The 576,716-nt window shown below is 41.2% G+C and overlaps 1 protein-coding gene and 1 long non-coding RNA gene across 8 annotated transcripts; one reads left to right on the top strand and one right to left on the bottom strand.

Moving 5' to 3' along the window:
* Positions 1-4,264: 4,264 nt before the first annotated feature.
* Nr3c2 (nuclear receptor subfamily 3 group C member 2) lies at positions 4,265-326,291 on the bottom strand. 6 transcript variants are annotated; one of them, XM_075976496.1, is made up of 11 exons: positions 323,605-323,937; positions 321,664-321,716; positions 318,600-318,693; positions 316,420-318,178; positions 163,911-164,050; positions 101,499-101,615; positions 77,096-77,434; positions 75,556-75,700; positions 46,115-46,245; positions 38,938-39,095; positions 4,265-6,907 (listed from the first exon to the last, which is right to left on the bottom strand). In XM_075976496.1, exons 4-11 carry the CDS (start codon positions 318,174-318,176, stop codon positions 6,752-6,754), a joined length of 2,943 nt encoding a protein of 980 aa, XP_075832611.1. In that variant the 5' UTR covers positions 318,177-318,178; positions 318,600-318,693; positions 321,664-321,716; positions 323,605-323,937; the 3' UTR covers positions 4,265-6,751. The 6 variants fall into 6 exon arrangements, with proteins under 6 accessions (XP_075832611.1, XP_075832612.1, XP_075832609.1 ...); XM_075976497.1 differs by lacking the exons at positions 321,664-321,716; positions 323,605-323,937 and adding an exon at positions 325,881-326,291; XM_075976494.1 differs by lacking the exon at positions 321,664-321,716 and having other exon boundaries at positions 323,605-323,957.
* On the top strand, positions 324,119-345,637 carry LOC142852090 (uncharacterized). 2 transcript variants are annotated; one of them, XR_012910919.1, is made up of 6 exons: positions 324,119-324,457; positions 325,209-326,034; positions 342,352-342,374; positions 344,471-344,543; positions 344,958-345,122; positions 345,412-345,637. It is a non-coding gene; the product is annotated as an uncharacterized LOC142852090 (long non-coding RNA). The 2 variants fall into 2 exon arrangements; XR_012910918.1 differs by lacking the exon at positions 344,958-345,122.
* The last annotated feature ends 231,079 nt before the right edge of the window (positions 345,638-576,716 follow it).

Below are 576,716 nucleotides of genomic sequence, written 5' to 3' on the forward strand. Positions count from 1 at the left end.
CCATTCCACTCGGTCCCAAGTCCAGGTTCAGGCATGGCCAGGGCCTGTGGGGAAGAATGGGCAGAAGCCCAGCAGGAAGCTCAGGGTTCATGGCCTTGAGACCGTGAGGCTAGTTCCATATCAGATGGGGGCTGCCGGAGGTGGGGTGCTGATATCTAACCCACACAAGGTTCCTGAACCTTCCTGAATTTTCTCCCAAGGATTTATCTAAAGAAGGATATTGGATTTTCTCCTAGACTGGCGCTGGAGCCCCCTTCTCTGCCAGCTAGCAGCTGTGGCCTCACCTCAGGTGGGTCATGTGTAAGGGCATCAAGTTTATCTGGAATGTCCTCCAAAGGGCCATGTGTTACAGGTCTTGTTCCCAGCTCGTGTCATTCTTTGAAAGTTTGCAAAGGGAGTCTTGGAGGAGATTTTAGGTCATTGGGATGTGCCTGTCAGGGTTTATGGGACATAATTTCCTTTCCTGCGTGTGTGTTTGGTTGTTCAGTAAGACTGTGAGCCAAAATAAAAAGAAAGTGAGGACTGGTTCCTTACCATCTAAGTTAAAATACCAAGCCTGTGGGAAGAACCAAGGCTACTGAGGAACCCAGGGCTGCACTGTAGTAACTCTCTTGAGCTTGAGTGGCCAGCCTGGCCCTGGAGGAAGGGTCAGAGCCGTCAGTGCCCTGTGCTTTGAACTGTCATTTCCTGGTGTGACAATGAAGGTGCTTGTAGGAAAAGGTGTGCCTGTGGACAGGTATGGTAGCTCAGCATGGAAAGACTCCTGGCCTTGCTCATCAATGAGGTGACCAAAGTGGGCACTAGACCCAACTTACTGTAGCAAGACTTGATTTGCTTGCTGACTTGAGGATTTACCTGCTAAGAATGGGGTGTACCCCCTTCCCTGTACCTTAGCGTTTGATTATGTCTGACTGTCTCCACGATTCTGTCCTTGCTTCCTAATAGGAGGACGAAAGCATGAAGTTCCAATGTGTGTGTGGAAACAGAGCGTGTATGCAGTAGTGGGGGCTTCTGGTCCCTTTGTTAACAATTGTCTGCACCTTGGTTGTCAGTGCCCTCTCTGTGCCATGGGCCCCACAGTGGTGTGGCTGAGCAGGCTACCTGTGGCCCCCCAGAGCTGTAGGCCTGGGTTTCTCTCGGGGAAACAGGAAATGCTTTCCTCCGAGAGCCAGAGGAAAGTCAGGGGTGTTTCTGTCAGCATATGGCCCAGGAGCAACCTGGCCCAACCTGCCACCACCACAGGGCAGAGCAGAGAGCTTAGCCCTAGGCAGAACCCAAGCTTTTCATAGCCGTGGGCACAGGGGTGTATGGTTACACCCGGTGATCATTTCCATCTCCTGAGAAGAGTTGGGTTTGTTTAGGTGGGTGTGGCTGTCCTGGGACCGTCTCCAGGAGGCTGGCTGCTGGCACATGCACTTCACTCTGGACTTGGCTGCATCTCTCACATCCTGCAGCATCAGCCACAGCACTAGGACTAGATATTCAGCCTTTGTTTGTCCCGAGGCCCTGCAGGACGCTTCATGCATGGGTGTCCACCTGGGAAATGGAGAAATCCAGTGCCATTGGGACTTTTAGTGACTAAATCCCGTGGTGCACGTGCTCATCATGAAGCATTAGTAAGTGGAGAGGAGGAGGCATGGAGAGGTTCTCTGGCGGCTTCGCATCTCTTAGCCACTGTCCTGATTCGGATCTTGTGAGTCTGTCAAAGTTCCATGTGTTGAATGTGTGGTCCCCAGTTGAGGGCCTTAGTGGGAGGTGGTGGCACCTATCAGACAGTCCACGTATGCCCCTAAAGCTCCTTATGTGCTGGTTTTCATGGGGTGAAGAGCTTTACATTGCTTCATGCTCTCTGCTGTGTTCTGCTGTGATGTCAGACCCTTCCACAGGCCCCCGACCAGAGCTGACTAACCAGACTGAAGCCGTGGGAACTGAGCATTAGGCCAACCTTCTCTTTTAAATGTTGATACTATCAAATTCTCTGCCAATAGGGACAGTGCTGACACAGCCAGCCACACTCCTCTCTGCCGTCTTATACAAAGGCCATTCTTTGCCCTTGTTCTCTGCCAGTCCCCGTGATGCCCATTCCCTTCCCAAGGTCCCTCTGCCTCTCTAATCCTAGCTTGTGCTCATTTCCCACCCTCCTCGTGCTGAGTGCATTCTCACCTCGGCTTCTCTCAAGTCTGTCAGAGCCAGCCTCTGCCAGATGTTTCCGTGACACCTTGAATCTCCTTCAGCCACACAGCTTCTGCGGTCCTCTCTGAGGATGTTATCTCTGTGCCTGCAAGTGTCATATCGGATGGCTGTCAGCTCACTTTTCCTTCGCTCTGCTAAGCGGTGATTTACTGCTCCACATTTGGGGAATTCTCCCAATGCTAAACATCTGGGTAAAAGTCTTTCAGTCCCCTGCTTGGATCTGTCTAACCAAAGATTGTCCAACAAGAGACCTGGACACCGAGCATGGGCAGTGCATATGTGTGGGATGAAGATGGACAGCTCGGTGCCACATGCTGGTGTGTGGACTTCTTCCTTGGAAAGTTAGTGTCCGTGAAAATGGCTGCAGAGTGGAGTGAGGGCAGCGTGCTGAGTCTAGCTTGTCGGGGCATGAATAAACACTCCCTGAAGCCACAGAAATGGGTTTTGTTGAGCCAGGAGGAACTCGGAAGCCAGTCTTGGTAACATACATTCTGCAGTGTCTGAATAGCCAAGGGTGTAGTGATGTAGTCTTTCCCCTTATGAGAGCCAGACTCTTCTGGCTCTTCCAGTTTGACTGTGGCCTTGACCCTAGATCTCAGTCCATGTCCATGGGGCAGAAGCAAGTGTGAAGGACGGAGGCCTGGAAAGCATTAGCCTTCTGCACCATGTCTCTGAGCTTTGCTGAGCACCCAGCAGTTTTCTGTATCATAGTCTAAGCACAGATGCATGAACAAACCCCACACAGTCAAGTCCGGTCCTAATCAGCAGACTCCCTGGGCAGTTCACAGACTCTGGAGAGAGACTGGCGAACCACTGGACTGCTCTGCCATGCAGTAATTCTGTCCTGTGCTTCACTTGGCTTTGCACAGCCTTGGGTCATGCCAAACGTCAGGGTCCTATCTTAGTGCTCCTCTGTTTACTGCTGCTTGGGAAACCACTGCTCTATTTCCAGGAAAACTGCTGCACTAAGACTGGGTGGCTGGAGCAGAAAGTGTTAGATAGACCTGGATCGTCTTCATCTGCAGACACCTTTGTCATTCATCGAAAGGCATGCTAGTGCTTCTGTGAGAAACATCCACACTTTGCTTCAGGTGCATTCGACAGACACACGTAGTAATCCCCTTCTTCTGTATGCGACACACTGCACGGAGCTAGTGCCCTGGCACTTCTCAGCTCGTGATTGCTAAAGGGGAAACTGGATTCTCTTGGCCCAAGAGTTGCTTTGTGAAGTCCTTAAAAGCAAAATGAAGACGCAGTTGGCCCAAGACGAAGCTTTCTGAGCTCTGAAGACCACCTGCTTCCTCAGCGGTGCTCATGGGAGGACCTCTTGGCAGGCAAGATGGCTTTCGTTTCACATCCAAGGCCATGGAAGGCTCTGCTCCTTCAACAGGTCAGATTTCTTAGTGTTTGCATGTAGATTTGCTTTTACTTCCAGACGTTTTTACCACCCACCCCATGGCATACAACTTTTCTCCTGGGCTGTGGTTAGTGGCCATACTGTGTTCTAGAATTCTATCTGTTTGCTTAAGCAATGTTAAACTGGTCTCTCACCCAGGCTGCTCTTTCTGAAAGCCAATCAACACTCACCCATTAAATGACACATTGCTTTAATTTACCTATGAAGAAATGTTTCCTATTTTAAAATGAACTGGTAATTGGATTTTTGTTTTCTGTGTTCATGAGTGTCCAGCGGGGAGTTCCACAAAGGGTAGATAACCATCAGGGTTTGCAGGTACCCGAGGGAGAAAGCAAGACCACATGGAGGAAGAACTCTGGCTACAGCTGGCCTTGTGGATGAAGAGGGGCAGGCCATGCTTATGTGTCCACGCGGCTATGTGAGGTGCGGGTACGGAAGAGGGTAGTAAACTACAAATTAGCCACAGAACCACAATGACTCTGCCCGAAGAGACAGCTGATCATGTGACAGCGAACCGGGCTCTTTCTAGACTCAAAAAAAACCTCCAGTGGCTCCATTGTTGGCTGCGGGCCGAAGTGCAGGACCAGAAGGTAGATAGGCATGAAGTCAGACGGATCTCTAGGCATGCAAATGAACAGTTTGTAGGACAACAGGTGACTAAAGGAAAGGATTTATTGTAATCTGCTTACAGTCCTTTGCAAAGACAGACATGTTTTTGCATAAAGATATAAATTCATTTTAAACTAATTTAGTGTTTTAATTATATGAAGAAGTTTTGGTGAATTATGAATTGTACCAAACCAAGATTTTTAAGAGCAATATGGTACAAAAATAAGAGCAGACAGACAGTTTGGCCTGGGACAGGCATTCAACAGTGAATTTAGAGAATATGGCTTCGCTGTTTAGTTAAGCAGAGTTACCTGGAGACACACAAGGAGCCAGTAACTTCATTAATACAAAAAGCTACAACAGACGTCCTCCACTCAGTCCTGGCTAGGATGGAATCCAGTCATAGAGTTAACTCAGCTCCTCCTCAGACACCTCATCTGCATACCTACCATGTCCCCTTCACCTTGGAGGTGTGGCTGTGATCCTGCTGTGCTGTAAGTTGGCTGCCTCTAAAGATCTGCCTATAAACTAAATTCTTGAAATTGCAAATTATGTATGAAAGCCTCCTCCCTCCGAGTTCAGTGGTCTAGGTTTCCCCTCGCAGAAGGCAGGCATTCTTTGAAAGACAAGGTAATGTTGTCTGCATGGTGAACCCTGTGGGAAAAGGCTGCCCCACTGGAGCCTTGTCCCAGCCTTCTGCTTGAGCTACGACTTTTAGGTTTTGGGAATTTGTGTGATTTCACTGAGTACAGATGAAAGTTATCACCACATTTGAAAGATTAATTTGGCCTCTATTCAAAGATTATTTAGTGCAATCATATTGTAGTTCCCCAGAGATACACATGTTTGTGATTTGGGCCAGGAGAGAAGACATAAATTGCAGCAGTATTGGACAGATTAATGAATTAAAGGTTTAGTGCCACTGTCTCGCTTATATGATCTGTAGTGTTTTTGTGGTTTTTTTTCCTCCAAAACTTTATGTATAAAATTTTCATTTTTAAAACCTACCTTTAAAAAAATCTAAAAACCTTCTAGTGATCTGCGGGTCTCCACGCCATTCTGATTGACTCCTGCCCAGAAGGACTGCCCCAGTACCGCCTGCCATGATTGCTGTTCCCTTGACCAGCTCCAGGAGTGAAGAACCCTGTCCAAGGCCAGAGGTGCTTTCTGATCTTTGACAGTTGTGGAGAGTGTATGGAGTTTCTTCCCCCAGAGGAGAAAGCTGGGTTTTCTGAAATGGGAGAGCTGTACTCGCTGCGCTGAGTTTCCAGTCTCCCCTTCTGAGAGTGGGTTCTGCTTCTTATGGAAAAGGGAAAGACAGCGCTCCCAGGACTTCAATCCAGGGGGCCCTGTCAAGTGACACCTGCCGAGCTGCAGACACAGCTCCAGCAGCATCCCCGATGGAAGCAGGAAGAAGCAGAAGCCAGAACAGGGCGCTGGCAGCTCACGCAACCCCACGCGGGAGACCAAGAACAAAACAAGATAGTACAGAAAAAGTAGAAAGGCTTAGAGACAACCAAAGAGGTTTAAGTGTGGTTATTTACAACAGAGACTGTAAAATGGTAAATTAGATATGAAGCTAAAAAAGGCACAGCTTTCCTTAAATACACTGTAAACGGTTCGGTACGCATGCAGAGCATCTCACGGTACAAAAAAAAGTTTAACCTTGTTTAGACAAAGATAGTACTTAAATAGTCTCCAGCAAAATAGAATTCTCTCAAAAATACTTTCCCATTCATCCTATTAACCATTAAAGATTTTTTTTGTATGTGTCTCATTTACAAAAGTTCCTTGCACCTTACTTCAGGTCCTCCACGATTTATACAGACAGTAATGTACAGCCCAGCAGAAGACTGCGGAACATTATTTGTAAAGCCAACACAATAGATACTAGAAATCGAAACCAAGGCATTTAACATCTTACCCATTCTAATTAAATAATAAATGGACACTAAAGAGTGTGTATGCCAGCGATGCAGAAAAACGTGCCCCGGAAGGCCGCAGTTCCACGCCACGTGTTCTGTTATTACACATCAGGAATCTGTATGCATTTTTTTGTTTTTTTTTTTGTATTTTTAAATAACAAAAGAATATTAATGCCCCATATTGACTAGACATTTTATGTGCAAACCAAGGGTAAGCTTACAAAGTTCTCTAGTCCTCAAACCCTTTGAAAACAAGCAGGAGATCCCAGAAACTACATGGCAAAGTTAAAACTTCCATCTGTTAAAATATCAAAATCAAGAGTTATTGACTAGATATGGCTTTTCATCCAGAGGAACGGGAACGTGTTTTCTAAGCGCTGGGAGTGGAGAGGGAGAGTCCTTTAGCCAGCTCAGGCCTTGCCAAATCCACATCTCATGGCTTTCCCGGCTGTAGACCCTTGATGTGACTTTAGCCTTGAGAGACTGCTGAGCAAGCGTGACTCAACCACCACACGTTACAACCGCGAGTCCTCGTCCTTCGTAGGTGTGGAACGATGCGGGGAGACTTAAGGCAAAGCTCTTCCTGGCTGACGGCTTCCGGCTTCCGTCACTTCCTGTGAAAGTAAAGGGGTGTGGCGTTTCCAGACTCCACCTTTGGCAGCTGGTCGCTGATGATCTCCACCAGCATGGCGGGAAACTCCACCTTCAGGGCTTGGGACTCTCGGAAGGTGTAAAAGCAGAATTCCAGCAGGTCACTCACCAGCTGTAAGACAGACATAGAGGTATGACATGCGGCCTCATTTTCAGATCCCCGCCTCCTCCTCCGCTCGGCCTAACCCTGGTGCAAACATAGGCAGCAGTGCTCAGGAATTCTGCCAGGAAATCGCGGCATAGTAGTTTAGTCGAGTTATCTGGGGGACAAAGATGTGTGTTCCTGTCACTTGTCAACCAGTGTCGTCATGCTAAACAAATTTAGTCAGCTGTCCAGCATGAAAAGAATATCCAAGGTGCACGGGACATGAGATAGTGGTGCCTGAGCCACAGAATGGCCCCTCAACCAATTCTCATTTGCCAGCTTGTGAATTGGTTAAATCTGGCATGTATATCTGTATGCTGGCCTAGGGCCCACACATGTCCATACCTCAGAGGAAAAGAAGCAAGAGAGGCTGCCCTGTTGGCAAGTAAAATGATATCTCCATGGCTGAGCTGGCCAGTGGAGCCTAGGCGGCCATCACTTCCACAGGGCTCTGCCCTGAGCTGGAGAGAGGCTGGGGCTCCTCAGCTACACTCCAGTTATGCCTGATTTTGAGAAAATTAAAAGCCTCAAGTTAAGGGTTCTCTGTCTGTGTGCTGCCCCTCCCCTGAGACTCAGGAACCTTCCCACTCTTTCTCCAGATGAACCATCCCCAGTTAGGTAAGAAACCTATAAACGGATTATGTCATTAGTGTCACTGAAGAACGCAGAATGACAAGTATTGAGAGTTTCAACCTCCTAACTGATCGGAAGAAGTCAGGACTTGAAGGCAGATCCTTTTACACATCTCAGTTGAAAGGAAAATGAAGAATGTCATGAACACTTAGGAGAGAGTCTGTTAACTTAGCAGATTTCACATTACTGGAGTTCCAGAATAACTACCAGATGGGAGAATACATATAAAACCTACACAAGCAGTTGCTCAAAGTTTCCTAAACTTGGGTAAACCCATGTATCTTCAAGAAATAAGTACAGTCAAACTAAGTTAAAAAAAAAAAAGTCCAGCATCAGGATGTGTGGAGCAGTGCTGTACTCAAAACAGCTGGGCAGTGACACCAGGCACTGGTCTTCCTCCCCACCAAGCAGCAACTGCACTGTGAGGTAAGTGGCCATGGGCAAGTAGGGTCAGGAATCTGGAACAACAACACAAGTAGAGAAGCAGATATCCTCGCAGGGTGCACCCTTAAGGAGCAGGGATCGTCCCTTCTTTGCAGTGGTGGGGGAAATGTCCCAGCAAACTCCATTAGTGTGATACTTGTCATCCCAGAATGTCACCATTCCAATGCGTCTGGTGACAACTTGGGTAACTAACCAGAAATCTCATTGACGTTGCTTTGAAAAATGAATTTAGTCACAGTAAGACAGGGTACTACAGCCAGCAGCCATCTTAAGACAGGCCTACTGTGCCAATAGACTGCTCTCAGGGTCACAAGGCGCTGTATATTCCATCCAAGGCCCTGAAACCTGACTAAGGAAAGCGGCACAGGTCTTTCTGGGGGTCGTGACACAGGAATGGATTGCACTGTCCTCAAGAACCTTTGAGACTAGGGGTGTGGCCACCCACTTGAGGACTTTATCTAGTGCTAGGAATGGAGACAGATGCCAGCCCCCGCTCCCCACCATGCTTCCCCCTGTCCTTGGTGAGACCTTGTGTTTCTAGGCCCTTGGTTCTAGCCATTGTCCCTCAAGTGGAAGGAGCAGCTGTGTCAAGTACAAATCGCACTGAAATGGCAGAGGCACAAAGCAGACTGAAAAGGACCAAGCATTATCAATACAGCAACCCATTTGTTAGGAAAAAACAGGCTAATAGAAAGATGCAGCCTGGGTGGAGTGGGTTGGCAGTTAGCAGGTACTGACTACAGAAAGCAAGACACAGACTGAAGGCAAAGAGCTGGAGAAGGAGACTGCACGATACACTAAGGATCCAGAGCAGCCAGAACACCAGAAAGCTGTAATATGATATTCCATATAAACCAAAGGAACGGAATAGAAACCCAACTGTTTCCTTTTACACAAGTTTGTTGGTTTGTTTTTTAGTAAAGAACACATTGGGGAAAGTGCATCCTCTTCGGTAAGTGCTGCTGGGAAGACTGGACACCCACACGCAGAAAGTAGAAACTTGACACCATCACTTGCCATGTACAAAAGTCCAGTCAAGATGGATCACACACCTGAATGTAAGCTGGACGGTGTTGGTACATGCCTTTATTTAATCCCAGCACTCAAGAGCAAAACACAGGTGGAGCTCTGTAAATTCAAGGCCGGCCTGGTCTACAGAGTGAGTTCCTGCATGGCCAGGACTATGCAGAAGAACCCTGACTTGGAAAAACAACACAAAACAAAAACAAAGCCTAAATGCAATCCCTAACACCTTTAGGCAACTTAAAACATGGGGGAGAGAGCACAGGGCACGAGCTGCAGACAGTGACTTCCTCACTAGGAGCCCAAATTGAGAAATAAATGCAAACACTGATGAGTAGAGATCAAATCAAACTAAAACACTCTGTACAGAGAGACAGTAAGCAGCATAAAGAGACAGCCTACAAAATGGAGAAAATATTTACTTATTGACCTGAAGGTCCAGAATATGTTAAAAAAAAAAAGTAGCCAACTTCAGAATCGATGGAACCACAACAACAAGAAAGACAAAGACAAAACAAAACCAACTTCAGCCACTAGAGATTTACAAGTCACTACAACAATAAGAAATCAGTTCCTGAAACCTAGAATGGCTATTAAGAAAAGTGCTGGCAAAGAAGTAGAAAACGGACTCATGTACTGCTAAGCGGAGTTTAAACTGGTACACACATTATGGAGAAAGGCATCGCCACCCTTTAAGAAAGGAGTCTACTTCTAAAGTCAGCTAACTTATGGGAAGTAAAATCGTCAGATTAGAGAAAGCCCGTGTTTATCGTGACTTTACCTGTATCACAACAGATACAGAATCAGCCTGCGTGCCCATCAGCAGACGATGGAGAAAGAAGATGTGTGTCTATACAGAGTGCACTGTTGCTCAGCCATAGGCAATGAAATCCTGTCTGTAGCAAGTGGGACAGGATGATACTATGTCCGGTGAAATAAACCAGACACAAAAGGACAAACATTTTGTCACGGGGAAGTTTGAAAAGCTTGAACTGACAACAGAAAGCTGATTATTAGATACTGGAAAGGGGATTGGTTAAAAGGGTGCTTGATCAGTGTTTGTATAGAAATAACATGAAAAGCACTGGACAAAGAATGAGAAAAGGGCTCATAAGGGAATCTCAGAAATGAACTGGTTGAAAGAGACCTTGCACATCACAAGAAAATGGAATGATGTATTTAGAGTCCTAAAAGAAAAAAAATGGCAACTAAACTATTATACTCAGAAAAATTACTATTAGGAAATAAGGGCGAAAGACTTTTCAACACATAAAAGCTAAGTAATTCATCACCATGGAGTAGCAGAGTGACCCTACAAGGAAGGCCTGTGGGGCCAAAGATTGGGGAGTGCCATCTTGAAATAGTAAAACGATGGAAGACTACACCATACAGCATACACAGCAGAAATACAAGGCAATAATAAGGTAGATTGATATAGGAACCCATAAAGAGGAGCAGCGAAGGGGGAGTTAACAATTACAGTCAGGCGGTAATCCCAGCACTCAGGAGACAGGCAGGCGGCTCTCCATGAGTTCAAGGCCAGCCTGGTCTACAAGAGCAAATTCTAGGACAGCTAGGACTGTTACACAGAGAAACCCTGTCTCAGAAAAACCAATAAGCACACATCTGCAGTTATCAATGGTAATCTTGAATGTGACTCAAGTTCCCTAAGTAAAATCTATACATTGAGTGAGTTTGTGTGTAGGGCACTAGAGACTCGAAGAAGAAGCTCACTTCACAGGAAAGTGAGTGCTCAGACTGGAAGTAAAGGAACTGGATGAGCCAGGACGCACAGAAAACAGAGGTCAGACAGATAGATACAGCCAAACAGAAAGACTTCAAGTTAAAATTAAAAAATGTTAAAGGAAGGATCTGAGGAGATGGCTCAGTGGGTAAGAACACTTACTGAGTAAGCATGAAGACACGAGTTCAAATCCCCACCTAAAAACCTGTGTGTGGCCACATGTACCCCTGTAACCCCAGAGTTGTGAGGGGAACCCCAGAGTTTTGAGGATGGTTATAAGGTAGACCTCCAGCCTACCTCCAGAGTTAGTCAGTCTGAAGGGGAAAGAGCTGAGGGTTATAGAGCAGAACACTTGATGTGCTCCTCTGGCTTCTACGTGAGTGCACACACACGCACACACACACACAATATATATATATATACACACACCACACTCACACACCACACACACTACATATACACACCACATACACATACACACACAATATATATATACACCACACACCAATACCACACACACACACTACATTCACACATACTACATCCACATACCACACACACATACACACACTACACATATACACACACCACACACATTAAAATACCATACATACACCACATATACACACACCACACATATACACACACCACACACAGACACTCAGATACCACACACCCCACACATACAAACACACAGCCAAAGAGAGGTAAATAAGTCACTATATAATGATAAAGCGGTCAGCTCAGTATTAGGAAATAACATGTATACAAATACACATACCCAAACTAGAACACATAATTAAATAAAGCCAACATTATTCAATCAAAAACATGGGATAAAACCTAACGATAATATCTGGGGAACCTTAAAGCCCACTATCATCATAGGCTGTCCAGATTAAAAACCATCAAAAGACCTTGCCATCAAACTAGAGGCTGACTGGGCAGGACGTCTGCAGAGCTCTCCTGCAGCAGCTGCCGAGCACATGTTCTCGCAGCACATGCATGGCACGGTTTCTAGGTCAGATCAATTTGGATATAATTGGCCCCCATAAGCTCTATGGGGCACTATTAGGAGGATGGCCTTGTTGGAATAGGTTTGACCTTGGTAGAGGAAGTGTGTCACTGTGGAGGTGGGCTCTGAGGTCTCTAAAGCTTCACTCAGTGGTTGCCTTCTGATCAAGATGTAGCCAGTGCCATGTCTTCCTGCACACTGCCATACTCTCCATCGTGATGATAATGGACGGAACCTCTGAACAGTAAGCAAGCCACCATAATGAAATGTTTTACTTTGTAAGAGTTGCCGTGGTCCAATCTTACCAAAAAGCAATCTACAGATTCAATACAATCCCCATCAAAATTCCAACACAATTATTCATAAACTTCAAAGGAACTCAATTTTATATCGAAAAACAAAACGAAAAACCCAAAACAGCTAAAATAATCCTGTAAAATAAAGGAATTTTGAGAGGTATCACCATCCCTGGCTTTAAGCTCTACTATAGAGCTATAGTGGTAAAAAATCAAAACAAACAAACAAACAAAACAAAAACAAAAACAGCTTGGCATAAAACCAGACAGGTGGATCAATGGAATCAAATCAAAGACCCTGTGTAAATCCACACACCTATGAACAGCTGATTTTTGACAAAGAAACCAAAATTATACAATGGCAAAAAGAAAGCCTCTTCAACAAATGGTACTGGCATAACTGGATGGGAGCATGGAGAAGAATGAAAATACATCCTTATCTATCATCCTGCACAAAACTCAAGTCCAAGTGCATCAAACACTTCAACAAAAATCAAGCCACACTGAACCTCATAGAAGAGAAAGTAGGAAATACCCTTGAATGCATTCACACAGGAGACAACTTCCTGAATAGAACCCCAGCAGCACAGACATTGAGATCAACAATTAATAAATGGAATCTCATAAAACTGAAAAGCTTCTGTGAGGCAATGGACACTGTCAGTAAAACAATACAGCAGCCTACAGAACTGGAAAAGATCTTCACCAACCCCACGTCTGACAGAGGGCTGATCTCCAAAGTATATAAAGAATTTAAGAAACTAGATATCAAAATACAAAATAATCTCATTAAAAAATACAGTACAAATCTAAACAGAGAATTCTCAACAGAAGCCTCTTAAGTAGCCAAGAGACACTTAAAGAATTGTTCATTATCCTTAGCCATCAAGAAAATGCATATCAGAACAACTCTGAGATAACCATTTTATACCTGTCAAAATCTCTATGCTCAAAATCACAGCCTATGCTGAAGAGAATGTGGAGTAAGGGGAACATTCCTCCACTGCTGGTGGGAGTACAAAGTTGTACAACCACTTTGGAAATCAGTATGGTGGTTTCTCAGAAAATTGGAAATCAATCTATCTCAAGACCCAGCTATACCAATCCTGGGCATATACCCAAGGATGCTCAATTATACCACAAGGACACTTGCTCAACTATGCTCATAACAGCTTTATTATTAATTGCCAGAACCTGGAAACAACCTAGATGCCCCTCAACCAAATAATGCATAAAGAAAATGTGGTACATTTACACAATGGAGTATTTATTACTCAGGGGTAAAAAGCAGTGATATCATGAAAATTTGCAGGCAAATTGATGGAACTAGAAATAACCATAACAATCCCGAGTGAGATAATCCATTCCCTCATAAGTGAATGCCAGGTATAAAGTAAAGGACAATCAGGTTACAATCCACAACTCCAGAGAGATTAGGTAATGGGGAGGGCCCAAAAACGGGCATATAAATTTCCCTGGGAAAGGAAAATAGAAGATTCTCCTGAGTAAACTGCAGGTGGGGGAGGGAGGATAAGGGACAGGAATAGGAGGGATCAGATTGAACGTGTTGGAGACAGGATGGAGAGGGGGAGAGTAATGAAAGAGATGTCTTGATGGGGGACCATTTCAGGGTTAGGGAGTAAACTGGTGCCAGGGAAACTCCCAGTAATCCACAAGGATGACTCCAGCTAAAGCAATAGTGGCCATCTACTGTAATCAGATTGGTGACTACCCTAACTGTCATTAGTAATACTCTATCCAGTAGCTAATGGAGAGAGATGCAGAGATCCACAGATGAGCACTGAGCTGAGCTCCAGGAGTCTTGATGAAGAAAGGGAGGGAGGAGGTATTATTGTATGAGCCAGGTAGGTCATGACAGGGGAACCCACAGAGAGAGTTGACCTGAGCTCATAGGAGTTCATGGGCTCTGGGCTGATAGCTAAGGAACCTACCTAGGCCCTCTGCATGTACGCGACAGTTCTGTAGCTTGGTCTGTTTGTGGGGCTCCTGGGACCAGGACTTGTCCCTTGGGCTTGCTTGAGCTGGCTTTTGGGAACCTATTCCCCATGCTAGGATGCAGCCTTGATGCAGAGGGAGGAGCTTGGTCCTGCCTCAACTTGATGTGCCAGGCTTTGTTGATTCCTATGGTAGGCCTTCCCCTTTCTTAACAGAGAGAGAGGAAGAATGGATGGGGGTCTATAGGAGAAGCAGGGGAGGAAATAGAAGGAGAGGAGGGAGGGGAAACTGTGTTTGGGATGTAAAAATCAAAGTAAAAATTAAAAAAAAGACATGCTGTGACAGGAATTGGTACCAGGGACTGGGGGATTGCTATGATAAGCCTGATCACATTTTCGTTTGAAGGAATATGGACTTTGGGACTGTGGGTTAGAAAAACATTTGAACACTTTAAGCTTAATGGGTCATACTAGTAGGAGCATGGATAACAGTGCTTCTGAGGGTGATTTGAACTGATTTGAACTGTTGTGGGCCGGCTCAGGAGGTAGCAGATGAGATAAATCTTAGTATGTTGCATACAGATTGTTCTTGTGATATGTTTGTGAAGAAGGTGGCTGCCTTTTGTCCTTGTGCGAAGCATCTTCCTGAGACTAAAGAGTTTTGGATTAATTTCATTGGCAGAGGAAATCTAAAAGCAGGCTAGTATAGGTTCTGTTGTGTGGTTATTAGTGGGAACTCCAGTGAATACTTATAATAAAAAGGAGCAAGCTGAACAAATAAATATACAAAATGTACAGATTGATACAAGGGGCACCAGGAAGTGGAATACAACTAAATCCTGTGTTTAGGGAGATAAACAGATTAACAGATAAAGAAATGGAATAAAGGGAGAGGTGACCTCAGGGCAAGATCCCAGCCAGCTAAGTTTCTAAGTTGTGAAAATGATCTAACGAAAAGTTTAGAGCCCAGGTGTGGTGGTGCACGCCTCTAATCCCAGCACTGGGAAGGCAGAGGCTGGCAGATCTCAGAGTTTGAGACCAACCTGTTGGTCTACAGATCCAGTTTCAGGAGAGTCAAGATTAGGCAGCGAAGGACAGTAAGTTGGGGAAGACGTAATTGAACATGGGGGGCCATGTTCTAACCCCAGCAAGCAGCAGAACTTGGCAAATTTTGGTCACATGGTTCTGGCTTTAGAATTACGGATAGAAGAAATGGGTTATGGAATTTGCCTCCACACTTAAGGAAAGTCGCTGAAATCAGGTATGTATCAGGAGTGTCCCTGAGTGGAGGCCTAGGGAGGCCACTGCATGAAGTTGTGAAGTTTGAAGCACGGATTGCCTTGGAGACCTCAAGATGTTAGAGATATCAGTCATGGGATAGCTGCTGAGGAGAGCGGCTAACAGGAAGTGGAACCAGACCGAGAGAAAGAAGTGTGCTGCACTCAACAAAGCTGAATGGAGTTGGAGATCTGAAGAGTGTTTTAGGTGCAGTTTGGAGTTTGCCCAGCTGGTTTTCGGCCTTGCTTTGGTCCAGTATTTCCTCACCATGCTCACTTCCCTACATTTTGGAATGGCAACATATAACTTGTGCCAGTTTATGTTGAAAGTATGTGATATGCTTTCTGATTTTGATTTTATAGAGGATTACAGTTAGGAGATTACATGAATCTCAGAATAAACTTTGAACTTTAAATTTGAAGTTGAGATTGTGATAGACGATAGAGACTTCTGAAGTTTGATTAAATGTATTTTGCATTGTGATGTTGCTACAAGCTTTTGGGGGCCAGGCAGTGGAATATGTTCATTTGAATGTAACTGTTCCCCATAAATTCATAGGGAGTGACATTATTAGGAGGCTGGCCTGTTGGAGCAGGTGTGACCTTGGTGGAGGAAGTGTGTCACTGTGGAGGTGGCTCTGAGGTCTCTAAAGCTTCACTCAGTGTGAAACTCAGACCATTTCTGATCAAGATGTAGCCAGTGCCATGTTTGCCTGCACACTGCCATGCTCTCCACCGTGATGATAACGAACTGAACCTCTGAACAATAAGCAAGCCACCCCAAATAATGTTTTAGAAGAGTTTCTGTGATCATGGTGTCTCTTCTCAGCAGTAGCATACTGACTAAGACAGCATCTAAGCTCTAGACAGTACAAGCCACTACTGGGATGACCATGCCTTATATCCATGCCTTTCCTATCCCCTAAGCTGCTGGGATGACCATGCCTTATATCCATGCCTTTCCTATCCCCTAAGCAGGGAGTGTGCTCTGCCCAGTGCAGGAGGACTCATGCTGAGAAAACACTGTCCTCTTCCCAATGTGTGTGCCTGTGTCTGCTCCACAGAGCAGAAACTCTTACACATGAGATCGGGTACTGAGCCTTCTGAGGACAGAGTGGCAACTGGTGCTGTTTTAAGGAAGACTGGGCAGAGACCCCTCTCAGAGAGCTGGCAGGGGACCTGGACAAGGAGAGCTAATGCGTGTGGCCATCAGGGAAAACATTTATGGGGGTTCAATACTAGCAGAAAAGTTTAGCTGATTCCCAGCTTCAGACAAAGGCTGCCCAGTGGGGCCAACATAGCAAAGGTTCCCATTTGCACATAGGTGGCATCGATGCTGATACATGCGTGAAGAGATAAGAAGCTGGGTCTGTCAGTTTCTGAGCATAAGGTTGCAGACAGTGGTGATGGGAGCTTGTTGATGGGAATGGACCTCTGTCCCTACCACACCACCTACATAAATGTGTCTTCAAGCACCAGGCACGGCCTGGAGATGCCTAAGGATCACAGCAGCATGGAGATGCTACAGGCTTATCCGTTTGCCTCACAGGAACCCTGACGACGGGTGTCCCAGGTACTACTCACTAACTGTGCACACTGACCCCGGTGGCCTTTCCAACCACCTCTGTTACTGTCCCACGGAGAGGAACTAGGACCCGTGTTTATACGTTAGCTACAGAGAAGGACAGGGTTTGGTGAGCACTGTGGCTCTGGCATCTCAGCCAGCATGTGGGGCAGGTGAAGCAGTCATAGGCTAAGCAACGGATTCTTGCTGTGTGGAGAGGCAGGGGGATCCACATCAACCACTCTCACCCTTCCTGTCCCTGCTGTGTTGCTGAGGGGTCCAGAGGTGGGGTGTCACTGAGGCTCAGAATCCACCTAAAGGTGCTGGCTAACACAGGCGCCTGCACGGCACACCCCAAACTGGACAAGGCTGCTCTTGGTGAGGCGGGTATCATCTTGGGGAATGGAACCAGCTGTCCTTGTCTCGGGCAGGGAAAACCCGAGCCATTTGTTTCCAGTTTCAGCTTGTGTCCTAAGTGATGAGTGACCTTCTCCAAACCTGGTCTGCAACTCAAGGGTCAGTGGCCTTGAAAGCAGCACCCACAGATGCTGCTTAGTAGGTGGTCAGGGTAACTGAAGTAGGTGGAGCTGCAATACAGGGCGCTATCCCTATTCGAAAAACCAGTCACCACAGTGAGGAGCTAAGGAGGTTGAGCCCCTCCTCTGATAGATGGGGTGGGAGACACAGGAGATTCACACGTCGAACAATCAGATTACAACAGTGCTGACAGGCCACCATGCAACAAGCTCCTCATATCTTAGTGACTCAAATGACCATCATCATTTGGTAGCACTGGTTTACACAATACCTGATACTAGCTTCCTCCCTCCCTCCCTTTCTTCCTTCCTCCCTCCCTTCTTTTCTTCCTTCCTCCCTCCCTTCTTTTCTTCCTTCCTCCCTCCCTCCCTTTCTTCCTCCCTCCCTCCCTTCTTTTCTTCCTTCCTCCCTCCCTCCCTTCTCTGCAGTTCCTATTCAGTATGTGTGTACTGGACAGTACATGATATCATGTACACGCTCTGACAAGGGAGTCTGAGACCCCTAGTTTCTCGGTGTGGATGAGGGATAGTACAGGAGCCACAGTGAGGGGTAACAACACTGCTGTCTGTCACCAGCACACAGGCCTTCCCCGAGAATAAATGGCCCCATGCCCCCATCTGCTGCCTCTCTGTATTGGCTCCTATCTGCTTCTCCAGGGGAGACAGAGAGATGAGGACACAGTTACCATCAGCAGCAAGAGTCAAAGACCTGCACAGCGATCTCTCATACTACACAGACATCTTCTGAGACCTCAGAAAAGCCACAGAAGCCCAGCATGCTTCTAGAGGGCTTGACAGGCTATACGAATGGCACAGAAGTCTGTCAAGGTCACAGTGTGTCTCATGGCTCATGCCGGCTTTGATGAAGAGGCTGCTGGACTCTGTGCCTTTTTCCTACTCTACTGAGTCATTGCTGTGGCAGGCTGGGGCATTCCCTGCCATAAGGCGCAGCTTCCCAGGAGCCTGTGGTGGGAGCACTATGCAGTGCCTCAGTGGTGAGGAGCTGGAGAGAGTTGTCCTGGCTGAAGATGCCCTGTGAGTGACCACTCCCATTAGTCTCCTTTCCAAATGTCTGCTAACTAGAGGAAGCACAGCTGGCTGGGACTCAGCCTTTGCCTGAGCACTGCGAGGAAGCCAGAAGCATCACGCTAAAGAGAAAAGTGCAGCCATGTGAGTTGAGGGGTGAGTTCAGTATTGGGGGGCATTCTCAAAGTTACAGAGCCCTGGTTCCATTTCCAGCAGCCAAACCAGACTGAGTTAGCTTTAATGATGGGGGTTGGGACAAAAGACACAGAATCAACTTCAAAAATACCAACAGGTTCACTGGCCCAAATGACTAGTTACTATTTAGTCTAAGTGTTCCAGAAATAGACTTGTGAACAGTGGAAAGTGCTCCACTGAGATTATGTAAGGCACTTGGCCTTCATTCAAAATCAAACAGGTTTATTCTTGGATCTGAAACCAAAGCCACAGGCAACAACTATGAAAAGCAAAATGCATTACATCAAAACTAAAAGCCAGGCATCAAAGACATCTCCAAGAAAGTCACAAGGTACCCCCCACAGACTGAGATAAAATATTTTAAACTTGTGTATCTAATAAGTGGCTAATGCCTAATATTAACAAAATTGCCCATAACTGATCAATAACCAAAGTGATTTTTAAAATGGGCCAAGAACCCAGAGTCACTCTTGGAAGTCAAAATGTCTTTAATACAGGAATGCAGCACTTCTGGTGAGTGTAGGGATGAAACCAAACACACTGAGAGTCACAGCAAGTAGGATATCTGCCATCCCAAAGCAGGAGGAAAGTAACTTCTTACAATGACGATAGAGACACCAGAAACTTTGCACCTAAGGAAGACGGTGTGACAACATCTCAAAAAGTTACAGAAAACTCCATACAATCCAGCATCTACTATGGGTCTCCACCAAAATTAATACAGAAGTGGTGTGTGTGTGTGTGTGTGTGTGTGTGTGTGTTTGTCTACAGTACTGTTATTCATACTAGCTAAGAGTCTCAGATAATCCAAATGCCTATAGGAAATAAATAGGTAAAGAAATGATGTGTATACATTCATACACACACACACACACAGACACACAATTATTCAGCTTCAAAGAAGAATGAGACTCTGGTACCTGTCACAGCATGGATGAACCTCAAAAACATGATGCTAGTGAAGAAAGCTAGACACAAGGAAAGATACTGCACAACCTCACTGATGGGACAAAGAGAAGAGTGGAATTTCCAAGGCAGAAAGCCTTGTGTTTGCCTGGGAGGAAAGAAGGGAGGCTGGGGTGTTTCTGTCTGGGGATATGGATGGGGCGGATGACTGTACAATAGTATGAAGGAGCTCATTGGCACTGCATTAATGCCACTTAATATAATATGCACATACATTCTGTTACAAGAAAAATCAATAGAAAAACAACTAATAAATGGATAAGGAAAATGTGGTACTAAATGTACTTGTGCAATAGAATACTATTCAGCTAAGAAAAACAAAATTCTGAAATTTTCAGGTAAATGGTTGGAGTCAGAAATAATCTCAGTGCGGTATTGTACAAGAAATATAAACACTGCCAACACTGAAGACCTTTAGAAAAGCCACCTGGTTGGTTTCTAGCCATAAATAAGGGTCACGGAGTCTACAATTGGTGATCCTAAAGAAGCTAAGTAAGAAGGTGAACCAAAGGAAAAACATATAGTTATCCTCTTGGCTATGGGAAGTAGACAAAATTTGCCGGGGAGAAAATTGGGATCTTGGGGGTGGGGTGGGATGGGGGTAAGGGGAGGTGGGGAGAGAAAAGGGAGAAGGGGAGGATGGGGGGAACTAGGGGAAAAAGGAGGATTGGGATAAAGGAAGGTTGGATAGGGGAGCACGGAAGCACAATTCTTAGTTAAGGGAGCCACCTTAGGGTTGGCAAGAGACTTGAACCTAGAGTGGCTCCCAGGAGCCCAAGCCGAGGTCCCCAGTTAGTTCCTTGGGCAGCTGAGGATAGGGAACCTGAAATGACCCTAGCCTATAGCAATACTGATGAATATGTTGCATATCATCATAGAACCTTCATCTAGTGATGGATGGAGATAGAGACAGAGACCCACACTGGAGCACTGGACTGAGCTCCCAAGGTCCCAATGAGGAGCAGAAGGAGGGAGAACATGAGCAAAGAAGTCGGGACCACGAGGGGTGCACCCACCCACTGAGACAGTGGAGCTGATCTACTGGGAGCTCACCAAGGCCAGCTGGACTGTGACTGAAAAAGCATGGGTTAAAACTGGACTCTCTGAACATGGCGAACAATGAGGGCTGATGAGAAGCCAAGGACAATGGCACAGGGTTTGGATCCTACGCAATGTGCTGGCTTTGTGGGAGCCTAGCCAGTTTGGATGTTCACCTTCCTAGATATGGACGGAGGGGGGAGGACCTAGGACTTACCACAGGGCAGGGAAACCTGACTGCTCTTTGGACTGGAGAGGGAGGGGGAGAGGAGTGGGAGGAGGGGGAGAAGGGTGGGAGGAGGCGGAGGGAAATGGGGGGCTGGGAGGAGGTGGAAAAAAGAAAAAAAAATACAAATTCAAAAAAAAAAAAAAAAAAGAAAAGCCACCTGGAAAACTACCACTTTATGAGCTTCCCGAAACAATACACATATGAAAGAATCTAAATGGAGCTACCACATAGTTGGGGAGACAATGTTCCAGCTGACACTTTATTCCACCAAGTCAAAACACCAGCAACAGAAATAGGTCACATCTTGCTGAGTGATTGGCCAAGGAGTCCCACGGACCAATGCCAAACACCACAGGCTATTGCGAAGGCTATTGGTTGCCCTCTACAGCCTTATGGTAAGGCCCTGTCACTGAAGACACCATGTATGCCACCTACCGTGTTGATATTGAGCTAATGTCCAACTGAAAGCTCCACCCTTACCAAATAGTGGTCATGGTATTGAAAGGAGAAAAGTAACCAGCAATATCACTCAACTATGAACCTACAACAGAGAATTGCCTGCAAGGAACACTGGTGCAATGTTTGCAGATATAGGAGTAACCAGCCGCTGTTGAAACTGGATTTCTGGCCTGCTCCATGAGGTGGAACCCACATCTTACACTGATAAGGTGGGCAAGAACCTGAAACTACATAGGCCGTGGGCTCTAGAGGAAAACCTACTATCATTCTGCTAAAGAAACAAAGCAATAAAACGACTCATAATGACGACACTGCCACACTCACAGAGCAGCGCACTGCTCCTCCTCATCATGGGAGATTCTTCGTATAGTAGGTGGCTGTTACAGAGACACCCACAATTGCACTGTGGAGAGAGCCAGAAACTTTTGGAGCACTCAGCCATAAATGTAATGTCTTCATCAAATCTCGTATCTTAATGCTCATGGATATCTCTGGAAGAGAAGGCAGACAGGGCCAGCAGTGTGGATGACTCCAAGGCACAACAGAGTTGCTGTAGGAATTCATACCGCCAGTAGCCTTTAAGTTACCTGTCCCATTGGGCATGGCCTCTTATATTATATATGCTGATGGATAGGGCTCATCTGGCCTCTTTTCTGGCTACGGGATTCAGTTGCTGTTCTCCGTTCCAGCTGAGGATTGTGATTTGTGAGTCTACCCCTAAATAAATAGCCCTCTATTATTCTCAATTTTGAGCTAGTGTGGGATTTCTTTTAAGCATCCTTCTTCACAGGGTTGATGCAGAAATGAACTGACAGAGACTGTGATAACATGCATAAGACCTGCACAAGTTTAAGCCAGTCCAAACCCCAGGATACAGAAGGTGAAGCAGGCACAAGCCCCACCCCTAACCAAGAAACTCTTTACAATTGATAATCAATGGGAGAGGGAAAAACCATTTTCTCCAATGGAGTGACCCTGGGTATATCACCCAGACTCTAGGACAGGCCCCATGTCTAGAAGCAGTTGACCAACACAAATGGACTTTGTGTGTGTGTGCTTTGCTTTCCTGTTTATTGGGGGAGGGGTTTCTTAGAGAGAGAAAGAACAAGTAGGATGGTAGGAGGGTAGGAGAGATCTGTGACAGCTGAAAAGATAGAATCAAAATATATTCCATAAGAAAAAGCCAAAGAACAAAACGAAGAAGCAAGAAAGCAAACTCCTCAAACTAAGAACCAGGTTCCAAAGTCACTATGCCTTTCCTAGTGAAGGTGAGCAGGGTATGTCATATATACAGGTGACATAATATGGCCTTGTGGCTCTGCTCTTTGTGGTTGGTTCCACCTTAACAAAGTGTGACAAGGCTAAAATGACTGTCTCCCATGACAACTTGATGTCATTTGATTTGTTTCTATTCCTGAAGCAAAGCTGGCCTTAAACAGGACTGTGCTACAACTCTACCATGGGTTCCTGTCAGATCCCAGGTTCCAGAGTGCCATGGCCCTGGAATCCAGGCTGAGTTCTGGGGAGTCCTGAAGGCTCAAAGACATTTCTGGGGCAAAAGTTTGCATACTCAATGTATCTGACAGATACAAGAGGCAGTTAGGGATAATACTGGCTAGTTGTGTGTCCACTTGACACCAGTTAGAGTCATCAGAGAAGAAGGAGCCTCAGTTGAGGAAATGCTTCCATGAGATCCATCTGTAAGGCATTTTATCAATTAGTCATCAATAGGGGAGGGCCCAGCCCACTGTGGGTGGGTCCATCTCTGGGCTGGTGGTCCTGGATTCTATAAGAAAGAAGGCTGAGTAAGCCATGGAGAGCAAGCCAATAAGCAGCACCCTCCATGGCCTCTGCACCAGCTCCTGCTTTTAGGCTCCTGCCCTGTTTCAGTTCCTGACCTGACTTGCTTTGATGATTACCAGTGTAGTGGAAAGAAGCCAAATAAAGCCTTTCCTCCTGTTTGCTCACCATTTGGTCACAGCGTTTCACTGCAGCCTAGAAACCCTAACTGAGACAGGGACACATGCTTGCTCCCCATCTTATGTGAGCTCTGCCTATAATTTCAGGTAGGGGACCCTCCCCTGTGACAACAATCTAGAGTTGGAGCTTTAGATTAGGATAGGGCTCCTGAACCACTGAGACTAAGAGGCACCCTGGGCAGGTCTCTGCAAAGCCCTTGCGAAGAGACCAGGAGCCCCCCAGGTGAGAACAGGAGCCCCCCAGCCTCTCCCCAAAGCCAAGGGCATTTCTGTAAGCTCGCTGCACTGCTCCCCATTTATTAGCACTTATATTCTGATTAGTTTTTCATTACCGATTTTTATAAGAAATCCCCTCTCTGGTCAGTGGTGAATACTAATGCCTCCAAATCCGCTATTTCAATGCTGTGACGAGCAAGAGGGACTCATTTCCCCCTACTTTTCTGGTACTTCAATTTATTTAATTTCCATCCTGTTTAAGTTTCCTTATATTTCAAGCCTTGTTCTAGCCCATGGCTCCGCCCTCCTGTGAATAAGGTCTATTGTACACGTGACAAACACAAAGGAAAATGACACATTGGGAAGAGGAGCACGGAGCTTAAAGATAAAGGGCTAATTAGAACATTGCCGAACAAAGGGCACTAACGAGCGGGTTGTGCTCGGAATGCATTGGCATGTTACTGTATATAGAAGTATGAACTTTCCCTAATTTTGTTTTCAATATTTCCTAGGTCTTCCTTGCAGGTGTACATGGAGCAGACTAAGAATCTAAACCAACTCATGCATGCTTATCTGTTACCATCTTTAACGTTAGTTTGAGTTCGTATTACGTAATTAGAACTTTATTTCAGGCTCCGATTAAAAGCAAAACTAAAGCAATAAGGGGTAGGTTCCATTGGTCTGGCAGATATCATCATAACTCTGGAGAGCATGGTGGCTTCAGAGAGACTGGGGACCCAGGGCCTGCAGGCATAGTGTGACTTAGTAGCCCTGTATTTTACCCTTCCTCTGTGTGTGTGTTTGTTTTATACTTACAAAAATTTGTAAAAGAGCAAAATAATCATGCCATGTAAGCATGAGACCTGCACTTGGATCCTCAGCACCCATGTAAAAGACTGGCTGAAGGGCATACATATGTCTGTCATCCCAGTTCTGGGGAGGCTGAGAAAACAGGTCCCCAAACTCATTGGCTAGTGCGTCTAACCAATCAGTGAGCTCCAGGTTCAGTAAGATACCATGCCTTAAAAACCAAGGTGGAGAATAACTGAGAAAGGCACCAATATCAATTTTCAGTTTCCATATAGTCACACACACATGTTTATACCCACACAAACATGTACACATATGTAAATATCCACAATGTACCCATTATCAATCTCCGATCTCCATATATCACACACATGTATATACCCACACAAATATGCATGCACACAATACAGACTCTTACACTACACACACACATGCACACAAACCTCCTCCACCTGTGCTTGTCTCCGAGAGCTTTCCTTGGGCACACCTGCACTCTGCCACACGTGGTACAGATCGCTCTCCACACTCCTCTCCTTCCCTGGTCAACATGACTGGCCACAGGTGGCAAGACCCATGGGACCCAGTGTACAATGAGACCATGCAGCCTCTCACTCCAGGTGTGTAAGGTGACAGCTGCCAGGCATCCCACAGGGGTGGGGCCTTCTAGTGTGGCCTGTTTGCACTGACTCTGCTGATATCTACTTTACAGAGGTCAAGACAAAACTTGACCTGCCAGAGACAATGGACCTCATGAGATGGGTGACATCTTTCTAGGCACGACTCTCCCACATCTGCCTCGTGCACAGACTTATATGGGGAAATGTATCCTGATCACCCCATCACAATTCCTTTCTCTCTAAAAAGGATTAAAAAATATTTTGAGTAAACATTACCATTATTTTCTCTTTATAGAAAAAAGAAGACAGGGCGATTAAATAGCAGCGTTTACTCTTCCTCCCATCAGGTGGCTTTGGATAGACTTAATGGTAAGACAGGCAGAAGGGCGCTATAGAAAGCCCAGGTGTGGTGTAGCAATTGTTATAGATTCCAAACCCTGTGGAGGTGGAGGCAGGAGAGTGACGAGTTCAAGGTTAGTCCAGGAGTCGAAAGGCTCTGTCTTCACATAAACAAACAAGTCTAGCTGTGGACAGTGGCAAATGTCCAGAGATGTCAACTGACAGCAAGGCAGAGGAGGGGCCGATTAAGAACCACGCCATCCACCTTTATTAAACTGGATTCAGACCCAGCTTTCTTTTCTAGCTAAGAATTAAATGTAGCAAACTATTGCTTTGTTACAAGTTTAGACAAGAAGGAAGACTTTGATATGCAAACAAAGCAACAAAATATGGAATGTGAGAAAACATTTGTTAATCACATATCTGATAGGGGACTATGCAGGTTTCCTACAGTCAATAACATCCTGAACCAACCACAACAAAGCTGCTTAGAGTGGGCTTAGAGTAGAATCGAGACCAGGCACACAAGATTGGGAGACACAGATACGCACACATGTACACACACGCACGCACACACGCAAGCACAGATATACACATGCACGTGTGTGCACACACAGACACACACAAAGATAAACACACATGCACACACATGTATGCACACATGGACACACACACGCGAACAGTACAATAGGGAGCTCTTAATAGTTCACGTTCACATGGTAGCCACACACACGCACATGCACACACAGATACACACACATGCACGCATGTAAACAGTACAATATGGAGTTCTTACTAGTTCACATTCACATGGTAGCAACACACATGTGCACACACATATGCACACACACACATGCAAACAGTACAGCATGGAGCTCTTACTAGCTCACATTCACATGGTAGCCAAGGTGTAGAAAGGTTTGTTTGGGAGTAGTTCACAAGGAAGCTTTTATCTATGCTACTGGGACTCCTTAGCCACACAAACATAATCTTTGTGTGTTCTAGAACACATTCAAAACGCCCATTACTATACATCATATGGCAGAAACACACATTCTATTTGTATTTACTATGTATGGTAACTGTCTCACTTTTCTCAACAACACTTTGGACTTGATTTAGAGTTAACTTTTTATGTTTGTTTGTTGCTTGTTTTTTCAAGACAAGGTTTCTCTGTGTCTCTTTGGCCATCTTGGACTAGCTAAGTAGACCAGGCTGGCCTTGAATAGAGTTAACTTTTACCCCATTTGCTCTGGAGTTCTTGATACTATTGCTAGAAACCTCAGGGGAGAAAATAAGCCAACCCAAACTGCTCTCCACATCCCCTCCTGGCTGCCATAGCTGCTGGACAGTTCTTAAAGCTGTGCTAGGCGTCCTTTCTTCAGCCTCTGCGCCATGTACGTACGCTCTGTGCTAGGTGTCCTTTCTCAGCCTCTGCGCCATGTACGTACGCTCTGTGCTAGGTGTCCTTTCTCAGCCTCTGCGCCATGTAGGTACGCTCTGTGCTAGGTGTCCTTTCTCCAGCCTCTGCGCCATGTACGTACGCTCTGTGCTAGGTGTCCTTTCTCAGCCTCTGCGCCATGTACGTACGCTCTGTGCTAGGTGTCCTTTCTCCAGCCTCTGCGCCATGTACGTACGCTCTGTGCTAGGTGTCCTTTCTCCAGCCTCTGCGCCATGTACGTACGCTCTGTGCTAGGTGTCCTTTCTCAGCCTCTGCGCCATGTACGTACGCTCTGTGCTAGGTGTCCTTTCTTCAGCCTCTGCGCCATGTACGTACGCTCTGTGCTAGGTGTCCTTTCTTCAGCCTCTGCGCCATGTACGTACGCTCTGTGCTAGGTGTCCTTTCTTCAGCCTCTGCGCCATGTACGTACGCTCTGTGCTAGGTGTCCTTTCTTCAGCCTCTGCGCCATGTACGTACGCTCTGTGCTAGGTGTCCTTTCTCCAGCCTCTGCGCCATGTACGTACGCTCTGTGCTAGGTGTCCTTTCTTCAGCCTCTGCGCCATGTACGTACGCTCTGGCTCATCTCGCTTCTGTCTGCTATTTCATCAGTTGTGCTCCCCATCCCCCAGTCCCCTTTCGCTGCCTCTTCATTTTAGTCTTGTGGCCACGATTTTCCCTGTGGGTTCAGCTCCATATCCTTCCTGTTGTCTGTCTCTGAGCTTCAGGGACCACTTCGTGGCACCACCTCCAGAGTCTGTACCAACAGCTTGCCTTCATCCACAGAGCTCAAGGGACATTTCTTCTGGAAGATCCCGGGATGGCTGAATTATAAACTTCACTTAATTTTACTGAGTTTAAATGCCAACGGCCACACAGGGCAAGGGTGACTATGTTGACTGTGCAGCTTTCCAGTCTGCAAATGTGGCTCATGTTCCTCAGTGGGAGGCCTGACGTCTCACCATGCCACCGTTCCCTCTTCCTTCTCTCCCTCCTTCCAGTGACTCTTGGGCACACAAAGAAGGGAGATGCAATCAAAGCCACCAACTAATGTTACCTTTAGACCATTGATGAAGGGACACCAGGGCAGACTACAAGACTCTTCAAGGATTTGCCCATTCAGCTACTAACAGCTGATACCACCAATCCTTAGACCACGGACACTGTCTAAGAGGACACTCGTGCTCTGCCTTCTTGGGACGGCCACGCTAGGGCCGTCAGTCCACCACCACACCTGACACTGAATCTGTGTGATGATTATTCTTCCACTATACCCACATGCTTCCAAAAGTAGCAATCATCCATCAGCACAACTCACCCAGGGAAGTGCTGGACCACACCAGGGAAATTCAAAGGGGGATGGTGTAGCCTTATTTAAGGGCCACATCATCGAGTCAGACAGGGTGGGATCTTCGCTGGGAGAGTAGCTCTGGGTGGAGCGCTCTGCCTAGTTTACGGCCTGATTCCTGGGGAGATGAGGCCTTGCTCGCTCAGCTGACTGCAACAAACAACTTTATTTAGCATCTTTCTTAGTCACAGTCTCCCCAGAGGAGGCGGCAGGGCGACGCCGCTAGCAATTACATGAAACACTTGCACGGTTTTGGGTTTTGCTCCCTCGCAGACGCCTGTGCTACTGGCAGCCTGGGTGTTTCATTGCCATCATGGAATCAAATAATCTCAATTTCTTGTTAGTGGAGCAACAGGAAAAAGAGAATGAATGTTTTATTCAGTTGCCTCGCTTGTCACCCATGCCGCAAAACCCTTTGACAATATGGACTGTGCCCACTTTACAGATGAAGATACTGATGACCAAAGCATGAAAGAGAAGTGTACATGTATGTATACTGCGCATACCGAGAGGGAGGCTGATGGAGGGGCACAGCCCAGGCTTGCTCTGTCCCTGGTACTCACAGTTCTGTGGCAGGCTCCCATTTTGGCGTCAGAACTTTTTCTGAGGAGAAACTGACCAGGAAGATTAAGACACTCGAAGTGAGAGTGAGCACTTGTGGGCAGAGACACACTCCTGTTGTGCACACTTTGGCCTATAGTAAACAATGCTCAAGGTAAGTTTTTGTCCTTCTCACACCCACATATGGATGAGCCAGGAAGGAAATGCCAGTACTGAGCCTGCATGCAGAGACTTCTTACAGAAAGGAGCAGTAGACTGCTGAAGGATGTGTGAGCAACCCTTGACACAGACTCACTGGGACATAGCACTCTCTCTGCCTCAGGCGGGGGCTTGCTCAGCACCCTCCCCCCAGGCTTGGAGAAGGCTCCCAGGATCCCAGGATTGGCTAGATAAGAGCTCCGTCAGCTGCCCAGCATTCCCAGTCAGTCACGCAGTAAGAGCACGCTCAAGGCCTCCTTCCAGTCACGGGAGCAGATCTGAGTGATAGGCTGATGTCTGCCCAGCCATGAAGCAAGTCCTGCCTAGGTGTGATGGTCATATGCATTCGCCCCAGAAACTGGGCAGCAGTCAAAAACTACACGGGGCAATTTAATGAAGAATCAGGTGCACAGCTTCAGGGTGTGTGACTGTGCCTCACAGAACTGATGAGTTCCAGAAGATGCTGGGGAAGGCCCAAGTGAGCCTGGGAAGCAGGGAGCAGCGCAGCGGTGTACAGTGCCACCAGATGAGGGTCTCCAGGTTCCCCGGGTGCAGCCTGGCCTGAGATGATCAGCTGCTGCGGGCCTACAGTCCTCCCCCTCACGAGGTGTCACAGGTACCCACAGTGAGCCAGGGCAGTCCCAGCTGCTGTCTGCTCCTCAGAAGCCAGAGAAATCATGCTCTGAGCCTCTGTGGCTTCTACAAAGAGTTCTCTGACACCCCTTAATGGTTTCCACCTTTATGCTAAGCACAGCTGGTCCAACATCTTCTCTATGAGACATGTCCACTTACAAGGGTTGCTAACGATCCCATCATTCATGGTGTGCCCCCCTTGACCTCCAGGTGCCATCTGATTCTCCTTGCACACAGCCATGCATTTATAGACAGAAACATTTCCTCTTGCAGGAAGGTGAGCTCCCTGAGGGTGAGCATGCTCACTCTTGCCCTTTTGGTCCTGGTGCACAGCAGCAAGGGCTTACCCACAGGGGAATGACCATGAGCATGCATGTGCCTCCCAGGTCCTCACTCAGGTGGCATACCTCAGTGCCTGGAGACCTGCCTCTGAAGACTCTAAGCACAAGGTAAGGCTGGTCTCATCTCTTTCTGCTCTCCCTAGCACCATCTATAGAACTAGGTGTGACATATTTTTATAAAGTGCGTGTTCCAAAATAAAACTATAACTATGACAATATTTAATACAAAAGGGCATTTTCACCTCAAGAGATACAGCTTGTCATCTTTTGTATTTACTAAACACCACAGACCATACCACAAAGTCCCTTAACTTCTGAGAATGTCCAGAAAAGAGCAGTAAGCTTACTGGACATGTACTTCATACTCTCACAAGAAATGTCTTACATCTCTTAGCAACAGCTTTAAAACGACTGCCAATTCTCTCCAACACAACAAAGAAACTATCCAGTTTTGAGAAACAACACCCGAATCTCAGCGATGCTGAACACACCCTACATCCCGGAATCTTCCCCAGGTGTGCCCCCTGAAACACTGTGTGGGGAGAGATGGATGTTTGGAGGGGTTCTGATTTGGAAAAGCTGTTGGCCACATGTCAGGGTATGTTTGTGGAGAATGTTCCTTTCTCTCCCTTGACACAGTTCTGCCCGCACAGATGAGCGCCACGTGGAAGATGTCCACGTGTCCTGGAGCACACATGCGAGCTCTGGAAACACACGCGAATCTATATTTCAGTGACTATCGGTTACTCTCAGTGACTCTCACTTGTTTGAGAGTCAAGAACAAATGGTCTCTTTTCCAAAAAGTGACCAGATCTAGGCTGAGAGGACTAGCAATTTGTAGCAATTGGTGTAGCAATTTTTTCCTTTGAGGAAAACACCACACTGTTGACTCAAGGATTTACTCAAATGAAAACCCAATGGGCATTCCCAAGCCCAGTCAGAGTGGATGGCAGAAAGGAAGGCCCCTCTAGAATTACCATGCACTTCCCAGCGTTCTGTCCTGGACAAATAGAAAGAAAGCGTTCTAGATGATTCTTTCAGACCTCCTTTAAGAGCAAACATTTTTGATACCATGACGATTTGACTTTGTCGTTCTGTTTGCAGGAAGCAGAAACTGTCAGGGCGAACCAGAACAAAACAGAGAAAGTTTCTCCGAGTACAGATGCAGGGAAGGACAGGGCTGTGGGAGGAAAAGGAGGAGGGTCTGTGGTCTCGGCCAACCCCAGACTTCTAGACACAGCACTGGAAACATGACTGGCAAAGCCAGCGATAATACCCGAATTCCACGGCTATAAATGTCACCCGTGACATACGTGTGGTAGCCAGCGATAATACCCGAATTCCACGGCTATAAATGTCACCCATGACATACGTGTGGTAGGATCTTGCTGCCAGTGAGAGGTGCAGAAGCTTTCGGAGTGAGGGCCTAGTGTGAGGTCAGCTGCCTGGAGGTGTGAGTGTGTGTCTGTGTGTGAGTGTGTGTCTGTGTGTCTGCGTGTGTGTGAGTGTGCACATGAGCACTCCAAGTGGATCGCCTGACCGAAGTCTCTTCTCTGTTTCCTGGCTCCCTGACATTGAGTGGTTTTGCTTTGCTACATACTACCTGCCACCATGTGCTGCTTGGCCCCAAAGCACCAAGTCAACCAGTCAAGGACGGAAGGTCATGAAATAGTGACGCAAGATAACGGATTTCTTTTTAAAAGTCTATTGCAAGTGTCTGTTACAGTAACAGAAGCTGGTATACTTGCTAAGGTTAAAAACATACAGGCGGGGAAGATAGTTAGAGTGTAAAAGAGCTTGTTGTGCAAATGTGACCCTAATCCTAACACTAACCACCTAAGCCTGGACGTCCAACGCTACAGAAAAACTGGGCACACAGTGCAAAACTCTGATATTCCAGTGTTCCTACAGGGAGAAGAGAAGTGGAGCCAGGGCAATCTCTGACCGCTCCAGGGCCCGCTCACCTGGCACACCATGCTGGAAAATAAGATCCTTCGTCTCCAGCAAGGCAGCAGGTGAGGACCAGCACTGGGGTTGTCCTTTGACCTCCACACACTTCGCAGCAAGTACATATTCACATAATATGGCTCTTCAAAAGGCATTTTTCAGAGAATGTAATGAAGAGCCACAGAACAGATAAGAATGTGTGTAGCTACTCTATTTAAAAGTTTTATAAAACATAACGACTAATAATAAAATAATAAAGAAAAACAGGGCAAAATTGGAATAGATACTTCACCAAATGAGTGTACAAATAAGTGTCGAAGCCTACCAGCCATTAAGAAAATACAAATTAAGGCCAGGAGGAGCCTCAGCAGTGTGGCTGGCTGCAGCAGGTCACGGCAACAGCCATGGCTTCCAGAAATTATCTGATCACCAGAGCCCCAGCTTCAGCTCCACGTGCACCTGGAGGAGTGACAATCAGATCTGTAGCCATGCCTACGCCTAGAGGAGCAACCATCTGAGCCTAGGGCCCATAGGCACCCGAAGGAACAGTCACCAAAGGCTCTGCCCTGCTTATACCTGAAAGAGCTTTCAACAGAGCCGCAGTCCCCAACAACACTGATTGGAGGAAAAGAGACTCCGCAAAAACACAGGCCCCACCTGTTCCAACTGGAGGGAGAGATGGGAAGACAAGAGGGTAAGAATACACTCAACAACATAAAGAGGGACACAGCACCACCAGAAACTAGTGGTTCTACAATAGCAAGACCTGAATATCCCAATTCAGATGAAGCAGATGAAAATGACCTTAAAAGTTACTTTATAAAGATGATTGAGGCACTTAAAAAGAGGAAATGAAAAAACTGGAAAGACAAACAAAAAAACTGGAAGAAATCAACAAATCTGTTAAAGAAAACCAAGAAAAAGCAACAAACAGGTGAAAGAAACTGTTTAAGACTTGAAAAATAAAAAAAAAACACAAATTGAGGGAAATCTGGAAATGGAAAACCTGGGTAAATAATCAGGAACTACAAATGCTAGTATAAACAACAGAATATAAGAGATGGAAGACAGAATATCAGGAGTTGAAGATACGATAGAGGAAACAGATCTATTGATCCAAGAAAATGTTAAATCCTACAAATTCTTAACAGAAAATATTCAGGAAATCTGGGACACCATGAAAAGATGGAACCTAAGAATATCAGGAATTGAAGAAGGAGAACTCTGGGGCAAAGACACAGAAAATATATTCAATAAAATTACAGAAGAAAACTTTCCCAACTTAAAAAATGATATGCCTATGAAGATACAAGAAGCTTACAGAATACCAAATAGACTGGATCAAAATTTAAAAAGTTCCCTCCCCACATAATAATCAAAACACTGAACATACAGAATTATTATTAATTAACTATTAAGAGCTGCAAAGAAAAAAGACCAAGTTACATATAAAGACAGACCTATCAGAATTACACCCTACTTCTCAATGGAAACAACGAAAGCCAGAAGGTCCTGCTAGGCATCATGCAGTCACTGAGAGACCATGACTGCCAGTTCAGACTACTATATCCAGCAAAGCGTTCAATCAACATAGATGGAGAAAACAAGATATACTGTGACAAACCAGATTTAATTAATACCTATCCACAAATCCAGCCCTAAGAAAGTACTAGAAGGAAAATTACAACCTAAGGAAGTTAGCTACAGCCACAAAAATGGACAATAGATAATTCTGCACCAGCAAATCCCAAAGAAGGGAAACACACACACAATACCACCACCACCAACAAAAACAAAACTAACAGGAACTATTCATCATGATCATTAATACCCCTTAATATCAATGAACTCTACTGCTTATAAAAAGACCCAGGCTAATAAGGTTGATAAATTGGATATGAAAACAGAATCCATCCTGCTGCATACAAGAAACACACCTCAACTACTAAGACAGATTCCCTCAGAGTAAAGGGTTGGAAAAAGATTTTCCAATCAAGTGGACCTAAGAAACAAGCTGGTGTAGCTATTCTAACACCTAACAAAATAGATTTCAAACTAAAATTAGCTAAAAGAGATGGAGAAGGTCATTTTATATCCAGTAAAAATCCATCAAGATAAAGTCTCAATTTTCAACATCTATGCCCCAAATACAAGGGCACCCTTGTTTGTAAAAGAAACATTACTAAAGCTTAAATCACACTTTAAGCACCACACACTACTAGTGGGAGACTTCAACAACCCACTGACCATTGGATAGGTCTGCCTAACAGAAAAATAAAGCAACTAACAGATGCTATGATTCAAATGGGCTTAACAGACATCTATAGAACATTTCACCCAAACACAAATGAATATACCTTCCTCTCGGCACCCTCTCTAAAATCAAACACATACTCAATAGCAAAGCAAACCTCAACAGAAACAAAGAAAATTGAAATAATGCCCTTTGTCTTAATGGATCATCATGGCTTAAAGTTAGAATTCAACAACAACACTAATTGCAGAAAGTCCACAAATTCATAGAAACTGAACAATGCTCACATGATTACCACCGGGTCAGGAAGAAATAAAGAAAGAAATTAAAGATTTCCTAAAATGCAAGGAAAATGACCACACAACATACCCAAACTTATGGGGCACAATGAAAGCAGTGCTAAGAGAAAAGTTCATAGCAGTAAATTCATACTTAAAGAAGCTGGAAATATTCCACACTAGCGAGTTAACAGAACACCTGAAAGCTCTAGAACAAAACGAAGCAAACTCACCCAGGAGGACTAGATGACAGGAAATAATCAAATTGAGAGCTGAAATCAACCAAATAGAAACAGCACAAAAAAAAAAAATCAATGAGACAAAGAGTTGGTTCTTTGAGGAAATCAACAAAATAGACAAACCTTTATCTGAACTAACCAAAGGCACAGAGAGAATATCCCAATTGATGAAATCAGAAATGAAAAGGGGGATGTAACAAAGGACAGAGGAAATCCAGAGAATCAGCAGGTCATACTTCAAAAACCTGTACTCCACAAAATTGGAAAACTTAAAGGAAATGGACAATTTTCTAGATAAGTAACACATACCAAAATTAAATCAAGACCAAAGAAGCAAATTAAATAGACCTATAATTGCTAAGAAGATAGAAGCAGTCACCAAAAATCTCCCAACAAAAAAGCTCAGGGCCAGATAGTTTCAGTGTAAACTTATACCAGAATTTCAAAGAAGAACTAATACCAATATTCCTCAAGTTGTTCTACACAATAAAAGCAGAGGGAACACTGCCAAACTCTTTTTATGAGGCTACAGTTGCCTTAATATCCAAACCACACAAAGACACAACTAAGAAAGAGAATTACAGACCAAACGTCCTCATGAACATTGGTGCAAAAAATACTGGCAAACCGAATCCAAGAACACATCAGAAAAATCATCCACCATGACCAAGTAGGCTTCATCCCAGAAATGTAGGGATGGTTCAACATATGAAAATATGTCAATGTAATACACTGTATAAACAAACTGAAATAAAAACACGACATGATGATCTCATTAGATCTGAAAAAGCCTTAGACAAATACCGCACCCCCTCATGATAAAGGTCTTGGAGAGAGCAGGGATACAAGGAACATGCCTAAACATAAAAAAGACAGTATACAGCAAGTCAACAGCCAACATCAAACTAAATAAAAACTCAAAGTGATCCTACTAAAATCAGGAACAAGACAAGGTTGACCACTCTCTCCATATCTATTCAACATAGTTTTTGAGGTCTTAGCTAGAGCAATGATCCAACAAAAGGAGGTCAAGGGGATACAAATCGGGAAAGAGGATGTCAAACTCTCAGTACTTGCAACAATTAATAAAAGGGACCTCCTAAAACTTAGAAGCCTCTGTAAACCAAAGGATACTGTCAATAAGACAAAATAGCAGCCTCCTGAATGGGAAAAGATCTTCACCAACCCTCCATCTGACAGAGGACTGATCTCTAAAATATACGAAGAAATCAGGAAACTAGACATCAGAAGAACAAATAATCCAATAAGGAAAATGGGGTACAGATCTAAACAGAGGAATCTAAAATGACTGACTTAAGGAAATGTTCAGCTTCCTTAGTCATCAGAGAAATGCAAATCAAAACAACTCCAAGATATCATCTTACACCTGTCAGAATGGCCAAGATCAAGAACACTGATGACAGCTTATTCTGGAGAGGGTGTGGAATAAGGAGAACACTCCTCCATTGCTGGTGGGAGTGCAAACTTATACAGCCACTTAGGAAATAAATGGCAATTTCTCAGAAAATTAGGAAATAATGTATCTTAAGACCCAACAATACCACTTTTGGTCATATACCAAAAGGATACTTAATCAAACCACAGAGGCATATGCTCAGCTATGTTCAGAGCAGCACTATTCACAACAGCCAGAACCTGGAAACAACCTAGATATTCCTCAAGTGAAGAATGGATAAGGAAAATGTGGTACATTTACACAATGGAGTACTACTCAGCAGTATAACATCTTGAAATTTGCAGGTAAATGGATGGAACTAGAAAAAAAACATACTAGTGAAGTAACTCAGATCCAGAAAGACAAACATGGTATGTATTCACTCATAAGTGGATATTAGACATAAAGCTAAGGACAACTAGCCTATAGTTTACAACCCCTGAGAACCTAGATAACAAAGAGGACCCTAAGAGAGACATACATGAATCCAACTAAGAAGGAGAAGACAAGATTTCCTGAGTAAATTGGGAGCGTGGGGGTGGGTTAGAAGGGGAGAGGGGAGGAAGAAGGGGAGTAGTCAATAAAAACAAAGAAACAAACTATATATATATATATATCCATATATCATATTATACATATTATGTATATGTAAATATGTATGATATATCATTGAGAAAAAAAGAAAATGCAAATTAAAAACCACAATGATGGTCAACATGCAACAAACAGAACACCCAAACTAAAAACAGATAGCTCTGCCAAGTGTCATCAGCTAGGGTGAGGGACACTCAACACTCTCAGGTACATCTCATGAGAATGTAAAATCGTAACCATTTGGAAGACATTCTGGCACTTTTTGTAAGAAACAAAAATTTATGTGTAATGTTCACCAGGAATTCCACCACCTGGTATTCCCCCAAGAAAAGAGACATGTCTGTCTTTTCACAAAGACTGGTGCAGAATTATTCAGGACTTAGAAAAATTACTAGAAACATGCCGAATGTCCATCACAGGGACTACACAAATGAATTGTGGAATAGTCCCTCAGTGGTGGAGCTCACTGAGTCCCAGAAAACAGCATCCGCAGCTTCTGAGCAAGTGAAATGGCGTGGGTGAGCCTCAGCACGGTCACGTCTACTGAAGGAGACTCACACAAATGTTTCTACATGACACACTCCTACACAGCACTGTACAATTCAGACAGATGTCCACCAGCAGGAAGCTATAGGGGAAAGCAATGATAGCAGGAGGACCACCTCAGAGGGAAGGGAAAACTTCTAGAGTTGGATACGGACACTAGCTTGGCTGCTGTGGTAATGTCATGGGAGCATGACTATTGAAAACTTAAACTACATATTTTTAATTTGTTCAACTTATTGTACTCCAACTATATCTAAATAATAAAACCCAAGACACTAATTTATAATGAGGAATTTCACAGAAAATCAGCCCAATGACACAGCTACTCCCCAAGCACAGTGGAGGCTAGAGGAGGAATGTTGGATTCCCTGTTCTGTAACTCTCTGGCTTACTCCCTTAAAGCAGGGTCTCTCACAGACCTGGAGCGGGGCTGGCAGTCAGCAAGCTCTGACAAACTTGCTGTCTATTGGTGCAGTCATGCTAGGCTTTTAGTTGGGCACTAGAGATATGAACTCAGGTCTTTGTGCTTGCTCAGAAAGCACTCTCTCTCCAGGCCCTCATACTAAATTTGATAGTACTTGTTGCGTTTGTACAAAGAACAGAATTCACTGAGGAAGAACCTTAAGTTCCCACTTTTACCGCTGCCGAGAAGGGGCGTCAGTGAGGTTGGTGGGGAAGGAACATCTGATGACCTCACGCAGGTGACAGGCTGTGATAACATTGCCCACAGGGAAGACGAGCTACACCCTCTCCTGTTTCCTTCAGGGTGAGTCATGAGCCTTGCCAGCCATCATCTCACTTCCAAGATGTTTCCAACAAATGCACTCTAATGCCAAACCCAGTCCTCTCTGAGCTCACCTGAAGAGAAACTTGCTCTGTCTCATCCGAGACATCCACGCAAAGCACGAGAAAGCAACCTCCTGCTTGGCCATCAGCAGAGGAAAGAACGCTGCAATGGTATAAACTGACTTCGGCTGCAACAGGAATAGTACTATGATCTCGGCCACTGAATCTGTTAACGTTTTCCTTCTCAGAGAAGAACTCATTTATCATTCAAACCCTACAAGCCAAACCTTAAGAATGAACTCTCCAAAAGAAGGTGTGGAAACTCCTCGAATATGAGGAACCCACGGAGCACAACTACATACAACGTTCTTGGCACAAGAGGTGGAAAAACCGCTTGCAAAGTCAAAGAAGAAAGAGGGAGAGTTATCTGATTGGTGTGTTGTGAAAGCTGCCAGCCAACGAGGCAGCTATACCCCTGATGGATGAAAGCAGAAACAAACTCAGAACCTGCTTTCTGTATTTACCCAGAGCAAGAGCGATGCCTCCTATAAAGAATAATGAATATAGGATTCAGAGTTTGGCAACGATTGAGATGATCCAAGCTGGCCCTGGACCACTAATAATGTTTTTGAAAGATTGGATTGTTAGATTAACAGTTGTGGAAGATGGACACTGTTTATGCAATGTTAAAGCAAACATTTTTACGAACCAAACATTTCCTAAACGGCAAACAAAAATGTGAAACTCTATCTGGCACCTGCAGCAAATCTGAGGACCTTCCCCGGTCCAGGGCACAGAGCCAGCCGTACCCTCTGTACACAGGCCCTTCCCAAGGGTTAGAAAAAGAATCATCACCTTAGCTGGATTTTAACTGTTGCAATCTCCTTCCAGACACTTCAGTCTGGTTCTTCCAGCAGCCATGGGAATCCAGCTATCTGGCTTTTGGGGGTCAAGTTGTGTGTGGGGGGAAGGGGGTTACTGAACATTGACTTTGGGGAGATCAAGGGCTCTACTTACATCGTGCATGGAGTCTAGAAGCTTGGTTAGTTGGTAGAATCTCTGCCAACTCTGCCCAGAACTGTTGGGACACTTGGTGACCATCTTCCTCAGCTCCTTGATGTAGTTTGTCCTCATCTCTTCAAATGCAGCTTGGGCTCTGAGGCCATCTTTTGGAACTGTGTTAAGGAACACAAACATACGTTTCACAACACGCGAAAAACACAGCTTTGGCATCTCTGCAGTTCCATAACCTCTAATATTTTAAGCTCACATATCGATTATGAGGCTGGACTAAGTCATAATTAATTGTAATTATGAATACATATGGCAGTGACATCCTCGGCAAACATTTGTTCTCATACACACAAAAGAATGATAACTTGCTTATTAGATATGGGTTATTACTTTGAGTACATTAACTCATTTTGTCCTGACACCAATATTATTGCATAGCTCTCTGTTATTCTTACTTTGTAGACAAGGAAATTGGGATGTAAGTCAATTCATTACTATGGAGTGTAAAATAAATAAGTGGCTGTTCAAACCCATTTTCAACGTCTACCTTCTAAATACCATGCCCCATATGGTGGTTGTGTGGCCTGTCTTTTGAGTGTCTTCTAAATCCCAGTTCATCAATGCCCCAGAGGCAGGGAAATGTATTTCAGTTTCGTGGGACACTCTAAGCTGGGGCAGCATTATCATATTCAAGTTCAATTGCAGACACCATGGAGCTGGCCACGTACCACATGGACAATGCTGGACTAACAGTTTCTATGACTGCCCAGGACCCCCTGACCGTGGAGATATCATCACAGAAGTGTGCTTTGGTTTGGTGTGTGCAGGGTTAACAGCAACACTGTTCCGTGCTCTACATCATCACGGAAGTGCGCGTTGGTTTGGTGTGTGCAGGGCTATCAGCAACACTGTTCCGTGCTCTAATGAGAACTAGTGCTCACTTTTCACTTTGATGAAATGAAAAATGAAGAATCATATTTCCTCCATTTGTTTTCTTTAGCAACTAGGTTTTTACACGGAGACAGAAAGTTCATTTCCAAAGAGGGTTCTGTTGTGGATGTAGCTCACGGCAGAGTACAGAGCACTTGTCTAATATGCATAGAGCCCAGGGCTTCCCTAGCCAGACCCTACCTGACAGCGAATGCTTTGGGAGTCACGACACTGCGTGCCCATGTGCTCCCAAGCCCACCTCCATGCCACCTGAATCCTTGCAGCTAGAGATGCCTCTGACAATGAGCTTCCAACTTGTTTTCAGTATGTGGCTTTAAACCTACAAAGGGTGCAGTCACCTAGTACCACAGTGTTAGGCAATGGAGACCTCATGAAAATCCACCTTGTGACATTAGCACCGTCATTTTCAAACGGCTCTTACCTTTTTACTTCTTGATTAAACCTATTTACTAATTTTTTTGTAACTGGAATTAACGGTGATTTCTTGGGTGATTAGCACTTTAGGGAGGCTGCAGAGAGTTTTTGAGAGCCCTGGATCCCAGGTGTACCACTGCCTCCACATTAACCTTGTTCTCACAAACAAAGATGTGAATTAGTTACAAATCAACCTCCATCATGACGCTATAGAGGTTTTTGACTTTACTTCGTTACATCTGCTTTTGTAGGATAACAAATCTCTGAAAGCCGCCACGTATATCCTCCAGGCTTGTCAAACAGCAGCGGTGACTTAAATATCTGACTTTAACAGTGAGAGCTATTTAAGAGATCATTTTCCGTTTTTCAAAAAACGTTTATTTATTTTACATGTGTGAGTGCCATTGCCTGCATGTACGTGTGTGTACCATAGACATGGTTGGTGCCCATAGGGGTCAAAAGAAGGCATCAGATCCCCAGAACTGGAGTTTCCAACGGTTGTGAACCAGTATATGGGTGCTGGGAGCCTAGCCTGGGTCCTCTGCAAAAACAAGTGTTCTTACCTCCTGAGCCATTTTTCTAGCCCCTAAGAAATGGTTTCTTTCTCAAAGTTTCAAAATCAAACTGGCAATAACCAGCACACTGACGGAGGCTGGATCCACTAACCACCAAACCACCAGCACTGTCACAGGGACTCGAAAGTTTCGAAAGGAAGCTGAAAGCTTGCCAAGGCCAGCCTGCGATGCCCGGGAACACACTGCCAGCTTTTTGAGGCATCAAAACCATTTAAAGAAAGTCTTTCTTCGATGAATAATTCTGTGAGCTGGAGACTGTACTTGAAAAAAATCATCTACCAATAAAGACAGCATCCCATTCGCCACTGTGGCACTGCTTGGTACATCAACTAGAGTAACCAGAGCCCTCTGCATTTCTCATAGCTGTATTATCAAAGAATCAGCATTATATCGCCTCATATCAAATATTAACAGTTACACATTTTATTGCTGTAAATACAATACACTGGGGTATATCACCTCAAATTCCCAGCCACATTTTTTTTAGAAGTTGAAACAAGTCAACAAATAAAGGGAAGTTAAGCAAAACCTTGAATTTTGGATGTCTGCCCAGAATTTCTGAATTTACTTATTAAGTGCAGCAGGCCTGTTGGAATAATTCCAGAACCTCCATGCTGGAGAAGAGCAAGAGCCAGAAGGTTGAAGTCGGACTGCTTTCCTCTCTAAGCAAAGAATGTGAGATTCTTCTGATATCACCGCCAGACCCTGAGAGCTGGCCATCCTTTATGAAAGTTAGCGTGGCTCAAGAGAGGCTTCAGAGTCCCTCACAGAGGAGCTGGGAGAGCCAGCCAAAGCCTGCAGCTTCTGGGATTTCAAAACCCCTTAGGCATTCCTGCCTTATAATTTTACTTTTTCAGAATTGAAAGTATTAAGTAAGTTGGAAGCTAATAAATGAATTCAGGTAGTTTAAAAGTGATGTCAGAAGCTGCTAGAGGCTGAAAGGGTAACCGATGTAAACAGGATAAGCATGAGCTAAGTCCGAGGAGTCAAATCTGCAGTTAGAAGCACGGGCATTAGCAAACACATTTCACTGCAAGTCTATCTTCCATCTAATGCTTTAGGGAAACATTGTTTCTAAACACGACTAGTGAGCAGTGCCGTTTCAAAATGAGATAAAAATCACGTCTACTATATTGAAGGGTATTTTTTTTGCAAAGTTGTGCTCTGGGGAGGAATATTTGGACAGTGGGGAAGCCCCTGACTGGATGTGGAGCAGGAGAAGGCCTGTTTTTCCCACTCACCCTGCACACCTTGCACAGGGAACAGGCTGGGTGCAGTTAGTGAGGAATGGCTGGGCCTGGGATAACCTGCGCAGACTGAACCCTGCCCTGGGCATGAGATTTACTGAAAATGAAGTAAGAGGCTAGGAGCAGCCTTCACAAGAATCCCAGCTGTGGAGTGGCCACCCCGGCCAGGCTAGCCCTGGGAGCCAAGCAGCCTGCCCCATCCTCACTGGCTCCTGTTGCTGTCACCCACCTCAGCAAGCTGGTCCCCAGGAAAACAGGAAGGCATCGCCTTCAGAGAACCTGAAGCCCTGAGTCCCAGTCCTCATTCATGCTGGACACCAACAAACACCTTTGTTACACTAGACAGCGGACGGGAGGCTCCGCATTCACGAGGCCAGGCTGTCATCCACAGTCCTTCTGCCCTGATCTCCTGCTTCAGGCTTGCTCCTCAGAACCAGCTTTACTCTGCCTGTCTGCTCTACTCTGAGCCACTCAATTCTAGACACTTTCCTCAGGAGGACTCTCCCTCTCTTATGGAGCACGAGAGTGGATCACACATACCTTCGCCTTTGCCCTGTTTTCTTTAGTCTATGCTACTCGCCATGACACCCCTTGCTGGCTCTCAATTTCCTCTCTGGTTGCTGTCCTCGGCTCAGAGTTTTCCCCCCTACATTGTCTCCTGCCATTGCCCTGGCTCTCACCTCTATCCCTGGTAAGCTTCCACAAGTGCCGTCTTCTCTATTTGGAAATTCTTGCATGGTTGTTTGAGAAACAAGCACTCAATGCTTTGCCAAGGCTATGGCTGCCCCCCTCATCTCCTCAGCTTTTGTCCCCCCTTAAAAGATTATAGAAGCCCAAGAGAACTTTCCATCTGCCCGGTGGTCAATTTCAGCTATCTTCATTCCCTTTCTCAGCTTTCTCTGCTCAAGCCACGGCACCAGTTGTATCTGTCTTGGGACCTTATGATCACACCGAGCTCCTCACTCCCTGACACTGTCCCTTCTGCTTCTGCTATGCCTTTAACAAGGCTCTTTAACAGGGTCTTTGTTCTTTACTCAGGAAATGGCCTTGACTAGCCTGTGTCCTCCACAGGCTCGTGTTTGAACACATCCACTAGCTGGTGGCACTCTTTTGGGGCTTCCTGAAGACTTAGGTGGGCCTAACTAGAGGAAGTAAGTCGGTGAGGGTTGTCCCTTTCCTGTCCCTCTCTGTTTTCTGTCTGCTGTGAAGAAGCTCCTCTGTCACATGAGGGGTCAACAACCCTGTCTGACACAGTGAGTCAAAGCCAATCTTTCCTCGAGTTGTGTCTATCAGACATTCGGTCACAGAGGGCCAGGGAGTCTGCTGTGAACCTGTGTCATCTAGGAACGGCTTCCTAAATAAGACCCGAGCAAAGACTATCAATAGACAACACCCTAATGCAGAAGGGGAGAAATCTCGGAGTCCCGCACCCCGAGAGCAACTAATCATTAGAGGTGACTAGTAATTGTGGAGAGAGGCAAAATCAGCCTCTTTCTAGGAGGAGCCCCCTACTTGGTTATCCAACATAAAGTGAGCAGTCCCCAAACATATACAAAGAACAAAAATTGACTCACCAGGTTGTATTTATATATTGGATCTATATGTATATGTAACAATAACAGTTAAAGAAAAATAGGCCGTAAATGTGAGAGGGAGACTGCAGTGAAGGGAATGGGAGAGGTTGGAGGGAGAAGAAGGAAGGGAGGTCATAATATAATTATATTCTAAGTAAAGTATACTAAATAAAATAAAAGTTAATGTAAAATGTCGATGAGGAATATTTCTGTCTCACATGTCTCTGATCTAAAACAATTGATTTCTAGTCAATTTTAGTTTTTAATGACCTATATTTTTATCCCAATTAAAGTCAGTTATTATAAAAAATTCTAACATACATAGAAATTCTACTTACCATTGAGCCTCAACTATGAATAATGATAAGTATTATTTATGTTTCAAACCTGACTTTTGGGTTCTAGTGTCAACATTTCCCCATCGTCTGGCCTTTTCCAACAGGATACAGTGTGGCATAAAAAACTAACCAATCAAAAAATAGAATTCATTTATACTGTACCAGGAAAATTAGAAAACCAGAGACAGATATTGAGGTTTAACCTGAAGATCAGAAAAGCAAAGCAGCCAGCCACTGGCTCTAACCTCTACCTCAGTTTGAAATGGCGACCTGCCTCCAGGGATCTCAGAATGAGACTGAGAGCTGTCTCCTCCTGTTTTATATTCCACTCTAGTGCTGGGATTAAAGGTGTGTACCACTACCACCAGGTTTCTATGGCAACTAGTGTGGTTACTGGGATTAAAGGCGTATGCCACCACTGCCTGGTCTGTAAGGCTGACCAGTGGGGCTCTTTTACTCTCTGATCTTCAGGCAAGTTTTATTTATTAAAATCAAATAAAATGTCACTGCATTATACTCTACAAAATCCTCTCAAAGCCACACTCATAATATGGCATTCTGGGGAGTGGCCTCTCCTGTACTGACTACATTACGTCTGTTTTATTGGGATCTGCTTTCCTCTTCCATCTGGGTGGTCACTGAGATCAGCTCTCACAGTCCTAAATAGATAGACTAGTTCCCGCTCATTGTGTGACCAGTGCTTCTGGGAACGGCCATGTGCCTTCTGCCCCTCAACCTTTCTCTTTAAGCTCAGTTGCCTGCTGGTACATCTTCACAGAGCCACGGAAGGCAGCACTGACCCTGTGACCCCACTCGAAAGGCCTTGTAGTGTTTTTAGTCTGCCTGCTGATAAGGTTTGGATTTTCTCATTGGGCATTGAACAAACCTGGCCAAGCTGACATCCCTATTTTATTCCCTTAGTGCAGCAGCATCTGATGCATCTTGAACATTTACTGAATACATGCATAAAATAATTGAAATTAATACTAGCATCTTCCTTCAGTCCCCATCCCCACCCTACACGTCCCCCATCTTGCCAAGAAGAATGGCATGAAGAGACAGTGCACTTCTCGTAGCCAGTCTAGAGCCATCACAAAGCCCGTAAGATCCAGCCTGGCTATGTGCCCCCCTCTATAGAACAGAAGTGTCCTTTCTTCTCTGAGCCACTGTCACACCTTTTACCTCCAATCATAGCAGATCACCATTTCTCTCAGTGCATTCAAGTTATCTCTTAACTTGTCTTATGGGATAAGCTACCCAAGGGCAAAAAATCAAGTAATCGTACTACATAGTCACAACCGGATACGGTGGGACAATATTATACAGGCCCTACATTGTATGGAGGCCAAACTTAACAGGCCAGCTCATACCTGGCCGCACAGAAGGTGGTCACATGACTTCCAGACAGGATGTCTCCATCCTAAACAAAGATCAGGATATGCTAATGTTGTTCTGATCCTTCTTTTTGTAATTTGGAGGACGCCTGGGATAGAGATGTTAATTTGGCCTTTGTGGCAGAGCTGGCATACAGAGCAGGAAGATAGGAAGCCGTGACAAAATGGGCATAGAGAGGTATGGACAAAGGTGTGGACGTGACCAGAGACATCCACCTGGTTACCTAGGAAACAGAATGCTAGTGAATTTCCCCCTCAGTTTACTTTTTGGTATAAAAGCTACTTGAAGAATAAATTTGGGGTGATTTTCAGGATGTTAACTCAGGATTTAACAAGGGATCACTGAGAATCTCCCTTCCCTTCCGATAAAGCCATGTGAGTTGTGTCTTTATTCCCAAGTCTCCCCTCTGGTCCGGAGAAATAATTTATGGTCCGAGCTGGCAGGGGAGCCCGAAAGGATATTTAACAGAAGTGAAGGCCTGAAGTGCTACACTGCTTAATATATACACAGTTTTATCACCAGCAACTACTTTAGCTCATCCAAGACTCAAACTACCCTCCCTCCATCTTTTTGCATCTCTGTTCAGGGGCTGGGTACCAACGACCTGAGCATCATAAACGGGCCACTCTCTTGCAGGAAGATGATCTGACAATGTAGAAAGAGTGCCAGGGTGGGCATCCAAGTACCTGTGCTCAGGAGCAGCAAAACCTTCATTACGGAGTACTCCTCAAAGGTCAGCTGCAGCCGCACGAACTGGAGGCTGATCTGGCGCATCCCCTGGCACAGTTCATACATGGCCGACTGATGCATCTTCTCTCTGCAAAGGAAAAGCAGCCGTTCACGTCTGAGACAGGTCACCGCTAAGTCTAGGCTGGCAGCCCAGGCCACTTAGCCCGAACTCTGAGCCAGTTCCCCCTGTGGCCTCAACATGAAGCAGATGTGCATTTTAAAGACAAATCAAATGCCTTTCTGAGGGACCTTCTGAGTTACGTGCTTCCTAAATCCCTACTGAGCCACTGACTAGCTCCCTGTGACCACATGGCAGAGCTACAGGATACTGTAGCTTCCTTCCAGATTAAACGTACTGTTAGTGGTTGGCGGTTCTGGGAGGAGATGTCCCCGAAGCAGGGCTGCTCTGGGGATGTGGGTTGAAGCCCCAGAATGCGCTCCTTTTGGCTGCAGGTGTGGCACACCGACTGACGTTTGGAAAGGACCGCGTTAGATGCAGCGAGCAGAAGGCGGCCGTGATCATGCCTGTTTCTGCGCGACCTTCCTTACAGAGGTCACGGGTACGTCTGCTACTGACTTTATCAAACGACCTTCCTTACAGAGGTCATGGGTACGTCTGCTACTGACTTTATCAACAGACATGATACAGGGAATTAAAGACAATTTAATAAGGTGAAGACCTCAGGTAGAATTGGCTCTAACCAAGAGAGAGAGAGAGAGAGAGAGAGAGAGAGAGAGAGAGAGAGAAACATGGCAGCTTGTCACTATATATAGAAATGTTTCCATCCACACAGCCAACCCATTTCTCACTCCACTACCCAAATATTTCCAGAAAAATTCATGCCATACAACAAGGAGGTCTTTCTTCTCTCTTTCCTTGAGGGTCAAACAAGGCATCTCATTGTTTTTAGTAGCTCTTCAGAAAAGAAGTGCCCGCTGGGAGGCTTGGTGTATGTAGTGAGAGGTGAAGAGTGAAACAAGAAAGAACTTTCCAGACCAAAGGATCAGGACTGGCCACAAGGCTGGTGTACTTCTCCAGGGGCACCACGCAGGTGAACACCTGCCCTGCAGACTCCCGGGATGCACCTGTGCTGCCCTGAGGTGCCAAAGAAAATATGGCATTCTCTCTCTCTCTCTCTCTCTCTCTCTCTCTCTCTCTCTCTCTCTCTCTCTCTCTCTCTCTCACACACACACACACACTAATAAAAACTTGTAGATCTACCACCCAGAATTAAGCATGTAACAAATGCTAACACCGTTGCAATACTTGCTTTAGATTTTTAAACATTTCAACACAGCACAGTTGAGGCCTTAACCTCTCTTCCTGCAGGATCTGGACCACTTCTTCCTTATTCAAGATGGAAACAACCAACTTGAGGGATTATCATCTGTTCTCATATGAATGTACTAAGTGTATGTGTGTGTGTATAAAACAACTCACTCCTGTAAAGTCATGCAGAGATTTGAACCTAGAGATGACGTCCCTCAGTAACTAATCTCCACTCCACACTTAAGTATGAGATGTAACTATTTTAATATCAGAGGCTTTAATTGAGGGCACTCTGGCTGTTTTAAGCTTTGTGTGTGTGTGTGTGAAAGCAGCGCCCATGAGAGCCAGGGGTGTCAGATCTCTTAGAGCATGAGCTATAGGCATGAACTGCCTGGCATGGGTGCTGGGGAACTAAAGTCAGGTGTTCTGGAAGAGCCGTCCATGTTCTTAACTACTGAGCCATCACAATTCACAAAACCCATCTTCAGTGGTGGGGACACAAGGAGTTTTAGCTCTTTATTGCCATTAAAAAGGACAACCAAGGAACACCTGTGCATCTGCAAGACAGAACTTGGTCCAGAACTGCTCACCCAGGCTTTCTGCAGCCAGTAGTATTCCTTACCAGCAGGGCATAGGAGAGCCCTTTCCTTCCACACCCTACCGATTATTTCGCCGTCTGGTGAGCACATGGTACAGGGAAACTCGCAGTTGCTTGTATTTCCATTCTAGTGTCACCAGCCCAACATGTTTTTCCAAATGGTTACTGACCCTTTCTTCTTGGGGATTTGCCTCCTCACTTTTCTACCTGCACTATTTTATCTATGATCCTTCTATCAAGTAACACCGTCTCAGTAATAATAACAAGTATTGTTATTAGTCAGGTTTCACACAGCTCAGAATTGCCTCAAGCTTCCTTCTGCTTCCACCCCTAAATCAGTAGCATGACAGACACTAGCCACCATACCCCGTTTATGTGGTGCTGGAGACCAAAACTAGGTATCCATCCTGCCAACTAAGCTACCCCCACCAAGAGACAAGGCCTGTGTCGACCACACATTGGGCTTAAGCGATTCTCCTGTCTCAACCTCCCAGTATCTGGAGTGCCAGGCATATGCCCATATGCCAATGGTGCGGGAGACTTGTCTGTAATCTGTCAATCATGTTATAAATAAACGTTGATTGGCTAGGCAGGAAATATAGGCGGGAAAACCAGACAAGAAGTAGAAATTATGTAATGAGAACAGGAGAATTCTGGGAAGGAGGAAACTGATTCCTCCCACTCCTGCCCAGACCACTGAAGCAGCAGGATGTGATCTGCCCCACTTAAAAAGGTACTGAGCCACATGGCTAACATAGATGAAAAAAAATGGGTTAATCAAGATGTGAGAGTTAGCCAGTGAGAGGCTAACACAAATGGGCCAATCAGCTTATAATTTATAGAAATCTCTGTGTGATTTTTCTATGGGGCTAAACAGCTGGGGGTACTGCGTAGGATAGAAACCCAAACAAACAAGCCGACCCGCCCATGTTACATGCCAAGTTTCCCACCCTTTTATCCTCAACAGCTTTTTTCTTTAGTTTGTTTGCCTTATTTTCATGCCATCTTCTCCCTCTTTCTCTCCTGTTTTCCTCTTTCTTGCTAGGACTTGCCTGGTGTCTTCTCTCCAATTTTAATCCTTTGGTTTAAAAATTGCCACATGTATCTAATCAGCAAAAAGCCAAATTTAAAAAATCTGAGTGCCTCCAAGTTTTGCCATTATCCATTCCCAAGCATTTGCCTCTTTAATAGCTCGGTTTAATCTGTTTTCATTTATTATAATGACTACACATGCTTGGATTTTCCTGCCATTTAAACTCCCCTCCCCCCATTCCTTCTTGCTCGTTCCTTCCTTGAACTAGATGCATTGGCTTTCTGAACTCCTCCTCTCTGTCTCTCTCTACCGCATTTACAAGGTGCACATTCTATTTTTACACATCTAATGATTATTTTTGAATGAAGAACTTGCATAGCTAAATTAAAGTCTAAAGTCAGCCGGAAGATCTCCCCTGAGGAGCAGGAGACTCTCAGCCCACTCATCCTCTCTCCCCTTCCCACGCTAGCGCTCTGTGGGGCTTGCAGTCCACCAGTCTCCGGTCACCACCGAAACGACTTTGCCTCTCTCGCATGCACTATGTTTCCGTTTTCAGTTTCACCAGTGTGTTTATCAACATCCCCCAGCCCCTTCTGCAGTGCTGAGGAGGGAACCGGGGCCCTTACACAGGCAAGCACTCTGCCATGTGGCTCCAGGCAGCCCACCCGTGTGTTTGGATGTAGCGGTGTCTTGGCTTCTTCTCCATCATACCTCATTCCTGCGTTTAATTTCTTCCTTATTCAAGAGCATGTTTCAATGATTTTGAAGTTCTGAGTCTCAATTGTTTCGAAGTGTCTTTAACCGTCTGCTTGGTGAGTACCTTCTAAAGCTACAGACTTCTAGGTTGACAGGTAATTTCTCTCCGTACGTGGAGGCTAATATTACATGAAGCACAGACTTTCTTCATGGCTTTGGGAAGAACTCCCTATAGCTAGTAATTCTCTCATCACTAACTGGAATTTTCTTTGGTAGCATTACGTTTATTTCTTTTTCTTAAGCCTGCTCATTCATTTCGGTATGTGGGATGGACTGGTTTCCGTCTGTTCTGTTGGAGGCATGGTGCTGTTTCTGACATGCAGTTTTAAATTCTGGAATGTTCTTTGTTACTGCCTCTTCAGCTAGCAGCTTGCTCTGATCTCATCACGGAGCTCTGTTAGGGGACACCACACCTTTCTCATTGCTTCCTCTACATTAAATTCGCTCTCATTCTCAACATTTTCTTAATATTTTCATTCCAGGTGGTTTTTTTACATTTATTTTCCAACTAAATACTTTTTATTGTCTATGTTTAACCCAGTTTAATACCTATAGTTTCTTTGTTCTTTATTATTTTTGAGAATTTCATGCATGAGTACTGTATTTCCATTATTTCTAGCCTCCCCTCTTCCACTCCAACTCCTTCTGCGTACCCCATTCCCATGAAGTTCATGAATGACATCTTCTTCTCTAATTACTCTAGTTACTTACACTAAGGCCATTTCGTGTTGTTTGTGCTTAGGGCTTGAATTTTGGTGGCAGTGTTTGTCACACCAAGGAATAAAGGTGGCAATGGTAAGCAGAGGGAACACTCGTAATTTATAGATGGTAGGGTGAATTAAATAGGGCATTTGTGAAGATCTCCAAAAGTGGGGAGAGAGGAAATATTAAGGAGACTTAGGGTGCTCATGGTGGTTGATACAAATATGCACTTAACATTCATGCTGAGTCCACTTCATATTGCTCGTGTCTGGGGCTTGAGTTTTGGAGGTGGTAGTTACCGTATTAAGGAGGAAAGATGTTCTAGTTCTTTCAAAGTCATCTGTGGCTTCCCATAAGGCATTTCTTCTCAAGGTCGTTATGTCTCCTTTTACATCACCAGACATGTCAGCATGCCTCTTTGACAGCCTCTTTCGTAGTTCTCGGTTCGTTTTTAGGGTGCCAGCATGCACATCTACATATGTCACGTTGGCACACAGTCTTCTATGTCAACCTGTTTGGGTACCAGCCTGGGAAGGAACTCTCTGGGAAGTCTTGGCATTTAGAACCGCCGTGAGCGTAAGTGTTTTACTTCTTCTGGAGGAGGTTTTATTGCTAATTTCTCGGCTTCAGCACTTTGGGTAGGACTCACGTAGTTGAAATTTGGACTTCACTCAGTGGTGTAGGCTGTGCTCTTTAGTTCTTTCTGCTTACTGCCACGTCCCTGGGCAGTCACAGAGGAGCTGAGTCTAATTGTTCTGGTGGAGGAGCCCTGGATTTCCGCATGGGTCTCTACCACAGGTCCTAACCCAGCTGGAACAAAAGTCCCTTTCCTGTCCGTGTTCTAACGTGCACCCCTAAAGCATCTGCACCCACTCATCTGTTGGCTAACGGGAGCTTTAGAGCACAGTTAAGCAGACTTGCCCCTCCCCCACCCCTCCATGCTGGGCATGGAGACTAGAGGACCTCAGCTGTGTTCTTCAGGCGACATCCCCCTTGCTGCTTGACACTTGGCCTCTCATTGGTCTTGGCCCACTGGGCCCTGCCCTCTTCTTCCCAGTCCTAGCTTCTACGCGGGCACCACCGTGCTCAGCTTCTCACATGGGCTCTGAACACAGGTCCACGTGTTTACAAGGATGGCTCTGCTCTGCCAGGCGAGTGCTGCTCTCCAGCTCTGCTTGCCCCTCCTTTGGAGATTGCCCACGTCTTTAAGAGGGTTTTGTGTTTTCATTTGTGCAAAATTTCTATGTGTAGGCGTGGAGGAGGCTCAGTTCGGTTTTGTCATTCTGTTAAGTACAAGATTCTTAAACAGGGGACCTATGTTCAAACAAGCCTTTTAAAAGTCAGAAATAATGATAGGCAAGTGCTACTCAATATGTATTTCATAATAAAAAATAAAGAGAAGGAAAAGGAATGAGAAATAATTAAAGCACAGAAATGAAAGCACACAAATATGCAGATGATGGCAGTGGTAGTAGAGGGACACTCGTAATTTATAGATGGTAAGATTATTAAGAGGCTTCCAAGTTAAATATGACATTTGTGAAGATCTCGAAAAGTGGGGAGAGAGGAGGTATTAAGGAGACTACAAGTTAGGGCGTACAGGTGGTTAATACAAACATGCACTTATTGGCTTCTGAAAGAGTTCTCCTATGAATTGTATGTGTTTGTGTGTGTGTGTGTGCGCGCGCATGCACACCCACATGTTCACGCAGTCATGTTGAGACTAGAGGACAACTCTGCATGTCAGATTATAGTATGGCATCCTGAGGAGGAAGGTACCGCCCCCCTTGTGGTTTTGAATTGCGGTCTCTCACAGTCAACTTTCCGAATAGGTGAAACCCGGTTGTTTGAGCCCAGGCATCTACCTACCTCTGCCTCTCCATCATGGGGAGGATAAACAAGCAGCCATTGCACATGACTATCAAAGCGGGTTCTGGGAATCAAACTCAGGCTCTGCTGCTTGTTGGGCAAGCGCATTATGAACGGAGCAGCTCCCAGCTACTCAGATACATTTGCAGTCCTAACTGATCTGTTAGGGCAGCACACTTTTGGCTCCACAGGGGAGCAGGCACTTCTGGCTTTGCCATGGAGGGGCTAGTGCCACAAAGCTCAGAGGCCTGTGTCCTGGAACTTTTCAAGCTCAAGCTTCTCACTGGCAAAACCCAAATACCATGAATAATTCCAAGCTTGCATGGGCATAGGAATGAACCACGCCAGAGTTTCCAAAGCATGAAGTACCGTGTGGAGGTTAATTTTTAAAAAAATATATTTATAATAGAGAAAGTGTTTCTAGAGAAATCATGGTTCATTGTAGTTGAAAGAAGTAAGAATGCATCAGATGCTTAAAATGAAATTTCAAGACAAAAGCCATTTTATTATCATCATTTCTATATATAGGCTAGTACACCAGGGCAGAGGAGAGACAAAGCAGATGTTCACAAGGTAGAAGCGACTCGCCTAGCGCTGAACATGAGAAGTAAACACCTTCGTGCCAAAGTGTTTGTTACTAAGATGTGCTAACACAATCTCTACACACGAGAGACTCCAACTCCGTCTGAAAGCACACAGGAGGATCGTGTGGGAACACACTTACAGAAACAATTCCTGCCCTGTAGGTCTGAACAGAGTCCTTTAGCCCTGTGCTGAAGGTCCTGGCAGTCCTTGCAGTTCTGTTCAGCAAGAGTTTGTGCATACAAAGGTTGAGCTACTTCTCGCTAATTCTTGTGATGTCTGTAAGGAACTATCCTCATGTTTATGAAGAATTTAGTATGGGAGGAGGCTTAAACTCTGGGTCACTACTGGCCCGAGCAAACAGCTTTCAAGTCTCTTCTCCACTCATCCGCTACAGAGAGCTTCAGGTGGCACTGAGTTTGTGACCAACGAGTACATTGTTAGTCCTTTGTTCTGCATTACATAGTAGAACTTTTGTGTTTCCAAATTCCTCTCCAAAAGAGGAAGACTGCGTGCTCAATATAGCTTGAAATTCATGAAAATAAGCTGGCCACCTTACGAACACACTAACTACCCTGCATTATTTTGCACATTAGATTTAATAAACAGAAAGGTACTTTCCAAGGAGTAGAAGCAGGGGCAATATTTTGGCATGATACTGGTATTATCACCACAATATACCTTGGCAGAAAAATTCTGTTATATGATTTTATTCATTTAATGATTGTATCTTATTTTGAATAATCAAGTATCATCAAGTAAGATTATACTTGACTATACTTTAGGAAAGAAATGCAACTTTGTATTCTGCCTCTAAAAACAAAAATAAGTGCGCGACTCAAAGCCAATCTTGAGCAGAAGGCTGAATGGAGGTGACAAGGAGCTACCTGGGCATGACACATACGGGACTATCAACCACTATCAATTCTTGCCCATGTATCTTTTCTACGCATCTTCACCAGCTGTGGAACAAAATAAACTAGAATTCGTGTAAGTACAACTCCCAAAGTGGGCAGATCTGATTCTAAGAATCTCGGGTTAGAATTTTTAAAAAGAGATTTATTTTTATTTTCTATATGTATGAATGTTTTTCATGTATGTACGTATGTATGTATGTGCACCAAGGCATCAATTCCCTAAAACTGCAGTCACACATGGTTGTGAGCCTCTATGTGTATAAGGAACAAAATCTGGGTCTTCTCCAAGAGAAAAAGTGCGTGTTGTGGAACAGTCTTTGTGTACACTGTGCAGATGTGTAGAAAAAGTGCGTGTTGTGGAACAGTCTTTGTGCAGATGTGTAGAAAAAGTGCGTGTTGTGGAACAGTCTTTGTACAGATGTGTAGAAAAAGGGCGTGTTATAGAACAGTTTTTCTGTACACTGTTCAGATGTGTCATTCAGATTGGTTTAATAAAAAGCTGAATGGCCAATAGCTTTGCAGGATTTTGAGGGCAGAGAGAATGCTGGGAAGAAGAAGGCAGAGTTGCCAGCCAGAAAGCAAGCAGGATGTGCATGAGGGGCGTAACAGCTACAGGCCACATGGTAGAACATAGATTAATATAAATGTGTTAATTTAAGTTATAAGACCTCGTTAGAAACAAGCCAAAGCTTTAGGCTGAGCTTTCCTAATTAATAAGTTGTGATTTGCGATCAGACGGGAGGGACAGAAAAAGACTCTGGAGCTCTGTCCCTAGGAAGAGCCTTTAGGGAGGAGCTCTGCTACTTGGCGACATAGCTGCTGGGGATGGCTTCCATTGTGGAGGGGTGTGGTGATGATGGTGCCAGTGATAATGATTACAAAAGGTTGTGAGACACTGATCTTGAACTGGGCCTGGAAAAACTCTGTCTATGTGTGTCTCTCGGAGACAGGAACTTCTAACTATATATCTTTACTGACCTGGAACTGATTACATGGAGTATGCAGGCCTGCATCTCACAGAGCTCTGCCTGACTCTGCCCCCCAAGGGATCGAAGGCCTGTGATACTAGAAGAAGCTTCTTAGAGCTAAATTCTACTTAAAAAATCCTGCAAGGACTGATAGTCTATCAACTGAAGATCTGTACGCACAGCTCATGGCAGCAATATGCATGCCAGCCAAAAGGTGGAGGGAGTCCAGTGTTCATCAACAGATGAACAGATGTACAAAATATGTATGTATTCAGCTTTGAAACGGAAATTCTTTCATGTGATGTCACACAAACGAATCTTTAAAAAAATAATTACTTTTATTATTTTTAAGTGTGTGTGTACTCATGTGTTGCATGCATGTGGATTCACATGCTATGTGTGTGCAGACTGACTCACGTGTTGTGTGCATGTGGGTATATGCACGGGAGTTCCGGTACCCATGGAGGCCAGAGGAAGTGGGGTTACAGATGACTGGGAACTGACTGGCTTGAGTGCTGGCAATTAAATCTGGGTTCTTAAGCACTGAGCCATGTGTTCTGCGTGAATGAATCTTTATGCTGTACACCGAGTAAAATGAGTCAGTCACCAATAACAAATACTGTATGGTTTCACCTCTGTGGGATTCTCTGAGGAGTCAAATTCATGGGAAGCAGAATGGGGAAGTGGTGACTGGAAGCAACAGTTCAGGTTTACGCGATGAGAAAAGTCTGGTGATTAGCTGCACAGCCATGCGACTGCAGTTTACTCCCGAGCTGCACACACGGGGCAAGACTCACGTGTAGCTTTATTCCTAGCGAGTTTTGAAAAAGAAAAATGACTGTTTACAAATCATCATCTTACTACACCCTGACGGAGATTACAAAACTAAAATTGTTTCTTCACGCAGCTTCTGTCAGGGCTTGTGTGAGAGGGGCTATCTTCTCTGCTTTTCTAAGACACAAACATCCCTCTGTTCCGTTTGCACAGCCTGCTTTTGCCTTCCTGTCTTTGTGTCAGCCCTCTGCGCATGTGTTTTATTGCAAGCTGCACCCAAGTCTTTTAGAAAGCAGAAGAGGTAAAATTCCTCAATAAACCACGGTTACAAAAGGTCACCCAGAAACAGTCCCCAAAGACCTGTTTGTTGTAGTGCTTGTGCCCTATGGGGACGATGAAAATGGACCTTCCTGTCTCACTCTCTGTCTTCCAGAAACTGCCTTTTAATTGATGCAACCCTGTCTCCCTGGCTGACGCTCTGAGTGCCTGAGTACAACAGTTCCCCAGTTCCGCTGCTTGTGGGGCCCCAGGAGGAGAAGAACAGGCTGTGTGATCTGGGTTCTTCAGCAGCACTGTGCTAGCCTGGCTTCTCATTCACACCTCTAAGGTGTGTAAAACAGCCCTGTGGGAAGCACTGCAGAAAGACAATGGAAATACTCCACCATCACCCTGCATTAGACCCTAGGAGCTGCCTGCCCTTTGGCCTCTACCCTGCTCAAGAGCCAAGCACATATCATTCTATGATTGGTTCTCGTAGGTCACATGTTCACATGATGTGAGGTGAGGTACATTTCTCAAAGCGATGGGTGTAGGCGAATCTAAGTTTCCACCAGCTGAGCTGTGGAGCCAGGGAAAACGCCCTTGAATTCCTGGACTCTCAAGAACAGGTCCATCAATAAGGACATCTGGCTTGCTAGTAGCCAGCTGTAACTGCAGCAAAATGCCTCTAGGACCGTGAGGGGTATGCATGTCGTCATGAGTCAAATAATTAGAGAACACAGCACATCATCAGGTCGGCATAATCGAACATCCTGTTCCATGGACGGTGTAACAGATGGCTCCTGACTGCTTGTCATTAAAAAAAAAAAAGTCCACAAAAGATCAGGATTCAAAACAGTCCCTCCCTCCAAACCTTAATGAGAATAAAAATCTCCTCAATTTGAATCTTCAGAATGTGCAAGTTTACCATTTCTCCCCCAAGCACAGGCATCAAGAGTTTGTCCCTGAACAACAGGACACAGAGGAGGTATATCTGCTGATTGCATCCTTAGGACGCACAGAATTTCTCTGCAGTGGTAGAGCTCAGCCTTCAGACTTGCTTTCCTGGATTGACGCCACAGAGAGCTTGGCAGCCAGTGGTCTTGAGGACATGCATTTAGTCTCCACTAGCCTCCCAGAGAGTGTCCGAGCACTACTCAGAAGCCAACCCAGCATTCTCTGTCACCTAAACTGTTCCCAGAGAGATATGTTTGCATAAAACCGTCCTTGGACCTCAGCATCTCAGTTTCCATCGACTTCAGTGAATGTTGGAAATGCGTGAGTCAAAGCCTAGAAGGGGCCTCGTGACCTGGCAGCTGTCACTGACCACTGATAGTTCTACAAGTGTAGGGAGCAAAAGATTTCCCCCATAATATTACATGGCCCATCAAGGACCACATGTAGATGTCCTGGGTCACCCAGGGTCATGTTAGTGCCTGAGGGCTGTGCTGCTGCTGGCGCCGTACAGATCAGAGGGGTCTGTGTTGCCATGGTGTTGTCCAGGCCTGGGCTGCTGCCAAGGTCCATGTCTGGGTCCGTGGCCCTCAGCAGCTGTGGTCTGTGTTGATGTTGATGGCTCCTGTTACCACCAAATGCAGAGAGGATAGGGTTGCTCAGAGGTGGCCTTGCCCCTCACTGGCTGCAACACTAGGGAGAGCCAGGTCTGCACTTCACCTGGGCAGCACAGTAGAGCTGACCCCACTGGTGGGAGTGGGGGGTGATCTGGCCCACAGACATGTGTGGGAGATCTGGTCCCACCCCTCATCTACCATGTGACTGAGTGGGTGAGGGAGAGATGCCTTCCCCATCCCTCACCACCTGTCCCTTATGGGCTGCAGCACTCTGGAGAAAGGGCCCTGTGCCTCACCTGGGCAGCACAGCAGAGCGGGCATTGTGAGAGCAGGAGACCCCGCCTTGCCCCTTTCTGCCTGCCACACTGGATGGGTTAGTAATGGAGACTCTCCCAGAGGGACACTGAGGGAAAGCTGGCAGTCTGACTAACCCAGCTACCACCCAGACCCAGAACCAGGGCTGTGAGTTAGCCCAGGGCAGCATCCACCTCATCTATGAACTTCTGGAGGGGACAAACAGCAGGATCTCCACGACACAGGACAACAACAGGATATCAAAGAGGGGTCCCAGTGAGAGCCCCGTATCCATAGGGTAGCAGAAGCCAGAGGCCTCAAACCAGACCAATAACTCACTGCGACCAACACTTGCAAGTGGAAGTGTTTGGACTAAAAGGTATACTGTGTGACAGCTTCCATACTAAGATTATTCTGTTTCTTTTATTTTTGTGTTTGTTATTCTTTTAAATTTTATTTATTTAATTTTATTTATTTGGGGTAGGTTGCAAGGGTAGAGGGCAGATAAAAAGGGATAAGGAGATGACCTGGATCAGGATGCACAATGTGCAATCCACAAAGGATCAGTAAAAGTTAAAAAAAAAACACAAAACAAACAAACATATTATACATGGCATTTTAAAAACATACATTCATAACATAGCTTTATAAATACTTAATATAGAGAAATTGGGCAATAGCTCAGTTGGTACAGCATTGCCATATAAACATGAGGGCCTGGGTTTGACTCCCAGACCACATGTGAAAAAATTAAAATGACAACTAAATAAAACACCAGGTCTGGTGGCATATGCTCATAATCTCAGGGCTGGTTCTTGAAGTTTGCTGGCCAGCCAACCTAGACAAATCGGAGGGTCCTAGAACAGCAAGAGACGCTGTCTCAAAAGACAAGGTGCACAATTCCAAAGGACTGATGGCAGTCGAAATTGTCCTCTGGCCTTCACAGGTATGCATATAGCAGGCACCTGCACAGACATACACACACGCACTGGTAAGTACTTAATAGAATCGGTGGTTCCTTTCAGGGACCAGGAGAGTTTGGTAGAGAAAGCATGCAGTCACGGTCATATGCAAAACTCAGGGTCTGCAGAGCATAAACTGGGGGAAACCGCTGAATGACATCACGCAAGTGCTAAGCACAGGTTCAACGCTCATATTCCCTCAGCTAGGCCTCTCACTAGGCCATGACAATATAACTCAACCTTCCTCAAGACCCAGCAATACTGCTTTTGGGTATATATCCAAGGGATGCTCAATCGTGCCACAAGGACAAGCGCTCAACTACGTTCATAGCAGCTTTGTTTGTCATAGCCAGAACCTGGAAACAACCTAAATGCCCTTCGACTGAAGAATGGATAAGGAAAATGTGGTATATTTATACAATGGAGTACTACACAGCAGAAAACAATAACAACATCTTGAATTTTGCAGGAAAATGGACGGAGCTAGAAAACATCATTTTGAGTGAGGTAACCCAGACCCAGAAAGACAATTATCACATGTACTCACTCATAAGTGCTTTTTAAACATAAAGCAAAGAAAACCAGCCCACAAATCACAATCCCAGAGAACCTAGACAACAATGCAGACTCTAATCTACATGGATAGTAGAAAAATACAAGATCTCCTGAGTATATTGGGAGCATGGGGTCTTTGGGAGAGGGTTGAAGGGGAGGGGAGAGACAGGGAGGGGAGCAGAGAAAAATGTAGAGCTCAATAAAAATCAATTTTAAAGAAGTGGTTTCTAAGCAGCTTTTCATGACTTCTTGTGTCATGGCGGCACACTTCCTTGCCCTTGAGATGGGAGGCTGGAGCAGTCGCAGTACAGAGAGACCAGGAGCAGCAATGGCGGAGGGCTAAAGAGAGCCCCAGGTCATCATGTGGACCCGCAGTGGGCTCGGCGTGGGAACACACCTGCACTGGGGCTACGGGTAGCGGGGGTCAGCAGGGGTTCCTCCGCAAATGGATCTTACGATTTCCATCTCGGAGGGGGCATTTACTCACTTGACTACAGTGATCTACTTACTGCAAGGCACTTCTCGGAAGGTTAAGTGGACGCTCAGAGGCAACAGTTACTTTGAGGTTTGAACGGAGGCAGGTCAGCCCCAGAGCTGCAGTTCTAAAGCAGCACAGAGTGCTCCACACCCCAGGAAAGCTCAATAAACGCTCACTGGGTTAAGACCTGTCACCCCAAACTTCTGTCTAGTTGGGCGGCATGGTTCCATACTTGTATCCCAACCAAAGGTACATCAAACTACCAGAGAAAGCCTGCGTCTGAAATGAGTATGTATAGACTTTTCTGGTCGTTAGTTAGTTGGCAATATGGTGGAACAATTATTTCGGTGCCATTTCCAACATTTTAGGCAGAAAGTATCCAAAGAGGCCTAAGGGGCGAGAAGGGTGTTCGCCATTTTACGTCTGTAGGTCTGTTATTTATGGCGATTCTTTCCCGCTCTTCATTTGGACATGAAAAGACAACAGGACACATAGAAAGGAGATTATAAAAGAACTTCCTAACTAGGGGAAGTCCACTTTTTAATTACCATGTCTCAGTTGTAGACGGTAGATGCCAATAGGAGACAAGAAAATCCAGTGGCCAGTCTTCCTTCATACAGACATCCAGTGCTTATGAAGAAGTCATTTAATTTCAATAAGTGCCTCTAGTTACTGACTTGTCAAAGGGAGCATAAAGGCAGGGACTTTATCCAACCCCCAGTGAAACTGCAGACTGGGAACAAGCGAATTGCTAGTTCTGGACGCTACTAAACCACTCCGATAAAATGAGGATAAAACAACTTTAGGTCAGTCCAGTCCAGGTCCGTACCCATCAGCCCGTGGTGGGGTCAGCAAAGGCGTCACCCTAGCCCCCGGGAGGCGGCTGTGAAGACCAGTGCAGCTGCAGTGCAGCTGTCTTCCTGGGTGGCAGTGCCCTGCCCAGCAGAGGTGGCTGCTGTGTGCTGCTGTGGGGTGGGGAAGTAGGGCAGTGACCGCGCTCACGTTTCAGGGTCTCAGATTTCCTCTCCTGAGAAAGTCCTACTAGACAAGAAGAAAATACGGCAAGAGCTCTGTTACCAGCGACACGGTTACATCTGGTAATCAAACTGGGTGCTAGGCTCCATTTCCGGGGTGCCATCATTCTGGATGAAGGGGCCGTCTTTTGTTTCAATTATTCTATGAAAGCTGATGCATTGTCTGCTTAGAAAAAGAAATGTTCAACTCAATTAATTTATTAGACATTGGTCACATGCCCTCCCTTATTACTGATTCTGAACATCTGTCACAGAGCAGACTTTGTTCAGGACAGGATGAACAACTGCATCATTCATTACCGGGTGAAAGGCGTGTGACACCACCCAGCCTCGACACACACATGACACCCATTTCCCAAGACGTGCATATTGCATGATGCCACACAGAGCACATCAGGGCACAGCCTAGAGGTTTATTTGGTCTATCTGTTTATATACAATCGCTAGGGAAGACGCTAGTATGTTCTAATCTCCTTTACTGCTAATCAGAACCAAGGGGCGGGCCATTGCTCTTTAACGACAAATGATCTGTTGACGCTTTGTGCGCGTAGCCTAAGTCTTCTAATGTGTCTGTTCCCTGTGTGTCTCAGGCCAGCAGTGCACACGTTAGTCAGGCTAGAGAGAGGGGTGACTGAAACCAAAGTCCCTTCCTCATTGTGTGAGAGGGGTGATTGCAACCAAAGTTTCTTCCTCATTGTGTGGGACTTCCAGACAAGGAGGCTGCCATCACATGTCAAGGACACTTCCGGCCACAAAGAAAAAGGAATGGAATCTCTCTGCCTGTGAATGTGCCACCGCCCTCAGGTGTTTCAAGTTCTTTGCCAGTGGATGGAGTTAAGAGGCAGATCTTTTCATGGGTTAAATCATGAGATTAGGACTGTGTTAGCTACGTTTCCCTTTGCATTTTCTCTGATCCCAACAAGAAATAACTGAAGGTAGATAGGGTTGATTTTGGCCTACAGTGTAAGAGACCGTGACATCAGGGAGAGCACGGTGACGGGTCTGAGAGCCCCGGCTGGACACACTGCATCCATGGTCGGGAAGCAGAGAGGCTGCAGCTCAAGGTCCCCTAGCTGGGACCAAGTGTTCACATACATTCAAGCCAAAATGAGGCCTTTGTCAAACTGACAGGGGCACGTTCGACTTTTCCATCTTTGTGGGACACAGATTCCAGTCTCTTGTGGAGGAGTGCCATTTAGAAGCAACCACAAATGCAGTTTGGAAGTAACCACAGAGTGAAGTCCCTCCGCCAGATGCCAAACCTTCTGGATTTCCCAACCTCCAGAATTGTGAGAAACACAGTTGTGTTGCTTCTAAGTTCCACAGATGTTGGTATTTTGCTCTAGTAGCACAAATAGACTGAGATAAACAATGCTCGTGTCCCCTCTCCATCCCTGGAGCACCCAACGTCATTTGGCTTCATTGTGTTAGTTCTCTGTTCACGCACCTATGTCTCATGTGCCCCGTGATTCGTCAACCGCACAGCAACACACTGGGGACAGGCTGCATTATCAGCTCTGCTGTATTCTTTTTGCCACAATCATCATGGGTCTTTACATGCCATGGACATTTCTGCATACTTATTATGGACTGGGAAGCTCCTAGGCACTACTCATTCACTCCTGAATTCTTTTTCGTGACATCTGAGAGTATGTGTATATTTGTTGTAATAGGAGTGGTGGGGCACCTGGCCGCCCGCATGGCTAGCTTATGCCCTGAAATAATTACACGGAAACTGTATTCTTTTAAACACTGCCTAGCCCATTTCTATTAATGTGTGTAGTACCGAGGTGCGCTTACCGGGAAGATTCTAGCCTACGTCCATCCTGGGTCGGCGCTTCATTATGTCTGCCCGGGAGAGGGGAGCATGGCGTTTGAGCTCACTTCCTCTTCCTCCCAGCATTCTGTTCTATTAACTCCACCCACCTATGTTCTAACCTATGAGGCCAAGCAGTTTCTTTATTAATTAACCAATGACCTTCCTCCATCATATATTCATGTGTGTGGGTATGTGTGTGCCACAGTTTACATGTGTGTGTTCAGAGGAAAACTTCAGGTGTTGGTTCTTGCCTTCTGCCTACTTTTGAGAGAGCAACTCCTTGCTCACAGACTGCATACACCAGACTAGGGGACTCTCCGGTATCCATCTCCCATGCAGATGTATGAGTACTAGGTTACAGATGTGCACTGCTGCACACAGCTTTGTGTGTGTTCTGGGGATCCCAACTCAAGTCTTCATGTTTGCATGGCAAGCACTGTACCCGCAGAGGGTTCTCCTCAGCGGTGTCCTCAATCTTAGTGAGGTGACAAAGAGATTTGATTTTACATGCAAGGAAGTGAACAGGATACTCATTTATGTTGCCATTTTAAAAGCTATACCCCAACAACCAATCATAGCAGACTGAATGGAAGATGCAGATCACACTCTATTTTTCTATCTAATTTATTAATTTATTTTGGTTTTTTGAGACAGGGTTTCACTGTAGCTTTGGAGCCTGTCCTGGAACTAGCTCTTGTAGACAAGACTGGCCTGAAACTCACAGAGATCCACCTGCCTCGGCCTCCCAAGTGCTGGGATTAAAGGCTTATGTCACCACTGCCCAAATGCAGATAACTGGTGCGGGAGAATTGTCTGTATTCTGTCAATCATGTTTTAAATAAACACTTACTGGCCAGGCAGAAAGTATAGGTGGGACAACCAGACAGGAAGCAAAGGTGGGGCAATGAGAACAGGAGAATGCTGGAAAGGAGGAAGCCCATTCCTCCCTAGTCCTTCCCAGACCACGGAAGAAGCATGATGTGACCTGCCCCACTGAGAAAGGTACCGAGCCATGTGGTTAACATAGATAAGAATAATGGGTTAATGTAAGTGATAAGAGTTAATAAGAAGCCTGAGCTAATGGGCCAGTCAGTTTATAACTTATGGAGACCTCTGTGTGATTTTCTTTAGGGCTTAATGACTGTGGGAACTGGGCAGGACAGAAACCCCAACAACAAGCAGGCCCTCATGTTACAGATAACTCTCTTAAATCAACTATTTTTCTTATAATCCAGATTAAAGGAAGGATTTTAAAAAAATGTAATGTCACTCTTCTAATGCTCTTGACAACATGATTATTTTATAAAATGTTCATGTGATATTATTTATAAGAATTCAATGGGTTTGTTATCTTTATTCTGTTTGTATAGCATTAGGGATTACATCCAGGGCCAGCACTGTTGTTATTTTAAAATAAATTGATAGAGCAATAGTTCTAAAGCTCTGTTTGGGTAGTTATCAATACATGTAACTGATATGAAGAGAAAGTCCGTGCTTCTCGGTGGTTTTGAGAGGATAAAGGGCCCGCCGTTTGTTACCTGCTGGTGGCTAATTCCCTGACACAGGAGATGAGAAGCGGAGGCTCAGCAAAATAAAGTCACTCACTTGGCCACAGCCAGTTGGTTTGCAGGAAGCCTTCAAGGCTGAGCTCCGGAATACTGCCACAGTATTAGACAGGAAGTGTCATTGTAAGACGGTCCAACCAAGCTCGCCACACTGAGAATTTCTGCTTGTTATGAGAGATGACCTATGATTGTTACTAGAAACCATTATGATGTCTCAAAGGCTCACACCACAGCCTGAAGGGAGCGGTCTTGATTTAGCCAAAGATTTTGAGCTTTAGACAGAGGGACTCTTGGTCCCAAGCCTGGACCCTCATCTCCTCACCATTGAAAGAGAGGGAGAACAAACATCACCACTTCAGAGCTGGGAGAACTAAATACAGTGGTGCCTGGAACCCCTCCGGGGCCCCCACATTGCTTCATGATTACTTTGCCCCTAGGGTCCACAGTGGTGGAGAGACATCACACCTTAGCCAGAAGGAAAAGGGGAGTTTGTCAACTGCTAACCCCTAGACTCCACTGGAAGCCAATGTCCTGTGTGCAGGGATGAGAGGCCACAGAGATGTTGTTGTCAGCGGGGTGGCCACATCTGGACATAGTCACCTCAGCAATGTTCAGCTTCGGCACTTTCTATGTACAGCATCTTTTTCACTTGTTTCCCTCAGTATACACTTCAGTGTTTTTATGAATTTAGTGTGTGCGCATGTGAATATATGTGTGTGTGTGTGTGTGTGTGCGTGCGTGCATGTGCACTTGTGAGTGTGGCCAGTTTGCATACTTCCTGATGTGGAGGACAACTTTCCTAAGTGGGTTCCCTCCCCCCACCTAGTGGGTCCTGAGAATCCAACTCAAACATCAGGGCCATGTGCAAGTTCCCCTACAGCTGACCCATCTTTCTGGCCCTTCATTTGTTCCTTTCCAGAAAGAATCAAAGCTAGAACCCAAGGAAACAAGGAGCTCTTCTGAGCTCTCCATAACTGCATAACCCCTTAATAAAATGCCTTTGGGCTTAAGGGTGAGTGTGTAGGGATGACAGACAACCAAATTCACCTCTCCTGCATGATGCAATGAAAAGGGATGCTCATGCGACCCCTTTCCCAGTCTAGACTAAAGAGTCAGAGTAGCGTTTGCTCCCCTCTGTCGAGGTTTGGCAGCACAATCAAAACCATCATCTTCGCTCTTTGCCTCCTGACACCTCTGTAGAAGAAGCCTGGAGTCCTCTTTAGTTAATGAACTATTTTTTTTAATGAATTAATGTTGTAGCAGAAGGAATTGGACCAGAAATTTGGATGCTAGGCATGCGTTCTACCCTGAGACGTTGGTAATTTTTAGTTTGAGACAGTCTTACAAGTTGTCCAGGCTGATTTTGACCTTGCTATGTAGCCCAGGCTGGCCTTAAACTTGTGATCCCCCTGCTTCAGTCGAGATGTAATGCATAAGTCACCATTCCCAGCTTTTTAGTGTCTTTCCCCATTAAGACATTGAAGTACCACATGATGCCTCAACTCTAACAGCCTCTTCGTACAGCAGGCAGACTGTCTTTCCTGGCAGAACAGGAATGTGAGGCCTGAACCTAACTGTACAGGTGCTAGCTGCCCCCAGGGGGCGCTCGCTTCCTGAGCATTCTGTAATACAAGGTCAGCACAAGTGAATCTACTGTCCATAGACAGAGGAGTATTGATATCTAACTGAAGAGAACAAATACTGCCCCGCACCCCAGCAAATGGCCCTGAAGCCACCAGCTTTAACTGTCTCTTGCCGTCTGACCCAACTCTGCAACAGAATCGCTGCAGAGAAAATTTTGTCTGTGAAATTTTCAGTGAAGAAACTTAGTGATTTCATTGATATGAAAGTGCTTCATCATGTTAACTGAAGAAGCCAATATGCTAATATCCACAGCCCAGTGCTTTATGGATAATGTATGATCTTAAATTGCTGTTGACTTTCATTCAAAGTGGAAACCAGCTCCCTACACTCAGGCAGCAGGCTGTGCGGCCACGGTCCTTACATCATTGCCACTCTCTAGGATCCAGGACAGTTAACACACAACTATTTTTGATCTCATATTCATCTTCCTTAATTTCCTACTCTCCTCAAAATCACCCAGCTTCATTAATTTTTTAGCAGATTTCTCAAGTGCACTACAAGAGACATCGTGTAAAAAATGCTGAACAGACAGAAGTACTCTTGAAGGAAAATTTTAACGAAGTCTACAGGAATGACTCCATTTCAGAGGTCAGAGACTTTGAAAGGACCTAAAGCACTGGAATCTCACTTCTTGAGGTTCATGCTGGAAAGACCATCAACAAACCAAAATTAGTTACCGAGTGCCAATGATGTACTGAGTCTTTTCTTAGGTGCCGGGGCTGATATTGAAAAGCATGCTTTCTCTCTGGGTAGTCAGGGTGCAGAGAGTACAAAAGTGACCAAAAGAGTGACAGAAAAGGACAGCTGACGGGATGGAGCTCAGTGTAGAGCACCTGACTCAACCGCCAGAAAGAGGGGGTGCTGTGGGACTTTTGTTTGTTTTTAGACAGGTTTCCTTATGTCACCTAGGCTGGCATTTGAACTTTAGATCCTTCTGCCTCTGCCTCCTGAGGGCCGAGATTACAGGTGTGTGCACCATGTCCAGGTCTAACTCTAATTCTTATCACTAGAATAAGTTGGTAAGGGGTAAGATACATGGTCTTTATAACAAGGGTGGTGGAGGAAATGCCTGACTCAGAGAGTTGTCCCTGCCTCTCATCTGTCCTCATTTACACTGCTGTGACTTGAAAGGGAAGTATCTCCCATAGGCTCACATATCCTATCACTTGGTCCCCAGGTGGCAGCAGTATTTAGAAAGGACTGAAAACTTTTAAGACATGGGACTTTGCTGGAGGAAGTGGGAACAGGCCTTGAGGATTTATAGTCTGGCCCAACTTCCTGTTCACACTCGGCTGGCTGAGTATGGGTGCAGTGTATCAGCCTCCTGGTCCTGAGTATGGGTGCAGTGTAACCAACCAGCCTCCTGGTCATGAGTATGGATGCAGTGTACCAGCTTTCTGGTCCTGAGTATGGGTGCAATGTGTCAGCCTCCTGGTCCTGAGTTTGGATGCAGTGTAACCAGCCAGCCTCCTGGCTCTGAGTATGGGTGCAGTGTTTCAGTCTCCTGGTTCTGAGTATGGATGCAGTGTATCAGCCTCCTGATCCTGAGTATGGATGCAGTGTAACCATCCAGCCTCCTGATCCTGAGTATGGATGCAGTGTATCAGCCTCCTGGTTATGAGTATGGATACAGTGTATCAGCCTCCTGATTCTGAGTATGGATGCAGTGTATCAGCCTCCTGATCCTGAGTATGGATGCAGTGTATCAGCCTCCTGGTCCTGAGTATGGATGCAGTTTATCAGCCTCCTGATCCTGAGTATGGATGCAGTGTATCAGCCTCCTGATCCTGAGTATGGATGCAGTGTATCAGCCTCCTGATCCTGAGTATGGGTGCAGTGTATCAGCCTCCTGATCCTGAGTATGGATGCAGTGTATCAGCCTCCTGATCCTGAGTATGGATGCAGTGTATCAGCCTCCTGATCCTGAGTATGGGTGCAGTGTATCAGCCTCCTGATCCTGAGTATGGATGCAGTGTATCAGCCTCCTGATCCTGAGTATGGATGCAGTGTATCAGCCTCCTGATCCTGAGTATGGGTGCAGTGTATCAGCCTCCTGGTCCTGAGTATGGATGCAGTGTATCAGCCTCCTGATCCTGAGTATGGATGCAGTGTATCAGCCTCCTGATCCTGAGTATGGATGCAGTGTATCAGCCTCCTGATCCTGAGTATGGGTGCAGTGTATCAGCCTCCTGATCCTGAGTATGGGTGCAGTGTATCAGCCTCCTGATCCTGAGTATGGATGCAGTGTATCAGCCTCCTGGTGCTGAGTATGGATGCAGTGTATCAGCCTCCTGATCCTGAGTATGGATGCAGTGTATCAGCCTCCTGATCCTGAGTATGGGTGCAGTGTATCAGCCTCCTGATCCTGAGTATGGATGCAGTGTATCAGCCTCCTGATCCTGAGTATGGGTGCAGTGTATCAGCCTCCTGATCCTGAGTATGGATGCAGTGTATCAGCCTCCTGATCCTGAGTATGGGTGCAGTGTATCAGCCTCCTGATCCTGAGTATGGATGCAGTGTATCAGCCTCCTGATCCTGAGTATGGGTGCAGTGTATCAGCCTCCTGATCCTGAGTATGGATGCAGTGTATCAGCCTCCTGATCCTGAGTATGGATGCAGTGTATCAGCCTCCTGATCCTGAGTATGGATGCAGTGTATCAGCCTCCTGATCCTGAGTATGGATGCAGTGTAACCATCCAGCCTCCTGGTTCTGAGTATGGATGCAGTGTATCAGCCTCCTGATCCTGAGTATGGATGCAGTGTATCAGCCTCCTGTTTCTGAGTATGGATGCAGTGTATCAGCTTCCTGATCCTGAGTATGGATGCAGTGTATCAGCCTCCTGATCCTGAGTATGGATGCAGTGTGACCATCCAGCCTTCTGATCTGTCACATACATAGCTGTCATAATGGCTGGAACTACAAGGTCAAATGAGCCCTTTCAACCTGAAGTTACTTAAGGGAGAAAGTAACTAAGACACACACCTAGAGAACTGCTTCTAGTTTGCTGAAGTTCCCCTAGGTGTCCTCTGCCAGCCTCTGTTTTTGGGTACAGTCTCACTGTAGTTTAATTCTGTGGCAAAGATTAATCCCATTTCGAAGTGGCAATGCCTGTTCTCTGCAGACAGTGAGCGACCACATTGTTTTTCTTAGGAGTCTCAAACCCAGCTATCCATGAGAGGCAGGCAAGAGTGCAAAGGACTGGTGGATAGAAGACCCTGGGGGAGCCACCGTGTGCCACCCGAGGGAGGACATCACTGTAGAAGGCCCTGGGGGAGCCACTGTGTGCCACCAGAGGAGGACATCACTGTAGAAGGCCCTGGGGGAGCCACCGTGTGCCACCCGAGGGAGGACATCACTGTAGCAGACATGGGGAGACACCGTGTACCACCCGAGGGAGGTCATCATCACTGTAGCAGACACTGGGGGAGACACCGTGTGCCACCCGAGGGAGGACATCACTGTAGCAGACACTGGGGAGACACCGTGTACCACCCGAGGGAGGACATCACTGTAGCAGACACTGGGGAGACACCGTGTACCACCCGAGGGAGGTCATCACTGTAGCAGACACTGGGGAGACACCGTGTACCACCCGAGGGAGGACATCACTGTAGCAGACAAGGGGGAGACACCGTGTACCACCCGAGGGAGGTCATCATCACTGTAGCAGACACTGGGGGAGACACCGTGTGCCACCCGAGGGAGGACATCACTGTAGCAGACACTGGGGGAGCCACCGTGTGCCACCCGAGGGAGGACATCACTGTAGCAGACACTGGGGAGACACCGTGTGCCACCCGAGGGAGGTCATCACTGTAGCAGACACTGGGGAGACACCGTGTACCACCCGAGGGAGGACATCACTGTAGCAGACACTGGGGAGACACCGTGTACCACCCGAGGGAGGTCATCATCACTGTAGCAGACACTGGGGGAGACACCGTGTACCACCCGAGGGAGGACATCACTGTAGCAGACACTGGGGAGACACCGTGTACCACCCGAGGGAGGACATCACTGTAGCAGACACTGGGGAGACACCGTGTACCACCCGAGGGAGGACATCACTGTAGCAGACACGGGGGAGCCACCGTGTACCACTCGAGGGAGGACATCATCACTGTTCTCCATCACAACAACCAGAGTGCTCAAGCGGACTGTGACTCTCCAACTGCTGTCTTGCTGAACTTTTCACAGCTAGAAAAAGAGAAGAGACAGGCTCTTCCAGAAGTTAGAAAGAAAGACTAAGAGGAGAGAGAGCTTCAGCAGTGGAAGTTTTCCCCTGAGAGGAGGCACTCGTGTTTGTGCACGCGTGTGTGCATATGTGCACACACGTGCATGTGAGACAGTCGTGAACAAAAAGAAGAAAAATGAAGGAAGGGAGGAAGAAAGATTACATACTGGGGACCAAAGGCATCCCGATTAGAAAGGAGAAAAGGCTGGGGACAAAAGAGGGCACTAACGGGGAGCTAGTGCCGAGGAATCCGGCCAGATTCACCCACCCCCAGGCTCCTCTCATCGGTACAGCCATTCCTTGGCACTGCACGGGGCACATACTCCCTCCAGTGACTCTGGATCGCAGGGATTTGAGATGCAGGTTTGCCATGTTATAACTCCAGCTACCCTAGCCATCCCTGAGGGCATCCCACTGATGCCAGCTCCCCAAGGTGTCCCCAAGGATGCCCCAACTACAGTCTGTGCACAGAAACACTTTTCAGATGCAAAGACAGTCTCTCAACCAGTCCTTTTAAAGTTCCAGAGTGTTGGGTGCAAGGGGTCCCATGGGCACTGTTTGTTGGGAGGACGGCTGGGGAGCGGCATCTCTGGGGACAAGTGCCCTCAGTGTGGACAAGCGTGATGACACAGCAGTCGGAACATGAAAGGGATCAAGGTGCATGAAAACATTACATGAAATGGCGCACAACGGTACAGCCAGCATAGTACTAGGGAGATGTGGGCTGGCTTTACTCCTGCCACATTGGCTGGAATGACCTTTCTTCCTGGAGATCCACTCGGCCAACAGAATTGGCTGGAGAGGGTGACACTGAGACCTATCGCTCCTTTGCTCTTCCCAACAGTCTTAGGACAATAACACAAGGCTCAGATGACAGTATCTTTTGAGAGAGGTTACATATGCCTCCAACAGACTTCTAATTTTTAATATTGGCCAACGTTTTAGAGAAATCGACTGAAACACTGAATCTTAATTTCAGGAAAAGAAGAAGAAGAAAAGAAAAACTTTCATTGCAAGTGTAAGTGGGAGTTTTAATATGTGTGGAACTGATGTGGAAGCTGAGTAGCTGCAGTGATCTGAGGCGATATGTACTGTATTGTTTCAAGGAAGAATTCAATAATTAATCATTTAATACATATCAGAACATTTTGAGTTTATAATAAGAACAGTTCTGTGCTAAAGTATTAACTCATATTTTCACTTCAGTGTTTAATAAAAAAATTGGAAAGAATGTTTCCCTTATTATTTCCCCTTTCCTGCCTCTGCTCCAGCTCAGTAGCTGAAGGATAAGATTAGACTGAGGCTCACTGCGAAGCTACCACAGGCAGACACCTACCACATTTTGTCATCTTGTAAAGACAGCAGTGCCCCTGTCTGCAGACACACCCCAGCCTCACACCACACTCCCCTCCTCAGCCTTCCTCCCTGTGAGCAGGCATATGCATTCTGAAAAACTCCTCCAGGCCAATCGTTAGGCTGGTGGGTTAATTTGTTCAATAATTAATCTACCCACAAAATGTTTACAGAGCAGCTACCATGCCTCAATGGCTTGGGCTCAAGGCTAGGTACCAGATTTTAAAAAAAGACAGAGTCTGAAACCAAAATGGACAAGCTAAACCCTCAATATAAGGTGTGTTCCTTTGACTTTCATGTGTTCAAAGAGATCTTCTTGGGTTCTTTGTTTGACATTTTATTTTCTGATGCTGTATACATTTTAAAATTAATATCTAGCATCAGAAGCAAACGACACAAAAGGAAACAAAAGTGAATTCAGCGTCATAAAATGCAGAACACCTGTGGTTCCCAAAGCACTGAGGGCTGAGCATGTGCTCAGGTGTAGGGTCTTCACCAGTGTGCATGCAGTCCTGAGGACTGGGCCTATGCTCAGGTGTACAGCGCTCACCAGTGTGCATGCAGTCCTGAGGGCTGGGCCTGTGCTCAGGTGTAGGGCCCTCACCAGTGTGCATGCAGTCCTGAGGGCTGGGCCTGCGCTCAGGTGTAGAGCACTCACCAGTAGGCATGCAGTCCTGAGGGCTGGGCCTGTGCTCAGGTGTGCAGCGCTCACCAGTGTGCATGCAGTCCTGAGGGCTGGGCCTATGCTCAGGTGTACAGCGCTCACCAGTGTGCATGCAGTCCTGAGGGCTGGGCCTGCGCTCAGGTGTAGAGCATTCACCAGTGTGCATGCAGTCCTGAGGGCTGGGCCTATGCTCAGGTATAGAGCACTCACCAGTGTGCATGCAGTCCTGAGGGCTGGGCCTATGCTCAGGTATAGAGCACTCACCAGTGTGCATGCAGTCCTGAGTGCTGGACATCTGCTCAGGTGTACAGCACTCACCAGCGGGCATGCAGTCCTGAATCCAGAGCCAGTGCTGCATAAACTGGTGATGTGTCTACAACCCTAGCACCCAGGAGTTTAGGTTCATCCTAGGCTCATAGTAAGTTGAAGGCCAACCTGGGCTACATGAGCTCTACCTCAAAAACAATAAACAAATGAAAAAAAAAACCACTTTCTACTTTCAAAAAGTGGGAAAAATACGAACAGACGGGAGTAAATAATTACAAATCATCATATAAAGGTTTTACATCCAGAATAGATAAAGGACAATGAGCAAAGAATGACATGACAACCAACGTAAAGTAAAAATGAAAAAAGGCCTTGGCCTGATACCTCTCCAAAGAAAATACGTCAATGGCCAGTCAAGATGGCTCAATACCCCCAGCTGCCAGAAAAACGCAAAGCGTAACTAATGAACGATCATAGTCAGCAGGATGAATAGTCAAAAGAAAAAGTATTGGCATGAACATGGAGAAACTGGAAGCCTGCTTTCAGCTGGTAGGCTGTAAAAATGTTACAACTTCTGTGTATACCATTTGAGAATTCTTCAACGCAGAATTAGCAAGTGCCCAGAGGGTCTACTCCGAGATATATATTCTTAGGAATCAAAAACAAGAACAGGGGATTGTGGATTTGAATGAGAAATGTCCCCCAGAAGCTCACGTGTTTTCCTATTTGATCCCCAGTTGGTGACATTGTTTAGGGAGGTTATGAAACCATTAGAAGGTGGAGCTTTGCTGGAGAAAGTATGTCTCCAGGGGATAGACTTGAAGTCTTACCCCTCTTCCTATCCCTTTTCTCCTTGCCTGTATGTCAATCCACTTCCTTCTCCCACCATGCCCCTCCTGATAGCATGGACTCTGTCCCTCTGGAACCATACGCCGAAATAAACTCTGCCTTTCCTAAGTGATCTTAATCAGGGAGTGTGGTCATAGCCACAGTACAGGCATCCTGAGGGGCATTTGTGTACCCATGCCCACAGCTGCATCATCTACTATACTCAAAGGCAGCAAAAGGCCCCACGCAGAACTCAGTCTAGTTCTGTGTGTATTGCACTCAGAGACTTTATTTAATGCATACTGTTGGATCACTAACACAGAACTCGCCACAAGAGCAAAGTAGCTCACAACTGTATGGTGTTTTTCTTTTCTCTTGGCACCATTACAGCCTTGCTGAGCTCAGTGGCGTCAGGACTGCATACCAGCATGGCACTCTCGCCATTTGATACAGGGACATCACCAAGAAAAGCATAAAACTGCACAGAAAGTAGCAAAAAAACCAGAAAGCTTAAAGGAAGCTGGCACACAGTCTCAGAGCTGAACCAAAGAGGCAGAGCACAGCCCTTTTGGTCTCTACTGCAGGGTGCACTCTTTAGTTATTTAGTTTGCCTTCCGCATGTGCTGTGAACGCTGCTAAGCACTGTGTGCTCGTAGTGAGATTAAAACTGGATGTAACCACCAGCAGGCAGACCCACAGGCAGAGACTGCATAAATAATGAGGACCGAGAACATACGAAGAAGGGAATACTGCTAAGCCATAAAAAGGAGTGGAAGTGGAAGACATGGTTCCATGTGGGTAAAATACACAATATTATGTTCAGTGAAAATAAGCCAGGCATGAAAGTACAAATATTGTATGACTCCATCCCTACACAATGTCTAGAATACAGGCAGGCTCATAAAGTATAGACCCATAGACATTACAGCGGGTCAGTGAGGAATCATCACTCAAAACCATCCCTACACAATGTCTAGAGTACAGGCAGGCTCATAAAATATAGATCCATAGACATTAGAGAGGGTCAGTGAGGAATCATCACCCAAAATATTTGGGGTATCAGCATGGGATGACGAAAAGGAGCTGGTGCTGGTTATATAATAGCACACATGTCAAAGTATTAACTTAAATGGCAAATTTATGAAATGTTTACAGCTATGAAAACTGGATACACATATGTAGGAGGATTAGACAGATCAGCTCACTCTTCTGTTCCATACAAAATCAGATAAAGATCTTCTGGGGGCATCCGGGGTTCTGTCTTTCCCACACTTCCAGTTAGAAGGACCACCCTTAGTGTGTTTCAAAAACAGGTTTACTATCTAACAATATATTTAACAGTGGGTTATTAAGGAAAACAAGAAAATTTAAAATGCGCATGTCTGTTCTTTGGCTTTGCTTTTGATGAAAATTTATGCTAGGATGATTCTGACCACTTGCCAGAGGGGGGTTGTCTCAAGAACATGCAATGTCCTTACACTTTCTTTGGAATAGAATCGGTGTGGTGCCAAAGCACAGAGGCGAGCTGGGACCCCTCAGCAGATGACTCCAGAGTTGGTTGTGTATCTTGGCACAATGCTTTCTCCTTTACCATCATTTGCCATCTGAGACCCTCATTCTAGAAGCCTCTGCATTCACGTCTCTAGAGGGAGACTTCTGTCAGGAGACGGCTGTGGCTACTGTCATAATTTCAGTGCTCCTTTTTAAATATTTTCGAGGAACAATTACACAGAGGCATTGCTGGGTAGGAACGTGTAAGAAATGTGCCAGTGTGAAGTGCAAACAGCAATAAAATTAACTTAAAATGGGAAGGCATTCATCGCCAAAGAAAGAAATCCACTAGAAGTTGTTCAGTCTTTTAAAACGCATCATAAAATGAAAAAATGTTTCGTTTCAGAACAAGGCTTTGGCTTCTTGATGATTGGAAGGAAGGGTAATTATGATTGTCATGAAAACACATCGCGCAGCTGTGTACAGTTAACAAAAGACCCATTCTATGATGCGATCCAAACCTGGCACTTTAAATATTCACATTTCCTAGAAATGAGCTTCTTTTCAACTGGAGCAGATAGCAGAGAGACTGCTTTCTATTAACCATGGCACTGTACCAGGTGAGGCCTCACAGCCAACTGGATCTGCTTTTTTTTGGGGACAATTCCCACATATATGATGTAAGAGTTACATATACTGAGTAACTGATACTTAGACGTGTGTGTATGACACCATTGTAAAGAGTGATTTTTCAGTTTTTAAATTCAATGTTTTTTAAAAAAAAAACTCTTAAATGCTCATTTCAGTAGATTCTTTCACACTTGTACATGTGGCTTAGAGATTATTTTAAATAACAGCATAACAAACAATTCTGCAGCTTGTTTGATGAGGGCGAATTAATAGGTACTTACTCATTAAAGACTAGGTCTGGTGCGAAATAGAGAAACTGGCTGTTCGTATGTTTGTACGATCTCCAGCTCAAGGCAAATGACGAGAGACACATCCAAGAATACTGGATGAGGGTAATTTGGTCCTCAAGAGGCAAGTTTTTAAATCCTAGAGAACAGAACAATTAATCACAGAAAGACACTTAGCATGTGAGTACATTCCAGGAAGAATCCCACCTAACTACCTTTCCCTAACACACTCAAATCAATTCCGCAGACATCTATGGGGACACGCGCCTGGCTCCGCACAAGACTTCATTTGAAATTCACAGGAAATGCTTGGTGTGGGGGTGGGGATAGAGGTGGAGCTCAGCTGGGGCGGATTACAGGGGCGTGTCCAGTGGGGCTCCGCCCTGATAGCAACACACTGGGAGAATGCGTCTTCACCTGTGAGCCTTGCTTCATTCCCATGCAACCAAAGGGGACTTTAACTGTCACCATTTACATATGTGCAAGAGCAGAAAAATTTTAGGCATTTTCTTTGTGGTGCCTAAGAATCCTTACTCCTGGCTCCCTGTTGCTTGGGCTATGAGATGTTGGCAGGGCTCCACGGCAGGGCCGGCATCCTTGCCCTAGCCTCCCGAGCCCTGACCCATGCTTTTCTCACTCCTGTTCCCAGCTGTGTGGACTGACACCCCCCCCACCCCCCGCGTTTTGCTTCATGCTACAGGTTAACCACAGGTTTGGTCTAGGCAAGGTGAGAGCATCTCTCCATGCTGCCTCTATCCTGCCTGGCCAAAAATGAACACAAGGCAGAGAGTTCAAGGATGCTTTCTGGGTGCTGAAAGAAGGGAGAAGTTTTGTGTGTCTGCTGTACATCATGCACATGCATGTGATGCATAGACGTGCAGGTGTGGCCATGTGTGTGCAATACGGGGAGTCCAGAGGTTCACGTGGGGTTGGCTTGCCCATCATTGTCTACCTTATCTTTAGAGGGAGGGTCTTGCCCTGAATCTGGAGCTAGGCTGACTAGCCTGAAAGCACAGAGATCCTCTGTGTCTCTCTAGTGCTGGGATTACAGGCCTGCAAGACAGGGATGGGGATATGTGTGTGTACACACACACACATGCGCACACACAAATAAAAATGACAGTTCTAAGGATCTTCAAGGACCATCTCTTGAATCCCGAGCAGGATTGATTTTTTTTTCAACCAGGAAGAGTTGGTCAGGATGTTTTACAAGGCTTTAAGTTTCTTGGGCTTGCACTTAGATGAACTGGGGTACTGTGTTGCCCAAGGCTAGCTCAGTGCGACCTCAGTATCAGAATATATTTTTATCTCGTTAATACTTGGGGACAAAATAATCCCTTTCTTTTGCAAACGCCAGCCGTCCGCCTGTTTTAGAAACAATAGAACCACAAACCTGTATTCTTGGAAAGAAAGAAATGAAGCAGTATCCAGAATTCTCCCACCACTCTGGGGTCTATGATAGACATGTCAGGATGCTGCATAAAGCAAACACCAAGGCACCACTAGTATCAAGCCGAGCCCTGCGCCGTCCTACCTGGAAGTACCTTGGCCCATTTCACGACCTGGATCATCTGCTTGCCTGCCAGGCGGTTGAGCGTGGAGAGCAGGCTCTCCGCCGTATCTGGCTTGGAGCTGTCATAGCCAGCATACACGATCTCGGGCTCGATGTTCTCCAGGACCATCGCCGAGGACGGCGTGAGTGCCCGCGTGATGGAGGTGAGCTGCGGGACCAGTGAGGAGTTCACGGATGGCTCCTTCGTAGGAGCGATGTATGTGGTCCCCTCTTCTGGGCTCTGTGGAGGAGGTGGTGGGGGCTGCTGTTGCTGCTCCTCGTGAAGGCCTTTTAACTTGCCCAGTTTCTTTGACTTTCGAGCTGTGAAATACAAAATCAGAAGGGATAAGGGCAAAGATTCCTAATGAACACGGAAGTGTGGTGCAAACGTCCCCCAGCCATCGAGCTGCTCCATGCATACTCTCTCCTAAGGGAGTCTTGTGCCACAAGCAATACTTTCCCAAGACAAACGGCAAAGCTCCCAGGCTACTGTGAGCACGGGTCTAGCAGCCGCTCCTTGCCCGTGACTCATGGCATGTCCTTCCTTCCAGCACATACCTGCAGACTGCACGAACCTAATCCTGTTCTCTCAACAGGGAGGAGGAACCACAGAACAGGACCCAAAACTGTACTGCAGGAAACAAGCAGGGTCCATGAAAATAAATAACAAATATAAACGAAACGCTCAATGCCAGGCACACTCTAAATGGCAGGCACAAAATTCCCAATTTAACAATTATTTTGGGTAGTGACTACCATGATTCTCACTTCAGAATAGCATTCAAGAGTTTGTCCAATCACAGGAAATGGCATTTGGAGGAAAAGCATTTGCTTCAAATGCCAACAGCCTGGGATCGGCACAGGAGAAAGCAAAGGTAATTGGGATGGCGCATGAGAGAATGGGTAGAAAGAACTTTCCCGACTCAGAAGAGCCAGCTTCTGAGGCTGAGCTTAGGGCTGTGATAGTTACAGATTTGCAATTATAATAATGCTTTCAATTGATTTAAAAATTCTCCACGAACCAGACACAGCTTTGATTTCATCCTAACGCGAGTCCCAGACTCACTGAACACAGAACTAGCTATACCACACTAATGGTCTTGATGTAAAACATAATCATTTCTATTTACAAGCATAGCTATTAATATTTATCATGTTCACCATGGAAAAAACCTACAGCTCAGCTTTCAGTCCTCACCCAAGAACAGGCCCCTCACATCTGCTACACAGCCATCAACCATCGGCATTAGGATGAACGGAAAACTACGACATAATTTCTGCCCATAAAACGTTTAACAAGCTAGTTTAAATTTTTCAATCATTTGTTAACGGACTCGACTGGAGACGGAGGGAGGATTCTGGCAGCGCCATCTGAAGGAGGACTGGTGTCTCTTAGCCACGTGGAAGTTGCTGACTGTGGTACGTGGAATCAGGCTGTGTCAAGGGGGTTTGTAAATGAAGACACACCAGAATGTATCGACAAAGCAACTGGCCAACTAGATTCGAGGAAAACCAAACAGCTAAATAATCACAAATGCCCTGGAGGAGCCCAGGAGTCCTCTGGAGCAGGCACTGGCCATACTGGCAGTCAGATCCATGAGGCTTCCGTGCCATAGAAACTTCTCTGTGCCTCAAGGTGTTTGCCTGGATAACAGGTCTTCATGAAAGACCCCATTTGAGAGATAAAGTGGAAAGCAATTGTGGCAGGCATCATGCAGATCTCTGGCTTCTCCCGATGTGCACACATACCTGTGCACATACACACAAAGATTCTAGACACTGTGGTGGCACGCGTCTATAATCCTGGAATTTGAGAGACTAAGACAAGGGAAACTGTGAATTCAAGGCCATCCTGGCTATCAGAATGATTTCAAGGCTATTATGAACTGCAATGAGATACTATCTCCAAAAGCTGAAAGCAAAACTGAGAACGAGTTTATTAAGGTTTTCTCATATTTCCCGAGACTCTGATGCTAGACATACTCGGACTAAGTAGGAACAGCAATGCCTGATATTTTCGTGTCTTATTAAAAGGGATATCTGCTTGCAAATTAATTATAAAATTTGTATTTGCTTTATGTCCTAGGTCTATATTGCTGTGCTGATTTCTCATGTTTGATTTAAGATCAATGCTATGAATATCAAAAAGAATACTGAATGTTGTCTCTGGGCTGTCATGGGTAGCATAGCTGTGAAGCAGGTTATCAGCACTGTCTTCAGCATGCCAGTTCATACATGTCTGTCTTCAGCACGCCACTTCACACATGTCTGTCTTCAGCCACTTCACACATGTCTGTCTTCAGCCACTTCACACATGTCTGTCTTCAGCCACTTCACACATGTCTGTCTTCAGCCACTTCACACATGTCTGTCTTCAGCACGCCACTTCACACATGTCTGTCTTCAGCCACTTCACACATGTCTGTCTTCAGCCACTTCACACATGTCTGTCTTCAGCACGCCACTTCACACATGTCTGTCTTCAGCACGCCACTCCACACATGTCTGTCTTCAGCCACTTCACACATGTCTGTCTTCAGCACGCCACTTCACACATGTCTGTCTTCAGCCACTTCACACATGTCTGTCTTCAGCACGCCACTTCACACATGTCTGTCTTCAGCCACTTCACACATGTCTGTCTTCAGCACGCCACTTCACACATGTCCGTCTTCAGCACGCCACTTCACACATGTCTGTCTTCAGCCACTTCACATATGTCCGTCTTCAGCCACTTCACACATGTCTGTCTTCAGCACGCCACTTCACACATGTCTGTCTTCAGCACGCCACTTCACACATGTCTGTCTTCAGCCACTTCACACATGTCTGTCTTCAGCCACTTCACACATGTCTGTCTTCAGCCACTTCACACATGTCTGTCTTCAGCACGCCTCTCCACACATGTCTGTCTTCAGCCACTTCACACATGTCTGTCTTCAGCACGCCACTCCACACATGTCTGTCTTCAGCCACTTCACACATGTCTGTCTTCAGCACGCCACTCCACACATGTCTGTCTTCAGCCACTTCACACATGTCTGTCTTCAGCACGCCACTTCATACATGTCCGTCTTCAGCACGCCACTTCACACATGTCTGTCTTCAGCACGCCACTTCACACATGTCTGTCTTCAGCACGCCACTTCATACATGTCCGTCTTCAGCACGCCACTTCACACATGTCTGTCTTCAGCACGCCACTTCACACATGTCTGTCTTCAGCCACTTCATACATGTCTGTCTTCAGCCACTTCACACATGTCTGTCTTCAGCACGCCACTTCATACATGTCTGTCTTCAGCCACTTCACACATGTCTGTCTTCAGCACGCCACTCCACACATGTCTGTCTTCAGCACGCCACTTCACACATGTCTGTCTTCAGCACGCCACTTCACACATGTCTGTCTTCAGCCACTTCACACATGTCTGTCTTCAGCACGCCACTTCACACATGTCCGTCTTCAGCACGCCACTTCATACATGTCTGTCTTCAGCCACTTCACACATGTCTGTCTTCAGCCACTTCACACATGTCTGTCTTCAGCCACTTCACACATGTCTGTCTTCAGCACGCCACTTCATACATGTCTGTCTTCAGCCACTTCACACATGTCTGTCTTCAGCACGCCACTTCACACATGTCTGTCTTCAGCACGCCACTCCACACATGTCTGTCTTCAGCACGCCACTTCACACATGTCTGTCTTCAGCCACTTCACACATGTCTGTCTTCAGCACGCCACTTTATACATGTTTGTCTTCAGCACGCCACTTCATACATGCTGTGGCTTTGTGAGCACCAGGGCTCATTCATCTTTACCAAAACAGAGTATGAATTCTTCAGTCACAGGCATGTATCTGGTGTCTTTCTGAAGACCCAGGGGTATGGTGAAAATGTCGTATGCATTCTTATGTAACCATACTGTGAACTTGATGGAGGAAGGTCATTGGCTAATAAAGGAACTGCCTTGGCCCATGTTATTGGTTAGGACATAGGTAGGTGGAGTAAACAGAACAGAATGCCGGGAGGAAGAGGAAGTGAGGTCAGACTCGACAGCTCTCCTCTTCGGAGCAGACTCCTCAGAGAGACACCATGCCCAGCGCCCAGGCAGACACACACTATGAAGCTCCGACCCAGGATGGACTTAGACTAGAATCTTCCCGGTAAGACCGGTGCTCACAGATTGTTAGAGATGGGTTGATTGGGATATCAGAATTAGCCAGTAAGGGCTAGAGCTAAGGGCCAAGCAGTGATTAAAAGAATACAGTGTCTGTGTAATTATTTCGGGCTATAAGCTAGCCGAGCCAGGCGGCTGGGGTGTTGGGGATGCAGCCCCGCCGCGCCCCATATTACTACATGAACTGTCTTGCTAACTCACAAATTCTCAGCAAATGTTTGTTGAATAAATTTGTTTCATTTTTAAACATTAATAAATTGTACAGTGCATCCAATACATGAAGCCCCAGTTTATTTCCCTGTGAGAAACATAGACAAGCTTCTGAGATTTTTCAGATAACATTTTTGAATCACTAATTACTCCTTTGCAAAATTTCTACTGTGTAATGACCCGTCTATGAACTTACCACTCTTAAAATGTTGTATTTGAAATACTAAGCTACACTTACTGAGTACTCAGTTTCTGGACACAGTCCAACAGACTTCACTGAGATCAGGCATTACTGCTATGAAGAAGCAGAGGTACCAAAGGAGAAACACCTTTTCAAGCTTCCAGAGCTAGTGAATGTCAGGGTGAGCCAGGAAACCCGGCCCTGACATCCACTGCCACTCTGTGTGGCTTCTCTTCTAATCCATTCTCTCTGCCTCCTCAGGGTTAGCTTTATGCTTTAGGATGAGCACCAGCTTCAAATCCAACTGCGTAATTAGGATGTTTGCTAATTACACAGCGATGATTTTGGCTAAAGATCCTCAATCAATATGTGTCTATTATTCAAAGTGAACCTGGTTTTGGGATAGGGCTCCTTTCTAAATTTTGTGAATGAATGGCCACTGAGCTTGGGGGAAATCTCACTATTCCATGTGGTCAAGTAGCCAAGAACACACTTCATCTTAACTGTCAGCCAATAGTAGTATACCCATTCTCTCTCTCTCTCTCTCTCTCTCTCTCTCTCTCTCTGGATGTTTCATGCTTGTAAATGTCTCCCACTTCCACTTAGACTCACTTAAAAGAGAAATTTCATTTTTCCATATTGGATTTTATAGAAACTATTGTGTGCTCAGGGGTTTCCCCGCAAGTGCCAAGGCCTTACTGGCAACATCTTGGCAGCTACTATCTCCTGCCCAGCTATGAACAGAACTCCATAGATTCTCCATGGATTAATTTCCAGGATCCAGCAGTGGAAGGCCCTGCTTCCTGTACCGGCAAATAATCAGAGCACCAAGCGGGAGTACTTCTGTGGTACCCCACAAATCAGGGGATACTTCCCAGCGTGATCTGGTAGCACAAACCACTTTGGATTCCGGTGGTCTGTGCTACTTTGAGGAATATGATATCCTGAGTACCTAGGCTGACTCAATGACGGCTACCTAGAGATGAAGCCGTTCTCGCCTCTGCCAGGGCTTCTCCAGCTGCACGCATCACTTCTACTTCCTTCTGTGTTAGAAATCGCGAACTGTTGAAAATGAGGACTCGGCAGCAGATATTAAAGATGCTGTACAGGGATATTATTATTATAATTATCATTGTCATTGTTGTTGTCCTTTCTGAAGGTTCACAGGCCAAATGCAATTGCATCTCAGGGCAATAACAGCACCACCTGACTCTTAGGGTCTTGATTTCAGCCAAATAAACATGATTATGCTTTTGGTACAAGACTTCATTTTCTTTTAGTTCCCAGAGGAGGAATGCAAAGTCAGGGACAACTTAGCATTTCTCTGTCATGTCACCAAAAGAAGAAATGTCACCTTTTTACACATTGATTAGCTATACAGCACAATCATTTTAATTTGTACTAGTAGGGGAAAAAAGGCATCTAAATGGCTCTTAAGGCAACACATGCTTATTGGATGGGGTGAGGGGCTAACGGCAAGTGGCCTTTATGAATAAATTATTAGCTTCTCAATGGAAAATAAAGTGGCATCTCTTGATTGTTTCCAAATACTCCTGCAATAGATAAGAAGGTTGAAATGGATTTTCAAAAGGATCTATTCATATTTTCAGATTCCTCTACGTAATTAACGAAGTACTACGCATTACTGATTCTACAGGACATACACTATGGTGAAGGTAAACTCAACTGCTCACCACTTTGTAAGAAATTCTGAACTCGTGCATCTCCAACTGAATTCTCCAATGTGTAAAGTTACCCCCAGGTAACATTACAGCCATGATCAATATAATTTTGTTGCTATTATCACAGGTCACATTTTCCAAGAACCCAGCGAATGACTAGCATCCACCGACTGTGGAGAGAGTACTGTTCTACAGACAATGAAGTTGGTGGGAAAATCTTAGCCATGACAAGAGAGAACCGGTTTGAGGAAGCTGAGTCTAAAAACTGATTATGGTTATACAAGCTGCCAGGGTTGAGTTCCGGGTGAGGGTACCATGACATACTTGTCGAAAAGACAATGGCAGACAGCTGTCTCATCTCTGCTCTCCCTTCTGTCTGTCGCTCTGCCTAGATCTGCTTTGGCTGTGACCTGAAAGTGAACTAAGCCACATTCCTGTAGGAGACACATCCACAATCAAATACTCTGACCCACCCAAGAGTAGAGTTCCTTCAGACCAAAAAGCAGAGCAGAGTGGCAAGGCTGGAGGGAATTCCAGGAAGGAAGAACGGGCTTTGGAGTCCACAAAACAAGGCTGTGCACTATGGCTTCCCTGTGGGAGATGCCTACATGTTGCTCCTGGGTCTGGGCATAGATATGTCTACGGCATTTTATTTTCGATGATTACATTGGTCTTTTTTTATTCCTTTTATATTTTTAATGTTAGTAAGAGTCAGGAATATGTACACACACACACACACCAACAAGGCTCCATCTTGGGTTGGTGTTTTAAAGGAGAGAAAACAGATCTTTAGTGCAGCCAGGTAGGAGATGCTAGTCAGAGAACCTTGAAAGTCGGGGAAATCCCTCTGGGCTCACCTGCAGGCATGGGGAGGTGTCCAGAACTGTCTTCAGCTCAACCTTTTGCTCTTCATGAATGAAAAAAAAGTAGGTGGTGGTGGAGGAGGAGATTAGAAGGAGGAGGAGGGGAGAAGTGGTGGAGGAGGGGAGAGGAGGAGGGAGGGAGGAGGAGGAAAGGAGGAGGGAAGGAGGAGAGTTTTGACAGCAGGGACTGAAGCTATCCCCTAATTCTAAAGTTCCCTCTGGCACTTTGGACAAGGGTCTGTGGAGAAGGGGCAGGCAGTGTGGTGGTCATTCCTAGACAGCTGTGTTGAGCAGCCCTGGGGAAGTCATCAGTGTGCAGCACTGAACCCACCCACAAATCCACAGAACTAAGATGAGAGAGACGAGGACTTCACCCCGTTGTTCTGTGCAGGGGCTGACGAGAGGCCCTGGAGCTCTATTTTCATGTGTCATCCCCTCCAACCCAGTCATACTTTGAAAACTTAGAGACATTTTCTGAATCATGCTGTCCGCGTCGTTTTTTTGTTTCCACCGAGGATGAGATAGGACACAAAGGCTTTACAGACCCAAGAGGGGATTCAGACTAGAGAGCATCTTCTCCAAGCACCCTGGACCGTGCTTTGGAGAGAGCCTGGAATGCATGGCCTGCGAGAACGTGCAGTAATACTGTTTTCTGAATAGCTTGTGGTCTGGCGTCAGGCCTCCTGTGGCTCGAGCGCAGCTTAAAAACAAGTGATTGAACGAGTTTTGGAGATCTGGAGCCCTGTTGTGGATATCAGGAGACCCTATCGTGTACTTTCCAGTTTAGATTTGTCTAAAACACGGGACTAAATTCCTTATCACCGCAAATGTGGCTAGAACTAATCTGAGCAGTGTTTTCCAAAGTATGCATACGGGCAAATACTGTGACTTTAGACTACACGCTTGAAAGAATGTTCAGTGTTATGAAATTAAACCCTATCCATTGAAAGAGTAGACTCCCCATCATAAGGTATAGCGCTGTTTGCTCAGCTTCAAATTTAAAATACAGTCTTTCTTTCCTCCTAATCCCGAGTCCATCGATGAGCTGGGAAGGGGCAGCAGAGCAAAACCGAAGCTCTACATGCAAGGCGAGTTCAAAGCTAGCCTTTCTTTAAAACACTGCATTTGGTCTTCATTCGCACCCTAGGAGGTGGGTGCTGTGTTCCCACCACTGTTCAGAGGACAAAGTGACCGGCAGAGTGACAGGACCCTACCCCAAACTGTAGAGGTGGGAACGATGTGGAAACTCCAGGTTATACTATGGCAGACATCTAAGCAGGAGGCTCAAAGGTCAGAGTAGGATCTAGAATTCAGTTGTCTGCAAGGTCACCATTAGTGACAGGTAAGTCTGTTAAAGAGAAGGCCTGTGGCCACCTCAACCAGGTCACAGCCTGTTTTCTTTTCTAGTCCTCAGGGCAGTGCAGCCAACCACATACTGTGGCCACCATGACAAGCAAGACAAGCCTTTTTTAAAATTTTTTTTTTGCTCCGGGCTATGTCACCTTCACTTGGAGACGGTTCTTAAAAGGCAGGAAGAAACCAGTCAGTTTGCCTAGGATCTAGAGTTTACCACAGAAGGAACCTGTGTTTTGCTAAGAATTGAAGCCCTAAAGCCACACTGCAATTGATAGTTGAGTTCTCTGGGCACTCATTTTAAATGAAATTTACAATCATCTGAGAGTTAGATAACGATCTCCAAAAATTCTGTTTTCTGAGGATCACTATGTAGGAGACTGATTTATTTGCGAAACATCTCAGTAGTTCTATATTACTGACTTTAAAGGAGAAAAACTAGCTGTGGTGGCCTGTCCCTGTAATCCCAACACTTGGGAGACTGGTGCAGGAGGATTTTCACCTGCTCAAAGCCAGCTTGGGTTACAGTGAGTTGGAGGCAAACCTGAGCTACACAGAGAGTTCAAGGCAAATCTGGGCTACAGAGTAAGAATCTCTCTCAAAAAGCAGAAATAGTAAAAAAAAAATTGCATTATTAATTAAGAAAAACTAGCACAATAATTGCCATGGCCATCCAGGAAAAGACCCCTCCTTCAAAGGGTAAATTCTTTAACAGCTGCCACAGCTGCTGTCTTGGCACATCACGAGCAGAGTTTATTACACGGAGCAGTCTCATTGGCCTGCCAGGTAGACAGACTCATTAGGAACGGTTTCTGAAGAAGCATTGCTATTGTAACAAGGCTGCAGAGGTGGGCGTGCCATGAGGAGGAGGCAGGAGGCAGTGACCTGGAAATGCCTCCTGGGCCCGGCCCCATGGACTGTGCCAAGGGCTATGTCCTCCCAAGTTCTCAGGACCCTGGTGAGCTCAGACTGAACCTGACTCTTGGCTAAGGAGAAAACCCGCAGGATTGTCCTGTGTAGACCTCCTCATCCCGGTAGTTAACTCAATGACACCTACCTTATGCAAACCAAATATGGGAACAATGAATAGTTGGGGGTTGGAGTAGAGGACAGTGGCAGAAAGCATGTTGAGTATGCAGGAGACCCAGGTTTCAAGAGTTGACAGAAAGGGAAGCACCACCCTAGCCAATAGTGTCTTCTTTATGACATTTCAGTACAGAATTTCTTCAATAAGCGCACAAAGGTCACCTTCAGCCCAATGCGTGGCCATCTCCTAGCACTTATCCCTTGCCCGTGCTCCCCTCAAGCTCACGCATGCTCTTCTGCCGAGCCTCTGTCGCTCCCTGATTGCAGTAGTCTCCGTGTTTCCTCAATAGCATCCCGGGTCCCTAAAACACGGCACATACCAGAGAATTCTGAGGCACGCGAGGAAGCTGCCTAACTCCAATGTATTTCAGAGTTTTGGGCAAGCAAGACTGTATGGTTTTGTGCATAAGAAATAAAAACTGGGCTGGAAAGATGGTTCAGTGCTGAAGAACACTTGCTGCGCTTGCGGAGGATCCATTTCGGTTCCCAGGACCTGTGGTTTGCAATCATCCGTAACTCCAGCGCCAGGGGATCTGATGCCTTCTGACCTCCACAGGCACCATGGATACATGCATTGTGTGTGTATACACACATATAGAATTTATTCATATATATTTTATACACACATAAATGTGGGCAAAACATACACGCACAAAATAAAAAGAAATCTAAGATGGTAGAGAACATAAAAACTCTCAATGGGGAATGAAAAAAATACACAGACTTCAAGACCAGCCAAGTTTTCTCTCCCATGCTAATTTTCATAAAAAAAGAGTTCTTCCTTCTTAGTCCCTCCTTCTCAGTTCAACATTGTTTCTGTAAAATAATTACTCATAGTTTTATCATTGCAATACTAATTATTTTTTCAAGAATAATTACTTGGAAGCATGTTTTATTGAAAAAAAAATCACCTTAATTTGAACCAGATTGTAAGTAATCTTTTATACTCTTTACATGAAAAGTAAACTGAGCAAGTTTTCCTGAATGATGTTGTGATTAAATAATAAATTGATATCATTAACTAACACTAGTTGCTATAAATAATTCATATTAACAATATTAAACAATATTAACATTATGATTTAAAAATCACTTCAGTTGTCCACGAGCAGCAGGAATGGGAAGGCCAGCTAGTCGGACAGAAATCAGCAGGGAACAAAACCTGACGACTGCAAACAGAACCGTTTCTGAAGACTGTCGCTCTGCTGTTAAGAACAGTTTAGGAATATGAGATAAAGACGCCACATAGCATGTAAAAAATCTCCTCATGACAAGCTAGCACTAACGTGCGGGAGGACCAGGGGCTGCACACCATGATGAGTTCCCAGGATGCACCCTGGCTAGGGAGGGGACTAAGCAGGTCTGAGGAAAGGAAAAACAAAGGCCAATGTTTACAGCTTTTAAAATAAATATTATTCCACATTTTATTCCTCTGACATTATCAGAATGAGTCTAAATTAAGAATTAATAGTAGCCAATGATGCATACAGTTGAAAAAAAAAGTTATTTTTCTAGGCTGGGTTCTCTTCAGGATACTGGTAGACTTGGTCCGAAAACTCCCAGATCAAGTGGAGCCAAACCAAACTGGCCTGTTTTGGAGCAGTGAAGTGGCAGCCTGCAGAGGCTTCCTTGGTCTCCCTTCCCGCGCTCCTGGGCACAGGGGTCAGCCTGCAGACCAGAGGCTGGGCTGGGAGCAGAACCACGCCCGCAAGGGCCTGCCCTGCCCAGCTGTTTACAAGGCTTACTTCTATTTCGTCCTTTGGTCTTCTGCCACAGTGTAAATTCCGGAGCATTGGAGACTTTCTCCAAACCAGTCCAGCATTGCAGGCTAAACAAAACCTCCTTTAAGACTGAGCTTTCTGTCTTAGTTTCTAAAGTATTCTTCACATTAACATCAATTAACCAAAACAGACACACAAACAACAACTCCCTCACAACAGAAAACTAAAAAGCAAGAGCAATAGCAGAACAAGGTATAGGGGGAGTTCCTGCCGAGCCAGAGGCCAAGGCGCTGATGGCATTTCTGTTAGCTGGCATGAGATGGGATCACAGGCTTCTGTGGAAATAAGGGATTATAGCTCTGATTGCATGGAAGCCACGAAGGTGCAGGGCCCACAGGAGGACTTGCTGCAGTTGTAAGGACTTCCTGAAGGAAAAGTAGGTCTTTCCGAAAGCATTTCTTGGGGAATCTCAGCTTCCATTAAAAACTGTGAGCAATTCACTTACACTCTTTAAAGTACATTCCCGGTAAGGAAAGGCCTAGATCTCGTTTCTCCCTTCCTGCCGCCTGCCTCACCACGGCCTCCCTACTGTTTGCTTTTGTTTTCAAAGTAGATTTCCCTTGATCCCAAAGTCAGCTGGAAAATAGTGATAGCCACACCCTTACATCATCAGAAAATTCATGGGTGGAGTGTTCAAAAAAGCTCTTTTAGGTGAGGCATGGTGACTGGTCACCCCACCTCTGAAGGGGATCCTGAAGGAAACTGAGAGTCAGGTCAGCATGGATGACTTGGATGAAGGCCAGCTTCATGTTACAGTTTCAAAAAGATTCAAGTTACACACCATATAGAAGACAAGTTTTAACCCTTGATATAATCTGTAGTCACCAATTCATTAAATTAAATCATCACCTCCCAATTTGAATGTGGCTGACAGGAACCTGCAACTCTCTTTTAGAGAATTTCCAGTCGTTAATGCCTGTTTTTTGGACCCACAGTTAGTGTTAGGAAATCCCCTGTTAGGTATAATCTCCCCTCGCTGTATGACTATGGAGATAGGCCGTGCAGCTCTGCCCGGTATCATGGTGAATTCTGAACTCTTTCCTTGGTTTCTGTGTGAGCATTCTGCTTTACAGACTACAGTAGATTGCAACCAGATCTTATTGAGAAAGGGGAGGAAAGAGAAGATGAACAAATGAACAGACATTTTTCTGGTTGTCTTGAACCAGTTGCAGTGACCATTGCAGCCCTGTTTTCTCTAAGAAAGTTTCTCAGAAGAACCAAGCAAGGCTTCTTGGTTTCATCTTCAGCCCCAGCATTGGCTCGTCTCCCTGAAAAACAACTCCAGCCAAGGTTCAACCCAGCTTGTCTGAACAAAATCAGTTGTGTCCTCCATGAAGGCGTGGGTAGAACAGTGGAGGGTCAGGCAGTGTGAAAGCAAGGGGCCTGCTATCCAAACAGAATTCAGATTGGTAAAATATAGTTTTTCTAGAATTATAACAGGAAGCTGCTGAAGTCGGAGGCTAAACATCTCCAGGGCTCTTGGTCAGCTGGCCTTCAAGTGGTCTTTTGTGAGGTATTTGAGTGGACGCTACGTTAAGGTGTATTGCTGTTGTTGGTGTAATAAACAGTTGAACAGCCAATAGCTAGGCATGAGGTATAGGCAGAACTCATGGTGAAGGATGTAAAGACGAGAAGCATGGGCTCAGAGGCCATGGAAACAGAGCTGAGCATCCCGCTCTTTCAAATGTGGTCCCCACATCATCCTTGCGAAGACTCAGGGGTGAATTCTCCATGCAGAAGCTTGGGCTGCCTAAGTTTCCCATATCAGAAAATATGTAAGTGGAGGTTTGAGGGTTCTTATTCTTAAATTCTCATGTGTCTATTTTCTTGTATGTGAAACTGACAGTTAGCATCCCCAAGAGTGTGAAGGAAGCAAAACCAGAGGGAATAGGAGCAAGACTGAAGAGAGAGAGGGAGAGACATTCAGGGAAGAGGACAGGAAAGAAAGGGTAGGAGAGAGGAGAGGAGAGAGGGAGGAAGAGAGGGAACGAGGAAGGAGAAAAAGGAGGAACATTAAGGACATGGTCTCCTCCATGTCACTGTCATTTGGACTGGATAATTCATGGGTGTGGGGACAGTTCTGTGTGTCACAGAATGCTCAGCTACAGACATATCCTCTACCCATGAGATACCAGCAGCCACCCCCAGCCACCAGCTGTGACAGCCAGAAAGGTTTCCAGAGCACTGAGTGTCCATCCATTCCAGATGAAGACCACCCCTGGTTGAGAACCAGTCATCTACATTAAACAAGGTCATTAAAAGAAGAGAGGGCAGGTGTAAGAGGAAATCCTTAGACCACACAGACAACAAGCAACTAAGAGCTGACGGGGAGGATGCTAATCCAGCGCACATCTACCGCTTTCCTGACAGCGGGTGAAAATGGTATTTCTAACAATCTTAAAATCTGGCAATCCTCGCTGGTTTTCCTCATGACAACAGCTATCTGGAGTTGAGAAGCGGTCACTTACTCAACTAGAGACTGGATCGTCGTCTGTGCTTAAGGGCAGGTGAGCTTTGACCAACTTCCTGTAAGAAGCCAGGGATGTTGCAAGAACAATAGAACATATTTATTTCTAAAACTTAATCATTTCTTGGGGGTTCCAGCTTGCTATCAGGGACACAAACACACAAAAGTACGCAACCTGGGCACACACAGCCCCTGGAAAGAGTCCCCAGGTTACGATAATTATATCATCAAGTTTACTACTAGCGAGGCAGCCAAGTGCTCGCCACACCCGAAGGGCGTGCACATGGGCCGACAAGCACACATCCTGTATGCTGCCTCCCTCATAAAAAATGAGTAATGGCTGATTTCAACATTCGCTCTCACATTAAACCTAAGTTGGGCTTTATACAATAGGCTCTTCAGCAGCCATCTAGTAAAAGGAGTATTTGTTCCTGTGATGAGACAGGGCCTTCCCACAGCTCTTCCTTCCAGATGTGCAGCCAGGGTGCTTCTCAGGCTCAGCTTCCTGATGCCACCACCTGGGGGTAACAGGTGCACAGCCCTGTATTTATCAGCTGTTAGGGGCACTTCTGATCCTGTCGCAGGAGTGGGGGCCCCGGGCCTGGCCTGCTCGGTGTATGCTCACAACTGACTCCAACACAGAGACACCCGCGGTGATCTCCAAGGCCACCTTACCTTACTGGGTGCAGTCCCACCCGCGGTAAGCTCCACCTATAGGCTTTGGTGTCCATTTCTGTCTAAACCGTCCTCAAGCCTGGCCAGATATGTGTGCCTATTACTACCCCACTCTTGCCTGGCCACCGAGACAGGGGCTGAGGATCTCTGTCAGTCTTGGAATTTCTGCAAACATAGGTGATTTTCCCACCTGAACTCACCACCCTTCCCCACTGGACCTGCTGATGATCTGTCAGGAAACCGCGGACTCTGACTGAGTGAAGCCTTTATTCTACTTGGTTCCTCAGCCACATCTCCATCTGTGTCTGCTCAGCTTGGCTTCGCTTTACCCCATAGCTTCCTTTTCTTGTACCTTTGCTCTTTCTATTTTTGAGGCAGGTTCTTATGATGCATCTTTGGCTGGGGTACAAATGCTATGTAGATCAGGCTGGCCTGCAAATGCTATGTAGATCAGGCTGGTCGACACATGCTATGTAGATCAGGCTGGCCTTGCACTGAAAATCCCTGCTTGTTTCTGTGAGTGCTGTGATACAGCCACCCTACTTGGTCCTCTCTTTTTCACATTTTTTTGGGGGGGGGAATTTAATTTATCTGGGCTTTTATTTTAACTCACCACCACTTCTCACCTTGAACTTAATGCTTAAGCAGAACCTATCAGATCTGGCTGGAATTCCCTCTTTGGCAACACCAGCAGTTTGTCTGAAACATCCTCCATGCTGGAGACAGAAGCTACAGCAAAGACGCAACAAGGTGAAGGAGCTCACATCACCTGAAACCCATCCTTATGGAAAGAGGAGGGACTAGCCTGTTTACTCAATATATTATCTTTAAGCTATCTCTAGTCTACACTAATGTGAATAGCAGGCCAAGACACAGACGTTTTGGAAACTGGACTTCAGAGTTCTCAATCTTCTTACCACTGTGATCCTTTAATAAAGCTCCTCATGCCGTGGTGACCCCCAACCATAAAACTACTCTGCTACTACTTCATAACTGTAATTTTGCTACTCTTATGAATTGTAATGTAAATACCCACATAGGGGTTGTGACCCACAGGTTGAGAACCACTCCTATAAGGGGATGAAAATCAATGTCATAGAACTTTGATAAAGTACTTCTTTTGGAATATGTTACAGGACTAGTTTAAACATCAAATACCTTTTGTTTTTAATAACTATTTAACTAAACTTTGGGAGGGGGCTGGGTTTATCTTCGTAGCCTGTGGGCAAGGAACCGTGTTTCTGTCTACTCACGCAGTAGCATTTATTAAGCCGGTGCTCATGCTGCACCAGAGAGCACTGGATCTAGGAGAAGAGGGCAACCCCATCCTGACATCGTGCACGAGCCACTGGTATGAACACCTGCAAACAAATAACTACAGCCAGCCTGCTCCGTGCTGAGACAGAGCCTGGGAAGACCAGAGGGGACCAGCCGCTCTGTCGGAGGAACCACAGCCTTACTAAGTTATATAGAAACAAGGACATTTCTCCCCGTGTGGAAACCATCTGAGGAGTGAGGGATCTTTTGAGCAGGGTTTGGGGTGGTGGCAGAGACATATCCACACTGGAGAAGATCGTGTGGGCCATTTCAGACTGTGTGCACAGAGGTCTAGCCAGGAAGCTGAGTGCTAGAGTTCATAGGGACTCCAGGGAAAGCAGAGTGGTGTTAGGGTGCAGTGGTGGGGGTGAGGCAAGGACATGGAGGACTAGAATCAGGAAAGCACCCCAAAGTCAGCATGGTGACAAGTTTTAGTGGGAAGAAAGTTATTACAAACTATGTGGAGTAGAAAAACTGTCTCTGTCATGGTTTGAATCTGAAATGCTTCCCTCAGGTTTCCTTTTTGAACACTTGTTCCCCAGTTGGTGGCACTGTTTTGGGGGGCTGTAGAGCTTTTAGGGGGTGGGACCTAGCTAGCAGAAGATCGATACTTCTCTGAAGAGTGCGCCAGACTACTGGTTCCTGCTGCAGCCTCTGCCTCCCGCTCTGCTGCTGTGAACAAGAGCTCTGTGCCACACCGTCCCCACCATGGTGGCTGAGACTCCTGTCACCATGAGCAACTACATTTTCCCTCCTTATCACACCAAGCCTTTCAGCCAAAGCCACACAGAAGGAACTAATATGGTGCTTTAAAGGCATTTCTTTCTGATCCCCAGAGCCCAGGAGGATGTCACCTCACATGATAACAGAAAGGACCTCATGCCAGAGAGCATAGGTAGCACCAAGACCTGGGGGCAGCAAGCGAGTTCTCTCCTTCAGCCTCCCTGAAGGAAGCCAGCCTGCTGCTGCACTGACTTGAGCTCAGTAAGACCCATTTTAGATTCCTAAGCTGTACATTCATATGAAAATAAATTTTCATATAATTTTGTTTAAATCAATAACCTGGTGGTTACTCGTTATTGCAGCAATAGGAAGAGAATACACATAGGAATCTGAGTACCTTGCTCTTGGCCTTCTTATGCATCTGGAACAAATGAGAAATTTTTGTTGGAATTGACTGAGACGGCTCCATCCCTCAACTCATCCATGTTACCTTAGCAGAAACAGCACCTAACAGTGGAGACAAAGCCATGAGGGCTGGAGAAGGCCCTGCCTATGTGAAGGTCCAGGCTACCGGTGACAGAATTAGGGCCGTCCTCAGGCATGACTCAGAGCCCTACAGAGGGCAAGGCAGGGACAGGATGTGTGTTTGGGGAATGAAAACAAACCGGCAATGTGCTTGGTCTGGGGAACCTGTTCATAATGACCTCAAGCCAAAGGGAGGTTTCGGGTTTCATTAAAGAAAAAAGAAAATTTAAAAATTGGAGGAAAACCAAAACAAAACAAAAATGCAAAGTGGAACTTTGAGTCAGTCAATCAAGCGAACACTTCCTTTAATTTCTCCTTTTGCTTTGGATCTGGTTTCCAACTCCAGAGGATTTTGAGTAAACAGACGGAGAAGGATTTCTCTCCCCTTATAAAGCAGTTCGAAGCCAACCATCCTGTGACCAGTAGCATCTGAAAAAGCTTAGTGAGGTGACTCAGCCATCTCTGCTGAGAGGGGATGGAGAAGTGGGTCAAGGGGTTACTTCCTGGGGAACAAACAGCCTAGGGAACCTACTCAGGGACTCAGAAGACTCCGCAAGCCATTCATCCCCTTGGCCCCTACTGTGACCAAGGCTAGGTAGGGACAGGCGGTCACCCCCCACCTTCTGCTCCTTCTTGCCTCTCTAAGTATGTAAACGTTTCCTTGTGTCCAGCATTCAGAGTGAGGACACAGAGTGGCAGGTCCACACTGCGTCCTTATCTTTTGTAAACGAAGGACTGAATCCAGCCTCTTTCTCTTGTGTAACTTACGTTGTTTTTAAGTTTACGTTTTAGAGTTGCAAGTTGTCTGTCTGTTTATCTGGAGGGCGTGCATGCCTGCTTTGTGGAGCAGTTCTTTCTATGTGTGTCCTGGGATGACATTAAACTTAGGTCACCAGGCTTGACTTCAGGAGTCGTCGCCCACTGAGCCATCTTGCAGCTCTTGAGGACCAACCATCTACAGCCTCCCCTCACTTTCTCAATTCTTTTCCCAGCCTGACTTGCCAACACGGAATGCTAAAGTCTTGCCAAGTGCCTTTTCTGACTACTCGAAGCCCACCTTTGTCTCTGAAGACAAACATGCAATCCACATGTTTGTAGCATGTGGTTACAAAGTTTCCAGATCCTCAAAGTCATGGTTTACCGAGACACAACACCATGAAGCCATGTTTGTAGGAGTACATCAGTGTGTCAAGGAAAAGAGAAATAAATTGACTCAATACATTATTTTCAGGGTCTTTTCCAAATGCTGACAATGTTCGTCAACAGACCTTTTAGAAGAGCAAAGCCATGTTTCTGCTGGAGCCACTTTTATTAGCTCTGCTAATTCAGCTTTTAAGAAGCTCCATGTCAAAAGATAGATCGTTCCTTTTCAACCTGCAAATCAAGTGCTCAGCAAAGATCTGTGACTCCACCTTTATTCCCCCAGGGGTGACAGAAAACGACTGTCACTATAGTGAGGATGAGTTCTATAATTCCATATTACTCATGTGCACTGCCTTCACACCTTGGTGAGGGTGCAGTGTGAAATTTCATGTGCATATAGTATGCAGTGATCAAATCCAGTCCCCTCTTTGCACCCTGCTCCCCTCTCAATGTCTAGAAATCATTACTCTATTCCTCATGGTAGTAGATTCCATATATGAGAATGTGTGGCATCTGCCTGTGTCTGGCTTATTCCACTTAACTATAATATCTTTCAGCTTCATCACTCTGCTGAGATGAGAGGATCTTATTCTTCTTTATGGTTGAAAAATACCCACACTTTCTTTGTTCACTGTCTGTTGATGAGCAGCTAAGCAGACTCTATATCTTAGATATTCGGAGCAGTTCCTCAGTAAATATTACCATGCAGGACTCTATCTATCTGTCTGTCTGTCTGTCTGTCTGTCTGTCTGTCTGTCTGTCTGTCTGTCCTATCTATCTATCTATCTATCTATCTATCTATCTATCTATCTATCTATCTATCTATCTATCTATCATCGATCGATCTATCATCTGTCTATCTATCATCTATCTCTATTTGCTATCTATCATTTATCATCTATCATCTCTCAAACAATCTCTCTACTTGCTATATCTCATCTATCACCTCTATCTATCATCTATAATCTATCTCTCTATCATCTGTCTATCTATCATCTATCATGTCTATCTATCATATATCTATCTCTATTTGCTATCTCTCTCTCATCTATCTATCTACCTATCATCTGTCTATCATCTCTATCTATCTATAATCTATCATCTGTCTATATCTATTTATCATCTATCTATCTCATCTATCTATCTATCTATCTATCTATCTATCTATCTATCTATCTATCTATCCTCTATCTATCTTTCTATCATCTATCTATTTATCTACCTATCTATCTTTCTATCATCTATCTTCTATGTATCTATGTATGTATCTCTCTATGTATGTATCTATGTATCTATCTATGTATCCATTCATCTATCATCTCTTTCTCTCTCTCTATCCATCTATCAATCTGTCTCTATCTTTGTGGTTCTAGGAATTGGGCATTCTTTATGGCGCTTCACCATGGAGCTACACCCCGACTTAGGAGATCTGATTTTAGCATTTTGAGGAACCTTCATATTGTTCATTGCAGTTGTCATACCAATTTACATTCCCATCAACACTATATAAAAGTTCAATTTTTTTCTACAGCTTTGCCAAATTTTTAAATACCCAATCTACTAGGATGCTAGTTACTGTAATTTACTTCTGATTTGTAATTCCATCATGACTAATAATATTTTTATGATATCTAATAATAATCATGACTGCGTATTTTTCCATGTATTTTTTTGGTCCCTTGAATTACTTCCTTTGAGGTATCTATTCAAAGGGTTTACCCTTCCAAAATCCAGATTACATATTTATTGTTAAAATGTTCAGGTTCTGGATAACAACTCTCTGTGAAATGAACAGTTAGCAAGTATTTTTTTCCTTTCTGTAGGCTCTCCCTTCCCCCTGCTGATTGTTCTCTTTGTGATTGTCCTTCATGCAGGCCACCCCTGCACTCCATTGATTGGTTGATTCATGATGGAGAAGCTTTCTTCTTTGTCTTTTAACAACATTTAATTACTGTATAACCACTGCATTGCATGCACATAATTTAATTTGGGCATGTTGCCTCTTTTTGTACCCCCACCCCCATCCATTAGTTTTCTTTGTTCTACACAGTTTACTGATTTTCATGACATATACATATAGGGTTTCATCTATCTTCATGAAATCTAGGGTTCACAAAGAAAGAAAGAAAGCATGTGGTAATTATCTCTAAGAAATTAACAAGTTTTGCTTAATACGATTGTGTCCAGTTGCATACACTTTCTTGAAAATGACATAGCTGTAGGAAAGTTTCATTGTGTGCATACTAACATACATTCTCCTTATCCATTGCTTCACTGATGGGCAACTCAGCTATTATGAAAAGTGCAGCTATACACATGGCTGTGCATGTATCTCTACTATGCTGACTCAGCATCTTTCAGATAAATATCCAGGTTCAGATAAATATCCAGGAATGACTGCGGCTGGATCCTATATCAGATTGCTTTTAACTTTTCTGGAGACTTCCATGCTGCTGTCCATAGTGGTTGAGTTCCTTTGCATTTCTATCAACAGGATTCCCTTTTGTCTACGGACTGGACAGCATTGGGACTGAGAGGAGATGGCACACCATTTCCTTCATGCTCACTGGACATTTATACTACACACTTTAAGAATCATCTGTCAATTACTGGCTCATTTACTGATTGAATTTTGGCTTGCTATTGCATTTTTAGTTCTTTAAATATTCGATATATTAATCTTCTGTCATATACACAGCAAGTTTTTCTGTCCATTATGTAGGCAATTTCTTCACTTGATTGTCTTCTTGCTGTATAGTTCTTTAGCACCATTGACTCCTATCTGCCAATGGTTGGTATCAGTTACTAAGTGCCATCCTTTCATATGGCATGGATAGAAGCTTATATTACAGTTTGGTTATGAAGTCCATTTGGACATATACAGTTGACAGATGTCTTTTACCTGCTCAAACATAGAACAGAGTATTATCTTCAGCTTATTTGTGCTTTCATACTGTGTTAATAAAGATATGTGTGTTACCTTTAAAAGTCTGTGTGTTTTCAGGAAAGAAAAGTACCAGATATCAATGAAGACAAACAGACAAGGTGATCCAGCCTCACAGAATGCCTCTGTTACTGTTTCCTCAAAAATCTACATCTAGAACAATTTCAAAGCACCTAGCTAAGATGGTCCAGCCTAATAGACTATTCTAGACAGGGACTTCAGATAAACTCTGCACTTTCCCATCACACAGAGGCTGGACAACAGCTAGCTTTCCAAGGACTTGACCATTATCTCAGTTTTCTCAGGATCCTCTAAAGATGCCATCTCTCACAGACAACAGGAAGCAGTCTAGAGAATCTGACACCCACATTTCTAAGAGGTGGGTGGGTGGTTTGGGGTCAGTTAGTGGATTATGGATGTTTATCATCATTTAAGGGGGTGGTTGAAAGTTGTTATTGGTTATGGTCAGGCAGGAAACTAAACAAAGCAGATTAGATTAAGGGATCTTTTTCTGAAAAGATAAACAAGAGGAGATATAGTGATGGCAGGATAAAAGGGTAGATTATAGAATCTACTTTCAAACTAAAAAGAAACTCTTAATCTCAAACATTTTTACATTGGTATGGATATTTTGCATACTGATACGAATTTAAAGTTATTTTTGTTTAACATACTGTATATGTTTCCACTCTTGTTTAAGGTAGTATACTGATACCGTTCATTTAAAATATAATACATAGTTCTAGTCCTTAAAAGCTATTATTATAAACTACTTAGGGTAATTAAAAATAAAGGCTAGTAGTTAGTCACCTATAACAATCAATTTATAGTCATGTTAGGTATCTTTTCAAGGTCAAACAGATATATTTTACAAAGATGGGTGACCTTCAAATACTTTAGAGATCTACAGAATATGACCTTTAAGATGTTTTAATAAGACTTTTCATGACAGTGAGACACGTCTGTTCCTGGAGGCACTAATCTACTTCAAAGAAGGATGCTGGGAATTAATTAACCTCTACATGGAATTTGTTTTCATTTTGGAAAAGTTAGTCACTGGGCAAAAAACTGCTCTGGCCCTGACTGCTGACAGTATCCTGTTCAAATTGGATGAGCAGGACACAAATGTTGACTGCCAAACTTTTCCAAGACAAGGTAGAACAGTCCTTCAAGAATTCCTGCTTTACAGAAAAAATTGTCAAATATTCTAGGCTTATAGGCCAAAGATGAATGCTCCAATGTTGCAGAGGAACTTTGTGTAACAGTCCAGGCAGCCAGGTGTTTCGGTCATTTCTAAAGTTTTACAAATTGTTTGTTTTGCACTTCCTGTTTACTTAGGTGCTATTTTATTTTTCTCAGGTCTCTGATGGGGTTGAAGACTAGATAGCTGTAGTTACAGTTTTCCTTGTTACCAAATTTAGAGAAGAAACTCACAAAAGAGATGTAAAATGTAAGATAATAAGGTTGAGAGACATAAAAGCTTAAGTTTTTATCTAAGAAAAGGTTTTAAGGTCTAAAATGATATTTTTAGTATGGTAATCCAAGTTATGATAGAAAATGATTTAGGTAAAAAACTTTGAACTCACCAAGGTAGAATAGATAATAGAGTATTTTCCCCAAAGTTGCCAAATACAAATGAATAGGACATTGTGAATGTATTATTACCTGATAACTGTTCTTATTGTATATAGTTTTACTATGGTAGAGTTAAAATCTTTCCCTTTTATTTAGACAAAAAAGGAGGAAATGTTGCAGAATATCTGATAAACTGTTTTATTTTGACTGGTTTAATAAAGAGTGAATGACCAACAGTTAGGCAAGAGAGGTTAGGCAGCACTTCGTGGAGAAGAGAAGAACACCAGGTCAATCTAGGCACATGAGAGATGTCAGCGAGGTGGATGACAGTTGAAAGTTACGTGCAGATGAATAGAAACAGGTCAATTTAAGTTCTAAGAGCTAAATGGGAACAAGCCTGAGTTAGAGGACAAAACTTTCATAATTAATAATACATCTCCATGCTGTTATTTGGGGGCTGACAGTTCATGAAAGTCTGACAAGAAAGTCTCATTACACTTTTCAACAAAGCAGAAGAAAAGGACACAGGCATAGGCTGGGGTAGCATGCCTGAGGCTACAAGACTAGGAGGGACAAGTGGGACAGAAGTTTCTGCCATCCCTCTCACAGTGGCTGTTCTATCCCAGCTCTTGGTGAGGATCTGTGACATGGTCTCAACTTCTCCATCTTCCCTGGCCATCATCACCCTCTTCCTGACTCCTAAGAGTTCCTCTGTCATATGGGCAGCCATGTCACACTAGCCAGGAGCAAACTCATTCACCAAGATAAAAGGAGAATGAAGCTGTACTTTATTACATTTTTTCTCAAGAAATTTTATTTCTTTTAGATATGGAATGTGCACACAATACAGGATTCTGATGTAGCATAAAATTCTAAGGCACAGGGGGCTGGAGAGATGGCTCAGTGGTTAAGAGCACTGGCTGCTCTTCCAGAGGTCCTAAGTTCAAGTCCCAGTACCCATATGGTGGCTCACAGCAATCTATAATGAGATTTGGTGCCTTCTTCTGGCACGTAGGTGTACATGCAAGCAAAACACTGTATACATAATAAATAAATCTTTAAAAATATTCTGAGGCACACAATATATGTGGTAGTGACCAGGTCTTCCTACTGTAGAGTCTATTGCTTTTCTAAAATAGATATACAACCCATAATCCAGACATATCCTATTTTACAACCTTAGTTTGTTTCTGCTGAATAACACGGTGGAGATAGGTCTGTATTAGTGCATGCAAACCTCACTCGGTTTTATTAACAGAAAACTACTGGTTCCAAGTCCTTTACTCTTTCCACTTCTTGTGGTGAAACACTACCATTTTACAGGATTTCCTCTTATATACTTTACTTTTGACATTAAGAATCCATTCCTATATATCACATATTATCATCTAAGGAGACAGAGATGATGATTATCATCTATAATTTTGTGCAAAAAAGGAATCTTTTTGTTTGGGTTTTGGCCCAAGATCCAATTCTTGAACCTTAGCAAGCTATAGTCATGTCCTTTTAATTCCAGCCAGGAAATATTTCCCCGTGAAAACACGTCACCATGAGAACAGAACTTAGTTTTTGTGACTCTTTCGACACTTTGATTCACATTAGGCCACCTTTGCTTCCGGCAGGATGCAGAGTTTACTGATGTTACAATTCATATCAAGCTGAGCCCATGACACTTACCTCCTAAGTTCATACCAGCTTGAAGACATTTCTGGAGTCTGCATGCAGGACAGTTCTTTCGCCGAATCTTATCAATGATGCAGTCATTCCTTCCAGCACATAAATAGTTGTGTTGCCCTGATTTAATAATAAAAAATGTTAAAATAACAACTACCAGACTAAAATAAAATGCTAGCAAGTATAATCAGAATAGGGTTCTTGTCTCTTTCCTGCTTTGACATTTATTCCTCAACACAGCAGGGCAAACAGGGTTTGTGGAGAATGCAGGCAATCTAACACCACTAAGACTTGGCTTCCCTGTATTGACACTCTATGTCAAACAGATTCTTCCACAGGAAGAGGAGCTGCCTACTTCCACTATTTGATTTTGATAATGGCTGCATGTGTTATGCATTTCCATCCAACATTATAAGCATAAGCCAGATTGCAGTTTCGAGTTGCAAAGCCCACTGTGCTGGTTGGTCTTATGTCAACTTGATACACAAAAAGTTATCTGAAAGCAGGGAATTTCAATTGAGAAAATGCCTCTATAAGATCTGGATGTAAGGTATTTTCTTAACTAGTGATTGAGGGGGGAGTGCTTAGCCCATTGTTGGGACCATCCTTGGGCTGGTGGTCCTGGTTCTATAAGAAAGCAGGCTGAGCAAGACATGAGGAGCAAGCCAGTAAACAGCACCCTCCACAGTCTCTGTCTTAGCTCCTGCCTTCGGGTTCCTACCCTGTTTGAGTTCCTGTTCTGATTTCTTTCAGTGATGAACAATGATGTGGGAATGTAAGTTGAATAAACCCTTTCCTCCCCAACTCACTTTTTTCTCTGCAGCAATAGAAACACGAACTAAGACACCTGGTTGCCATTGGCACATACACTACAAAAACTTTCAAAATCACACTAGGTAATCTTCAACCACTTCAAGGATCTGTAGAACATGGCATTTAAATAAATTAGGGTTCTGCTGACATGAGACACTATTGCTCCTAATAGCACCAATCTATTCCTGAGAGAATGTTGAGCACCAAAGACACTCTACTTGGAGTTTTTTTCTTCTTGGCATAATTGGCCTTTGGGCAAGGAACTGCCCACACCTCAACCACTGACAAGTACATGATATCCAGAAATGGATAAGCAGGACACAAGAAAAGACTATCAAATCTTGCCAAGACAGGGTAAGATGGTTCTGAAAAATTTCTTGCCTCTGAAAATGGTCAGTCATTTACACTAGGCCTTAGCCAAAGTTGGTTGTTTCAACGTTGCAAATGAGACTTTAGGTGATTGCTCAGGTAGCTAATTGTCTCTGTCATATTGCTCGCTTTAGAAGCTGTTTGATTGTACTTCCTGCCTGCTCAAGTAATATTATCTCCCTTTCAATGGGGTTGAAGATTATATTGTCATAGTTATGATTGCCCTCTTATGATGTAGCCAAGCCATTTCCTATATAAGACTTAGACTCCTTAGGATAGAATGTTTATTAAAACATTTAGCATACGTTCCTTGCTTAATATTATTTATACTGGTTGTAATTCTAATTATACTTGATTGTGTTCCTAGTGTAAAAAAAATCATACTAAGAAATGTTGGTCTTTCTCTGTGGGAGCCCACCTGAACTAAACAAATCCCATGTGGACACAGCACGGCCTCACAGAGGGACACCTACTGGCAGAACATGGAATGGGTAGCCTAGCTGTAGTACTCATTTGCTCATTTAAACATTGACTGAATATCCAGGAGATGCCAGATACTTCTCAAAGCAGTGAGGATACTACAAGGAATCAGGCAGACAGAAGTCTCTGCTGTGCTAACTTTCATCCAACGAGGGGAAAAAGAGACAACAGACGTGGTTGTCAGATAAATGAACAGCAACGAGACAGTGTGGGCTGGGAGGCAGAGGAAGGACATTTTCTCCTGGTGGGGAGGGTGCACAGGAAGTCCTCACAGCAAGGTTATTTTTAAACAAAAACGTAAAGGTCCTTCAAGGTACGTGCAGGGACACCCTGCCAGAGAGGAAAACAAACAAGGCAGAAAACGAGTACTGGGCAGGGCAAGTTTCAGGAAGAGAATGATGGTCCAGGGCTATCATGAGCCTGTTTGGAGGGCCTTGGAGGCCTCAGTATAATAACAGCTTTTGCTGTTACTCTGGGCGATAGAAGAAATCTTGAGAACTTCAAGCAGGACCACTCGTTGCTGTATGGAAAACCGACTGCAGTGGATTGAGGACAAAGGCTGGCGATCTATGTGGATGGGATGCAGTTGTTACATTTAGGGAAGAATGAAAGTGGCTTGGGTCAGTGTGATGGGGTAAAGGCAGCCAGATTCCAGATTCTTAGATCAGCTGAGTTGTTGAGCTGAAGACTTAGATTCTAGGTGAACCAACTAGAAAAATGAACTGCCTTTAATTGCGACGGGAAGATGGTAGGGGCTTGTGTCTTGTAAGAAGTTACCCCATCTTGGCCTTGGGCATGGGAAGTCAGATGCCTCCAAGTAAAGGTGTTTGCTGTTAGCCATCCGGGTGTGGAGTGAGGAAGTCTGGGCTTGCCATTAGCAGCTCGGGCTGCTGTGTAAGTCAGAGACAGGGTGAGAGCCTTCGGTGGTGGGCGAGCACAGAGGGTGCTGAGGGTGTACTGGTGCACTACTCCATGGCGAACAGGTTAGGGTAAACCCTCTCTTCAGCCCATTACTATCATGTCCCCTTGACTACTAATTTCTAATTATAATAAGTATCCAACAAAAATAATATACATTGTTTAATACAATAAATCACTTAAAATAATATTGGAGTCGTAGGCTACGCCTACTGCAGATGCCAAGCAGTTGTCACTCAGACTCTTCTCCAGAGGGAGAAATTAAAGCAGGAATGGGTAAAGTGACGGAAGACAGAATCAGAAGCACAATTCAGAAGGCCTGGGGGTGCTGGTCTTTCTTGAGGCCAGAGGGCTTTCTAAAGAGCAGCTGGTGATATAATTTGCTGGTGGTCTAGCAGCACGGAATGTGCCCTTTGGAAGTAAGAAAGAGTGGAGCGTTCTTTGAGCAAAGCGCCTTGTTCTACCAGGCAGATTTCCTCTAGCGCCTGGCACTCTGTGCTTTTTACATCTCACGAGAGTGAGTGCACAGCCACAGGCTTCATCTGCACCTCACAAGGAACTGAGTCAGCTTCAAAGTCTGAAGAAATAATGAAATGTAATTTTAATTTATTTCAGTTCACCAAGGATTTATGGCTGTAAGACATTTGCATAAGGTATTGGTCTCATGGGGTGCAAATTTCTTCTCATTTCTATAGATTGGTGATAAATGTAAAGAAGTCTCATTGGTATATAAGACTGAGCCAGAAATGGTCTCCATCTTCCATGTGCACAGAAGATTTTCTCTGGCTGTTCTTTTTAGGAGTGGATTTCAAAGGCCAGGATGAATTTATGATCAGTATCCTTTAAAGATACAGGATCCTATAACACCGGCAGAATGGTTTCCCTCCTGGGCTATGTTCCATTTGTTGCATAGGACAGGAGAATTGCAGGAAACTACTGCAAACATCTTATAATAGATATCAGATAATTCTGTTATATACTTTTTAGTTGTGCAAACATTAGTAATCTGTAAAATTTAATTACAATTTTATAAAAAGTGCATGGGTTTTGTGAGCATATCTGTCTGTGCTCCACGTGTGGCCATGGTACTGGATCTTTTGGAACTGGAATGACAATTGTGGCTTCACATGGGTGTTAAGAATTGAACCCTGGTCCTCTGGAGGATGAGTCAGTGCTCCTAACCACTGAGCAATCTCTTTAGCTCCAACATTGAAAACCTGAATTGCAAGGATACAAATGCGTGATTTGTGCTTCACCCTTAGTCTCTATTACATCAACAAGAACAGACCAAAAACCATGAGGATGGAGTTGGATGACTTCCGTCCTGTTCATTTCTCTTTGAAAGCCTGTTCTCTCAGCTAAGGCAGCTAATCCAGAAGAAGTCACAGTGTAGGATATGTGGGATAAAGAATTTCGACAGACATACTAACACAGGCAGACAATCAGAACCCTGACTAGACAGTGGTGGCCAGGAATGACAGCCAAGGAGCTCAGCAGTCACTCAGCAGGTTCTGGGATGCTGCTGCCATTCCAGCTTACAGAACAATCAGGCCCAGATCCATGCTTCAGACACATAAGTCTTAAGGTTATGTGACAGGTTAGTAGAGTGGAAGTCGGGGTGACTGTTACAGGTCCCCACAACATGGGAGATGCCTATATGAAAGTAAGCTTTTGTATAGCATATAGAGAACTAGAGGGGTAGTTCTGGGCTAAAAAGAAAGCTAAGTGGCTAAGAAAACACACGCGACTTCTTATTGAGCTGCATAGCAATTGTGAGGGCAGTTCTGCATTTGAGCAGTGACGTAACAGCCTGAAGTAGCCAAGTCTCCTTACTTACGAACTTTGCTGCAAAAGGTTGTGGCGAAAACCTAGCAGTGATCAAATGCAGGGAAACTGCCTACTCTAGTCAAGGTCTTGTGGTTGACTAGCTTCCCCCAACCCCCTCCACCAAAGCCTTGTGATCCATGTAGTATAAGATGGCTAGAAACAAACCAAGAAAAAAATGCCTTAATATTACCAGAGAAAAAAGACAGGCTTTGGAATTATCACAGACTATGGAGATCGATTGAGAAAGTAGGGTATAGGAGGGGTATGAGACTCCAGAAATGACCACAGGACACCAATTCAGTGTATGAAACAATTTAAGGCTGAAAGAGATGAGCAGGTGTATCTCAGTAGCTGCCCACCAGAGGGGAGCAGAACTTGAATTCTACAACACTAAGGAGACACAAAGACTTCTGACTTTCCTTCGAGACCCCAAAAGGTTCATGCCCTACAAACGGGATACTGTATCCCACTGTTAGGGCAAAATAGATTCCCCAAAAGTTAAAAGCAAATAAAACAAAGGTTCTACAAGTTCAAGGTGATTTCCAGTGATTTAATTGACTTCTAGATGTAACCAGAGACTGCCTGTTTGTTTCCAACTGCTCAAACCTAAATAATAACACAAAGCTATATTAATTACAACACTGTTTGGCCAATGGCTTAGGGGTATTCCTAGTTAGCTCTTACATCTTAAATTAACCCATTTCTATTAATCTATGTATCACCACGAGGCTGTGGCCTACCAGGGTAAGGTTCCATCATCTTTCTCCTTTGGTAGCTACTTGGTATCTCCTTGACTATTCCCCCTTTCTTTCTCTCTCTCTCTCTCTCTCTCTCTCTCTCTCTCTCTCTCTCTCTCTCTCTATTAACCAATGGTAACAAAACATATTCACAGCATGCAGAGGGAAATCCCACATCCACTAGATTAAAATTCATCATCTTTTAGGGAACTATAACAAAATGCAGAATCTTTGGAATAAGCCAGACTATGATAGGAACATACAGACAGAAAAATATTAGCCAAAGTCAGTAGAAAAGAAGAATTAAGTGAAAGAACTTCATAAATAACCTAAAGGCTGGAATTAGAAGCACCTGCGGGTTGGAGTGTGCACAAGAGATGGCTCGAGGAGTAAAGAGGTGAAGCCCATGAGACGGAGGAGTAACAGTACAGACAGACAGACAGATTAAAGGATGAAAAATAGATATACAATGTTTCTCAAGCAATGGTGCCTGTTATATGAGCATCACCTAAGAACTTATCAGGAATTTATATTCACTGCCCTTTTACAAAGCTCTGAGATGGGGTGTTGAAGTCCATGTTGTATACTGAGCAACACTACCATATAATATACCACATCACACTATAAAAATAATAAGGAATATAGTTTTTGAGCTACAAGAGAATACTGAAAAACAATCAACCTAATGAAAGACCTCAAAGGAAAAATAGGTGAACAATTAACATGGAAAGCAAAAAAATCAAAAATATAATCCAAGCATAAGTTCCATTAAGAGTAAATGGTCTACATGACAGACTCCAAAGCTACAGAGAAATCCTGTCTCAAAAAAACCAAAAAAAAAAAAAAAAAAAAGAGTAAATGGTCTAAATATTTGAAAGTCAAAAAAAATGGTGGACTAGTTTAAAAAGGAAGATACAGTATTTGCTAAGGTGTATTTTACACATGAAAATCAAGAGATTACAGATTAAAGGATGAAAAATAGATATACAATGCAAACAGTAAGCATAAGAACGCTGATGTGACTACATTAAAAACAGACAAAGAAGACATAAAATGAAGAGTGATATGGAATATAATTTTACACTGATCAAACTGGAATTATAACTACCCAAATATATATGTATATATATGCGTATATATACACACACATATACAGTCAAATAAAAACTGAAGCAAAACCGTTTACTTATAACTGGAAATATAAAAATCTATCAGCAGCCAGGAAAGCAGCTACTATCTGGGTAGTCAGGGAGGGCGCATAGGATTTGAACACTGTTATTTAATCACTTTCACCTGTTCCTATTTGGGTGACCCAACTGCACAATATACATATTTTATTTTAAGCACACGTAGAAAATTCTGAGATAACACTGGGAAAGGATTGAAGTTATGTAGATAATTTAAAAGCATTTATAAACAAAACTCATACTCAAAACATAAGAGGCTGATGTCATTGAAAATAAGGCACCAAATTTATAAGTATGAGCCAAAGAAGAAATCACGTGGTATAAACAACTGAATATTTTAAATTTAGTAACAATGGAAACTCAACAAAAACTTGGATCCGATTAAAGCTGCATTTAGTGAGAATATTTTTAGCTTTATCTGCTTATACTAGGAAAGTATAAAATGAAAGATCTAAGATCTACTTGTAGAAACTAGAAGAAAAGAGAAACTGAATCCAAATGAATAATGCATGAGATAGTAAATGATAAGAAAGAGATAAGCAACCTAGGAAGATCCAAACCAGTTGTTCCTCTGTTGATTCACGTCGGGCCACTGTAGGAGCTAGAACTAGGCTATTCTCAATCCAGTACCACAGAGCACCTTGTGAGTCTCAAGGTGAGAGTGTAGGGTCTGGCTCAGGAAATCTATCAGTGCAGTGATCTGATCCCATCCGGAGGGGGCAGAAACTGGAAGCAGAGTGGGAAACACACAGGGTGGGGGGTGGGGTCCTCAGGAATGTGGAAGGGAGCACATGGATTTCAGTCTCGGGAACGAAAGTTCTAGCAGAAGCTGTGACCATTTCAGCGTACTGATTTTTATCTTGCCAAATTAAGTTTTATAAAGTTGAAGGCTATTTACGCAGTGAGTTGTTAATTTTAATTTTTTTTTTTACTTTTTAACTATTACTAAGAGTAACTAGTGGGTAAAATTCACTTCTTTGTTGAGGGAGATGTAAAGATCAGTGGTTATTTTGATAACCCATGATTCCCAACTAAGTTCCATCACTGTCAATACACTATACACAGCTACCCATTCAAGAATATCTACAATTACAAGACAAATAATTTAAAAAAATTATAGGAGAATGCAAATGTCCTGTAGTTTTCTAATAAATTTTATTTAGCTCTCATAAAATTGAGGAAATTCTGTTTAGACAGATAGCTCATAATAGATAGTGTAGAAGACATTTTAGAAAACCCATATATTTCTATGTCATGGAGGAAATAATATATATTACCCACTAGTTACTTACACATAGTACATGGAACTTGCAAGGTAATGCTGGGTAGACACAGACCCATAGTAAAGTATGTTCACCCAAGACTCCTAAGTAGTCGGCTTACAAATGATGCACAGATACAAATACATTTTTGCTCCTTTTCCAGCATTCCATCCCTGAGTTCCCCCCATATGTGTCCAATAATGCAACGAGCTCTAAGGAAGTATGGAAGCTCATCCTGACATTGGGAGGTAGAGATAAAGGGTCCAGTCTCCAGGGCAAGTGTGAGGTCGGCCTAGGCAATAGGAAACTCTGCCTAAAGTCCTTTCTTTGTTTAAAGGAAGGAGGGAGGAAGAAGGGAGGGGAAAGGAAGGAAGGAGAAAGGAAGGAAGAAGACAAGTTTTAAGGATTTTCAATGAAGTCAGCAAGGCAGGAGTAGCTTTCTGTTGTTGAGTGTTGATAGAGACTGCTGATCTCCCAGGAGAAGTTGCTCAGTCTGTGCTGCCCGAGGCTGTGGCAGTGTTTGGGAGGAAAGGCAGCTGGTATGGGTTTCAGAGGTTTCCAAGGTGAGGGGCAATCTGGACAGAACACCAATGTGCTGATGTCAGGAGGCAAGGACAACACAAATTCAAAGGCTGCCTGGAAAACCAGAACTCAACGGAGCTCAAAAAGGAAACCAAAGCAAATCACAAAGCTGAGTTCAAAAACAACAGAATACAAGCTTTTGTTATTTCTGTATTGTTTCAAACTATAAAATCGCTTTTAACTGTAGGATAATTTGGGAAATGTTTAAAAGGTAAATATTGTTTCAAAAATTCCTGATAGCAACAAAAGTTATCTTTGGCATTTTTTTAAAATACAAAATCAAGAACCAACTTTGTGCTATTCTTGACTTGGTGCCAAATGAGACAGGCGGATTGAGGGATATGAGGGTCTCAGAGACTCAATAACACAAGAAGAGAGAAGCAGAAGACGGAAGGCAGCAAGGAGGACCAAGCAAGGAAAGTGGCATAGCCAGAGCCAGGGTTCAGAGGCTGCCTCGGACTCAGAGGAGCTGCACTAGAGTGCTTCAGGCTTCGGAGTCTTGGCTTCCTAACCTATAAAATGGAGACACCAGTGACAACCTGGTGAATGGTGATGTGGGGTCAAACAAAAAATGCATCAATAAGAAGTGAAGAATCCGGCCTGCAGCAGAGACTCAATTAAAGATTAAATTAAAGAAATTTAAACAATGGTAGTGGAGTTGTCACTTATCACTGCTCTGGGTAGCTCCCCCCCCCCCGCTTTTTTTTTAGTAAAGTGAGAAAATTCAAACAGCAGCTATCTCTTAATTAGATATAAGTGAGCAGCATGCTCGCTGCAGGGCAGAGCATCTCCCCGAGACTGGCCTTGAGGTGGAAAGGTCCCACTTGACAAACACTACTCACTTCTGACCCCATCTTCAAGTTTTACCTTCCTCCAAAAGCCAACAAAGAAGTGAGAGTGTTAAACTATATCTTAAAAGTAAACAGAAGACAAAAGCCCAATTCTCCCATCTGTCTGAAGCTAGGATAAGAAGGAAATTCGGGCCCAGGACCCAAGGGTTCTAGAAAGTACTAACTTCCTCGGGTTGCTATTTTGATATCAACGGTGTTTTCTAGTATTGCTCAATACTTTTCAGTGTAAGAGGGTATGTAGGTCAGATACTGAATCCCTTGAGGCCGAATAAAACATGAGTCCAAAATCAACCTTTCTCTCTTACACTAATTTACCTTGGATATTTTGTTGCAGTCACAGAAAGCAGACTTATATCCTCTTGGATCTCACACTCACACATGTACCTGTTCTGGTGGAAGCTTTACCCCAGCTACTGGCATCCATATACCCAGAGTCTGGAAGCACCACCTCAAGCCCCCTCCCCCATCTTTCTCTGAACCTGCTGCATCTCAGAAAGCCTGCTAAATGATGACCCCTCCCCGAGAGATGGTATTTAAAGTGCCCCCAGAAAACAAACACGTGGTTTTCTGGTCTTCTTTTCCTGTCTCCTCTCTGGGGGAAGGGGAAGGAGGGCTGGAAAATCATCTGCGAGCGTTTTTATTCATTAAACTTGGGTTTTTTTTCCTAATTTGATTTGATTTGGTCTGGTTTGGATTGTTGGATTGGCAGAGGCTTATCCGGGTGCAGAAACTTCAGTAACCCCACTGAATGTCTCCAAAACCAACTCTACTACACTCACAAACCAAGTGACTGTCCTTACCTGGCAGGAAGTCTTCCTCAGACTTTAGAGTTCCCCTTGATTGTTCTTTACACTTTTAACACTACAATTAGTTACATGGGAACTCCTAGAACCACCTTTGCCTTATACTCTCCTTCCTCGGTACCATTTTCTACCTTTGCTTGGTATAAGTGTCCCCATGATTCTTCCCTTGGAGATTTTCTTGAGTCCCGTCATCTCTACTCACATTTTCTCCAGTTAGGTCGACTCGGCTCGACTTCTAAGGTACAGAGCTCTGCTGCATGAACTGCCTTCACACAGTTATTTTGCATCTCTGTTTCCTGATCTGCTACATGGACTATGGAAGGACTACCTGATGATCTATCCTGAGACCAGGATGCCACAGAGGCTACTTGGCCCAGGGGGTGGCACACAGGAAGTTAAATGAATGCCGGACCCAGTTATTGTTGCCATCATCATTCCAGCTATTATTTTTTTTAAAAATTACTATTAGTTTGAATTTATTTTTAAAAATGTTCAAACAATGTAATTAATTTCATACAATATATTTTTTATATTCTTTCCCTTCCCCCAGCTCCTCTCAGATATTTTCTTCTATATGTATTAAACTTCATGTTTTGTTTCTCTTTATTATTAAAAAGAAGTTTGAGGGAATAAATAACCCCACCAAATCAAAACAAGAAAATCACATTAAAAAAAAAAACAACTTTGTGTTGGCCAACTATTCCTGGGGACAGGGCCTTCCCTGGAATATGGTTGCTAGTCACTCCATTGATGATCACTGACACTCCCTGCCCCAGTAGGTACCAATCACAAACAGCTTCTTGGTTGGGGTGGGACTTCAGACTTGAACTTGTGCAAGTTATGTGTCTGACATCACAGAGCCTGTCAGTTCATCATCAGTCCTGTGTGGCCTCTCCAACTCTTTTCATTCCAGACATTACCATCTAGTATTGCTTATTACCACGACTATGCCTGGCATTAGACCACCTGTCTGCAATGTCCCTCTTCTACACCAAATGTTTTCTAAGCTTCAAAACAAGAAAAACAACACCTTAGCTAGGCATAATGGCATAGGCCTTTAATCTCAGCACTTGAAATGCAAGGGTAGGTGGACCTCTTTGAGTTTGAGGCTAGCCTTGTATACATAGTAAGTTCCAGGACATCCAGTTCACAAAAAGACCCTATCTCAAAAGCAAACAAACAAAGAAACAACTTAAAAATGTATTCTTCTATAGACCGTGATACACACACTCACAAAAGCAAAAGGAGAGCTTCTTTGGTTGAAATGAGTATGAAAAAGGCTGTCTTCTGTTGGTCTCTGGCATTGTCTCAGGAGAGATTCTGCTGGACATCCAGAGACCCTTTGGGCCATGAGCCTTCACAGAGGTGAATCCATGTTATAAGATTTATTTAGTACAGTGACGCTCTGGACCACAGATCGGATCCTGGCATTGTTTGTATACATGCCTTTCAAGGTCCTATACGAGCTACTCTCCAAACCAAGACTGTAAGCACTATGGTTACTGGGGGAGGGAGCCCTGTGGGAACATGGAAGGGAGGTGGACAGGAAGAAGCTCAAAGGCATGCTCAACAACCCCGCCTCATGTCAGCAGCAGTAGCTACATCTTGGATCAGAGACATAGGCCCCAATGACTCTAACTTATTTTTATTGCTGCTTCAACTTTTGGTGTCTCAATTCTACTATTATTAGTACAGATGACAATATATTATGCGTGACTTATTTTAATAACATGAAAACATCAGAAGTTAGTGTCACATTCAGATACTGGATCATACACCCCAAACTCTGAGACGTCTATGAACGACAGATTGGTGGAACAGTGTGCAGCCTGAACCACCCTGCCCTCTGACCCCAGCTAAAGATGGCCGGAGACCAGCCATACATGTGACAGATCTTCCCCATGTCTTCCTTTTAACTTTGGGAAGCAGTTGTGTTGGATGAGTTTATTCTTTATTCAGCAGTTATCTGTGGATTGACACATGCCTCGGTCCTACCCATGTCCTGCTTGCCTCATTGCTCCTCAGTAAGCCTGGCTTCTAAGGAGGTTGGTACACGTTAATAAAGAATGACATTTTCAGGGGACATTAGACATAAACACCCCAGATTCCAGCAGCTTCAATGCCAGTATCAACAACTACAAACACCTTTTGGATTCGTGGAGTCGGGGGAGCTTGGTCTCCACACTTGCAAACAGACACTTAGCCAAGCAGGGGACCAAAGCAATTCCAGACTGGATAAAAAGGTCCCAAATTGCATGCATTAGAAAAGCCACCATCTGTACATTACTACCCTTTACACATAGGGCTTAGCTGCAGGAAGGGAGAGAATACTGAACAATTGCAAGGCTGATCTTGTAACTGACTGGGACCTCACGCAGAATCCCAGAGATGGGAACCCTTGTGCTACACCTTTCACGTTTCCTTCCAGCGGGTGGAAGCTGCATGGTGTCACACCTAAGGTCTCTGAATAAGGAGATTCAAGAAGAATATCTGACTTGCTTGCCTCCGTCCATACTGTCCATATCTTTCCCTCTGAGGAGAAAACTCTTTCGAGAGTAGGTACACACCTCCTGGGTTCTGGGAAGGTCTGCCCTGACACAGTGAAGGCCTGTGTCTCAATTCCCAGGCTCAGGTTTCAGATTCTCTTTGCTCTCACCACAAAGTCCTATCCTTCAACTTACTTAGCCTCGCAAAAGGCTGATATTTTATCTTCCGCAAGCCACTCCTTTGTTTTCCAGTCTGCCCAGAGTCTGGGTGGGGAAATACAGCACTATTTATGAGTCTCTTAGAGATTAAGAGAGCTCCTGGAGTCACATCGGAACAAGGGACATGGTTTGGCCAAACCCGAATCCTGCCACAGAATCCTGCAGTGTATCCTCTGCTCCTGTCCCCTTCACTTTGGGTTCCAGTCCCCATACTTGGAGCCCATTGAAGACCTGCTACAGGGGGAACCCGAACCTTAGGGTTCAAGCCTCGTTATAGCTGAGGCATGGCTTAAGCCCTTTCTGGTGTCGTTTGGGTTGTCCTTTTAAAAAACAACAACCTTGCCAGATTTCACCACCAATCTGTCTTCTTTTGTATTAGTTTACATGTTTATTGTGTTATGTGAAATAAGTAGAATTTTCTTTTCCTACCTTAAGGCTACAAAGGAGATTAAGTAAAAAGATAACCATTCACAAGGTAGTTTAATACTTAAGATATTCAGTTGAACGATTATATGTAATTTGTTATAGTCCAATGTCAGTAAATCTGAGGGCTGGGCTGCTGGTGCCATTCATTAAAACACGGGAACCAAGAGCGAAAGCATGCTCCCAGACTCACTAGGAAGAATCTCACTCAAGCACGTGGGTACTCTGACATGACCAGCCCTCCCACTTACCACACCATGGCTACTCTGAGATGAGTCTCCTGCTTACCCACCGTGGCTACTCGGCAATGCCCAGACCTCAAGAGCAACATTGTTCCTTTTCAAAACCAGCATTCACTCTCAACTCCAGAAAGGCAATTTAACTAAACCCTTTTAAAAATTAATTTGTTGCTTAAATCACATTTTCGTTTTGGGCAGCTCATTGTTGTCCTGCTTGAAGGACTTTCTTCCAGCTGACAACTGCCAGGCAACAGCAGCCCAAGCCTGCGGTCACTATTTTGGGCTCCATCACATGTCACTTACATAACCTTGTTTAACCGCTTTTGAACTGGTTCAAACAACCTGGAGAAGAGATTAGCCAGCAACTCCCTCTCTGTAGATTCTGAGGGGTGATTTCCCATCCCCCATGCCATCTCCAGTGTGGTGAGGTGGGGAGCAGCAAGAACTGGTTATTCATTCCCAGAGCCAAGTAAAACACCGGGTAATTAACTTCCTCGGCTCAGTTCAAACCAGTCTGGCCCGCCCACAATAAACCAATGGACAATGATCCCCTGCTGCTGAGCTTTTATGAGCGAGCCTGGATTAACCTGCTTTAAAACACCAGGGGAAAGCATCAGTGGCTGTCTCTGCCACCTTGAAACAAGCCCTTTCAAAGTTACCTTTCAGGACCCTGACTTTAAGGTGGGGATCAGGTTTGGGCTTCTGACTCAGGAGTTTTTAACCAAGGGGGGCAAGCATAAGGTTCCTGGATAAAACTCCTTCTTAAAGTGAAAGGTGTTAGTTTTTCAGTGTGTGTGTGTGTGTGTGTGTGTGTGTGTGAGAGAGAGAGAGAGAGAGAGAGAGAGCTCATTATCCTGACTTAGATTTTAAATATCTTCTTATAAAAGATAATAAAGGTAAATATATGAAGAAATACAAATGATGGAAGATTTTTAACCTAAAGAAAGAGTTGTCATGACGGATGGTAAGAGAAGTTCCAACAAGAAAAATAGTAGTGTGTGTATGAATATGTATGTGTGTATGTGCCTATGTGTGTGCGTATGTATGTGTGCACGTGTGTGTGAGTGTGCACGTGTGTACATGTGTGTGTACATGTGTGTGAGTGTGCATGTATGTACATGTGTGTGTACGTGTGTGCACATGTGTGTAGGTGTGTGTGTGCGTGTGTGAGTGTGCATGTGTGTGTGTTTTCCCCAGGCATGAATTACATCCTATTCGCATCTCTTACTAAGACTTTGATATCTTTGGACTTCACTGTACAACAACATCTGTTGTGGAGATAAGTTTGAAACTATTCAGGGTAGTGGGAGAGAACTAACATTTGTTGAATTCTCATGTGGATAAGTGCTTTAAAAATCATATACTTTAGTCTTTATTTTCAATTGTTGTGAGGGAGTTTTGAGACCAGTGAGATTGTCTCTATTTTGCCAATTAAGACTCAACCATGCAGCTACTTTAGCTGTTATTCACGCTTGAAGCTCTATTACAATACAGATTCTTCTCTGAACCCACACATACTAGATATATCCTCAAGACACTCAGACCTAGAGGGCAAAATGGCAGTCAAACAGAATCCACAGTGAAAGTCTAGGCTGCTCTGTATAGGATTCAGGTAGACAAAGCATCACTGAACACGCTGACGCCGAGAATCCAGGTGTGCTGCAATTCTAATGGCACCACACAAAGCTCACTAACTCACACACTGGCACGTGTACCAAGATTTCCTGGTCTGAAGGAACCTCAGTACCCCAAGCTTCAGAGGGTGCAGGAGCACAGCCCTGCAGGAGTGGAAAGCCCTGTGTTGATTTCTCCACAGTCAGCTTTCAGATACTTTCTTTGTAGCCCAGTCAGCTCACTGCCTGTGGTCTTGAACATTGAAAGGGACACTTATTCAACCTCCTTGATTTCGGATAACCTTTGAAAGCGTGAAGGTTTAGTTTGTTTGTTTGTGTTAGTATTTTTTTTAACAATTTAGTGGGTGCTCTTCTGTCCCCTTGGCCATCACCAGTGAGCCTCAGATGAAGGCTGATACTAGTAATAGAAGATAACTATTTCTTAGACATCTATTTTAATCTAAATATTAAAAGGAGAGAAAACCCCCAAAACCTATGAAAGCATTTGTCATGATGTCCTTGGCATGTACACATTAAACTGGACCAGTGTGGAGTACACGGGGTAACACATACGGAGGGAACAAAATTCAAGAAGTCACATGGTGGAAAATGTCTCCCTCCGCTCTGTTCCACCCCTAGTTCAAAGCAAACACTATTATCATCTTCATGGTATCCTTCTGAGACTCTTTTTTAAATGATATATGCTTTTTAAACCACAGTAAATCTGTTTGTGATGTGATGCATTGCTAGTTTAGTGTGTCTTCTTGTTCTTCTATTAATCCAACAAAGGGTTTCTGATTGGCTATTACATGCCAGTTCCTGTGATCAACTCTTGGTGGAAAGGTGACTAGACAGGAACTCTGGGGGGCACTGGAGGTTCAGGACAAGATGGTGGCTGCTAAGCAGATTAAACCCTGGCCAAGAACAGTACACACTATAAGGACATAGGGAGGAAGGAACTATCTTTGCCTCAGATACAAGGAAGGGCCACAGGAAGAAAAGAACATTAGATTTGTATCTTGAAAAACGTTTTCTGGATATAAAGGGAACCAGGAGCTTTGAACAAGAGACACAATTTATTTTATAAGAAGGCGTTATGAAGTCGGGGTGGGGACACTGAGTATGACGGCAACTGAGAGATAAATGTGAGTCTCTGAGGACACGCTGTGTTGTGGGGTCTGGGCCTGAGCAATGAGCAATAGGGAAGCTGGCACAGGTGACTCCTACCACTGATTGTCACATTTCCAGGGGCAATATTAGAGGCACCAGTTCAACTCACCCAAAGTAATTCACAATGAACTGATCTGGGCTGCCTTCTTACTCTAGACCAGTGGTTCTCAACCTTCTCAACACTGTGAGCCTTTAATATAGTTCCTCATGTTGTGATAACCCCCAACCATAACATTTTCACTGCTACTTCATAACTGCAATATTGCTGCTGGTACGAATCATAATGTAAATATTGTGTTTTCTGATGGTCCCAGGCCCCTATGAAAGGCCTTCCAAAAGGGTCGTGACCCACACGTTGAGACCTGCTGCATCTTCCGTGCCTTGACAGCCACTTGTCATTCAAATAAGGAAGGCTGACACCATCCTGCATCATTTCCTTCTGGTTCTCTACGTCAGTGCTCCTCCCTTTTCTAAACTGACCACTCCAAGTTGTTCAGTTCATCCCCCTGGTCCTCAGGCAGTGGCCTCTGAGCTTGTCCTACATGGCTTGCTGAAGTACAGAGCAGCAATCTTCTGATTTCACATCTTAGCATATCAACTAGTCCCAACAGAAGCAGGCCTGTCCTACCTCCATCTGTTGGAATCTAAAGCCCGGTACTTATCAAGGAAAAGCAGTAGAGAAGTATACCCCACACACACTGGAGCCACATGAAGCTGACAGACTAGGATGTGGACGTGTAACCTTTCACTATGTGAACGAATGTCTGAGGCCATCAGCTCTCAAGGAAAAAAGGGTTGTCTTTGGCTTCTCACAGTTTAAAAAGCCTCAGTTTGAACAAGGCATCCCACCATAGGGAATAGGTTTCAAAGAGCCAGCTCATGCATCAGGGGCAGGTTTTAGCCCCACTGCTTAACTTTGATGCAGGGGGGAGGAGCTTGGTCCTGTCTCAACTTGATATGCCATGCTTTGTTGATTCCCAAGGGAGACCTTACCCCATCTGAATGAAGATGGAAGAGGAGTGGGCGGGAGGAGGGGGTAGAAGTGAGGTGGGTGGAGGAAACGGGAGGAGAGGAGGGAGGGGAAACTGTGGTTGGTATGTTAAAAAATAAAGCTTCAGTCTGCTGGGTGTGGTGGTGCATGGCTTTAATCCCAGCACTTGGGAGGCAGAGGCAGGTGGATCTCTGTGAGTTCAAGGCCAGTCTGGTCTACAAAGTGAGTTCCAAGTCAAGCTCCAAAGCTACACAGAGAAATCCTGTCCCCGCCCCCCCCCCCCCCCCGAAAAAGAAGGCTGCAGTTCATGACTGTTGAAACAGCAGCTTTGGTTTATGGCTGCACAGTGCAACACGGTGGAGACCTGTTCACAACATAGTAGCCAGAGACCAAAGAGAAAAACAGAAAAAACTGAGATGTGGAAATTCTTCAGCTCCCGCACCCTCAGCAGAGACTTTTATTACTGTGCAGGCCGCAAGGACATCCCAGACTGGAGTGACAGTAGAGAGGATGGGAGGAGAAGACTCGGAAAACTGCTGACTATGCTGTCTGTAAAGCAAGTCAGGCTGAAATTAGCAGGTGGGCAGGGTGAGAGACCAGATTACACATAAGTGCTGTAGTCATGGAAACAGGAGAGACAAAGCAATAGAAATTAAGAGGACTCATATTTATTGAGAACAAACTGTGTTGCTCAGGCTTTTAGGCTGGGAAAGGTACATTATTATACTTAGTGTTAGGTAGCTTTGTTGAGAGGTCACAGTGTCCTCTCCTAAGCAATGTCCTTGGTGACCGCGGTGATGGCAGGATCCAGACCCGGGTATGACAAAGCCCATTCTCACTTGAGAAGTTACTCACAAGCAGTACTGTCTGCACACCAGTGGAAGCGCCTGGCTCTCACATTCCAAGAGGGATTGGTACCCACATGCTGTAAAATTGCAAATGTGATCACTTGACTAAAGGGCTTTGAATAAAGACATTTTCATAAAAAGAAATTAATTCTTACTCAGGTTAAGAGAGAGCCTTCATCTAATTTATACGGCAGTGATGGGCTTGGGATCAGACACGCAGGTGACAGCGAGACAGTTGCTATCAGCTAATACAATGCCAGGTATATAGTGTTGACTAAACCATTCAACCTTATATTTTCTCATCTGTAAAGCCAGTGTCACTAAACTTATCTCAAGGGGCATATAAAGATTAAGTGTTACCCTGTATCTAAAATGTCTAGCTCCACATCTGGAGTGCTTTCCTGAAGCCACAGCCCAGACATTGGAAGCACCTCAGTCTAGGGCAGAGCTCTGCCCAAGGAAAAGTCTTGCCTCCACTTGGTTTTAGCCTTGCTGGGCTTAGTCACCTGTAGAGATTTTGTGCCGCTCTCTGTATCAAGACATGTTTCCCCTCGTAGCACGTAGTCCTGTCCAGTCTGGCCCACCTTCGGGCCTCTAGTCAAGATTTGTGGTGGCCCTCTTCATTGCCACTTTCCTGGGACTTATGCTTGTAGCTCAGTTTGATTCTGGGAGTGAAGGTTGAGTTTTATTCTCATGTTGTAGGCCCAGTTCTGCTGTCTCATCTTACAGGAGAATTCCTAGCAGCAGCTCATGTCCCCCTAGACTGGAACGAATATTATCTGCCTTTCTTAAGTCACATCTGCTGAAGACTAAATGCTGGCCACCTCTTTTCCCTCAAGACTCTCATGACATCCCACCCAAGCCAGCAGGAGTTTCTCCTGGGCTATATTTTCTTGTGACCCCTCTGCCCACATCCCACGTGTTTGTTGGTCCACTTATGAGTCCATCCAGCCTATATCTTAGGCTTTTCCATTGTGGCCCATTCTTACCTTTATCTCCAAATATTTATTTCCTGTTTTCTAAATTATTGTTTCTACATCTCTCACAGAAAAAAAAAAGTAAAAAAAAATTCACAGTTTAGTTTATCTGCAATTATATGCTTTTTTACCTCAAAAAGTTACAACCCATCATAAAGAGCCTACAAATACCAGTGTGTTTTACTATAAAAAGTACACGGATTTGCTTTGATTGCCTGTTAGCATGGCACTCATGTTATCACATGAGAAACACTTGTTTAGGACGTTAGTATATATGGGATTCTAGAAGCTGGGCTGCTTATTCTCAGCTCTGCCAGGCAGTTCATTTCTTTGCCCTTCCATCCGTCATCTAACTTCAGGTCTTAGGCTGAAGTTTCTAGGCTAGAAGAGGCCTGCCTTGGGCTCAGTGTCCCATATTCTCTCTAGGACAGAACTAGATGCAAGTCAAGTGTACTGAGATCATGAAGTTGATGCTTCCCCTTGCCTGCCAGTCTTCCATGGACAAATTCCTAAAGAGAGAAGACAAGCTTTTCTTCAACAGTGAGTGCACATTACTCTCCTAGCCTCTTTTGCATCTGCACTTTGCAATACTTATTTAACCTCCTTAAACCATAGCAGGTACAGAACTCCAACAAGTTGACTGTATGCCTGAATTGACACCCTGCTCCTGCCTCCCTGCTCTATCATCTCCATGGCAACGTCCCCAAAACCACAGTTTGAGAATGCTCTATGTCCCTTCACCTCAAGATCTTAGTCCTGTTTGTCCTAAAATTGGCTGAAAGCACAGTAACATAATATGAAAATTAAAAAATCTGAATATAACAGGTATGAATTAACAATAATTTCTATCTATAAGCACCAATATATTATCATTCTATTTCCATATACACATGCCTGTACACTACTTGTAGGCAGTTCTAGTCCAGTGGCAGCCTGTTTTCTCTCTCATCTGGAAAATGGAGAGATGCCAGGACCTTTATTGCCCCTACCCCTCTGGTTGCTTTGCTTCTGCCCTGAGAACAGACAAGCTATTTCAGACACAAAGTCACCAGTATAATCATTAGGTGATGCATTGATACTGGAGTTGTTTTCTGTGACCTCTATAAATACACCCTGTACTCAAAGAGACTCAGCAAACTGCTCAAGACCCCACAAGTGTTACTCCTTCTCCCAGGAGATTCTCAGAACTGCACGTCAGTGAAGAGAATCAATAAATGGTCACTGTGGACTTTGGTGATAAAGCCAGCGAAAGATACAACCAATTACTTATTTGAAAATTCTCCCAAGGAATATACTCCAGAAGAAAAAGGCTACAACAGAGAAGAGTAGATTGTGAGCATACATCTATTCAGACACATGTTTTAATAGCTCCAATGGTGTTCAAAGCTAAATGGTGACAACAGTACTGTAGTGGGAGACTGGTCTTTAGTTACCCTACTGCTCAGACCTGAATAATCACACAGAAACTACATTAATTACAACACTGTTCAGCCAATGACTCAGGCGTATTCCTAGTTAGCTCTTACATCTTGAATGAACCCATTTCTATTAATCTGTGTATCACCACGAGGTTGTGGCCTACCAGTAAGGAAAGGTAGTAAGGAAAGGTTCTGGCTGGAATCTTTCTCCTTTGGCATCCACACGGCATCTCCCTGGCTCTGTCTACTTTCTCTCTATATCTCTGTTTCGATTTCCTACCTGGCTTTGCTCTACTAAGCCATTGGCCAAAACAGCTTTATTCATTAACCAATGGTAATAAAACATTCACAGCATACAGAGGGGAATCCCACATCACCTCCCCTTTTCTGTCTAATTACAAAGAAAGGTTTTAACTTTAACATAGTAAAATTACATATAACAAAATAGGTATCAAGCAAGAATTATAGTTACAATATTTACTCATCTATTCTATTTTTGTGAATCTAAAGCTTTATATCTAATTTATCCTTTATCATAACTAAGGAAAACTGTAACTATCTGTCTTACATTCTTCAAAGACCCCAGGAGTATATAATATTACCTAAGTAAACAGGAAGTACATTGTTAGTAATTTCCAAAACTCTACAGTTGACAGAGACATCTCACTGCCTCGATAGTAACCCAAAGTTATTCAGTAACATTTGGGCATCTATCTTCAGCCTATGGGTCCATAGTATCTGGCAGAGTTTTCCATGAAGCAGGAAATTTGAAAGGATGTTTTGCCTATCTTGGCAGTTTGTCAGTCACTTTCTTCTGTATCTTGCAGAATGTCTGGCAGTTTCTTTTCTGAAGCAGGAACCCTGAAGGACCATCCTGTCTTTTGGAATGTTCAACAGTCATTTTTCTGTGGGTCCTGTATGTCCAGTTCATACAGCATATTATTAAGCAGTCTAGGCAAGAGCAGTTTCCTGCTCAAATGGCTAGCAAACTTCATAAGAAGCCTTCCAATGGCTGCTATCTTCTTGAATTTGTGCTGCCAGAAGCAGACATATCTCATTGTTGAGAAAAGTCTAAATTTTTAAAACCTTTTAAATGTCATGTTCTGTAGGTCTTTGAAAGATTTGAAGAATACCTATCCATATGAAATATATCTCTGTATATCTACAAAACCTAACTATCATGACTACAAGGTTGACTATTATCAATGACTACGTATTAATCTGTGATTTTCAGTTATATATTACATTTTAAAGGAACTATCTAAACATAATACCTTAAAAAAAGAACAGAAATACAAATAACAAAATTGACCTTGAATTTGCATCAATAGACCAAGATCCATCCCAATGCAAAGTTCATCTCTACATCATAGCTCCCTGACTTTTTTTTTTTAGAAACTGACTGTGACCATTAATCACTTATAATCAATCCTTTTAAAGTGAAAATAAGTGTTTATAAACAACCATTTTGGGAATTTCGGCATAGTTTTCTTCAAACTGCTCCCTGCTGTTTATTGGGTGAAGTATTTTTAGGGGTTCATAGCAACCTTCTGGGGGTTCTTGTTTTATCAAACCATATTAGCCTGGATGGAATCCATAGGTTCTCATCTTCTTTGGAAACAAAAGCAGAACCTCTTTTCTAAAGTAACATATCTTTAGATCCAAATTTTGAAGTCAAGATACCTTTATGTTGGTTTAACTTAGCAGCTCCCAGAATCAAATGTCTCTCTGCAGTCAAAAAATTCAAAGAAAACACAATAATACGCATAATCCAGACTCTGTGTATTTTCCATCTTTATGTGGCTTATTTTTCTTTACTCCTTTAATCTATGACTGTCTGTACTTTTATATTACTTTTACTGTCTCTTTAAAGACTTCTTTTTATAACTGTCTATACTCTTTCTTCCCTCTCTCCCAAGCCTATGTACATTTTTAAATACACTCTGTGTCTTTTGGAAGTCTTTTATGTCTGAATCTATCCTATTGGGTTATCTGCAATCCTTTCTGACAAAGAGCATTTTAAACTGGTAAACAGCGTGGTTGCAGCAGTCCTGGATGCTGGCTTTACCTCTCTTGGCCTTTCAATATGGCAGAGGTATGTTTACTGCCAGCTCTAGGACTGCTGGGTGGGAGCCGTGCTCACCACTTCAACTCTTGGAGGCACTGTGCAGCACATAAACCCTTTCCGTCTGAGTAAAATCTAAGTATGCCATGGGGCATGCTGCATGGCCGGGAAATGTCTCCATGTATGGTAGTGGGAATCTGTCATGCTTTCCTTCCTATGTACATCTAGCAGACCTGATCCAGCTACTTCCCCAGGCAGGGGTGCTGAGCCGCAGGCATGCTCTGAGCTACCTTCCTCCTAACTCTGAGCAGGCATACTAGCACCCAGACCCGAAGTGTGTGGCTGGCCTCATGGGTTAGCCCCAAATGTATGGGTGCCATTAGTAGTCTTTCGTTTCCCTACTGCTCAGATCCAAATACAGTACAGTCTCAAAACAGATCTAGAAATTACGGTTATGAATTATAGTTAAGACGATACTATAATGCAGAGGTGGGAAGTTTGCTTCCAGCACTGTTTAAGATTCTAAGGAAGTTGTATGTTTATTTATTCTTACACTTCAATTATAAAACACAAAAATGCCAGAAAAAGTAAGGCATTGATTTTTATTTTAGACAGAAAAATCAGAGGTCATCGTACTTGGTAAGTTGTGACTTCTCTGGAAGAATATTAAAGAAACAAGGTCTCTGCTGAACACCTTGGATAAAATTATGTGAAACACTGTGACTTATGAAGCAGGACGGAGATAAACAAACTACAGCTCGTCGGCCCAAAATAACCTCGTTTTACCAAGCGCTGTATCCCACCTGTCAAAACAAGGTGGACAGCACTCATCAGATACCCGCTGTGCATATCTAGCTGGGCGGGTCCAGCTGCTCTCTGATGGACTTCGCTTTATCATACACCAGAATAATCGAACGTGGGTTCAGAGTTTGGTGTTTAAGTCCCAGATGCTCCAGCCACTAAGAGCCATAAATTCTTCCCTCCCATCCAGAGACGAAGGGTAGAGACTTTCCTATCCTTCCTCACAAGCCCAAGACACTCAGTCTAAAATCCACAGAAGTCAAATTTCCCTAAACCTTCCTTGACAGAAAGAACTGTCTCTGAAACACCTCCAAAAATTAAAATTTGGGGGTCCACCTATCGTCACCGAGCACTCTACCAAACTGGTACTCTTGGTAATACCAAGATGGTATTATTTTAGGTAACCTTTACCAGAATACCATGTGCTGTTCAAGCGATTCCATTTCATGTTGTTTTTGCTGCACTCAGGAGTTCTTTCTGGGAAACTATGATGTCTTTCTCCAAGTGCAGTTTGGGTGTTTGCAAGTCATTTCTTCTGGCTGTTAACAGAGTATCTTCCACATAGGGACATTGCTTGCTGCACCTACAAAGCTCCTGGCGCCTGGCACCTGTCTCCCATAGTTACACCTTTGCTCTTAAGTCTGGGGAGGGCTGTCCCCAGCACTCTGGCCCTCTTGCTTAGCAACGGGCTCCTCCACAGGCAGAGTACCTTGTCCCTTCCTTCTCAACTGAAACTCCATCTCTGGAGGTCACGGCCCAGCCTTGTAGCGCCTGGTCGCCACAGTGGAAAACTTTACTGTTATTAAACCTTGCCTCAGCAAAGTTGTCAGACGTATAAAAGTTGATAGCATCATATAGCAAGGGTGGAGGAGGAAGCATAGGAGGACATGCCTATCTAAAAGCGAACGGATCATTTGCAAGGAAAAGAAAATCAGAAGTACATTTTGGTGATTTTTTTAGTAGTCTTCAATAAGAGGGAAAAAAAAGGTTCTCATTGCACCAACATTTAATCTTTGGATCCATTTGTGATGAGAAAGAAATTTTCTAGTGGTACAGCTTCCACTCCATGTTGCAGGCACCCGCTGGATGGAACACTTCATGTTGCCTCTACACAAAGGTACTCAGAACAGCCTTGCTTGCCAGCTCACAGAACGATGCCTAACTGCCCACGCAAGGTTGTGCTGTGCCATTGAATGCACAGAAAGGGCTAGGAAGTCAGAGTGAAAAGAAATGGAGGTGAGATGTGGGGTGGATGGGACAGCTGCCCAGACCTTGGGCTGTTAGGGAGAAACCGAGTTTCTCCGCGTGGAAGGGAGAAGGTGCATACTTGCGGTTTGAAATGTGAACCGTCCCCCTTAAACCCGCTGTGTTTGAACACTCACTCTCCAACTTGGCACCCTGTATGGGAAGGCGGAGCCTTTAGGAGGCAGAACCTTGCTGGGGGAATTGCCGCACTGCACCAGCGTGGGTCTGGAGTTTGTGTGGCTGGGCCCTACTTCTTGTTCTTTCTGGGCTTCCTGACTTCAGAGGTATGTGACCAGCTGCCTCACGTGCTGCAGCCTTTCTGAAGTCTAAGACGGTCTACAGACGTCACAGTAACCCTCCCTTCTTGTTTCCTCTCAGGTATTGATCATGACAATAAGAAAAGTAACAATCAGCCAAATGCCTAAGCCTTTGCTTTGGCAGATTCCTTTGTAGGCAAGGTCATGGCTGCCTTGGCAAATAGCATGGTTACCTTCTGTACAAACTACACACACAGGTGCACATGGAGATTTAAAATGCAATGGAATCCATCTTAAAGTCAGTGGAACAAAAATAATTTTAAAATACAAGAGAAGGCAATTCAAATCACAAAATTAGAAAAACGTGATGTTAAAGCCTGCAGAACACAAAAGAGCAAGACACTGGCCTCCTGGTGAGGAAGGATTTCTTCCACACACTTGAGACTCAACTGTAACTCAGTTGGGGGTCCGTTCTCCCCTTTAATGTTTGTAATATTCTGACTGGAATGTGCTGATGTCAGGGAAATGAAAGCAGAGCTTCACAGCAGAGGAGGTTCCAAGGGTAAGGTCCCTCCCAGGTATTTAGCCTTTAAGTCAGCACTGGCTAGAATTTTAAGAAGACATTACATTCGAGACAGTCATTCTTTCTAAATCACTCTAAATTGCCTGGTGGTGGTGGTGCATGCATTTAATCCGAGCACTCGGGAGGGGAGACAGAGGCGGGCAGATCTCTGAGTCTGAGATCACCCTGGTCTACAGAGTGAGTTCCAGGACAGCCAGGGGTAAGCATAGAAACCCTGTCTCCAAAACAAGACAACACAACAAAAACAAAACAAAACACCACTCTACATTGTTTAAGTAGAATTCTGACTACAGTTGAAGTAAAATTTTCTCAAATAGAGTGTGCGAGGTTCTTAGAACTTGTGCAAATGAGATCTTTGGTACTTGACTCAATTCTTTTCCATAAAGTCATGTAGTGAGTATCGCACCAAGTTGCAGTCACAATGCTGCCTGCGGAACACTTTTCAGTTTGCAAGCCTCTTTATTCTTGACTTTGAAAAAGGTAAATACAAAGGGTGCCATGTTTCTTGGAATCTGAATACTTCATAATACTTTGAATTATTGAATGGAAACTTTTGTTTCTTATTAATGAAAATGAGTTCTTTTATCCCTGCTTGTTTTGAAGTTAGGAAAATTTCAGTTTTAGAGCTAGGGAGAAAATGAATTCCCAGCTCGGGTTTTATGCTGGCTACAGAGCTAATGGAAAGAGCTGGACTTAAAGGAAGAGACCAAGCTGCAGAGAAACTGCTACTCACTGGCCAGAAGCTGCTTTACTCCTGGGCCAGCTCCTTCTCTCAGTACTACAAATATAACCTCTAGCTGAGTGTGACGACTTACTGGCAGTGTCAGTCCGGGCAGGACCGAAGTAGGAGGATTGCAAGTTTGAGGCCAACCTGGAGCACACAGTGAGACCCTGTCTCAAAACAAATGAACAAGCTCGCTACACTATCGTGAAGGAAAAACCCAACATACCTAAGGCACAAGGGATAGTTAGTACTTAGCAGAATGGGAGATCTGAAGACTTCAGCTACTGCTGTTGGTTATGGAATTGAACCCTGAGGCTATTGCTGGATGGCAGAGGCTTGCCCAGCATTCAGGCAGCACTGGTGCCGACCGCTAGTCACTGCCCCTTGACACACATGAAAGATCTGATGCTTGGGAGGCCATTATATCAGCTATGTGCTTATTACTTTCCTTTGTGTTTAAGAACAATTTAGAAAAAATAGAGAGAAAATTAGAATAATACAACAGTCATACTCCCAGACTCCACAATTTGAGTTGTTTCTGGTATTTTTATTCCATGGTACTGGGGGAAGGAACTGGATCCTTAAAAATGGTAGGAAAATGTTCCACTACTGAGACATCCCATTACCCTTAAAAATAAAACAGGACCAAATTTAGGTTTTCAAACTGTGGGCAAGGTCACAGTGGCTGCACATGCCTCTGAGACCACTTCTCTTCAAGATGGAGAACCCTAAATCACCTGTAGCTGAGGTGGCTAACCGACCTCAAGAGCCACCTAAGTGAGAAGGGCAGAGTCAGGCAGCTGCAGGGAGAGTGAATCCAGGGGCTAATGGGGGTCGCAGAATATGGCTCCAGGAGCAGCAGCTCCAGATGCAGGCTGCGGTGCAGCCTCATCAGTTGCAAGACCTTGCAAAGCTTCGGGAGGGGCCAGTGTCTGAAATCTCCTTGCTTTAAAACACTGGCAACTCATTTAAGCATATTAAAAAAAAATCCAAGCCAAACAAAACAGCTCTGCAGGCTGGGTTTCAAGCTGGAGAAATCAGATTAAGGACGTTGGAAGGACAAGCGCAGGCAGGACGGGGCTTCTGCCTTTGGGAGCTGCATGGTGCGGCCAGGGAGTAAGGGGGTATTTGCCCCAGAAGAGGAAGTGGAAGCATGACCCCACAGGAACCTACCCTTCTGTTTCTTCCACCATTGGCATTCTTATTTTTATGCTTGAGAACTCAGAACAAATCCAGGATACTGGTATTCAGATAGATAACAGAAAGTTTATGTAGGGCGTGCAAAGGGGAGGGGAGGACCTAGAAGGCTGTCCCTGCTCTGCCCTACCCTGTGCCCTTGGAATCTGCTGCTCTGTGCAGCTGCTGCTTCATGGAGATCAGGGCAAACATTCAGAGCAATTCACAGCTCTCTGGAAAGCCATTCCAGCTCACTAAACTGTAAATGTTACTAAACGCCCTTGAGGCATTTACCCATGAACCCCTGTGTGCCAGTGGTGACTGTGCGGGGCAGCTGACAGGAGTCACCCAGGCTCTTCCTGCAGTGAGCGAACAGTGTGGAGAGGGCTGAGGTGATGTATTACCGTGCAGCAGGCACAGCAGCATGTGAGTGGAGATCTCTGCCTAAAGCAACTGTGGATTCCGTCTTCCCTGGCACGTGACAGCACCCACACGAGAACTTCAGGACAAATCAGCCTCCTCATTCTTCCTCCACTTAAAAGGGGCACAACTCACCCTCTAGGACCTAGAGTCTGAGTTAAGTTCAAACTGTAAATATTTAAACTTTGTGGGACATGGTTTTTATTATAATTCCTCAGCTATGCCGCTGCAATATCACAGGCACTGACGCTGCTTCAACTGAGCGCAAGGAGGCTGGAGAGATGGATGACTCGCCTAGTAGTTAAGACCGCTGACCTCTTGTCCAGGCTAGAGTCCCAGCAACCACATGGTAGCTCACAGCCATCTGTAACTGCAGGGTATCTATCTGATCCCCTTCTGTCCTCTGTGGGCCCCAGGCACGCACATAGTGCACAGACATAGGTGCAAACAAAACACCCTGGCATTGAAATTAAAAATTTTAAATAAGTAAGCATGGCTCTGCTGCAGTGAAACTGAAATGTGAAACACACACACACACACACACACACACACACACACACACACCACACACACACACTTATCTCTACTTAATCATTTGGTTTCCAGGTCCCATAAAAAGGATCTAGATTTGGACCTAAATCTACATCAATGTCCAACCAGAAAGCACCAATTAGATTATTTCACTTAACAACAACAACAGTTCTATTTATCAACTATCATCTCCATTTTGCCTCTGAGAGCACCAAGGCTTGGAACAGTCAATTCATGTGCCTAAGTAAACACAGACAGTGAGCAAGAGTTCAGAAAGGCTGGAGGAGAAGATGAGACCAACAATGAGTCCAGACCTTCGCTTTGTGGAACCAGCTTTTATCAGATACGACTGTCCTCTTGACAACGAACTCATCTTGAATGCAGATCAACTGGTATTTGGAAGCATTTCTTAGCAGAGCCTGCAGCAACAGGGAAGTTCTTCAAGGGCATCAGGCTCACCACAAACTAAGTTCCTGGTGGTGGCCACAAGTCTTATTACCAGTGCCAGATTTGCTGGAAACTACCGCCCCAGAGCCAAAGCTGAACTCAAACTGGGTGCCTGGAGGACAAGGTTAACAGGTGGCCCTGCTGCCAGGAAAGGTGTGGGAATCACACAAGATATGCAAAGAGGAATTCCAGTCCCATTCAGTGCAATCGCACCTGCAGGGTTTGCGGCAGAGCATTTATTCATCTGCAGTGGGCTCCCAGATGTCAGAACCCTGCCTCACAGCTCTGGATATACCAAAGTCTTAGGGGAAACTTGGAATATGACGCTCTAGTGGCTCACGCATGCGCATGAGAGTTAACCAGTAGAATGTCATGGATGGCCGTCAGTCTGTGCAGACAAGTGCTTCTGCCTCTCCACGCCGAAGTGGAAAGTCCCCAGGATAAGGGCAGGACCCACCTCTCCAGGGTCACTTTCCCCACCTGGCACCTAACGATTTGGTTTACAAGCTGGAGCTGGATGAGCCACGCCCCCCTCATGTCCGTCATTCCTATTTGGAGATCCTTTGAACGGTGTGATTCCCCTATGGTAACTACGGGCAACCAATGGAGCTTCGCCTCCTTCCAGCTTGTCTTTTGGGTGCCCATGCTGGTGTGCTTGCTGCTGTCTCTGCCGGCGCAAGTCCATCTTTCTCTCTCTCTGTCCCTTGTCAAGTTTCTGGCACCGAAGGTGATCCAGAGCCCTGTAACCTAGAATAGTCTAAAGTTCCCCCTCTCTCATTGTACTTGAATGCTTGCTGCAAATGAAGCAGGGAGAAGCCTAGAGCTATGAAGAGAGAGATAAGACATGGAAGAGAACCAACTCTTGTCCAGAGGTGGACCCGTGTGATACGCTGCAGTCTGTGTATTGAACATTGCTAGCTGCCAGCAAGAGCAGAGCACGTTCACACTGATATTTTTGAACAGAACAAGGATGCAGAGCTCTTCCAGCTAGGAGTTTTACGCAGGTAAATTGGGTTGGCTTGTTTTAGTTTTCTAATGGGTTCCATAGAACTTCAGCAGACATGTACAAAAGAAAAACGGACCAACACTGGCTTCTCCCTTCTTAGGACCCTAGGAGCCCAGTGTCTTCCTGGAAGGTTTAAGACTGTAATTTGCCATTAGGAAAAACCCAACAGATATTGTCATAGTTATCACTATGTCTTTGATACATAAGAACAGAAATACATTTTAGAGATGAAAATACATTGTTACAATATGAGAAAAAATATAAAACTACAGAGGCAAAACCGAAACCACATTTCAGGAGCCAAGATCCAAAGAGGAGATGCATGTGAAAATGAATTCTATATTGACAGGTTAATCACATATATGTTGACAGGTTAATCACATATATGTTGACAGGATCATCACATAAGTGATGTAAGATTCAGAACCACTGGAAATACTAGAGTCTATGAGATCTTAAAGGGTATAGGACAGATCGATACATCTTGTAACTAGCAACAGCACTTTAAATGTTTGCCTAGTGGTTTTCTTAATTGTTTTTGTTTGGTTAACATATTGGGGTTACTTATCTTACTTTTTCTTTACTAAATTTTAAAAAAAGATTTTTTTATTTTATGTGTATGAGTGCATTGCATGCATGCATTTATGTGCAGCACATGCATGCCTGGTGCCTACAGAGTTTGTAAGTGAGAGTCCAACCACTGAAAATTGAGTTATGGGGGTTCAGAGCCACCATGAGGATGCTAGGAACCGAACCCAGATTCTCTGGAGAAGTGGTAAGTGCCCTTTCCCTGTCATATTTCAGCCACGTATTCTTCTAGAACATAGCAGTTATATTGTTCTCCACTCCAGCAAAATAAGTGATTACTAGTCAATTTCTGTGTGGTGTGAACATCACCACAATTCAGTTTTAAAGTATTTTCATTCTCTCCAAAAGATCTCTGCTGACCATAGGCAGTCAATGTCTGTCCCCACAGGCAGTCAGTGTCTGTCCCCACTGTCAATCAATGTCTGTCCCCACTGGCAGAAACGGATTCCTAATATGTGTTCTGTCTCTTTGGCCTTTCTGGACATCTCATATACATGGAAATATAATATTATTTTGCTATTGGTTTTCCACTTAGCCCAATGCTTTTAATATCAGTCTATGTTGTATCATGTAACGGTAGTTGGCTTCTTTCAATTGTTGAATAATATTTCATTATATAGAAAACACACACACATACACACAAATGCGCGCACACACACATTTAGCAGTTGATCAACATTAGGTTTATGCTTTTCTTAGATTTTTAAATGCTTACATGAACATCTGTAAATAATTTTTATGTAGGCAAATATTTTAATTTTTTTTGCATAACAATAGGCAAGTTTATATTTGTTTTTTTAAAAGAAGGTTAAAAAATCCTGTTTAGTGATTTAACTTGCATTTCTTCATTGATTACTGATGTTGAACATCTTGTCATGTGACTATCAGCTATTTGTTCTGTAGTGTATGCCTATGCCAATCTTTGTCAACCAGTTTTTTTTTTTTTTTTTGGTTTTTTCGAGACAGGGTTTCTCTGTGGTTTTGGAGCCTGTCCTGGAACTAGCTCTTGTAGACCAGGCTGGTCTCGAACTCACAGAGATCCGCCTGCCTCTGCCTCCCGACTGCTGGGATTAAAGGCGTGCGCCACCACCGCCCGGCAGTCAACCAGTTTTTAAAAGGTTGTTTCATGCCCTATTTTGTGATTGAGAGAGTCTTTACATGTTCTGGAATCAAGTCCACGATCAGCTTCTTCACTATCTTTTCAGATTGTGAGGAAATACTGCAACCACAAGGCTGGCAAGTCACTAAGGTGGAAGGCCACTGGCGACGGAGGATTGTACCAGTTTGTAATTCTAGAGGTCACGATGCAGTCTTTTCACACAATGGGGGCAGTCACACACAACAGCTATAGTCAAAAGAGCACTTTTTCATGGAACCCAAACTGAGGAGCAGTAAGTAAGAAAATGGCTCAGACTATGGGGCTAGACTATGTTTCTCTGAGGCCTTTGCCATTTCATCCTGAAAGTCAAAGGAATCAGCAAGGGGGATGGATGGACAGAGAGGAGGGGTGAAGCCAAATTTCTGATGTGATTATTGTTGAAAATTTGTTCGAGTCTGTACATGAGATGAACCTAAAACAAAGAGGCTCTGGAATGATGCCTCACGTGCACTGTGAAGCTGCTCTCCATCTCCCCGCACAATGCTGTCAGGAGATAAAGGCCGAAGGCTTAGGGAAGCTCCGGGTTTTAGTGTTACCTGAGCTGCCTACTATTATTAACCTACATTCGCCAACTCTCAAACAAGAGCCTCAAAGTCACACACTGTAGAGAGACACGAAATAGGCATATAGCTCAACCATGACACCTGATCTGAACTCTCAGGGCAGTTTAACTGCCAGTCATAATATGTCATAAAATATTATAAATAAAAGGGAAATTGAATATGAAAAGTTAAAGAAGAAATGACAGCAGATGTGACAAGCATTCTCAAAACAAGCAGATGAAAGTTTATTTCATTTGGTGGGACTAGAAATCAGTGCAACCTAAAATAGGTGCAAGATTTAAATCAAAGGTAAAATAATTATATTACAAAGACGTTCTATGCTTCTCTAGAACTGGAATTCTTTGGCTTGAAGACTTGTGCACGTCTCGGTGTTAAATGAGTCAATATGGGAAGAGCTATGACTCACATAGCATAACGAGTCAGCAAGTGGGAGATATGTTATTATGACTATTGTTGAAACAGAAAAAAAGAAGACTTCTGTTTGCCTTTTAATCTATGGAATCTCATCCTATATTGCCTTGAAATTAAATGAAACCTCATTGGGATTTGAATATTATCTTAGGAGGAGACATAACCACAACCTAAAAGAGTAATAAGACATCATGGAAAATGATAAATTCTTGTTCTTTGCAATTATGGGAAGTGTGGAAATTATGAACAATTAACATTCTCCACAGACTCCTTCCTTCAGAGGAGGTCATGCACTATGCACTCAAAAGCTTGCTGGTTTGATGAACAAGTGAACTCTACGCGCCTAAAATGTGTGCCCGGAAGAAATAGACCTCGGTTACTGAATGCTGCTAAGAAGAAGGCAGAGAACTTCCTATTCTTCAGAAGCAACTCTGTTCTTACAATTCCGGAAACTGTCAAAAGATGATGAAAAGAGAAGCAGTGTGCCCCATGATGGCTTCACCGGATTATGGGAAATGGTGGAATGACTGGGAAATCCCAGTACACTGTGTGGGCATGTTACAAATGGTGCCCTTCAGAAAACTAACAAAACACGATTTCACAATCACAAAATGCAAGCTACACATTGATTAAGATTCCACTACTGCAGAGCATGCTACAGCTTGCTGCCTGGAATGCTCCCCGGAAGGGTCTGGGGGCTTGACGCTCTTTACCGACGATGGTGCACTTTGCAAATGTCAGCTTCTCACGGGCTAGTAGGGTAACCAAGCACTCCAGATCACATGTTGTGGCCCTGGAAATCTCACGGAATAGACTGGATGTGATAAAGTCTATATACATAAAGGTGTGTGGGTGTGCACAAGAGAAAAGGTCCACACTGGAAAGAGCATTCAAAGGATTACAGAAAAATGAATAGGTGAGTAGTGACGTTACATCTATTTCCTCTGCTGTATACACTAGCACACACTCAGCCACAGAGAGAAACACTGATAGCAAGCCACACACATTCCTGTGTCCCGCCCCAACCTCTGGCCATCCCTTCTCCCCTGCCTCCAAGGTAACTCAGTTTTTCTGCTCATAAGACCCAGCTTAGGATACGTGAGGAGTTACTCTCCCAACCCTTGTTAAGCACATGCTTGGGCTGTTAGTGCAGTTTTCACGTGTTTCAATTTTCCAACTAGATCAGAGCTGGCTGAGCCACAGACTGCATATTATATGAGTCCGTGTGTTCCCCGTAGTGCCTGACAGACTGTCAGTCAGCATCTGGTCCTGGATAAGGTGGAAAGTCAGACTTTGCTGAGCAGAAGACAAGTATAAGGAAGCAAGCACTGGTGAAGATCCCTTGGCCACAGCGCGGTTAGCTTCAGGGAAGAAAGAGTCTAGAGTGATGGAGGGTAGGCCCCTAAATAGAAGACAGCATCAGGGAGCTGAGTGAGGACCACATACGGCCTGGAGATTGCTATTACTTGAGGAGCAAAGGTGGGGGGGGGGCGGGCGACTCACAAACCACAGCAAGGCCAGGAACCCCAGCACCTGAAATGCAGTGTTATCACTACCAACATTGCAGGAGCTGCAAAGAACTTACAAGAGTGCAGGAGGCTCCGAAATTCAGCTTTCATCTCTATGGGGATGCTTTGAAAAACAGGCCCAGTAAGATGCTATTGGCAATGAACCCATGGAATCAAGGAACAGGAGCCAGGGAGATGAGCATGGGGATCAGGAAGATGGTCATGTTGACTGAATGCACCCATGGGACTCACTGAGAAGGGGGACTGAGCAGAGGGTCAAGAGAGGTGGCAGGAACGTGAGTATGATCTTAGGACAGGTAGGCTACATCTTACAGCAAATCAAACAGGGCTGATACCCAGATTTTCTGATTAAGGCAAAACACATATTTAAAGCGCTTTTTTTTAAAAAAAATAAAACATCTATGTTATTAGTCAACACAAAGTGTTTCCCATGTCATTACAGAGCATACTTTGCCTGTGTCCTCTTCTGAGCCCTTCTATGTAATCCAGCTCCAAACAGACACTGAACAAGAGTCTGTCACACTAAAGTAAGAAAGGTTTCTGTCTCGTCATTAACAGTGAGTTAGCATGACCCCAGGGGGACAGTGGAAAACGAGGCTGCCCCTAATTCTACAACAGAACTACTTATATTCCATAGCTAGAGATCATTTATTTATTTTACTTTTTTGGAATTTTAGATGAAAAAGTGTTTGGACTTGGGACTAGAACAGTTGGAGTCAGAGTCTCAGCCCTGTCATTTATATTGAAACTGAAACTTCTGGAAGCAATGACTTGAATGTCCTCATTAAACCAAACCAAACCAAACCAAACAAAACAAAACTGGGGGCTGAAGAGCTGGCTCGTCCTTTAGGGGTGATTACTATTCTTCCAGAAGACACGAGTTTGGTTCCTAGAACCCGCTTCATGTAGCTAACAAACTGCTTGTTGCTCCAGCCCCGATGGATGCTACACCCTCTTCTGGCTTGCACACAGCCACACAAGCATACATGAATGACAAATAAACATAGTGCCTAAAATGCTGCGTGTTTATAACAGAGTTCACCTACCCGTGTGTTAGGAAATGTGAGCTCATGCTTGACAATAAGAATTCATTATAGAACAACATAAAATCATATCTCATAAGATAGATAAAAAATATAAAATCCCCCATCTGCATAGTTTTGTTTACGAAAGTACATGCATAACAGTGTTATGAATTCTGTAGGAGTTTAATTTTTCTCTGCTGAAATGGATGCAAATGTTTATTTAGCAACGTCACTCCCCATTCTAATGAATTACAAGTAATTTGTGAATATTACAAGTTGACTAATTTTGAAATAATTAGAGCTATTTGAAAAGAAAATCCAATATCTATACCAGTTAACAAATTTATTCAGCTCCAAATATTGTCACTAAAAACAACTCCAAATACTCCCCTCCCCAGTTCCACCTGACAAGAGCAGGGGCGGGCACAGTCGATGATAATCCTGACCTGTCCACTCTGCCTTACACTGTGCCAAGACATCTGACATTCCGTGCTGTAACTCAGACAAGGACTTGGTCACTTATTCATAAACAGCATAGTCTGACCCAGAAGCCTACTTAAGAACAGACATTCTTAGATGACTACACTCTATAATAGAAAACATGTTAGTACAATTTAGATAAAATAAGATTTTATTGTTTTCTAAAGATACATCTAAGTAGAGAAGAACACACAGTGAAATTCCTTGCTGAAAGTCTCACATGGGTTAATAGCAACCCTTTAAAGTTTACGGGACAGCTTCCCTAGCAGCAGCATTCTGTTTAGTCCCAAGCCTTTTACTGAACTGAGACAAATTTCAGTGTATCAGTTACTATGTGTGGACAAATATAAATTTCCTGAGTTAAAATCAGAACATTTCTGCATTAATATTTCAACAGGCCACTGCTATTATACATTACAATCACCTTAAATTTGAGCCTTGCCCTTCCTTGGACCTCATGCAATAGCTCTCTCGTGTCTTCTACTCAGCGTGAAGTTCAAAAATGAAAACAAAACCAATACCTGCTATCACATTAGTGGCTCACCTGGTCAGTTACAGAAAATCCACAATTTAGATTGGGATTAAATTTCAGTAAACCCACTGTAAACTAAAAGAAGAGTAAACTCGGGGCACATTTGACACACCTAACCTCTGCACATTCTAAGCTAGCCTAGTCTGCCTTCCCTGCTCTCCGAGTCCTTATATTGGCCTACACTCGGGCAAAACCACTAACCAAGTCTGCTTCTAGCATAAGCTATCATCAGTGTTTTTGATCTTAGTGATTCTGACAAGTGTAAGATGGTATCTGAGAGCTGTTTTGATTTGCATTTCCCTGATGGTTAAGGCTGTTGATCAATTCCTTAAGTGTCTTTCCACCATTTGAGGAGATTCTTCTGTTGAGTATTCTCTGTTTAGTTCTGAACCTCATTTTTAAATTGTATTATTTGTTATTTGATATCTAGTTTCTTGAGTTATTTATATATTTTGGAGATCAGTTCTCTGTCTGATGTGTAGTTGGTGAAGATCTTTTTCCATTCAGTTAGCTGCCATTTTGTCTTATTGACTGTTTTCTTTGCCTTACAGATACTTCTCAGTGTCAGGAGGTCCCATTTATTTATTGTTGCTTTCAGTGTCTGTGCTATATTTAGGAAGTGGTCTCCTATGTCCATGCATTCAAGAATACTTCCTACTTTCTTTTGTATGAGGTTCAGTGTAGCTGGATTTATATTGAGGTCTTTGACCCATTTGGCCTTGGGTTTTGTGCATGGGATAGATATGGATCTACTTGCATTCTTCTACATGTTGACATCAGTTATACCAGCACTATTTGTTGAAGATACTTTCTTCTTTCTATTGTAATTTCCATTGTAATAATTTTAGCTCCTTTGTCAAAAATCAGGTGTTCATAGGTGTGTGGATTAATATCAGGATCTCTGATTCAATTCCATTGGTCCATCTGTGTGCTTTGATGCCAGTACCAAGCTGTTTTCTTTACTGTAGCTCTATAAAAAGAACTCGATGTCAGGTATTATGATGTCTCCAGAAGTTCCTTTATTGTACAAGATTGTTTTGGCTATCCTGGATTTTTTGTTTTTCCATATGAAGTTGAGTACTTTTGAGGTCTGTGAAGAATTGTGTTAGGATTTTCATGGGGATGGCACTGAATCTGTAGATTGCCCTTGGTAAGATTGCCATTTTTGTTATGCCGATCATACCTACCCAAGAGCAAGGGAGATCTTTCCATTTTATGGCATCTTCTTCAATTTCTTTTTTTCACAGACTTAAAGTTCTTGTTGTACAGGTCTTTCATTTCTTTGGTTTGTGTTGCCCCAAGATATTTTATATTATTTGTGGCTATTGTGAAGGGTGATGTTTTTCCAATTTATTTCTCAGCCCTTTTATCATTTGTATATGGGAGGACTACTTATTTGTTTTTTGAGTTGTTCTTTATCCTGGCACATTTGAAGTCAGGAATCTTAAATAAGTATGAACATATGCAGATTCCCTATGTTAACAGAGAGATGCAACAGACATTCCTTGCAGAGATGTGGATAAATGTGTTGGCATATGCTTTGGGAAGCACCTGTGAGTAAAATACTTGTGTATTTTATTTAGGGTAGGTATATTCTACATCTACCGTGTGTGTGTGTGTTCATGCGTATGTGTATGTGTGTTTACACAATATATTGACGTTCCAGGTTGCTGGCAGCATAGGCCAGAGGCTGCCTTCCACTCCAGCCTGAACTCACAAGAGATCCGGCTGACCTACACAGATCCTGAAGGTATCTGATTTATTTATCTCTCTCAGTGAATTTTTGGAGGTGAAGAATATCACCTAACTGTAGTTTGAGCTACAGTTTTCTGGTGATGCCGAAGATCTTTTTGTAGCTCATCAACAGTCATCTTCAGGTGTCTGCTTGCTCATCTTTTTCTGTTTTTTTTTGGTTAATATTTTAAATTTTGATAATTTGCAGCCAATAAAAATGGAGCAGAGTTCTGATACTCTCCTCACTCTACTTTTTTTTAATGTTAATAAAGCACAAACCCTGGCTTACCTGCCGCTGACTGACGAGACAATGTTATTACACAGAGACTTTATTAACTAGGTTCTTGCAGGCATACTGTAACCAGTCTCCCACATCCTTTTTCATTTTCTTCACGGCATTTTGATGAACAGCGTTTAAAATTTTGATGAGCTCTAATCATCCTTACATCCACAGTTTGCCATATAGGGAAGCACAGGGCCGCTTTAAAATGTCTGAAGAGGGACTGACTATGAGAACCTATCCTCTGGAGGCAGGGAACATCAACAAGTCAGGCTGGCGGCATCCAGGCAACCTTGCATTCGGCCCTATATGGTGACAGTGGTGTCTGGAGCACCAGAAGGCCGCTGGACTTTGGGAGGTGAGAAAAAGAAGGGAATAGTCTCAACTTTTTCATGGCTAACAAAAATGTTGGGAGACATATGAAATTAACAGATACAGCAAAAAGACTAAACATGAGCATTTTTTTAGGGATCCATGAAGATTGCTCTGCAAGAAGGCCTGATGCAGGCTAAGAACCTGTCATGTAGTCCTGCAAAAGTAGACCACAGCAGACGAGCTGGTAGCCGCAGCATGTGGTCAGTTGTTGGAGGCCCAAAGTCTAAAGAAACAAGCGCTCCCCAGACTCTGGCTTTCCTGACAAGTGAGATGGGATATAGGTCTGGAATTGAGTCTCTCACCCCACAGCAGCCTACAGATACCGTGGAGGAATCCAGGTCACCCAGTTCTATGATCTGCCACAGCAAAGCAAAGAGACTCTAACATGAAGCTGTCAATGCAGTCAATTTAAATAGGCAGAAGAAAACATAAGTTAGGAATCTGGGGTGATGACCCTGGGTCAGAGCACTTGCTGTGCGGATACTAATTTCCAGACCCATGTAAAAAGCCAGGCAGGGATACACATGTCCATGGCTCCAGCTTTGGAAGACAGAGATAGACGGTTCCAGAGAGATCGCTAGCTTCTAGCAATCTCTGGCTTCTAGCCCAGTGAGATCCCCTGTCTCAAGTAACACAAAGAAGAACAGAAAATCAAAATCCTCCTCTGGCTTCTGTATGATCATGGACCAGCGTTTGCGTCCCCGTACTCCTACACTTGAACCAATACGAAAATACGACTTTTTATCAGCTGCTTAGATTTAGAGGCATCGCAGTCATTACTGCAGCCTACCTTCCACAGCTCACCTTCCTTTCCTCTCCACAGAAGTCTGTCTTCATTCCCTCCCACCCCAATCCACACAGCCAATGTACTTCAAGAGTGCTACGTCCAATGTCAGTCCAGGCAAGGATTCAGTTCTGCAGGGAAAATTCAGTTCCCGTATCAGTGAGTGCTCCCAGGTAGCCATTTAGCTGCTTTAGAGGGGCTTCCGAGAAAACAGGGAGAGTTCACCTCTTTCTGAAAACAACGGACAGAAGCACAGAGCTCTGGTGTTGAAGCCAGCCCAAGGGCGAAACAGCCTCTGATGGGCAAAACAGACACAGAGAGAAGGGATCATTTCTGAGATGCTCTGATCCCTTCTCCTCTGCGTACTGGGAGTTATGTGTGGCCGTCAGATTCTCTATAACTGAAGTCAGCTTGTATTATATTTCTAAACGTTTTAACCAAGTGCCACTAAGAATCTTAAAAGAAAAATACCCTCGTCAGTCCAATTTCTTCGCTTTGCTCCAACTAAATACATCGTGGGCTTCACTAAGCTTGGGTGCTCAGTTATAGCCATGCAGTGTGGGATGAAGACTTCAAGTCCCTTGTAAAGAGCAGAGAATGCGATTATGCTGTAGCCTTAGTGCTAAATTCAACTGCACATGCATGTTCCCAGTGTCACGTTAGCTAAACGACAGCTAGGGGATTAGGAAGAAGTGGCCAGCACAGCCTTGCCATTTTCACAGGAATTACTAAAACGTGTCCTTGAACAGAAGAAGCTCAAGTTTGCAGAGTGTGTGGTGGCCACACTGGCCCAAAGGGACCTGGTTTTCCTTTCAGCCTGACGTCTCAAGGAGATTTCACCATGCATGAGTATTTCAGTTTTCACACAAATTAACCATCTCAAGTAACATTCTCTTTTGAGGGCAATGCTCCAAGTTGACACCTGGAAACATAGCTTTTGAAGAGAGACATAACTATCAAATGAACATAAGGACCTAAATGTTAGGTCTAGATTAAATAAATTAATATGAGTACATTTTCATAAAATTATATTTAATTTTTACCGATTTGTGTATATGTGAGTATGAAGGCAATATATATGGAGGGCAGAGGACAGCTGACAGGAGTTGGTTCTTTCCCTCCACCATATGGGTTCTGGGGATGGAACTCAGTTGTCAGGCTGGGTAGCAAGTGCATTTTTCTGCTGAGCAGTCTCACAGGCCCCATTTTAAAAAAGAAAGGAAGAAAGAAAACGAATATAGTTTTACACAAGTTTGTAAAACGTTTTAAGTTGAGCACTTTCACCTTAAGAAGCAAATTTATCACAACTACTAACACATTCTTTCATAATTATCTCGAAGACAAAAGTAATCCTACATGAAATTTTTGGAATAAATGGCCCATGTTGCTAAATAGTGCCATCAGCCACGAGCTAAGAGCAATTTCCCGGGTAAGTTTGGTTTCTGCCTCGTTCAGCTGAGCACTGAAGAACAAAGCCCTCTGCTTACAGATACCTCATGCCAGGTCGTTCAGCTTGTCTGTGCCAGACTTGAGGAAGGTGACTTAACACATGCAAGAAAGATCTCTAAGTACAGATATGCTTCAAGGATAGGAGCACTAAGCTCCAGAGCTACTGTTTATGGTGTCGTATCATGAAACGGTCCTATAACCTCAGTGTGTCATTAAAACACATTCAAAATCACAACTCTTCCGTGACATGAAGATATATAGAGCTTGTGTAGATTTTTATTTGAACACACAATTACATAAAAACATTAATAAAGTGATAACAGAGGCCTTTTCAATGAGTTATCTTGTAACAATAATGGGATTTTATAATTAGAAGTTATAATTATGTTTACGAGTTCTGCCTCTTAAATATATATACCAAAGATTTGTGGATATTGGGATGTCCTTTCAAATATCAGGATGGGGGAGGGGAGGGAAGAAGTGTGGAGAAGCAGGGAAGGTGGCCACACCAAACAAGCACTCACTGACCGACTTCGTAGGCTTTCAAAAGTCTGCATAAGAAAGGCTAACAACCCTCTTTCAAAACAGAATGATTAAGAGCAAAAGGATCTGCAGGACTGTCTCCAGGCATTTGTAATACAGCTCCACCGCCCTGAAATCTGATTCCAGCGTTCCTCCCACCTCTTATACTCCAGCATGTTCACAGCCACAGATTATACCCACTGCAGGCGGACTGTGCACGCAGTTTTGAGGCAGGTTTATACAGCTGTACAACCGTAAGAATAATGGTTTGATTTTGAACTGGGAGAATACTGTGCTCTTGCTGACATGGGACTGTTTTGCTGTTGTGAAACAAGCTAGATTTAGTGGCTGGAGTAAGGATACAGAGCACTTCAAAACCAGGCCTGCTTTCCTTCGGGGATCACTGCTAATCCTTAAGATTTTGTCACTGAAGCTGTCCTCTTCTTCTGTGCTGAGTCATGATGAAAAAATCCCCACTTCCCTCTTTTGGTGTAATGTATCTCTTGGCAGACAGCCAGGTATGCAGGAGTGCCGAATCGGTTCCCCTGCAAGCCCAAAAGCCAGCAGAGCAGTCCTGTGGTTCCCCCACCCCAGAGACCCAGGACCTCGGAGTTATCCTTGTAAAAATTGTTTATTTATTTTCATTTCATGTGCATTGGCATTATGCCTGTATACATATATATGTGTATATATATATGTCTGTATATATATGTATGTCTGTATATATATATGTATGTCTGTATATATATATATATGTATATATGTATATATATATGAGGGTGTCAGACCCCCTAGAACTTGAGTTACAGATGGCTGTGAGCTGTCATGTGGGTGTTGGGAATTGAACTCTGGTCCTCTGGAAGAGCAGTCAGTGCTCTTAACCACTGAGCCATCTCTCCAGCCTCAGGAGTTATTCTTTTCTTGTGGGTAGAAATACATAAACTGAATAAATTAAAGCAGGCTTGAAAAAGATGCACTCTCAGGAAAACCAGTGTCACAGTGGCTCTGCACATCTTTTGAAAACGATTTACATATTTTAAATAACTCTACTCCTCCTCTCTCTCTCTCTGTGTGTGTGTGTGTATTTGCGTGCGTGTGGCAGGAGTTGATATTCTTTTATTTGAAACAAAATCACCTTGGAGGCTGGAGAGATGATTCCGTAGTTAGAGCAGCAACTGCTTTTCCAGATGACCAGCTTTCAGTTCCCCAGCACCTAGTGCAGCTCACAACGGTCTGTAATGCCAGTCCTTGGTGACACTACACTGTCTTCTGTTCTCCTCGGGCTCTGCACATATGTAGTGCACAGATATATATACAAGAAAAACATCCATACATATAAAAATAATAAAATTTTTTTTAAAAAATAAAAACTTTGGAAACTGTGGTTTAAAGACTTAGGTATACCATAAATAAAACACATATGAACTTAAATTCAATAATTGTATTTATCTCCCAGCTTTTAGCACTTATAAAGGAAATGCTATTTAGGAAAGTGTATGTAACTGGTCGGTCACTGTCATAAATAAAATAATCGGTCACAGCAACTCAGCTCGGAATGCATTATCCAAACCCTTTCTAAAGCGGGCTATTAACAATCGCAACCTAGGCTACACACAGAGGTGCATGACTCGGGAAGCTGAAGCAGCAGAACTGACAACCTGAGGACAGCCTAAGCCACATGTGGACTCTCAGACCAGGACTGATGACAGAGTGAAAGTCTGTCTTAAAGAAAAACAGCATTGCATCTGCTGGCTGGGGATGCAGCTCAGTGGGACAGAGCTTAGCATGGGTGAGGCCCTGGGTTCCATCCTCAACACCACACGTATATGAGAACAACTGGAAACCAACAGTATCCGAGGCAGACTGGGGCTCAAGACCTCTCTAAAAACAAGTCAGTGCAGACAGACAAACTCAAACCCCAAACCAAACCAAAACAAACCCAAACAAACCCAAACAAAAACCATTAAGCATAAAGGTTTCAGCCAGGTTTCTAGTTTCTCAGGGACTGCTCTGTCTAAGGGAAGGCTTTTGACAGCATTAAGGGAGAGGCTGAAGTGAATGTCCTTCAGAATCGTACCACCTGAGCTGTGATGTCTTTGTCTTCGTGCTATGAGCAGTCTTAGAACAAATGTTCCTCGACTTGAAACTTAGTGAACAATAGCAATATTGCAATAATGTAACTGGTACATACAGAACATGAGTATTATGACAGTCCCCAAAGCCAAATTTTTGGGAAAAATCCCAAATCTTGGGAAGACACTCTCCCATTTATAATTACATGATCTGTTGAAAAAACACACTCTAACTGATCATCAGTATAAAATACCAGCAGTGTGAAACTCAGCATACAGTCACACAGCACACTGTTGAACACAAAAGCAATGAACTTATCAAGGTTTTATATCTTACACACAGAAATCAATTTCTAAGAAGGTGTTTTCACATAGAAATATATTTAAATTCTCAGAACTGTCACTTACTTCCATGAACATTAAAACAAAACCAAACTAAAATATTTAAAACTGCTGGAATTTATAGACCAGAAGGATTTCTACTTCGAGAAAGAGCCCACCATGATGTCCATGAAATTTTTACGAACGTATTAGTCCAGAGAGTTTATCTAGTGATTTTATAAACTGGAAAAAGCCCAAAGATATGGGATTTTTCTGCCTTCTTTTTATAGAGAAGTCAAAATTATTTACATTTTAAAATTAAATTACAGATTAAAACACCATGGTATGAAGAAAAACTTTGTGGATGTCTTTATCAAGAAGCAAGTAAGCCGTTTCTGAATCAATTTCCAAAACTGTTACTGTCATTCATTTAAATATCATTTTTTGAAGCTATTACTAGCTTAAATACCAGCCTGGACAATTTATCTTATATTTATACAAAATGCCACAAAATTAGAAACTTTCTGAGGTTCCCAAATAAGAAGTCACAACGTCACTTCTCTGCCACTACTGAGCAATGCCATCAAATACAATCTCTTCTTCTGACTCATCACTTTTTCTACTCCTGTAGTTCTAGTTCAAATTAGCAACTCTATTTGCAAATATATGTATTTTCTAGCATTCTTGCTTAAGCAGGAAATCAAGGGTGGAAATGACTTATCTTTGCTATTTATTTCCCCAAACCTAAAAGAAATGGTTTCCCTTAGCTAAGTTTTACTACTGAATAAGTCTGTTGAGTAAAAATGACTTTTATTTCTTAAATAAGTCATCTGTAAGAATGTAGGAAGTTTTGAGTAAATCAGCCATCATCCAAAAATGCCCCAGAAATCATAACAACAAAATGTCATTTTACCAGACAAAGGGAAGGTCGGACAAATGAATACAGAAGTGAAACTGAAGTAAGTATCAAAATCACAAGAATGGCCTAAAAATAGTAATAGATATAAACCGCAGGAAAAGACTGTCATTATGTGCTGAATTACGGTCCACTGCTGGTACCCAAGTCAACAGATCAGAACTGCCCATTTGCTGTCATTGTTAGAATTTAAAACACTATATTCTCTGAGATCTAATACAAGACAAGCATTTAAGCAAGTTTCTAGCACCTGCACACGGCGTCGAGGCAATCTAGTTTCTGGGCTGATGGCGCCCTGGTTTTGTTCACTTACTCGTGATACTGTTTTTTGTAGGAGTAGAAACTGAACAAGTCAGAGTTACTGCGTTCCTCAGTGCAGTGGGAAAGAGCACAAAATCAGTGTTAGTAGAGCATGTTAAGCCAGTGGTGAGGCTAGTTCAGGCGTCATGGACACAGGGGGCAGGAGGACATCCCAGAGGTGGGTGGGCATCTCTATATTGACTCTTAAGTCAAGTGGGATGAGGGATTGGTCACACAAAGCGGACTGTGCTCACTAAGGGCGGGACATTCGGTCAGGCAGGCAGGCAGGCAGACAGACAGACAGAGTGGCTTGTTCTTATACAAGTTTAGTATAGCTGAGGACAGATCCTAAGATATGAGAGAAGCTGGAAAGGGAGGCAGGTTCAGAAAGAATAAATCATCAAACCTGCAAAAGCATAGCCAGGCTTGCAGGTATGATTGCCGAGTCAAACCTCCTGCCTTCTTGACACTTTCTCTGTATGTCTACATTCAGTGTTCAGTTCTCCAGGGTGATGAGTGCTGGGGATGGAATCTATGGTGGAGCACATAAGACCATGGCTGACCCCTAGCATCACACACAATACACAGATGACACATATGAATTTTTTTAAATATAATGGGCCTTTCAATCCAGTCTGAGGGCTCAGATCTACAGGATAAGATCTGCCAGCCTCACCTAAGGCAGCACTGGGTTCATCTCCCACATCTCTTGGCTGCTTCCCTCGTTCAGGAATCTTCCTGCTCCCCGGGGCATCTGAGCCTGCCTCTGGCTTAGGTTAGCTGAGACTAATCCCAATTAAACAGGTCATGGTGGGAGTCCCTCTGTAGTCTCTGAGATCCTAATAGATGGAAGAAAGACCACCCTGCTCAGACTCAGAGATTAGGCAAGGGCGTGCCCAAGTGTCCCTGTCTACTGTGGGCCTTCAAGTTTGCTGGGAAGGTCTTTAGCTTTGGTAAGAGGTCAACCTGGAAGTTGCAGAGACTTATAGTTTTGAAAATACACTCATAAACATTTTACTTTATTGTGAATAATGTGTGTGTGTGTGGGGGGGGACTTCTGTGTGTGGGTGTGCACATAGGAGCACAGGTGTCCATGAAGGTCAGAGGGCATCTGATGCCCTGGAACTGGAGTTACAATGGCTGTGAGCCACCATGTGACTGCCGAGAAGCCAGTGATCTTAACCCCTGAGCCATCATTCCAGCCCTCTAGAAAGTTTTGGTGTTTTTTGTTTGTTTTGTTTTGTGGTATATTGTTAAGATGAAGAAAATACAGTGTGAAAATGCGTGACAGATCTCACTGTTTGGAATAATGGAGGGGCAAATTATCAGTTTTCCCCTCCCTAGTGAACCTCTCGAAGCTGCAGAGAAGCTGTGCACAGGCCTATTGCTCTCCACTATGAACTTGGTCAGTTGTGCAGCCATGACGGAAAAATGCAGCAAGACTGGGTACAGTGAGGCAAATATTTTAAATTTCCCAATAGCCACATTCAAAAGTAAAAATAAGCAGGTCAGATTAATTTCAGTAGCAGCTTATACTTAATTTAGCCCAAAACATCAATTTATCATGTGACTGTGTTATTCACCAAATCTCTAACAATAGTGTGTATTTTATGTGAGTGTCTCAGCATTGGCTGCATTTCCAGGGCCCTGAAGCCACTGGAACACTGTCTGCCATTCTGGACTGTGGTCCACATGGGGTAGGGGTTGAATATGTAACCAGACACCTCTTCTACCTTACACCCTAAAGCAATCAGAACACAGATTTCTTAGGAAGAAACAGCTATCCCAGATTAGGAGTGGCTCCCACTGCTGGGAGATGTGGAAATTCTCACTTTCTCCAGAAATCTTAGTATGAAAACCTGTAAAATGAACTAAATATAAAAAACAGATTTGTTTTCACACACACGCACTCATATGCACACACACGCATGCACGCACACACACGCACACACATGCACACAACATGTACATGCACACACATGTACACGCACACACACACGCACACACACAGTGGTTCTGTGACTCTCTGTCTATTAGGCTGTCAGCTCTCTGTGGGAAAGGTTCACTGTGTATGGCATATGTGATTTTAGTTCCCATGGGCCTTAAAGTTCACCAAGTAAAACAAACAGTAAGGCAGAATCTAGATCTCACGGAAGTCTGTGTTATATCTAAAGGATAATTACTTCTCTGTTTTCTTGTCCAGTTTTGGCTACGTTTTATCAAAAATATTTTCTTGTATGAGCAGTGGGGAAGGCTTGTTATATAATGGCTGCTCAGCCAATGCAGCTTACACGTGTAGGTAGGGAACTCTGTTCCTCTGTTATGAAGTAAAGTCAAGAGTCATCAGGTGGAGTCAGGACTGAAAAGCTACAGGATAGGGGAGAGCAAGCTGTTCATCCTGAATCGTCACACAATTCCCCAAACTTCTAAAGTCATAAACTTTGTGTGTTCTCAACGAGACTAACTGGAGACGTAAAGTGACTGTGGCTAACGCGATCCTAACGAAGGCTGCCCTGTTTCCTGGTTACAAGGGCACTGGTTTGGGCGGCAGGTTTCCTAACTACTTGGGGTTATTTTTTATTTTAATAAAATAGTTGTCGATGATGGTATTCATTTAAGTTTGGAGAAGATGGTTCTATGATAACAAATATTATCTCCTTGACTGCTGCTACAAAAGCAGTAAGAAGAGGTTTAAAATTTTTAACTTTGTTTACTATTGAGTGTATTAGGTGTGTGTGCCATGGTGTGTGTGTTGTGTGTATGTGTGTGTGTGTCTGTAGTCAGCAATCAGCTTGCAAGAGTTGGCTTTTCTCTTTCCACCATGTAGGCACTAGGTTGCTCTGTTTTTGTGTTTCCAAACTGTACTTGACTCCTAGATGGCTATTTCTGAATGGGTTTTCAGTAACAGAGTGAGATCAGGCTTTTGTGATTTCAGTGCTCCTGGGACCTCTGAAACATGGCATGTGTGATGCTAACTCTTATTTATACCAATATCATTTTGTTTAATATGGATTTTCATGGGATGGGCTCTAAGTGGGATGCACAACTTAGCTCCCCGCTAACGGCTGGAAAGAGAGCATGAAATTACACACTCACAGGTCAAAACTTTGAAGCTACCTCAGTTTCCTCTGACAGCAGAGAGTGCTTTAAACTCACAGAAAGCAACTCGTCTGTTGACTCCACGTTGGGCCATGTGTGACTTCAGAAGCACTCTCCCACAAACAAATCCTGAGGAGTTATGTTGGAGTTTCTGCCTGGCAGTTTCCCATGTTTAGACCATTCACAGGTGGCGCTGAGCACAAAGTCACCAGCAGGTTGGTCTGAGGGACTGTCATGACATAAGAGAACGGGTTTACCATGGTAAATTCTGGTTAACATGTACCAGTAGAGTCAGTCTCTGGGCACACATGTTAACATGGAGTTAATATGTTAACATGGATGTTAACTTGTGACAAGACAAGTCATACTAAAGGATGGTGCCTGAGTCCTCACACAGGGCTCTGACAGGCTGCATTGGGTTAAAGACCGGGCCCACAGTCATCCCCAATCAACATTCCCAGCCCATGACCATTCCTGGTCAACAGTTGGTCTCTTTGTATTTACTTGTGTCCTGCCTCATCAGGATGAGAGGGGATGCATTATAGTTATTTTTTCTAAGAAAAACCACCAGGAGCTCCCCCACCCTCCTTTAAAACGTGATTGTGGCTCAGTGATTAAGAGCACATATGTCTCTTACAGAAAAATCAAACTCAGCTTCAAGCACCTAAGATCCACAGCTCATAACCATCGTAACTCCAGCCCCATGGGGTACAGCATCCTCTTTCCTGCTTCTCCCTCCCTTCCTGGCCCCCCCCCCATCACACACACACATACACATACTTACAAAGTAAAAATGGATCTTTAAATGCACAGTGTAGATTGACTGTAATTTGAAGTCTATGCTTCTTGCTATTGTTCTCAAACACACACAAACTGCGCCCCTTGTTATATCAGCTTTCAGCAGTGACTTTCACGTCAGCTCCAGGTCAAGCCTCAGTTCTGTCCTTGTTATCTGTGATGCCTCATTTGCCTGTGTGTTTTGGGTGGTACAAAGAGATACACAGATATCCTGTGTCATGACTGAACGTGGAGAACTGGATGTAGATCCACTACACTGTTCTTCCCACGCATGAACTCATGACGTCACACCTGTGTAGACAGGCTGCAGGGTGAGTCCAGCTCCTGGAGGCAGTCTGTGAGAGGGAATGTTACTGTAACGTGTAATCAGAATATTTGAGCAACCTGAACACCTTTCAGTTTCGTTTCTGTGGCTGTTATCAAAGGGATGATTCAGTTTACAATTCCTGGTGTCTTAGTGTTTCTATTGCTCTGAGGAAACACCATGGCCAAAAAGCAAGTTGGGGAGAAAAGGGTTTATCTGGATTACACTTCCGTGTCACTGTTCATCAGTGAATGAAGTCAGGACAGGAACTCAAAGAGGGCAGGATCCTGGAGGCAGGAGCTGATGCAGAGGCCATGGAGGGGAGCTGCTTACTGGCTTGTTCTCCCTGGATTGTTCAGGCTGCTTTCTTATAGAGCCCAGGACCATCAGCCAGCAGAGGAAGCACCCAGAAAGGGCTGGGAACTCTGCCACCAATCACTAAGGAAGGAAATGCTTTACAGCCAGATTGTATAGAGGCATTTCCTCAATTGAGGCTCCTTCCTTCAAATGACTCTAGCTCGTGTGTTAAGGGGACATAAGACCAGCCAGCTCACCATGCTACAGTTCATCTCAGGGAAGCACAAGTAGGAACATTAGCAGCTGGTCACATGCTTTCACAGTCGATAGCAAAGAAAGAATCAACACCCTGTTGCATGCTTCTTGCTCAGCCAGCTTTCTCTATTCTTCTGGAGTCTAGGACTCGGGCCATGTAATGGTACTGCCTACATTGTGGGAATGTCTTCCCACATGAATTAACAATGAAGACAATCTTTCACAGACATGACCATAAGTCAACGTCATCTAGCCAATTCTTCATGATGACTCTTTCCCCGGGTGACTCTTGGTTCCATCAGGCTGGCAATCAAACTAAGCAGCACTAAACACATGTGTGTATGTATGTGTGTATTTGTTTATGTATTTATTTATTTATGTATGTATATATATATTTCTCCCCTTGCTGTGTATGTCTGTTAGCCAGAGGTCATTAGCTTGTGTCTTCTTCAATCTCTATCTTATTCTTTGAGCTCCTGCACCAGGAGCTCACTGACTGACCTGGCTAGACTGGCTGACCAGCCAAGTCCAGGGGTCCTCTTGTTCCTACCCCGCTCCCAGTCCTGGACTTACAGGTGAGTGTCACCAACGCATACCAGTTCTTTAATGTGGGCATTGGGGACTAACTCAAGTCCTTATGCCTGAATGACAAGCCCTCTGCGACTAGCCAATCTCTTTAGCCTTGCCTCATTTTTAAAACCAATGACTACATTTCTTTCTCTCTCTAAAAAAAAAAATTAAAGTTATTCCATTTTAGGCCCTCATCAGCAGCATTTTGGCAAACTTTTGTTTCAAGTTAGAATTGGAAGTACTCCTTTCAGAAAGCGAACAGTTTTGGAGTTCTGAACTGTGCCCACACCTAACAGCATGTGGCGGAACCTCATCTATAACTCAGGACTGCAGCTTTTAATGTCATCCATCGCTGTATTTGATAACAAAGGGGAGCTATTTGAACAATTGGAAATGCTGTTGGCTCTTGGTCTACAATTCTAGTTCATTCTTTTTCTCACCAGGCTTCAGATCTACCCCTTATTGGCTACCAATACGCCTTTTATATTTAGTGTATGTGGGGCCGCCTGGACTTAGAATCTGACATACAAAACTATTGTTCCATTGCATATTTATAGATAATTCTACACATTTATAGGCCTTTCTACACATAGTTGTGTAGAAAGGTTTGCGTATCATGCCCTAGGTCCAGCCTGACAGAAAATCCCAGCCCTGAAGAGTAATCATTTGCTCAGTGTCCCATGGGCCAGGCACTTACCATGCACCATCTCCAAACCCCAAAGCACCAATGTTACCCAATCCTACTCTACAGTTAGTGATCAGGATGTCTGGTATCGTGCCCCAGACCTGGAGTCAGTCATGTGTCGTGTAGAGAAATGAAGAAGGAGCGTGTATGCAGAAAGACCTGCTCATGGGCACGGCTCTGTACTTCACCATGTACACGGGGAGAAATGATTTTTATAGTTAATTTCCTCCTTAAAAATGAAGACACTGGAGGAGAGGGGATACTAGATGCACATATGAGATTTCCAATTAATAGAACACTGTGATACAGTGGTGGTGGGGGGAATCATGACATCCACTTCAAGCTTGGCTCGTGGTATTATTAACTATTATAAAGACTATTCAGTGATACCAGAGTTTCAACATGGCCTCTTTGGGGTTATAATTCTGATTAACAACAGGGTAAGTATAAATGGAATCAGAAAAATGAGATACTATCATTAGTCTCAATTAAAATCAAGGAAAAGCGGTTGTCAAACATTCAGCTTTAACAGACTGAGTTTAGAAATGGTGTTTCAAAGGGAATTTTATAAGCGAATATCGAATTGTCTATTTTACATATGACAGGATCATTTTGTTATGTGGTCTTAAAGAAATCTTAGCATCTTAGAGAGTATTTATTCTATGGTTTATCTGTGTGACACAGGACAGATTGCAGGGCTCCCTTACCCTTTGGTTTCTTGTGTAGCTACTCCCTCAGTGACGAGTGGGTATGTGCAACATATTCTAGAAAGAACAGAGTTGATGTCTCCTCAGCACAGGGCATGGAAGCCTCCACTAGGTGATGTGTGCTTTAGGAGGAAGTATGGCAGATGCTCCTCTCCAGAGCGCACCTCTCTCTGCACGATGACATTTTCACTCTTCTCAAGGCCACATACATGCACTGAGAACAATGTCCTAAACATGGCTACAGATGGAAAGAATGCTTGTGACCTTACTATCACTAAAAACGATCACCAATGTTTTAATTTAAAATCTTAAATAGTTTAATAACCATAGAATTACTTAAGAGGTATTGGAGAGATGGCTCAGACAGTCAAAACTCTGAAAGCCTGATGTCTCAGGCTGGGTCCTATATCCTATGACCGCACATTAAAAGCCAGATGCTGTGTTGTACATCTATGATCCAAGCACTCCTACGATGAGATGCTAGGCAGAGGCAAGAGAATCACTCTCACAGGCCAGCTAGCCTGGCAAGAGAGGCCCTCGCCAAATGATGTGGAAGGCAAGAACTGACTTCTACATGCATGTCACGGCATGCATATGCCAGTTCAGCTCTCTCTCTCTCTCTCTCTCTCTCTCTCTCTCTCTCTTTCTCTCTCTCTCTCTCTCTCTCTCTCTCTCTCTCTCTCTCTCTCTCTCTCACACACACACACACACACACACACTTACTCACTCACTGAAATAAGTACTTTTTAAACATTATTTAAGAGTCAAGGATTAAAAGCAGATGTTTCATGAGTATGGGCACCCAGGGTACCTGAGGTCTTATTCTCTTTATGGTTCAGTTAACAACTGAAGATATTCAAAGAAACTGTAGTCATACAAGTTAAAAGTCTATTTAATTTACAGAAATTTAAAGGGGAAAATTGTTTGGAGGATTATATAAATCTATTTTTAAATGGTGTTTCTTTATCAAACCTTTTTAAAAACAGGCATTTTATTAATGTTGATTAACATGCTTTTTATTTCTTTCTCTTTGGAGTGGAGCTTTTCAAGGCATACGAGATAATAAGAAAGACAGCCAGTCGGGGCTTAGATAATGCCTTATGGTGCAGACCGAACGGGAAGCCCACCCTGTGTTTCCACACAGAGACAGAAACATCTGTCCGTGCGCCTCTGATGTATGCTCTTTCACCATCCACGACCAGCTGACTGGCTTTTTCTGTTTTAGAATACAGCGATTCTCCAGTGTGCTCATAGCTCAAAAGAGGTTAATGATTCCCACCAAGATAATTTTCTAAATTTGCTTTTCTTCCCTGTGGGTCACTACCATAAATTACAACTCAATCCGAGAAGGAAATAATATCAGTGTCTGCTATACCAGTGTTCTAAGCCTGGTGAACTGAACTCTGCAGTGAGAAATTTAATTGTAAAAAAAAAGTGAGAAATTGTATTTAAAAACAAATGAAATCTTTCAGGATTCCATTTGATTTTTGCAGTAGTTGTACTACTTCATGAATAATTCTCAAAATAAGGCTGATTATTGCTGGGCGTGTTGTGTACACTTTTCAGTCCAGCACTCGGGAGGCAGAGGCACACAGACTTCTGTGAGTTGGAAGCCAACCTGGTCTTTAGAGCAAGGTCCAGGACAGACAGAGCTGTTACACAGAGAAACCTGTCTCAAAAAACAATACACACACACACACTGTACACACACTGCACACACGCACACAGATGTGTGCTTGCATGTGTATGTATGTGTGTGTGTAGAGAGTGTGTGTGTGTGTGTGTGTAGACAGTGTGTGTGCATGAGCAGTGTGTATGAGTGTGTGGTGTGTGTGCGCGTGCGGTGTATGTGCATGCGTGTGTGTGCGTGCATGTGTGTGTGGTGTGTGTGCATGCATGTGTGAGTGTGTGTGTGTATGATTAAAAGCATGTGGATGGCTGAAAATGGAGTCAAGCGCTGTACAGGAGGTCTTTATGCCTTTTAATCAGTGGGAACAGACTAGAGAGCTCTTGTGGCCCCACGTCTCAGAGGCTAAAGGACTACGCCAAAGTCTGTCCTGTGCGCAGGATGGAGCTCCTATAGCTCATGCGGTCCCAGCTTATGGGTCCTCTGCCCTTCTGTCTTCTCGTCACCACACATGCACACGCTGCTTTAGTTCCCAGCATCCTGAGCCTTTCTTTCTGTATCTGCGTGAGTTCTCATTTCCCTTAATTTTGACTACAGCTCAGTTCTCAGAGATGATGGCAAAAAAAAAAAAAAACAAAGGTCAGTTATTTTGATATTTCCAAGGTGCATCATAAATATATCAAATTTTAAGTATCATTAATTGTTAATTACAGTAACTGAAACTCTTTAAATAAATCCTAATCAGATGTGTCACAGGCACATTTAATTTAAAAAAAAAAAACAGAAAGGGAAGGTTGTTAAAAGGATTTTAATTCAGTAGTGGCATTTCTATAAATATTTAATGTTTTCGTCCTTAAAATTATTTATATAGAAATTTTTAGTTATACTTTCCATTAAAAGGCTGTTAATACCTTATATTCCTACTCACTCCCCATTCATATTGCACAGTGATGGCAATATCCATTTGTATAGTCTGTTTACTGGAGAAATGCCATGTTATGGCCACATTAAAAAAAAAAGCATACCGTGGGCTTGGGGGACGGTGCAGTAGGCAAAATTTTTACTGTCCGTATGTGAGACCTTAGTTCAAATCCCTAGACTCATGTAAGAGCCATGTGCAGTAAACACAGGTCGACCATCTCAGTGCTCATCGGTGTGAGAGGAGGTGAGACGTGAGGTGAGATGGGAGACTAAGGTCACAAGGTCAGCTAGCCTGTGTCGTGTGAGAACTTAAAAGATACAACCTACATACACACAAAGAAACACAGGAGCCATCACACACACATATACACACACATCCTACAAACACAGAAAAATTACACAGACACACATAATACATCCTACATATCCACAATGAAGCATACATACATTATACATTCACAGAGAAACATAGGAAACACCATACGCACTTCCTACATACCCAGAAAAAAACACACATACATCCTACATACACACACAGAATCAGAGGAAACAACGCACTCAACCTAGGCTGCTTCTGTGCTGATTCCACAACTAAGTTGTCCAATCAGAGTGGAAAGGTAGATTTCAGTGTATTTTACAAGTCTTTATACAGTTAAAAACAATAAAGAGAAAATCAGAAATATGATCTAGAAAGAACAGGAAGTTGTCTTTGCTTTTCTATATTTTTTACTCTTTCATGACAAGTATTTAACATGTCCAAAAATAAAACTGTTGCATAAATAGTTTCCATTTTATTGATAACCAGAGTATACTGGTTGAGTTCTAAATAATGGGAAGGCATTTTTAATAGCAAGGTTTATGAAGCAATCTTTTATTGTTTCTCAAGTCACTTAAACATATGTGTACCCATTTTTATTTTCTTCTGTCTAAGACGGGCAAGGCAGATGCTTTAAGATTTATTTTCCTTTGTTTATAGAAGAGGAAGCAGACGGTCAATTATTTGCTCAGTCTCAGAGTGGGAAGCAGCGTTCCATAAAAACGGCACTGGGATCTATGCTGGTGACGCCTTTATCACACAGCTGCTTAGTGGGGAGTTCATGCTAAGGACTCAAGCGACTGAGTAAAACCCAAATACCGTGTATTACATACACATAATAGACTTTTGAATTCTCCATGTAACTTCCTATGCTTCTTCAAGCAGTCATGGTGGCTGCTGATTTTCTGTTATTCAAGCTCATTGGCTGTGAACTAGCTAGTGGCTAACTGTTGTTTATTTTTAAACTCTCAAAAATTAGTAGGAAAAGAATTTATTTATTTATTTGGCTTTGCCCCTTTGCCTTTTTTTTTTCTGGACAACTTCATCCCTTTTGGAGAATGAATCCCTGTATTCAGTAGTTCTAAACTTCACTCTTGTAACTACTGCTTAACCGGTGGCTTTCTCAAGTCTCTGTCAAAAATGGCTGTTGTTCTTCAGAACTCCCCACCCGGAGGTCCTGCCAGTTTTCCCTTCTCACTTCCGAGTCAGGCCTCCCTCTCACTTTGCTGGGCCAAGTCCACATGTAGGAAGGACCGAACTTCACATTGTACACAGTCCCTTCCCACTTGTCCCCTCCTCTTCAAGGCAGCGCCCTCCACTAGACCTCACTTCATAACATCAAGGGACAACAAACAAACAAATAACAACAAAGACACTATGCTGCTCCCACTACACACACTCTAAGGAACACCATACAAAGTTGCTGTGGTCAGGAGAAAGGTTGAGATTTCTCATTCCATTATTCATGCTTGGATCCCAGGGTCTTTGTTTAATCTGCTCTTCTACCTCTTGGCCATGGGCCCACCTTAGTCAAGTGGGCTTCTGTGTGACTGCAGGAAATCTAGAGGGTGTCCTCAGGATCAAGTTCTCAGGTTCTTGCTTCCCTCCATGTTCACTCATTCAACAAACCCCTTTTCCTCTCCTTCAACAAACCCCTCTTCGTATCCTCCCAAGTTTCTGTCTGGGCACTGGTTCTCAGAAAATTCAGTAATTCTCATTTTTAGGACTTAATCATTTTCAAGATTATCAAATCATGCAAATTGCATGATGCTAATTGCACCAGGAGTGTATGTGGAGAGGAGACTAGTCTCTTGATTCGGGTGTGGGTGTGTGTAAAGTAGACAGCTAACAGCTAAAGAGTGAGTTTCATTGGAGGAAGACCTCCTCCCAATGTTTCCTCCTGCCTTCTCAGAGACCACATATAATTTTTATCATACATAGGAAATGAAATATGGAAACATAAAGTTCTCAGATTAATATCAAGATGTCACAGAGTTACTTCAATGGTAATGGTGACTATTTAAAAATATGAGGTTCATTCCTTAAGAAAGAGTAGAGACTGCCCAATTTCTTTTACCATTAAGGCAACAGTATTTCAAATTAGAATTTCAACTTGGAATGGGTAGGAATTAATTATTTAGAATATAGCAGGCTAACTATTAAATTATACTGTGCCCATACTTGAGCCTGAGCTATTGCTCTACTTTTTTAAAAAGTAAAAATAGTTAAGATCCAAGGATCTTAATAAGAGAAAGATAGCTTATGTGCTCAGTGTAGGGTGCCAGATTACCTGAGATTGAGGTTCAAATCTCAGTCCCTGCCTCTTCCTTTTGGGCAACCTTTGACAAGTTATATATGCCTCTGTGGACAGATCTCGAACACGGGGATTGCCAGTTCTACTCACTGCAAGAGATTATCCGAGGGATTAAGATGATAAAATAGAATATTCTTTTTGTCATAATGAACATGAAGTAATTGGTCAGTAAATATTTAGTATTTGCAAGAGTTGAAGAACAAGACCATTAGGCCTTATTCAGAACTAGTTGATATCTTCCCTGTCATGACAATTGCTTAGAAAGTTCAGATCTCAAAACATTTCCTTTTCAAGCTCATGAAATCTTGACTCAAGAAGGCTGGGAGCTGAGGATGTAGCTAAGTGATTGGGTTGCTCCCTTGTGTGAGGACCTGGATTTGATCCCTAGTAGTGTACCCCCCCTTAAGAAAACAACCAAACAAGAACAACAACGAAACCCCTTATTATATCAAACATTTTATTAGTGGCAATGTTATTTTTACAATTCCTGGCTACCATTAAGATGGGAAAGGTAGGCAATATGCTAAAGCTGCTCGTGAAAATATCCTCAATTCCTTCAGCTAGGTTTATTTACAACATGGCTGGTTAGATGATACTGTCACTCCATTGCTCACATGAACACCAGGGCAGGCAGGTGACATTGTGTCTCCACTGGTCATGAGAATGCCATAAGTGAGCTTTGAGGGCAGCTTCTGCCAAGGGATTGGGGCAAACCTCTGCAACACATACACACCCAGCTCCATCTTCTCTTTCTTGCTCTTCTTTCTCCTTTCCCCTGTCTTCTGCTTTACGTGTTCTAAATCTTATTTAACTCATGGAAATCTGAGAGCTACTTACAGGTTTTGAGGGAGAAGATGTATTATAGGCAAAGACATCAACTTGGGAGTGTGCTCTGAAATTTCTTAACCAACCCCATTTCCTGCCCCTCTCTGATTACTGAATGCTATATGATCAGCAATCTCAGCTTTCTGGCTACGTCTTTCTAGATATCACGTGCTATATCCCTTCAAAGGGTGAGCCAAAAGTGCCCCACCCCCGTAAGTTCCTTCTTGTCAGGTATTTGATCATAGCAAAAAAGAAAAAAAAACTAATATATGAGTGTTCGTGAAGATGCTGCAGTAAACGGAATAAGCTTCCATGGTTCCCGATTTCAGGTAAAACAAAGACTATGGTCAATTTAGTCTTTAAACTATTTGATGGGAAAGCGTAAGCGCGTCTTTGACTTTCCTGCCTGAGGGGGCAGTGACAATGGAATGGATACCAATTAACCTTATACAATTCTGGGAACACCGAGGCTGATCTTAAATTACTAAATGCAGACATCTGATGGACATTAAATTATTTCCTGGCTTTATCATTGCCTTAATTTTATATTGCCAGCAGCCAGGGGCTGTACGTGAACTGCTCAATACTTCCCAGACTGGCTTGCATCTCCTCCACTGGAGGTCTCTACTTTGAGGCACAATGGTCAGTTTTAGCACTCAGCAGGACACACGCTTGCACAATTACACTCTGACTTACAAGTGCACACAAAGCACACAGAGATAACCTGAGCATATGAGACACTCTTCCCTCTAGACCTGCTCAGTTCCCTTATTATTCTTAAAGGAGCAAAGAAAATTCTTCATTTGTCATCTATAATGTTTCCTTTTGAACATTTCTCTATATGGAATCAAGAACCAGTAAGTCTAAAGAAGCATAGTGAAGCAAATGCAAAAGGAATGGGGTACCGTTTCATAGGTTTGGGTCTATTAGTATTTGAAAAAATAAACATTAACCTGAAATGAAACCTTTAGGCAATTTCACTTTAAGATATAGACTTATAAGTCTCCTTCTTCAAGAGAAACAGAGGTTGGCCCCTGACTTTGTTGATCTAAGTTGGTGACCTTTCAGCTAGAGGCCTGCTTACAAAAACATGAATCTAGTTGACCTTATTAGTAATGAACTCTCCCCCCTTTTATAGCCTCAGAACTATTTGATGATTTGTGGGAGCTGTACCTCCTACACACTGCTCATCTACTGGGTATCTGTGGAGGAAGTTAGGCTATAAAATAGAGCGTGGAACCTACTCCACTCTGCTCATTGGGGGATCACCATGTAGAACACAGTCAACAGGAAGTTACAGTATTTGACTACTGGAAGAGGACTGAGGAACTGAAAGCCCAAAGGAGAGTTAGAAGTCCCACATCAGCAGCTAAAATGCCAACAGGAATTTGGGGACTAGTTCTGGCTGGTATTTACTGCTCTGAGCTAGCCATTTTCCCCTGTTCTATGCCATACAGGACATTGCTGTGCTTATCCAAACATCCATTTGGAGGTTCTTTGTAGCTGGAGACTTGCTGGGCTCTCTAGGAAGACGATCTTGTCCCAAAGAATTCTCACAGACAAACTGAAAGACTTGTGACTATCAGTTCTGTCTCAACTGTGTAACACCCAAAGATGCCACCCAACCAGCATTGCCACAGAGGCTTCATGGCAGGAACCCTACACAGTCCAGTTGACAACACAGAAGCCCATGCAAGCAATTCCCACAGAACTCTCCCATATGCCCTTTGAGAACTGTGGAGTCTAGAACACAACCTGCCAAACACTCCAGCCCTTGAATACAGTCCCATAACCATAGATTAACTTCGTTGCTAATTTATAAGTGTAATTTTGCTACTGTTATGAATTATTTGCAGGATATCTGGTTTGCCACCCCTAAAGAGATCTTGACCAACAGGTGGAGAGAACCTCTGCCCTAGGAGGAGCTTACCATCTCAAGGAGCATCCCTGAGCTAGGATGGAGCTCAGGATGTGGTTGGACAACTTGTCTACTCTAGCATAGTGTCCCCTCATCGTTCTTTGGTACTGTGCTCACTTTTAGCTTAATTGGCTCTCCTTTCCTCGGCTTCCTCTACATACTGCTGCCTTGAATTCTCTGTTGTAGTCTAAGAGGAGCTTAGGATATCAAAGAATCAGAAAAGAACAAACATTTAAGAAAGAAGTATGTGTATACACACATGTGATATTTCACATAGTCACACACACACACTACCTAAGTTGTTCTTGATGTTTTGATCGTCCCTTTACTATCCAAGCTGGCATGGATAGGAGACAAGAGAGGCTAGAGTTTTCAGGGAAATTTAAAGAACCAATGACAAGAGTTGGTTAAGGTCTGGGTTTGCGGGAGACGGGGGTAGGGGCAAAACAGTAAACAAATACAAAATTCACAAATATAAAACCCACACTTGCTTCACGTAGCTGAATGTGAAAAGTCAAATTCCCAGTTTAGAATGGAATAAACTCTATTAATGAGAGTCTTAGGGCCGGGGTGTGATTCAGTGGCACATTTACCCAGCGATACATGGCCACCCTCACATTTTAGCACACACACACACACACACACACACACACCCCAAAGCTCCCCATATTAATAGTCTAAAAAGGCACTTAACAAACCTCATCATCTCTCCAATTGATCTACTTTCTAATAAACAAACATGAAGTACCAATATTTGGGTTTTTCCCATTTATTTTTATCCCAGTTACAAAAATAATTCTTGGTGGGTTTTCACTGAGACTATTTAATAGAAACTAAGCCAGAATCCGTAAAACACTTTCTTCTTCCACAGAAAAAAAGGCAGATTCTGGAAAGAAACAGGTCTGAGTTCAGACATAATGATGACCCAGGAATGGGTGATGGCGGGTGGGAGCACAGAGGCCTCTGCTGCCACTGTACCCTGCTCTCCTCCACCCTCTCTCCTCCCCCTCTCTCCCCCCCTCTCCTCCACCCTCTCTCCCCCACCCTCTCTCCTCCACCCTCTCTCCTCCACCCTCTCTCCCCCACCCTCTCTCCTCCACCCTCTCTCCTCCACCCTCTCTCCTCCCCCCTCTCTCCTCCCCCCCTCTCCTCCATCCTCTCTCTTCCACCCTCTCTTCTCCACCCTCTCTCCCCCCCTCTCTCCCCCCCCTCTCCTCCACCCTCTCTCCTCCACCCTCTCTCCTCCACCCTCTCTCCTCCACCCTCTCTCCTCCACCCTCTCTCCTCCACCCTCTCTCCTCCACCCTCTCTTCTCCATTCTCTCTCCTCCACCCTCTCTCCTCCACCCTCTCTCCTCCACCCTCTCTTCTCCATTCTCTCTCCTCCACCCTCTCTCCTCCATTCTCTCTCCTCCACCCTCTCTCCTCCATTCTCTCTCCTCCACCCTCTCTCCTCCATTCTCTCTCCTCCACCCTCTCTCCTCCATTCTCTCTCCTCCACCCTCTTTCCCCCACTCTCTCTCCCACCCTCTCTCCCCCACCCTCTCTCCTCTACCCTCCCTCCTCTACCCTGCTCATCTCCACCCTCTCTCCTCTACCCTGCTCTTCTCCACAAAGTTCTTTTTTATCATTTACTTAGTTTACTGACTAGTGAGAAGAGGAAGGAGAGATCTTAGGATAAAAGGTGCAAAGAGTAATGAGAACGATTTCAGAAGTCATTAACCTATTCATCTTATACTGAGCCAATTGTGTGACTAGGGAAAGAAAACCATATTGATATCATTAGTACTGTGAAAAATCTAGTTTTTTCTATTTTCTGAAAATTAACTTCCTTCTGGTAATAGGCTCTGCCTTTCCTCAGGGCAATGCCCTTGTCTAACTCTGGGTCTTGGAGCTCAGGTTGTCTGGCTCTGCATCTCTCATGGTGATGAGAGTGGCAAGTTGAGCCATGTTTGATCTGAGGCAGCTTCATGGCAACCTTGATAGGAACCACCAGGAACAACCCACTCACTTTAAATGGAGGCCTGGTCCCCCTGTCTCTAGCCCAAAAGAAAATGAGCAGGCTAGAGCCAGAACAAAGCCAATGGCCCAAGGAGTTCTGACAGCCTGGCTTAAGACTGTAGCATACACAAAACGAAGTATGTGCTATGACTTTTCCAGCTTGGGGGCCAGTGAGTTTCCTCTATGCTCAAGCCAGCTTGAGATGAATTACTGTCATTTGTAGCAAGAATCTATCCGCTGAGAAAGAATGACTCAACTTCCATAACTAACTCTACACTGCACTCTGGGACTATAAGAACACTTGGCTAAATGTATGAATGAGGCTGTGGGTTCAATCCCAAAACTGTGTAAAAAGGAGTATCAATCATATAATGTCAAACCAACCTAGGAGTAAAGGAACTTCACACCACAGAACTAGGAATATGAATGTGGCCTCTGGCAGAAGAAAGATGAGCCATGGATGCTGCTTCTTCAAGTTCCAGAGCACCGGCTCAGCTCGCTACAAAGGTCGCTAGAATTTAACCTCACAGGGTCTTTCTGTGGAGCTTCTTAGAGACATAAATGTCAACGACAAAATAATTCTTCCAATAAGAGTGAGAATTCTCTCCATTTAGACAGTTTTCAACATGAATAAAACCATCTGGCCTAAGTTGGATGTTAATTAACTGCTTGCCAGTGAGGGTAAAGGGAAGCAGAAACAACCATTTCGACTTAAGAAGTACTTGTTTACCTGGAGAGAAGCCAAAGCTAGCCTACACATACACGTCCAACTCCAGCCAAACTTTTAATTTATAGTATTTGCACGGAAACCTTCAGCAAGAACAAAGGAGGGACTTGGAAGAGGGCACCTGGAGTTTGAACAGTTGCTGAGGAAATATTCTGAGCCACTAATTTAAATCTGCATCCCTATATTAAAGTTTTAATTTGCACAGATGCATATATATGCGGAGAAATACCAAGAAAAGGGAGAAGACAAATTCTGCAGGACTACTGAAAAATGTTATTCTAGAACATTCAGACTGAATGCCCACTGACACAGAATTCTCATTTCAGACTGACTGGCTCTGCTGGTGACTTCAAGGGCTCCCAGTAAACGCTGCTCAGTGGGAAAAAAAATCTCTGGTAGTTTTTAAGATAAGGTATTATTACTATTCATTACTGGCAGATTACATCAAAAACATTTTGCAATAATTTCCCAGTAACCCTGCAAAGTGGACCGTGCAAGCAAGGGACACTCAGAGAGGACGCATAGGGGACACATGAACATTTACCTTCCACGGCTCTTTTGAAGAAGACTTTGCAGCTGCCACAGGTCACCACCCCATAGTGACATCCAGAGGCCTCATCTCCACACACCAGGCAAATTTTGGAAGGTCTTGAGGATCCGGTGGAAACACTTCGTAAATTAGAGCTAGGGAAAGAAATCAAGATTTAAAAGATTTAAATCACTTCACCTCAATGGCACATCTCCTGTTCTGTTCAGATGCATTCCAAATTTTCAACAGTCCTGGCCCCTTGAGGGAATCCAGTTTTTTTGGGTCATATGGTGAGTGACTCAGAAAAATGAAGGTAAAGCATTTAAATCAGAGGGGTGATGCCATCCAGAACGGCAGGCACATAGTCTGGGGAGACAATCCAGTGGAAAAAGTACTTGCTGAACACGGAGGAGGCCTGGAGTTCAGATCCTCAGAACTCACATAAATGCAGGGCCCTGTAATCCCAGGCAGGACTCAAAGGCAGAGAAAGGGGATTCTCAGAGCAAGCTGGCTAATCAAAGTAGAAAGCTTTGGGTTTAGTGAGAGACCCTGTAAAGGTATAGAAGTACACACACACACACACACACACACACACACACATATATGTTCAGTGAGAGTGAGAGACCCTGCCAAGGTAAAGAAGTATATACATCAAGCTATGTAAGATGGAGAGTGATGGAGGAAGACATTTGCTATTGACCTGTGACCTCCATATGCATGCGCCCGTGCACACGCACTCACCTAATGCATACATAAGCATGCATACACATATGTATACCTAATGCATACATAAGTATGCATACACATATGTACACCTAATGCATACATAAGTATGCATACACATATGTACACCTAATGCATACATAAGCATGCATACACATATGTACACCTAAGAAAAAACAGTGTACAGCCAAGTCTCTCAATACTGAGAGATGAGGCAAGAAAAATCACATCTGAACACATTCCCTTCTTTTCCTGTTCTTGAGAATATTTCAGAAGCTATGCCCATAAAGTCTCACCAACATAACTGTACAAGCATGAGCTGAACGAGGAAGACACTAGTAGACATGCCAAAGTGGATAAACCACCAGACCTCAAAGCTACTCAAAGAACTACAGGTACCTAAGGAAGACTGGAGCAGAAAAAATACTTTATTCAAGGGAAGAACACACCAATAGTTATTCAATATCAAGTCTTCCCTGAAAACATACATACTACAAGTAACATGATTCAGACAGAATATGATATTGAAATATATCTATATATGTGTGTATGTATGTGCATTTAACAACAATTAATGAAGAAAGGTCATGAATTTGAGCAAGAAGAGGTATATAAAAAGATTTGGAGGGAGGAAAGGGAAGGGGGAAATGATATAATTATAATCTTAAAACTGAAAGAAAAATTATTTAGTAAATTTGCAAAACCAAAACCAAACTTTAGCCTTTTTATTTTTTATATTGATAGATACCTGAAATATATACTATATTTATCTGGCTTTAGTATTGATAGTATTCTTTCAAATTAATAAGAAAAATGAATTATGTTGAACATACATGTACTAGCAGGGTTTGGAGGAGGGCACAAAGGTAGTTCTTTAAGCAATCGTCTGTGTGGAAGCTGTTTAGGAGGAACCATCTCTAGATACTTTTATACATTACTGGGTTAGTTAGTGGCATGCTCCAGACAGAACGGCTTCCATTCTGATGAGAAACAACATTTGAGTGACAGCTTAGGTGGGTGTGTCTTGAGCAGGTAGAGAATTGCATTTTTTCCTTCATGGACCATAAGCATTTACTGAAGATTTAACAATAAGTCTTGTACAAGGTACTGAGGAAATAAATACAAAAACCTTGGTTTCTGCCCCAAAGCTAGTGGGGGCACACATTGTCAGTGTCTGTGTTGCTGCAGGGTAAGATGGTGCTATGTTGTGGGTTCAATGCTCCAGTCTGAGGAGGGCAGTGCAGTGGAGTCAGGAAAATGTCTACTCAAGTGTGACAGTTGAGTTGAGTTGTGAAACATGAGAATGAAGGGAAAATGGAAGCAGACTGTCAGGCAGATAAGAAGACTGCACTGGACATGTGCAGAGGACTTGGCATTCTATGTGCCTCAGCTGTACCCCTACTCTACAAGTTCTGAGTGTGAACGGTAGATGCAAAATAAAAAAAATACTCAAAGTAAACACACTAAGTGCCCACAAAGTTCATGTCGTCATCATGGTTGGTCCTCTGCTTTGCAAGTTTGCCAAAACCTGGTCAAATCATGTAAATACACATTTGTCTAAGAACACTTTTCAATGGATGAGCAACCCTCTTGCCAAAAACAGGCGAAAGAACAAACATTCAGCTGCTCAACCCACCATAGCATGACTGCCTTCCTAGAAAATGCCTTCTTAAATCAACGATTGAAACAGCGTTCTCCAGAGCGATTTCTCCTCCTGAGAAAAGTCATCTTTATTACTTTTATTAGTGCCCTCTGACTCCTTTATGACATTCAAAACATTCCATTTCAGCACCAGCGACTCTGCAACATACTGCCTGGGAAAACTTGGTCCATGCTCAGGCTGACTCACAGCACACTTCAGAGAAAAGCCGCAACTGTAAATATTTAGAATATCATGTAAAATCATCATTAAAAACGTAATTGCCTTCTCACAATGACAAGCACATGTGGGTTTTGTCTCGTTTGGTTTTTGTGGTGCTGCAATTGAATTTGGCTTTGCACGTCCAAGGCGAGGCCTGGACCACTGAGGCCATATGTGAGATTTTACTCAATATGTTTTGTGGGTCTTGATCTTTTACTGGTCTCTCAGCTTCAATCTTCTTGGAACTCTTGTCTATTTGGGCCAGACTTCCTTTTGCTGTGATCTCATCTAGGTTCTTGACTTGAAACATTCCCAGTATCTTTGGATTTCTATTGTCCATCTTCAGAACTTCAGAACGCCTATCTGGCTCTCTACCTGGCCCCTCTACCTGGGTGTCTAAACTATACCTCAGACTCAATGTGCCCCCAAGTCTGCAGGTTCTTTTCTGCTTCTTAGTTTGCTCATCTCTACACCTTTACATCTATTAATGCAAACAGCTATGGGTTAAATTGTTTAACCGCTCCCTAAAGTCAGGCTGAAATCCCGATCCCTAACTCTTCAGAATGTGACTTTCATGGAGAAGAGGGATGAGGTGTGCTTATTACTTTTGATGAAGGCATACTGGAGTTAGATGAGCCCTTAATTCAGCAACTGGCATCTTTATCAGAAGAGGGAACTGTGCCACAGATACCAACACAGAGTGAATGACATGACTGTATACGTGTAAGGCAGACACCGCAGATGTGTTTAGAGGCCAACGTGCCTCCCAGATTGCAGGCAAATCAGCATAAGGAAGGAAGGAGGTATGGGGCACATTCTCCATCAGGGGCCTCTAAATCAATATTGCTGATCTTTGCCTTGGATTTACAGCTTCCCAAACGGAGCCATTCAGTGTGTAATGGTTTGTTTGACCAGTCCTGCAAACTAAGGCAGTATCCTTTAGATAGTTGAGGATGGGGGAGTGGATCTGGACTCATCCTGAATCTTTCTTTCTTGTTCACATACACACCTGACACATGCAAGCTGCTCGGTCCTCCCCAGCACACACCCACACTATGTCACTCCTCCAGGCACAGGCTAGCCCAAGCTGCAAGAGGTGGGACTTCTGTGGAGTTCTGAGACACTCCATAGCTATCTTCTTCTTCTCACTTCTCCTCTTCCTCCCCTCTAAAGACAGGACACTGTGTCCATCATCCTTTGCCTTGAGAACATTCCAAACCTTCTCCACACACTTGGAGTCAAATACGAGGCCACAGATATACTTTATTCCCTTCTGTCCCCCCATGCTTCCTCCACAGGAGCAACACTGAGCTCCTTACTGCCCTCAAACACACCAGCATGCTCCTCCCTTGGAGACTCTGACTTGCTGGTCCCTCTCCATCTAGACATCAAAGGATGCTGGTTCTGGTTGTCATTTGTTTCCTGTGCTTTCTTTGCTGTCTGTGTCATCTACACAGAAACCACAGCACAGCAGAAGTCCAGATTCATCTGTGGTTTTCACTTGTCTGTCCCCTTTTGTGGATGGAACCTGGTACACAGCAGGCCTCTGATATACTTATGGTCTTGAACAATCCCCAAAAGTTGTGTGGCACTCTTCACAGACAGTAAAACCTTTAAGAAGTGGAACCTCGTGGGAGTAAGTTAGGTTGTTGCAGAATGCCCTTGAAGGTGGGATCTCAAACCTCCCCTTTTCCATTTCTCTGCTTTCAGAATACCAGGAGTTAAACAAGTCCCTCCACTATGTCACTTTACATGATGTACTGTGCCACCACAGGCTCAAAATGATGCAGCCAAGTGACCATGTTTGGGAACCTCTCCAACTACAAGCTAAAGCTCATAGAGACTCATATGAACTAGATATTTTGTTACAGACATAGAAAGTGACTTACACAGCCCCCAGCCAACACATACTACTGAGCCTGAGCCATCAGGAGGCATCCTCAGCAGAGCCCTCATGGAACCTACTCTGCCATCAATTCTGACAGCCCACTGCTGCTTTTGAGCAAGACAATATGCTCACACCTACCCATCAGTAGCGAAACAACATGATAGGGCAGCCAACCTGAGATGGCGGTGAGTCCAGCACAACCAGGTCCACTGGGGACTGCAGATCGCAGCAAGCAGTTTGTGACACTCAAAAGTCAAAGCCAACATCCTCCCCTTTTCATCCTCACTTCCGCCTTCCCACGAGAGAACACCAGCGTTGCCTCGTTTATCTGCCAGCATCCCGAGCCTTCTCATCCCACACTTAACATGTGTCTTCTTTCATCTGCTCTTTCCCACCTGCCCAACAACTGCGCATTTCTACCTCTGGCCGTCTGTCTTTTGATGTTTTGAACTGTGGTGTCTCCTCTCGTGGCCTACTGTGCTTTGGGGCCATTATTAAGTAGAATATGGTCTATCATAAGTACTGTGATACACCATGATAGGGGATCTGCTAGCTGAGCTGGCTATTGAGTGACGAAAGAGGGCACTGTACACAGGAAGGAAGTGCTGGACAGATAATCCACCCATGTCCCATGTTGAAAGGAGCAGAATAGCCTGAAATTTCCTCATGGTACTCTGAATAGTGTGTAATTTTAAAAAAACTATAAATTTTTAATTTTTTGGAATTTCCCATTTAACATTTTCAGACTATAGGTAAGACGAGCACAGCAAGGCAAACCAAGCCTGCCCAGGGCTGGTGGCTCTCTTCTGCCAGTGATTACACTAGTCGGCTGTCAGGTGCTCTTGCTTCAGCCTTGCACTGCCTCCTCTGCTCTGCATGCCCCTGCCGTCCTAGCTCAGGCCTTTGGCAGTTCCGAGGGCTTTCTCTGTCTCTGGTCTCAGTCCCATGCTCAGAGATGCAGCAGTGTCTCTGTCGCATGTCACCATCAATGAAAACCTTGTAGGTTTCCCTGGGACATCTAGGCTTCTGTTCATACATAATAACCCTGCTGAGGGGTCTGGATGAACATTTATATTAACTGGGCCTTTTCTTCTCCGTTCCCATCCTCCAACGCCCCCACATCTTCACAGAGCCTGTCCTGCTAGCAGGTCACCCCTTTTCTCTTGGCAGTATGGGGACACCTCTGCTTCAGCAGACATCAGATTGCCCTTGCATCAGTAACCTGAGAACTTAGCCTAGTCCCTCTAGGGCAGAAGCCTTATCTACTGCTCTCTGTGTTTCTGTAGTCACTGACCTGGGTTGCCATTGTTTACTGAATGAATAAAATCACACTCATAATCTCATTATAGAAGGACATAAATTCACAGAGGACAATGTTACAGAAGGTAAATTAATGAGGCCAAGGTTATAGGTTCAATTCTCATGCGGTTGATTTAGTTCTAGAGAGAGAATAAAAGAGAATATGCTTATCCAAATGCAAACAAACTAAAACAAATGAAAACTTAGGGACAGGGCATTGAACTGATCTCCTAAGAAGCTCATTCTCATTGTCCCATTATTTCGGGAGAATACTTAAAAGTGCTTTGTAGTGTATTATATTTTATGGAGTTATCTTTGGTGATAAATGAGTCATTAAAGCTTGTGTGAGGAGGAGGGCCAATTCTTCTTCCTCAGCCACGGTTCATAATACTCAGCAGTCAGGAATGGAAGAACAAAGCTTCAACTTAGAGTCTGAACCAAGTTCCAGCTGAAGTTACCCAATAAGGAAAAATTCAAGAACATAAATGCTTCGGAAAATAAAATTTGAAGCACAGTGATGACTAATTAAACACCAGCAATTAAGTAGTTATTGGTAGGGCAAGAAAAGTGAAGTCCAGACAACGACAAAAAACACAAACAAAAACCAAAATCCTACTGGAATCCCAAACTCAGTGAACTCCGCTATACAAAGACGCCTGAAGAATGGTCAAAGTCGCAGAGTGCATCCAATCTGAGACAAAAAAGTTAGAAATCGGGCAGGCGTTTGGTGTTGACTGGAAATGCCATAAAAAATGAAGAGATACAACCTTCAAGAATGTTCCACATTACAGCCCAAGTGCAGTGACGGAGAACAAGCTTCAGTCCGCGCAGCGTGAGCAATGCAAGCAGAAAAGACTGCTGAACTGAGGAGGACTGAGTCGGCCGGATAAGGCAAGCATGAAAAGTAGTCCCCAGGGCAAAGCCGAGCAGCAAGCACAGTTCCGCTTAAGGAACTCTCCTAGTGCAGCACTGAGTGAGCCTAGGTGGGGAGCAGAGACTGCTCTGTTAGCGTCATTTCCTGGTGCTCCGGTAAAAGACCACAACAAAAGCAATTTCGGGAAGAAAAGGTTTATCTGCCTCACAGTTCCAGTCCCAATCCATCACCGCTGGGAAGGAACCAGAAGCAAGTCACACTACATTCTCACAGGAGCAGAGAGCAAGGACTCCTGCACGCTAGCTTGTGCTTAGTGTGCACTCTCCTCGCAAGCCAGGCCAAGGCTCAGCCTGGGAAATGGTGCCACCTATTCAGAGTGGGTCTCCCTCTCACTTAACATAATCCAGATACCCCCGCCCCAAACTGTTTTCAGAGGTCCTTTTTCCAGGGTGACTCCAGGTTGTATTATTAGACTGATAAAATTACCCATCACAAAATAGAAAAGTCCCAAGGTTGGAGAGAAAAATGTTAAGAAACAAAAATCTCTGATTAGGCAGGGAAAGAAACTCAAAGAACAAACCTAAAGAAGAAAAATCAGAGGTGGCGATGAGGAGATTCATGAGTTCAAAGACAGACTCATCTACATACTGAGTCTGTAGGCAGCCTGAGTGGGTTCATGATCCCCAGTGCCCAAACTCAGAAAGACAGGTAGAGAAAGGAAGAAAAAAAGAAGGGAGGGAGGATGAAGACAGTAAGAAGCCACGGTAGCATCTTCATGGAATGGAAGGGAGGGGTAGGTCGTATGCTTGCCAAATGCCAGCAAGAGGACAGACAACACAACAGGCCAATCACTGGGAAGTGCTGTCGACATGGTGACAATAAGGACAATTTTTTTGTGTGTATGTGTATGCGTAATGAGAATGCCAGCTGTATGAACAGGATATTATACAAATTTCCTATTAAGGAGTTTCCATACACAAGAAAATTTGATTTACAGAATTAAATGTATAGTCTAAGAATATGTAGCATTGAATTATCTCCAGAATGAATGGAGTATGCATATGACAATAAATGGTTTCTAATGCAAGAACTAAACATCAGCACTAGAAACTGCAACACGCTATGGTCTTGCAGTCCCTGGCACGTGCTAATCATGCGAGGTATTTTTTAGAGCACCTGTAGGAACCACAAACTCATGGCCAACTCCGTGGTCAGAGTTTTACTACAAAGAATGTTTTACAGAAACTACAACTGGGTCTTTGCTTGAATATTTGTTTTTTTGAGACAGGTCTCACTGTGTAGCCCTGGCTGGCCTAGAACTTGCGATGTAGAGCAGGCTCGCCTCAAACTCACAGAGACCCGCCTGCCTCTGCCTCCTCCATACTTATTTTTAAATGACTTTTGAAAAAAAAATAGTGTATATAAAATGTGTGTGTGCACAGCTGTGGGGTGTGTTTAATATTTCCCCCAAACACCAACTCTCCTTCTGTTAGAAAGTAGTCTGAAACAAGGGTGCAAAGGTCACGAGACTCTGAGGAGTGATGGATTTAAAGTTCATGTTTCTCCAACCTAGGTTGTTTAGAAACCAATTGGTGTAGAAGGTCCTTCTGTCTATGTCTTGTTTTCATTGGTTGAATAAAGAAACTGCCTTGGCCTTTTGATAGGGCAGCACCAATTCCTACAGTTCCTATGTGTTTGGCCTTTGCTACACTAGCAACATTAAAAAAAAAAAGTTGATGCAAAATGTGCTTCCTCATGGACCCTGGAGGCAAAACAGTATCTCTCCTTTTTATTATACATTTAACCGAGTTAAAACTTCGTGTTTGCCTTGACTTCTGGGGGTATGGTTTCTCTTGCAGCTGGCATCGCTCTCGGGCTTACCAGCTCAGTTCCTCTGATGCACTGTGATGTGGCCTGCCTGTCAATTGCACCCCCATTCCCTCCCTTACACTCAGCTTTCCCACACAAGATAAAGGGATATTCTTTATTATTTTTTTAAAAGAATCTACAGATGGTTGGGAAAACTCATTCAGTAATCTATGACATTCTTAATGATGATAAGCACTGCGAATGTACTTTAATGCATAACACTGAACATCATTGCCACCCCTCAAAATATTAAAAACAGCATCTTAATAGGAAATGCAAAATTCCCAGAAATCCTTATATTCATGGGTTACTTTTTCAACATTGAAATTTCTGAATAAAACATTGGGGTATTATCAAATAAGGAAAAGTTTGGAAAATGCTTTCTGAGGTGATCCCTTATTTTCTTAGACATAATTATGCAATTGTGAAATAGCATAAAGGTTTGCACATCGGTTTCATACTCTGAAGTAATGTTTCAATAAAATTATAAGGAATGTATTAGAAAAAGTCCATCTCCTTTAACATATTAGCTTGCAATAGGTAAAGCATATGTTCCTTTCCAAAACAAAACCGTGAGGTTTTTTTTAGTCACTAAAGGATTGTTTAATGGCAGTCTATAATGTAGCCATGTGTATAAGGAGCATTGCTACCCCTACTTTGGAAGGCACGGGAAGTTGTCACTGGTTTGTACTGATGGGCATCACCAAAAGAATGGCTTTGTTAGTGATGTGCAATCTTTTTTAGGGGACAGACTAGCTCAGCGGGAAACTCTGAAGAAATCGCATGAGTGCTTGCCGCTTGCGCGTGCACCCCCCCACCACACACACACACACACACACACACACACACACACACACACACACACACGATTTGTATTTTTAATTAGCCACTCCCTCACAGAAAACTGCAGAGGTTGTGGGCAGGAGCACCAAGCCAACAGGACTCGGCATTTTAGTGGACTGAACCTGCCAAGAGATTCGGAGGCATGTTTCGAACCCACCCCCAGGAGTCAAGAAGACGGACCAGTCCGATCCTCCAGCCATCACTTGTACTTGTTCTTAACTCCCATGGACCTTGCTTTGGAAGTTCTCTCAGGTTGGGTCTGCAGCATTCCATGGTGTGAAGAAGTGGGTCCTTCCCCACTCTCCTCAACCCACAAAGTCCAGAATTCCTGTGGCTCAGTAGGATATATTTGTCTGACTTCTGGTATCAGCAACATGACCAAGACCTGCCCGAAGAAAAATCTCCAATTCTGTAAGATGATGCTTTCTTATACGTAGGTGATGGACGGGCCCAGCAGCCCTGCAAACATCTTTCAATCAGTGAGCAGGCGCTGCAGCGGCAGCCGTTCTCCTTCCTTCATGTAATGCTGTTCCTAAGCATGTGGCGCACACCCGTCACTGTGTGGGCCTGGGACTAGTTTGTGGCTAACAGGCCACGGCAGGCACCACCCCAAAGCATTACTCCTCTCCGCAGACAGGAGGCTGAGTTCCTCTTTTATAAGGGTCTCCTTTTGAACTTTCTTATGACTTTACTATACTTTTTTTTGTGAGTTGTTCTTTTTATGATGGGTTTTGGTGTTGGTGTTTTAAGTGAAAATAGGAGCTTAAAATGATTTTAATAAATCAAACAGTGTGTTCATTTCCTAACTTGGCAGCGACAACAGTAAACACATCCTGGATATTTTCTGTGTCTTTGTTTTTCTCAGGGTTTGAAGTTAGGGGCTTTTTTTTTTTTGATTTCTTCTTTCCAAAAATATTTGAAGTCTAAGGTTTTATAAAGGCCATTCTTCGGCTTCTAGAACTTTCCTCTTACGTGGAACGTAAAATACAGCCACTGGGCAGTGCTGTTTTGTGGAGCCAGCACACCGCTATATAAGTACATATCCATTTCCTTAGCAACATCTTCTCTAGACATCTTTCACTCAGCCACTATTTTTCAGGAAAACAGAGAAAAAGAAAACCCCTTTCACATAGTCTGCCTCTTTTCATCTCTGGTCCCATATGTATTTTGCTTTGAGAAAAAAAAAGAACAAAAACAACAACAACGAAAAACTACCACCATTACCATAGGTGCGGGAAGATTGGTCTTTGCTGGAGGAGATTTACAGACATGTGTTTAACTAAACTAGAGGGACCATATGGACAGACTTTGGAAGCTGGTATAGAAGAAGGAGGAAAGACTGGGTGCCTTTTCTCATGAGCTCGCTCACCCTCCACGCTCTCCTCGCTCCTCTTGCTAGCCAAGCAGCCCGGCAAGCATGTTATAAACAGTGACCAGGCGCTGCAGCAGCAGCCGCTCTCCTCTTTCCTTCATTTATTGCCGTCACTAAGCATGGGTCACACACCCGTCACCGTGTGGGCCTGGGACACAAACTAGCTAACAGGCCCATGATGCTGGTCTATGATGCTCTTCTCTCATGCTGGAGAATCAGGTGAGGAAGGAGGAGCACAGTCAAATCCCACAGAAGTCAGGGTCAATGGAGGCTGAATAGCTCTTATCTGAAGTGGCCCAAATATTCTAATTTTTTATTTTATTTTTTTTTTGGATTTTGGAAACATTCGCATATGCAAATTGAGGCGTCTTGGAGTTGAGATCCAAGTCTAAACATGAAATTCATCTATGTTTCATGTGTTCCTTATACATATAGTCCAACTGTAATTTTATACAGTATTTTAAATAATTCTGTGCATAAAGCAAAGTTGAACGCTGTGAAGCTTTCCTCTTGAGGCATGCATTGGCACCCACAAAGTTTCAGGCTTGGAGCATTTCAGATTTGGGATGTTTGAATTAAGGATGCTCGACCAGCATACACAGTAAGTGCTCTAGCGCTTTGATGTGATTTGCCTCATGCTTACAGGCGTAGATCAAGCCTGTTTAAAATAGCCTCTCCTCCAAGCAAGGAAAACCAAAATAAAAGTTCTAAATTCAGCTCACTCAATGAAATTTTCATTTCTTATAAATGAGGTGAGAATCATGGGAGATAAGGGGAAAATACTCCTATAGGGTGGAGTCAATGTCAAATACTTAAATAGTTCACTACATAGCTGTGGTGTACAAGGCCGTGTGTGTGTGTGTGTAGTGTACGAGTGTGTGTGCACAAGCGTGTGTGCACGCGTGTGTGTATGTGTGTACAAGTATAACAATACCTTTGTAACCTAGTAAAGAAAATATTGTAGGTTTTTTCCTGTTTTCAGTAAGGTATGGTGGCCTTTCAAATAAAAAGAAGAAAAAATGGCCATGTGCTAATGGCATTTTAAATAATCAGTTTGTTTTACAGGGCTACTAAAATTCACACTTAAAAAAGAAAAGTGGTCAACCTCACTGAAGTAGCTTGTCTTTTGCCTGACATTTTAAAAAGGAATTAAAGACCCCTCCCAATGTAGGCTTTTGCCCTTGGAACTGATCTGAGGGAAGATGAAAGGGTTCCTATGACAAGGCAAAGGCATAGAAATCAGAGCCCGCGTGACCCTGTGCTCAGAAGTTAGAACCCCACTGGGGTTTGCGAAACAAGCAAAAGATTTCCGTGAGCCGCAAACAGTGCTGAAAGACGCCACAAGGCCAGCGCGATGGAGACCTTTAGATCTTGCTGGCTTCCCACACCACCAGAGAGACAAGCAGACGGGCCCTGCCCCTCCCATCTTCTTAGATGGAAATCCCCCTGCAGTAGGACTCAGAGAAGGGCTGTGAGGGCGAAGCTCCACAGTCGGCAACTTGTCTGGCAGGCTCAAGGACCTGGGCTCTACCCACAGCACAATAAACCAATAAACAGACACATAAAAATAAATAAGAAATTAGAGGTCGTAATCCCATTGGCCACGATGTTGACCAAACATTGGTGATAAAGGAGGAGTGGCAGAAACTTCTGGATGCTCCAGGGCTCAAATTTAATTCCACAGATCAGGAGTTCTAGCTATTCTAAACTTGATTTCAAGAACAGTATACATGTACTATATTAAATATACCATGAACATATGCAATGAAAACTGGAAAATATACAGTAATATCCTATTTAATATTTCCTCATTGAGGGGGAGATTAAGATAGAATACCTTCAAATACAAAGACTGCATGTAGGACTATAGCTATGAAGAATTTATTTATTATTATGCTTTACAAAATAAAGTCACACATTTATTTTCCATATGCATTATTTTTTTCTCTTTTTGTATGGACAGTAGCATAATATACAGGTATCGGGATAGCATCTTGGATAAAAAAAAAGAACCCAAAATGGTAACATAATTTTGCAAAAGACACAAAGAAAAGAGAGGGAATATCTGGCTGTCTGTCCAGAACAGCAGTACACCACAGGACCACAGCGTGAGAAGAGCCAGCAGAGCCCCGGAGAAAGCGCACAGGGCTGAGGCAGCCAAGCACATACTGTGTATGCCAGGAGTGTGCACGGCACAGAGTGGGAGTCAGGAGAGTCACTGAGAACAGCAGGTGGCCGGCTGACCTAGGGAGCACAGGCACCCTCAGGGTCATGAGCGGAACAGCACAGGGCCGGACAGTTGGTACAGGGCTGGGTGGGGCCGAGAGCAGATACCAGTGGCAGCTTCGAGGGCAGGTCATCTGTGGCTGGTAGGAGTTGGTGACACACTGGGAACCCTCGAGTCTAGGTCTCATCACACACAACAAGATGGTCAAGCAACAAGACGGTCAATGCAGGTGAGGAGCAGAGGGAGAAAAAGAAATGTTAGCAAAACAGGTAGCCACAACTAGCAGAAACTTTTTGAATATTTTATGGGGATTGCTGTTAAGAACAGATGCACGGAAAATAATTTATCAGAGATGTAGAGAGGTGCATTATGAGCAGCCTTAGTTGGAAAATTTATCTTAAGATCGAAGGCATTTAGAGAATGAACCAGCAAACTAAGGCAGAGATAATTCGAGATTCGCGGTCCGGCGTTGGTAAGCCCGAGTCACACGTGTAAGTGCACTTCATCTGCCCGGCAGAGAAACTGTTTGCTAATTGAGCTAACTGCAGGGGTCCTACATGGAAAGCCAGAGGCATTTCACTTATGACAGGGTGGCAGAGGGCTGGTGACCTCAAAGCACCTTCAGGTTTGATCAGGTTGATGAAGTTTTCTAATGAATACATGAAATTGCAGGTAGGAAAAAAACTTGCTACTGTGTTCAAAGCTCCCCACTGCATACACAAAGTGAAAGATAATAATCTGATGAAGTCTAAAACTAAAGAGTTTTACTGGCATGCTTTCAAAATATGAGTCCCTAGAGTAGAGATGAGTTTATGGGGGCTCCAGCTTCATCTAAAGAAGAAGGAGCTAACTTAAGGTAAAGCATGTGGAGATCTGAAATAGAATAGATATATAATCTAGAGTTACCAAGAACCCACAAACATCAAGCCATTTCAAATCAAATTCTGAACTAAGTGAAGGATCTTGCTCACAAAAGTCTCAATGCTTGAGTTACCAACAAGTTCCGCTTTTCCCTTACACTGGTGGTGCTGACATTACCGCATACACAGGGCTTCATAAACCCAACCGTTTTACTATATACTTCATGAGCTTTTTAATGTGTTTCACCTCAAGACAGCTCGGGCATGGGGGAGGAAAGCCTGCTAAGTGTAGGGATACCTCAGGAGCCAGATGCTGTCTTGTCATCTAAGCCCAACTGAACACTGGGACTCTGTATGCAGGACGGCAATTACACAGGCCAATTAACTAGCTCATATTTACTGGTGTTATGAGAGGCCACAGCTCTTCTATGCTAGGCCTCAGCATTTACCATTTCATAGATGTAGAAGTTGACCAAGAAAATATAAATCAAAGATCAAAGATAGGACACACTTCGTCCAAAGGTTATAGAGGGCTAAAAAATCACTATAAGAATTAAACAATTAACAATATTATAGTAACACAGACAGGGATTTCTACAGTCTAAAAATAGATACAGTTCCAAAATCTAGATAAAAGGCTATTATCTCCTAACAAAAGCTTCATAAGGGAGCTTGTTTAGCATGGAGCTTTATGCAAGCAGATGGGTGTGGTAACCTCCCTTACTTGTAGTTAGTGGTGACTCTTCCCAGAGCAATGTCCAGCTTTCTCGAGTGTGCCAGCATCCTGCCCCTCAAGAGAAATACAAGAAAAGACCACAGTTCCACCATTTTGCTCTCATGCTATGTTAGATCAGGAATCCCACAACCTGGATGAATCTGTTTCATAGCAACCTCCTCTGCTCTAGTCAGAGTGTTTGATTGCCATGTCTGGGTTATTTCAAAGTTTAGACACTGTGGTTCAACGTGACTTTAGTGGTTTAGCAGCATGTATTTCATTCGTTTGTGAGAAGCAAACTTCCAGTCAGAAAAAGGGAACTAAAATCTGCATAAATTATCTCTTCTGTAGTACTCTGTAGAACACACATACGCACATACACGGCACACATGCAGCACACACACAGCAGACACATTCACATGCACAGCCCACGCACTCATGCACAGCACACACACTCACACTCTCACACACAGTCAATGAATACACACACATATACACATGGAGGAACATAGGTATTTGGTCACAACCCGACGTATCAATGTAGTACTTTTATTTTTGGTACGTGTTTGTAGAATATCCCACTGATCAAAACTGTCTCAGAAATTGAAGCTGAATTTCATTTCACAAAATTTAATTCTAATCTTTTGTAATATCAATACCCAGAGAGAACATTTAGAGACTATACAACAACATGAATCATCGCCACACAGAAAACTATCTCCTCTCAAAGAATCACGGCCATAGAAAGTTTCATGTAATTTTCAATATTATTATAAGCTCTTCAAATTTCCAATGGAATCATCTGCATTAAAATTGCATCTGCATTGTAAAGCTGAAGCAAATAACAGGAGAAAAATCTTTTACAAATGATACCCAAGCCTAAACACCTCCGGCAGGCTGTTCACATCAGCCCCTCCCTAGCTCAACACTCATCACAGAAACCTTGCTTGAATGGCTGCTACCGCAAGAATCATCATCATCAAGACAGCAAAAAGCCACAAAGGCCACCATGTGTGTTGCATATGATGGGTTCACACATTCAAAACCCAGGGTCAAACAAAAGGTATCTTCCTCTACTGCTCACTGCCTTACGTTTTAGATAAGGACTCTCACCGCACGAGAAGCTCATTATTAAGGCTAGGATGGCCAAGGATCTCCTGAATCTGACTGTCTCCCTCCCCAGGGCTGGGTTACTGGAGTATGCAGCCATGCCCATATTTTTTTTTTAACATGGCTATTGAGGATTTGAACTCAAGTCTTCATGCATGCAGAGCAAGAGGTCTTACTGACTAAAACATCTCCTCAGTCCTCCATTAAGGAAAGACTTTAAATGGGACATTTCAAAGGACTTATCAAATACAACCCATTTCTAAACTGAAGACAGTTTGTATTCATATTTGCCAAAAATGCATGCAAATTGCAGGGGACCTTGATCTAATTCCAAAGGATAACTTGGAAAGGTAAAAAATGAACGTATGCCCATAAACATCGGACTTTATATTTTTAGATAAAGCCCATTTCTTCTAACTCACACTACACATAGTCCCTTAATCTTTTTTTTTTTTTAAAGTTTTTCCTTCTGACTTTGTGAGAAAATCCTAAGAAACTTTGGGGAGATATGCATTGGATTTTCTTTTAAGTTAAAGCACACCAATGGCTTAATGGCTCATACCTGAAATCCCAGCATTAAGGAAAAGAGGGTTCAGGGTCCAAGGCAAGCCTGGCCTACGTGGTAAGACTGACTCAGAAATCAGCAGTGAGAGCCCTAGAGACAACCATATACTGTAGAACACCGTATTTCCCCTTCTAATGACGAAAAACAGTATTTCAAAAATGACTCATGCCCTCTTTGGTGGTGAATATTGTCTGCCAATGACAACAGACAGGGAACTCCTGGGCATGCCTGCGAGGGAGGTTCTGTTCTGTCAACTGAGGTTGGAAAAGCCACCTTAAAGTAGGTGATACCTTTCCGTGGGCTGGGAAACTGGACTGAATAAGAAGAAGAAAGTGAACAGAACACATTCATCTTTCTGCTTCCTGACTGAAGATGGAATTTAATGAGCTTTCTCTCTCTCCTGCCACCATACCTTCCTTGCCACGATGGACTGGCCCCTCAAGCTGCAAGTCAAAATCAACCCTTCCGTGTTGAAGTGTTTTGCCATGAATTTGTCACAGCAACAGAAAGAGTTAAGGGTATGCCCCCTTTTATGTTCAACCCTTGAAACCACTTAAGTTTCAGTTCAAATACTGTCAAAAAATATAAAAATTTAGACTGACTTTTTGACTTGTGGAATAGGTAATTTCCATACTAACAAGTTGGTGAGAAATTTTCAGAAAGTTGAAACTGTAACGCAAAATAACACATGATTGGAAAGAACAAAACTTGATGGAAAGCCGAGAAGCCCCATCTTTAATTGCCCTTCCTTCAGCTAGTGAGAGAGCCATGGCCATGAAGAATCCACCCTTTATGCCTGCTAGTCAAAGGAGGTAGAATCTTGAGGATCAGCAGTTGAAGGCTATCCTCATCTACATAGCAAATTTCACAACAGCCTGGGATACATGAGGCATTGTCAATTTGTTTAAAGGCAAAAGTCTTTGCAAATTCAATTTGTACATTGTAATCCACTAACTCCCTAAGAGTGGGAATATGATGGATAATCATTTACCAAACTTTTGGGGTGGAAGCTATAGATTTATGATCATGACTGTGCTGCTCATTGGCTGTGTGCTCTCAGTCAAATTATGTGACCTCTGTGTACCTCAGTCCTATAGCCGGTAACATAAGAAGGTCAGGGTTTAGATGATCTTTGAGAGATTTCTCAGGAAAGCTCACAGACTTCTGTTCCAGTCAAGGCATGGAGATGCTCCACTTGAGGTCACAATTGAGGATGAAACACAAACCAGGTTCCCACACATGAGCTTCCAGTTCATAAGAGCATAATATGCTCCTAATATTTAATTCTCCTGTAATTTTAACCTTAAATGCCTCATAATTTCATTATTTGTTGAATAAAATGGTTATATTAGCTTTAAAAAGGGAATAGGACACAAAATTTTATGACTAGAGATTTAAAAATAAAGTATGAGCAAAATCAGATCTTCAAGTTCATAGGCCAGTCACAAAGTGTGTCTTGTTCTTGCAAGGGCCTAGGTTTGATTCGTTTGATTCCCAGCTCCCACACAGAGGCTTACCATCTCCTTGGGCACCAGCCATCCACGTAGTGCAACACACAGACACACACACACACACACACACACACACACACACACACACACACACAGACACACACATACAAAGAAATAAATCTTTTTTTTTTAAGGTAGCGCATGTGATGAGAAGTTTACATCCAAACACAGAGGGCACCAAGTGTCCTTGATGAAGAAGGCAGACTTTAACCTGCTAACATGATGTATACCCTAAATTCCCATGCCCCAGCCCACAAATCAGTCACTTTAGGTGGCTTCCAATTTGTTTATTGTCTGAAAATGTAACCCACATCACAATAGATAAACCCAGCCTTTAGCTGAATTTCATTGAGTTCCTACAGGAGAAAAAAAATCTGGTTTTCAACTACTGTCCAGAGAAAATTTTAAAGTATAATGTACCCTCATTTTTTCCTGAAGTGCACTTTTTTGCTAACTACTGTCAGTTAATGGAATCTTATTTCCCCTGAGAAATAAAAATGGTTTGTTCTGCAGCTTTTCAGTTTATAAACACAGTTACCTGGAAGGAGTAACTGGAAAGCAAGTTATGAGCAATATCAAAAGGAATGTCAAGTGAAACAGAAAAATACCCAGAGTCCCCAGAGATAACAATGGTGGGACAGGGTAGGCAGTCACCTGCCTCGGCAGATCCAGAAATCAAGCTAATCCTGATTTAGAACATGCATCTCTCCCAGCAGGAAAACCCACACATGATGTGTGCAATCTCATATAAACATAATAGGAACAGGTTAATAAGTGTGCTGATTTCTCTATTGGGTTAATTTTTCAAGACAGGTTCTTAGGTGTTTCAGGCTAGCTCTGAACTTTCTCTATGTAGTCAAATATGACCTTGAGTTTCTTATGGTCCTGCTTTTACCTCTCAGATGCTGGAATTACACGTGAGACCCGCCACACCTGCTTTATGAGGTACTGATGTTTATTAGGTACCTAATGTTTAATGCATGATAGTCAACTCTACCATCTGGGCTATCTCAGGGATACTCTAATCTAAAAACTTGTATATGTGCTGTGTGTGTGGAGTATATGTATGTGCACATATGTGTGTGCAAGCATGCTTGCCCCTGCATGCAAATGGTTGAAGTTCCGTGTCTTTCCCAATCATTCTCTATCTTAGTTTTGTGAGACAGGATCCTGAAGCTCGCCATTTAAGTTAGACTGGCTGGATGTCCATCTCACACAACTGGTGTACACACACTTGTACGTGTGTACCAGGGATCTGAATCCAGGTTCCCATGCCGGCACCACAGCAGTGTCGCCCCTGAGCAACCCTAGGCCTTTATGTTAATCTTGAGTGTTATCGTTTGTCTGAGAAAAGCAGCGATGCTTAGTTGGAGCAAGCATTAGACAGAAAGAACAATCGAGTCTCAGGCTACTTCTGCCACTTGGGACAGAGGTAGAGGCATCTGCCATAGCCACGTCTGAGACGTCACTCAGCAGCTGTCATGCCCTTCATTTTATTTTTCTGACACTTCATTGCTTCTTGTCTCCCACTTTTCCAGTTCCAGGCTGTTACAGACTTGATCTCTCCCCTGCTTTCCTTACGTCCCTTTGTTCTGGTCACTGCTGCCACCACAGAAGCAGCAGACTAGGGCTGCTGATCAGTCCGAGAGGGAAGTGCTGAAGGATGAGAAAAGACCTCCTAATTCCCCTAAAGAAACCAATATGTGCAGCAAAGCTGAGCTAGGTGAGCCGTAGCCGGCTGCAACGAAGGATTCAACTCATTCAAATATCACTGAGAACCTTCTACGTCCTGGTCACCAGTACAGTGACTCAGCTTACACTCAGCCAAACCAGAAAGAATAGTCTGTGTATTTTCTGCATAATTTCAGACAGTCAAGATTTTTGCTTACATTTTATGCTTCTTACATTAAGAAAATTCAATTTCCAAGCATTTAACTTCCTATTAGGTATTTTTAAAAGTTTGAAAAATGCCCATGCTTCCTGAGGTGTGTCCCGTGTGTGCGCTTTCTCCTCTCAGGCTCGGTGTTTGTTCTGTGCTTGCTACATTTTCTTCCTAAGAATATCTGGCTCGGTCTCAACCTCTCTAAATTTTCGTTCTCTACTTTCTCAGACCTTTCCATTCAGCGACATTCAACAAGAACCCGTCCTTTCTCCATAAAAAATGCCCTGAATACAGTGAGAAATAACCAGCCATGCCAAGGAACTCAGAAAGAGACAAACACAGCTAAACATGGAAGAGCACATGCAAGCAACCATACAAAGTATTTATGTGTGCTAGGGAACATGCAGGAATAATGTCGTGGAAATAAACTATAAGAAATCAACTCATTGGAAGGTTCCTGGACTGGCCATGAAGGGGTGGTCAGATGTAAACATCAGGAGGTTTCATGATTTTTTCTTAATATTTCTTTTCCATTATCTGTTTACTGTGTGGTGTGAGCTTAAATAATAATTTAAAAAGCCATTTTATGCATTAGAAACAGTAAAAGGAAATCTGTTCAGGATAACACCACAGGCAAACTTTAAACGCCTACAGCGTAGGGTGAAAAGCAGAAAAGCTGGACAGGTTTTGAACGTTCATTGAGCCAGTTGTATTATCAAAATATGAAGGACCACAGCAATGACAAGCAGAGAGGCAGCACATTAAATCTGTGTTTGCACACAGGCACACCAGCCAAGGAGACAGCAGGTCAACCTATGGCTGTTTTGTAAAGAACACTCTAAAACAATGCCAAGCCTGGTGTCAAACACAGGCAAGAATAACCACCAACAACTAGAACACCAGAAGAGACAAGAGGCCACAGGAAGTGACCTGAGGTAAATGAGGAGGGCAGAGGGCAATGCAACCTGAACTGGAAGAGTGAGACTGGTGGGGCTGGAGTGGAAGCCAAAGCGGAGCTGAAGGACCTGCTGTACTAGGGGAGAATGGCGGCAGCGATGTGAAGATAGAGCCAGAAAGGAGATAGAGCTGAGGGGAAAATGTCTACGTAGTAAAGCACACGGAAGTGCATTTACAAGTCTGTGCAGTACAAAGGCAAATTCATAACACACGTTGAAGTAAAATGACTAACTAAATTTAGGGGCAAAAAGAAGCATCTTTAAAAAATATGAAAATCAAGAACAGTAAATACGAAACAATAAAATAAAACAAAACCAGCAGCCTCACTCGGGAGTATGACCACAGAAGCCAGCTGTTGTATCAGAACTGATGAGACAAGGCAGGTACCAGGGCCCCATGTGCCAGCTCTACGGCCAGCCTCACCTACGCCACAGCCACAGTGCCGAGCTTTCAGATAAGCAGCATCCGTCTTGTCTAAAGAACCCACAGTAACAGAAAGACAGGCAGGCACCAAACCCAGCAGCTGTCCGTGGATCCCCCCGGACGGCAGCAGGCACTGCTGTGGGATCCTGAGTGACTGTGGAATCCTGACCTCCTCCTTTCCATCCTGACCACCCTTGTTCCCCACTCACCACCTCAGCTCTCTCTTGTAACTCCACTGGCAAAAGGCACATCTAATTTTCCTCTCCACTTTCAGGATCTCCCAGGAAAAACTCCACATTTTATGCAATTTATACAATAAAAACCAGCACTCTGTCATTCAGTTCTTGGTTAATTTATGAGTTCTGCTTACACGGTAACTTAGTCCATTAGTTTATAATGGATTCCATCAGTTTCTGGAAAATCAGTACTTGACATTGAGCAAAAGTTGGGTAGAAATTCAGAAGAAGTAATGAGGGAGACAGTTCAGTTGATAAATCCTTTGCCGTGCAAGCATGAGGACCCGAGTTCAAATCCCCAGAGCCCATATGAAGCCAGCTATGGTAGAGTGTTCATGTCTGTAATCCCAGAGTTCTCAGCTGGGAAGCTTGTGGGCCAGGCAGCCTGGCATTGCAGTGCCAAACAAGAGGTGCTGTCTCAAACAAGGTGAAAGGTGATGACTGCCACCCAAGGTTGGTCTTGGCACCATGGCATGCTTACACACACACACACACACACACACACACACACACACACACCCCCCATACAAACACACAATTACAAAGTGAATTAAAAACCCTGAAGGTATTAAAAAACACCTAGAAATCAAAGGAATATTAATTTTTATTATGGAGGTAATAACAATCCCACTCCACCCATGTGAGTAACCTCTGCACTATCCGAAGGGTTCGCATCAAGAACTGTTTCCTGGCCTTTTATCTCATACACCATCTCATGTGAAAAGGTTGACGCGGCTGGGAGGAGGGCACACTCATGAGCCACTGGGGGAGGACAGTCTAGTCCAGTCACATCTCTACCATTTACTCCCCAGATAGGTACATACCCCGTACACCTACCAATTCCTTCAGAGTGAAGGGTTGTCTTCTTAATCTTTAGGGCTGCAATAAACTATATTAACACTCAGTCCATGTGCTGCTGGCATGAATTCCTCAGTGAGAGAGTCGTGGGAAGGAAGCTGTAGGGCAGAGTCCACTGTGAGCACTAACTCCTCATTCCCGCCGCCATCTTTACTCTCATCTATGAGAATCCTTATCTCCCTCCCCTGTTCTTTCTCTTTTGGCATTTACTTCAGTGTGTCCCTGTGAATCGGTGTGTATGAGATGCCTTTAGATTCCAGAACAGGTTGCTGGATCCCCTGGCCTTATGGTTGCTAGCAGCCATGTGGGCGCTGGGAGTTAAACTCGGGTCCTCTGAGGAGTCCAAGTGTTCTCGAGCCACAAGTCCAACCTCGCTTTTCTCTCTTGAGTCAGGTACACGAACGCATGCCCCCTGGATATTTATTTTCACCATAAAGCTCTTGGGTTTATAGCCTTTGTACCCAGGAAGGTGATGGGTTCTATGGCTTGCCCAGCTTTTTACACGGCCGTGCAAAACTCCAGCGAGCCTCACGCTGGGATGTGGCATTGAAACCTCAAGCCACGGTGCAAACCCTCTAACCTTCAAGGAGATAGAGAGGACACCCACATGTGCTGAGGTAAAGTGTTGAGAGCCTATGGCCTCTAAATGTATTACATAATCCGATCCTGGGAACGATTCCTCTCAGAAACTACAGCGCCGCGTAGCGGCAGGGTGGACACTAGCGGGGCTGTAAACTGGCTTTGCCTGTCTCAGAAGCCTGTTCTCTCTGCATCTTTTCTGGATGCCATAATACGGATTTGTGTGTGGAGCTTCTGTCTCCTGGTGTGAATGAAGGCGCTTTGAGAGTTCTTCTCTAGAATTTTCCTGGATTATAGCATACCGAAGAGGTAACTGAAGGCCAGTAAGGCCCTTAATAGGATGTCTTTTGAATACAGAACCTTAGACTACTTGGTCACCTGTACGCTAGGATGCTCTTATGTAAGGAAACCAGCTTTTTAGTGGAGCAGGGTATAGCTGCTTCACTGTCCTTCCCATGTGGCGATGTAGTAAGAGGAGTTTCCTCCACATCCAGCCCTACGTTCCTTGAGTGGCCACTGTCAGGGTTCTATTTCATACATGTAGTATTGCAAAACATCTATACTTTAAATAGAATTTATTCACATGACCCTTTTATTCAAAGAAGAATTTTACAGAATATTTTAAACGGAGAATGAAAGCAAAATCTTAAGCATTGTTTATTTTGCAAGCAGCACCCAGAAGTGCTAGGGGCAGGGTACTGGGCTAAGTGGAGACACCTGGAAAGGGGGGTCTTGCTCTCCAGTGGTGTGCCGGACAAGCCCAAGCGTAGGGCACACATAATTGTATAACACACAGGAACCCGTCATTACTGAAAACAAGCATATTTGTGAAAAATTGCTATTCCATTCACCAAAAAATACCTGATGGCACTCATTGGCTCACGGCTCAGCCCATGACAGAGACATATCACATTTGCCAAGTAAACTTCAGAGCCGAGCACAGATCAGACGAACCAGGGGAAGCATGCCATGCAACGGCAACTATAAAAGTGGGCTTTAGACATGAAATGGAATGCAGGGTTAAAGAAATCTAAGCGCATAGGACACATAGCTAAAAAGTCCTCTTTCATTAGCTCTCTAGGGTGTGACTCAGACTTGCAACTTGGACTGAGACTTGAAAACTACTTGTAGGGCCAATGAGTCACCATTTTTGCTTTTATTTGGAGCTATCACATAGAGAGCAGGTTTTTATTTTTTTTTATAAATTTATTTATTTAAGGATTTCTGCCTCCTCCCTGCCACCGCCTCCCATTTCCCTCCCCTGATCAAGTCCCCCTCCCTCATCAGCTCGAAGAGCAATCAGGGTTCCCTGACCTGTGGGAAGTCCAAGGACCGCCCACCTCTATGCAGGTCTAGTAAGGTGAGCATCCAAACTGCCTAGGCTCCTGTTTCTCCTTGGATGGGCCAACAGTTGCCTCACTGGCTATCATGAGATCTACGTGGAGGCAGTACATCGGCAGGTCTCAGCCCACCCCCTGCATTATACCCATATTAGTCACAGAAGTCACACTGAAGCGACGAGATCGTGTGGCTATGCTTTCTGTCCCTTCAACTCTCATCTCCAGAGGCTTTCCCAGCACATCTGGAAGGCAGAAACAGCTGGTGTAGGGGCTACAGATTGATCATGCATTTTTCTTATTATTAGTCATTTCAAATAAACTGGATGCATCCTAATAAAAAAAAAGAAATCTAAGCGCAATCAAAACAGCATTTCAATAATCTCAATCTCTTGTTTTATAGACATCAACATAAGTGCACCAATTAAACTCAATAACAGCAAAGACCTCAAAACATAATTCTGCCTGTTATGTTTTTACAATCATGTACAAAAAGAGCCCCCGTTCTTTTCTGAACGAGAGAGTCGTTAGCATCCCTAGTTCTACTGATGGACCGCATTCTCATTCCGTGCCTGTGTTTCCCGTCCGTTAGTGGTAGAATACTAATCTCCACTATTTTAAATGAAAGCCCCACATAATACAGCTCTTTTTGTACTTAAACAAGAACTAGAGATAAGGAGTAAGTGTGGGCCGCTCACCCAGGAGGCTGCTCACCCTGGCACGCCATTATTTGATAGAGAATTATCAGCTAGGCAGGGTAACCAATTGTTTTTCTTCTCGTGGTTTTGAATTCTGATCAGAGCAGTTACTACTGTTTCTAACTTTGTACCCTCTTTTGCGAGCTTTCCCAAGCCCCTTATTAACGCGCTGGGAAGGCTTCCTATCGGATGCGCTGCCAGCCACTGTCCTCCGGAGAACAATGCGCACCAGTTACAAGCCTGATGTGCATCCCTCAGCAAGCTGCCTCACAATCACCCTGATCACCACCATGGAAGATGGAATTGCTGCCTTGCCCGTGGCTTTAGATTTATATAATTAACCAAAATTAGCTTGATGTTTCAAACACAATGCCGGCCCACCCGTTTATTTTTGGAAGAATACTTTAGCAAACACAATGAGTGGGCCGATGTGGCATTGCCATCTTCGACTGTCAAAGTTTTATTAAAAGATTATTATACTTTAAAAAATACCTTCAGATTCTATGACAGCAAACACCATTAAAAGAAGACTATTTGATAAAATAATCAGGGACCATATTGCTTTCGTTTTCATTCACCATGAGGTTTCACAGAGCCTAGTCACACAGGACTTCATTCAGCTCTTTGAATCTGTTCTGTAAATGTTCATCAATGGGAACCCCTAGAAAAGCATAAGCTCACCTGTGATTACATATCGCAAATCCAGACAATATCACATGAACATAATAACAAATACAAACGGTATCATTCAGAAGTTCTTAGTCTCAGATAAAAAAAAAATTAAAGAACCAACTTAATTCTGAATATTGCAATAGTTCTAACCTTGGAAGGAGCTTGAAGGTTTATTACTAAAATATTCCTAAAATATATGAGGTTCGTTAGCTTTATGATGAACCAGGGGGCACATTGGCTACAATCTCCATAAAGGGAACAGAAAAGCAGAATGATTTCCATACAGTCACTTCCATGAAATGTAGCCTGTGAATAATACAGAAAAAAGCTGCCTCTCATTAACTCACTGCAACTGCAAGTCCCATTAACACCACTGTACCAGGGATGTGACTCCCGAGTTTGCTGACACTGACTCCGGTGCTCTCTAGCTGAGTGTGTTTGTGGGTAAGATGGTGACAATCACAGTCCCTTTCAAGGATCCAGTCTTACATAAATGCGAAACACAGGCAGCATAAGGCAGGAGCTCAAAGCTCACATGTGATTCATTTCATCCATATTAATCCTGTTTGTCTAGGTGCAGGTATTGTTGCCCACACTGGGCCAACAAAATGGACAGTCTGTGTCCACACAGACCTGTCACCTGGTAGAAATAGGAAGAGCTTGGTTTATGGCATAAATGTCAGAGTGTCCCCTAGGGCAGCTTGTCCTCACCACTGCACTGCGCACAGAGCTGCTATGGTCAGCCAGTCCCTCTGGGACACATGGAGGCTGGGGGACTGGGTCCTGCCCCTGGGGCACATGGAGGCTGGGGACTGTGTCCTGCTCAGTCACTCTGGGGCACATGGAGGCTGGAGACTGGGTCCTGCCCAGCGGCTTGGCTTTTCTTCAGTCAGTTTGCCTGCTCCCTTCTTTCTTTTCAAACGGTGTCCTCCAGTTTTAACCATGCACAACTTACAATAGTGCCAATTCATTTTGTGTGAGAGGTGGCTGGTACCAAGGGTGGGCTGGTCTGGGGAGACAGGCAGCCATCCCAAATCAAAGCAGGGTCTCTACTTGAGTTGTCTGATGCCCTCTGCCTAATACGCGGGGTTCCCATTGTAACCTTTTAGTGTGAATAAATAACTTTTTAGTGCTGAATGGATGTTTACGGAGAAGAAGAAAAAGGCAAAAAACCCAACTGGTGTCCATTTGAAATAGGTTCCTAGATAAGCAGGCAGCTCAGCAGCAGAGCATGGGATTATCCTGTCCAAAGCTCAGGGGTAATTCTTAACTCCTAAATAAAAACACACATGGAAAACAGGGGCCAGTCCTTAGCAAGCTGACACCCAGGACAAGAAATGAGAGTGAGTTAGAAGGAGCTAGAAAACCAAAGGAAACGTCTAAGATGTAAGAGCTATGTGAAATATTAGGTTTTGTTTAGTGAGTAAACTACACAGAGTCGTGTTTGAAATAATCAAAGATATTTAAATATGGATTGGGTGTGCAATTAATTGCTAGTTTCACTAAGCGTTACTATTGATAATATGTGACGTGGTAAAATATGCATTTTAGAAGAAGGAAAAGTCGTGATTATTATGTGTATAATGTGGGGGCTATGACTGTTTGTTGCTTTTCCAGAGGCCCTGAGTTCCCAGCTCCTATGGGGAGCTCACAACCACATGAAACTGCAGCCCTCTTCTACCTCTGCAGGCTTCCAGCTCTCCCCACTCATGCGCATGTATACACACCTGACTTCTGTCTACTTCTGCATTGTATCAAATAAATTAGCACTTTTATCACATAGACAAGCATGCATCTACTCTATATTCCGTATGCATTTAAAATAATCTATATCATTTAAATATATAAGCCCATGATTTTTTTCCATTTTGAGCTTGTTTACCCTTTATTAATTGTTAACTAGCATATACTTAGAACTGTTTTCTTTCTAACTACTCTAAGAATGACTTTAAACTTTTTCTTTTATTTTTATGTGTGAGTGCCTGTATGTATAAACGTGCACCAGGCTGATACCTGGTGCCTGGGGAAGGCAGCCCTGGAGTTACAGGTGGTTGGGAGCCACCACACAGGTACTGAAAACGGAATCTGGGTTCTCTGCAAGAGCCACAGTTCTCAGCCTCTGAGCCTTCTCCAACTCCCTAAGAATGTCTTTACCACTTAACATTTATGGTAAGAATTTGTAGTTTTCTATATAAGAGAAAACTTACAGAAAACATCCTAAGTGTAATCTTTGAATGTGATATTTTCCAAACACATAACTATGCATAAATTTTAGGAGGTTAAAAACAAAATGTCTTTTAGAAGGCTGCTTTAAATGTATTTTTATTGATATTACTTTGGGGATTCATATCTTTCCTGTCATTAATACTTCAAAGTGATACTGAGCATGAGTCAATGAAGTCTGATTCTTCCATACATGCCTTAGCGCCCGCTCAAGTCTCGCCAGGGCTTACATGCAGCAAAAAAAGCCAGCTCATCTTTTCCCTTTGATCCTTTATTTCAATATAAGTGATCTTCAATGGCTTTAATTTTTTTCTTTTTTGCAACAGCGTTTCTTTGTGTAGTTCTAGCTGTCATAAAACTTATTCATATACCAGGCTGGCCCCCGCCTGCCTCTGCCTCCCGAGTGCTGGTATTAAAGGCGTGCACCAACACTGTCTGGCTATCTTCAGTTACTTTAATTTCATAACTTTTAAATAATGTTGCCAATAAGCAAGTGATACAGAGTCACTGTCTCCTAATTTCACTTTTATATAGAGTAATGAATGTATTATTAAAGTCTGGACTCGTCTTAGTTTTCATTTAGCACTTGTGTTTAACTTTTCAAATTTCTCACTTTTTTATGGTCTTACTGCACACTGTGGCCATGACCTCTGGGTACAGTGAGCACGATCATTTCAGACTGGAGCAGCTTCTGTCTAGGAACTCCAGGATGCTCTTATGTTGACTCTGACATACTTCTCAGAATTCTCTAAGTGAAATGAGCCTGCCATCTTTTAATGACCACCAAATACTTGTTGCTTTATATGAAGCCATTTTAAGAAGTAAAATACAAAATGTCACATTAATATTGCTAAAATCCTTATTACTTTACATGTTATGGCTGCTGGTTTGGTGTTCTTGTGGGACCCCTAACAGTGGGAGTGTGTGTGTCTCTGATTTTTTCACCTGCTCTTGGGACTCTTTTCCTCCTACTGTGTTGTCTTATCAGCCTTGATGTGAGGGCTTTTGCCTTGTCTTACTGCATCTTATTTTGTCTGTTTGTCTGTTGTTTCTTGGAGGACTGTTCTTTTCTGAAGAGGAAATGGAGGTGAGTGGATCTGGGAGGGGAATAGTCCAGAGAAGCTGGGAGGAGTGGAGGGAGGGGAAACCATATTTGGGATGTATTGTAAGAGAGAAGAATCTATTTTAAACAAAAATAAAATATAATTATTACTATATATAGTACATATCATAAAAGGAATTAAACATAAACCTTTAATACTTTACAGAAACGTGTATGATGTGTATAGTGAAAATTCACAGACAACAACACAAAAAGCACGCTGTTCTCCCCAGTCGCCACTTGACCAAGGTGACAGTACATGACAGTTACTGCAGGGTGCAGGCTAGGGTAAAAGGCTTCTCTAGGGTTGTGGCTTCACAATGAGAGATAAGAATAACAGGAAGCTTTAATAAAACCTTTAAAAAGCAAAACAGCTGACATCTCGATGGTATCCCATTTACCACTGTCAAAGTTCTCTCAGACACTCAGGGCTGTTACCGGGAACTGGGCAACCTACCAGCAATCATTATGATACAACAGGCTAAAGTCTACAGAAAAATAACCTTTGGCAGACGACCTTGGAGAGCTCACCATTTCGTGAACTTTTCAAAAGCGCATAGCATCCTCCCTCCCTAGGGGCCCCGGGGAGGGGGAGCAGGCACAGCACGAGGCACAGAGTATATGCTGGTCCTGAGCCTTTGAATGAAGGCTTCGCATGAGGCATGGCTAACCATTGTTTTGGCTTTGGTTTGCTTGTGAAAAAAAATTAACTTATAGTTAAACTAAGAAAAGTTTTCTACCTGTTTCTAAGAGCTATGAACTAATCACATGTAATAGCATCAGAACATGAGCCATGAACTAATACACACTCACATGTCATAGCATCAGTACATGAGCCATGAACTAATACATACTCACATGTCATAGCATCAGCACATGAGCCATGAACTAATACACACTCACATGTCATAGCATCAGCACATGAGCCATGAACTAATAAACACACTAACATGTAATAACAGCTATGAACTAATATACACTCACATGTAATAGCATCAGAACATGAGTCATGAACTAATACAAACTCACATGTAATAGCATCAGAACATGAGCCATGAACTAATACAAACTCACATGTAATAGCATCAGCACATGAGCCATGAACTAATACACACTCACATGTAATAGCATCAGAACATGAACCATTGGTAAGTCTACTAAATCTAAAACATTTCTCAAAAATAATAGCAACTTGAGGTGATACAAATTTCAAGATATTCCTGAATTTTTGTTCTAGGTCAAAGTTCATTGATACTAGAAAATATATTGCTTAACATCATTATCCAGATTAGACAAAAGAATCATTCTCATATTAGTGGTAAAATATGAAATACGTAGAATATCAATTTCAATATGTCCACACATATAATAACTAGGAAAGGGGGAGAAGATCCTAAAATTTTGTCTCCATTCAGACATTCCACAAAAATCAAAGTTTTTATTTAAAGTAAGATACATTTAAAGATCTTTTTCCCCCTGGAACTCAGTATTTAAAAATACTGAGATGCAAGAGTAAGATAAATGCTGTCTTGAGTAATTCCACAAGTCCACAGACAGCCCAGGCTGAGACCCCACTCTCATAACCAGGCTCCAGGACATGAATGGCCTTCTCTCCACTTGCCTGCTCCGTCCTTGCCAACCCTTCCATATAACCTGCACTGTGGGAGTAACTGTCAAGACTGCTGATGTTCCTGGCCTTTGTGCTGCTGTATCTCCACCTTTCCCACCACCAGGACCTTAGGAGGCAGAGGCAGGAGGATCTCACTGAGTTTGAGGCCAGCCTGGCCTACAAAGCAAATTCCAGAACAGCCATGACTGTTACACAGAGAAACCCTGTCTAGAAAAACCAAAAAAAAAGTGCACAGAGATTTGTAGATATTCATTCGAAGAAGCAGCTATCAACAACGAATGAGGCAATGAATGTTATGACATAATGAATGTTGAGGCAATGAATATTATGAAATAAGGGAAAAGTTATACACAACATAATTAAATATTTAAAATACAGTATTTAGTGAAGGAACATAACACTCTATGACCTCATTCACCTGAAGTTCTAGAACACACCAGCTACCTATAATAAACAACAGAGCAAAACAAACCCTCCTGGGAAGAGATGAGGGAAAGCAGCAAGCTGATTGGAAGGTGTTGGCTCTCACGTAAACACAGGAACGACTTACAATAAGACCAGACTCACTGCTATTTGGTTCCCTTTTATAGAAAAGGCACACCTAACTTAAAAATAATTAACAGCAAATTACACTATACATGACAAAATGATCAAGTGATTGACGCGGATGTCTCCGAGCAGTCAGCAGGCATCATCAGAGTGCTCTCGGCAGGCTGCGCCTCCTTCTGAGTCTGTACTTGCCGCTCTATTGTCAGTACCCCAGTGGCGAGCGTAAAGTAAGGCACACAGCCCAGTCATCAGCAGCAGAAGGGCACGAACACCCTTGCAACCACTGACTTGCATAACTCAGTTTTCCTACTTCTACCTTACCATTATCAAGTGCACAATCTATAGCTAGTTTTCTATATAATTTTCCACATCTGTACTTCATGAGTGGGCAATGAATCAATAATAAAAAGTGTCCTCGTTTGCAAAATAATGGGAAAATATCAGCATAGTACTTTAGCATCACCAGGATGCGAGAAAGTTCCATTACATATGCCCTGAGAAGAGGAAGTTAGTTGTAGTTTACCTAAGTTATTCATATTTTAGTTTCATTTTCTTTCTATCTTTCTTTACTTCCTCATGTGTGAGTGTATAAGGATGTGTGAGTGTGTTCATGTGGTAGAGGGACCATGTCTGGGTGTTCCCGTGTACAGGTCTGGGCCAGGGTTTTTAAGGAAGTCTCACTGAACTCAGCATGTCGATTTGGCTAGCTGCTGCAGGGCTTCTAGGGATCTGCCTGTCTCGCAGGTGTGTGCTACTGCACCCAGCATTTTTGCAAGGGTCCTGAGGCTCGAGCTCAGGTTAGTGCTAGCATGTGAACAATTTTACCAAACGAGCTGGTTTTGTTTTAGACCATTGTATCTAACAAGAAATAGTAACTTCTCTCTCCTCCACCGCTCTCTTTGTGTGTGTGTGTGGGGGGGTGTCTTCTTTTACAGCCAGGGACAAAAGAAGTGTCAGGGAAAGCAGGGAGGATTTCAGAGGCAGAAGAAGCGATTTCCCAGCAGGTTCTGACCTGAGCGGACTGTTTGTGCCGACTATGTTCATTCCACTTCCTGGGCTTGTCTATATGGGAAGGCGGACACACAGCACCACAGCTCAGAACTGTACACAGCCTACAGTGCCAGCCCCTCACTGCCCCAGCCTCAAAACCCCCCACTTCTCCCAAAAACACACCTTTCAAAACTTCTATGAATAGCTCTACAATGCAAAAAAAATGCTGTTTTGAGGAAACTTAAAACCGCCTTCCGCAGTTCACATGAAGTTTTCCTGGCAAGATGGCCCATGCATGCAGTTCCAGCGACGGAGAAGGTGGGCACAAGGAGATCTGCCTTTGAGGCCAGCATGGACTACTCCCGGAGGTGACACCTCCTGGACTGAGCAGAACTGAGGGAGGGTGGGGCTTCTCTGGGCAAGTTTGGGAACGTAGACATGGAAAAGTCCTAGTCTTATTCACACAGGTGAGCATTCCTCGGGAGTCTGAGAGATGAAACCCTGCGGAAGTTACAGGCTCCGCGCGCGTCCTGCCCCAGCTGCTTTCACCACATTTGTCGAATAAGCAGCTGCTCTCCCAGTCCTTAGAAAAGAGGCTCCCGGGAGCAGGGGCATCATGGGAAGAACTCTGCGGCTAGACTTGAGAAGGATAAAAGTTGATTCTATTTTAAAAACAAACTAGCGCGTGGCTGCCATCTGGCCAGCAATGCCCGCGGCGTTGGGCTGTCTCGTAGCTGTCTGCAGCACTTTATAAATTTTTTCCATGAATTGGATTTTTCTGTTTCATACAACACAGTGTTCTAAGCAACCTTACCTGCATTTTCAACAAAGCAATTAAAACAGATCACATAATTACCAAGTAAATAAGCAGGAAGTGAAATCTTACTTGAGGCTCTACACAACTGTCTACACACCACTCTGCATGTCTTAAATTCCTACAGGCCGGCCCCCAAACTCTACATGCTGAGGATGATCCTCCTGCCTCTGCCTGCTGGGCGCTGGGGTTACAGCAGGTCACCACACCTGCTTTATGAATCACTGGGGATCGAAGCCCAGGTTTGTCCATGCTAAGCAAGTACTCTACCCATCGAGCAACTCCATATGGATTTTATCTTCTCCAACCTGTGATTTTTCTTAACTATGCAAATCAAATTACTGCTCCTGTATCTGCCAAATCCTTTTTTCCAACTTAACCTAAAGTTCAAAATACTAAAAATATAAACTACAATTTTTTTCTGGCTTAGTAAATCATAACTTCATTTTCATAACACAACAATTATGAAATATGATGGATCCAATGCATCGAAGTTTGAATTCTTCTATGTAAATGCAGTAAGATTCATTTTGTTTCTCACTTGTGGGTCAGGAAGGATAATCTGAAAGATCTCTCCTAAGGAAACATATTAACAGGGATAAGATCTATTTGCCAGTGATCTCTAACAGATGGTTTTTAAACGAATCCTATGGAGTTAGTATGTAATGTCATCCCATAAATATGTTATACAGCATTAAAAAATGAATCATAGAAATACACCTAAATTATTAGCAAACAAGGGAAGAACATGTTGAAAGGATAAGCTCGTCGCTAAGAAATAATAGTTGTTTGCAACCAAGTACTTCTTTTAATAGATTAATGGATTAAATGAGACAACGTTTAAAAAAGCCACATTAGGTCTGCTTCCTTAATTTGTATCCCAACATATTCATTTAGTATAAGAGGGACATTAACATGAATATTTTTATGAAAGCTTAGAGGTTTTTAAATCGATTTTTTGTTATTTCTCTCTTCTTAAGAAGACACATCATATTTAAGTACCAAAAGAAAAGTTAATAATTGTATTTCGCCTAATTAGATTAGGTGAAAAATGCAAAGGATAAACTTGGCAACGAAAATGGCAGTTATCTTTGAGGGGAATCTTTCGCATGAAGATGGTTTGTATTGAATTCTCCCTTGAACCTGCTGTTCTAACAACTGCAGCTCTGACTACAGCCCCGTGTTCTGCAGCAATGACTTAACTATGCTCATCCGTCATTCTTTCTGCTGCTTTTATTACTGTCCCATGCAATTCCCAGCACAACGGCCCAGCTTCACTGGGAGACCAGACTTGCTTGGTCAGCAGCCAGGACCAGATGAGGACTGGAGAGACATGTTAGGCATCTGTAGGACAATGTTTCACATTGCCTTGTTTTTAAACTACGAGGAATCATACTTCATGAATATCTTTATGTTCAATTCATACTGTCAAATATGAGTGGATCTTCACGAAGGCTCAGATTTAATTGGCCAAGACACAAAATGCCATGGAGACAGTGCTGCCACAATGGGACGAAGCAGAGCGATGTTTCCAGGAAACAGTGAGGCCAAAAGACTGAGGTGACAAGAGATGACGGTAGGTGCGTGTTCTCAGCAGGGCAGACCTGAAGGATACTGTTCTCTGGAAGTCTTTGCATGGGAAAGGAGCTAGTATAAAGCCAAGCTCTGCTTCACAGAGGAAAAGGGCATCCTGTTGAATACGCTCCAAAAGAAAGCGAAATTAGAACTTGGGTGGAGGAATCAGAGAGGGTGGGAGATGGGAAGTGTGGGCCAAGAGGCAGATTTGACAGGCTGGGAGGGACCTCCAGCAGTGATGGGGACATGGTGTCCTCCATGGAACTACAAAATATTTAAATAAATTGTCACTGATTGGGTTAATGAGAAGAATAGAAGAAACAGAAGGTTCATGTCCAGGTGTCACAGAACTGGAGTCTAGCACCATTTGATACCTGGAGACAAGAGGCCAATCTATGCTTCCTAGAACTTAACACTCATAACTATAAACAAACACATTAGAAAACTGCAGTTTGAAATCTGTGGTTTTTTATTCTATAGGGAACAGAGAAAAAAAAACCAACTGAATGCTAGAAATATTCAAGAAAGCCACAGGTCCTCTTCAGTCTACTTTCCACTTGAAATCCATCCACACACAATGCTGACACAGGAAGTCTAGAAAACCGTGCAATCACACTGACACCTGCCACCAGACAAGGGAGAACATCACCTTTATAACTGCTTTTATAACTGGAAAGCAGTGTCTAATAGAGAAAAACAACACCATCAGCCCCAAGCGTGGTGCTGACAGCCAATGTGACTGAAGGACATACTGAAAACTATCACTGTAGTTTTGTCCTTAAGAGATCCAAACTCCAGCAAATGGTAGCTATGCACACGGCTGGAAGAGGAGGAATTTTTATGAACAAGAATAGACTGGAAATCTTCCCATCATCCTTCAGACAGGAATAGGGATTGTCCAAACTCATACTGGCATAAGTTGAAAGGCCTTGTATGAGCCGAAGTCATTTGGCTCCTTATTTATCCCTTAACATGCAGACTCTAAAGCTCAGGGGAGGCGGCTAGTGAACATTCAATGACAGTATTTCCTCTGATCTAGGTATGGCTCGTCTCCCACACGCTGGAAGCCCAGTTCCAGGGTGGTAGTTTTAGAAGTTGGTAAAACCTTTAGGAGATGGAGTCTTCTTAGCTTTCGTTCATCAGTGATGCTGCCCTCAAAGGGATTAGGAAGTTCTTGTGTGGCTTTGTTGGTTCTTGAAAAATGGATCTTATCATGAGCAAGCAGACCCCCAAGTGGCTCTCTAGTTTCCCATCTTACCATATGATCCTACACCAATGGGATATCTCACTTTGAACTTTTAGCCTTTAAAACTTTGAGAATTTTGTTGTGGCAACAGGTAACAGACTAACATGATACTTCACTTACCACAGGTATTAATATATTCATGGGAAAAAAGGAATAATGAGCAACAAATTACTCTCTCTCCAGGGAAGTTGTACAAGTTAGAATAATAAAATAAGTCGCAAGGCCTCAAATGTTATTTTGCTCATTAATATAAACAAACAATACATGCTAATAAGAACATGAAAGCATAGCCTGGCAGTGATGGTGCACAGCTTTAATCCCAGCACTCAGAAGGCAGAGGCAGGTGGATCTCTGTGAGTTCAAGGCCAGCCTGGTCTATAAGAGCTAGTTCCAGGACAGGCTCCAAAGCAACACAGAGAAACCCAGTTTTGAAAAAAAGGAAAAAAAGAATATTAAAGCAGAAGAGAGGATTCAGGGTGGGGAAGAAGAGAACTATCAGGAGCCGGGACACGGAGCTTATGAAGTTAACCTTCACTATCAACATGACTGTCAACATATAGAATCACCATAGACACACACCTTTGGGTCTTTCAGTGAGGTGTTTGTAGAAAGGTTTAACTGAGGAGTGAAGACCCACCCTGAATATGGGCGACAACAGCCTGTGAGCCCAGGTTCCAAAATGAATAAAGAAAGAAAGCAAGAGAGCACCTACATCCACCCCTCTCTGCCTCCCGACTGTGGCCACATCCTCGGCTTTCCTGCAGCTCCTACATAAGCCCTCGCTCCCTGGAGTTGCTGTGGTCATGAATTTGGTCACAGCGATGAGAAAATAAGCTAATACAGATGGAGGTGAGGAAGGAGTACACATGGAAATGCCTTAAATTACTCTGTTTGCTACTTAAAAAATTTAAAAGAACATGTTACTAAAAATAAAATAATTGTAAAATGGCATATAGAAAACACCATAGAAAAGTCCTTTTGTTTCCTATTTGCCACACTCTAGGGTTTTATAAGTGCGAAGGAAACCTTGCTGTCTGAAAGAAGAGGCACTCCCGTGTCCCCACACTTTCAGTCTTTTTGCCAGGACTCGTTGTCACCCCATGTGGTTGTTCTAGGGCCCTTATGACCTTGATGGCCTATTCCATCTGCATTCTTACTGCTCTCTTCAGATTATTAGATGCCACTGTCTACCCACCACATCTACTAAGGTCCTAAACGTCTGATAGTTAACATTCCACAGCCTTCTCTGCAGACATGCAGCAATGCCTTCGGCTAGCTAATGGCTACTGTTATGCTCCAGCTACTCAAGAGCAAGCCTTGGAGTCATCATCCCCTTTGCTCCACACAGGCAAATCCAGTCAAGCTTACTGTCATGGCTGTGGTCATGTCTTTCCACCACCATCTCTACCACCACTGTCCCAGTGACCACCAGGTGAACTGTTGCCTTGGTCCTCGCACCCCAGAATCTCACAGCATATATATTACTCTAATATTGTAATATATAATCCAGACATCATACATTTGGAATACTTGAAACCTTGCAACAATCTAGTTCATAGTAATGGCCCATGTGATTAGACTCTACTAATCACCTCACTGCTCTCAGACTATCCACTCAGTCCCATATTGGCCGCCTGATGACTCTGGAATGTGTCAAGGGACCTGCTTACAACAGTAGTGCCTAACACCGAATGCATCTGTGGGAGGAGTCTAATACCGGATGGCTCTTCCCACAGATGTTTACAGCACACTGGAATCTGGGCCCGGCCACTCACAGGTCAATACCTTCTTCCTCTACACACTCCTGCCGAGACATTTGGCCTCATCACAGGCCTGCAATGGGGCCCACCAACTGTGGACCGAAACCCCCAAAACTGTGAGCCAAAAGAAACACTTCTTGCTTCTAAGATTATTCTCTCAGATATGTTACTCTAGTAACAGATGCTAACTAAAACACTACACCTTCTGTAGCTCTTTGTGAAGACTGCTCAATTGTCAGCTTGCCAGCTGACTAACCAACCATTCAGGGAGTCCTTCATCGATTAACCAGCCACCCTTTGAAAAGCAATATCTTGAGCGAACACACATACACGTATCTCTATAAACATATCCCACCATCACACATCATGTAACAGATAGAGACCATCATGTACACACCACACCCACATGCTCCAGCACATGCTCCAGAAATACAGACACACCTCAGCATGTACTCACTCCACCTACACACATATACAGGCATACTCCGCGGGCTTGCACTCTCCCTGACCCCCGCACATATAAACCATTCACATTAAAATCACCAATGCCTAATTCCTGTTTCTACTTCACTTTTGGTAATAAAAATTAAATCTTTCCTGCAGGTTTTACTTTTCTATTTGTCCCATGAGAACAGCTTGTATTAGCTCATAGAAGCCAAATCTTAAAATTTTCAGGAATTTTGCAAATTGCTCATTAATGTAATGCTATCATTACAAATATCATCTGTAAATTTCCAATTAATTATATATAAGAACAATAGGCAATACACATATAAAAGAGATACTTTGTTAATCATTGCTTTCTGCCCTTTGTGTCTGTAGCACCATGGACGCTTACCTCGCCAGTGCGAGGGCCATGCTGATAAGCTCTTTCCCACTGTGCATTCAGGAGCACTGCATCTGTAGCCTGAGATGGGGTGTGGTGGGAATAGTTACACCATGGAAATGAACAAACACTAGAAAGCAGGCTTTCTGCTCCTGCAGAATCAGCTGCTGACTAGCAGAAACAGCCTCCAGCACCGGCAAGGCTCTCCTGTGCTGCCTTCCAGAGCGCAGCACAGCACCCAACATTAGAACAAAAATATTAATGGGATGAGAAATGGATCTCTCCGGAAGACGCTTGCAGAAGTCTAGTGAAAAGGATCTGCGAAACTGGAGAGCATTCTCATTTTCTAAAACACATAGTTATATGCAAAACACTCCCTATTAAATAATGCCACATTAATTCAAATAAATGTCTCATAAGATGACTCAGTTCAGCTACAGCTGGCGTCTATCCAAACAAATAATCAGATATTCTAAGTTGATACTTTCTTCCTTGAGAGTTCTGTTTAGTTTTACAGTTTGGCAAATTTGCAAAAGGCTTTGTATGTGTGTGTGTTGGAAAGCTTACACCTTTAACTAAAGATCAGTTGCACAATGAAATAATAGAAGATAAAGATTTTTTTCTTAACAATTCACCTTTGAACTACTAGAAACTGTATAAGCACAGACAACAAATGCACCATTAACTCACAACAAATAAAATCAATGCCTTCTAAAAGTGAGAAATAACAAGTGATCTTCTTAATTACTTGTTTAAATGTCTTGGTGTTTTTTTTTCCTGAAAATAAACCGTACACACTAAAATGAGATAAAACATGATGGCTAATTTACTCAAGATATGAAACATTTCAGGATTTAGAAATTCTTTGGGCCATGATCCAATGACTTGTATCTTTGATCACAAAGGAGATTTCTTGAAATCCTTCAACACACACACACACACACACACACACACACACACACACACACACACACACACACAGAAAGAGAGAGAGAGAGAGTGCTGGCCCCTTTACAAATTTCAGCCTGCTCCACTCTTCAAACGCTACTTCTAAATAATCCACTGAGTTCTATCTGTGGGAAGGAGTCTGCCTGGTGGACGACAGGAAGACTTGTTACAGTTGCTCACAGATCTTGTGCACAACTGCAAAATGCTTTCATTAATGTAGCTAATAAAATGTTGTGAATAGAGCAAATGCTGAAGTCTGGGGAAACAGCTATGTGGGAGACGCCGCCAGTACTTCTTCAACCATGAGAGACTGAATTCTGCAAGTATTTCTGAGGCTACACAAGGGGGTCACCTGGTCACTATTTGTTCTGTGGAAACCCTGATGGGTTTCCTGATGCGCTCCAGAGGTGGACCCAACTGTCTATCTGATGTTTCCATAAATCTTCTGATCTTCCAAATGGTTTTCATTGTCATGTTTCAAACTTGATTGGCTTGGCAGTTTTCTCTGCCCTTACCTCCTTCAATTTGGCTACCCCCTTCCTGTATAAACACAAACTTAAGCGTCATGGTCTCACTAAGTCTTACAGCAAAAACTAAGACTCCCCCCGAATCTTACAGTAAGCCTTGCTAGCAAGCTCGGGCTTTCAAGGTTTACGGCAGCAGCTGAGCTACATCTTCCTAGGTAGAAGGCAGGATAGGAGGGGCATCCTTTGCAGAAGGTGAGGGGATTCATGTGCTTTTTGAAAGAAAATGTGTATTTTTAAAAAAACATATATTTAGTTTATTACATGTGTGTATGTGCATGTGTCTGTATGTGTATATTCACATGTGTGTGCAGGTTCCCACACAGGCTAGAAGAGCGAGTCAGATCCCTGAAGCTGGGGTTTCAGGCAGTTATGAGGCACCTGTTGTGGGTGCCTAGAAATGAACTCCATCTTCTGTGAGAGCAGCAAGCTCTTTCATGTGCTGAGTTATCACTCAGGCCTGAGAGGTCTATTTACTGTCAAAGGTGGTACGTGGTGCTGACATTCCAAGACTGACCAAGAAACACAAAGCCTACTAAGAATGGCTGTACTGAAAAGAAGCAATGAAGGGCTGACTGTGTATAAGGAAGGGAGATCTCCAAAAGTAAGACCTTCACATGTTTGAGGAGGCCATGGATGAAGAGCAGGAGAGACAGGAGGGATACAGACACTCAGCTTAACATAAGTCACCAGAAACCAACAATCTCCAAGACAAGGACAAAGTTTTAGGGAGGGGGTCACCTGGTCACTATTTGTTCTGTGGAAACCCTGATGGTTCTTCCAGGCCATGCCAAGATCCAATGGTGTTTGCACTTAAGAACCATTCAGTGTCAATTACAGCAGAGGTTTTGCCAATTGCTATACATACAGTTTTATAGGCGTTTTAACACTAAGTGGGCTGTGAAGAATATAATTTTATTTTGTATTTCTACTTTACAATTTATACATAAATGAAAACTAAATGGTCAAAGTCTTTAACAAGAAGTATTTTAATAAAATACTATGAAACTACATGCCTGTCCATATTTAAATGTGATCCTGGTGCTAATAACGACCACTCACAAAGTTTTGATCTTTGATTTTTATAATTTGCTATAATATGCTATAAAAGCCATAACTCCTTTGAAATACTCAATATCTACATCGATTCTGAAGTGAAAGTAAAGAGCTGACTTTTAATAATTCAACAGAACTCCAGGCAGGGCTTCTCAAACTTCACTATATTTATATTATCTCAAAATAAATTATCATAAGGCGATTGTTTCTTCATATCCAAGAAAAATATATTATAATTACACAGGAAATGTTAACACAGCAAACACCATGCGAGTTTCATGCCATGCAATGAAAACCCCAACAGTAAAGACACATTCTGCAACATTATACAAAAAGTGACAATTGTGTACTTTGAATGTGCACTCTTGATTATCTATAATCCAGGCAAATAGAAGTTTTAAATAACCAGTGTTTTGACAGTATCAAAGTTGCTATGAGAATTTATTTTTAAAGCCAGCATTTGCAGTATGTCACGGGCCCAGAATAGTTTGGGCCAGTATGCCACCTCCTCCCACATGGAGGGCTCACTACTCAGTCACTTGATCTGCCAATTATAAACAATTTCCAATAGGGTCTTTTTGGGACTGACTAGACCCAGCCTTGGGTTACTCACTAATTCCACGGCAAACCACAGCCTTTTTGGTGACCTGAAGCTGTCACTATCCATGTCTACCTGTCATGCAAAATGATCTGTAGTGCCACAACCTGGCAAGTTGTCCACCATGGTAAGTATTTGACTTAGTATTCCTAGCCATTAAATTCCTAAATAAAACATGAAGATAAAAACAAGCAGTTCTGGGACGCCCAGGCCGGGTCTCCTGCTGATGAGCAGTGTCGTTTCCCAAGATGCTCTCGGCGAGGGTGCGCCGTCTTCACACTACTGTGAAGATCACAGCTTTTATTGGTCTAGATTGTTTTGATCACATAAATGATTTTGTTTGACAAATGAACTTAACTATTTATGAACAACAAAATAAAATTGTTCTGCTTAACTGGCATTATACATACGTCCAAGCTAAGAACTTCAGTACGGTATTAGAAAATTAACTTACAAGAAAATCTCTAAGAATTCCAGAGCCTTCTGAGAGCAACTGTTATTTGCTAAAATGAACCTTACATTTATAGGATTATTGCATTTACTTCAATCTACATTCTGTGACAAAATCCCTCATGTTCATGAATAAGGACAAAACTTGCCTCCTATTGCTGAAAATGACGCAAATGAAACATAGTTTCAGGAATGCTGCTCTGTTAGGGTTGCCACACATCACTAAAGGCGGCAGTTCATCAAAAACTTTAACAGTTTTAAGGACTGCACCTAGTTTCATAAAACAAATGATACTGGGCATAAAAGAACAGAGGTCTGGACAGATGTGGTAAAAACAGCTGACTTCCATACTCTTACCAACTGACAGACATCCAGTCAAAAAGTCAACAAGAAAATTTCAGAATTAAATTGTACCATAGACCAAAATGTACCTAACTGACATCCAAGAGATAAAGAATACACATTCTATGGCAGTCCATGGAATTCTTTGTAAAATATACCACATTTTAGGCCACAAAGCAAATCTTAGCAGATGCAAAAAAGTGGATAATTTCTTGTACCTTATCAGGTTGTAGAATAAATGAAGATTTAATATCATAGAAGCCACAGAAACCACACAATGGATGCTAATCGATATATTCTTGAGTAGTCAGAAGGTAGTTACAGATGTTAAGAAGGGATTTTAGAAATTCCAAGAATCTATGAATGCTGAAGGACAAGGCACCAGAATCTTCCGGGTGCAGCAAGACAGTTTTAAAAGGAAAGTTTGCAGTTATAAATGCTTACATAACAAACAAACAACAATAATAACAAAACCCAGGAAGATCTAAAATCAACAACTTAATGATGTATCAAAAGCTTAGGAAAAGAAAACTTTAAATCCCAAGCCAATAGACAGAACAAAATATTAAAGTTCAGGGAATAAATTAATAAAATAAAGAATAAAAGAATACAAAGAACCCACAGAACAAAGGGTTGGCTCTTTAAAACGATATGACTGAAAAGTTTCTGAGCTAAACTAACTAAAAAAAGGTCAGAAACACTCAATAATTAATAAAGTCCAAGATAAAAAGAGTTGTTATAAAAGATATCAATGAAATCCAAAGAACAATTTGGGAAAACTTATAATCCCCAAATGACAAATGTGGAAAAAATGCAAAAATTTCAAGACCTGCAGGAATTAAATAAAGAAGATCTGCAACAAAGAAAAGCTCAAGACCAGACAGGCTCACTGCTAGATTCTGCCAGATTTCTAAAGTAGGATGCTAACCAAATTATCCTATAAAATAGGAAAGGAAGAAATATCATCAGACTCACTTTTTGAAATAGTATTATCCTGATACCAAAACAAGATAAAGGTGATCCAACAATGTAAATAATCTACTTCCTTGATGAACATAGATGCACAATAACATCTTTGCAAACTAAATTAAACAACACATTAGAAAAATTACACACAGCAGAGTGTGGTGGTTCAGGACCTTAATCCCAGCACTAAGGAGGCAGAGGCAGGAGTATCTCTGTGAGTTTGAGGCCAGCCTGGTCTATAAAGCAAGTTCCAGGACAGCCAGTATTCTTGTTATACAGAGAAACCCTGTCTCAAAAACATAAACAAACAAAAAACTCAACAACGGAAATCACACACACCCCATGATCAAGTTGTTTTATGCAGGGATGTGAGGATACTTCAACACACCTAAATAAATAAATGCAACAAAGCACATAAACAGACTCCTTCAGAAAACACACAATATCTCAACAGAGGCTGAAAGGGCTCTTAACTACTAACTCAACATCACTTCATGATAAAAGCCCGGGTGAACATAAACATTAAAAACATACATTAGCATAACAGAAGCTGTAGTGGATAGAACCATAGCCCAGGTTAAACTCAATGGGGAAAAATAACAAAAGGAGGAATGAGAGAAGGGGGCTCACTCCACTCTTACTCAGTATGGTGTTAAAGTCTTAGAGCAATAGGGCAAGGTAAAGAAAAACAGGGATATAAATAAAACAGACAAGGTCACATTATTCCTACTGTGAAGCACTATAATCATACATCAAGAACATCTTAAATGTAATAAATATTTTAAGTAAAGTAACAGGATATAAATTCAACACACAAAAATCAGGAACTTTTCTAAATACAAATAATAAACTTGCTAAGAAATAAATCAGGGGAATAAGTCATGCCTGAGAATCATCAGACAATAATATATCTAACCTGAAGCATAAAACTGATTAAGGAGGTAAAAGACTTCACAACAAAATCATTACAGTATGAAGAAGATATTAGAAGAAGGAAAAAACTACTATAATTTGATCAACAGAGTTAATGTTATGACAATGTTATATTACCAAAAGTGGAGATATAGGTTCAATATAATACATATCAAAATACTGGCAATATTCTACACACAACTAGAAACACAAAAACAACCAAACTCCCCTAAGATTAACTCAGAAGCAAATAACCCTGAAGAGCCAAAGGAATCCTAGTGTTGGAACACAGTACTGGAGACATCAAAATACTTGCTCTCAAACTAGAGAGCCACAGTGACAAGAACAACATGATACTACAGACATGTAGACAATAGAGTGGAATAAAGGGCACGAGGTCAAGCTCACATAGCTACAGCTACCTGAATGTTAACTACAGATGTCAGGGATGTACACTGAGGAAAATAGAACCTCTTCATAAACAGTGCTCAGAAAACTGGAACCACATGCACACCGAGGAAAAGAGAACCTTGCTAGGAAAACTGGATCCATGTGCACACTGAGGAAAAGAGAACCTTGCTAGGAAAACTGGATCCATGTGCACACCGAGGAAAAGAGAACCTTTTAATAAACAGTGCTAGGAAAACTGGATCCATGTGCACACTGAGGAAAGAGAACCTCTTAATAAACAGTGCTCTGAAAACTGGAACCACATGCACACCGAGGAAAAGAGAACCTTTTAATAAACAGTGCTAGGAAAACAAAATCCATGTGTGGCATGAAACTGGATCCCTATTTCTCACTCTGCAAAAATCAATTAAGATCTTAATGTGAGACCTAAACTTACTGGAGAAAGACATAGGGAGAATATTTCAAGATATTATGGACTGGTGAGATTGTTTAGAAGTTGAGAAAGCAAACCATTCCCGTGTGAGACCTGAGTTCAGTCCCCCATGTCCAGTGGCTCACAACCATCTGTCACGCCAGCTCCAGGGAAAGCTCTGTTCTGGGTTCCAAAGGCACATGAATTTATATGAACCTGCACACAAGCAGACACACATACACAGATGCACAGACATACAGACACATACAAAGACATACATGCATACACACAGAGACACGGACACACATGTATCCACAAAGAGAACCAACCACAATTAAAAACAATAAAAAGTAAATCTTATAAAACATGCTTTTAAGTTAATAGCAAAGAAAAATAAATGGAACGTTTCACAATATGAACTACTGAAGATGTATTTATAGAACATGAGCCTTAAATGCCTTTTGCAGCTGTCCTATCTAAGGTCATCATAGTCATGTTTTTGTTTGACTGTTCAGCTCCAGGTTTTAAGTTCCCTCTCTATAGAAATTAATAAATTAAATGGGGGAAATATGAGGTGGCTTAAGACATTAATCTTTAGAATCAGTGCAGCTCAGTCAGAGCATGAATACAAATGTCCTACTTCCTCGGCCCTATGTCGTGATGAATGGACACTCATCTCAATTGACTTGGAAAAAGAAACCTGCGAATGTGACCTAGTGATGAAAGGAAGCTCTGGTTTGCCTTTGAAACAAGACTTTACTTTCATTTTAAATGATGTGCACACATGGTTCTTTATGCAGGAAAATTATCTATATGCACATATATGTATAAGAAGGCAAGTGCCCAAGGAGGCAAGAAGATGTCAAATCCCCCGGAGCTTCAACTCCTGGCAGTGAGCCACCCACTGCCATGCTGGGGATCGAACTTGGTTCCACTGCAAGAGCAGGTACACACTTTCTGAGCCATCGTTCTCCTCAAACATTTCATTATCTGACTTTCCAGAAACACAGAGGAGAAGAGCAACCGTTGTAAAGGGAAACTCTGTGGCTACCCTAGCTGAGGCCACGTGGCTCTTGGCATTGTTCAACGTTGTTTTTGAAGTCAAAGTTGGACACCACTGAACCCATATATTAAGATCCACTGCGTGTGATGTCTCCAACCTCTTCAGTCCCTTGGAATAGGGGACCCTCAGGGAAAATTACTGCAGCTCCAATGTGTCTGCAGCCTGGAGCACCAGGGTCTGGAATGCACTTTCCACACAGTCAAGGCAAACTGATAGCCTCGGGAGTCAGAGCACTCAACAGCCATCATCTGTCCATCTGCAGCAGCCTCCTCTGGTCTTCTCCCCAGCCCCTGGTCAGTACCTTAATATGCTCAGAGACAGGTCTTCACAGAGGCGGACAACCTAGAACCTTGTCTTGTTTTGTTTGCTTATTGTCTAGGGAGACGGACACAGATACTCTTGTATAGGGGCTGCGGGATAAGCTCTGCTACCATTGGACACCATGACACTAGCAAACTGGAATGAAACTGCATCAATTCTTGGTGCAGATCCAACGTGCTGACCATCGTGCAGTTCTGTGTCCTTTGTAACTGCCCACATGCTGGCCACGAATCCACACTAGTGACGGACTGTTTCTCCACCCCTTCTCCAGGGGTGGGAAAGAATCTGGGTCTTAAAAGTTGTCTTCTCTTGCCTTGACACTGTGCCCTAACTTGCCTTCTCCAGAGGCAACAGAGAAGTACAGAAGCTCTGGGTATTGATTTCAGCCCTGGATTCCTGCCAGGGCTTTGCCATTTGGATCCAAGGCTGCTTTGCTGCAGAACTCATGGAGACAGGAAAGAGGAGGCAGCAATTGGGGAGGACTGACTCCCCCTGCTTCTTCTTTGCCTGCAGCCACACAGATCTATGCTATGCTATAAGGAGGGTTCTGAACAGGAGACTATTTCCCATTGTGGAAGGAGGGAGGTGGGGTTGGGGGAGGAAGAACTGGTCTGGCAAGGTGTGGCCAAGAGCAAAGGAAGCATTTGTGCAGCAAGAGATAGGCCTGTTCTCAACTGAGGCTCTTCAGATTGTCTTTCTTGCAAGATGGACATACAATGTTTCAAAGGAACACTGTAGCCAGAAGCAAAGACTGGGCAGATTACAGCAGCATCTCCCAATTCTGCCAACATGCCAAGTAACCCCTACCCCAAAATAAAAGAAAATACATGTCTGAATAAATAAAAGCTAACAGTCAAACACGTGTTTTCCCTTACTATTTACTGGCTAGTTGGATAGCCAACATGGATTTTTCTCCCTCCCTCTTTTTTTGGTTTTCCGAGACAGGGTTTTTTGTGTAATAGTTCTGGCTGTCCTGGAAATCGCTTTGTAGACCAGGCTGGCCTAAAACTCACTGAGATTCTCCTACTTCTGCCTCCCAAGTGCTGAGATTACAGGTGTGTGGCCTCCAACAAGGATTCTTAAATTGGTCTCCTTGAACCCGATCCTAGAAAGCATCATTAAGGCAGGGCTGCCTTAGACTTTCACCTCAACAAGGTTCACTCCAGCAGGCTTCTCTCTACCTATGAGACAGGTGGACTGCTGGTGTCACCCACTGTAAATATCTGTCCTCACAGCCAGTACAGTAGAGTACAGGGTCTAGGTCAAGAATTTGCGATTCTGAATGAACTGCTATTTGGAATTCTGCATGTAAATATGCCACAGGCAACAACATGCCATGCATGTGACAGTCATTGTGTAAGAATTTGTTGTCAGGTGAAATCACAACAAGTCGAAGTTTTTGTTTTGTGTGTTTTATTTTAACACAACACACTGCAATGCTCACATAAAGACCAAACTGCCTGACCACATTTCCCGTTGAATGGTGCACAATTGTATTTCAAAACCTAATCTTAGCATCAGCTTCGCCCCATCTCCAACCACACTTCTGACCGATCTCTTGGTGCTAAAATTTGTTTTTATTTTATTCATTTCAACTCTTTCCATATATAGAAATTTCAAATTCCAAGATGTATAACAGAGTTTAAAATGATATTTGGTGTGATAAGGGCCAATCCTACCCCAAAATTGCAAGTGCTCTCAGACCTGGTTACTCACCTAAATGAAGAAAGTGGCCCTAGGTGTGTGGGGCTGATAATGAGCTGAGAAACACAGCCCTTGGCATGCACTGGCACCTGCTGTGCAGGGCTGGCAGAGTCCTCCTGCATTAGGAGCCAATAAATATGTTGAGATCCTTTTTCCTTTTCTTCTGCCTTCTTTCATTTCTTTTGCTTTACTCTGCCTCCCCACTGATATAATACTCACATATATGCGTGTATATGTGCACTCATGTACATGTTACTCATGAACACTTCTTCTGAACATTCCCATTTGTAACAGCTCTGCATGGAAATTCTAGAATGGAACACCTTCATTTTCCAAATCACTTAAAGAACAATTAGGTTTTCTTTCATTTATACTGTGTACTCCTGTGTGTATACTCCTTCCTGCTTCTTCTAAAGGTCACATCTATCTCCTTATTGGTACCAACTTCATTAATAAAGGGAATTATTGATTAAATGCTAATTCTATAATGGGAAAAAAGGCCACCCATTGTTTTCTTAATGCTCACCATATACTATATTATTCATAATAGATTTCAATAGACTAGGGTCATGCAAGTTCTGTGAAAAACTATGCACCTCTGTGTTCCAGGGAACAGATGGAAGTTCAGCTGACTTTGCCCAAGTGGTGGAAGCCAGACAAAAATTCTGGCAGAGTCCAGGACAAGGACCTTCTCATTAAACCTACTGTGTGGTTCTCTCATGAATCTGTTAAGTGTGGAAAGTTTCATTTTACTTATTTATTCGAATGGTTTTTCTCTTCTTGCTCTTTGCTTGATGCATGGTCACCTCTCGGTTAGTTTTTGCAACCCAGGCGGAAGTCAAAATTGAAAGCAAGAAATATTGATTTTCATGTACCTGAGAACAAGTGGGGCACGGAGCTGGGGGCTTCTAAGGTTAATCTCCCATTATCCAGCAGCTACTTTGGTGTTAACGTCAGGAGAAAAAATAGTCTACTCCTTAGCACCTATACATGCCTTTCATCTTCATAAAACTCACCAAATACCAGCTGATCAATACTAATGAAAGCCTCCAGTGTCTATAAGGTCAAATTCATTCTCAACATCCATCTATAAGCAACAAGCTATGTATTCCTAATTGATGAGGCCTCTGGCTCACTCTCTTTATGAATCATCGCCTTAGCTTCCCAAGGCCCATCCAAAGTCCTGACGGAATAGCAAGCCGAGCTTCATCATTGGATAGTCCAGTATTTCACAGAACTTTTCCTGGCTGCCCCGTTGCCCTTTGATTTTGCAACACCTCTGAAAACAGGGTCCTTTTAGTGATAAGCAGAAAGAGCCCAATACGCTAACACAACATGCCTTTTTATCCCTATTAATACTGCTGTATTTTCTTTTTCCTACCTTCTGCAGGTTAAAACTGAGGGACAGCCATTTTTAAAGCGAATGTTTGGTGAGCATTAAACATTCATGTGAAACACACACTGCTATTTCCCTTTTTGACTTCATAGTCGAAAGTTCACACATACCCAGGACTTTCTATATGCTACATGTCCTCTTTACGAAAAACAGCTGAGTTAAAAGCAGAAGTAAAGCGAACACACAAAACAATAGCCCAAAACACGAACACAGATGACCAGGATGTAGGTAAATGCCAGACAGAATGCTTGTCTGCACAGAACATCAGGACGATAACAATGCTCCTGCCACCAAAAGAGCAGAACACACTGACTGTGAATATACCCATGAGACAGGGCTCCAGGAGGCAAGCTACAGGTAGGATGTAAATATAATATTTCAAACTAACGATTCAAGCCTCTTTTTCCCCATACTTGTCTAACATTTCTATGACTCACGGTCACATCCCAGCAAGGAAGCGAGAATGAGAAGATAAAATATGATCTCTTACAGAAGACTTCTGAACTGTCATACACAAAATGCCATTTTTGAATTTGAGTACCAAGGTGAGGAGGTGGGAGTGGATGGCTGCACCCACTGTTCAACAATTCAAGACTGGCATTTTGTAAACAAGAGAGCATGTGACAACAATGTTTCTCTTGCATAACTCTACTTTCACCAGCAAGATATATCCTTTCCCTTTCTGAAATCAAACTATTACTTGAGTAGATAGTTTTCCTAGGCAGTTACAGCCTACCTAAAGGACAGTATCTCCCAGACACAATGCAGCAGTTTGAGCCAAGTAGATACAAGAATGATATCAAGAAACTACTAGACAGCCACCCAAAATCCAGTGACTGGAAGGTTGAAAAGACTATGGAAGTGTTCTGTACAGCCAACATGGCCACCGCACGCAGCTTCTGCCTATATTCTTTAACACAAAAAACATTTACTTAAACCATTTTTTTGTTTGTGTAGATGAAGCTAATACTAGGTGCTACAGAGTCAGAAAAAGCAAGGCAGTATTTATTGCTGTGGGGGCTGCTTCAAAGTGAAGTAGGGAGATCTCAGAGTAAGAGCAGGTGACGCCCAGACTGGCCCTGGACAAGTCCTAGTCCCCAGGAATCAACATGATGGGATGAGGCACCGGTTCTAAGGAAGCCAGTACAACTAGCTTTCTTTGAATCAAGATTTTAAAAATATGGATAAGAAACCGTGGTTTCTTTTTACTTTTTATTACATGTTTTAAAACTCAAATTAATTTTCAATTTCCTCAAAGAAGAGGGACTGGTAGTCAGAAAAAAGAAGAGAAATTGTGAACTTGAAACAGTGAAAAATAAACACAACAAAATGGTGAACTCAAACCACTCAGCTATTGAGAAGGACCACAGTTGACCTTTGTACTAAGATCGCACAAGCCTAGCAAAGGCCGAGGGACAATGAATGCATATGCGGAGAAAATGAGAGAAGATTTGCTTAGAGAAAGCAAAGGTACACACTGAAGTTTGCTTGAAACACCCTTCCAGGTGACAGAATCCACATGAATGCAACAGCATCTACAACCCAAACTGGGTGTTGATGAGACCATATTCTAGATGACAATGAGGAGTCCCTGATCGAAGGTGTGGGGCTGAGTGGACAGACAGACTAGAAGCTGTCAAACAGGTTATTTAAAAACATTCTTGATCTGATATGTTCACTTGCTAAGATTCTCAAAGCAAAGCACTGTGAATCGAGCAACTTAATCTCCAAAAGAATCCTCAAGTCCTGAAAGACAGAGACCACTCAGGTTGTCAAGTAGGCTCCTCACCTGCCTTTGGAGCTCTCCAGGCAACCTGCAGCAACCTTGGCTCGCGTTGCAGCCCTCTTTGTGGGCACGTGGCCATCTCTTGTATGGGTATCTATCTCTTTCATTTTTCCTTTTAGTCAAGGTATCCATGTAGTGAATCAGTGGCCCATTATACTTCATTATGACTTCAACTTAACTAATTACGCCACCAGCAAACCTGCTTCCAAATAAGGTCCCATTCTGAAGCACTAGGGTTAGCAATCCACATATGAATGGTTTATGGGTTAATCCCACCCTGTTGGCAAGAGGTCTCCTGTATGTTCCCAGCTGCCCAGGACCAAATTAATCACACAGAAATTATATTAATTGCAATACTATTTGGCCAATAGCTTAAGCATATTTCTGGCTAACTATTATATCCTAAATTAACCCATGTCCATTAATCTGTGTATCACCACGTGACTGTGGCTTACCGGGTAAAATTCCATCCTCAGTGTCTGTCTCCAGTGGGGCTCTGTGAAGTCTCCCTGACCCTGCGTATTTTCTCCCAGAATTCATTTTAGTTTTCCCGCCTAGCTCTATTCTGTTAAGACATTGTCCAAAAGCAGCTTCTTTATTAACTAATGGCAATAAAACATATTTCACAGCATACAGAGGGGAATCCCACATCACCACCCTTATAACAGATAGAGCCATTCCGAGTGCTTCTTACTGTGGCTGCATGAAACTGAGTGCATGCCAACTATTGCAGAACTTTAACCCAGTATTTCAGTATCCATGACACATGTTACTTTAGAATGTTGAATCTAAGAGAAAGCCATCAACCAATGTTTAACTGAACAGAAGCTTTCAGTGGGAGGACTGGAGAAAAATGATTAGACCTGTGCAGAGATAGGGAAGTGTCTCAAACCACAGGAGAGGTTTTGTACACAGACAAACCACTATTCAGACTGGATGCAAAGCAGCTACTTAGCCATCCACTGAACACATCAGCTCCTCTCTGGTATCTCAGTGGTTAGGTTGGTTAACAGAAAAGATTTAAAGGTGGTATTAGAACTGTTTGAATATTCATGTTTGATAATTTTTTTTTTGAGACAGGGTTTCTCCGTAGCTTGATGGAGGAGGGTCATCTTTCTATCTGTTGATTTCATTGGTTAAGCAATAAAGAAACTGCTTGGCCCTCATAGGTTAAAACATAGATGGGTGGAGTAAACAGAACAGAATGCTGGGAGAAAGAAGCTGAGTCAAGGAGTTGCCATGGTTCTCCCACTCCAGACAGATGCAGGTTAAGATCATTCCTGGTAAGCCAGCTCATGGGCTACATACATTATTAGAAATGGGCTAGTCCAGGTGAGAGAGTTAGCCGAGAAAAGCCTAGATATAATGGGCCAAGCGGTGTTTAAAAGAATACAGTTTTCCGTGTAATTATTTCGGGGCATAATCTAGAGCTAGCCATGTGGGCGGCTGGGTGCCGGGGACACAGCCCCGCCGCTCATAATACAACAGTAGCTTTTGGTTCCTGTCCTGGAACTAGCTCTTGTAGACCAGGCTGGTCTCAAACTCACAGAGATCCGCCTGTCTCTGCCTCCCAAGTGCTGGGATTAAAGGCGTGTGCCACCACCACCCAGCTGATGATTTTTTTAAAAGTGAGATTAACTGTGAATGCCTTCTCTACTTAGAACACAGTTACACTACACAGAATATTCCAGTCAGTTTTCAAGTTCTATATTAAAAAGCATTTTAGTTATACCTAAAATGCCATTAAAAACTCATCATAACTGGAAATGCTTCTTCTGAGCATTTACCCTAAGGAAATCCTAAATGGAGAAAAACATAGATAGCAGCTCTCACACCACTGACCACGGAAAGCACGGCGGCATTCAGTGTGTGAGGACAGCACATGGCTAACAAGCTATGTATAACGTGTATGCCCACACGACAAGTGGTTATGGGGCTTTGTTCTGTGACCTTTCTCTCCTTTCTCCTCAGTGGCAGGCATGGTTGATTCTTCTCTGGCCTCAGGTGACAGTGCTTCGGAGAGATGCCACTTGAAGACACCCTGACTTCCTGATGCCTCCTGGAAGCTTGTATTTCAGGGAAGAGAGAAACATTCACTGGAGAGCTGAGGCATGATGGCAGCATTATTGCATCTGCCAGAGCCCCAGCAGGGATGTGAGAGAGTATGGCAGGCCACAGGTGGCTATGGAATAATCTGTACAGGACAGCCCTAGGTAAACTGACAGGATTCCTGTGCCCATCACATATGGTGCCAGCAAACTGAAAGATCACAACAGCTTAGATTACTGCAAAACAGTGGTGTGTATTAGAGCACAATGACCGTGGGTCACGATGCTTGCTCCCGTCCCCCACCCACACCCCGGTGTCTTTTCCAGGTGCTACAAGTTCAGTGTCTCCCTCCTAACCTGGGCAAGCATGGTTTCTATACATAGGGGACACAGAGTATAAAACATTTCCAATGTCCTAGTTTGTGGATTAAGAATCATATGTGGAGTTCGAGACCAGCCTGGTCTACAAGAGCTAGTTCCAGGACAGGCTCCAAAACCACAGAGAAACCCTGTCTCGAAAAACCAAAATAAAACAAAAAAGAATCATATGTGGGTTTGTTTGCTTGTTTGCCTCGTGTGTTCTGCTATTTAGTTTTGTTATTCCTGTCTTTTGCAAAACTTGCCTAATGAAGAAACTATACCTTCCTGGTTGGTTAACTGGATTGTAGTGAAGAGGGTCCACTAAAAGTAGAAACATTAAGAAGAATTTGTATGTGTGTATGTGTAGTTGAGTGCAGGTGCCGTGGAGGCCAGAAGAGGGTATCAGATCCCCCAGAGCTCAAGTTACAGATGGTTTGAACCACCAGATGTGGGTCCTACGAACTGAACTCTGGTCCTTTGCAAGAGCACTACAAGCTCTTAACCAGTGAACCATCTCTTCAGCCACACTAAATGGTACTTTTTAAAAAAGGGTTTTATTTTGTTTTAAATACATTTTAAAAATAAAATTTATAGCTGGTTAAGTTTAAACATAATTTTTTATTTTGTTAGAGCATTTCATTTAGTGTAAAAGGCTTTTGTTTTAGTATTGGTTAAATATTTGGGTTTGACTATTATTGCTCTTAATAAATTGAAGAAAAAAAATCAATGTTAAAAATGATCCTTTAGATGAACAGAAATCCATGGTGAATTTCCAAAATTTGGCAAACATTTCAGGCAAAGGCAATAAGGAATCTGACTAACTCTTCTGATGCAATGATTTTAGTACACAAATGAGAAATCACTTTCAGGTTTTTGTGTTAAGGGAGAAGGGAAGGCTGGGAGGGCTGAGTTCTCACTGTTGTTTTGGAAAAGTAGCATTGCACATTGGTCGAATGCTAACAAAGACAAAACCCTACATTTGTGTTTTGGATTTCTCATCGGCTTTGCAATCTGATGCGAAGTTTTCTGAAGTTGACACACCCGATTTTCTCCCGTCAGTGGCACTGAGATTGAGTCACCCTCACGCTGCAGGGAAGGACGGAGCTCTGTATATGGAGTCCATAGGTCTGAAGTGGGAAGAGCTCATTGTATAACTCCCACAGAGGTCACACTGGGGAAGGGTTCTCTTCAGGGTGAGAAACGGAAAAACTACCATGTAACTTATAAAAGCCATCCCCTACCTTAGAAATACCAGTTTTTCCTGATGACTTTTAGAAAAATGCACTTGGTTATAAGCTTGTTCATCTTCACTGGGCTGTAATATTGGTGCCTGAAAGTGACATGAAAATTAAGCAGACCCAGTGTCTCACAAATTCAAACAACTGGCAGCCACACACGCAGCATCTTTCTAGGCCAAAACCCAGAAAATTTAAGAGCAAAATATGACTGATTTTTAAAATGCTATTTTAAAAAACAATACAATTTCTGAGAGAAATACCACAATAGAGAGGGTAGCATCTTTTCTTCTGCTTGGCTCGTGGGATAAAAGCTTTCTCGTGATTTATCCAGGACTGGTCTATTCAACTGAAAATCCGGGATCAAAACTCACAAGGTTCAAGGGGTTGGCAGTTGCAGTGCAGGAAGAAAGCAGCCAGGATAAGGTAGGTCAGTCCAGCGTCTCATTGCAGTCAGCCCCAGTCTTACCACACAGGGGCACCCAACTCTAGAGTCAGACACAGAGGCCTGGAGCTAGGCACTTTCTGAAGGAGGTTGCGGCTGCAGACAGGGAGAATCCAATGCAGTCACGAACGTTAGAGAACCTGACCTCCTTCTTTCCTAACCCCAGGCATTAGCGATAACTCGGTTTGAGAATGAAGAGACCAGTTTAACTAAAGCAAAAACAAAGGGACCAAACAAAGCACATCTCGGGGCCCGCAACAGCAGCATGCATGTCAATTTAGAATCTGTGACACGGGTTCTCCAAACTGCCTACACTTTAAGTATCATTCCTTATGAAGTACTTGAAATACTTGAAAAATATTTTAGTTGAAAAAGTTGTGTGAAATGCATGCATATGTACATATGCACACATACATATGAATTTTACATACGAATATACACACATGAATTTTATTATATCCATTTATATTTAGGAAGTATCTCAAAACTAGAAAGATACCCACTAGCTTTAATTGTTTCCAGCCCTGTCTATTTACAATGAAGCCAAGAGATGGCGAGAGGACTGTGTGTCTCCCATGCCTTGTGGTCGCAGAAGCATGGAATGGATTTCCATGAAAGCCTTTGCCACCTCTGCTTACTTGTCTCGATCTGTTCTTAATACTGTACTCAGCTGGAGAGTTATGGCAGGGAGGTGGTGAGAAGGGGTACATGTAGTGGAAAGTGGAGTTGATGAAGACAGTGGGGTTGATGGCTAGTTTTAGGTCAACTTGACAAAAAGTCACCTAAGAGAAGGGACCCTCAACTGAGAAAATGCCTTCGTAAGGCAAGCCTGTAGGGCATTTTCATAATTAGTGATTGATGGGGAGGGCCCAAGCCACAGTGGGTAGTGATATCCCTGGGCTGGTGGTCCTGGGTTCTATAAGAAAGCAGGTTGAGCAAGTCATGGAGCAAGCCAGTAACAGCACCCCTCCATGGTCTCTGCATCAGCTCCTGCCTCCAGGTTCCTGGCCTGCTTGAGCTCCTGTCCTCTGGGGAAAAGGAAAAGTAACAGGGAGAGTGAGTGACAATTCACATGTGACAGACGGAGAACTTTGGGTGAAGGGTCATTATTGCCTGCCCTGATCCTTAGAACTCACAGTACTGAGGGTTGCTTTGCTAGACTGCACAGTCGTTCAGACCAGTACCCTAATTGCCACAGTGCATGCATGCAGAGTAGTCCCGGTCGACACAGGAAAAGTCTGTGACAAAGCCGGGCGGTGGTGGCGCACGCCTTTAATCCCAGCACTTGGGAGGCAGAGGCAGGCGGATCTCAGTGAGTTCGAGACCAGCCTGGTCTACAAGAGCTAGTTCCAGGACAGGCTCCAAAACCACAGAAAAACCCTGTCTCGAAAAACCAAAAAAAAAAAAAAAAAAGAAAAGAAAGAAAAGAAAAGAAAAGAAAAGTGTGTGACAGTCACCGTCGCATGAGATCAGTCTAGTTCAACAAATCCGTGCAAGGCCCCAGAACATTGCGAACACTTGGTGGGAATTACTCCGAGAATTGTTCTTCTCTTCCGTGGTGGTCCTCTGTGGTGCCTTACACCCTGGATGCCCACCTGTGCACTTCCCCTAGAGGTGAGCATGCAGGATGGGAACGGAGAAAGTAAACACTTGGCTCTTTTCTTGTTGAAGGACTTTAATATAACGGATTGTCAGCAAATGTTACTCCAGTGAGAAATAACTGCATGGACTGGATTTTAGTACTGGTGCCAAGAACACGGGTAACACATGCTGTAGGAAGTAGGAGGAGCTAAGGGACCATTCCAGCATCCTGGAAGGCAGGTGCTAACCTTCATCCAGAGCAAAAGACTGCAGCAACATGTGTACCAGGGCTTCGACCCCTGACCCCATGAGCTAGCATTGATCAGGAAACGTTGCTGCTAGGGTGCAGCCCCAGCACACACGAAGCTCCAGGCTTCTCTGTCCTTTAGGGAAAGGACCAGATGTGCTGGTTCCTTGCTGTGTTGGGCTATGCTTGCACAGCTCTGGTAGGCAATTCCTGAACTAGAAACAGCAATAAGCTATTTAAAACTTTAGACTTTTCCCACACGGTATTTTTAAGTGTTCATTAGCTAACATACACATTTATTCTTTCACTAATACATTTTAATACCAAAGGTTAAAATTTCAAATCAACTGAATATTAAAATGAAGGAAGCCTGTCAGACCAAAGAATAAACATCTCCAATAATCCCATAGAAAACACGTGACCAATGTGAAGAGGCAGACCAAGTCCAAGGGCTGAAGAGGAGGAGGAGGCGGAGGATCCAGAGCATCACAGCCAGGGTAGTGAACGGAGGAGAAAGGCTTAGGACTAAATCCACATCATTTCCCAAAGCCAGAGCTACTTCAAAGTGCTGAGTCTCCTCTGTTGGGGCTCTGTGCACACATTGAGAGCGGTACCAAGTGGCACAGTGCACACCAGCCCTGCAGTACACCTGTGTCTTCTATCAGACGCAGCTTGGTTGCTGATCCATAAGAAGCCCCGTAGGGGCTAAGCTGAGCTTTCTCCATAATCCTTCCCCACAGCTCTGAACCTGCTGTGCGGATTTTTTTTAACGCAGCTATTAGCGGTGACTAAAACTTGTAATCCTCCGTTTTGCCTTTATTAACACATACAATTATCACGCTGTTGCATTAGGGTGCCGTTGAGAAACCTATCCTCATCCTACACTCACCCTTCTAAAAACAACGCTGCAATTACTGCAGGAATACCAATTCAGCAATTTTGTCTGTATTTCACTGGAAATTACTTTAGCTATGAGGGTAACTGGCATCTCTTACAGGGTGTGAGAAACTTCAAAGTACCTGGAATGGATCCATTACTAAGGCGACTACTTAGAATAGGAAAGAAGCTTGCTTTCTTTAGTACATTAAAGACAAGGGCAGATATTCAGCTCATTCCTGGAAGGAAAAATGGAATCAGTTTCTACGATTAATATAGCTGCATACAGAGAGGGACTCGCACAGCATGGGTAATTACTAAATCATCGCATACAGAATGGGATTCACATGACAGGGGCAGTTTTGCTCCAAACTCAGTCATCAGTGACTTACGAGACTTTGGGCACACACAGGACCTAATACGTGCAGCTTCTGAGCACCCCCTTTTGGCTCCCTAACACCCTCCTAATTCTTGTGATCTTTTCTCAAATTCAATTATTCAAGCTCTCTCATTTTCCATGCCACTGAAAGAAAACCTATGACGGAAGGCATTTTTGCCGTTTCTTGGTTGAGCCTCCCCTCTGGCTTTCTGCATCCCATTGATTCAAGGACCAAGAAAAGAGGGTGGGGCTAACTCTACTTATTAATCCATCTGTACTTCACCAGGAAGAGGTTAGAGTAGTGGCTGCCTTGCTCGCAGAACTCTCACCTAGACTGACATGTCTCCCTCTGAACCCTGGGGTTTTATAAGGTTAATTCATTTTAACCTTCAGTGTCTGGGGTGGGGGTAGATGGTCTGAGGATCAAATTTTTTATCCATAACATTTATTCAGAATTCCAATCTAAGCTTTAATGAGCATAAAGTGTTCCTAAAAATAAGAAATTAAATATCCACTAATACCCACTTTAAAGATAAACGAGAAAAATTAAAAGATTAGGGAAGAGAAGTCACTCAATAACATAGACCCATGCATACAACCATACCCTCTCCCCCAAATAATAAATTCTGTTTGTTTGTTTTTTAATTCCCAAACATGTCCAGCCTTTGTCTGTGGTCATATGGCCAAGTACAGTTATGAATGTGGCCCAACACAAAATGGCAAATTTAACTAAAATAGTATGATAATTTTAAATGATTTCTAAATAACTTGACTGCATGGTTTTTGAGCATAAATTTTATGGATAGGACTGTAATGTGGCTCTGCAGATAAGGGGACCCAGCACTAAGCAGGGTGGCCGGAGTTCAATCCCTGGGACACACATGACGGAAGGGTGTGGTGTATGACTCCAGCCGATTGTCCTCGGACCTCCAGCACATGAGCTGTGATATACAGGTGCTCACACACTACACTCAAATTCATAAGAAGATTTGTAGACTATAGCACCGTGTCACAATTTGAATAGATTGGATGTACCTGGCAGATAGTTCCATTCTGAGGGTTAAATTGTTCAACAGGAAGACTGGTTCCTCTCGGGGACAGAATTTTGAGGCTAGTTAAACTACTATCTGGTGAGTTTCGGGGATAACAGAGGAGTTAAGTGCTTGGCAGTTCCTTACGATGCCATGGTGCAGCAGTGGTGTCTGGGGGAAGAGCTGGCTCACGTTTTATCCAAAACTTTATAAAGATCAGCTCTAAAGTTCTATTCTTTTCTTTCTACAAATGGAAGCTGGTGGTAGAAGATGGTCTTAGCCTGTGCAGAGCTCTGGCTTTAAGTGCCAGCATCAAAAAGAATAAACAACAATGAAGAAGGAGGAGGAGGAGGAGGAGAAGGAGGAGGAGGAGGAGGAACAAATATCCATCTACAGGTTTATATTTTCTGAAATATTAATAGCATTGGAAGAAATTTGATCTAAGTACTACTGTGTAAACGGTATCATTTAACCTTTTATAATAAAAAGGTTTACTAATGTTATTGAGAATACTTTAATGTGTTCTTTATACAGTTTAGCTAAAATGTTAGAATTCTATTTAACATAATGAAATCCGGGAATTACAAGTAACAGCAAGGCCACTAACTCATGAAAGGTAAACAGCCCAGAGGCAGCAAGCTTGGCACAAGCCAGAGCTCGAGAGGCAGACACCAGGACTGCTGTGTCATTCACCCTCTCCAATGAGTAAATGAAACAACATACCTCAGCCACTTGGCATGGTGCTCAGCACCTCATCAGCATTCACTAACCGCTAGCAGCTGTGCGCATGCTCTGGCCCTCAGCCCACACAGGCAGGGATTAGAGGTCACATCTGTCTACCTCTGTTGTCCAGCTTCTTTGTTTGCAGGGCGAGGTCAACACCATGGCTATTGCTCAACGTGCTTATTATTATTAGGAGATCTTCAGGGGCTCGAAACTAGGTGGCTAGATGAGGAGGACTGGAGCTGCAGCCTCTGGACTGGCATCTGCAAAATTTGCTCTTAATGGAGTCAAGAAAGCTAAGCACCTAGGAGCTTCCGAGCCTGTTCCTTCTAATGTTGTTTCCAGGCCACATGGGACTCCACTGACTAACACAGAACCAGAGGCATAGTTGAGGCAGTTTTCAGATGCACAAAGCTGAAGGCTAGGAGACCATGGCATTTCTAAAGCATGCACCAACGAAGGATCCCTTTTTATTTTAACTGTTCTTTTCTGAACTTCTAAACTTTACATCCAAAGGAATAATCTCAATTTGCTATGCTCTGTTCTCATCTTTCAAATACTGTAACTGGCTAGATTCCAGATAGAATACTTATCCTCAAATGCCTCTTAGTGAGGGCTGCCAGATTTCGTGGCTCAGAAGCAATTTAAAAGTAGAAATGTGTAGCAAATGAGACCTAATGGAAAACACTGGGCGCTTCATACTTGAAAGGCCGCTTCTTTATTTTCTGGGAGAAATGGACAATGAACATGTGCGCATTTATCTGAACACACACACAGACCCTACATACAAGACAGAAAATGCTAAGCCAATCTCCATGTGCCTTCTCTCAATTATTGCATACAACAATTGGCAAGGGTAAATATTTGAATATATGTGTACACACAGGTGCGCACACATGCACGCATGCACACACACGCACTATTGTGCTTTTCTAAAAAAAATAAAATTTATGATGTATTTCGATGACCAACCAAATTTAATAAGTTAAGATCAAGTATTAAAATGAAATTAACAAATCTTTGTTTTGTGGGGTTAAGGGTGGCACAGTGTTTAGTTTTAAATGTTTGCATGTCTTTCTTAAATAAGATTTAATTTATAAATATAATAAAACAACTTTTGAATAATAAAGAACTTGTTCAAAATAATAAATAGTCAGGTGGAGAGTTTTCTATCACCAAGGCTCCAGCAGCCCCTGGGTCCTCCAAAGCTGACCCCTGTGAGAAGGGTTGGTGCGAGTGTGGATCTCAACCCTCTCCTCCTCATGGATGTGTTGAGGGCTTTCATTCTGTATATATAACAAAGCAAGGCTGGCCCGGCCTGTCTTCCCAGAGCTGAGAATCCCGTCGGGGAAGACTAAACACAAGAACTCAAAAACACGACGGAACATGGGACGCTGTGTGGAGAGAGACGGAGACCAAGGCCAGCAAGGCGTTTCTATCAAAACCATCGTGGGACACGAGCTCAGCTGCACGAGAGGACGGAGAAAGAAAAATATGAGTGCAGCAGCAGAAAGGCAGGGCAGCTGAAAAGGAAGGAAGGGGGACAAAGCCTATGGGAGAAAGCAGAGGTGACCTCGGAGGACACAATGAAGCATTGGCGGTGTTTATCCTAAGGGTAACAGCAACTATTGAAAGATCTTAAGTTACGAGATTATTAGAACCCAGCAGGAATTACGGGCTGCATCATTCCTGGCAAGAGGAATACAGGATGACTGGATGGGAGGATGAAGAGAGAAAAGATGCTCACATGGTCTATTGAACTGGCAATGGTGGTAGACAGTGTCCGGAGCCAAAAGCTACTTGCTTGGCACACGTGATATGATTTGTTTTGTGGGTGAGGGATAGTTCAGTGTCAAAGACATTGGATTCTGGAGTGGACAATGTGGTGTGTTCAGTGGTTGTGAGGACTGCAAGTACTGGGTCTAGTTTTGGGTGAGCCAAGACTGATTGCCTTTTAAGCACTGGATGATGTGTGTGGAGTCTGAAGAGTTACATGCTGAAGACTGGGCCTGATCATTTTGAGTATTCGGATCTATAGAATCCAACAGTCCAAGTGCTGGGGAAATGATTTATTCAACGTGAGATGTGCTACATAAAAGACAGTTGCTAAATTTCAGGGCAGCCGAGATAGCTCAGCCATAAGAACATTGGCTTCTTGTGCAGAGGACCCAGGTTCAGTCCCCAGCACCCACACCAGGAGGCTTATAACAGTCTGTAACTCCAATTCCATGGGGTTTTTATGCCCCCCGGCCTTCCTGTATGCATGTGGTACACATAAAAACAAAAAGGCATGTGTGCACTTAAGTAAAAATAAAATTTAAAAATGCAATGCTAAATTTCAAAGGGCAGGGAAAATGAATGTGATCTGTCCATTGGTTTTATATTGATGATATTCTCAAATGGCACTCTGCTAAATCAAGCAAAGTCGCCTGTTCGTTGGTCTTTTATAATGTGGCCCCTGTAGAATGCAGTTATAGGTAAGTTCACACTGAGCCTCTCACTGCATTTATGTGCAGTGGTGACACAGAGTGTGACAGAAGAGTGAAGAGTGGCAGCGAGTTGATCTCTGACAGAAATGAGGCTCAACTGTGCAGTAAGTGTGAGGGTGACAGGTCAGAGGTCAGGGACATGCGCTACACCCAAGAAAAGCAAAGAGCTGGCTCGCAATAGCCCAGTAGAGAGCGAGGGCATCAAGCTCTGATGGGAAATCCAGTAATAATAATAATAATAGTAAAAAGATAGCAAAAAATTTTAAGTCAGAACACAGAAGAAAAAAAATACATAATTGCCCCTCAATTATCAAATTATATTTGTGTGACTTGATGGAACATTTTAGATTGGCAGCTGTGAGTTGTGTGAGCCTCTGCCACTAAAGGGCAATGGTGGCTGTTACTCTGGGATATGATGGGTGCTATCCCTCCTTGTGCCATTGGAGGAGGAGGCAAGACATCCAAACAGTAGGGTAGCCTGGGCTACACAGACTCCAACTACCTTCATCAGGACTGTATTTTCTCTGAGCACCGAAAGACCTCACTTTTACATTATTTCTACCCCTGGTCCCTGTGCAGACAAGGAATAGGGTGCTGACTGGCACCCCCTTCTCCCTCTCTCCACTTCCCTTGAGAATTTCCGAAAGAGTGGAATTTCTGCACCTTAGTGCCAGCTCTCAAGCCACACTCTGAATACGTCTTCCTGACTGTCGAGAGCTGGAGTACAGTCCCCAAGAGCCAGCAATGCCACAATCTTTATGTTACGACACACCCTGTACCCCAAGAGCAGCACCCCTATTGGGGCAATTACACCATGTGATTCGTGTTCTGTCTACTTGAACACCCCAATAAAGGCTAGGATTCCATCTGCTAAAACATCCTCATCATCCAGAAACATACTAGGAGTACAGTGGAGCTCAGAAGATAGTAGCCGCATGGAAATAAACTTCTCAAATGCTAGAAACCTACATCAGCACATACCCCAACTTTTCTCTTTAAAAATCAAAGAGAAATCTCACACTCTCAGTCCTCTTGTATAGTCTGAAATAAATATAATTAGACCTTCCCAGGGTCACCATTTTGTGCTTGGTAGTGAGTGCCCCGTGGAGCTAATGAGGATAAGAGGCTCTGCCGTGGATAGCAGAGCTCCCTAGTCGCTATGCGGAGTGTCCGTGTCTACTTGTAAAGATCTGAACATCCCTTCCTGCCACTTCCAGTATGCTGTTCTCATGACTAATTTGATGTTTCCAATATACAATAACCCGAGGAAGTAGACACGTATTTACTGGCCTTAGCGAAAGGTACATTTTGCTCTATTTTAACTTCCACCCTTCCTCTTTCTGAGTTTTCCACTACTTACAAACCTTAAGCTTAACTTAAGTGTTAGTCTATTTTCTGCTGCAAACTATTATTACCAAGCACAGAAAACACATCTAGAAAGAAAATATAATCACCATGAGTGCACTACATTAATTTACTCGCGTATTTTACAGAAGCAGAAACAACTTCAAGAGGTCCAGGGAAAATCTGCCCTCACTTGTGACAGGCACGAATGAAATCATGACTCTAGACTGTGTCCTTTCTCGGTGCTGAGAATCCCAATACACACTGTGCCAAACAATCGTTCCCTCCCTGAGGGACGTTCTGTTTCACCAGCGTCTCTCTGGTTAGCGAACATTTTACATGCTCCTGCCTGCATCTCCCTTTCATTTCCTTCTACAGTACACGTGAGAAGAGGCGCCCGGCCATAGACATTCTCATGGTTTAGCCTTTTGAATCTGCTAGAAGACCAGCCTTGAAGAACTGAAAATTGTCCTCAGAGAAGGAAGGAACTTATGACAACTGCCTGTCACCTTAGTCAGGGTCATCCCCATGAGGGAGAGCGCCACAAAAGGGATGACAAACGCCTACAAAGATACCCCATTGTCTGAGAGTGAAGCAAACCATTTCATGAGAATCATCTCCCTCCTACAGACTCTGTGCTTCTGGGGAAAAGATTTCATAATGGCCACTTTCCTTAGTGTTTATAACACATTTAATTTTTTGTTGTTGATTTTAATGTATGATAAGCAATATCCTAGTTAATTTCATGACTTCCGTTTCCCACTAGACAATTTTTCATTATTTGCTAACTTTTGTTGATTCCCCAGAAAAGCGTAAAAGAAAAGGCTTATGGTCTACACTGTCGCTATCAAATAACACTCCAGTCTACGGCTCCCGAGGCAGCAAGGAGGCCGAGGGAGAACATTTGAAGAAGAATAAAAGATAAACATAAAAACAAGGAAATATGCAAACAAGGGTCCTATTATACAAGTGGCAAAATAAGCCAAACAGCCCCCAAATTACAATATACTTTTCCTTTCTGAAAGATGGTCATGTTCTCATAAATGAAAACAAGGAGTTCTTACCTGTTGCTTAAATGTGAATTTGTATTGTTCTTGGTGTTCTGTTCTCCTGATCTCCTATAGAAGCAGGGGATCAAGCACTGGCCCCATTTTACACATAGGGTACCAAAGTGCAGAGACAGGATTACCCTAGTCAAGGGACCCAATGACAAGCTATGGGAAGGGGTCTGCTGGACTCTACAGTTAGCATCTGTGCCTGCGGACACTGTGAGGCCTTGCACCCTCAGCTTCTGTTGCTGAAAACTGGACTTTCATAGAAACTTCATTTACCGAGATTGGAACTAGCAAGTGCCATTTTTAATTGTGTGTTCTGATAGGAAAGACCAACTACGCATGTTCTACTTTCAAATAATTAGCACTAATGTACCAATGGAAAGAGTTCAAGGCAATAAGGTATCTATAGCAAACTGTTTTGCTTTTTAATTTCTTAAATCAATTTCTAAATCATACTCTAGTTGAGGCCACACTGCTTTCTCCTGATGGATTCCTTCAAGTGTTGCTTTGAGAAGTCACTATAGGAAAATACACACTACAAATGCAAAGCGACTGTCCTGTCTCTCAAAACCTCCATCAGTCCCTTCACAGCACACTCTGATCTCATCAGCACGGGAGAGGCGGGGCTTGCTGCAGCTCCTCTCGTCACAGATGTCAGCCAGAGCTGGGAGCTCAGGGGCCAGAAAGAAGCTTTATTACTTTAATGAATGTTTATGGAGATGAATTAAATTAATAGCTTCCAACTCAGCAAAAGCACCCATCTATCAATCCATTGTTCTTCAAGCCTTATTTCTTTTTACCTTGAGAAAAAGAAACTATTGTGCACATCCCTGGATGCCCAAGTAGCCGAGTAGGTTGTGCTCAACTATTGTGATTGATTCCAAAATTCAAAACCTTCAACCAACCTCCAGTGTTTACAGTTTAATTTATCTTTAGGCTAACAATTAAAGGCTTCGCCATCAAGCCGAACGTCTGTTTTGACGTTAGCTTTATGGCCTGCTCTGGGACGACAGGCATTTCTTCTCTGTTTCCTTTCTGGAGAGACCTTCACCACTTTACCCATCCTTAGAGGCCCGATGACTTCATTAATCTTTGGTGTGCTCCTGGGCTGACCCCACAGCTTCACAGAAGTGATCTCCCCACCTCGTGAGGTTGGCCACACCCCCCAAAGGGAGAGTGAGGCAAATGTGACCTATTATTCTCTTTACAAACCCAGTCCCTTCCCAGGATCTGTGAATGCATGCTGAGCAAGTAGGTGAATAGGAGCAAAGGCACAGTCTGGCCACAGAACGGGTCAGTCCAGGGGTCCTCAGTCACAGAGCGTCCATAATGCACGCCCATCTAAAGGGAGACCTTCGACTATCAAGGATGAGAGTACTGTCAAGGAGGTCATGCCCAGAGCACAGCCTCCTCAGCCGCCACAGGTTTGCGTTATCATACTGCCCATGTACTTAAAGCGTAAAGGGATGTGTGCTGCAAAAGTGAAGACTTTTTAACGCTCGCTCTAAAGTAACCAAGACAAAAATGGACACTTTGATTCCCGGACTTGCTAGAAGGAGGAGAACTAAGAAACCAGATCTCTTTATAGGTTTCATGGACTAACCAGATTGTCTTTCAGAAACATCATTATGTTGCCCACTTTGCAGCAATAAAACATTTGAAAATATTTTCCTGGCTCTCAGTTTTCAGGAGTCATGTTGAGAAATGGTGAATTGTGGGATTGATTATACCGGCAGTATACTTGTAGGTCACTGGGAAGTCCTGTTTCCTCTTTTCTGTGTTAATTAAAATCACAACTCTTAAACCCTCCATGTAGCAATAGCAATATCTATCTTCTTCATCTAGCTAATATGGTGCCTGGCACACCTGCTCACTCAAGGGGTTGTGGACGGTGCAGCTAACCCCGATGGGCTGCTGCTTTGGTGGGATTATGGGAAGGTCCCACCCTAGCATCACACTGTATCTCCCTACCAGCATCACCAGCTTTGAGGAAAAGCACAAAACTATACATTCAGCCCCTGACTTCTCCTGATCAGATTCCTAAAGTCAACCGCACTCAAGATTAAATAGCAACAAGCTCCCTCCGCAATACAGCACTGTAGAAAGAAAGCCACGTTGTTTTTAATATGAGGATATTATTCATGTTTGCGCATGTGCGGAGGCCAGAGCTCAGCCTTCGCACTTCCCAAATCACTCTCCTTATTTATTTATTTGCTGGAGGCAGGGTCTCTCATTGAAATTGGAGCTCAGTGATTCGGCTAGATTTTCTGGACTGCACATCCAAGGATCCTCCAGGATCTACAATACTGGAATTCCAGGCACACACAACCATGCCAGCTTTTTTATATGGGGCTAGATATCCAAGCACCTCATCTTTCTCGGCAAGCATTTTATCAAGTGACCTCTCTCCCCATTCCAGAAACTATACATTTTTTTTACATACAAATCATAATTTAAAACAAGTCTTGAAAATGATAGGTACCCATATTTTTATTTGTTTAATACAGATATAAGCAATTGGAACACTAAACTCACAAACAAATCTCTAATTATATTTTCAAGTAACGTGATTTTCAAAAAGTAAAGCAGCTGACTTGATAAGTTTTCCAAAATTACCTAAGATACAAAAAACCATTGACATTCGGCGACAAAGCTGGGCTTCACAATTTGTACCCGCTCAGAAATGTTTGTACACACACGAAAGGCAAAACCACAGAGAAGTGTACTAAACTAAAAGAATCTTATTTTTTATGAATAACTGAGCAGAGGTTTATTTCAGAATATTGTAGGTTACACTGAGTACTGATAACATACTTTAGAATTTATTTCCAACTTATTAAAAAGTATAGAATTATGATAAAACTACGTATTTAATTCTACAACCCCCAAATATAATGAGCAACTGAAGTAACAATATATTTTTATGAATACAATGCCTTTTTTACTTTTAAAAATTATGGATATTTGAAAAATCTATGCTGAATTTAGTTTGTCAAAATCACATTAAAAACTTGTCTAATGATAAGAGAGCTTTTACATGCAACCCAACCTAGTTATATATAGACACATGCTTCATATATGTAGATATACATATATGTATATTTTATGAAATACTTAACAGGAGAAAACATTTGTGCCACATGACAAATGCAGGCACTTACCAAAAGACAGCATGTATAAAATTAAACCATTTTTATTTTTTAAAACACTCACAGATACAGAATAATGGAAGTAAAATGTGGAGTTTCAAGTATTTTACAATGTGAAAGATGAATTTTAGGACACATGCATATCATTCATGGTTGCTACTGAAACTAAATCAACCCCTATTGGTGAGCCATCTCCTAAATCACTCCCTATTGGTGAGCCATCTCCTAAATCACTCCCTATTGGTGAGCCATCTCTCACACTTCATACTGACCATCGTGTCTCATCAAAATTTTATTGTGTAGACACCAATCCATGTGCTATAAACAAGGAACCACATCCTAGTGACGTTTCTTTGATAGATAAATACCGCCATTACCATCCCTTAAAATAGCATTAGGTAAGGGCTGGGAGTGGAGTTCGGTGGGAGAACACTTGACTAGAAGTTGTCTTAGTCAGGGTAACTATTGCTGTGATGAAACACCATGACGGAAGCAACTTGGGGAGGGGAGGGTTTATTTTTGCTTATACTTAACATGTCACTGCTCACTGTCTAAGTCAGGACAGGAACTCAAACAGGGCAGGAACCCGGAGGCAGGAGCTGAATCAGAGACCATGGAGGGTGTTACTTACTGGCTTGCTCCTCATGACTTGCTCAGCCTGCTTTCTTATAGAACCCAGGACCACCAGGCCAGGGGTGGCGACTCACAATGGGCTGGGCCCTCCCCCATCAATTACTAATTAAGAAAATGCCCTACAGGCTCCCCTACAGCCCAGTCTTATGTAGGCATTTTCTTAATTGAGGCTCTCTCTGAGATAACTCCAGCTTGTGTCAAGTTGATATACAGCTAGCCAGCACAAAGGCCCGCAGTTTAATGTCTTATGCCAAAAATTTACAGCGGTTAGAGATTTATTATGTAGATCACAGGTCTTAAGATATCAACCATGCAGATACGCCAAAAATTATTTTAAACTTGCATAACCTTGTAAATAGTCACTCGTATTTTAAAAAGGCACTACTGGGGATGTGTAAGAAGAACTAAATTTCTAATTTTGTACAATGCTTGCACTCTGTAGAAAAATAACTGACAGGGCCCATTTGAGCTTGGCCCTGAGCCAGGTGTTCTAAAATAGCAGGACCCTGACTCCGGCATGAGTCAGGACAGCTGACAATTAAAATGAAATATAGACTTTTCTCACTGTCATTGTTGGACAAAGTGTCTGCAGAAACAAGCTCATGTAATTATTTTTATAAGAAATATACACATTTTACACATCTAACTATAAAAAAATCACAATGACCTTAACTAAGAATATTTTCATTTTAGATGTATAAAATTAAAGTTAGCTAAGAGCCAGAAAAATATGAATGAGCTGTGAAGAGAACATTACCCCAGAATTAGGAAGATGATCTGAAAATTTTATGCTCAGTTTATGCCATCTTTTTACTTCTGTCACATGACTGATGCCACCAAACTCTTTCGATGAAAGGAAGGGAACAATAATGTCTACTGGAATGAAGCAAAATGACCTGGTTGCTCTAACCCGTCCCGTGTCCCCCTTCCCTGCTCCGTGTCATATTTTACAAGGTTTCTCAAGGTCAGTGCACATACTTCCAGGGAAAATGATGTATGCACAGAATTAGAAGTCGGGGGGGGGGGGAATTGTGGCACAGATCTCAGATTTTTACTTTTTGGAAAAGACTGCTTCAAAGATGAACTGAAGCTTCATATATATATATATATATATATATATATATATATATATATATATATATATCCCACATACTTATGAGACCATCCCCTATTTAAGATGAGAGAGAGAGAAAAAAAATGACAGAGAGCGAAAGAGAGACAGAGAAAGACAGTGTGTGTATGAGTGTGTGTGTGTGTATGAATGTATGAGTGTGTGTGTGTGTGTGTGTGTGTGTGTGTGTGTGTGCAGAAGACAATCATTAGCATTGCCCTTAGGTGCTACCCATAATTTATTTGTTTGAGATTGCTTCCTTTCTGGCCTGGTAGATTGCTGGCAGGGAAGGCCCGGACCCTCCCTTGTGCCTTGTCTCTGGACTTTGTCTTCTCTGCCCATAGCACCTCCTCTGATTCTGTTGTGGGCTCATGACTGTTTAGCAGACATGATGCTGAGAAGGAAGCTTCCCTGAATCTCTCAGGTGATGCCACCTCTCTATTCCTGGGCCCCTGAGGGCAATGCCGACACACCTGCCACCTTGCACATTCCTCTCCCAGAGCAAAGGCAGGCTGAACACTCAGCTTTCCTTGTAAGCCATTGGCAAAGAAGTGCTCTGGAACTGGCAGCCAGTGGAAGGCCCTGGGCACTAGGAGGGTCCTGGTGAGTCATCTGCTAACAGCCCAAACAGTTCTGTGAACAACACTCAACACCAAGGGGTGTCTTGTCCCAAATAAAAATAAATAAATAAATAAATAAATAAAGTAAGTAAGTTTTGGTTTTGGAGGTCATATCCTGGTCCAACTACCTGACCTTGGTCAAATTCCTTAATCTTTCCAAACCTGTTATTTCTTTGTTTTCAAAACGGGAGCAGGGCTGGGGCCCACCACAATGGCTTCATGAGCATACACTAAGAAGCCATGTACAGGTTTCTGTCAAGTATAGACTTCATCATCCTGGTATTGACCAGCATCCACAGCAATCAAGTCTTGAATGTGAACCAGGCATGTGTCAGACACTTAGCAAGCTCAGGAGTATAAAAAAAACTCTGAACTCATCAGAGTAAGAAAAGACATAGTGATAACTAATTTATAGCACATATAAAATTTATTGTTATTCATTTGCTTGCACTACAATTTCCTTTGAAAAGTCTGCCTATTTGGAGTGGCGGAACCAGAGACCATTAGAATCCCTCCCTTCGTTTTGGAGATCCTAAGTGGGCGCAGATCCTAAGTGGGCTTCAAGTGGATGTTGCCAGCTGTAGGTGCTAAATCCTGCCTCTATTAGGAACATCTAAGAACCATCTATGTAGTAAGTCTACCCTTAAAAAAAGTTATTCAGATTAGAAACATTCAAATTGTTAGCTTTTTCTTTAAATATAGCTAAAAGGTAAATGAAGTGAGAGTTCACATCAAATGTCGAGTTTTTTTTTGAAACAATATATACTGGAATCAATGGAATCAGAAAAGAAAATGGAACGAAAATTTCTTACATTTGTCATTCCTAACACTTTGAAAAGCATGGGAACCTTGTCACATATTCACATACACACAATAGTACTGGTAATCGAGAAGTTTAGCTAAACCTTCAATTTAGGAATTGATAAACCTTATAAAGATGGTGAAGTTGTATGCCGAGGGTGTGAATCTCTCCCCCAATGCCATCCTACATAATTCACCAGAGGCTGGGCGCAGTGAGCATTAGGGATGAGAAAATCAGGAGGATGGGTATGAGTAAGGCCTTGGGCCAATGTGTCATGGGGATGGTCTCCGGTTGCCATGTCTGAGAAAGGAGTAAGATGGAGGAACTGAGAGCAGATTCCTATGTAGAGGCGGAGTATATGCTGGACTTGCTAAGACGGCCTGCTTCAAAAGTACAGAATGCTTAGCCTAAGCCGTTTGGTAAAATCTTGGTGACACATGGCATTCTTCATATCCTTTTGCCTTACACCCCAATATTGTTTTTTCCTATTTAGCATGAAGCATAGTAAAGACTTAATTTAGAAAAAATTAAAAATAATTATTAATCAATGCAAATTATTTATATATGCCTGCACACACATAAGGGCATTACACATTTGTTCTTTGCCTTACAGAACAGTCTATGTTTTCTTCTTTAAACCAAAGTCAAAAATACATCTGAGCTGAAAGTGGATGAATGTAACACTGTCCCGAGTCCACACTTGGTGATGGCAGAAGTACCATAACATGCTCTTTGGCGACCTACAGCAAACAAGGCCAAAGCATCGCAAAGCTGTGCGACATTAGAATTATATATTCTGTGTAATGTATCTGTGTTCTACTAAAGAAACTTAAAAAGTTCTATAAGCAAATGACATGTTAAAAAGATTATTGATTTCTGTTTAAATTTATTTAGAATATGTTTCGGTTATAAACAGAATCGAGTTTTCAAATACTGTCTGAAGTGTGTGTGTGTGTGTGTGTGTGTGTGTGTGTGTGTGTGTGAAAAAAAGGAGAGAGAGAAAGAGAGAGAGAGAGAGAGAGAGAGAAGCAGGGAGAGAGGGGCTTAGGATTTAACTCACAGATCTGCACATGACATGCAAGCACTTACCACTGACCTATACTCTCAGCCCTTCAAACATGATTGCTTAGATTCTGGAATCTTCTAATTCACATAACAAGCTAAACTCAGTGCTATACGCCAGGTATAAAGAGCTTTTATGTAGGTTTTCATCTTAATTATATAATGTTAAAGTCAATTGTTATATTTCATATATACTAACAAAAAATAATAATAACAGGTTAATGAATTTAAACCCAGAACATCTGGGTTTTCATGACAACAGGGTGTACACGTGACCATGGTTGTCACCTTCACAAATGGCCTCCTCAGATGGTACACCAGTCTCCTAGTGGCATCAACATCTTGAATTGTATTTTGTTTTTTTTCTTCCCTTCCACCAATCTGTCAGCACCTCGAGGCAGAAAGCACAGTAAAACGCTACATATCATGTTCCTGGTCAACAAAACATACTGCGTACATGCATCGCATCTAATGCCACTGCAATCATGTTCAGTGGAGAAATGTGCTCCAGGAAGGACAAGTGGATCATCCCTGGGTTCGTGATGCATGAGACTATTCCATGAAATTTTAGTGTGTTAAAGAGTAGTGCATATAAGCTTCTTTTCTCATGAAATAATAACTAATTAATATATTACACATCAATGCACAGAAAGATATAGATGCAGCTTTGATGACAGTATAGTGTTAAACACCATATGTCAATTAACCACAGGGATGCATTCCGAGAAGCATGTCATTAGGAATTTCCTTATCATGCAAACAGGAGTGCGTGTGTATGCAAACCATGATAGCTACATCAGCACTGTGTGATATCATCTTATGGGACCACTGCCACATGTATGATCAGGCATGTTGACAGAAATGCTGTCATGTATTAGTTACGGTCTATGCCAGCACCTCACAATGGATCTCTGATTAACACAAACAATGACCTGTTTATTTACCAATGATCTTGAAGCAGAAGTCGAGTGTTTAAGAAAAAGGCAAAGGTAATATAAATCAATAATAAATTATAAATGAAAATAGGAGATCTCGGGGGGGAGGAAGATGACTCAGCAGGTAAACCACTTGCTGCACAAGTATCGAGGCAGCCAGAACCCATGATAAAAGCATGCCTGTAGTCTTAGTGTACTCCAGGCAGAGGGGGCATTCTCAGCTAAAACAGTGAACTCCACATCAGGAAGAGAACCCGCCTCAATACATATGGTGGAAGATGTTTGAGGATGATGCTGACATCATCAGCCTTGGGCATCCATGCACACAGATGCACCTGCATACACATGAATCGCATACACACAAACGTACATATACTACCCAACATATACCACATATCTTAAAAAAGAAAATAAAGTCTAAACTGAAGACTTAGAGGTCTGTACCCATATTAATCCCCATATTAGTTACTCAGAGTCAGTTCAGATATGAGAATTCTCAATAACAAAGTCAAAAGAATCTCTATGCCATGGTGCTATTCTTTTGTTTCTCTAATGTGATTACCACACTGCCAATGGGGCAATTTACATTGTGAGCAACCTTGGCTGTGAAGATTGACAGCAACTCTTAGCAGCAGCCCAGGTGAGCCCGCAATGGGAGAGCCACAGCCCCAGGTGAGTCAGCAATGGGAGAGCCACAGCCCCAGGTGAGCCCGCAATGGGAGAGCCACAGCCCCAGGTGAGCCCGCAATGGGAGAGCCACAGCCCCAGGTGAGCCCGCAATGGGAGAGCCACAGCCCCAGGTGAGCCCGCAATGGGAGAGCCCCAGCCCCAGGTGAGCCCGCAATGGGAGAGCCACAGCCCCAGGTGAGCCCGCAATGGGAGAGCCACAGTCCCAGGTGAGCCCGCAATGGGAGAGCCCCAGCCCCAGGTGAGCCCGCAATGGGAGAGCCACAGCCCCAGGTGAGCCCGCAATGGGAGAGCCACAGCCCCAGGTGAGCCCGCAATGGGAGAGCCACAGCCCCAGGTGAGCCCGCAATGGGAGAGCCCCAGCAAGCCCTGCTCCACAATAGCTCTGCAGGCTGCTGCCCTTGCAGAACTCAGATCGCCTCAAACATATGCAATTAAGAGGAAATCATGGGCTCTGATTTTAATCGTGGTTCTTACAGCGTATCATCTCCAAGCTAAATCTCTGTGGTGGACCATCCCTTCAACAGTTAAGTTGGTTTTAATATAGTCCCAGTTTTACCATAGTCCCAGGACTATGGTAGAGAGACGGTATCCTCACGAACTGCTGAGCTTTCCCTTCTCCTTTTACAAAGTTCATTTTTACATTTAAAGCTTGCTGGGGTCTGGCTCCCCACGTTCTTGACATACAAAATTATACATATACAATCGCACTAAAATTGAACATGTGGAGGCTGGAGAGACAGCTCAGCAGTTAAGTGTACTTGTTGCTCTTACAGAGAGCCCGAGCTCAGTTCCCAGCACCCATGTGGTGGTCCATGATGACATGTAACTCCAGTGCCAAGTGAGTCAATGCCCCATCTTCTGGCTCTCCTGGGCACTGCACATATGTGGTACACATACATACATGCAGGCAACACACACACATACACAAATGCACACACACACAAAATAAATAAATCTTAAAAAAAATAAGTTTTACATGTGGATTTCCCAGGAAATTTAGGGAATGTTTTGTATTCTGAGGCTAGAATGTCTATACTATTTCCTTTTACAAACAGTCTGACCTCCTACAACTATATCAGTTGTTCTATAATGTCCATTCACTTAAAGGACTGTGTATATTGACTTCTGACTTCAACTACTTCAAATTTACAGAGCTGCAGACATCATGTATGGAATCTGTAGCAGTAAAGAAAATAGACATGGTTCTGCATGCTACGGTGCTGGCTACCCAGGAGCTAGAAACAGGAGACCCTTGAGCCTAACTAATAATGGTGAATTGTCCTAACTGCTGTGGAGTTACACACAAAGGACATCAATTCCATAACAAGAAAGCCTGGCTTGGCAGAGGGGTAGGGAAGGATAGGGAAGGGTCTCTGAAGGGAAACGGAGGAGTCAAGAAAGAACACCCTGATGGCAGAGCCAAGACCACCACAATATTCCCACTTCTAATGTCTTCAGTTTCCTCTGTGATCTCTAGCTGCTCACATCAATGGAATATGGTTCAGAGGAGTCCAGACTGCAAGGCAGATGGCCCACCATGAAGTGGTTATCACTTGGACAGATGCGTCATCTTCAACTCTCTCCCCAAGGAGCAGTGCGAAGACCGAGGACAATGTCCTTGGTGACTACAGGGCTGGTCAAGGTGCCGACTGACTTTTCCCTTTCTTCCCCTTTCTGTTGTTAGCTCTCTCAAGAGGCATTTGTCCCACGGCAGATCCTGATTTTCTGGGGGACAGAGATCTGACACATCCTAACTCACCTTCCTGTCATTTTCAGCCACTTGATCACAAAAGACATTATAAGCATGGATATATTTCAGAAGTCAGGAGGAGTTTTCTAAATGAAACTCCAGCATCAACCATCATTTCTGAAATCTAGGTTCTTCACATATTCCTAAATCAAGTGTCTCCTCTGACTGGAAGTGCAGTCACCTTCCAAAGCTTTCAGTCTCAGATACCAGTTACAAAATGAATTGTGTAGGAGAGATGGAAAGGGACAGACAACGTCTTACACTTCAAATATTATGCCTAACAAATTTTATTCAGTAATTACATTTTAACTCCATCACACAGCCTTATAATTAACTTCAAAGTTGAGTCTGAGGTTTTTAACTTTTGAGAGATGTGACCATTTAACAAGCTGCCAATCAGCTCTAGTTTATTAATCTGTCAATAACTAATATTCATGAGCTACATGACATTGGCCTAGAATGTAAACATTTAATAAAGTACTAAATGTCTTCAGTGTGTGGTCAAAGTGTTCTTCCCTTTCTTGGGCTTGTTGATTTATGAATTTATTTAACAAATACAGGGGTTTCACCATATTCATGGCATTTGTTATTTTACTCTGCTTCTGCAACCAAACACAAAATAAGAAGCAAATTAAGTCTGGCTTCCAGGATATCGTTCACCAAGGTAGGGAAGCAGTTGGCTTCATGACATACATTTGGGACTTCACCTTCTTACCTCTTGGAAGCAGCAGAAGCAGAGGCTGGACAGGCAGAGTAGTGTCCCACTGCCTCTTGTGTGGCTCTGCCTGATAAAGGTTTCACAACCACTCCAGAGGAGCACCAGGACATGGGGCCACATGCTCAAACACATGACTGTGTGGCATTCTACAGCTCCAACCACACTGTCATCACACTTTGGTTTGCTGGGAATGAAGCGCTCACTTTCTCTGAGACTTTACATCATTGGACGTTGTTTTAGGGATACTAAAGCCCATAAATTTAGAAAAAATTAGTAAACACAGGAACCAAGTGTAGAAGAAGTATTGAGAGAAAAATAATCCTCTCTGCCTCCACAAATGGTAACATTTGCTGTACTGGAACCAGTGCGGTACTGGAGTCATTCTTGGTAAAGGGGAATGACACTGAGCCACACTCGGAGGCTGAAGACTGAAATAATTTACATTAGATGCTTCATTTATGGTCTTAACAATCCTTAATAATTCACACCATGTCTAACAAAGGAAAAAAATCTATTAAAGAACACCTTCAGCATGTATAATCCAACACTTTCAAAGCTACTTCCCTCATCTTGTTTTTACAATCATCTTAGAAATGGATGGGTATCACCACTGTGTGGCATAATGTCACGCATGGTCTGGCTACCCATGATCACAAGCACCACCTTCTCTGTCCCCTGACCCATGATTTCTTAACAGTGTTTTGTGACATGGATCCTCTGTGTGTGTGCGTCTGTGTGCATAGATATTTGGGGCCCAGAAGTCAATCTTTTGTTGTTCCACAGATGCAGCCTACTGTGGCTCTCACCCCTCAACACACACACACACACACACACACACACACACACACACACACACACGCACACACACACACAGAGGCAGAGAGAGGGGGGGTGGGGCAGTGTCTCTCTCGGTCTGAAAACCTTAGTAGGTTTGGTAGGTATGTCAATGAACCCCAGGGACCATTGTGTCTCTACCTCCGCAACATTGCGATACTAGGATTATGAACACATGACACCATACCCAACTTAAAAGCATATAAGAACTCCCTGTTTGCATACAACATATTTTGATCCTATTCAGCCCCACTCCTTTAAGATCCACCTCCTCCGAAATCCATCGCCCATCTTACCCTTACCTACTTTAAAAAATTATTTTTAAAAATAACCTACCCAAGCCAATTTATATTGTAAATAAACTAAACCAATTTACGTTGTCTATATACTTTTGGGTGTGGGGCCACCCACTGGAGCATGACCTACTACCAAGATAATTTGCTCTTCTTTCCCAGAAGCCATCAGCTAGCAACAGTGTCAACTAGGGGTGGGGTTCACGAGCTATCATCCCCTCCTGGAATCTTTACTGCACGTCGAGCGTATTTATGTGAATTACCGAATAAAATTCAGATCCTAATGCTTACAAGGCAAACATTTTTACCACTTTGATGAGTGAGTCATAGCTCCAGATCTCATCTGGGACCTTTTCTGCAGCCTATTGGTTCCCATAGATCCAAGATAGGAGGGCGGGAGGGAGGGGGAGAGAGAGAGAAAGAGAGCGATAGAGATTGAGAGAGAGAGCACATGTGTGTAACATAGAAATCAATAAGACTGACAGTAATCAAAATATTGTGACATCATAACTGTTTTATTAGTATAGTAAGCAACAAGATCTAGATGCAATTCAAATTCTGTAGCTTTAAAGTAGTAATGGGCTTTAAGGCTTAGAGGGTTTCTACAAGTGTAACATGACATGAAAACACACATGTGTTCTAGAAAAGGCAGAGCAGTGAGTTCTGTCAAATGCTGTTCTGGTTTATGTCCCACATAGATATTAGTGAAAATGAAAGAGCAGTAGTTTCTTCACGTTGTATAAAAGTTAAACAATTATAAGTTAGTGTGTTTCAGTATATGACAAAAGCTGTCTTTGATGGCCAACTCTAAACACTAAAGAATGTAATTCCAGAAAGTTCTGTTTCTCAAGTTCACAACCTATGTTTTCAGACTCCCACCTGATCTTCACACAAAATCACCGAAATGGTCTGAGGGAACACGGGACTTTTAAAAACTTAGTCTGTTGCAAACATATATAATGCTTGGCAAATTAATTTTACCTTCTGCATCAAGGAAGATGATAGTATTGTTGTCTCACCCACACGGCTCTGAGAGGCACAGAAAGGATATCACCTCCCACCCTTCCTCCAAGTCCCTCCACTCTACCTTCCAGTCTGTACACTTGTGACCTCACAGCTTGCGTCCCAGTTCTGGCGTAACCCTATGCAATGCTGTCTAGAGCACTGTGATTCCTCAAGCAGGGAGACCGCAATGCAAGGCCAGGCTGTTCCCGTGGCAGATACACAGCCCAGCCTCTGAACAGAAACAAAAAAGTCATGGTTTTGTTAGGTGCTTGGTAGAAGTTTTAAGAGTCAAGCTCCTGTATTATCCTCTTTCTATGACTTTCTAGAGAAGAACAAGCAGAAACTAATTCATGCCACACAGAGTCTCAACACCTTTGGTTGTGGCTCAATGTAAGTGTTGCTCAATTGAATCTCATTATAATGTTTAGCTCCCTGCCTGCAGCTCTTCCTGTCTGCCATCTTTGAACATGTCACCCATGCAGAAGTAGGACTTATGACATGTGCATGCCTGGGATGACAAGCTTTCCATTGGAAGGAAGCACGGGGCTTCCCAGGATCTGCCCCTGCTTTTCTGTTTCAGGAGACAGCGCTTCCAGTTCGCCTGTAAGTATTGACCTTCCTTTTACTCCTGGTGCTCTGCAGACATCGGGGAGCCACTGTGTTTGGCTACAGTTTGACATGACAACCGGACGTGGCATCTGCTACCTGAAAGCTTGCAGAACGGGCACATGGTCTGGGCACAAGACTCTTGAGGAGTGCATGCATGGGCAGGTTCTAATCCACCAGCAGCCCAACTTTCCCATGCAGCAGTGACATAAACACATCCAGTCCACAGCCATGCTGAGGGCAGGCCCAGGCCGCGGCCACGCCGAGGGCAGCAGGACACAGCCACACCGAGGGCAGCAGGACACAGCCACACCAAGGCCAGGCTAGGCCGCAGTCACATGGAGGGCAGGCCCAGGCTGAGTCAGGATTTGCCAGTTATGTGAGGGAAACACTCACTGAGGCAATTACAGGTGCTTTTCCACAGCCTTTTGTTTCAAAACATTAAGATATTGTGGAAGGTATGCTGAAACAAAAATCAAATTACTGACTCTGGAATTTATTAATTTTGAGGTGATAACTCATTCAACGCAGTCTAAATTGATATTTTTGAACAAAACCAATTTCTTTTTCTACTGACTCATCAGCTCACAAGCATCCCCACATTTGGAAGCACAAATAATACTTCCAAACACCAGGAAATCCTACTTTATTTCTGTTTTGTTTTCAAAGAAGACTGAGTGCTCTACCTGAAAAAAACAAAAATTAAAATGACAAAGAAAACTCTAACCATGAGATAATTTAAAATGGATTTTCTAGAACATTCTAACATTGAAATGTCTTGCCTTTAGTTATATTTGGATTTTGTTAATAAAATAAACCCTGAATTACAACAGTCATGTGACTTCCAAAATTCCCCTCTAAGAAACTTCTTCACGGTGGTGCTTTTGTGGGGCCCTCCTCCCATAGGGTACACCAGCTCTATTACATGTAAAGAAAAAAATCTCATAAGGAAGGAAATATGTATGTTACTCTAGGAAGGCAAAATAATATTTTGTACTTTCAGGGCTACTTATTTACACAAATATTCAAATAAAAAGGTCCCAGTACCTGTATACCCGAGTCTCTGTTCTAAATCAACCAGTCTACCTAACACCACAGACTCCATACAAGACGATGTATTTTGGCTCCAACTCAAACACTGCACAAAAATGGGAGGTTGGTTTGAAGGAATGGGATTGCTCCAACACGTACAAAATGCCTGTACATTCCCAGTGGACTGTAACTGTTGCAGGTGAGTTGTGAACGATGGCATAGTTTAAGAGAATGTCTGTGGCTAGACTCAGCTGCGTGGGCGAAGTGCCCACTTGCCCAGCATGGGCAACACCCTGAGTTGACTCTCACACTGCATCTAGTGGGCACCACCACTCCTGTAACTTCAGCAGGAGGTGGAGCCAGGAAGAGGAGGAGTTACAGACCACATAGGCTAGTCACTGAGGATGAGCCAGCCTAGGTGACAAGGGAGCCGATCTCAAAATATCTAAAAGTTTAAACGTATTCTCAAATAAGCTGCAAAAAGATCTGCCTATTAAAATTCAGCTGGGGTTTGATATGAAAAATGTTAACGTAGCAAGAGAATTCCAGTTAAGCAATCATGTATAAACATAGATATTAGCCTGAAATATACGACAGGCTGCTGGAGTGAGTGATGAGCCCATCAGCTTGAGTTTTCAGTTCATTAGCTTAGCCACAACCCCAACCTAATATCCATAAAGTCACCAAGGCAAGTACAATATACCTCCTAAGTTTACAGAACTACGCAGCTTTTCATTATTCCCATCAGGAAGGATTTATGGTCAGTACTACCTTATCTCCTGGGAGAAAACCAGATGAGTGTTTGAAGAGAAAATTAACTTCTTAAAAAACATTAAAAATCTGGGTTTCTCAGGTTCAAAGCAAATGTCTTTTTTAAAAGAATGGAGGTTCTTAAAAAATAAAATAAAGAAAAGAACATTCTACAAATTACCCCGTGTCCTTCACAGGAACAGGTATGAAAGCGGCAGCCTCCCCTCCCGCTGTATTCCTTCTCCTGGATGCCTGATGCCCACACCTGGCCTCCGTTTTCCTCTCCGCCCATCACTGCAGAGTTTCCCAGCCCTCTTTGCCTTGGTGTCCTTTCCTGTGAGGTGGTGAGCCAGGCTCTCTCCTCACCACACATTCAGCTGTCCCCTCTCCTCTCCTGGCTGCCAGGCTCCCTCAGACATCACAGTCCCACAAACCCCGCTTAGCTTTGCCTTCTTGCTAGGTCTCCTCTGGAGCCTCTGAGTATTTCTGACATGAGCTTCTGTCCCTCCCTGTGGGAGTGTGGCAAGAAGAAGCATCCTTGCAATAGTACTTTGCTCCTCACATGTGATGAACTTTAACACTAAAAAAACCCCGAGTGCCGCTGAATTCCTGCCTCATCAAAGAAGAGAATGGCGACCGGGAACCGTGCTATTTTTAGCTCCTCTATCCCACCCCGCTATAGTTAGCGCACATCGTCATTAGCACTAGTAGCCCACACTGGTATATTTATCATAAACAAAATGATGCGTTACGTTTACATAGGCAATCCTTCTTCACGGAGCATGTGGGTAGTCATGTATTTTACACCAGTACACATAACCGCCTTGCATTCTACAGGAGGGGGAGCGGAAGCCGCAGGACGAGCCCTGGAGTCCTGAAGAGGCACTGGAACCCGGCACTGGAGATGGAGGGTGAGGAGAAGAAGGTACCGAGCACCACGAGACACAAATGAGGAAGTCCCTGAAGTGATCTCTGACCAGGAGCCTCTTTTCCTGCTGTGTGGAGCTGACAGGCCCAGTGGAGGCCGATCTGGTCTCTGCCGGCCTAGGGCTGCACCAACTTCCTGTTTTGCATTGTTGCCCTTGTCACACTCAGCTCCTTTCTAACACTCCCACTTCGTTGCCATTGACAACACTCAGTAAATATATAGTCTGTGCTTTAGAATCCTTGGGAAGCAGTGGGGCTGGTAACATTTGGCAGTTACCTGTCAGCAGGGGAAAATTTATATACTTTAATCTACTTTATAAAAAAATAGCCCTAAATGGATCCCAAGGGCAAGTATCAGAACTGTGATTCCTCTCAGCATCGCCTGACTGACTTTGCTCTAAAGTGTTTGATAGAAAGGGATAAAATGGAGCAGGGAGATAGCTTCACTGGCAGCAGACCTGTGTCACAAATCCCAGGACTTGAGTGTGAATCCCTAGCATCCACCTCAAGGCTGGGTACAGAGATGAACATGGGTGCAGATGGGAGATCCCATTTAGCCTGAACAGTGAGTTCTACATCAGTGAGAGACCCTGTCTCAAAATACAAGGTGGGGGACAATAGAGGAAGACAGTGTCAACCTCTGGCCTCCATACATGTGCACGCACAGGTGACCACACCCCACAGCTGCATACACCACAAACACAAAATCGAGTGTATTGCAAAACAGATAAGTAGATATAATGAAGGACTCACTAGGAAATCCATCTTATAATAGCCAAAACATGAAAAAGAAATTAGACAGTTATACACTAATGTGTATACTCCACATTTCAATATGCTTATTCAGTCACACTGTCCCCCTAATTCCACACTTTATGACCTTTGCCCCAACGAGCAGCGCTGCCAGGGACAGAGGTGCTTTTTGGTTGTTTATTTTAATTAAGTGTCAACAATGATGAGAACTGAAGACGGGCATTCAAATATTTCTTTAGTTCTTAGAGTGTATCCATTATGCTCACGACGTTTAAGCCCACGTGGCCCTTCATTTTAGAGCACACAATAAAATTCCTTCATGGTGGATGGACTGTGCCCACTTTAGGATGCTAATTAAGTTCCTATCTAGAGATGCTTACATGTCCCTTTGCTCGCATTTCATTAGCAGAAATGACTGGACAGCAAGATTTGCCCTGAGGTCATGGGTCACATTTCTCCACAGGCCACAGTGAGCATGGTACCCCTGATGGTGGTGCTGCTGGTTGGAGCAGGCCTCAGTGTTTCTAAGGTAGTAACTTGCTCAGTCAGTAGTGGTGTATTTCACAGCGTCTCTGGATGGATGACACAGCCCACCCACAAGTGTTTTTCTAACAGTACTGATGGATAGTGAAATGTGTCCCTGGGAGACAGCCAGCCAGTGACAGCGGCAGGACAATTGGCTACAATCTGCCATGTCATCTGACCACAGAGCATAGTGGAGTCCTCGCTTCTTGTGGCCCTTGGAACTCCTGATCATCTCAAACAAGCCGAGGAAGGCACCAGGGCCCAGGCAAAGGCGTGGAAGCCAGCTTCTTCCTTACTGCCTCTTTAGTTTTCTACGGCTCGGCATTTAGAGAAAGCTCCCTGTAAACCAGCTGAAATAATCTCAGAGGGAAAAATATTTCGTTAAACTACGAGAGGTAGCTATTCAGTTCTATTCTGCTAGAGTGCCTTTTCACTCACGAATCCAATCATGAACATGCGTGATTACAGGAAACACGTAATTAGCCTTTTCCCATGATTTACTTTTTTCAAATCTGTGTCTGTGTCAGTACACCTATAATTCAAAGAAACAGATAGGTCATGTTTTAGATAAACTACATGGCAAGCTGTCAAAATTCAAAGGGTTTGTAGATTTCTCCAATTCTCAAGTTGGTAGGAAATTAAAGTAGACAAATGCAAGGGGTATAGAAATCCAGATATCTGGAGGAAATCAAAGATCCTCCCACAAACTGATCTGCTTTTTAAAACAGGCAACCTTAACGCTGTGCTCATTTAGAGAATTGGCAGCACAGCTTCCAGATTCCACAAGCACAGGGTCCCGTTTTGTTTTGTTTTGTTTTTGAATGTGACTTTAGAAGGAACAAAAAAAATCAAAGCTTAGGGATCTTTGGGATAAAGATTTTCTAATTCTATAGCTCTGTGATACATACACAGAAGAGCTCAGGGAAACACTGCTCCACCATGAAATCCATCATACATAGCCTGGCATGAAATGTGAACCATGTTTTAACACTCTGTATGAGCAGGCCTTCTAGTTGCCATGCCTAAATCTCCAGAGCGGGGCTGGGGCACAATACGCGCTATGGTCTGTATCTGGTATGTGCCCTAAAGACCCATCTGCTGCAGTCCTTGTCCCCAGCTTGACCTGAGGAGAGGCTGGCAGAGACTTTAAGAGGTAGTAGCTTTGGTGCACTGGGGACATGCTTGTGAAAGACTGGGGGATAAGACTCTGTGTTTGCTTTCTCTTTTGCTCCTGGTCAGGAGGAGAACAGCTTTCTCTGTCATACACTCCCACCATGACATCACCACTGAAAATGGTGTCTGCCAGTCATGGACTGAGACCTCCAAACTGTGAGCCAAAGTAAGCCTTTACTCTTTTCTAAGGTAGGCTTTGAAATTAAAATATAATTGCCCTGCTTTCTTCCTTCTCTTTGCTCTCCAGCCCTTCTCATGCATCCCCTTACTCTCAAACTTACGGCTTCTATTTCCTTAAAACACGATGCACATGTTCCTAAATATACAAATACAACTTGCTCAGTCCTTTCTTCTTTCTAAGAGGACTTGCTCAGATATTTTGTTACCATAATGGAAAGCTAACACAATACTCAAAAGTACCAAGAATTTAGGAGACATACCAAATACACATTTTCCTTAAAATGGTGCTAAATTGAAGATGTGCTCTTTAATTCTCATGAACCTGAGAAATGGGAACAATGATAAAGATGTTGCAAGACCATAAAGCCGAAGAAACTAAAGATTCAATAAAACCAAAAGTCACTGATAAAATGAACAAAACAGCAAATGACTGAGTAAAAAATTAAAAAGAGTGAAGGGGAGCTACAACTTTTCAACAGCAACAAAGATGATTTCTACACCTTTGATTTCTTTTAACAAACACTGGTACACAAACTACAGTTGGTTCCCTACTCAGTAAGGAAATAATAGTAAATATTTTTGTTAATACATTAAAAAAATCATGGGCACCAAAATAAGAAGTAAAATATAGCACGATGCTTTAGCAAGTGTGTTCTTTCACGCATAATGTACTAGGAAGAAGATGTATTTGCTCAGCAGATGGAACATTAGATAACTTCTTCTGTCTTTAAAAACTGTTAAACCATAAATCGACCAAAGCATACGGGTGTCTGGAATTCTAGAGGTCTCCTGCTGTGGGATAATGCCTTTGTACACTGTAAAGATTTGTCACTTGTATTGGTTTAATAAAACGTTCATTGGCCAGTAGCCATGCTGGAAGTATAGGTAGGGAAACTAGACTAGGAGAATTTTAGGAAGAGAAAAGAGAGACACATTACCAGCCAGACACAGAGAAAGCAAGATGAGAATGCCTTACTGAGAAAGCCATGTGGCTAAACACAGATAAGAATTATGGGTTAAGTTCTAAGAGCTAGTTAGTAATAAGCCTGAGTTAAGAGGCCAAACAGTTTGTAATTAATATTAAGCCTCAGAGTGGTTATTTTCTAAGTGGCTTTGGGAACAGGTGGGTCCATGGGGACTAGCAGGACAGAAAATATTTGTACCTACAGTCTCCTTGTGATATATTAGCAAAGGCTGACATAATTTTAGATGTAACTTTGATATCCTGGTTTAAAAAGACATACATTTGCTTGTTTACATGGCTAGCTCATCTTCTCTCCAAACAAAACCCTTGGTCTAGATTACTAGTCTTTTATTCAGTATATGTCCTTAGAACTGATGGGATCTGCAATTACAGCATTCCTCAAAGAGAACAGAAGCAGGAACGTACCACAGACACATTCTCAGGAAAATACACTACTGGAGGTGTGGGAAGGCCAAAGCAGTGTGTTTTGGTTCCTTCCGGTTTCTAGTGGTCTTTTTTTTTCCCAACAGGAGGTCTCCTGACCTGATGGCACCTTTCCTTCTGCTTGGAAGCTCCTTGGTTCTTTCCTTCTCTTCCTCCCATGTAAAGAACCTCACCCATTCTCAAAACCATGTCAATCCCTGTTCTTCGGCAGTCTCCTGTACTTACCATCCCCAACCTGCTGTCCCATCCACTTTCTACAAGTGTCCCCTGGTTTATGATTACACATGCCAGCCTACACGTTCCTGTAACGTGCTCTCACACACCCTTCTAGACCTATAGTTTCTCAACAAAGATTTGAACTCAAACAGGACAGTCTTAAAGAACGTTCCAAGTGAAGTCTGATTTGGTCACTCATACTGCCTAACTTAAATTCAGTGAATGTTGGCAACAGATCCGTGAAGTAGGTATTGCCCTCTGGTAAGAGACAAGGAAATCCAGAATCAGAACAGTTTCATGAATTAGCCCGGGCATCCCAGCTCTTGAGGGATAGATCCAGAGTTCAAATGAGACAAGTGGCATAGGCTCTGGGCCCCACCCACCACTCTGCATCTGTCTTTCCTGATGTGAAGTGGAACCCTTACAGAGAAGATTATGTTTGCCACCACAACATTTTAAATTGGAATATAGCCTGCTTATTTAGCCACTGTCACGAACTTCCATTTACATCAAGTGACAATAGCCCAGAAATAAAAAGATTCTAAAACAGTGGAAACTGAGGACACAAGCCGAATATTCTGAATTTAAAAATTGAAAATTAAAAGTGCTCCACAAATTTGAGTTTTGCCATACTTTGAATTTGCATCTTAGTGTTCTCAACTAGTAAAATCTATAATAAATTTTCTGAAACTCCAAACAAAGTTCAAAACCCAAAACATTTGTGGTACCAATCAGACTGGATAAAGAGCACTGACACATGTATTAGAAAACTTTAAATAATCTACCATTGCAAATTTCTACACTTACATTTAGTTTTATTTCTTAATTGGCATATAAGAATTATATATTTATGAGGTATAGTATAAATATCGCACCAACATTTTTTGAATATAAATTAAGTGTTTGTTACATTAAAATGTTACAATTTTATCATTTATGAATTATAATTTACCAAAAAAGGAAAGTAGTCATTGAATTATGTTTATAGTCTTCATGGAGAATATCCTGAAAGCACTACCATTTTAGAGATGAGGAAACTGGGCTTGGATTGATTCCCTATCCTCAAGGTCACACTGCTGTTAAATGCAAGTTCAGGGAAATATAGTCAGTTTATCTACTCTGCCAGAAGAATTAAACACAATGTCTGAAGACACTCTGAAATAAGAGACATTAGCAGCAAATGTCAATTTGATGCCTGTTGGGGCCTCTTAGTCCAATAAAACTAATTTGTATGAAAAAGTGGAGATCCAAAGAGCCAAAGTATTTCCCCAATGTTTAAAGTTAATTTCAATGAATCAAATTAAACACTTGTAGAGTTGAAAATGCGTGATTGTTTGAAGGAAACTAGTCCTACTGACAGACAATGCATCTCTGTAGGAGAATATTATCTGCCTGAGTTTTCTTAGATGCCATCACATATCTTAAAAAGATAGGCATGAAAATCATCTGATTCTAGATGCTCATAGTTTCTACTTGTAATGCTATCTGAAAACAGGCAAATTTCTTTCCCTCACATTCTAATGATGCAGCCATTTTATAAGAAAATAGAGATTAATGACGAACATGGAAATCTGTAGTCATGGCTACTGTATAAAATAATTGTAATGTCACTGAAGTAGGCGAGAACAATTCATATAATCATGGCATTATTTTTCAAAAAGAATCACAATGTACCTTTAATTGCTACTGAGGCTTAGATATTTTCTCTGTACCAAAAAAAAAAATTCAATGAAACTGCAAAATATATATCGTTTGACAAGAGGACCTTGGTATTAATCTTCTGCTTCCTGGACTCTTCTGCTTCCATGGTAAGCTATCCTTTGAAAAAAATACAAAACTTCCAAGTTTTCCTCCCAAATTAAAAAAAGAGGAAAAGTTTAAAGTTTCAAGATTTACACCCCTAGAGTTGGGAGGCAGGGCCACACCCTTCACTGTGTTCCCTTTCCAATCAATTGCAGCTATGTCAGAAAAAAGAGGCACATTGGAGATGAATCTAAAACCAAGAGTATTCTAGAACACTGGAGGAAGAGAACATCTCCAAAATAGCCAAAACTTGAGCAGGAAATCAGAATCCACTCTGAAAGGATGGTGGCATTAGCAGGTCTCCAGGATCCCACTCAGTTTCCAGGCGTGCAACAGGAGTGGATGTCACACTGGCGAGAATGGAGCAATGAACAGGATTAGTGTCCTATCTTCTCCATTAGGCCTCCACCCAAACAAGCAGAGGGCTGTTGGGTGATTTCGGTATTGTTGTCCCCAGCCATAATTGTTTCCTTCTCTTAGGATATGCAAAAACTCTTCAGGGTAAAAAAGAGAAAGTAAATAAAAGGAAGAGATGCAATTCTTGAGCCTGCCAGATTACAGTATTAAAGAAAAAAGCAAAGCAAAACAAAACAAAGAGAATCTGCGCCACAGCTTGGCAGGCGGCCATATTTACAGTAAGCTATCTGGTGTTTTCCCCAACAGAAGAACAAAGGGCTCCGCGTGGAGCTGCTGCAGTGTGCTTCAGAGCCTGCCCAGGAAGGAATGTGGCTCCACACAAGTTTGTGACTGGTCCAGGGCTTCTCCTGCCACCCCTGTAGCTTCCCCTTTAAATAGCCACTTACTTCACTCACGCAAATCCAGCTATTCACTTTCTTTATTCTTCGTAATTTCAGATATTTCTACTAGCTACATAATAAACTTCGTAGTCCCAGCTTCCAAGAAGAGTCAAATCTGAAAGAGGAGCCTCAAAATGGACGCGGTAAGATTTAAAGAGTGCCCTTCCATTATATTGCCAGACAATCTGAACAGTAAATAGACTGAATAGCATCAGGAACATTATTTTGCAGTCTCAATTTTAATATAGTACATTCTTCAGTTAAGTCTAGAATTAGAATATATGCTGGGGTTTTATAAAGAACATTAAAATAAAAATAACAAGTCTTTTTTTTTTCTCCTCAAGTTACACCTTTTTTTGGGAAATACACTTAAAATGGAAATCAAAATTAGGTATACCAGTGTTTGTGTTTCCTTATAAATACTTGAGATTATAAATTGGCTCAGGTGAGACCTTTTTTGGTGTGTGTATGTGTTTTTGAGACAGGGTTTTCCTTTGTAGTCCTGGCTGTCCTCGAGCTAAATCTGTAGATCAGGTTGCCCTTGAACTCAGAGATTCTCCTGCCTCTGCCTCTGTCTCTCAAGTGCTGGATTTAAAGACATGGCCCACCACTGCTAGTTTTGGGTGAAACTTTTAAATATATAATTAGTAATCAGAGCCGGCCTTGGTGGTGCACACCTTTAATCCCAGCACTCAGGAGACAGAGGAAGGTAGATCTCTGAGTTCAAGGCTAGCCTGGTCTACAAGAGTTAGTTCCAGGAAGGCACCAAAACTGCACAGAGAAACCCAGTCCCAACAAACAAACAAACAAACAAATAAAACAATTAGTAATCAGCTTAGTGTTCTCACGGACAATTGGTAGTAGTGGGAAGGAAGAGAATAAAAGGTAAGTAAGTATAATGTAGAGAGCAGTCCATATTATAGTTACAATAATGTAGAGAACAGTCCATATAATAATAATAAGAAATAAAAATGAAGATGCCCTGCAGGGTGACTTGCAGCAGGAAAAAGAGATCAAATTGTAGTCAGAAGTCTGGGGAAGGTCTATGGAGGGTGAATCTAGGGTCTATACTTGCAAGGTATGAAGTTAGGAACGAGCCTGGGGACTTGGGGAAAAGAGGAAGCTGGGGAATTAGGTAATCATGCTCAACCACTGTGAGCTTTGCCTCAAGAGGAGGGACGGCAGATAGAGCTTTATTTAAAAATAGACTTTGCTTACAGAGACAAGGAGCTGGCTGAGTGACGGGGCACTGGCAGCTGGCCTGGACGCCAGGGAGAGGGCTGAGGCTGAGGCAAGTAAGTGAGGGAAGAGAGACCTTGAAGTCGCGTCCAAGGGGTCCTGTCAGCACTGTAGGGTAGTCAGGCTGAACTAGGCACTCAAGAGAGGGCACCCCACAGGCAGGTGGTGCTGGAGCAAAGGGGATCTACTTACTTTTAGTTCTGCTCCATACATGATCTCTTGTTTTCTTGTAACAGATGGGTCCAGAAGTTCCCTCAAGCACAGGCATAGAGCATCCCAGTGCAGAGAACACACAGGACAGAATGACCAGGGCAGACTCCGTGTCATTGAAGGGATTACCCAGAAAGGGACAATAGAAATGCAGATATCAGAAAGGAGCAGAGCATCCAAATGGGATTTCCTCAAATGTTTCACTATGGCTCTACAATAGGGGTTCCCCAGAGGAAGAACACTGAATGTGATTCGGTTTTCCTACAATTTAGTACAGACAATTGGAAGATAAGAGTAAGAAATCATTCATGTCCACCAGACCAGAAAACACTGCAGGGATTAGCAACACTGTTGCCCAGAATAGAGGGCTCTCTCATTCTGCTGGCAAGACAGAAGCCGCGCAGGAACCCTCAACAGCCATGAGATAATAAGAGTGCACACCCAGTTCTGTCCACTCATTCACAGGACTACACTCTTGAGAAACTGCATCACTGCATACCGCACACACCAAATAATCTGCTGTTTCATGCATGATTTAAAATATACATGATTTAAAATATACAAAATTTAAAATATACAATGTTCACCTGAAGGGAAAAAGTTGCTGATGTTGATAGAATATCCCACAATGGTGACAATGAACTACAAATCACCAACTTACAACAAGAAGAAAACTGAGGTTAAAAAAAAAATCGCCAGGCCCAGTAGTAGTGGTGTGCGTCTTTAATCCCAGCACCTGAAAGGCAAAGACGGGCAGATCTCTACAGAGTGAGTTCTAGGACAGGCTCCAAAAGTTACAGAGAAACTCTGTCTTGACGAAAAAACAAACAAACAAACAAATAAACATCCCCCAAACAAACAAACAATATCTCAAAAGAAAAAAAAAGAAATTGAACAAAGCAAACAAGATACAAAGCAATACACAATCTGATACATGACTTTTCGAAGCTGCCATGGCATAAGAACACAGACTGAGGACGAATAGTCCTGAGGCTGAGAAGTTTGAGGCCACCCTGGACTATACAGAGACACACAGACTAAACACCAGAAAACAATGGTAGAGGGGGATTAAGCATCTAAGGAAAAAGGATTTGGGACTCAAGTTTATCTCATAAGAAATTATTTGGAAAATTGGATAAGGAATTCAAAGATAGGCTCTTTGGAAAGCGAAATTAATCCTTTAGAAGCTACAGACAGTTCATTCCGAGTATACATATCTTTCTCAAGATCATTTTTATTTAATGATTTACTCTTGAGATGCTGATGAAGTGTTTTGTTGCTTGTTTGCTTCTCTTTTTTTATGCCATCAATCCTCAAATCGAGGTGGTCAGGACAAGAGGGTGGAGCCAAACCAACAGACTGAAGTGGCCAGCTTTCCTTCCCCCATCCCTCCCTATTTCCCTGTCTTCCACACCCATCTCTGATCCTGAGGCCACCGAGGCTAACCAACTAAGGCCTTGGGAGATTTGCTAAGCTGAATGTTCAAAGGGCCTGAAAAACCATTCTGCTAGTAGTCTGGCTTCTATTCAGAAATAAGAGTTGGCAAGAGATAACAGATTTATTTTGAAAGAAGAGGAAAAAAGTTATATTTCCAGTATTCTCTATCATGTGCTAAAGAAGCAACTCCCACTTCCTAAGGATGCTGGGGATAAAGGCGAGGAGCAGGCCAGAAAAGAAGGCAGGAGCAGAAGCAGTAGAGGCTTCACAGTGCATGTAGAAACTACCTTTTCAAACAGAGGATCACAGAGGAGGCAAACCTGGGGCTGGCCTTGTACCTCCTGGAAGATGTTTCTTTCAGCATGTAGATATCATAATAACAAAGTACCTACTTTTACCTAATGTGAAAAAATGACTTAAGCAACTCTGATGTTATTCAAACAGGCATAAAAGAAAGTTAGGTATCTTCTTAAAATACAGTAATTTGGCTCATGAACAGCAGTAGCACTAGGGATATGTAGATAAATATAGTGCTATAAACTTGATACATTTATGATATCATGGTGTTAAGTACATAATTCTTTGCCATGCTTTACTAAAATTGTGTGATCAAAAAAACATGAGGATAGCAATAACATTTTGAGAAAGTAGTTTAATGTCTTACAGTGTTGTAATGAGTGTTGGTGACTGAGCCCAGCCAGTGACTCAATGCCACGGATGTTTCCAAAATATACACTTATTCTAAATAATGAGTAAATTTCAAACCTACTAAAATTTCTAAGATGTTTTCAAACGAACTTCTTTAACCTTCTCTAGATCAAATTAATACAGCAGTAGGTTATATTCAGAAACATTTCCTCATTAGTTTAAATACAGTGGAGCAGTGGCCTGGGGACAGCTCAGCTGGAACATCACCTGCCTTCCTTGATGACCTGAATCTGATACCCAAAACCCATATAAACTAAGGTAGGCACAGAGGCACACACTTTAAACCTGTGCTGGGATAAGATAGTTTGGTCCCTGGGCTCAAAAGCCTGCCAGCCTAGCCTACCTGGTGAGCTCCAGCCCATTAAGAAACTGTTTCAAAAACCAAGGTAGACATATTTTAAACAACTAAGGCTTATCTGTAGCTTCAACAGGCACAAGCATACATATACATAAAGACTCTCTCAATGCGATCTACTGCCCACATGAGACATGTTATAAAACTCATGACACAGAGGATCTATGTACAGTAAAATATGTTTTAAATGGTAAAAAAAAAAAGCAATCAAAACATTCCTATAAATAAAGAATCGAATGTTCGCAGTTAGGGTTAGGGCCGTTTAAGGTAACAGTTTATTACTTTACCCATGACTACCAGAGCTCACATTAGTGGTAACTGAAGAGTACCAAGGTCCTGCACGAGACCACCAAACATATTTATGGAATCCCAATAACCTCCCCTACACCCTTTAAACTCTGATTTTGGACATATATTCATGTAAGTCTCTCTATTTTGAAGTTTCTCTTTAGGCTTTTCCCTGACTACTCCCAGCTACTTAGATCTTACACACATTTCCTAAAAATCTGATACACATGATATGGGCAAGCAAATTCACAGGGTAGAGAAAGCAGAAGATATGAAGAGCCACACGTGAGCCCAGGGTTCTAGTCAGGATGGCTACCTCCTTCCATGGAAGCCTTTATGAAGATGAGTCAAATCAAAGAGAAGAACCCACATATTATAGCTGCAGTCCGTTCTAGGATCTCTAAGTGAGTTAGTTATTATTTATTCATTCATGCGTCATTCAGCATTCATTCTCTCTCCTCCAAGGGCCAGCCCCTGAACTTGGCACCAAGAATAAAAACTAAGACAACATACCCAGACTTAATAAACGCTGAGCACTAATCACGCTGCCCGACAGATGCTCTGTCTCTGCATTTTCACTCTCAATCTTCACACCAGTCCCTCCCACACCCAATACATAGAGAAAACACACCACCAAGTTAAGTGGCTTTTCTAAGCTCACAAAAGCTATCAGCAAAGAAACCTACATCAGCATCAATCTGTCTGACTCCAAAGCCACAGAAGCACAAAGCCTCTAAGTGGACTACACGCCAGGTACAAACATGCTCTATATGTGCAGTAGCTATGTATCCATATCATATGACAGTAATGTTTAACGTCTGCATGATGCTACCTGACAAATGGACAAATCTGGGTGTTATAATTGATAATATCTCCTTTTAAGATGCTAGATATGAATAATGCTAATCAGTTCAGTACTGGGTTTTACAGTATCAATCATTTGTAGGTTTTTAACTTTCTGCCGTTGAATTGTGGATCCACATCGTAGGACAGAGAAGTCAGTAAGCAATTGTAAAGAAGGAAATAAGAAGTTGAAATGAAGTGGGTATGTGTTAAGCAGTGAGACGGCACTGCAACTTCTCTTCAAAACAAGAGAGAAGCATCTGCCTCACCAGTACCTTCAGAAATGTGTACGGTAGGCTGGAGAGATGGCTCCGTGGCTACAAGCACTGGCAGTTCTCCTGGAGGAACTGGGGTTGATTCCCAGCACCCATGTGGTGGTTCAAATCATCCATAACTCCTGTCCTAGGGGAATCCAACAACCTATTTGGGAAAGATACGACGAACTAGGCATCCACAGACATACATGCAGACAAAATACTCATATGCATAACATAAATAAATAAAAATAATAAAAAAGAAATATATGTGATTACGGTCTCAATTTCATCTGAGAAAATATTTTCAAAGGAGGTGTACATCCCAACATGAGAAGGCTAGGGTAAGAGCATTGCCATTTCAAGGCCAGCCTCAAAAGTGGGTGAGCAATGGCTTGGGATAAAACGTGAGTTCAAGACTAGCCTGGGATAGTCAAACACAAAAGCTTTAGATACAGCTCAGTGGTAGAGTACATGTCTAGAACATAGATCCTGTGTGTGTATGTGTATATATAGACACACACACATATGTACTGCTCTAGATACTGCACAGGAGACTAGAGAGTGACAAAGACAGTACATACACACACATATAATGTACGCTACATATATGATACATGGTATAAATAAGACAATCTACAAATTAAACAATTAGCAAAATTTGAAAATAAATGTAACAAATGATTAAGGTTCTCACAACCTACCTGTCAGCTATTAAAATATGTGCACACTGCATGCTTCATTTCTCCATAACAAAAGGTGAATGTCGTAAGAATTAAAACAATTTGGTTTTTTTTTTTAGTCTTTTCCTATCTGAGCAAAGACGGCAAGGCATTAGGGACTGAGGATAAGGTTATCTACTGCACTGAGAGATGTTTTGCCTTCAGATAAACAAGACAGCTTGGCTAGAGTTTATTTTTCTGTACCTCGGCCTGTAGCACTGCAGAAGCTCACTATTAGGAACGATGGTGCGTCTTTGCCTTGGGTTAGTGTCACAGGTCTTCTGACATCAAGCACGACACCTCTGCTTCAATTCTATGAAGTCATTAATGTTAAACAACAGTTGCTGGACGAGGGATTTACCGTGCCAAATGTAAGCTAGCATTACCCAAGGGCTAGGCCACCCGAGAGTGCAACGTAGACACTGTAGATCAAGTCTGACTTCAGAAGGTCTAGAAATAAGCACCCTTTAACACTAAATGACAGCAACTAAAAACTACACGCTTAGTAAAATAATTCAGTAAGCCTGATGGTTTGTAAGGGCCAAGATTCATGGGCAACTTCTCAGAAGGAAAAAATAATGCATTTTATGCCACTACATGGGAAATCTATTTTCCCATATATTCAAAATATAATTTAAACCATTTATGATAACTACCTCATATTTTGTATCACCAAAGTTCTTAAAATGTACAAATGGTATTTTCAATTCAATAATAAGAAATAAAAATTTTCGTATCAACATTGAATACAAGCTAGAAACTTTATTTCTTACTCTTTGCTTTATATACAAGATAAATCTTCATATTTATTTCAAAACGTGATGGATTTTCTATATGAGGAAGAAAATATCATAGTATCTGTATTGCTTTGTTGGTCTTTCCATTGGCAGAATTTTGCTGAGAGAGAAGTAAAAACATACCATATGGTATAATCAACAGAATAAGGCTCCTTTCTCCCAATCCACGTACATGAAACCCACTAATGTTATGTATATCAACACCACCTGGTCCTGAACTTAATGCTCATGTCAAGATTCAGTACACATTCTAAGCAAACAAGAAACTGTATTTGCTAAATTTAATTCCCCAATTGAACACAACAGGTTTTTCTGGTTCTGTGTGATGAAAACTACAGGTGTTTTTCCCATGCTTCTGTCGTTGTGTAACTGAAATGTCCTATTTTCTCTCCTTCCTAAGATGAATCGAAAAAGCAGAGATGGAAATTATGTGACTAGAATACCTCACTGTATTCTGCCGTGTTTCCCTTTACAATAAGCATATCAGTTAAGAAGGCATGCTGGGAAACCCTGCTCTAGATACTGCCCGGGAGACTAGAGAGTGATAGAGACAGCATAAACCACAGCTGGAAAATCTGCATCATACTACCTGTGGAAGAACGTCACGGGAGGCCATTTTCCTGCAAGTACCAAGGGCTACACTCTCCCCCTTCCCTTCTACCCCAAAGACAGATATTCCTCTAGAGATCACAAACCACTAGAAATTCTTAGTCACCCATTTGCAAGCATGACACGGGCTCGGATATTAACATTCCAACTACAGGACCCTCCTGGAAGACAGAAACAGGAGGTCACCAAAGACAGGATCTAAAAGAAACTACCACTGAGTCAAAGAGCAACATCCAAGGAGCATGGACAGGCCCCACTGCCATTCCTTAAGAGGAAGAAGTCTGATGCATCAGATAAACCAAAGTGCTTAGTGATTGCATTCTTACCAGAAAATTATCTGCTGGAAAAAACCTTCAAGGTCAACCTCAGCAAAAATTAAAAAATAATGCAAAGCATTCATCCCTAAGGCAGAGTGAGACTGTTTCAGTTTGAAGCAATGCGCTGTATATTTTATTAGCCATAACTCCTTTAATTATTCACTACACCTCTTCTGATATTCCATACAGAAACCTCACAGTGCTCTGATTTCTATCTGAATTCTCTTTTAAATTTTCCTTTCTTATTCAAGGACCTTAAGAGCCTAAAGCTTTCTACCCAGCACTTTCCACTGAATGCTAACATATATTAAAGTCAAACTCAGAAGGAAAAACAGTCAAGCAGGGAGGGGGGAAAGAAAGAGACCCAGACACATCTAACCACTGATAAGCCCCCTTCCAGTGCCACCTGCATTCCTACACCCTCCGCTGCCTGGAACAGCCTGCAGCCCCATAGGCTGCAGAAGGTATGCTAGGACATGATCCCAAGCCCATGCACCACTTCCCAGCATCTGAGAGGTTCTGTCGCTGTTTGCCTCGCTTGGCTTGCTTTCTAATGCAGCTTGCTCCTAAAGATGCAGGTGTTTTGTTTTTGGTTTTTGGATGGGTGTGCCAAAAAGGTGTGCCCTGATGGAAGGGGAAGGATGGAGAATCTGAGGCAGTCCCTCACTGGAATGCCGATGTCCACACAGGCTTGCTACTCATGTCTACAAGTCTAATTATGCACCCAGTGCCTTCATGCCTAGCACTGAAGATGGGAGAAATTGTAACGACATCACCAGTGAACCCTGGGAAATATTAGCTCCTCTCACTCATATGAACCACACGCTTTCTCTATCCACAGCTTTCTTTATCCACAGCTCTGAATATTAAGGTACCAATTATAATCTAATTAGCACCAAAATTAATGAGGTCCCATCCCTGGGTGGCTATGGAGCCAAGCCATGGCTTTTGTCACAGAGGAGATATTCCTAATAAATTTCATGCCTTAGCTTTTCATGGAATGAAGCCAGAGACAGTGATGTTTCATGAAAGACTCTGTGGTGGTTGGAAAGAAAACGGTCCCCTATTAGGAGGTGTGGCTTGTGGGAGTAGGAAGGGCCTTGTTTGAAGAACTACGTCGTCACTGTGGGGGTGGGCTTTGAGATCTCCTATGCTCAATCTATGCTTGCTATGTATGTATATATGTGCTTCTCCCATCTTTGTCCTTTGCCTGGGGCCCTTAGCACAGCAACCTGTGGCATGCAGGTGCCATGTGGAAAGGCTCAGGCACACCTAATCTAGATTTCAGCCCTTTTACTGAGGCAGCTCCCATTTTATGGAAAACAGCATTTCCCTGTGAAGAAACCACACCCACATCTCAACTCCTTGCAACTATGGATGGTCAGCATTCTCAAGCTTTAGTTCATCTTCCAGAACTGGGGAGACAGACGCAAAAGTAACCACTGACGTGTCTAAGGGGGCTCCTTAAAAGCTCATCTTTCTTTCCTGTAGAAAGCTTAAAGCAGTTGTGACTGCTTTTGATTTTGCTCATCTCTCAGGCCTTTCACCGTCCTCAAGGACCTTGGAGATAAAGCAGTCACATTGCTACCATGACACAAGAAATGAGAGGCTAGAAGCCAAACAACCAAAAGGAAAGTTATAAAAAAAAATCAAGAAATAGTATTTGAGTCTAACCTGCCCAAGCTACTAGTAGACTACATAAAAGAGAGAATCCTAGCTAACTGAGCTCTTTGCCTGAGATTTTTGTCACATACAAATGGCATTATTTCTATCAGTTGCCAGCAGATGTCATCATAAATACAAAAAAAGAAAGAAAAAAAAGAAAAGAAAAATTGCAACCGTGTACTTTAAGCATCTTATAGTAGCAATGTTCAGCCTAGAGCCTGCGAGAATGCTCGAGTGAGGTAACCCGTTGAGGCCACTGAGAGTGATTTACCGCACTGTAAAAATATGATCATTTTAGCACACAAAGTGCTAAGCTTATGGCTACAACACGAGAAAAGGCAAGGTGAAGGTGTCAATTAGGATGGTGGTCCCTAAGAGTTTACATGTGATGGCAGCTTCTCCCAGAAGAATAATAAGGGACGCTATCTTCCCACAAGGGTGAGTGTTTTAAACAGCGGATTCTCAGGTCTCCATTACAAAATTAAAAGAGAATAGTATCTTACATGTGGCACAAAGAGTCCTAAGCAACTGACAACCCACTACTATCCAGCAGTTCGTGGTCCAAATCACAATCAGAACACAAACATACCACTGAAAATGGGTCCCACAATGCACTTCCTACAGTCATCCTCCATGTCTCCAGGTTACCAGACAGCTGAGATCCTCCACCTCTGCCAGACACATTTTCACACGTTTGCCTCCTTTGGAAAATTCTAACATGGGAAAGCCAGGAAACGCCTGCTTGCTACACTTGTTTTCTTTACCTTTCCCTGGACAACACATGAGACGAGAATACTGTATTTTAGAGAAACAACAGAGCATCAGAGACTGCATCTGCCTGAGGAGCAGCCACGCTCTGGAATTTTAAATTCTAAAAATAATGTATTCTTCAAAAACTATATTTACCTCACCTCATATAACAAAAAAAAAAAAAGAACACTAGTTCCAATGGTTTAACTGGACAGAAAATGAAGAAATGCTTAGTTAGAGAAAACAGGCGACTGACATTTGGGGGAAGTGAATCAGCCCATTTCTGAAACTACTTATCATGTACTCACGGGCTGGTCCAAATGCTCATAAAAGGGTAATGAGTGAGAGGAACCAGCACAGATGGTTGGCAGAGGCTTGCAGAATGGCCTGTGGGGAAGGACAGTTCCCCGGCTCCGCAGATCAGCGTGCCGTACTTAGGGAGCTTGCATGCTATCCATACATTAAGAAGGACACAAAAGGACAGCAGCATTCCACACATTGGCTTTGGGAGACCGGGCAGCATGCTGCCTTACAAGAGGAATCCTACCTGGCTTATAGATAATGGTTAAGCAGCAGACAATGCTGGGGCTTCTGGGAGGGCATTCAGATTAAGTTGGCTGTGTGTGTATGTTTATGTGTTCATGTGGGTATGTGGAGGCCAGAAGTCAATGTGTGTGTACATGCGTGCATGCACACATGTGTGTTTATGTGTTCATGTGGGTATGTGGAGGCCAGAAGTCAATGTGTGTGTGCGCGCGCGTGCATGCACACATGTGTGTTTGTGTGTTCATGTGGGTATGTGCAAACGTGTATGTGGAGGTCAGAAGTCAATGTGTGTGTGTGTGCGCGCATGCACACTTGTGTGTGTTTGTGTGTTCATGTGGGTATGTGCACACATGTATGTGGAAGCCAGAAGTCAGTATGTGTCTCTGTGTGTGTGCACATGTGTACGTTCATGTGGGTATGTGCACACATGCGTGGAAGGAAGAAGTCAATGTTGGATGTCTTTCTCTACTGCTCTCTACTTTCTGTTTTGAGAAGAGCACCTTTCTGTGAACTTGGAGCTCAGCAAATGGGCTGAACTGGCTGAGAAGTGAGTTCTAGGGATCCACCCTTCTGTCTCCAGCACCAGGATTACAGATATATGCCTGCTAGGCTCTGCCTTTAGCACGGTCCTGGGATCACAGATACATGCCTGCTGTGCTCGGCCTTTAACACGGCCTTGGGTTCTGGAAGTAAAAGCTCCTCATGGTCACATGATCAGTGCTTCACCAACCAACCTGAGCCCTATCCCTAGCCTATGGTCAGTTCTTTGAGGAATATGTCATATTTAGATTAGCTTGGTATTCAATGTCATCAAGAAGACTTCCGGTGCAGTCACTTGTCAGTGTAGTTATTTTTGTTTCTTCTATCTCTAGAACATTCCAATATGGCCTGTACTGAGAAGAAAGCAAAACCTTCTGTGCCCCTTCCCCATCTTGCCATCTTTACAGCAATCTAACTAGTAATGAACAGTATCCACAAAAGTAGGTCACACTGCATGGGACAGCAGAGCCCCAGATAGGAAAGTGCTTACCCCAGACAGCACTCAGACCACTTGCAATGGTGCAGGAAGGAGGCAGGTGCTTTGTCATGACTCTGTGGAACAGAGTCAATAGATGCCCAGCTACAAGACTGACCAGGTGAGAGCACCCAATGTAATCACACTGTTGTCAAGACAGTAGCTGAGTAAATTTATCTTCCCCATATTTAAAGTTTATTATATATTTTATACACACACACACGCATGCATGGGTATATATGAGCACTCTCTCTGTCTCTCTGTCTCTCTGTCTCTCTGTCTCTCTCTCTCTCTCTCACACACACACACACACATAGACACATGCATGCACGGGTATATGAGCACGTGTGCACACACACACACACTCTGTCTCTGTCTCTCTCTCTCTCTCTCTGTCTCTGTCACACACACACACACACACACACACACACACACACACACACACACACACATTGTTGTTTGACATCCTGATCCATTGTTCTTTTCTTTCCTCAGACACCTCCTAGCATTATTTCTGAGGAGAGATATGGAACCATTTTATAATTGCGGAAAAAATCCCTTATTTGGATAATGTCTCCGTTTATTTGTTTTGTTGTTTCAGTATTTTTGTTATTGTTGTTGTGAGGCAGGATCTCACGTAGCCTCTGCTGGCTGCAAACTTACTATATAGCCAAAATTGGCCTTCAGTCCTGATTTTCATAACTCAGCCTCTGAGGGCTGGGTTCACAAGTGTGAGTCGGCATGCCCTGCTCAGTTTATTTTTTAAGAAAAGAATGTTGAAAAAAGAGAATGACCCCAGCTAAGACTCCTAGGAATAGGGGATATGTAGCCTAAAGCGGCCATCTCCTGCGACCAGGCAAGACCTCCCATGAAGGGACTAGGACACCAACACAGCCACATTACTGTTGACCTACAGTTTGTCCTGCCTATAGGACATGCTGGGGTAAGGGTGGTACAGAGGTTGTGGGAGCAGCCAACCAATCACAGTTCCAGCCTGAGACACATGCCACGAGAGTAGGAAGAAGGAGGATAAACTATGATCTGGATATAAAACAAATAAATAAAATTAAATCATATATCCCAAAGAACCCTTTATTGAGTAACAGAAATAACTTGCATTGTACACCCATTAAACAGGCAACACACTGAAATTCTTCACAGATACTGGAAAATAAATATTCAACATCATATAAACATATACATACACACAAAAAACAAAATAGCTGAAATAGTCCCGAATAATAAAAGAATTCGTCAACAATTCCCAAAAGAATATATATTGAAGGGTCACCAAATACAGCAGGATTACATACCTATTGTTTCCCTGAACTCCAAACCTGGAATTCTTAACCTCACAAAAGGCATTAAAGACGAAGACCAAAGAGCACAAAAGAAAATCTTTATGAAATTTAATCTAAAGAATGTCAGACTACTGAAAAAGTTACTTGACCTTGATTTAAAAAATTACTACCTTTTCTACACAATTTATGAACATGTAAAGCAGTAGTTAATTTTGTCTGTGGGTGGACAAGAACATTCTATAAGTCTAAAGCATGGACCACAGAGGGGAAGAACCAAGGAGGAAGAAAATGCAACTGTGACCTTCAAGTCTATATTCTCTTAGGAAATGCTGCCAAATCCTTTCATGCTGCAAAGGATTGAACTCTGTAAAGCTGTGCTGCTTTGCCTGCCGAAAACATCTGACCAGTCTAATAAAGAACTGAACAGCCAATAGCTAGGTGGGAAAAAGGATAGGCAGGGCTAACATGCAGATAGAATAAATAGGAGGAGAAATCTAGGCAAGAGAGAGGAGGAAGAAAAGGAGAAGGAGCGGGGGATGCCAGGGACCAGAGACCCAGGCACACAGCCAGCCATGGAGTAAGAAGGAAAGAATAAAAGTAAAAAGTCCAGAGGCAAAATATAGTTAAAGAGAAATGGAGTAATTTAAGTTAGAGAAACTAGTTAGAAACAAGCCAAGCTAAGGCTGGGCATTCAAAAGTCAGAATAAGTCTTTTTGTATTTTTTGGGGGGTGGGGGAAAGTTGGGTGGCAGGCCCCAGAGTTAAAAAGAAAAAACTACAATAAGATATGGTAGTTTGAATGTAAATAGCCCCATAATCTCATAGGGAGTGGCACTATTAGGAGGTGTGGCTTTGTGGAAGAAGTGGCTGTGGCGGTTGTAAGGTTTCCTATGCTCAGGAATCCGCCCAGTGTCTCAGTCAACTTCCTGCTGCCCACAAGATATAGGACTTGCAGCTACTCCTCTGCATGATAATGGACTGAAACTCTGGAACTGGAAGCTAGTCCCCTCTATTGTTTTCCTTTTAAGTCTTGCTGTGATCCTGGTGTCTCTTTACAGCAATAGAAACCCCAAGACATAAGGAATATTGGTTTGTAATTTTGTTTACTGTTGGGCATTTGTGGGGTTTAGACAGCAGAGTAATAGTGGCTTCATAAAAAGAATTAGGTACTGTTGACAAAAGCTGGGATGGAGCTTAGCTGAAACAGACTGTTTGCCTAGCATACATGAGGAGGCCCTGGATTTGGTCCCTAGGCATTGCTTACATTGGGTGTGGTGGCATACACATAGAATCCCAGCCCTGGGGTGGTGGAGGCAGGAGGATAAGGGGCATAGGGAGTTGGGCTAAATGACTTCAGGAAAGGGAAAAGAAATGGAAAGAAACACAAAGGAGGAAATAGTTAGACAATGAAATCTGAGAGGTAAATATGAGGGTGGTGGTGCTTGCTAGATTTTTCTCCCTCCCTTTCCCCCTCTCCCTTTGCTTTGAGACAGGCTCTATCGATGTAGCCAGGCTGAGTGCTGGAATTCCAGACCTGAACCACCACATTCTACCTGGGCTATGCTTCTCTAGTGCTTTTGTATAGGAACAAAAAAATCTCAGATGAAAACATGCTGAAATGGGATTTCAGGTTGGGCCAAGGTGTCAGCCTGTGGGAGGATTCCAATATTTGAAGACAACAACAGACAGGTAAGGTATTAATGGGGATGGGTGCTGTTTATGCAAACAGTAGTGTTGGGATCACTTAAAAAGAGGACAGGTAGAATAGCTGAGAGACACAGGACACTGCCAGCACTGTTAGCAAAGAACACAACAAGGTCCTTTCAAATTGCTGGTGTTAGCTAGGTGCTATGTACCCCAGAATTGAGTGTTCTATATATCAGTTTACTGCGAACCAAACAGGCATAACATAGTCTGCTTGTTGCATAAAAATGAACTCTTAATCTTAAATACATAGGAAGCCACTAAAATAACATTAGGAACGACAATCTTGAACAAGATTTGACTACGCATGGGAAAAAAATACATGTTTACCAATAAAAGTAAAAAATTATGCCTGCACATAATATGGCTTTAAGAGTGAAGTCAGGAATTTATTTTATCTGGTACACCACAGCAATTTGCTATAAAGCTTTATGAAACAGGGAAAGTAATGTTACAGCCAGAAACCAATTGTTGCTAAAATGCATTCAGTTAAAATGGAAAATAAAGGGAAATAAAACACTGTAATTGTCTCTCAACCCACATTGTATATTATGTTGCTAAATTATATACTATTATATTTTCTTCATTTTAATATGCTTTCCCATAGAGGAATTGATAGCATAAGGAAATGATTCTCTGCTTTTATTTCTGAAGACCTAAATATTATCCCACATGTATTTATAAACCAAACAGGCTCTCATGCTCATATTAGATCCCAAGGCTCATAAAACCTATTTCATGAAGCAACGCATGCAACAATTCATGAAAAAAAAGAACACAAAATGGCCTCTGTTCTATTTCTTACTTGTTTCAAAACTGGAAGCTATATATTTAAAGAGAGTGATAACCATGTGTAAGGGGGGAAATCGAGAGTTTCTTCATTTTAGAAGATCTTTTAATAGCATATTTTACATTTCTTGCAAATATTGTTTTTGGCCTTGATACTAGTTTGTTCAAGCTTGTCCATCCACTGAGTAGGAAGGCTTCCCCAAAGAATTTTTTATATAATAAGCCACAAGATCAACAGAGCACTGAAAACAATCTTTGCGGCTATAAGAAATTTATGTACGTAAAGATGACAACTGCCTACAGACAAAGTGAGCAGCTACAGGCGGGTTTCCGATGGAGCACCTGCATCCGAAATGTGGGGAGATGTCTCAGAGGCCGAGAAAAGCCAGCATCCAGCAGACAGACAATGCTACTTCCTTTCCTCACGCTGTCTTCAAACACCTGACAAGAAGCCACGACAGGGAGGGTGGCTCAGTGGGGCCTACAGTTTGAAGGGAAGGGCATGGCAGGGAAGGCAGTGGCAGGCAGTTCCACAGCAGCAGGGGAGTGGGGGGCTGATCACACTGTGTCCCCAGTTAGGAATCAGAGTAGAGACAGGAAGAGGGCCCTGGAGATAAAAACCCAAGGCCACCTCCAAGGCTCATTTCTTCTAACAAGGCTCCACCTTGTCAGGGCTCCAAACAACGCCACCTTCTGAGGACCTCCGGCCTGTGGGGAATACTTCATATTCAAACCCTGACTTGTACTTGTATTCTCAGCTTTAGAATAGATTTAGGACATTCCAACAGAACAATGCAACACATTGACAAATACGGAAACTTGATTTAGAAGAGGTAGGTTGGAATAGAAACCTTTTTTTTTTTTGTTTCTTTGTTTGTTTTTGTTTTTCAAGACAGGGTTTCTCTGTAACTTTGAAGCCTGTCCTGGAACTAGAACTCACAGGGATCCTCCTGCCTCTGCCTCCCAAATGCTGGAATTAAAGGTGTGCACCACCACTGCCTGACTCTGGAATAGAAATCTTAAACAAAACATTTTGGGATTTCTTTTTCAGGTAACGCTGTCAGTTCAGATGCTCTATTCACGGTCTGAAATACGAGAGAATGAAGACAATGGACCCATCAGACCCGTGTGTGACTGGTAGGGACTCGGGGCATCTGTGCTGTTTCAAGTTAGCTTCCTGTCAACTCTAATCAATACCTGCGCAATCTCATTTGCTGTTGTGGAAGTTGCTTGGGGCCAGTGAGAAGACATGATAAAGCTGCTTACTAAACAGCTGTGAAGTACATAAGACCAGACCAGGCCATCCTTTCCCAGGGCGTATCCCCAGTGACCCAAGGACTCCGACTAGGCTCACCATTCAAAGGTCCCACTATTCCTCTCAACAGGGCTGTCCTAGAGATATAGGCTCCGGGGAACAATGAAACCATGGCAGTTGCATCATAGATTTTTTCCTCCTATCATATCACTTACTTGGGTAGGAGACAGGTGTGCGGGCTCACTACTAACCCAGCGCGAGCTCACTACTCCAGAAACCTGCATTGCACTAAGATAGGAGACCCGGCTGCCCATATGGGGCAGGAAGGCCCAGGGAAACACGGACTAACCTTAGACTGTGGTTCTGAATAATCAATGAAAACAGGCAGTTTCAAGATTTTCCTTTTAAATGTTAAGCCCTGTCTCCCCTTCCTCCTCCTCATCTGCTCACTCTCTGGAATTATCGTAAAACAATACAGGCAATTATTTATGCTATTTTTAAACATAAAAATTCTCCCTGACTGGCACTAAGAAGAAAACAGCAACACCATTTTGGCAATGGAGTCCAAGTTAAAGGAACTGGTCGTGTAAACACTTCAGGGCATATATAACTCTGACTGCCAGCTGTAAGGTTCAGTAAGTTATTTTCAAACGGGGTATGTAAGAAAAATCAGATTCCCTGGGTGAGCCTTGCATCTCCTTTTCCTCTCCCTCTCCCCTTCTCGCCTAAATTAAGAGGCATACTTGGATTTACGTGTTCTAAGGTAATTTTAATAGTAGTCAACAGAGCATTTAGCAAACGTAACCCTTTTCTGAAAAATAACTTGGAGAACTTTAGTTGACCAATTCATCACAAACAAAATCAAAAACAAAACAAAACAAAAAAAAAACATGGTTCTCTTGAACTGATTTTAAGTAAATGCTGACTCATTTAAAACACACGCCTGTGGGGGGAACTACTTCAGAAGACTGGACCAGAGCCATCCTGTGCGACACACACAGCCCATGTCACGCAGCCTGGTTACTCTCAGTTCCTGGAAGCCATGAACAGCTATACCCCAGTATACAATGAAAATGCTACTGTGTCCACAGCTTTCCCTGGAGGTGACCTACAGCTGCTGCTCGGGTTCATAGCCATCTTCCATCTTTCCGCAAGTAGAGACTGGGGTGCTATATAAGCCACCCTCTGATTGGTTTAATAAAGAGCTGAATGGCTAGACAGAAGACAGGTGGCACTTCTGGGGAGAGGAAGGAACTTGAAAGGTGGCAGATGACAGAAAGAGCATGCACAAGAGAGATGGACTTACAGTATGGAGGGGAGGTGATGAACTATGTGGCAGAGCATAGATTAATATAAAGTTTAATTTAATTATAAGAGCTAGTTGGGAACACACCTAAGGTAACTTCAAGCTTTCCTAGTTAAAAATAAGTCTCCATGGCATTCAGGAGTTGGTGGTTCAAAGAAAGTCTGACTACACCTCCCTACTATAATAAATAAGGACACTAGTGTGTGTGTGTGTGCTAAATCTGGAAAGAGTTACATTTTAGTAAAAAAAGATCAGACTTTCCAGCAACTTATAAATTAATTTCTCTGTTTACTTTTATTACATACTTTTTGGGAACAGAAAGAAAATAATGTGACAGAAATACAACATTTTTAGCAGAAAAATAAAAATATTCAAAATACAATCATTTCTCAGTTACTTACACTTGCATCTTGTGGGTTCATTACCTTTGGCCACTGGTTCCAAATGATGGAACATACCAGAAACACTGTGGCACTTGGTAAATACATAGGCCTAGTTCTGCTGGATAGTGAATTGGATTCAAAACGTCTTAGACCCCAAGACTCTATATCCTACTAGAGATAACACCTCCATCCCCATGTTCACTAATGCTCTGTTCACAATCCCAAGGGAATGGAGAGCTAATAAGAATACGGCACATATATAAAACAGACTTTCATCATTTCTAGGGAGATGGACAGAATTAAAAAACACTATATTCAGCAAGGTGACCCAGACTCAGAACATCCTTCTATGTGATCCTCAATCACAACATCTGAGTGTGTGCACAGGGTGGAGAGTGATCCTAGATCACAGCGTCTGAGTGTGTGCACAGGTGGAAGGTGACCCTAGATCACAGCATCTGAGTGTGTGCACAGGTGGAAGGTGGTCCTAGATCACAACATCTGAGTGTGTGCACAGGTGGAAGGTGACCCTAGATCACAACATCTGAGTGTGTGCACAGGTGGAAGGTGACCCTAGATCACAACATCTGAGTGTGTGCACAGGTGGAAGGTGGTCCTAGATCACAACATCTGAGTGTGTGCACAGGTGGAAGGTGGTCCTAGATCACAACATCTGAGTGTGTGCACAGGTGGAAGGTGGTCCTAGATCACAACATCTGAGTGTGTGCACAGGTGGAAGGTGGTCCTAGATCACAACATCTGAGTGTGTGCACAGGTGGAAGGTGGTCCTAGATCACAACATCTGAGTGTGTGCACAGGTGGAAGGTGGTCCTAGATCACAACATCTGAGTGTGTGCACAGGTGGAAGGTGGTCCTAGATCACAACATCTGAGTGTGTGCACAGGTGGAAGGTGGTCCTAGATCACAACATCTGAGTGTGTGCACAGGTGGAAGGTGGTCCTAGATCACAACATCTGAGTGTGTGCACAGGTGGAAGGTGGTCCTAGATCACAACATCTGAGTGTGTGCACAGGTGGAAGGTGGTCCTAGATCACAGCGTCTGAGTGTGTGCACGGGGTGGAAGGTGGTCCTAGATCACAGCGTCTGAGTGTGTGCACAGGTGGAAGGTGACCCTAGATCACAGCATCTGAGTGTGTGCACAGGTGGAAGGTGGTCCTAGATCACAACATCTGAGTGTGTGCACGGGGTGGAAGGTGGTCCTAGATCACAGCGTCTGAGTGTGTGCACGGGGTGGAAGGTGGTCCTAGATCACAACATCTGAGTGTGTGCACAGGTGGAAGGTGGTCCTAGATCACAGCATCTGAGTGTGTGCACAGGTGGAAGGTGGTCCTAGATCACAACATCTGAGTGTGTGCACAGGTGGAAGGTGGTCCTAGATCACAGCGTCTGAGTGTGTGCACGGGGTGGAAGGTGGTCCTAGATCACAGCGTCTGAGTGTGTGCACAGGTGGAAGGTGACCCTAGATCACAGCATCTGAGTGTGTGCACAGGTGGAAGGTGGTCCTAGATCACAACATCTGAGTGTGTGCACAGGTGGAAGGTGGTCCTAGATCACAACATCTGAGTGTGTGCACAGGTGGAAGGTGGTCCTAGATCACAACATCTGAGTGTGTGCACAGGTGGAAGGTGGTCCTAGATCACAACATCTGAGTGTGTGCACAGGGTGGAAGGTGACCCTAGATCACAACATCTGAGTGTGTGCACGGGGTGGAAGGTGGTCCTAGATCACAACATCTGAGTGTGTGCACAGGGTGGAAGGTGACCCTAGATCACAACATCTGAGTGTGTGCACAGGTGGAAGGTGGTCCTAGATCACAACATCTGAGTGTGTGCACGGGGTGGAAGGTGGTCCTAGATCACAACATCTGAGTGTGTGCACAGGTGGGAGGTGGTCCTAGATCACAACGTCTGAGTGTGTGCACGGGGTGGAAGGTGGTCCTAGATCACAGCGTCTGAGTGTGTGCACAGGTGGAAGGTGGTCCTAGATCACAGCATCTGAGTGTGTGCACGGGGTGGAAGGTGGTCCTAGATCACAACATCTGAGTGTGTGCACAGGGTGGAAGGTGATCCTAGATCACAGCGTCTGAGTGTGTGCACAGGTGGAAGGTGGTCCTAGATCACAGCGTCTGAGTGTGTGCAAGTGAGTGGGGTGGGTGTGGGCATAGGGTATGAAATCAGGAAAAAGATTAGAAGAGGGGAAAGAAGATGTCAAAAGAGGTGGGCATAGGACAAAAGAGTCATAGAATGGAAAGACTTTGTGGAAGAAGGACATAGGAGGGTATTGGGGACTAGGAAACAGAAGAGAGGAAGGGAACTAACAAAACATTTTCCTTTTAAATATCAAAATGAAACCTAATAAATAAAAATGTTGTAAATAGCTTTTTTTGTTTTTTTAGGGGATGTATGGAGGATGGCACTGTGTATCTTATATACACCAAGCCTGGGTTTTATCCTGCAATCCTAGCATCAGGGTGAAGGAGGTGAAGGATCAGGAGTTCAAGGTCATCCTCAGCTATATAGGCAGTTTGAAATTGGTGCTTGCTACATAAGACTGTCTCAAACAAAAACAACAGAAGAGGTTTTAAGAGCCTGCAGGTGATTCTGACACACAGCCCAGAAAGATGAGCTACGATGGCCCAGACGTCTTGGAACTGGGTACCAGTGTGAATGAGAGAACAGACAGCTAGTCATGGAAACTGTGTCAAACTGAATAAGACACACCCTCCTGAAGCAAGCAGTGTGTCCAGCTCCAGTCCCCTGGGGACAAAGGGACGCAAGCCCGATGCTTCCACTTTGTTCAAAAAAAGCTCATTCATGATTCCGTTTAAAGACTGCTGCTTTACAACTGTTCAGCTAATTTTGTCTAAATGTGCCAATGATCCCACTTCTGCCTTAATACTCAGTTTGTTATCTACGGTTTATAAAATCAACAGCATTAACTATCTTATATATTCGATTCACAGGTGTGGGGTGTTGTAATATTTAATATTTAAGAAAATATTTAATATTTAAGAAAACTTAAATAGGTGGCTGTGTGTGTGTGTGTATGAGGAGCAAGCTCATGGTTTCTTCTAATAGTTCACATTAAAATAAATGTGAAGGTACTATGTCTAGATTATAAGTTGTCATTAATTTTAAGACTTATTTTTAAAACATAAGACTTGAAAGAAGGTTCCAATGGGCAAGCGTTGTTCTTGTCCTCTTAGGCATACTTGATGGCAGGCAGGGCAGCAGTGAGCTATGCCCCCAAGGAATCCTCACTCTGAACATTTTGGAAACTTGGCACTAGTTAAAGGTCCCAGTCAAGTGAGGAGCATAGCAACGGGGAGTGGTGGAGTCACAACTGTGCCACGGGATGATCCCAACTTTCTCCAAAGAAAAGCCTACAGCAAATGGCAGAAAGAAATGAAGTGGAAACAGAGCCAGTGATAAAAGACGACACTGCTCTCCTGAGTGAACTGAGCTTATGAGTCTGCCTCTCCGGGAGTGGCTGTGCTACATGTCCTGCTGAGCCATGCTAATGTAAACATCCCAACCTGCGATGGGGAAGACAGCATCTAGGTTTTGGTGTGGTTTACCAGTTCATCACGAGGGCGGCATCTTTTCGCATAATTGTTTCTTTTATCCCAGTGAATGGGCTGACAGCGTGTCATGGCGGATGGGAGCAGGAATTAACACACCAGCCTTACTCTCTGTGCGCTCACAAGGATGTGGTGGTGACTTAGGCACACTTACCTGTGTCTGCTGCACTCCCAAGGAGAGTCAAAAGAATCATAAATTACTCATTCATTAAAGAAATTTTGGGCCAGTACAGTCTATTTAAGAAGATTGGGATATGGTTTGTTTTAGACAGATTTCTGTTCCAAATATCTAAAACTAAACAGTCTTGAATTTTAAGCAACTTCTCCACCCTCTGGAGTGATCCCAATGCCAAAGTTATACCAAACATATCATATGCAATATTTCATGACACACATATAAATATAAAGCAGTGCAGAAAATAAGTCACAAATATAAGCAGAGACTGAAACTTCATATGTTCGTACTTAGGAGTAATAAAACATGAAACGATTATGCTTTCCCTGGGGCAAAATTTCATTTTATTCATTAAAAGTTCAAGGCAATTTGAGAAAAATTTATATGCAACCATTACATATACATCAAATTGTCGTCAGCTTTGCATAACCAACTATCTCTCACTAAGGCTTCAGTAGAGTAACTGAAGCCTAACTTGAAATATTTTTAATTGGAAAAAAAACCCTTATTTTGAAGAAAACAATTTCATTAAAATGTGACAAACATGCACAATTTTTCTGCCACGATTTGGTATTTTTTGGCCAAGATGATAATACAGGGACAAAAATGTATGAGTCTCAAGAAATGAGCTGCAATGAAGCCATCTCCTTAGACAGTACTGGCGGCACTGAAAGGTGTTTTACACTCATAGGGAAATTACACCCCTGCCTATCTTAATATACTCCATCAAGTAAAATATATTCTTGATTAGCTAAAAACTTAATATACTCTAATAAACACTGAATAATTCTGAAGCAATGTTCAATCTTTCATACAACTTTTTCTTACAAACTAAGTCCATCACAAACAGGAGTGTGGATGTCCTCAGCCCTGACTCATGGGCATGAAGAAGTCAATGTTCACCAATTCTTTTCTCTAACAGGAACTCTGAGAATCGTCCTTTAGGACAGATTCCAAGATACGAGGAACAAAGTATAACTAACTCTTATAGATGTTCTCTGCAAATTCTGATATGAAAATCTATGACGTGGTCTGCATTTAAAACCCCACTGCTTTCGAATGGGGGGTTTCTCATGGGTTATATGGTCCTTGTCATTGCTATTGGCAGCTGCTTTCACTTACTTTCTTCCTACCACACAGGGCCTCAGGATGAGACTTGTGGCCACTGATGAACTGCCTTATCCTTTGTTTCTGACTATGGGCCATCAGCATGACCAGCATGTTGAGTGTGTGGCATCCCTGGGAAGCAGGGCGGCCTTACTGGCCTGTAAATCTTACTGAGCCCTGGGTTTTCAGTGGGATCCTCCTACTGCAGACAAACCTATGTGGTAAAAGTAAAAATGCTTTTGGAGCTGGGGAGTCCCAGGTTCTAACTCTGGTTCTGCCATGTGGCCTTAAGTCAGTCGCAAGATCTCCACCTGGCAAGAAATCACACAGAGTAATCCACCTCTCATATTGGAATCCCACCAACATGTATCGCTACTATTGAAAAGAAAAACAACCTGTGGTTCCATATGATTTTTTGTAATTTTTTGGTGTAATGAATGAGATAGGAGTTTGATTGCAATAGCACTTAATCTGCAAACTGCTTTTGGTGGGACTGTCATTTTGACAGTATTGATTTCCCCAATATATGAGCACGGGATGTCTTTTCATTTGAATGTCTTCCTCAGTTTCTTCAGAGATTTAAATTTCTCCCTGTAGAGGTCTTTCACCTCGTTCATTGGGCATATTTCTCAGAATTTTATTTTCCTTGAGGCTGTTGTGAGTGAGAGCATCATGTGGCTATGATCTCTATCTCAGCATGTTTGCGTTGGTGTGTAGAAAGGCTACTGATTTGTTGTGGTTGTTTTCATATCCTGCTGCTTTGCTGAAATTATTGATTGCTTCTGTAAGTTTTCTGCTGAAATTTTGGGCATCTTATATCTAATAATTATATCAAAACGAAGAGGGTTAATTTGACTCATTTTTTTTCCTATTTGCATCCCTTTAATTTCCTTCCCTTATTGAATTGCTATAGCTAGTGCTTCAAACACTATATGGACAGGAGTAGGAACAGTGGATAACCCTGTCTAGCTCCTGTCTTAATGGGTTGTTTCTAGTTTTCCCATTTAGGATTATGTTGGCTGTTGGCTTGTCATGTCATTATAGTCTTTAATGTGTTGAGGTATGTCCCCCAGTTCTACTCTCTCTAGGACTTTTATTATGTAGTCATGTTGGATTTTGTCAAAGGCTTTTTCTGCATCTATTGAGATGATCATGAGATTTTTGTTTTTGAGACCATTTATATGATTTCTTACATTTACTGATGTACATATGTTGAAATATACTTGAATCTTTGGCATAAGCCTATTTGATCGTGGCCTATGGACACACACACACACACACACACACACACACACACACACACGTATTTAGCTTGCAAGTATTTTATTGATGATATTTACATATATACTCATATTCACAGTCACTAGAGGTTAGGATTTGGGGAAAATATTTTTTAGTGAATTCTATTTGTAAGTATTAACTCATAAATGTTATAAAAATAATTTCTAATTAATATGAGTTAAGTTAGAGTGTTTTTACTTCACATGGGTTTTGCAAATAAATAAAGCATTAAACTTATGGCTAGACATTCTTTTGGTCATAAAATGTCAGTCCTATTATCTGGAGTGTGGTGTAGTATGTGTTTCTATGTAATAATCTTTAATTTATTTATTTATTTTGGTTTTTCGAGACAGGGTTTCTCTGTGGTTTTGGAGCTTGTCCTGGAACTAGCTCTTGTAGACCAGGCTGGTCTCGAACTCACAGAGATCCACCTACCTCTGCCTCCCAAGTGCTGGGATTAAAGGCGTGCGCCACCACCGCCCGGCTCTATGTAATAATCTTAAAAGTGTACAATTTCACTTACTTCATATATAACCTGAGATAAGAACTCAAGGTATAAATAATCACCCAAACTTCATCAGTGTAAAAATGAGACTTGACTGTTCAAGGTGTGTCCAAAGCACAGACAAATAAAATTATGCTGGGGATCGGGTTTAAATTCCTGATTCATTTATTTGAAAGCACTCACTGAACGTTTTCTACAGTGAGAGAGGAAAATCTGTAAAAACAGCAAGTCTTCTTGGGCCTCTTTTAATAGGGAAACAAGAAGTTAAAAAATTCAAAGCGACTAGCAACAAAAGTCACAGTGTGACAGGGTAGGGTGTGTTCATGGATGTGAGGGGACGGAGCGAAGACAGCATGTGTGGATGGCTGACCCACAGCCTGAGGAAGGAGTGAACCAGTCATGAGAGTCAGGGTAAGAACAGTCCAGAATGGCAGTTCTCAACCAGTGGGTCACGGCCCTTTGAGACAGAAAGACCCTTTCACAGGGGCCATCTAAAATCATCAGAAAACACAGATATTTATATTATGATTCGTAACGGTAAATTACAGTTATGAAGTAACAACAAAAGTAATTTTCTGGTTGGGGGTCACCACAACACGAGGAACTTTATTAAAAGGTTGTAGCATTCGGAAGGCTGAGAAACTGACAAAGAAGACAGTGTATTTTTAAGACAATCTAGTAAAGACTCTATCAATCATTTAGGGTTAACACTCCAAGGATGTTTCTCACACTATGTCTCACCCAGCCATTCCGTCCCTCTGGCCTTTGTGTGGCAGTTTCAACATGCTGCTTGCTCTCAGAACAACACAAGACTGCCTTCCTTTCAGAGACAGTAGACCTTATTATGGTCTCCATTTTCATATAGGCTTCATGGTTATATTAAAACAGCAAGTAAAAGAAGCTATATACCATCATGATTTGTTATATTATCATTTATTTTTAATAACACAACACTGTTTTACTGAAACTATATGAAATATTGAGATACTGTAATGTAGCACTTTATATATACTTTTATATTATTGTATGTCATATATATCACATATTACATATTATTATATAAAATTAATAGCCATAGCTTTAAAAAACAATAGCTCATAATAAAAAATATTTTCATTATGGCAAGTTTTTAGTCTTTGGAATGGTTATGCATATTGGATTTTTAAGATGGAATGCAAAGAAATATGACTTTTGGATGATGTGTGAGAATCATAATTATTAAGGTTAATATAATATTTCACATCTTTGTTTGTAGGCCTGTTAGTTTGACACAGTTCATCATCTCTGACAGATCTCTCTCTCTCTCTCTCTCTCTCTCTCTCTCTCTCTCTCTCTCTCTCTCTCTCATGCACATACACAATCACCAGTTCAGATCATAATGGATAGATAAATACATTAGTCTATGTAAGCCTTGGGACATGGATCCAGATGTGAGTATATATAAAGCAAGAATTGTGACTATGGCTACAACACCCAGTCTCCTGCGTTCCTGTTTACCAGGAACTCAACTTTACTCATTAAGGCAATATGGGAAAACAGACATTTCCCAGCTTTCCTTGGTAAAAGAGGTGGTTATGTGATGTGCCTTAGGACTCTGCAGTATAGACAGAAGTCTACTGAGGACTCCTGTTAAGGTTTCATTTCTTTAAATGCTGTCTTAGTTATAAACACCTCAACCAAAAGCAACCTGGAGAGGAAAGGGTTTCTTTGAGCTCACAATTGTAGTCCATCATGAAGGGAGTCAGAGCCGAAACTCAAGGCAGGAACCTAGAGGCCATGCATGAATACAGCTCGCTGGCTCAGTTAGCTTACTTATACAGCTCAGACCATGCCAACACATGGGAACCCCCACAATAGGCTGGCCCTCCCACTTCAATCCTTAATCAAGAAAACACAGCATAGACTTGCCTTTGAGCCAAACGGGTAGGGTGATTTTCTCAACTAAGTCTCTTCTCAAATGACTGGTTTGTGTCAAGCCAACACAAAAGTTGGAAGCAAAACTGACCCCTTGTCAAGATTAAAACATATGAAAAGAACAATTCATCTGTTCAACCAGCAAACAACCAGTAAACTCATAGGAATTAGTAAACATCTCTCAATAATTTAATGTTAATTATTTCAGCTCACTAAGGAGACTCAGACTAGTTGATTGTATTTAAAAACTTGGTCTGTTGAAATAGGAGCAGTGGGGCTGTGTCCCACCACCCAGCCGCCCACATGGCTAGCTTATGCCCCGAAATAATTACACGGAAACTGTATTCTTTAAAACACTGCTTGGCCCATTAGTTCCAGCCTCTTCTCGGCTAACTCTCGCACCTGGACTAACCCATTTCTAATATCCCTGTAACACCACGATGTGTCTTACCAGGGAAGATCCTAACCTGCGTCTGTGTCCGGTAGGAGAATCATGGCGACTCCTTGACTCAGCTTCTTTCTCCCAACATTCTGTTCTGTTTACTCCGCCTACCTAATTTTTTGTCCTATCAGAGGCCAACAGTTTCTTTATTACTTAACCAATGAAATTAACACAAGCCAGAAGACTCTCCCCCATCATTGGTCCAACTATTTTCTGTCTCCAAAATACATACCTTAATGATAAAGGCAATATGATAAGTGCTAAGGACATATATGAGAGTTCCAAGATAGATGCAAACCTACCAAGCAAATGGAAGTTGAAAACAAGCTGGTGTAGCTATTCTGATATCTAATAGAGTAGACTTTAAAGCAAATCAGTAAGAAGAGATAAAGAAGGCTACTGTGTATTAATAGATGCAATAATTCACCAAGAAAACACAACAGTTGTAAATAAATATGCACTCAACTTTGATGTCCCAACTTCATAGAACAAAAATCTATGGCTATCAGGATTATGATAGGTCCTGACCATGAAACATGTGAGTACAATGGAGCCAAACCAGACTTAAAACGTCTGGCCTCAGAAAAAAGGTTCAAGACTCATTATTAAAGATGGTAAGGAGCAAAAACATGCACGAGAGAATCCTGGGAGGATCTGCACCTGCTAGCTTCTGGATCAGGGGGCAGGCTCCTTTAGTGTAGTAAAAGCACAAGGGAATGTATCTTTTATATACAGTTCTGTGTTTTGTATATATGTGTGTGGTAGAAGCTTACATAAAACATCTTCATCTATGCATATGAGCATGTGTGTATCTTTTAATCACATGCTGTCAACAGTACACTTAATATGATTTTAAACTACCTGATAAAAGTGCTATTTAAGTGGCTTAATTTAAAAAGTTGACATCATACAAAAAAACTTAAGACTCAAATCCATCATTTCCCTTTACATATTTCTATAAATCTGGAACTGCATATTTCAATAAATTACAAGTTGAGATCCAAATCACATATCACACGCTGAAAACAGGAAAGAGGTCTCTCTATCCCAGCAGCCCTAGTTTTCAATAATTTGTTATGATCTACTTTTCACTTGCTGGATAAAAACATCTTTACTACAAACTAAATCCTCCTGAAAGATACTATCTTCTGCTGGTGGTAGGGGGTTATCTTCTTATAGCAGATCTCAGGGCCTGCCCACTTACATAATATTACTTAAATTTATCTCTAAATATTCTGTAAAATTTTATCACATTCTTCAGGGATACACTTTTACAAAGAACCAGATACTGATGGAAGACAATAAAGCTACAAATTTAAGATAAACTTTTTAATGTACTAGTTGTGATAATAATTTGTACACTTAAATGTTCTAGATAATATGCAGTAGAACATAAGTACCAGTTACATGTTCCAATATTCAAAAATTATAATCACTTAACTACTTCCTCTGATAACTAGAAGTTTTAAAAACATCCAAGGTCAGTTTATAAAATTTATATTTCAACCTGAATGTATTCATTGATTATAATATGTCTTTCAAACAGGATTCAGCTTTTAAAGTTCTATTTCTCAGTCATAACACTAAAACCCACATTCACAAAGAAGAACAAGGAAACATGCAAAAATTTAAGAATCTTAATATTTAACAGGCAAAATTGTGATGCTGGCAAAGCCAGTTTCAAGGCTGCCAAAGCATCTCCTGTAATTTATGTTGTTGTTGGTTTTTGTTTGTTATGGTACAGAAGAACCTGGGAGTGCACACAGTCATCTACACACAAGACTGCAAGCAAGGACTTCATGCTGCCTGCTATTAGCCCCAGCTAACGCTAGTGCGATGGTCTGCTCACTTCAAGCCATCATTTCCTAACACGTATGATCTACCATCCCATCTATAAATTCAAATTCATACTAACCTACATGGATCTTGATGATTTTTTAAAAGAAAAAAATGATAAAATGATTTAGAAACAATATTGCAGCGCAAGCAAACGATAAAGAGTGAGAAAATGTACTTTGGGGTGCACTTTTGGCAGCGATGAAAGTCTACGGAATGTTCTTCATCTTCATTCTCAATTTATTTGTAATATTTGCTTGCGAGAATGTTACCTGAAGGACAGAATTATAATCAAATTTACTGATTTAAAACAACCAGAAATAAAAGCATGCACTTAGGCAAATCTTCTAAGCGTATACACTTAGACGCATGTGGGGGGTGTGACATTTCCAAACTCGTGCACTGGATGTTTAGTGAATTATAACAGCATCCTAAGCAGCTGAACAATTAAATATCAAATAGCACAAAATCCTGAGGACTCATTTCTAGTTAAATGGTACTGATTTTCAAATTACCTTTTGTTCATATAACAACCTCCAAATCAAACAGACTGATCTTTTTAAAGGCAATGCAGTGGGTGAGAATGAAGGAGTGCATCAATCTCAACCTGACGTGAGATGCGACTTTGTGCACAAAGGCTCCCTTTCCTCTCAGTCACAACGGTGTTAGAACAGTCACTGTGATGGGGAGAAGGTGCCCTTTCCTCTGGTCATAACAGTGTTAGAACAGTCATTGTGATGGGGAGAAGGTGTCCTTTTCTCCGGGTCATAACAGTGTTAGAACAGTCACTGTGATGGGGAGAAGGTGCCCTTTCCTCTGGTCATAACAGTGTTAGAGCAGTCATTGTGATGGGGAGAAGGTGTCCTTTTCTCCGGGTCACAACAGTGTTAGAACAGTCACTGTGATGGGGAGAAGGTGTCCTTTCCTCTGGTCATAACAGTGTTAGAACAGTCACTGTGATGGGGAGAAGGTGCCCTTTCCTCTGGTCATAACAGTGTTAGAGCAGTCATTGTGATGGGGAGAAGGTGTCCTTTTCTCCGGGTCACAACAGTGTTAGAACAGTCACTGTGATGGGGAGAAGGTGTCCTTTCCTCTGGTCATAACAGTGTTAGAAAAGTCACTGTGATGGGGAGAAGGTGCCCTTTCCTCTGGTCATAACAGTGTTAGAGCAGTCATTGTGATGGGGAGAAGGTGCCCTTTCCTCTGGTCATAACAGTGTTAGAGCAGTCATTGTGATGGGGAGAAGGTGTCCTTTTCTCCGGGTCACAACAGTGTTAGAACAGTCATTGTGATGGGGAGAAGGTGTCCTTTTCTCTGGTCATAACAGTGTTAGAGCAGTCATTGTGATGGGGAGAAGGTGTCCTTTCCTCTGGTCATAACAGTGTTAGAACAGTCACTGTGATGGGGAGAAGGTGTCCTTTCCTCCTGGTCACAGCAGTGTTAGAACAGTCACTGTGATGGGGAGAAGGTGTCCTTTCCTCTGGTCATAACAGTGTTAGAACAGTCATTGTGATGGGGAGAAGGTGTCCTTTCCTCTGGTCATAACAGTGTTAGAACAGTCACTGTGATGGGGAGAAGGTGTCCTTTTCTCCGGGTCACAACAGTGTTAGAGCAGTCATTGTGATGGGGAGAAGGTGTCCTTTTCTCCGGGTCACAACAGTGTTAGAACAGTCACTGTGATGGGGAGAAGGTGTCCTTTCCTCTGGTCATAACAGTGTTAGAACAGTCACTGTGATGGGGAGAAGGTGCCCTTTCCTCTGGTCATAACAGTGTTAGAGCAGTCATTGTGATGGGGAGAAGGTGTCCTTTTCTCTCAGTCACAACAGTGTTAGAACAGTCACTGTGATAGGGAGAAGGTGTCCTTTTCTCCGGGTCACAACGGTGTTAGAACAGTCACTGTGATGGGGAGAAGGTGTCCTTTTCTCCGGGTCACAACGGTGTTAGAACAGTCACTGTGATGGGGAGAAGGTGCCCTTTCCTCTGGTCATAACAGTGTTAGAGCAGTCATTGTGATGGGGAGAAGGTGTCCTTTTCTCCGGGTCACAACGGTGTTAGAACAGTCACTGTGATGGGGAGAAGGTGCCCTTTCCTCCTGGTCACAGCAGTGTTAGAACAGTCATTGTGATGGGGAGAAGGTGTCCTTTCCTCTGGTCATAACAGTGTTAGAACAGTCACTGTGATGGGGAGAAGGTGCCCTTTCCTCTGGTCATAACAGTGTTAGAGCAGTCATTGTGATGGGGAGAAGGTGTCCTTTTCTCCGGGTCACAACAGTGTTAGAACAGTCACTGTGATGGGGAGAAGGTGCCCTTTCCTCTGGTCATAACAGTGTTAGAGCAGTCATTGTGATGGGGAGAAGGTGTCCTTTCCTCTGGTCATAACAGTGTTAGAACAGTCACTGTGATGGGGAGAAGGTGCCCTTTCCTCTGGTCATAACAGTGTTAGAGCAGTCATTGTGATGGGGAGAAGGTGTCCTTTTCTCCGGGTCACAACAGTGTTAGAACAGTCACTGTGATGGGGAGAAGGTGCCCTTTCCTCTGGTCATAACAGTGTTAGAGCAGTCATTGTGATGGGGAGAAGGTGTCCTTTCCTCTGGTCATAACAGTGTTAGAACAGTCATTGTGATGGGGAGAAGGTGCCCTTTCCTCTGGTCATAACAGTGTTAGAGCAGTCATTGTGATGGGGAGAAGGTGTCCTTTCCTCTGGTCATAACAGTGTTAGAGCAGTCATTGTGATGGGGAGAAGGTGCCCTTTCCTCTGGTCATAACAGTGTTAGAGCAGTCATTGTGATGGGGAGAAGGTGTCCTTTCCTCTGGTCATAACAGTGTTAGAACAGTCACTGTGATGGGGAGAAGGTGCCCTTTCCTCTGGTCATAACAGTGTTAGAGCAGTCATTGTGATGGGGAGAAGGTGTCCTTTCCTCTGGTCATAACAGTGTTAGAACAGTCACTGTGATGGGGAGAAGGTGTCCTTTTCTCCGGGTCACAACAGTGTTAGAACAGTCACTGTGATGGGGAGAAGGTGCCCTTTCCTCTGGTCATAACAGTGTTAGAGCAGTCATTGTGATGGGGAGAAGGTGCCCTTTCCTCTGGTCATAACAGTGTTAGAGCAGTCATTGTGATGGGGAGAAGGTGTCCTTTTCTCTCAGTCACAACAGTGTTAGAACAGTCACTGTGATAGGGAGAAGGTGTCCTTTTCTCCGGGTCACAACGGTGTTAGAACAGTCACTGTGATGGGGAGAAGGTGTCCTTTTCTCCGGGTCACAACGGTGTTAGAACAGTCACTGTGATGGGGAGAAGGTGCCCTTTCCTCTGGTCATAACAGTGTTAGAGCAGTCATTGTGATGGGGAGAAGGTGTCCTTTTCTCCGGGTCACAACGGTGTTAGAACAGTCACTGTGATGGGGAGAAGGTGCCCTTTCCTCCTGGTCACAGCAGTGTTAGAACAGTCACTGTGTGAGGGATAGAAGTCTCAGGGATAAGCATTTGCTATGCAGCATAAACAATAGTATTCTCATCCCCTGCACCCACATAAATGCCAGGCAAGGCAAGATGGCCTCCCTGCATCCCAGGGCTCAGACCTTAGACTCCAGAACAAGACAGCCATCAACACTGAATGAAACTGTCAGGCTCCAGCTTCAATTAGAAACCATGCCTCAACATCGTACCCTCTAACATTTCACACGCACATGTGTGCACATGTCCACCCAACATGTGTTCAACACCAGACTACGAAGAGTTGTGAGAGTAGAAAAGAGGTCACAGAGTTTGGAATACTTTCTTATACAAGAAATGGTTAAGCCCTGAAGACACCAGGCTGACAGGAAGGACACAGACTTGGGACAAGGTTTTGTGGTGGGGCAAATTTTCATTCACAATCTGTTAGTGTTGATCTCTCTCCCTTCCATATTCTTCTCCATCCACTGACCCCCTTGCACCCTTTGAGCCCCAGTAGTGTCTTTTCTGAGTCTCTGTACCACACGGAATATCCAACACTTACCAGTTAACACTGAACACTACATTATTATTACACCAAATCAAGAAAAGACACCGTTCTAGTTCCTTTCTAATAAAATATGTTATCTGGAAGGCCACACATCTATAGATGTAGGAGTAGTAATAAGTACACTTTATGAGTTAAAAATCAGAGAGGACATAAATTTGGATGGATAGGAAATGGGAGTGGATCTGGGATAAGCTGGGGGGGGGGTAAATATGATCAAAATACATTATTGGAAATTCTCAAAAAACTAATAAAAATGGATTAAGGAGTAGAAAACAATGTAGTCTAGAAACTAAAATCTGAGAGTTGACAGATTAAAGGAGATATGAATTTAAGTTACATATTTATTAGATTTGCATACTTTAAGAAAATACATAAAATATACTTTGAAGTATATGCTTCAATTAAATTAGGGCAATCATTTGCCTATTGTGAATATTTATATAAGAACTATGCTATACACTAAAATTATATATGAGAATTAATCTCTTGTCTCTGACAAGAACCTGAGAAATTAAATAGGTTATAACAACTAGAGAAACTGAGGCTCAGAGAATTTACTCTTCCCTGTGCTATAGGGCTCACAATTGTTTAGAGCCACAATTCAAAGGCAAGTGGTGGTATTTTAATTCCAGCAGTGGCCCAGGAATCAAAGCCATAGATCTTTCATGAGGATGGCATCCATGACACAGGAGAAATATGATCCATCAAAAAGGACAAAAACTTCCATTACATACAGAGGTCATTTGATTATATTTTGTTCAAATGACGGAAGCTTAAATCTAACCAGTCTATGGCCATAAACAGCTTCCTATGTCATAGAAAGGTATCCCCTTTCGCATAGTTTTCTGTATTAAAATATATATCTCAAACATATAATTAGTTTTGATTGAGTGAGTTACTTTTGTGAAATTGTATTGATCCATTCATTAAACAGCTTATTCTTCAAATAAAACAGTATTAAAATCTACATAAATTACAGTGACAGACAGGCTTTCACTAGACTTCCTAGTATGCCAAATAGCTTTCTTCAGAGTTCTAGAATATGATTTGCAAGCATATGCACATAATGAATCTATGAATGAAAATCACCCAAATCTATCAGAGGCCCCACTTCATTAAAACACATCCTCCTGAAGCACCCATCCTTACATCGTTAGCACCCTTTTGACTATTTTAGCCTTGCTGTGGTACTGCAACATGCCACACATTTCTTTAACAGAAACCAATATCCTCATCTCATTACTATTTCCGCTTCTGATGACCTTGAAGTTGCATCTGAACACTGATTTTCTAAGACTATGTACAAGAAAGTTCACAGGCACACAATCCCACTGGCCTGCCCAGACCTTCCATTGAAACTGGCCTGAACTAGAAAGCAGCACTGTGTAGACTAAATTTGGGAAGCCACAACAAGCAATCTTTCCTCGTCAATCTGCTATTCCTAGCCCATTTCTTCCATATGGCCAATCATGTCCTTGATTAAAAAATAAAAGGCTTCATATTAATTCTCATGTTAATTTGATCTTGTAAGAACTTAAAATATGCTTCAGAGAGTCCGGTTTTATCCCATGCTTTTTCAGTCACAGTCCAGCTGGCCTTGGTGAGCTCCCAATAGATCAGCCCCACTGCCTCAGTGGGTGGGTGCACCTCTCGTGGTCCTGACTTCCATGCTCATGTTCTCCTTCCTTCTGCTCCTCATTGGGACTTTGGGAGCTCAGTCCGATGTGGGTCTCTGTCTCTATCTCCATCCATCGCTAGATGAAGGTTCTATGGTGATATGCAAGATATTCATCAGTATGGCTATAGGATAGGGTCATTTCAGGTTCCCTATCCTCAGCTGCCCAAGGAACTAATTGGGGACATTGCCCTGGGCACCTGGGAGCCCCTCTAGGTTCAAGTCTCTTACCAACCCTAAGGTGGTTCCCTTAATTAAGTTATGTGATTCCCTGTTCCTCTATCCAACCTTGTTTTATCCCCAATCATCCCGTTTCCCCAAGTTCCCCCCATCCTCCCCTTTTCATGGTGGACAATGAGGGCTGATGAGAAGCCAAGGACAATGGCATGGGGTTTTGTTCCTTCTTCATGTTCTGGCTTTGTGGGAGCCTAGCCAGTTTGGATGTTCACCTTCCTAGACCTGGATGGAGGGGGGAGGACCTTGGACTTTCCACAGTGCAGGGAACCCTGACTGCTCTTCGAACTGGAGAGGGAGGGGGAGAGGAGTGGGGGAGGGGGAGAGGGGCGGGAGGAGGGAGAGGGAAATGGGAGGCTGGGAGGAGGCAGAAATTTTTTTTTCAATAAAAAATATATATAAAATATGCTTCAAATTTTAATTTCTCTATGTTATTATTAGTTTAAAATAGTGTGTGTGTGTATGTAATACGTAGGTGAACTTGCCTGTGAAGCTGCCAAAGGTTGATTTTTTTGAGATAGTTCTCTTCATGGAACCTGGTGTTCACAATTTTGGCTACACTAGCTGACCTAGGAGCCCCTGGGATCTACCTGTTTCTACTTGCCTAGTGCCAGGGTTACATACATGTGCTACCATGCCCAGCTCTTACATGTGTGCAGAGGATCTGAATTAAGATCCTCACATTTGTACAGTACAAGCATTTTACCCCCTGAGATATCTGTCAGCTCCCCAAGCTTTAATTCAAATGTAGAAAGGAGAGGAAGGGGATCCTACACATCAAAGAGAGGCCATGCCTAGCTTTACCAAATGAGCATGCATGGATATGATCAACAACACAAATGAATGTGATCGACAATATGAACTGATATGATTAATAACATGAATGGATATGATCAATAACATGAAGGGGTATGATCAACAACACAAACAGATATGATCACCAATGCGAATGGATATGATCAACAACGGGAAAGGATATGATCAACAACACGAAGGGATATGATCACCAATACTAACGGATATATGATCAACAACATAAGTGGATATGATCAACAACATGAACATATATGATCACCAACATGAATGGATGGGATTGACAACATGAACGGATATGATCAACAATATGAACGGATATGATCAACAACATGACCAGATATGACCACAAACACAAATGGATGGGATCGACAACATGAATGGATATGACCAACAAGATGCACTGCATGAATCTCTCAGGCCTTCGATCTTTGTTCTAATGTAACTGTGGTAGGTTCTGAACTTCGAGATCTTTTTTGTAGGTTCCCAGTTTCCTTCACCTCCTATCACATATTACAGTCTGGAAGGTAGAGATTCTGCTGTATTTCCTTATACTCCACAGCTTCAAATTCATTGAAATAAGCTCACTGGTCAGTCACAGGAATTGTAAAATTCAAAGAATACTTTCCTTTATAAAGTATACTAGACAGTGTGCTTTTGCTTATCAAGAAGAGTATCTGCAACTCATGGACAATCACATTGTTGATTAAAAACAGCAGTGTGTAAAATATAGAAAATATAAAAGTACCATGAAAAACGAAACCTTCCACAATATCACTATGCAACAGAATAAATGAACATTAATAACTTTTATAAATTAATATAATAGTTTATTTAATCTATAAATTCCATTTTAGCTGACACCCACCAACAGAGCTGAGTCTATCTCTATGATGCTGTACACGCTCTGTCACTCTGTGTTTGGGAAATGACATTTTCTTGTGCTTAGCAGCAGTAACTATAGCTACAGATTGGTCTCAGGACAGTTTGCAGTCCGCTGCTGTTTCCCAGTCCTACTAGTGTCGCCTGGCTCTCTGGAAATGTTTGCCCACGTTTCTCCCTTTGCCTTAGGATGGTTTCCTAGAAGGGGGGATACTGGGTCAAAGGATAAAAAAACAAGTCTTTTTTTAAAAACATATTTGTCAAACTGCTTTCCAGAAACACAACCCCGGTTTATGCTGTCACTGCAAGCATATGTGGTATTCTCATTAAAATGTGTGCATGCGTGCGCGTATTTGTGTGTGTGCACGTGTACAGGATATATATATATATATATATATATATATATATATATATATATATATCCGATTTTGAAATGTTGACAATATGGAAAAAGAAGCAATAGAGTTTGTTGTCTTGACTTGTATTTTCTTAATGTTCAATGAAATAAATCATCTTAGCATGCGCTTATTAGTCATTTCTATTTTTTCTTTCCCTATAAAAATGTTTACTTTCTTTATCCAGTTGGCCTGAGTTGAAGCCATGCATTGCCATTTTAAGGTTAAACACACTTCCACCTTCTGCTAGTAGATTATATCCCATGGTCTTTCACATTACCTTTATCAAACTTTTTAACTTACAATTTGGTCATTTCCCATGTTTCATTTCTCAAATTACAATAAGCATATTTTAAATATATATTTCTAGTTCAAAGAACTAGATACCCCAAAAGTATCCCTAATTACCAAGATGTCAATCTCCAGATTAGTATTTCAAAAACCAAAATTATAATAAAGTGTTCAAAAATTAAAGGTGTGCTACTAAAATAAGAATATATTCTTATTAATATTTAAATTTCATGCAAGAATATTTGCTTAGATAGTCTAACTCTCATAAATTTATAATAAAGTGGTACAAGGAAAGTAATTTACTTAGTTTCAAATTCATTTTACCAATAATTGTCCTTAGGAGTTTGAATAAAATATCCTAACTTCCCCATAAATATCAAGGAGGTTGAAATTTTCCTTATAATCATGTGAAAGGATGCTATTAATCTAAATAACATAATGCTATAAGCTCCTTTAAGTCATCTCATATTTAGAAAGTTATATAAATCCCAGTAGCTATCATTATGCATGATATTTCCTATAAAACACATTAAGTACACACACATATAAATTCTTTAAAGAACAGCATATTTAAATTTGGATGTTTGAATTGCCAAGTTCAAAACTGTATCTAAACTTGAGGATAATTTACTACTAATCAAATAGATGTAAATTGCACCTTGTTATGAAAGGTATTTTGCGATCAGCTATTTCCTGGCCTCCTGGATCATACCACCACCATGGTTGAGTGAGAGACCCACCCTCTTCCAAGTTCATCTGAGCTTCCAGTGAGTGAAGCAGTCCCTAGGATAGCTAATGAGCCTCTGGAGAGTGCTATGGGATAATGCTCTTGAACACTGTAAAGATTTGTCACTCGTATTGGTTTATTAAAATGCTCATTGGCCATAGCCAGGCAGGAAGTAAAGGCAAGGCAACCAGAGTAGGAGAATTCTTGAAAGAAGGAAAGCAGAGATTCAGTTACCGGCCAGATGCAAAGGAATCAAGATGAGAATGCCTCACTGAGAAAAGGTAACAGCCACATGGCTAAACATAGGTAAGAATTATGGGTCAATTTAAGTTGTAAGAGCTAGTTAATAATAATCCTGAGCTAATAGGTCAAACAGTTTATAATTACTATAAGCCTCTGTGTGTTTCTTTAGTTCAGAATGGCTGCAGGACCTGGGCGGGACAGAAACTTCTGTCCACAGGATAGAAATCCATCTATAAAATGAGGCAATGAACAGAAGGCTTTGAGAGACTGCTTCATCAAAAGATATCAAACTGCGTCATCAAAAGATATCAAATCTCGGTTCTGTTATACCACTTGTTCAAAGCAAACACCATTTTAATTGAGCAATAACAATAGTTCATGGCTTCAAATTTATGGAGACTTAATTTGGAACACAGCTAACTCTACTCTCTAGTCTAACTGCGGAAGCTTAAATCAAAGTTTAAGATGTAAAACAAAGCTATCCATACTAACAAGTGTTGAGACCTGAATGTACGGCTGAGACTCTTTTCACGCTAAGTCAAAGAAGCAGGACTTTCACACCGTGCATTGTTCTTACCTACCCATGAGTGAACTCAAGTAAGTGTGAAACTACCCATCAGATCACAAAGGCAGGATGTGGTGAATGATGATTCCAGGCAGAAAGTATCTGTAGATCAATTGCCTCGCTTTCTTTCTCACCTAACATTTGAGGTTGTACTGCTGGGACTTACTTACTCCCAGAGGACACCAGGGTCATACACCAGGGTCAGGAGTGGTAGTGGCATTTCCAGAATCAGAGACCCAGAATACACAGAGCCCCAAGGACATTGATTTTGTAAGGATTGAGCATCTTGCTGGAAGTACAGCTCAAACTGGTGAAATTTCAAAAGCCTAAAACCTTGTTAGAATATTTAAAGTAAAAAAAAAAAAGGATCAATCTGGAATTCTAACTAGATCTTTGACTAAATACTCAGGATGGGGATTCAGACTTAGCATTTCAGTGACTTCATGCAGCTTCTACCAGCAATTGCTGGTAAAGTTTCATCTGAGGAGAAAAGAAGAATATCAAAAAAGTACATAAAGACATCAAAATATATGCCATCCTTCCTGGGAACTTCGTAATGAAAATGTCAACCATATCAGCAACCCAACTGCCAGCACCTTCAAGTTTATGAATGTGATTTCCTTCCAATTTCAAACAGTATTCAATGTTTGTTGTGTGTGTGGTGTATGCATTCATGTGACTGTGTGTCCATTTGTGTGTGTCCATGTGTACTTGGATGCCTGCACAAGCATGAATCAGAGGTTGGTGTCAGATGTCTTCCTCCTCTGCTCATCAACCTAGAGGGTATCACCTCAGCTAGACCAGCTGGCTATCATTCCCTTAGGCTCTCTATCTCCTCTCTAGTGCCACGGTTAAAGCAAAGCTCCACTCTAGCTGCCTTTTCACATTGGTGCTAGGGACCCTAAATCATTTTAGCACACTTGAGGGGCAAGCACTTTACTGACAGAGCAAACTCCCCAGTCCTATGTTTGTTATTAATTCTGACACTGGATGAACCTTCCTTTTCTGGCCCAGCAGCATCACTGTAATCATCCTGCAAAAGACTAAAGTGCATCATTGTATTTAAGGTGACAAACACATTGAGTACATAGCTCACATCTGAGTTACTGGTGTTTTCCCTGTCTATGTGAACTTGCATTTATCTGTCGAAGAAGCTTAACGTATAATCTAAATCGGCCTTGAATGACTGTAATCATCAAAACTAGAGTTTCTTCTATTTCATCTTCCATCATCAGCTAATACATATTTGAACCTCAAGCCAAGTAAGAAATGAATACAATCTCAAATTCTGTGTCCTGTCTAGTGCCAGTGAAAGCTCTAAGGAGCTAGGTGGCAGTCACTCTCTGTAAGTCAGAGCATGAGGCTGCTTTCTGTTTTCAGCCCCTTAAACATGACAGGGAATTATTCCCATTGCTACAGAAATGCTTCTATTGGACAGTTGGAGCAATGTATCATTTCCCAAGTCACTACATTAAGAAATAATCTCCTCAGCTGCTCCATGGCGAGCCCTGAGACTTACAGATTACTAATCAGAAGTATATGACAAAAAAAATGAATTATAGGGAAAGATCTGGGGGTGGGGCAGGGGGTAGAAAGCACAAAGTGTAAACAAACTCAAAGCAACTGTAAGAAGAATATTATAACAAGGTTAAAGGTCAGAGCCCAGCAAATCACATTTGAACTTTTCTATGCACTGGATCTGAAATGTTCTTGAAGTTCTGAACACTAATATGACCTCACATAGAAAATCCCATGCAGAGAAACTTAAATTTCATGCATAAAATTCTTAAAAAGTTATATAAAATTACCTTTTATTATGTGTGTGAAATGTATGTAAAACACAAATAAATTTTTATTTATGCTTGGGTCCCGTGCCCAAGATACTTTACTATGTATATATTAATATTCCAACACCTGGAAAGGTCTGCAAACTCAAACATCTCCAGTTTCAAGTTTTTGTTCATATCTTTCTTTCTTCAAGACAGGGTCTCACATCCCATGCTGACCTAGAATGCCCTATACAATTGAAGATGTACTTGGACTACTGGTCCTCCTGTCTTCACTTCTAACTGCTGGGATAACAGGCATGTGCCACCACACCTGCTTTATGTGGTTCTGGGGAATCAAACCCAGGACTTCATGCATGCTAAGCAGCACTGTACCAGCTAAGCGACCCCAGTCCCGGTCCCAAGTGTTTCTGATAGGAGAAATCCTACCTGCAATGATTTCAACGAATAGTGAATGAACCATAAGACATGTTAACAGAAACTGGGCATGGTGTCACACACATGAAAGCCCAGAACTTGGGATGCAAAGCCAGGGGACTGTCACTTAGAGGAAGCCTGGGTTATAGAGGAAGATAAAGGCTACCTTGAACAACGAAGTGAGATCCTGTCCCCCAAATAAAAAAAAATCTTGAAGAAATATAACCAGCAAGTATATAAAGTGAAATTCCAGAAGGACCAACCTATAAAAATATGTCCAACTTACTGGTATCAAGTAGATTCACATTTAGACTCCAAGTGAACACTTTGTGGTACACACAACAGAAAGTGTCAGTTAAGGACATGAGTTCCTAGCTCTGCAAGTGCTGCTGGGAATGTAAACCAGTCCACACACTGGGGCACTGTGCAGAGTTCCAAATTCAAGAAGCACGTGTTTCTCCAACACCCTGAAATCCTGTTTCTAATATGTATCCCTAAAGAAGTTCCCACTCATGTGTACAAGGGGACATTTACTGAACTGATCTTCATGGAACTATGTTTGTGCAATAAAACTGGAAACAAACAACATGGATGTCCATTAGTAGGGAGAGACATAAGCAATAAAATATCATCAAGCAATTAAATTAGAAATTAGAATGAGCTAGATGGAAATGGATCGTTATACATAGAGCTCAAAAACTGTTAAATATTTTGCAAGCATAACATCACATTCTAGAATTATTAGATTTTTGCATACACCTACATACATAAGACAAAAATGTAGGCAGAGAATAGGCACCACATTCCTTACGGAGAGGCCTTTGGCAAAGGCAGAGAGGAAGGGAAAAGAAGAAGAACCAGACACTCAGCTTCATCTGCATCATTTTGCCTCTGAGAGAGAGAGCTGCCACAAACGACAGGTTAACATCTGCCAACTCTAAAATGTTTGCATTAGTAATTTAACTTAGAAATAATAAGATAAGCAACAACTCAGGCATCATTAATTCCACAGGTTCAGCTTCTTAGCGGACAACTGCAACCTTGGTTGCCATTGACTTTGAATAACTCCATTTTGAACTTTATACCACTGTTAAGAAACATACTTGGAAACTATTTAATAACAGGCCAAATGTAAATACATTGGGTTTTTAAAAAAATAGCTGTCATACGTATTGATGTTAAACATGAGAACTTTGGGGAGGAAATTAGTGTATTTTCCTTATGAAAAAAAGTTCTACTAAAAATTCTCCTTAGCATTAACAGATGAATTGATTATATAGTTAGGAGGTAACTCCTATAACTACCACAGTCTTAGTGGATATAGTATTCAACCCAACTGCAAAGCATGGATTATTAACAATATTAGAGGAATTAACAGAATGTTTTTAATGCAAGTACTTATGGCATGGATAAAAACAAATTATTGACATATTACGTGGCTGTTTAGAATACAAAATAAAAGATATCAGGCTTGCAAAATGTCCAATGACCCATCCAATGCCAATTAATAATAATTAATAACCTCTTGCCATTTACTCGCTTCATTTTTCTTCATAAAGCAAATGGATTAGTGTGTGGAAACGATAAAGCTCTTAAAAATAGAGAAACAGAAAGGAAAAGAAAAAATAACCACATGACTGTCTGAAATTAAGTGTGTAAGGAACCATTCTCACAGTGATCACAAGAACTGAGGAGGTCAGATTCCAGGCCTGTAAAGTCCTGCAATGGAGGAAAGATCATTAAGGCAAAGGAAAAATATGTGAGAATACAAGTTTTTCTGTACAGGAATTTATTCAACCCTAATATCTCTTACTTGAGGAAATAAACTGCATTATAAAGAACCTGCTGCCTTCACATGCTTGCTTGTTCAGTAGGAATACTGTAACTATTGCACTTTGACTTACTCTCAACAATATTAATAGCTGCCACAGCCAGGGGTCCCACAGCCTAGAGAAGTCTAGAGGGGCAAAGTGCCGCAAGAGACAGAGTGGCATTCCAAGCAGACACATGCAGGGTCCCCTAGCAGGACTTCCGGGCTGTTCTGGGGAGCTAGGCAAAGACACCATCAAGCCCAAATCAGCAATGAACAGAGCACAGAAACCCGGGCTTCTCTGTAAATGGTGGTGCCCTCTGGAGGCAAAAAAAAAAAAAAAGTTGCTTGTGTTCTATGGGGGAGGTTTCTAATGCTCTCAAATGGAATCGGTCCAGTGCTGTCTGAAGAAGCTGCTTTCTGCAGAAATGGTACATTCTCATTACAGAAATTTTGGTAAATATAAAGCAAAATTTAGCAAGGTACTAACTGTATTACTCTAAGATAAACAGCAAAACAGCAAGGATTTGAGGTATTTCCTCCCACTAAGGAGGAAATGTTCACCTTTCTTCTGACTTGGGATTCAATACTCACATACACAAAAACATACAAATTCTGGGTAGAGACCTGAATATAGCACTAAATAAAAAAAAAACACTTCTTAATGGTTGCCTGCATATTTTCCTTCATAGAGATGCCCATGCTTATTCCATTACAAGTAAAACCTGTCTCAATATCAAAGGAAAGAGAATTTAGAAAGGCCTAGTGGTATCAACTTGTGATCTCAACATTTGGGAGGGTGGGGCAAGGAAATTGCAAATTAAAGGCCAGCCTGGGATATATTGTGAGTTCCAGTACAGCCTGAACTGTAAAAACCTCAAAGACCCTGCCTCAAAAACAATAATAAAAGATTAATTTGTCAAGCTTTGATTGATCCCCAATTTGGTGGAGTGAAAATGTTGATTAAACTGCATATGTTTGTCCCCAGTCCAGTGTTAACCCCAGGCGCCCTACAGCGAGCTGTCTGGTGCTCCACATCACTGCTGCCATTTGACAGATGAGAAGACCAGGGTGGACAATGCTTAAGTAACATGTACTGGGATCACTGCATGACTTCTGTGTGGCACATGTGGCCACTCATGACACTCAACAATGACGGTCTCAAGGCACAACTTACCAGCTGCTTCCCTAAAAACCTGATAGATTTAAAATGGCATCAGCCTGCGGCTTCCATTGCTATTTCCAGCATGACAGTTGAGAATTTCGTGCATTGTGCCATTGTGTCCATGTTGCTGCCCCATGTGTCCTGCTTCCATCTCTACCTGTTTCCTTGCCCCTCACTAGAGGCTTCATTCTCATGAATCCATGTTAACTCTGGGTATAGAGACATTGACCCAGCCAGAATTTTCTCTCTTTTGTCTTAACTCTGGCAGGGTTTCTCAATTTTTAAAGAACCAAATGGTTTTGTTTGAATGTGTGCACTGCTTCATGGTCCTATTCAGTAGGCATGCATAGTGTGTGTGTGTGTGTGTGTGTGTGTGTTTTCTGGACACGGGCTTTTTTTGGTCATGGTAAACGATCCAGGGATAGGCTAACATTTCATCTTAAGCACAGTTGAAATGTAACGACTCAATACGGTATTAAGTCTACCATACTTCCATCTTCATGAACTTTTCAGACTACACAGAAAAACAGGCTGACTTATTACAACAAAATTCCCCAACCCGAGAAAAAAAATATCATTATCTAAGACCATTCTGCTCTGCTTATAGCCCCATCAAAGAAGCCTCAAACCTGAGCATCTTCCTGCCTTTGACAAAGCCAGAGTTACAGTTCCCATGGGCCATCCCTCCACAGCGGTTATAGTGCCCAATGTAGCAATAATTCCTCAGCAGGATTTTCACAGAAGAGCCAAAGATCTGTTCCCTTTTTCATTGTTGTTATTTTTCTGTTGCCTAAAACAGCACAACTGTAGATTTTGATGCTATCTGTTCACCAGCTTTTACATTGGAATAGCATCATGCACTTTGTGTTTGCCACTGTGAGACAGACACAGAGACGGCTAATGTCCCCACTGACTTCTCAGCTTCTCCTCTACCTAGAGGTCCTTAGAAACAAATTAGGAAACACCAGGGCATGAACAGTGTGAACTTTATGCTGAGTAGCTTATTAAGAATCCTTATACTGAAGTTCCTTAATGGCTCCCAAGGCTCTTCTTGTGCCAACACCACTGTCCTTGGTAGTCTGATAGTTTTCCTAAATCACAGCAGAGGCTGACATTAAAGCCTTGCAGTGTATCACTGTGCAAGCCTAGCTTACCTATGCTATAGGCCTTCAGAAGCAGTTCATACTGACTCATAGTTTTGTGTCAAATATTGATTTGTGATCGTCACAAAACAAAAAGCTTATGGTGCTGCTTGCTGTACTGCCTACACATACACACCCACATAATGCTTATAAACCTAAGTAGCAGAGTATGCAATATATGTGAATATTAATCTTCATCTGTATCAATGCAAAAAGGGCTGAGAAATCACTGATCTCAGCTACCTTCACAATACTCTCTATTTTTGCAATTCAAAGAATAGAGTTCTCAAATACCCCACAAGTACACAAAGAACTGGAAGGATTTTCCCCCTGGGATAAGGTTAGTTTGTGGTTGAGTTTACTAAAACAGCTGATTCTTTGCATGATGGAATGTCTGAGGTCATGCTGTCACATGATTAATGATCTATCTCGCCTCTGCTCCTCATCATATCCTACTCACTCACTAAGGTCTGTGCTAAGCATCCCTCTTATGCCCACGCTTTACAGAAATTGTCACAGAACCACTCCCCTTGAGCCACAACGATTTTTTCAAAAATGTATTACTGTCACCATCTCATAGACACGAAAATCTACTCTTGGGTTAGGAAACACGCTCTGGGTCATGTGATCACAAACCCACAGTTAGCGTTTCTGTACCCACCAGTTCTCCTTTGCATTTCTCCTCACATTTCTCCAGTTTGCCAAGGTTATCCTAACTCTTGGTTTTATCTTCCCCGCAAAATGCGTTCTCTCAACCTGTCAAACTCTGCAAGCCTCACAACCTTCCTCTTTTGCAGACATGTCTCTGGTCTGTTCATTGCCTAAAGCACCACTGTGCACAGACCTCATGTCATAAGATGATGTAAATATATGATGTAGCACCATCATGGAGCAAAGATTTCTAAGTATATGCTCAACTATAAATGTTCTGTTGGTAGTTGACGAATATGACCCTTTCTTGTAATGCAGTTATGTTTGAAGAAGAACAAAGAGAGTCCAGTCTTAACCACACGTCCATAGAGTGCTTCATGAAATGCTTGGTGGGAGGATGGTATCTAAATTTTCAAACCATAGGGAAATGCCAGCTGGAGTCAGGTGTCCACATGGTCTAGATTCATGTATACTCGTGAGGCCAGTTTAATGAGCCTTTAGAGTTGCTAAGTATGTATGCATCTCTATGTAGCAACAAATGAGGGGGGCTCTTTGGGTGTGTACTTTTCTTAGAAGACATGCTGGCTACTATTACACTAAATTTTCTCATGAGTGAATGTATTCTGTGAAAGATAATCAAATCTTCCCCGCTACCGAAACTGGTTTTGGCCCTTTCTGTTCATCAACTTTCTCTTCTACACCAGACGGCAATATTTTTAGGAATTGCGTTTTGATTAAAAGTTGTACTGATGGCGGTGCTTAGAGAAGCAATCAATGAGGTTAACCTTTCTATTTGAATAACTTACTGAACCTGTGTGTGTGTTCTGTGTGTGCATAAGTCAATGAAGTTAACCTTTCTATTTAAATAACTTACTGAGTCTGTATGTGTGTTCTGTGTGTGCATAAGTGTACACAGGAGTTCCCATGAATGAATCCTGATGGCTTTAAAGAAGACAGAGGGAGGCCAGAAGGTAACAGTGCTCAAGCACAAACATCCCCCCCCCCTTTGTCTTGGCTTGTGATCCTGGTCTGCCTTCAGAAGCAAGAAGTCCACTAAACAGATGGGTCAGCTCTACTTTATACCTCCAGTCCCATGAGCCAAGATAAACTTTGGTGCTTCATATGTCTGTGGGGTTGTAGTATGAGAAGATTGATGCCTACGAAATAACGAATAACTATTTGGCCACTTTTTAAATTAATCAGAGTGAATTTTTCTAGATTCTTCAGAGAGTCCCCCTGTGTTCTCAGCTGATGTAGCCGGGCAAGGTTAGTCAGGGCCACCCACAGCACAGGGACACACATGTGCAGGCACACACTCCTTACCTCTCTCTGAAGCTGGACATATGAACCCAGCCAGTCCAATCGCAGTCTGTCAAGGGCGAGGCTGATCCTCGTACTAGAATCAATAACTAATGAAATCCACAGGTCAGAGGGCTACTGGCTAGAGTCCCTGGCTGAATGTAAAGGAGACAGGTAAGCCTGTGCCAGCGCCTAATCATACCTGAAGTCTAGTCTTTTCAAGGCTTATCTTCGAATTTCTTCCATGTTAGGAGCCTTGATACTCCTCCATTCTAATTTAGAGATGGATTCCTGTGCTATTTGCAATGAAAAGTCCTAACCACACAGAATTACCTGATGATCACTGCATCATTTTATTAATGAAATTAGTATCTCAGCCCTAAGAGATCCGTAGCCATGTTCTCGGCTTCTATTTGATTCCCCAGGATAAGTCCTGCCACATCTACTTTGCTCTGGGGTCTTGGGGATGCCCATATCAGTGTTCCTAAAGAATAAGAAGCCTTTCTTTTTGCCCCAACCTACCACCTGGGCTACGGTACAACAGCACGTTATTAAAATGTGCTTCCCAAACGGAAGCGAACAGAACATATAAATGGCATTGGACCTACTAGAAACTGTGGGAAAGACAAGTTCCAGATGAGTGGCTTCTTACATGAGCTCAGCACACCTTGGTGGCTTTTGTTCTGTGTTGAATTTCATCAGTGCAATGCATGCCAGATATTTAATATTATTTTAAAATGTGATTGAGAAATATAAGTAGAGTTTATCTTTTAGCTATATTTAAGGTTTCTGTACAACCATGGCCACCACTCATCTCTAGACCACTCTTTGGATCAAGTGCTTTTGCTATATCTTGTTGTTTATTACAGATTCCGGGGAGTTTAATAACTTGAACCGGCATTTCATACAGTTATTTACAGGTAGCAGTGTATTCTTCTCTCGAAAATATCCGTGTTTTCTATCTTCGAATATTCTTGTTTTCTCCCCGTGGGCAGAACCCAGGAAAGGACACCCTTGCAAAGATAAGCAATTGAAACATTAGGCGGTCACAACACACTGTTTAAGAACAGATGAGGAAGCTTCTACTATTCTTCCTTAACTCAGCATCTTGAAATACTCAGGTACAGCAAGGCAGGTACAGTATTCATTCTATCTCGACTGACTACCATACCGAAGGACAGGGAACTGTCTTCATTTTCCTCATTAATTTCTGTCTTTTGTTTTAGGTCTCTAGTCCTTAAAATCCTCGAAACACTTGAATCTGCTTACTCCCGCTAAAATAAAATCGGCAAGAATTAGCCCTTTCTAAGGCACATTTTAACAGTGTTAAGAAAGCATGGAAGTTGACCCCTGTTCACTGTCAGGCCTCTATCCTTCATTTCCGCCACGCTCAGGTACTGGCAGCAAATCCATCCTTCAGCAAAGTGCACAGCTCAGGCAATTATGCTCTTGTGAAAATCCTTAGCCTTTAAATGCACATTAGCTGGGGCCTGCCGATGGGCAGCTCAGCACCACCCATGGACCTTAATGCCTAGACATCCTACAGAAGGAGAAGCCGATGGCCTTGGGTGTCATAATGAATGATTGCCGGGTATTTAACTCTTCCATCCACTACCCCAGGCATCTGTCAGTCTCTTTAGTTCCCCTAAAAAACAGTACTTAGGCAGGGGAAAAGTGCTAATTTCACTTGAATCATAACAACCAAGTCCACATACAGAGTATATGTCAGCCAGATTATCATATTTCTCCCACATATAGAAAACTCTAAATCCACCCAAAGTCTCAAAGAGAAAACTCACTCACCTGCATTAGATCTGAAAATGACAAAGGAATAGAGAAAAAATAATTTGTACACTATAATCAATAATTTCTTTCTTCACACTGTAAAGTTTGGGAGAATGAATGCCTCTGAATGTAAGCTCCATTCAGACAAACTGTGAAGATCCAGCTGGTATAAACTGGAGAATACCTGTCCCACACCATCTCTATAGCTTCACATTGTGTACCTAGAGGTCCCCACAAACATCATGGACATCATCATCAGGGTTTCATGGAGTCATATGCCCTTGAACTAGTTACAAAGAAAGCATGTCTCAGCTTTAGATCTCCTCCACTTCCTGAGTTCTGAGCCAGTCTGGTGGCAGGTACAGGCACGAGCCACTAGATTGGTTAATGTAGTGGTGGTGCTCAAACCCAGGTCTTTGTGTATGCTAGGCAAGCACTCTACCAAATGAGTTAAAGCTGCACCTCCAACCTTAATTTTTTTAAGTTAATACAAATTTCATCATATGCTGGAAGAAGACAATCCCATTTCCACTTTCAGAAAGAGAATCTTGAATTCAATGCCAGGGCCTAAAGGCAACAAAAGCTTCCAAGTGTTGTGGCCCTGTCCATCCTTGATATATTGGTATGCTTGTCAGAATCCCATAAGCCACCATTGCTCATTCACATTTGTATCTGGTTTTGTCTAACCAGTAGTTTGCTCCTCCTGTTTCCATTTTCCGGTATTAGTTTTCTAGTTGCCCAATGGTAAGTATTTTTGAGTATCAAACCTAAATTTTACCTTCATTCAAACAAAATTATTTAGCTTATATGGAGGTTTGAATAAGAATGGCCCCTCACTGACTCATATATTTGTATGCTTAGTTAGTAGGAAGCAGCACTATTTGAAAGGATTAGAAGGATTAGGAGGTGTAATCTTATTGGAGGAAGTGTGTTTCTGGGGGTGGGCTTTGAGGTTCAGTGTCTTGCTCTGCCTATGGCACAAGACATAGCTTTCAGATACTGCTCTAGTGTTATGTGTGCCACTATGTTCCCTGCCCTCGTGATAATGGACTAATTCTCTGAAACTGTAAACAATCCCTCAACTAAATGTTAGCTTTTATAATAGTTGCTTTGATCATGGCGTCTCTTCACAGAAGCAGAACACTGATCAAGACAGCTTGTTTTATATTGATACCATACTTTCTCAAGTTGCTATTATTTCTGTAACTTGTTTTTTGCATGTTCTTTCCAATGCCCCTTGGCAAACTATTTTTGCATTGCTAATAATTAACATGCTTCATGGTAGAGCAGAAACAGATTAGGATCAGAAAACTGGGCACTAAATCATTTATTTCTTTAAACCACCACTAAGCTTCCAACCCTTATCTACAACTAGCCACTGGAGCTTCTACCCTATGAGAATTACCCATATAGTCATGTCTTCATTTTGTGCTGTCTCCATAGCTAGTCCCTAGCTTCTTTATCACATTAACGTTTCTGCCCCTTTGTGCCATTCACATGTCTGAAAAAACATGTTGACTTGTGTTACAGCAAAAATGCATCAAACACCCGAGAGGGCCAGTTTAAAAGAGAGGAACAATTTGTTATGTTCAAGGTTCTTGCAATTTCAGTCTTCATGCTAGCAAGGGCCTGTGGGAAAGGAGCAGCTGAAGTGACCGAGGCCAAGCAGAAGCAAGGAAAGACGACAACCCTTAAGGACAGACCTGTGACTCCCTTCATCCAGATTATTTTCCCTCCTCCTACAGTCTCCATAACTTCCCCAAACAAGCCATCAACACATGAGCCTATGGGGGACATCATATTCAAACTCTAGTAGGGCTCAATACTTCATTCCAGCAATCACAGCTTTCTATAGCCTAAGTTCTACAAATATCACCAGTTCCTTCCCAGCAGGCTCCGTCTGCGCTATCTGTGCGCTCGGCTTGTGCTATCACTTATCCTTGGATACCCTCCCCACTCACCGCCAAATACCATCTTCAAATGTCAACTGGATCTCACCTCCCATCGAAAGACAGCTTCCTTGACTTTCCAGCCCACACAGAACACTTCCTTTTCCAATCGTTGGTAACACTTCTTATCAGCAGCACACAACCAAACACATAATTAGGGAACAGGAAAAGACTGTGCACACTCATTAGAGCCGTCTTCTCCAACTAGACAGGAGACGGTAGGACACTGGGCTTACTCAGATTCATTTGGTCCTTTCACATTTAGAACAGAGTGGTGGGTACTAAAAAATAGGAAGATGCCTGTTGCTATACCCACTGACAATACAGACTTTTCCATTTGGTATGTGTCCATACTCTGTGTGTGTATGTGTTGGCATACACGTGTGTGTAGGTGCACATGAGTGTACACACACATGTGTGTAAGGATGTACACATTGAAAACACAGAATTTTAAATGGCTGCTTTTCTTTTAGTCTAGGTCTTCTATTGATATTCTTACATTAAAATACACTGATTAGGCAGACAGTGTGGCCCAATAGGAAGGATAACTGTCCACCAAGCCTGAAAACCTCAGTTTGATCTGTAGGACTCAGATGATGGAGAAGCAGAGTGGGCTCATGCATATTGTCCTTTGCCCTCAACATGTGTGCTAGGGTACACCTAAACTGCCCAACATACGCAAAAATGAAACACAATAAAAATTATATAACATACTGATAGCAAAACTCAAGAAAGAAAAGACAAAAAAGAAAAACAAAGAAATCAACCTAATAAAAATGAGCTTAAGAGTGACCAAGCATGATGGGAAGACACGTGCATAATAAAACATGACAAGATGTGCAATGTCAAAAAAAATGTCGATTTAGGCTGCAATAAGACATCACTATATAGCTATTGCAGTGCTAAAAGTCAAAAACCCTCTCACTCTCTCAAGTATTGGCAAGGATGCAGCGGACTAGAAGCTTTATGCCCTGTAGGTAGAAATATAAAATGTTATAAACAATTTTGGAAAACAATTGGATCTCCTTTCTTTAAAAATTAAGAGATATTATTTCTTTTCTTTAAAAAAATTAACAATTTAATCTTTTTTTTAAAAAAAAGAAATTGGAGTTGCACCCACCTTCTAACCCAGCCATCTAGTTTACTAAAGAAGAAATAAAGCGTACCTCCATATAGATGGCTGCATGCTAACACTTAAACCAACTTTTATGTGTGGGAAATTACACTGGCAACAGCTGAAACAGCCAGAGAGAGGGGAACAGATAAAGAGAACGTGGTTCAGTCACAAATGGGACAGTAGTCAGCAATAAAAAGAGAGGGAATCCCAATGTATGTGCATTTGATCCTGAAAGCAGCCAGGATCAAAAGGTCACACGAGTTATTACTCCGTCTATGCTCATCTAGGGAAATATCTGACCCGTGGTGCAGTGGCACTCGTGTCTCTGGGCAACCAACAACTGTCTAATTGGAGTTGAGGTGCACGCAGCAGGAGAGTCTGGTACTGTAAACCTGGCCAAGAACCCAGGGCTAACAAGGTCTTAGGCCCCAGAGGAGAAGCCATTACTGCATTTTCCTAACTAAATATAGCTCCCAGTTGCATACTAAATATTTATACTTTCCCCCTTGGGCAAATGTCGTTCTCACCACGCACTAAGCAAGCTTCCTTTTGCAGCAGATAAAGGCTACTAGGCTACTACTGAGATTCAAAACCAGTCAAAATACAGAAAATGGCTGACCACAGGGTGCTCAGTCCCGAATGGCACATCTACAACACAAGCCCTCCACCTTAGGCTCAGAGAAGATTGTGGAAGAGGAGATGGAAGATTGCAAGAGAAAAGTCCCCGGTGAGCACTGTGAGAGAACATCTCTAGACACGACAGGGTTGCTGCATCCCTGAAATCCCAACAATACGGTTGTGGTAACAAGACCCACACATCACTGTTGTTTGAACATGAATGGGGTAAAACAAGGTTTCACCCATAATGACCAAAAGAAGAAAAATCCGTTTTCTCCCAGGGACAAATTCCCTGATAATTTACCCAATCCCAAGTGGTCAGCACTAAACACATGTACACAGAGTAAACATTAAATGGACTTAGTATATTGTGTGTGCATACGTGTGTTTAACAACAATAATTACCAATGGCATTATGAATTTCAGGGGGTTGGGGAGACAGGAGGAGCTGGAACAGGGAGAGGAAGGAGTGGAAATATTGTAAATACGGTTTACTCATATAAGAAATTCTAAAAACAAACAATAAAATAAATACAAGGGGAAGACACATTTGGATTACTGGGCTTGGGGGTAAAGGAAGGGCTTGATGAAAGGGGGCAGTAGAGAGAAACATGGGTGTATTATGCAACTTATCTGTGTCTTGATTAGGTATTGATAAATAACTGCACACTCAGTAAAACATTCAGAATGCCATATCCAAAGAATAATTTTGCCGTTTGATTTTTTTTTATGTAACCTCAAAATAAAGCCCAAGAGCATATGTTACCAATTAGCTTGGAAAACGTCATTACCAATTACTCTTTTGTGCAAAATGTGAAAAACAAAACCACCTTCTTTATTATTTTGTGAACATCTCTAAAATGTGCTGATAGACACTACGATTTTTTAAGCTAAATGCAATAGAATTCGCAGTGCCATTTGAAGGTAATTTCATAAATATATAACCATCACTGATATCTACCTAGTGATTCTACGTGCACGTCTGCCCCACGTCCCTCCACTAAAGAATCCAGTGCTTTACCATTACATCCAGCAAGTGTTCTGGAAATGGCTAGACTGGGTCCTGACTCTCCCGAGACTGACTCTGTAGTCCATTCCCTAGTGAGAGGAAGTGATATAATGAGGCTCCTCCCACAGCATGGAGGAGATTGGGTCATCTCTTTGAATAAAATGGCTGGGAAGGGAGATGCACAGTGGCTGGCGAAATGTGCACTAATCCTTAGTAAATGACCGGAAAGAGAAAAGCCCAAATCTGGAGACAGGTATTTTCGCCGAGGAACCTGTAAACAAAGGATGGGATTTAGACCCTTGAAGCCACAGAAAATGAGTTCAGAGTAGGCAATGGACAAGGAAGAAACAAATACTAAATCCAATAGCTGGGAACTGAGAACTAAGGCCCTCGATTATTTTACTTCTTTTAATGAGAAGCCAGCAGAGGGCTTTGTTTGGCCACACAACCTGATTTACGTCTTTAAAATCTCTACCAGGGCCTAGCTCTTCAGGACATTCAGCTTTCTTCTCTTTCAACTATCAGTTTCTCCATTTTCCTTAGCTGGGTGGCATTAGGCCAACCATGTATCCTGTCTGTGTTTTAGTATTTGTAAAATGGGTAATACGAGCTTCCAGCAAAACATATGGGCTCCATCTAGAAGTCAAGCATTCGATGACTGAGGCCCACCACAGCCCCCTTCCCAGCTTCAGCCTCCCTAGACATGGTGCCTACTGTCAGCTCCACTGCCTCCCACCGTTTTAATCTCAGCCAAGCTTACTGCACCTACAAAGCCATACCCTGACTCTGCTCCTACTGTTTTTTTGATTATCATCTTTTCTCCCCATCCTTTTCTTTGTCATGTAGACAGATGTCTTTGGCGACATCAGCATTTCTGGTATGCTCACGCATCCCACATCTCTCCTGTTTAATGTTCATTCTTTGACCAATCATGACTTGATTCCCGATTCCAGCACTTCATGGAATTCTTCCTCAGAACTCACCAGCACTCCTGTCACCAGCTCACAATCTTGGACCTGTAGACCCTACTGCCAGACTATAATGCGACTGTCTCCTCCTTGGAAGAGAAGGACACAGGACAGGATTCTAGCACAGGTGTAACTAACAGCTGTGTATGGTTGTGGAAAACACATGTAATTTCTCTGGGCATTAACTTTGGGATCTATGACCACGATGACTATATTTATAACCTTAAAAGCCCTCTACTTTGTCAAGTCCAAGGTTTGCAATAATTATTAGCTTTGGCATCTACGAATCAATTCTATGTATATTTTTATAAATAATTTCCATCTCCTTTATTAGGACATGTTGCTCATGTTAGTGATCCATTTCAACATGTTCTTAGTCAAATATATCCATCGTGACCTTCCCAACAGATATTTCTATAAAGAGGCTTTCACGCTGCCTGTTCAATGCAGCCATCCACACAGGCAGTCCACCATCAGAGAGAACACTGGTAACCAAGTCAGACACTTCTCAGAGACATGGGATTCCAGGACTAGGACAGAAAAATACAAGACAGATGAAAGCAAGAAAGCAAACTGTTCAAAGAATAATGGAATCATGACAAAGGTGCACAGAAACCAGCTTTAACAGACTTCCCTGGCTTTATCGAGACCAGTCTGAGCTATCAGACAGGCTAGAATCCATGGCATAGGAGGAAACAGCGATGCCATGCAAAGATAAAGAGAAAATGAGTAAGCAAAGTTTGATGAAGGATGGAATGTTTTGATGCCTTCAAAGGACTTTCCTATAAAAGACCTAGTTATAAAAGGACAGGAGCCACTTTGCCAGGGAAAACCTGAAGACAGAATTTAAGTTGAGAGTTCTAAGTGAACAGTAGCAAGGACAATCACAGCCACATGCACTGGACAACCACAGTGCAAACGCTGCACTACCTCTGTCCCCCTGGATCTAACCACAGTGAGCCTGCTGAAGGAAACACTCCAGGACACTGGGATGGGCAGGAATTCTTTGTGGGAATACTCTAACAAAGCAAAACTAAACAAACAAGCTTGTATCAACTTAAAAACACTTTCACTTGGCAAAGAAATTTTCACCAAAGAAAGAGCCTATAAAATGGGAGGGAAATTTTTGCTAACTACATTTCTGACAAGGGTTAATATCCAGAACAAGTAAGGAAGTCTAAAAAGTGAGCAATGAAATGATGTAATTACAATCTCAAAAGAAAGAAAGAAAGAAAGAAGAAAAAAAAACACTTAGCCAATAGATTCAAGAAAACATTTCCCAAAGGAGGACATTAAGTGGTGAAGAGGTCTATGAAAAAATATGAAACAACACTAGAGAAGTACACGTTAAAATCATCATGTAAGAATAACTATTATAAAAAACTATTGGCAAGCATGTAGGAAAGTGGACCCCTGAATGCTACAGCCATCACAGAAAGAACTATTGGGTTTAAAAACAAACAAGCAAGCAAACGAACAGCTGCCATAGGACCCAGTGATGCTGACCTTGGATATACACAAAGGTAATAAAATCATCATGTTGACGAGACATTCGACTGAGCCCTGTTCATGACCGACAAGCAAAGGAGACAGCTTCTGTGTCCATCAACTCAGTACAAGAGTGGATAATGAAAATGTAGAATGTAGACACGATGCAGTTGCATTGTGTTATAAAAAGCACGAATACTGTCCGTTGTTGGGACAACATAGATGCAGATCATTGTGCTAAGTGAAATAAGCCAGCCACAGAGAGGCCACTGGCACGTGAGCTCACGCCTATGCGGAGCCTCAGAGCTGTTGTTATGGAGGCTGAGCTGTTGTTACCAGAGCTGGAGAGCGAAAGCGGGCGAATGGTCAGCAGGTTCTACCTGAAGATCTATTTCTGAGTAAGAAGTTACTGTGCGCTGCTGCAGTAGGCGTAGGGTGCCTGCCTATTCATAGTGACTGTGTACTGCACGTGAGAAAGTTAGGAGGAAGAAATTTAGATGCTTTGCCACACAGAAGTGATATTAAAGTACATAGATATGGTTTTCTCTAATTACTCAGGAGACATGATTCAAACCACATGCCTACAAAATTAATAAGGTCAATTTTTAAAATGTCATATAATCTACAAAAGACTGAAGCACTATCCCAGACCAAAAGAGAAAATGAAATATGACCAGTTAGCATAGCACTAAATTCTGAACTGGGTCCTGTTCCTGAAAGAGCCATTATTGGGACAACTGGCAGGAGCATAAGGTCCGCCCATAGATGCTAGCAATCTACCAATAACCGTTTATTAATTTTGATTGAAGTTCTGCAGTTGTATCGAGAAGGTTCTTATTTTGTAGGTGTTCGTGGTGGCAGACTTCCTGTGTAAATTTTTAAATAATTCTGAAATAAATTTTAATACAAAATTCAGTTTGGGAGCATGGAGGTAGATGAGCCAGTAAAACGTGCTGTGCAAGCATTAGGAACTGAGTTGGATCCACAGAACTCATGTTCAAAAATCAAAATAAAAAAAGCTAGGCACGGTGGCACTGGTTCATAATCCCAGAACCTGGGAGACAGAGACAGTGGATTCCTGGGGCTTGCTGCTCTGTGCATCTACCCTAATATGTGGGTCTTCAGGCACTGAGAGACTATCTCCAAAACCAAGGTGAATGATACCCGAGGAAGGACATACTCGGCTTACCTCTGGCATCTATATGCTTACCTTGAGACATGCTGTTGTACAGCATTGTGCTCAGGAAAGCTCCCTAAACAGAAGGGCAAATAACTCAAAGTAGCTTCAGGAAGTTCCTGAAACTGACCAGATTTATTAAGCCCCTCCTTGTCAGAGTTAGCAGTAAAAGCTGAGAGTTTTGTTCAGACTGAAGGAAACTGAGCTTCAAAGACTGCCACCTGACCAGCTTCCTGGAAGAAGCAGAAACAGCCAAGCTGCCTGAAGAGGTTTAGGCCAACTGAGGCACTTAGAAAGGAGAATCTCGAATCTATTGAGCTGCCTACAGACTGTGTAGTATACTCCAGGTTTCCAGCTTGTGAGATATCTCACCTATCCTGGGGTGGGTTTGGGTGATACAGCTGTCTTTGGGTCATCTCCACTTCTGTAAGGAGCCCCAATAAAACTCAAGGTTCACGGTTGTGGGACAATCTTTTCATGTTCTGTGAAGATATGTCTTTGCCAATGTTCCTGCTTATTGGTTGTATAAAAAGATGAATGGCTAATAGCTAGGTGGGAGAGGCTAGGCAGGACTTCAGGGAAGAGAGAGGATGAGGAGATGAATCTAAGCGTGCAGGGATGCCTGTGAGATGTGGACCAAGTCAAATATACAGAATGGAAGAGAGGTAGAAAAGCCATGTGGCAAAACATAGATGAATAGGAGCAGATTAGTTTAAGTTATAAGAGCTACCTGGTGACAAGCCTAAGCTAGAGGCCATGCTTTCATAATTAATAAGAAGTCTCGTGCGATTATTTGCAGACTGCACAAAGGAAAATCCGACCACAGTTCACCGAACACAAGTGATATCTGTACTTTAGTCTGCCGTGGAATCCCTCTCTGGGGTGAGTTAATATGTGTGCTGCATGTCCCCAGAAACTATTCCTCCGTATAACATATGCATCGCAGAAGATGGTTTTTGTAACATTTCAAATCTGCCCGCTCCTTTCCTTACGGTGAACATCCTTGCTCCAGAGACACAGTTCCCACTTTGGTTTCAAATGACCTGTGTCTGGCTCCTTCCCCCACTCCCCCATCCTCACCAGCAACACGGCTGCTTTTCTGCTCTGTCCCAGAGCTCCCTGTACCAGGAAATATTCACCTTTTACAAATTTTCTAATACTAGGTGAAAATTCCTTACTGTGGCCATCTTCCTTAACTCTGCTTTCCAGGGTTAGTCTACACCATCTCCCCGTGTGGATGACCAGGTGACCAGTCAACTCTGCCCCTTACAAACTGTATCTCACTTCATCTCATACTGCAGGGTTTTTTTTAAGAGATTTGTCTCACTAACAGCTAACTCATGAGGTAAAGCCACACACCACACACCACGTGGCCATGGTCATTCTTATCGGTGATCAAGTTAAGTCAAGGTCCAAGTTACAAATACAGACAGTGGTTATCTCACATGCTCCCTGAAGCGTGGACTTTTTAATAGTTCCAATTATTGCCGGTTTAGTTATATTCTTCCTTGAATAAAATTTTCTCTTTCTACTACTTCATACATAATGCCCACCTCTATTCAACATAGAAATCTGGACTCTGGCCATACCATTAACAATCCTAGATCTAGAGGTCTCTAGAATATCACGTAAGTTATGAATGTCTATTTGTAATTACATGTTAACTTCACAAAGACCAAAAAAAAAACCAACTTAATTAAAACTAAAGTGAAGCCTACATTTCACAAATTTCAAATTGGAAACTCTACAGTTTAGAATGAAGGTGTACGCCTTGAGAACACTGTCCACTGAGGACACTTCCCCCCCCCCTTGGTTTTCATTAATAATTTTTGGGTACAATCATCCAAGTTAATATGTATATCTAAGTGTAATCAAGAAGCACAATTTTCATTTATATTTGAGTTTAGTAAGTAAAAGAAAAATGATAAATTACTTAGTAGTAGGGTTGAAATTTTATTGCCAGATGAGCAATAGGAAACTAAAAGCCACAACCGAAAGCCAGGGAGCTTATTATTCTGGAGGCAAATATAAAGGATCAGAGCCCTGAAGGAAGCCAAGTGTCACCCTGCCACTGTCGTGGACATAACATCTGCTATTACTTTGTCACGCAAGGACAGGCAAGGTTGGGCACACCCAGAATTCCAATAAGCAAAAGGCATCGAATCTATAAATGGGAAATCTCCAGGTCCTGGTTCCAGCAGATTGCAAGGATGAAAACCGCCTTAAGGTGAAATTGTTTATCTAACTTAAACTATGGATTTCAGTTCAATATTCATATTTAAGTATAAAGCACTTAATAAAGCATTTTTGGGGCATAAAAGGTAAGTTGCTAGGAGTTAAAACTGAGACATTTCTGGCATGAGAAGCAAGACTTACCAGAAATACACTGTCCGGTGGTTTGCATACTATAAAGCACTTGGGTCTTTTTGGTGTTGTTGTTTGATTGGTTATTTGTTTTGTTTTTTTCCCTATAAAATGATCACCAATTTCTGCAGAAACTGCATAAGTTAATGAAAGTAAGTGAACTATCAGGAAAAGCAAATCGCATTCTAAAATCTTTACAAAAACACTATTCCTTAAAAGACTGGCCTAGAGAAATTCTAGGTATGTTAGCCATCTCGAAGGCAAGACATTACGTAACAAGTAATCAAAAGAATAGGGCACGTTTTCATCCTGAATGTCCCGGGCAAGGCTGCCTGGCTTTCCTACTGTCTGCATCAACATTCCTCACACAGCACACCTCCACCAGATCCACCGTTTCAGGAGCTGGCAGTTGCAAAGCTACTCACATCAGCACAGCCTATCTGGGAACTTTACTGATAGGGAGAACTTTGTCACACGCTTCTTGAATTGTGTGTCACTACAGAAAGAGAACTAAAGTCAAGTCAAGGGTAATTGACAAACAAAAACAGTTACCGGTCACTTACTGAAATTTTCTCCTCTGTCTGAAAACAAAGTACAAATGATGGCGAAGCCTTAATTTCTTGTGTTGGAACCTGCCAGCCTATGCCCTTTGAAACAGTGGACTTTATATTCAAAGCTCTAAGTCAATGTTAGCACTGCATTATGGGACTATCACAGTGACTATGGTTATCGCCATAAACAGCCAGTGTTGTGTTAGCAGAAGGGCTGCTTGTGCCAGGAAAAATGCAAATAGAAAGAAGAATTCGTAGCAGGTGTCAGATTTTTTTTTTTAAAGGAAACGTTGGGGTAAAAAAAGACAACAAATGTCTCAATTTTCTAATGAGAGGTCGCCCCCACCTCTCATTCTCACCATATAAGGATATATTGCTAGAGACGTGTGTGTGTGTGTGTGTGTGTGTGTGTGTGTGTGTGTGTGTGTGTGTGTATGTGTGTGTGGAGCACAGTTATTCGGGATCAGGTTAACAGTTGTTTTAAGAGACACTCTTTTGGTTCTCCCAAGGGAGTCTCAGTCATTTTAGTGGGCAGACCTCACAGAGACCTCACTCTAAAAAGAAGAAACTGAGGCAGCTCACGGCTCTGACTCACCCGAGGTCACAGTGCTGTTTGCACTCAGGCTGACACATGACACAGCCAGGTCCAGTGTCCACCCTAAGGCTTTACATTTAGCTTTGTCATAATTTACTTTACAACTTGGAACTCAGCACCTTCACTGGGAATGATTAACAGGGGTTACTTTCGTCACTGCTCCCACAGAATGCCCACACAGTGAAGTAAAGAACACGTACTCCACGGCCATTACTCTCTTCTGTCAGTCGAAAAAGTAGTCTAGGTGACAGTCATCTCTCTTTCCAACTACTCAGTAGGCTAACAAACTATATCTCCTTTCTCTACCAAGTCCTAAACCCCATGGAGAACAGGACAGACCAGCAATGACCGGCTTCTATGCTGGAAGCACCTTTCATTCTTAACAAGGAGCAAGGCTACCTAGGGGGCCTGGTGGCACTGCCTGTACCCCAACAGCCAGGAGACTGGAGAAGTAGAGTCTAAGACACCTGTGTCTCAAAACAAAACAAAACAAAAATCAAAGGTTCAAAAAACAATAAAAAACTGTTTATGTGTTATAACAAAATTAAATTTTAAGCAGAAACTGCTATTTAACTCATTTTAAAAACAATCATATTAATATAAACATAAGTTTATGAAAACAACAACTTCTCCAAATGAAAAACTTTGGTGAAGAAACAGTCTTTTTTTTTCTGGCAAGTCTATTGTCTTCTTTTAATATAAGAGCCAGATTCTCACATCAACCCCTGCATTCAGCATAGACTAATACAGTTTGCTCATGAACGTGGAAAAAAGTAGCCTCCTATGGATTTCCTAGAGATGGGAAGAACACTATAAAGGTCGTTACAGGCAATGAATCTTTGGAACCACAATGAAAACTGACTGAGTACTCTTGGAAATGGCGAATGGTTAATAGTAACAACATAGAATTTGAACAAATTCCAAGCTACTCAAACATCACTACAGTCCCCTACCAATCCACTGGTCCATTTCCACTCCGAGAAGACCTTTAACCCATCATGAGCTATGATTTCATGAACCTCTTTGGAAAGGTGTCAGAACCCCCAGATCACAGTTTGAAATCTTCAGGTTTTACCCAGAGAGGAGAGACGCTACTGCGGTAAACGGCATCGCCCATGACCTTGACCCTTCGCAGTCATCAACGCTTTATTTACCCAGAATTCTTTGAAATGGGATGTTATCACAAGTGAAAAAACTGGAAAAATTAATTTTGTCTAAAAAGATCATTTCTGTCTAAAAAATTAATTGTCTAAGAAAGAGACCGATGGTGAAACATGGGTGAGACAAAATGCAGAAACCAGCCTATGTGCCCTCTGACCCTCGACTGCACTCCGGAAATGCTCAGGCTGCCTTCCCCAACGAAAGCTGTACAGACTTGGAACCACCAGGATGGTAAGCAACACCAACCTTTGACAGTGAAATGTGGAGAGCTTGATCTTGTTGACACAAAACCCGCAAATGCGCAAGCAGAAAGGCTCTTCTTCCCGTGTGACAGGAGAAGGCAGTCTCAGTGCCACAGACACAGTCTGGTCACTCAGACCCATGGCATGCCTAAGGAGACTGAGTCACGGCTAATCAGGAGGGTCTGGGCCACAGCACTGGAATGCAGCCTGCTGTGCTATGAAGAACCGTTAAGAATGTATTTTTTATGTAACATTTGCTTCTTTAAAATAAAGAAGAAAAATATTTGATCCAGTAATAAGGGAATGGATTCTCAAACCAAGAGTTTTTGCTTGTGTTTGAAAAAGACAGAAAAAAAAAAGCTCCAGTAAAAGATATTGGATTATAGGTATAATTGATGTTCTGTTAATAGGATGGATATATTTTCTACAAAATAAAGATAGAAGGAAATGAAGGGAAACAGGAAATACCCACATATTCTTAGATGCCAACGAAATAAAGTGTAGTTAGAAAAGTTATACTTTATATATTCCACAAAAGGTTCACTTATCACATTCATGTAATAAAACCAGAATTGAAGCAAAGTCCAAAGCAAGTACTCATTGCATAAATAAGAACCACCCTTTACCCTCACATCTAAAACCTCTTCCGTGTTTTTCTAAACATACACAACACACTCTCTGCAACAAGGAAACCAAGACACATTTGACAGTAAACAGAGCATATCTTCTTACAGATCTTACATGCTGTAACTGTACCAATTCAGAACTAGAGTGACAATTATAATTTCTAATACGAGAAAATAAAAATTGCCCACTAAGTGCTTTTAGATGGCTGAGTCTTTAAACGCCTTCACAGTTAAGGAAATAATTTATTTGGACAGGAAACTACGACTTTTATATAATTAGCCTACTACCCTCACCCAGCTTTCCCCCCAAAAGAAACCTTCCTAGAAGATAGAGAGAAGGAAGCGTGTAGGTAACAGATTTGGGGATCTGTTTTATTTCACAAACTATTGAAGTAATTAATAAAGAATTTTAATATCAAAAGGAAACTAGCACCATGAGGGATAAGTAATTTAATACAGTCTCAGCGAACCAGAGAACAGCCAAGGGGTGAAAATGAGCACTAGTCTGCTAAAGAAAATACAGTAACTGGTAGAAAACAAACATTTTCCAAACACTCAAACAGACAACAGAGGGGCACTTAGATATGCTTCTTCAAAGGCAATGCAAACATTTTATAAGATATCTTAAGAAGTTTTTTGTTCCTCTATTTCAAATCATAGTGCTATATCAACATTCCAAAGAGAATAAAATGACCAACCTTAAACAAAAGTAAAACTCAGTCTCTTGAATGCAAAAATAAAGACAGGATGTAACAATTTACAAAGCCAGGAGTTTCAAAATAGTAATCAAAGAAAAACAAACAAAGAAAGAAGAGAAAGAAAAGGAAAAAGGAAGGGAGAAGAGGAGAGAAAGGATAACAAAATATATCAACTTACTTTGACACATTTTCTGGAATGTACTCTAGGACCGGGTATCCATCACTTCTCCTAGATGGCAGGTCACCGTGTGGTTTCCATGACTCCACTAATGTATTGACGGGTGGAAAGGAACTCAAGTGTTGGAAAGATTGGTCTCTAGGTGACCGTGATAAAGATATTGTACCTTGAGCACCAATCCGGTAGTGAAAGGACTGTCCACCCGAATTCACACCAACGATGGCGGATGATGGGATGCTGGTCTCAGAGTAATAGCTCCCATCATCTGGTTCTTGCTTAATCCCCATTGGGAATGCACTGCCCTCACAGCTACCATCAAAACCGGGCACAGGTGGTCCTAAAATTCCTGATAGGGAATAATAGTCTTTATCATCCATAAAGGAAAAATATGAGCCATCCATGAATGGAAACGGGTTGACCGTGGGGTTCCCTTTAAGAGAGGAGCCCGAACACGAGTGCTTGGTTGATTCTTGCTTTATTGGTACAGAGAATGGAGAACCGGGGTTGATTTTGCTGTTTCCTCCCAGGCAGGAGCTGCTGAAAGTCCCGTCTGGTTCTGGTTTTATGTACTGGACAATGTTGAGCTGGCCAGTCACACCATTGGAGATGGCCTTCTCGACTTCCTCTGTCTTAGGGAAAGGAACGTCATGAGCACCTTTCTCATGGGTGTCTGGACTGGGAACCACATCCCGGATGGCACCGGCTGCAGCAGCAGCGCCTGAAGCAGCATAGCCGAAGGCATTGTTGATGGGGCTGCAGATGGACCCCACAGTGCTGGCTGTCGGGCTGGAGAGTGTGGATCTGTTGTTGGTGTTGGAAGGGCTGGAAACGGAGCACCTTGAGTTGTTAAGATTTGCCGGGCTGGACACAGAGGAGCGCAGAGTGACATTATTCGGACTGGAGACTGGAGATTTTACACTGCAATGACTCGGAGGGCTGGAAATCGGGGATTTCATGCTGCTTAAGGGACTTGAAAGAGGGGAGCCCACGTTGCTAGCATGAGTGGGGCTGTGCGACCGTGAGCCTCGGTTTTCAACATTGGGGGAGCATGTTAGAGGGGTTCCTTGAGTGATGGGACTGTGCACTGGGAAACTGCCAAAGCCGGCTGTGGAGGAGGACATGGAGTTGATGCCCGCAGGGCTGCAGACCGAAGACGACATGTTCAGCGGGCTGCAAACAGAGGGGCTCTTCTCGTGACAGATGATTGGGCTCTTAACAATGGCACGCATGACCCCACCATTCATGGAGCCTCCAGAGTCAGGCATGAATGACCTCAAAGGCCTGCTCATACCACTTAAGGTAGAGGGCCTGTGGCCATTCTCTTTGTAAAACTTCACCAGTTGCTCCATGTTTTGGTAAATCTTTGCTGGGCTCATGCTTCCTTGTTGGTTCTGCTGATCATAGGAGTAGTCGGCATCTCTCACTGAGTCCATGTATAAGCCCATGGATTCAGCCACAGTGGCTGAGAGTTCCTTGGATTCCAGCTCCGTTTTAATATCAGATGGTAAAATCCCAGACCGACTATTGTCTTGCTGAAGGCAAGGGAGTAATTCGTGTTTTTCTTTGCTGCTTCCTTGAGTACTGTTGTTTGGGATAGCACCGGAAACACAGCTGACATTGACAATCTCCATGTAGTTGTTCTCATCGGTCCTTTCTGCAGGTCCAAGAGAAGAACGCTCTACTGTCTGAGAAACTTGACTCCAGCGTCCTTCCATATCTAGACCTTCAGGGAGACTGTGGTAGCCTTTGGTTTCCATAGCTAACAAACAAGATTTATATTAACATATTAGAGTCAGTAACACAGTAGTAAGCTTAGGCATTCTAAAATTGCATTTATTGAGCTACACTATATATTCAATTTGGTATTAGCAATATTTCTAGTTGCATTAAAATTTATCTTCATGGGTGCTGACACAAAATATCACGCAGAGAGAATACCAACTATAACTTGTTCAGAAGCGAGAAGACTCAAACCCAATTTTGCATCTCAATTAAAACTCGCTATAATTCAGCCTTCACAGTTTGTAAAAAACATTTATAAATGTGAACTTACTTGAATATTAAATAATCATCAGTATAATCGTAGGGATGGATGAGGTAATCAGAGAAGAAAGTGAGAACTGAGTGGGAGACTCAACAAGGCCTAAAGCATGGTGACAAATATCAAACTTAAAACTAACCTGGGTGACCTTTCCTTGAGATCCACTTCTACGCAGGAGCGTGGCTGGTTTCCTTGCTGCTAAGCTTGCTCCCATAATAAAGCTCCTTTATACACTAAAACAAAACAAACAACTAACTTTATGACTCCAAAGTTTTGGGAAACTTGCTCATATAAAAGCTGCCTTCCATACGATCAAATACATAGCTTTATTATCAATGATATGCAATTAAGGGTACAGTTTCCAAATATAAGAATGGATAGCCATAGGGAAAATCATTGACAAATTGTTTCTAAAACAATAAGGCTTTCTTACAGTACATCAGTGGTGAAGACAGTTTAGTGTCAATTCTGAAGAGTGCAGGTGTATATAGACTGATTGACTTGGAGCACAGATTGTGGCAGTTGCCAGGCGGTTCAGCCACAGCGGTGACTCTTGTACTTCAATAACCAGCACCCTAGCCTAGAAATACCTCTCTTATGTCTTCCAACAGCTGGACATTTTCACTCTCAACTATGAATGAATGAAGCTTATGAAGGGCCCTGATCATTTAAGCATTTATTCAAGAATATTTCCAAAGCACTCGTTACATCCTGGGTCTAAGAACAGTTCTGAATCTGTAATAATGAAACGACCAGCCTAGTTTCCACCCTAGAGGGAGCCCATTGGAGTGTTTTCAATATACATTCATTTCCATCTGCTCTAATCAATAAATTTAGCTCATGGACAGATTGCAATAGGCTATATGCTCATAATTATTATATACTATATAATTCAGCACATTATTACAAGCCTTTCTGATACATTATTTAACTTCATGAACCAATCTATATACAAAAAGCAAAAACGTACTCATAAACAATACAAGTCAGAGACTCAGGTGCTGGCCACATAACTATGTGCAAGACCTGGAATTTGATCTCAGGTCTCTCTGTTTACCAGTGTTTCCCAACCTGGGTCTTAAGGACACTTTCGGGCAGATCTTTATTGTTGTTGGAGGCCTGCCCTATGCGCTGGATTGTGTTAAGCAGGGTCTCTGTCTCTGAAGCACTAGATGCTGAGAGTACCACCTTCCCCGGTTGTGACAGCAACGAAGTCTGCAGATTATCAAATGTTCTTAGGGAGCAAGATCTCACCCCTGAACACTGCACTAAAGAAACAGAGCACTGCAAAATGAATTCGCTCTTATCTGTACATCTTAGAATTAAAAAAAAAAAAAACGATGCCTGCGTACATTTTCAAATCTGTATGTCCTGTGAAGCCTTCGTACATAAATGCAGTTCTTCGTACACAAAGCCCTGCATTCTTTCTCTGCTTGCCTCTAGCCTCTCTCCCCTACCCTTTCTTCATTAAAAGGAAAAAAATTGGAAGTCCTTTGCTACAGAATGTATATGAATTAACATTGCAAAACAATATAACGACTTCACTAAATAAATTTGTATTACATATTACAAGCCCCTCTAATGAAATATAATGCACAAATTGCCTGAGTCTTACAATTGCCCCTAATTTTTTTTGTATTCTGCAGTAGATTTTCAATTATGAGCAGTCAGAAACTATCAATTCCACCACTGTGTCCCAGATGGATAGTAAAATGCAAATAAAAATGTTTAACTATTATACTATAATCAATACACAATTTATGAACCTTAAAATCTACCAATTATGTAGCATGCTTTCACTTAACAACATTATTAATTCTTAATCAAAAATCAATCACTAAAAAGTAGAAAATAAATCAAATCACAAAGATTGAGGTAGTTATCTGGGAATTTCAGCCAAGAAAAAAAAGAAAATAAGTATGGATGAAAACCAAGTTAAAGCCGAAACACACACAGAGTGAATTGAGACCTAAATCATTGCTAATAATGGGCTTTTTTTTTTTTTTGGTTTTCACTCTCCTGAAAACTCCATCATAGCAGCGAATTGGAAAATATAGTCAATATTTTGTTCTCTTCTACTTCGATAGGAAATACTCTGTCCTTTCCACAGCAAAGACAGTCGGATACAGCTGAGGTATAGATGGTTCACATTCAGATCCATGAAGTATCTCAAGAACTATGTTCAGAGCAGAACTTCTTGTGTATGTCCATGCCATCCCAGTCCTCTCCTGAGCTCTCCTGTGGCCTCCCTAAAGACCTCTGTGTGAAGTGATCCCTTTGCCTCCGCACTACAAGGCTTCCACGGGAATTCCTCCCAGGGTTGTAGCTGTAGCCGCCAACCTCCCTTCCACCATAAGCAATAGGGCTCTGTGCCCTGAGACCCTTCTCCAGAACTTCAGACTCCCAACTGTCTGTCGGGAGAGATGGGCACACTGCTTTTTATGAAATCTCCGTAAAATTCTGAGCTCTAAAATCCCAGGGAGATTTTAAAGTACAGAAGCAGCATATTTTTAATCCAGCACTCCCTGAAACAGTTTGATCTCTGTACATCCCGTTGCTGTTCGGAGGGCCTACTAATATTCTGAGGACCATTTGTCACGCTCCTCAGCGAGCCATATACCAGACCAGCGAAGGTCTCTAAGGCTCACAGAGAATCCTTCCTGGAGATAGTGGGTGCCAGCCACAGTTCCTCTCTACAGGGAAGAATTTTATCAGCTAACATCAGAGAGCTGATCTCAACTCCCCAAAGTCTTGCTTCACCAAACCCAGCACTCACATAATAGCCTCCTAAAGCCAACCGTATTTCACCGCGTTATTGACAGGAAAATCATGAGGAATTTGCCATAGGCTTTTCTGAAATCTAAATTGGCTTTGTTCAAGGGATCCTCATCTATCAACCTCACCAACCTCTCAAATGACAGAGAGGAAAGGTCCGGCAGCCAGCACAGAGAGGTGGACAGCAGTGAGCCTGCAAACACTTCCCCTGCAAACCTTGTTTCAGAGACTAGATGCTTTCAAAATAGCATCGCTGAGATATTTTATGCTGAGTCTTGCTTGGTTAGTATTTTAGTTAGTATTTTCTATAAACAAATGGGTTAAGTTAGAAATTTATTTCCTGTGTTGTCCAGGAAACTCGGGTTGTCTTTTTAGAATTGGCATAATGACCATGGCTTTGAACAGTAGTTCAGTCAACCCGAACTTACCAGAGACTACTAAAAATACGACTTGATGAATATGATCCTCATAAAACTTTATCCTGAGGGTAAAGGGAAAGCTTTTGTTACTTAAGAATAAAATAAGGCAGTGAAATATATAAATTATATTCCTAGCTTAAGAAAAACTAGGCCTCTTAGTACCAGAGACTCTTAGGTCATTATGACCTTTATTTCATGCAAAAGAAACAAAAAGGTGAGAAAAATTCACATAAGTAAGGGAAAGCACCAACAGGTTTCATGTGTATGTGTGTGTGCCCGCATGTGTATGTGCATATGTGTGCATGCATGTGTGTGTGCATGTGTGTGTGCGTCTGTGTGTGTGCATGTGTGTGTGTGCCTGTACGTGTATGTGCATGCGTGTGTGTGCATAAGTGTGCATGAGTGTGTGTGTGTCTGTGTGTGTGTGTTTGGAGTAGTACTAATATCCTGATGGGCATTTATTACTATTGTCCTAAATGAGCCATATGCCAGGTTTACAAACCTCTCTAAAGCTTAGAAGAATACACACGTACAGCCTTAAATGCTATTTCTGTGAAGGAAACAGACTTTAAAACTTTGTTTCATAGCCTATTAAATTGCCCTTTTCCATAAAGAAGTAATTTATTTTTCCCCCATGAAATTATTAAAGACCCTTAGAAATCTGCATCTTTTCTGAAAACTTTCACTTTCAATCACGTTTACTGCTCTCGGATACGTATCTCCTTCTTAATGGCACCTTCCCCCCAATCATGTTGCTTTCAGGTGGCACAGTTGAGACCCAGCTTGAGGGCTTCACGACACATGCCTGTTTTACAAGGCAGAAGATGACTTCAGGAAACCAGTTTTAGTCGCTCTGCCTCTCAGGACTGTCATCTTCCCCTCTTATAATGGGGGGAAGTAGGATACGTCTGCCAAGGTCACCTAACAGAGCAGGAGAACCAGTTAGAACTAAGCATACCTGATTCTGTTCACTGGCCAACTGAACCACATCAGCTTTCCAATTGTTCTTTTAAACAAAACTACCTCTTCCATAAAGGAGAAAGTTCCGCTTTAGTCCCCCCCCCCCCCAGCCCCGCAACACAAACTTCTCTCCAAAAGTATTTCCATGGTAGTGTGTCATGTCAAACGTGAAATTAAAGCTCCAAGGAAGGACCACACAGATGGAGAATGCTGTTATCATTGCTATGTAAATATCACCAGTAACAGCACCTAGAGAATGAGGACCCGAAATATTAAGGAGCTTTTAAAATTCGGCGATCTTAATAACTCGTCTGCTAACAAAAGTTTTTCGAACTACGTTATAATAAATAAATAACGCAGATGGTATGATAAAGCATTGTGACTTAAACCCTGACTTTTTAAAATGCAGCAGGAAAAGCCATGCATCTAAAATCCATCTGGCCAGGGATGCCATCAAAAGCAACTTCATCCCTTTTCCGTCCCTGCCCTGACAATCCCGTAGAGTTTCCCCAATATGAAGGAAAGGGAAACGCAAGATTTTCCAGACCCTTTTATACAAGATCTATGGGGATCTGGCTTTTTCAACTGCCCTATCGGCTACACCTCCCACCCAGATTGAGGAGCTTCCGCAATTGATAGATGAAAGAAACATTATTCAAATGTCTTCTAAAATTTGCAAGAGGAAAACGATCTGAAATTCATTTGTGGGGAAAGGGGAGGGTGGCAGACCTCCCACTGTCAAAGGCGGTTAAAAGCCGCTCTTTAGAGGGCATTTATCCAAAGTGGCCAAACTTTCCCAAAATAGTCCTCAGCCGGCTGGGGTGGGGGGGGACGGGGGGTGGAAAACCAAAACAAAACAACAAGCACACAGCACATACTGACTGTGCCTCCGGATTACGCAGCGGCTTCTCCTTGCAAAGTGCAAGCCACCCTTGCCATGGCCGCACGCCGGGCAGGACCGGAGGCGCCCCACTGCGCACCCCTACACACCTGCCTCGGCCGGGGTCGTCTTCTCGCCTTCTACCTGTTGCAGCGCTTGCCACCGCCACGACACCCCTGCTGCGGAGCCCCCCTACATCCAACCACATCCAGGCCAGAGAGTGCCGCTCTCCCTGCAGAGGGAAAGCCGGAGGCAGAAGCGCTGGCGCCCAGGTGACTTGCACCGGCTTCCTCTGAGCAGCCTGAAGTTGGCTCTCTTCTCCCGGGCCCAATGACACCCTGGGTGCGCAGGAGCTAAGGGGAGGGGTCAGGGGCAGGGCCAGGGCCAGCAAAAGAGGGAGGGAAAGAACGCGCTGGAGGGAGCGGGCAAAAGCCCGGAGGGGGGGTGGGCCAGCTGGAAGGCCGGTCCTTTTAAAAGCGGGTCACATGTCCAGAAAGTTCAGGTCGCTGTCCCGCCCGCCGGAACCATTTCCATTGGCCAAGGGGAAAACAAGGCTCCACGCTGTGCGGGCCAGGCTTGCTTCTCATTGGGCATTCGGAGCTGTCAGTCACCAGGCGGGCGACATGACTGATACAAAGTTGCTGCGACACAGCCTGGACTCGGCAGCTTCCTTAAAGCCGCAGAGGCAGTAGGTTCTCCCGGTTCGCGGAGGTGGCCACGATCCGGGGCACCCCTGCGCATGAAGCCCTTTAGCCCACATCTCTCCCTTGCCCCAAACTTGCTCTCACCTACCCAAGTGTCCCCCAGGGGGACCACAGGCAATCCGGAGAGAAGGGGAAACTGTGGTGACGCCGTAGCAGCCTAGCTGGTGTGCCCTCGCGCCCTCCACCTGCAGCGCCAGGTGAGCCGCAGCGACTCACACCCGACGCCGCCCACGGCGTCGGCAAGCCCAAGACGACTCAGGTGGGCTTTCCCGGGACCCCTAACGCTCTGCTCCTCCCACCCCCCCTTCAGGTCTAAGTTACCTCCCCCGCCGAGCAGCCTTAGTCTCCGCTGTCGAGAGCCAGAGGATCACGTTCCCAGTCGATTTCAGTTTCCTTGCAGGAAAAGCGGGTGCTTTCGGTGCAGCCAAACCCCTTTAAACACAGCCTTCCTCCCACCCCACCCCCTGCCAAAAAAAAAAAAGTGCCAGGGTCAAGAGCTGAGGCGCCTGATAATTTTGTTACTGTACTTACTACTTTAGTACTGGATTTTTCCACTAGTTCAATATGCAAGAAAGCTTACTATTGAGGACATGCGCTTTATAATTTGTGGAAGGGGTGCACATAATTGGGGGCAGGCTTATTGGAGGAAGGGAAAGCTTTCTAACTGTTTTCTACCGATCGTTTGCGCGAGAAAAATTCTGACTTCCCTTCGCCCCCTCTCGGATTTTCCTCCCGCCCACCCAAACACTGCACTTGCTAAACCGAAGGATGGGCTCCTTAACTTTAATTCTAAGGACTTTTAGACTGGTGTGAGGCTCGGCTTTGGACTCCCCTGCTGGCTTGGAGTCGGCACCAGTGACGTACACACCTAAATCTGGTCCCCTGGCCCTTGGCGACCCACAGGCCGCAGGCGGCAGCTGTGCAGCTTCGGGCTCACCCTTGCTCCTGGCGAGCCAAGGCTCGGGAGGAGGAGGGCAGCTTGTGCCCTAAGGCCCCTCCTTTTCTTACAGTTAGTTAAGCCTCAGGATCCCGGATCCTATGCCCAGGGAGACTGGAACTCTCAGCCACTCCCGCAGGACACTCCCCAGAGGCATGGGGGACTGCAGCGGCGCCCAGGAGCTGATCAGATGCCGGACTCCGGTGCCCATCAGTCGCCTGAGCTGAACTAGCCCTGGAGCCCCTACCCATATGAATCCCCGCCGAGTGTCCCAACTTTCCCGCGAGGATAGCTGTCACGCGACATCTATTGCGCCCGGGGCCGCGCGCCGGTGGCGAGCTGGAGCTAGGGAAGTCCCGGACCCGGCGGCCCGGGCTCGCCAAGCAGCAGAGGCTGCAGCTCAGCCAGGGTGACAGAACTATTCATCATTAAAGAAATGGACGCGTCTCCTTTTTTACTAAGTTTTTACCTCCCTTAGGGAGGGCTGGTCTTGCCCTGGATCCAAGCTCCTTGCAAAATCTAGGTTAGAACCGCGCGGAGTAGCCGCTGCGCTCTCTCTCCAGTCGCCCTGCAACCTTGTCCCGCGCGGGCCAGGCAGGCACCTGGCCTCCTGCCGGCAACCCACCTCGGTACGCCGACCCGCGTCCTCTCCCCTCTGCGCTGGCCTGGCCACCCCGGGGCCACCCCTGTTCTCCCAGACCCCCTCCCGCCACTGTAGGCGCAAAGTGACAGTCTCTGCACTCACCTTTTCTAGGACATGGTAGGGAGACTGGGGCGGGGGAGGGGGCAGCGAGACTCCCGCCGCCTCCGCCGCTGTTGCAGCCACCAGCAAGTCCAATACCAGCTGATCTGCGATGAGGATGGAGAGGGTAGCAATCCTGGCAGTCGCCCTACTGACGGTGGGTAGAGCAATAGAGCGACAGTGCAGTTATCCTGCTGGAGGCAGCGAGCCGGTGGCACCAAATCGCGCAGAGGGGGTTGCGAGCACCCGCCGGCCCCCAGCAGGGCAGCCGGGCCTGGGGCCGGCGGGTCTCCGGGGCTGCTGGTTAGCCCCGCGGTGACTGCGGAGGTTCCGGGAACCCGCCAGTCCCGCGGTAAGATTCCGCGCCCGCAGCGGAGAAGCGCGACTCTCCGCGCCCCTTCCTTGGGCTGGGGTGGCCGGTGACAGCTCCGGCGACAGAGCGTGGTGTGTGTGTGTGTGTGTGTGTGTGTGTGTGTGTGTTTGTGGGGGCAGCCGCAGGGGGAGCCCGTGGAGCTAGGGTCCCCTTCCCGGGTCACACCCTCACTAGCAGTACGAGGCAGTCTAGCGTCCGGCCACCCGCTGGTGGGAGACTGGGTGCTGGTGGCGGTCGCTGGAACCCCAGTCACTGACAGCAAGGAGGCCAAGGGAAAACGGAACCCCAGTGCACGCACCCTGTACTCCCCTCCGCCCGGGTCCACAAAGTCGGCCTTGACCTGGCTTCAGGTGCAGGTGCCACCGTAAAGGGAGCAGAGGGCTGGAGGACCACGACCGGGCCAGGAGGGAAAAGTTTCTTTCCTGAGCCTCCGCTGCCCACCCGGTGAGACAGCTCTTGAGTCGCTGCCCCGCCCCCACCGTTTGGGGGGGCGCCCTGGAGCGCCGGGGTGTCTGCGCACCAGGGCGTGTGGGGAGCGACAGCCACCGATCCCGCGCTCTGACAGTAGCCGCCGGGCCCTGCGGGCCTTGGAAGGGACCAGCCGCGACAGCCCTCCCCCGCAGCGCGCCCCCGCGCCACCCCGCGCGCCCCCGCGCCCTCGCGCCCGCCCGGGCAGACACCTACGCAGCTGCGAAAGTGAAAGGCGGGCTCCCTGGCCGGGCGGCGCGGCGCGCGGGCACGTGGCGCGGGAAGGAGGATTGAGCCCCAAGCTACCCTCTTAGGATTCTCCTGTCCCCTGTTCCCCGTGCGTCTTGGAGCTCACCGCTTCTCATTCTCCAGCCTCACACCCCAAGATACACTGGTCACCCCAGCATAGTGTGTATGCGCGCGCTCGTTTTCATGTGCACTCGCGGGTGTGAGAGATACCCTATGCGCCAGACTTCTCCACCTCAATGTTAGTTACTCACGCCCCTAGCTGGAAGTCTGCTGGGAGGGGAGACTTAAGTCACTACCAGCTTGTTTTAAAGGACTGAATTAAGCAAACCCAGGACTTGACCACACATCCCCTTCTCTGGTTTGACATTTCTTCCACGGTTTTCTAAACCCTCTGTAGTCCCCCCCCCCATTTCCTCCTAAATAGGAGTGAAAGTTGCTGATCCCCAGGAAAAGCGGTACTGTTCGGTTAATGTCTGCCTTTCTCTAACCCCAGTCCCATAGTCCAGTATCAAGTTTGTTGCTCCACCACCTACCTATTGTGTTGACACTCCCAGTTCCTCTGTGGCTCAAGATGGCATTTTGGCCTGCTGCAGAACAAACTTTTCCTGTTTTGTAAAAGTGCCTTCTAGGTTAAGATGTTTGGAATCATGACTTGGGTGAGATCAAGAAAGCGTTTAAATAATTTATGATAAAATGTAACCTTTTATTAAAAAGAACTTTAAAAAGGACAATTTAGAAGAATCTTGATGTTGATGAACCGACTGGAGATGCCTTGAGAATAAGATGGGTCGACACTGGTGCATTGGTTAAGTGAGCAGAAAGATGCAGAGGTGCCATAGAGCAGACGCCTATGCAGTATCATAAGGGAAGAACCAAATTGCCGGCGCAATTTAAGATAGCTAGGGATGTACATCCTACCGGCAAGGTTCACAGGTTAGGCTTGAACGATTCCGGTTCCATTCTTCCCTGCTCCCGCCACTGACTACTCTGCTTCACACTTTCAAATACAGGCAACATGATCAAAGTATGGCATAAAATGAGCTTAGAATAGCTGCCACATTGTAGAAATTTAGGAGATTTCCTCCCATGGTTCAGTTTGTTTTGAGGCAGAGTTTCTATGTGTAGCTCTGGCTGTCCTGAAGCTCACTTAGTACACCAGGCTGGCCTCCAACTCAGAGACCTGCCTGCCTCTGCCTCCTAAGTGCTTGGAGTAAAGGTGTGCCCAGTCACCGACTGGCATCTTCCTATGCTTTTATTTAGCCACTTTGAAAAATTTTATCTGCTCTGCCTGCAAGGCTCTGCAAGGCTGTCTGATATTAAAACCTAAGATTTTTTGATATACTCTTTTAAAACATTTTCATACCACAATAGAGGGTCTGGGATCTCTGGATACCCTTAGGTGCCAGTTTCTCTTATTACTGATGGATACTTAGAGGGTCTTGCAATTATCCATAGACGAAGTTTTGGGTTTTTCTTTTTTTAAATTTTTATGAGTTTCTTTTGCATAATCTCCCTTTGCTGGCACTGACATGGCAACAGCCCTGGAGTTCAGTGCCATACCTCCTGGTGAAGGGACAATAGGAAGGTGGCGCTGCTTTTGATAGGATTGCCCCATCAGTGCTGGCTCTGAGGGACCCCATGAGAGAAGGAGAATGCAGGACTTTAGGATGTTAGCATGCACTCTCATTCCATGTCTATCAGCGAAGAGTCCTGTCTGCCTTCCTTTGTATCTAGCAATGCCATTGCTTTAGAAGAATTCTCTCTCAACCAAGGTTGTCCTCCACACCCTTTTAAATAAGCCTTTTTGTTCTTTGCAAAAGGATGGAGAATTCAATTTCTTTTGAAAAAGAGATTGAAAAATTAAGAAATGGACAATCCAGAGAACTATGAGCCCATTTCCTATTCAGCTACCGAATGTCTTAAAGCTGCAAGCAGCCTCAGACATCACTCAACTCATTCACAGGCTGAACCTCAGGACACCGCCCTCCCCATCCCATTAGTGTCAAACTCCCTGAGGTTTGCTACAGTGAAGTGCACGACTCAGCGTTTGCAATTTACATGTGTGACATCACATCCTCTATTATGTAATTTCAGAAACAAAGCCTAATATCTAAGTTTGTGTTGGAAAAAATTCTCCCTAGCCCTGTTTTAGCTTGAGGAGAGCTGCCCTTTAGGTCCCTGTTTCCAGGCCCGCTTCTCCAGCTGTCCCTGAGAATGATTCATAAACTGGAAAATTTCTCGGACCCCAAAGTGAGCATATCTTCCTTAAGTCTGTATTTGCTGACAAGAAAGCGAAGGCCATATAGCTTGTTTGCACTAAATAGTGTTTTTTGTTTGGTTGGTTTGGTTTTGGAGACAAGGTTTCTCTGTGCAGCTCTGGCCATCCTAGCCTCTAATTCAGAGAGCCACCTGCCTTTTTTTTTTCTTTTTTAAAAATAAAGGCTAAAGCATTAGTTATAGTTAACTCCATTAATAAGCCTACCCATGTTAGGGCTGTTTACTTATTTAAGCTTTTCTCCTTTCCATCTCTTACCAGCTGTTGGAAAGAGTTAAGAAAGACAGGGTGAGTCAGAGGAGTGGGGAGGGTGTCAGGGAGAGAAGACGAACAGGACAACAATATAAGATCAAACTTCTTTGTTTATTGCAAAGCACACATGTTACAGTTTATAAACATTGCAAGCAAAGAAGGAAGTGTGGACTAGAAGATAAATACTGAACATATTAAGGATTTTGCTGACATCCAAAATTGCCCAAACTCAATTTTCTACAGTGTTTGGAATATTTGTTTCAGCTTTCATTATTCACTAATTTGAACAATTAATTAGGAATTTGTTTACTGATTGAGTTATCTATCTACCTTTATTCTATTTGCAGGCAGTTTAAATAGAAAATTCACAAACATACTACATTTCTATGGCCAAATTTTGGGATGGAAGAGAACCAAACAGCACACACATCACGATTAGTATGCCATATTATTAGAAACAAATCCGATTTCATTTGGCCCACACTGAGGTTCTAAATTTAGACATAATGTACAGTGGTTGAAAGGGGGGGGGGAGGAACTTGAACAGTATATTTTAATAAAACAGGGACGTTTTCAATTTCTTCTCTTTTCTCATGCATTCTTGGTGCAGTAGAGGAAATTCAGCACCTTTAAATAACTGTGCTAATCTTACATAAATAACCACATGGTTGTGTGCTCATTAGAAAACCAGGCTGTTTTTCTGGTATAATGCTCAGTAGCAGCACGCGCACGCACAAACACACACATGCGCGTACACACACACAATACACTCATAGAACTACATATACAGACATGCACACACACGCTCATACATATACAGTTACACATACACACACCGCAGAGAGGAGCATACACACATACACACACAAATACACATTGCACACACCACAAACACACAAACACACTACACACCACACACAGGAACATACACACATACACATGCCCGCACAACTACACAATACAACACACACACAAACATAAACACACAAATACACACCACACACGCATGCACATGGGAAGCATATGCAAATACACAACACATACATATATACACATACACACAAATACACACTACATGCACATATATACATACTCACAAAACATACGTACCACACACACCACATACATATATACTTACAAAGCACACATACACACAGATATATACACATAAACATTCACACAACCACACCACACACACATACAAATGCATATATGAACATACAAACACACACACGTATACACACACACAGAAACACACATGCACATATACACACACACACACGTGCACACACACAACTGGAAGCCATTGGGTCAAGAGTGTGAACCCCACCTCTTTCGAGCTAGGAGGAAGCCTTTTCAGCTTCTCCCCAGGACTCTGTAGGCGTTGCTAGTGTTTCAATAGCGGGCACATTATTTTTAGCGGCATATTTTAACAGCTGTCAGTAACAACGAAGACATTTTGATCAACAATATTTTTTACTCTATCAAAGATGATTGCAAAAAAGAATGCCTCAATATTTAAATGTTTAGCCATTAAAGAGAAATAATTTCTCATGATAGAAAATGCTCCAAACACATCAGAGACAAGCATGAAATAATTGCATAAAATGAGGCCTAATGGATTTATTTTTATTTTAAAGTGTCTGACAACTGTGTACACATAGTAAAGATAACTATTCCCAAGGGGGTCCATGTCAGAAAGAGAAACATCACGCATTTACAAATGGGTGGAGCATAGTTATGTGGGCAGAAAAAGTGAATAGGATATTTCCCCCAACCGAGTTAAGAAAGAGAGGTTATCATATGTCAGCTATATGACCCTGTATACATCAGACAGAAAGTGTACGAAGTTTCTTGACAGATGTCATCATTACTCCTAAAGATAACCATTGTCTGTGGAACTGTGCATATGTGGTAACTGATAACTGTCCTTTGGAGAATGTATTACAAAGCAAATGAACCAAATCTCCTGATGTGTCCAGGGTACGGTTCCCAAATTGAGTGATTTTTTTTTCTCCAAGAGAAATAGAGGTAATAGTGCTTGCTCCATAAGCCACTGGTTTGTGTCACCCTATTTAGAGGTCACCTGCTCACTTCAAATCCAGCTCTGAAGGCAGCTAAATGTTTCATCTTCATCTAGCTGGCAAGGTTGAGAGTTTGTGCATTCTTACATCAGAAAATGTTTCTATTGCCTGACATTTGTGTTCTTTAATCCTTTTGGAGTTTCAGACCTCTTCTAATAGGGAGTATTTATTTTAAATTATATGACAGGATTTTTTTTTAAATCATGCAGTTTTTGTAAAAAAAAAAAAAGATCAAGTTTAGATACACTTTTTACATTTCTAGCACAAACCATCTGACAGGTGCAACTCTTTAAGTGGTAATGCTTTCTCAGAGTATTATATGGTTTTATATATGCTTTGTTCTTAAATGTGGAATATTTATAAATCTATATCCCATGCCATATTACTATTAATATTCAAACCACAATCTATTTTGAAGTACTTAGTGCTTATCCTTACTATCTTTTCAAATTAAGTAGGCATTTTAAGAAAGGACTTATTTTTATTTTATGCATAGAGTGTTTGTGTACATGTATTCATGTATGTGCGCCATGTATGTCTGGTACCTGCAGAGGCCAGAAGAGGGTGTCATGTTGCCATGGAACTGGAATTACACTTAGGAACCTCGTGGGGCTGTTGTGAAACAAATCAGGGTCCTCTGCACAAGCACCAAGTGCTCATAACTGCTGAGTCATCGCTCCAGCCCCAATGGGCATGTTGTGTTTTTAACTTAGCTGTTTTTCTTTTTTGTTTAAATCCACTTATTATACAGTCCAAAAAAATAGTTCTCATCTCAGTGTGTCCTGAAGATGGGCCATTACTTGAGGTATAGATTTAATTGATGGTTCTCTTTCAGTTTTCATTAGATTTGATTAAAATTTGATGAAACTTTTGTAGCCATTACTGTTTTTTCTTTCTTTTTAACTTAATAAGGCATTATTATATTGTGGTAAAATACAGCAACATAAGTCATCGTTTCTGCCTTTTGTGAACATGCAGGTTCAGTGGATTGACACTGCAGTGACGCTCTCGCCACTCCCCAGCTGTGGAATTTATCCCTTCTTAGAGCACAGAACATCACTAGCTTTTAATCAACTGTAGTACAAGATGGTTTCCTTTATTTTGGGTGTGGGAAACTTCCCATTTACATCAGTAACAACTGTACCTCTCAATAGGAATGGCGTTGACATGGTAGGACTTTTCCTTCTTTAAATTCTGAAGTGGCACATGGAGAGGTGATTCGGTGGTGAGCCGCATTTGCAGCTCCCGCGGAGGACTGGGATTCAGTTCCCGCATCCACATGGCCATCACAACTGTCCAACTCCAGTTCAAGGGGTTCCCATGCCCTCTTCTGGCCTCTGAGGCCACTGTGCTCACATGGAACCCATAGACACATATAAGCAAACTACTATACATGAAATAAAATGATAAATCTTAAAATGAAGTGAGTTCAATGAATTTCATTCATGATAGATGAGATTTCTAGTTTGTTTGTTTTTGTTTGTTTTGAAATAGGCCTGGTGAATAATCAAGGAGTTTCAGCTGAAATACAATGAAGCTCCATTTCAAGTGTTACTCAAATATTCACTGGCCTGGCGAGTTAGGATGTAAAGAAAGGACTGTGTCCTGCACTGTGAGGAGAGTCTCTGTGCTACTCTGACTGTAGACTTTGCAGAGTTGTGTGTCCCACAGACTAGAAACAATGCATTCAGCTTTCGAAAAGAAGATCATGTGGGAAAATGAGATTTCCTCTTGTGGTAGGAAACGTAACCACACAGCGTAATTCAATTATTAACATTATTAATGGGGTAAGGCTTGGATCTTTACTGCCTCACATGAAAGCTAGAGATCAAATGTTGGCACCCAAAGGGGACTCACAGACACCTGTAACCCTAGCTCCCAGGGATCCAGCGCTCTCCTCTGGGGCACCTTCACACCTCTGGATGTATACACTCATGCAAGCACATGCACACACACAAATAAAACAAAATCTTTAAACAATATTAAAGCATTTAATTACAAATACTATCAAGAATAATGTATTTTATACATTCATCAATACTTCATCAAATATTCCAAGCACACAAAAACTATCTCACCACCTTTAATGCGGTCTTGGCCTTCCCATCAGCAGGGTGATATCGTATTTACTATAGATTGCTGCAGAAAGAGGAAACTGTTCTGAGGAGCAACACATTCTGACATCATAGAAGTTGCTGTTGGAGAGACAAGGGTGCCTAATCTTTCACTGAGCCACACAGTGAGCTACTAGAGCAAGTTAGATTCAATTAGTGACTGAGCCTTAAGTAAGATAATTATACTCAATATAATATATTTTTAAAAGTAAAATTTAAAAGATTGTAAGAATTTTAGCTTTGTGAGATAAATAGGTTTGAAAGGCAAGTTATGCTCTTATATAGAAAGCCACGAAAGAAAGCCTTTATCCATATACACCTGTCATGGGGAAAGAGGCAGTATGCTTACCTTCACGTACATGTTCGCAAAAGTGAGAATGGGTAGAAAGCCACAAGTCCCTTCATGAACGCAGCAAAAGGTTAGATCCAAGTATGTTGATGCTCAGTTGATCAGAAAAAAGATTCCAGGATGTCTGACTTTTAGCCAATGTATATTCTGATGGCTCACACTGGTGTCCAACTGGTCAGTGCATGTCCTGATGGCCCACATTGGTATCCAGTTGGTCAGTGCGTGTCCTGATGGTTCACACTGGTGCCCAACTGGTCAGTGCACGTCCTTATGGCTCACACTGGTGCCAGACTAGTTGGTGCTGCCATATGGATGTCCCTGCTTCAGGGACGTATTAGAATGTTCTTAAGGGATGTGCAAAGTACAAAGGCCAAAGAAGTTAAGATTCCTAAGAGAAAAAGTACCAGGTTCCTTCTTCCAATCTGCAAGACCTCTTCTAGGGAATACATGAAATGGAGAAAGAAAGAAAAAATCCAGACTCATTTGCCACCAGACCAGTGTTCCACCATTTGGGATTCATATCTATCCAGGATTCACCAGTCTTCATGGAATTTTGATGGAGAAGTCCAAGTTTCCCATACATTTCAGATGCCAAAATACACACAAACACATACACCACCACCACCTCTACCACTAAAACTTCCTCCACCTCCACCATCCCCATCACCATCCTCACCACCACCACCTCCACCACCACCTCCACCACTTCCTCCATCAACAACATCACCACCACCTCCACCACTTCCTCCATCAACAACATCACCACCCCCATCACCACCATCACCATCCTCACCACCACCACCACCTCCACCACTTCCTCCATCAGCAACATCACCACCACCACCACCTCCACCACTTCCTCCATCAACATCACCACCTCTATCACCATCACTACCACCCCCACCATCACCCCCCCATCACCACCACCACCACCACCTCCACCACTTCCTCCATCAACATCACCACCTCTATCACCATCACTACCACCCCCACCATCACCCCCCCATCACCACCACCACCATCACCTCCACCACTTCCTCCATCAACATCACCACCTCTATCACCATCACTACCACCCCCACCATCACCCCCCCCCCATCACCACCACCACCACCACATTGTATAGATTGCTGAATCTTGAGATGGACTGAAAAAGAAATTATGAATTTCTTATTCTAAAGGAAAATGAGAAGTAGAATTTATACTGACTGGAATGGCCAAGACTCTATAAGCAGAGTAACAGAGGAAGCTAGCAGCCTTCTATATGATTTTAAATAATTATTTTCAGAGGAAAAAAGATTGGATGGGGGGAAAGGCATGCTCTTTTCTGGCGTCAAAGGATATTGGAACCTTAACATGTGTCTTTTACAGTTATTTTTTAAAAGTTACCACCCTGAGTCACAGACTCGGAGTCATATAAAAGAAGAATTCCAGTTCTAAAGAGGACATCATGGCAGCTACTTGCCTCATGAATGACAGGAAGAGGAAGTCAGAATACAGGAAGGGACCAGGACAGCTACGGTCCCAGGGACATGCCTTTTTCCAGTCTCACTTCCATCACAGCGAGACTTCCTACCTTCAGTTAAGTTCCATTTCCTGCTTTTCATCACCTACCAATGATTCACCAATGGACCAATCCCTTGACTAGATCAACAGCACCAGAATCTAATAACTTATGAATAGTTTGTTATTTTGCACCTGAGCTCCAAGCCTCAAACCCATAGACCTGAGGGTGTGTGTGGCTGATTTCATATTCAAGCCATAGCAGAGGTGAAGGTTAAAAGCCTTGGGTATAAATATATCCTGGGTTTAGGTACCACCTCCAACTTCTGTATCACTATGGGTAAATTATTAAGCCCTTGCCTTAGTTTCATCACCTGTAAATGAAGTAATATACCTTACTTCATAGGGTTGCTGTGGAGACTGGCAATTTATTCAACAGCTGGATTCTAGCAAATAATATTGGCTACAATATCTTCACATGTATTTACTCCTAAGCCATCTGTTCCTAGCCATTCTTTTCTTTTCTTTATGCATTCACACTTTGTCCTCCTCGTGTAGTTCTGGTCTTGAGAACTGCCAATTTGGCTTCCTCTACTCACATCTGGGCACATCAGTTTCCATGAGCCAAGTCGGCCATTGCAAAATGTGTTCTTTTTGCAGTATAATGCCACCCACCCTAGCCTTGTAACACGGTGTGTACTGGCGTAAATTTGACACCGACATTTAGATCATTAGACTTCTTAATCTATTAGAAGTGAATTCTCTTATATGGCATAAAACATAAAATGCTAAGGATTTGCAAAAAAAAATTATTTCATTTTCTTCTTTTTGGGCACTGCGGATGGCTACATGTCCTAATCTCTCTTGCATTTAGGTGTGGTCTAGGTGCCGATTGTGCTGGACTAACAGAAGCGATGCATTCTACTTTAGGCATGGCCGTGAGTCTTCCTGGGTGATTGTCCAAACTCTTTCTTTTCCTACCATATGCAGTTTAAAAGCATCAGTGTATGGAAGGAAGCTGTATTCCCGAGCCATCTAGGGGGGAAAGCTGCTAATGCCAATTACATGGGACTGTGACAGAAGCAATAACTCTTTGTCTACCCCAAGAGATTTGGGGCAATTTGGTTGTTATATTTCCCGCATGTAGGTAGCATAGAAGAGGACTAATCACATAAGATATAATAAGGTCATGGTGGATCATGTCTTGTAGTTTCAATGCAATTATTTCACACCGTTACTGAACTAACTGTAGAGTTTCCAGTGTATTGTAGAGAAAGAATATGGATTGTAGCATCATCCAGAACCAGACTGAGAATCTGTCCTCAGAATCCATAAGCTTTGATTTCAAAATGTTCTATCTCTGGTATCAAAATAGAACATCTTTTAAAAAAATCTTATTGGATATGTGAATTAGGTAATGTTCCTTAATTTCCACCCCCTTCCAGCATTTCAGTATGTCTAATCTGTTATATAATATTGGTGAGTCCACATATTAAATCTCATTTTTAAAAAAATTTGACTTTGTAAAAGCACTGTATTAAATCTTGACAAAATGGTAGCAATTTAGTCCACACGAAGCACTCATTTCCAAAGTGTGTGCCCAAATGAAGAAAATGATTATAAAACTTTTCTTTGTGGAAAATAGTATTGAGCAGAGAACAATTTCCCTTTATTTAGTTGCATTATTCAGGAAGTTCCCAAGTTAGAAAGCTTATGCTATGCTCCATAGCACAATCTTGAAAATATTGTATTTAATTAAAATGGGAATTTCTGAAATGATTACAACAGCATTTATCTTTCAAAGCCTCACATAAAATTTTTTGACCCATAAAATATTTATGAGTTAATTTTCCTTTCCTCGTCTCAATTTAGCAATCAGAAAAATAGTTTCCATTCCAAAATACTGAAGGTGGGCCACTAGCAAGCTGTGCACCAGCAGGTTAAAAAATACCTGAATACCACACACGTATGGTCATTGTACACATAGGGCTAGCAAGATTTCAAAGGCATACCTGTAAGGGTTGCCACTTGCTAGTTAATATTTAAACAAACTGTTAAGAATTTATGACATCCATTTGGCGGCTTTTTAAATGGAAAAAACCAAGCTGGAGTATTACATATTATATTAATATAAAACGTGAGTGGCTGAAAAAGTCTACACTAGTTACACAAAGAACATTAACAAGTCAACAGGTATTCACTCAGGGCTTATAGTTCCTGGTCCAACATTAATCAGCGCAACTGAGTCAACTCCTTGTTGTAGACTTGCAATAGGCTTTTCCTTCGGTTATCAGGTAGGTATTTCTGAGCATGGGAAGGTAGCATCATGCTCATTCTGTCCTCTGTCTTTCTTATTTCCACTCACAATTGCTTCATTTATTTTTTTTCTCATCATCTCAACCTGTACTACCCTCAAGACAATCCCCAAATCCCTACCAACCTCCCCCAACCCTTTCTCTTTCCAAACATTAAGTTACATTTTTACGTACAAGTTTTTATCTATGGCAGCATGAAACATCACACAAATCAGAAATACCTTAGAGAGAGAAAGTTCCCACGTTCATCTTTGAAGTACAATATATGCGGCCATCTTTATGCATCACGTCTAAGGCTGTTATACCATCCAACTCAGCCAGTTTTTTTTTTTTTCTCCAGCATCGGAACAGATTGCTGTTTTCTCAGCTAAATACCTGATGAAGAAGTTGGCTTGCATTTCAGGGCCATGTTGTACAAAAGAGAGAGAGAGAGAGAGAAAGAAAAATGTATCTTTAAACACTTGAATCACACCCGGGTGGTGAGATGCTCATATGCTGAGAACAGTGCAGGCACTGAGACCAAGCGAAGGAATATCCGATGTGATTCTCCCTCCGCACGCTCTCCTAGGGCATATGCTCTAGTGGAACGTGGGACAGATGCACCCACACTGTTTACATTCTTCCTTTCTTTCTCTTCCTGGCAGAGTAAGTAGAATTGAGTATGGGTGTGAACTTTATATGTGTTGGGAGATGTGGCATTTCGAACCATACTGTTTCCTCAGAAGGACAGCTCATGTGGAAGGGGATTTAGGGCCCCCAGCTTCTCTTGTTTGTTGTAGCAGGAATCCCCTTTGATGAATGGAGTGCATGTCTCCGTGGCTGAAAACATGAAGCTGTGGAGGATGGAGGATTAGGAGGAAGATTTATTCAGTAGCTCTGCCTCTCGTCTTCAGCTCGGTGTATTTTGCCTCAGTTCTCTGTAGACGGTTAAGGTGATCAGTGTTTAGCAGCAGTGTCAACTCCCTTTTCTTATGGTTGTGACAATGAGAACTTATAATCCACAATGACAGGGACGTCCCAGCAGCTGGAACGGTAGAGATGCCTAACCTATGGGGTGATGCCACTACATTCAGGATCAGTCTTCCGCATCCTCAAGAAAAAACCTTTCTGGAAATACTCCCATAGACACATACAGAGGTGCTCATAGTGGTGCTGACCCTAAGATGACAATCAAGCCAAATGTGAGCCAGCAGCATTCATGACTTCAACTCCCTAGACGCCTAGAAAACAACTCAAAGGTGAGAAAGCTGAAGTCACTAGACACTGCCAGATAGCACTACCTTGGGGAGGGGTCAGAATTACCCTTGATTGACAGATGCTTGTTTTTGTAATAGAATGTGAAGACCTAGGAGACTTGGAGGGGTATTTTTTATGAAAGAAAATGTGGGTAGGGTTGAGGCAGGGCCTGATGCTATGCCAAAGGCCTCTGAAAGTCCTTAGTTATTGATTGTTGAGAACTTATAGAATAATTAGGTCTAAAATCTCATGTAAATTATTTTCGGTTATGCAATTCCCCCTTCATTTCACAAACCTTCAGGAGAATCTTCCAAAAACACCAGTACCATGTGTGAACAGTTTATCCTTGACCATCGAACAACAGAATGGGTCCCCATGTGGGCCCATACAGCTTGTAGACAGTTTTCTCATTCAAAGGAATCAGCTTCTGGAACCAACTCCCACCAATACAGACTGTGGAAAAAAGCCCTGTGGATTTCCACTATGTGTGCGTGATGAACTTAAACGATGTCCTTTCAACTCTTTGGAGTTCGGAGGCCTCTCAGTTGCATTTGCAATAGTAAGAATCATTGTAGAATGGGATGAAAAAGAGCCATATCTCTATCACTTGGAACGGAGTTTGGGGCTTGTAGAAACAGAGACAAGCACTAGCCACGGTTCCCACTGTGTAAGGTCAGCATGCCAGGGGACACAGCTAACTCCCCTTCTTCCTCATCCCTCTCAGTGCAGACACTTCCGTCTTTCCATCTCTGTTGCTTCTCCACTGCCCTGCCACACAATATCCCTTTCGTCTTCCTAGGAACACTCTAGACATGTCCTTGCCCATGGCTCCCCCACTACTCAAGCATAGTCAAAATGGTTTTGTTTCTCTCGCCCCCAAAGCCTTTTGCCGAAGCTCTCAGGTATCCACTGTCTCCAGAGCACAGTGTCCTCTTCATGTCTCCCATTCTTCTGCCTCAAACTATTCTTTCTCTTGTAAAAAGCTCTGTTTCTCATATCTTCAGATCTTAATTTGCTGGATTCTACTCTCCTTTCAGATATCAACCCGAAAATGGTGCTTCTTACAGTAAACCAAACTGTAAACTCACAGAATTTGATCCGTACCTTTTAAATGACATTTATCACTTTCTTTCCATTTTAGTAGCTACTTGTCCACATGTTATCTTTTAGTCCTAAGCACAAAGCATCTTGGAAACTGGAATTCTCTCTTAGCAATTGGTTCATGACAGCTGCTAAGTAGTTGATTTCATTTACTTCTATTTTCTTTAGAAGAAAATGACACATTAAATAATAGCTAATGGCTTAAATAATAAGAAATTAAAAAACAGAGAAACATAACAGAAACATAAGAATAATCAATAATCCCACCCCCCACATAGTTCTTATTGAAGCATCAAAGGCGTTTTCCTCAAATGAAACTTGTTGATACATCCCACATCTCTCCAGGGTGAAGCCATATTCTTCCTCCCTAAGTCCTTGTTTGATCCCTGTACCAAATCTGGCTAGGTTTTTTTGATGTGATCCACTAGATGTTGTCATCTTTTTGTATGACCTTATCTTCCTGACTATAGTTATGATTCTGGGCATGGACCATGGATGCCAGGCCAAAAAAAACAAAATATTTCTCTTAAGTTTGTTTTCAGAGCTAAAACAAGACATTTTTCACCATGAATGATGATCCAGGAAACCGCGGGATTAGTTTAGGTAGAGAAGGCAGGCTTTCGAAGCTGCAAAAGCACACTGCACACGGAGGCAGAGACTAGAAGCAGAGTGAGTCCCCATGGCACATGAACGCTGGTTCTTGTTTCTGGGAACCCTTTCCCAAAGCAGCTTAACCTTCTGAAGCATAATTATCAAAGCTTCTCTGGGTTATTACTAGATGAGGCTGGAATCCAGGAGTCTGGTAGCCTTGCTTCTGAAGTCTCGGAGTTAGCTTCTCTCAGATGCAGACTCCTTCCTTCAGCGGTGGTTTTCTTGGTTACTTCCTTATGCCAGATGTCCTTCGCTTGTCCTCTTTGTCGTATCTATTCTAGCCTTTGTCCAAAGTCTAGCTCAAGATCTTTCTCCTCCATTAAAACCCTTCTTGACTGATCTTTTCCAGCTCTTCCCATTTGTTGAAATGGATTGATTTTCTCCCTTGGTTTGTTCTCTTTTGTGTATTCTGGTAAGAGAATGGATCCTCCTCCCCTTCCTCTCCTTCTGTTTATTTACTTACGAAGACCTGCCTTTAAGGAACTGTATCTTTTGTGTTTAGAAGCACTTTAATTTGCTTGACTATGATGGCTCAGGGAAAGCAGTAAGGGAGAATTGAATTTTATCTACACTGAAAAGGGAAGCAGACTATGAAACTCCTGCAAGCAGTCAAGAAAAGGAGAAGTGAGGAGCAGAAAAAGTTGAGAGAAAGGGCTAAGGAAAAGGACTGATTCTTCCCCATGTTCCTCCTTCCTTCTGGGGTGGGAAGAAAACTAACGTATGGAATATTTCGGGGGGCATGCATGAAAATAATGCGTTGAATAAAGGGACAGAGTTCAGGCATATATATTCAGAGGAAAAGACAGAGTCAACACTCCACAAGCTGTGAAGACAGAGAAAACCCCAACCTCTCTACTTACAGGAAACATGAGAAGGGCTTTGAGATCTACTCAGTTCTGAAGTTTGGGGTTTGGGGCACGAGGGCTCAGTGCTTATATGGGTCACAAATGCTTATTAGTTTACGATTGTGTGTGTATGTACACGTTGGTGGGTGTGCTCATCTGTGATATATGGCTGAGGTCAACATCAGCGCCATTTCTCAGATGTGTCCACCTTGTTTTTTCAAGTAGGGTCTTTCATTTGAAATATATTTGCCAAAGGGGCTAAACTGACCAGCATACGGGCTCCAGGGATCTGCCTGTCTCTGCCTCCCAAGCCAGGATTAAGGATTCTAGAAATAGAATTTAGACCTGGATCCTCATGTTTGTGTTGCACGTTTCCTGACTCCCACTGAAAAACCACTTTTCTTGTGCCTGCTCTCCGCACTTTCCCAGGCCTCTCCTCTCCATGCTGGCAGCATCTCTTTCAACTTTACTTTAATCAAGCATTGCAGAGAGATTGTTGGGGAGAGGAGGCAGGAAGGGAAGAGGGGAGAGAAAGAGACCTTATCCTTGCTCTCTATAGCCTTTCAAACTATTCTGCTGGTCGCCAGATACCAGCATTACCTGACTTCATTTGATTTATCCAAGCAAAACTCCTTTTACTAACATAATTCTCTTTCCAGGGATGCCGAGGCTCTTCATGTAGGTGAGTACACCAAGAGTCTTAGCCCACTGTCTACACTGATATATTTATTGTCTCTGGCTACCATTCTACTATCTCAATCTACAAATCTTGCCTTTTCTCATATTCCAGTAGATCCTTTAGCTCCTCTGGGAAACCTGTTCTGACATGCAATCTGCGGTTATGTTTTAATAGATCTTATATTTATACAACTATACCAGTATGCTTGTGGCATATTATATGCATAGTGCAACATTTATAGGTCAAACAATCCTGTGCCATGTGACACTGATTGTTGATCTTTGACGGACTTTATGGTGGTCAGTCTGCTCATAAGTAGCTTGAGGACCGAAGCAGCAATCTGACATTCTTATATAGTGGGTGCTTAGTGCTCACTAGATGTGTAAAAAGTCTCTTAAGCTGATTGTATTCACAAAGGGGGCTTTGATTAGGTTTTTACTCTTCCCCAAGGCTAGAACATTGTCTAGGAAATAGTAGATCTCTATGAATACTTATTGAACGCATGAGTAAATATGTCTGCCAACTTCCATTACTCCCAGTAGCCAGGGATAATCTTTTCTTCTTGGTTTTGCCATGCAATGTTTAGAAGTTTTCCATAATTCTCTTAACTCTAATAACTGCCCTTTCTCAGTTGAGTTTCTCAGCCATTCTGCTAATATCAAATGTTACTACCCTGTTCCTTGAGTGTGACATCAGCCATTCTGTTTTGTTTGTTTGTTTGTTTTTTGTTTTGCTTTTTCGAGACAGGGTTTCTCTGTAGCTTTGGTGCCTATCCTGTAACTAGCTCTTGTACACCAGGCTGGCCTCGAACTCAAAGTGCCTGCTTGTGCTTCCCAAGTGCTGGGATTAAAGGCATGTGCCACCACTGCCTGGCTGACATCAGCCATTCTTAAAGCACCACACTCATTTCAGATCACATTTGGGCCATGTTAATTTATCTATACTGAGAGAGAAAATGAAGAGCAGTGTATATGGATAGCTTCAGCCATTGATTTCCATGTTGCCTGGGTTATTGTGACACTGAAGCATGAGGCAGGCACAGGAAAGCGTTAAAAGGAGTCTCTACAGGGACATGTCATTTTTTTAAACTAATGGAAATGTTCAAAATTATAGAGGTATAAATGAGCTCCAAATTAACAAGAATCTAACATTTACTGGGAAGAAAAGATTGAAAGAAGCCCATGGGATTTTAAAGAAGAAGAGAAAAGGACTTGCTTTTTCAGGTTGTCAAGATTTACTGTAAAGCCGTCTTCAAGAATTCAAACAAAGACAAAACCAAAGCAGCAAAGAAGAAGTCATGCACAACAAATTAGTTGGGACATAAATTCTGTAAAAATGATACTGGAACAATTAACTGGTATGTTAAAAAGTACATTTACTATGTCATACATGAAAATAAATAGAGATTCTGGGTAGATCAATAACTCAAATGCAAAAAAATATTTTCAAGGCTAACAGTAGGAAGAAAAATTTCTGAATGACACAGAAGTGCATACTAAAGAATGGATACTCTCGACAGCATGAAAATTTCAAATTTATTTGTAGAAAGGACATTAGAAAGTTCAAAAGCAAGTCACAAACAGTTTCCCATTTCATAGACATTTGTCTGTATCTGACAATGGTATCAGAAGTATATATTATAAATGAAATAACCAAATGATTGAAAATTCAATAGAAAAATGGGAAATGGTTTTAATAGGCAACCCCCCCCACAAATGTAATTGGTCAATACATTCTACCCAAAAGTATTTAGAGAATGGTATCATCTATTAAAATCGAGATTGGATGTACTGTATCTTATTACAATTCTTACTTTATGTGTATGTGTTTGCACAGATACACTGATATAAATCCTGCATTTAATGAACAAGTAACATATGCAAAGATTCTTGCAAAATTATAACTATAAAAATTGAGATAAAGCCAAGTTATGAATATCAGGATAATAGTAAATAACTTTTGGTATTTCTCCCAGTTCAGCTGATATAAACTAATTAGATCTGTATGAGCCAAAACAAACCTCAAACATCATCCGAAGGGAAGGACAAAAGTCAATTGTAGTAAGGAGATTATGACACAAGGCTTCTGTATTACTCCAGGGCATTGGCTGTCTGATGTAACTGAGTGTTCCCCAAACAGGCTCTAAGAAATTACCCCGCGGAAGGCTCTTTAGTAAGTACTCTGGGAACAAGCTCTTGTGGAAAAGAGATAAAGGTGGGGGATGGGGTGCAAGGATTGTGCAGCAGTCTTAAGTACTTCCTGAAGATTCCTGGAACTAAAATTGACCATCAACATGGTCTGACTTAGGTTAAGGTCCTGTCTCCTCAACCTGTGACAATGTCACTGACTAGTGAGATGACAGAAGACGTGGGGGGAAATAGCTTTCCTCGCCTCTCTATTAGTCACGAGGAATCGTCTGCCGACACTCTCTCGTCCTCCCGGAAAGAAGTCACGTTAGAGTTTCCCACATTCTTTTAGTTAGATATGAACCACACAATTTGCTCTGATGGATGGGTCTCACAAGTGGTATATTTCAGTTCTAGGTAGAAACTTTTCATAATCCAAGTGTCCCTTCCCACTCCATAGTGACCTGTGACATTCTAAATGGTGGAGACCCTTCCAGCTGCGTCTCTGAGTGAAGAATCCTGAAGCAGTGCCCGCAGCCATCCTGTGAAGTGTGATCAAAAGTACACATTCTGCTTGCTAACAGGGACTCCAGTGTCATGGTAGCACAATGGTGGCACCTGACAGGTGTCTTTTAATTACATATCTCACCTTTGCCACCCTTTGTTTCTCTCCTTATTTCTTACCCAATAGTTAAACTTAATAGTCTTAGCCATCCTGTTCGAGTTCAGGATTTCCTGCAAAGTGGAACCAGTTATGTGACCTATTCTCTGAAATCATGATTTTTATGGTCTTTACATAGAAACCACATACAGTATCATTCTCAGGGATTTATAATTGCTTATTAGCATATTAAATTTCCTAAGCAGTCTTTTTGTGAAGAATCTGTTTTAATTAATTTTTATTTTTATTTCAGGAAATTATTGGACTATGGAACCCTAAAAATAACATCCATTAACATCTGACAAAGGAGCACATTTTTGGAAACTATGCCCTTAGCAATTTTTCTCTTTCCATGAAAATGAAACACATCCATGGGGTCTACTTGCAACCGAAGAGAATGGAATTGGGACTTATTCCCAGTGGGTTCAAGAACTAAGAGCCTTCCTACAATCATCACAGTTCAATAAAATTGACTTGTAAAAAAACTCTTCAGTTGGTTTTAGAGTCAATCAACACTGATTTGAGATAAACAGAATAACAAACACTAGGCTGTGGGGGGTAGTGGTTCCTCAGGTATCTAAGGCTGAGAATGTATTTTCAAAAATTTATATGTAGATATATAAATGCAAAATAATTAAATTAGTTCATGAGCATTGCCAAATAGATGGTATAGTTAGAACCTTATGTTTCTAGGATCACACAGTTAGTAAGGATATAGTTGGAAAAATTGATAACTATTTTCATATATTGGATCCCAGTATAAAGGATTCACTGAGTCACACAAACACTCGATGGGATGTGTGTATGTGTGTGTGTGTGTGTGTGTGTATTTGTGTGAGCAGGCCAAAGGTCACTTGGGTGTCAACTTTAGTCATTCTTTATTGTAGTTTCTTTCTCTGAATCTGGACATGAAAGACTCGCAGATAAGCCCCAGGGATCCTTCTGATTCAATGTACCCAGTTCTGGGGTCACAGCCACTTTGCTGCACCTGACCTTTAACCTTGGCGCTAGCACTCCTAATATGCAAATGCTTCACTGACTGAGCCATTCACCCTTCTCTTCACTCATTGATATTACTTAGATCTCTTCCTTAAGTAGAACATATAATAACTTACATCTTAAGTATATGTAGTTAGAGAGATTGTCATCTTTCCATATTTGCATCATGACATCAGAAAAAGACAACAAAATATTTTAAATAAATGCTGATTGGCCAGTAACCAGGCAGGAAGTATAGGTGGGACAACCAGAAAGGAAGTAGAGGCGGGTCAATAAGAACAGGAGAATTCTGGGAAAGAGGAAGACCATTCCTCAGGAGTCCTGGCCCAGACACAAGATCTGATGGACTCGCTGAAAAAGGTACCGAGCCATGTGGCAAACATATACTAGAATAATGAGCGAATATAAGTTATAAGAGTTAATAAGAAGCCTGAGCTAATGGGCCAATCAGTTTATAGTTAATGTAGACCTCTGTGTGATATCTTTAAGACTTAACAATTGTGGGAACCAGATAGGAGAGAGCACCTCAGACAACAACAAAACCAGAATTTACCAGTTTCTTAGTCAAACAAGGTCTCAAAATTGACCGCCTGCCTGCCTGATGCATGGTTTACTGGCTGGGAAAAAAAAAAGTCCTACTTAGAACAAGGTATAGAAGATTATTGCTGGGGCCTTTATAAGATTGCTTCCTCCAGAATTTAGATAAGAGTTTACTTCTATTGAATGGAAATTTCATAATTTAATAAATTAGACTGGCTGGCATCCAAAGTGGATGCAGCAGAAAATTGACAAATCTCTCTTCTTTTTCTGTGCTTGGTGAGAAGAAAAGACAAAATATTGAAGGGAAACACAAGGGTACCAGGGTCCTGCCTCTAACACAAGTGAAGTAGAGTTAGGAATTAAATTTGTTATGTAATATATTAAAGACTTGGAATTCAGATATTTTGGGAATAGATAGCTCATCAGAAACACAAATTACTTTTTGACTCAATCTATTATTTATTTCAATTTATTAAAAATGCATGCAATATATCTTTGTTATAAAAAGTTCAAAGTCATTTGTGATGGTTTAGTTGACTTATCACTCACACATAGAAATCTGCATATTTTATGTTAGATTGACATTACATTTTTGAGAAATTGCCATGTCATAAAATAAGTTCATTTGAAAGAATAAAAACCACAGTGACCTCATACATATATTAATTACTTTAAAGTTATTGTCCTAGTTTCATTCCAGTTACTGTGACAAAGAGTCTGATAGAAAGAAGGATACGAGGAAAGGGTTTATTTAAATTACAGTTCCAAGTTGAGGTCCATCAGTTTGGGGAAGTCAAGCCAGGAACTCAATCAGCTAGTCACATCACATTTACAATCAAGAGCAGAGAGAGAAACAACACATCCTTGCTTGCTTGTTTGTTTCCTGACCTCCTGTCTTGGGAATGGTACTGCCCAAAGTAGCCTGGGTTAATTAACAATCAAACCATTTCCCCCAGACATGCCCACAGGCTACCTAGATGTAGATAATTCCCCTTTAAGAATCTCTTCCCAAGTGAATATATGTTGTATCAAGTTGACAATTAAAACTAACTTCAAATAATACTGAGGCAGTTAAAAATTTAGATTATGCTTTTAAGGTTTGGAGTGGGACATTTTTTTAAAATTATAATTAATTGTTCTAAGTACCTTGAAGTCAGCAGAAAAAATATTTTACAGGCTGGGTGTGGTTGCATAGGCCTATCACCTGGGCACTTGGGAAGCTGAGCAAAGACAAAATCAACAACAAACAACTTGCCACTGAATCCAAAGTCCGATTTGAAGTAGTTTATGTTGGATTAACTTATGTTTATAGTGCTTATTGGCTGTAAGACCTCACTTTTCTCCTTCCCCAATTTGTCTCTAAACTTTTTCTACTCTCTGCTTGTAAAGTATTGCTTTCATCTTTGAGACAGTTTCCCTACCTCCCAACCTGCCCTCAAATTGCTTTACTTCCTGAAGCCCTAAAGCTGGGACAGCAGGTGGGAGCTAGCAGGCCTAGCTTCTAAGAGTTTTTTGTCTCCTATGTAAATCCAGTTTCCAATATGAAAAACAAAAACACCAAAAATTAAGCAAGCAAGCAAACAAATAAACAAAAAAAGCAATGAGCAAATGGTTATGGTGAGTCTTAGTTTGAAATCAGAATGCTTAGAAAATTCTGGTTTTGGTGGCAGGACAGTCTCTTCTAAAGGTCATGTATAATAAAAAGAAAAAGTTTATGAAATTTGATTTAAGCATGATATTTAATTGAAAAATATTACTTTGAAATCAGTCTATTTTTTATTTCAAATATATTAAATATAAGCAGATAAAATTAAACTGTCTTTTAAAAGTCGAATTATAGATACCTGCATTTATGAATATATACATCTTGAGTCTGTGCTTTGTTTCCTGTTTGATTTGTTATTCTTCTTTGTTACCTAATATGGCATATTTGTTGTGGTGCAGCTAATTTCAAGTAGAGTGAAAGTAACTAAAGTCTAGGTATGTAGTAAACACTGTACTTATCACTCTCATTGTTAGATGGGAAAGCTGGGCCTGGAGAAATGGATCAGCAGGTAAAAGTCCAGGCTGTGACAGAGAACCTGCATTCAGTTTTCAGCACCCACATGGAGACTCACAACTGCCTGTAACTCTAGTTCCAAAGGATTTGAATTCCTCTTCTGGCACGGTAGGTACCACAAATTCATGGGTCACAGACATTCATGTAGGCCAAACAACCATGGACATGAAAAAGAAATTAAAATTAAAAAGTAAAAGTTTATTGTATTAAAAATGTTATTCCATTTGATGTGTGTGTAGGCATGCGTGTGCGCATGCATGTGTGCGCAAATGTACACCATAACACAAACGTGGAGGCCATACTGTAACTTTCTCTTCCTCCACCATGCGGATCCTGTGGAATCAGACCCGGGTCTTCAGGCATGATAACAAGACTTTACCCACTGAGCCATTTATTTCACCAAGCTTAAAGTGAGAGTTTGTCACACACAAATCATAATTCAGATGTTAAATTAGGTGGTATTTAATTAGCAAGATGACCAGAGGAATGAGTGAGATCCTAATTATAACCCTAACAGGCAGAGAATCTCCTAAAGATTATAGCTCAATGTTCATTAAAAAAAATAATGAGATCAGTGTTACCACAACTCTTGACGTCTGAACGTTTAGGAAATCTGTCTGTTGAATCCAGCACCATTAGATGTAAATCTGAATGTAAAAAACAGGAGTATGACACAACCAAAGTCAACACCTCTACAGAGTGAGATTTCAGAACTGACAAGTATGTAAGGCGAGCTCCACAGAAATGCGTTTCACGTGTCTGCAGAGTGAAAGCAAAGCAGCACTTCCGGCCAGTCAGTAAGCAGCATGTCAGGTGCCTCCCACTCCAAAAAGGCTTTTATGCACAAGCAAGATGAACAGAGCCTTGGGTTGTAGAAATAGATTATTAAAAATTGATTTCAGGTCTTATCTTAGTTGTTACAGAAATAATGAGTGAAATGTTTCAGATGCTTATTCTGAATAAATGACTTTTCCCTGAGCCTGGAACGAAGCACTGGCTCCAACCAGCCTCTAGGACAAAGTACAAAATGCAGAACCAGGGATCTCATTTCTTGACACATGTTTTAGAAAACTATAATTAATATAGCTGAGGTATTTGCTCATTCTGCCTTACCTGATTAATTAAGATAACCTTAGGATGGGGTTTATTGAATTCATTGTAAACTTACAAGCATTGAATATTTTTTTTTCAGTGAAGCCAATCATTGTGCTAGTTGATTAGCTGGGATTGCTCATATATTCATGAGTCATGTTCTTAGCAAAGTGACCTTGCAGAGCTCATCAAGAAGGGAGTCCAGTTCTGAACTCCTTTATCTTTGGTTCACCTTTTGATATGTTTTTATCAGTAACATGAGGCAGAAACTCAGTACAACACTTAAGAGGTTTTATAAGTGTTTCACTTTGGTATCACTTCCTCAGTCATGAACAAAATCCTTGGATGTGCAACTAATGAGTGAAATCATAAATATCAGAGCCAAGCCAGCCAAGTTATTCGGAGGATCCACATGTGACAGGGAGAGGAGTCAGGGTTCTGACATGAGACTGACTTGCCATGAAAGAGCCCAATTAAAACAGGAAAAAATGTTCCACTGAGCTTTGGCAACAATAGCAAGAGCTAAAGAAATGATTAACTTACACAAAATATTGAAGCTTTATATGCTTCATTGTCCTCAATTCATACCTTGGTACTTAATGTGAGTCAAGAAATTCAGGACCTGACGACACAAACATAGTAAGCGACATCTGTACAAGAATTGCCATCTTTAAACTATCTGTTAAACATGCTATGCAAGAATCAAATTTGATAATCACTACCTTTGGTAACTTAGAAAATGAATTGCTATATAAAGCTCGTTTTTATTTCTCTGCTGAATCATTCCAAAAATGTGTTTATGCTCAACTGGTTTTCATGTCCCATAGACTGAACAGTGTAAAATTGAAAGGCAGAGAGAGGCAAGAGAGCAAGTTCCACAAACTCACTAAAGGCCAAACAGTGAAGAAAAGTTTTGTACAATCGACCTTGTATGCACACATGCTATTTCAAATGGTCAGCAGTTTTCTAGTGCATGTAGGCATTTCAGATCAGTTGATGATCATGCTATTAGAATGAAATGTTTTTTTTTTTTACAAGAAATAAGAACACTGAGTTAGAAATAAAACACTTGGTATCCTGATGTGGGATTTCCCTCTATGTGTGGTGATTAGCATGAATGAATAAAGAAACTGCTTTGGACCTATAGGAGGGTAGAACTTAGCTAGTTGGGGGGGGGGGATGCTGAATGCTGGGAGGAAGAAAGACAGAGACAAAGAGGGAAGCCATGGAGCCACCGCCAGAGACAGATGCTGAAACTTTAGCCAGTAAGCCACAGCCACGTGGTAATACACAGATTACTAGAAAGGGGATAAATTAATATGTAAGAGTTAGCCAATAAGAAACTAGCACTAATAATCCAAGCAATGATTTAATTAATACAGTTTTGTGTGATTATTTCTGGTCTAAGCTAGTTAAGTGGCTGGGAACCAACAAGCAGCTCTCTTTTCCTACAAATTGGAGGCAACATGGTGGACTAAATATAGTAAAGCCTGAGAGGGCTTGGAAAGAAATTCTAGGCACTAAGAAACAAAGTTTAGCTGCATTGCCCCCTCAATGGGCTTTCCTCCCTGGCAGCATGCTGAGGCTCCTTTAGGAGAGGTCTTACTGATTCAGTGGTAGTAGCATGTGTGGTTTCAAAATGGCAAGTTCTTGGCTGTGGGCCATGGAAACCGAGCATTTGGATGGGGTTTGTGAGCAGACTGTTGCAGCTTGCTTGGTGGCAACGTGCACTGGCTGTGTGCCTGGAAGTGGGTGTACACAGCTCAGAGGCACAGGTGACTCTTTCATGCTGGACTGGGTGGGGCAAGCAGGAAGTACCATATATACCCTATTAATGGTGCAGTTTAAGTTTTTTAAGAAGTGCTTAGCATTTTAAAAATCATTCCTGTACAGTAAATAATTACAGATACACAAATATTCAGACAGATATATACCTCTAGATGGGTTACAGTGCTGGATAAATTTATGTCGGTTTGGAGGATAGAGTAAAATGAGTATACAGAGTTATAACAGGAAGTAAATGGTTTATAAAAAATAAATCAAAGTCTTTAAAGAGACACAGTACAAACAATAATAGATTAAAAGAATAAAGAGAATTAAATAAATATAAAAAAGTAATAGAGTAAAAAAAGCCATATAAAGATGAAATATTCACAGAGAGTCTGGATTATGAATATTATTGTGTTTTCTTTGAACTTTTTGACTTCAAAGGAACTAAGTACAGAGAGACTTTTCATTGTATGGGCTGCTAAGCTAAACCAGCATGTATATTTATAAAGGTATCTTGACTTCAGAATTTGGGTCTAAGGATATGTTGCTTTGGAAAAGAGGTTCTTCTTTTGTTTTCACATAGGACGAGAACCTATGGATTGCTTCCAGAAAGATGTGGTTTGATGGAACAAGACCTCATGAAAGGTTGCCTTGAACACCCCTCAAAAATTACTTTGCCCAATAAATGGCAGGAAGAAGTTTGGAGAAAAACTATGCCCATATTCTCAAATATTATTTGTAAATGTTTCTTTACATTTAAAGGGGGATAAGCTATAGAGATGGATACTTTGTGTTGGTATGGATCTTGGTTTATTGATACAAGTTTAAGGTCAATTTTGTTATATATATATATATTTCTGCTCCCGATTAAGGTATTGTGTTTGTGAAGCTCATTTAAAAATGTAATGTATAATTAAGAAATATAGGCTTAATAGAGAATCATCTATAATAGTCAAGATTGTAGTCCTATTAGATTTTCTAGATGTACAGAGATGTATTTCAGCTGGATAGATATTATTCAAACCTCCACCCTTCTTCCTCCCAGCATATGGCATTTAAAATGTTTTAATAACTTAGGACTTTTCATGACAATGAGACGTATCTGCTCCTGGCAGCACCAATTACTTAAAGGGGAAGATGGGCATTGAAGAGGCTCCTTAGCCATCTGGGCAAGAAACTGTTCTTGCTTGGACTGCTTAACTGAACATGCAACAGAGAAATGACTGCTGAACTTGCCTAACGGTGAGATGGTCCTTTGGGGTTCCTGCTTTATAATAGCGTCTGCAAGACATTCTGCAGGACACAAAAGAAACTCACTGGCAAACTGCCAATATAAGTGAAACTGTCTTTGAAATTTCTTGCTTCATGGAAAAGTCTGCTGAATACTATGGGCCTTTGGGCTGAAGACTGGATGCCCCAAAAGTACAGAACTTTGGGTGACTGTCCAGGCATCGAAACATCTCTGTCAATTCTAGAGTTTTAGAAGTTGCTTGCAATGTACTTCCTGTTTACTTAGGTAATATTATATCCTTCTGGAGTCTTTGATAGAGTTGAAGAATTTATAGTTATAGCTATAGTTTTCCTTAGTTATGATAAAAGATAAGATAGATATAAATATTGTAACTAATTCTTGCTTGATACCTGTTTTGTTGTATGTAATTTTACTATGTTAAAGTTCAGACCTTCATTTTTTATTTAAACAGAAAAGGGAAGGTGGTGTGGGATTTCCCTCTATATGTTGTGATTACCATTAATGAATAGAGAAACTGTTTTGGAATTATAGGAGGGCAGAACGTAGCTATGCAGGAAAAACTAAGCTGAATGCTGGGAGAAAGAAGGGTAGAGTCAGAGAGGGAATCATGGAGCCACTACCAGAGACAGATGTGCTGAAACTTTAGCTGGTAAGCCACAGTCACAAGGCAATGCACAGATTATTAGAAATGGGATAAATTAATATGTAAGAGTTAGCCAATAAGAAGCTAAAGCTAATGGGCCAAGCAGTGATTTAATTAATACAATTTCTGTGTGATTATTTCTGGTCTAAGCTAGCTAAGTGGCAGGGAACCAACAAGTAGCTCTCTCCTCCTACATTATACAAAAAAATCCAAGAACAAATGGCTTCCTAGATGAACATTTCCAAATACCAATCTTAAAACTTTTTTTTTTAAAAAAAAAACCATGAGGAAGTAGTTCTTCCAAACTCCCTTTAGGAGCCTATCATGACTTGAATACCAAAATCTAATGACTGCAGAGTGAAAGACACTCCTGGAAAACAAAGGACAGTTCAATGTAAACAAGTCAATGCATGCCATATGCTTCATTTGCAGAATGAAGGACAAAAATTCACAGGATGAAAGCTGCAAAAGAGCAGGATGTGCCTGCAAATGTAGAATGCAAGCATGGAGCCGCAGACCCATACTTTAAACTGTTGGTGGCTAAATCAGGAAGATAATGAGTCTGAGGACAACATAGGCTACAGGGTAAAACCTTGTCTCAAAAAAACTTAAGAAAACAACACAAAAGAAAAGAGAAAAGAAAAGAAAAAGTTTACCATTTATATGTAACCACAGAGGACCCTGAATGCCTGCATCAATCTCGAGTAAAAGCAACAGTGCAAAAACATCAGACTACTTGATCTTAAAATGTATTAGAAAACTATCAAAGCAGCATGGTATTTTCATAAATGGCATAAGCCAGGGAAATGAAATAGAGATCAAAAACATCTTCATACATTTACTGATAATGGAGCTTTGATAAAGATGCCAAGAAGGTTTAATAAGAAAAGGACGGATTATTTACTAAATGGGCCTGGGAAACAGACTATCAACATGAAAAATATAATTAGATTTTTATGTCGCACCATAGACAGCAACTGAAAATGTACTAAAGATTAAATTCTAAGTCCTAAAACTGTGAAAGTATTTGAAGAAAACATAGAAGAAAAAATTTCCTGGTGCTAGTTTGGGTAAAAGCTGTTTGGGTATGACACTGAAAATACAAGCAAGAAAAGCACACACAGATAAAAGTATCACAGCACATTAAAGCCCGTAGCAAAGGTAGAAACCCCCAAGCCTGAATAGAAACAACAGATTAAGTAAAGCATTTACAAACCATACACTGGGTAGTGACTGTTCTCAAAATATTTGTGAAGTTCAGGCAACTCCATATCAAGAAAACAACTTAATTAAAAATGGGCAAATCATCCACACAGTCATTTGTTAAAAGAAGATATGCAAATAAAGAATATATATAAAGTGTTCAACATTACTGATCACTCAAACTATCTATACTTTTAAGAATGGCTATTGTCCAAAAGTCAACAGATACAAGGTGTTGATGAACATATGTAAAACCTTCTGGAGCATTTGATCTATCTATCTATCTATCTATCTATCTATCTATCTATCTATCTATCTATCTATCTATCTATCTATCTATCTATCTTCATCTATCTATCTATCTATCTATCTATCTATCTATCTATCTATCTATCTATCTATCTATCTCCCTCTATCTATCATCTATCTATCTATCTATCTATCTATCTATCTATCTATCATCATCTATCATCTATCTATCTTCATCTATCTATCTATCTATCTATCTATCTATCTATCTATCTATCTATCTACCTATCATCTGTTTATCTATATATCATTTGTCTGTCTATCTATCTACCTATTATCTGTCTATCTATCTATTTTTCTATCAATCATCTATCTATCCTCTATCTATCTATCTATCTATCTATCTATCTATCTATCTATCTATCTATCTTCATCTATCTATCTATCTGTCTGTCTGTCTATCATCTATCTATCTTCATCTATCTGTCTGTCTGTCTGTCTTTCTGTCTGTCTATCATCTATCTATCTTCATCTATCTGTCTATCTATCTATCTATCTATCTATCTATCTATCTATCTATCTATCTATCGTTATCTGTCTATCATCTTTTTTGGGATAAAGTCTTGCTGATATATCTCATATTGGATTCAAATTTATGGTGCCTCTGCCTCCCCAGAATTGAGATTACAGTCACCGCTCTTGGTAGTAATGCATATTGATTAGTTCAGCCATAATGATACCCTAGGCTCATGTATTTGAATACCTAGGGAGTGAAAGTATTTTAAAGGGTTAGGAAATGTGGCCTTGTTAGGGTAGGTGTAGCCTTGTTGGAGGAATTGTGTCACTGGGAGTGAACTTTGAGGCGTCAGAAGCCTAAGTAAGACCCAGTGTCTCTCTTTCCTGCTTCCTATGGATCCAGATGTAGAATGCTCAGCTCCTTGTCCAGCACTATGTCTGCCTGCAATGCTACATGTTTCTTGCCATGCTAATAATGAACTAAATCTTTGACACAGTAGGCAGCCTCAGTGCTTTCTTTTATAAGAGTTGCTATGATCGTGGCGTCTCTTCACAACAGGACAACCAACTAAGACAAGCCATTATGAAAAATAATAGAGCTGTTTCTCAAGCATTAAACATAGACCTACAATGTGACCCAGCACCCCTAATTATGAGGATACATTCAAAAGAAATAAAGTTCTTAAAGAGATACCTGCATATCTGTATTGCAGTATATCTCATAAAAACCAATATATGAGCCAGGCGGTGGTGACACACGCCTTTAATCCCAGCACTCGGGAGGCAGAGGCAGGTGGATCTCTGTGAGTTCGAGACCAGCCTGGTCTACAGAGCTAGTTCCAGGACAGACTCCAAAGCCACAGAGAAACCCTGTCTTGAAAAACAAAACAAAAACAAAAACAAAAAACAATAAAAAAACCGCAATATATGGAATCAACTGAAGTCAACATCAATGGTAATGTGAAAAGAAAAAAATAAAAGTAGGGATGTAGTTTAAAGAGCCCCAGGTTAAATTCTAAGAACTGCATAGGACTCTGTAAGGTGGTGCATACCTGAAACATAGAATGTTATAAGTAGAGGCAAGAGAATCAAAAGTTCAAGGTCATTCTTAGCTACATAGTAAGTTCAAGACCAAACTAGATGACTCGAGACCCTGTTCTGTGCTTTCTTTTTAAAAGAGCAAGTGGATACACAATAGAATATTAAAAAGAAGTCAATTATTTTTGGCAACAGGGGTGAACCTGGGTAGGTGAATCACAATGATAGAAATAAGCCACAGATAAGAAAGAATACTATTTGATCTCACTCGGGAATCTGGAAAAGTTGGAGAGTTGTACTCATGGAAGGAGATCAGAATGGCCAGCGGCTGAGGAGTTGGGGAAGTTTGGAGATATGGCTCAAAGGATAACATTTCAGTTATGTTATGTTGTTTGGCTTTTCCTCGGGAGATGAGAATAAATGCCTGCTCACCCCAGGTAGGGTGACAATGACAATCGAAGATCACCACCCAAGTCTAATTTGATGGACCCCTGAGCATATCAGATGTGTAGGACCATGGACTATTTGTAGTAGCATGAATGACCCTAAACAGCTGTATCATCAAAATGGTTCATGCCAGCACGGTGACCCCTTTCTCAGACCAGCAGGTGGAGTTCATCTTTCAGGTAACCTGCCACTCGGTGTACGCTCTATAATTTCCCCAAAGCACAGACAGGGAGGGCAGAGTTGCACGGAATTGTGCGGGAGGGACCAAGTCTCAGATAAAGGTCTAATGGTCCTCCCTACCCCTCTTTCCATGAGAGAAGGTCGACAGGTTCAATCTTGATCAGTCATTGAGAGAAATAACAATTGATCTGACTAAGGTAGAAATGGTTGTTACATTGGGAGAGTATTCTACAATACATAGGAAGAATAAATTGATAAGATCTATTGCATAATATGCTGACTATAATTAATAGGAATGAATAGTAGACTTGGAAGTTGTTAAATTAGTGGATATTAAGTACTTTCAATAACCAAAATTAAAAAAAGCATATGTTAATCAGTTCAATTTAGCTATCCCACAATATACCTATATTGAAACAGCAGTGTATATACTCTAAATATATGTGACTTTTGTCAGTTTAAAAAGGTAATATGTGGGAAATGGACAAATAGCTCAGCAGTTAAGAGCAGCTTTTCTTCTTTCAGAAGATCAGGGGTGGGTTTCTAGTGCACAACCTTCTTTTACTCCAGTTTCCGGGAATCAGATGGTCTCTTCTGATGTCTATGGGCACTGTATACATGTGGTACACAGGCATACACAAAATCAAACCACTCATACACAGAAAACAAAAATAAATCTTTTCTAAAGGTAATATGTGATGCTCCCTTATTCCAAATCATCTGTATTGTTATAATTGCTACAATTATAATTATTATAATTTATTTAGAGCACTATATCCAATGACCAAATTCATCCTAGGTCACAAGACAGATAAACTACTTACTTTAGAGTTGGAAGAAGCTGCAGAAGTCACATTATAGTAAAAGGTTAGGAGGATGTGTAGTAGACAGAAACTAAAATCAATAGTACATGGAGAATCCTAGTCTGCCCCTAGCTGTGCCTTCGACAGTCTTTGGTCAGTAGTTTTGGGTTAGTGAAATGAGAGCTTTGATATTGGTGACTCTGTGCTAGAGGACAAGTGAAAATGTGAAGAAGAGGAATTGAGTTGCAAGGATTCTGAGAGGTGAAGTGGGGAAAAAGAGAAGGAACACATTTCTAGGCAGAGTAAGTCAGATAAAAGGACTTTTGGATGCATTCTGAGTTTCTTCATGAAACTCTTTCTTAGTTTTTGGAGCTAGAATATTGCAAATGTGGGGAATGTAGGAGGATCAGAAGGAAAAGTCCAACGAACTTCATCTAGAAGCTTTGACAGACGAAACTGACCCCAAGGTCTCGGTCACATGGATGTTGCTTTAGATCCCTTCTGTCTCTTTGTGCTGGGCCATAAACAGCTGTAAGTCTCAGTACCCATGGAAAAATCTGGGTGTTTTACTTAAGAATGGTCCCCATAGGCTCATAGATCTGAATGCTTGGTCACCAGGGAGTGGCACTGTTTGAAAGGATTAAGAGGTGTGGCCTTGTTGGAGGAAGTGTGTAGTTGAGGTGGGCTTTGAGGATTCATAAAGCCTATTGAAACCCATTATCTTTATTTCCCTGCTGTCTGCAAATTCAGATGTAGAACTCTCAGCTGCCATGTCTTTCTCTATTCTGCCATGCTCCCAGCCATGAGGATAATGGATTAAACCTCTGACACTGTAAGCAAATCCTAATGGAAAGTTTTCTTTTATAAGAGCTTCCATGGTCATTGTGTCTCTTCACAGCAACAGAACACTGTCTAAGATACTGGGCATTTGGTACACACTTTTAATTCCAGGGAGATTGAAAGAGGTGGGTCCCCAGGGCTCATTGTCCAGCCTATCTATCCTAATCAGTGAGTCCAGCTCCCATCTAGGGCCTCTGTCTCACAAAATGAGGTGCGCATTACTGAGAAATGACATCTGAATCTCCCTTCTAGCCTCTGCACATGCATGTACACACATTCTCTCTCTCTCTCTCTCTCTCTCTCTCTCTCTCTCTCTCTCTCTCTCTCTCTCTCTCTCTCTCACACACACACACACACACACACACACATACACACACACATACACACACGCACACACTGAACTTGTTTCCTCAAATGTCTGGCTGTAAAAGTTCTCCTTGCTTCACAGCTTCTACACTCAGTGATAAGTTGTTTCATTCTAAATTCTCTAACTCAGAATTTTTGATAAGCCACTTAGAACCTGATTTATGTATATCTTCATGCTATATAGAGAACAGATCTGCCAAAAAGAAAAATGAGTAGCACAAATAAGATCATAAAAGCAGCACTTGAAATGCTTGAAAGAGTAGCTTTCAAAGACCCTAAATTATGTCAGAACACAATTCAACCAACTGTCCTCTATAAATACATTAAAATCATGGCTGATCATCTAGAAGGATGACACTGTATATTTTTCCTAATATTTCAGAAAGAGAGTTGGAAGGCATTTCCTTTCTAATGTGTGAATTATAACAAGGGTTAGGGAAATTGTTAATAATATGTTAGGCTAATTACATGAATTAGTAACAAAGCTGTTACTGTACATATGTAAGTCCTCTGATATGGGAATTTTTAATTGACTCCCCAAGGGTCCATATTCAAAGCAGTAAGATGACTACTTTGCTGTTTATGTAAAGATATATATTTAAAAACCTAACATTAAAAAGAAAACTACCTGGTTAACCTTACAATGGTTGTGACGGATGCCTGCAGAGCATTCCACTTCTGGTTGGTGTCTGGCTCTTCTCGGCTACTCCCGGCTCTTCATACCTCATCCTATCCATTATAATGGCAGATCCTACTTGGCAGCTTCTACTGCTACAGACATTCTGTTTTGAAGCTCATTTTTCTCCATTCTTTGCCTCTCTCCTGTTCTAGTGCTATGTCTTCCCCTAATGTTTATTTCTTTGTTTCCCTTCTAATGCACTGACCATATCAAGGTTTCATGGATTGTCTAGCAGAGTAAGGAACTCAGAAATGAGTTACCTGAGCCATGTACTAATCCTCATACTCTCTTTAATAATAACTAAAGACAGTTAATTGACCAAAGTCCCTGTTGAATCCTCTGAAGGTGATATCCACCTTGTATGGTGGTGGGAATTCCAGCTGCTATAGCTATAGCCTGCCATCAGTAGCTAAAAATGATTTTCTCTGTTATTCCTTTTTACTAAAACCCAGCCTTAACTACAATAGTCTCTGGGTATTATAAAGTTTAACTTCAGTTTGGCTTCTCTGTGTGTGTTTGTATGTCTTATGTTGTGTGTGTGATCTATTCATCAATATGTCTATCTATCTATCTATCTATCTATCTATCTATCTATCTATCTATCATCTATCTATCTAATATGCACGAATTTGTCCTCTCTCTGTGTGTGTGTGTGTGTGTGTGTGTGTGTGCATGCACATACATGTGGAGGCCAGAGGTCGACAGTGGTATTTTTCTCTGTTACTCTCCACTTTATTATTATTATTATTATTATTATTATTATTATTATTATTATTATTATTATTTGGTTTTTCGAGACAGGGTTTCTCTGTGGCTTTGGAGCCTGTCCTGGAACTAGCTCTGTAGACCAGGCTGGTCTCGAACTCACAGAGATCCGCCTGCCTCTGCCTCCCGAGTGCTGGGATTAAAGGCGTGCGCCACCATCGCCCGGCTCTCCACTTTATTTTTATTAATGAAATATGTTCTTAAACAATTTCACACATGTACACAATGCATACTGTCCACTCTCACCTGCTCCCATCTCAATACTACCCATCCACCTCCTGTCACAATTTCTTTTTCACACTCGGTCTATTTCTTTTGTTTTTATGAGTCACTGAGTTTAATCAAGGCAGTTTGTGTGACGAGTCTGGAGCTCTCAGTTGGCTCTCCATGTAGGCCTAGGTAGGGATTCCATTGCTGTTGCTTAACTAAAATGACATGGTATCAATAGCCAACTGCCTCCTAAATATCTGTGCCTATAATATCCAGGATAAAAGGTGCTTACAGTCTTAATCAGAGAAACCTCTCTATTCAATAAGTGATGATAAACACACTCACAACTTCCCAAGATGCGGAGGATAAGCGACATTTGTGGGATCAGCCCTAAACAAGACAGCTACTCCACCTTAACTTTTGAGAGAGGGGCTGCCCTGAACATGGAGCTCACTGATTGGCCATTTGGCTGGCCAGTGAGCCTGCTAGGATCTTCTTCTGTTTGCCTTTCCAGTGCTAGGGTTACAGGTACATGCTACCATGCCAAAGTTTTTCTGTTGGTGCTGGAACTCAAGCCCAGGTCCTCTCACTCTCTTGGCTGGCATTCTATCCACTCAGCCAGCAGTTTGGGGCCTTATTTCCCTCAATTTCTTCCTGATGATTTTGTTTTCATTTAAAAAACTCTTTTTTGAAGGACAGCGGTATCTTTTACTTCTGGACAGTAGCAAACATGGGTCTCTCCTTTGAGTAGTGGGGCAGACGGACAGAGTCTCACAGATACACTGAGCTCTTCACACTGTTTTCTCTGCGGCTTGGTTCTTTGTCCTTGAGCGCTCTGAACTTGGTCAACAATTTCCCCTTTCCCTCCAGCATCTGTTGGCCTGTCCAGTGAGTTCGTGATCCATGCTCGTGAGATGTCTCTTGCATTGACATCTGCCTGTATTTGTTTTAATAATCCCATTTTCAGGGAAAAAATTGGGACCTTTTAATCACTTCGAACTGTCCTTCTGGAAATTTGAATTTAGGATTTTGACTACAACTGTGTATTAATTCCTTTCTCAAACTTTCATTTCCACAGAATCTGTTCTGCCTCATCACATACTTTCCCAACTTTCTCTAATCCTTTCAGATCTTTCAGTCTATTATTTTCCTCCTGCTTTATTTATCCTTTAACCAGTCATCCATCCATCTGTCCATTTATCTGTCCGTCCTTCTATCTGTCCGTCCATCTGTCCGTCCGTCCATCCACTCATCCACATTGCATTTACCAAGTGTCTTTTGTATGCCACCCACTAGCCAGTTCTTTTTGATATCCCCACCAATTCTTTCCTTTTTACTCAGCAGTCAAATTTCTGTTGTATTTACTTGCTCCCAACTTCTTAACCTTCTGGCTTTCCTCACTCTAGAGAACACCCTGGTATTACCCAGCCTGAGCCAGGCCTTCAGGGTAAATGTAATTACTCATCCATCCCTCCTTCTCTGAACTTCCCTCTGTCTTTAAACTTGCATGCTCTCTCCATTCTGCTCTCTTCCAGTGAGTGGCTCCCTATGAAAATCCAAACCATCACTTAGGAACTCAAGACAGCCTTTATTATTTCTCCTGTCAGGATTCAGGATAAATGCTGTGATCTGAATGTGTCCTCTAAAATTCGTATATGGAAATTTAATTGTCCTTCTGAAAGTAAACACAAAGGCAGGATCGTTGAATGCAATCAAGCTCTGAGAACAGAGTTCTCCTGAGCAGTATGAGTGGCCTATACAAGGACTTAAAGGAGCTAGCAGGCTCTGTTTTGTCCATTGAACTGCACCATGTAAGCCAAGCAATAAATTACTGTGTTGGAACTTGGAAACAGACCTCACCAGACACTGACTCTGGTGGCATCTCAGCTCCCCGGAATTTTAAGAAGTAACTTTTATTATTAAGTTACTCAGTCTCAAGTATGTTGTTTTGGCATTACCATTCAACTAAAACAAAATAGAAGGTAGACATTGTTTCTACAACAATCTTCTTAAGTATTCTGGTCCCATATCTTCTGATTTCCAACTTGAGTCTTGGAGAATGTGCTCCTTTAAGCTTTCAACTATCCTTTTCAATAAACCTTTATCCCTTTCCAACCAATGTCTTTAAAAGTTTTTGTCTTTACTAGGCCTACTACTCAAACTTTCACACCAATTTCATTATCTTTAAGTCATCTCTTTTAAAAGATTTATTCTTATTATTTTATATTGTTTGTAAGTGCCTTTGGGTGTAAATGTGTATGCCAGTGCTTGTTTCGAAGGGAGCCAGAGACAATCCTTCCTTTGTAGCTAAAATCCAGCTAGTAGCTTGTGAGCTACCTGACGTGGGAATTGAACCTGGTCTCCTGGAAGAACAGCGAGTATCTTTAACCATGAAGCCATCATTCCAACTCCAACATTCAGTATCCTGTGAACAGTATTTTCACTCATTGTCTCTAGTAGCCAACTTCCCCTTCCCTGGTGCACAGTTGGGAACTCTCCAATATGAACAAAACTTCCTGAACAACATTGCCAATCCCCAGTGCAAGTCAGGCATCTTGGTACTAGAGATATTTGGTGCCCTTTTGTATTTATTCTTACTAAGTGTACCATTAGTCTACAATTTGGTCAATAGCTCTGGCAAAAATAAAATAAAATGAAAATTCTGGCCTTCCCCTGCACTGTATTTTTCAGTCTTGCGCCCATTCCTCAGTCCTACACACGCTTGTTATCTGACCTCTGACTCCTCTGACTGTCAGAAGTTATCATTGCCTGATATCTGATGAGATATTAGCATTCCCCAACACATCCTTGAAGCAGGCTTTGGTGCTTAACATAGCTGCCTGAGTGGCGACGCTCCTGAGGCTGGCTGGCAGATGTGGCTTCCAGGCTGTGTCTGCTCTGATCAGCTCTACAGAGTGTGCTCTCACAATCGTTCAGCTGACCAGAAAGTTTCTCTCCCGAGGCTTTTATACTCCTCCAGCCACCTTGAAGTGTCCTGGGAAATCTCTTCCTCCTCCTCTCCTCACTTTATACCTTTCTCTTGGCAGAACTTGTCTACTCCATTGGCTTAAACACCAACTCTACACTGCCAGCTTCCAAATTTATAATTCCAGCTTTGAAGTTTTCCCAAGTTTTACATATGTAATAGAAACTGCCCACTGGAGAGCTTCTTCTCTGTTTGGACCCCACAGCCAACACATTTAGAAGCAAGCTTATCTTTTTTGCCTTCTGACATATCTTTTCTTATATTCTCTCCCTCTGATAATGCCATCTATAAATACACCAGCCACTGGAACATGATGTAGTCTCTCAGTCCTCTCTTGTGCATGTGTTTACATCGATTTCTTCTTGCTGGCTCTTGGGTTTTCTCTTGACTGAACTTTCTGAGCAATATTGTCACTGGCCACCTCTGATATTCACTATCTCTTTGAAGTTATTTCCCACATCTATTCAAAATTCATATTTTGTAGATAATCTTGTTTGTGATAGTCCTTAGTTCTGGTAAAATCTCCCTTGTTAATATGATCCACAAGGCTGTCCAGATACTGACTGCATCTCAATCTTTGTTCTGGAAGAACTGTGACTCTGAGACCCCGGCTCTTTCCAGCTTATGGCTCTTCCATCTCCTGTAGCTCACAGTGTTTCATTAGATGCTTTTAATGGAGAGGAAGGTGAGAGAGCTAACTGGAATCCACAAGAGGAGGGCTTTAGGGCACATGTCATTGTCCCTGGCTATGCAGTGGCTTCAACTCAGCTCTATGGCTGAAATTAAGGGCAGCAGATACTGAAAACTTTAGCTTCAAGGAAGAAAACGAAAATGATTTTGTGACTCAGTGGTGAATATCCCTCACACTGAAGGTTAGTCTAAACATTTGCAAAGGGAATGACTGAGCTATTGCAGAAGAGGCAGCTGCTCCAGCAACACTGTCTCAGTGTGGCGGCAGCCTTTTAGGACCCTCACTGGCTATGAATACTTTATTTTGAAAATATCCACAACATACATAGCTTCTGATTCAGTCAGGACACTGACAGTGCTGCTTAACAGAACAAATTCATCTGTAATATTTGCTATCTATAACTCTTACAGACATTATCCATTTTTAGAGATTAGCCACTTTTCAAAGAAGAGCAATAGTGTAATGAACATCTTTTAATGTATGTTCCCCACAATGGCTTTAAAAATCATTCAACATGACTTCATGGTGTGGCCAGACTCCAAGGCCAAATTCATTCAGTTAACAGGTTATTTATTTTTTTTGACCGTATAGTCTGTGAAAATGCGGTCATACTCTATGACTATGGGAGGGGATAAAGTCTGACTCTACACTCTTTCTTGACTGGGAATAATTCACTTGATACTAGCTAAGATTTTTTTCGCCTTTAAAATGATAGATTTTAAGTGGGTTCAGTTCTTAATCATCTTGCAACTTTATCATTTATATCCAGGATCTGTTGCAAGATGCTGGTTTATAGGGGACGGAGGGATTAGCAGGATGCTGGTTTGTAGGGCTTGGACCAGTTAACGGGATAACAGCACGGCAGATAATGGTTAGCTTGCAATTTCTAAGTGAATCAGCATGGATTAAATTGAGTTTGGTATTAGAAGGATGATAACCATCACAAAAAAATTTAAAGGAAAGGACGATCTAAAGTTAGATGAAGTTTGCTTTATTGCTTTATCTATGATCAGACTAAAGGACAGCCATTACCAGGTTCATTCGTGACAGCTGCACCCCCATCTCTCTCCAGCCTTCTTTCCATGTCATATCCATGCAATGCTGCTCGTATACTGCTGAGAGGAGCCAGTGGCTTGTTATGTTAATGATGCCACCCTAGGATGCTACTGTGCTCATGGCATAAATGTTCATTTCTTGGCAGCATTATTGGACTGTTAAGGACTTACTTAAGGACTGTGGAAAGAAGACTGGACCCACGGATTTGTGTGCCCTTTCTGGGATAGTGCAGATGGCTTTGTCTATGCCAAAACATAGTTATTTTCTAACCAGTCCCAGTAAGTGCAGCCTGCTCTTTATATGATTTTTGTATTTGTTTGTTCCTCCAGCTAATACTCATGAAATGGCCAAGGCCATCTTAGAATTCACATTGTTCCAGAAATTTATTGCCAGTGGATTCAGCAGTGTGCATCAACTCAATGCAATTTCTCTGTGGTGGTTCTGCAAATAGAAGGGACTTGGCAAAGACATCATCTGTAATTCAGAACCTCAGAACCTAATCTGTCATTTGCTCCATGGGCAAATTGGTCAAATTTCTTAATCTTGTGTGTCCTTATTTGTTACTTATGAAATGGAAACAATGCAGTACTTTATTGAGAATTTACGATATGTTAGATATTCTTATTGCACTGGGGAAATGGGTTGTGAATAAAATAAAACTAGACTCAGGTGAGGTTTCTTTCAAATAGAGAAAGCAAAGCAAAGGTATATCAGATGAAATTGTTCCTGAGATCTCACTGTGGCATCCCCATGCTCCCCCTCCTCGTAATCTTTGTCAGGTACGCTCAGCTGAGACCCATGGAGTGTGGAGTAAGGCAGAATGAGGCATTCTCAGAGATGAGAGTTGGCAGTGAACAAAGGGACCCTAAGAGAGGAGAAGGTTCATGTGGAGAGAGAGTGAGCTATGGCCAGAAAGACATTGCGCTGGCCTACAGGTTTAGGTAGCCTTTCTACGATTATTTTGAAGTGTAGAACAGGTAGGATTTTCTGCCTGGGTGATTGGCATGCCTATTTGGATTAACTCTTAAGGAAAGAGACAAGAGGCCTGTTTTTATTCTTTGCCAGAAAGTCTCAACTAGAGAGTTAATGTTATAATCTTTTGGACAGTTTAGGATGTTACATTTCTACCCAGGGACAGGGATGTTACTGAGATTCCATGTTGTTTTCTAAAATATAGTTTTATTTACACATGTGTATACCTGGTGTGTGTGTGTGTGTGTGTGTGTGTGTGTGTCTACACAAAGGCCGAAAGGGGGTGCCAGATCCCTGGAGCTTGAGTTTCAGGCTGTTCCAAGCCAGTCCTTTATGGTCTTCTGGAAAAGCAGGAAGAGATCTTGACTGCTAAGCTAGTAGTCAATCATCAGAGTCCTGAGATTTCTGTTCCCGGGTTTACAAGATGAGGATTGAGAAGATCTTCAAATACGCTAAAGTCTGTCTAGATACTTACCAACACAAGTGCTGTGGATAAAATCCAGGTAAAAGCATGGTGATAGGGAGGGGCTTGTTTGCGTGGTAATTTATTGGGGGTAAACCTGTGTTAATGATATTTGAATAAACACTTGAAAGAGATGCAAGGAGAAAGTTAAAGGATATCAGAGGAAACCATGTTAGAAGAAGAAGGCACACATAAAAATCTGGGAGAATAATCATAATTTCTTGTTTTACCAGTGTAACAGTGATCACAAGGATTCCTGACAATGTCAGAAAGGATCGAATGAAGTAATAAAGGCAATTTGCGCATGTTTAGTATTGAATCCATCTCCTTGCTTTCCTGCTTAGTATTTTATGGCTCATTGTTGCAAAACAAACTATTTTATATCTTATTAAAACAGATAAAGTCTATAGTTGTGTAGCTTTGTCTTCTTGTGGGACTCTCTTACAGTTGGGGCAAGGACTGTCTCTGAGTGTTACCTGCTTTGGGGACCCATTTCTCCTACTGAGTTGCCTTGTCCAGCTTTAATACTGCAACTTGCTATGCTGTGGCTGGCTGATATACAAGGGAGGCCTGCCCTTTCTGAAGAGAAAGGATGGGGGATATAGCAGAGGTTGATGGGAAGGATAGGAAGGAGAGGAAGGAGGGAGGGGAAACTGTGATCTGATTGGGATAGAAAAAATTAATTAATTAATTTCATAATAGTAATTAAAAAACTAACTACAGAGGAAATCAGTGGGAAAGAGCTTAAAGACATCCAGGACTGGCTCCAGCCCTGAGCTTCACCAATGAAAACACTTTCATCTGGACCTTCTTCATAGAAGGTGACTGCAGAGGTAGTCAGAGACAAGCACACTGGGCAAGCATCAGGTTGATTTGAGTGATGATCTGATTCCTGTTTGGGAGAGGTTCCCATTTCTCCCTTTTCCCCTTTCCTTCTTTCTTGTTTCCCCTGCACTGCTGCATGCAAGTCTGTGATGTTTTACACCATCTCAGTTACTAGTGGCTGAGAAAGAGGAACCTGTAATGTTCACAAGAATACAGCTGAGGACACAGCTCTCAACGTCAAGTTCAGACAGCGTGTCACCGAAGCAAGAGTACAGTTTTATAATCCTCTCAGATAGACAGTGGTGGGGAGAAGAGTGTACCTTAACCTGTTCCCTAAGGCCGCAGAACCCCAGGATTAAGTAATAAAAATCTCCATTCATCTCTCGCTGTTTGCTTGTATACATGCATGCCACAGAAATTCAAAATCTTTTGTGAAGTGAATCAGATTATAAGTAACTAACCTTGGAGACAGGAATGGAAAATTGGAGAAGTGCTTGAAACGTACATGCAGAGAACCATTCTGTACAGGAGTCAGGTCCCATAGTGCTCACTCAGGCATGGATAGGTATAGCATATGGCTTTTGTGTGTTTTAGATATCATTAATGATTATAATTACATTATCTTGGCCACAAACTCATATCATGATCGAAAAGCAGAACTTCTTTTGTAATGCTGTCTTAACAGGCTTGATGTTCTTTGATTCATTTATTTATTTAGCATTTTCAGTTCCACATTTGCAATGCCTTTGGAGCATCTGCTCTCTTTGCCACATTAGTGCCATGGGCTTCACGTACCCGGGAAAAACAGAAAGCGTAGACTACACAGCACTGGGACTTTAATAATTTTAATTAGCAGAAGAAATGGCCTTCTGACTGAGTCCTCCCAGGCCTCTTCTCTTGAGGCCACACAAGTGCTACATCTGCTCAAGTCCCCAACATTGAAGGAACATGGTTTCCCAGACAGATTTGGGCCTAAAGGAGGAACAGTCGTTAGTGGGATTGTTCTGGTTACTGTAATATTGTGACAGGATAGCCCCAAACTTAGCTGTTTTAAAGAAAACTAAGTTTACAGTACCATGGATTAGTATCTTAGGTAGTGGACAAGGCCAGTCTAGGTTCATGTTTGGCCCTTTCATTAAGATGTCTGATACCTGGTTGAACTGATCTGAAGGCTGGAGATGTACCTGGAGTGCCCGTAGATAGCCTTCCCAAGCTGCCTTTCCATAGCATCGCCCCAAAGGAGTTTGGGATTTTACATGGAAGGCAGAATGGTGGACAAGAGGGAAGCACACCAGAGAAGACTCTCTGGCCCAGTCTCAGGATTCATACTGTCCCTCCCATCATACTCTTTTGGCTGAAGCAGTTATAGGCTCATCTGATTCAAGAAGAAAGAGATTAAACATCACTTTCCAGAACAGTAGTGAAGTCACATAAAGAAGAGCCCATGGTGTGAGGAAGTATGATTGCACTCTCTTTGAAATATGAATTTTGTCATCAAGACTATGGAAATAACCCAGGGATTCGGGTAGCTCAAAAGGAGTGGGAATAAAATCAATAAATTAATCATGGTAAGTTTATTCAATATAAGATCACATAGTAATGAAAATAGATAAACTACCAGTATAACATTAACACAGACAAAGCTTAGAAACACTGTGTGTCATTGAAAGTGCAAGTTGCTTAATTCTTACCTTATACTTCCACTTCTATAAACTTGGAAATAGTTAAAGCTATGTATCATTTATGTGCAAAAGAAAACATGCTTTGGGAGAGTGGTGCCTCTGCAGACAATGGATGAGCAGAGGAAGGAACAGAGCGGGACACAGCAACTTCCTCAGCCTTAACAGAGCTTACCTTTAAGAGGCAGGTGGGTCCAGGAGGGTTCACCCCACTCTATTGGTGGATTTTATGAATGTTAATGGAGTGATCTTATTATTCAACAAGTAGAGACTGGGAGCCAACATTAAACACGGAAGCATCAAGTGAATGAGGACTACAGATGTGGTTCCTCCAGGGAAGTAAGTGCTCCAAGAAAGGACATTGATTATGAGGGCACATGGCCCAGAAGTGGAAGGTGGATCTCTGCAAAGAGAGTGCATGTTAGTAGGGAACTAAATGATGAGCAGAGAGCTAGCCATGTGTTAAAGAAATAAACCTGCTTTTCTCTCACTCAGTTTCTATCTGCCAGGGAAGACTGTTCATGTTTTACTTAAGAGCAGCTCATAAAATGATGTATTTGTGGTTTAGAAATACTACAGTGTGCTAAATTCATGTTACTGTAGCAAAATATCTAAACTACCAGGTCTGAATTGCAGTGGTGTAGCACAGGCTTGGCAAGGGCCATTCCTTGACTGGATCGCTCACGATAAGAATGTCTACACCAAGTGCCCACAAGAAAACCAGCTCAGTGTAACACAGTTCCCTTCAAGACCATGACCCCAGTAACCCAACAACCACCTACAAATGCCCGCCTCCTAAGCGTCCAGAGTACTCCCTAATAGCAGGCAAAGGAAACCATGTGGACACAACCACCATTGGAAATTCTGTTTGTACTTAGCGCTCTCCTCATTGCTCTGGCTAAACAGCCCACAAAGATGTCACAAGGAGGCTTTATTTTTGCTTACAGCTTGAGGGTGCAGTTCACCACAACGGAGAAGGTGTGCTACAGGGGTGTGCAGTCACTCCTGTCCTCAGAACAGGGAGAGGAACGCTGGAGATCAGTTTGCTTTCTCCCTTCTACTCATTTCAAAATGCCAGCCCACGGAATGATTTCACCCATATTTAGGAGGATGTTTTTGTCCTCAAGTTAACACAATCTGAAACTCCCTCACATACACGCTCAGAGGCTTATCTTCAGTTGGCAGTATTAACCATCATACCACCCAGATTCAAATCAGAGCACATACTGATATCATGTAGGGAAGACAAAAGGTACTGAGGCTGGCTGCAGCTAAGACCTTTTCAGCGAAGAAACTATCTTAAATTGTCCTTAATGTAGTCTTGATTTCTCATACTCGACTTGTCATTTCTATTTCACTGTATCAAGCCTCCCCCAGTTTAAGATTGAATTCTTCCTTTCATTTTCCTTGGTCAAACCTCAACCGTCTTCTTAATTCCTGCTTAATGCCCATGACCCACTAACATTTGAGGCCTTCTGAGCATCTGTGTCTTTGCTTTACACTCTCCATGATAGGCAAGGAGTAGATCCAGGTTTAGGGGACTTTCTTTGGAAAGAAATAAAGAATTACATTGTGCAAAATTAGGCATGGGAATTGACTTTTATTTGGACTAAGAAAAAGGAATGATAGCTGCCAAATACCACAAATGTTAGAAATACCCTAAAATTACAAGAGTGATTTTATTACTTCACTGTCCAATATACTGCAACATGATTTTTGGTTACATAGTTATTGATCTCTTTGTAAGCCAAATATTATGTAATATTTTCTATAGAGAGATTAGAAAGACAATCAACTCACTCTCTACTCCAACTTGGTGAACTGACATTTTCAAAAACATTAATAGATTAGAAAAGTCACATGTAACAACAAAACTCATTATTGGTAATGTCATGCAAATTGTTCTCAATTTTTCCAATAAATAAGCCTCTTTAGACATACTGTAAGATGGGACTAAAAACTTGTGTTCTGTAAATCTAGGCATTCTGGTGAATTTTATTTTTTATAACTCAAAGGCAAAAAAAGAAACAAAATAGGATATGTTTATCTTTTACAATGTGATATTGTAGTTATAATATGTATGGTGCATTGTTAAGTATATTGTGGACAGAATCTCTGGCCTGATTCAATGAAAACTGGATCCTCTTCTTCAGTTTGATGCATCTGATAAAAGAGTTTTGGGAAATTTACTCTAGTTCCATGAATTTCAAAAACCATTTCTCTCCTACCTCTTAACTACCTTTGGGCCTTAGCATGACATGTCCAGACGGCCCACATCTTCACATAAGGTGGCATTAGGCCAAAGCAGTATTTTTAAAAAAGACTATTTCTCTTTCTCCTCCTCTCTTCTTTCTTTCTTTCTTTCTTTCTTTCTTTCTTTCTTTCTTTCTTTCTTTCTTTTTCTTCTTCTTCTTCTTCTTCTTCTTCTTCTTCTTCTTCTTCTTCTTCTTCTTCTTCTTCTTCTTCTTCTTCTTCTTCTTCTTCTCCTCCTCCTCCTCCTCCTTCTCCTCCTCTTCCTCTTTTTCCTCCTCCTTCTCTTTTTCTTTCTTCTCCTTCTCCTCCTCTTTCTTGTCCTCCTTCTCTTCCTCTCCTCCTCCTCTTTTCCTTTTCCTTGTCCTCCTTCTTCTCCTATATTGGCTTTGAACTCATGGCACTCCTTCTGCTTCAGTACCTTAAGCACTTAAATTACAGGTGTGGGCTATCATAATTAGGTTAAAGTGTTTCTATGCAGATAAATGTGGCTACATTAATTCTATTGTATATATATTACAAATGTTCTATGACCTGTTGGTTCCCCTGGACCAGGTTGTCTCCACCCACCTGTTTCCAAAGTCACTTATAAAATAATCATTCTTAGGCTTAATATTAATTATATGCTCTTTGGCCTATCAGCTCAGGTTTCTTATTAACTAATTCTTACACCTTAAATTAGCCCATTTTTATTATGTTTTATTTTACCAGAGGGCTTCTGGTTTGTTACCTCACATCTTGCTTCTTGGGTGGCTACATGGCATCTCCCTGACTCCACTTCCTTTTTCTCTGCATTCAGTTTAGTTTTCTTGCCTAGTTATATTCTTTCCTGCTATAGGCTAAAACAGCTTCTTTATTAACCAATGCTAATAAAATATATTCATAGCATACAGAGAGGAATACCACATCATCAGACTAGATTGTCATAGCTACTATCTTCTCATAACTTAGCTAAAATATTTTAGTATAAGACTTAGACTCCTGAGAATAGGACAGTTATTGAGATAATCTCTGTTATTTGCTAATTACTTTAGACTGGACATTTAGCATGTGTTTCTTGCTTGATACCTGTTTTGTTATATGTAATTTTATTATGTTAAAGTTAAAATCTTCCTTTTTATTTAGACAGAAAGGGGGAGATGATGTGGGATTCCCCTATGTATGCTGTGAATATGTTTTATTGACCTATGGTAGAGCATTATATAGCTAGGCGGGAAATCTAAATTGAATGCCAGGAGAAAGAAGGTGGAGTCAAGCATATGCCATGTTGCTGTCCAAGAACTAAGGTGTGAGGTTACTGATAAAGATGACAATGATTTAACTATATAGGGATTAGACTGAAAAGCTGCATAAGTGAACCTCACTAAACCCTAGATAAATTTCTCCCAGTTGACTTTTCCTCTTATAGGATCTTTAGCGTGCCTACTACTACAGCAGAGCCCAAGAAGGAATGTAGAGGTGGGAAGAGACAGTGCCCCTAAGCAATTAACATCTTACTTTTCAAATCTGATCAAACCTGCTATAAATTGAATCTATAAATATTCTCACCTTCCCATATGCTGATGGGCTTTTTTTTGAGGTCATTGGCTCATGATAGTGCTACCTTCATTAATTGATTAATCTGCTGATGAATTTATGGTGGAATGGGCTAGTAGGGGATGGGACTTGGTTCCAAGAAATAGGTCACTGGAGGTGTGCTTTTGAAGGCTATATCTTGTCCCACAGTCCTTGTTTCTGTCTCTCTGATTCATGGCTGTCACAAAATGAACTGTCTCTCTCTCTCTATGCCCCTCTTCCATACCATATGGCCTTTTATACACGGATCTAGAAATAACAGTCAACTGACCATCTGAAAAAAGATACATCTTTTTTCCTCTAAATCATTTCTCTTAGGAATTTTGTCACAGCAAGGAAACCACATGATGATGTGAGGGTTTTCCTGGGGTCTTCCTGAGACCTTGGCATGGGACCCTGCAAGTATCATTAGCTCATGACAAATCCATCTCTTGCTATAACTCTAGTTTTGTGCTCAGACTATGGCAGTAATTTCCTAATGCATTTCCCTAAATCAAATCTCCGCTTTCAACCAGTTTGCATAATGGGCAGAATATTTCCAGAACTTTTACTGTGACCTCCTTTGCTGAAAGTCACAGGACACCAGAAGAATGAAGTCTAAATCTCATAGTCTGATGCTCTAGATCTCTACCCTCTGCCTTTAATTCTTATTTATATATTTTTAATCTTGTGGCTTCCTATGACCAATAAATAAAATTCAAATAATTATGTGATGCTAGTTTCAGGAATTGCTTTGAGAGGTTAATATGTACTTTTAATTCTTTATAACAGTTATGAATGTTTTTTTCCCACAAGATTATGGAGGCTAGGTGCTAACACAGGGATTGAGGGTTTATTTCAATGGTACAGGACTTGTCTAACATGCCCGAACCTTGAATTCCAACAATAAAATGATCCAAAGTGGTCAGTCAAGCAAAACAGAACAAATAAACCCAAGCAGGGATGCAAGAGCAGTTGTCTCACTCCCTTCTCCTCTCTCTGCTACACTAGATGTTAGTTTAGTCCTTACACAGAAACAAACCCATCTGCCAGTGAGGCTCTTGCAATTCCCTCCTTAATCAGGATCCCTTTTCTCCACTGAGCTCCTTGATAGGGGATATCTTTGGAGCCATGTGTTTTTTCACTTACATCCACTTTTTGTACCTACCTCTAACTCTATCATGATTACAAAAGCTGTAATGGATGAATATCACTGGAAACAACTAGCCAGCAAGGCTCCTTACACTATTTAATACATAAAATACATAATTCTAGAATGAAAATAAAAGATGAATATAAGAAGAGGGGGAATAGTTTTCATAACAATAGGCTGCATATCCAGAAGAAGGGGAAATAGCCTATCTCTTTCCTCCCCTCTTTTTACACTGCACTATTAAATTATTAAGGAGTGCTGCCACTGGGGTTGGGTTTGAAATTCTTCCAAAAAGTGAAAAGACTTCAGAGAACACTACAAAAAGAGCCAGCACCACTCAGCTCTGATTGACACATGATGCTGCTTACTAAAGCAACACTCTTAGGGTGACCAACACTCCAGCAGCCTTCTATCCATGACAGAGGAGGGCAGAAAAGCTTGAATTCCTGTACTTCAGAATCCTCTACTGGAGAGACTGAAATGACGGAATCATCCTTACACTAGCTCTGAGTTCTTTAATAAAGTCTTGTGTTATCTTCACATCTGACTTATTGTTGGGGTCTAGTTCTGATCAGAACTCATAAATTAACATTGTGATTTTACTCATTGATTTCAGATTTTTATTGTATACCACTGATATGTATTCATAAATATATATACCATATGTATGGTATGTGTTTATATACACATGAAGACATACATATCTATCTATCTATCAATCTATCTATCTATCTATCTATCTATCTATCTATCTATCTATGAAGAAATCATGATGTAATGAACTCTCATGCACTTATTGTTAAGCTTTTAAAATTGAAATCCCATGTTCAGTCTTGTTTTGTGTCCCCAGCATTACCATTTTATCTCAATGCTGGGTAATTCTGAAGCAAATTTTCTAAATCTCATTATTTTATTATTTATTTGAAAAATATGATAAAAACTCCTTGACAAAAGAAACTTTATGAAGGGAAAATTTAGAAGTAACACTTTTAATATGACAATTGAAAAATTATGACATTTGATTTATATTTTAACTTTAGAAAACATTATGCAAAAGTGTCTCTTTAGTATAAAAATTCCAAATGTGGAAATCATCAGAAAGACCAGAGGAAGAGAAAATTAATATTGTTCATCTTGTTCAAACCTTAAGAACTAACTAGAAAGAATAAGCAAAAAGCAAAGTAGTTTATGAATTCACTGGATTTACAACCAGATATATTTGCCTAACTCTTATATTTGTATGCTCTCAATCTATTGTGCTCTTTCTCTCTTTCTCTTTCTCTCCCTCTCCAAGGGACCTGGAGATCTCTGATGCTGAGCAGCTGCCCTGGCCTGAATTACACTCCCAGCCTGGATAACTCTCTTTCTCACAACACATTTTCACAATTCACTCGGCTCTACAATGGCTGGTGAGCTACTCCATTATTGTTATTCCAAAGTGACTGGTTTTGCATGGCTTTGGCTAAAATTAGGACAATATAGTCCTATGAAATATAGAAGAATGTGTCAAAGTGGCATTTCTGTCCAGCAGCAGCCTCTCTCTCTCTCTCTCTCTCTCTCTCTCTCTCTCTCTCCATTTTAAAAGTTTATTTTCATTTATTTTACATCTTCCTCTTCCCTATCCTCCCATTATTACCTCCATTCTCCTCTGTTTTCCCCCTCAGTCCACTCCTCCTCTGTTTCTATTTAGAAAAACAGGCCTTCCGTGGGTATCAAGAAAACATGGCCTATCAGGTTGCAGTAAGCACCTCCCCTGTATTAAGTCTGAGCAAGGCAACTCAGTATAAGGACTAAGTTCCCCAAAGCCAGCCAAAGCATAAGGGACAGCACCTGCTCCCATTGGTAGGAGTCCCACAAGTATAACAAGCTACACAACTGTCTTTACATATATGCAGAGGACCTAGGTCAGTTTCATGCAGTCTCACTGGTTGTTGGTTCAGTCTCTGTGAGCTCTTATGTGCCTGGTGTGTAGATGTATGTGATAGAGTAGTCCCACTCTAGCTCAGAATCAAATATAATAAAGAGTTCTTTATTTAGGGATTGACTCACAGATAACAGTCCTCAGCACAAGCAGGGAAAATGAACCATATTCAGCAGCTGAGAGAGTGTATAAGCTCTACATTTGCATTTATAGTATAAGAGACCATGCCCAAGTAGGCTGTTATCTTACAGGCTATTGACTAAAGGAGTGCCCACAACACTTCCCCCTTTTGTCTAAATAAGAGGATTCTAAGACTAATACAAAGCCATGTACAATAAGAACAAATATCAAGTACAGAAATTAGAGTTGCAATCAGTAAAGACAATATCAAGCCAGAAACATATGCTAAATGTTTCAATAGTTATCCTATCTTAAGAAGTCTAAGTCTTGTCTTAAAAATGGCTTGGCTAAGTCATGAGAGGAAAGTACCTATGACTATCTAGTCTTCAGTCCTATCAAAGACCTGAGAAGGAAAGGAATAATACTTAAAAAAATAGGAAATGCAGCCAAGGAACTTCCAAAATGTGCAATAAATGACAGAGACAACTGGCTACCTGGGCAATCACACAAAGTCTCATTTGCAATGTTGGAGCAACCTACTTTGGCTAAGGCCTAGAGAAACTGACAGATCATTTTCAGAGACAGGAACAATTTCAAAATGGTCTTACTCTGTTTTGGCAAGGTTTGGCAGGTTTTTTTTTTTGTTGCTGTTGTATTGTGCTTGTCCTGTCCGGATACCATGCATTTTGTCAGTGGTCAAGGCATGGGCAGTTCTTTGCCCAATGGCCAGTTTTGCCCAAAAGAAAACAAGTTCTAAGTGGAGTGTCTTTGGTGCCCAACATTCTCTTGGAAATAGATGGGTGCTGCCAGGAGCAATCATGTCTCATGTCAACAGAATGCTAAATTATTTAAATGCCATATTCTATAGTTCTTTGAAGTGGTTGAGGATTACCTATTGTGGACTCCAATCTCTATGTATCTAAAGAACCTGGTTAGTCTAACTGTAAGTTTGACAAGCATGTATCATTATTGACCTATAATTCTTAGTACCTATATAGCTTAAAGAATAAGACCTCATATTAGAATATGAAACAATCTTTAATCAACTGTGCAGCAAATGAGGACAATAATCTCAAAATGTAAACAATGTACCAGTATCTTGATCAGAGGTAAAAATGTATAGTACAATATAATAAATATATCTTAAAATTCTATCAATATACAAAATGTCTTAAGCAGAGGTAAAAATTTGTATCCATGCAATATGACAAAATAACTGTGCATGGCTGCACAACTATTATGAACAGAAATAGGATCATATTCAATATAATAAATATAATTTAAATTTGTATTTATATATAAGAATATATACAATGTGAACTGTCTATAAATAATAGCTCATAAGTATTCACTCTATTACTATTATTATAAGTGTGAGTAAGCTCACACTAATATACCTATTATCCCAACCAATTTCCCTTTTTTTAAAAATAAGATCCCTGAGACTATATAATTTTTACCCCAACCCCAACCCTATACCAATTATAATCAACTCCTAATTGATGTTCCTAACCTTGAGGACAAACTATACTGGGAGAGGGGACGTTGTCTTCTAGAATTACTTCCAGCTGTCATGGGGGCAATGTTTTTTCTATGAGAGCTGTAAAACTAAAATGATGTTTAAGTTTCAACATTGCTGTCTGCTATTATTGTAAATAGTCTCTGAATATTCGGTAGGGTTTTTCTGAAATTCTTATCTGAAGGTCTGGTCAGAACATTGTAAGAATGTGCACCATTTCAGCTAACCAAGTTGCAATCATTTTGAGCAGCTGGTACCCAAAATGGATTTTAAAGTAATACTATCAGCATAATAATGTCATATCAACCAGGTGAAATCATTATTGTGGGGCCCCATATTCTTCCTGGAAACTTACTTCCTGAAAGCTTACTTCAGGAAAATTTATTTTTCATTGTGGAACACTTAAACACTATTCATATAAATATATATTTCATGAAAGGTGTGATAGAGACAAAAATAGGTGTGAAGACAAGTAAAGTTTTCCTAAATTTTTTCTTCTTTCTGTCCCATAAAAGATGGCTCCTGATATGAAACAGAAGTTCTGAATTTTTATTTTAACAACATGCTTGGTAAAATTAATTCATTAATTAACTAATTAAAAAACCAACACGCTGTGATTTAGAGAAGGATAGCCATTGTCCAACTCCAAAGTTAGTTTTAATTTTTAAGTACAGATATATACATATTTATGTGATGAATTTTTAGCTTTCAGATGATACATCATCATAGGACAGATTTCTCTGTGTTTGGTGATTCTTTCCTTTCTGGATAGCTATATTTTCTTCTTTAGGCATCTAAATCTCCAAGGTCTTTTGACTTTTTGAAGATGGGTATTTTCCTTATGAGGTTTTCTTTTTTTCTTTTCTTTTTTTTTTTTATTAAAAATTTCTGCCTCCTCCCCACCTTTGTCTTCCATTCCCTCCCCCTTCCCCACTCCTCTCCCCCTACCTCTCCAGCCCAAAAAGCAGTCAGGGTTCCCTGCCCTGTGGGAAGTCCCTGCCCATCCAGGTCTAGGAAGGTGAGCACCCAAACAGCCTAGGCTCCCACAAAGCCAGTACATACAGTAAGATCAAAACCCAGTGCCATTGTTCTTGGCTTCTCAAGCAGCCCTCATTGTCTGCCATGTTCAGAGAGTCTGGTTTTATCCATGCTTTTTAGACCCAGTCCAGCTGGCCTTGGTGAGTTCCCAATAGATCAGCCCCATTGTCTCAGTGTGTGGGTGCACCCCCTCATAAGGTTTTCTTACCAGTTGTATGATTGTCTCATCTGTGGATGAGCTTTCATTTTTCTGTCTTAAGAGATTTTTCTTTTTCTCTACAATTCACAATCCCAGAGAACCTAGACAACAATGAGGACCCTAAGAGAGACATACATAGATATAATCTACATGGGAAGTAGAAAAAGACAAGATCTCCTGAGTAAATTGGGAGCACAGGGACCTTGGGATAAGGTTTAAGGGGAAGGGAGAGACAGGGAAGGGAGCAGAGAAAAAATGTAACACTCAATAAAAATCAAAAAATTAAAAAAAAGAGATTTCTTTCTTTCAAACTCAGTCTTTATTAATTTTAATAATATCCATAGCTTTTTTTCTCCTGTGGAAACAAGAGTGAAACCCCTTCCCTAACATAGTACATCTCTGGTTTTCATTGTGAGATGAACACATTCTTGAAATATACCATCTTATTTAATTCAGAAGTTTTTTATTATCCAAAGTCTCTCTGCTGCCATTGTTCCTTTCTCATTAGTGTTAATTAAATTCAAGTTTAATAAAGCATTACACAATCTATTTCTGAAAGTATTTTCTACCCCATTTGCTTGTTTAACATGTCCTTTATAGTTCAATTTGATTTTTTTACAACTGCCTGACCTGTAGGATTGTTTGGTATAACTGTAATATGTTTTATATTATAATAAGCAAAAAAATGGTTTAATTTTTCTCAGAGACATATGATGGACAATTATCTGTCTTTATTTCTACAGGCATACCCATGATAACCATAACGTCTAGTAAATTTGTGATTACTGAATCCATCTTTTCCGAACTCAAAGCAGTTGCCCATTGAAAACCTGTATATGAGTCAATGGTGTGGTTCAATTGGTCACTCCTAATTTATGCCTTTTGGGTTCCAATTTTCTGTAAACCTATTTTATAACCTAGGTAATTTATAAAACCTCCTCTTTGTATTTTTTTCAGGAGCAATTTTTAATCCCCATTTAAGCAAAACTTTCTTTATTTCTTCAAATATTCTTTCTAAGGTATCTGCATTTGAATCAGATAGCAAAATATCATCCATGTAATGGTAAATTATAGATTTAGAAAATTGTTTACATATTATTTCCAATGGCTGATTTAAAAAGTATTGTCACTGGTTGAGGTTATTGAGCATTCCCTTTGAGAGGACAGTGCCCTGACATGAAGGCAAATTTTTCTCTGCCCTTTCTTGTTAAGGTATAGTAAAGAAACAATCTTTAAATCAATAACTATAAGAGGCTGTCCTTTAGGCAATAGGGAAGGCAAAGGAATTCCAGATTGTGGAGGGCCCATGGGTTGAATTACCTTCTTGACAGCTCTTAGGTCTGTCATCATTCTCTATTTTCCAGATTTCTTTTAAACAACAAATACAGGAGAATTCCAAGGGCTGGTTGATTCTTTAATATGGTGAGCATCTAGTTGCTCTTGTACCAGCTGTTCTAAAGTCTGCATTTTCTCTCCTGTTAAAGGCCATTGTTTAACAAATACTGGTTTCTCAGTTAATCACTTTAAAGATAGGGCTATTGGTACTTCTGAAGTTTTGCTAGTTGCTTTGTGTTCTTATACAGCCAGAATGGCTTGTGATCTTTTTCAATAGTACCTTATAATATCCTTCCCAGAAACTTAAGTTTATGCAAGAATGTTACTCTGAGTATTCCTTTGCTGCAGCAGGTCATGACCCCATAAATTCACTGTGATGTTAGCCATATATGGCCTCAACTTTCCTTCCTCTCTGTCCTTCTGGTTCTATGTATTCAACCCATCTCGTTTTTTTTTTTTTTTTACTTGAGATAGGGTTCCAATTCCAAGGAATTGAACATTTGCCTTTTAAAGAGACCAATTCAGATCCCAAAATTTTGGAGTAATGATAATCACACCTGCACCTGTGTCCAGTAATCCCTCAATTATAATGTTATTTATATGCACTCTTAACTTTGGTTATTGATCATTTATAGAAGTGTGCCAAAATATACATTTCCTATTTCCTATTGGAATTTTTGATTCATCCTCCATTTTTATTCCATCATTCATAACATTATGATTTTTTTTACAGCAGGCATTGGCTTTTTAAAAATTTTCCTAGTGAGCCATGTCCATCAAAGTGACTGGGAATGACTGACTAAATTTGACCTGGGGGTCTGTGGGAGGCCCCCCAAGGAGTTTCCTGATGGTATCTGGTTGTCTTGTTTGTCTTTTGTTCATCTTCATTCATTGATCCAATGTGGGCCTTTGCCACATCTTCTACTTAATCCAGAAGATTAAGACCATCTATTTTTGTCATTCCCAGAGGAAACATTATTTCTAGGAATGCCTCATCTACAATCTCTTCTTAGATGTCCTATTCTACCACAATTAAAACATTTGGCATTTTGATGTCAATTCATACCTTTGAAAATTGCTTATCCTACCCAAGCCTCAGTATTATAGTCAAATGTCTCAATGTTCATTGTATGTAGGATCCATTCTTCAATTAGTGCTGATCTAATCTTTAAAGGTCCAAGTATCTTTTTGCATTCTAAGTTGGCATTTTCAAAATAAGTACTTGTCTAGCTTCTGGGTCTGTTACATCCTTAGAGCCTTAGTTAATCTTTGTAAAAAGTCACTAAGGGCTTTCTTTGCTCTTGTTTAACCCTGAAATATTATTCAATTATTTTTCCTAGTTCTTGAATTCTGTCACAAGCATTTAAGGTTGCTGTGTGGTACAGAGACAAAATGCGTTTATCATAAAGAGCTTGAGCCTGTGGCTTAGTATAAGTGCCCTCACCAAGAGTTTGATCTTGAGAAGCCTCAAATCCTTTTGTTCTTCCCTGTAGTTCTAAAATTTTTGCCTCTTCTTGCTAGTAGCATTCTCACAGTAGTTATGGTCCATTTTCTAGAACCATTGAAACTAATCATGTGGGGTAACCTTATTGCTGAAAGCCCATGTCTTTACCATTTTCTTAACAAATAGTGAATGCAAGTCATAAGATGCTACTGCTTGTTTAATTTCTTTTAGATCATTCGTACCTATAGGTATACACATTCTTTGGATCCTTTTGGGCATTTAGTACTTGATGGTTTGTCAGAGGTGATTATGGGGTAAGTAGCTAAAACCATTGGTAAGTCATCTCTGACTCTGACAGGTACTGGTGGTGCTAAATCCTGTCCTTGTACCTTTTCTCCCTGCTCATCAGTTCTGATAATTTCCTCAATTGTTTCAAATCTTTTTAACCACTGTCTTTTATAAAGCCTGAATCTCTTGACCTGTGAATATTTCTAATGATTTCATTGACTCACATAATCTCTGGTACTCATTATACACATATGATTCCAAGGTATGAAAAATTTCCATTAAGGATAATTTTGCATGCTTGGATATTATTTGGATGGCATGCAGATTGCCTTCTTAGAGAGATACTATGTCTGCCAACTTATCATAACTTTTTAACAGATTTTGATCATCAAACTTAACAGTATTAATTCTTTTAAGTAATTTCTGAGCACCTTTTGACATAGATCGAAATTTGCCTGTCAAATTGATGTTATCCTTTCAATGGTATTAATTTTTTCAGCTAACTTTTGATTTTCAATAGTATTAATACTGTCAGCTGCCTGTTCATTATTAGTCTCTAATGGCTGTATTATTTCTAAAAGTGTCTCATTCTTGGCTCTATTTTCAAATCATTTCCTTAAGGATATAATATGAAAAATAAAACTAAGTCCCAATATCAAGTAAATGGATATATCAGAAAATCCATATAAATCTTGTAGAATACCATCCATAGTATAAGTGAAAAGGTTATTAAATTTCTGGATGGTGGTATTATCTGAAATTATACAACATTCAAATTTATTTATTTATAAATCAAATAAACTTTTTGTAGGTGTAATAATCATTATTGGCCAACAGGTGTTGTGATTGTGGTTGCTTGACAGAGAGATGCCACTGGTGGTGGCATGAATATTCCCACTTGGTTCCACATAGGTGCCTGCTTAAATACTGACAAATATGCTAACAAAGTAAGAGCAATAAGTCAATTCAGTACATGGAGAGAGGTTCTTGGTGACCAGAATATCAAGGAACCCAGAGCTTGTGAGTTGGGAACACAAACCAGAATATAAATGAACCCTAAGCTCGTGAGCTGGGAACACAAATGGGAAGCTGTGTAAGTCACCATGCAACAGGGAAAGTGGTGGGATTGTGGGGAGGGAAGTGTTCATGGGCCCAGGAATTTGCCAAGTTGCCATATAACAGTACCACCAAAGGGATAGCTCTACTACAGCAGGGTTTTGATTAAAAAAACTGCTTAGTAGATGGAATCAATCAGTTGGGTGGGAGTAGGAGACTATCTGGGTAGTGAACCTTTTGGGCCAGTCCTGATAGGTGTGGAGTGGGGATCAATGTGAGGTCTCAGATGTAGATGGACATGATAGAATGGTCCCACACTAACTAAGAATTGAGTCTTATAAAAGGTTCTTTATTTAGGAGTATAATCACAGATCATAGTCATCTGCATAAATTGGGAACAGGAACCGAATCCAGCAGCCAAGAGAGACTGTGCAAGCTTTACATCTGCATTTATAGTACAAGAAACCACATCCAAGCGGGTTGGTATCTTATAAGCTATTGGTTGAAGGAGTTCGCACAGCTCAGGTAGTTGCTTCTGTTGGTTTTCTTCATGTTGGTCTTTGACCTCTCTGGCTCATATAATCTTTCCTACCTCTTTTTAGCAGAATTTCCAAAGTTTGGGTCAATGTTTTCATCAGCTACTCAATGAAACCTTTCTGATGACAATAGGGATAGACACCAATCTATGAGTACAGCAGAATATCATTGGGCATCGCTACTTTGACATTATTTTTTTCAATCCTCTTTGGTTATAGTCTAGGTCTCTGGGCCATCCAGCTTCTGTGTCCTGCCATCCAGGTAGTATCAGGTTTGGACTCACTCTGGTTACATGAGTTTTATGCTGGACCTGATTTTGGTTGGTCACTCCCACAATCTCTCTGTCACCCTTAATCCCAGCACATGTGATAGAGAGGACAGACTGTACATTGAAGGTTGTGTGGGTGGACTGGTGTGCCAATCTGTACACTGGAAATCTTGCCTGGTCATAGGAGACGGCCAATTCAATCTAGGTATCAGCTGTTTCTAGGAGTCTTTAGCTGGGGTCATCCTCACAGTTTCCTGGGAGTTTTTTTGGTACCAGATATCTACCTGACCCTGAAATGGCTCTTTCAGTACTTTCCCCCTCTATTCCTCCTCCACCAGATCCCTCATGTTTCCATTCCCACTCACCCCCAGATCATCCACAAGATCTCTTTCCTTTCCTCTTCCTAGGGAGATCCGAGCCTTCTCCTTTGAGTATTCCTTGTGACCTAGAGTCTCTGGATTGTGGCATGGTTACACTTTACTTTATAACTAATACCTTCTTTTAAGTGAATACATACTATCTTTGTTTTTCTGGGTCTGCTTTACCTTACTCAAGATGATTTTTTTCTAGTTCCATCCATTTGCTGAAAATTTCATGATGTCATTGTTTTTATCAGCTGAATAATACTCCTTTGTGTTAATGTTCCACATTTTCATTATCTATTTTCAGTTGAGGGACAATTAGGTTGTTTCTAGGTTCTCGCTGTTATAAATAAATCTGCTATGAAAATAGTTGAGCAAATGTATTGTGCTATGAGTGTGCTTCCTGTAGGTATATGCCCCAAAATGGTATTGCTGGGTATTGTGATTCCTAATTTCTTAAGAAAACGATATGCTGATTTCCACAGTAGCTGTACAAGTTTGCATTCCCATCAGCAATGAAGTTTATTGAGTTTTTTATTATTATTATTTATGTATTTATTTATTTTTGGTTTTTCGAGACAGGGTTTCTCTGTGGTTGTTTATTGAGTTTTTATATATTTTTGTTAAACAGCCCTTTGTCTGATGTGGGGTTAGTGAAGGTGTTTCCCCCCTCTGTAGGCTTCCATTTTGTCCTATTGATGATGTTCTTTGCCTAACAGGAGCTTTTCAGTTGCATGAGGTCTGATTTATTAATTGTTGATCTTGGTGTTTGTACTACTGGTATTCTATTCAGAAATTTGTCTCCTGTGTCAATATCTTTAAGGTTGTCCCCCACTTTCCCTTCTATCAAGTTCAGTGTATCTGGATTTATGTTGAGGTCTTTTAGTTACTTGGACTTGAGTTTTGTGCAGGGTGACAGATATGGATTAATTTGCACTATGTGGATTTGCACCTGGGTTTTCAATTTGAATCCATTTAACCACGTGTCTGTTTTTATTCCAATGCCTAACTGTTTTTCATCACTATAGCTCTGTAGTAGAGCTTGAAATCAGAGATAAAAATACCTCTGAAAGTTCTTTTATTGTACAGGATTGTTTTAGCAATCCTGTTTTGTTTTTTTTTTTTTTTTTTTTTTTTTGCCATATGAAGTTGAATATTCTTTCATGGTCTGTGAAAAATTGCTTTGGGATTTTCATGGTGATTGCCTTGAATCTGTAGATTGCTTTTGACAAGATGGCCATTTTTATTATGTTAATCCTACTGTCCATAAACGTGAGAGATCTTCCCATTTTCTGATATATTTATTTTCTAATTTCTTTCTTCAAAGATTTGAAGTTCTTGTCATATAGGCTTTTGTCTTGCATGGTTAGAGTTACACGAAGATATTTTATATTTTTTGTGGCTTTTGTGTTTCCTTGATATCTTTCCCAGCCTGTTTATTATTTGTAAATAGGAAGGCTACTGATTTTTTGTAGTTAATCTTGTATCCAGCCACTTCACTAAAGATGTTTATAAGATGTAGAAGTTCCCTGGCAGAATGTTTTTTTGGGTCACTTATGTATATTATCATATAATCTGCAAATAGTGAAAGTTTGACTTCTTCCTTTCCAATTTGTATCCCCTTGATCTTCTTTTGTTGTCTTAGTGCTCTAGCTAGAACTTCAAGTAGTATAATTAAAAGATAAGGAGAGAGTGGACAGCCTTTTGTTGTATCTGCTTTGAGTTTCTCTTCATTTAATTTGATGTTGGCTATTAACTGACTGTACATTGCCTTTATTATGTTTAGGTATGTCTCTTGTATCCCTGATCTCTTTAAGACATTTGTCATGAAGGGGTGTTAAATTTTGTCAAAGGCTTTTTCAGCATCTAATGAGATGATCTTGTATTTTTTTCTTTCAGTTTGTTTATAAGGTGGTTTTTACTCACAGAATTTCATATGTTAAAGCATCCCTTCATCTCTGGTATGAAGCCTACTTGATCATGGTAGATGATTTTTTTGTGTATTCTTGGATTTGGTTTGCCAGTAGTTATTGAGCATTTTTGCATCGATATTCATGAGGAAAACTGGTCTGTACTTCTTTTTCTTTGTTGAGTCTTTGTGTAGTTTGGGTATCAGGGTGACTATGGTCTCATGAAAAGAATTTGGCAAGGTTCCTTCTGTTTCTATTTTGTGAAATAATTTGAGGAGTATTGGTATTATTTCTTCTTTGAAATTCTGGTAGAATTCTGCATTGACACCATCTGGCCACAGGCATGTTTTGGTTGAGAGATTTTAAATGACTGTTTTTCTTTTGTTAGGGGTTAGAGGTCTATTTAAATTGTTTACCTCTTCCTGATTTAACTTTGATATGTGGTTTCTATAAAGAAATGGACAGTTTTGTAGAGTACAGGTTTTTGAAGTATGACCTAATAGTTCTTTGGATTTTTCAGTGTCTGTTGTTTTGTTCCCACTTTCATTTCTGATTTTGTTGATTGGGGTGTTATCTCTTTGTCCTCTAGTTAGTTTAGATAAAGGTTTGTCTATCTTGTTGATTTTCTCAAAGAACCAGCTTGTTGTTTCACTGATTCTTTATATTGTTCTCTTTGTTTCTATTTTATTGAATTTTGCCCTTATATTGATTACTTCCTGCACCCACTCCTCTTGGGTGTGTTTGCTGACTTTTGGTCTAGAGTTTTCAAGTGTACTGGGATGCAGTTTCTCCAAGTTCTTTATGCAGGCACTTAGTTCTATCAACTTTCCTCTTAGCACCTCCTGCATTGTGTCCTATAAGTTAGGGTATATTGTGCGTTCATTTTCATTGAATTCTAGGAAGTCATTTCTTTATTTCTTCCTTGAACCAGTTGCAATTCAGTTGCAAGTTATTCTGTTTCCATGAGTTTGTAGGCTTTCTGTAGTTTTGTTGTTGAAATTTAGTACATGGTAGTCTGATAAGACTATTTTCATATCTGTTGATACTTGCTTTGTGACCAAATGTGTGGTCACTTTTGGAAAATGTTCCACCTTGGTGGATTTTTCCTTTGATGAATATGAAACGTCCTTCTCCATCTCTTCTAACTAATTTTGGTTTAAAGTATATTTTGTTAAATATTAGAATAGCTACACCAGTTTGCTTTTTATGTCCATTTGCTTGAAAATCTTCAACCTTTTACTCTGAGGTAATGTTTATTTTTCATGTTGTGGTTTGTTTCTTATATGCAGCAGAAGTATGGCTTTTTTTGTATCCAGAATGCTGTCAGCCTGTGTCTTTTTATAGAAGAATTGAGTCCATTGATATTAAGAGACAGTAATGACCAGTAATTATCAATTCCTGTTAGTTTTCGGTTTTGTTGGACTTCATAATAACCTGATTAGATTTTAACGGCTTTTTCTGGGTGGCTATGACCAAGCATCTTGGCTAGTTTGAACTGTCCACTTTGTACTGCCTAGAGTCACTGGAAAGAAAAGCTGCAGCTGAGGAATTGCCTCAATCAGATTTGTCCATAGGCATGTCTGTCTGGTATTGTTGATAATCAATTAATATTGGATGGCCCAAGTGACTGTGGTTGACAGCAGCTCTGAAAGGAGGTCATGGGGTGTATGAAGCCAGACATTGAGCCAGAGAATGAGCAGTATTCTTCCATATTCCTGCATCCAGGTTCCTACCCTGCGTTCCCTCAAGGAGAAATTGTAAACTGCAAGTATAAGTCAAATAAAGGTGGAACACACCTTTCATCCCAGCACTCAGGAGGCAGAGGAAATTTAAGGCTAGCCTGGTCTATAAAGGGAGTCCCAGGACAGTCAGGGCTATACGGAAGAACCTTGTTGAGAAAAAAAACAATAAATAATAATAATGATGATGATAAAGTAATAATAATGATAATCATGATAAATAATAATAAGTAAAATAAACCATTTCCCCCCTAAAAAAAGAAGGCTGCTTGAGATCCTCCTCTTCTCATCTCAGAACCAAGACTGTCACTGGGTCCTGTCCCCAACTCCAGTGGAATTTGGATGCTTGGGTTCAGTCCATCCCAGTTCCTAGGAGTGGATGGGTGACCAGTTTATTAGCTGGACTACCCTACTCACTTGATCGTGCTTCTCTAAGACCCATTCCAACACCCGATCCCTCTAACCTCATCATCCTACCCATGGTCAGACCTTACTCCCAATTCTGGCAGATTTCATTGGCTCAGGTACACGGTCATACCACTTGAAAGTATAGGTGAGTAACCTGCTTCCTATAGAGGTCAAGACTATGAAGGGTACACCCATTGAATTAGTCTACCTGAGCTAATGGGAGCTCACCAACTCCAGCCAGACAGGAAGGAACAAGCACAGGACCAAACTAGTACCTCTGAATGTGGGTGACAGTTTCATGGCTGGGGCAGATTGAGGGGCCACAGGCAGTGGCACCAGGATTTATCCCTATTACCTATACTGGCTTTTGGGGAACTTATTCTGTTTGGATGGATACCTTGCTCAGCCTAGATATAGTAGGGAGGGCCTTGGACCTTCCCCAAATTAATGTGCCTTACCTTCTCTGAAAATTGGATGGGGGTGGGGAGGGAGGGTATGTGGAGGAAATGAAAGGAGGGGAGGGAATGGGAACTTGAATTGGTATGTATAATGAAAAAAGATAGTTTGTCTCCTTCCTTTCTTTCTTTCTTTCTTTCTTTCTTTCTTTCTTTCTTTTTTTTTTCTTTCTTTCTTTCTTTCTTTCTTTCTTTCTTTCTTTCTTTCTTTCTTTCTTTCTTTCTTTCATCTCCTAACACAAACATCCAGGAAATCTGGGATACCATGAAAAGACCAAACCTAAGAACAATAGGGATAGAAGAAGAAGAATCAAGCTCAAAACTCAGAAAATATATTTATCAAAATCATAGAATAAAATATTTTAACCTAGAAAAGGACATGCCTATAAAGATACAAGAAGTTTACAGAACACCAAATAGATTGGAACATAAAACAAAATCCCTATGCTACATAATAATCAAAACACTAAATATACAGAACAAAGAAAAATTATTAAAACTTCAAGGGAAAAAGGCCAAGTAACATATAAAGGCAGACCTATAGAATCAAACCCAACTTCTCATCAGAGACCCTAAGAGACAGAAGGGTCTTTTTTTTTCTTTCTTTTTTTTTGCAGACTCTAAGAGACCACAGATGCCAGTCCAGACTACTATACCCAGCAAAATTTTTAATTACCATAGATGGAGAAAACAAGGTATTTTGTGTCAAAGTCAAATTTAAACAATATCTCTCCACATGTCAAACCCTACAGAAAGTGCTAGAAGGAAAACTCCAACCCAAGGAAGTTAACTACAGCCACAAAAGCACAGTTAATAGATAATCTCACACTACCAAAACCCAAAGAAGGGAAACACACACACACACACACACACACACACACACACACACACACCACTGCTACTGCTAACACTATCACCATCATCACTGCTGCCACCGAAATAACAGGAAATAACAGTCACTGGTCATTAATATCTCTCAATATCAGTGAACTCAATTCACCAATGAGTCCCAGCCTACAGCACTGGAACCATCCTACTGTTTGGACTGCAAGAAGCTGGCCAGCGGCAGGGGTCTCTGCAGATGTCCTGACCATAGGGTCTTCAGGAGTACAGTGGATCTGGGGAGAATAGGTAGGGCTGCCCCAGTGACATCACATATGGATTTCCTTCAGTCAAGTTCAATCTACTTTAGGGAATTAACAAACATACCATTTCTTAGGTTTGCAATCTGGAGTAAAATTCACAACTCTATTTTATACTTTGTCTAATTTCTTTCTCAGAGCTTTTGAAAGAGTTATCAGAAATATTAAAAAGAGCTTATCAAATTGAATAATGTGACAAAGACTAGCAGGGCTTAGGAAATAGTTTGAAACCATAAGTGGTTTTTAATTTATACATTCATGTTGTCAAAATTGCAAATAGAAAACTAATGAGAAAAAAGGTTTTTTTCAATTGAATCACTTAAATTCATGACTCTGGCTCCCTCCTGTATACGGTGGACTGTATTAGTTCTCTCTTCCCTCATTGAAACTCAAAAAGGACTTTATTTATCTAGTCATTTCTTTATTTATATTGGTTTATGGACATGTTGGGCATTGAAGTATCATATATGCTAGACAATACTACCACTGAGCCTCAGCCTCAGCAAATGATTATAATCAGAGACAGGACCTTTAAGGAGGTGACTACTGCTGAAGAGGGGCATAGGGATGGGTTCTTATCCAGAATGACTAATGCCATGATAGAAAGAGGAGCCAGAGAGTCCCAGGCACAGAGAAAACTACCATATCTCTCTATTTCATTAAATACACAAATTGTTATATTAACTGGCATTTTGGATTGATTTTCAACTTTGCATACAACATAAAATGCCAATTTTATCACTTTGCAAATGTCTATTGACTATGGAGGAAAGTATGTGAGTAGCTTTTGGTTTCTAGCTATGCTAAAATCCTAACAAATAGATGTTTCCAAATATCTATGGTATTATGCACTGGGAATAAGAAACAAGTCACTTCATCTAGTTACTTACCTGATTAATTATCATATAATTATATAAAATTCTTTTCCATGTTTAAGAATGAATGATAGCAAAGGTTAATAGCACCTAGGTTTTTACATAGATCAATCTGGCAGTATGGTTACCTTATTTGAGCAAGTTAGATTATCGGACACTTATCTTTGGATGGTTATTTCAGGTGACATTCTCTAGGTATAGCTGGACTTTCTCGAATGATAAGACTGCATGCTGATTCTGGCTGTGTAGAATCCCATTGTGCAAGTATAACACATTCTTTCTATTTATTTTGTTGTGAAGGACATTCAGGCTTAGTCTGTCTGCTAGCTGCATTGAGCAATGGTGCAATGAAGAGGACAGGGCAGGTGTGTCTTTGATTCATTGCCTTTCGACATATATACCCAGTAGTGAGATTTCTGGATTCTGTGGGATTTCCATGTGTGGTTTTTAATGAGAACCTTTATGCTGCTTTCTGTGTCAGCTATAGTAATTTACAGTTTTGTTTTCCCTTTAAATGATGGGGTGGAGTGAGGGGATTGAAAGAGGCTTCAGGACAGCCCTGACTGTCCTGGAACTCATTTAGTAGACCAGACTGCCCTCATAGTCCCAGAGATCCACCTGCCTCTGGATGCTGGGATTAAAGCTGTGTACCACCATGCCCAGAAGAGGATATATTTCTTGTGACAAAGCACAAGTGTGGCTTTTCCTCCACACCCTTTGGCAGTATTTTGCATTCCTCATTGTAATTTGATAATAGCTGTTCTCACTGGAATGTGATATTATCTCACTGTGGCCTACATATGTCTTTCTCTAGATGTTAATGATACTGAACATTTTTTTTTCATGTACAAGTTTTGGCCATTTGGTATCTTCTCTTGATAAACATCTGTTCAGATCTTTTGCTCATTATTATAAATAAAATAGTTTGTTTTTATGTGATGAAGTTGTTTTAGTTCCTCAATTATTCTGGATTTTGTCCCCTTTTCAAATATATAGTTTACAAATGTTTAATCCCCGTTTATAGGTTGTCCATTGATCATGTTCTCTGCTATTACAGAAACATTTCTTTCATCAAGTATCCTTTGTCCATTTTTGTCTTTGTCACCTGTGCATTTTGTACCACATCTGAATACCATTGCCTAGGTTAATGTTCTAATGTGTTTCCCCATGTTTTCTTCTAGAAGCCTTATCATAAAATATCTTAAAGTTAACCATAAATCCATTTTGAGAGGTATTTCTACAAGTTGAGATATTTCTAAGGCACCAGTATTCTTCTTTTGGCATGTGGCTATCCAGTCCCTCAGCATCATTTACTGAAAATACCCCTACTTCTCACTCTTTCTTTTGGTCCTCTCTGAGAAGCTGGTTAGGTGCACACGAATGCCTTTATCCTGGTGTATTCTCTTCTGTTGCATCGGTCTGTGTCTTCACTTGTGCTGATGTCATGGTATAGTGATTGTATAGTGTTGTTTGTCTTAAAGTCTGATACTATGTTATTTTTTTCTTTTTACTTATGATTGCTTTGGCTATCCAGAACTTTTTATGGGTCCAGATAAGTTTTGTGACTGTTTTTTCTAACTCTGTGAACAAGGATAGTAGTATTTTTCTGTAGATTGCTTTAGACATTTTAACAGTCTGAATTATTTCCCTTCATGAACATGAGATAGCTTCCCTTTTATTTGTATCCTCTTCAATGTCTTTAATCAATATTTTGTCATTTTCATTATAAAGCTCCTCTTTGTTACATTTACTACAAGATACTAATTATTATAGCTATTCTCAATGGGATTGCTCTCTTGAATTTCTTTTCAGACATCTCTATTAGCATACAGAAATGCTATCGATTTTTGTGTTCTGATTTTGTGTGCTACATGTGATTTAATAGTTGCAACTAATTTATTAATTGAATTGGTGGTATCTTTGGGGCTTTTTGCATATGAGATAATGTCATCAGGAAACAAAGTTCTCATTCTCCTTTCTAACTTAGATGTCGTCATGATCAGAGGTAAAGTGTCTACACAGACTTATGTGTCTAAACACTTATTCCCTAGCATTTGGTAATATTTTAGGGCATTGTAGAGAATTTAGTCCATGGACTTTGCTGGAAGAAGTGTATCACTTAGCCGTGAAGACTGTAACTTAGTTCTGATCTGGCTCTAGCCCTTGTCCTGAATACCAACATGGCAGAACTATCTGGACTACACTCCTGCTACTATTCTTTCTGCACCATGATAGACCATTTCCACTACATGGGGAGTCTAATACTTCCTCTTCCTTAAATTGTTTCTTGTCAGGTATTTGGTCATAAAGACAAGAAAGGTAACTGATACAGATGCCTCTTTTTTCTTTCTCTTGAATGCTTTCTTGGACTCTCCATACTATATTGAATAAAAGTAGCAAAATTGAAAATTTTCATCCTGTCCAAGATCTAAGAAGAAAGTCTTGTCCCCAACCCCACTGAGTATGATTATAGCTATGGGTTTGCTAGGCATTGCCCTTTTTATGTTGAAGCACAATATGCTAAAGCAATGTTCTGGGAGATTTTGTAATGGTGAAATGTTGAATTTTATTAATTTTTCTGCCATCTATAGAAATGGTAGTAATATTTGCATTTGCTTTGCTCTGATGCATCACACTTATTGATTTGCTTCTGCTTAATTAATCTTGCGTCCCTGGGACGAAGTCACTTAATCATAGCAAACACTCCTTTTAATATGCTGTTGAATTCAGCTTTTCATTATTTTGTTGAGGATTTTCACATTATGTTCATTAGGGATATTGACTATGGTATTTGTTTTCTTTCTTGATCATAAGAAGGAGAGGACTCACATAAAATCAGAGATAAGAATATATGGTATTACAGTTGGTAATTCAGAAGTTCAAAGGACTGTTGGAGGTGACTAAGGACAACTTTAGACATACAAACTACTTAGACATGACTCATGAAGAAAGAGAAAACCTAGATGGACTCAAAACCCCCAAAGGAATTGATCATCAATAGAGTCTTCTATCAAAGAAAGGCCCCTGTACACAATGACTTCATTTCAGAATTCTAGGAGACATTTAAGAAGTAAGTAGAAGTCATAATCAAAATATTCAAACAATATACTGGGACTATAAAAACATTACTAGAGAATTTATTTTAAATGGACTTTTTCTGCATACTTTTGACTTGGTATTATTTTCATAAAATTCATCTGAATTTGCTATTTCCTATGAGCATGTGAACATAACTTTTGTATCCTATCTAGTTAAGATTTTATAAACTTATATTCAAAAATCTATTGTATTTTATGTCTTGAGAACTAATATTGGTCTTCAATCATGCAGAATTAAAGATATTTCTAGGCTTATGTAATATTAGTGTTTTCTATACTGTGAAATGCATACATTTTAAGGGATAAGTGTTGGTCCCTCACCAGTATTCTTATTTTTAAGAAAGCAGGTGGATAAGGTAGTAATCTGACTTCAGAAGAAGAAAGGAATTCCGTCATGGTGATGTCTGCCAATTACTGGCTTCCTTTCTCCATCTAACAGAGACAGTATTATTTGGTTCTGAACTCTAATAATATTGGTTAACCACAAATAATGAAGTGCATTTAAGAATAAATATGTTACATGACTGAGTGGAAACCAATAATTTTATTGTTCTCTAGTAAAGAAAATTGCACAGTCCTCAACATCCTATATGAACAAATGCCAATTACTCTGCTATTTTTTATGTGAGGTCACACCGTCCCTGAAGCAATCGTAGGTTGACAAAGGGATGAAGAAGGAAGAATGGAGATTTGTGTTTGTTCTGCCGTGCAATGCAAGAATGTCTTCTTGTCCTAGACTGAAGCAGTTGAAAGAGTGTTCTTTTTGTAACATGGAGTTGCTCCTTGAAAGGGCAATATTTAGGGTACATATCCCCTTAAGGGACTACATTTTAGTTGTGTCTTTGGGACAGTTTTACTCTCTGACTACTGTGTGTTTGAACCAGTCTCCTCTGACCTTGGCATCTTGCTTATTCCTGGAAGTTTCTATCTGGAAAGAACAGTAAGTACAGTAGTGTATGCTTTCACAGGTCAGTGGGATGACACAGGTCAAAGGCAGTTTGGAGGTATAAACTGTAGCAGCTGGCCTCAAACCAAGGGGAAGGAGCTATTTATAGTTTTCCAGGAAGTGCTAACCCTAATAGTTCAACGATGTGCCTACCAGGTAACCTTTAACATATCAGTGAGGTCAGTGATGTATGCTGTAGTTACCAGTTAGCTCCTTTCTGCATTGTATACTTTAAAAACTCCCGAATCAATAGAAAGTAAAGATTGCTACCATTTAAGTAGAATTTCATACTGCACTTCAGAATTCAGAAATCAAAAGTAGAAACTAACCCAGCACACACGTTCTGCCTTACCTGACAGAGATTTAAAATGTACAAGCTCATGAGTTTAAATCAAGTTTCACAAAATTCAGTTGCCCAGGAATGCTCCGAAGATGGCTGTTTAGTTTTCTTGGCTCAGCTGCTCTGTCTGCTTCTGCAATTTATTTGCTGCCTCAGCTATATGAGTTATAGGATATATAAATCATGCTTTTTGCCTGAGGAAACCAAGTCATTTCCAGGATCACAGTCTAGATATCAGTAGAATAGTTAAAAGCTACAGAGCACAGTTTCTATTATACATACAACTGTGTGGTTCACTTACTATAGAGCTTCCTGGATCCTTTTGGTAATGACATACAAAATATTTTCTTATTTGCGTAACAAGCTAGAATGAATGGACGGTCACTCATATGGCAAATCGTAGATCCCCAGCTTCTTTTACCTTTTCTCCTCAAACCTAATGGCCAAGAACATTGGTCTGTACTCCCTCTCCTATGGTCACACAGATTCTTTCAGTTAGCTTCGTAGGTCATCCACACACTTCATTAACTGACCCGGGACTCTTGTACCACCATCTGTCAGCATGGCTTTGAGTGGAAGTAGACCTAAGGGTATCATTTTAGTGGCCATTCAGTTCACAGATGTGGCAACAAAGGCAGACAGCAGTGCCACGAGGGACTAGGATGGAAGAGACTTTCAGATAAGAACAAGATTTCATTGGCAGGTTGCAGCCTTAAGTATCACTAAGCAAATTGGAGTTACCATGGCTTCACTTACCAAACAGGGAGAGTTCTCTGTACATTGATTTACTATTCCAGGATAAAAGACAATGGACATGAACTGTGCATCTAACATAATAATGGTGCATAATTGACTAATTTATTAAGTAACCTGCCTTATTTATAAAAGATGTAGAGCCTTAAAAAGTGTATGCAATTTCCAGGTAAGTGTGTTGCTTATCCATTGTGCTAGCTCTGAGCTCTTAGAACATTGTGGTCGCTTGCTTCTAGGTACTTGATTGAGTCTAGGCATATTTCCACACAGCCAGTAGTTACCTGTAGTAAGTCTGGTGAAAAAATAGATTCTTTTCTATCAATACTATAAAAACACACAGTATTCCTAGAGAAACCTCTAGCCAGAGCTTGTTCAGAGAGCTGGAAGCTCTGAGTGGCACTGGGGACTTGCTAGGTTGAGGTTTTCATCATGACCTATATAGAGAGAAGAGATTTCAGTCTAAGCTAAGTTTGGATAAGAGATGTGGTTCAGAGGGCACTGTACCTGAGTACCTGTCTTTTCTTGTGCTCCACTGCTCTGGTGTCTCACACCCAGGATTTGAACTGATTCCAGCAAATAGGTTGCTGGTTTGGAGCTCCTGGTCATGTATATTAGATCAGGTCATCAAATGATCTGGAAGAAGGGATAAGACTCAAACTGAGGGTGGAGAAGGCAGTTAAGAGGTGCCATGGAGGCAGTCACAGGAATAAACTGCAACTCTGGGAACCAAGCAGCGTTCTCCAGATGTTTTCCAGTCATTCAGGATAATTTTAATTTGCTGAAAAGAACAGTGTGACCTAAGGCCTCTAGAAAGTGGCAGGATGCCACTTCACAGCTTCACACCTGGTTCTGATAAGGTGAGGGAGCATTTTACTAAACATTGTTTAGCTCTAAATTCAATCCTTAAAAACAGTAAGGTTACACATAAAAAAATGATACAACCGAGTTTACCCACTGCTATGACAATCTATATATAGTGAGATCCTTGAGCCGTAAGAGGAAGATGCTCTTTACTTCTGGACCACGGAGGTGCTCTTCTCTTCGTGAGAGTGTGGCTGCAGTGACCCGAGGTTTATCTCTTGTTCACATTGTTTTAAAATATACTTTCTGGTTATAAAGGGATATTATAAAATCAACTTGGAGACACTATCAATATTTTCCAATGATAATAATTAGGGACTTTAAGGTGTAACATAAAATTAGGAGTTTCAACAATGTTAGTTATATTTCCCAGCAATAGCATAAAAAATTAGTCAACCATGTAGAAACAAAGAACTGCAGGACTAGCTGTAAATTCAGAAATCATTTCCTAACATCCTCATTCTGAGAGAAATCTAGATGCAGAGATTAAATGACTTGCTCAACTTACGTATTGATTAGTAATAAAGCTAGAAACCAAATCCATTTTCCTAAAAATAAAACTTCAGTGGCATTTCTAGTTTCCTGATGTCTCTTAGCTAAGAGTTGAGGCTTCTGTCCAGGGTTCCACATTATGGTGACACAGAAGTACAAGATGCTACAGTAAATATGGTGGCTGTGAAGTCAGGAGGGGCTTCTTGAAGCAGTGACAGCTCTCTGTGGAGGAGGAAGGCAGTGGCTGGCCTGCACTGTCTGCTTTAAACCCCACGTTCACAGATTCATTCCAAACCCCCACTTTCTTGCTGAATCTTGTGTGCAGTTGAAAGTGCTTCTCGACATCAACACCTTAGTTTTCACGAATCTCTCTTCCAGTCAAACACAAGAAATGAATTTAAACTGCAGAGAATGTGTGTGCGTGTGTATATACACATATGTAGCAATCATTTGGAGAATCAACTCAGTGTATGATTTTCACATTACTTACCTTGTCTGTATATGTGTATGTGGTGCTGGGGAGCCCAGGCCTTGCGCACAGTAGGCAAGTGTCCTACTATTGAACTACACTTTTATCAGAGACGCTGAAAACTAAGGAGTTAAAATTAGTATTAGGAAAGAATTATGTGCTTAAGAAAATATACATTGAATTATATCAAAATCAATATGAAATTAAGAATCAAAGCTGACTCTATGATATCTGGATCCAAATACTTGCAGCAGGAATTTATATAGCCCTTATTTCCTTTACAATTATACTTTCTGATCTTTTAAACAAATTACTTCCTTCCTTAGGTCTATTTCCCATTTATGAAGGCTATGACTAACTAGGCTTTGCCTTCACTTTCTATTTTAAACTTACTTTAGTAGATGATACAGGTAAACAAATGTCATAAAAATTTCAGTTTCTTTGCTTTGTAGTGCATTAAAATATTCTGCTGGACATTGCAGCACAGTTAACACTGTGAGGGGGGTGAAGAGAGTATTGGGAATGTCTCATCTTATTTAAGGGGGAGCCAAAGCTCTGTTCTCTGTGATTGTCTTACATTACACTTACTTGTCCTGACTCTGCTTGGATGCCTTTCTTTTTTTTTTTTTTTTTTTTCGAGACAGGGTTTCTTTGTGGCTTTGGAGCCTATCCTGGAACTAGCTCTGTAGACCAGGCTGGTCTCGAACTCACAGAGATCCGCCTGCCTCTGCCTCCCGAGTGCTGGGATTAAAGGCGTGCGCCACCATCGCCCGGCCATTGGCATTTTACCATGTGGCTTTGACCTTTCTTTCATTCTGAATATCTGACTCCATGTCTCATTGGCATCTCCTCTATACTTTAAAGGCCCAGGGACTTCTCTCTCCCTGTAAATCCCTCTTATTCTTCCTGCCTAGCTAGTTCCTGCCTTGGCCATTCAGCTTTTTATTATATCAATCACAGCAATACACTTTTGCACAGTGCACAGATATCCAACAACAGGCTGACTTAAGAAAAGGTTGATATGTGATCGAGGGCAGTGTTGCCTGTAAAGAGGAATCTGAGGAAGAAGATTTTTGGTTTTCTTCTTTTTTTTTTTATTTTTTATTTTTTTTTAATTTATTTATTTATTAAAGATTTCTGTCTCTTCCCCGCCACCGCCTCCCATTTCCCTCCCCCTCCCCCAATTAAGTCTCCCCCCCAGCCCGAAAAGCAATCAGGGTTCCCTGTCCTGTGGGAAGTCCAAGGAACCCCCACCTCCATCCAGGTCTAGTAAGTTGAGCATCGAAACTGCCTAGGCTCCCACAAAGCCAGTGCGTGCAGTAGGATCAGAAACCCATTGCCATTGTTCTTGAGTTCTCAGTAGTCCTCATTGTCCGCTATGTTCAGAGAGTCCGGTTTTATCCCAGGCTTTTCCAGACCCAGGCCAGCTGGCCTTGGTGAGTTCCCAATAGAACATCCCCATTGTCTCAATGTGTGGGTGCACCCCTCGCGGTCCTGAGTTCCATGCTCGTGCTCTCTCTCTTTCTGCTCCTGATTTGGACCTTGAGATTTCAGTCCTGTGCTCCAATTTAGGTCTCTGTCTCTGTCTCCTTTCATCGCTTGCTGAAGGTTAATATTCAGGAGGATGCCTATATGTTTTTCTTTGGGTTCTCCTTATTTAGCTTCTCTAGGATCACTAATTATAAGCTCGATGTCCTTGGTTTATGGCTAGAAACCAAATATGAGTGAGTACATCCCATGTTCCTCTTTTTGGGTCTGGCTTACCTCACTCAGGATAGTGTTTTCTATTTCCATCCATTTGTATGCAAAATTCATGAAGTCCTTGTTTTTTATTGCTGAGTAGTACTCTAATATGTATAAATTCCATACTTTCTTCATCCATTCTTCCATTGAAGGGCATCTAGGTTGTTTCCAGGTTCTGGCTATTACAAACAATGCTGCTATGAACATTGTAGAGCATATACTTTTGTTGTATGATAAGGCCTCTCTTGGGTATATTCCCAAGAGTGGTATTGCTGGGTCCATGCTTGGATGCCTTTCAACACACACATGTGTTCAGTGTGTAGATATTTGTGTGCTATTCATGTGGTCAGTTTAGACACAAACATGAAAGTAGAGTGGACAACTTGGGAAGAAGGGGATCAGTAGGAGTGGGAGGGGACAAAAGAGGGCAGTGGGGAGAATGTGATCAAAAATATATTTTACACATATAAAATGGTCATAATAAAAACTGCTATCATGAACAATTAATATATGTCAATAAATACTTGATGAAAGAATCAATTTGAGCATTCAGCGGTTCACTCATCCACCCCACAGCTCTCTGTGGAGATTTTGCTATGTGCACATGTTGTTGCAAGGGCTGGGTGGATCTTGACCTCTTACATAGTGCTCCTAACCCTTGAAGGAGAAAAACAAATCCATATTACTTACATCTGCTCTTTCAAGTCGTCAAATGTTTATTTTAAGACAACGAAAACAAAAAATCATGAAATAAAAATTCAATTGTTCTTATTTTGTCTCTAAGAAGAATTAAACATATTCTTTTCAGACACATTCTTACAACTGGCTATTTCTTGGACACCAGATGTCCCTATGGGTTAAAGTCCTTTGGAAGTGCGGCTGAGTACGTCGCTGGCCATCTGCAGAGTGACCAGAAGGTTATGATAGGAGGTTATGCTTCTTCTCCGCGTTTGGGTCCCTAGTCTGTGGTATAAGCAGTTTTTCTCATACACCTCTGCCATTTCCCGAGCAATGGTGCTAATGTCTTGGGTTCCAAATAAGCTAAACCTTTTTCTTGTTGTTGTTTTTTATAAGTTAACTATCCCAGGCATTTTGTTATGGTAAAATAAAGCTAAGTAAGCATAAAAGACATACTATTCATCCCTACGGTGAATTAATTTCCTGATGGTTCCCTATATGGGAACTTTCTGACTCCTCACATTGATGTCATAGGACCTATGCTCAAGGATATTTCTGTCTTTTAATAAAGCCATTTAGAATACTGTTGTCATAAGAAGCTATAGGTATTGTGTTTTCAGTAATTGACTTTCTATAATCAATACTTCTAATATGTTAAACAATAAAAAGAATTAAGCATTTTTGCTAAATACTTATTTATTTTGGGAAATATGAGTTAACTAACAAGTCCACTTAGCCATATAAATAGCAATTAAAATTGTCTTCTTTTCCCAAATACACTTTTAAAAAAAGTTTGAATTTTCATTGAACTCCTTATTGTTTTGAATACTAACTGCCAATGTTCCTGGTAGAGGATCTGCCCTGATTCCCTTCTCTGCCTTATTCATGTTAAATACTGTTAGCCTGAACACAGCAGTCACTGTCATGTCTTTCTTTGCTGATCCCAGTCTGGCTTGTCTGTATCCGTTCCTATACCAATGACTCTCAAAGTGAAAGAGGATTGTATTTAGTGTCCACATATCCTGAGAGTGAAATGTCCTCCAGTCGATTCAGTAAATTCTTAGAAATAGAAGACACCATGTCACCATGGGCTGTTCAGTTTGCTTTAAACAGGGATTTGCATGATTGGACTTGCCCTAATGTACTTGGAAAAGAGTGTCTTAAGGAAAAGACAAAATGAGAACATGAATGAAACCAAGATGAGTTTCCCATTTGTTCTGGACTCTTGGGTCCTTTCCCATAACTGGTGAGGAATTAAGAGCTTGCTCTTCTCAACAAAGCCCCACTCAGTGTGGTGACATTATTGTGCAAAAGTATGGTGGCTGAAGTGCCAACCAAAGCAAGATTAAGCCCCCATTGACGTTGCATTAATAAATATGATTAGATATTTCCTAAGACTCAGGAGTTAATAGAGTCATTGCTAAAAGATTTAGAAATTCCTGTCACCTGAGATGACTCTCTTTTGTTTTAAATTTGCTTTCATGTGATGTTTTCGTATTGCACACATGGCTGTCTTGACGTCATCGGCTGTCTCTTCTCATGGCTTACTCAACTCTTCTCATTGTTCCTCTATCTATTGGGTTTTACTTATAGCCACATATCTGTGGGTGTAGAGGGACGACTCATATTCAGATTCTGATGAAAGGAAAAGTCATCTAAATAAACTGTGCAGTAGCCCAAGACCTTGACTTCTGGCTAAAAGCTGTTCTTTCAGCTTTTTCTATACAGGGACTACAGATGTCAGAGCCCGTTGCCATTGCATTAAAACAGGTGACTCACCCTGTGTGTATTTCCAGGTTGGGAAGGTTATTTCCTCTTGCATTTCTTCCCATGGCTGCAGGGGAGAAGGGTCATCCTCCTGTTCCTCTGTGACTTCACAGGAAATGTCATATTCCTGTCTCCTCCTGGCAAAAGTGTAAGGGGTGAAGTTAGGAATTCTAGGCAAATGGGTTTCTCTTCTCTAGAAGTATCTCTCTCTCTCTCTCTCCCTCTCTCCCTCTCTCTCTGTGTGTGTGTGCATGCAAAAACTTAGAAAATACAGGAAATACACACATGGCAGCAGTCCAATTTTTATTGAAAAAGAAAAACTAGGAACATTTTTTTTTTGCCATTGAACAATCCAGGAAATGTTTCTAATTTTAGAGCCCTTCACTGGCACAGTAATGATAGTGACCCCTGTCCTACTTATTGTATACTGCTCATACATGTATGAAAAGTTGATTTCAATCTATGATTATTAAATGTGGCACTTTCTTTTACTTGCCTCGAGTAACAACCAACTTAATTTATGTGACTTCAGGACCTCATAGAATAGCATCAGATGCCAAAATAAAACATAATTTGGTCTATAGGGTTTTGGTTTAGACAGATAACATTAACAGCTCTTGGGGGGAAAGAACTCCATTTGGATAAAAGATCATGCCCAGAAGAATTTTTGAAGTGAGATAAAAAAATTGTCATTGAGGGAGTAATTACACAATTGAGAATTGTAATGTGGTTTGCAGGAAATGCCTACATATGACTGCGAGGGAGCCTGTACATTTAATCTCAGCGGCCACCCAAGCAAGTTCAGCTGTGAACTTTGCTTCCCATTCTGCTGTTATGTGACAACTTAGACTAGCAGTTCTCAACATATGGGGCATGACTATTTTGAGGATTGAACTACCCTTCACAGAGGTCACCTAAGAACATCAGAAAACAGATATATTTATATTAAGTTTCATAACAGTATCAAAATTACAGTTATGAATTAGCAATTAAAATAATTTTATAATTGGGGGCCACAACATGAGCAGCTGTATTAAGGGATCATAGCATTAGGAAGGTTGAGATTCTCAGCATGAATCTATAGCAAATTTACAGTATGGATCTTCCATCAGTACACTGACAGTCTGGAGTGAGCTCAGATTGGTTTGGATCTTCCATCAGTACACTGACAGTCTGGAGTGAGCTCAGATTGGTCTCATACTGAGACAGTCATTTTTATGTGAACGGACTCATACCTGAAGATTAGTATCTATTTCCATGGTTGGGATTAGCATATGCCATACTCTTGATGCACTAGTGAAAATGTAAAGGTGGAGTCTCCTGAAATAACCCGCACCTGGTGCTCAGTCATGTATAGAGCTATCTTTCTGTCTCCATGGCTGCAATCAGAATGTACCAGAACACATGGCCTGCAGATTTCACTCTTATATCTCACTTTTTATAAATAAAACCAAGAAAAACTCAACAGAAACAGTTCACCTGTGTTTCAGAATGGTCAAACGCTCAGTCCCTCTTCATGTCTTTATGGCAACTGATTGGTGCTATGTTTGTATGCTAAAACATGCTTGGCATCTAGAGGTTGTGTTTCCTCAACCAAGACTTCTAGGTTGTATTTTATGTAAATGCTTGAGGTTTGTGACATGGTAAAATTATTGTGCACTTTCATTTTGAACATTTATCTAGCTTTATTTTATGCACATGAGTCTTGCTTGCATGAACGAATGTGCTCCATTTGCATGCAATCCACACGTAGGCCAGAAGAGGGCATTGGACTCTGATGTGGGAGTGCCATATCAATCTGTTGCTTTCATTGGTTAATTAATAAAGAAACTGCTTGGCCTGATAGGTTAGAAAATAGGTGGGTGGAGTAAATAGAACAGAATGCTGGGAGGAAGAGGAAGTGAGCTCAGATGCTATGCCACTCTCCTCCAGGGCAGACGCTATGAAGCTCTGACCCGGGATGGATGTAGGCTAGAATCTTCCTGCTAAGCACACCTCGTGGTGCTACACACATTAATAGAAATGGGCCAAGCATTGTTTATATGAATACAGCTGTGTGTCATTATTTTGGGGCATAAGCTAGCCAGGCAGCCGGGAGCTGCATGGCAGGAACGCAGCCCCACAGCTCCCTTCAACAGAATGGCGCCAATGTGTGGACAACTATATCCACAGGAAGCCCAAGAAAGCTTGGGAAAGAATAGAGTAAAGCATGTTTTCTTGGTAGCAGCAATTTCTTGGGTCTGCTCTGCTTGCTAGAGGCAAGCAAGCACTCTCATCTAAGAGAGGCTTCCTGACTCAGCTTTAGCTACAAAACCCTACAGCTCTTAAGAGGTCCTGCCACAAAACACTTAAACACTGTTGATGAAAAGCTGAACGCATGCTTTTCGGTTTTCAGCCATAGCAGGAAAAAAGCCATGCTGTTTTAAAATGCAGGCTTTCTGGGCCATCCTGCCAGGGCAAACTCTGACTCTTTCAAGCAGACGGTCCTGACTACAGAGCTTTTGAGTGTTAAACAGCACTTAACTTGTTTGCTGGCAAGGACCTTGAAATGCCACAGAGTTGTGGCAATAAAAATGGCTACAGCCGGTACCTCCGCCATGAGGCTGGAAAGCTAAAGAATGGGCTGGATCTAGCCGGCAAAGCCACAGCTTCAATCCTACCCATATTGCTCAGTAAATTAAAGACTCATGTGGTCAAAAAAGAGAGATATACAGTAAAGAGAGATTCAAAGGAAAAAAATTAAATGGTTTACAGTGTGTTAAAAATATATGCAGGCTAAAGGTTCAAGTTCTTAAAAGTAAAAAAGAAAAAGAAAGAAAGAGTGTAGTTGGTTGTGGGGGTACACACCTTTAATTCCAACACTTGGGAAGCAGAGGTAGATTGACCTCTATGACTTCAAGGTGTGGTAGGACACACCTTTAATCCCAATGCCTGGGAGGCAGAGACAGCCAGATCTCTGAGAGTTCAAGGACAGCCTGGTCTACAGAGTTATTCCAGGACAAAGATATACAAAGAACCTGTCTCAAAAAGTAAAAATAAATGAAATAGAGTTAAAATAAAGCTGCACAAAGATGGAAAATACACAGAGAATTTTGATATTTTATGCTATTATGCTCTCTTTGAATTGTTTGAATGCTGAGGAAGGAGCAACAGCTGCTAAAAGATATTTGCTTATAAATGCTGCTGAACTAATTCAACATAGAAATTTTGAAAATACCTTGACTTCAGAATTTGGATCTAAGGATATGATACTTTGGAAAAGAGATTCTTCTTTTGTTTTCACAGACAATGAGACCCTGTGGATTGCTTCCATCCCAATATGGTATGATAGACCACACCCTCCTGAAAGGTTGCTATGAACACCTTAAAAAAATTACTTCACTCGACTGCTGACTGAGATGAATCTAGCACACAGGTTATACCATGAAAGACCTGAATAACAGCGCCCCCATACAGCAGGAAGCAGTTTGGAGAGAAATAACTGCTCCCATGTTCCCAAATATTGTTTATAAATGTCCTTTTACATTTAAAGGGGGATATGATATAGATATGAATAATTTGCATTGGTATGGATTTTAAGGTCAATTTTGTTATATGTATATGTATTTCTGCTCTTGATTAAGGTATTGTGATTGTCTAGTTCATTTAAAAATGCGATGTATATAGGTTGTTAATAGATAATCATCTATAATAGTCAAGTTTGTAGTCATATTAGTTAGATTTTCTAGATGTACATAGATATATTTTAGATAGACATTCTTCATATCTTTCAAAAACTACAGAATAGGACATTCAATGTTTTAATAGCTTAGGGCTTTTCATGACAATGAGACATGTCTGCTCCTGACAGCACCAATCTACTTCAAGAGGAAGATGGGCATCGAAGAGGCACCTTATGGAGTTTGATAGCCATTTGGGCAAGAAACTGCTCTTGCCTGGACTATTGACTATTGCATAAACTGGACACAGAGAACCCGCAGAGAGAGGACTCCTAAACTTGCCTAAAGGTGAGATGATCTTTCGGGGTTCCTGATTCATGAAGGAGTCTACGAGACATTCTGCAGGACACAGCAGATAGTGACTGAACTCTCTTTGAAATTTCCTGCTTCATGGAAATGTCTCTGGATACTATGGGCCTGAAGGCTGAAGATGGATGCCCCAATGGTACAAAAGAACTTTGGGTGACTGTCCAGGCAGCAAGATGTCTCTGTAACTTCTAGAGTTCTGGAAGTTTCTTACTTGTTTACACAGGTAATATTATATCCTTCTGGAGTCTTTGATGCAGTTGAAGAATAGATAGATAGTTATAGTTGTTTTCCTTTGTTATGATAAAAGATAAAATAGATATAAATATTGTAACTGTAATTCTTACTTGATAACTGTTTTGTTATATGTAATTTTCTATGTTAAAGTTAAAGCCTTCTTTTTTGTTTAAACAGAAAAAGGGGAAATGATGTGGGAGTGTCATATCAATCTGTTGGTTTCATTGGTTAATTAATAAAGAAACTGCTTGGCCTGATAGGTTAGAACATAGGTGGGTGGAGTAAACAGAACAGAATGCTGGGAGGAAGAGAAAGTGAGCTCAGATGCCATAGCTCTCCTCTCTGAGGCAGATGCGATGAAACTCTGACCCAAGATGGACATAGGCTAGAATCTCCCTGGTAAGTCACCACCTCGTGATGCTCCACACATTAATAGAAATGGGCCAAGCATTGTTTATATGAATACAGTTTGTGTGTTGTTTTTGGGGCATAAGCTAGCCAGACAGCCAGGAGCTGGGTGGCAGGAACGCAGCCCGCAGCTCCTTCAACAGGACTCCCTGGAACTGGAGTTACAGCCAGTTCTAAACTGCCATGTGGATTCTGAGAACAGAACCTGGGTCCTCTGGAAGATCAGCCAGTGTTCTTAACTACCGAGCGATTTATCCAGCCCTAGTTACTGGTATTTTTATAGTTCTGAGCCAAGACCTCCAAAATAAAAATCATGTTCCCATTACTTATTTTCTATGACTTTTCTGTTGCTATGATAAAATACCACAGCCAAAGCAACTTTAAAAAGAAAGGGTTATTTTAGTTTATGGTTCCAGAAGTACTAGGTCCATAATAGCAGGGAAGGCACGAGAGCAGGTATGTGCAGGAGAAAGGTTACATTTTTGTCCACACACAGGAAACACACAGCGAGAAAAAGAAGTGGGATGAGGCTATAAACCTTCAAAGCCAGGCTCAGTGGTGTACCTCCCTCATCAAGGCTCCACCTCACCAAACAGCACCACCTACTGGGCATAAGTGTTCAAAGAAATGAGCCTATGGAGGATATAGATTATTCAAACCACAACATTCTGCCATTGGTGCCCATAGGTCTGTGGCCATCTCATGATGCAAAATGCATTTAGTCCAGTTTTAGAAGTCCTCACAGTCTTTTTATTTATTTATTAAAAATTTCCTCTTCCTCCCTTCCCCCATTTCCCTCCCATTTTCCCCTCCCCCCTCCAGTCCTAAGAGAAGTCAGGGTGACTGATCTAATGGGAGTCTTCACAGTCTTTAAAAGACTCAATAGTGTTTAAAGCTCCAAAGTCTAAATTCTCTTTTGAGACTCAAGGAAACCTTTTGACTTTTACCCTTTCTAAAACAAAAGCCAAAACACATACTTCTAACATACAAGAGAACAAAACACAATTACCATCTCAAAATGGAGGAACTAGGGAATAGAGAGGAAACCCTGGCCCACATCAAGGCTGATATGTAGAGGACAAACACTCAGGCCTACAGCTCCACGTCTAGTGTCTGTGATAAAACACCATGGCCAAAGTAATGTAACGAATGAAGCATTTATTTTTGACTTATGATTTCAGGATTGATTCTATGATGGGGGAAGGCTGAAGTTAAAGAGACAGGAAGCAGAGATATCATAGTTTCAACCACACACAGGAAACAAAGACAACAGAAAGCTGGGTGCAGCTATAAACCCTCAAAGTCTGTCCTCAGTGATGTGCTGCCTCAGCCAAGCTCCACCTCTTAAAGATTCCGTAATGTCCCCAGTCAGCGCCACCAACTGGAGACCAAGTGTTTGAATACATGAACATATGGGGGGTATTTTTCATTCAAACCACAACACTGTGTATCTTAGTTTGTGAATTTCTTTCTTCCCAATGTTTTGTTCTTTCTCGCTCCTTTGTTGAAAGCTTTCTGCCGTAAATGTACAGAGATCACCCAGAATAAATTTGTGGTGTTTTTATTTATTTAATTAATTATTTAATTGAGATAGAGTAAATTCCTTTAGAAATCAATAGGCCAGCAGCCAGCAGTGGGATTCTGGCAATGTTTTGGCCTATAGCTTGGTAATCATGGGTTTCCTTGTTGAAAAAAGCAGTGGTGACCATGCCTGTGACATGTTAATCATACTTATATTTCACATAGTCACAAATTCAGATCTAATTACTCTGGTTTAAGTTTTCTCTCTTTGGTTTAATAATGCATAGGTTCAACTAGAACTTTTCTAGTCAGAAAGTTTGCACAATACTGAGAATGACTGTTTCACCTGTGAATACTGCATGAATGCAGTAGAAAGATTTAGAAAGGAGACACACCCTCTTAGTAGTCACAGGTAGAGCTTCTGTACACTGCTAGATATCCTAAGAAGGATTTCTTACAAGAGCATTTCATTTGTAGAAATTGAGCTGGTGGCCATGAACACAGGCACTTTAACACAGAACATACATTCCTCATATTTGCCTGTTTTGACCAAGGGTCACATTTTTCGATTGACCGAATTACAATTCATAAATATTCTTTCATGCCTATGTACCTTTCAAACACCATAAAATTATGCTTTCCAGGAGAAGGCTAATCTCTTTTATTCTGTCTGCATTGTTTTCTTCTAAAAGTGTTCATTGAATATGGATTGCTTTTATGATAAGAAATCTTATTTTATAATTTTTTTAAATTTTGAAAAATTTAAATAATCAATACAATATTAGTTAATTAAACTATTTTATCTTCTATGTAATAAATTACTATGCACTCATTAAAACTCATATCATGAACTACTTTAAATGGCAGAGAAAATAAAACAACATACTATACAATAAAGGGATTTCAGAAAATAGCAAAACTTGGAAGCTCTATAGGTTCATCTGAATGGGAGAGAATACATGATGAGATATAGAAACTGAATAGCAGGGATGTAAAGGATTTTCTTTATATTTAGAAATGCCCCATTTCCTCTAATTTCTTTCAGAATCGCATAATTTTTTAAGTAGGTAGTACATATATTTTACTGTAAAATAGTCTTCAGTGTTTACACATCACCTTTCAGAATTCTATATTGCTAGCAGGCATGATAAAGAGGGACTTAGTGACCCAGACTTTGGGAACAGAGCAAGTACATTCTTGGCAGATCAGAGCAGGGCATCACATTGGTTTAGCTGTGAGAGACCCAACTAGGTACCACTGGAGCCACATACTTACTAACAGCATTGAATTTTCTAAATGTCCTGGATCAGATAGGCATCAGTTATCTGGTCACTTTATCTCATGACTAGGAAGCCCCTGCAGGGCCATTTGCAGGTGATCAGCCAACTAGATTTACAGTCTGGAGAGCCATGTGAGCTACATGATAAGAGTGAATGACCAGGAATGTGGGCAGGAAGTTCTCTTACTTGCTATTGCAGGCTGTGGCAACAAGAGGAGCAGTAATGGCGATAGAGATAGGAGAGGAAACTGAAGGGAAGAATAGGTTTGCACAGGAACTTAGAGGCATTTTGGACATTTTAGAAAATGATGGGTCTTTTGTAACTATACAAAGAAAGTTCTAGAAAACCACTGTCCAAAGGGACTTTTCATATTGATAATCATATTCTATAATTATGTTTTCCAATATGATAGTCATTGAACACATAACTTCAGACGGCTGCGTGTGGTGGTGCATGCCTTTAATCCCAGCATTCAGCACTTGGGAGGCAGAGGCAGGCAAATCTCTATGAATTTGAGACCAGCTTGATCTATAAAGCAAGTTCCAAGACAGTCAGAGCTGTTGAACAGAGAAACTCTGTCTTGAAAGCACCCCCCCCCCAAAAAAAACCTTCGGATCAAGTTTGAATAACATTAAATCTTAACTAAATTTGAAATTTGAATGGTCAATGGTATCTGGTGGCTTTTGTGCAATGTTTCCAGTTTCTATCTGGTATGTAGAAAATTCTAGAATTCATTTGGTTTCCTGAGAATCTGTTAGATATCATTTTTAGGATGCATTAGCCAACAGAGCATATGAATTGAGAAGAGAGGGTATGTAGAGGATTTGCATAGGAAGAGACAGACACAGAAAATAAAGGATTGGTCAAGGGATGGGTGACAGCTAGCAGATGGGATTGACTGAGCAATCAAGAGATCTAGGAAGTCAAGGATGAAGCTAGGATTAGTGGTGATTGTAGATTTTAGTCTGCAAGTCTTTCTCAAGTGAGACAGAGACATTTTTGAAAGGCTGAAGTGAGAGTGTGAAAGCTAGGAGACATCGGGTGCGACACAGCACTACGGGGTGACATAGGTAAAAAGGCAAAGGCATATTCCTACACAGACAGTGGAGTCATGTACTCTGCAAAGATGAAACATGAAAACCCAGGGCCATTCTGCCACTGCTATGATACCAAAACCCTTAAGGAACCACATAGCTGCTTTTATAAAAAGCGATGGTTTCTTCCAGCCAGGAAGAAAACCTGTTTGACAATTGCAAGGAACAGGCTTTTCCCTTTTGATGGTATCAGACAAGACCTGAAGGGAAACTGCAGTTAAGGGTTGAAGATGAAAGAAAGATGGTACCCCAGAAAAGGAAGGCAGAGCCAAGGCATCCTCTGTCCTTATCTTCCTCAACCAAGGATGATTGTTAAAGCAAAACCCAGTTGAAAGTTTGCTTTAGAAATGTTCAGACCGCAAGGCAGCAAACAGATCCTTGTTCACCTGCAGTTTTGCTTTGCAGGGCATTGATGTGAGTTATGGACGTGGATTCTAGTGATACTTCCATTGTTAACGAACTATGTGACCTCAATATGCATGCCATTCACCTCCTTTGCCACAGCTTCTTGTAAAACTAGATTAGGATTCATGTTTACATTCACAAGCTTTATGGTTCCATCAGCAGGATGGTCAGCTTGAAACAGCTAACATCATAGTACATCTGGATGTTCAGAACCAATGCTCAGATTTTTTAACACGTGTTATGATATTTAACCTGTTGTTTTCATGGTAAGCTTGAAGTGACTAGTGTCTGTGTTAAAACAGACCTTTGTGTTGTTATGAGTTATGTATCATTGTGAGTTTTGCAAAGTTTCAAAGTTCAATACACATATTTTACATTATTGAAAATGTCACAATTAATAAAAATGTTTCCACGTAAGAATCTGAATGACAAGCTTCAGTTCAAAAAAGCTCTTTGAAGCTCCTCAGTGCTGCATGAAGGCTTAGAGGCTGTGGGGCTCTTATGCAGTACTCTGAAACACTGATTTCAGTTCTGTTTAAGAAAGACAAAGGAAGGCCAAATGAAAGAAGCAAGGAAGGATGAGTATTAAGTTTTCTCAGAGAGTCGGATCCAATAGGAACACACACACAAACACACATATATGCATAAATCCACACATACACACATGCAAAAACACATATACACACATACATTCACACATACACACATGCAAAAGCACAGATACACACATACATTCATACATATACACATGCAAAATTACATAACATATATTCATATGTGTATATATGCATATACACACACACCCATGTACACATATAAGACATATGCACACATACATACACACATACATATACAATATACACATATGCACGTGCATGCACACACATATATGCACACATGCAAACACACACATACACACACACACATGCACCCCTCCACATACACAGAGGGAATTTACTATCAATATTGGTAGATGATCACAGAGGCCAGAAGACCGTTGCTCTACTGACTGAAAACTGAAGAGCAAACTAATTATGACTCCATTGACGAGGTTGGGTCCGAGGCAAGTACTGGTGGTTTTCAGAACAACTACCATGGGCCTGCAGGAAGGAAAGATTGAAAGAAAATGACAGGGAGACAGAAAACAAAAGCAGGAGGGGAGCAGAGAAAAAAATGAAGATGGAAAGAAGAAGAAAGAGAAAAAGAAGGGAAAGAGAAAGTGAGGAGGAAGAAAGGAGGGAGGGAAAAACTGAGTGTTTCTCTTTGGTGGAAGAACTGAGTAAGTTTAGTGTTTCACCGTCAGTACCCATGAGACCCGGGCAAGCAATTACACACTGCTCTGTCCCACTTCCTCCTCAGCAAGCAAGCAGTTTGGAGCACAATTCTTTGAAGTTTTTTCTAATTCTGCATTGCTTCATTGCTGATGATGCAGATGACATGGTTGGGGACAGTGGTTAAATCAATAGGATAAAGTCACCTATACATTGTCTTCCTGTTGGTCCCAGTTCCTGGAGAGCGTCTGCTATTAGACTGAGGCAAGGAGACACATAAAAAGACGACTGCCAGTCAAACTTCCAAAGACAGAGGAGGCTCTCCTGTACAGCAAGGGTACCCAGGGAACCCTTGCTCCCCTCTGTGCTAGCTGGGTTCTGCCCAATGGTGTCAGGAAAAGTCACCCATCTCTGCCATAAACAGAGACATACCTCTCCTCTAGAGGATGATCAGGCGGAAAACTCAGAAATATCTCTACAGATATGTATGTGACTGATAAAGTTTATACCAAGTTCACAGTCTCCTTTCTGTTGCTCCCTTCCCTCCCTCTTCCTTCCTTTTCTCCCTTCCTTCCTCCCTTCCTTCCGTCTTTTACTTCCTCTATGGAATTGACCTGTCTTTCTTTCTGGCCATTGATTAGTCCTAAGAAGCACTGAAATTTCCTTCAATAACCAGAGGAATGTTTTTATTGAAAAGGTTAGCATGTTCTAGTTTTCACAGGGCCTAAAACAGGAACAGACTGGCATTTCCATCTTTCCATAACAGGAACTGTTCCCTGAAAGTGAGGACATCTCTCTGGACCAGGACTAGAGTTTGGTTCCACTCTCAGAACCTTTGCCTGACTAAAGGGCTGTGAGGTTCTGAAGGAGGATGGACCTGTGTAGTAATAGGATCAGTGGGGCTGCTTCTCCAGCACCCTGGCCGCCTGCTAGCTTATGCCCCGAAATAACAACACACAAACTGTATTCTTTTAAACACTGCTTGGCCCATTATATCTAGCCTCTTCTCGGCTAACTCTCGCACCTGGACTAGCCCATTTCTAATAAGGTGTGTAGCACCCCAAGGTGCGCTTACCGGGAAGATTCTAGCCTACATCCATCCTGGGTTGGAGCTTCATCGCGAGTGCCTCAGAGAGCAGAGCTATTGCGTCTACCCGGGAGAGGGGAGCATGGCGTCTCTGAGCTCACTTCTTCTTCCTCCCAGCATTCTGTTCTGTTTACTCCACCCACCTATGTTCTAACCAATAAAATGGGCCAAGGCAGTTTCTTTATTTTTTAACCAATGACCTTCCTTCATCAGACCTGCAGAATTCAAGTGTCTAGAAGTCACCTAGCCAGCACTGTCCAAAGACAGAGGAAGGTGTTGAATAGATGAATCAGGGTATCATACTGTGAACCCTCATGACAGCTCACAGGCAGGAAAAACACATCCCAAAACAAGCAAACACATGAACACTGTGAGTTAATAAAGACAGAAGGCAGTAACAGGCATTTCCTGTGCCTGGGCTCCTGGGCACAGATCTACAAACACACAACACACATACACAAACACACATACACACACATAGCTAAAATGACAGAGCTCACTCTTAAGACTGCTGAGTTTTTCTCCTTCATTCTAGAGATTTAGTGAAATACTTTCAGGTAAAACCTTCCATGGCCTTAAATATGCCTTAAAGAAGTCATTTCTGGTCACATAATTGTGATATCCTTGACCTTTGGGTGCCAGTGGCTCACTCGCAACTGTGAACGTCGCTTGTCTTCATCATATCTTGGTTGTGAGGCTGTGGCCAAGAACTTATTTATTTATTTATTTATTTGGCTTTTCAGAGAAATGTGACCACCACTGGCAATCCATTGCTCCTATGTTCATCCCTAGAGACTTTCTCTAACAGCACCGCACTGCAGCTACTCTCAAACCCTTTCCATCAGCCTTGCAGGATCACTTCTGTTCAAGCTGACTGGTGGCTAGCTTGCCCTCTTAATTTCCATTTTTCTTGCTTTCTTTTATTTTACTTATCACTATCCTTAATTTTTATTTGAAAATAGCTTTATTTTTCATACCATGTATTATGATTACAATTTCCCTTCTGCCTGCTTCTCCCAGTTGCTTCCCACCTCCCCTCCTATCTGTAGCCACACACTTTTTAGAAAATAAAGAGGAATCTTAGTAATAATAATAAAATAAGATAATAAGATAAAACAAAAAATCAAGTTGGACTATAGCAAAGCATACAAACAGAGGAAAAGGAATCAAGGAAAAAGCCCAGGAAGCACATACAGTCACATCATAGGCACACACAGGAACCCTATAAAAACACAAAACCTGAATCTATACAATATATGCCAAGGGTCTGTAAAAGTGTTACAAAACAAAAGAAAAGAAAAGAAAGCAAAACGAAGTCCCAGACTCAACATTATGAGACAAAGAATCTCCTGAGTTACCTTGTGTTGGCCATTTACTGCTGGTCATAGGGGTCTACCCTTAAGAGTAGTTAGTTTCCCTAGTGAAACTCCCTTTTGGAGATAACTTCTGGGTTAGGGCTTGGGGCTTTTGTCCACTTCTTTTAGCTTTAGCACCCCATCTAGTGTAGACTGTGCAGGCCCTATTCATACTGGCCCAGTCTGGTGAGTTTATATATGCATTGAACCTGTTGGAGTGAAGGCTTTTGTTTCCTTGTGTCTTCCATTTTTTCTGGTTCTTACAGTCTTTCCACCTCTTTTTCAGAGTTCCTTGAACCCTGAGGTTGAAAGGAATAATGGAGATAGACCTTTAGGGGCTGAGTATTCCAAGGTCTCTCACTCACTGAATGTTTTCTGTCTGTGAGTCTGTATTTGTTCCCATCCACTGCAAAAGGGAGCTTCTCTGATGATGGCTGGACAAGTCACTGATCTATGAGTATAGCAGAATGTTGTTATATTTTTTGTGTCCTTTATCAGAAGAGTAGTATTTGATTTTTCCCTGGGTCCTGGTGTTACCTAGTCTCAAGTTCTTGGTCACTCAAGCCCTTCTGGGTATAGATTCCATCTCATAGGGTGGGCCTTAAATCTGATCCGATAGGGGTGGTTACTCCAACAAGTTTTGTGCCACTGTTGCACTAGCATGTTTTGTAGACAGGTGCTCAATTTTGGTTAAAGGGATTGTATTTACCTTTCTCTTTTTGTAATGAGCATAGTATTTCCAGTACCACGAGCAAGTCCGTAGGATTGAAGGCTCTAGGAAGGCACCAGCTTGACTTCTCCATGTTCAATGAGTTGTGTAGATATTGCTTTCAGCAATAGGGCCTTACCATCAGCTTGTGGTGAGCAATTAATAACCTTTGCGATAGCTTGGATTGTTTGGAGGTTCCCGTGCAACCACTTTAGCCAAGAACTTGATTATTTGTAACCAATTCTCAGTGCAGAAAGATTCATGGATGATGAATGCCCATATGGGGCTATTTCTCTTGTTATTTGATGATTTCATTTAGATTGTCTTTATATATATATATATATATATATATATATATATATATATATATATATTGTATTAGGCTTGCATACAACTCCTCAGATGGCCCAAAATATTCTTAGCTGACCCTTCCCATACTTCCTCTCTCTTTCCCTTTTCCCCTCACACACTCCCTGTATGATCCTACTGTCCTGGCCTCTGACCCTGGCCTTTCATAATTTTCTATCCTATTTTCTCTTCTTAGGGAAATACATCCCTTCTCTCCCTGCAGGCCTTTATGTTCAGTCTAAGCCCTGTGGCCATATGGATTGTGCCTTGGTTATCATTCATTTGACAGCAAATATCCACATATATTGCCTTATTTTATGTGTGTTAATTTACAGTCCTAGGAATGGCCCAAATCTGACTGTCTCTTGATTTATTTACATGTTATGTTTCTACTTCTCTTTCTCTTTCAACTTGACATGTCCTTATCTCTTTAGTCTTCTGGGGATATTAAGTTCTTTCTTTATCATTTAACCTACTGTTTCTTGTCTTAATTAGTAGACGTCTTAGTATTGTTCTCTTATCTGATACCAGCATCACACACTTGAGTTTCTAACCATTTCCGGTGTATTCTAACATGCAGTTGGAGCAGCTTGAACTGAAAGCTGTGTCACCAATGCGTAAAGTTCACCAAAAAGTCAACAGTAGCTTTTAGGTGGGAAGACATTCACTTCTGGGACTCTGCTTTGTTCTGCTATGTAAAAAAGAAAGCTGAGACTTCACTTTGCAGTGGTTCTGAGAGAGAGTGCGTTAGTCACCTGTCACTAGGATGAGAAGCTGGAGACGGTGAACTGCTGGAGGAGAAAAGGTTCACTCTACTCCCGTTCTGCATTGGAGCAGCTGCAGTGAGAATCTCTTGAAGATGGCAGGTAGGAGTGGCCAGAACAAGCAGTCACATCTCAAACAAGGAAGTCTAAGAGGGGAATGGGCAGGTGTTTTTTTTTTTTTTTTTAAATAACATTTGGAGTATTTGAAGAGAATCTTAAAAGAGTGCACTACATATTTGTAGGCAGGCAAAGACGTAAATTGGACATAAAAATTTCTAGTCATGGCAGATTGATAAGGTGGTGTCTATGAAAATCAGCATATTTATTCACTAAAAGTGAAAAATGATTTAGTTACAGATTACAAACATGTAAAATCTTGAAAATGATTTTTCGATTTCATTAAAATCTTGAAATCAACACAGAAAACACTGATGTTTTGTTCTTGACTTTCTTTTCTATGACAAAATACTTAATATGAAGAACTTAAGGGACGAAGCATTTGTTTTGGTTCCGAGGTCCAGACTTTCTGGTCACTATCATGTGGCTCCATAGTAACAGGCCAGTGGTAAGGCTCCTCAATTTATAGAAGACCGGAATCAGGGAAAAAGAGGGGCGGGAGCAAGAGGAGGATCTGCCTGCATTGGCCTACTTCCTTCCGTCAGGCCCCACCTACCAAGGTTTTCAGCACCTTCCAAAATGGCACCAGCATTGGAGACCTCAGCCTTAATACAGAAGCCTGTGGAAGGCTTTTTGTAGTCATACATAACATGTCTGCAGGACCCAGGCTAAGCAAAAACCTTATAATACACGGCTTCCACAACCAGGTGCTGGCCACTCTGTCTTATCGACTCTTCATCACACTAATTAGCTTCCTTTCAGCCCCAGCGCCCAGTGTTATTCATCACTGAAGGCTGTGGCCATATTCCCCTGTATGTTTTTATACTTCCTCAAGACATTTGACCTCAAACAATACCGCCGTATTGGCCAGGGGCCCAGTCAGAGCGTGTCAGCACACTCAGCTGGACCACTGGAACTAGTAGAGGGATTCGTCTCAGACACGTGGTAGAGAGCAGAAAAGGGAACGGTTTAAAACAAAGCAGGGTCCAAGAATGAATGCTGGATCCTCTTGCCATTCCATATTCTAAGAAAGAGTGTGGTGAGAATAGTCTGCCTGACAGGCGCCAGGACCTTTGGGTCAAGAAGGCTTCACTCCAGCATCCCTTGCAAGGAGGAAGTCAGGAAAATGGGCTGGTCCCATATATTCCTGTCTTAGAAAGCTTCTCATTGGCAAAGACAGACTGACAAAAAGAAAGCAGGTAAGCCAGGGGCTGCAGAGAGGGAGATTTGTTGTCATGGCGGGAGCAGAGGGGAAAGGTCTAAGCAAAGAAGGTACCAGGGAACTGCCACCCAATCAGATACTTGGTGCCACGGATTTTCTGCATGCTCCATCTTTGTGTCAAATTCACCATCTCTCCATATAGTTTTTCCGAACTTGCTATGAACTCAGTATTTTACTAACATTTATTTTTCCTTTCTTTCTAGGGAAATATTGAATGGCGATGCACTTTTTTCTTGTCAATCATGCTTCTGTTAAGGTTTTGAGGGAAAATCACCTCTGATAAGAGAAATCACCTCTGCTGTTTAAAGCTGAACATGAAGTCTGCTGGACGGTATGCTCCGAAGTCTCTGATAGCCAATGGCTCAACCTTGGCTGTCTTATAGCCAGGAAGAGTTGTCAGCTTCCGAGAGATCTGTCTGCTGAGTTTAGGCTCTGAAGTGCTCAGGGGCCAGTAGGAACAGGACCACTGCCACAGCAGCTTCCCACGGCTCAGTCTCTTGCTTTTGCCAGGACCAGTTCAACACTATACCCCTTCCTGGTATACTTCATCTTCTTCTGAAACTCATGACTGACCTGAGGCCATTGGAGAGTTTCAGCTCTGGAAACAATGTTTCCTAAACCCCAAAATCTAGGAGCACAAACTCCAGCTTCTGCCTGGGGGTACAAATTCTCCAACATAAGAAGGATTTTCAAACACTCTTGGTCTAATTTGTTTTTCTATAACCAAGTGCCTGACCCTGGGTACTTTATAAGAGAAAGGTGTGTTTGTTTTTTAATCTTGGTGAGTGGAAAGAGCAAATGGTGAGCCATGTGACACCTGGTATCTTGTAGTGGCGTAAATAAATGCAGGCAGATTGTAAAGAAATATATACAGCTTTAATGAAGAAATAAACTTACAGAACCAAGGTTCCCGCGGAGCACAGGAAGCAGGAAAAGGGGTGCGTGGGCTCCCGCTCGCCCAATTTATAAGTAAACATTCGTCCGAGGCAAGCCCGCCCCCTGAGGGGCTGGCTTAACCCTACATCTCCCCCTTTTGTCTAAATAAGACAGAACTAAACCAAATACAACTATAAACAATAATAACAAATGATAAATATGACAAACAATATTGAGAACAATAGTTTTGCTAGACATTCTATCTCAAGGAGTCTAAATAATGTAGAGAGTAACTACAATTAAATAATCTTCAACTCCATCAAAGATCTGAGAAGGGAATAAATATCCAAAATGTGCAACAAATGACAGAGACAACTGACTACCTGGGCAATCACCCAAAGTCTCGTTTGCAATGTTGAGTCAACCAACTTTGGCTAAGGCCTAACATAACTGACATACCATTATCAAATGCAAGGAACTTTCTTAGAATTATCCTAACCTGACTTGGCAAGATAAGACAATCCTGTTTCATATCTTAGTCAGTAGTTGAGGTATGGGCTTTTCTTAACCCAAAGGCCAGTTCTGCCAAGAACACAAGCTCCAAGTGGAGTGTCTTTGGTGCTCAACGTTCTCTTGGGAGGAGAGTGGCGTTGCCAGGAGTAATTGTGTCTCGTTGGCACAGAATTCTAGGTTAGATTAAAGGCCATTTTCTACAGCTCTTCGAAGAGGCTGAAGATTATACTATCTATACTAAATATAATCTCTATGTATCTAAAAGACCTGATTAACCTAAAAATAAATATGACAAATATATAATTCTCAATACCTATCTAATTTGAAAACTAAGAGAATAAACAACTGTGCAATATATGAAGACAATGATCTTCAACTGTAAACAATGTCATTACATATCAAATGTAAACAATGTTATTACATAAATAGTATCAGAGGTAAAAATGTACATTGTGATATGGTAGATGTATGAATACAATATAAGCATACTCCTATACAAAAATAGAGGTAGGAACACTCACATTCAATATTCAATATATCAATATACAAGAAACAGTACCAATATAATTTTCTAAAAACAGTAAGTCACAAATACCAATCATCCCATCAAACCAGTTAATCCCCCCTTTTTTTGAATATGCCCCTAATTCCATAAAATATCTCCCAGTCCCCTTAACCCTAAACCAACCACTAAAAGATGTCCCTAACCCTGTGGGCAAACTCGGTTGGGAGAGGGGACGTCGTCCTCTTAGATTGCTTCTAGCTGACATGGGGCGACGTTCTTCTTAGGGGCCCCTGTGAAAGCAAATGATGGTAAAATTTCCAAATTCACCTTTGACCGAAGAAAATTATAACTAGTCTCTGAGCGTTTTGAGAAGGTCTGGCCAGAGTGTTGTCAAAAATGTGCACCATTCGAAATTGTCTCTTGCAGTTGGTACCAAAAAACAGGTCTAATATTAGCGCTTAAAAAAAATATTCATGACGTCATAAAAACCAGGTTGAGTTGATGTTGTGGGGCCCCATCTTCATCCTGGAAACTTCAAAGATTACTGTAGGAAAATTTGTTGCTTGTTATGGGAAGTTTAAACATTAACAACAAAGACATATACTGACATATAAAGAAAGACACAGATATGAGGAAAAGCAAAGAAAGTTTAGCCCCCCCCCCCACATTTCCCATCTGTATCAGGTTGCCTTGTCTATCTCTTGTAGACCTGCATTCATTCGTCCAGTGTCTGCCTTTCCACATCTTCTACATAAACCTGAAGGTTGAGTCCTCCTATTACTAGAAGATGCATTATTATTATTTCTGAAAATCCATTATTTACAATTCCTTTTCATATGACCCATTTTGCCACAATTAAAACATTTGGTATTCTGGTGTCTCCTTTTACCATTGGAAATTGCTTCTTCTACCCATGCTTCAGTGCCATAGTCAAATGTATCAACATTCAGAGTATGCAAGACCCATTCTTCCAAGGGCGCTGATCTGAGCTTTAAAGGCCCCAAAATCTTTTTGCATTCCACATTTGCATTTTCATAAGCCAAAGACTCAATCATTATATGTCTTGCTTCTGGGTCAGATATCCCTATTTGTACAGCCTTAGTTAGTCTTTGTAAAAAGTCACTATAGTGTTCTCTCTGACCCTTTTTAACTCTGACAAATGATTCCATTCTCTGTCCTGGGTCTTGTACCCTGTCCCAAGCCCTTAAGGCTGCTGTAGTACACATGGAGAGTGTGTTTTCATCCAAATTAGCTTGCTCCTGAGGGTCGGAAAAGAGCCCTTTATCTAGAATTTTATCTAGGGAAATGTCAATTCCCTTCGCCTTTTCCTGCTGTTCTAAAAGTCTAAAAGAGGCTATCTTGCCTGAATAAGCATTTCCATTTCAATTGCGGTCCACTCTCAAGGACCACAGAGCTCAGCTGAAGCTAGTCTGAGGGGGTTGCTCTGCTTGTTATGGGCCAAGATTTTAGCATCTCTTTAACAACAGAGGTGTGCATCCCAAAAGTCATGACAGCCTGTTTAGTTTCTTTGAGATCATTCATACGGACAGGCTCCCATGTATCTTCTTGATGACCCTAGGGTTTCTAGAACCAATCACCTTCTCTGTTGTTATTACTGAAAAGGCAGGTAGAGCTGTAGGTAGAGCTTTGTGGAAATTGTCCCGGAGGGATTTACCCACAGATGTAGTTAAAATTTGCCTTTCTACCCTTTGCTCTTCTTCATCAGAATTTAGAAATTCCTCAATCTTTTCAATTCTATTCATCATTGCCTTCTGCAATGTCTGAATCTCCTGTCCAGAATTATGTTCCAAAGCCTTCATTGAGGATTCTAAAGTCTGAAGTTTGTCCATTAGAGACAACTTCTCATCTTTGGACATAATTTTTATGGCATAAACCATGCCTTCTTGTATTGACAATCTTTCCGCCAATCTGTCATAAGCTTTAGACAAAATTCGGTTGTCACATTCAGCAGTTTTGATTCTCTCAGCTAATGTTTCAGTTCCTACAGAAAGGGACTGCTGAAGCTTACGATCCAAATCAGCTGTTCCTTCTTCCATAGTAATGAATTTCTCCTTAACATCAGCCTGTACCTTTTCTAAATTTTGCTCAGTTAACCGAGTCATGTTAAACAAAGATCTGTTCTCTTCCTGGAGAACTTCAAACTGATTCTTGAGAAGATTGTTGTCATTCTCAATAGTTTTTAAATGTTCAACCTCTGCCTTAAGAATTCTGGATTCGTCTCTTAAAGACTTTATTATATTTCTATTATCAAACCATATAATGCCAAGGAAAACTACGAATCCCAGAAATATCCATAGATGTGGGGTGATAGACACCTCTTGTAAAATCTCCCACATGGTACACTCAAAAAATCTGTTAAAGTCCAGAATAGTAACGTTTTCAGACATTTTATTTATAAAAGAAATTTTTTTTTACCTGCAATGACTGGTTCCTGCCAGTGGTGGCGAAAGAGTCCACTTGAGTCCATGTGGCCTAAGTCTGAAATAAATGACTCAAAAACAAAAATTGGAGCAGACACCGGGCTGATAAATAGCAATTGTGCCGGAAGGGGAACAGAGAGAAAGCTGCCAAAGTGAACAAGTCAAAGGGACACACGGCGCGGAGCTGACTTGCAGGGACTGCAGCGCCTCCCCGCTGCAGTCACCGTGACCCGAGCGCAGGGCAAAGGTGGGAGGGGATCAGAGCAGATCTGTGTACTGATCACGCTGTTACAGAGGCGCTTGTACCACTGTCGGGCAGGGCACACAGACTTGGCTGATTCCAAACTGCCGGGGAGGGCTAATTCTCCCGTCCCGTTTGGCGACTTTCTAGCAGGCTCCAGGAAAACTCGAGTCACTCAGAATCTCAGCTGCTTCTGCAGCTGTAGTTGGGCAGAAGTGAACCGGCAAGGAGCAGTGCTGAGAGAGGGTACAATCAGGGGGCCAAGGGAGACCTCCAGAGGGGGTGTGCCACTGGCTCCCATCGGTCACCCCCAGGAGCCTCCAATTTGGGGCGGGTATCCGCAAAGCCCCACGTTGGGTGCCAAGTATGTAGCGCCGTAATTAAATGCAGGCAAATTGTAAAAAAATATATACAGCTTTAATGAAGAAATAAATATACAGAACAGAGGTTCCCGTGGAGCACAGGAAGCAGGAAAAGGGGCGCACGGACTCCCGCACGCCCTATTTATAATTAAACATTCTCTCGAGGCAAGCCCGCCCCCTGAGGGGCTGCCTTAACCCTACAGTATCTGATGAGAAACACTGGCTTCGTCACCACATGGCCAGCAGAGAAGTAGAGCCAATCACAGAATGACTCTATGTATGGACAAGAAGGCAAAATAACAGGGGGGAGTTAAACTCACTCTTGAAACCATACTCTCAGAAACTGACCCAAACACAGGGGACTTGGCCAATTCTGGAGCTATAACTTTGACTCACCCGTGGGAACAGAGATCCCTGGTTTTCCATAAAGCTCCACCTCCTCTGGGCACCCCTGCTCCACCACCAGCACACTGGGGACCATGCTTCCAGCATGTGGGCATTAACGGGACAGACTGTGTCCAAAAGACAGTATGACCCACACCATAGAAGCTGTCATTTCATGCTAATTCTTAGTGCCTCATGTTGTTGAACCCAAGGATTAGGTCTCCAGCCTGGACCCCTTTTCTGAGAATGCATGCCTTTCTGAGGCTCCCCTATTCCCCAAAAGACTCCTGCTCAGATGGCACATATCAACATGCCATCAAACTGCTGTCGTTCTTGACTTTTAAATATTCTTGTGATTTTGATGAAATAGAATAAAATCCCACTTTGTTCTTGGTCATTTTATATTTTCATTTCATTATTGTCTCATTTCTTTATTAGAGTTTCAAGCATCTTTGGACTGTGTGTTTTTGTTCTTTGAAAAATTAGAATTAGCAGACTGATATCAGTATAAAATCAGATATACAGCAAACACTTGTTCTTTGGCTACTTCATGGTTTCAGGCTTGACAGATAGGAAACACTCTCATGCAAATTTTCTACAAGTATCTGCATGTACTGTCTGCTGTCCAGGGTAGGACAAGAAGCAGTTTAAGCAACTGCAATCACTCCTCCATCTCCAAGACCATGTTTATATGTTAAGAAGTTCTAAAATATTCTTCTCCCTCATTTCAACTTTTTATGTCATATGTGGGATAAATGCTGAGGATGACACATTTATAAAATGATTAGTATAATATTTAACTGTTTTGAATATGAATTTGGGAATTTGATAAGCCTGCTTTTAAACTTGAAGTTGGGTAGGTAGGAATCTGTAGAAAGAAATCTTTGTGGTAGGGAAATGTTAGTGTTCTTTGATTGCTGGTTAGTAGTGGTGCCTGAAAGCCACATAGGGAGAGGGCGAGGCAGTGTGAGGCCCCACACCTCACTCCTAGAACACAGTGGTGGCATGTACGGAAATACATATGTAAAACAGATGAGAACCTTGGCAGAACAAATGTGAAATCACAGGCTGCTCTGAAGTCTGAGAAGAATAGCATGATGCCTGAGCATGCAGAAAAGAAGCGAGGGAACCATTTATGTGTTTTGATTGGCAGCAGTGAAAAGCCACTATGAGTTTTGCTCTGTTGGCAACTAGGAAGGCCCAGGAAATCTAGGAGGAGGAGTGGAAATTGCTTCAGCCAGCAGTCCACTACAGTGCAGGCTTTTCCCAAATGCTGCCGTGAGTACTGACGTGGTGCAATGGCCTGATACTATAACATATGATCTGTGTCCTAGGGGAAAGAGAAACAGGCTTCACTACAAGAAAGGCTTCACCGTAGAAGTGACTTTGCGTATTGTTATATTCCCACATTTAGAACACTGCCTGGTGCTTCCAGAAATACGCTGTTAATTAGCGGAATAAATGATTTCTTGGCTTTGTCAGTTCTCTTTGTTAATGGTATTTAACTTTAAAAGGGGAAATCAGGCAACAAAGACCTAGGTCAGCTAGTGTAAATGTGCAGTTTTGAGACTGGGCAGTGTGAAGAGCACATGACAACAGGAGATGCCTGAGGCAGGATCTGCTTCCTCAAAGGATGCAAAGCAGCCGCCCAGGGACTGGAGAGAAATCACAGTGATCCCACGAAGGCAGGCTGCATACAACCCAGAGTGCTGCTGGAACTCTGCTGACCCGCATTGCAAGGCTGAAACTGGCATCAGCAAGACGTGAAGCTGCCTTATAATGGCAATGGCAGAACACAAATCTAAGTGTGCTGTCACAAATACATGGAGGCTCTGCAAACTGAGCTCCAGCTGCCAACCAAGGGAAGGCTGGTACAATATGGAAAGAATGTTTGGCCAGGCAAAGGCTTTTTCAGTAATACTGCCTCCGATAATGTCTACTACCAAAATTATTGCTAAATGTAAAGATAATAGATAAGATAATATACTTTCTGTAATTATGTCCATAATTATATACATAATTTTTTAATTAAGTGGAAATTAGATTGACAGATGTGTTCTTCTCTTTCCTTCTCTCTCTCTCATTTGTTTGTGTGTGTGTGCGCGTGCGTGCGTGTGCATGAATGCATGTGTGTGTGTGTGTGTGTGTGTGTGTGTGTGTGCATACTCATGCCCACAAAGGTTTGAAAGAGGCTTCAGACCCCTTGGAACCAGAACTACAGGTGGTTGGAAGCTGCCTGATGACGATGTTTGGAACTGAGCTCTGGAACACTGGAAGAGCAGTATGCATCCTTTTTCTTTTCAAATTGAAATGACTTTTTAGTAAGAAATTTGATAATTATTCTTCATAGAAACTCATATAGTACAAAAAAGAGATGAGAGAGTGGAATTTCTTTTTCTTGCCACACTCAGTAGGGAGTTTCACCAATAGAAAGGACTAATTTAGAGATGCGGTAAGAAAGCGATACCACTCACTAGAACTCCATCTTCTGCCTTGCCATGCCACATGGCAGGCCTGTTCTGGGAGGATTCCTGGGTGGTAACCCAAAGAAGTCACCGGGTACTCATCACATCATTTCGGAAGGATGAGGTAACAACCACCGAGTCATCTCTTCAACCCCAATTTTGTTCTTTTGAAAGAAGACCTCCTATTGTCCGTGCAGAATAGGAGAGGGAGGATCTTACTTGTGGCAATAGACATCTTCATCTGGAGGGCTGGGAGGCTTTAGCACAGTTTCAAAGCAGGTAGAACTTTGTTATGGAAAGACGTGCTATGCTAGTTATGTCAAGGGTCAAATGGCATGCCTGGAAGTACAACCAACACACGCAGTAGAGTCCTCGACTGTAAAGCGGGCCCATGAATCATTCACTTACTCAGTTCATTCACTCACTCAACAAACACATCCCTAGTGTCCTCTGAATCGGAGGGATTATGGGCAATGCAAAGAGGAATGATTTACGAACTTTATAAATTATTATTCCAAGGAGACTGGATTCATCTTGTGAGGGGGACAGTGCTTCTCAAAGAATCCTGCTGACATTTTTGTGAAAGACATTTTTAAAAAATATTTATTTATTTATTATGCATACCATATTCTGTCTGTGTGTATGTCTGCAGGCCAGAAGAGGGTACCAGACTTCATTACAGATGGTTGTGAGCCACCATGTGGTTTCCAGGAATTGAACTCAGGACCTTTGGAAGAGCAGGCAATGCTCTTAACCACTGAGCCATCTCTCCAGCCCAGACATTTTTTTTCTTTTGAAAATTATCATCTTTGATTTTTCAGTGGACCTTGTGTGGCATCTTCCTTCAAATAGTCCTTCAAAGATCTATTGACTTTTTAACAAAACTACAAGTTTATTAATGAGTATCAATGTGTTATTTAGATTTTTCGAGTGACTGTTTTTCAGCCTTTTGACTAAGACGGAGTGTTAAAAATCCTGTTGTATGTCTTCATTATAATTATGAATTTGGAGAATGTGTTGCCTCTGGATGAAACCCTGTTAAAACTGCCTATCTCAGATGCAACCCGGTCTATTAGATAATTAAGCTAACACACTTAATGATTTAATGGCACTTCTACAAACTCTTAAATATGCTTAAGTGTGTGTGTGTATATATGCATACATATACATGCATATTTATATGTATGTGTGTATTTGTGTGTGTGTACACATGAATACAAACATACAGATAAATTTGCAGAAAAGGTAAAGTTTGTCAGAACACCATTTAAACAATCTCTGTCCATTTCATGTTTGTGGATGGGCCTTGGACCCAACCACACTGAAAACAAACACTCCCACTCCCTGTAAAGACTCAAGAAAAGAAGTCAAGATTCTCCTCTTGGTGGGTGCATAACTATGTGCTCGCAGACGTAGGACAAGGTTGTAGTCGTTTCATCACTGAGGTGTTTTGCAGTTTTGCAGCGCCACGCTTCATTTAGCTCTGCTGATGCAAGACCACACACACACAGCGGGGGACGGGGATTTCAGAATCTGATTTGTTGGTGGTGTAATTTCAATGCCGACCACTCTGCACTGAACAAGTGTGATTTGACCAGGATAAAGACAGAGTAAATGTGATCTGGATCCCAGTATTTTCTGGTCCGCTAAGATCCCCCAACTTCAGGGACGGTCTGCTTACAGAAAACCAGCATTGGTATTTATGTATGTGGGACAAGCTAGAAATGTCAATTTAGTAGAAATAATTTTATTTTGCAAAAATAGTCTAAAATACTTCTAACATCCAACCGTAATAATGGTAGTATTACATTTTGACATCTTAAATTTATTATTATCATTATCATCATCATCATCATCATCATCATCATCATCATCATCATCATCATCATTATTATTATGTTGTGTGTGTGTGTACTGAAGCACGCATGTGGAAGTCAGAGGACAACTTGCAGGAATCCTTTTTCCTTCCATCATGTGGGTCCCGGGGATTGAACTCTCATTATCAGGAAGGCAATGATGAGCCATCCCACTTGCTCACTATAAGAGATTGCTATTAGTGAACTGAGCTTGATGTTCGGCATGTCAAACCAATTGAGTGGTAGCAATTAATCTCCCAAGCTTCTCATTCTGGAGTGGTCCACTTTGAAGTTGCATATGTAATTTGCTACTTTTATGTCCTTATGATATATCAAATGCAGTACTAGGACTTTTTTTTTTTTACTGCAGATATGTATGAGGGTATAAGAGTGGTCTTTATGGTTTGGAAATACCCCCTCAGTGAAGAGAACAGCCATGCTGGTAGCACTGCCCCGCTGCCGTTCGTTCCCAGCATGGTGGGCTCCTACTCGGCTTCCTGTTCTTTCCAGCAGTCCATTTCTTCATCATTCAGCTTGAACTTCTGACAGCTCTGTTTTCCCTTTCAGCTCAGGCAATTATTTTTCTTTCTATTTCACAAGAAAGTGAAGCCATTAGACCAAAATACTTTCGACATCTTGACACGAAGTGGACAAGTTTGTCAGAAAGCACACATGTGACTTTCTCCTTCTTTAGACAAAGTAGGTGGAATTGGCTCTCGGAGAGCTGACGGGGCATCTCTCTCTAGACCCCCTTCTCTCACTTTCATAGACCTTGGTATCTTACCCCTGTCATTAAACACATTCAATACTTCCATTCACAGCTGCTTTATGAACTCAAACAACTCAACAGCTGAATCGCTCAAGCAAATAAATAAAAACTGGAGAAAGGATCCAAGATATACTTGCCAGAAAAACAAATGGAAACTAACAACAGCAACAACAAAAAAGGCATACATACAGACAACAGGTATTTAAAAAGATTTCTAATATCACAACCATCAGAGAACCACAAATCAAATTATCATGAGATTATCAAAACTATAAAAACATAAAAGGCAAATGTTGCCAAGTCTCAGAGACAGATATTGGGGTTCAACTTGAAAAAAGCAAAGCAGCCAACCACTGTCTCTTTCTTCTACCTCAGTCTCAGAACGATGATCCTGCCTCCAGGAAACCTCAGAATGAGACTGAGTCTGAGAGCTGTCTCTTCCTGTTTTATAATCCTCTCTAGTTCTAGGATTAAGGACGTGTACCACAACTACCGGGTTTCTATGGCAAGCTAGTGTGGCTACTGGGATGAAAGGTGTGTGTCATTGCTGCCTGGTCTGTAAGACTGGCCAGCGTGGCTGTTTTACTTTTCTGATCCTCAGGCAAGATTTATTTATTAAAATGAAAGTGAAATATCTCTACCCCAGGGTATGGAGAAAAGACGATCTTTGAATGTGGTTGGCAGAAATGGTATTTAGCACAGCAGTAGAAGACTGCATAGATGCTTCTCAGAACCACAATATCACATAGCAACTGTACTGACAGAACCACAAGATGACTCAGCAATTGTACTGACAGAACCACAATATGACTCAGCAGTTGTACTGACAGAACCACAATATGACTCAGCAGTTGTACTGACAGAACCACAATATGACTCAGCAGTTGTACTGACAGAACCACAATATGACTCAGCAGTTGTACTGACAGAACCACAATATGACTCAGCAATTGTACTGACAGAACCACAATATGACTCAGCAATTGTACTGAAAGAACCACAATATGACTCAGCAGTTGTACTGACAGAACCACAATATGACTCAGCAATTGTACTGACAGAACCACAATATGACTCAGCAATTGTACTGAAAGAACCACAATATGACTCAGCAATTGTACTGACAGAACCACAATATGACTCAGCAATTGTACTGACAGAACCACAATATGACTCAGCAGTTGTACTGAAAGAACCACAATATGACTCAGCAGTTGTACTGAAAGAACCACAATATGACTCAGCAACTGTACTGACAGAACCACAATATGACTCAGCAACTGTACTGATAGAACCACAATATGACTCAGCAGTTGTACTGACAGAACCACAATATGAGTCAGCAATTCTACTGCTGGTATGAATATGCAGGAAGTGAAACTGCTGTCTTTGATAGCAGTCTCTGTGGCTTTATTTAAAACAGCCAAGCTATGATGCCAACCTAAGCACCCAGAAATAGATGAACTCAGAGCACAGACACACACATACACCACAAATGTATGCACGTGCACACACACACACACACACACACACACACACACGATGAAGTTATGAGTTAAGCCTAAGTGGGATGAATGAATCTGGAGGAAGCTGTGTCAAGCACAGGAGAACATACAGCACATGATGGCAGTGGGAATATTGATGCAGAGGTATAAAGTTTCAGATATACAGAGCGAGTAAGTTCTAAGGTATAGTCTACAATTTGTGATTACAATATAATAATATTATTAAGTAATAAATATTATTATATTGTTTGATGTCCATGGAATTTGTTAAGACAGGATCCTAACTGTTCTTATCGCAGTAGGTTAGAGAGACAATACAGCTTTCAGTTGTGTGCTGCTCTTGCAGAGAACCCGGGTACTCACCCTCAGTGGCTCACAATTGCCTGTAAACTCTAAGTCCAGTGACAGGGAACCTAATGACCTATTTTGGCCTCTGTTGGCACTAAAGTCACATGCACATGCCCCTGCCCTCAAAGATGTTTAAATCATTACTAGAATGTTCTCATCACAAAAAAGCTGGATAGTAGTGGAACATGCCTTTAATCCCAGCACTTGAGAGGCTGAAGCAGGTGGATCTCTGTGAGTTCCAGCCCAGCCTGGTTTACTACAACTCAGGACCAGGATCAGTAACACCAATAATTGACTGGGTCCTTCCATATAAATCAGTAACCAAGCCGGGCGATGGTGGTGCACGCCTTTAATCCCAGCACTCGGGAGGCAGAGGCAGGCGGATCTCTGTGAGTTCGAGACCAGCCTGGTCTACAGAGCTAGTTCCAGGACAGGCTCCAAAACCACAGAGAAACCCTGTCTCGAAAAACCAATAAATAAATAAATAAATAAATAAATAAATAAATAAATAAATAAATAAATAAATAAATCAGTAACCAAGAAGATGTCTCATAGACATGCCCCAAAGCAAGTCCGATGGTGGCATTTTCTCAGCAGAGGATTCCTCTTTCCAGATGACCCTCGCTGAGGCTAGTTAACAAAAAACTAGCCAGAACAATGGTGGTAACTATTTTACAGAGAATATGTATATTAAAATATGTTGTAAAATTTTCAACTATATCTCAAATATTATAAATAAGAACTATAGGCCACAAGAGTATAAGCCTCTGAAAAATGACAAAAGAGGAAATTCCTTCTGACACTGCTTCCTCTCTTTGTTCTGTACCTGCATTTCCAGAATGAAAGGTGTGTCCCCACCGTTTCCCTTCCAGGTCTTGCCGTACCCACACTGTGGTCTGCAGCCAACTCTAGTCTGGATTCTGATCCATTTCTTATCTTACCCTTGTCAAATTACCAAAATTATCTTCAATTCTAAATTCAATGAGCTTGTTATAATTTTAATATTATTGCCTTTAAAATAATTTAAAAACTGCATAGGACTGAACTAGGTCCCCTGAATACAGGTGACAATGGTGTGGCTTGGGCAGTATATGGGGCCACTGGCAGTGGGACCATAATCTAACTCTAATGCATGAACTTTGCGTATCTCATTTTCTACAGAGAGATACCTTGCTCAGCCTAGGCACAGAGGGGGGGGGGGGCTTGGTCCTGCCTCAACGAGGTGATGGGATAGACTTAGTTGACTTCTCAGGGGGTAGCCCTTATTCTTTCTGAGGAGCAGATGGGGGTGGGATGGAGGAAGGGGAGAGTGAGAGGAAAGGAGGGAAGGAGAACTGGGATCGGTATGCAAAAAATAAATAAAATTAGTTACAAATATTTTTTTAAAAATTTTAAAAATATTTATTTTTATTTTGCATGTATAGGTGTTTTGTCTGCATGTATGTCCATGAATCACAATCATGCACTGTCTGCGGAGGTCAGGGAAGGAAAGTCATATCTCTGGGACTAGAATGCAGACAGTTGTTAGCGTGTAGGTGCTTGGAATTGAACTCAGGTTGTCGATAAGAGCAATAAGTGTTGTTAACCACTGAGCAATTTCTCCAGCCTCTGTTATTGTCCTCTTTTTCAAAAGTTAAAGGAAATTTTTAAATTAATTCTTTGTCTGCATATGATATCCTGAAGGCATCAGATATCCTGAAACTGGAGTTAAAGGCAACTGTGGGCTTCTTGTGTGAACTTGGGTCCTTTGAAGAAGCAGTACCTACTCTTAACTGTTGAGCCATCACTCCATCTCACTGCAATTGTCTTCTTAAGCATTCAATATTCAATTGTTTATTGACAGAAGAAGATCATGCAGCAAGTAGATGAAGCAAACACTAGAGGCTCTCACTAACCCAAAGAACCCCTTCATGAGCTCATCAGGATGGGGAACTTATTCCTAAGCCAAAAGGAATGAGCTGTGAAGTCATGTCACAAATGGACCTTACATTTCTAGTGCAGTCTTAGGGAAGCCCAAATGGAAAGTCTACATACTATATGATTTCAACCATGTGACATTCCAGAAAAACAAAACTTACAAAGACAGTAAAATATCAGTGGTTTCTAAAGGTTGGTGTCTGGGAAGGATGAATAGATGGGGCAGAGAGGATTTGTTGACAGTGACATCCTTGATCAGACACTGTACCATGGCATAGACTTGCTCAGATGTGCAAAATATTCAACACCTATGGTGAACCCAAATGCAAACCTTGGACACTGGGCAACAATTGTAGGTGTCAGTACAGATGCATGCATTGTCACAAATGTCCTATGTGGGCATGGGATGTTGAGAGTAAAGAAGGCTATGTATGTATAGAAGTGGAGCATTTGGAACCCTCTTAACTTTATACTTAGTTTTCCTATGCACCTAAAACAACCCTCAGAAATAGTTATTTTAGAAAATAGCAGGCCAATGGGGTGGTGTAATCCCAGCATGCTGAAGACAGAGGCAGGCAGGTATCTGTGAGTTCAAAGCTAGCTTGGTTCACATAATGAGTTCTAGGTCAGCCCTCTAAAAATGAGACCTTGCCTCAAAAACCAAGCAAAACAAAACAAAAGCCAAAACAACCAAGCAAACAAATATTTGCTGCATGTTTTTTTTTTTTTGATGGAACTCCTTTGTTTCTCTGACCTAGTAATGTTCTACTTCACTCCTGAGTCTAGGCTCATATCTTGCCCCTACCTAGGATTCCCTTTTGATCTTCCCATTTTGTTACCACACTTATTTGTTAGATATTTCTCCTTGTAGGCCTCTCAGCTGGGAAACTGTTTTTCTCACTACAGCAAATAAAAAGAAAAAAATCTAAGAACTAAATAAATTGAGTTGGAGAGAGGCTCAGCGTTGAACAACACTGGCTGTTCTAGCAGAGTATCCAAGTTTGGTTCCCAGCACCCACGTGGCAGTTCACAAACGTCTGCAACTTGGATTCCAGGGGATCTGCAGCAGTTGTCTGTCCTCTAGGCATGCAAGTAGTACACATGGAAATGTGGGCACATATACATAAAATATAAGTACATTTTTAAAACAATAACCACAGTCCTAGTTGGTCTCATTTAACAAGATGCATTAGATGTAAATACATCTGAATTTCAGGCATCTCAGCTTTGGTGTAAATGTATCTGACAATATAGAATCATCTTACAATATTTAATATTTTTTATCTTATTTGACAACAATGACACTAAAAGCATACTTATTGTCTAGAATTCTAATTGAATGAGCGATCTAATTTTATGACAGCCAAGCTATTACTGCGGAATATTCTAAATGATATACTCTGCCAGGGAAGAAGAAAGACAACTTTGTTCATGTGGATATATGGAGTCACACTTTATGAAAACAAAGACAAACAAACTAGACTTGGGAAAGAAACAGCTATGTCCAAAAGCAAACCTTCCTTGCTATTACAGTGGAAGGGAAAAAAATACAAATAATCTGGCAAGACAGACCATAGCCCAGCACATTTATAGGAAATAGTAAACTCTTTTTATAATGATTTTAAATGTAAAATGCCTTAAACCACCAGTAGAAAGAGACAGACTAGATTAAAAGTCAGGACTCAACTATACACCATCTTCAAGAAATGTACTATCAGCAAAGATACCCAAAAGTTTAATATCAAAAGATAGAAAACAGCCAAGCAAATGAAAATTGCAAACAAATGGGTGTAAATAATTTTATGTTGAAGTAAACTTCAAACCAAAATCTAATTAGAAGAGTTAAATTAGTGTGCTAGTGAAAGGAACAATCAATCAAGAATATATAACAACTGTAAACATTTATGCAAGGATTCTCAGAGCTCATAATTACATAAAACAAATATTAAGTGACAGAAAAGAGCACATAGATTCTGACACAATAATTCGGGGGTGCTTCAACCCACTCTCATATTTATACAGATTTTCCAAACTAAAACTGAGTAAAGAAACCTCAGAGCTAAGCTTATTATAGATGAACTTGTGCTTATCAGATAAATACAGAAAATTCCACCTGACAGATTGGAAATACCCATTTCCCCCTCAGTAGCATGTGGGACTTTCTCCAACTCATCATATAATAGGATACAAGTTAATTTGAAACATATACAAAAGATTAAACTATTTTCTTGTGTCCTATCAGATCCTAATGCAATAAATCTAAAATGTAGCAACATGAGAAGCTACAGAAGCCACAAAAATACTCGGAGAGTAAACAATAGTTTTTTTTTTCCAAGACAGGGTTTCTCTGTAGCTTTGGAACCTGTCCTGAAGCTAGCTCTTGTAGATCAGGCTAGCCTCTAACTCACAGAGATCCGCCTGCCTCTGCCTCCCAAGTGCTGGAAGTGCATCACCATGGCCTGGCAACAATACTGTTTTAAATGAAGAGTGTACCATTAAGACACCAGAGGTGAAGCTTTTAAAATTCTAAGAGACAAATGATCATAGAAACACAACATATCAAAATCTCTGGGACATGGTCAAGGCAATTTATAGTGATAGTATTTATATTAAAATAACCAGAGATACACAAACAACCTAATGATGCATTTGAAGGCACTTGACTGGGCTGCCCGTATTTTTGTCTAGTAACCCTATGAAGCCCAAATAATAATTTATTAGAACAACTTGCTAAACACAGACATCGCTTTACTGGTTCTCTTTTGCGTTATCAAAAGTAAAGTTCTGCTGCAGAATGTCTTCTTTTCCTGGCAAAACTTCCCATTTCAGTGTTTGCAGCAAACCCTTCTGCTCTCTCTCATGAAGAAAACACTTTTCATGGCAGGAGGAAATACTTCTGTCTGTAAATTATCTACTCTTCTTCTGTAATTAGCATACTACTCAGTTCTCTCACTTAAAGCATATAATTTAGTTTATATTCAAATTGTGCCACTTTTAATACAGCCTAAATTTAACACATTTTTCATTCCCACAACTATTGGTAGTCATTACTCATATGTCACCCACCCCATGTCCTGAGGCAGTCACTGACCAACTGTATGTCTCCCTTGATTTGTTTATCCTGAAGATTTTGTATAAATAAGATGATGCAAACATGCTTTTGAGACATGCCTTCCCCTTGAGCAGAATGTTTTTAAGGCTTGTTCATATTGTAAGACACACCAGTGTTTCATTCCTCTCTAGTAACAAGGAATGCTTCATTGCATTCGTCAACTAATGGGCAGAGAAGGGAAATTTTCTTTGGTTTTGGATAACATTAACATTTTAAAATAGATTTAAAAATATTATTGATTCACTGTCTTTGGTTTGATCTTTTCTAGGACAAAAAGAGGAAAGTATTTTCAACTTTCTATCCATGGGAGTTGAGTTATGTTGCCCACACTTGACTCTAACCCCTAGACTCATGGGATTCTTCTATCTCTGATGTGGGGGGGGGGTGGGATTCCCACTGTATGCTGTGACTATGTTTTATGACCATTGGTTAATAAAGAAGCTGATCTGGTCAACATCCAGGTAGAATAAAGGCACACAGGAAATCCAAGCACACATAAAGAGAAAAAGAAGGCAGAGTCTGGGAGACACCAGTAGCTACTGGAGAAGCATGATGTGAGGTAACAAGCCATGAGAATTGTGGTGTCATATAGACTAATAGAAATGGGCTAATTTGTCTGAAGAGCTAGCCAGTAAGAAGCCTGAGCCATTGGCCAAACAGTTTGTAATTAATAGTAAGCATTAGAATAGTTATTCAGGAACTGGCAGATGGGAGAGAAACTTCCAGCTACATATCTCCTCTGTGTAGCTGAAAAATAGGTGGGAGTCACTGCATCAGCTTCTCTTATTTTAGTGGATGTAGAATTCTATTGTGATTTTAACAGCTATCCTAAGTGCAGTGATGGTACCTACATTGGTACCTATTTGGACAAGCTGTGCAATTTTTAGATGTCTTGGAAAATTTAAACTTAAGCATTTATGGTGCAATAAGTTATATACTGTTTTTATGTAAAGCATTCTGGTCTGGTCCATTGATGAGTGTATCAAGAACAACCAATCAACAGGCAATGTTAGAATAGTATGGTACTAAGAGACTTATGTCATCTTGGGTATTGAGATACCATTTTGAAATCAATCTTTCTTGAAGAAGGCAAGTGTGTGGATGTCAACACTAATCATGCCATTGCCCAAAAGCACTCTGGGGGAAGTCAAATGGCTGTGTTTATGTCAACCTCCACTGATAGAAAGTTGGCAAGTTAGGTCTAAATGCACTGTACTCCTGCTATCAATACATAAACGGTTTTCTTTCCCCATAAACTCACTTGAGTCGAGAGGATGGTCTGAATATTTCTCAAAGGAGTCACAACATCTTTTTGGATAAATAGTTGTGAGCATATTATAGTAGTTTTGAAATTCAGGCTTTGTGATGACCTTGGGAATATTTACATATTCAATTATTTCAAAATTTGAGCAGATGTTGAAATGAGAAAAATATCTATACTTTTTGAGAAGTCTCATGATATCCCAGACTTTCCTCAAACTCACTATATAGCCTAGGATGATATTTTATTTCTGATCCTCCTGCCTCCATCCTTTCAAATGCTAGGATAGGATTATGGGTGTGTTCTCCCACATGCTATCTACAAGGAGCTGGGGATTGATCTTGCCAACCCAGCTATACCCCACTCCTATTCACCTTAATTTGAAAATTATGCTTATTATAATCATTTGAAAATATCAAAAGAAGACACAACAGCCTTTGGACTGTCACCTTCTTTTAAAACTATGTCCCACATCATATCTATATCACATCCATATCAATCTTTCTCAATATTCCTGACAACTCAACGTCTAAAGAGCAGAATACATCACCCTGACCCATTAAGTCGGGTATGCATTATCATGGGAAATTACTGGATATTCATAACCTGAGATGTAATACTACATTTTAGTGAGTCTAAGATGTGTTATTCTTTAATATGCATAAGAAATAGCTAATTAATCACAGTAACTTGTAGTATGTATCAGACATGAAAAAGTGAGGAAAATGTACATTTTAACACATGTGGAAAGGAACAGCACTATTGGAAATACCTGGACACCCAGAAGGCAGCTGCACACAAAGTATCGAAGGCAGTTTGGAGTATCTTTAATTAAAAGTTAAAGCTTGTATAATGACTAGCTCTGCTGAATCTCGGCCTGCTAACTGATGTGGGGTTATTTGTTAATTCACTTCTGTGTGTATCATAGTTTGTCAAGATTCCTTGTCTTCACCTCCCCAGTGCTGGGATTGCAGAAAGGCAACCATGAACAATGGGAATTTAGGTGGGATCTGGGGATTTGAATTGTGATACTCATGCTTGTAGGAAAACATTTTTTAACTACTGGTCCATTTCTCCAGCCAAACGTCCAGTTCTCTGCCCTGTACGTGACATGGTATTAGGAGCATTCATTTTCTTAGTGAATTAATGATTAAATGAGTATCTTATTCTCACATATTTGTCATAGAGTATAACTTAAAACTACTTTTTCATACAAGAACCTGTTGGTTGATTGTTCTGCAAATGCCAGCCAACTGTGTAAGCACTCAATCAAGTCTATGGATCTGGGTTTCTAGCCAGTGTTTTAATGTGGCTAGAAGTCACAGGATTGTGAAAGGTTCTTTTGCATATCTGTGTGTGTGTGTGTGTGTGTGTGTGCGCGCGCGCGTGCTTGCGTGCGTGTGTATAAGGAGGGAAGTGGAGGAGAAGATGAGCGTAGAGAGGGAGAGAGAAACAGTATGCACTTTACTCTCGATTGTTTGCAGATATTATCTTGGATCTTCTATCTACCTGGATAACTTGGTGTATTCTGTGGATATCTCAGTGTATGCTAGTGAAAATGTCAGCATCTAACAAGATATACTTCAAGAATATTGGGGAATGGCATACAACAAAACAGTGGTTGTAGTGATGTAACAACAGATCACAACCACCTTGTTTTTACTGTGTGCGAGGCAATTCTCTCAAACTTCATCTAAACACACTCACAATTCTCTGACAAGACAGGGATCGTACTATATGGTTCAGAAGCAGACACTAAGCCCTGCCATAGAGCACGTACTCTTAACCTTTGCTTTCGTTCCCTAATGTAAAATAGGTTGTATTGATCTTAATAGAACAAAGCAAATAAAAAGAATAAAACCGTCAAGGGAGTGTGGTTTGAACTGGAGCGAGATATCCGCTCTGTGTATTATAAAATCTGACACATCAGTTTACAACCGATGTCTGCTTTCCATGAAGGAAATTAGTTCGGAGACAGATGGGACATTTCAACTGAGGAAGGAAAGCACTAAGGTTTGCAACCTATGGAAAGGATAGGGCAAACCTAGTGAAGAGTGACGTACCAAAAATGCTTGCAAAAATATGTCACCTAGACAGCAGAAGACTGTCATCGCAAAGTCTGAAAAGACAGACCAATATGGGATTGTAGAGCAGGGCAGGCAGCCAGATGACAGATGACCTCATCTGCCTTTTATAGGAAGGAGTCTTGTTCAAGAGCACAGGAGACATAGATAGCACAGCTGTAATTAGGTAGGCAGGCTGCTGCAAGTCACGAATTATTAGAAGAACTGAGTTAACTAATTAATATCAAATAATATTTTAGAAAGAAGTATGCTTGAACATCGGCAATATGGTTTTAAGATAATGAAGTGTTTATCAAAGAGTTGCATTATTTTTGCTCTAGAATGGTAAATGATTTCTGAGAATCTCCAGAAAAGTATTATTCAACACTATTTGCAAAACTATGTCTAAAAAAATAATGGTAAAACAAAGTTGGGATAGGCCTTATGAACCTGCACGGCTTCATAAGCACTGCCGAACAACAAAAATGTCTGAAGTTTTGATTCAAGTTCATATAAAAAGAATGTAATAGTTTAACAACAAATAAAGGCACGGCAAAGTCATATAGTTCCACACTGGGCAGGACTGAGAAAATACATGGAAAATTCACGATTCCACACTGGGCGGAGTCCACACTGGGCGGAGTCCACACTGGGCAGAGTACACCCTGGGTGGAGTCCACACTGGGCGGAGTCCACACTGGGTGGAGTCCACACTGGGCAGAGTCCACACTGGGTGGAGTCCACACTGGGCGGAGTCTACACTGGGTGGTGTCCACACTGGGCAGAGTCCACACTGGGTGGAGTCCACACTGGGCGGAGTCCACACTGGGCGGAGTCTACACTGGGCGGAGTCTACACTGGGCGGAGTCCACACTGGGCAGAGTCCACACTGGGCAGAGTCCACACTGGGCGGAGTCCACACTGGACAGGGCTGAAAAAGCAGCAGCTTTGGAGAGGGATGAAGTGTCACTGGTGGAAAGAAGGGAAGAGAGGTGAACTGAGGATGGGTGAGGTTTCAGGCTTAGAAAATGTGAGCTGCTCAGAGGACGCTCCTTCAAGCCCCTCCCTTTGGTGCACTGTGGACAGATTTGAGTCTCTTTGCTGTTAGCCACGGCTGCACGGGCTGCTTTTACAGCTGTGAGCCACGGCTGTTACATGGTGCAGAGAATGTTAAGATTCTTGGAACTGTGTGTCTGAACCAAGGTGAATTTTGCATTGAGGAGCTGTCCCATTGTGAACAACCACAATACTCATTGCTACATTTCTAGTTCTGTTTCTATGACTGAATCTACATTTGGGTGATACCACCATGCAGGTGTTGGAAACTGAACCTGGGTCTCTCAAGAACAGCAAATACTCTTTCTAGGTCTATTTCTAAAAGTCACGAGTTAATGAAGAAATGAGGCTGTTCGTAACCTTTTACTCATAGGGCCCAGGAGATGGTTCTGCCCTTAACTGCGGTATCTTATAAAAGTCCTATTTGGGCCTCTCCCAGCTGAAGCTCTTTCCTGTATCCTTAAAACTTTGTTGCACTCAACAATATTGTATCTATTCAACTCTTTATTGATTCTAGAAAGACAAAAGAAAAAAATTGTGTGAACTTTTGACTTTGAAGTAAAGGACACTGAAAAGAAATCCCACACTAGCTCAGAATTCAGAATAATAGATGGTTATTTATTTAGTGGTAGACTTACAAATCAATATTTTCTGCTGGGACAGAGAACAGCAACCAAACCCCGCAGCTGGAAAAGACCCCGATGCACTCTTTGCTTCCCTATAAATAGTATAAGAGGCCACGCCCCAGTGGGCGGGAACTTAAGGGTTACTGGCTGTAGGATTTCCTACAGCACCAAAATGTAAAAAAAAATCAACATTTTCAATTTAAAATAAAAACACCCAAATACTTTTGATTGAATAAAATTAATTAATATCTAGATTAAAAAGAAAATATAAAATAGCTGGCATATGAAAATATATACTGTATTTTATGCAATGTGAGTAAACACAGGCAACCTTTTTATTTGTTTTAATTGTACGGTGGCCTGTGTCTGTTTATCTGCATTTTTACACCGAGTGGTAGGTTGTTGGGATTCTTACTGCATGATTTTCGCATAACATTAGTAAAAATCATTTTGAGTGAAGAACTACTTCTCTCAATATAAGTTAATTATTTCTGAGGAGTTGGCAGATAAAACAGATGACAAGAATATGATTGCTTGTATTTAGCTTTTAGCATACTTAACATGGGTAACTGGGATAATGAGAACAAAAAGAATACTCTTTCTAGCTGATGGATTAATTGGGGGGGGGAGGCATCCAGAAGCAGAGCTGTACACGTCCATCCCAGGCTCTGCTCATCTCGCCCCCAATGAATGGACGGAGTTGAGACAGTCATTTCCTAGCAATAGGTAATCACGTTTTTCTGCCCTGCTTTTAATCTTTTGCATTCAAGCTACATGCTCATATTCATGTGATACACAACTTTACTTTCAAAGTGTTTGCTTATGGAAGATGCAAAAAATTTTATTCTAAATATACACTTGACAATATGGATTCAAATTTAATTCACTGGTGTGCAACCTTGTGTGTGATAGCTGAGACTAGAAATTGTCAAATGGTGTATCAAAAAGGTAAATTAGCATTTGCTCAGTGAACCTGACATGACAGATGGTAGGAGGAGGGTTGCTACCCCGAGAAGAGACTAAATAGACTATAATTTGGATGTATATAGAAACTGAGTAAAGATTTTCTAAAAGAATTTTCAATGCCAAACCTATTTTCCACACTCATAATAATTAGTTCACCCTCCCACAACTCACTTTATGTTTCCACTAATTGCACTGCCAAACATCCATGCACAGGAATTACCCTCCAGGGGTTGTGCTGATTGAGAACACACCACTTTCATGCTACAGTAGTATTTTATAGTAGTAGTGGCAATGATAATATTCATACTAACATAGCTAAGAGTCTCTGCACACTTGGTCTAGGACATCACATACGTTCTGACTTGATCCACACAGCCAAACACAGTCCTCTAAAAATAACTGACTAGTGAGTGGGTGGGCGGTGTTTGTTCCTGAAGACCACATGAAGGGTCACATTGGACAGGGTGAACTGAGCTAACTGAGAGATGGACAGATGCTGTGGGAAGGACAGAACGTTCTAGGGCAGAGTTAGGGAGAATCTCCACAACCAACAGTCAGGATAGGAAAGTACGGTCAAGACAGAAAATAAGATCTTGGAGCAGTGAGACGGTTATCAAGGAGAAGCTGAGGTGAACATTCAGGTTAAGGCTCTGAGGAAAATACTGTGTATAAGCTTAATGCTGTGAAATTTGGGGAGAGCTACTGAAGATATTAAATGCTAGATTATATAAAAATAATTTTGGAAGATTTAGATGGTAACATGGGAGCTGGATCAGAGAGATGAGAATTACAGCTAGAGAGATTGGGAGAATTGTATTTGCTTAGGAACTAAGAAGAGCTGGTGGGCACAGCAAGCATGGAGGATCTAGTTAATGTGTTTGCCGTGGGTATTTGCTTACTACATTTACTCTGAGGGGAGGAAGAAATGATGACTTTGAGCTATATGTGGCACACACCTGTAATTCCAGCACGAGGAATCTGAGGCCGGAAGGTGGAGAGCTCAAGGCCAGCTGGGGCTGCAGTGGAGAGACCTGCTGCAGACAGGAATACCAACACACAGACAGACTGACTGGATCTCCTGGTCTAGATAACCTACAGAGGAGGACATATGTATGGGTGGTAGGTGATGAGACAGGTTCTTGAGATATGAAAGGGTGGAAGCAGAAGCCTTACACCGAAGGTTCTGGAACATAATCACAATCTGCGGAAGCATTGTATTTTGGTGTCATCATCTCAGAGCTGGGAACAAGTTTGCAGAGACAAAATAATTCTTTCCTTAGACACATAGATAAGGCATGTAGAAGGTCAAGGAGAAAACCAGAGTTTGAAAACACCTACAAGGTCACTTGACATCTGAGATCATTCTTGTAGTGCACACGTGGATTAATAGTTTATTTTTAATTTTTATTTTATTTATTTGCATTAGTTTTAATATTGACAGATACAATTTATACACATTTGTTGTGTGCATGTTTAACCATTCATGCATATTGTGGAATGGACACACTAACCTAACTCACATGTTTATAACTCATGTGTTTGTCATGTTAAGTTGGTTTTAAGAACACTGAAAACCCACTCCAAGTGTTTCCAAGAATTAACTCATGTAAGTTATGTGCACCACATCGGACCATAGGTTCTTGTACTTTCTTTCTTTCTTTCTGTCTTGACCTTCCCTGAAATTCTGCATCCTTTCTCCTACATCAGTGTTGGAGTGAGGTGGAGATGGGAACTTGGCAGAGGTTTTAGATTGCATGTTCTTATAATCACAAGTTAGCTAATGTTGTCAACTGCTTGCATGCTGACAGTTTGTAAGTAGGTTAGATTGTCTAGAAAAAAAAAACCTCACTTCAACAATGACATGGATAGTAGGCACAGAAGCAGAATGTGGGCCTATTGGGGAGTCCTGATATTCCCAAACAAGGGAAGGAAAATAGTGCAAGGAACCTAGGTCTATTACCTTGGTGTTCTGGTGAGCTCCTACCAGTTCTAGTAGGGTTGTCTCTGGTGGGCTCCTAACAGTGTGAGTGGGGCTGTCTCTGGTGGGCTCCTAACAGTGTGAGTGGGGCTGTCTCTGGTGGGCTCCTAACAGTGTGAGTGGGGCTGTCTCTGGTGGTCTCCTAACAGTGTGAGCTGGGCTGTCTCTGGTGGTCTCCTAACAGTATGAGCTGGGCTGTCTCTGGTGGTCTCCTAACAGTATGAGCTGGGCTGTCTCTGGTGGTCTCCTAACAGTGTGAGCTGGGCTGTCTCTGATGGGCTCCTAACAGTGTGAGCTGGGCTGTCTCTGGTGGGCTCCTAACAGTGTGAGTGGGTCTGTCTCTGGTGGTCTCCTAACAGTGTGAGTGGGGCTATCTCTGGTGGTCTCCTAACAGTGTGAGCTGGGCTGTCTCTGGTGGGCTCCTAACAGTGTGAGTGGGTCTGTCTCTGGTGGGCTCCTAACAGTGTGAGCTGGGCTGTCTCTGGTGGGCTCCTAACAGTGTGAGTGGGGCTGTCTCTGGTGGGCTCCTAACAGTGTGAGCTGGGCTGTCTCTGGTGGGCTCCTAACAGTGTGAGCTGGGCTGTCTCTGATGGGCTCCTAACAGTGTGAGCTGGGCTGTCTCTGGTGGGCTCCTAACAGTGTGAGTGGGTCTGTCTCTGGTGGGCTCCTAACAGTGTGAGTGGGTCTGTCTCTGGTGGGCTCCTAACAGTGTGAGCTGGGCTGTCTCTGGTGGGCTCCTAACAGTGTGAGTGGGTCTGTCTCTGGTGGGCTCCTAACAGTGTGAGTGGGTCTGTCTCTGGTGGGCTCCTAACAGTGTGAGTGGGTCTGTCTCTGGTGGGCTCCTAACAGTGTGAGTGGGTCTGTCTCTGGTGGGCTCCTAACAGTGTGAGTGGGTCTGTCTCTGGTGGGCTCCTAACAGTGTGAGTGGGTCTGTCTCTGGTGGGCTCCTAACAGTGTGAGCTGGGCTGTCTCTGGTGGGCTCCTAACAGTGTGAGTGGGTCTGTCTCTGGTGGGCTCCTAACAGTGTGAGTGGGGCTGTCTCTGGTGGGCTCCTAACAGTGTGAGTGGGTCTGTCTCTGGTGGGCTCCTAACACTGTGAGTGGTTCTGTCTCTGGTGGGCTCCTAACACTGTGAGCTGGGCTGTCTCTGGTGGGCTCCTAGCAGTGGGTGCGGGGCTGTCTCTGGTTCTTTGGCCTGCTTTTGGGATCCTGTTCTTCCTGTTGGGTTGCCTTATCCAGCCTCGATATGAGGGTTTGTGCCTAGCTTTATTGTAAATTGTTATGTCATGTTTGGCTGATATTCCTAGGAGGCCTGCTTTTTTTCTGAAGGGAAACAGAGGAGGAGTAGATCTGGAGGAGAAGGGAGGTAGGAGATCTGGGAAGAGGGAAGGGAGGAGGGGCTGCAGTCAGTATGTAATATATGAGAGAAGATAAATAAATGAATAAATCAATTAAATAAATAAGTAGATGAAATAAATGATGGACGGAATGAAGGAAGAAAGGAAGGAAGAAAAACATCTGCTGCATGGCAGTTCTTCCTGAGCTACTTGGAGACTATACAGATGTTGGAATAGAATCATATATTTAGGTTTTGAAGAAAATCTTCCTGTTCAAGGTAACCTGTTTTTTGTATACTCATTCAATTCTCATCACTTAAAAAAAAAACAAAAAAGTATCCAGCTTATTATTCTTGAGATAAGTATCAAATGATTTCTATATACTGGCAATCACAGAGTGAGGGATTAGAGTCAGTGTTTGCTAACAAACTCTACTCTGCCAGTCCCCATCAACAAACAGCACAGGGAGCAACTCTGCAGAGTGTGCAGAGAGGCTGGGGCGATGGCTCAGCAGGCGAGGTCTGAACCCACGTGGTGGAAGGAGAGAGCTGTCTTCTCCAATCTGTCCTCTAATTTCTACGCTCATATTGTGGCATATGTGAGCGTGCATGCACACACAGTCCTCACAACCCCTACCCCTCCACACAGACACTCATGCATCCTCACTTGCGTGCACGCATGCTTGCACACACACACACACACACACGTAAATAAGTAAATGTGACTAAAAAAAGATACACGCTTAATTTCTATGGCAAAGAGGCTTTAAGCCTGTCCAAAACAGCTTTAGACAATGGCCAAGTGTAAGGATGGAAGTGTAAATGAACTAACATTAAAGGGAGCTAAAAGTTCACACGCACAGATCAGCACACTTGTGCTCCATGGCCAGCAGACATCGGGCTCTTCCATCACCGCGATGAGTTCTATTAGACAGCCAGGTATAAGCTATAAAGCACAGCCGGCTATCATAACCAGACGTGGGTGCCATAGATAGATAATAATCTTGTTTTAAAGGATACAACAATATTTCACAAAGGCCTCTGGTTGCTAAATCTTGTTACAATGGGGCTTATTATCTCCACAGTCTGGGGTTAAGTTTGGCTAGTATAAGTCATTTTTACAAATAGTTCCAAGCTCTTTTCTAGGCAACGATGGGTGAGTCTGAGGCAGAGGAAGCAGCAGAAGCAGATCTTTGGGGAACCTGCAAATACTAGACTCCGGATGAGGCTTAGAATGGCTATGGCTGTTTCTTCTTTCACCCTGCCTGCTTGTGTGTGTGCAGGGTTCTAATTTTGTACAGATAATGAAAACTCCCTGGGAGCACTGAAGGTGAATCGGGGCCTGGGAGCCTAAAGGTTCACACCAGCTCATCTTACAGAGCTACAGCCATGCAGTGGGGCTGTGAATGGGAGGAAGGAGCACAGAGCAGAAGAGACAATGGCCAGAGACACGCAGTGAAAAATATACACTGGTCTCTGTGTGTGTGTGTGTGTGTGTGTGTGTGTGTGTGTGCATCAGACACACATGTGGAGATCTGAAGACAACGTCTAAAGAGCCAGTTCTCTCCTCCTATAATGTAGGACCTGGGAATCAAGCTGAGGTCATCAGGAATGGGGCAAGTATCTTTAGCCGATGAGCCATATGGCTGGTCCCCATCAATTTTATGTATGTATGTTAGAAGGATAAGGATCTCAGGGCTGAAAATGGTTGTAATACGCAGCCACGGCTGCAAAATGGAATGTGTGTGTGCAGGTCCAGTGCGCTTGTCTGCACTGCACAGCTGAATGGGACTGCAGAGCTATGGGGCCACAACAAAGGGGTGTGCAACATAAAAGGACCTTAGCAAGGTATGTGTGGCCTGGGACGTGGGAAAGGGGTGTTTCATAATTTATTGGGCTTGGTCAGATTTTTCAAATGCAGCTTTCTTAAAGCACCTATTACCATATTTCTCTTTAAACAAAACTCGACATGGGCAGTGAGATGAACAGCCTTCTTGAAAGATGGTCTCAACAAACTAAAGAGACGTAAGATGTGTGACCCTGCTGAAGAAGAGGTGATACGTGGTGTGTTCTCACCACTACAACTCTGAGCCTGGTCCTCAGTGTGGTCTTGTTGTCTCAAGGGGGTTCAGTGGGAGAGTGAGATGATTAGAAAGGATAATAGAGGACAATATACATACACACACATATATGTATATACATACACACACATATATGTATGTACAGTGAAATTGAGAAAGAATAAATTATAAATAACTAAACAGGAGAAAAGATGGTTGCTATCCACTTTGTACTGATGATGATTTTGGGTTCTAACCTTTCAATGTTTCTGAGCCACTTTTCCACTTGCCCACCAGAGTTTCAGAGACCTAAGAGGAAAGATGCCCACTCTTTTGATTGTATGCAGTCAGTGTGTCCTGGTCTGTGCCAGCGGGCCAGAGACTAAAGCTGTAGCTCCTATCCACTGACTCATTCAGGCGACAGCTGCTGAGTGAAGCACACGGACACCACGAGCTGGGTCTGACACATGGGCCACCCTAGAGAAGTCAGAGGCATGCTCACAAGCCTAAATGTGTCAAATGCCAGAGATCACAAGTGGCCTGAGCTGCTCCCCTGCACAACTCAACTGTCCCTCACTACTCCATGGCTCAAAACTTTGAACAGTATTACTTCTCCCTCAACTCCCAGCTCCTGTTTACACTTTGCAAGTAATCCTCTTCAAGTTTTGCAAACACACACAGTCTTTTGACTGCTGCTCCTTCTGTCTTCACAATCTACAGAACAGTTTTAGCAGACCCCAGACTCACCCATGATCCTTTGCAGTGAACTCCCTTCCCCATTTTCAGCCTCTTGCAATTGCGAGATATTTTGTTTCTTTCTAGTTTTGCCTTTGCAAGAATGCTGTATAAATGGAAGTGTACCATGTAATACCCTTTAAGGTTTCTGTCCATCAAATAATGCATTCCAGAATCGCCCAGGTTGTTATGGGTATCAATAGTTGTTTTTTTTATTAATAGTATTATTTCATTGCATGGCTGCACTACAGTGTATTTGTTTATGCCCTTGTTGTGGGACATTTGGGTAGCTTCCAGTTCCTGGTAATTACAAAGCAAGCTGCCGTAAGCATTTACACACAGGTTTTATATAAATATAAGTTTTCATTTCACTTATGCAAATACCTAGGAGTCAGATTACCAACTCATTATGTTTACGTTTTTAAGAAACTGCCAAGCTGTTTTTGAAACTCATGCTGTTTTTGTTTTCAGCATTGATGTATGAGAGCTCAATTGTTCTACAGTTTGAACAGCATTCAGCTCTTTGAGCCGTTCTAATGGTGCTTAGTTATAGTTCACTGTTTTTTTCATGTGTTACTCTAAAGGGCATGATGCTTAGGATCTCTGCATTTACGTGCAGTTTGTATGTTGTCCGCAGTGACATATCTGCCTTTTTGCTTTATTAGATTACTTGCTGTCACATTAATAAAAAATATTTCAGTTTTTTTTAACATGAGTGTAACAAATAATTTCTCCTAGTGCCTGCCTAGTCATTCTCTTAATCGTGTCTTTCAAAAGCAGCTCACATGGGAGCCCCTTGCACAGTTTCCCCTCTCAGGGCACAGTTTTCCCTCTCATGACTTGGGTGCTTTGTGTCATGCCTAACAAGTCCTTGGGTGTTTGAATTCCCTAAAGATTTTATCCTAAGATTTTTTTTAAATAGTTTTATATGTGTGTAATTCACTGTTTGTTGCTTTTTTAAAACGTTGTATCACAAGGTAAAAATCCTAACACTCTTTTTATTATGTAGTATATTTATTTATATACTTAAAAATAATAAATAAATAAATATATTTATTATGTACTATTACATAGTACTATGTAAATGTTATAGTACTATTTGGTCAAAAGACTATATTTTTTCCATTGATTGAAAAATCATCTAACCACATTATGTGAGTTTATTTCTAGGTCTACTCTGATCCATTGAGATACGTGCTCATCCTTTTTCTGGGGTCACAGCAGTGTAAAGCTTTGTAAGGTTACTCTTGTAGCTTTGTAAGAAAATCTGGAAATTCGGCATCATTACCTTTACAAATTATTGCTCCCTCAAAATTTTTCCTTCCTATTTCCATATTTTTTCTTTTTGGAATAGCTTGATGATTTACAAAAAATTAATCATCATTATTATCATCATCATCGTCTATGAGTTTGAGCTGGAATTTTCCCAGATCTATGCATAATTTTGGAGGAGACTTACGTTTTTAGCACCATTGCCCTTATTTGATCATTGGTCACTGGTAGTCAGAAGTTCTGAACATGCTCAAACAGAGGACGGCATGCCGAGACTCATGGGTCCTAAGCAGGCTCAGGACCAAACTCCTGTCTTCCAACAGACATCACCAATGCGTGTATTGATCTGGAGAGGACAGTTGTTTCTTTATTTTTTAAAATCTTTTCTGAGTCTTCTCTAACTTGGTTAGCCACCCAGTGTGACTAAAGTATATCTATCTGCCAAATGTAATTTACTTTTCATTTGTGGGTCTTTAGGGAATCCAGTAAGTTGTTAAAATTTATCACTTCTTAAAATAAGGTGTATTTAAGCTTGGAACAGTCCCTGCTTCCAGTGCCCCTAAAATTGAGATTTCCTAGGAAAGAGACCTAACTTGCTGTGACTTTGGGTCTTAAGATTCTGAACGGACAGAGAGACAACTGAACGCTGTTCGGACCCTGAGCATTCCACACTAGTTGCACCTGCCTGTTTGTGAAAGCCGAGTACAGCTGATTATGGGAAACTTCCCGAATTCTTTCTGACAGAGGAGGTGCCTGGCCCTAGTTCTGGTAATGGAGAATTTGCTGTCTTGCATCTCAGCGCCAGTCCCATTTCTGCTGTTCATGCCCTTTCAGCCTTCAGAACTCAGCAGCTACCCGGCTCGGACTGCTAACCTTCCACTGCCTAGCTCCGGCTTCTTGGCAGAGTGCCAACTCTGAACAAGGAGGACGCCAGACCATTCCAGATTAAACTAGCTTGATTTAAGAAGTAAGCCAGTGCAAAACAGTGAGATCCTCATTAATTTTAATTAACAGCTCCAAACAGAGTTGCACAACAAGGTCATTTCCCCTAAATGAATTATTAGAGATGATGTAAGGGACCAACTCCTCCAAACAGGGCTTCTAAACTCCAGGAGTTGGCAGTACCTGCCCTGTAGAAGATGTCTTTCCAAGTTAGTCCACTTGCACAAGGCTGAGGCGAATATTCCCTGAAAGCTCCAAGTCACTGTGTGTATTTCTTGATCCCCATTTACCGAAGATGTGTATCTCAAGTTCAAAGCCTTTTAGACAATAAGAAATTGTTTTTTTTCTTTGCTGTGATTAGAAATCAATGCAGATTCCGAAATCATTTATTGCCTCTAGATTAAGACTGTCTTACAAGTTCCAGGGAACTCTGAATGTTGGCATTTCTAGATGTTTAATCATATTTCATGGACTCTTGTTTAGTTGAAATTCACTGTCTATGTTTGTTATTAATCAGGCCCTTAGTTCCATTGCTTCTTTTGACTTTCATGTATATTAATTTTTTTCAGCAGCAAGTGATTATGTTTCTATGAAAGTCTTTAACTTGGAATGAAATACGGAGAACAATGTTTTTAAAGCATTTTAGGTCTCCACTTTGTTGAAATATTACCCAAAGACTCAATGAATATTGCCAGTAAAATCTGATGCTAAAATTAGACACTGGTATGTAAATAAGAATATACTAGATTGTCAGTTGTTCAGATTTTTCTGTAATCTGTCAGTGGATATTTGCATAGCCCAAGAATATATCTACATGGATATAATGTATGAGAATGTTGTATCTTTGGTTGACCTTCTAATGCTCTGGTGAAGAAAGGAAAGCTTTTAAGTGTAAAAAGTGTATCTAAAAATGCAGTCTGATTTGAAGTTACTCGAAGAATTTTTGAGAAAATTAAAACACTGCCAAAAGCAGCTGACCCAGCAGCCCGCGTCTGAAGGAGACAGACACTGAAGCTGTGGGGTTGAACTCAGCATATGGTCTCTGATTACTATCAATCTGGAGGCCAGACCATCAGCAAACTGAGAGAAGAATGTCTTAGTGCCGCCATGTGTCATGCTTTGGAGTTTTCAAGTGCTCTTGTACTTTCTGGACTTCACTTTCCTGTCAGAGAAGGAGAATGACCTCCATTTTGCATGGATCTCCCATGCAGATGCTTGTATATATGCTTCCACCAGTGAGTTGTCAAATTTCACATTAACGCTGATAACAAAGTAGACAGATGCAGAGACGTAGTATGTTGGCATATTATTTTATATGTCAGATATGCCCACTGGATGCATTTTATGCACTGAATATATTTTTATTTATTCATCTACCTTACATGTGTATGTATAAAATTAGCTTCTTCTTTTCCTCTTTTAGTCCACGTATAATTTATCAAACATTTTCCAGGTGCTTTGTAAAGGAGGAAGAAAATGGTGTGCACGTTCAGATACAGTTTGGTGTTCATGGCTGCTTTACTGAAGTGTGAGCAGAGCCAGGTGACTCTCCTATGCCTGGATTCTGACTTCACTGGATAGAATATTTTAGATTTGCTTTTGAATTACATGGTTTATAAAACTGTGACAAGAAAAGTAATCAGTTTGTTAACCTGTTTTGGTGAAGGCTTAAAGAGAAGACTAAGTTTTGTTGAGAACAAAATAACCAAAAGTAGTTAATGTGGTTTAAAAAAATGACAACACACAAATTTGCCTTCATATGTTTAAAGTGGATCCAGTTTCATTGGCACTTACTGGATCGTAACTCCAGTTTATGTTTCCATTCTTTGAAATGTCTTACCCAATATTTCCATATTGCACCCATGGCCATCTTCTGCTGGAACAGTCTTGATATACATATCTGATTGGATCTTTGAGAGCAGGAAGACTGAGCAGTTTACAGCGGCTAGTGCTCAGTACCCTCCAGGAAAACCTCCCATAACTAACTGCTCAGCACAGCCTTGAGGAGAATGAACTGTGGGAAAGGGCCAAGGTAGGATGTGTTCCAGAGAGCCAGCGCAGAGCCAGCCTGTCTCCAGTGGCACCGGAAGCGCTCAGCTCGAACTCTCTTTGGCTCCAGTTCTCTCGGCACCGCCCCCCCTCCCCCCCCCCCGCACTGACCAATGGCATACCTGAGAATTTGTGAATGTGCTACTCCCTTACTCGTTTATTTTCTGATTTTTCTGTATTAAATTGTGGCCTTTAAAATTATGAACATGTTAAAGAAATACCCATGAAAAACTTATTCCGGGTAAGCTAGCATAGGAAGATGGTCCATGCGAGAGAGTAATCTATGTAAAATAAAACTTATCTAGAAAAATAGTTTAGACCAAGACCCACAGTCCAAGAGAAAAGGAAAACACCTTCTAGAAAATGTGACTTCAACCTCAAAATCTAGAAGAGTTAGTGACTTGCACGTCAACTTCATGCCAATAGAAGCACATCTGGCCACAGTCTTGTTAAGTTTTTTCAACAACTTCAGTGTTATTGAGTAGGAAAATTTTTATCCTCTTACTGCTTTGCTTCATTTTCCTGTGTGTGTGTACACATGTTCGCATGTGCTTGTTTGCATGTATGTGCACTGAGTGTTTTGTGTGCGCGCACATGCACGCTTGGTGTGATGCCTGTACACATATTTGCATGTACATGTGTGCATGTATGTGCAGAGTGTTTTGTGTGCATGCACATGCGTGCTTTTGTGTGTGTGTGTGTGTGTGTGTGTGTGTGTTGAAGCTAGGAGCTACTCAGGTGTTTCTCTCTACCATTCACCACTTTATACCGAATCTCTCACTGAACCTGGAGCCTACCAATTGAGTAGACTACCTAGACAGTGAGCCTTCAGGGTCCCTTTCTCTCTCTCTCTCAGCTCTTGAAATACAAGTATATCCTGTGACACTGGATTTTTTACATGGTTGCTAGGAATCTGAACTTAGGTCCTCGTGATTCCAAAGCAAACAATTTATTCAGTGAGGAATTTCCCGGTCTCTTGTGTTTTCATCAACGGTTCAATGTAAATAATAAATGTCTCTTCACATGGTTGCCAGGATGAAAGCAGTTAGGACCCCTAAAATGCTTAGAAGAGCACTGGACATAGTGAGCAGAGGCAACAGGACTCCCTTCTGCTGCTTCTTTCTCTTGTTCTCCTCCTTGTCTCCTTCCTCACTCCTCCGTCTCTCCTTCCCTCTCCATTCCCTTCCCCATCTTTATCCATCCTCCTCTTCTTATTTCTATTACAAACCTTTGGGAGGACTTTGCACTCAGCTACATCATCGGTTTGTGGAGCAGCAGGATGTCTCTTTTATAGTCCTAAATTTAAAATGTGCTCTCCGAGCAAGCTGAATAAAATTGGGAAACAGGTTGTATCAAAGAACGTAATTCTGGACAAAGAAAATAATTGATATAAACTTTTTCTAATTGAAATTATTAGTAAGATTATTTAGTCCACTGTAGACCAAATGTTGTAAAATTTATTTAATTATTATAAATTAAAATTATTCTATTGATTATAATTTGCCTAAGATTATTTAGTTTAGCTAGTTAATATGAACATAACTAAAATTATTAGACTGATAACTAGGCACATAATTTAATCTAATAATTTAAAAATATTATATTTACAAAAGTTGCCTTCCCTTTAAAATAGTCATCATCTATGCTATAAAATATTGTGGGTTTAATATTCCAAATTAAATGAATTCCATTTGGCTTTAATATTCCAAATTAAATTAATATCTAGAAGTGAAAGAGCTTGAAAGCAAATATCTAGTTTTGTTGTTTATCTACGGTAACTTTAAAAAATAGTAATTTTCCTTAAGTTCCATTTTATTAAATATTCTTATAAGACTGCCATCTTTTGGAAAGCAACAACAGTTATATAAGGAACAAGTGTGAACTATTTGCTTCCCATAATAAAGCAAACAAATATTAGAAAAAAAGAAACCCTTCCCTAACCCCAAATAAACCTTTCCCAAACTCAAACTTAAAACTTAAATCCACCAAAACAATCCTCTATTAGGAAAAAGGCAGATCAAAGATAATAAGCAAATATTTTTAAATAATAAATAAATATACGAAGAAGCACTGCCAACTATCAACTGGGCAAAAAAGTATTATTATTTAAATGATGCAATGAAAGGGAAAATCTGTGACATGCTGCTGCTGACTTCCTCAGCTGAGAAACATGTGAATAGAAAGCTGGCAAATGAGTGTGAGGTAAGTAAATTCAACAATAATGCCAACAGAAAGCAATGTCCACAGAAGACAAAAGAATCTAAAGTATGTTAAATGTTATAAGGAGGGTCATTTTAATGAAAAGATCTTAAAATAAATATCGGAGATAAAAATGTTAAAAAATCCCCACATGCAAAATAATCACTAGTCCAAGAAGAACATTCAAAGACAATTTAGAAAAATTATTTATTTTCAGAGATTTTCAATTACTGTGATAGATCACCTATAATAGATGGATTATCAGGCACATGATTACTTTCCGTGTAATTAGTAATAAAGGATATTAAAATTAGATGGTGTTAATAGACACAGTTTATAAGAAAATACATTATGTACATAATCTAGAAATGTTAGAATTGAAGCATTTTTACCTCTTGAAATATGGGAAAATCTGCATTTATGCACATTGCAGAATATTTACTAGTACAAGGAAAAGAAATTATATTCATTATTAGAGAGTAAAATTAATACTCATAATTTGATAGATCGAATACTCCAAGTTTCAATAAATAAAAGAACTATGTAAAAAAAGTAAGATAAATATTACATAAAATGTATAGAAATGTAGTGAAATAAACTCATATCTGAAAGATTTTACAGAAACATTTTCATTCCCTTTTGTGTACTTTCTAATCTTATCATTTCATAAAGATGATAAAAATTAGTAGCTAATTATGGTGGTGCATACTTAGGATCCCAGCAAAGCAGGAGACAGTGTTGACGAGGAAGGAGGTCATGATTAGTTTGGGTCATCAACTCTGGTAAACAAACAAAGAGAAAGATCATACAAACAGAACATACACCAACACACACAGACACACAACCACACACACAGACACACATAATCACACACACAGACACACATACAGACACAGATGCACACACACACATACATACACATATATACTCACACACTCATTCAGAAAAGAAGAGTTCAAAGGAGACAGGCCCAGCATGAGGCCTTTCCTCCCCAGCCTTCCATCATCTCCCAAAGGGTACTTACCATCAATTGGCTCCAAGCACGAACATGTGTGTCTGAGGGAAGGATTTTCCACTCCAGCCATAAAAGTCTTACCTGTACAATTATGCACAAGGGTAAATGAATTACAACCTAGTGCCTTTTCAAAACAAACACCCCTCCTTTTGAGTTAGGGTCCTCAGATCACCTGGTCCTATCATTGCATCTAAACAGTCTGAGTGTGATAAGGGAGAGTCTAATTCCTAGAGAACATTATCACAAAGTAAGTCCATGAAAGAAGTTAAGGTTATCAAGAAAAAAATTTTTTCTTTCAGTTTTTCAAGAGAGGATTGCTCTGCCTGTTCTGGAACTCAGTCTGTAGACCAGATCTGACTTTGAATTCACAGAGACTCAGCTGCCTCTGCTTCCTGAGTGCTGGGATTAAGTGTGTGTGCCACCACCACTTAGGCAAAAGAAAATTTTAATTATTTTGTTTTCGCTCAGTTGACAGTTTTGAGGGCTCTTACAAATTAGTATTTGTGACCCAAATGTCTATCCACAGGCTGCAAGTTACTTTGGGTCATTCCTCTGTTACCAAATTCAATGCAAAAATTATTATGGACTTTGGTCTACATGTTAAAGTCATCCATCCAGTCATTATTGGAAAAGCCCCTCGGCTGCGAGGCTGAAAATATTCTGCACTTTGGGTTTAGAAGTCAACCAGAATGGAATTCAGTAAGACCCTTGCAAGCAATCGCCACTGTGCCCTGCCAGCTTTCATCAAGGGAAGTGCCAGGGCAGATCTCAGAGACAGCAAAGTCAGCTCATCCTACCACAGCCCAGCAACAGCATCTCCTGAGCCTTGCTCTGGGAAGGGATTCTGAGATGCAGCTTCCACTCTTTTCTATGGTCTCTCTTTCATCAGGAACACAAACTACAGCATTTTAGGCACCAGGCTATTTGTCCTATCAAAATGTCGGGAATATGAATTACTATGCTTTGCTCACTCCAGAAATCAAAGAAGGAAGAACTAAAGAGTTTATAGCTAGTATTGCCTTCCTGGCTATTTCTGTCTCCCATGCAAGTCTTCTTCAGTTGTCTCAAGTTTCACAGCCTCGTGTGTAATCTTTAAAATCAGCTAAATAAAGCACATTAGATATCCTTTCTTTGGTCATTGTGACAAAAATACCTGAGCTCAGCAATTTAAAGGAGGAGGGGTTTATCTTGGAGTTTGGATCCTGGTTCCAGAGTTCTTAGCCCATGGTCATTGGTTCTTTTGCCTTCAGCCTGTGGTAAGGCAGAGCATCAGAGTGGGAAGTGTGTAGGGGGAGGAATAAAGCTGCTCATGGTAGCCAGGAAGTCAAAGGAGGACAGAAAGGGTCTAGTATCAACATGCCTTTCAGGGGCACAGACCAGGGATCTGAGCTCCCCACAGGACCTTGTCTTCTACTGATCCAATCTAGACTTTGGGGACTATTCCAGACTCAAGGTAGGCCACTACAATCTGGGCATGGTAGGGGACCTGTAATCTCAGTGCTCGGGAGGTGGAGGCAGAAGGATCAAGGGTCCAAGGTCATCTAGAGCTACATCCCAAATCTGAGACCAACTGCATTGCAGGAGAGCCTGCCTGAAAAACAAACAAACAAACAAAAAAAACCCAAAACAGTATAATCTCAATCATCATTGTCATCAATAATAAAATACTGCTGCTCATGACAAATCAACACAAGCAGCTTCAGCAATGAGTAGAAGCTGTAGGGACAAAGGCAAAGACTGCCACTAAGACCAGAATATTTCTTCTCAATTGGAGTTTATATAATGATGTAAGAGAGAGTTAAACTTTGGAAACAGTGATAATGATCAAGGACATGAAATGAACCCTGAGAACTCCTTAGGGAATTTGGAACCCCATAAGTTTCATTAAGTGATATTATTGAGTATGTATTACTCGATTCTAAAATGATATTTGAAATCCACCTGTGATCATGGAGATATTCAAAACAGTTACCAGAAAACAAACAGTATTCTCACATCTGGGTTTTCTGTCTAGTAGAAGAAATTATCAGAAGCCGGCTTGACTGTAGTAACATTCTTCTTCATTGTGCGTATGTGTGTGTGTGTGTGTGTACACACCATGGGGTTGAATTATAAAGACACATCTCTGAAGGTGGACTTTTCTGTCACACCAGCCAGCTCCCAAATAACCACATGGAATTTTCTTATTAATTATAAGTGCTTAGTTGAAATTTTATGCTTGTTACTAACTCTTACAACTTAAATCAGCCCCCCTCGTTTTTAAATCAATCTACATGTTGTTATATAACTGGTGGCTTTTACCTGTCCTCTTGTATGTCTTGCTTCTTCTTGTCTGGCTGGTGACCTCACCATTTTTCTCCCAGGGTTCTTTCTGTCTGGTTCTCCATACCACACCTATTTCTGCCTGACTATCATCCGTTTAGCTCTTTATTACACCAATGAGAGCAAACGATATTCAAATCACACAAAAATATTGCTCCACAATGCATCTCCTAACTTAATATTACCTAGAATCAAATGTAAGTGTGATATAGTTTTTTTTAATTCAAATTCTGTTAATATGATCACGTAAACGCTATGGTCATCCTGCTAATAATTCCATATTGGGTCTCATGGTGACTTCCTGGGCATAAATAGGACAAAGAGCTTTGTTGCTACCTAGATGGTGTCACTCTGCAGAGCGGCTTCTCTTGAGTTGGGAGTGCCTGCAACACAATCCAGCCTCAGAGTTTCCTCTTTCTCTGAAGCCCACGACATGCAAGCCTGTAATTCTGGTATGCGTGACTCCATGGATGAGCAATTGGAGTCGTGTTTCAGGGTTGGGCTCAGTGTAACTGTATGTCATGTGACCAAGGGTTACTAAGCAACGGAGTTTTGTTTTCATGCGGCTGTGCTGTATTAAAGAATGCTACATAGTTTGTCTGTGTAGTGTGTTCTAATTCTGTGTGAGGATGACTCCTGCCAGCAGCAGAGACATACCAAGGTGGGACTTAGGTTATTTGGCTTTTTTTTTTTTAAATAAAGTGAAGGGTAATTTGTCTTCCATTACAAAGACAAGATTTACTGATGCTGTTGTCTCCCTGCTGGCCACCACCTGTTCAAAAATCTCTAACCACTGGCTCCTGTCCCATCCTCCTGCTGGCTTAAGGATTCAATCTAGAAAATGTCTGTGTTAGAGTAGTTGAAAGAGGACAACGGGTGATGTTTGTGCCAGCCTGGGTGCCAGGAAGAATATTTAAAACTGTTATAATTGAAGAAGCTGCTTACTGGTTCAACACTCATGTGACCATGATCTTTTGGCACTGTCCCACCCAACCTGTGGCACACAAATCTAGAATTACCACCATGCGCTACACTGTAGAGAACTGGAGCTATTTATATTAGTGCTACTGTAGTTGAAAAGAAAAATAGAAGTTTATTCAACCTAAGAAAACTGGTTTTACATAAACAGAAAACTATCACATAAATGGCAGGTTGTGCCTGTTTTGTAGCTACTAAAGTGAGTGTTTGACAGACAGAGGGACACCAGGCACATTCTGGACTCCACCCACAGACAGAGGGACACCAGGTATACCCTGGACTCTACCCACAGACAGAGGGACACCAGGTATACCCTGGACTCTACCCACAGACAGTGACACCAGGTACACCCTGGACTCTACCCACAGTCAGTGTGACACCAGGCACACCCTGGACTCTACCCACAGACAGTGTGACACCAGGCACACCCTGGACTCTACCCACAGACAGTGACATCAGGACCACACCCTGGACTCCACTCACAGACAGTGACACCAGGCACAACCTGGACTCCACCCACAGACGGTGACATCAGGCACACCTTGGACTCTACCCACAGACAGAGGGACACCAGGTACACCCTGGACTCTACCCACAGACAGAGAGACACCAGAAGCACCCTGGACTCTACCCACAGACAGAAGACACCAGGTATACCTTGGACTCTACCCACAGATGGTGACATCAGGCACACCCTGGACTCCATCCACAGACAGAGGGACACCAGGTATACCTTGGACTCTACCCACAGACAGAGAGACACCAGAAGCACCCTGGACTCTACCCACAGACAGAGGACACCAGGTACACCTTGGACTCTACCCACAGACAGAAGGACATCAGGCCCACCCTGGACTCTACCCAAAGACAGAGGGACACCAGGTATACCTTGGACTCTACCCACAGACAGAAGGACACCAGGCCCACCCTGGACTCTGCCCACAGACAGAACGACACCAGATTACACAAGCTGTTCTTTTAATTTATCAACTTCTGTTCTTTCCTACTTTCCCTTTAGTGATTAAAAAAAAGAAAGAAAACAAACTTTACCAAGACATTTCAGTGTATCAGGAGTAACTGAAAGTTCTTATGCTTATCCAATACAATTTATGAGTATAATACATTGTGAATTTATAGGGACTATAGACTGCTGTTACAGCAATTGGTAGAAAGCAGAATTTCCCAGCATCCCGTGAAAGTGTTGAGTGTGTTCAACTGTGTTGTGCTGGATCATATTTGACAACCTATTCTGAGGGCAGTTCTACCCTGATTTGATAGATCTCATGGCATAAATATCCCCATCATAACTATGTCTAAGCTATCAACTTGATGTCATCAAATTCAATGTTGGGAAAAACTACACACTGTTGTGTCTCACAAGCTGTGCACAGTGGCTCTAGAATCGTGGTTGCTACATGTTCATAGGAGTTTTGTGAAGAAAGCATTCATAGTTTGAAAAAAATGAATGAAAATCATAGTTGAATGAAGTTAAATGAGAAAATTCTCACAACTATTAACACAGTGATTTGTACAATTATCACTTGAAAAATGTTCAAGTTTACTAGTCTTCAGATAAATACAAATCAGATCGACTTTGAGATTCCATTTTACCCCAGTCAGATTGCCAGTCATTAAGAAAACAAATATCAATAAATGCTGTCCAGGATGTGAACAAAAGGGAACCCTTGTATCCTGCTGGTGAGAATGTAAATTAGTTCAGTCTTTATGGAAATCTGTGTGGAGGTTTCTCAAAAACTAAAACTAGGTTTTCCACATAACTCAGCCATGACACTTAAGGAACCTATGTGAAAAACTCAGGCCAGAGATACTTACAGAGCAATGTCTACTGAAAGCACTGTTCAAAATGACTTAGCTATGGAACCAATCTCAGTGCCAAAACCAGGAGAGTAGATAAGGGAAATACATACATATTTATGTATGTATGCATGTATAAATACAAACACACATACACATGCACAGACAGACAGACACACACACAGGCATACACACAGGCACATACATACACATATGTGCATGATATGCATGCATGCAATGGATTTTCCTATTAACAAAAGCACAGAATTTATGTCATTTTCAGGAAAAATAGATGCAATTGGAGATAATCATAGTAAGAGAATTAAGTCAGCTGCAGAAAAACAAATACATTATACTTTCTGTATTGACGGGTACTACATTCTCTATAATCATTATAGAAAATCAAAGTAGAAATAAAATTGTCTAGAGCCACAAGGTGAGCAACAGGATGGGAAGGAAGTGCTGTTGAGTATACTCAGCATACAATATATACCTGTACAAAAGTTTTAAAAAACAATAATTTGTATTCTAATATTAATGTTAGCAAATTTGATGACTAAACATTTTTTGGTTTTAATTGAAACACACTTATATACTTATGTTCCATAAAACACATTTAAGAGGGAGCGGGGTCTCACTGTGCACCCCTGGGAGGCTTGGAACTTGATATGTAGATCAGCTTGGCCTCTAACCCACAGAGATTTGCCTGACTTTGCCTCTTAAATGCTGGGATTAAATGTGGGCCACTATACCCATCTACAAATACAATTTAGAAAGTGCTTAAGTCATTGATTGGCTTAGCTTTTGTGCTCCATATTTTAATCTTTTTAGTTCTTTGAAGTTAAAAGAGTGATGTTCAACTCAAATTAATATCCATAATACAGTGGAATTAAAAGAAGTTTAATTCTCCTTTTTTATTCCATGTACCTAAGTTGATCAACACTAAAGTTTGAGTGTTGGCCATTTCATACTTTTATCGTGCAAATATATATAGAACAAATACATAACACATACAATTAGCACATAATAAATATATTACACATATCTACTAGTTTCTCCACTGTCTTTAAAAACACGTAGTATATAACTTAAAAAAGAAAAGGTTAAGAAAAAGGTTTAGCGTCAGTAAGGTTCTTGCTGCCAAGCCTGATGACCTGACTTCTGCTCTGGACTGGTGAAAGGAGGATTACAGCTTTCTTCTGACTGTCACACATGCACAATGACATGTATTTGCCCACACTACCACACCTACACTTACACAATCCACCTCTACAAATTTACACACTACATAAATAATAAAGAAGTTAATATATAAGCAAATAAATATAGAAATATTTCAAATTATAATAACAGCAAATGGCTTCCACGTGTTGTGTTGAATGCTGTGTATTCTAGCTTCAGATTCCATTTGAACAAACTGGAGGGTCTTTGAACAGATTACTGTTCAACTGTCCGAAATTTTCTGATTCAGTAAGTCTGTGCTGGGGTCTCACAAATACCTGGGTGAGGCAGAAGCTGCATTTGTAACCAGAGGTTTCTCATCCACCCTGGTCCTGCAGTCGCTTTTAAAAGAACCATTTAGGGGCTTAATATTAATTATATGCTTTTTGGTATATTAGCTAAGGCTTATTATAAAATAGCTCTTATAACTTAAACTAATCCATTTTTATTTGTTTATTTTTTCACGGGATTCATGGCTTGTTATCTCACATCTTGCTTCTTTGGTGGCTTATTGTGTCACCCCTGACTCTGCCTTCTGCTTCCTTTTATTTTTTTGTAGGGGCGTAAACAACTGGCAAATAGGATTAATCAGGCTAGCTTTAATATCAGCTTTATTAAGGGAAGAAGGGGAGAGCTTACAAAACCAGGGTTCCAGCGACGACCAGGAAATTAAAAAAAGGACCGGCGGGGCTCACGCCCGCCAGATTTATACATAAACATTAGCCAGAGACGAACATGCCCCCTTGGGCTGGGCTTCCCCTACAATTTTTGCCTGACTCTATTTTGCCTGCCTATTGGTCAAATCAGTTGTTAACCAATGGTAATAAAACATCACAGTATACAGAGGGGTATCCCACATTATGCATTGGGGCTACACTTGGGCTTAGTGAATTATTTATTATATAAACATGTTTGTAATCACATGTGTGTATATATACATGTGTATATGTGTGTGTGTACACATATGTTTGTGTGCACTTGTGTAGAAGTAGGGTTTTGTTGGCACTAGAGGCCTTCCCATAGAACCGATTCCAGTGAGTCTTCCAGCGGAAACTCCTGACCCTTTGTTAACCATAGGTTTCCACACCAGTGAAGTTAATTTCACTGTCACAGACTAATCTTGACTTGTATTTCAGTTTTCACATGTCTTGGATCAGCCCTGGAATTTGACCTGTAGAATTTCTGCAGTGGGTTCCTTACTGATTCTCATTCCCAGAGCACTTTAATAACACTCATTTGCCCTTGATAGTCCCTTCAAGTTACAACTGGATCCAAACATCTGATCAGACCCACATACTCCTATATGCAGGTGCACACAGGTTAATTTGTCTTTTCAGAAGAAGCAATGTAATGTCTATGTTTTATGCTATTGTAACATTAGATTTAACAAAGTGAAATTTATATATGTTTAAGCTCATCAATTTCAAATATGGTGTTTTATGAATTACTTATGCAGTCAAGAAACTTTTCACAATGATGATGTAGAATTTCTACAACCTCCAAAGCTTTCTGTGCCTTTCTGAAGTCAGACTCCTCTGCCCGCCTACTGAAAACCACTGATTTTCTTTTTATCACCACAGTGTTGCCTTGTCTAGAATTTTAAGTAATTGGAAACATGTCATAGAGTCTTTCATGTTTGGCTTCTTTCACATTGTGCCTTTGAGATTCACTTCTGATTCTTCGTGAATTGGTATTTTTAATTAATTAATTAATCAAGACAGGTTCTAGCTATGTAGCCCAGGTTGCCCTTGGAATCACAATTCTCCCCCAATCTCCTGTGGGATAGGATTATAGACTAGAGCTCCCATGCTTACCTCTTTCTCTGCCATGGTGGAGGTACACGGTATTCTATACAATGGATTTGTTATGCTTCATTAATCCATTCAACAGTTGATGGAGATTTGAGTTATTTCAAGTTTGGGGATAATATGAATAAAACTTATTGAATATAGCTAATGCTTGGCCAATTTGTTAGGACAGCCAAATATTTATAATTATTCTCTTCCCAATATGAATTCCTCCCCAGGTTCTGGCAGCTGTTCATGAGGCAAAAGTCCTTGCTTTTTGTATTGTACCCACAATTTATGCTTGTTTTCTGGCCTCTTGGCCTCTCGGTTTGCCATTTCCCCAAGCATTAACCTTAAAAGTAGTTGTATTTTCTTGATTTAATTTTAAATATTTAATTTTATTTAAACTTTTAATACGTTTGTGAAGATAAAATTCTATATCTACTATTTAATTACCCAGGGGTAAACTTATTGAAAAAGTCTGGAATAATGATTCATTTTTTTCTTCAAACTTATTTAATTTTGGGGCTGGGTGGTGGTGGCACAAGTCTTTAATGCCAGCACTCAGGAAGCAGAGGTAGGCAGATCTCTGTGAGTTCGAGACCAGCCTGGTCTACAGAGCTAGTTCCAGGACAGGCTCCAAAGCCACAGAGAAACCCTGTCTCGAAAAAACAAAACAAAACAAAAAACCAAAAAAAAAAAACCCTCAAAACTTATTTAATTTTTAAGATAACAAATTAGTTTCTAGACATCCACAGGTGGTCAATTAATCTTTTAAGATAAATAAAGTTGTGATAATGTTTAACTCCCATATTAATCTCTTTCCCATTGTTCCAACAAAATATCTAACACATGCAAAAATATCACAGAAAAATATGAATACAGATATAGAAAGTCTCCTCAAAATATTAGCAAATCAGGCCAGGCAGTGGTGGTGCATGCCTTTAATCCCAGCACTCAGAAGGCAGAGACAGGCCTAAGAGTATGAGTCCAGCATCGTCTACAGAGTGAATTCTAGGACATGTCCCAAAACTGCAGAAAAAAAATCGTATTTTGAAAAACCTATAAATACATACATAAATACTTAAATAGAAATCAGCATATCAAATACAACATGCCTGCAAAAAAGTATAGTTTAATGGAATTTTTCTCATTTATGGAAGATACATAATGAACAAAACAAACTGATCTTATCCATCACAATCTCAATTTAAAGAAAAGGCCCAGGATCATGTTATATCAAAAGACAAAGAAAATCCATTTGCCAAAACTCAATACCCAATCACAATGATATCTCTCAGCAAAACTAGAAGAGTAGAATGCAGTAGTGAACATCTGTGAAATCTCCAAAGCTTCCAGCAAGCTTGATGAGGAGACGGAAGCATTCCTGCAAACTCAGCAGTCCAGCCAGGATGCTCTTGCCAGCTGCTGTTTCTCAGCAGAGTACTGGCCAATGTAATATGAAAAGAAGAATTAATTATGTAGCTCAACATTTCCAGTTTTGTATAGTGGGACCTTCAAGACAATTCCTTGGTTTGTCATCTTCACCATTTTTAAACAGGTTCTCTGCCTTCTAGGATTACAAATACTATATATTCCTATTCATTTTCTTTCTGTGACCAGAATCAGTTATGTTATAGGAAGTATGTTTCCCATTATCTATGTCTGAGGAGTTTCAGTATTATGTGAGCTCATTATTCTAGGATTGATCAAGCTCACTACTCTAGGGCTGATCATTATTTCTAGATCGTTTCATTGTACAGAGTTAAAGCATACATGTTCACAATGCATGCTATCAAAGGTGTTTCTAATTCAAATCAGATGCATGAAGCACTTGCTAAACCTTTTCTGTTTTACATTCTAAGAATATTTCAGAGTCATAGGAAAATTACAAATAAAATACCCTATAATTATATGTCTTATTCCTCTTTACACATATGGCAATTTATAACACTGTTAATATAGTTACCAATTAACAGAGTCACTGATGATATTTATGTATGAGATTCTATAATCTGGTTCAATATGCATTTTTTATTTACTTCTTACCAGCAGTCCATAATTTCATAGTAATATCTCTGGTTATTTGGGTTGCTTTAAGCTTCTTTTCTGACTGATGTCTCACAGACTCAAAGGAAAAAATTTCTATGATTCTTTCATGTTGATAAATGCTAGTGCTTTTTGTACCAAAAATAAATTTGAGACAATAGAAAATATTTGGTTCACGTTTTCTTTTCTTGAGCACATCAAATAATTTTTTATTTTCTTCTGCTGTAGTAAATATTAAAGATAATATACTTGTGTTCATTTCTCTAAACATAAAAGGTTTATATTTTTCCTTTCTATCCCATTTAATTAAAATGTCTTGGTGTAGATTATCCTGAATGTATATTGTCAAGTATACATTCTCTCCCACTATATAGCTATTGAAAGGTTTAAGAATTACTTTTGGGATACTTTCCAAAATTCAGTTTTGTTGAATTGCCTTTCATTTGAGATCCTATTATTTGAATATTATTTTTTTTATTTAATTATTATTCTTTCAAAAACTTTTATTTTTTCTGTTTAAAAATGCTTTCATATCTCCATTATCTACATTTTAAGACAATTTTTGTTTTTTACTCTGTGTTCTTTCTTTGTTAATCTTGAGCTCTAAAAGTATAAGATTTCTTTTTTAATTTAAAGTTAGTATAATTTTTGTAAATGGTTTTGTATATGAAATTTATATTTTCTGCATTACCAAAACTATTTTTGCAACTTATTTAGAACTGCAATTCATTTAAAGATTAAGTAGTTTTAATTACTTTGAAGAACTCTGACATTTCAAGCTACTGTCTCTACATCCAAGGATTTGCTACGAATTGGAAGTCATTTGATCTCAATCTTTAAATTTTGTATGAAAATAAAAAATATAGAGCTACTTGTTTCCCTTTTCATGAACTCAAATTTCATGTACTTGGTGAAAATTGAAAATTTACTTTCCATTTTCCAAGGAGTTTTGCAGAATATGTTCTATGAGTGAAAGAAATAATAAAAAGAAAATTATAATAAAAACATTGTGCCAATTTGATAATTATTTGTCAAGTCAAAGATAAACATTGAATACAGACAGACCCAAGTGCCCAGTGCTATTGTTTGAGTGGGTGTTCTTCAAAGACTCATTGTGACGTGTTTGCCATCCCATGGCACTAAGGATAGAGAGTTGAATCCTTAGGAAGTGGACACAGCTGGAGGAAGTTATGTCACTGAGGGTGTTCCCTGGAAGAGTTGAATGGGAATCCTATAGTTTGTTTCCCTTTTCTTCCCAGCTGCAATGAAATGAACAGTAATTGCTGTAAACACTGGTGCCCCAGCATGATGCTTACCATCCCCTAAAGCAAAACACTAGTCAGTTATGAACTGAAACTTTTGAGATGGGGAGCTAAAATGGGCCTTTCCTTCGTAAAAGTTGATTATCTTAGGTTTCCCCCTATAATAGAAAACGGGTGGCATAGTTAAGGATCTTACAACTAGGCATAAACCTATGTACAGTTATGTACCAAAATACAATTTATGAGTGCTTGAAGTATTTCTATTAGTAATTCCCAAACTTAGAACAACCCAGATAGTTTTGGATGTTCACTGAATAAGTACATCTTATATGTTCAAGTAAAAGGATACTATCCAATAATGAGAATGAAAAAGAAAGAATCCTTACATAGAAAAATGCTGACTCCCATGGAGATAGCGCAATAAAAGAGATCAGATAAGAATGAGTACAAGTGACATCATGCCACTCATAAAAAATAATCAAAGGAGATTTGAAAAAAAATTATGTGTGTTGTCACATTGGAGGAAATATCCAATGAGAAGATATAAGACTACTGTGCTATGCTGTGTTATTTGTTAAACTTGTGAAGATGCAGTGAGCTTTATATTTATGATTTTTGCACTTGTTTATGCATATCTCATATTCCAATAACAAAGTCAATTAGAAATATGTCCAAGATACATTGTTAAATTTACTTATTCCCTAAGCAAACAAGCAAAAAAATACCTCTACACAGTAACACATATATCAACTTCACCAAACAAATAAATGTTCTCCACAGATGGAACAGCAGGTTTCTGTTGTGTATTCTTCATTCTTTTTTATAGTCAGAAGGAGTTTTGACAAATGTCTCAGGAATATTTAAATGTTAAGAAAAGATGAATATTAACTCACAGGAGGAAGTAGATGGTTCCTATTGCCTTTTTTTTTTACATTTGTGTGGTTGACCTGGGACCCATGAGATGGCTTTCTATCACTGTAGTTTAAGATTGTAAGAAGTAGTGCTTGCTCCACTCAATCACAGCTGGTTTCTCAGTTTCCCACCAATCTGAGTGGCTTCTGACTCTATGACTCCTCCTGGACTATTCTCACTTCTCATTCACTCTGTGGTCCCAATTGGCTGCCCACAGCTTCCTAGAGTCAGTAGATACCTTTTCTCAGCACCCTGAACCTCATGAAATCCATAAATCCACAGACAGATTGTTCTTGCCCAATAGAGAAAATTTAGAGTCATAGATACAGGGGTTTGTTTTCTTAATTTAAAAAATTTACTTGAATATTAAGTCATGTAGAATGTCTGAAACAACATAATTGGTGCAGGAGTATTGTCTGTATTCTGTCAATCATGTATCATAATAAAACGCTGATTGGCCAGTATAGGCGGGTCAACCAGACAGGAAGTAGAGGCGAGGCAAGAAGAACAGGAGAATGCTGGAAAGGAGGAAGCCCATTCCCCCTACTCCTGCCCAGACTCTGAAGAAGCAACTTGTGACCGGCCTGCTGTGAAAGGTACTGAGCCACATGGCTAACATAGATAAGAATAATGTGTTAATATAAGTGATAAGAGCTAATAAGAAGCCTGGGCTAATGGACCAATCAGTTTTATAAGTTATGGAGATCTCTGTGTGATTTTCTTTGGGGCTTGCCGGCTGTGGTGTTTCGGGCAGGACAGAAACCCCAACAAGCCAGCCCCTTCATGTTACACATAATGAAGACTTCCTGTGTGTACTTTTGCTAGATTCTTTCTATTAACATTTTATCATATTTTCTAACTTAATTCTTTCGCTTGTTTGTTTGCTTTTTTTATTCTTTATTCTTGCTAATCAAGGCATGCTTATTTATAAAGTCCCTCTGAACACTGTCATTGTAAAAACCAGCATGTTTCGTAAGGGCACTATAGGGTTAGGTTCTCAAATGCCTCTAGCTTTCTCCAGTTGATCAATACATAATTTTGTTTAATGTGTGTCTCTTTTAAAAAGTACTTTACTTAAAATGAATTGTTGACCTCTATGCTGTATTTGGAGTTGAGTCTATTTGTAACCCAACTTCAAGTCTCTATTTCAGTTTTCTCTATACCAATGACAACAGTGTAGACAGAGACTACACATTCATTTCATGGCTGCCCAGACCTGAGTGATCACACAAAAGCTAAATTAATTACAACACTGCTTGGACAATGGCTTAGGTATACTTTTATCTAATGCTTGCATCTTAAATTAACCCATTTCTATTAATTTCTGTATTGTCATGTGTAGTAATATGGTGCGGCGGCGGGGCTACGTCCCCAAAACCCCCAGCCGCCTGCTAATTCTCACATATTAATTTAGCCCATTTCTAATCATCTGTGTAGCGCCCCTAGGTGCGCTTACCGGGAAAATTCTAGCCTAAGTCCATCCTGGGTCGGAGCTTCATAGCGTGTGTCTTCCCTGGAGCAGGTAGCATGGCGTCTCTCTTGCGTCTGCTCCCGAGAGGAGAGCTGTCGGGTCTGACCTCACTTCCTCTTCCTCCCGGCATTCTGTTCTGTTTACTCCACCCACCTAAGGGTGGGCCTATCCAATGGGCCTAGCAGTTTCTTTATTGCTTAGCCAATGAAATCAACAGATTGATATATGACACTCCCCCATCACTTCCCCTTTTTCTGTTTAAACAAAAAAAAGGAAGGCTTTAACCTTAACATAGCAAAATTACATATAACAAAACAGTTATCAAGTAAAAGTTACATCAGAAACATTTATACATATAACAAAATTGACCGTAAATCTCTATCAATAAAGCAAAATCTATACTAATGCAAATTATTCATGTCTATATCATATTCCCCTTTAAATGTAAAAGAACATTTATAAACCATATTTGGGAACATGGGCGCAGTTTTTTCTCTCCAAACTGCTTCCTGCTGAATGGGGGCGTCGTTAATTAGGTCTTTCATGGTATAACCTGTGTCCTAGTTTCATCTCAGTTGGCAGTTGAGGGAAGCAATTTTCTGAAGATGTTCACAGCAACCCTTCTGGAGGACGTGGTCCATCATACCAAATTGGAATTGAAGAAATGAACAGGGTCTCATCCTCTGTGAAAACAAAATAAGAAACTCCTTTCCAAAGCATCATGTCCTTAAACCCAAATTCTGAAATCATACCCTCATGATATCCGTTCTGGTTCCACTTGGCAGCCCATATAATGAAATGTCTCTCTGTACTTAGCTCCTTCACAGTCAAAAATTTTAAAGAAAACACAATGTACATAATCCAGACTCTCTGTGAATTTTTCATTTTTACGCGGCTTATTTTTACTCTATCACTTTACTTTATTCTGTCTCTTTAAAGACTTTACTTTTACTTTTTTCTTTTTAAACCATTAACTTTATTCTCTATATTCTTTTTCTTCTCTCTCCCAAGCCAACGTACATTCATCCAACAGTGTAACTCATTTAGTGGTCTGAATCTGTCCTATTGTGAATCTGCAATTTTTTACTATCCAGGAGCACTTTTGATTTGCGCCTTTAAATCACTAGGCGCTTAAGAATCTAAGCTGTGACATTCCTAGGTTAACATTTTGCTTTTTGAGTGTATATCTTTGACCTGGAACAATTCTGTAGACCAGGCTGTCTTTGAACTCTCAGAGATCCGCCTGTCTCTGCCTCCCAGGCATTGGGATTAAAGGTGTTTGCCACTACACCTTGAACTCACAGAGATCTGTTGTCTCTGCCTTCTAGGCACTGGGATTAAAGGCGTGTGCTACCACACCTTGAAGTCACAGAGGTCTATCTCCCTCTGCCTCCCAAGTGTTGGGATTAAAGGTGTGTACACACAACAACTCTCTTCCTTTTTTTGTTTTTTTTTTTTTTTTTTTTTGTTTTACCAAGCAATATCATTAGGACTAAAGGCGTGGCTTTGCCAGCTAGATCCAGTCCATTTCTTAGCTTTCCAGCCTCAAGGCTGAGGTACTGGCTGTAGCCATGTTTATAGCATTTCAAGGTCCCTGCTAGCCAACAAGCTACAACAGACAACACTCAAGTCCTCTCTCTGTAGCTGGCCCTCCTGCCTCAAACAGTCAGAGTTTGGCCTGGCAGGATGGCCCAGAAATCCGGCATTTTAAAACAACACAGGTTTGTTCCTGCTGCTGAGTCAGGAAAATTTCAAAATGGAGGACGTACCATTTTGTGCTAGCTCTGGGGCCACCAGGTAAGAGCGGCACTCAGCACTTTAATTCTGAGGCTGAGCACGCAGCACAGAAATTCTTTTCATCCAAGTTACGTCCAAATCTGACACACAGAGCACTGCGCAGTCTGAAAACACATCTCTGTATGGCGGCAGGAATCCGCCATGCTCTTCCGCCTGCCTAAGCCTGATTCGGCCATCTGCCCAGGTGCAGGCGGGGAGCTCTGAGTCATCGTCAAGGTCTCAGAGCACTCTCCTTCCGATCCCAAGTGGGAACACAACATAAAGCCAGAGTTTGCACTGGTGGCATAGCCCCAGGAAGCCACGCTTTGAAATGACACAGCGTTTTTTCTGCTGCTGTTGCTGAATCAGGAAATCTCTCTACAGCACGCCACCAACAAACAGCAAAAATCTGTGTTAAACTCTCTCTCCCTTATTTTTAAGCCTTCTCAGGTTTTTTTAAGTGGGTTTAGTCCATCACGTGGGGCGCCATTTGTAGTAATATGGTGCGGTGGCGGGGCTACGTCCCCAAAACCCCCAGCCGCCTGCTAATTCTCACATATTAATTTAGCCCATTTCTAATCATCTGTGTAGTGCCCCTAGGTGCGCTTACCGGGAAGATTCTAGCCTAAGTCCATCCTGGGTCGGAGCTTCATAGCGTGTGTCTTCCCTGGAGCAGGTAGCATGGCGTCTCTCTTGCGTCTGCTCCCGAGAGGAGAGCTGTCGGGTCTGACCTCACTTCCTCTTCCTCCCGGCATTCTGTTCTGTTTACTCCTCCCACCTAAGGGTGGGCCTATCCAATGGGCCTAGCAGTTTCTTTATTGCTTAGCCAATGAAATCAACAGATTGATATATGACACTCCCCCATCAGTCATGAGGCTGTGGCTTACTGGTAAGGTTCTGGTGTTTCTCTCCTTCAGCAGTTACTAAGTATCTCTTTGACTCTGCCTAATATCTCTCTATATCTTTGTTCAGATTTCCAACCTGGATTTACCCTGCTAAACCACTGGTCAAAGTAGGTTATTCGTCAACCAATAAATTCAACACATATACAGAAGGACATCCCATATAATCTCCCCTTTTTGTCTAATTAAAATGTAAAGTTTTAACTTTAATATAGTAAAATTACATATATAAAACAGCTATTAAGCAAGAATTATAGTTATAATATTTGGTCCATTTACATTTGGTACATAAAGGATAATACAATATCTTCTATCTTATCTTTGTGAGTCTAAAGTTTTATATCTAATTTGCTTTTTATCATAACTAAGAAAAGCTATAATCATAACTGTCTTCAATTCCATCAAAGACCCCAGAAGGATGTAGTACTACCTAAGTAAACAGGAAGTGCATTGTAAGCAACTTCAAAAACTCTAGAATTGTCAGAGGCATCTTGCTGCCTGGACTGTCACCCAAAGTTCTTCTGTAACATTGGGACATCCATATTCAGCCTTCAGGTCCAAAGTATCTGGCAGACTTTTCCATGAAGCAGGACAGTTGAAAGACTGTTTCACATATATTGGTAGCTTGTCAGTCACTTCCTTCCATGTTGCAGAATGTCTGGCAGTTTTTTTTCTGTGAAGCAAAACCCCTGAAGGACCATTACATTTTTTTGGAAAGTACAACAGTCACTTTTTTTGTGGGTTCTGCTTGTCCAGCTCACACAACAAACCATCAAGCAGTACAGGAAATAGTAGTTTCTTACCTAAATGGCTAGCCTTGTCACATTGAAGCCAAATTCCATAATGAGATTCTTCAATGCTCATCAACCTCTCTGGAGTAATTGGTGCTGCCAGAACCAGAAATGTCTCACTTTGAAGAAAAATTTATAAGCTCTTAAAACCTCTTCAATGCCATATTCTGTAGGTCTTTAAAGTGTTGAAGATTATGTAACTGAAATATATCTCTGTATATCTAGAAAACCTAACTAACATTACTAAAAGATTCATTATGATAGATAACTACCCATTAGCCTGTATTTCTTAATTATACATTATTTTTAAATGAGCTGTATAAACACAATACTTTAAAAATAGCAGAAATACATATGCACAAAATTGACCTTAAATTTGTATCAATAGACCAAAGTCCATAACAATGTAAAGTATTCATTTCTATATCTTATCGCCCTTATTTCTTTTTTTAGAAATTGACTGTGACCATTAAACATTTATAGTCAACCCTTTTAAAAATGAAAATAAACATTTATAAACAATCCTTTTGGAAATTTGTACATTGTTTTCTCTAAACTTATTCCTGATGTTTATTGGGTGAAATATTTTTAGGGTTCATGGGAGCTTTTGGGAGTGTCTTGTTCCATCAAACAGCATTAGCCTAGAAGGAATTCCAGTTTCTCATCTTCTGTGGAAACAAAAGCAGAATCTATTTTCCAAAATAACATATCCTTAGACTCAAATTTTGAAGTCAAGATACCTTTAATATATATACATATATGTATATATATGTTTAACTTAGTAGCCTGTACAATGAAATGTCTCTGTAGTTATCTCAATTCCAGTCAAAAATTCAAAGAAAATGCAATAATATACATAAACCAGATTCTTTGTGTATTTTCCATCTTTACATGGCTGATTTTATTTTATTCATTTTCAATCTTTATTTTATTATCTTTACTTCTTTAATATATGACTGTCTGTACTCTTTCTTCTCTTTCTCTTAAGTTCATGTACATTTATCCATCATTGTGATCCATTCAGAGGTCTTTTTCACTTGAATCTGTCTTATTCTGTATCTATAATCATTTTCTGACCAGGAGAGGTTTTATTATTATTTTTAATGCTAAGAAGGCATGACTAGGATTAACACTGTGGTTTTGCCTGTTGGCTCTGCCCCATCCAACACAATGGAGGTATGCTCACTGCCTCTGCAAACTATGCTTATCGCCCCAGGTCCAGAGATACAGGGGTCTATGCCACTATTAAGCAATTTGTAGCATGATGCTTACAAACCCCATTTAAATGCTCTGTAGTAGTACCTCCTAAAATAGAAAGGGGAGGAGAACTTGAGGCAACAGGATAGTAGAGATGGGAGAAGGACAGAGATAGAGAGCAAGGGAAGAGATCTTGATTGAAGGAGTCATTATGGGGCTAGCATGAAACCTGGCTCTAGAGAAATTCCCAGGAATCTACAAGGATGACTCCTAAGCAATAGTTGACAGGGTATCTGAACTGGCCTTGCCCTGTAGTCAGACTGATAACTATCTTAAATGTCACCATAGAACCTTCATCCAGCAACTGATGGAAACAGAGGCAGAGACCCACATTGGAGAACTGGGTTGAGCTCGTAAAGTCCAATAGAAGAATGGCAGGAGTGAGAATATGAGCAAAGAGGTCAAGACCATGATGGGGACACCCATTGAAACAGCTGACCTGAGCTAATGGGAGCTCACCAACTCCAGCTGGACAGGGAAGGAACAACCATTGGACCAAACTGGGCCATCTGAATGTGGGTGACAGTTGTATGGCTGGGGCAGACTGAGGGGCCACTGGCAGTGGCACCAGGATTTATCCCTACTGTTTGTACTGGCATTTTAGGAACCCATTCTCTTTGGTTGGAACCCATTCTCTTTGGTTGGATATCTTGCTCAGCCTAGATATAGTAGGGAGGGCCTTGACCTTCCCCAAAGCAATGTGTCTTACCCTCTCTGAGGATTAGATTGGGGTGGGGTAGGAGGGTGTGTGGAGGGAATGGGAGGAGGGGAGGGAGTGGAAACTGGGATTTGTATGTAAAATGAAAAGAATAGTTTATTTTCTTTTTTAAAGAAGTAAAATAAAAAATCTATGGTGTATTTACGCAATGATGTGCATATGGAGATCAGAGGATAGCTTGGAGTCAGTTCTTTCATTCCACAGTGGATTCCGTGGGTCAAACTCAGATTTTCAGGTTTGGTGGCAATTTCCTTTACCCACTAAGCCATCTCCATAATTCCTAGTAAAGCGGTTATTTATTTATTTATTTTTATTCATTTCACATACCAAACATAGTTCCCTCTCACTCCCCTCTTCCTGCTGCCCTTCTCTTCCCCACCCCCACCCACGCCTCATAAAAGATAAGTCCTCCTAATGGGTTGTCAACAAAGCCTGGCACAGCAAGTTGAGAAAGGACCCAGCCCCTTCACCCTGTGTCAAGGCTGACCAAGGCACCCCACCCTAGGGAATGGGCTTCAAAAAGCCAGCTTAAGATCTCAACACAAATCCAGTTACACTGAAAGTGATAGAAGAGAAAGTGGCAAGTAGCCTTGAACACATTGGCACAGGAGATGACTTCTTAAATGTAACACCAAAAGCAACAATTAATAAATGTTATTTCCTGAAATTGAAAAGCTTCTGTAAAACAAAGGACATAGTAAATAAGACAAAACAGTAGCCTACTGAATGGGAAAAGATCTTTGCCAAACCCATGTCTGACAGAGGGATGATCTCCAAAATATGTTAAGTATTTTTTCAAATGAAACAAAGTAACAACAACAAAACAAAACAAAAACCAATCTGACTGGTTATAGTATAATTACAGGTGACCCTTGGTATGGGATTCTATTTTGTGCTTTGCTAACTTTGCATTTGCTTTGGGTTAAAATAAAATTCTATGATTTAAAAATGCATTGTTGATTCATTGACACAGAACCCATGGCTAATAGCATCATTCTGTATTCTTGGACAAAAGGTCTATAAAATATATCTTTTCTTCATAAGGGGAATCTCAGCCTTAAGGTTAAAGGTCAGTATTTTGGTACTAAGCTTCAGTACATTCTAAACAGGAAAATTACCAATGAAAAGAAAATGTGATAAGGAGACACTAAGTAGGCTATGGAAGGACATGTATTTACACTAGAAGAGCTGAAACAGAAAGGCACGGGGTAGCTTGTTGAGCCTCCACAGACAAGAAGCACATTCCAGAAATCATAGTTTCAACAAGCTGCACATGCCTGCAGATAACTGCCAGAACACCGCAAGGACTGATTTTGTATTTGCAAATCAACGCTAGGGAGCAAATGAACTTGCAATTATGGAACACATGCTCCTTGAATTAAAGCAGGTTTATGTACCTACTTTAAGGAGCTGTAAGAAGTAAACATCTTCATCCCAGCCTGCCTTACATGTCTTCAGAACTCTTACATTAACCTACAGTTGAACAAGAATTATTTCATACAAATCTTGTTTTAAAATGAAACATTGAGCCTCTCATGTAATCTGTTAAGTATCTGTGTCTACAAAATCAATTAAAACAGTCCACTGTGAGTGTGGCTGATTAGGTTCTGATGTTCAGTTTCTGCATGCATAATGAAAGAGGGTTCAACCCTAGGTTGCTAGCCTAAGATAAGACCAAACTCTGAAAAGCATAGCTTTTACTGAGTGCATTCACTTTCATACCATCATTCATTTTAAAATCAATCAATTGCAAATTATGGAGTGCATATGGAGATGTATCCACACTATGTACAAGTTTACATGTACAAATTTTGAAACTTTGAGAAAGGACTTTACACATCCTTTAGTCCTACATGTTTTAGTATATATGTACTAAAATTAAGACATCATTATCTCTAAGCACACTATAATCACAGTCAAATTTACCTTGATGCCATTTTTGAAGCAATTAATTTTATTAGAGTTTTGCCATTTATTCCATAAATCACCATTATATTTCAAGAGGTAATCCCAAAATTAATTTTCCCACTCCCCAGTCTCTTTAATCTACAACAGTTCCAGAATACTTACTAGTTTTTCATCATTGGTACTTTTTAAAATTCTTTTTAAATCAAGACTATAAGTAAGAAGAAGAAAATTATAAAAAAGTAAAAAAAAACAAAAACAATCATCCAACAACAACACCAAACAAAAAAACGGATGAGAAAACCTTCTTTAGTCATTTCTGGATCCCCAGAATGAAATTAAACAGAAGAAAACCCAGCAATGTGAAGCAAGAAGGAAGTCTCGGTCTGCACTATCAGGTCTATGCCCTGTTTCCAATTTGACAGTATGTTTAAGTGCCTGGACATACCGAGGATCAGACAACTTCAGCATTGGTGCAAGTCACAAAGCAAATAGTGGTAGGATTAGGATTCGACCTGCTTTGTTAAGATACAGAAAGTGAGTGTTCTTTAAATATTTATTCTGCTACTATTATAAGGTATTACCTGGGGATACATTAAGAAATGCCATATAGTACATGATTGTTATGCTATCCCTTTTTATGTCTCTCTCTCTCTCTCTCTCTCTCTCTCTCTCTCTCTCTCTCTCTCTCTCTCTCTCTCTCTCTCTCCCCCCCCCCCCCTGACACACACACTGCAAGAAAAATAGATGGAATTAACAAAATAATTGTAGTCAAAAGAAAACCATTAGAAGCATTCTAGTAGGAGTTGGCCTTCCGGCAAGCTATGATCATTTTTACTATCAGTATCTCCTTTGGGTACACATTTAATTTATTGTTAATCTTGGCTTTAAGGTCCCCAAAAGGCAATATTTAGAAAGCTGTTAAAAGAGTCTCCCTTAAAATAAGAGATATATGGGTTTGATTAGTTTATATTCTTAGGTACATTGGAACAGGATGTACACTTGGAGAGAAGTGTAATTTCAGAGACTGTAACTTCTACCCAGGATAATCTGTCTTCCTACCAAGAATATTTGTCCCAAAGGTCTAGTGCACACTCTTCATGGTCAGCTGCATATGGAATTGCAGTGGCACTGAACCTCTATGAAAGACAGCAGTCAGTAGTGTCTTTAATATCCCTGCCATTATTTGCAATCATAAAATTATATATGATAATATAGAATTGGGGACAATTGAAAAATTATCTTAGAGCAGGAAGATGAAGCTCATTGGGAGAGCACTTGACTAGAGTGTGATATTCAAGGTTCAATCTCTAGTAGTGCCAAGTAAATAAAGAAATTAAATAGATAATCAGAAGAAAAATATTCTTAGACCACACTAGTCATTAAGGGAGGAGTGAATTTTTCCTTTATTAAAACAGAACTTTTCTTTAATGTCTAATATCTATTGAAGTATTTTTATTATATATTAGGCATATTTTATAGCTTCATTTTTGCGATGTTCTGAGGCAAACCATTACAACTTACAGGTCACAGATAGTGACAATAAGGCCCTGGAGCTTACTGTGTGTCACACAGTTAATCAGTGATGGATTGCAATCAAATTGTATTTGTTCGAGACCAGCCTGGTCTACAGAGCTAGTTCCAGGACAGGCTCCAAAAAAGCCACAGAGAAACCCTGTCTCGAAAAACAAAAAAAACAAAAAATCAAAAAACAAAAAAACAAAACAAAAAACAAAATGTATTTGTTCATTAGGTCTTTTGGATTGCCCAATAATAAAACCTTTATTCTTCCTAAGGGATGTTTTTGGGATATATTAATAATCATTAATAAATACAACTAGCCTAAGAAAGCTCGTGCATTTGGTGAGATCTACTTGGGTGTATTCTTCTCGCCACCACTCTTTTTCCCACTTGTTTTTTATTTAAAATTCTTTGAAACAATATATCTTGATATCTTTTTGGCTTCTGTTCACTCCTTCCAGACCCTCTTTGTTTCTTACTCACCCCAATTTTATTCCCCCTCTCACGTTCAAAACAAACCCACAAAATGAAAATTAAGAAGTTAAAACAAAAGCCTATAAGATTAAAAATAAAAAAACCCCAAATTGCTACAAATGCAAAGCAAAATAATACAAGCAACAAAAAATGCTACAACATTCTTTTTTTTTTTTTGCATTGGCCAACTACTCCTGGGCATGGGGTGTGCCTTGAGTGTGGTTGATATACCCAATGGCACTTCATTGGAGAAAACTTATTTTTGCTTTGCTTATAGATATCAGTTGCAAATATCTTCTTTTTCAGGGGTGGGAGGGATTTTCCATTTCAGTGCTGGGACCTCTCCAGCTTGAACCTGCACAGGCCCTATGCCTGCTATCATAATCTCTGTGAGGTCATGTGCACATCAGTCCTGCTATTCTGTAAGATACTGTTTTGTTTGTTTTGTTTTTGAATCATTCACCATGTGTGGTTCTTCCAGTCCTTCCATTCCATCTTCTACATAGATCCCTGAGCTTTGAGGGATGGCGTTTGATGAAGACACCCCCTTTTAGGACTGAGTGCTTTGAAGTTTCTTGTACTCTGCACATTGTCCATCTGAAGGTCTCAGTGTTAATTCTTGTCTACTGCAAGAAACTTCGTCAAGGAAGGTTGAGTGAATAAGACACTGACCTATGGGTATAGAAATATTTCATTAGTGGTTATTTTTCTTCTACATTCCTTTAACAGAATAGCAGTAGTAGGTTTTCCCCTAGGCCAATGACCTATCTAGTCTCAAGTTACTGGCCACTTTATCAATGCCATGTATGAATTTCCATTTCATGGAGTGGGCCTTAAGTCCAATTAAAAATGATTGGTTACTCCCATAACATCTGTGCCACTATTGCACTATTGCATCTTTCGGTTGGGCAGCTCTTATAGGTCACTGGATTTAGTTGAGTAAAGATATTTACTTTTCTCATCCTATAGTGTGCAGCATATCTTCCAGCACCATGATGACCAGTCAGTAGTGGCAAAGCTTCTAGTTAGGTACCAGTTTTACTTTTCTGTGTTTGAACAAAAGTGATGTCTTCAGCAATAGGGCTTTAGCATCAGATTGTAGGGGACAACTAGTAGCCTTGGAAATAACTTGTGATATTTGGGTGGGGGTCCACAGGACCCCTTTGGCCAATGACTCAACAAGTGGTAATCCATTCCTGGCACTTGAGGTTTTACTTGGTGGCATAAGATGTCTAGCTGGGCCATTGTCTCTCCGATTGTATGGCAACCCCATTTAAACTTTTTTCACATATGTAAATATTTTTTGGAAGCTTCTCTGATAGTACATTTCCATATGGTTTTCTAAAGGCCTTTGGGGCTAGTTGTCCCTCCCTATATTTCATCCTCTACTTTATTGTCCTACTTCTCTCTTCTTTCTATTCTTTTCTTTTTCTTTTTTATAATGGTGTATTCCATTTCTACTTCCTTGGGAGATCCTTTTCTCTTTCATGGTTCCTTACTAGACTCCTACCTCTGTGGTTACAGCACACATATAGAAAGCTTATAAACTAACATTCACGTATGAGAAAAAACATGAAATATGTATCTTTTGGGGTCTGGATTACCTCACTTGGGTTGATTGCTTTCTAGCTTTATTCATTTACCAGCTAATTTCATGTTTTTGTAACAGATGACTAATATCCTATAGCATAAATGTACTACATTTTCATTATTTACTCATTAGTTGATGGATATCTAGGTTGTTTTAAATTTCTGTCTGTTATGAATAGAGCAGCAATAAACATGGTTGAACAAATGTCTCTGTTGTAGGAGGGTGCTTGTTCATCTCAGCCACCTGGCTAGCTTAGCCCCAAAATAACCACACAGTAACTGTATTAATTAAAACACTGCTTGGCCCATTAGTTCTAGTTTCTTATTGGCTAATTCTTACATCTTAGTTTAACCCATTTCTATTAATCTGTGTATCGCCACCTGGCAGTGGCTTACCAGGAAAGATTCTGACCAGCAAAAGGTCTCTGGCGGCTCACTCTCCTACTCTGCCTTTCTTCCTCCTAGCATTCAGTTTTGTCTTCCCTGCTTGCCTAAGTTCTTCCCTAGAAACTAGGCCAAGGCAGTTTCATTATTAACCAATGAAAGCAACACAAAGACAGAAGAACCTCATATATCATTTCCCCTTTTCTGTTTAAACAAAAAGGAAGGCTTTAACTTTAACATAGTAAAATTACATATAACAAAATAGGTATAAAATAAGAATAACAGTTATAATATTTATATCTACTTTATCTTTTATCATAACTAAATTATAACTATAACTATAAATTCTTTAATTGCATCAAAGGTTCCAAAAGGATATATTACCTAAGAAAACAGGAAGTACATTATAAATAACTTCCAAAACTCTAGAATTGACAGAGACATCTCGCTGCCTGGACAGCCACTCAAAGTTCTTCTATACCATAGGGGCATCCATCTTCAGCCTATAGGCCCATAGTATCCATCAGACTTTTCCATGAAGCAGAAAATTTCAAAGACAGTTCTACCTATATTGGCAGTTCATCAGTCACCTTCTTCTGTATCCTGCAGAATGTCTCACAGACTCTTTCATGAAGCAGGAATCTAGAAGGGTCATCTCATATTTAGGCAAGTTCAGCAATAATTTCTCTGCAGGTACTGCATGCCCAGTTAAGCAGTCCAGGTAAGAGCAGTTTCTTGACCAAATGTCCAACCAACTCCATAAGGAGCCTCTTTGATGCCCATCTTCCTCTTGAAATAGCTTGGTGCTGCTAGGAGCAGTTGTGTCTAACTGTCATGAAAATTCATGTTATTAAAACATTTTAAATACCATATTCTGAAGGTCTCTGAAAGATTTGAAGAATATCCAACTAAATGAAATATATCTCTATACATCTAGAAAATCTAACTAAATTACTACAATTTTGACTATTAGATGACTATCTATTAAGCTATATTTCTTAATTATACATTACATTTTAAAATGAGCTTGGCCCATTAGCTCTAACTTCTTATTGGCTAACTCTTATATCTCAGCTTAACCCATTTCTATTAATCTGTGTATCACCACATGTTAGTGGCTTACCAGGATAGATTCAGCATGTCTGTCTCTGGCAGCTCTATGGTATCTCTATCCTACTCCATCTTTTTTTCTCCCAGCATTCAGTTGTCTTTCCTGCCTACCTAAATTCTGCCCTATCAACTAGACTAAGGCAGTTTCTTTATTAACCAGTGAAAGCAACACAAAGACATGAGGACCTCCTACACCATGTCTCTGTATTAGGATATAGAACCCTTTGTACATGTGTCCAAGAGTGGTATATATGGATCTTATGGTAGATTAATTATCAGCTTCATGAAGATGCTTGACACTGATTTTGTCTTCATAGATGCTAATATTCCAGTTTTCACTACTACCCGCAATAAATAAATGCTATCTTTTCCCCGAATCATCACCAGCATAAGCTATTTATTTTATTGGTCTTGGCAATTCTGAAGGAGTAAGAGGAAATCCTGAAGTAGTTTTAATTTCTTAACTAGCCTTTTTATGTATCAGCTCCTGTGTTGTGTCACTCTCGAGTCTTTGAAGATATATATACTTCAATTTTCTCAGATGCAATGTGTGATGTACACAGATAAATGTGTATTTGCAAATGTGAAAATGCTAAGAAGTGTGTTGGAAGACACATGCACACTTCTTCGTGACAGTGTCAGTGCTGGTGACTAATCCATGGAGCTAGGATTTCCTGAGTTAGTCCATAAACTTGTAGGGCATCAGGTCTTCTGATGTGGTATAGAGGGGCACATCTATGGAAAGGGGCACATCTATGGGAACGAATTCTCAATATCTAACTGTTCACTTTCTTTACTCCTGACAGGTTAACAAAATTGCTACAGAAAGAGGAAAATGGCACATCCGAGCACCTAGAAATCTGCTTTTTAAAGTACCAAACAAGAAAGTTAATATTGCAAAATTAAGTATGCAGAAGTTTAAGCATGTTTTGCTGAAAGGTTTTCATTATCATTTAGCTCAGAGATTTGAAAAGAATGTAAAATGTAGTAGCAGATCAGTCTGAGTAAGGTAATCATGATAGCTCAATTGGATGTTGAAACCAACCAGCAATCTCTAAAAGTACAGCATTTCAAACACTTCATTGTGTAGGAGAACTACAAAGAACTGAAGAGTTTGGGATGCTCTTGTGCTCGGAAAGGGAAACAGAAAAATTCTCTTCCCAATCAAAATGATTGAAGGTATTGATGTGAAGAGGAGATTTGCATCTAAGCACCATGTGCTCAGCATCTGCAGAATGATAGAAAACAAGGAATATTTGACCAATTTATTACAAATTTCTATATACTACTAGTCTCATCATGTTAAACAAAACACAGGAACTTAGGAATCACAATGGGAAGTAATAGTGATTATCTAACCCATGTTATGGCTTAATTCATAAATTTAAAGGAGAAAAAATACACATATGATATACACATAAAAATTCTTCTTTGTAATCTAATGCCAAATTAATCAGTAAAATGGGATAGAGGGAAGGAGAATCAGATAGTTCCAAGTGAGGACAATATGGGTAAACTATTGTCTTTGAAAGGAAAAAGTAAACTGCATGTGATCTCGTGTTTGTCAGAGCAGAAACTATTTAGGGAAATAAATAAATACTTCCTACAATCCAGAAGCCGTGATGATCAGTTATAGTATAGAAGTACTGAGCACACATGTTGTGACTGGGGCTTCCACTTTGCAAAGTTTATAGCCCTCCTCAGTCTTTATCCACTCGAATTCTGTGAAGGCATAGATCAGTTACCAAAACCCTGACAGCACTTTTGTAACTTTCATTTCCTTTTAAGAAATATAGCTGAGCAAGTGTCCTTATGGTATGATTGAACATCCTTTGGGAACATGTCCAAGAATGGTATCATTGGGTCTTGAGGTAGATTGAGTCCCAATTTTCTGAGAAGCATCATACTGATTTCCAGAGTGGCTGTACAAATTTACAGTCCTACCAGCAGTGCAGGAGTGTTCCCTTTACCCCACATCCTCTCGAGCATGAGCTGTCATTTGTGTTGTGGATCTTAGCCTTTCTGGCAGGTGTAAGATGAAATTGCAGTGTCGTTTGATTTGCATTTCCCTGATGGATAAGGATGTTAAACATTTCTTTAAGTGTTTCTTTGCCACTTTAGAGTCTTCTTGTTGAGAATTCTCTGTTTAGGTCTGTACCTCATTTTAAAATTGGATTATTTGTTTTTTATGTCTAGTTTCTTTAGTTCTTTATATATTTTAGAAATCAGTCCTCTTAGATTTGGGGTTGGTGAAAATCTTTTCTCATTCTGTAGGTTGCCATTATGTCTTATTGATAGTTTTATTTGTAATAGCCAGAACCTGGAAACAACTTAGAGGCCCTTCAACTGAAGAATAGATAAAGAATGCATGGTACATTCACACAATGGAATATTACTTAGCTGTAAAAAAACAATGACATCGGGAAATTTGAAGGCAAATGGATGAAATTACAAAAAAAAATCATTCTGAGTAGTGTAACCCAGACTCAGAAAGACAAAAGTGGGCTGTACTCATTTTTCATATGTGAATATTAATTGTAAAGTGAAGGATAACCGTGCTATAATCTACACACCTAGAAAAGCTACTTAACAAGGGGGGGCCAAGGCAGCAGGGACCCTCCTTGTTAAGTAGCTTCTTTTCCCAGGAAGAAAATAGAAGAGTTCTTCTGGATGGACTAGGGCTAGCTAGGTGGGAATGGCAACTTGAGAAATTATATTAAAGGTAGGTGGAGGAAGAATAATGAAAGAAATGATTATTTCAGGTTCAGGTAGAAACCTGATGCAAGGAAAATACCTATAAGGATGACCTCAGCTAAGACTCTTAGCAATAGTAGATATAAAACCTGAATTGGCCTTCTTCTGTGATCATATTGGTGACCACTCCAATTGTCATCAGAGAACCTCCATCTAGTAACTGATAGAAACAGATTTAGAGACCCACATGCAGACATTAGGGAAGGAGAAAGGAGTCAGACTGGTCAAGGGCATCACAAGAAAACTCAGAGACACAACTAATCCGGCTCATAGAAAGTCACAGGGTCTGAACCAACAACCAGAGAACGTTCATGGGGTCAACCTAAGCCCTCTAGACATATATGTGACAGTTGTATAGCTTGGTCTATTTGTAGGACTCCTAACAGTGGGAGCCGAGGCTGTCCTTAATGTTTTGGCTGGCTCTAGCGAACGGTTTATTCATACTGAATTGCTTTACCAAGCCTAAATACAAGGGAAAGTGTTTAGTCTTACTGCATGATAGGCCAAGTTTTGTTGATACCATGGGTGACCTGCCACTTTGTGAACAGAAATAGAGGAGGAGTGGATTGGGGGGTGAGGTAGGGAGATGGGTTAAATGGGAGGAGAGGAAGGAGGGAAAATGTCAGGATGTAAAATGAATAAAATAAAAATATAAACATTAAAAAATAAACATAGTATTTCTTCTCACTTGCTTATTTTAATTACTCTGGATTATCTTGGCCACATGGTATAAATTTCAGAGATTTTTTTGTTGTAATATTTCTTAATCTAGCCAGTCTTGTTGACTGCATGTATCTGTATCAAATAGTCATTTAGAGTCTAAGCTGATAATCACAGAGTGTGTTTAGGGAGAGCTAACTGGTCCATTAACCCACCCTTTATCAGAGAACTCTGGGTTATCCTGTAACCAATACATTCAACACATCAGAACAATTTGCTATTACCTATGCCTTTTACTCAAAACTGGTGATGCAAACTGAAAACTCAGTGAAAGTGGTGATTTACAATAGATGTTTCATAATACCTGATATTAAACATCTCACCTGCAGCACCTGATATCAAACATCTCACCATGTATCACCTTATATCAAACATCTCACCTGCAGCACCCAATATCAAACATCTTACCATGCATCACCTGACTCTCTTCCCTCCCTCCTTTCCCTCCCCTCCTTCTCTTCCTCCTTTCCTCCCTCTCTCCATTCCTTCCTTCCACCAGCTCTCAGGCACATGTTCCTGCATCTCAACTGTGTACACCCAAGCATAGTAAATTCTTTGATTATGATGTCACAATGATAATAATATCTACCTCTGACGCTTAGGTATTTCTAACAGGCTTCTGTTGAAAATAGTTTGAGGTTCTGTTTCATGGCAGAGGACCATTGCCAGTGAACATTTTAAACATTTAGTGATCCTTCACAATGAATGTTGATCTCCATGTTTGACCTCTCGATGAATGCGTAGGCATTCCTTCAGGAAGCCTCACTTTCCCTCGCATTTTCCTGAGTTCAGGAATGAGGCAGACCTGTTGCAGTCATGACACCACTAGTGCTACCCACCTGCTATAGCCGTGTCCGCAGTGCTTGTGGAGTGAGTGCTCTTCCAGAGTTACTTACTTTATAATTCTAATTTTCCCACACAGATCTTCACGTGCCCACTGATCTCAGTGGGGGAAAGTCCTCACTGGGGCTCGCTCCTAACAGTATCACAGAATCAAAGGCCCCACTAATCAGAAGCCTATAGATCTTAAGTTAATGTTTAACTGCAAAGACACAGCTAAATGAAAATGGAAAGTCTGTGCTTTTGGCAATTTTTTTAAATAGTAAATTAATGTTAAACCATATGTGTCTGTTCAGAACTTTTAAATTTTATACTAGGTGTGTTGGCTAGTTTTATTTTTTCCAATTTGACATGAGCTAGTGTCCTTTTGGAAGAAGGAACCTCAATTTCCCTACCAGATTGCCCTGTGGAAAGCCTATGGGACATTTTCTTGATTGAAGAATGGTGTGGGAGTACCCAGGCCCCTGTGGATGGTGTTAGTCTGGGCTGGTGGTCCTGAGTGCTATAAGAAAGCAGATTGAGAAAGCCACAAGGAGCAAGTCAGTAAGTCTATAGCCTGTGCATGAGCTCCTGCCTCTGCATTCCTGCCCTGACTTCCCTCAGTGATGGACTATGATGTGGAACTATAAACTGAAATAAACCCTTTCTCCCATACGGTCACGGTGTTTGTCACAGAAATCAAACCCCACCTCTGGTACTAGGCTCAGGAGGAAGACTTTTTCTTTGTGAATCCAATCATAACGATAAGAATTGCTGCATCGTGGGCTGAGAGCATCCCCAGTCACTGAGTCACTGTAGGCAATTGCAGTTCACCTCTTACTCTTCTGACTGGCAATGGTCTGAGATGGATGTCTGATAGAAAGCACTAGTTTGTTTTGACACAGGTATTCATTATGTAGAAGTCTAGAGTCTATGGAGAGGGGCACATATCCATTTCGAAGCTTGAGACTTTAATTTAGAGTGATTCAACATCAGTTCTGTTGATGCTGAACAAACCTCAGGACAAACAGTATCATTACCAACACTACCTTCATCATCTTAGTTGGAGTGGAAAATTAAAGAAAGGTATGTAAAATTAGACCTCATGTAGAGTGAACTAATATTACTGAAACAGGCAGATGGCAATATGAACAGAAAAATATTTATTGTATTTGAAGAAATCAAAATTGGAAAGAAGTAAATTAAACTGAGCTACATATCCCCCAAAGAATTCTAAATATGGCTCATAAAATCCAAATAATTTCTAACTATTGATCCCACAGTTGGGAAATCTGTTTCCAGTGATAATTTAGCAAATGCAATGAACTTGCTCTCCCACAGTGCACAGGGAGGAGGCTGGACAGAGGCCTGTTGTACAGGGGGCAGTAGAGTTACTTTTGGAAGTGGGCAGAGGACAATAATGACTTTAGCAAGAGAGCAAACAAACAAACGAGCCCTAGGATTAGTCGCACTTGTCTGCAGGCCTTTCGAGAATAAAATGTGGGTGTGACCTTCCAAACAGAATTCATCCTTTTCATTACTGTCATCAGAACCAGTGTCTGGCTTTCAAGGTAGCTACATATTTAGCCTTTGCCCCAGAAAAGAGTGCCCTGTGCAGAGGAGAGGCCTGAGACAATTGCACAAGAATTTTCTTGGATCTGCTGTATTACTAAAGTGAAACTCCATTCTAATGCAGGAACCTAGAGACAGAGACCATTGAGCTTCGATTGGCTAGGGCAACAGAAGGACAAACAATAAAGTCAACAGTATCAGCACCTAGGGAAAACCAATGAGACTGATAAAGTGCAGCTAGACCCATAAAGGAAGTAGAGGGGAGGCAGAAATAACTGACAGTTAGAATGAAGCCAAGATGGGAGACATTACTAGGAGCATGCCTATGATTTCAGTACTCCACACAAGAAGGGAGTGAGATTGTGAGGTTACTCTCAGCTTCATAGTGCTGCCAAGGCTGGCCTGTGGTACATAACCACCTACAAAACAAACACCCCACCAAAATCAGCAACAACAAAAAAACATGGCAAAACAAGCAAAGAAAAGAGTTGTTAAGCTTGTGGCTTTACGTGTTTAGCCATTTCTCTGGCTCTGACTTGATTTTGTCTTTGCCTACTTATTTGAATATGCACCACATGCAAGCACGTGTCCATAGTGTCCAGAATAGGATATTGAATCCACCGAAATGGAGGCACAGGCAGTGGTAGAGTGTGGGTGCTTGAAAATAAAACTAAGTCTTTTTACAAGACCAGAAAGTGCTCTTAACCTCTGAGCTAATAACTCCAGCCCCCAAAAATGTGTTCACAAGCTATATGCAGATAATATCTTTTATTGATTTACAGCTGATTGTATGAAAATAAAAAAGATACAAAACAACCATGAGCATTTTTGACAGAACAGATATTAAAAAACGCCCCCACTAAAATAAAAGATGTACAACATATCACTCCCATTGACAGATCATCCAAATAATCAACAAAAAATTATAGATTTAAAGCTTGCTAGCATTTTAATATTCCAGTAATGAAATTGTGGAAAAGGAAATCATGAAAACAAACCTAAAAAACAAACATCTAATAGCTTGTATTTAACCAAGGAAATAAAAGATCTTTACAATGAAAATTAAAAGTTACAGATGAAAGCAACTGCAGAAGAAACACACAAAATGAGAAAAAACTTCCCTTGTTAATGCAGAAATAATAATTAATATTTTTAGTATTTATCCTACTCAAAATGAGCCATAGATTCAATGTAAACCCCATAAAATATTAATTTTTTCACAAAAACTATAAAAATAATGCTGAAATTCATATGGAACTACAAAGATTCCCCAAATAGCCCAAAAGATCTTAATCAAGGGGCTGGAGAGATGACTTGGTGCTTAAAAACACTGGCTGCAAGCCGGGCTGTGGTGGCACATGCCTTTAATCCCAGCACTCGGGAGGCAGAGGCAGGCGGATCTCTGTAAGTTCGAGGCCAGCCTGGTCTACAAAGGGAGTTCCAGGACAGGCTCCAAAGCCACAGAGAAACCCTGTCTCAAAAAACCAAAAAAAAAAAAAAATAAACAAAAAACAACAACAACAAAAAAACACTGGCTGCTGTTTCGGAAGACCTGGATTTGATTAAGCACACATATGGTGGCTAATAGCTGTCTATAACTCCAATTCTAGGAGAGTCTTTCTTTAAATAAAATTTGATCCTGGCCTCCACTGGTAATACATACTTGTGGTGCACAGACATACATGCAGGCAAAATACCCGTATATATAAAATAAAAATAACTATTTTTTTTAAGAAAAAGATCTTGAGCAAAAGACTAAAGCTGGATATATCACAATGTGTGATTTAAAATAATATTATCTATCCAAAAATGCCACACAGTCTGGTACTAGTATGTAAATAGACATATAAGAAAATAAATCACACAAGCCACGTAAACAAATACACTTATCCATAGATCACTAATCTTGAGAAAGATGTTAAAACATGCATTTAAAGAAGGCTTAATTAATGGTACTGTTAAAACCAGTTATCCACTGAAAGGAAACTGAAATTTGACACCTACCTGCACCTGTCCAAAATCAACTCAAAGTGGAATAGACACCTAAATGTACAATGAGACACTAGAATCAAAGCCTTGGGCAAACACTTCAAGATACTGGTGTAGGCAAGGATATTGTGGCTGGTACTACCAAATGTAGAACACTAAAGTAAAAATGACAAATGACACCAATTTAAACCAAAAGCTCTGCTTATCAAAGGAAACAATGAACAAAAAGACAGCTTACAGAAAGGGATAAAATATTTGATAAGTATATTCTTATAAAATATTCAGATTGAGAATATATAAGAAACACAACAATTCAGCAGCAAAAGTACAAAGTAATCTAAATGCTGAGTAAATAATCTGAATAGATATTTATCAAAGTAAGAATCAAATAGTCAATAAACATGTGAAAAAACTCCCAAAGGCATTAGTTATCAGGGAAATGCAAATGATGGTTGAAATGTGGCTATCATCTCATGGCTACTAAAATGGTTGCTTTCAAAATAAAGCTACAAGAATGAGAAAACTAAACTTTCATATACTGTTGCAAGAATGTACATTCATAAAAGCATTAATAGCATAGAAGTCCTCAAAACACTGAAAATAGATCTGCCATGTGAATCAATATCCTACATCCGGGTGCACATTCAGAGAAAATGAAGTCAGTACATGAAAGTGTTTATGCTGTAGCTGTTCCTGGGGGCTAACATATGGCATCATTCCAGGTGCTCATCAACAGATAAATGACTAAAAATGAGGATATATATATATATATATATATATATATATATATATATATATACATACATATACAAATGTGAATATGTAGGTGTATATATCCAGACCATTCAATGAAATAGCACCCTTTTATAAAGAATAATAAAACACTGTTGTTTTCAGCAAAATAGATAGAAGTGGAAACATGTTAAAAGAAATGAGCCAGACAGAGAAAGAGTACCACAAGTTTTCTCTCAAAGGTGGAAGAAGGAACTTGAACGTAGAACAGTGGTTTCTGAAGGTTGAGAGGAATATCTGTTTGGATGGATGATATGTTCTGGCTGAATAAATTTAACTTAATACTACACTGAACTTATTAGAATGTGCAATAATACACATTAATTAAATTTCAGATCACAGCAGGTTATATCTAGTTTACATGTTATATAGAACAGTAAGACTTACATGTTTGAAAATAAAATATACATTACATGATAGTAATATCCATTATAAAGCAACAGTAGTTGAGGTAGTGTAGTATTGACAACAGAAAGAGTATTTAGCAGGTCGAAGAGGATAGGCATGAATCCATCCACACATGACCACACATTCTAAAAGGGTATCATTATATTTGGGGGTGAGAAGCACAGTCTTTCTTGTATCAGATGCTGAAATCATTAGGTATATATTGGGAAATGATTGTATATCTATATAGGGAAATAAAGTTTTTTTAAATTTTTTTGTTGAGCTGTACATATTTCTCTACTCCCCTCCCTTTTTCCACTCTTTCCTTCTATCCTTTTCCGTGACCTCCATGCTCCCAATTTACCCAGGAGTTATTGTCTTTTTCATCTTCCTGTATAGATCCATGTAAGTCTCTCTTAGTGTCCTCTTTGTTATCTAGTTTCTCTGGGGTTGTGGCCTGTAGGCTGGTTTTTCTTTGCTTTATATCTAAAAGCCACTTATGAGTGAATCCATATTATATTTATTTTTCTGGGTCTGGGTTACCTCAATCAATATGGTTTTTTTCTAGATCCATCCATAGGACATTAAATTTTAATCTTTTACAAAAACTAATCCATCATAATCAAAGATCAAAATATAAAAGCCCAAACATTGAAGGTTCTGGAAGAGAGACAGAAGTGCCTCTCGGAGGATAGCATCATCTCTTTCATGAGAGAAGGTGCAAACACTATTTACAAAGTAAAAGTTTGATAGATCTAACATCACACAATAAAGATCCATTCCTCATTTCAAGACTAGAGAGGTTGCCAGGGTGGTGGTAAAGGAAAACCTAGAGAAAGCAAGGCTCAGACTGAGAGAAGACATCAAACAAAGGCTTGACACTACATGACAAATAGAGAAAAAAATTAATTTAAGCCACGAAGAGAAAGCCACATAGCCTGATCCCAAGAAGAATAGGAATTGAATAAATATCTTTAAGAAAACTGTCTTCATCACATCAATAAAACTAAGAAAAATTTATTCGACATCTTTACCAGTCAAGGAAATACAAATTAAAATCCAACAAAATCCAATCCACAACCACCAGAACAAAATTAAAAGACTGACAACCAATGTCAGCACCACATTATGACATAGGGAAATTGTACTTCATGGCCATTCTGCTGGGAAAAAATAGTAGCAAAATTTTCTTTGAAAGCCATTCTGAATTATTTAGTTATGATGTATACTTTATAACTTTTCAATTCTTCACATAAGTATATCCATGAGACAAATAACTGCATATATCTGCTAAAAGTTATACAAAAAACAATTGTGATGGCTTTTTAATATTTCCAAGAACAAACCGGTATATGACAGAACACTATTTGAGAGCAGTGAAAAACTTGCACTGAAGGTGAAAAGTTTGATCGTTTTGTTTTTTTCTGTATTACTGATTCACACATAAGTAATACTTAGTGATTGAAAGAGGCATCAACGAAGAAGGACACTTAAAAGAAATTTCACACTAACTCAGAATTGAGGTGGTTATTTATTTAGGGGTAGATTCACAAATCCTCTGCTGGAATGGAGATCAGAAACTGAAATCCGCAACCTGAACAGAGAGGCCGGAAAAGAGGGTGCACGCAGGCTCTGCATCAGCGTATATAGTATAAGAGGCCACGCCTCAGTAGGCGGGTAACCACTAGTTGCAAGACTTCCTACAGCACATCAGTAACCTTACTGTACAGAACATTCATGTGGATTTAAAATACCCAAAGCTTAGCAGAGCAGATAAATGGCTGCAGAATATAGTGACTCTTTTTTGGTGTGGTGGCAATGCATCTGGTTTGCAAAAGGCATGCCGGGGCCTTTAGGGGTGCAGTGCATAAGGGCATGAGGGAGCCATTGGGGGTGCAGTGTATAAAGGCATGAGGGACCTTTGGGGGGTGCATTGTATAAAGGCGTGAGGGGGCTTTTAGGGGTGCAGTATATAATGAGGGGGCCTTTAGGGGTGTAGTATATAAAAGCATGAGGGGGCCTTTGGGGGTGTATTGTATAAAAGCATGAGGGGGCCCTTGGGGGTGCAGGGTATAAAAGCATGAGGGGCCTTTGGGGGTGCAGTGTATATTTTTTTCTGCTGTTCTGAAAAGGACATGTTAATGTAAGACTTCCTGCAGCTGTACATGTAAGTTTTATACACACACACACGCACACACACACACTCACATGCACACATACACACATACGCCAAATTAAATGTTAAGAAATGAAACTCATAGAAAAGGTTAGTCAAACAAGTGGCCAGTGAGCAATGGAAATAATGAGAACATTTCCAATCAGGGAAATGCATGTTTAAGCAACAGCGAAACATTTTATTACCCACAAGAGACTACCAAAACGTTAAAAAGCAAGTGACAAACTATCTTTAGAAATGTGAATTATCCCAGAATATTAAATTGTAATTTGGTAAGTTATTTTAAAACTAAACACACACACACACACACACACACACACACACACACACACACACACACACACACACTTTACCGAAGGTAGCAGAGCTGAGAATATCACTGTATGTGTTTGCTTCCTTGTTTCTGTGTCCAAAATATCTGAGAGAAAAAGTTAAGGAAAGAAATATTAATTTTTAATTTATGATTTCAGAGGCTCAACCCACAATACACTGTCTTCATCTCTTGAGTTCAACCCAAGATGTTTCAGCTTCATCACTTTGAGCTGGAAGCAAGGCTGAACATCATACCAGTGTTAGTATGTACAGGAAGTACCCTTACCTCTCAACCTGGGGAACAGGATGTAGAGAAAAGCGGAACACAGGAAATGTCTGGGGGAAGATGCATTTCTCCATTGACCTACTTCCTCCAACTATGCACCAACACCTTTTAACCACATCCAATAATGCCATCATATTACAAATCAATAAAGTTATCAATCAACTCATTTGATTAGAGTCTTCCAGATAAACACAGCAGCCAGTAGTTGAGTCCTTAATACATAGCTGTGACCTTTCATATCCAAACAACAATATTCACTGATCCAGATGGAAGGGCATATGTAATGGTATACATACAAGCTGTGTTCCAGTGTTGTTTGTTGGGTTAGAACTAGAAACTGTTAAATCACAAGTAGAGTTATAATAGATAACCACAAAATAGGGTTAATTAGAGCTGTGGAAATAACTTGGCAGAATTTGAGTGAGAAGGAAAGATATCATAACAGGGAAATTTTAAGGAATTATATTTTAGAGAAGCAGTGTGGAAAATTTCAAACATATGTATATGTGCACTTGTGTATCTACATAATTATGCTTGTCTCTGTGTTATCAGAATATGGAAACAACTTAGAGTCAATACAAAAGATCTTTTAAAATGAATAATATGGTAAGAATATACATAAAATTAAGAAATAATATAATAGTGATTTTCTACATGGATGATGAAATTGATGGTAAATGGGATTACTGACTAGACTAAAAATACATAGAAAACATCTGTATACACGAGAAGACTAGCATTTTGAAAGTAAGAATTGACGACTATAATTGACTACTATTAAAAGACTTTACCTGATATGATAATATTTTGCTTTTGATAAAATTGCTATAGTTTTATACCATTCAATTATTCACTTCACTTAATACGTTATGTATAGAATTTTGTAGCTGTAGACATTCAAGCTCATTTGTGATTTCATTATTATTATTATTATTATTAATCTCTCATTTATTACATCTCAACCATGGATGCCCTCCCTCCCACTTTCCTTCTCCCCAGATGAAAAAAACAGGCCTCCCAGGGATTTCAACCAAACACAGACTAATACATTACTAAATAAGACCACACACATACCGTCAAACAAGGCTGAATGAGACAACCCAGTAGGAGAAAAAGGGTTCCATAAGTAGACAAAAGAGTCAGTGATCAAACCTACTCCCACGGTTAGGAAACTCACAAGAACACCAACTACTCAGCCATAATGTATACACAGAGGACCTTGGTCAGACTCCTACATGCTCCCTGATCTCTGTGAGTCCCAGTCAGTTGATTCTGTGACCCTTCTTTTCATAGTGTCCCTGACTCTGCTGGTTCCTCTGATTCTTCTTCCTCCTCTGCAGGACTCTTTGAGCTCTGCCGAGTAAATGACTTTGGGTCTCTGCATCTGTTCCATCAGATGCTAATGGGAAGCTCTTTGATGAGGATTCTGGTAGACTCTGATCTCAGAAAACTCTGCAGGAAGGACGTATGTAGGTTGAAAGTTTTGTTGCTTGGTTGCGTTACAATCCCTTCCACCCGAGATCTTGCCTGGTTATAGAAAATGGTAGGTTCAGGCTCCATGCCCTCCAATACTAGGTGTCTTTGCTAGGGTTACTCTCGGAGATTCCATGGAGATTCCATTGCAGAGGTTTCCACCTGATCTCTGGAATGCCCCTCTCCCCCAGTTTCAGTCATTTCTCCTGGGATTTTCTCTCCCCGAGTTGATCTCTCCTGTTTTCAATGCCACATGCCCCCGAGTCTGCCAGCGAAATCTATTTCTCCTTCCCAAAAAGATTCTTTTATTCCCCCCCACCTCCCTCGCCGCCAGCACTCCTTCTTACAACCTCTCGCCTCTGGCCATCTATGGGCCTTAGCATGATTATCATTGCAGTTAATATCCATTTCTAAATGAGTACATCCTCTATAGTATCTTCATCACCTGAGATTCTCTCTTCCATCTCTTCTATTCTGTTGATTATTGCCTCTGCAGTTCTGTTCACTTACCCAGATTTTCCATATCCAGAATTCCCTCAGTTTGTGTTTCCTTTATTTGTGTGCCTCTATTTTAGCCTTCAAGTCTTGAACTGTTTGCTCTACCCATTTGATTGTTTTTTCTTGGTTTTCTTGCATTTCTTTGAGGCATTTATTAATTTCTTACAACTTTTTTTGTTTGTTTTCTCCTCTATTTCTTTAAAGGAGTTTTTTATTTACTCTTTAAAGTAAGGTCTTTATCATCATCAAAAAATTACAGTTAAAATCTTTTTTTTTTCTACTTCTTCTGGGTTAGGATGATCAGTTCTTCCTGTTGTGTGACCACTGGGTTCTGGTGTTACCATGTTGTTTTATAGGTTGCTGGATGAATTCTTTACCCAACAATCTCTCCAGCATAAGTTGTCATCAGTGTTTTTGATCTTGGTCATTCTTACAGGTATAAGATGGAATCACAGAGTTGTTTTGATTTGCATTTCTCTGACGACTAAGGATGTTGAACATTTCCTTAAGTGTTTTTCTCTGGCTGTATTCTTATACTGGCATTTAGGCATCTTGGTTTGGGATGATTACTGTTCTAGGTGTTGACTTCAGATTTTGCCTCTGTTAGATGAGTGTTCTGTTCCTTGACTTATGTTTTCTCTTTGCTCTTTTGTTCTTTGTGGCCTGGATTATAGTGTCTGGCACAACCTCTGATCTAGTAGGGAGTCTCTGTCTAAGTTGGGGGCTGGCCTTTTGGAGACTAACTTGGTCTGTGGTGCAGTAGGGAGTCTCCATTCTTCTGACTGGTATAGACTGTCCCTGTTTTCTGACTGGTATGACCTGTGTCTGAGCAGCAGAAGGAAGTCCTCTGGGGTTGGGGACAGGGCCTGCCTGTAGGATGGGCTCATCTCTGGGAGTGTGTGGGATGTGTAGTGGGTGTTTCAGAACATAATCTAGGGAGTGGGTCACTCACCCGTACTGACTGATGCAGCCTGCATCTGAGAAGGGCCATTTGTGATTTCTTTTAATTCTTCATAATGTCTCATAATCTACCAACTTTTCTGAATGCTGAATCATTTATATTTTATAATCAGAATTCTAGTGACATTCTTGGCATCACAGTTTTATTCACAAAACATTCTTCCTTGCATTTTCAGAAAGTCATTTTATTGCTTTAAATTCTTTGGAATTGGGTCAAAGTTAGTGAATAATTTCATAACTCTTGGAACTTATCAGTAGTTTATTCCCTAAAAGAAAGCAATATATATTAATATAAAAAATGTGCACACTTAATTTTTAATTTCAATTGCCTTTATCTTTAAAAACTTCAATTGATAAGGAAGGAAAAATTTATTGCTCTGACAATGTTGATTTAGCCAATTTTGAGATAGTGTTGCTATTTTGTTTCTGTTAGTATTACTTGACTAAATTTCCCTTGGGTTTTGGCATTGTTCATTATAAACTGATATTTAAAAATCATTTTAGTTATTTAATATTTTAAAAACATGTAGTAGTTTTTGAGGAGTGAGATCATGTGCATTTGTGCAAATGGAGTTCTGCCTAAACACCCACAGTTACAGACAAAGAGACACTTTTAGACCTCATGAGGTAAAGGAGAATCTCAGAAGAAATGACATGTAAGCTAAACATCTCTCAGGTGCTGACTTATCTTATGTTTCAGTTACATTTCTTCTTGTACTTACACATTTAAACTTATGTTTTCTGTAGTTCTTAGGAATGTCCCATCACTTTCAATGAATACTCTCTAATTTAAAATATTTGGGTTTCTTACTTTTCTCCTTAATGAATGCATGTGTTATCGGGGCTAGCACCACCACACAGTTGAGTAGTTAGCACATATTAAATAGTGAATTTTTAATATATGAATCAATTAATCTCAAGTGGGACTAACCTGCAAAGTCAGTACTGTTGATAAGTAAGTCAGTGCCCTCATTAGTCATGATTACAACTATTAGAAGAAATGGACATACTTGTTTCTTTATTGTCTATGAAAATTATAGGACTGTCAGTCAAATATCTATGTACACAGAATATTAGGTATTAGTCTTTAATGAGTTTTGTTGTATAATAGTACATTCTTTGGGGGCAGTAAATTTTCTTTTTCTTTTCTTTTCTTTTCTTTTTCTCTCATACAACACATACTCATCACAGCCTTCCCTTATTCCACCCTCAGTCCTCTCTCAAACCTCCCTTCTCCCCCAGATCCATTGCCCCGTTGTTGTTTTCCTTCAAAAAAGAGCAGGCCTTTGTGATATCAAGTGAACATGGCATAACAAGATGCAATAACACTAGACATAAATCCTCATATCAAACATCAAGGTTGTTTGAGGCAATCCAGTAGGAAGAAATGGGTCTCACAAACAGAAAAAAAAAAGAGTCAGAGATACCCCCTTTCTAATTGTTAGTAGTCCAAAAAAAAATCCCCAGCTAAACCATCACAGTATGTATGCAGAAGATTCATCAGGCCCATGCAGGCTCCATGATGCTGTGTTAGTCTCTGTGAGTTCCTAGGAGAGTTAGGAGCTAGCTGATTTTGTGGGCCATGTTTCCCTGGTATCCTATAATCTAGCTCTGTATCTATATTTCTGGCTCCTATAATCCTTCCTCCCCTTCTACCAGGTTATTTCCTGAACTCCATCTAATCTTTGGTTGTGGGACTCTGCATCTTTTCTCATCAGCAGCTGGAAGAAGCCTCTCTGATGGGGATTGGGCTATCCAGTATCTATGATTATAGCAGAATATCATTAGGAATCATTTCACAGACTTTTGTTTTGTTTTGTCAATCAGGTTTGATTCTACCCTAGGTCTCTGAGCCATCCAGTTTCTGGATCCTGTCCATTCAGGCAGTGTAGAACATTCTAATAGGTAATGAACAAAAAGAAAAAGAACACTTGTTTTAAGAATCTGTAATATTTGACCTTGTAATTTTATGGAAAAATTATACATAGTAATATGTTCTATTAACAACTTTTGGTTCACATATTTTAATGGATTTCAAACTCATCTCTATTATGGCTACTTATTTAGCAACCAAGGCCCTGGAGTATAAAACCCCAAACATTACAGGTGATTTCCATTGCTCTTGGTCACGCTTCAGAACTTGAGGGTAAGATCCAATTGCCGAAGACATCATATATGAATCATAGACTATGGATAAGTCTGACTGCTATACTTCTGGAAGCTTCATCCTTACTGGACAGCTTGCATAGTGCTGGAAAGTTCTATGCATGCTACCAGAAGACAAAAAAATAATTATCAGTTTCAGCCATCTGATAATTATTTTGGTCAACTGGTGCAATAGTGGCATAAGTGTTTAGGAGTAACTATCCACTATTTAAGGTCTGCTACATGAGATTGAACCAGTATTTGGCACTTTCAATAAGATCAAGAACCCGTGACTAGGTAGGTCATAGGCCACAGGAGAAACCTATTAGTATTATTCTGCTAAATGAGCATAGCAATAAAATGATTCCTAATGACTTATTATTCTAACATTTGATGATTTAATTCTTGCCAGATAAATTTCTTCTCATAGTTGATGATGATTGACATAGAAACCCATACCTGCTCAAAATGCAGATGATGTAGGTGGGTCTTCTGTCTATGTGTTACTTTCATTGATTAATAAAGAAACTGCCTTGGTCTTTTGATAGGCCAGCCGGTAGGTGGGTGGAGTAGACAGAACAGAACTCTGGGAGAAAGAAAGCAGAGTCAGGTAGATGCCACGATTTTCCGACCCGAGAAGGATGCAGGTGAGGATCTTTCCCAGTAAGCCACCACCTCATGGTGCTACACGGATTACTAAATATGGGTTAAAGCAAGATGTGAGAATTAGCCAATTAAGAGGCTGGAACTTATGGGCCAGGCAGTGTTTAAATGAATACAGTTTCCATGTAATTATTCTGGGGCTAAGCCGTGCGGGAGCCAGGTGGGACGAAAAGCAGGCCTGCTTGCCTTCTCACTACATGCAGAGAATACGAGGCTTTAGAGCACTCAGTTCTAAGTGGGATGTTGACTTCACATTCCTTCCCTCAAGACTCAGGAATCTTCATGAAAGCGTGTGTCTGCTAAGTATATTAAAGATAACCTCAGTGGCATCAAGCCAAGTTGTTGTTACTCAAAGGAATGAAGTCACAGACTTCCTCTTGAACTATTTTGACCAAGAGCACGTCCACATTTGAGTTCTCTACTTGTGGCTTTCAACTGTCCATAGTTTGTGGTTTCTAGTTTATCTGTAATCTGTGCCTGATATTTGTGCTGTCTTTCTCCTGTCCCTAACAAAAGACTCTGCTTTTCGTTGATTGAACAGCAAAGAATGAAGTGGGAAAAGAATGAGGAAAACCTTTTAGAAATCTTTAAAAGATTCTTACAAGGGATTAAATTATGAGCTCCACCTGACTCTAACTGACCTTGAAATCAAGGTCACTACTGAAAACTCACTACTGAAAACAAGCTATTCATACGTTAATGCCAGCATTTATGACAAACATTTGTTGTATAAAAATTGTTTTTAACATGTTGCCTGATTTCATTTAGCAAATAATTAAGACACACACATATGCACACATCCACACACACACACACACACACACACACACACACACATCCACACTATTTTGAGTCAGGAGTGTTCAAGAGTACATAATTTAAGATTAAATCTATGCCTTATCTTAGGTTGTAAAGGTTGATTATAAGTGAAATTCAAGGCAACTAAAAGTGAATGCAACATTGCTCTCTTAAAGGCAGGTTGAACTTAAACATATTGATTACACAGTTTGATAACAGGTTAAGTCTTATGCAATCTCAAAGTATGTTATTAACTTGGCTTTGAAATCCAGCAAAAGTTCAGTATTTTTGATTATAAAAGATATTTTATAAAACTGTATCCTTATAGAGGAGGGTAGAAAGATTATGAGAGCCAGAACTGGTGGATGATCTCAAGGAAACAGTAAGCTTTAGACAAGACAGGGACAATGGTCATATGAACCCACAGCAATGGTGACAGCATTAGAAGCTGGCACAATGTTATCATGGAGGAAGAGATTGGCACATAGTACACTCCTAGCTGAGGAATTATTGGTATCTGATAACTTTCAGGAAAGAAGGAGTCAGTTTCCATCAATGGTGCAATCCCTTGTTTATTAACCACACTCTAGTGCAGGATACATGTCCAAGAGCAGTTGTCTAACACACGTTGGATTCAACGGTTTTTAAATTGTTTTTATTAAGATATATATTTTTCTCTGTTCCCCTCCCTTCCTATTTCTTCCCCGTCTCTCCTCCTGTATGGTCCCATTCTCAGGAGATCTTATCTTTCATGTTTCCATGTATGTCTCTCTTAGGGTGGATTCAATGGTTTTAAGGAAAGAGTGAGAGAGCAAGAGAGAGAGAGCGATAGCAAAAACAAGATATCTAGAGAGCAAGCAAGAGATACAAGAAAGGGGCAAGATGGGTGGTAGATCTAGGAGGAGTTGGCTGGATGGGTGGTAGATCTAGGAGGATCTGGTTAGAGGGGTGGTTGATCTAGGAGGAATTGGCTAGATGAGTGGTAGACCTGACCAGAGGATCCCTCATGGTAGGAGAAGAGAACTGACTCCTGCAAACTGCCCTCTGCCCATCACATGTGTGCATATAAGAAATACATAACTAAATAAATACATGTAAAAACCAGGGTAAGTGGTCAACAACAGTGAAGTAAGCAAAACTTAACATTAATTAATCATTTGCCATTATTCAGGCAGTGTCAATTTTTATATTAATTTTCTTCACTAAAGATTCTATGAAGTACTTTCCATTTTTCTATCATCATCTTACAAAAATGTATATTTCAACTAAAATGAAAGTTGTAAAGATGTAATTTCCAAATAAAATTCAGTGTTTTGGGTTAACATTAAAAGATGGCAAAACAAGGAACCTTAGAGTCTCCCTTTCATTATAAAGAATTTATTTAACTATAACAAATGGAAAAATTTATTTTATGAAATGGTTGTATAATCTTTGTCAGGTTTCTAGCCTCTTTTTATAATGGTTAATCTTGTCACAGTGTCACAACAGAAGAAAGAAACTAAAAAACTGTTTGATTTTTCTATATTAAACATGTGTTAGGAGCTAGCCAAGCTAATGGCTTCTATCTTATCTGTCTTGAACTCCTAATAGAATCTGACATGTTTTACATGCCCAGAACTCACCAAAATCATATAGTGATTTGAACTAGCATAGTAGCACTCACTATGACTTTTTCACATGGCCCCAGAGAAAGAAAATAAGTAAAAGTGCCAATATTCCAACCCTTCTCTGGGAAAGGAAAAAGAGATAGTATGTCTAATGCTTTAATAATTTCTGGGTGGTTGCCAGAGGAATTTCTTTCTTTCTTGTCTCTTAAAGTGCTGACATTTTGGTACACTAGAAGACTTGGGATTAATTATTGAGAAAACAGCTGGTAGTTGATTGACAGAGAATTTTGAGAGGGTCCTAGAACTTCTAGCCAAGTGGATTTAAAAGTCATTTTCCTCTCCAAAGTCAATACCAGGACTGATAGGAGTGATTCTTTTAAGAAATGTAGCTTCAGAAACTGACCTTATTACAATGGGAATAGATGACTCACCTGATAGACAATTTAAAATAGTCATTGAAAGATGTTGTTCAGTGAAAGACCCTCCCTCAGTAAGTCAGAAATAGATCCAAGAAGTCACCTGCCTCTACATGCATATACATGGGCTCTTATACACATGTGAACACACAAACATGTATGCATACCACATATACATATGTATGTGAGATAAAAATAAATGTTAAAAAGGAGATCAGATGAAAATCATGGGTCTGGCAGATACAATAAATGAACAGAAATATCCTCTAGATGATTTAATAGTGATTAGTTCAGGCAAAAGAATCAGAAAAATCTTGGAACAGTGGTGGTAATGCCTTTAATTCCAGTACTTGGGAGGCAGAAGGATGTGTGTTTCAGTGAATTCAAGGCCAGCCTTGTCTACCAAGTGAGTTCCAGGATGGCCAAGGCTACACAGAGAAATTGTCTTAAAAAATCCAAATGAAAAAAGTTGGAAAAGTCAAAGACAACAAAAACAAAATGTTATCAGTATAACGTATTTTGCTTAAACCCAAGTCTAATACTAAAAAGCTTGTGGAGATACACAGAAGAAAAAGAGAAAGAAAATTAAAGTGTATCAATGAAAACATCAAGAACATACAAAGGACTAGAACAAGAAAAGAAAAATATTTACCAGACATACAGAAAATTAAGGGAGAAAGACTATGTCTTTTTCTGTTAGGAACTGTTTTACATGTATGTGGACTAAACTCTTCAGTCAAAGTATGATTTAAAGTGTAAAACCAACACAAATAAAAACAAGCCTAAGTACAAGCTCCCTACAGATTCACTTTAACTATAGAGAGACATGTAATTGTTCAAAGAAGACATAAAAAAGAAATTCCATGCAAATGGAGACCCAAAGATAGATAGAACTAAGTGATTATACTTGCAACAGAAAAAAAATAAGTAAAAAAATGTATCAAAAGAAGAAGGATATTATATATCAAAGAAAAGCCCAATTCTATAGGAAGATAAACAATTAAAATGGACATGATCTCAAGGTCAGAGTTCTATGAGATAAACAGCAAACACTGACCAAATGGAACAGAGAAATAATAGTACAAATTAATGGAGAACTTCTTTATCCCACTTTAAATGATGATAAGAAGATCCAGAGAGGATGACAGTTTTTCAGATAGTTGAGAATTATTTTACTTTTCAAGACATTGCTAGGGAGCCTTCATCCTAACTGTACCTGCAAAGATGAATGTCTGCATTCCTGGCTAGAGGGACCTGCTCTCTAGACCCTAGCCTCTGAAGGTTCAGCTCATGCCCCAACCCCGCCCAGAGACACTGGAGCTACCTTGCCACACCTGCAACCATCTCCCTTTGCATCTGTGACCACTGGAGCCTTGGTCCTGACAGCACCTGGAGAGAAGCCACCAGAACCACACCAGTAACAACCAGAGGCATGGTCTTTTCTTCACCTGGTGGAAGAGCAATCACTTAAGCCACAGCAGCCCCCCTGAACTAATGGAGGAAGAGACAGATAGACAACAATGTAAGAACACATTCAACAACATAAAGAATAATAAGGCAACACCAGAAACTGGTGATTCTACATCAGCAAGACTTGAATATCCTGACACTTATAAAACAGAAGAAAAGGACCTTAAAATAACTTTATGAAGATGATAAAGGCCCTTATAGAGGAAAAGAAAAATTCCCTTAAAGAAATGTAGGAAAAAATGAACAAAACATTAGAAGAAATCAATAAATCCCTGAAGGAAACAAAGAAAGCCAGGAAAAAAAAACAATCAAAGAGGTGAAGAAAATGATTCAAGACTTGAAAACAAAAATAGAATAAACAAAGAAAACATAAACTGAGGGAATTCTGGAAATGAAAGACCTGGGTAAATGATCAGGAACTACATAGAGATGCAAGCATAACCAAATGACTACAGGAGATGGAAGAGTGAATCTCAGGCATTGAAGATACAATGGAAGATATAGATTCATTAGTCAAAGAAAATGCTAAATCTAACAAATTCTGAACACAAAATATCCAGGAAATATGGGATACTATAATAAGACTGAACCTAAGAATAACAGAAATTGAAGAAGGAGAAAGAAGTCAAGCCCCAAAACACAGAAAATATATTTAACAAAATCATAGAAGAAAACAATCATAAACTAAAGAAGGATATGTCTATGAAAGCACATGAAGCTTATAGAACACCAAATAAACTGGACCAAAAAAAGTCCACTTGCCACATAATAATTATTATTATGATAATAACTAAACACACAGAATAAAGAAAGAATATTAAATAATATTAAGAGCTGCAAAGGAAAAGGGCCAAGTAACATATAAAGGCAGAACTACAAGAATTTCACCTGACTTCTCAGTGGAAACAGAAAACCAGAAGGTCCTGAATAGATGTTCTGCAGACACTAAGAGACCATGGATGCCAGTCCAGACTAATATACCCAGCAAAGTTTTCATCACCAAAGACAGAGAAAGATATTACATGACAAAACCAGATTTAAACAATACCTATTCACAAATCCAGCCCTACAAAAAGGACTAGAAGGAAAACTCCAACCCAAATCATGGAGCTAAACAATGTTCAACTGAATCATCACTGGGTCAAGAAAGAAAGAAAGAAAGGAATTAAAGACTTCCTATAATTTAATGAAAATGAATGTACAAGATATCCAAACTTATGGGGCACTTCGAAAGCAGTACTCAGAGAAAAGTTCATAGCACTAAGTGCCTAAGAACCTAGAAAAATCTCAAACTAACTACTCTAGAATGAAAAGATGCAAACTCATCAAGGTGGAGTGGACACCAGGAAATAATCAAAATGAGGGCTAAAGTCAATAAAATAGAAACAACAACAACAAAAAAACCAATACAAGAAGTAAATAAGACAACTTGTTGGTTCTTTGAAAGAATCAAGAAAATAGACAAATCTTTATCCAAGGTAACTAAAAGGCAGAGAGAAAATAGTCAAATTAACAAAATCAGAAATTGTAGCAGGAAGGAGATGCTTGTTTGTCCCAGCCACCTGGCTAGCTTAGCCCCTATATAACCACACAAAAACTATATTAATTAAATCACTGCTGTCCCATTAGCTCTAGCCTCTTATTGGCTAACACTCACATCTTTATTTAACCCATTTCTATTAATCTGTATATTGCTATGTGGCGGTGGCTTACTGGGTAAAATTTCGTGTATCTATCTCCAGTGGATCCATGACATCTCTCTGATTCCGCCTTCTTCCTCCCAGAATTCATTTCCTTCTTCCCTGCCTACTTTCTGCTCTATCAACAGGCCAGGGAAATTTCCTTATTCATTAACCAATGAAAGCTGCTCATGGACAGAAGGACCTCCCACACCATTTCCTCTTTTCTGTTTAAATAAAAAGGAAGGCTTTAACATAGCAAAATTACATATAACAAAACAGTTATTAAGCAAGAATTGCAGTTACAACATATATATTCACTTTACCTTTTATCATAACTAAGGAAAACTATAACTATAAATTCTTCAACTCCATCAAAGACTCCAGTAAACAGGAAGTGCATTGTAAACAACTTCCAAAACTCTTTACCTAACTCTTTATTTTGTATCTGTAATTATTTTTTTTATCAGAAGCATTTCTTAAAATGCTAAGAAGCTTGGTCTCTGTGGCCCTGGGTGCTGGCTTCACCGCTCTCCTTTCTCAGGCTTTAAATATGGTGGAGGTAGTTCACCTCTGTTCTAGAACTGTCAGGTGAGAGCCATCTTTACCACCTAAATTCTGGATATCACTTTGCAGCATATAAACTTTTTTATTTGAGTAAAAGCTAAATCCACCATGCAGAACACTGCATGGCTTTGTATAGCAGTGGGAATATGCCATGCTTTCCTGCTTGTGCATGCCTAGTACATCTGAATCTGCCACCTGCCCAGGCGGGGAGCACTTAGCTGTGGGCATGGTCTCAGCAACTTTCTTCCTGACCATGAGTGGGCACACAAACACCCAGGGCCCACAAATGCCATTGAAATGCTCCATAGCCAGAGTTTGCACTGGTGAAATGGCCCAGGAAGCTGTGCTTTGAAACACACAGCTCTTTTTTACTGCTATGGCTGAATCAGGAAATCCTCTCTTTAAAGGAGCTGCAGCACGCCACCAGCAAACAGCAAGAAGCTGTGCTAAACTCTGTATTTTTGTGTCTATAATTCCTTTTCAAACTTTCTCAGGTTTTATGTGGATACAGTTGACCATGTTGGAGCACCAATTGTAGAAGACTCTTGTTCGTCCTGGAAGCCCGGCTAGCTTAGCCCCGATATAACCACACAGAAATTGTATTAATTAAATCACTGCTTGGCCCATTAGCTCTAGCCTCTTATTGGCTAACACTCACATCTTTATTTAAGCCATTTCTATTAATCTGTATATTGCCATATGATAGTGGCTTACTGGGTAAAATTCCCAGTGTCTGTCTCCAGCAGATCCATGGCATCTTTCTGACTCTGCTTTCTTTTCCTCAGAGTTCAGTTCCTTCTTTCCTGTCTACCCAAGTTCTGCCCTATCAACAGGCCAGAGAAGTTTCTTTATTCATTAACTAATGAAAGCTGCACATGGACAGAAAGACCTCCCACACCAAGAAATGAAAAAGAAGACATAACACAGACAGCAAGGAAACACAGAGAATTGTCAGGTCATACTTCAAATTTCTCTACTTCACAAAATTGGAAAATTTAAAGGAAATGGATAGTTTTCTGGATAGGTACCATATAGCAAAATTAAATCAAGAAAAGATAAAAAGTTAAATAAACCTGTAACACTCAAGGAGATATAAACAGACATCAAAAGTCCTCCAACAAAAAAAAGTACAGGACCAAATAGTTTCAGTGCAAAATCTTACAAGAACTTTGAAAAAGGGCTAATACCAACACTTCTCAAATTATTCCACAAAATAGAAGCAGAAGGGACATTGCCAAACTCTTTTCATGAAGCTATAATTACCCTGATACCTAAGCCACAGAAAGAAACAACTAAGAAAGAAGATTACAGTCCAATCTTCCCAAGAACATTCACATAAGCATACTCAAATACTGGCAAACTGAATTCAAGAACACATCAAAAAAATTATCCACCATAATCAAGTAGGCTTCCTCCTAGATATGCAGGGATGTTCTAAATATAAAAATCAGTCAATGTAATCCATCATATAAACAAACTAAAAGAAAAAACTCTATGATCATCTCATTAGATGCTGAAAAAGCCTTCGACAAAATCCAAAACCTCTTCATGATAAAGGTCTTGGAAAGATCAGGCATACAACGAACATACCTACACATAATAAAGGCAATATACTGCAAGCCAATAACTAATATCAAACTAAATGGAGAGAAATACAATGCTATTCTACTAAAGTCAGAAACAAGATAAGGTTGTTTACTTTCTCCACATCTATTCAATATAGTACTCAAAGTTCTAGTCAGAGCAATAAGACAACGGAAAGAGATCAAGTGTATACAAATTGGAAAGGAAGAAATCAAACTTTCACTATTTGCTGATGATATGATAGTATATATAAGTGACCCCAAAATTTCTTCCAGAGAACTCCAACATCTGAAAATCACCTTTAGTAATATACTAGGATACAAGATTAACTCAAAAAATCAGTAGACCTCCTATATACAAATGAAAGTCATAGATCATAGAAGAATCAGCAATCAGCAGTGTGTTAACTGTCAATTCTATATCATATAAGTACGATATTGAAAGTTATAGGCATAGCAATTAGCAAAGAAAAACAGGAACTTGAATAAGAAAAATATAAGTAGAATGATGCGTATTTGCTAACTATATAATATGAGACAAATACTAAAGATGCCACAATGGAAAAAAAAAGCACCAAGACAAAACAAAACAAAACCTCATTAGACTTCATAGGAAAACTCAGTTTGAATACAACATATAAAATCAGCATTAAAAAACAGTCACATTTCTACATATTAGCAACAAATTATTTCCATTTACGGTAGTATCAAAATGAACAAATTGCTTAGAGAGAAATTTAAGCAAGGAAATAAAAGATGTATGGCCTTGTTCCGGTTTGTTTTCTGTTGCTGGTATAAAACACAGACTGAAACCAACCTTGGAAGGATTTATTTCAGCTTTATCTACAGTCCATGACTGAGGGAACCCAAACCAAGAACTCAAGCGGGCACCTGGAGTCAGGAACTGAAGCAGAGGCCATGGAGGAAAGATGCCTACAGGTTTGCTCCACATGGTTTGCCCATCCACCTTTCTTATACAGGATAGCCCATCTGCTCAGGGATGACCCCACCTACTGTGGCCTGGGTCTTCATATACCAACCAGCAACCAGAAAGTTCAACACGGATATGCCCAAAGTCTTGTGTGGTGGAAACAATTTGTCAATTTTCAACAGTTTTCCAAGGACTCAGTTTCTAAATGTCCAGTTTTTGCAATGTAACCTTTAGAATGATTCCAGTATTGTATATTGGCTTTTTTGGGTTTATTTATTTTAGTTTTTGCACTTTTATAAACTGCTAAATCTGACGGTGGACCAGTATTTGCTAGCCCTCTTTTATACCAAACTCTCATGTAGAAATAGGAGTGGTGGGCTACGTCCCTCCACCTGGCTAGCTTTACCTGAAATAATTACAGGGAAACTGTATTCTTTTAAACACTACCTGGCCCATTAGTTCCAGCCTCTTATTGGCTAGCTCTTACATATTGATCTAACCCATTTCTAATAATCTGTGTAGCCCACAAGGTGGCTTACCAGGGAAGATCTTAACCTGTGTCTGTCTGGAGTGGGAGAATCATGGCAACTTGACTTGGCTTCTTTCTCCCAGCATTCTGTTCTGTTTACTCCCCCTATCTAAATTCTACCCTATCAGAGGCCAAGCAGTTTCTTTATTACTTAACCAATGAAACAACAGATAGAAAGATGACCCTCCTCCATCATTTCCCCTTTTTCTGTTTAAACAAAAAAAGGCGGCTTTCATTTTAACATAGTAAAATTACATATAGCAAAACAGTTATCAAGCAAGAATTACAGTTACAATATTTATTTTATCTTTTATCATAACTAAGGAAAACTACAACTATGTATTCATTCTTCAACTCCATTAAAGACTCCAGAAGGATATAATATTACCTAAGCAAACAAGAAATCCAAAACTCTAGAAATGACAGAGACATCTTGCTGCCTGTACAGTCTCTCAAAGTTCCTCTGTACCGTTGGGGCATCCATCTTCGGCCTTTAGGCCCATAGTATCCAGAAGACTTTTCCATAAAGCAGGAAATTTCAAAGACAGTTTAGTCATTTTCTGCTGTGTCCTGCAGAATGTCTCGCAGACTCTTTCATGAATCAGGAACCCCGAAAGACCATCTCACCTTTAGGCAAGTTCAGCAGTCCTCTCTCTGAGGGTTCTTTGTGTCCAGTTTATGCATCAGATAAGGCAAGAGCAGTTTCTTGCCAAAATGGCTATCAAAGTCCATAATGAGCCTCTTCAATGCCCATCTTCCTCTTGAAGTAGATTGGTGCTGCCAAGAGCAGACGTGTCTCATTGTCATGAAAAACCCTATGTTATTAAAACATTTAAAATGCCATATTCTGTAGTCTTTGAAAGATATGAAGAATGCCTATTTAACTGAAATATATCTCTACATATCTAGAAAATCTAATTAATATGACTACAAGATTGACTATTATAGATGATTATCCATTAACAACCTATATTTCCTAATTATACATTACATTTTAAAAAATGAGCTACATAATCACAATACCTTAATCAAGAGCAGAAATAAATATACATATAACAAAATTGACCTTAAAATCCACACCAATGCAAATTATTCATATCTACATCATATCCCCCTTTAAATGTAAAAGAACATTTATAAACAATATTTGGGAACATGGGTGCAGTTTTTTCTCTCCAAACTGCTTCCTGCTGAATGGGGGCGTTATTAATTAGATCTTTCACGGTATAACCTGTGTGCCAGGGTCATCTCAGTTGGCAGTTGAGTGAAGTAATTTTTTGAGGGTGTTCACAGCAACCTTTCAGGAGGGCATGGTCTATCATACCATATTGGGATAGACGCAATCCACAGGGTCTCATTGTCTGTGAAAACAAAAGAAGACTCTCTTCAAAGCATCATATCCTTAGACCCAAATTTTGAAGTCATAATACCCTCATGAAATCCATCTGGTTTAGCTTGGCAGCCCATGTAATGAAATGTCTCTCTGTACTTAGCTCTTTCACAGTCAAAAATTTTAAAGAAAACACAATGTACATAATTCAGACTCTCTGTGAATTTTTCATTTTTACATGGCTTATTTTTCTTTCTTTTAGTCTATAACTATCTGTACTCTGTCTCTTTAAAGACTTTACCCTTTTTTTAAGGGCATTAACTTTATTCTCTCTCTATTTTTTTTTCTCTCTCAAGCCTACGTACATTCATCCAACATTGTGATCCATTAATTGTTCTGTCTGAATCTGTTTTATTGTGAATCTGTAATTTTTTTACTATTCAGGAGCACTTTGTTTTGTGCCTTTAAATCACTAAGTACTTAAGAATCTAAACTGTGACATTCCTAGGTCAAAAACAGGTACTGCAGGCTTGCCCCTCCCAGTCCAACATGGCGGAGCAGCTTGTGCCTCTGATCCTTGCACATTGCACCTCTAGCATGGCAGACCTGCTTGTGCCTCTGAGCTGCGGCACGCAATTTCCCCCTTTTAGGCACACAGCGAGTCTGGTTGCCATCAAACAAATCATAGCACTTTATTCCAAATGTTCCATTCAAAAGCTCTGTCTCCCACAGGAGCCAGACAGAGATCAAGATGGCGGCACAGCCCAGAAAGCCGGCATTTTAAAACAGCCAGTTTTTTCCTGTTGCTGAGTCAGGACAATTTCTTTGCAGCACATAACCCACAAACAGCAAAAAGCTGTCTTAAATTCTCTCTCTCTCCTTTTTAAGCCCTCTCCGGTTTTACGTGGAGTTCATTAGCATGTTGGGTGCCACTCTGTAGTAATATGAGCAGTGGGCTATATTCCTGCCTCCCCAGTAGGAGCGGTGGACTACATACCACCACCCGGCTAGCTTTACCTGAAATAATTACAGGGAAACTGTATTCTTTTAAACACTACCTGGCCCATTAGTTCCAGCCTCTTATTGGCTAGCTCTTACATATTGATCTAACCCATTTCTAATAATCTGTGTAGCCCACGAGGTGGCTTACCAGGGAAGATCTTAACCTGCATCTGTCTGAAGTGGGAGAATCATGGCGACTGGACTTGGCTTCTTTCTCCCAGCACTCCCAGCATACCAAAAGACAGACAGCTGTTAACATCTGTGAGGGAGACTGAAACAGATGACCCTAAGAAGAAAGAGGTGCTTGACATCTGAATACAATGTAAAACCTTCCTGTTGAGCCACTCTGGGTTTAGTAGCAGTGCAAAGCCTTGCTTGGCAGTGAGTCACTCTTTAGAGCACACTCTTTTAGAGTTTGTAACTCTTTTAGAGCAAACTCATTGAGCAAAGAGACAGACTGGCTCTGAAACTGTTTCTAAAGGTATAAATATAGGAGCATCTTCCCCTGCATCTGCCATGGGGAAAGATGTTAGTCCCCTTCTGACTTTTAGCCTTATCCATAAATACACACCCAAGTCCATCAGTACTGCTCTCTGCGAATATGAGTTATAACAATACATTGCATATATATGCACTAACATATTTGTTGAAGTTTAAAGGGCTGTGAGAACTGGAGCGAGACTGTGGTTTATAATGTATATCCAGAAATGAAGAACAGATGATCTGAGAATGAACATTTGTTGGAAGGATCTCTTTGGGCTTAAATATTTATTTTACTTCCTCCAGCTCCCTCCTTTTTGACGGAGTAATATGCTTGCCAAAATCTACAGTATGAAACCATGCAAAGTTTGTGACAAAATCACCTCAAATTGCTACCATAAATTATTACCTCCTACATAGCCTTTCTCTGCAGTGTGCAATTTATCATGGAAATGACTTATTCTTTCTAATTAAGGACTTGGCTTGAAATGCTTTATTTTAGGTGTGAAAGAGGTGTTGATTTCTGGGGGAAAATGCAGGGTTGCCCTATACAATGTACTGTACTTTCATTTATGTCTGTAAAGTGTAGTGTTGGATTCCAAGGAAGGGAAGCTCCTTTTTGTTCAGGTCAAGTCAGAATCCAGGTTTGTAAAAATTCTAGACTGTAAGAATTATCTTGAAGAAAATATTGATGGAGAATTCACAACACAGATTTTTGGAGGACTCTGAAGGACTAGCTTTCTTTCTTTCCTCCTCCTCCTTTTCCTCCTCCTCCTCCTCCTCCTCCTCCTCCTCCTCCTCCTCCTCCTCCTCCTCCTCCTCTTTCTCCTCCTTCTACTTCTACTTCTTTTTTTTTCAGGGCATGGTGAGAGTCCCATTGACTTTCTAATACTTCTTAGGTATATATGTGTTCAGGTAAATTCATCCCCAGCACTTCCACCTTGACAATGCAAATATGCAGTTATATAATCACCCTTTGTCCATTTATCCTTCCATTCATCTGTCCATCTAAACATTTTCAATTTAGAATATATGTTTATTGAGAACTTACCAAATGTGTATATACATGATCCTGAAATTTTAAAGAGGAAAGACGAATTCTGGCATGAAAAAGCTTGTTCAGTAGAGATGCAAATAATGTCATTTGCTTCACCGTTTCTAAAACTTACCTGAGGACCAAGCAGGGGGCTGTATCAGTATAAAACTAGTTAGTGCTCTGGAAAAGAACTCTCAGATTTCATCTCACATGGCTCTGGAGGTTCACAGTGCACCACATTCCTCCTTTGGGCACACACTTTGATCCAGTCATGTAAGTTCCTTGCGCATTTGGTCCTTGCAATTTCTTGTCTAGACTGGCTTGTTCGTGTTATTCCATGAGGCCTGAACAAGCTTTTTCTAATTCCAGAGCCTAAATCTAATTCCAAATCTTTCAGGGAAATATTCTTTCTTTTCTTATTTTTCCTTTCCTTTTCCCTCCCTCCTTCCTTTCATCCCTCTCTCCATCCCTCCTTCTCTCCCTCCCCTCCTTCCAGTGCAAAAGTAACCTGGGGATTTTTCATAACCCCTGGCCCCTCTGCTTTTGTGTGTGGAGAAGTAGTACCCTTACTATACTAGGAATGTGGAGATTTGTGCCACTGCACTGTAGACCTTAGTGAAAACACGATTAGCTTTGAAATTAATATTTGAAGACTGGGACTTCCTTCACTCTTCTACAATGTGTTTCCAGAATTGTTCTTTAAAGCCTGGAAAGGGTCGTACCATTCTTGTTTAAAAGCAGCTAATGATTCTCCATAGCCCTTTAGAAGACCTGTCACATGCTGAGCCTGGCAGTGAAGGTCATTCAAGACCTGGATTCGGTTTGGCCTTCTGGTGGCACCATGCAACTCTCTCAAGGCTTTTCGAATCACATACAATTCCTTAGGTAGGTGTGTGCTCACACATGTAAGCCTTTACATAGCTGGTTTCTTTCTCTGAAATACACCCATATCCATATGCCACCTGCAACCTCCTGGCCCCTTTGCTTTCCCATTGCCCTGACAAAACACTATAACAGTGTGATAAAATAACTTACAGCATTTGCCTTTTGACTGGGGCTTGCTTCCAGTTTCAGAGGGTTAGTCTAGGATAATGGTGCATGAGATGAGCATGGTGGCAGAAAGGCAGACGTGCACTGGAGCAATATCTGAGAACTTACATACAATCTGAAAATTGCAGGCAGAGAGAGAGAGAGAGAGAGAGAGAGAGAGAGAGAGAGAAACAGAGACAGAGAGAGACAGAGAGAGAGACAGAGAAACAGAGACAGAGAGACAGAGAGAGACAGAGACAGAGAGAGACAGAGAGAGACAGAGAGAGACAGAGAAACAGAGACAGAGAGACAGAGAGAGACAGAGACAGAGACAGAGAGAGACAGAGAGAGACAGAGAGAGAGACAGAGAAACAGAGACAGAGAGACAGAGACAGAGAGAGACAGAGAGAGACAGAGAAACAGAGACAGAGAGACAGAGACACAGAGAGAGAATGAGAATCTGGGCCTGTCATGGGTTTCTGAAACTTCAAAGCTCACCTCCAGTGAGACATCTTCCCCCAACAAAGCCACACCTCCTAAAAATTCCTATATAGCCCAACAGTCTACCAACTGGAAAACAAACATTCGAATATATGAACCTATGGAAACTATATTCACTCAAACCATTACACTTCCTGATCCTCTTTCAGGTCTTATTTTGGAAGGGTTTGGAGTCACTTTCATTAGGGAACCCTCCTGGTCTCATAAGATCGAGTGTCTTCAATATGACTCCGTGAGTTTTTACATGTTTGCTAATGAAGCATGCTAGGTACCCTTCCTATGTTCACATGCAGTAGGTTTTCGGAAGGTTGAGTTCAGTTGCTGTAATTTCCCGCAGGAAATGCAGAGGCTGGCTAGGCACAGTTCTGATTTGCCACATGGTCAAATAGCACATAAGGTCTAGAGAGAAGCAGGTGACAACTGCAGCCATTAGTTTTTTTCAATGTGTACAGCTCCAATGTTTCTTGATTTTTTTTATTTGAAGCATTGTTTCTATGTGTAGTGAGTATAGATCCAAAGCACCCATTTTCCAAGAGTTAGCCTAAACAGTTTTTCTATTTCATTTTTCTTTGGGTTAGGTTCTTAATGTTTCAAGAAACTACTAAACTTCAGTTTAACCCACAGGTGACTTTCTTAGTAGCTGTGCCAACAGTGGCCATGACTTTGGTGATCATGTCATTCCTGTAAGCTACCCAAATTCTGATAGGTATTGTTAAGTGAACTAACACATCCAGGGTCAGTGAATCAGCCTTTCTAGAAGTGACTGCTTATAATGGATGTGTGCGACTTACAAATCACAACAAATTAAACTGTTTTCTTTCATAACCAGTGTGTGTGTTGGTGCACATGCGTATGTGCACTGTGTGGTAGGGGACCTCATTCCTGCAACTGTACATTGATTTTAATGTGTCCCAAACTTTGGAGGAGTAGGGACTTCTAAGTTATATAACTAAAACATACCTCATATTCCTTTGTTTTTAAAATTAGCCACAATCTGCACATTTGAATGGAAAAAAAAATCTCTTTAGAAACGATGAAGAGAGCCCTGTGGGTCTCAGCAAGGCCTCAGCGGTGGAAGAGGTAGAATTTTTTCTTCATTCCTTCAAAAGTTCAGAGGGGAAGATTCTGTGGCTCTTTTCAGTTACTAGAAACCTTGGCTTCCATGAAGTCATTCAGTTTCTTCTGTAATTGCCCCTGCTGCAGCAATCTGTTTTCCCTTGGGTTCTTGACTCATAGTGACAACACTGTTGAGTTGCTATAATAAATGAAGGAGGCTTTCACATGTCAGCACGGATAGGTTAGACAAGAGAGGAGGATCTGAGTGAACAAAAATGGAGAAAATGAACATTTTCTCCAAAAATCTTAGCCACTAATTTTTACTTCTTCTTCAACAAACCATTGAAAAGCTACTAAAAGCAAGAAGTAGATTTGAGTTTCTTGGTTTTTCTCCTTTACTCATTTATCTCTGGTTGAGGTGAAATATAACCACTGAGCTTCCCAAAGGACACTGAGATGGTGATAGGTGAAAAAGCCATGAATGTAAAGAAATCAGAAGCTACATTCATGCATTTTTCAAATGGGTTCAGGTTTTGGCCTATTAATCTGCTTTCTTTAATTGTTTTATGACTTCATTTAGCATTTATAAGTTGTTCAGTCTCTGTACATGCATTTTGTATATGTGAAATACTGTTCCTCATTGAGCAACATGAAAAGTCACTTTGAGCTTAAAGTTGGAGAATGAAATACTGAGTAGACTCTACGAGAAAACTTAAGCTGTCATTTTGTGTGTGTGTGTGAGAGAGAGAGTAAAAATGGACAGTAAAATTATAGTTGCTCCCAAGTAATTAAAAATGTTGTCAATTAAACCATGCAAATTTACATAAAATAGAAGACCCTCAAATTTTGTATTTCTTCACTGGTAGGATTAAATTTCCAAAGAAAGTGTGAATTAATGCAAATGCTAGCATGGCTTCTCTGAAATCCTTTTCTACTTTTACCACCAAGAAGAGAATATAGAAAAGTAAAAATACATGATGGCAGGACAGACTCCACTGCTTTTGTCATTTGTCCAGGGAATCAGGATGCTTAGGGACCTTGGAGAATGTAACAAATCCCAGGTGGCACACAAAAGGCTTTAAAGGCAACACTTGTGCTTGTTTTGTTTCTTTGAGACAGGCTGCCTCTATGTACCCTGGCTATCCAGGAACTTGCTCTGTAGACCAGGCTGGCCTCAAACTCAGAGATAATCTTTAACTCTTAACCAATTAGTCTTTGCTGAGAATGTGATTGGAGATCTAACTGGTGATAAGTCCATGTCTTGAAAGCTTGATTCTCAAGAAGTTATCTTAGGAACGGGAGTTCTACATAGGTCACTGTGCAGGCATTCTTAACTTACAATGATTTGCTTTATCATTTTTGTTTTACTTTATGCCACAGTAAAATGCTAACACATTCAATAGAAACTGCACTCTAGATTTTGAATTGTGGATCTTTTCCTGTCTAATAAAATATGGTATGAAACTGTCTTGTGAGGGTGGGCAGTGCTCATAGTCTGTGTCTCCCTGTTGGCCATGACATTCTGAAGGGAAAGAAACAATATTGAAAAGTGTTCTGTGGCAGTCAGCAAGTTAAGTGTAATTTTTAACTTATAATGCTTTCAATATGCAATGAGTTCATCAAAACACTATAAACCCATCATATGTCAAACAAATCTGTATATGTTTATGTGTTCATTGTGCATGGGTATATATGTATGTGTATGTATCTTTGTAGGCATATGTGCACACACACTTTCACAGATGAGGATATGTAGAACAGAGTTGACTCCATGCGACATATCCATGGGTTTTCTGACTGATTCTCTCTCCAAAAGCTTTCAGGTCCCCATCCTTCCTGAGGCTTCACTCTGGATCATCTGTAGTGGTCTTCCTAGGATGGCTGACTAGTTCCTCTGGCCCCAGTGCAAAGTTTATCTTCATCTTTCTTCTGTTTGTCCCTGCTTTGCTGAGATCGAGGTGCCATGACAGCAATTGTCTTAGTTACTTTTGTGTTCATGTGAGCCTGACAGAAAAAGAAAAACTGAAGCTAGGGAAGACTTGTTTGGCTCACCCATTTCCACCCATCACAAGGGAAAGACAAGCACAGTGGCTGGATATATGGTGGCAGAAGGAGGGATGCAGGAAGTTAGGACAGCAGAGGGCACGCAGGAACCAGGGGCTCTGCCATGACCTTCGAAGGCTGGATCCTAGTGACCTACACCTGCCAGCTAGGCTTTGACTCCTAAGGATTCCACAGTCTCCAAAAATAGCACCAGGTTCAGCTTTCTACAGCAGTTCTCATTGCTAACTAAGATCTCACATTCACGATCCTGGACTGGGGAAATGCAGGTGTCTACAGGGCTATCAGGTCAGATATGTGCAAATCCATCTGCTTGGATTTTAAAGCCTTAATGCTAAGTTTACAGTTTTAACTGACAGTGTTAACTGTAAGAAATTGAAGGCATTTGGATTCCAGATGGACAATTTCTTGTGCTCCCTTTACGATAACCATAAGGAACAGTGTGCTGAGGGTTGCCCTTTCTCTTCCTTGCTTGTTTGTCAGTATCCATAAACACATGAGCCTTGCTTTGCTTTGCTGCCTGCTCATTTACGAAGGATCTCACTGACGTTAAATATTTTGCAACTAGCAAATGCTTGTGCTTTACTTTAAGGAAGATTCATGTAAGATAAAATTTTCCCCAAATGTTTTGCATTTTAAAAGCTGGAATCATCTGTCAGAAATAAATGTCTATCTGCTAAATCAAAGATACAGAAAATACAGTGCTTGAAAACTGTGTTGCCATAAGAACCCAAGCTATAATGACCCATAAAACACACCCTCTAGCACAAACTCTTTATTCAGTTTAAATCACTTTTGGTTTCTGTAGCCCACTCTCCTGACAAGAAATGCATTTATTACTTTTTATTTCTCACAGATGAAGATCACTTATGAAAGTCAAAATTTTATGCCTCAGCCATGTTGGAAGTATTGTTACTTTACTTTTTACATCATTGGCTTTCAATCCATAAGAGTCCCGTTTCATGAGAGAGCATGATGAGTAATGGTGGGTGAGAAGGGCATGTTTTAGGGTTGACATCCATAGCATGAGTCAGGAAAAGAGAAATCAAGCTGAGGTTCAGGCCTGTTAGAGCTCTGGATGGCATGTTACACTGGCATTCTTCCACAGTGGCTGAAGGCCAAGCCCTTATGTTCCTGCTGCAAGGACATTTGTCATGGTCCAAGACGGGGAGATCTTGGCTGAGCAGTAACTGAACCTCATTAGATTTTTTTGAACAAATCTCAAAGAAGTTGTCAACTAAAAGCCGTTTGCTGGTGGTACTGCCCACATCTGGTTACACACTCATTCTCTGACAGAGTTCCGACTTGCATGCCTCTGTGTTCTCAACATACAGATACAGGTTATCACAGCCTTCTCTAGGTCTATTTGAGAACTAGGACAATAGTGACTTGTGAACCCTAGGATGGAGGCTTTAAAGAAGGATTTTCTGTGCATCGCGGGGTGTTTGACTGAATAGTCTTGGCCTCTGCCCCCTAGCTGCCAGTAATGGTCTCCCTGTCACTTCCCCAGGTGGTGACAGTCACAAATGTTTGCAGAGATTTTGGCCAATTTCTGCCAGAATACAAAACTATCCCAGAATAAGAACTATTGTGTTATGCAGACAAAATGCAAAAATATAGTTTTACTTTCATAATTTAAGTTGATATGATTTAACATGGAAAATGAAAATCTATCTTTTATATTATAAAGATTCATTCAAAAAATCAGTATGATTTCAGAAGAATGACTGGCAAACAGGTTGGGATAAAGGAGTTTGGTGCTTAGAGCTAGATGTTAGTAAGCAGGCATTACATTAAATGACTTTGTGTGGGAATAGATAAGATATTACTGGCCATCTTTTTCTTTGCTCCCATCTTGACTCTGATGTATCGGTATCCCAGGCAACTAATAATCTAGGTGAAGGTATTGCATGGAAGTTCTGCTGGCTTGTCTTAAGTCAACTTGATACAAACTAGAGTTCTCTGAAAGAAGGATCCTCAACTGAGAAGATCAATTAGTGATCAATGTTGGGGGAGCTGGTGTTCTGGATTCTATAGGAAAGCAGGTTGAGCAAGTTATAGGCAGCAAGCCAGGAGGCAGCATTCCTCCATGACCTCTGCTTCAGCTGCTGCTTCCAGGATCCTGCCCTGTTTGAGTACCTGTCCTGACTTCCTCCAATAATAGACTATGATCTGGAAGTGTAAGCCAGTTAAACCCTTTACTCTCCAACCAATGTTTCAATATTAGTGTTTCATCACCACAGCAATAGAAGCCCTAACTAACTAAGACTGTAGACAGAGGCTGCTCATTTGTTCATGGCTGCCCATACCCAAAATATTCACATAGAAACTATATTATTTTCAGTACTCTTTGGCCAAGTTTAAGAGTCTTTCTAGTTAGCTCTTATATCTTAAATTAACCGTTTTAATCTGTGTATTGCCATGTGACTGTGGCTTACCAGGCAAAGTTCCAGTGGGCTCCAGTGAGGGCATCTGTCTTCTGCAGCAGCTACATGACATCTCCCCGACTCTGCCTTCTTTTCTCCTCTATCAGTTGGAATTCTTGCCTTGCTGTATTCTGCTAAGCCACTGGCTGAAACAGCTTTATTCATTAACCAATAAAAGCAACACATACACAGAGGATTTCCCACACCATTTCACCTTTTCTGTTCAAATAAAAAGGAAGATTTTTAACTTTAACATAGTAAGATTACATATAACAAAACAGTTAGTAAGCAATAATTATAGTCATAATGTTTATATCTACTTTATCTTTTATCATAACTAAGGAAAACTATATCTCTTCTTCAACTACATCAAGGACTCCAGAAGGAAATAATATTACCTAAGTAGACAGGAAAAATGCATTGTAAGTAACTTCCAAAAATCTAGAAATGACAGAGACTTCTAGCTACCTGGAAAGTCACCCCAAAATCTTCTGTAACATTGGGGGACCCATTTTCAGCCTACAGGCCCAAAGTATCCAGCAGACTTTTCCACAAAGCAGGAAATTTCAAAGAAAGTTTCACCTATATTGGTAGTTTGTCAGTCATTTTGTGCAGTGTCCTGTAGAATGTCTAGAAGATTCTTTTTGTTCATGAAGCAGAAACCCTGAAGGACTGTCTCACCTTTAGGCAAGTTCAGCAGTAATTTTTCTGTAGTTCCTGCATGTACAGTTCATACAGCATACCATCAAACAGTCCGGGAAAGAGTAGTTTCTTCTTCTGTCTTCCGGCTCTGCTTCTGGCCACTAGGCTCCCTTCCTGATTGCGCAGAGAGCTGTTGTCTGGAACAGTGATCTGCACACATTGTTTTACTAAAAACAAGAAAGACTTTGAAAAGCCCACAAAAATAATCATCAGCGTTGATCTGATGTCACCAGAATGAAAACACTTTATGGTGAATGATGCCAGTGTAGCAAGAAGGCTTAGAGGACCTGGAAGCCCAGGACAAAGAAGCCATGGTGGCACATGTGAGATTTGGCAGTGGTCTAAGGCGTCATGGTCATGGTCGAGGCTGTAGCTGTAGTTGAGGCTTAGGAGCCCATGTAGGTGAAACAAAAGACAAGGAGTAGACCCCTGTTACCAACCTGGACTTCCTGGTTAAGAACATGAACACCAAGACCTGGAGGAGATCTACGAGTTCTCTCTACTAAGGAATATGAGATTATTGATTTTAGGAGCATCCTAGTGGATGACGTTCTAAAGATCATGCCAGTCAAACTTGGACTAGCAAGCAGACTAGGTTCAAGTCAAGGCCATCTATGGTGCCTTCTCTAAGCCCTACACGACACCAGGTCTCTGAAAATAGACAGTGTTCACCAAGTCTCCTTATTAAGAATTCACTGACCAACTTGTGAAAATGCCCACCAGAGTCTCAGTTCAGCAGACCCAGGCTCCAGCTGTGGCCTTCTCATAAGGGATTTTATATAAGAAAAATAACATGAATTAAGTCTGTTTTAAAAAAGAAAAAGAAAAAAAGTAACCCAATATTATTAATACTTTAAAGAAAAATGTTAGACATTGCTAGGAGACCTTGTGGTGGTGAGATTCTAAGAGGACCAATGGGGAAAGAGGGGACTCCAGGCCCTTTAAAAAAAATCCAGCCCAGAGTCCATTTAGTGGAGTCACAGTTCCAAGGACTTTCCCGTTCTGAAGAGAGCTGTTGGCCTGTTGAAATAAAGCTGTTACCATTGATTTTTAAAAAAGAAATGGCAACAATAATCAATACAGAATGGACTCATTTCCTAGTACTCATTAGCAGCATCATGTTGACTTTAAAAATAAATTTATATTTCAACACCTATGTAATTTTTATATATTTTCAATGTTTGCTCAAAAATTATACAAACTAATCTATAAATATACAGTTTTTATATGGATTAAATGAAAAAATGTTGTTATCAAAATATGCTTCATATTTTCAAAAATAAAGAGATTTTGATTATAAAAAAAGAGTAGTTTCTTGCCCAAATGGCTAGCAAACTCCATAAGGAGCCTCTTAAATGCCCATCATCCTCTTGTAGTAAATTTGTGCTGCCAGGAGCAGACATGTCTAATTGTCATGAAAAGTCCTAAGTTCTTAAATCAATTTAAATGCCATATTCTGGAGGTCTCTGAAAGATTTGAAGAATACCTATATAATTGAAATATATCTCTATATATCTAGAAAACCTAACTAACATGATTACAAGCTTGACAATTATAGATTATCTATTAACCTGTATTTCTTAATTATACATTACATTTTCAAATGAACTGCACAAACACAATACCTTAATCAAGAACAGAAATATATATAAAACAAAACCAAGATCCATACCAATGCAAAATATCAAACTCTATAACATATCCCCCTTTAAATGTAAAGAAACATTTATAAACAATATTTGGGAATTTGTGTGTAGTTCTCTCCAAACTGCTTTTTGCTTTTTGTTGCATGAAGTAATTTTGGGGGTTCATGGGGACATTTTGAGTGGTCTTGGCCCATCCAACCACATTAACCGGGAAGGAGTCCAAAGATTCACATCTTCTGTGGAAACAAAAGCAGAACCTCTTTTCCAAAGCAACATATCATTTGATCTAAATTTTGAAGTCAAGATTCCTTTAAAATATAAATGTTGGTTTAGCTTAGCAGCCATACAATAAAATGTCTCTCTGTACTTAGCTCATTTACAGTAAAAAATTAAATAAAACAATAATATACATAATCCAGACTTTATGTGTATATTCCATCTTTACGTGACTTATTTTTCTTTACTCCTTTAACCTATGACTGTCTGTGCTCTGCCTCTTTAAAGACTTTGTTTTATTTTTAAAAACTGTTTACTTCCTTTTATAACTGTTTTTATTCTTTTTTTTTTCTCTCCCAAGCCTACAAACATTTATCTAACACTGTGACCCATTTAGAGGTCTTTTTTAAAATCTGAATCTGTCTTTATTGTGTACCTGTAATTATTTTCTGACCTTTTAAATTCTTTTAATGCTAAGTGGGCATGGCTAGGACCAACTCCACAGTCCTGCCTGTTGGTTCCTCCCAGTCCAGCATGGCAGTAGCATGTTTACTGGCTCTGAGAACCATTCTTTCTGCTCCAAATCCCAGGTCATGGTGTGTCTGTGTCACCATTAAGCAATTTGTAACACGCTGCTCACAGACCCCCATGTAAGCACTTGGCCTCCTGAAAAAGCCAGAGTTCATGCTGTCAGCATGAACTAGGAAGCTGCTATTTTGAAACTATGTGGTTCTTTCTTGCTGCTACTGCTAAGTCAGGAAGACTCTCTCTCTTTTTTTTTTTTATTTTTTCGAGACAGGGTTTCTCTGTAGATTTTGGTGCCTGTCCTGGAACTAGCTCTTGTAGACCAGGCTGGCCTCGAACTCACAGAGATCCGCCTGCCTCTGCCTCCCGAGTGCTGGGATTAAAGGCATGCGCCACCACCACCCAAGGAACTACAGCACCTGTTTCTCCACCAGCAAACAGCCCGTCTGAAAAAAATGCTGGTTCCCAAGAAGCCATACTTAACTCTGTTCTTTTGTGTCTAGAATTCCTTTCCAACCTTCTCAGGTTCTATGTGGATTTAACTGGTACATGTTGGGCATCAGTCTATTGATGGAGGCTGCTTGTTTGTTCCCAACTGCTCAAACCCAAAATAATCACACAGAAACTAAATTATTCGCAATACTCTTTGGCCAATAGCTTAAGCTTCCTTCTAGCTAGGTCTTATATTTTAAACCAACCCCTTTCTATTATTCTGTGTGTTTCCGTATCTGTGGCTTACTTGGCAAAGTTCCAGCAGGCTCTGACAGGAGCATCTGTCTCCTGCAATGGCTACATGGCTTCTACCTGACTCAACCTTTTTTCCTCCTCTATCTTCTTGTAATTCCTGCTTTGCCCTATTCTGCTAAGTCTCTGGCTGAAACATCTTTAAAATTAACCAATAAAAGCAACACATATACAGAAGTACTTTCCCCACCATAAGACAAAGGATTATTCCAACTAGTTTAGTAACTGAAGTAAAGAGAGATAATCTAAAAATTTGAAATAAATGCTCTTATTCCTCACCCACATTCCCATCTGTAGATATGAATAATAGCAGCTTCCCCCTAGGTTCCATCTCAGCAACTGATGTTAAAATGATGCTGGTAATGTACATGCTTTTTCAGGTTGATGTTTATTCACTATCAAGTGTGGAAATCAAGTACATGAAAACAGAATTTAGGGACATCTAAATGACAGGCATCCCATTTCCGCAAGCATCTTCTTTATGAGCACTGAGAAACTGGCAGTGATTTTTAAAGTATGTATAAGGTGGCTTTCCCATAACAATATGAGCTAGAAACTGAAACATTCTCCCAAAAAGAAGGGGCAATTTTTTTTCTGCCTGGAAAACTTATATTTAATATGTCCACATGAAATAAATAAACTGCACCATTCTCATTTTGGAGCAGTAGAAAAACTGTTAGATTACGGAAAAGAAAAACAAGTGAAGAAATAAAACTATAAAGTATTTTTTTGTAGAAAAACCATTTTAATTTTAGAAAGTTAAAAATAAAAATTTGAAGCCTTATGTATTGATAAATAATTCATATTGCTTTTCAATATTTGTCTTTTCACAAATTGTGGCAGGTATTTTTCTCCTTAGTGAATTCTGAGCCTTCATTAGTATCACAAGATCTGCCTTAATAGAATTAAATCTGCAGGTATTTGAGATAGTCCATCTTGTCATGGACTAATTCAGAATGTCTATCCCACTGCAAATATTTTTACTGCAAGGTGTATTGTTTTTATTTTAATAAGAAACAGGGCTACCTTTATGTGATACTTTTATGAAATTGATTTCTCTCTAAGTCAAGGGTGGAACTCAACTGAGTCTCGCTTAACTCAGAGCAATAAATGCAGTTTCTATTGGCTGCCTATGAATGGATTGCTCAGCAGGCAACCCTGACCTGGATAACTGGCTGGGGAATTCTACCAGCCAGCCTCCTTCTGCTCTGCAGCTCATCAATGCATGGCCTCTTCTTCAAAGTCAATGTGTCCTAGCCTCCAAGACTCAGGAAGAAGGCTTGGATATGGGGATGTGGGGATGTCACAGGTGATGGCTGAGAGAAGCAACAGAAAAGAAAATGACATGGTAAAGCACCATGAAAAGCTTCCAGGTCTTTCTATATTTGCTTAAGAAGAGTTTGGAAACTTTCCGTTTCCAGAGTTCCTGAGACCTCTGTGTGGGTTCTTCATTGTTGACTCTGTGGTTTGTTGGGGGAGGATTAACTGTTGCTGCTAGTGTGTAATATCATGGTGAACACTGAAGACATAAATACTGGTAGCATGAGAACCTCACACTAACTTGAGTGTTTTATTAGTAAATTTCCAGAGAATGTCTTTCAGAGGCAGAAAAGGTCCACGCTTTCAGTTCAACACAGACCATCAGTCACTCCCAAGAGGCAAGAGAGGATGGAGCTCTAACAAAGGTCTGAGGGAATTCTCTTTCTTTTCTTTCCTTAAGGATTGTCAGTCTAGAAAGACCAGTTTAAATATGAGAATAGTCAGAAATAGTGATTTGTCTATCTCTAGCACAGCCCATGGAAACAATATCTTTTCTTATTCTTCTTGTAATCCCTGGAAGGCTGACATCACAGAAAATCCAGAGTCAGACAAACTTATTGCCTTGAGTCCTGTAGCTGCTGCCAGAGACAGAAGTGCTCGAACCTTGTAGGTAAGCCATAATCACATGGTGATGCACAGATTAATAAAAATGGGTTAATTTAAGACATAAGAGTTAGCTAGGAAGATGCTTAAGCTATTGGCCAAACAGTATTGCAATTAAGATTTCTATGTGATTATTTCAGGAGTCTGGGTGGTCAGGAAGTGAATGAACAGCCTCCAACAGTACATGTGTGTGTATGTGTGTGTGTGTGTGTGTGTGTGTGTATAGGTGCACATTCTTATGTATGCTTACAGAAGCCAGTGGACAATCTGGGGAATCATTTAGGGTATCATTCAGCGGATACTGTCTATCTTGTTTTCGGTGTTGTGGCAGTTTGTTTGAGCAGGGTCAGGGTTTCTCATTCACCATAGACTAGTGATCCTCAGAAATTGATTTCCAGCATGTGCTAATTCCTTGCCTGACTTTTTAAAATAATGTGAGTTTTAGGTATTGAGCTCAGGTCCTTATACTTGTAAGGCAAGCACTTTACTGGCTGAACTAGCTTTCCCATTCAATTTTAATTTATCATCATGTTTTAGAAAGACTTGGGTCATCCATTTTAGAGAAAAGTGTTTTGAAGTTATATCAAATAATTTTTGATTTTCAATTATTTTAACAAGACGACTGATAGAATCTACATGAAGAAGGTTTGACACTTTGACATTTCTTGTGTCTGGAATATTATCTCCTCCAGTCCTCAGTAGAAATGTACATTCAGGGCTTTGTTCCTTGAATTAGCAACTCTATACAGACTTCTGATAAGTGTGTAGTGGACATTTAGCCACTGCTTGGCTAGTAGGAGCTCTTCACACACTTTATGAGGTATTCAAAGGCCAGGTGCACTTTGGGTTCATATAGGCAGGGAGGTATAGTAGCAGAAAATACTACCTGGTTATTGTCTATGCCTTACATTTTCTCACATCTATTTGTCTCTTTTTGTGTGTGTTCTGGACAACAGCTTTAAGTAGTTCAGTGCTATGGGTCACATTTTTCTGAAACTCTAGGAGAATGATATATCAATAAGTCGTTTTATTCTTGTTTTCTTTTTAAGGCTGTGTAATGCATTTATCTGGACAGTGTGTTTAATCCTGCTAACTTAAAAACACTCCCTATGAAGGAACGGCATTTCGTGTGAAGGAATATTTTGGACATTTATTAATTTGTGTATGAATCTCCCATTATTGCAAAATTGAACTATAAATTTCTCAAATTTAACATCCCAACTGGTTTGTTCACTGCTGTGTCCTCCAGCACCTAAAACAGTACCTTGAAAGTGGCATTTCATAAATATTTTTTGCTTGAATGAGTAAATGAATGAGCCTAAAATAGTAAAATGCCTTCAAAATTCATTTAAACATTTGAGATTCATTCCTTATTGGTAGCATTTTGCTAAAAGTGTGTTTGAATATCAAGATTCTCTCTGAAAATAAAATCTATTTAAAGACTCATCTAAACAAAAACTAATAAAATCAGGCTAACTGTGAATTTTAAAAACACTGTGTAGGTCAGCCTCCGCAAGCAGTTTACCTGTGGCTTACCTAGTCCATGGCTTTTCACTGTCAAAGAATGATAGGCAAGGTGACTCCTATAAGGCATCCTCCTCTTCCAGTCCTCAATTTGGCTCTATAATGTTGGGTTACAAAGATGCCATTCGGAAGAGTTTCTTTTCTGCTTTACAGTTGTAGCTCTGCTGGCCAAGCATGGAAGTCAAGTTACCCAAACATAGGGTTCTGCTCTCCACTGTGGGATGACTATCTTCTATATTTATCTGATAGATCATAACTTATTTTCCACTTTTTCCTTCCTAGGGAGGAACATGCCATGCAGAAGGTGCTGTTTATACATGAGCAGTCAGGAAGTGTGGCATAGCATCTTCCCTCAAGAAAGTGTCGGGGACAGGGTAACTTGCATTCTCTCCTTTTTAATTTTAATTTATATGAAACCTGTACATACAGATGCCCGTGGAAGCCAGAAGTCACTAGATCCTCTGGAGCTGAGTTATAGAGAGTTGTCAGACACCTGACTTGTATGTTGAGACCTGAACTCGGGTCCTCTGGAAGATCGGCAAGCACTCTTAATCACTGAATCATCTTTCTAGCCCCAGAAAATAATTTTAAAATATTAAATTAAAATATAACTCTACATTCTTACACTTGACTCTATTCTCAGTTTCTAACTAGCAACCTTTTTTTCTTGTAGATTAATAATCCTATCATTGTGTCCATTTGAAGTACCGTGGAGTCATACATTTTATTCAGAAACCGTGATCTGAGGATTAACTTTTTTGAGTTTACAAATTAAGAACCATAATACATACATAGAAGAATATAGTCACATATCTTAAAACAGTATTGAGTGAGTGGGAGTAAAAGATAATCATTTCTTAAGGGTTTCCAAAAGAAATCACTTATGCGTCTAACTCTCAATGGAAACAAATCCATGTAGTGTTTAAGGTAAGGGCACACTCCAAAGCAAAGGTATGCATGGAACTAACATAATGATTGGCAAATAGACAGGGGACTCCAGAATTGAACTGTGATTCTGTCATCTCCAAGTTGTAAGATAACAACAGATTATTTTACTTTTCGATTTAAGAATTTTATCATCTGCAATAAGACAGAGGTAGAGATAGAGTGTGAGAGAGACAGGGAGAGATAAAGAGAGAGAGGGAGAAGAACCTACTTTATAGATTTCTTGCAATGATTAGTTTAAACAATGCATGTAAATTCAAGTACATAATGTCATTCACTAAGCCCTAAACATTAGTTCTGATAATTCTGCACATGTTATTATCTTCCAGTTTATCTGCTTGAAATTTCAACTGTCTTTAATCAGGCTATATAAAATTAACAACCTATTAAAGCGTATTAAGGGTGGGTGCTACATCATATACCCTGTGAAGCTGTGCTGTATGAGTGAGTCGTTTAGCTACAAGGGGTCTTAGCAATCCACAAGGCAGGGATATGTGATCATTGTATTTTTAATTTTTGAGAATTATCCAAACATTTCCATGGTGGCTGTATTAATTTGGAATTAATTAATTCCTTTATTTTCACATTCTCTCCAACATTTGTTGCTCCATCCCTCCTGCAGTCATGCAGGGTTCCGCTAACACTCTTCTCACAGAGCCAGCATTAAACAGAGACAGCCAGCAGAGCAGAAGTCTGGTCTTCGGTGACTCAGGTGTAGCATCATAGAATTGTGGAAGGATGTATTTGAAGCTGAGATCCTAGGACAACTTCCAGTGTGGACAGTGCTAACATGGCGTGTAGGGTGGAGGCTGTTGGAGAACCAGAGGTCCCCTGAGATCTGCCTGAATTGTGGAAAAAGCTAGGGATGAGACCAAAAAGGAGTGTAAACTGCACTCAGTAAAGGATTTTCAATTCAACAAGCAGTATCCTGGAGAATGCAAACATGGGGTGAGTCTGTGAGGGTCCAATATGAGCAAAAGCGACAACTCTTCAGAGGCTCTCAGCACGTGGGTGAGTCAGGTGCAGGGTAGTAGAGGGATACTCTCCGGGCAGGGCACACTCTATGGATGAAACCATAAAGGCTTTAAGTGCCTTCTGATTTTAAGAGACAATGATAATTTAGCACAGGTAAATGTGTGATTGGGATAGGTGTGGGGGGATTAATAGGAATAGATTAGAAGAATACTGCACACCCTATTGTGAATTTGGATTTTTTACTTTAGCTGATGAAAAGCTGCAGAGAATTTTATAGAGAAGAGTAATGTTACGCATGTCTGACCTTCACTGATAGCTTTGGTGGCAACCTCTGGATTGTGATTTGATAGGATGGTGGAGGAAAAAGGACAGACACCAGTCCACTAGAGAAGGGTTATTCGAGTGTTCGAGACAACAGGTATGAAGCAGCTAAGGCAACTGGGACTTATCAGTGGATATTGTGTCCTGTGGAACGTACATTTAGAAATAGGATACCTTGAATTTGAGGTTGTTTCTTGCCTAGTAGTGAAGTGGACAATTGAAAATAAATATATCATGCATAGAAGACTATCTAGATTAGGAATGTTTATCTGGTGCCAGAAGCTTGTAGAGGAGAAACTGAGCCAAGCCACAGCCAGATAAGAACTGACAAATATCAACATTTGGGCATGAATAATGGTGGAATAAGAAAAGTAAGACAAAAGATTAAGACAGGAAATCAGATAGGATGAGTACTGGAAAGGGCTAAACAATTGTTTCTCAACCTGTGGGTCGAGACACATTGGGAGTCATGTATCACTTACTTAAATTACAATTCTTTTTTTTTAATTTTTAATTTTTTTAAAAAAGAAAGCAAGCTATTTTTTTCATTTTAAATACCAAATCTCAGTTCCTACTCTCTCCCTTCCTCCAATTCCTTCCACCTTCCTCTTCACTCACCCCCATCCACTCCTCTCTGAGGCACATTGCTTTGAGGAAGGACCAACACTCTTCCCACTACATACAGTCTGAGCAAGGTATCCCTCCAAAGAGAATGGGTTCCAAAAAGCAAGTAGAAGCAGCAAGGAAAATCCTGGGGCCACTGTCAGTGGCCCCGCAGTATGCCCCAATCAGACAACTGTCACCCTCATTCAGAGAAACCTGGCACTAGAGAAATTCCCAGGCATCCACAAGGATGAACCCAGTTAAGACTCTAAGCAATAGTGGAGAGGGTGCCTGAACTGGTTGATAACTACCTTAGTTGTTATCCTAGAACCTTCATGCAACAACTGATGGAGACAAGGGCAGAGACCCGCGAGGGAGCATTGAGTTGCCAAAGTCCACTTGAAGAGTGGGAGGAGTGAGAATATGCACAGAGAGTTCAAGACCATGACGGGAACACCCACTGAAACAGCTTGCCTGAGCTAATGGGAGCTCGTCAGCTCCAGCCAGACACGGAAGGAAACAGCTTAAATTACAATTCTTAGCAGTAGCAGAATTACAATTATGAAGTAATTTTATGGTTGGGGTCTCCACAAAGTGAGGAACTGTATTAAAGTGTTGTAGCATTAGGAAGATTGAGAACCACTGTACTAGACTCTAGAGAAAGGTCAATTGTAAGAGTAATGGGTTAGTCAACAGTGTCAAACGTTTCAAAGAAGTTTATGAAGATAAAAACTGCAAGGATGTCCAAACTGAATTGCTGGGGCAGGGTCTATGTGTGTGTGTGATACATATGAGATGCTCAAAAATATTTACAGAGTGAATAAATGAATAGTCATGAATGCTGAATTTCCCTTGGGAGATACTTATAGCTTCTGTTACCCAATGTAATCTGATTTGCATGTAGGTTAAGCTGTTATTTAAAGTATAAATACGTAATCATATTTGATATGATCATTTCCTTGTTTCCAAACAAAAGAAACAAAATTTATCTAGAAAGAAGATACATTTTTTCTATCTAAAAATGATCATTATTTCTACATGAAGTGTTTTATTTTTTATTTTGATAAATGTATCATATATTACACAATGGAAAATAAAATAATGCTTATTTCTCTATGTTATCAAATGTATGGCCTTTCTGACTTTTTCACATTAAACTCAAAAATTAATTTAATTCTCCCACTGAAAACTATTGCTTCTCCGAGGGAAAGATTTATCATGGATTCAGGAATTCATTCATTTATTGATTGATTTTGGTTTTTCAAGATAGGGTTTCTCTGTAGCTTTGGAGCCTGCCCTGGAACTAGCTCTTGTAGACCAGGCTGGCCTCAAACTCACCGAGATCCTCCTGCCTCTGCCTCCTGAGTGCTGGAATTAAAGGTGTGTACCACCACTGCCTGGCTGTATTCAGGAAATTCTAAAATTGGAAGTGAGTCAAAAAAAATATACTACTCATTTAAAATTTTTCCCAATTTATTATAAAAAAATTTCCTAGTATTTTAACAGTATGTTCTCTTTGAAAATTAAACTCCATCAACTGAACAACTGCTACATCAATTTGAAAGCAGCTAAATTTCGTTTAGAGGCTTAAAAAATAATTGATGTATTATTTAAAAAGTCACCTGTAAGGAATTCAACTTATTTATTTTCAATGAAAGAATCTCCAAAAGCTATTATAAAGTAAATGTAGTTTTGAAGTCTACAATAATTTGTATTTTCTTTCTTTCTTTCTTTCTTTCTTTCTTTCTTTCTTTCTTTCTTTCTTTCTTTTTTTTTTTTTGGTTGTTTGAGACAGGGTTTCTCTGTAGCTTTGGAGCCTATCCTGGAACTCGCTCGTGTACACCAGGCTGGCCTCAAACTCACAGAGTTCCACCTGCCTCTGCCTCCCAAGTGCTGGGTTTAAATGCATGAACCACCTCCACTCGGTTCTAATTTGTATTTTCTAATTTTACTTTTGATAGTCACTTATGATAAGATAGGTTTATTTCATTAAAAAAGAATCTTTAGTAAAGGAAAGTACTTGGTAGACTATGTAGAATTTTAGTTTGTTAATATAAGCTAATTCTAAGAAAATTCTATTTTAGATCCATATGTATGTACATATTAGTAATAATAGAGAGAAGGGATGTTGGAGGGGGCTGCTTGTTCATCCAGGCCACCCAGAACTGAAATAATCACACAGAAACCATATTATTTAAATCACTGCTTGGCCCATTAGTTCTAGCTCCTCATTGGCTAAATCTTACATATTAGTTTAACCCATGTCTATTAATCTGTAGCCATGTGGCTGTCCATTCCATTTCTACTGGGACTAATTGATTTTTCTCTACTCTGCCTTCCTTCTCCCAACATTCAGTTTAGTTTTCCCTGCCTACCTCTGTTCCCTGCGCAGGCCCAAGAAAGTTTCTTTATTAATCAATGGTATTCACACCATACAGAGGGAAATCCCACATCATCCCCCCTTTTCTGTTTTAACAAAAAAGGAAGGTTTTAACTTTAACATAGTAAAATTACATATAACAAGACAGGTATTAAGCAAGAATTACAGTTACAATATTTATATCTACTTTATCTTTTATGCAGGAAAACTATATTTATTCTTTAACTCCATTAAAGACTCTGGAGGGATACACTATTATCTAAATAAACAGGAAGTGCATTATAAACAACTTCCAAAACTCTAGAATTAACAGAGACATCTCGCTGCCTGAACAGTCATCCAAAGTTCTTCTGTTCCATTGGGGCATCCATCTTCAGTCTACAGGCCCATAGTATCAAGCAGGCTTTTTCATGAAGCAGGAAATTTCAAAGACAGTTCTGCTTATATTGGCAATTTGTCAGTCACTTTCTTCTGTGTCCTGCAGAATGTCTAGCAGAGCAGAGTCTTTCATGAATCAGGAACCCCAAAGGATGTTCTCACCTTTAGGCAAGTTTCAGCAGTCATTTCTCTGTGGGTCGTGCATGTCCAGTTTTTACAGCATACTATGAAAAAGTCCAGGTAAGAGCAGTTTCTTGTCCAAATGGCTAACAAACTCCATAAGGATCCTCTTTAATGCCCATCTTCCTCTTGAAGTAGATTGGAACTGTCAGGAGCAGATATGTGTCATTATCATGAAAAGTCCTAAATTCTTAAAATATTTAACTACCATAATCTGAAAGTCTCTGAAAGATTTGAAGAAATACTAACTAACTGAAATATATCACTATATATCTAGAAAATCTAACACGACCACAATCTTGACTATTATAGATGATTATCTTTTAATCTATATTTCTTAATTATACATTACATTTTTAAATGAGCTGTACAAACACAATACCTTAACCAAGAGCAAAAATATACATATAACAAAATTGACCTAAAACTTTTATCAATAAACCAAGATCCATACCAATGCAAAGTATCTATCTCTATAGCATATCCCCCTTTAAGTGTAAAGAAACATTTACAAACAATATTTGGGAATATGAATGCAGTTCTGTCCATATTTCTTCCTGCTGTTTATTGTGCAAAGTAATTTTTTGAGGGTGTTCATGGTGACCTCTTGGGAGGTCATAGTCTATCAAACCATATTTGAATCCACAGGTTCTCATCCTCTGTGGAAACAAATGAAGAACCTCTTTTCCAAAGCAACATATCATTAGAGCCAAATTCTTAAGTCAAGATACTTTTGTAATATACATGTTGGTTTAGCTTAGCAGCCCATATAATAAAATGTCTCTCTGTATTTAGCACCATCATAGTCAAAAAGTTCAAAGAAAACACAGCAATATACATAATACATACTCTCTGTGTATATTCCATCTTTACATGACTTATTTTTTTACTCTATTACTCTGTCTCTTTGTTTTATTTTTTAAAACCATTTACTTCTTTTCCAACATTCTAAACATTTTTCTTCTTTCTCCCAAGCCTACATACATTTATCCAACACTATGACTTGTTTAGAGTTCTTTTCCAACTAGATTTGTCTTTATTGCATATCTGTAATTCTTTACTGTCCAGGAGAGCTTCTTGATGAGGCCAGAATTTTCTACCCAATTTACTTTCTATCAAGACTCAGGAAAACTATTACTATGACTATCAGTCTTCATCAGAGACCCAGGAAGGTTAAAATGTTACTTGAGTAAATAGAATGTGAAGAGCAAACAATTTCCAAAACTATAGAAAGGACAGAAACATCTGGCTGTCTGGATAGTCACCCAAGGTTCTTCTGCAATGTTGAAACATCCATCTTCAGCATGCAGGCCTAGAATATCTGACAGACTTTTCTGTAAAGCAGGAATTTTGGAGGACTGTCCTACCTTGTCTTGGCAAAGTTCAGAAGTCGTCTTTTTTGTGTCCTGTTTCTTCAGTTTGGACAGTTTACTGTCTTCAGTTGAGGTATGGCAGGTTTTTTTTTTTTGTCCAATCTATAGCCTTTGTCACAAAAAGAAAAGTCTATACAGAGATTCTTTTTTGCTCATCATCTTCTCTGAAATAGATTGATGCTGCCAGGAGCAGATGTGTCTCATTGTCATGAAAAACCTTATGATATTAAACATCTTAAATGCCAAATTCTGTAGTTCTGAAATGTATTACTACCATCTGTATATCTAAAATATATCTGATCTTGAAAACATATCTAATATGACTATAAGTTTGATTGTTATAGATGACTGCTAACCTACATTTCTTAATTATCTTAAACAATTTGTGGAAATAGCTTTTAAGTACTAGAACTTGCATTTTAAAATGAGCTGCATAGGTACAAGACTGTAAAAAAGAGTAAACATAAGCACAGTATGTTCTAATAAAAATAATTTTAAATTTGTATTAATATACAAAAATTCATACCAATGTAAAATATTAATACTAATAGTTGCTTTTTTAGTAAATGTAGATTCAATAATCTACCCTTGTAACCTATCATTTCTATATCTCCTATTTTTAATTCCAGAATGAGATTCCCTAAATCTAATCTCCTTTGTTCAGCTTTTTTTCTAACCATTGCCAGTAACAATTTGTAACAACCCCCTCCCCCCCACCCAATGATTACACATATCCAAAGCCACCTATTCCACCTCTTGGGAAATTGACAGTCACATCCTATACACTGCTTCTTGTTGTTGGGGGGCTCTGGCATCTTTTCAGAACCCTGAAAAAATTAGGATAATGGTTAGGTCCTGGTTAGAATAGTCTGTGAGGGTGGACCATCTTAGTCAGCAGCCTTGAAGCTGTGCTGGATAGAGAATTCTGAGGAAACTGGATTAGAGGCACTGTGAGAGGTTGGATTACCTGGACCACACATTCTCATTCGTGTCTTGTCCCCTTGTTCTAAAAACACACAGACTTTCAAAGATAGCATAAATATTTGAATTAGCACAAGTATGAAATGTGCAGTATACACAAATCAATTGAAGATGACTTTTTTATTTTTCAGCAGGTAAAATATATATCGCCTGTTTTGTAGGTTTTTTTTTAAGGTTTATTTATGTCTGTAGACAGGATTTTAGGTCTTACCCAATCAACTCTAATCTCTATCAACCATGAATGAATATACAACCTTTTGCTTTCTGTGAAAATAAAGCATAACCTCTTCCCCAACTTAACATATTTTTACTTCCATTTCAAGTTAAGACATTAAGGCATGTGTCACATTTAAATATATATTGTATATGTTGGTTTAATTTACTGAATTTTATAATCCAGAGTCTCTCAGTAACTATTGCTTGCTCAACAGATATTAAAAAGTTTTAAAATTTACAGTCACTATGATACCATACAGGATCCCGACTCTGTGTATTTTCCAACTTTATGTAGCTTATTCTTTTTATATTACTCCATTTTTTCTTTATTTATCTTTATTTATAAACTATTTTTTGTCTATGACTGTCTATATCCATTTTCTTTTCTTTTTTAAAGTTATGTACATTTTAAAACACACTGTGATCTGTTTAGAGGTTTTATTTGCCTATCTGGATCTGCTTTCTTTTGTATTTGTAACCTTTTCTATCCACATAAGGAAAACATAAACTGCCATGTAACTTAATTCATGGTGGAGTGGCAGCTTGAGCCTTCAGGCAGCAGCTGAGAGACACATCTCTGTTGATGAGATGAGAGACTGCACTACTAGGAAGCCTTGTTTGGCTTCATTTTGTCTGTTTGGAACAATTCATTAAGCTTTTCAGGTTTTATGTGTAAATACATGCCCATGTTGGTTGTCATTAGTAGCAATAATTTCTCTGTCCCACCATGCAGCTTGCAAAGAACAATACAGAGATCTATTATTATTATGACAGCTCAACTGGTAGCTTAGGCTTGATATAACTAGATCTTATAACTTGAATTTACCTATTCCTATTTATCTATGTGCCAACCTGAGGCTCATTTACCTTATCTATATACTGTCCATCCGGCTTTCGTGCTTCCTCTGTGTCTCCTGGTGTCCACCCTTCTTCTTCCCAGTGTCCTTTTTGCCTGTAAATCCCACCTCATTATTGTCCACTCAACTTTTTATTAAACCAATCAGAGTGACACTTCTCACAGTGTACGAAAAGATTATTCTACAGCAATTGAATTTATAGTCTTGAAACTGAATTTCTATGAAAACATCACCATTTTCAAATTCTTTCATTTCAGCTCAGTTTCTGACTTAAAAGTTCACAATGAGAAGGGTCTATGTGGCTTGTTACAGCAAAGTTGTCACTCAGTTGCTGAGATAAAATGTCCTTTGATCTCTGCAGACAGAATCAGAAATACATTTGGAGACATACTATCTATAAGTAAGGATTCCTTGCTTCTCCATTTTAATTTTGAGAGGCTCCCTTTCTGTCCCAGCGCAGCCCATTCTCTTTGAGTTGGTTTGTAGTGGAATAGGAATGTGATTCACCAAGGTAACTTGTACATCACATCTGTCCAATGATCATTTTTCTAATTTGAACAGCTTTTCCAGGTCTACACAAAGCTATTTGTTTCCTGTAGGCCATCATCTATTTAAAAAAAATGATTCTTGCCTTACTAAGCAATTCACTGTTGTGAAGCAGAGGCAGTCAAATAAATACATGTGGTGATCTTTCAGATCAAAACAGAAACAAGACATCACTTCTTTGTCTTTACTAAGAGTGTGAGGAGGAAAGGACTGGTATGAAAACTCTTTCATCATTTTCTGAGAAAGACCAAGTAGACTAGTTGGAGTGTATTAGTGTTTTGTGACAAGTCATACCTTGGGTTCTGATGTCCTTGAAAAAAAAATCTAATTTGTAAGGAAGAAAATACAGTGGATATTTTAGTGTGTCTAAATATGTAGGAAATTAAAATTCCTACATAAATTGTGTCTTTCCTATCTACACACCTATGATAAAACTTAATTTATAAGTTAGGTAGAGCAAGAGATGAATGGCAATGCCTAATAGCTAAGCAGAATACATACGCTCTAATAAAGTTATATAACTATAGTTTCTGTCTGAAATTGAATTTCTGTAAAATTGCCACCCTCCTTTAATAATGTGATAGGATGCAATCCTTATGTGATGAGATAGATAACATGAACAAGTGAAGGAGGTAGGCATTGTAACTAGTCCACATGATAATGGCAGCTCCCAAGTGAGTAAATGGGAAGGTAATGTATACAGTGTGGATATGTTTCCTGGGCAAGATACAGTGGGATAGCACAAGAATGCTAAATACAATGGTGTATAGTCAGAAATCATTACGTGTGCATGTGTTGCGTGTTTGTGTATGTGTGTTACTGGTTATTAAATCCAGAGCTTTCCGGTGGTAGGCAAGCATTACACTGCTGACTGCAACCTCAGTCACAGTATGTTTGAAGATTTCATTTAATATTTCTCACAATGAATATTGCCACACAACCTAAACCATGGAAAGCAAAACTGCTGGTAAGGTGTGTGTGTGTGTGTGTGTGTGTGTGTGTGTGTGTGTGAGTGTGTGTTGCCTTGCCAAGCCTTGGTCACCAGGTAAGGCATGCTAATGACTGGTCATCTACATTACAGATAGTCACGCTCACTTGCTGCCTTTAATCTCACAAATCATACAAACAAACAAAAATGTCAATGCTCATCGACTTTTCAAGGCAACTGGACAATTGTATTGCCCACCTGGCAGCCATATTTTCTACCACCCTTTTCCCCTTATGTGCATCACAAAGAGCACAAGAGGAAGATGTAAAGGGGGCCCAGGCCTGATCCTTATTTTAGCTTCCAAAACTTTTCATTTGTAGTTTGTTTTGTGAAAGTGGTCTAATAGCTTGAGATAGATTTTCTTTTTTTTAAAAAAAAAATCAGTAATGTTTTTACTTCACTTTCTAGAATTGGCAAAATGAAACTTAAGAAGGTATAAGTCAAAGATTTTTGTTGATTTCATGCCAGATGAATATGCAAAGTAAGATATTTTAGATAAGGAAAAGTGAGGACCATTGCGGAGGCAAGGAAGTAGAGAGAGACAATGTCACTAGTTAGTGATGAGAACTTCATTATATCTGGATAACTCACTGTCTTCAAATCCTTGGCATGTAAGATGAAAGACAAACATTAAGGATTTTGTCTGGTGTGTCCTCGTCATCCTGTCAGTTTGACCTTTAGCCAGGAGGAACTAGGCCCAGTTTAGCCAGGAGGAACTAGGCCCAGTTTCTGGCCAATAATTCCATATCTTTATTTCCAAATTTTAATCAGCAATCACAAACTTCAAAGGAAGAATTCAGATATCTAATATAAGTATGGGGACAGTAAGACCAAGAAGTGACATGGATATTACAGATATAGGGAAGCAACTGAAGTAGAATTAAGCAACCCTTTCTTACCTTACTATTGGACAAAGGCCTTACAGAATGGACTGGTAGCCAATGTAGAAAGGACAGTGGTCACCCTCTGCTCCAAGGCTAAAACAGGAGGCTGAATGAAGCCTCAAGTCGAGCAGATCATCATATTTTTCTCCCATTTTCTGCTTTATTTCTCAGAATGTCTTTAAATAGTTTCATGGGAGATGCTTTGGGTATCATATTACCAACCTCTGTGGCCATATTACAGTTTGACAGGAGGCAAATTATCATCTGTCTTGAGCCCATTTCCACTATTATAAAACAAGGAGACTGCTCCTTCTCTTCTTGACACTTCATATGATGCAAGGAGGTTATGTATATGTGTGTGTGTGTGTCTGTGTGCATGCATGTGCGTGTGTATGCAATGCTTAGGCACTGAAGGAAAAGGTGTTGAATGTTGAAGGTCATCTACCAGTTTCTCAGGGAAGTCAAGAGTTAAGTGATATAATACATGAAATATTTTGAGCTCTATGAAACAAAACAGCATATGCATTTGTGCAATTATGAGTTATTCTCCATGTAGCTATAGCAACATTTTATTTTTTAATGTATTTATTCATTTCTTTATTAACATCTATAGCAGAACCCAAATGGGCAGTGTTTCAATGGTGTAAAAAACAGAAAGTATTAAAATTTTTCCAAGGAAATACAATTAACCATTACATAGTTCACCCTTGTCTGTGAGCTCCCAGCAAGCTGTGCCATGTGATTTATATGAAGGGAGAGGCAAAGAAAGAAAAAATATATTAAAGGTTTTCAGATTCAAGTAACTCCAGATATCCTAAAACTCAGCAAGCATGAAGACATTGGAATGTCCTTTTGGAATGACTGATGAGTGAGATGGATTTGAATTCCTGTTATCTACGTAATAAAAAGCCACTCTTCTCTAGTCAGAATTTCATGGAAATCTATGTTAAGACACAGGCCACACAGTTTTTTCTATGGATCAGTCACATTACAAAGTACTTTGAAAAGATTATTGTTTATTTAATGTTTGAAGTTTACTGTAATTAACATATTACTTTCAAACTGAACAATGAAATAATTTAATCAATAGAAAACATGTTGAGGGATCAAGGTCAGTCTACACAATGTAAGAAAGAGCAGAAATGCAGAGAACTTGTTCCCTGATTCAGAAAGCAGAGTCTAGGAACTGGCTGCTTGGGCTGGTCTTCTCCCAGTTACCACTTAGTGTTCATTCTTGTGAGTGGGAATCACTGGCTATTCTTAGTACAGGTGACTGACTTGGTACTGATTAGTCATTGCAAAGGGTTAGCTGTGACTAGTGAGACATTCTCTCCACCCAGGAAAACATAGAGTGAGGTAGAGACAAAAACCCAAAAGAAGAGATACAAAAACTCAAGATGTCTATGATACCAAATCTAGGCTACAGATAAGTTGTTTTAAAATACAGGGCTGTTACATTTACAGCATACGGATCTCACTGATTTCTTTAGTGTAATTATATCCATCACTTAAAGTCTAATTACAACATTCTAGAAGGAATGATCTGTATGTTTGTTTTTGTGCTGAAATAGCTGGAATATGTTTAAATGTGAACTATTCCCCACAGGTTTATATATCTGGACACTTGGTCACAATCTGGTGTTGTTATTTACAAAGGTTATGGGACCTCTAAGAGATGAATTCTTGGTAGAGTAAGTACATGATGGGGCCAGGATTTGAGATTCAGGAACCTGTGTACTATCTCTTCCAGACGTCTGATGCAATGTGACAGGCCACTCTAGTTTCCTGCTGCCATGCCTTCAACACCCTTCAGCTGGGAGCCAAGATAAACCCTTTCTCATAGAGGTTACTTTTGCCCAACTATTTAATCACAGCAATAGAAAGAAAACTTGGATAGTGTAATCTCCCAGGTTCTTGGTTTTCAGAGTTAAAAACTGAAGGGATTTACACATCTATTTTCTATATTCTATTTTGGGTTTCTTTTGGGGTCACGCTGCAAATGTAAGTCACCAAAATGAATCAAATATACATCTCAATGTATGCCACACCCTCACATGCCCTTTTTGCTCTCCTTTCAACTCTAAATTCTTCTCATATCATAAATCCATCTGTGTAAGTTAATTTTCCTTTGCTGTGACAAAATATTGAGGTAAATAACTAAGAACAAAGGAAAAAAAGGAGAAAAGAAAGAAAGAGAAAGAAAGGAAGAAAGAAAGAAAGAAAAAGAAAGAAAGAGAAAGAAGGAAGGAAGAAATTATTTGGCTCCTGATTTCAGGTATATATTTTGGTACATGGTCATTTTTGGTTTGCAGTGAGGTAGGAGCATGGTACAATAGCAAAACTGTTTGCTTCACCATGTCCTGGAAGCAAAGGGCAAAAAAAGATGTGTCCATACTGACCAGTGACCTAACTTCCTTTATTAGGTCCTGCCTCTTCCTGGCTCCATAAATCTCCCAATGGTACCACAGGTTGGCAACTAAGTCTTTGACAATGGGTTTTGGAGAATATTTGGGATGAAAACTATACCATCATTTCACATCTTCTGTAATTGTTCTCAAGTATGTCAAGCACACAAAATGACTTTATGCATGCATGTGCATATGTATATGTATACATGTGCCCACATAAGAGAACTCAGGCATGCTTAAACAGTTTACAGTTTAGTTACTAATCTCATTCTGATTCTTCCTTTTTAAAATGTTTTTATGCACATTTTGTTTTAAAGGGTTAACCACGTTGTTCCACATATATATGACACAGTTTCTACTGTTAGGTGGCTGTCCTTAATCAGTGCATACTATGACGGCATTTATTTCTTCTACTTAAAAATCAATAACTCTCTAGCTTTAAATTATCACTAGGAAACTATCTGTTCATACACATTTCTTGTAAGATTTTTAAAGAGCTTCTCAGGGATATAATCCTCTCCAGGAGGATTGAGACATAAAAATTCATGATTTTACTAAGTAGACTGAGATTGCTTTCCAGAAAGACCCATTTGCACAACCTCAGTTCAGCAGAAAATCATGTGTTCATCTATATTCTCCTTCAAACTTGGTGTCTCCAACTTGATACATACACATAGATAATCTCACTTTATCTATATACACAGAGGCACAGTTAAAATTATCTATAGATCTAAACATATAGAAATACACATATACATTATTTCTATATAGTACTGCGGTTGTTTGAAAGAAAATGGTCCCCAAAGGGATGTCCTTGCTTCTAGGCTCTCCCAGAGAGCATGGGGATATTGAACACATACAGTCTTAGAGCATACATATATTTAAGAAAGTTTTGTATGCAGCCATTTGTATTCATATTATCTAAAATAGGTTCATGCAAATTTGTCCAACTCTAATCTATTGCCATACAGAACTCTCTAGAATTTTTCTCTGGAATTTCTATAACAGTGAAGAATTTGACTCCATCATTTTTCAATTTTTACCTTACTTTATAAACTTTACAATTTGTCTGTATTTTAAATAGCTTGCTGATATTTTATTAAATGTGTTTTAATTTGTGTCAACTTCCATCAAATCAAATTTATTTAGAGCTTTGATTCTTTAAAAAAGAGAGAGAACTTTATATGTATACGTATATACAGTTCCTCTGCCTACTTTTGGTTGGCTTTCTATCTTTTATGTTTATTTTTGGTTTTTTTCTAACTTTTGCTCATTCTTTATGGATTTTATGTCATGCATCCCAATCCCATTTATCTCTCCATCTCGTCCTATCTGCCCTCTGCCCTTTCAATGCTCCCCAAATAAAAATAAAGACAAAAAATTTTCTCAAATTTTTCTTTTATTAAATAGATTCTTGGACCAGGTGGGTGAAGAACTTAGATCCACATGCCCACCTGGGGCCACTTGCCCTGGATGGGTGGAAGAGACCACAGGCCCACCTTGCACCACTTGACCTGGATCAGTTGAAGAAACCACATGCCTGCCTGGTGCCTTTAGGACAGAGTAGGTGAAGAACACCTGCATACTTGCTGGGGGCCACTTGCGCTAGGTGGTAGAAAGACTTTGGGCCTACCCAGTGCTTTTTGGCCCCAGACATCAGGTGCCATTTTGGTGAGCAATTATCTGATGTGGTATGGGAGAGAGAGAGAGGCATACTCTGTAGGCAGGACAGACTGTAGGTCAAAGGTTCTGTGGTTGGGTTGGTGAACATGCTTCTCTTTCAGTAGTCTGCAGAGCAACTTTCTGCACTATGGAGTCTAGAGAGTGGATGTGAGAGCCAATATGTAATGGAAGCTTAGAAGCATTTCTTTTATGAACTTGGGTATCCCTGTGTTTGGTGCATAGATGTTAAGAATTGCAATGTCATCATGATGGATTTTTCCTTTGATTATGTAGTAGTATCGTTTCCTATATCTTCTTAGTTTTGTTTTGAAGTTTATTTTGTCAGATACACCAGCTTGCTTCTTAGGTGTATTTGCTTAGAAAATCTTTTTCCTCCTTTACCCTGAGGTGATGTCTGTCCTTGACATTAAGATGTGTTTCTTGAATGCAGCAGAAGCATGGGTTTTATTTTCGCACTCATTCTGTTAGTCTGTGTCTTATTGGGAAATTGAGACCATTGATGTAAGTTATCTATGAGTAGCATTTGCTGATTCTGTTATTGTTTGTTCTTGTTGCTGTTGTTAGTGGTGTGTATATGTAAATGTGTGTGCTTCCCTTCTTTTGATTTTATTGGTGTGAGATTATTTATTTTCTGTGTTTTCATTCCTGTAGTTAGCCTCCTTAGGTTGGAGCTTCCCTTCTAATACCTTCTTTAGGGCTAGAATTGTAGGTAGATATTGTTTAAGTTTGGCTTTAATATGTAATATCTTATTTTCCCTATCTATGGTGATTTAGAGTTTTGCTGGGTATAGTAGTCTGGCCTGGCATCTTTGGCCTCTTATAATCTGCAACACATCTGTTCAGGCCTTTCTGGCTTTTAACGTCTCCATTGAAAAGTCAGGTATAATTTTAATAGGTCTGCCTTTATATGTGATTTTATATGTCCCAGATTTCCTGGATGTTTTGTTTTAGAAATTTTTTGGATTTAACATTTTTTTTGACCAACTTATCCATTTTAACATTCATGTCTTCAATGCCTGAGATTCTCTCTTCTATCTCCTGTATTCTATTAGTCAAGCTTGCCTCTATAGTTCCTGTTCACATTCCTAATATTTTTTTTAGGATTCTCTCTGTTTGTGTTTTCCTTATTGCTTATATTTCCATTACCAGATCTTGAACAGTTTTATTCATTTCCTCCATGTTGTGTGGAGTGTGGGCTGCATCCTGCCACCTGGCTAGCTTAATCCCCAAAATAACCACACAGAAATTGTATTAATTAAATTACTGCTTGGCCATTAGCTATAGCCTCTTATTGGATAACTCTCACATCTTGATTTAACCCATTTCCAATCATCTGTATTTCACCATGAGGTCGTGGCTTACCGGGAAAGATTCAGCATGTCTGACCTGGCAGCTGGCTCCATGGCAGCAATCTCTGTGTCTGCTCTTCTGCTCACCATCCAGTTCTGTCTACTCTGCCTACCTAATTGCTGCCAAGGCAATTTCTTTATTCAAAAATCCAAGGCAGTTTTTTTATTCAACCAATGAATGAAAGCAACACAAATACAGAAGGAACTCCTACACCACTCCAACAATTTCTCTGCGCTTCTCTGGATTTCTTTGAGAGATTTGGTTCCTCTTTAAGGACCTCCATCATCTTCATATAATTGATCTTAAGGTCTTTTTCTTGGGCTTTAGCTATGTAGGAATATTCAGGGCCTGCTGCAGTAAGATAGCTGGGCTCTAGTGGAGACATATTTTCTTCACTGTGTTTTTATGTTGGCATCTAGACACCTGGTTTTGGGGGTGATTATAGTTCTAGGTACTAATTTCTGGGTTTGTCTTTGCTGGGTGGGTGTTTTGTTTCTTGGTTTCTGTTTCTTCTCTAAAATTTCAGAGACTTTGGTGTCTTTGTGTTGCCTGTTTTCCTGGCTTGTTCAGCTGGAGCATTCACAGGAAATGCCTGCTAATATTGGAGGCTGTGATACTGGCATGAATTGGGTAAGGTTTTTGTGATCTGTGGGAGACAGAGTCAGAGACAAGAGCAAGGCCACAACAGGTTCTCTGCTACAGAGCTGGGAATGGGACTAGGGGACTGAATCTCAGGAGTAGGCATGAAGCTGCCTTCAATCTACTTGTTACCCTGTGAGGAGATGCTCTTGGATTAGTAAGGTGTGTGTGCTGGAGTTGGGGGCTGAGATAAAGCAAAGGGAGGTTAGTAGGAGCTGCACCATGGGATTCACAAGAGATACGTGCAGGGGAGAAGGAAGGCTGCTTCTGTTTCAGCACTGGAGATGGTGGTGAATGGATCTGGAGGAGCAGAGAGAAAAGTTCGGCTGGCAGCCTTCCTGGTTTTCTCTTTCTTAGCTATGTTGTTTCTTTGATAATACCTAACATATCACATTTCAGAGTTTTCAGTTCTCAGTTATTTGTTGCTAGTGTACAGGAAAACATATCAATTATGTGTCTTGCAATCTTGTTATGTTATTAATTTGGGAGATATTTGGGAGATTTATTATAATCATGTCACCTAATAAATGTTTACATTATTTTCTTCCTCATTTATTTCATTATCATATTTTTGCTTATCTTATTGTACTAGCTAATCTCAAGTTATAATGTTTGTAAGAGTGAAAGGGTATCTTTTACCCATCTCTTCAGAAGAAAGAACACATTTTTTTTATCGTTTCGTGAGATGTTAGCTATTGGTTATGTGCATATGTTATTTATAAGTTGAAGACGTTTCCTGTAGAGCTTGTTAGTAGTCATGACTCACAAGACAGGGTTCTGTCAGAAGATCAGTTGGATCAGATTATTTGATTTTCTTAATATGTTGATATTGTAGATTACATAAAATTACCTTTAAATGTTGCATAATTGGAATAAAGTTTGATTAGTTGGGGCATAATTTCTCATGGACATTGCTGAGTTCCATTTAGCAACACATTTGTCTGTGGAGAAATTTGGTTTGTTGCTTTACTGTCTTCTACTGGATCAGTTTTGCTGTGGTGGTCAGGTGTCCTTCACCTGGAGAAAGTTAAGGAGTAACCCTCCTGCTTGTGTTTTCTGAGAGATAGTGGAGAGTTGGTGAATTGCTAACTAGCATAAACATTTGGTAAATTTTATTAGTGAAATCGCCAAAGCCAAGCATTTTTTTTTGAAAGGTTTGGGTGAGAAGTTGTTGATTATGTATACAGTATTGGAAGGGCTATGCAAATTCTTTCCACTTCGGTGTTTTAGTGATTTGTCAGTTTGCAGCAATTGATTAATTTTATGTTTCCATAGACTCATTCACAATAGTGATTTGTTATCATTAAACATATGTAGGGTCAGCAGAGATGGCCCCTCACTTGCTTTTAATATTGGCAAGTTACAGTTTCTTTAAACTTTTTTTTTTTACCTTCTAGTCTGGCTGGGCCTCATCCGCTTCATAGATCTTTGAAAGCACCAACTTAGGTTTTATTAATCTTTCCATTGTTCTGCTTTAAACTTTATAGACTTCTGCTTCCATTTTAATAATCTTCTTCTTTGTGATTTCTTCAGCTTCCCAGAGTGAAAACAGATTACTGATTTTAAACCTTTCTATAACATACTCATTCAATGCTGTAAAGTCTGCTCTCAGTATTGCTTTTAGTTCATACCTCAAATTCTGGAAAGTTTTATTTTAAAAGTCATTTGCTTTAAAGTGTTTAGAATTTTACTCACTTTAAATTATGCTCTTTAATTTAATTTTAATCCAAGTATTAGGGAATTTTCTTTGTTTGCTTATTTCTGTTGTGTTCTGAAAATACACTCTGATTTCTACTGTTTGTGTGGTAGGGTGTCCATAGCCTATTGTGGACTCGCTTAGCTAGGGCTCCTGGTGAGTTTGAGCAGGATTCTGTCTAGGTTGGATAAACTTGTCTGCAACTATGCTAGATCAAGTGACTGATAACTCAGTACATGTCAACTACAACTTTATTGATTTCTCATTGCTTGATCTAGTAAATTCTCACCATAATTGTGTATTTGTCTGCTTCTCTTTGTAGCTCTAGCTGTTCTCAGCCTATATATTTTGATATTCTGTGTTTGTGAATCAACATATTTTAGGATATCAGTCTACTTAATTTACACATTATGTCATCATCCACATTTTCATAGAGGTGTTTCCTTGCTGTGAAGTCTCCACCTGGAATTAACACAGCTACTAATGTTGTGAGGTAATACCACTAGAGAACAAAAGATACTCTTAAACTTGGATAGAGAGTCTATACTGACAGCCAGTGGCTGCATGGGGAACTTGCCCAAATCATGTTGCCCCGAGCCTCATGGCTCTTTGCCTTTTATGCACAAAACCCTCACCTGACTCAGTTTGGTGAGTAAGGGCAGTTAGTGAGGAGTGAAAATGCAGAAGCCAATCAAGGTAGGAGTGCACTCAGGACCTGGGACTGTGGACTACGTCTTTGATGGATTGGGTTTTGTCCTGTTTGTCATGTTTTGAGGCTGACATGTTGGAATATAAGGTCAGAACGGTACCTCTAACATGGTATCAGTTATACTATGGTTTTTGGACCTGGTAAACCCAGAATTTTTAAATACTAGTTTTCTCATATTTCTGTTTTTAATTGACTGGTAGTTTTATATTTAAGGCAGGTGCTGCAGGATAATGCTCTTGTACACATTAAAGATTTGTCACTTGTATTGGTTTGAGAAAATGCTGATTGACCAGTATCCAGGCAGGAAGTATAAGTGGGTGATCAGACTAGGAAAATTCTGGTAAGAGGAAAGTCAGAGAGGCAGTTGCAAGCTAGATGCAGAGGAAGTAATATGAGAATTCCTTACTGAGGAAAGGTCTAAGCCATGTGATTAAACATAGATAAGAATTATGGGTTAATTTAAGTTGTAAGGGTTAGTTAGTAAGAAGTCTGAGCAATGGGCCAAACTGTTTATAATTAATATAAGCCTCTGTGTGTTTATTTGGGACTGACGGACTGTAGACCAGGTGGGACAGAGACTTCCATTTAAAGGTAGATTTATTTTAAACAATATATAGTTAAGTCTGCTTTAGAAACCTATTTTGATTGATATAGTTAAACCACATGAATTTAAAGTAATCATTAATACATTTGTGTTGACATTATCCATGTTTGTAGCTATTCATTCTACTATCAGAGATTTCTTTATTTTCTTTCCTGGTTTCCATTGAACATTTCACATGACTCTACTTATCTTATCTCTTAGGGCATAAACTATGATTCTTAAAAGTGCTGTTTACAGGGTTTGCCATGGATTTTTACAATGTACATTTTAACTACTTGACAAAACTCTTCAAATGACACTATATGCAGGTTTTAGCATCAGAGAGTATTTTTATTTTTAATTTTTAATTTTTGTAGCACTGCTATCATTTACCTATTTTTCTATAGTATTTCAAAATATTATATTATAACTTTAAACAGGTATTTTCAGGTCATTAAGAACAATATTATGTTTGTGTTGTGTTATTTTTGTAAGATAATATTTTTAATTATTTCAAAAATTCTTTTTAAATTTGATTTACATTGTGTGTGTGTGTGTGTGTGCACACTCGTGCACGCACTAGCACTTGTGTGTGCATACACTCACTTTCATGTGTACAGAGTATGTCAGAGAACACTTTTTAGGACTTTATTCTGGGGGTTGAACTGATGTCATCAGGCTTGGTGGCAAGTGCAGTTCTCATCTGAAGCATATAGCTTACCCAAATCCTTCTTCTAATTAAAGAACTAAAACATTCCTGTGAACATTTTTTTTCCAATTTTCTTTTTGGTTCATTTTACTCCTGTGTGTTGTGACTATCCTATGGCTTGGTGTCTGTCATAATTTTGGCACATCTTCAGTTACTAATTGCATCAAATGACTCTTTCTTGTTTTCTCTTTTTCTCTGCATGGTCTGTACATGTGTCATAGCCTTCTCCAAGTTAACTTGGAGCTCTCTTTCATCCAGGAGAGGGCCTTCATCTCTGCTCTTGCCTTGATGAGAATGCAAATGACTTGGCTTTGGATTTTCATGGTGGTCTTCAAAAATTTATTCTGCACTCTTACTGACAGCCTAATGCTGTCAGCCTAATGTCTGATCTATGCTTATGCCTTGTTCTCACAGAAAACTTGACTGACGAATGCCCTTTGGACCGATTTGGGTTCAATTCTTTTACACCAAGATAATTAACTCTAAGAGAGTGTTGGTTAGGAAAACGATTCAAAGGGTTGGTTATATGAAATACATGCAACACAAGGAAAACCCATGGAATAGCCTGGATAGTTTGATGATGGGTTGCAGTGAGAAGGCACCATGCTTTAGAGAATTCACGAGGAAGGCAACCGAATGTACTTGCCCAACCAGCATGTGGGGAGTAAAAGAGACTTGTGGGCTGAAGTCTTCATCAGGATCTAGGACATTTCTCAATCCACCTTTTGTAGGGTGGTCTATGCAGTGTTTTTAAAACAAGCAGGTTTGTGGAATCTGTATAGTCCATGTAAAATATGAGGATCAGTGGGGTAAGTCAAACAGGTCATGTGCTAGTTGCACCATAGGACAGCAGGAGGCAGTTACATAAGACATGTCTGGAGCCATCAAACCAGAGAGCTGAGATGAAGGAGAGTACTAGAAATGTCTCTTGCTTCCAACATAAGAAAATCTAATTTCCATTAAAAAGGATTCCCAGATAACATAAAATTCAAGGAATGTTGTTGACAGAGGTTTCTGTCCTGCCCAGTACTGCAGCTTTTCAGTCCCAAAGGAACACACAGAGATCTACAATAATTATAAATTGGTTGGCCTATTAGCTCAGGCTCCTTATTAACTCTTGTATCTTATATTTTAACTCATAATTCTTATCTGTATTAGCCACCTGGCTTGGTACCTTTTATCAGCAAGGCATTCTCATTTTGCTTCCTCTGTGTCTGAGTGACAACTGCAGACTCAATCTTTCCACTTACCAGAATTCTCCTGTTCTCATTGCCCCACCTCTGTTTCCTGCCTGGTCACCTGCCTATACTTCCTGCCTGGCTACTGGTCAATCAGAGTTTTATTAAAATACAAGTGACAAATCTTTACAAAGTACAAGACCATTGTCTCACGGCACTTCCCCCCCTTTTTTTCAAAACAGGAATTCTGAATCTAATCTCCCTTGTTTAGCTTTCTTTCTGACCATTATCCATAACCACTTGTAACCAACATTGTAAACAAAGGCAAACATCCATAATCCATATTTTTGGGGGAATATGGATGTAGTTTTCCAGGTTACCTCTACTGATGGGGGCATGGATAATCTTATGGGAACTAAAGAAAATTTAGAATTATGATCAAGTCCTGACTGTAGTATCCTGTGAGACTTGATCATCTCAGACAGCAGTCTTCAAACTGTTCTAGATGTAAAACTCAGACATCTGAGCCATCAAGATTTCTCAGGGGGTCTTTCTTGATCAAACCTGATTTTTCTTAGGCCAGAAAAAATCCACAGCCTCTCATTTCCTATGGAAACAAAAAACAAAACCACTTCTCCAATGTAACATATCTTTTGACTCAAATTTTAAAATCAAAGTATTATATATATTAATATATATTATATATATATGTTGGATTAATCTAGCAATATTTATCAAATATCTTTTAGCAGTAGTGGTTCCTTCTTTAGCAATCAAACCATTCAAAGACAGCACAATGACATATAGTATCCAGACTCTCTGTGTATTTTCCATCTTCGCATAGCTTTATTTTAAACTCTATTTCTTTTTTATATTTATTTATTTATTTGTTTAAGATTTCTGTCTCTTCCCCACCACCGCCTCCCATTTCCCTCCCCCTCCCCCAATCAAGCCCCCCTCCCTATCTCTTTTACTTTTATTTTTAATTTTTGGTCTTTTGAAACAAAGTTTCTCTGTGTACCTTTGGCTGTCCTTGAACTCACTCTGTAGACCAGGTTATCCTTCAACTCACAGAGATCCACCTGCATCTGTCTCTCAAGTGTTGGAATTAAAGGTGTGTGCCACCACACCTAACTACTCTATTTCTTTTTTATTTTAAGGACTTTATTCTTATTCTTTTCTCTTCCAAACCTACATATATTTTTAAACACATTGTCAACCATTTAGAGATTCTCTTTATCTGAATCTATCTTTCCTATATATCTCTTTTTTTTTCTGACCACATGAGTCTTTAATTTCCTAAGTGATATGGCTGGGATTAAAGCTGTGGCTTTAAAAGTCAGATCTACCCCATTCCTTAGCTTTCTGAGAGTCTAGCCTCATGACAGAGGTACCGGCCAGAGCCATGTTTATTGCCACAACTCTATGGAGTTTCAAGGTCCCTGCCACCACCGAGAAGCATACTCTTGGCTTAACAACAAATGGTGTTGGCATAAGCACCATTTAAGTGTTTGCTGGTGGTTCCTCTTAAACAGCCTCTATTATATGAGATGCGCTTGCCTCTAGCAAACAGAGCCCACCAGATAAAATGTTGCTGCCAACTTAACTCAGTTCCTTTTTGTCTAGAATTACTTCCCAAGCTCTCTCAGGTTTTATTTGGATGCCATTGTCCACGTTGCCATCATTTGTTGATGGGGCGTTCTGTTCTGCGAGTCCTGAAGCTGTTCAGTCCCAAAGAAATACACAGAGATCTACATTAATTATAATCTGGTTGGCCTATTAGCTCAGGCTTCTTATTAACTTATTAACTCTTCTTACTCATATTAACTCTTTTAACTTACAAAAAAGAACACCAAAAGTTAAAAAGAAAAAAAATAGTTTAAAATAAAGCCACATAAAGATGGAAAATACACGGTAAGTCTGGATATTGTATATTATTACGTTGTCTGTGAATTGTTTGAATGTTGAGGAAGGAGCGACAGTAGCTAAAGGACATTTGATTATAAGTGCTGCTGGATTAATCTAACTTATATATTTTGAAAATGCCTTGACTTCAAAATTTAAGTCAAAGGTATGTTAATTTGGAGAAGAGGTTTTGCTTTTCCTCACAGGAAATGAGAGGCTGTGGATTCATTCTGGGAGAAGAAAAATTACGTTTAATCAAGGAAGACTCCCTGAAAAATCCCTGATAGAAGTAGAAGGCCCAGATAATCCAACATTTCAGAGGGCCTTTGTTGGAGTTTCCTCTGAGTTCTACATCTAGGAAAGCATCAAGACTGTTGGCTGAGATGGTCAAGCCTCACAGAATACTCCAGTCAGGACTTGATTATAATTCAAAATTTTCTTTAGATCCCCCTACCTAAGATTACAGTGCCCCCAATCAGCAGGAAGTATCCTGGAAAACTATGCCCACATTCCCCAAAAATAGGTTATGGATGTTTGCCTTTGGTTAGAGTGTTGGTTACAAGTTGTTATGGATAATGGTCAGGAAGAAAGCTAAACAAAGGATATTAGATTCAGAATTCTCATATTTTTTTTTGCTTTTTTGTTTTTTTGTTTTTGATTTTTTAAACAAGGAGGTAGTACTGTAGGACAATGGTCTTGTATTTTGTAAAGATTTGTCACTTATATTTTAATAAAATGCTGATTGGCCAGTAGCCAGGCAGGAAGTATAAGCAGGATGACCAGGCAGGAAATAGAGGTGGGACAATGAAACAGGGGAATTTTGGAAAGAGGAAAGCTCAGTCTGCAGTCATCACCCAAATGCAGAGGAAGCAAGATGAGAAAGCCTCACTGATAAAGGTACCAAGACACATGACTAACACAGATAAGAATTATGAGTTAAGATAAGAAGCAAGATGAGAAGGCCTCACTGATAAAGGTACCCACACATGTGACTAACACAGATAAGAATTATGAGTTAAGATATAATATATAAGAGTTAATAAGAAGCCTGAGCTAATAGGCCAACCATTTTATAATTAATGTAGACTTCTGTGTGTTTCTTTGGAACTGAATGGCTACAGGACAAGGTGGGACAGAAACCTCAGTCAACAAGATGTACTAAACCTCCATTTTGAAATCTTTTCAATGTTTTGAGATCTTCTTCTTCTTCTTCTTCTTCTTCTTCTTCTTCTTCTTCTTCTTCTTCTTCTTCTTCTTTTTTGGCTTGATTTTATTTCCTTTACTTTTAGCATTTCAGTTGGTGACATTTCTGTTGACATATATTCAAACTAACTGTGGGCAGTTTACTACCTTATCAGACTTCACACCCAATATTATTTTTCATCATTCATTTTAAGGCTTCTATATTCCATCTTCTTCTTGAACTAAATGAATAATGTTACACATCTTAAAGACTTCTTGCTTCTTGTTTCCACCTTTGAGCCCTCTTATTACACCCACAGCACCAGATACTATTTCTCTAGGACTGAAATAAGGCTTATGAGTCATATACAGAGTGACAAGTCAGGTATAGGAAAAAAAATCTTTGTTCTAACATTCTATGTAACAAAACTTTGAAATCTCCCCAAATATTACCTAATTGAGACACTTTGTGTGTTTGGAATTAGAAACCTTTTTTAGCAGGTGACCTTAGAGATTATAATGCTATTGTCTCTGCCCAGTGGGTTAAGAATCTTGTCCTCTCTCAGCAGATTCTCTCATAGTGGGCATGACTTGGAAAGAATACAATTCACTCTTAGTCTTAATGCTTTATGTGATATATTGTCACTCCCCCAATTCCAATAATTTGAGAAAAGCAAATATGACTTTAATGCCATTGAGAACACCTGGCTTAGCCTTAATGCTGTTGAGAGAAATAAGACATAGATAACATAGGTCCATTATAAAATGGCCCCTTGGGGGCACAATTTGGGTTCTTGATTCTGCTTTACACAACTACATAAATCTTGGTTAGAAGCTATTTTTATGGAAGTACATGAGGAAAGTGCTATATTTACATATGTGAAAACTCCATACTGCAATACAATGCTATATTGGACAGAAAAGGGAAATTTTATTATTAAACCCCTTTAGCTGTTCAAAGCTTTCACAAGTCACCTTTCTAGATTTAAATTTTCCATGTCTAAAAAATGCATGGTTGAAGCCCAGAGGTAATTTTATTTTCAAAAATTTGGGCAAACTCTTCTCAGATACATGAGATTAGTGGAATCTTAAAAAAAGAAAAAAAATTAGTGGAGCACACCCAGTTTTCTCAGTTTTTATTTAACTCTCAACTTAGTAACTGGTAATTTTGCATGAATTAAATTCTTCATTTTATTGCAAAATTATAAAAAAGTTAAATAATTTGGGGGGATGAGTAACAGATCCTCGGTGGCAGAATGAAGGGGCTTTAGCCCTTACATCTATATGTGTGGCCGCATTTATGTGTGTGTGTGTGTGTGTGTGTGTGCGCGCGCGCGCATGCGTGCATGCACACACGCGTGCATGTGCATTTTGAGGTGAGTGACTGAGATAATACTGGTCATTAACAAAAAAGAGGTCAGGATCTAGTAAGCAAACTTTGTAAAAGAAGCACTGCTGGAGCATAAATCACACATCAAACCCCACACATTAATCATAGGAGACATCAACACCCTACACTCACCAATGGACAGGTCTACCAGACAGAAACCTAACAAAGAAATAAGGGCGCTAAAAAATGTCATGACTCGAAAGTGCTTAACAGAGCATTCCACTCAATCACAAAAGACTATACCTTCTTCCCAGCATCTTGTGGAACCTTCTCTATAATTGATAACATAACTCAGTGAGAAAGCAAATCTCGTCAGATAACAAAAAACTTGGAACAAGCCCCTGTATCTTGTCGGATCACCATGGGCTAAAATTAGAGTTCCACAACAACACAAACTACAAAAATCTTATAAACTCATGGAAACTGAACAACTCTCAACTGAATTACCAATGGGTCAGAGAAGAAATAAAGATGGAATATTACTTAGAATTTAATGAAAATGAATACACAATATACCCAAACATAGAGGACATTATGAAAGTAGTGTCAATAGGAAATTTCAGATCACTAAGTGCCTACATATATTATTTGGAGAAATCTCACACTGGTAACTTAACCGCACACCTGAAAGCTCTAGAACAAAAAGAAGAAAACACACCCAGGAGGAGTAGATGGCAGCAAATAATCAAACTCAGGGCTGAAATCAGTAAAATAGAAACAAAGAGAACAATACAAAGAATCAATGAAGCAAAGAGTAGGTCCTTTGAGAAAAATCAACAAGATAGACAAACACTTATCCAAACTAACTACAAGGCAGAGACAGAATACCCAAATAACATAATCAGAAATGCAAAGGAGGACATAATGATAAACATTGAGGAAATCCAAAGAATCTTTAGGTCATATTTCTGAAAACTGTACTCCACAAATTTGGAAAATCTAAAAGAAATAGAAAATTTTCTTTATAGGTACCACATACTAAAATTAATTCAAGATCAGATAAACCATTTAAATAGACTTATAACCCCTAAAAAATAGAAACAATTATTGAAAGTCCCCCCAAAAGACCATGGCCAGATGGTTTCAGTGCAGAATTCTCCCAGACTTTCAAAGAAGAGCTAATACCAATGCTCCTAAAATTGTTTTACATAATAAAAACAGAAGAAACTGTCAAATTTCTTTTAATAGGTTATAGTTACCCTGATACCCAAACCACACAAAGACTCAACAAAAAAGGGAATTACGGACCAATTTCCTTCTTGAAAATCGATGCAAAAATATTCAATAAAATACTGGCAAACTGAATCCAAGAACAGATCAAAAAAAAAATTCCCAATGATCATATATGCTTCATCCCAGAGATGCAGGATGGTTCAGCATATAGAAATCTGTCAGTGTAACCCACAGTTTAAACAAACTAAAAGAAAATAAAACACATGATCATCTCATCAGATGCTAAAAAAAACCTGTGACAAAATCCAACACCACTTTATGATAAAGGCCTTGGAGAGATTAGGGTTACAAGGAAGATACCTAAACATTTAAAAAAGGCAATATACAGAAAGCCAACATCCCACAACAAATTAAATGAAGAGAAACTCAAAGAAATGCCACTAAATTCAGGAAAAAGTCCCTGCTATTTACTTTCTCTATACCTATTCAATAGAGTTTTCAAAGTTCTAGCTAGACCAATAAGACAACAAAAGGAGGTTAAGGAGACATAAATTAGAAAGGAAGAAATCAAACTTTTTCTATTTGTAGAGAATATGATACTTTACATAAGTGAACCCCCCAAAACCTACCAGGGATCTCCTACAGCTGATAAATACCTTCAGTGATGTGGCTGTATACAAGATTAACTCAAAAAAAAAAAAGAAAAACAAAAACAGAAACCAGTATCCCTCCTAGATACAAATGATAAGTGGGCTGAGAAAGAAATCAGAAAAGTGACAACCTTTATAATAGCAACAAATAATATAAAATATCCTGGGGTAACTCTAACCAAACAACTGAAGGACCTATATGACAAGAACTTTAAATCTTTGAAGAAGGAGACTGGAGAAGCTAGCAGGAGATTGAAAGGTCTTCCATGCTCATTTATCAGTTGGATTGACATAGTAAAAATGGCAATCTTACCAAATGCAATCTACAGACTCAATGAAACCCATCAAAATTCCAACACAATTCTTCACAAACACTGAAACAGTAATAATCAACTTCATCTAGAAAAGCAAAAAGTGTAGGACAGCTAAAACAAACACATATAATAAAGGAATTCCCTGATGTATCACCGTCCCTGACTTTAAGCTCTGCCACAGAGCTAATGTAATAAAAACAGAATGGTATTGGCATAAAAACAGACATTTGCATCAATGAAATCAAACTGAAGACCTTCACATAAATCCACACACCTATGAACACCCAACTTTTGACAAAAATTCAAAAGTATACAATGGAAAAAGGAGAGCATCATCTTCAACAAAAGATGCTGGTATAACTGGATATTGACATGTAGAAGAATGCAAATAGATTCATTTCTATCACCCTGCACAACACTCAAGTCCAAGTGGATCAAAAACCTCAACATAAATCCAGTTACACTCAACCTGAGAGAAGAAAAAGTGGGAAGTAGCCATGAAGATATTGGCACAGGAGGCAATTTTCTGAATAGAATATCCATAGCACAGCTGAGACTGACAAGCAATAAATGGGACCTCCTGAAACTGAAAAGCAAAGGATACAGTCAATAAGACAAAACCAGCAATCTATACAATGGGAAAAGTTCTTCACCAGTTCCACATTTAACAGAGGGCTGATCTTTAAAATATATAACAAGCTCAAGAAACTAGATACCAAATAATTCAATTTAAAAGTGAGATACTGATCTAATCAAAGACTCTCAAATGGCTGAGATACACTTGAAGAAATTGTTTTCAGAATCCTTAACCATAAGGGAAATGCACACCAAAACAACTCTTAGATTCCATCTTATACCTGTCAGAGTGGCTAAGATCAAAAACACTGGTGACAGCCTATGTTGGAGAGGATGTGGAGTCAGTGTGATAGCCCTCCACTGCTTGTGGGAGTGCAAACTTGTACAGCCACTTTGGAAATCAGTATGGCAGTTTTTCAGAAAATTATACTGTTGTAATAGGAGCAGCGGACTGCATCCCGCCACCCGGCTAGCTTTATACCTGAAATAATTACATGGAAATTGTATTCTTTTAAACACTGCCTGGCCCATTAGTTTTAGCCTCTTTCTGGCTAGCTCTTACATATTGACCTAACCCATTATTAATAATCTGTATAGCCCACGAGGTGGCTTACCAGGGAAGATCTTAACCTGTGGCTGTGTTGGGAGTGAGAATCATGGCGACTCCTTGACTCAGCTTTTTTCTCCCAGCATTCTGTTCTGTTTACTCTGCCTACCTAATTTTATGTCCTATTAAAGGGCCAAGGCAGTCTGTTTATTTAACCAATGAAATTAACACAAAACAGAAGACTCTCCCCCATCATTATACATCAATCTACCTCAAGACCCAGCAGTAACTCTTGGGCTTATACTCAAAGGATGTCTAGTCATACCACAAAGACACTTACTCAACTGTCTTCATAGCAACATCATTTATAATAACCAGAACTTGGAAATAACCTAGATGCCCCTCAACTGAAGAGTGGATAAAGAAAATGTGGTACACTACTCAGTGGAGAAAAAAAATGACATCATGAAATTTGCAGGCAAATGGATGGCACTAGGAAAAAATCATTCTGAGTGAGATAACTCAGACTCAACTCAAAAAGACAAACATGATATATAGTCATTTATAAGTAGATATTAGCTGTAAAGTAAAAGGGTAGGCAGGCTACAGTCCATAACCCCATAAAGGATAAATAAAAAGGAGAGCCCAAAGAGGGATGTATGGATTTCCCTGGGAAGGGGAATAGAAGAGATCCACTGAGTAAACTGAGAGTGGTAGTGGAGGCAGGGAATGGGACAAGAGGGATCAGGATGGGAGGGTTGGGGGTACTATGGAGAAAGAAAATAATCAAAGACATGTCTTGATATGGAAGACCATTTCGGGCTTTGGGAGAAACCTGGTGCCAGGGAAACACCCAATAATCCACAAGGATGACGGCACCTAAGACTCCTAGCAACAGTGGAGAGGGTGCCTGAATGGCCTCTAATTGACACCAGCAAGCCTTCACCCAGCAACTGAAGGAAACAAATGCAGAGATCCACAACTAAGCACTGCCTGAGCTCTGGGAATCCTGTTAAAGAGAGAGAGGAAGGATTATACAAGCCAAGGTTAGGGGGGCTGGCACTTAAGGTCATCACAAGGGAATCCACAGAAACAACTATCTTGTACTTATAGGAGCTCACAAACTCTGGAACAACAGTAGGGAGCCTGAATGAAACTGACCTAGGTCTTCTACTTATGTGTGACAGTTTTGTAGCTTGGTGTGGGACTCCTAGCAGTGAGATCAGGGCCTATCCCTAACTCTTGAGCTGGCTTTTGGGAACCTATTCCCCATACTGGGTTTCTTCTCCCAGCCTTAATACAAAAGGTGGAGCTTAGTCCTACCTCAACTTGATATGCCAAGCTTTGTTGACACCCATGGGAGTCCTGCCCCTTTCTGTACAGAAACAGAGGCGGTGAGGATTGGGGGTGAGGAGCAGAGGAAGGGTGGGTGTGGAGAACAAGAGGGGAGGAGGGAGGGAAAACTTCAGTTGGGATGTAAAATAAACGAAAAAACTTAATTGATTAAAAAAAGAAAAAAATGAAATCAACAAACTTTTGTGTAGAACAGTTATGAAGAGAGAAGACTGAATGAAATAAAATGTGAGATGAAAAAGACTTGTCAACTATAGCACAGAAGACTCTTAAGTTGTTATGAAAAGGTGTGTGCTGACAGTCTGAGCAAAATCCAGAACAAGTGGGTAAATTTGAGAGCACATATGATATCAAAGCTTAACTATAGAAATATAGAAAACCTTAGGATACAAAAGCCAGTAACAAATAATATATTAAACACATGATTAAAAGTATCCAGGGGCTGGAGAGAGACTGAGTAGTTAAGAGTACTGGTTGCTGTTTGCCAGTATCTGTGTTGGAAGGCTCCAGCACACTTGTTGGAAGGTCATAATGACTTGTAACTTTAGTCATAGGGAATCTAACAGCCTCGCCTCATCTCCTGATACATATGTATGGAATATATTGTATGTAACATATGTATGCATGCTTGCTTGTATGAACACACACACACACACCTACACACACACACACACACACACACACACACACACACACACACACACACACAGTGAAGCCACTGACTGGGTGACTTCATTATTGAATTTTATTTAACTGTTAAAGAAGTAATGTCAGATCCAGACAGCAGGGGTGCACAACCTTTAATCCCAGCACTTGGGAGGCAGAGGCAGGTGGATCTCTGTGAGCTCGAGGGCACCATGGTCTACAGAGTAAATTCCAAGACAGGCCCCAAAGTTATATAGAGAAACCCTATTTTGAAAAACCAAAACAAACAAACAGAAACAAAACAAAACAAAAACTCTTTGGCTGGAAGGTGGTAGCACACGCCTTTAATTCCAGTACTTGGGAGGCAGAGGCAGGCAGATCTCTGTGAGCTCCAGGCCAGCCTAGTCTACAAGAGTTAGTCCTAGGACAGGTACTAAAGCTACACAGAGAAACTCTGTCTTGAAAAAAAAATAAAAGAAAAAGAAGAAACAGAAAAAGAAAAGAAGAGAAAAGAAAGTAAAAAAGATGTATGCAGTGTTAGTTCTTCTCAAGTTAATACACAGAGCTGGGTGGTGGTGGCTCATGCCTTTAATTTCAGCACTCAGGAGGCAGAGGCAGACAGATCTTTGTGAGTCTGAGGCCAACCTGGTCTACAAGAGCTAGTTCCAAGACAGGCACAAAAGCTACAGAAAAACCCTGTCTCAAAATACAAAACAACAACAACAAAAAACAAAACAACAACAACCCCCTTCACAGATTTGAAGATATATTTTATAAGGCCAGGATTACCTTGCATTAAACCCAAACAAAGAAACATATCAAAAAGGGAATTATAGGCTCTTATCTCTGATGAACATACAAGAAAATAAAATTTCAATAAAATTCTAGCAAATTGAATATAACAACACATCAAAAAGATCACTCACCATGAACAAATTGATTTCACCTTAGGGATACAAGGGTGTTTTTTTTTTTAACACAACACACAAAACAATAAAAGCAGTATGTCTCATCAACAGAATAAAAGATTAGCTTGCTTAGAGCATACATTTCAAAAGCATGCTTAATTTGATGAAATGCATCATTCATTGAGACTTTCTTTCACTTGAACTTCTCGGAAGAGCAGCGACACTGAATATTTTGATGTGCTCTTTGACTGTAAAATTTCTTTTGACAATGTCTGCTCAGATCTTTGTCCCATTTATATTTTCTTGATAGTGAGTTGTTTGAACTTCTTGTGGTTATTAATTTGTCATAAGATGTATGGATTGAGTTATCCTTTCTTGATTTGTGGGTTGTCTGTTTACTTTTTTACTGGTTGCCTCTGCTGTACACAAGTTCTTTGGCACTTATTACAGACACTGTTCTTTCTCTGAAAATGCTCATGAGGTAGCATTAGTGCAGCGACTACACTGGACCATGTCCATAGACAGTACTTCAGACTCCGCTCTAGATTATATGGCGCATGGTTCACTCTGGGGTCAGTTATCAGAATGCTCTCATAATTCGCTCCATAAGCAAAACTCAACCAAGCACTCATTACATATCAATATCATACTAAGAGGCTTAAGTACGTAGAGGTATGGTCTCTGCAGTGAATTAGCTCACAATGCAATAATAAGAAAAACTGGTAAAGACATGCTCGTAAGAAGATTCTGTGGGCTAAACAATGCCATTGTCACATCACAGACCATACATTGTTCAGGAATACCCCACAGGGAGTTAGTTTTGGATGAGAGACTGGTGACCATGCCAAAATCCAGTCATAAATTGCAAGGAGCTTAACTGGCTCCAGGCAAGTTTTAAAGATCATCTGAGAGATTAGTTTCCTATGAGTCCACTGCAGACAGAACTCCAAGGAATCCTCATTTGTTTCCAAATCAAAGCCCATTGTCTGGGCACTCTCACTGAGGCCATTGGTTTTCTACCCTCTGCCTCTCTATCTCCAGGCTTGCCTTCTTTCATCCCTGAAAGCAGTGTACACCCTAGTCGCAACAGACCACTCCCTGTGCCCTGTGCAGGATGCCATGCTCTATTTCTCTCCTGAAGCTCTCAGACTAGAGAGTGCTCTCTTAGTCTCCACTTTTTAACATCTTATCTCTTGTTCTAGTTCAAGTAGTAGTCCAGTGTTAAAGGCACCGGGATCTTTCTGAATATATACAACTTCTAGCTTTCTTTTGTTTTATAACACTCTTTCTTTCCCTTTATTTTACAAGAAGTTGATTGTGCATAATTCATATACTTACCCAGCCACCATTTATGGCCTGGCCTTAGGACTTGGTCCGTAAGTATCCAGCATAGGACTGTCGTCACCGAATGACCTCAACAAACATTCCCTGGAGCGCTGAAGGAATGAATTCTTGCTGTCTGTGAATGTGGCCAAGAGCCTGAGATTGGCAGTTAAGAAGACTCAGTCCCTAGGGAAGGATAACTTTCATTGTCTTTTCAACCAGAGACCCAGGAAGGCAGAGTGGTAAAAGTGCGTCCTTTGTCCTACAGAACAATGGAATTTATTGTTTGGAATATCGCTGCTACTTGCATGGGTTCTCATGGAAGTTATATAACACACATTACATGCCCTGTATCCTGAGCTACAATTCAGTGGTGACAGTTCTCATCTTCTGGCTATTAGGAGTCTAGAGAGAGTCTAGAGGAGTCTAGAGAGTACTGAGAAGCACCAAAAGTTCTCCCTGTAGAGGGAAGAGAAGAATAAGTTTCATTCTTGGGGACTTCTGCTGGAAGGAAGGGGTCATATGTGGAGTCATCACTTAGAAATGGCAGAAACAGATGTTTACCATATGCCTACCACATGACCTGCATGCTGAGGAAACCATGTCCGTGGGCCTTAAAATTAAGCTAGAATTGATCATTGAGCCAGTCTGCTACTAGGAAAATGCTAGAAAATTCTACTTGTATTATTAATACCTTGAGTAAAACGTTAGGGTTTCAGATTCCTGAGCAAAGAGATGGCTTGACAAGTGTCACATTGGGGAGGCTGATAACATGAGGCGGAGTACACAGAAAAATCCTCACACAAAGACTTGTATTTGCATTTGAGATGATAGCTTCCAGGGAGGTACAGATGTGAGAAGAGCGAGCAATACAGCCAATGCTTTGGGAAGATTGCCATGACCTTGTCTCTCTAGTGCTGGAAGGGTGAGGTAAGAGTAACCCTTAGCCTGCACTCAGGATGATGGCCAGCATCTGGTTCTCTGGCTTCTTGTATCCGTAGTGTGCTGCTGCTTTGCCTTCCCAGATTAAGGGCTCCCCCTGTGCTCCAGAGCACAGGTGTGACAGTTGGCCCAGGACAGGGAAGATTATCAGGGTGTGAAATTCAAGACTGAGAGCTTTAAAGTAGGAAAGGTCTTAAAGAGACATGGAACAAAGTCAGAAAAGAACCAGAGAATTTTTCAGGAACTTCAAAAGACAAACAGAGAACACTGTGGTAGCAGTGAAGTCAAGTGAGTTGTAAGAGTAAAGTGTCCTCTTTAGTGTCACAATCAATGACGCCTAACAAGAATATAGAAAGCTTATATCAAAAATGCTGGGTAAAGTAGAATTTTGTTTCAGTTTTACTTTGTGTAACTACCATTTTAAAAATATCTAATATACACATAAGTTGATAACCTTCTTAAATCATATTATCAACTAAGATACAATAGGCTTATGAAGTAAATGTTATCATTACTTATTATACATAAAGAGGCTGTATTTGAAGAGGAATAAGACCCTGGCCAAGGTCACATGGATAAGTAAACTGTGATTAAAACCTGGTGTACCTTTTGTAAAGTTTGAGTTTTAGTATCAATATCAGTATTATTATACTTAATGTTTATGTATCTTCATTATACCTCCCTGAAAGCTTAGTCCCTTTTCCATTGTTTCTCTGATCTTCACACCTCGTGCACATCGTAGGTGTGCGCTGGTGGTAGGTAGAAAGTCTGAGATGTGGAATGAAAAGAGGCCATTGGATGGATTGCTAGAAGTCAGATTGCAGAGGACCTAAAATTGTTTTCTGTTCCCTCTCTCAGATAGTCGGGCATCTCCAGATTGCCCTTTCTAGTCGTCTGACTGGTCTAGGAATTATGATGTGGTCTTGCAAGCCCATAATTATCCAGTAGAACATTCTACATCTGTCATAGTCTTTGACTCAGTGGCTCCCATTTCCTGAAAGTGTTATCTTCCTAACCAAGGTTTCATTTGCACATTTCTCAGTGCTCTGTGAGCACAGCTTGGGAAGGAGAAAACTCAAGAAGTGTCGAGGATTTAGCTTACTCTGAATATCGTATTTGATTTTCCACTCCCTGTCATCTGAAAAAGGGATTACGTGCAGACTGAAGATAAATACGGTGGGGAAGGACTGCAGATCCTTGGATAAATATAATGTTCAAAGGACTAAACAGTCAACTCGGTGATCAGATGCCCATCCACCAATTAGAAGGATTTTCTAGGTGTATGAATGTTTGGGGTGTGTTTACAATAAGAGACGTGGATAAGAAAGAATGTGTACAATAAATTTCAGCGTTTGAACGTGCCTTAGGGTTTGCTGGATTCACATTGCCCCAGATGAGGAAACTGAGTTTGCTAACTGACATCTAGTCACACATCTATGACGAAGTGAAGTCAGTTTGGACTCTTGTCCCATCCTGTTTGCAGAGACTGTAGCAAATGGCCTCATCTACTTCCACAGCTCCTGCCCTATGCAATCCCTGGAGACAAACCCTCAGACTTGCCAACTGTTTCTAATCCTGCCATGGGATTCTTATTTTGAGATCTAAACAACAGTGTATATTTCCTGAAATGCATGTGATGAAATGACCCGAATGGTAATGAGTGTAATTCAGAGTTAGCTTGTTCCAGTGACCGAGGGAATGAGCACCTACTCACTAAGTAGGTACTGCAATAGTGGGCAGGACACAGGCCCTGCCTTCCAAAGCTTTAACAACAATTTAATAGGCTTTTGTTCTGCCACATAGAAGCTTCAACTTTGCTTTGTTGTCTACACTCTCGAAGCACCAATTTCCTCAACTGCACACTGGGATAATACTGTCTAATAGACTCATAAAAAGAGAAACATTCCAAAGAGTCCTAGAATCCAGTAGTGACCATCCCCAGAATTCTAACCTAAGCTTTGTTTTCACGGAAAGGAAATAACGGCCTAGTGAGGTTGCATGACATGCTGATTTCCATGCAGGTGCAGCAAGGAGCTTTTCCTACTTCTGCCTGCTGGGGCTTAAGGTACCCACTTCAGTTTTGCTCCCTATGATCTTGGGCAATTGCTGCCTCCAGTAGTTTTTGTTGTTGTTGTTGTTTGTTTTCATTGCAATCTCTTGGAAAGTAGAAGCAGATGATTATTCAGCAGGTCTGGAGGGGAGGGTGAACTGGAACTCGCTGAGTTTGTCTCTTTTAATGAAAAGAACTTCAGTGGCCATTTCATGCACCTTTCCCACTTGGTCATTCAAGTAAAATCCTTGTTCTGGCTTTGCGAAGAGTGATCTCCTGTTAATTTTAAAGATGCTTCTGAAGCATTGCATGATTGTCCTCTCAAAGCACAAGCCTGGCTTCAGAGGCTGTGCATCAGAGAACAAATTCCATACTGTGCCCTCTTCAGCAGGCATGGTGGATTTGCTCCTGTACAAAGGAAGGCAAAGAACTCATGGGGCAGGGAGTCCCATTCAGTGACACACATAATTCGAGAGAGGTTTGAATTTAAGGTCAAATTAAATCTAATAAATAGTGGTGGTTTCTCTTACACTAGTGAAATGTCATGGGGTGGGGAAGGAGAGAAATAGAACTATACTTCTTAAAGGGCTGAGCTTGTGTCTTCCTGCCTGGGCCAGGTGTAATGGTAAGCAGTATTATCCTTCTCCCTTTTATCTTTCTTTCTTCATCTTGTATTCATCATCTTTTCCCTTGGGAAGCCCGAGAAGACTGTGGAAAATGCAGCACACTGGAGTTCACTCAGGCTAAAGGAACCTGCTCTCCTGTGTTAGTACAGAGTGATTCTGAGCAAAGGCATAATTTAAACAAGTTCTCCCGGTAACTTCAAACTTGTCTATTTATTGTCTCACTCCTGATTTTTGTTTTAAATCTATGGTTCTTTTGCTTAGTCACGAGATGCCTACCTCTAGCCATCTCGAGATGGAGCCGCATCACCAATATTTTCTCCACGTGATTTTTCCTCAAAGGCTCAGTTTTGAGAACCCCCAAACCTTTCTAAGCTACCACCTGATGCCCTAAGTACATGTTGCCTCTGTCCCCTTTTTATAGCTTCTAATTTACTGTCCCATTTACTCGCACCTGAAATCTCTAGTTCCTAACAGATGGGATTCATGGCTGCTTGGCATATGAAAGGGCACGCTGTAAAGAAGCAGGAAGCAACTCAGTGTTGGACATCTGGGTTTCTTATTGTGATCTAGTCATCAGCTTGCTACTCAAACGATGCCCTTTGTACCTGGCTCTGTGATTCTAATTACAGAGAGGTGAGGACACGCCTTACAAATAAAACGATGGACAAGACTGCCCCTCCTGCTGCTGCCATTCCAATTCACTATCAAGATATAAGAGAGGTGAGGGTGCACATCCCCTTAACACAAAGGGATTCAAACTGGATAATAGTTGGCTCTTTTCCTTCAGTTTGTGACATAGAGATATTTTATTTCTTGCCTCTCCTCTCCTTTTTTTCTCCCCTCCCCTCCCCTCTCTTCTTTTCCCCTCCCCTCTTATCTCTTCTCTTCTCCTCTCCTTTCCTTTCTTCCCTTCCTCTCCCCTCCTCTCTGCTCCCCTTCCTCTCCCCTCCTCTCTGCTCCCCTTCCCTCTTTTCTGTCTCTATTCCTCTTCCTCTTTTCCTCTCCTCTCCTCCCTTCTCTCTCTCCTCTCCTCCCCATCTTCTCCATCATCCCCTCTCTTATCTTTTCTTCCCTTTTAAAAATTCTTATTTAAAAAAGAAAACAATGTTTAAAAGAACCCAGACACAATAGGCAATACACAGAAGCATTATTCTCTGATGTAAGAAATTATCAGTTTGGTTGCCCATCATAGTGAATAGACTAGAAGAGGCAATATGGGAGCCTTCTAGTGCACAAAGTTCTATTTAATTTTAACTATTATTGTTTGTGGTATTGCATATTGAATACAGAGCTCAAGCATGAAACACAAATCTTCTCCCAAATATCCTATTTCTCTGTCTATATTTTGAGCACAATGTGTATTCAAATTCTAGATGTCAAAGGACATGTTTTCTCATGGCTTGAGTATATTTTATAACTTTTAAAAGATTTTATGTGTATGAGTGTATTTCTGCATGTGTGTATGTATACATTGTATGTGCAGTCCCTAAGGGGTCCAAGAGAGTGTTATGTCCCCTGGAATTGGTGTTACAGAGGGTTGTGAGCTATCATGTGGGTGCTGGGAATCAAATTTAGGTCCTGAGGAAGAACAGCAAGTATTTTTAACTACTGAGCTATCCCTCCATTTTCTGTAACTATTTTTATATTCAAATAACAATTTTAAAATTATATTAAAATTTCTAATCTTCAAAAGATCCTAAGGTAGTGGCAGTGGCAATCAATTTCCTGCTTTATTTTACATACACACACACACACACACATATATATATGTGTGTGTGTGTGTGTACATATATATATAGAGAGAGAGAGACATACTTGCACATGTATATTTATATAAAAATCATATTTATTAGAGAGAGAGAGAGAGAGAGAGAGCGAGAGAGAGAGAGAGAGAGAGAGCGAGAGAGAGAGAGAGAGAGAGAGAGAGAGAGAGAGAGAGAGAGAGAGAGAGAGTCAGGCATGGGTTGCAAAGCTGAGCAGCTATAATTGTTATACGATTTTCTGGAACAGAGGACAACTCAGGTGTGCTCTGAAATGAGGATAAAAGTCAAACCATGTGAAAGATGGAGAAGGGGCATTACTGTGTGGGTGGGAACAAAATGCACTCAGGAGAATGCAAAGGGCAAAGGACTCAGAGGAACATAGGAACCAAGGGGATTTGGCTCCACTGTACCCGACTGGGTGAATGAGCAAGTGGTGGCACATGGGCATGGTTGGTGAGCTGGGGCCATTTCAGATGCCAAGCAACTAGTTACTGACCAGTTAGCAACTAGTCACTGAAGGGTGAGAAATTTATTGGAGAAGGCAGTCTGAAATCTAGTTTGATTCATACCCATAGAAGAGGTCACAGATGTGCAGCTGTGATGGTGATATGCCCAGACCTTTAGGGTGAAAGCCTGGACTCTGTCTGTCTTGATAAACTAAGCTTTCTCACCCATCCCTAGTATCCTAGTTAAAAAGATAAGTAACAGTGAAAAGCAGATAAAAGAGTTTTTGATGTCACCACTGTAGGGAGGGGAAGAGATAAAGAGGGACAGTAATCCCAAATTCTTTTGGGGAATATTAACCTTTGGTCTAAATAGAGAAATAGCAGAAGCAAAAGGTTTTACGTTCATAGTGGTGGAGGAACTGGGTAAAGAGGTAAGAGGTGCACATAATTAAACAACCATAGGCAAGGTACAATCCTGTCCATCGTCACAATTCTGCAGCATGGGCAGAAAGTCCTTATGCCGAGGATACACATTGATTCTCAGGAGAATAGTTCTTTGGTGCCTGAGGAAGCCTGGTTTTCATGGATCATCATCCTCATCTGTGGGGTTGCCTGCCCATTCTGGTGTTCTTTACATACAAGGTGACTATAGGTTAGGATAAGAACTCTGGGTCTCTAGCCAAAGACAAGAAGACAGAGAGAGACACACAGGATAAAGGCAAAGGGGCCAGACTTTCATCCCATCCTTAGTACCCTGGGAGCCATAGTGATCAGGAAATGCTTTTTATTAAAAGCAGCTGTTAGGTGACTGGTACCACTGGTGTGGGGATGAGAGGTACAGTGGACAGCAAGGAGGTAGAACTTCTCGGATATGGTGCTAGCCTCTAAGTGAGAGAGAAGCACAGACTGAGCAGCCAGGTAGATGTTGACCTCTGGAGGGAGGTGGTGAGGTTGATTTGGATACAAAAAGAATGGAACCTTCCTCACTGCAGCGACAACTGCTTACAAAGGCAGCTTCCTGCCCTACCCCATGCCTCCCTGAAACCATGGTGAATTTCAAAACAACTGAATTAATGAGGAAATAGAACACTTGTAAGTCCCCTCACTAGGCAATAGGAGGCAAGTGTGAACTACTAAACTGAACATATTCTCCTGTGAAGTGGTGCTGACTGGCAGGCATCTCCAACTTCTTATTTGTATGAAGGTATTTCTAATATCCAGTGGGAAAGGATGGGAGCCCCATCCTCCCTCCTTTTTACTCTGAGATGGCATCTCTACACCATCTTCTTTGTTATTTGGAATTCAGGCTCATTCTGCATTCCCAGCAGGTTGCTCTTGAACGTTCTGTTCTCCCTGTTCTGCTGTAGTGGGATTCAGCTATATAATGGGTTCCACTGTCCCAGAATTGTACACGTCGCCCTGACTATTCACCAGGGAATCATTGGGAACCGGAACTCCTTATATTTCAAGACCAGATGGCTCCAACACTCTGCCTTTCCTCGTCTAACGAAGAACATCGTGGGCACCACTTCATGACAAGACCAAAATTTTATTAGTTCCATATTGTTTTTGCCAGCTTTGTATTAGAAATGTCTGAGCCAGATTTATAATAAGAAAGGTTAATTTTGATTTCTGACTCTACAGATTTCAGTCTAAGATTAGGCAACCATATTTCTTCAGACTTTTGTAAAGGTCATGTCATGCTAGGAGCATATGAAAGAACACACTTCTGATATGAGCCCCGGGGTCAGGAGAGGAGACTGCTCTTTGGAGGTCATGTTGCTAATGACTTTAGTCCCCCACTGGACCTCACCTACAATGGTTCTACCATCACCATCTCCCAGGCCACCCTTCTGCAGGCCAAGCCTTTGAACTCAGGACTTTCTGGGACATTGAAAACTCAACCAGAGTGTATATCTAAGGAGACAAATGAAGAATTTCCTTTCATCTTGTGTTTGGAAAGTTATCCAGCATGAAAGACAAGTTAATGATTATTCATGCTTTTGTTGATAATTTGAACTGTAAATTCGGGGTAGAGATTACAACTCTGGTTACCTAAAGTTTCGAAGCTACATTTAGTGTGTAATGTTTTTCTCCTTCGAGAAACTGACTCAACTATGCATTCTACCTAAATTCTGAAGTCTTTTATCATCACAGAAATATTACTTTGTATTGCCATTCTAAAGGAATGCCAGTTTTAATGCCAGGAAAAATAAAGATAACTGGATCAAATAAATATTAGTCACTGAAAACAATTTATAAAGTTAGGTCCAAAATATAATAATAAATTAGAATAGTTTAATATAGCATGATTTATGTCATTAGACCCAATATGACTGAAGAATTTGACATATTTAATCTGCTTTTACCACCCATGTATGTAAAGTGTCTTTTTAAGTACTGAATGATATTTAAGGGAAAAATTTTGTTCCATATATGTTACAGGTTACTTTTTCTTACACATATCCTACAGTTCATTAATTTTCTTTCTTACCTGTGTATACACCACCTTTTTTGTTTGTTTGTATTGTTTTTCAAGATAAGCTTCTTTGTGTAGTCTTCACTGTCCTGGAACTGGCTCCGTAGACCTAGCTGGCGTCAAACTCAGAGATGCACCGGCTTCTGCTTTTCTGAGCACCAGGATTAAAGGTGTGAGCCACCACTGCTTGGCCATAGAGCACTTCCTAATCCAATCAACAGAAGGTTTTATTTCACTCACTATAGTTTTTACTTCTAATATTCATATCTATTTTAATCAGTTTTCATTGCTTTTGTCATATAAATGGGATCGTTTCTTTTATTTAATTTGACATTAATATAGTTTTAGACTGTGCTTTACATGTGGAAATGTAATAACTATATTTAAAAACACACATTGAGACTATTATTTCAAAATAATAATAAACATTAAATGTGTCTACTGGATTAGTGATTTCCTTACCACTGCATACTTACATTAATTAAGCACACATATGTAATTACACTCTAAATATTGGGGATACAAAGCTGAACAGAGCTTATCCAGCTAAAGAAAATGCCAGTGTTCATGCACAGAATCTGATAAACACTATTCTAGAATTATGGCAAGGAGTTCTGGGAGAACAGGTGATAATAATTATAGCGGTAGTTTATAGATATTTACTTAGTGCCAGGCACTGTGCTAAAAGATTTAATTTTAGTAATAATACTGAGACACAGCCAATACCGAGAGACACATGGTAGCATTCTCAGCTCATAAATGAGAAACCAGGGTCCATCTGTCAAACAGGAGTTGTACCCCTAGTGAGGGATAGAACTGGCTTTTCCATGCATGTGTCTCTTGCTCTAAACCTTTTTATATTTTTAGGAGACAAGGGAGTTCAGGGAGGAGCTGCCTCTGGTCTAGGATGCGCAGACATCAGCCCCTAAGGGATGCTCAGTGAAGAGCACCTGGGGGACCTGGAGACGAAGAACAGTTCACTGGAATAGAGAATCAGGAAATACTGAGGCAAAATGGGTAAGAGATGAAAGTGAGAAAACTTGTATCTCTAATGCTGAACAGAGAGTGAACATCACTTGATATAGGAGTGTTGATGGTATATTTGAGGCTAGGCGTAAAGTATATTAGATGCATATTTGAACAAAGAAAGTAGAAAGTTACAATATTGACCTCGTCTGATTTCTTTGCTACTGTTTGCCTCATGGGGGTTTTCAGGTACCGTTGGGTTCTTGTCAAGCACACAGGCTGTTTGCCATCCTGATAGTGTTTGCCCTGTAAACATGTGTGGCCCAACTGCACTGTCCTTGCCTCATTGCAAAACATCTGTTTTTCTTTATTACTGAGCTCCACCTCAAACGTTCCAGAGGAAGCATTTTATGATTTGAAGTAGTTGGCCGACATTTAAGAAAAGTGAAGTCCACCCACAAACAGCGCGTGTTCTATGGACTATTTAAAGATTTAGGCAATCAGATTATGAACATGACCATAGTGATGAAAATACGTCTGTAATATCATTTGCAGCACTGCCAGTAATCTGTGGAGTTTTATCATCTATTCCCATATTAATGTTTCAGTATCAAACAGGTAGAGACGTTACATAATGCAGCTTGTACAGACAGTCTGCTGTATCTGTGGAATCTTAGTTATTCTTCTTTTCTCCAGTGCTAGGGATTGAACCATGGCCTTGTGAAAGCTAGGAGAATGCTCTTCCAATCCGAAAAATAAAGAAAAATAAAGTCAACCATCTTTGCTGCATTTTTTCTAGTTTGCATGACAAATGATATCTGAGGTATTTTCCCTTTGTATGTGCAAGATGATGACTCTATTTTCCCAGTGTGCTAATGTCTTTGCTAAGTCATAAAGCATTGTCATTTATGGTGGCCCTTTATGGGCATGGTTTTCCCTGTCAGGTACGTGTTCTCATTGATTTGGCAGAGGCTGCCCGAGCACTCTGCTTCATCGGAAATCCTCACGCGTGTCAGATCTTGCTCAGCTTTTGTTGACTTGTGTTCTTGGATTGTGCTCTCTATCAGCTCTGTCTTTGGCTCCAGTGTGTGGTAATCACTAAATTCTTGTATTTATTTCCATTTTGCTAGTTAGCCTAGGTTGTTAGTGCAAATTTATATGTCCTGGTTTTTCTAAGTCTTTGCCAATTACTTTGGAACATTGAACACTTAACTGTGCTTGCTCTGGGGTACGAGCAATGAAACAGTAATTAACTCCAGATAGCTGTCGCTTCTCCTTAAAAGCTAGAAAATGGGATTATACTTCAATAAACAGGTTTAAAGCAACATAATGGCAACTCCTTTGATAACAAGTTTTACTCATCATTAACATACAATTTGTTTTTTCAAACATTACTTAAGCTCTACAGAAATGAAAACGCCAAATTATCATTTGTCGGACTTAACAGTGGTAACGGATGGGCTCATGCTTGGGATAACACTGCTCTGGAAGTTATATGAATCACAAAATGTCTGTCTTGATCAAGTTTGAATAATTTGATTTGCTTCTGCTGTAGTTACGAAGTGAATTGAATTTTCTTTTCTAATTATACATTTTATCTTTAAAATCCACTTATGGCTATTGAAGAACAGACAGAATACATCTTGAGAAATGTCTGAAAATTAGTCTCTTTCATCCTTTCCAACATTTTGGTCATTCTCCTGGGAAGAAAAATGAGAGGAGAGCTGGGATTATTCTAAAAGTATTTTGATAGCTAAAGTGAATTTCAGATACTCAGAAATCAACATTTGCTGAATGTCTACTGCCATCTAGGTCAGGATGCTAAGGACATCCTGACAGGGGAGGCACTAAAGGACAGAATTACCTAATATTTAGTAGACATGTATGCTCCTGTATGTTGTATGTACATGTATAGTGGGGGCATATATGGATTGCATTTTATGATAATTTCCTGTTCATTATGTTTACATAACTGTTTGATGTGGGTCAAGTACCTTAGACATATGAAATGCAAAGACTATAGTAGAAAGGGCTTGTGTGTGCATGTATGTGTGCCTGTGCATGTGTGTGTGGTGTGTGAGTTTGCGTGAATATGTATGTATGTGTAAATATGAGTGATGTATGTGTGAGTGTGTGTGTGTGAATGTGTGTATGTGAGTGTCTGGTATGTGTGTGATGTGTGTGAGTATATGGTGTGTGTGGTGTGTTTGAGTGTGTGGTGTGTGTGTGTGTGTGTATGTGTATGTGTGTGGTGTGTGAGTATGTGGTATGTGTGGTGTGTGTGGTATGTGTGTGATGTGTGGGTATGTGTGGTGTGTGAGTTTGCATGAATATGTATGTATGTGTAAATATGAGTGATGTATGTGTGAGTGTATGTGTGTGTGTGTGTGTGAATGTGTGTGTGTGAGTGTCTGGTATGTGTGTGGTGTGTGAGTATGTGGTATGTGTGGTGTGTGTGGTGTGTGTGTGTGTGTGTGTGAGTGTGTGTTTCCTCCAGATGCTTGTTTAGGGCACACACTGAAAAGCAGACCAAGTGCTTAAGGTAGAAACCTCTGAAAGTGACACGGGGATAGACTGTCTGGCTCTGTACCCACAGAAACAGCAACCCTTTAAATGTCAATGCATTACAAATTTTAGCATGTGATTGTTTTTAAAAAGGTTTAAAAAGAGACTATGAAACCATGTTTTTACCATCTAGATTCATAAACAGATATTTCCGTGTGTATGTGCATGTGTATAGGACTGTGTACAGGTATGTGTGTGTATGTGTGTGTGTATGAATGTGGGTGTGTGCGCAAGCAGGTAGGTATGGGGCCCAGAGGTCAACAATAGATGTCTTCTTAAATTGTTCTTCACTTCTTTTTACAAGACTCATTGAATCTGGACCTCAGTAATTCTGCTGCACCAGTTGGCCAGGAAGCCCCCAGGGCCTAGCTGGACTCTGCCTTCTCAGGACTGGTGTGAATGCACGCTACTATACCTGGCATTCATGTGGGTGGTAGAGATCAAACTATAGATGTCTGTGCTTGCTCTAAAAACACTTTGCTAACTGAGCCATTTCCCTAGCTCCTAAACCAGATATTTCATGAAGTATTTTGTTGAACAACCTTCTTAAAAGTTTCATATTGGGGTAAAATCCATCAGTGTCATTTCCTTTGCCTCATCGTTTTCTCCTTTACAATCAGAGTCTCTGGGCAATAGGACCTGTGCGACTGGAGAGGAAGCAGTGCCTTGTATCAGACTCCATATCCTTCTGCATAGCTTTCTGCCAGGCTCTCCTATGTGGCCATAGGTGGCTTGGAACTCACTCACTATGTAGACGAAGCTGTCCTCAAACTCATAAAGATCTTTTTGCCTTTGTTTTCCAAATGCTGAGGTTAAAGCCATATGGAAATATTTTTAAATTTATTTGTCCAAAACCTAAGATATTTATTTATACTTTTTTTATTGGAAGACAACAAGTAACAAGTTTCTTGAATACCTCTATTCCTTTGTTTCTTTTTTAGAGATTCCCAGTTTCCCCCAGAAATCTGAATGTGGTTGACAAAGCACCATGCCTCTTCTGTCATACTATGAGACAGAATGAAAGGTATCACACCATGAGCATTTCTAGTGAACATCTCAATCTCAGCACATAAGCTCCAGGCCACATGCCCAACCACTCTTCCCTCTGGCTGTTTGGTTTTCCTTCAACCCCTTCAGCACCAATTGTTGGGTCTACCACTCTTCCAGGTACTCTGATGCAAACCTTGAAGCAAATTCTATATTTTTTGGCTCCTCTTCATCTTGGTTTGCCCTCTAAGCATTTTTCTCTACTCTACTATTTTGCCCATGGTTCCTTTTCATCTTATAGTATACGATATTCTCTGCTCACTTATAAGGTCTATTATCTGTTGTCTGCTGTCTCAAAATAAGAATGTAGGATTCTAAAAGACACAAAGGTAAAGAGTCTAAAGTAATTTTTCAAGGAAAATATTTATGAATAAATGATGATGAAAGCTATGGAAAAATTCTTAGAAATCCTGAATTTGGTAAGCTTGTTTAGACGAAAGTATCTTATATCAATATCAAAGGACTCCTTGCTGATAATCCAGTCTAGACTAGTTCCTATTTTATTCTGATTTACCTTTTCAAGTAAGAGTGGTTTCCAGAGACAGCATGTCAGTGAAATAAATTGTAAAGACTAGAAAAATACTCACAGGTTTGATTTTTATCTTCTAGACTGAGTCCTGGATGTGAAGTAATTGGAAAACTGGAACATGTGGGAAAGACAATCACTATGTTCTTAATATAGATATCAGTGAGTGATGTCTCCTGTAATGTTTCTCATTCAATATGACAATTTTATTTGGAGATTTTAGTTCTGTGAATACCCTCAGAAACTATGGATAATTAAATTCTTTCCATTAAGATTTAGACAACATAACTATAGAAATTAGTATTAGATAGTTTTGAATTTATGCCTTCTACAAGTAGACAATTTTACCAGTTTTCTTTAAAATTTTTCTTAAAACACAGGGGAAAGTGTGAAGAAAAGTTGTAAGATACTTATTTTTCTTTTCAGAATATTAAGGCAACAGTCTTAATGTACACATTTTTGTAGATAATTTGGGGGGACTTAAAAGTTGAATTTTTTTATGTGACCAGTCAACCACATTTTTATTTTAAAGAACACTGGTTTTGATTAAGTGTGCTTGGTTATAATAATCTGAATTTCAGGTTCCTACTTTTAAGTAGTATCAATTCCTTATTTTGTGTTTACTTAGTAAGACTAACGTTTCTATTTATATTATGTACCATTTCTCATTGAAATAATAGAGATGGTTCAGATTTTAAAACAACTTAATATCTTTTAAACATTTAACTTCTAATTCTCTATGCTATTTCAAACCACACAAATACCATACAACCCAGAACTAGAGGCAACTTGAAGATTTCCTACTCTAAAACCAAGATATTTGCTAGAATGCAACAAGAGATATGAGTTGGTCTACCAATGACTGTCCGTCTCTCAGAGCTGAACTCAGTGGTAAAGTCCATCTGTGCAGATTTGACTCTATATACAATACAGTTTACCTTATGACTTCCCTTCTTATGTCAATTCAATTTTATTATTAATATTATTCTTGGATTATAAGTTCTGCAATATTGGACATGTTTTCTTTTGATATTTAAGAAGGAAAAATACACTTAAAATTATCTTTACAAATATTTATTCCTACTTTGCTTCTTTTTATAAAATAGTCTTTATGTATGCCAACTTCTTTTTTCATATATTAAAACCAAAGTCTCAAGAATTAGAGATATCTAATACTTTGTTGTTCATTTCCCACTAATGCATCTTACATTAAATTCCTTTCTTTAAATGTTATGTTGGAATATTTGACCTATATTTTTGATAATGGCTGCAGAATTCCAAGACAGAGGAGGCTTAACCTATAGTTAACTGCTCTGATTGTTTTTCACCTGAAGCAGTTGATTGCTGTGGCTCTCACTTTCTGCTCTTGTTTGTACAGTGAGAGTTATCTTTGAATATAAAAAAATACTTCCTACAAGGATGTAATTTGTATCTAAGGGCTTTCACATTTAAGATGCCAGTAGTGGAACATTCATCAATGATAATCAAGATAGGTAAATTTGGAAGACTTATCCAAATATAAATATAGGAAAAGAAACCTTCAGACTGATTAGGAGAGAGGTAAGGGACCAACAGAGAAAAGAAAGAAGGAAGGGATGATCTGGATAGGACAGCGCCTTCTATATCCTGAAGTATGATAGAGAGAAGAAAAACATACAAAATGACCAACATATTCTGTTGCTCATGTGATCAATGGTAAAACTAGCCTCCCTGAAGAGCCAGAGGAACCAATCCCATCACCTCAGGAGCAGTGCTTTTGTAGAAGCTCCACAGTACTGGACAGGAGAGAGAGGACTTACCTGGAATTAAGTCTAATCTCATTTCAGAACTGAGTGTGTGCTTCCTCCACAGACATATCTTCAGCAAAAAACTTCTTTCAACCAGAATGTGTCTTGTAGAGGGAGCAGTGGATGATAAATGATCTGAGGAAATATAGGAATTGTTAAACCTAAACAGAGAAGCAAACATAACTTCATACCCAGTAGGCAAGAGTTAGGGAGGCCCTATCAGCCCCCCAACCCACTTTCCTTGGCTTGTCTCTCTCTACAAAGGTTCTAGAACCTATTAAAGCAGTGTCACCATTTGAAAACCAAACATTCAAATAAAAACCAGAAGTACATTGCAAGTTTAAACCATAACAGTCATGTGAATAGTGTAATGTCCTTCTTGTCTTCCTAGAATTTTGCATTTTCAGTCCTTAAAACAGTAGTTGGAGATTAGGGAGTGTTGACTTTTCCTTAAATTAGGTCAATAAATACTTTAGTGGTGGCATATATAGGTATATATATGAT

This window comes from Microtus pennsylvanicus, chromosome 6, assembly GCF_037038515.1.
Source record: "Microtus pennsylvanicus isolate mMicPen1 chromosome 6, mMicPen1.hap1, whole genome shotgun sequence".
Classification (NCBI taxonomy): domain Eukaryota; kingdom Metazoa; phylum Chordata; class Mammalia; order Rodentia; family Cricetidae; genus Microtus; species Microtus pennsylvanicus.

Bases quoted from the DNA above. Each gene is read 5' to 3' on its own strand.
- Nr3c2 (XM_075976497.1), bottom strand. From the start codon at position 318,176: ATGGAAACCAAAGGCTACCACAGTCTCCCTGAAGGTCTAGATATGGAA. The intron at 75,701-77,095 runs GTAGGACGGCGC...TCTGTTCTCTAG, and splicing joins ATGGGCCAAGGTACTTCCAG to GATTTAAAAACTTGCCTCTT. The intron at 46,246-75,555 runs GTAAGTACCTAT...TTTCCTTTGCAG, and splicing joins CCAGACCTAGTCTTTAATGA to AGAGAAGATGCATCAGTCGG.